This window comes from Apodemus sylvaticus, chromosome X, assembly GCF_947179515.1.
Source record: "Apodemus sylvaticus chromosome X, mApoSyl1.1, whole genome shotgun sequence".
NCBI classification, from domain to species: domain Eukaryota; kingdom Metazoa; phylum Chordata; class Mammalia; order Rodentia; family Muridae; genus Apodemus; species Apodemus sylvaticus.
The window spans coordinates 14,763,484-15,340,199 of NC_067495.1; the positions used below are offsets into that span (position 1 = coordinate 14,763,484).

The following is a 576,716-nucleotide window of genomic DNA, read 5'->3' on the forward strand; positions in this document are numbered from 1 at the left end:
TCACATGCTGTGTTACCCTGCCCTCTGCAGGCACACACACTCACATGCCCAGTGCCCTACTCTGCTCTGTGTGGGTACTCGGACTCACAATGACCACCAAGTGCCTGTGGTCTCAGTAGGGACCTGGACTCATGTGCCCACTGTGTTACCGTGCCTTCTGCAGGCTCCTGCATTCACATGTCCACTTCTGGCCTCTTACTGCACATCTCTGTTCTCTATAGGAACATGTGGTCACTTGCTCACTGCCCCCTCAGGTCACAGCAGGCTCCTGCACTCACATGCCCACAGCTTCTCTGTGGCATCTGCAGGCCATTGTCCTCATATGGACAGTTCCCCTCTCTGTCCTGGACAGGCCCCTGCACTCACATATCCACTTCCCCCTCTCCCTCTGCACATCTCAACACTCACATGCTCACTGCCTTCCCTAGTCTCTGCAGGGCCCTACACTGAAATACACACTGACCGCCCCCCCACTCTGCCCTCTGCAGGTCCCTGTACCCACATGCCCAGTTCCCCCATCTGACCTCTGTGGACATCTGCACCTACATGTCCACGACACACTGGTCTCTGCAGACACATGAACTCACAGGATACTGACTCTCTCTGGTATCTGCAGGTAGCTATGCTCCCATGCCCACTGCAACAATCTGCTCTCTGCATGGTCCTGCACTAACATGCTCATCCCTCTCTTCCATATCCTGCAGAGACCTGCAATTACATGACAGCAGCCACGCTTACCTCTGCAGGAACCTGTGCTCACATATCCACTGCCTCCCATGTCCCTTGGTCCCTTACCTGTGGCCCTGGCACAAACTCTTACCTGCCATTTGCATATCTGCGACCTCTCCACAGATTCACAAACCCAATGACTGCCTAGCCTGAGCAGGAAGCTGCATTTCTATTGCCCACCATTTGTCTGTTTGCCAACTACACTCACACACTCCATAACTTCTTGGAGTCTGATGTCAGGTGCACTCACATGCCCACCGCCTTCCTGGCATCTACAGGAATGTGCCTCCCCATTCCCACTGCTCCAGTAATCCCTGCAAAATACTTGAGCCTCGAAAGTGCATGGAAAGGCCTGCATGTGCAGTCACTTGCACACTACATTCCTGGTCTTCACAAGCACTTGAACTGGCATGCTAACTCCCCACTCTGGCCTCTGAACACACCTGTACTCACATGACCTCTGCCCTTCCCTGGCTTCTCCTGTCCCCTGCATTCACATGACCACTTCTTGCCTGGCCTCTTTAGAGCCAGCACTCACATGTACACTGCCACCCTCTGACCTCTGCAGGCACCTACACTCACTTGTCCCTGCCATACTATCTTTGGGAGAAGCCTGCACTCACATGCACAAAATCACCACCTGCCCTCTGCAGACACCTGCACTCACATACCCACTCCTCTCCTCTGGCATCTACAGATAGCAATACTTCCATGCCCACTGCCTCCTGCTGGATTCTGAAGACACCTACACTCATGTGCAATGTTTCTGACTTTACACACAGCAGACACTTGCACTCAGATGCCCACTGTCAGCCTGTGCTCTGCAGGAACATGCACTGTCTAGTCTACTCCCACATTCAGGCCTTTCTGTGCATCTGCACTTGTCTCTGCAGACAAATGTTCTCACATGAACACTGCCAATCTCTAGCCTCCATATTTCCTTGTTCTTACATCCCCAGTCCCACCGCTAGCCACTCAGATGCAAGAACTCACAAACCTACTGCTCTTTATGTCTCCTGCATGCACCTGCATTCACATGTCCACTACCCACCTCTGCTCTCTGCAATCACATGATCTCTGCCCCCATTTAATCTCTGCATGCACCTGCACTCCATGCCCACTGCATCCCTGGCATCTATAGGCAACGTAATTCACATCTCCAATGCAAACTAGGGCTCGGAAAGTCACCTGGACAAATATGGCCACTAACCCTCCTGTCTTCTGCATGGACCAACACTCACAAATCCACTGACCCCATCTGCATTCTGTAGCCACATGCGTGGACACAGCAAATGCCTCCCTCAAGCTAATGCAGGCACCTTTACTCTCATGTCCAGTGTCCTTATCTGTCCCTGGCTGCACTCTGGCTTCAGTACGCACCTGCACTCATGTGCCCACTGCTCCTCTCTGCCCTCTCCAGACACCTGTGCTCACACACACAATGATTCTCTAGCCTGGGCAGGAATCTGGAATAACATAAATACTGCTTTCTGGGCTCTGCAGGCACCTGCACTCACACACACAATGTCCCAGTCTGCTCTCTGCAGGGACACGCACTCACATGCCTGTTGCCCTTCTCTGGCCTTGGTAGGCAACTGTGCTCACATACCTACTTCCCTACTCTGCCCTGCTGGCATCCACAGCATGTGTGTTCACATGTCCACTGCTCCATGTAGCCCTCTGAAGGCTCCTGTACTCACATGCCTACTGCCAGCCTGTCCTCTGCAAGCACCTGCCATCTCAGGCCCATTGCCACTCTCTGGTCTTGAGATTCACAGGCACTTCTATTCTCAGTGCTGTCATCTGTCCCCTGCAGGCACATGGACATGCATGCCTACTCCCTCTCTCTGGACTCAGCAGATCCCTGCACTCACATGCCCACTGCCCTTCTCTGACTTCTATGGGGAGCTTCATGCCCATGCCCACAGCCTCCTGCTGCTCTCAGTAGGCACCTGCACTCACAAGCTCAATGGAACTCTGACCTCTGCATGCACCTGCACTCAACTCTCCACTGCACCTCTCTGCACTCTATAGACAACTTCATACACATAAATGATGACTGTCTTGTCTGAGCAGGAATCAGCACTAACATGTCAACCAGCCAGCTCAAGTCTTGATGTGTAACTGCAGTCCCATGTACACAGCCTCCCCTTGTCTCTACCACCACCTGGACTCCCATGACCAATGTCCTCCTATGTCCTCTGTAGGCATCTGTTCACACACACACAATGCCCTCCTCTGGAATCTGCAGGCACCTGCACTCATATGCCCACTGACTCTCTCTGATGTCATTAGGTACCTGTACCGCTATGTTCAATGTCTCTCTCTCTCTCTCTCTGCCCTCCACAGTTACTTGTTCTCAGAAGCCCAATGACACGACCTTCTCTCCTCTCCAAGCATCTGAACACACTCACCCTGCACCCACCCCTCTCTGGTCTCTATGAGAAGAAGCCTGCACTCAAAAGCCCACTGCCCAGCTATGGACTCTGCACACACCTGCACCCTCATGCAAACTGCCCTTCCCTGGCTGTACCCATCACCTGCAGCCTCATGCCCACTGCCCATCCCTGACTGTTCCCAGCACCTGCACCCTCATGCACACTGCCCTTCCTTGGCTGTTCCCAGCACCTGCACCCTCATGCCCACTGCCCTTCCCTGGCTGTTCCCCATCACCTGCACCCTCATGCCCACTGCCCTTCCCTGACTCTTCCCATCACCTGCACCCTCATGCCCACTGCCCTTCCCTGACTGTTCCCAGCACCTGCACCCTCATGCCCACTGCCCTTCCCTGGCTGTTCCTATCACCTGCACCCTCATGCCCACTGCCCTTCCCTGGCTGTTCCCATCACCTGAACCCTCATGCCCCTGCCCTTCCCTCTGTTCCCATCACCTGTACCCTCATGACCACTGCCCTTCCCTGGCCGTTCCTATCACCTGCACCCTCATGCCCACTGCCCTTCCCTGGCTGTTCCCATCACCTGCACCCTCATACCCACTGCCCTTCCCTGGCTGCTCCTATCAACTGCACCCTCATGCCCACTGCCCTTCCCTGGCTGTTCCCATCACCTTCACCCGCATGCCCAATGCCCTTCCCTGGCTGTTCCCATCACCTGCACCCTCATGCCCACTGCCCTTCCCTGGCTGTTCCCATCACCTGAACCCTCATGCCCCTGCCCTAACCTCTGTTCCCATCACCTGCACCCTCATGCCCACTGCCCTTCCCTGGCTATTCCCATCACCTGCACCCTCATGCCCACTGCCCGTCCATGGCTATTCCCATCACCTTCACCCGCATGCCCAATGCCCTTCCCTGGCTGTTCCCATCACCTGCACCCTCATGCCCACTGCCCTTCCCTGGCTGTTCCCAGCACCTGCACCCTCATGCCCACTGCCCTTCCCTGACTGTTCCTATCACCTGCACCCTCATGCCCACTGCCCTCCCTGGCAGTTCCCATCACACACACCCTCATGCCCACTGCCCTTCCCTGACTGGTCCCATCAACTGCACCCTCATGTCCAGTGCCCTTCCCTGACTGTTCCCATCACCTGCACCCTCATGCCCACTGCCCTTCCCTGGCTGTTCCCATCACCTGCACCCTCATGCCCCTGCCCTTCCCTGACTGTTCCCATCACCTGCACCCTCATGCCCACTGCCCTTCCCTGACTGTTCCCATCACCTGCACCTTCATGCCCACTGCCCTTCCCTGGCTGTTCCTATCACCTGCACCCTCATGCCCACTGCCCTCCCTGGCAGTTCCCATCACATGCACCCTCATGCCCACTGCCCTTCCCTGACTGGTCCCATCACCTGCACCCTCATGCCCACTGCCCTTCCCTGGCTGTTCCCATCACCTGCACCCTCATGCCCACTGCCCTTCCCTGGCTGTTCCCATCACCTGAACCCTCATGCCCCTGCCCTTCCCTGACTGTTCCCATCACCTGCACCCTCATGCCCACTGCCCTTCCCTGACTGTTCCCATCACCTGCACCCTCATGCCCACTGCCCTTCCCTGGCTGTTCCTATCACCTGCACCCTCATGCCCACTGCCCTTCCCTGGCTGTTCCCATCACCTGCACCCTCATGCCCACTGCCCTTCCCTGGCTGTTCCCAGCACCTGCACCCTCATGCCTACTGCCCTTCCCTGGCTGTTCCCATCAACTTCACCCTCATGCCCACTGCCCTTCCCTGGCTGTTCCCAGCACCTGCACCCTCATGCCCACTGCCCTTCCCTGGCTGTTCCCATCACCTGCAGCCTCATACCCACTGCCCTTCCCTGACTGTTCCCATCACTTGCACCCATATGTCCAGTGCCCTTCCCTGACTGTTCCCATCACCTGCACCCTCATGCCCATTGCACTTCCCTGGCTGTTCCCAGCACCTGCACCCTCATGCCCACTGCCCTTCCCTGGCTGTTCCCATCACCTGTACCCTCATGCCCACTGCCCTTCCCTGGCTGTTCCCATCACCCGCTCGCTCATGCCCACTGCCCTTCCCTGGCTGTTCCCAGCACCTGCACGCTCATGCCCACTGCCCTTCCCTGGCTGTTCCCATCACCTGCACACTCATGCCCACTGCCCTTCCCTGGCTGTTCCCATCATCTGAACCCTCATGCCCCTGCCCTTCTCTGACTGTTCCCATCACCTGCAACCTCATGCCCACTGCCCTTCCCTGGCAGTTCCCATCACCTGCACCCTCATGCCCACTGCCCTTCCCTGGCTGTTCCCATCACCTGCATTGTCATGCCCACTTCCCTTCCTTGGCTGTTCCCATCACGTGCACCCTCATGCCCACTGCCCTTCCCTGGCTGTTCCCATCACCTGCACCCTCATGCCCACTGCCCTTCCCTGGCTGTTCCCATCACCTGCACCCTCATGTCCACTGCCCTTCCCTGGCTGTTCCCATCACCTGCACCCTCATGCCCACTGCCCTTCCCTGACTGTTCCCATCACCTGCACCCTCATGCCCACTGCCCTTCCCTGGCTGTTCCCATCACCTGCACCCTCATGCCCACTGCCCTTCCCTGGCTGTTCCCATCACCTGCACCCTCATGCCCACTGCCCTTCCCTGGCTGTTCCCATCACCTGCACCCTCATGCCCACTGCCCTTCCCTGGCTATTCCCATCACCTGCACCTTCATGCCCACTGCCCTTCCCTGGATGTTCCCATCACCTGCACCCTCATGTCCACTCCCCTTCCCTGGCTGTTCCCAGCACCTACACCCTCATGCCCACTGCCCTTCCCTGGCTGTTCCCATCACCTGCACCCTCATGACCACTGGCCTTCCCTGACTGTTCCCATCACCTGCAACCTCATGCCCACTGCCCTTCCCTGGCAATTCCCATCACATGCACCCTCATGCCCACTGCCCTTCCATGGCTGTTCCCATCACCTGAACCCTCATGCCCCTGCCCTTCCCTGACTGTTCCCATCACCTGCAACCTCATGCCCACTGCCCTAACCTGGCAGTTCCCATCACCTGCACCCTCATGCCCACTGCCCTTCCCTGGCTGTTCCCATTACCTGCATTGTCATGCCCACTTCCCTTCCCTGGCTGTTCCCATCACGTGCACCCTCATGCCCACTGCCCTTCCCTGGCTGTTCCCATCACCTGCACCCTCATGCCCACTGCCCTTCCCTTGCTGTTCCCAAAACCTGCAACCTCATGCCCACTGCCCTTCCCTGGCTGTTCCCAGCACCTGCACCCTCATGCCCACTGCCCTTCCCTGACTGGTCCCATCAACTGCACCCTCATGCCCACTGCCCTTCCCTGAGTGTTCCCATCACCTGCACCCTCATACCCACTGCCCTTCCGTGGCTGTTCCCATATCCTGCACCCTCATGCCCACTACCCTTTCCTGACTGTTCCCATCACCTGCACCCTCATGCCCACTGCCCTTCCCTGGCTGTTCCCAGCACCTGCACCCTCATGCCCACTGCCCTTCCCTTGCTGTTCCCAAAACCTGCAACCTCATGCCCACTGCCCTTCCCTGACTGGTCCCATCAACTGCACCCTCATGCCCACTGCCTTTCCCTGGCTGTTCCCATCACCTGCACCCTCATGCCCACTGCCCTTCCCTGGCTGTTCCCATCACCTGCACCCTCGTGCCCACTGCCCTTCCCTGGCTGTTCCCAGCACCTGCACCCTCATGCCCACTGCCCTTCCCTGGCTGTTCTCAGCACCTGCACCCTCATGCCCACTGCCCTTCCCTGGCTGTTCCCAGCACCTGCACCCTCATGCCCACTGCCCTTCCCTGACTGGTCCCATCAACTGCACCCTCATGCCCACTGCCCTTCCCTGACTGTTCCCATCACCTGCAACCTCATGCCCACTGCCCTTCCCTGGCTGTTCCCAGCACCTGAACCCTCATGCCCACTGCCCTTCCCTGACTGTTCCCATCACCTGCACCCTCATGCCCACTGCCCTTCCCTGGCTGTTCCCATCACCTGCACCCTCATCCCCACTGCCCTTCCCTGGCTGTTCCCATCACCTGCATCCTCATCCCCACTGCCTTTCCCTGACTGTTCCCAGCACCTGCACCCTCATGCCCACTGCCCTTCCCTGACTGTTCTTATCACCTGCACCCACGTGCCCACTGCCCTTCCCTGGCTGTTCCCAGCACCTGCACCCTCATGCCCACTGCCCTTCCCTGACTGGTCCCATCAACTGCACCCTCATGTCCAGTGCCCTTCCCTGACTGTTCCCATCACCTGCACCCTCATGCCCACTGCCCTTCCCTGGCTGTTCCCATCACCTGCACCCTCATGCCCACTGCCCTTCCCTGGCTGCTTCCATCACCTGCACCCTCATGCCCACTGCCCTTCCCTGGCTGTTCCCAGCACCTGCACCCTCATGCCCACTGCCCTTCCCTGACTGGTCCCATCAACTGCACCCTCATGTCCAGTGCCCTTCCCTGACTGTTCCCATCACCTGCAGCCTCATGCCCACTGCCCTTCCCTGGCTGTTCCCATCACCTGCACCCTCATGCCCACTGCCCTTCCCTGGCTGCTTCCATCACCTGCACCCTCATGCCCACTGCCCTTCCCTGGCTGTTCCCAGCACCTGCACCCTCATGCCCACTGCCCTTCCATGGCTGTTCCCATCACCTGAACCCTCATGCCCCTGCCTTTCAATGACTGTTCCCATCACCTGCAACCTCATGCCCACTGCCCTAACCTGGCAGTTCCCATCACCTGCACCCTCATGCCCACTGCCCTTCCCTGGCTGTTCCCAGCACCTGCACCCTCATGCCCACTGCCCTTCCCTGGCTGTTCCCAGCACCTGCACCCTCATGCCCACTGCCCTTCCCTGACTGGTCCCATCAACTGCACCCTCATGTTCAGTGCCCTTCCCTGACTGTTCCCATCACCTGCACCCTCATGCCCACTGCCCTTCCCTGGCTGTTCCCAGCACCTCCAGCCTCATCCCCACTGCCCTTCCCTGGCTGTTCCCATCACCTGCAACCTCATGCCCAATGCCCTTCCCTGACTGTTCCCATCACCTGCACCCTCATGCCCACTGCCCTTCCTTGGCTGTTCCCATCACCTGCACCCTCATGCCCACTGCCCTTCCCTGACTGTTCCCATCACCTGCACCCTCATACCCACTGCCCTTCCCTGGCTGTACCCAGCACCTGCACACTCATGCCCAGTGCCCTTCCCTGGCTGTTCCCATCACCTGCACGCTCATGCCCACTGCCTTTCCCTAGCTGTTCCCATCACCTGCACCCTCATGCCCACTGCCCTACCCTGACTGTTCCCATCACCTGCACCCTCATGCCCACTGCCCTTCCCTGGCTGTTCCCATCACCTGCACCCTCATGCCCACTACCCTTCCCTGACTGTTCCCATCACTTGCACCCTCATGCCAACTGCCCTTCCCTGGCTGTTCCCATCACCTGCACCCTCATGCCCACTGCCCTTCCCTGGCTGTTCCCATCACCTGAACCCTCATGCCCCTGCCCTTCCCTGACTGTTCCCATCACCTGCACCCTCATGCCCACTGCCCTTCCCTGACTGTCCCATCACCTGCACCCTCATGCCCACTGCCCTTCCCTGGCTGTTCCTATCACCTGCACCCTCATGCCCACTGCCCTTCCCTGGCTGTTCCCATCACCTGCACCCTCATGCCCACTGCCCTTCCCTTGCTGTTCCCAAAACCTGCAACCTCATGCCCACTGCCCTTCCCTGGCTGTTCCCAGCACCTGCACCCTCATGCCCACTGCCCTTCCCTGACTGGTCTCATCAACTGCACCCTCATGCCCACTGCCCTTCCCTGAGTGTTCCCATCACCTGCACCCTCATACCCACTGCCCTTCCCTGGCTGTTCCCATATCCTGCACCCTCATGCCCACTACCCTTTCCTGACTGTTCCCATCACCTGCACCCTCATGCCCACTGCCCTTCCCTGGCTGTTCCCAGCACCTGCACCCTCATGCCCACTGCCCTTCCCTGACTGGTCCCATCAACTGCACCCTCATGCCCACTGCCTTTCCCTGGCTGTTCCCATCACCTGCAACCTCATGCCCACTGCCCTTCCCTGACTGTTCCCATCACCTGCACCCTCATGCCCACTGCCCTCCCTGGCAGTTCCCATCACATGCAACCTCATGCCCACTGCCCTTCCCTGACTGGTCCCATCAACTGCACCCTCATGTCCAGTGCCCTTCCCTGACTGTTCCCATCACCTGCACCCTCATGCCCATTGCCCTTTCCTGGCTGTTCCCATCACCTGCATTGTCATGCCCACTGCCCTTCCCTGGCTGTTCCCATCACCTGCACAATCATGCCCACTGCCCTTCCCTGGCTGTTCCCATCACCTGCACCCTCATGCCCACTGCCCTTCCCTGGCTGTTCCCAGCACCTGCACCCTCATGCCCACTGCCCTTCCCTGGCTGTTCTCAGCACCTGCACCCTCATGCCCACTGCCCTTCCCTGGCTGTTCCCAGCACCTGCACCCTCATGCCCACTGCCCTTCCCTGACTGGTCCCATCAACTGCACCCTCATGCCCACTGCCCTTCCCTGACTGTTCCCATCACCTGCACCCTCATGCCCACTGCCCTTCCCTGACTGTTCCCATCACCTGCACCCTCATGCCCACTGCCCTTCCCTGGCTGTTCCCAGCACCTGCACCCTCATGCCCACTGCCCTTCCCTGACTGTTCCTATCACCTGCACCCTCATGCCCTCTGCCCTCCCTGGCAGTTCCCATCACATGCACCCTCATGCCCACTGCCCTTCCCTGACTTGTCCCATCAACTGCACCCTCATGTCCAGTGCCCTTCCCTGACTGTTCCCATCACCTGCACCCTCATGCCCACTGCCCTTCCCTGGCTGTTCCCAGCACCTGCACCCTCATGCCCACTGCCCTTCCCTGACTGGTCCCATCAACTGCACCCTCATGCCCACTGCCTTTCCCTGGCTGTTCCCATCACCTGCACCCTCATGCCCACTGCCCTTCCCTGACTGGTCCCACCACCTGCACCCTCATGCCCACTGCCCTCCCTGGCAGTTCCCATCACATGCACCCTCATGCCCACTGCCCTTCCCTGACTGGTCCCATCAACTGCACCCTCATGTCCAGTGGCCTTCCCTGACTGTTCCCATCACCTGCACCCTCATGCCAATTGCCCTTTCCTGGCTGTTCCCATCACCTGCATTGTCATGCCCACTGCCCTTCCCTGGCTGTTCCCATCACCTGCACCCTCATGCCCACTGCCCTTCCCTGGCTGTTCCCATCACCTGCACCCTCATGCCCACTGCCCTTCCCTGGCTGTTCCCAGCACCTGCACCCTCATGCCCACTGCCCTTCCCTGGCTGTTCCCATCACCTGCACCCTCATGCCCACTGCCCTTCCCTGGCTGTTCCCAGCACCTGCACCCTCATGCCCACTGCCCTTCCCTGACTGGTCCCATCAACTGCACCCTCATGCCCACTGCCCTTCCCTGACTGTTCCCATCACCTGCACCCTCATGCCCACTGCCCTTCCTTGACTGTTCCCATCACCTGCACCCTCATGCCCACTGCCCTTCCCTGGCTGTTCCCAGCACCTGCACCCTCATGCCCACTGCCCTTCCCTGACTGTTCCTATCACCTGCACCCTCATGCCCACTGCCCTCCCTGGCAGTTCCCATCACACGCACCCTCATGCCCACTGCCCTTCCCTGACTGGTCCCATCAACTGCACCCTCATGTCCAGTGCCCTTCCCTGACTGTTCCCATCACCTGCACCCTCATGCCCACTGCCCTTCCCTGGCTGTTCCCATCACCTGCACCCTCATGCCCCTGCCCTTCCCTGACTGTTCCCATCACCTGCACCCTCATGCCCACTGCCCTTCCCTGACTGTTCCCATCACCTGCACCTTCATGCCCACTGCCCTTCCCTGGCTGTTCCTATCACCTGCACCCTCATGCCCACTGCCCTCCCTGGCAGTTCCCATCACATGCACCCTCATGCCCACTGCCCTTCCCTGACTGGTCCCATCACCTGCACCCTCATGCCCACTGCCCTTCCCTGGCTGTTCCCATCACCTGCACCCTCATGCCCACTGCCCTTCCCTGGCTGTTCCCATCACCTGAACCCTCATGCCCCTGCCCTTCCCTGACTGTTCCCATCACCTGCACCCTCATGCCCACTGCCCTTCCCTGACTGTTCCCATCACCTGCACCCTCATGCCCACTGCCCTTCCCTGGCTGTTCCTATCACCTGCATTCTCATGCCCACTGCCCTTCCCTGGCTGTTCCCATCACCTGCACCCTCATGCCCACTGCCCTTCCCTGGCTGTTCCCAGCACCTGCACCCTCATGCCTACTGCCCTTCCCTTGCTGTTCCCAAAACCTGCAACCTCATGCCCACTGCCCTTCCCTGGCTGTTCCCAGCACCTGCACCCTCATGCCCACTGCCCTTCCCTGACTGGTCTCATCAACTGCACCCTCATGCCCACTGCCCTTCCCTGAGTGTTCCCATCACCTGCACCCTCATACCCACTGCCCTTCCCTGGCTGTTCCCATATCCTGCACCCTCATGCCCACTACCCTTTCCTGACTGTTCCCATCACCTGCACCCTCATGCCCACTGCCCTTCCCTGGCTGTTCCCAGCACCTGCACCCTCATGCCCACTGCCCTTCCCTGACTGGTCCCATCAACTGCACCCTCATGCCCACTGCCTTTCCCTGGCTGTTCCCATCACCTGCAACCTCATGCCCACTGCCCTTCCCTGACTGTTCCCATCACCTGCACCCTCATGCCCACTGCCCTCCCTGGCAGTTCCCATCACATGCAACCTCATGCCCACTGCCCTTCCCTGACTGGTCCCATCAACTGCACCCTCATGTCGAGTGCCCTTCCCTGACTGTTCCCATCACCTGCACCCTCATGCCCATTGCCCTTTCCTGGCTGTTCCCATCACCTGCATTGTCATGCCCACTGCCCTTCCCTGGCTGTTCCCATCACCTGCACAATCATGCCCACTGCCCTTCCCTGGCTGTTCCCATCACCTGCACCCTCGTGCCCACTGCCCTTCCCTGGCTGTTCCCAGCACCTGCACCCTCATGCCCACTGCCCTTCCCTGGCTGTTCTCAGCACCTGCACCCTCATGCCCACTGCCCTTCCCTGGCTGTTCCCAGCACCTGCACCCTCATGCCCACTGCCCTTCCCTGACTGGTCCCATCAACTGCACCCTCATGCCCACTGCCCTTCCCTGACTGTTCCCATCACCTGCACCCTCATGCCCACTGCCCTTCCCTGACTGTTCCCATCACCTGCACCCTCATGCCCACTGCCCTTCCCTGGCTGTTCCCAGCACCTGCACCCTCATGCCCACTGCCCTTCCCTGACTGTTCCCATCACCTGCACCCTCATGCCCTCTGCCCTCCCTGGCAGTTCCCATCACATGCACCCTCATGCCCACTGCCCTTCCTTGACTGTTCCCATCACCTGCACCCTCATGCCCACTGCCCTTCCCTGGCTGTTCCCAGCACCTGCACCCTCATGCCCACTGCCCTTCCCTGGCTGTTCCCATCACCTGCAGCCTCATACCCACTGCCCTTCCCTGACTGTTCCCATCACTTGCACCCACATGTCCAGTGCCCTTCCCTGACTGTTCCCATCACCTGCACCCTCATGCCCATTGCACTTCCCTGGCTGTTCCCAGCACCTGCACCCTCATGCCCACTGCCCTTCCCTGGCTGTTCCCATCACCTGTACCCTCATGCCCACTGCCCTTCCCTGGCTGTTCCCATCACCCGCTCGCTCATGCCCACTGCCCTTCCATGGCTGTTCCCAGCACCTGCACGCTCATGCCCACTGCCCTTCCCTGGCTGTTCCCATCACCTGCACACTCATGCCCACTGCCCTTCCCTGGCTGTTCCCATCATCTGAACCCTCATGCCCCTGCCCTTCTCTGACTGTTCCCATCACCTGCACACTCATGCCCACTGCCCTTCCCTGGCTGTTCCCATCATCTGAACCCTCATGCACCTGCCCTTCCCTGGCAGTTCCCATCACCTGCACCCTCATGCCCACTGCCCTTCCCTGGCTGTTCCCATCACCTGCATTGTCATGCCCACTTCTCTTCCTTGGCTGTTCCCATCACGTGCACCCTCATGCCCACTGCCCTTCCCTGGCTGTTCCCATCACCTGCACCCTCATGCCCACTGCCCTTCCCTGGCTGTTCCCATCACCTGCACCCTCATGTCCACTGCCCTTCCCTGGCTGTTCCCATCACCTGCACCCTCATGCCCACTGCCCTTCCCTGACTGTTCCCATCACCTGCACCCTCATGCCCACTGCCCTTCCCTGGCTGTTCCCATCACCTGCACCCTCATGCCCACTGCCCTTCCCTGGCTGTTCCCATCACCTGCACCCTCATGCCCACTGCCCTTCCCTGGCTGTTCCCATCACCTGCACCCTCATGCCCACTGCCCTTCCCTGGCTGTTCCCATCACCTGCACCTTCATGCCCACTGCCCTTCCCTGGATGTTCCCATCACCTGCACCCTCATGTCCACTGCCCTTCCCTGGCTGTTCCCAGCACCTACACCCTCATGCCCACTGCCCTTCCCTGGCTGTTCCCATCACCTGCACCCTCATGACCACTGGCCTTCCCTGACTGTTCCCATCACCTGCAACCTCATGCCCACTGCCCTTCCCTGGCAGTTCCCATCACATGCACCCTCATGCCCACTGCCCTTCCATGGCTGTTCCCATCACCTGAACCCTCATGCCCCTGCCCTTCCCTGACTGTTCCCATCACCTGCAACCTCATGCCCACTGCCCTAACCTGGCAGTTCCCATCACCTGCACCCTCATGCCCACTGCCCTTCCCTGGCTGTTCCCATTACCTGCATTGTCATGCCCACTTCCCTTCCCTGGCTGTTCCCATCACGTGCACCCTCATGCCCACTGCCCTTCCCTGGCTGTTCCCATCACCTGCACCCTCATGCCCACTGCCCTTCCCTTGCTGTTCCCAAAACCTGCAACCTCATGCCCACTGCCCTTCCCTGGCTGTTCCCAGCACCTGCACCCTCATGCCCACTGCCCTTCCCTGACTGGTCCCATCAACTGCACCCTCATGCCCACTGCCCTTCCCTGAGTGTTCCCATCACCTGCACCCTCATACCCACTGCCCTTCCGTGGCTGTTCCCATATCCTGCACCCTCATGCCCACTACCCTTTCCTGACTGTTCCCATCACCTGCACCCTCATGCCCACTGCCCTTCCCTGGCTGTTCCCAGCACCTGCACCCTCATGCCCACTGCCCTTCCCTTGCTGTTCCCAAAACCTGCAACCTCATGCCCACTGCCATTCCCTGACTGGTCCCATCAACTGCACCCTCATGCCCACTGCCTTTCCCTGGCTGTTCCCATCACCTGCACCCTCATGCCCACTGCCCTTCCCTGACTGTTCCCATCACCTGCACCCTCATGCCCACTGCCCTCCCTGGCAGTTCCCATCACATGCACCCTCATGCCCACTGCCCTTCCCTGACTGGTCCCATCAACTGCACCCTCATGTCCAGTGCCCTTCCCTGACTGTTCCCATCACCTGCACCCTCATGCCCATTGCCCTTTCCTGGCTGTTCCCATCACCTGCATTGTCATGCCCACTGCCCTTCCCTGGCTGTTCCCATCACCTGCACCCTCATGCCCACTGCCCTTCCCTGGCTGTTCCCATCACCTGCACCCTCGTGCCCACTGCCCTTCCCTGGCTGTTCCCAGCACCTGCACCCTCATGCCCACTGCCCTTCCCTGGCTGTTCTCAGCACCTGCACCCTCATGCCCACTGCCCTTCCCTGGCTGTTCCCAGCACCTGCACCCTCATGCCCACTGCCCTTCCCTGACTGGTCCCATCAACTGCACCCTCATGCCCACTGCCCTTTCCTGACTGTTCCCATCACCTGCACCCTCATGCCCACTGCCCTTCCCTGACTGTTCCCATCACCTGCACCCTCATGCCCACTGCCCTTCCCTGGCTGTTCCCAGCACCTGCACCCTCATGCCCACTGCCCTTCCCTGACTGTTCCCATCACCTGCACCCTCATGCCCTCTGCCCTCCCTGGCAGTTCCCATCACATGCACCCTCATGCCCACTGCCCTTCCCTGACTGGTCCCATCAACTGCACCCTCATGTCCAGTGCCCTTCCCTGACTGTTCCCATCACCTGCACCCTCATGCCCACTGCCCTTCCCTGGCTGTTCCCAGCACCTGCAACCTCATGCCCACTGCCCTTCCCTGGCTGTTCCCAGCACCTGCACCCTCATGCTCACTGCCCTTCCCTGACTGGTCCCATCAACTGCACCCTCATGCCCACTGCCCTTCCCTGACTGTTCCCATCACCTGCACCCTCATGCCCACTGCCCTTCCTTGACTGTTCCCATCACCTGCACCCTCATGCCCACTGCCCTTCCCTGGCTGTTCCCAGCACCTGCACCCTCATGCCCACTGCCCTTCCCTGACTGTTCCTATCACCTGCACCCTCATGCCCACTGCCCTCCCTGGCAGTTCCCATCACATGCACCCTCATGCCCACTGCCCTTCCCTGACTGGTCCCATCAACTGCACCCTCATGTCCAGTGCCCTTCCCTGACTGTTCCCATCACCTGCACCCTCATGCCCATTGCACTTCCCTGGCTGTTCCCAGCACCTGCACCCTCATGCCCACTGCCCTTCCCTGGCTGTTCCCATCACCTGTACCCTCATGCCCACTGCCCTTCCCTGGCTGTTCCCATCACCCGCTCGCTCATGCCCACTGCCCTTCCCTGGCTGTTCCCAGCACCTGCACGCTCATGCCCACTGCCCTTCCCTGGCTGTTCCCATCACCTGCACACTCATGCCCACTGCCCTTCCCTGGCTGTTCCCATCATCTGAACCCTCATGCCCCTGCCCTTCTCTGACTGTTCCCATCACCTGCAACCTCATGCCCACTGCCCTTCCCTGGCAGTTCCCATCACCTGCACCCTCATGCCCACTGCCCTTCCCTGGCTGTTCCCATCACCTGCATTGTCATGCCCACTTCCCTTCCTTGGCTGTTCCCATCACGTGCACCCTCATGCCCACTGCCCTTCCCTGGCTGTTCCCATCACCTGCACCCTCATGCCCACTGCCCTTCCCTGGCTGTTCCCATCACCTGCACCCTCATGTCCACTGCCCTTCCCTGGCTGTTCCCATCACCTGCACCCTCATGCCCACTGCCCTTCCCTGACTGTTCCCATCACCTGCACCCTCATGCCCACTGCCCTTCCCTGGCTGTTCCCATCACCTGCACCCTCATGCCCACTGCCCTTCCCTGGCTGTTCCCATCACCTGCACCCTCATGCCCACTGCCCTTCCCTGGCTGTTCCCATCACCTGCACCCTCATGCCCACTGCCCTTCCCTGGCTATTCCCATCACCTGCACCTTCATGCCCACTGCCCTTCCCTGGATGTTCCCATCACCTGCACCCTCATGTCCACTGCCCTTCCCTGGCTGTTCCCAGCACCTACACCCTCATGCCCACTGCCCTTCCCTGGCTGTTCCCATCACCTGCACCCTCATGACCACTGGCCTTCCCTGACTGTTCCCATCACCTGCAACCTCATGCCCACTGCCCTTCCCTGGCAGTTCCCATCACATGCACCCTCATGCCCACTGCCCTTCCATGGCTGTTCCCATCACCTGAACCCTCATGCCCCTGCCCTTCCCTGACTGTTCCCATCACCTGCAACCTCATGCCCACTGCCCTAACCTGGCAGTTCCCATCACCTGCACCCTCATGCCCACTGCCCTTCCCTGGCTGTTCCCATCACCTGCATTGTCATGCCCACTTCCCTTCCCTGGCTGTTCCCATCACGTGCACCCTCATGCCCACTGCCCTTCCCTGGCTGTTCCCATCACCTGCACCCTCATGCCCACTGCCCTTCCCTGGCTGTTCCCAGCACCTGCACCCTCATGCCCACTGCCCTTCCCTGACTGGTCCCATCAACTGCACCCTCATGCCCACTGCCCTTCCCTGACTGTTCCCATCACCTGCACCCTCATGCCCACTGCCCTTCCTTGACTGTTCCCATCACCTGCACCCTCATGCCCACTGCCCTTCCCTGGCTGTTCCCAGCACCTGCACCCTCATGCCCACTGCCCTTCCCTGACTGTTCCTATCACCTGCACCCTCATGCCCACTGCCCTCCCTGGCAGTTCCCATCACACGCACCCTCATGCCCACTGCCCTTCCCTGACTGGTCCCATCAACTGCACCCTCATGTCCAGTGCCCTTCCCTGACTGTTCCCATCACCTGCACCCTCATGCCCACTGCCCTTCCCTGGCTGTTCCCATCACCTGAACCCTCATGCCCCTGCCCTTCCCTGACTGTTCCCATCACCTGCAACCTCATGCCCACTGCCCTAACCTGGCAGTTCCCATCACCTGCACCCTCATGCCCACTGCCCTTCCCTGGCTGTTCCCATCACCTGCATTGTCATGCCCACTTCCCTTCCCTGGCTGTTCCCATCACGTGCACCCTCATGCCCACTGCCCTTCCCTGGCTGTTCCCATCACCTGCACCCTCATGCCCACTGCCCTTCCCTTGCTGTTCCCAAAACCTGCAACCTCATGCCCACTGCCCTTCCCTGGCTGTTCCCAGCACCTGCACCCTCATGCCCACTGCCCTTCCCTGACTGGTCCCATCAACTGCACCCTCATGCCCACTGCCCTTCCCTGAGTGTTCACATCACCTGCACCCTCATACCCACTGCCCTTCCCTGGCTGTTCCCATCACCTGCACACTCATGCCCATTGCCCTTTCCTGGCTGTTCCCATCACCTGCATTGTCATGCCCACTGCCCTTCCCTGGCTGTTCCCATCACCTGCACCCTCATGCCCACTGCCCTTCCCTGGCTGTTCCCATCACCTGCACCCTCGTGCCCACTGCCCTTCCCTGGCTGTTCCCAGCACCTGCACCCTCATGCCCACTGCCCTTCCCTGGCTGTTCTCAGCACCTGCACCCTCATGCCCACTGCCCTTCCCTGGCTGTTCCCAGCACCTGCACCCTCATGCCCACTGCCCTTCCCTGACTGGTCCCATCAACTGCACCCTCATGCCCACTGCCCTTCCCTGACTGTTCCCATCACCTGCACCCTCATGCCCACTGCCCTTCCCTGACTGTTCCCATCACCTGCACCCTCATGCACACTGCCCTTCCCTGGCTGTTCCCAGCACCTGCACCCTCATGCCCACTGCCCTTCCCTGACTGTTCCCATCACCTGCACCCTCATGCCCTCTGCCCTCCCTGGCAGTTCCCATCACATGCACCCTCATGCCCACTGCCCTTCCCTGACTGGTCCCATCAACTGCACCCTCATGTCCAGTGCCCTTCCCTGACTGTTCCCATCACCTGCACCCTCATGCCCACTGCCCTTCCCTGGCTGTTCCCATCACCTGTACCCTCATGCCCACTGCCCTTCCCTGGCTGTTCCCATCACCCGCTCGCTCATGCCCACTGCCCTTCCCTGGCTGTTCCCATCACCTGTACCCTCATGCCCACTGCCCTTCCCTGGCTGTTCCCATCACCCGCTCGCTCATGCCCACTGCCCTTCCCTGGCTGTTCCCAGCACCTGCACCCTCATGTCCACTGCCCTTCCCTGGCTGTTCCCATCACCTGCACACTCATGCCCACTGCCTTTCCCTGGCTGTTCCCATCATCTGAACCCTCATGCCCCTGCCCTTCCCTGACTGTTCCCATCACCTGCAACCTCATGCCCACTGCCCTTCCCTGGCAGTTCCCATCACCTGCACCCTCATGCCCACTGCCCTTCCCTGGCTGTTCCCATCACCTTTATTGTCATGCCCACTTCCCTTCCTTGGCTGTTCCCATCACGTGCACCCTCATGCCCACTGCCCTTCCCTGGCTGTTCCCATCACCTGCACCCTCATGCCCACTGCCCTTCCCTGGCTGTTTCCAGAACCTGTACCCTCATGCCCACTCCCTTTCCCTGGCTGTTCCCATCACCTGCACCCTCATGCCCACTGCCCTTCCCTGGCTGTTCCCAGAACCTGCACCCTCATGCCCACTGCCCTTCCCTGGATGTTCCCATCACCTGCACCCTCATGCCCACTGCCCTTCCCTGGCTGTTCCCATCACATGCACCCTCATGTCCACTGCCCTTCCCTGGCTGTTCCCATCACCTGCACCCTCATGCCCACTGCCCTTCCATGACTGTTCCCATCACCTGCACCCTCATGCCCACTGCCCTTCCCTGGCTGTTCCCATCACCTGCACCCTCATGCCCACTGCCCTTCCCTGGATGTTCCCATCACCTGCACCCTCATCCCCACTGCCCTTCCCTGGCTATTCCCATCACCTGCACCCTCATGCCCAATGCCCTTCCCTGGCTATTCCCATCACCTGCACCTTCATGCCCACTGCCCTTCCCTGGATGTTCCCATCACCTGCACCCTCATGTCCACTGCCCTTCCCTGGCTGTTCCCAGCACCTACACCCTCATGCCCACTGCGCTTCCCTGGCTGTTCCCATCACCTGCACCCTCATGACCACTGGCCTTCCCTGACTGTTCCCATCACCTGCGACCTCATGCCCACTGCCCTTCCCTGGCAGTTCCCATCACATGCACCCTCATGCCCACTGCCCTTCCATGGCTGTTCCCATCACCTGAACCCTCATGCCCCTGCCCTTCCCTGACTGTTCCCATCACCTGCAACCTCATGCCCACTGCCCTAACTTGGCAGTTCCCATCACCTGCACCCTCATGCCCACTGCCCTTCCCTGGCTGTTCCCATCACCTGCATTGTCATGCCCACTTCCCTTCCCTGGCTGTTCCCATCACGTGCACCCTCATGCCCACTGCCCTTCCATGGCTGTTCCCATCACCTGCACCCTCATGCCCACTGCCCTTCCCTTGCTGTTCCCAAAACCTGCAACCTCATGCCCACTATCCTTCCCTGGCTGTTCCCAGCACCTGCACCCTCATGCCCACTGCCCTTCCCTGACTGGTCCCATCAACTGCACCCTCATGCCCACTGCCCTTCCCTGAGTGTTCCCATCACCTGCACCCTCATACCCACTGCCCTTGCCTGGCTGTTCCCATATCCTGCACCCTCATGCCCACTACCCTTTCCTGACTGTTCCCATCACCTGCACCCTCATGCCCACTGCCCTTCCCTGGCTGTTCCCAGCACCTGCACCCTCATGCCCACTGCCCTTCCCTGACTGGTCCCATCAACTGCACCCTCATGCCCACTGCCTTTCCCTGGCTGTTCCCATCACCTGCACCCTCATGCCCACTGCCCTTCCCTGACTGTTCCCATCACCTGCACCCTCATGCCCACTGCCCTCCCTGGCAGTTCCCATCACATGCACCCTCATGCCCACTGCCCTTCCCTGACTGGTCCCATCAACTGCACCCTCATGTCCAGTGCCCTTCCCTGACTGTTCCCATCACCGGCACCCTCATGCCCATTGCCCTTTCCTGGCTGTTCCCATCACCTGCATTGTCATGCCCACTGCCCTTCCCTGGCTGTTCCCATCACCTGCACCCTCATGCCCACTGCCCTTCCCTGGCTGTTCCCATCACCTGCACCCTCGTGCCCACTGCCCTTCCCTGGCTGTTCCCAGCACCTGCACCCTCTTGCCCACTGCCCTTCCCTGGCTGTTCTCAGCACCTGCACCCTCATGCCTACTGCCCTTCCCTGGCTGTTCCCAGCACCTGCACCCTCATGCCCACTGCCCTTCCCTTACTGGTCCCATCAACTGCACCCTCATGCCCACTGCCCTTCCCTGACTGTTCCCATCACCTGCACCCTCATGCCCACTGCCCTTCCCTGACTGTTCCCATCACCTGCACCCTCATGCCCACTGCCCTTCCCTGGCTGTTCCCAGCACCTGCACCCTCATGCCCACTGCCCTTCCCTGACTGTTCCCATCACCTGCACCCTCATGCCCTCTGCCATCCCTGGCAGTTCCCATCACATGCACCCTCATGCCCACTGCCCTTCCCTGACTGGTCCCATCAACTGCACCCTCATGTCCAGTGCCCTTCCCTGACTGTTCCCATCACCTGCACCCTCATGCCCACTGCCCTTCCCTGGCTGTTCCCAGCACCTGCACCCTCATGCCCACTGCCCTTCCCTGACTGGTCCCATCAACTGCACCCTCATGCCCACTGCCTTTCCCTGGCTGTTCCCATCACCTGCACCCTCATGCCCACTGCCCTTCCCTGACTGGTCCCATCACCTGCACCCTCATGCCCACTGCCCTCCCTGGCAGTTCCCATCACATGCACCCTCATGCCCACTGCCCTTCCCTGACTGGTCCCATCAACTGCACCCTCATGTCCAGTGCCCTTCCCTGACTGTTCCCATCACCTGCACCCTCATGCCCATTGCCCTTTCCTGGCTGTTCCCATCACCTGCATTGTCATGCCCACTGCCCTTCCCTGGCTGTTCCCATCACCTGCACCCTCATGCCCACTGCCCTTCCCTGGCTGTTCCCATCACCTGCACCCTCATGCCCACTGCCCTTCCCTGGCTGTTCCCAGCACCTGCACCCTCATGCCCACTGCCCTTCCCTGGCTGTTCCCATCACCTGCACCCTCATGCCCACTGCCCTTCCCTGGCTGTTCCCAGCACCTGCACCCTCATGCCCACTGCCCTTCCCTGACTGGTCCCATCAACTGCACCCTCATGCCCACTGCCCTTCCCTGACTGTTCCCATCACCTGCACCCTCATGCCCACTGCCCTTCCTTGACTGTTCCCATCACCTGCACCCTCATGCCCACTGCCCTTCCCTGGCTGTTCCCAGCACCTGCACCCTCATGCCCACTGCCCTTCCCTGACTGTTCCTATCACCTGCACCCTCATGCCCACTGCCCTCCCTGGCAGTTCCCATCACATGCACCCTCATGCCCACTGCCCTTCCCTGACTGGTCCCATCAACTGCACCCTCATGTTCAGTGCCCTTCCCTGACTGTTCCCATCACCTGCACCCTCATGCCCACTGCCCTTCCCTGGCTGTTCCCAGCACCTCCAGCCTCATCCCCACTGCCCTTCCCTGGCTGTTCCCATCACCTGCACCCTCATGTCCAGTGCCCTTCCTTGACTGTTCCCATCACCTGCACCTTCATGCCCACTGCCCTTCCCTGACTATTCCCATCCCCTGCACCCTCATGCCCATTGCCCTTCCCTGGCTGTTCCCATCACCTGCACCCTCATGCCCACTGCCCTTCCCTGGCTATTCCCATTACCTGCACCCTCATGCCCACTGCCCTTCCCTGGCTATTCCCATCACCTGCACCCTCATGCCCACTGCCCTTCCCTGGCTATTCAAATCACCTGCACCTTCATGCCCACTGCCCTTCCCTGGATGTTCCCATCACCTGCACCCTCATGCCCACTGCCCTTCCCTGGCAGTTCCCATCACCTGCACCCTCATGCCCACTGCCCTTCCCTGGCTGTTCCCATCACCTGCACCCTCATGCCCACTGCCCTTCCCTGGCTGCTTCCATCACCTGCACCCTCATGCCCACTGCCCTTCCCTGGCTGTTCCCAGCACCTGCACCCTCATGCCCACTGCCCTTCCATGGCTGTTCCCATCACCTGAACCCTCATGCCCCTGCCCTTCAATGACTGTTCCCATCACCTGCAACCTCATGCCCACTGCCCTAACCTGGCAGTTCCCATCACCTGCACCCTCATGCCCACTGCCCTTCCCTGGCTGTTCCCATCACCTGCATTGTCATGCCCACTTCCCTTCCCTGGCTGTTCCCATCACGTGCACCCTCATGCCCACTGCCCTTCCCTGGCTGTTCCCATCACCTGCACCCTCATGCCCACTGCCCTTCCCTTGCTGTTCCCAGAACCTGCAACCTCATGCCCACTGCCCTTCCCTGGCTGTTCCCAGCACCTGCACCCTCATGCCCACTGCCCTTCCCTGACTGGTCCCATCAACTGCACCCTCATGCCCACTGCCCTTCCCTGACTGTTCCCATCACCTGCACCCTCATACCCACTGCCCTTCCCTGTCTGTTCCCATATCCTGCACCCTCATGCCCACTACCCTTTCCTGACTGTTCCCATCACCTGCACCCTCATGCCCACTGCCCTTCCCTGGCTGTTCCCAGCACCTGCACCCTCATGCCCACTGCCCTTCCATGACTGGTCCCATCAACTGCACCCTCATGCCCACTGCCCTTCCCTGGCTGTTCCCAGCACCGGCACCCTCATGCCCACTGCCCTTCCCTGGCTGTTCCCATCACCTGCACACTCATGCCCAATGCCCTTCCCTGGCTGTTCCCAGAACCTGCACCCTCATACCCACTGCCCTTCCCTGGCTGTTCCCAGCACCTGGACACTCATGCCCAGTGCCCTTCCCTGGCTGTTCCCATCACCTTCACGCTCATGCCCACTGCCTTTCCCTGGCTGTTCCCATCACCTGCACCCTCATGCCCACTGCCCTTCCCAGACTGTTCCCATCACCTGCACCCTAATGCTCACTGCCCTTCCCTGGCTGTTCCCATCACCTGCACCCTCATGCCCACTACCCTTCCCTGACTGTTCCCATCACCTGCACCCTCATGCCCATTGCCCTTCCCTGGCTGTTCCCAGCACCTGCACCCTCATGCCCACTGCCCTTCCCTGACTGTTCGCATCACCTGCACCCTCATGCCCACTGCCCTTCCCTGGCGGTTCCCAGCACCTGCACCCTCATGCTGAATGCCCTTCCCTGATTGGTCCCATCAACTGCACCCTCATGTCCAGTGCCCTTCCCTGATTGTTCCCATCACCTGCACCCTCATGCCCACTGCCCTTCCCTGGCTGTTCCCAGCACCTCCAGCCTCATCCCCACTGCCCTTCCCTGGCTGTTCCCATCACCTGCACCCTCATGTCCAGTGCCCTTCCTTGACTGTTCCCATCACCTGCACCCTCATGCCCACTGCCCTTCCCTGACTATTCCCATCACCTGCACCCTCATGCCCACTGCCCTTCCCTGGATGTTCCCATCACCTGCACCCTCATCCCCACTGCCCTTCCCTGGCTATTCCCATCACCTGCACCCTCATGCCCAATGCCCTTCCCTGGCTATTCCCATCACCTGCACCTTCATGCCCACTGCCCTTCCCTGGATGTTCCCATCACCTGCACCCTCATGCCCACTGCCCTTCCCTGGCTGTTCCCAGCACCTACACCCTCATGCCCACTGCCCTTCCCTGGCTGTTCCCATCACCTGCACCCTCATGACCACTGGCCTTCCCTGACTGTTCCCATCACCTGCAACCTCATGCCCACTGCCCTTCCCTGGCAGTTCCCATCACATGCACCCTCATGGCCACTGCCCTTCCCTGGCTGTTCCCATCACCTGAACCCTCATGCCCCTGCCCTTCCCTGACTGTTCCCATCACCTGCAACCTCATGCCCACTGCCCTAACCTGGCAGTTCCCATCACCTGCACCCTCATGCCCATTGCCCTTCCCTGGCTGTTCCCATCACCTGCATTGTCATGCCCACTTCCCTTCCCTGGCTGTTCCCATCACGTGCACCCTCATGCCCACTGCCCTTCCCTGGCTGTTCCCATCAACTGCACCCTCATTCCAACTGCCCTTCCCTAGCTGTTCCGAGCACCTGCACCCTCATGCCCACTGCCCTTCCCTGGCTGTTCCCATCCCCTGCACCCTCATGCCCACTGCCCTTTTCTGACTGTTCCCATCACCTGCATCCTCATGCCCATTGCCCTTCCCTGGCTGTTCCCAGCACCTGCACCCTCATGCCCACTGCCCTTCCCTGACTGGTCCCATCAACTGCACCCTCATTCCAACTGCCCTTCCCTAGCTGTTCCGAGCACCTGCACCCTCATGCCCACTGCCCTTCCCTGGCTGTTCCCATCCCCTGCACCCTCATGCCCACTGCCCTTTTCTGACTGTTCCCATCACCTGCATCCTCATGCCCACTGCCCTTCCCTGGCTGTTCCCAGCACCTGCACCCTCATGCCCACTGCCCTTCCCAGACTGGTCCCATCAACTGCACCCTCATGTCCAGTGCCCTTCCCTGACTGTTCCCATCACCTGCACCCTCATACCCACTGCCCTTCCCTGGCTGTTCCCAGCACCTCCAGCCTCATCCCCACTGCCCTTCCCTGGCTGTTCCCATCACCTGCACACTCATGCCCAGTGCCCTTCCCTGACTGTTCCCATCACCTGCACCCTCATGCCCACTGCCCTTCCCTGACTGTTCCCATCACCTGCACCCTCATGTCCACTGCCCTTCCATGGGTGTTCTTATCACCTGCACCCTCATGCCCACTGCCCTTCCCTGACTGTTCCCATCACCTGCACCCTCATGCCCACTGCCCTTCCCTGGCTGTTCCCATCACCTGCACCCTCATGCCCAGTGCCCTTCCCTGACTGTTCCCATCACCTGCACCCTCATGCCCACTGCCCTTCCCTGGCTGTTCCTATCACCTGCACCCTCATGCCCACTGCCCTTCCCTGGCTGTTCCCATCACCTGCACCCTCATGCCCACTGCCCTTCCCTGGCTGTTCCCATCACCTGCACCCTCATGCCCAGTGCCCTTCCCTGACTGTTCCCATCACCTGCACCCTCATGCCCACTGCCCTTCCCTGACTGTTCCCATCACCTGTACCCTCATGCCCACTGCCCTTCCTTGGATGTTCTCATCACCTGCACCCTCATGCCCACTGCCCTTCCTTGACTGTTCCCATCACCTGCACCCTCATGCCCACTGCCCTTCCCTGACTGGTCCCATCAACTGCACCCTCATGTCCAGTGCCCTTCCCTGACTGTTCCCATCACCTGCACCCTCATGCCCATTGCCCTTTCCTGGCTGTTCCCATCACCTGCATTGTCATGCCCACTGCCCTTCCCTGGCTGTTCCCATCACCTGCACCCTCATGCCCACTGCCCTTCCCTGGCTGTTCCCATCACCTGCACCCTCGTGCCCACTGCCCTTCCCTGGCTGTTCCCAGCACCTGCACCCTCATGCCCACTGCCCTTCCCTGGCTGTTCTCAGCACCTGCACCCTCATGCCCACTGCCTTTCCCTGGCTGTTCCCAGCACCTGCACCCTCATGCCCACTGCCCTTCCCTGACTGGTCCCATCAACTGCACCCTCATGCCCACTGCCCTTCCCTGACTGTTCCCATCACCTGCACCCTCATGCCCACTGCCCTTCCCTGACTGTTCCCATCACCTGCACCCTCATGCCCACTGCCCTTCCCTGGCTGTTCCCAGCACCTGCACCCTCATGCCCACTGCCCTTCCCTGACTGTTCCCATCACCTGCACCCTCATGCCCTCTGCCCTCCCTGGCAGTTCCCATCACATGCACCCTCATGCCCACTGCCCTTCCCTGACTGGTCCCATCAACTGCACCCTCATGTCCAGTGCCCTTCCCTGACTGTTCCCATCACCTGCACCCTCATGCCCACTGCCCTTCCCTGGCTGTTCCCAGCACCTGCACCCTCATGCCCACTGCCCTTCCCTGACTGGTCCCATCAACTGCACCCTCATGCCCACTGCCTTTCCCTGGCTGTTCCCATCACCTGCACCCTCATGCCCACTGCCCTTCCCTGACTGGTCCCATCAACTGCACCCTCATGCCCACTGCCTTTCCCTGGCTGTTCCCAGCACCTGCACCCTCATGCCCACTGCCCTTCCCTGGCTGTTCCCATCACCTGCACCCTCATGCCCACTGCCCTTCCCTGGCTGTTCCCAGCACCTGCACCCTCATGCCCACTGCCCTTCCCTGACTGGTCCCATCAACTGCACCCTCATGCCCACTGCCCTTCCCTGACTGTTCCCATCACCTGCACCCTCATGCCCACTGCCCTTCCTTGACTGTTCCCATCACCTGCACCCTCATGCCCACTGCCCTTCCCTGGCTGTTCCCAGCACCTGCACCCTCATGCCCACTGCCCTACCCTGACTGTTCCTATCACCTGCACCCTCATGCCCACTGCCCTCCCTGGCAGTTCCCATCACATGCACCCTCATGCCCACTGCCCTTCCCTGACTGGTCCCATCAACTGCACCCTCATGTCCAGTGCCCTTCCCTGACTGTTCCCATCACCTGCACCCTCATGCCCATTGCACTTCCCTGGCTGTTCCCAGCACCTGCACACTCATGCCCACTGCCCTTCCCTGGCTGTTCCCATCACCTGTACCCTCATGCCCACTGCCCTTCCCTGGCTGTTCCCATCACCCGCTCGCTCATGCCCACTGCCCTTCCCTGGCTGTTCCCAGCACCTGCACGCTCATGCCCACTGCCCTTCCCTGGCTGTTCCCATCACCTGCACACTCATGCCCACTGCCCTTCCCTGGCTGTTCCCATCATCTGAACCCTCATGCCCCTGCCCTTCTCTGACTGTTCCCATCACCTGCAACCTCATGCCCACTGCCCTTCCCTGGCAGTTCCCATCACCTGCACCCTCATGCCCACTGCCCTTCCCTGGCTGTTCCCATCACCTGCATTGTCATGCCCACTTCCCTTCCTTGGCTGTTCCCATCACGTGCACCCTCATGCCCACTGCCCTTCCCTGGCTGTTCCCATCACCTGCACCCTCATGCCCACTGCCCTTCCCTGGCTGTTCCCATCACCTGCACCCTCATGTCCACTGCCCTTCCCTGGCTGTTCCCATCACCTGCACCCTCATGCCCACTGCCCTTCCCTGACTGTTCCCATCACCTGCACCCTCATGCCCACTGCCCTTCCCTGGCTGTTCCCATCACCTGCACCCTCATGCCCACTGCCCTTCCCTGGCTGTTCCCATCACCTGCACCCTCATGCCCACTGCCCTTCCCTGGCTGTTCCCATCACCTGCACCCTCATGCCCACTGCCCTTCCCTGGCTATTCCCATCACCTGCACCTTCATGCCCACTGCCCTTCCCTGGATGTTCCCATCACCTGCACCCTCATGTCCACTGCCCTTCCCTGGCTGTTCCCAGCACCTACACCCTCATGCCCACTGCCCTTCCCTGGCTGTTCCCATCACCTGCACCCTCATGACCACTGGCCTTCCCTGACTGTTCCCATCACCTGCAACCTCATGCCCACTGCCCTTCCCTGGCAGTTCCCATCACATGCACCCTCATGCCCACTGCCCTTCCATGGCTGTTCCCATCACCTGAACCCTCATGCCCCTGCCCTTCCCTGACTGTTCCCATCACCTGCAACCTCATGCCCACTGCCCTAACCTGGCAGTTCCCATCACCTGCACCCTCATGCCCACTGCCCTTCCCTGGCTGTTCCCATCACCTGCATTGTCATGCCCACTTCCCTTCCCTGGCTGTTCCCATCACGTGCACCCTCATGCCCACTGCCCTTCCCTGGCTGTTCCCATCACCTGCACCCTCATGCCCACTGCCCTTCCCTGGCTGTTCCCAGCACCTGCACCCTCATGCCCACTGCCCTTCCCTGACTGGTCCCATCAACTGCACCCTCATGCCCACTGCCCTTCCCTGACTGTTCCCATCACCTGCACCCTCATGCCCACTGCCCTTCCTTGACTGTTCCCATCACCTGCACCCTCATGCCCACTGCCCTTCCCTGGCTGTTCCCAGCACCTGCACCCTCATGCCCACTGCCCTTCCCTGACTGTTCCTATCACCTGCACCCTCATGCCCACTGCCCTCCCTGGCAGTTCCCATCACACGCACCCTCATGCCCACTGCCCTTCCCTGACTGGTCCCATCAACTGCACCCTCATGTCCAGTGCCCTTCCCTGACTGTTCCCATCACCTGCACCCTCATGCCCACTGCCCTTCCCTGGCTGTTCCCATCACCTGAACCCTCATGCCCCTGCCCTTCCCTGACTGTTCCCATCACCTGCAACCTCATGCCCACTGCCCTAACCTGGCAGTTCCCATCACCTGCACCCTCATGCCCACTGCCCTTCCCTGGCTGTTCCCATCACCTGCATTGTCATGCCCACTTCCCTTCCCTGGCTGTTCCCATCACGTGCACCCTCATGCCCACTGCCCTTCCCTGGCTGTTCCCATCACCTGCACCCTCATGCCCACTGCCCTTCCCTTGCTGTTCCCAAAACCTGCAACCTCATGCCCACTGCCCTTCCCTGGCTGTTCCCAGCACCTGCACCCTCATGCCCACTGCCCTTCCCTGACTGGTCCCATCAACTGCACCCTCATGCCCACTGCCCTTCCCTGAGTGTTCACATCACCTGCACCCTCATACCCACTGCCCTTCCGTGGCTGTTCCCATATCCTGCACCCTCATGCCCACTACCCTTTCCTGACTGTTCCCATCACTTGCACCCTCATGCCCACTGCCCTTCCCTGGCTGTTCCCAGCACCTGCACCCTCATGTCCACTGCCCTTCCCTTGCTGTTCCCAAAACCTGCAACCTCATGCCCACTGCCCTTCCCTGACTGGTCCCATCAACTGCACCCTCATGCCCACTGCCTTTCCCTGGCTGTTCCCATCACCTGCACCCTCATGCCCACTGCCCTTCCCTGACTGTTCCCATCACCTGCACCCTCATGCCCACTGCCCTCCCTGGCAGTTCCCATCACATGCACCCTCATGCCCACTGCCCTTCCCTGACTGGTCCCATCAACTGCACCCTCATGTCCAGTGCCCTTCCCTGACTGTTCCCATCACCTGCACCCTCATGCCCATTGCCCTTTCCTGGCTGTTCCCATCACCTGCATTGTCATGCCCACTGCCCTTCCCTGGCTGTTCCCATCACCTGCACCCTCATGCCCACTGCCCTTCCCTGGCTGTTCCCATCACCTGCACCCTCGTGCCCACTGCCCTTCCCTGGCTGTTCCCAGCACCTGCACCCTCATGCCCACTGCCCTTCCCTGGCTGTTCTCAGCACCTGCACCCTCATGCCCACTGCCCTTCCCTGGCTGTTCCCAGCACCTGCACCCTCATGCCCACTGCCCTTCCCTGACTGGTCCCATCAACTGCACCCTCATGCCCACTGCCCTTCCCTGACTGTTCCCATCACCTGCACCCTCATGCCCACTGCCCTTCCCTGACTGTTCCCATCACCTGCACCCTCATGCCCACTGCCCTTCCCTGGCTGTTCCCAGCACCTGCACCCTCATGCCCACTGCCCTTCCCTGACTGTTCCCATCACCTGCACCCTCATGCCCTCTGCCCTCCCTGGCAGTTCCCATCACATGCACCCTCATGCCCACTGCCCTTCCCTGACTGGTCCCATCAACTGCACCCTCATGTCCAGTGCCCTTCCCTGACTGTTCCCATCACCTGCACCCTCATGCCCACTGCCCTTCCCTGGCTGTTCCCAGCACCTGCACCCTCATGCCCACTGCCCTTCCCTGACTGGTCCCATCAACTGCACCCTCATGCCCACTGCCTTTCCCTGGCTGTTCCCATCACCTGCACCCTCATGCCCACTGCCCTTCCCTGACTGGTCCCATCAACTGCACCCTCATGCCCACTGCCTTTCCCTGGCTGTTCCCAGCACCTGCACCCTCATGCCCACTGCCCTTCCCTGGCTGTTCCCATCACCTGTACCCTCATGCCCACTGCCCTTCCCTGGCTGTTCCCATCACCCGCTCGCTCATGCCCACTGCCCTTCCCTGGCTGTTCCCAGCACCTGCACCCTCATGTCCACTGCCCTTCCCTGGCTGTTCCCATCACCTGCACACTCATGCCACCAGCCTTTCCCTGGCTGTTCCCATCATCTGAACCCTCATGCCCCTGCCCTTCCCTGACTGTTCCCATCACCTGCAACCTCATGCCCACTGCCCTTCCCTGGCAGTTCCCATCACCTGCACCCTCATGCCCACTGCCCTTCCCTGGCTGTTCCCATCACCTTTATTGTCATGCCCACTTCCCTTCCTTGGCTGTTCCCATCACGTGCACCCTCATGCCCACTGCCCTTCCCTGGCTGTTCCCATCACCTGCACCCTCATGCCCACTGCCCTTCCCTGGCTGTTTCCAGAACCTGTACCCTCATGCCCACTCCCCTTCCCTGGCTGTTCCCATCACCTGCACCCTCATGCCCACTGCCCTTCCCTGGCTGTTCCCAGAACCTGCACCCTCATGCCCACTGCCCTTCCCTGGATGTTCCCATCACCTGCACCCTCATGCCCACTGCCCTTCCCTGGCTGTTCCCATCACATGCACCCTCATGTCCACTGCCCTTCCCTGGCTGTTCCCATCACCTGCACCCTCATGCCCACTGCCCTTCCATGACTGTTCCCATCACCTGCACCCTCATGCCCACTGCCCTTCCCTGGCTGTTCCCATCACCTGCACCCTCATGCCCACTGCCCTTCCCTGGATGTTCCCATCACCTGCACCCTCATCCCCACTGCCCTTCCCTGGCTATTCCCATCACCTGCACCCTCATGCCCAATGCCCTTCCCTGGCTATTCCCATCACCTGCACCTTCATGCCCACTGCCCTTCCCTGGATGTTCCCATCACCTGCACCCTCATGTCCACTGCCCTTCCCTGGCTGTTCCCAGCACCTACACCCTCATGCCCACTGCGCTTCCCTGGCTGTTCCCATCACCTGCACCCTCATGACCACTGGCCTTCCCTGACTGTTCCCATCACCTGCGACCTCATGCCCACTGCCCTTCCCTGGCAGTTCCCATCACATGCACCCTCATGCCCACTGCCCTTCCATGGCTGTTCCCATCACCTGAACCCTCATGCCCCTGCCCTTCCCTGACTGTTCCCATCACCTGCAACCTCATGCCCACTGCCCTAACCTGGCAGTTCCCATCACCTGCACCCTCATGCCCACTGCCCTTCCCTGGCTGTTCCCATCACCTGCATTGTCATGCCCACTTCCCTTCCCTGGCTGTTCCCATCACGTGCACCCTCATGCCCACTGCCCTTCCCTGGCTGTTCCCATCACCTGCACCCTCATGCCCACTGCCCTTCCCTTGCTGTTCCCAAAACCTGCAACCTCATGCCCACTATCCTTCCCTGGCTGTTCCCAGCACCTGCACCCTCATGCCCACTGCCCTTCCCTGACTGGTCCCATCAACTGCACCCTCATGCCCACTGCCCTTCCCTGAGTGTTCCCATCACCTGCACCCTCATACCCACTGCCCTTCCCTGGCTGTTCCCATATCCTGCACCCTCATGCCCACTACCCTTTCCTGACTGTTCCCATCACCTGCACCCTCATGCCCACTGCCCTTCCCTGGCTGTTCCCAGCACCTGCACCCTCATGCCCACTGCCCTTCCCTGACTGGTCCCATCAACTGCACCCTCATGCCCACTGCCTTTCCCTGGCTGTTCCCATCACCTGCACCCTCATGCCCACTGCCCTTCCCTGACTGTTCCCATCACCTGCACCCTCATGCCCACTGCCCTCCCTGGCAGTTCCCATCACATGCACCCTCATGCCCACTGCCCTTCCCTGACTGGTCCCATCAACTGCACCCTCATGTCCAGTGCCCTTCCCTGACTGTTCCCATCACCGGCACCCTCATGCCCATTGCCCTTTCCTGGCTGTTCCCATCACCTGCATTGTCATGCCCACTGCCCTTCCCTGGCTGTTCCCATCACCTGCACCCTCATGCCCACTGCCCTTCCCTGGCTGTTCCCATCACCTGCACCCTCGTGCCCACTGCCCTTCCCTGGCTGTTCCCAGCACCTGCACCCTCTTGCCCACTGCCCTTCCCTGGCTGTTCTCAGCACCTGCACCCTCATGCCCACTGCCCTTCCCTGGCTGTTCCCAGCACCTGCACCCTCATGCCCACTGCCCTTCCCTTACTGGTCCCATCAACTGCACCCTCATGCCCACTGCCCTTCCCTGACTGTTCCCATCACCTGCACCCTCATGCCCACTGCCCTTCCCTGACTGTTCCCATCACCTGCACCCTCATGCCCACTGCCCTTCCCTGGCTGTTCCCAGCACCTGCACCCTCATGCCCACTGCCCTTCCCTGACTGTTCCCATCACCTGCACCCTCATGCCCTCTGCCATCCCTGGCAGTTCCCATCACATGCACCCTCATGCCCACTGCCCTTCCCTGACTGGTCCCATCAACTGCACCCTCATGTCCAGTGCCCTTCCCTGACTGTTCCCATCACCTGCACTTTCATGCCCACTGCCCTTCCCTGGCTGTTCCCAGCACCTGCACCCTCATGCCCACTGCCCTTCCCTGACTGGTCCCATCAACTGCACCCTCATGCCCACTGCCTTTCCCTGGCTGTTCCCATCACCTGCACCCTCATGCCCACTGCCCTTCCCTGACTGGTCCCATCACCTGCACCCTCATGCCCACTGCCCTCCCTGGCAGTTCCCATCACATGCACCCTCATGCCCACTGCCCTTCCCTGACTGGTCCCATCAACTGCACCCTCATGTCCAGTGCCCTTCCCTGACTGTTCCCATCACCTGCACCCTCATGCCCATTGCCCTTTCCTGGCTGTTCCCATCACCTGCATTGTCATGCCCACTGCCCTTCCCTGGCTGTTCCCATCACCTGCACCCTCATGCCCACTGCCCTTCCCTGGCTGTTCCCATCACCTGCACCCTCATGCCCACTGCCCTTCCCTGGCTGTTCCCAGCACCTGCACCCTCATGCCCACTGCCCTTCCCTGGCTGTTCCCATCACCTGCACCCTCATGCCCACTGCCCTTCCCTGGCTGTTCCCAGCACCTGCACCCTCATGCCCACTGCCCTTCCCTGACTGGTCCCATCAACTGCACCCTCATGCCCACTGCCCTTCCCTGACTGTTCCCATCACCTGCACCCTCATGCCCACTGCCCTTCCTTGACTGTTCCCATCACCTGCACCCTCATGCCCACTGCCCTTCCCTGGCTGTTCCCAGCACCTGCACCCTCATGCCCACTGCCCTTCCCTGACTGTTCCTATCACCTGCACCCTCATGCCCACTGCCCTCCCTGGCAGTTCCCATCACATGCACCCTCATGCCCACTGCCCTTCCCTGACTGGTCCCATCAACTGCACCCTCATGTTCAGTGCCCTTCCCTGACTGTTCCCATCACCTGCACCCTCATGCCCACTGCCCTTCCCTGGCTGTTCCCAGCACCTCCAGCCTCATCCCCACTGCCCTTCCCTGGCTGTTCCCATCACCTGCACCCTCATGTCCAGTGCCCTTCCTTGACTGTTCCCATCACCTGCACCTTCATGCCCACTGCCCTTCCCTGACTATTCCCATCCCCTGCACCCTCATGCCCATTGCCCTTCCCTGGCTGTTCCCATCACCTGCACCCTCATGCCCACTGCCCTTCCCTGGCTATTCCCATTACCTGCACCCTCATGCCCACTGCCCTTCCCTGGCTATTCCCATCACCTGCACCCTCATGCCCACTGCCCTTCCCTGGTTATTCCCATCACCTGCACCTTCATGCCCACTGCCCTTCCCTGGATGTTCCCATCACCTGCACCCTCATGCCCACTGCCCTTCCCTGGCAGTTCCCATCACCTGCACCCTCATTCCCACTGCCCTTCCCTGGCTGTTCCCATCACCTGCACCCTCATGCCCACTGCCCTTCCCTGGCTGCTTCCATCACCTGCACCCTCATGCCCACTGCCCTTCCCTGGCTGTTCCCAGCACCTGCACCCTCATGCCCACTGCCCTTCCATGGCTGTTCCCATCACCTGAACCCTCATGCCCCTGCCCTTCAATGACTGTATCCATCACCTGCAACCTCATGCCCACTGCCCTAACCTGGCAGTTCCCATCACCTGCACCCTCATGCCCACTGCCCTTCCCTGGCTGTTCCCATCACCTGCATTGTCATGCCCACTTCCCTTCCCTGGCTGTTCCCATCACGTGCACCCTCATGCCCACTGCCCTTCCCTGGCTGTTCCCATCACCTGCACCCTCATGCCCACTGCCCTTCCCTTGCTGTTCCCAGAACCTGCAACCTCATGCCCACTGCCCTTCCCTGGCTGTTCCCAGCACCTGCACCCTCATGCCCACTGCCCTTCCCTGACTGGTCCCATCAACTGCACCCTCATGCCCACTGCCCTTCCCTGACTGTTCCCATCACCTGCACCCTCATACCCACTGCCCTTCCCTGTCTGTTCCCATATCCTGCACCCTCATGCCCACTACCCTTTCCTGACTGTTCCCATCACCTGCACCCTCATGCCCACTGCCCTTCCCTGGCTGTTCCCAGCACCTGCACCCTCATGCCCACTGCCCTTCCCTGACTGGTCCCATCAACTGCACCCTCATGCCCACTGCCCTTCCCTGGCTGTTCCCAGCACCGGCACCCTCATGCCCACTGCCCTTCCCTGGCTGTTCCCATCACCTGCACACTCATGCCCAATGCCCTTCCCTGGCTGTTCCCAGAACCTGCACCCTCATACCCACTGCCCTTCCCTGGCTGTTCCCAGCACCTGCACACTCATGCCCAGTGCCCTTCCCTGGCTGTTCCCATCACCTTCACGCTCATGCCCACTGCCTTTCCCTGGCTGTTCCCATCACCTGCACCCTCATGCCCACTGCCCTTCCCAGACTGTTCCCATCACCTGCACCCTAATGCTCACTGCCCTTCCCTGGCTGTTCCCATCACCTGCACCCTCATGCCCACTACCCTTCCCTGACTGTTCCCATCACCTGCACCCTCATGCCCATTGCCCTTCCCTGGCTGTTCCCAGCACCTGCACCCTCATGCCCACTGCCCTTCCCTGACTGTTCGCATCACCTGCACCCTCATGCCCACTGCCCTTCCCTGGCGGTTCCCAGCACCTGCACCCTCATGCTGAATGCCCTTCCCTGACTGGTCCCATCAACTGCACCCTCATGTCCAGTGCCCTTCCCTGATTGTTCCCATCACCTGCACCCTCATGCCCATTGCCCTTCCCTGGCTGTTCCCAGCACCTCCAGCCTCATCCCCACTGCCCTTCCCTGGCTGTTCCCATCACCTGCACCCTCATGTCCAGTGCCCTTCCTTGACTGTTCCCATCACCTGCACCCTCATGCCCACTGCCCTTCCCTGACTATTCCCATCACCTGCACCCTCATGCCCACTGCCCTTCCCTGGATGTTCCCATCACCTGCACCCTCATCCCCACTGCCCTTCCCTGGCTATTCCCATCACCTGCACCCTCATGCCCAATGCCCTTCCCTGGCTATTCCCATCACCTGCACCTTCATGCCCACTGCCCTTCCCTGGATGTTCCCATCACCTGCACCCTCATGCCCACTGCCCTTCCCTGGCTGTTCCCAGCACCTACACCCTCATGCCCACTGCCCTTCCCTGGCTGTTCCCATCACCTGCACCCTCATGACCACTGGCCTTCCCTGACTGTTCCCATCACCTGCAACCTCATGCCCACTGCCCTTCCCTGGCAGTTCCCATCACATGCACCCTCATGGCCACTGCCCTTCCCTGGCTGTTCCCATCACCTGAACCCTCATGCCCCTGCCCTTCCCTGACTGTTCCCATCACCTGCAACCTCATGCCCACTGCCCTAACCTGGCAGTTCCCATCACCTGCACCCTCATGCCCATTGCCCTTCCCTGGCTGTTCCCATCACCTGCATTGTCATGCCCACTTCCCTTCCCTGGCTGTTCCCATCACGTGCACCCTCATGCCCACTGCCCTTCCCTGGCTGTTCCCATCAACTGCACCCTCATTCCAACTGCCCTTCCCTAGCTGTTCCGAGCACCTGCACCCTCATGCCCACTGCCCTTCCCTGGCTGTTCCCATCCCCTGCACCCTCATGCCCACTGCCCTTTTCTGACTGTTCCCATCACCTGCATCCTCATGCCCATTGCCCTTCCCTGGCTGTTCCCAGCACCTGCACCCTCATGCCCACTGCCCTTCCCTGACTGGTCCCATCAACTGCACCCTCATTCCAACTGCCCTTCCCTAGCTGTTCCGAGCACCTGCACCCTCATGCCCACTGCCCTTCCCTGGCTGTTCCCATCCCCTGCACCCTCATGCCCACTGCCCTTTTCTGACTGTTCCCATCACCTGCATCCTCATGCCCACTGCCCTTCCCTGGCTGTTCCCAGCACCTGCACCCTCATGCCCACTGCCCTTCCCAGACTGGTCCCATCAACTGCACCCTCATGTCCAGTGCCCTTCCCTGACTGTTCCCATCACCTGCACCCTCATACCCACTGCCCTTCCCTGGCTGTTCCCAGCACCTCCAGCCTCATCCCCACTGCCCTTCCCTGGCTGTTCCCATCACCTGCACACTCATGCCCAGTGCCCTTCCCTGACTGTTCCCATCACCTGCACCCTCATGCCCACTGCCCTTCCCTGACTGTTCCCATCACCTGCACCCTCATGTCCACTGCCCTTCCATGGGTGTTCTTATCACCTGCACCCTCATGCCCACTGCCCTTCCCTGACTGTTCCCATCACATGCACCCTCATGCCCACTGCCCTTCCCTGGCTGTTCCCATCACCTGCACCCTCATGCCCAGTGCCCTTCCCTGACTGTTCCCATCACCTGCACCCTCATGCCCACTGCCCTTCCCTGGCTGTTCCTATCACCTGCACCCTCATGCCCACTGCCCTTCCCTGGCTGTTCCCATCACCTGCACCCTCATGCCCACTGCCCTTCCCTGGCTGTTCCCATCACCTGCACCCTCATGCCCAGTGCCCTTCCCTGACTGTTCCCATCACCTGCACCCTCATGCCCACTGCCCTTCCCTGACTGTTCCCATCACCTGTACCCTCATGCCCACTGCCCTTCCTTGGATGTTCTCATCACCTGCACCCTCATGCCCACTGCCCTTCCTTGACTGTTCCCATCACCTGCACCCTCATGCCCACTGCCCTTCCCTGACTGGTCCCATCAACTGCACCCTCATGTCCAGTGCCCTTCCCTGTCTGTTCCCATCACCTGCACCCTCATGCCCACTGCCCTTCCCTGGCTGTTCCCATCACCTGCACCCTCATGCCCACTGCCCTTCCCTGACTGTTCCCATCACCTGTACCCTCATGCCCACTGCCCTTCCTTGGATGTTCTCATCACCTGCACCCTCATGCCAACTGCCCTTCCTTGACTGTTCCCATCACCTGCACCCTCATGCCCACTGCCCTTCCCTGACTGGTCCCATCAACTGCACCCTCATGTCCAGTGCCCTTCCCTGTCTGTTCCCATCACCTGCACCCTCATGCCCACTGCCCTTCCCTGGCTGTTTCCATCACCTGCACCCTCATGCCCACTGCCCTTCCCTGGCTGTTCCCAGCACCTGCACCCTCATGACCACTGGCTTTCCCTGACTGTTCCCATCACCTGCAACCTCATGCCCACTGCCCTTCCCTGGCAGTTCCCATCACATGCACCCTCATGCCCACTGCCCTTCCATGGCTGTTCCCATCACCTGAACCCTCATGCCCCTGCCCTTCAATGACTGTTCCCATCACCTGCAACCTCATGTCCACTGCCCTAACCTGGCAGTTCCCATCACCTGCACCCTCATGCCCACTGCCCTTCCCTGGCTGTTCCCATCACCTGCATTGTCATGCCCACTTCCCTTCCCTGGATGTTCCCATCACGTGCACCCTCATGCCCACTGCCCTTCCCTGGCTGTTCCCATCACCTGCACCCTCATGCCCACTGCCCTTCCCTTGCAGTTCCCAGAACCTGCAACCTCATGCCCACTGCCCTTCCCTGGCTGTTCCCAGCACCTGCACCCTCATGCCCACTGCCCTTCCCTGACTGGTCCCATCAACTGCACCCTCATGCCCACTGCCCTTCCCTGACTGTTCCCATCACCTGCACCCTCATACCCACTGCCCTTCCCTGTCTGTTCCCATATCCTGCACCCTCATGCCCACTACCCTTTCCTGACTGTTCCCATCACCTGCACCCTCATGCCCACTGCCCTTCCCTGGCTGTTCCCAGCACCTGCACCCTCATGCCCACTGCCCTTCCCTGACTGGTCCCATCAACTGCACCCTCATGCCCACTGCCCTTCCCTGGCTGTTCCCAGCACCTGCACCCTCATGCCCACTGCCCTTCCCTGGCTGTTCCCATCACCTGCACACTCATGCCCACTGCCCTTCCCTGACTGTTCCCATCACCTGTACCCTCATGCCCACTGCCCTTCCCTGGCTGTTCCCATCACCTGCACCCTCATGTCCAGTGCCCTTCCTTGACTGTTCCCATCAACTGCACCCTCATGCCCACTGCCCTTCCCTGGCTGTTCCCATCACCTGCACCCTCATGCCCACTGCCCTTCCCTGGCTGTTCCCATCACCTGAACCCTCATGCCCCTGCCCTTCCCTGACTGTTCCCATCACCTGCACCCTCATGCCCACTGCCCTTCCTTGGGTGTTCTCATCACCTGCACCCTCATGCCCACTGCCCTTCCCTGACTGTTCCCATCAACTGCACCCTCATGCCCACTGCCCTTCCCTGACTGTTCCCATCACCTGCACCCTCATGCCCACTGCCCTTCCCTGACTGGTCCCATCACCTGCACCCTCATGCCCACTGCCCTTACCTGACTGGTCCCATCAACTGCACCTTAATGCCCATTGCCCTTCCCTGACTTGTTCTCATCACCTGCACCCTCATGCCCACTTCTTGCCTGGTCTCTTCAGGAACCAGCACACAAATGCTCACTTACACCCTCTGACCTCTGCAGACATGTGCATGCACATGCACATGCACATGCACACTGCCAGCCTGTCCTCTGCAGGCACCTGCCCACACATGCACACTGCCCCATCTGGTCCTGCTCTTTAGCTACACTCCTGTGCACACTGCTCCCCTGCAGTCTGCTGGCACCTGTACTGACATGACCACTGCCCTCCTGGATCTGAATGGACATGCGCTCACATGCTCACTGCTCCAGTTAGCCCTCTGCCGGCTCCTGCACCAACATGCCCACTGCATCCCTGGAATGTGCAGACACCTGCAGTCCACATGCCCACTGCTAACCTGTCCTCTGCAAGAACATGTAGTCTCAAGTCTACTGCCATCCTCTCAACTGTCCACCCATCTGCACTTGTCCCTGCAGACACCTGTTCTCACATGAACACTCTCTGGTGTCTGCACTCACCTCTACACACATGACTACTGTGTACCTACTTTATTGCACACTGCCCTGTTGGCATCTGCAAGCTTGTGCCCTCACACATGCAATGCCACACTCTGCTGTCTGCAAGAATCTGCACTTACATGGGCACTCCCCTCCTCTGCCCTCAGCAGGCATCTGTGCTAACATATCCACTGCCTCTCTCTGACCTCAACATGCACCTGCACATACATGACCACTGTCTCTCTCTGCCCTCTGCAGACACATGACTCACTCACCTGTGCCCTCTTCTGTACCCTGAACATACCTGCACTCACACACCACAGTCCCCTTGTCTCTTCAGGCACACACACTCACATACCCACTGCCTGCCTCTGCCCTTAGAATACACCTGCACTCATGTGCCCACTGTTCCTGCTCTGAATCCTGAATTCAATGCTCACTTCCCACATCTGGGCTGTGCATGCATCTGCAGCTACAGATCCACTGACACCCCTGGGCTCTGTAGGCATGGACTCACATGCCACTGCCCTTTACAATCCTGTACAGATAACTATATGCCCATGCCCACCTCCTCTCTCTGGCCCCTGCAGACACTTCCTCTCACCAACCCATCTCCTTCTGGCCTGTGCATGCACCTGCCCTCACTTCTCCAATGCAACTTCTCAGCACTCTTGAAGACATGCATTCACACACCCACGGAATTGTCTAGCCTGTGCAGGAATCTGCACTGACATGCTCACTGCCCACATCTTGTCTTTACCTTAGCTGCACTCACATGCCTACTGCCCTCCTGGCATCTGATGGTATATGCACTGGCATGCCCACAGCATTCATGGCATTAGTAGGCATGTGCACTCACCTACCCACTGCTGCAGTTAGATCACTGAGACTGCTGCAGTCAAATGTTCAATGCTCCTCTGGCATCAGAAGGCACCTGCAGTCACATGCCCACTGCCCCATGGCATCAATAAGAACATACAGTCACATGCCAATCACCTTCCTATCTTTCTACAGGCAGCGCCCAACACCCAACCCTGCTCATTACAAGCATCTGCACCTCCATGTCCATTGATTCCCTACACACTGCAGACACCTGCACTCACCTGCACATTGCTTTGTTCTGTGATCTACAGGTAGCTATACTCCCATGTACACACTGCACCACTCTGCTCTCTGCATGTTCCTGCACTGACATGCACAGTGCCCTTCTCTGGACTGAGCATGGACTTGGATCACATGCCCACTGCCTCTCCTATGTACCTGCAGGCTCCTGCACTCACATGCCCACTGCCTCTCCTATGCATCTGCAGGCTCCTGCACTCACATGCCCACTGCCTCTCCTATGCACCTGCAGGCACTTTCACTGACATGCTCACTGCATCCCTCTGGCCTCAGTGGGCACTGGCAATCACATGACTACTGCTTTGTTCTGGTCTCTAAAGAAAGAGCTCTACTCCCATGCCCACCACCCCACTCGGCTCTCTGCATGTTCCTGCATTCACAGGCCCACTGCCAGGCTGTATTCTGCATGTTCCTGCACTCACAGGCCCACTGCCAGCCTGTCCTCTGCAGGCGCCTGCACTCACACACTCTCTGACACTCTCTGGCCTCTGCAGGCACATACACCCATGTTACCACTGTACCTCTGCTCCCTCCCCATGGACATGAACTCCCATGCCCACTGCCCTTCTCTAGACTCTGCAGGGACCTGTCCTCCCATGCCCACTGCCTCTCCCTGGACTCTGCAGTTCCCTGAACTCACTGTCCATCCCACTCTTCTATCCTCTGAGGGCATCTGCATGGACAGGCCTACTGCACCTCTCTGTTCTCTGAAGGCATCTGCACTCTCATGCCCACAGCCTCTCTCTGATCTCTGCAGACACCTGCACTCAATGCTCTCTGCCCCCAGGTGTCTTCTGCAGACAATGCACACACATGCTCACTGCCAGCCTATGCTGTCACATGCACTCACAGTCCACACTCCCACATCTGATCTCTGGAGACACCTACAGACATGGGTAAACTGCTATCCTGTCCTCAGCAGGAATGGGAACTCACATGACCATTGTCCCCTCTGACCACTGCAGGCATCTGCACCCACATGTTAATGAACCCCAGGTCTGTGCAGGCACCAGGCCTCACAGGACAATTGTCCTCTACTCTGCAGACAATGCATTCCACTCACATGCCCTCTGCCAGCAGGTACAAGCCCATGCCCACATCTGGTCTCTGCAGGCACTTGGATTCACAGGCTCAATGTCCTTCTGGCCTCTGCATGTCCCTGAATCCACATTCCCACTGCACCACTCTAAAGATACCTGCACTCCCATACTCAAGGGCTGAATGGCCTGGGCAGGAATCTGCACTAACATGTCAACCAACCAGTTCTAATCTTGACATAAAGCTTTACCCCTACACACACACACACACACACACACACACACACACACACACACACACACACACACGCACGCACGCGCGCACACCTTTAGCCTCTACAGGCCCCTGCACTCACATGCAAACTACCACACTCCATCACCTGCAGGCACCTGGACACACATGCTCATGACACCTTCTGGACACTGCAGTACAGTGTCCTCATGTGACCACAGTCCCTTTGCTTTGGCAGGCACACACTCTCACATACCCAATGTCCCCACGGACTGTGCACTCACATGCCCTCTGTGCCTCTCTGACTTCTGCAGTCACATGCATTCACATAAGCAATGACTGTGTGGCCTTGTAGGACTCTGTGCTCACGTGGACACTGTGGGCTCTGCAGGCATCTACCTGCAGATTCCAACTGCCTCCATCTACCTCAGAAGGTAAACACACTCGCATGCCCAATAACCTCTCTCTGGGTTCTGCTGGCCCCAGTACTCACAACACAATCCCAGGCCTCTGCATGCACCTGCATTCACAGGACAATGTCCAACTTCAGGACTCTGCATGTACCTGCTCTCACTCTCCCACTGCACCCCTCTGCACTCTAGAGACACCTGTATCACACCCCAACTCTAGTGACTGACTGTTCTATGCTGTAATCTTCACTACCATGTCCACTGCCCACAACCCTTCCTGCTGCTTAGGTGCACTACATGAGCACTGCTCTCCTGGCATCTTCTGGAACGTGCATGGACAGTCCTACTGATGCAAATGGCCCTCTGAAGGCTCCTGCAGTCACATCATTACTGCATCACTGGCACATGCAGGAACCTGCAGTTACATACCTACTGTCTCCCTACACCTCTGCATGCACCTGCACTCGCATGCCCAATGCCTACCCCTGACCTCTGCATGCATCTGCACTCTTATGCCCAATGCCCACCTCTGAACTCTGCAGGCATCAGAACCTGCATATTCATTGCACCAGTCTTCGCTCAGCATGGACATGCATGCACATGCCCCCTGCCCCTCTGTGTTTTCAGCAGGTACTTACATGCACAAAAAATGTTGGGCTCTCTATGCTCTGCATTCACATGCACTCACATGTCTACTGCCTTCCTCTGTCCTCTGAAGTCATGTGTACTCACATGTCCACTGCTGTCTTCTGTCCTCTGAAGGCAACTACACTCACATATGCACTGCTGTCCTCTTCCTCTGAAGGCACCTGCACTCACATGTCCACTGCTATCCTCTGTCCTCTGAAGTCACCTGCACTCACATGTCCACTGCTGTCCTCTGTCCTCTGAAGTCACCTGCACTCATATCCACTGCTATCCTCTGTCCTCTGAAGGAACCTGCACTCACATATCCACTGCTGTCCTCTGTCCTCTGAAGGCACCTGCACTCACATGTCCACTGCTGTCCTCTGTCTCCTGTAGGCACCTGCACTCACATGTTCACTGCTGTCCTCTGTCCTCTGAAGGCACCTGCACTCACATGTCCACTGCTGTCCTGTCCTCTGAAGGCACCTGCACTCACATGTCCACTGCTGTCCTCTGTCCTCTGAAGGCACCTGCACTCACATGTCCACTGCTGTCCTCTGTCCTCTGAAGGAACCTGCACTCACATGTCCACTGCTGTCCTCTGAAGGCACCTGCACTCACATGTCCACTGCTGTCCTCTGTCTCCTGCAGGCACCTGCACTCACATGTCCACTGTTGTCCTCTGTCCTCTGCAGTCACCTGCACTCACATGTCCACTGCCTTCCTCTGTCATCTGCAGTCACCTGCACTCACATGCCCACTGCTGTCCTCTGTCCTCTGCAGTCACCTGCACTCACATGCCCACTGCTGTCCTCTGTCCTCTGCAGTCACCTGCACTCACATGCCCACTGCTGTCTTCTGTCCTCTGAAGGCACCTGCACTCACATGCCCACTGCTGTCCTCTGTCCTCTGAAGTCACCTGCACTCACATGTCCATTGCCCCCCTCTGTCCTCTGAAGTCACCTGCACTCACATGTCCACTGCTGTCCTCTGTCCTCTGAAGGCACCTGCACTCACATGTCCACTGCTGTCCTCTGTCCTCTGAAGTCACCTGCATTCACATGTCCACTGCTGTCCTCTGTCCTCTGAAGTCACCTGCACTCTCAAGCCCACTGCTGTCCTCTATCCTCTGAATGCACCTGCACTCACATGCCCACTGCTGTCCTCTGTCCTCTGAAGGCACCTGCACTCACATGTCCACTGCCTTCCTCTGTCCTCTGAAGTCACCTGCACTCACATGTCCACTGCCGTCCTCTGTCCTCTGAAGTCACCTGCACTCACATGTCCACTGCCGTCCTCTGTCCTCTGAAGGCACCTGCACTCACATGTCCACTGCCTTCCTCTGTCCTCTGAAGTCACCTGCACTCACATGTCCACTGCCTTCCTCTGCCCTCTGAAGGCACCTACACTCACATGTCCACTGCTGTCCTCTGTCTCCTGCAGGCTCCTGCACTCACATGTCCACTGCCTTCCTCTGTCCTCTGAAGTCACATGCACTCACATGTCCACTGCTGTCCTCTGTCCTCTGAAGTCACCTGCACTCACATGTCCACTGCTGTCCTCTGTCCTCTGAAGTCACTTGCACTCACATGTCCACTGCTGTCCTCTGTCCTCTGAAGTCACCTGCACTCATATGTCCACTGCCTTCCTCTGTCCTCTGCAGTCACCTGCACTCACATGTCCACTGCCTTCCTCTGCCCTCTGAAGTCACCTGCACTCACATGCCCACTGCTGTCCTCTGTCCTCTGAAGTCACCTGCACTCACATGCCCACTGCTGTCCTCTGAAGGCTCCTGCACTCACATGTCCACTGCCTTCCTCTGTCTCCTGCAAGCTCCTGCACTCACATGTCTACTGCCGTCCTCTGTCCTCTGAAGGTACCTGCACTCACATGTCCACTGCCTTCCTCTGCCCTCTGAAGGCTCCTGAACTCACATGTCCACTGCTGTCCTCTGTCCTCTGCAGTCACCTGCACTCACATGTCCACTGCCTTCCTCTGCCCTCTGAAGGCTCCTGAACTCACATGCCCACTGCTGTCCTCTGTCCTCTGAAGGCACCTGCACTCACATGTCCACTGCCTTCCTCTGTCCTCTGAAGTCACCTGCACTCACATGTCCACTGCCTTCCTCTGTCCTCTGAAGTCACCTGCACTCACATGTCCACTGCCTTCCTCTGTCCTCTGAAGGTACCTGCACTCACATGTCCACTGCTGTCCTCTGTCCTCTGAAGTCACCTGCATTCACATGTCCACTGCTGTCCTCTGTCCTCTGAAGTCACCTGCACTCTCAAGCCCACTGCTGTCCTCTGTCCTCTGAATGCACCTGCACTCACATGTCCACTGCTGTCCTCTGTCCTCTGTCCTCTGAAGGCACCTGCACTCACATGTCCACTGCTGTCCTCTGTCCTCTGAAGTCACCTGCACTCACATGCCCACTGCTGTCCTCTGTCCTCTGAAGGCACCTACACTCACATGTCCATTGCCCCCCTCTGTCCTCTGAAGTCACCTGCACTCACGTGTCCACTGCCTTCCTCTGTCCTCTGAAGTCACCTGCACTCACATGTCCACTGCTGTCCTCTGTCCTCTGAAGTCACCTGCACTCACATGTCCACTGCCGTCCTCTGTCCTCTGAAGGCACCTGCACTCACATGTCCACTGCCTTCCTCTGTCCTCTGAAGTCACCTGCACTCACATGTCCACTGCTGTCCTCTGTCCTCTGAAGTCACCTGCACTCATATGTCCACTGCCTTCCTCTGTCCTCTGCAGTCACCTGCACTCACATGTCCACTGCCTTCCTCTGCCCTCTGAAGGCACCTGCACTCACATGTCCACTGCTGTCCTCTGTCTCCTGCAGGCTCCTGCACTCACATGTCCACTGCCTTCCTCTGTCCTCTGAAGTCACCTGCACTCACATGTCCACTGCTGTCCTCTGTCCTCTGAAGTCACCTGCACTCACATGTCCACTGCTGTCCTCTGTCCTCTGAAGTCACTTGCACTCACATGTCCACTGCTGTCCTCTGTCCTCTGAAGTCACCTGCATTCACATGTCCACTGCTGTCCTCTGTCCTCTGAAGGCACCTGCATTCACATGCCCACTGCTGTCCTCTGTCCTCTGCAGTCACCTGCACTCACATGTCCACTGCCTTCCTCTGTCCTCTGAAGGTACCTGCACTCACATGTCCACTGCTGTCCTCTGTCCTCTGAAGTCACCTGCACTCTCAAGCCCACTGCTGTCCTCTGTCCTCTGAATGCACCTGCACTCACATGCCCACTGCTGTCCTCTGTCCTCTGAAGGCACCTACACTCACATGTCCATTGCCCCCCTCTGTCCTCTGAAGTCACCTGCACTCACATGTCCACTGCTGTCCTCTGTTCTCTGAAGGCACCTGCACTCACATGTCCACTGCTGTCCTCTGTCCTCTGAAGTCACCTGCACTCACATGTCCACTGCTGTCCTCTGTCCTCTGAAGGCACCTGCACTCACATGTCCACTGCCTTCCTCTGTCCTCTGCAGTCACCTGCACTCACATGTCCACTGCTGTCCTCTGTCCTCCGAAGTCACCTGCACTCACATGTCCACTGCCGTCCTCTGTCCTCTGAAGGCACCTGCACTCACATGTCCACTGCCTTCCTCTGTCCTCTGAAGTCACCTGCACTCACATGTCCACTGCCTTCCTCTGCCCTCTGAAGTCACCTGCACTCACATGTCCACTGCTGTCCTCTGTCCTCTGAAGTCACCTGCACTCACATGTCCACTGCCTTCCTCTGTCCTCTGAAGTCACCTGCACTCACATGTCCACTGCCTTCCTCTGTCCTCTGAAGTCACCTGCACTCACATGTCCACTGCTGTCCTCTGTCCTCTGAAGGCACCTGCACTCACATGCCCACTACTGTCCTCTGTCCTCTGAAGTCACCTGCACTCACATGCCCACTGCTGTCCTCTGTCCTCTGAAGGCTCCTGCACTCACATGTCCACTGCCTTCCTCTGTCTCCTGCAAGCTCCTGCACTCACATGTCCACTGCCATCCTCTGTCCTCTGAAGGTACCTGCACTCACATGTCCACTGCCTTCCTCTGCCCTCTGAAGGCTCCTGAACTCACATGTCCACTGCTGTCCTCTGTCCTCTGCAGTCACCTGCACTCACATGTCCACTGCCTTCCTCTGCCCTCTGAAGGCTCCTGAACTCACATGTCCACTGCCTTCCTCTGTCCTCTGAAGTCACCTGCACTCACATGTCCACTGCCTTCCTCTGTCCTCTGAAGGTACCTGCACTCACATGTCCACTGCTGTCCTCTGTCCTCTGAAGTCACCTGCATTCACATGTCCACTGCTGTCCTCTGTCCTCTGAAGTCACCTGCACTCTCAAGCCCACTGCTGTCCTCTGTCCTCTGAATGCACCTGCACTCACATGTCCACTGCTGTCCTCTGTCCTCTGAAGGCACCTGCACTCACATGTCCACTGCTGTCCTCTGTCCTCTGAAGTCACCTGCACTCACATGCCCACTGCTGTCCTCTGTCCTCTGAAGGCACCTACACTCACATGTCCATTGCCCCCCTCTGTCCTCTGAAGTCACCTGCACTCACATGTCCACTGCCTTCCTCTGTCCTCTGAAGTCACCTGCACTCACATGTCCACTGCTGTCCTCTGTCCTCTGAAGTCACCTGCACTCACATGTCCACTGCCGTCCTCTGTCCTCTGAAGGCACCTGCACTCACATGTCCACTGCCTTCCTCTGTCCTCTGAAGTCACCTGCACTCACATGTCCACTGCTGTCCTCTGTCCTCTGCAGTCACCTGCACTCATATGTCCACTGCCTTCCTCTGTCCTCTGAAGGCACCTGCACTCACATGTCCACTGCTGTACTCTGTTCTCTGAAGTCACCTGCACTCACATGTCCACTGCTGTCCTCTGTCCTCTGAAGGGACCTGCACTCACATGTCCACTGCTGTCCTCTGTCCTCTGAAGTCACCTGCACTCATATGTCCACTGCCTTCCTCTGTCCTCTGCAGTCACCTGCACTCACATGTCCACTGCCTTCCTCTGCCCTCTGAAGGCACCTGCACTCACATGTCCACTGCTGTCCTCTGTCCTCTGAAGTCACCTGCACTCACATGTCCACTGCTGTCCTCTGTCCTCTGAAGGCACCTGCACTCACATGTCCACTGCCTTCCTCTGTCCTCTGAAGTCACCTGCACTCACATGTCCGCTGCTGTCCTCTGTCCTCTGAAGTCACCTGCACTCACATGTCCACTGCTGTCCTCTGTCCTCTGAAGTCACTTGCACTCACATGTCCACTGCTGTCCTCTGTCCTCTGAAGTCACCTGCATTCACATGTCCACTGCTGTCCTCTGTCCTCTGAAGGCACCTGCATTCACATGCCCACTGCTGTCCTCTGTCCTCTGCAGTCACCTGCACTCACATGTCCACTGCCTTCCTCTGTCCTCTGAAGGTACCTGCACTCACATGTCCACTGCTGTCCTCTGTCCTCTGAAGTCACCTGCACTCTCAAGCCCACTGCTGTCCTCTGTCCTCTGAATGCACCTGCACTCACATGCCCACTGCTGTCCTCTGTCCTCTGAAGGCACCTACACTCACATGTCCATTGCCCCCCTCTGTCCTCTGAAGTCACCTGCACTCACATGTCCACTGCTGTCCTCTGTTCTCTGAAGGCACCTGCACTCACATGTCCACTGCTGTCCTCTGTCCTCTGAAGTCACCTGCACTCACATGTCCACTGCTGTCCTCTGTCCTCTGAAGGCACCTGCACTCACATGTCCACTGCCTTCCTCTGTCCTCTGCAGTCACCTGCACTCACATGTCCACTGCTGTCCTCTGTCCTCCGAAGTCACCTGCACTCACATGTCCACTGCCGTCCTCTGTCCTCTGAAGGCACCTGCACTCACATGTCCACTGCCTTCCTCTGTCCTCTGAAGTCACCTGCACTCACATGTCCACTGCCTTCCTCTGCCCTCTGAAGTCACCTGCACTCACATGTCCATTGCCCCCCTCTGTCCTCTGAAGTCACCTGCACTCACATGTCCACTGCCTTCCTCTGTCCTCTGAAGTCACCTGCACTCACATGTCCACTGCCTTCCTCTGTCCTCTGAAGTCACCTGCACTCACATGTCCACTGCTGTCCTCTGTCCTCTGAAGGCACCTGCACTCACATGCCCACTACTGTCCTCTGTCCTCTGAAGGCACCTGCACTCACATGCCCACTGCTGTCCTCTGTCCTCTGAAGGCACCTGCACTCACATGTCCACTGCTGTCCTCTGTCTCCTGCAGGCTCCTGCACTCACATGTCCACTGCCTTCCTCTGTCCTCTGAAGTCACCTGCACTCACATGTCCACTACTGTCCTCTGACGTCACCTGCACTCATATGTCCACTGCCTTCCTCTGTCCTCTGACGTCACCTGCACTCACATGTCCACTGCTGTCCTCTGTCCTCTGAAGTCACCTGCACTCATATGTCCACTGCCTTCCTCTGTCCTCTGCAGTCACCTGCACTCACATGCTCACTGCTGTCCTCTGTCCTCTGAAGGCTCCTGTACTCACATGTCCACTGCCTTCCTCTGTCTCCTGCAAGCTCCTGCACTCACATGTCCACTGCCTTCCTCTGTCCTCTGAAGTCACCTGCACTCATATGTCCACTGCCTTCCTCTGTCCTCTGCAGTCACCTGCACTCACATGTCCACTGCCTTCCTCTGTCCTCTGAAGTCACTTGCACTCACATGCCCACTGCTGTCCTCTGCCCTCTGAAGTCACCTGCACTCACATGTCCACTGCTGTCCTCTGTCCTCTGAAGTCACTTGCACTCACATGTCCACTGCCTTCCTCTGTCCTCTGAAGTCACCTGCACTCACATGTCCACTGCTGTCCTCTGTCCTCTGAAGTCACCTGCACTCACATGTCCACTGCTATCCTCTGTCCTCTGAAGTCACTTGCACTCACATGTCCACTGCTGTCCTCTGTCCTCTGAAGTCACCTGCACTCATATGTCCACTGCCTTCCTCTGTCCTCTGCAGTCACCTGCACTCACATGCCCACTGCTGTCCTCTGTCCTCTGAAGGAACCTGCACTCACATGCCAACTCCTGTCCTATGTCCTCTGAAGTCACCTGCACTCACATGCCCACTGCTGTCCTCTGTCCTCTGAAGGCTCCTGCACTCACATGTCCACTGCCTTCCTCTGTCTCCTGCAAGCTCCTGCACTCACATGTCCACTGCTGTCCTCTGTCCTCTGAAGGTACCTGCACTCACATGTCCACTGCCTTCCTCTGTCCTCTGAAGTCACCTGCACTCATATGTCCACTGCCTTCCTCTGTCCTCTGCAGTCACCTGCACTCACATGTCCACTGCCTTCCTCTGCCCTCTGACGTCACCTGCACTCACATGCCCACTGCTGTCCTCTGCCCTCTGAAGTCACCTGCACTCACATGTCCACTGCTGTCCTCTGTCCTCTGAAGTCACTTGCACTCACATGTCCACTGCCTTCCTCTGTCCTCTGAAGTCACCTGCACTCACATGTCCACTGCCTTCCTCTGCCCTCTGAAGGCACCTGCACTCACATGTCCACTGCTGTCCTCTGTCTTCTGCAGGCTCCTGCACTCACATGTCCACTGCTGTCCTCTGTCTTCTGCAGGCACCTGCACTCACATGTCCACTGCTGTCCTCTGCCCTCTGAAGTCACCTGCACTCACATGTCCACTGCTGTCCTCTGTTCTGCAGGCTCCTGCACTCACATGTCCACTGCTGTCCTCTGTCTTCTGCAGGCACCTGCACTCACATGTCCACTGCTGTCCTCTGCCCTCTGAAGTCACCTGCACTCACATGTCCACTGCTGTCCTCTGTCCTCTGAAGTCACCTGCACTCACATGCCCACTGCTGTCCTCTGTCCTCTGAAGGCTCCTGCACTCACATGTCCACTGCCTTCCTCTGTCTCCTGCAAGCTCCTGCACTCACAGGCCCACTGCTGTCCTCTGTCTTCGTCACGCTCCTCCACTCCCAGGCCAACCTCCCACCTCTGATCTCAGCAGGCACCTACACTCCTGAGGACACAGCCATCCTGTCCTCAGCAGGAACATGACCTCACCTGCTGACTTGTCCTCTGTTCACTGCAGGCATTTACACCCACATGTCTACTCACACCTGCTGTTTGCAGGCAACTGGACTGCAAGCCCACTGCCCTCTCTTTCCTCTGCAGTCAGATGCACTCACATCCCCAATGTCCTTCTCTGGACACTACAGGCAGGTGCATGCCCATACCTATAGCCTCTTGCTGGTCTCTGCATGCACTTGCACTCCCATGTTCAATGCCCTCTAATCTCTGCATGCTCCTGCACTTACTCTCCCAGTGCACCTCTCTGCACTCTAGACACACCTGCACTCACATACACAATGACTGGCCTGTGCAAGAATCTGCATTTACATGTAAACTGCCCCCTTCTGACCTCTGCAGACACATGCACTACTCACATAGCCACTGCCCCATCTGTCCCTTGCTGGCACCTGAGTTCACTGCCAGCCTGTCCTCTGCACAATCATGCTCTCCCAAGCATATTGTCACTCTCTGGCCTGTCCACTCACCTGTACTTGTCTCTTCAGATGAATGTCCACCGCCCTTTCTGTCCCCTGCAGTCAGGTACCTGCACATATACTGTCCCTGTCTCTCTTTGTCCTGTGCAGTCACCTGCACTCACAGGACCACTGCCCCTGCCTCTGGCGCATACCATCACTGGCCCACTGCACCAAGCTGACATCTCCAGACATGGGGAAATCACATATCTAATTACGACCTGTCCAGTTCAAACTTCTGCATTGGCATTTCTACTGCATGCCTCTTCCTGACATCTGCAGGAATGTGCCTTCCTGTTACCAGTGTTCTAATCAGCCCACTGCACCCATCTGGCCTGTCTAGGAACCAGCACTCATAAACTCTGCCCTTGGTGGGTATGTCCATATGTCTCCTGCTCCATCTCACCCATGCAGGCACCCATACTCTCATGTCCACTGTCCCCATCTGGCCTCTGCAGCATCTTCAGTAACAGGCAAACTGCCCCCTTCTGACCTCTGCAGACACATGCACTACTCACATAGCCACTGTCCTATCTGTCCCTTGCTGGCACCTGAGTTCACTGCCAGCCTGTCCTCTGCACAATCATGCTCTCCCAAGCATATTGTCACTCTCTGGCCTGTCCACTCACCTGTACTTGTCTCTTCAGATGAATGCATTCACATGTCCACTGCTCCCTCTGTCCCCTGCAGTCAGACACCTGCACATATACTGTCCCTGTCTCTCTTTGACCTATGCAGTCACCTGCACTCATAGGACCACTGCCCCTGCCTCTGTAGGTGCATACCATCACTGGCTTATTGCACCAAGCTGACATCTCCAGACATGGGGAAATCACATATCTAAATGCACATTCTACTGCATGCCTCTTCCTGACATCTGCAGGAATGTGCCTTCCTGTTCCCAGTGTTCTAATTAGCCACTGCACCCATCTGGCCTGTCTAGGAACCAGCACTCACATACCTAGTCACTGTCTGTTGTGCAGGAATCGGAACTAACATGTCCAGTGTGCACATGTGTCTTAGAACATACCTGCACTACCATGCCCACTGCCCATCTGGCATCTGCAGGCACCAGCATTCACATGCCTACTATCTTCATTGTCTCTACAGCCATCTGTACTCTCACACCCACTGCCCTCCTCTGGCCTCTGCAGGAATCTACACTCACATGTCCACCGCATGCTTAGCCTCTGATAGGTACCTGCACACACATGGCCCCTGAGCACCCTGACCTCTGCAGGCACCTGCACCCACATCCCCACTGCATACTTCAATCCTCTGAGGGCATCAGGAATCACAAGCCCAACTGCCCCTCTCTGTCCTCAGAAGGCAGCTGCACTCACATATAATTGAGTCCTTTCATCCTCTGAGGGAGGGCACCTGCACTCTCATGCCCACTGCCCCATCTGTGTTCTGCAGGTAACAACACGCATATGTCCATGGCCATCCTATCATCTCCCTGAGCATACACTCACACACCTGCTGCCTGCTCTGTGCTCTGCATGACCTACAGACACATGACACTGTCCCCAGACATGACTCTACAAACATCTGTGCTCCCCTGCACAGAACCTCTCTATATCCAACAGGTTCCAGGAAACAAATGCCCACCACCTCTCTTTCCGTCAGCAGACATCTGCAACCACATGCCCTCTGCCCCATTCTGTTCTCTACAGGTAAATGGACTCACATGTCCTCTGCCTTCCTCTGCTCCCTGCAGGCAAGTGTAGTCACAAACCCACAGCCTCTCTCTGACCTCTGCAGACACCTGCACTCAAGGCTCAATGCCCTCTGGCATCTCCATGCCCACTCCTCTCCTCTGGCTGGCATCTACAGGTAGCTATACTTCCATGCCCACTACCTCCTGCTGGATTCTGAAGACACCTACACTCATGTGCAATGCATCTCACTCTACACACAGCAGGCAACTACACGCAAATGCCCAGTGCCTCTGTCTGACATCTGCAGGAACATGCACTCTTAAACTCACTGTTCCACTCTGCTCTCTGCAGGTACATGGAATCACAGGCCGGCCACTGAAGTCTCCTGGGCCCAGGAGCCAACTGCACTCACATACCCACATCCACTTTCTTGCCTCTGTAGCACCTGTACTAAGTGACCGACCTCCCACTTCTGACCTCTTGAGGCACCTACACTCATGGGCACATGGCTACCCTGTCCTCAGTGGGCCTGTGAACTTACATTCCTCTTCCCGCCTCTGGCCTCTGCAGAGAATTTGAACTCACATGTCCACTGACACCCTGCCACCTACAAGTACATGGACTCACAGTCACACTATCCCAATCTGGCGTCTGCAAGCACTTACATACTCACAGAAGCACTATGTCTCTGCAGTCACTCTCACTTAACAAGTACATGTGTCTGGTCTCTTCAGATACCTGCATGCATTTACCCAATGACTGCCTGACTTGTGTGGGAATCTGTACTAACATGTCCACTGCCCACATCTGGTGCTGATGCTTAGCCTCATTCATTCGCATGCACACTGAGCTCCTGGAATTTCTAGCACTTGCACTCACATGTCCACAGACTTTCTGAAATCTGTAGCCACGTGCTATTGCATATTCCAGGGCTCCACTTAGCCCTCTGAAGGCTCCTGCACTCCAATGCCCACCGCCTCTCTCTCTCACACATACACACACATGTGCAGGATCCTGCACTGTCATGCACAATGTCTACCTCTGGCTTCTGCAGTCATCCGCACTCACATGCACACTGCCCCATTCTGATCTCTACATGTCCCTGAAATCACAGGCCCACTGCGTCATTCTCTTCTCTGAGTGTACCTGCACTCACGTGTGCACTGCACACTCTGCTCTCTGCATGGACCTGCAGTCACACGCCCACTGCACACTTCTTTCTTCATGTACATGTAATCACATGTCCACTGCACACCTCTGTTCTCTACATGTACCTGCACTCACATGCCCACTGTTCATTATCATGTCTACATGTATCTATAATCATATGCACACTGAGCCCTCTACACTGTGCAGGTATCTGAACTCACATAACCCTCTGCACCCCTGTGTCCACAGAAGGTAACTACTCACATGCCCAATTCCCTTCTCTGACCTCTGTGGGCAGCTGCACTCACAGTCCAACCTCCCACTTATCACATCTGCAGACACGTGCATCACATGCCCACTGCATACCTGGTATCTATAGGCATCTGTATTCACATTGCCAACACATGCTTGGCCTATAAGAGACACCTGAGTACACATGGACACTAACCATCCTGGACTCTGCAGGAATGAACACTCACATAAACACAGCCCCACCCTGATTTCTGCTGGTGCCTAGAGTCAAATGCCCACTGTTCATTATCATGTCTACATGTATCTATAATCATATGCACACTGACCACTCTACACTGTGCAGGTATCTGAACTCACATAACCCTCTGCACCCCTGTGTCCTCAGAAGGTAACTACTCTCATGTCCAATTCCCCTCTCTGACCTCTGTGGGCAGCTGCACTCACAGTGCAACCTCCCACTACTCACATCTGCAGACACCTGCACTCACAGGCCCACTGCCACTCTTCGGCCTCTATAGGCACTTGTATTGCAGTGACCATCTCCTCTGTCTGGGAACTGTACTCACCTGCATTCACATGCCAAATGGCATCCTCTGGCCTCTGCAGGTACTTGAACCAACATATCCACATTGCCTCTGCAGGCACACACACTCACACACCTCACCTCCTCTGATCCATGGATGTGCATGTACTCACATGACCACTGCACCCTTCTGGCCTCTCCAAACACTTGCATTCATATAGATAATGAGTGTCTGGTCTGTGCAGGAACAACAGAATACAAGAGATAGAAGAAAGAACCAAAGGTGCTGAAGATACCATAGAAAACATTGACTCAACAGTCAAAAAAATGCAAAATGTATAAAGCTGGTAACCCAAAAGATGGACAAACTCTAGGACACAATGAGAAGACCAAACCTAAAGATTATAGGTATAGACGAGAGTGAGGATTTACATCCTAAAGACCCAGTAAATATCTTCAACAAAATTGCAGAAGAAAACTTCCCCAACCTAGAGAAAGAGATGCCCATGAACATACAAGAAGCCTTCAGAACTCTAAACAGACTGGACCAGAACAGAAAGTCCTCCTGGCACATAATAATCAAAACACCAAATTCACTAAACAAAGAAAAGAGTATTGAAAGCAGCAAGGGAAAAAGGTCAAGTAACTTATAAAGGCAGAACTATCAGAATCACACCAGACTTCTCACCAGAGTTGATGAAAGCTAGAAGATCCTGGGCAGACTTCATACAGACACTAAGAGAGCACAAATGCCAGCCCAGGCTACTATACCCAGCAAAACTCTCAATCATCATAGATGGAGAAACCAAGATAGTCCATGATAAAAACAAATTTACACAATATTTGTCCACAAATCCAGCCCTACAAAGGATAATTGATGGAAAATGCCAACACAAGGCAGGAAACTACACCCTAGAAAGCAAGAAAGTTATCTTCCAACAATCCCAAAAGAAGATACCTACACAAACATAAAAATAACTTCAAAAATAACAGGAAGCAATAATCACTATTCCCTAATAACTCTTAACAATAATGGACTCAACTCCCCAATGAAAAGACAGAGACTAACAAAATATTTCTCATGTAAGACAACTATACTTTTATATCCACTGCCCCACCTTGCTCGCTGCAGGCACTTTCAATCACATGCCCACTGAAGCCATTTGGCCAAGAAGGATACCACAGTCTCAGGCCCACGCCCACTTTCTTGCTTCTGTATGCATCGATAATCACATACCAACCTCCCACTTCTAACATCAGGAGGCGTCTACATTCATAGACCCACTGCTATCTTTCCATACCAGGACCTTGAACCCACAGGGCCCCCTCTGGCCTCTGCAGGCTCCTGCAGTTATATGTGCACTGACACCCTGGTCCCTGCGTGGACTTGTGCTCACAGGCCCACTGGCCCTGTCTGGCCTCTGCGGGTACCTCCACCCTCATCTGCCAATTACAGCTCTCTAGAGTTCCATACACCTCCACTCATGTGCACAATGCTTGCCTGACCTGTGCAGGAATCTGAGCTAACGTGTCAAGCACCCACATCTAGCCTTGATGTGTAACTGCAGTCCCATGTCCACAGCCTCCCTTTGTCTCTACCTGCACCTGCACTCCCATGACCAATGCCCTCCTATGTCCTCTGCAGGCATCTGCTCTCACACATGTACACTGGACACTTGGCCTTGTGTAAATGTAGCCATTAAGCACCCTGCCCTCTGCAGGCACACACACTCACATGCACAGTGTCTTACTCTGCTCTCTGTGGGTACTCGGACTCACAATGACCACCAACCTGTTGCCTCAGTAGGGACCTTGCCTCTTGTACCCACTGTGTTACCCTGCCTTCTGCAGGCTTCTGCATTCACATGCCCACTTCTGTCCTCTTACTGCACATCTCTGCCCTCTATAGGAACTGATCCCTCTGGTCACAGCAGGTTCCTGCACTCAAATGCCCACAGCATAACTCTGGTCTCTACAGAACATGCAGTCATATGCACACTGCCCCCTCTGGTCACAGCAGGGTCATGCACTCCCATGACCACAGCTTCTCTCTGGCATCTGCAGGCCATTGTCCTCATATGGACAGTTCCCCTCTCTGTCCTGGTCAGGTCCCTGCACTCACATATCCACTGCCCCCTCTCCCTCTGCATGTCTCTACACTCACATGCTCACTGCCTTCCCTAGCCTCTGCAGGGACCTACACTGAATACACACTGACCCCCAAAACTGCCCTCTGCAGGTCCCTGTACCCTCATGCAAACCACCCCACTCCATCACCTGCAGGCACCTGGACACGGTTGGTTGTGACCCCTTCTATACCCTGCAGTAAAGTGCCCTCATAGGACCATGGCCCGCTTGCTGATCACTAGAGGCACACAACTCACGTACCCACTGTACACCCATGGCCTCTGCACCCACATGCCCACTGCCCCCTTGCATCTGTAGGCATCTGCTCACACACACACACACACACACACACACACACACACACACATACACACACACACACACACACACACACTGCCCTCCTCTGGCATCCTCAGACACCTGCAGTCACAGGCCCACTTCCTCTCCCTGACCTCTGAAGATACGTGCACTCACAGGACATCCTCCTATTCCAGATGGCAACAACACCCACATGTTAACTGACACCCTGGTCTCTGCATGCACCTGCACTCACATCACAGGCTGCTGCCCCTCTGTCATCTACAGGTAGCTATGCCCCCATGCTGACTAACACTCTCTGGCCTCTGCAGTCACCTGCACATACAGTCCCAGTGCCACCCTCTGTCCTCTGCAGGCTGCACCTGCATTCACACACCCATTGTCCTCTTCTATAACCTACAGTCACCTTCATGCTCACGCCCAATGGTCCCCTGCCTCTGCAGACAGACGCACCCATCCCCAGAGCTCCCCTGTCCCTCTGCACACACATGTCCATGACACCTCTATGGACACTTGAGACAACTGCACTTACATATCCCTTGAGTGCCAGGCCTGTGCAGGAATCTGCACAAACATGTCCACTGCCAACATTTGGTCTTGCTGTCTAAACTCACATGCCCACTGCCCTGCTGACAGTATGTGAGTGTGAACTCACACTCCCTCTGATTCACTTAGCCCTCTGAAGGCTTCTGCACTTGCATGTGCACTGCATCCCTGACAGCTTCAAGCATCAGCAGTCACAAGCCCATCACCTCACTTAACCTCTGCAAGAATCTGCGCTCTCATACCCAATGCCCACCTCTAGGCTCTGCAGGCACTGCACTCACATGCACACAGCCTGCCTCTGCTCTCTGCATGTTCCCTGCACTCACAGGCACACAGCCTACCTCTGCTCCCGACATGTTCCTGCACTCACAGGCACACAGCCTACCTCTGCTCCCTGCATGTTCCCTGCACTCACAGGCACACAGCCTACTTCTGCTCCCTGCATGTTCCCTGCACTCACAGGCACACAGCCTACCTCTGCTCCCTGCATGTTCCTGCACTCACATGCTTACTGCACACCTCTGCTGTCTGCAGGTTGCTGCACTCACATGCATACTTCCCAACTCTGCTCACTGCAGGCACCTGTACACACATAACCCAATGCATCCTCAGCAGGCATCTGCACCCACATGCAAAATATTCCCCTATTTGACCTCTGTAGACACATGTACTCACAGTACAACCTCCCACCTATCACATCTGCAGTCACATGTCCACTGCATCCCTGGCATCTACAGGCATCTGCATGCACATTGCGAACACATGCTTGGCCTATGAAAGCCACCTGAGCACACATGGACACTAACCACCATGGACTCTGTATGAACCAACATTTACATGACTGCTGTCCACACCAATCTTTTACAGGTACATGCATTCAAGTGCACAAGGCCACCCTCAGGCCACAGCAGGGACCTTTACCCATGCGTCCACTCCCCTTCTCTGTCCCCTGCAGGCACCTGCAAACAAGTCCTCCTTGACTCTTTCTGGTTTCTGTAGGCACCTATGATCCCATGACCATTGCCATGTTCTGTAACATACAGTCAGCAGCACTCACCTGCCCACTTCCCCTACATGGCTTCTCCACGGCTAGTGCTCACATACCAATGACTGCCTGGCTTGTACAGGGATCTGCATGCACAGGTCTACTACCCACACATGATCTTGGTGCTTAGCTGCATTCACATGCACATGGGACTCCTTGGCACCTGCACACATGCGCACTGCACATCATAGGTCTTGTCTATTCTCATGCATTCACATCACACAGCAGCCATCTGGCCTCTGCAGGACCTACAATGATATGCACACTGCTCCACTCTGCTCCCTGCAGGGACTTGGACTCACGTGCTCACTGCACTCCTCTGGACTCAGATGTCAACTGCAGTCACATGTGCATGTCCTATCTTTGGCCTTTGTAGGAACCTGTTCACGCAGCCAACCTCCACTGGGGACATCTGCAGGTCCCTGCACTCATGCCCACTGCACTCTTTATCCTCTGAGCACACCTGTACCCACAGGCTCCTCTCTGTCTTCTGAAGTCACCTGCACTCACATGTCCAATGTCATCTTCTACCTCTGTGGGCACCTGCACTCAAAGGACCACTGACGCTCTGTGGGCTCTACAAACACATGCAGTCACATATAGACTGCCCCTCTATGTCTCTGTATACATTTGCACATACATGACCACTGTCTCTCTCTACCCTCTGCAGACACATGGATTCATATGCCTGTGTCCTCTTCTGTACCCTGAACACACCTGCACTCACACACCACAGTCCCCTTTTCCGTGCAGGCACACACACTCACATACCCACTGCCCTCAGCATGCACATCTGTACTCATGTCCCCAGTGCACACTTACTCTCACATGCACCTCACCTCCTCTGGGTGACACATGTACATGCACTGCTCTGTGCACTGCCACTCTCTAGACTCTGCATTTACCTACACTCACATCCTGAATACCACCCTCTGGACACAGAGGCACCTGCACTCACATGCCTGCTGCTTCCTCTGTCCCCTGCAGGCACCTGCACATGCATGCTCACAGCCTCTCTCTGGACTTTGCAGACACCTGCACTCACAAGACTACTGCACCACCACACCCATGCAGACAAATACACTCATACCCACAGGCACCAAATGGCCTCTGCACTCACCTCCCCTCACCTGACAATTGCTTCTTCCTGTCCTCTTAAGTACCTGGATCCACAAGTCCACTGCCCCCATGTGTCCTCAGCAGAACCGTAAACCCACAGGCCCACTTCCTTCCTCTGAACTGTGCAGGCATCGACACCAACATGTTTCCTGACTCCCTAGTCACCACATTCACTTGTGCTCACATGCCCACTGGTGAGTGCAAGTCTCTGGTCTCTGCAGACCCCTGCATTCTCATAGTCAATGCCCAACTCAGGCCTTTGCAGGCACCTGCTCTGACATGCCCATAGCGCACTTCTCCCCTCAGCAGGCACCTCTGTTCACATGTCCACAGCCCCAGTCTCTCTTTTGAGGGCACCTGCATGGACAGGCCTACTGCTCCTCTCTGTTCTCTGAAGGCACCTGCACTCACATGCCTACTGCCTCTCTCTGAACTCAGCAGACACCCCCTCCCCTCTGTACACTGCCTCTCCCTGCCCTCCACAGTTACTTGTTCTCACACGCCCATTCCTACATTCAGGCCTCTCCAAGCATCTTAACTCACATACAATGCACCCCTCTCTGAACTATCCAGAAAACCTGCATTAAACGCCTGCTGTCCCTGTCTGGCCTCTGCCTGCATCTGCACTCACATGGTAGATGTCCTCCTCTGTGCTCTGCAGTCTCCCACACTCACATACACACTGCACTACTCATCTCTCTGTAGGTACCTGGAATCGCATGCCCACTGCACACTCCTTACCCCTGCAGCCATGGGCATGGAAATCTTCTATCCTCAGAGGGCACCTGCACTCGCATGCCCACTGCATTCATGGCATTAGTAGGCATGTGTACTCACCTACCCACTGCTGCAGTTAGCTCACTGAGACTGCTGCAGTCAGATCACTGAGACTGCTGTAGTCAAATGTTCAATGCCCCTCTGGCATCAGAAGGTACCTGCAGTCACATGCCCACTGCCCCATGGCATCAACAAGCACATGCAGTCACATGCCAATCACCTTCCTTTGTCTCTACAGGCAGCTGCACTCTCATGCCCAACACCCAAACCTGCTCATTACAGGCATCTGCACCTCCATGTCCATTGATGCCCTACACACTGCAGACACCTGCACTCACCTGCACACTGCTTTGTTCAGGGATCTACAGGTAGCTATACTCCCATGTCCACACCGCACCACTCTGCTCTCTGCATGTTCCTGTACTCACATGCCCGCTACCCTTCTCTGGACTCAGCATGGACCTGGACTCACACACCCACTGTCTCTCTCAGTGCATCTGCAGTCACCTGCACTGACATGCCCACTGCCCCCACCTGTCTTCTGCAGGCACCTGCACTCACATGCCCACTGTTATCTTCCCATCAGCAGAACCTACACGCATGCCCACTGACTTTGGCCCCTGTATGAATCTATACTCACATACATGTTGTGAGTACAACTGCACTCAAAGGCCTACTGTATCCTTGACACCTACAGGCAAGAGCCATCACATGCTTACTGCCTCGCTTCTACCTGTGCAGGATCCTGCACAGTCGTGCCCAATGCCTACCTCTTTCCTCTGCAGACATCTGCACTCACATGCCCACTGTCCCATGCTGTACTCTGCATTATCCCTGCATGTATATGAACACTGTGCATGTCTGCTCTCTGCATGTACCAATGTTCATGTGTCTACTGCCCATATCTGCTCTCTGCATGTGTCTACACTAACATGCTCACTGCACACTTCTGGCCTCTGCACATACCTGCACTCAAGTCAACTCCTGACATCTGTACTCTGCATGCACCAGCATTCATGTGCCCCCCACACACCTCTACTCTCTGCATGTACCTACACTCACATGCTCTATGTATACCTCTACTCTGTCCACTCACATGCACACTGCACACTTCTGCTGTCTGCATGTACCTGCACTCACACATACACTACACACCTCTGTTCTCTGCACTCACATGCACAATGACCACCCCTGTTCTCTGCAGGTCTCTGCATTGCATCTGTACCCAATGAACCCACTGCAATGCTTGGAGTCTGATGTCAGGAGCACTCACGTGCCCACTCCCCAACTCTGCCCTCAACAAGCATCTGTGCTCACATACACACTGCTTCCCTCTTGCATACTCACATCCCAACAATGCTTTCAACAGGTACCTTTATCACATGTCCACTCTGCACATCTGTCTTTTGTCCTCTGAACATATCTGCACTGGCATGTCTCCACCATGCCTGGGCTCTGAAGGAACCACTACTCACATGCTCCGTGGGAACCTCTGGTCTATGCCCACACTTACACTTACATGTCCACTGCCAGCCTGCCCTCTGCAGGCATGTACATTCAAATACCCACTGCTTGACTCAGCCGTGAGAATGCGCCTGCACTCAAATGCACAGCACTCTCCTCTGCAGGGATCGGCTCACACACACACAAAGTCCTCCTCTGACATCTGCAGGCACCTGCACTGACATACCCACCAAAGCCTTCCTGCTCTGCAGGCCCCTGCACTCACATGCATTCTGACAATCTCTGGCCTCTGCAGGCGTCTGAACTCACATACACTGCACCCCTCTCTGAACTATCCAGAAAACCAGCCTCCCCTTCTGGTCTCTGCATGCATCTGCACTCACATGGCCGTTGTCCTCCTCTGTCCTCAGCAGGTACCTACACTCACATACACACTGCCTACTCACATGCCCTGAATTCATATAACACACTGCACCCCTGTGTCCTCAGCAGGCAACTGCACTCACATGCACAATTCCCCTCTCTGACCTCTGCAGATACCTGCACTCATAACATAACCTCCCACTTATCATATCTGCAGACACCTGCAATTACATGTCCACTGCATCCCTGGCATCTACAGGCATCTGCATGCACATCACCAATGCACACTAGGTCTCTGAAAGACACCTGAGCTAACATGACCACCCTGGACTCTAGATGATCCAACACTCACAGGACCACTGCCACCCTCTGCTTTCTGCATGTTCCTGCAATCACATGTCCACTGCCTGCACCCGTGTTGTGCAGACACCTACAGTCACATGCCCACATGTGTCCTACCTTGTACAGGAACACACTCAATTAACCACTGCCCTCCCTAACATCTGCATGTACTACCTCTCACATGCACAGTGCCCCACTCAATCCTTTATGGGTATCTGCACTCACATGGCCACTGACCACCTGAGCCTCTGCAGGCTACTGCACTCAAAGTCCAACTGACCCTCTGTGGCCTCTACAGGCAACAGCACTCACAGGCACACTGCCCCTCTCTGTCTCCTGAATGCCCCTGCACTCACACACCACAGTCCCCTTGTCTCTGCAGGTACATACAATCACATACTCACATGACCTATGACCTCAGCATGCACCTGTACTCCTGTGCCCACTGCTCCTCTCTGGCCTCTCCAGACACCTGTCCTCACACTGACAACAACTTCCTGTCCTGTACAGAACATGCGCTAACATGTCCACAGCCCGCTGGCTTCTACAGCTGCATGTACCAACTGCCCCGCTTGGCCCTCTGACGGCTGCTGATTGGAAATGCCCACTCCCCATGTGGCATCAGCAGGATCTGGCCCTCACTTGCCCACTGCTCCATTGTGTTTCTCCAGGCATCTGCACTCTCATGCCTACTCCCCTCCACTGTCCTCTGCAGGAATCTGCACTCACTTGCCCAATTTTTGCCCCCTGAGAGGAACAAGCACAAACCTGGCCACTCAGCTTTCTAGGCTCTGCAGTCACCTGCACTCACACACACACACAGAAGGCACCTGCAGTCACATGCCCACTGCCCTCCTGGCATCTGATGGTATATGCACTGGCATGCCCACAGCATTCATGGCATTAGTAGGCATGTGTACACTCACCTACCCACTGCTGCAGTTAGCTCACTGAGACTGCTGCAGTCAAATGTTCAATGCTCCTCTGGCATCAGAAGGCACCTGCAGTCACATGCCCACTGCCCCATGGCATCTGATGGTACACACACTCGCATGCCCACAGCATTCATGGCATTAGTAGGCATGTGCACTCACCTACCCACTGCTGCAGTTAGCTCACTGAGACTGCTGCAGTCAAATGTTCAATGCTCCTCTGGCATCAGAAGACACCTGCAGTCACATGCCCACTGCCCCATGGCATCAACAAGAGCATACAGTCACATGCCAATCACCTTCCTTTCTCTCTACAGGCAGCTGCACTCTCATGTCCAACACCCAACCCTGCTCACTACAGGCATCTGCACCTCCATGTCCATTGATTCCCTACACACTGGAGACACCTGCATTCTCCTGCACACTGCTTTGTTCTGGCATCTACAGGCAGCTATACTCCCATGTCCACACCGCACCACTCTGCTCTCTGCATGTTCCTGCACTGACATGCCCGCTGCCCTTTTCTGGACTCAGCATGGACTTGGAACACATGCCCACTGCCTCTCTCAATGCATCTGCAGGCTCCTGCACTCACATACCCACTGCCTCTCCTATGCACCTGCAGGCACTTTCACTGACATGCCCACTGCATCCCTCTGGCCTCAGTGGGCACTGGCAATCACATGACCACTGCTTTGTTCTGGTCTCTACATAGAGCTCTAATCCCATGTACACCACCCCACTCGGCTCTCTGCATGTTCCTGCACTCACATGCCCATTGTCCTTCTCTGGACTCAGCAGGGATCTGTACTCACATGCCCACTGTGTATCTCAATGTGTCTGTAAGTCACCTTCATGGACATGCCCCCTGCCCCCATATGTCTTCTGCAGGCTCCTACACTCATGTACACCCTGCACATCTCTGTTCTCTACAGATTCTAATCTCCCATATCCACAGTTTCCCGATGTCCTCTGCAGGGACCTGCACTCAAGGGCCCTCTGCTAGCATGTGTTCCAGGAACCTGAACTTACAGGCCCACTGTTATCTTGTTCTCCCCAAAGAACCTGAAGTCAAGGGCCTACTGCTATCAAGTACCCTGCAAGAATCTAGACTAACATGGCCACTTCAGCCCTCTGACCTGTGCAGAATAAGGACATGGAAGTAAAAACAAAAGCTGGTCTCTGCAGGCAACTGCACCCACGTTCCCAAGGCCCTACTCTGGCGTCTGAGGTAGGTACACTCATACACACTGCCTATCCCTGGTCTCTGCAGGCACCTACAATCATATACCCATGATCCTCTTCATAACCCACAATGAACTACAAGCACATGACAACCGCTGCCTGTGGACAGATGCACTCACACCTGCTGGTCCCTCTGCCTCTGCAATCATCTGCACTCACTGGGCCATTGCACCTCTCTGCCCTCTCGACACACCAGCATTCACACACCCTATGGCTGCCTGGCCTGTGCAGGAATCTGCACTCACATGCCCACTGCCCACATATTGTACTGGTATTTAGCTTCATTCACATGCACACAGATCTACTGGCACCTGCACGTACATGCCCACTGCCCTTCTGGAATCTGCATACACATGCCATCACATCCCAGAGCTCCACTCACCCTCAGCAGAATCCTGCACTCCAATGCCCACTGCATTCCTGACATCTACATGCACCAGCAGGCACATGCACACTGCTTCTGTCTCACCTGTGCAGGATCCTGCACTGTCATGCACAATGCCCACCTCTGACTTCTGCAGTCATCTGCACTCACATGCACACTGCCCCATTCTGATCTCTACATGTCCCTGAAATCACAGGCCCACTGCGTCATTCTCTTCTCTGAGTGTACCTGCACTCACGTGTGCACTGCACACTCTGCTCTCTGCATTAGCCTGTACTCATGAGCCTCCTGCTCCTCTTTGGCTTCTCCACACACATATATTCATTTCCTAATGACTCCCTGGCCTGTAGAGGAATGTGAACTATCATGCACACTGCCTGCTGGCCTCTGCAGGCATGTGCACCCACAGACCAATGTCTGACTCTGCTCTCTACATATATACATAGTCACATGTCCACTACATTCCTCTCCCTTATGCATTTACCTGCACTCACATGCCCCCGCTCATCTCTGCTCTCTGCAGGCATCTGTACTCACATAAGCCACTGCACCCTGTGTCCTCAGCAGGCAACTGTACTCACATGCACAATTCCCCTCTATGATCTCTGTGGCACCTGCACTCACAGTACAACCTTCTATCACAATGATAGACACCTGCACTAACAGGGTAACCTCCCACTTATCACATCTGTAGGCACCTGAATCACATGCACACTGCATCCCGGGCATCTACAGGCATCTATATTCACAGCACCAATGCACGTTTGGACTCTGAAAGGCAACTGAGCAAACATGACCACTAAACACCATGAACTCTACATGAACCAACTCTCACAGGGTCACTGCCTCATTCTATCCTCTGCATGTTCCTGCACTGACATACCCTGTGCCCACCCATCTCCTGCATGCAGCTGCATTTACATGCCCACATGTATCCTATCCTATACAGGAACACACTCAATTAACCACTGCCTTCCCTGACTTCTGCACGTACCTACCCTTACATGCACACTGCCCCACACTATCCTCTGTGGGTATCTGCACTCACATGTTCACTGAACATCTATTCTCTGCAGGCTCCTGTGCTCACATGGCCACTGCCACCTGAGCCTCTGCAGGCATCTACACACAAAGTCCAATTGATCCTCTGTGGCTTCTAAAAGCCAACTGCACTCCCATGCAAACTGCCCACTCTGTCTCTTGAAACATACTCATTGCCTCTCTCTGGCCTCTGTGGTCTCAATATGGGTCTAGACTCACATGTCCACTGTGCCCCTCCTACTCTCTACAATTATCTACACTCACATAACCCACTGCACACCTCTGCCCTCAGCAGGCAACTGTACTCACATGCACAATTCCTGTCTCTTGTCTCTGTAGGCACATGCACTCACAGTACAACCTCCCACTTACCACATCTCAGGCACCTGTATTCACATGCCCACTGCATCCCTGTCTGGGCTCTTCTGTCCCTACGACTCCCAACACAATCTCGGGCCTCTACAGGCACCTGCATGCACAAAACAATCTCCAACTTCAGGCCTCTGCATGCACCTGCTCTCACTCTCCCACTGCACCCCTCTGCACTCTAGAGACACCTGTATCACACCCCAACTCTAGTGACTGACTGTTCTATGCTGTAATCTTCACTACCATGTCCACTGCCCACAACTCTTCCTGCTGCTTAGGTGCACTACATGAGCACTGCTCTCCTGGCATCTGCTGGAATGTGCATGGACAGTCCTACTGATGCAATTGGCCCTCTGAAGGCTCCTGCATTCTCATCATTAATGCATTACTGACCCCTCTACACCTGCAGTCACATGTAGTCACATGCCTACTGTCTCACTACACCTCTGCATGCATCTGCACTCTTATGCCCAATGCAAACCTCTGACCTCTGCAGACATCTGAACCTGCATATTCATTGCATGAGTATTCTTTCAGCATGGACATGCATGCACATGCCCACTGGCCCGCTGTGGCCTCAGCAGAAAGTTACATGCACAAAACTGTGGCTCTCTCTGTCTTCTGAAGTCACCTGCACTCATGTAAACAAAGAATATAGAAAATAAAAATATTTAAAAAAAAAAAGAGTGCAACTCTTCACTGGCAGTTAACAATGACTCCCTAGAGGTCATAAACATTCCAAAGATGATGAATGATTCTTAACCTTGCTGAAAGAAGCAGTGTGCATTTCAAAACCAACAAAATCCCCTAGCTGCTATCACAATTAACTTTGAGGAATATAGTGATCAAATATGGACAATGGAAAAAGAGATCCAGGGGAGTTTCTTTGTTTTTTGTTGATGGTGGTACCAAAGGGTTTTGTTGTTGTTTTTGCTGCTGCTGCTGCTTCTGCTACTGCTGCTACTATTGTTGTTGGTTGGTTGGTTTGTGTTTTTTAAATAGTTGCTTCTCTGCTAAAACCATGTTGGTGTATGTGAACTGTGCTACTGCCTGACACCATGCTCATCTTCGTGATCCATATAACTGCTGAGGTCTCTGCTGTTTCTGGAATCTGTATGGATATCTGTGACAGCAGTTGATGCTGCCGCTGGAAATTATGGAGAAGTCCACCATCAGTGCTGCTGCTGGCTGTGATAAACAATGACTGTTCTTTTGGAGCAGTATTCATGACTGCAGACTCATAGTTGACATTGAAGAAATGTATGACAACCACAACCCCCCCCCCCAAAAAGGAGAAGGAAACAGTCTAGACAGGAATCTATTGCAGGAAATCCATTGCCTTCCTCTGTCCTCTGAAGGTACCTGCACTCACATGTCCACTGCTGTCCTCTGTCTCCTGCAGGCACCTGCACTCTCAAGCCCACTGCTGTCCTCTGTCCTCTGAAGTCACCTGCACTCACATGTCCACTGCTGTCCTCTGTCCTCTGAAGTCACCTGCACTCACATGTCCACTGCTGTCCTCTGTCCTCTGAAGTCACCTGCACTCACATGCCCACTGCTGTCCTCTGTCCTCTGAAGTCACCTGCACTCTCAAGCCCACTGCTGTCCTCTGTCCTCTGAAGTCACCTGCACTCACATGTCCACTGCCTTCCTCTGTCCTCTGAAGTCACCTGCACTCACATGTCCACTGCTGTCCTCTGTTCTCTGAAGGCACCTGCACTCACATGTCCACCGCTGTCCTCTGTCCTCTGAAGTCACCTGCACTCACATGTCCACTGCTGTCCTCTGTCCTCTGAAGTCACCTGCACTCACATGTCCACTGCTGTCCTCTGTCCTCTGAAGTCACCTGCACTCACATGTCCACTGCTGTCCTCTGTCCTCTGAAGGTACCTGCACTCACATGTCCACTGCTGTCCTCTGTCCTCTGAAGTCACCTGCACTCACATGTCCACTGCCTTCCTCTGTCCTCTGAAGTCACCTGCACTCACATGTCCACTGCTGTCCTCTGTCCTCTGAAGTCACCTGCACTCACATGCCCACTGCTGTCCTCTGTCCTCTGAAGTCACCTGCACTCTCAAGCCCACTGCTGTCCTCTGTCCTCTGAAGTCACCTGCACTCACATGTCCACTGCCTTCCTCTGTCCTCTGAAGTCACCTGCACTCACATGTCCACTGCTGTCCTCTGTTCTCTGAAGGCACCTGCACTCACATGTCCACCGCTGTCCTCTGTCCTCTGAAGTCACCTGCACTCACATGTCCACTGCTGTCCTCTGTCCTCTGAAGTCACCTGCACTCACATGTCCACTGCTGTCCTCTGTCCTCTGAAGTCACCTGCACTCACATGTCCACTGCTGTCCTCTGTCCTCTGAAGTCACCTGCACTCACATGCCCACTGCTGTCCTCTGTCCTCTGAAGTCACCTGCACTCACATGTCCACTGCTGTCCTCTGTCCTCTGAAGTCACCTGCACTCACATGCCCACTGCTGTCCTCTGTCCTCTGAAGGTACCTGCACTCACATGTCCATTGCCTTCCTCTGTCCTCTGAAGGCACCTGCACTCACATGCCCACCGCTGTCCTCTGTCCTCTGAAGTCACCTGCACTCACATGCTCACTGCTGTCCTCTGTCCTCTGAAGTCACCTGCACTCACATGTCCATTTCCTTCTTCTGTCCTCTGAAGTCACCTGCACTCACATGTCCACTGCCTTTCTCTGTCCTCTGAAGTCACCTGCACTCACATGTCCACTGCTGTCCTCTGTCCTCTGAAGGCACCTGCACTCACATGTCCACTGCTGTCCTCTGTCCTCTGAAGTCACCTGCACTCACATGTCCACTGCTGTCCTCTGTCCTCTGAAGGCACCTGCACTCACATGTCCACTGCTGTCCTCTGTCCTCTGAAGTCACCTGCACTCACATGTCCACTGCTGTCCTCTGTCCTCTGAAGTCACCTGCACTCACATGCCCACTGCTGTCCTCTGTCCTCTGAAGTCACCTGCACTCACATGTCCACTGCTGTCCTCTGTCCTCTGAAGTCACCTGCACTCACATGCCCACTGCTGTCCTCTGTCCTCTGAAGGTACCTGCACTCACATGTCCATTGCCTTCCTCTGTCCTCTGAAGGCACCTGCACTCACATGCCCACCGCTGTCCTCTGTCCTCTGAAGTCACCTGCACTCACATGCTCACTGCTGTCCTCTGTCCTCTGAAGTCACCTGCACTCACATGTCCATTTCCTTCTTCTGTCCTCTGAAGTCACCTGCACTCACATGTCCACTGCCTTTCTCTGTCCTCTGAAGTCACCTGCACTCACATGTCCACTGCTGTCCTCTGTCCTCTGAAGGCACCTGCACTCACATGTCCACTGCTGTCCTCTGTCCTCTGAAGTCACCTGCACTCACATGCCCACTGCTGTCCTCTGTCCTCTGAAGGAACCTGCACTCTTAAGCCCACCGCTGTCCTCTGAAGTCACCTGCACTCACATGTCCACTGCTGTCCTCTGTCCTCTGAAGGCACCTGCACTCTTAAGCCCACTGCTGTCCTCTGTCCTCTGAAGGCACCTGCACTCTCAAGCCCACTGCTGTCCTATGTCCTCTGAAGTCATGTATACTCACATGTCCACTGCTGTCCTCTGTCCTCTGAAGGCACCTGCACTCACATGTCTACTGCTGTCCTCTGTCCTCTGCAGTCACCTGCACTCACATGTCCACTGCCTTCCTCTGTCCTCTGAAGTCACCTGCACTCACATGTCCATTGCCTTCCTCTGTCCTCTGAAGGCACCTGCAGTCACATGTCCACTGCTGTCCTCTGTCCTCTGAAGGCACCTGCACTCACATGCCCACTGAAACTGTCTGTCCTCATAGTGCAGCTGCAGTAATGCCCACTGCCCCATCTGTCTTCTGCAGGCAACTGCATCCACATGTCCACTGCCATCCTGTCCTCTGGGGGCCTCTCCACTCACATGCTGCTCACTGCATCCCCTGGATTCTGTATGTACCCACACTCACACGCACACTGGCCCAATTTGTCCTCTGAAGTACATGTACCCCAGGGCCACTGCCCCCAGCTGTCCTCTGCAGGCACCTGCACTAATGCCTACGTCTCCATCTGTCCCATGCAGACACCATACATTCACCTGTTACCTGTCCCCACTTTCAATCACAGACAAACTACCCCCTTCTGACCTCTGTAGATACTGACAGTCAGTCCTACAGCCCCCATCTGTCTCCTGCAGGTACCTGCACTCACATACCCACTGCCAGCCTGAACTCTGCAGGAACAGGCATTCACACACTCTCTGACACTCTCTGGCCTCTGCAGACACATACACCCATGTTACCACTGCACCTCTGTTCCCTCCCCATGGACATGAACTCCCATGCCCACTGTCCTTCTCTAGACTCTGCAGGCATCTGAACTTATATATCTATAACTGGTCACTGCAGGAACCTGCACCTTCATGTCAACTGATTTGCTGTACTCTGCTGGCAAGGGATACACATGGAAACTGACCTTTCTAGCCTCTGCAGGTACAGGAACTCCATGACCACTGCCCCCTGACCTCTGCAGGTACATACACTCACATACCCACTGCCCCTATGTCTCTGCACTCACCTCTACCCTCATCTGCCAATTACACATCTCTGGGGTTTAGACACCTCTACGTACACAATGACTGCCTGGCCTTTGCAGGTCAGCACTAACATGTCCACCACCCAGCTCAAGTCTTGATGTGTAACTGCAGTCCCATGTCCATAGCCTCCCTTTCTGTCAGACAGCACCTCACCTGCACTCCCATGACCAATGCCTACCCATGTCTTCCATAGGACACTGATGTCAGATGTCCACTGAAAACTAAGCCTTGTCCAAATGAAGCTGCTCACCACCCTGGCCTCTGCAGGCACTGACACTCATGTCCCCTGCACAACTGTGCTCTCTACAGAACACACAATCACTGCCCCTCTCTGGACCCAGCAGGCTCATCTATGCTCATATACCCACTGCTCCCCTCTGGAATCTGCCGGGCATTGCCCGCATACGGACTGCTCCCACTGTGCCCATCTGTCTTCTGTAAGCACCTGCATTCAGATGCCAAATGCATCTCCCATCTGACCTCTGTGGACATCTGCACCTGTGTGTCCATGACACCCTGGTCTCTGCATGCACCTGCACTCACATCACAGGCTGCTGCCCCTTCTGGCATCTACAGGTAGCTATGCCCCCATGCTGACTACCACTCTCTGGCCTTTGCAGTCACCTGCACATACAGTCCCAGTGCCACCCTCTGTCCTCTGCAGGCACCTGCATTCACACACCCATTGTCCTCTTCTATAACCTACAGTCACCTTCACTCTTACACCCAATGGTCCCCTGCCTCTGCAGAAACACACTCATCCACAGAGATCCCCTGTCCCTCTGCACACACATGTGTCCATGACACCTCTATAGCCACTTTAGACAACTGCACTTCCATATCCCATGAGTGCCAGGCCTGTGCAGGAGTCTGCACTAACATATCTGCTGCCAACATCTGGTCTTGTTGTCTATACTCACATGCCCACTTCCCTGATGCCACCTAACTCTGCTGTCTGCATGAACCTGCACTCACATGTATACTACACACCTCTGTTCTCCACAGGTATCTCACATAACCTACTGTCACATGCACAATATTCCCCTCTCTGATCTCTGTAGACACCTGCACTCACAGTGCATCCTCCCACTTATCACATCTGCAGACATCTGCATCACATGCTCATTGTACCCCTGGCATCTATAGGCATCAGCATGTACATTGCCAACACATGCTTGGCCTATGAAAGGCACCTGTCCACACATGTCCACTAACTATTCTGGACTCTACAGGAACAGTCACATAAACACTGCCCCAACTGCTCTATGCCGCTGCCTAGAGTCAGTCCACACTGTGTCAGCTGTTTTCTGCAGAGACCTGCATTCATGGACACTACTACCCACCATTCTGCAAAAACACACATTCACATGCTCAGTGAATTCCCTGGCCTCTGCATGGACCTACACACACACACACACACACACACACACACACACACACACACACACACTGAGCAATCTTCACCGCTTGGCACTTCTATGCCATACCCACTGCCCTATCTGTATTATGCAGAAACCTGCACTCAGTCCCACTGCCCCAGGTGTCACATGCACTCACATGCACTCCCATGCTCACTGACAGCCCCTGTTAGCACATCCACTCACAACCCATCCTCCACATCTGACCTCTGAAGGCACCAGGGTTAAACTGCCATCCTGTCCTCAGCAGGAACAGGAACTCACCTGCTGACTTCTCCTCTGTCCTCTGCAGGCATTCACACCCACATGTTAATGAAACCCTGCAGTTTCTAGGCACCCTAACTCATGGGCCCACTGCCCATTCTTTCCTATGCAGGCAGCTGCAATCACATACCCACTGTCCTTCTCTAGAGTATATAGGCAGGTACACGCACATGCCCACAGCCTCCTGCTGGTCTCTGCATGCACTTGTGCTCCCATGCTCAATGCCCTCTGACTTCTGCATGCTCATGCACTGACTGTCCCACTGCACACCTCTGCACTCTAGACACACCTGCACTCACACACACAATGACTGTCTGACCTCTGCAAGAATCTGCACTCACATGTAAACTGACAACATCAGATTGTGGTTCATTCCCATTCACACTGTCTACCTGGCCCTTCTGGCACTGTGCTCATGTGTCTACTGCCCATCTCTCATCTGCAGACACAGCCCTCACAACCCAAAACTCTGCACTCACCTGCACCCTCATGCCCACTGCCCTTCCCTGGCTGTTCCCATCACCTGCACCCTCATGCCCACTGCCCTTCCCTGGCTGTTCCCATCACCTGCACCCTCATCCTCCTCTGTGCTCTGCAGGCTCCTACTCACATGCCCTGAATTCATATAACATACTGCACCCCTGTGTTCTCAGCAGGCAACTGCACTCACATGCACAATTCCCCTCTCTGACCTCTGCAGATACCTGCATTCATAACACAACCTCCCACTTATCACATCTGCAGACACCTGCAATCACATGTCCCCTGCATCCCTGGCATCTACAGGCATCTGCATGCACAGCACCAATGCACACTAGGTCTCTGAAAGACACCTGAGCTAACATGGCCACCCTGGACTCTGGATGAACCAACACTCACAGGACCACTGCCACCCTCTGCTCTCTGCATGTTCCTGCAATCACATGTCCACCGCCTGCACCCGTGTTGTGCAGACACCTACAGTCACTTGCCCACGTGTGTCCTACCTTGTACAGGAACACACTCAATTAACCACTGCCCTCAGTAACATCTGCATGTACTACCTCTCACATGCACAGTGCCCCATTCAATCCTTTATGGGTATCTGCACTCACATGGCCACTGACTACCTGAGCCTCTGCAGGCAACTGCACTCAAAGTCCAACTGACCCTCTGTGACCTGTACAGGAAACAGCACTCACAGGTACACTGCCCCTCTCTGTCTCCTGAATGCACCTGCACTCACACACCACAGTCCCCTTGTCTCTGCAGGTGCATACAATCACATATTCACATGACCTATGACCTCAGGGTGTACCTGCACTCATGTGCCCACTGCTCCTCTCTGGTCTCCGCAGGCACCCGCAGGCGCACTACCAGCCTGTCCTCTGCAGGAACATGCAGTCTCAAGCCTGCTGCCACTCTCTGGCCTCTCCACACATCTGCACTTGACTCTGAAGACAACTGTACTGACATGAGCACTGTACTCACATGCACAATTCCTCTCTCTGACCTCTGTAGACACCTCACAGTGCAACCTCCCACTTATCACACCTGCAGACACCTGCATCACATGTCCACTGCATCCCTGGCATCAACAGACATGTGCATGCACATGGCCAACACATGCTTGGCCTATGAAAGGCACCTAGGCACACATGTCCACTAACCATCCTGTCCTGTGGAGAAGCCTGCACTCTCAGGCACACAGCCCCCATCTGTCTCCTGCAGGCACCTGCACACACAGTCCACTGCCCCACTGTATCTTGTCCAGACACCTGCACTCACATGCTCACTGCCAGCCATGCCCAGGACATGCACTCACAGTCCACAGCACATGCACTCACAGTCCACGCTCCACATCTGACCTCTGCTGGCACAGACACTCATGAGCACACTGTTATCCTGCCTTTTGCAGGAATACAACCTCACAGGCACACCTCTCCCTTCCGGACACTTGAGACACTGACACCTACATGTCCACCTACAGCTGGGCCCTGCAGGCACCTGCACTTGCATGCACTTTTCTTCTCCTATTCACTGCAGTCTCCTGTCCTCACAGGAACTCTGCCCCACCCACCTCTGGAGGCACAGTCACCCACACCCACTGCCCAGCAATGTCTCTGCATTTACAATGGCTTCTGCACTCACATGTCCACTGTACCTCTGTGGCTTCTCCAGACACCTCTAATGACATACACATGACTGCCTGGTCTCTGCAGGAATCTGCATTAATGTGTCCACTACCCAACTCTGGTCTTCCTGCTAGTTACACTCAACATACCCACCACCATGCTGGCATCCAATGGCACATGCACTGGCATGCCACACTCTGCTCTCTGCATGTACATCAGCTCACAGGCCCGCTGCCCTCCTCTGCCCTCAGCAGACAACTCTGCTCACATACACACTGTCTCTCTATGGATTCTGCAGGTACTTGCATTCTCATACATAATTCCTAACTCAGGTCTTGGCAGGCACCTGGTCTGATATGCTCACATCCCAGCAATGCCCTCAGCAGGCACCTCTATTGACACGCCCACTGCACACATCTGTGCTTTGAACACACCAGCATTCACATGACCACTGGTCCCTTGACTGCAGGCACATACACATTCACACACCCACTGCCCACCAACGGCCTCTGCACTCACCTAACCTGACCAGTTCATTGTGCCTCTCTGACCTCTAAAGACACTGTATTCACATACTCAGACTGCTGGACTGTGCAGGAATGTGCACTAACATGTCCTCTCCATTCACATGACCATTGCCCCACCCCACCTCTGCATGCACATGCACTCACACAACTATTGTCCTCAAAGTCCTCTGCACTCTCCTACCCTCGCCTGCCCACTGCAGTTCTCTGTCCTCCCTGTAAACACCTCCAATCACATACACAGTGACTGCCTGTCCTGTGCAGGAATCTGCATTATCATGTCCACTGCCCACCTCTGGTCTTCTTGGTAGCTACACTGGCATGTCTCCCCTCCTGGCATCTGATGGCACATGTATCCACTGCCCTCCTCTGGTCCTAGCAGGAAACTCTACTCACCTGCATATTCCTCATCCTCTGAGGGCGCTTTTTCTGTAAAGAAGTTCTTAAAGGAGGTCTCTCATTTGTATCCATAGTGAGAATGTTTGAACCAGGACCTGTTTAGGACCATGGCATTCATAAAATCTCTCCTTCTCTTCTCTACCTTTTTCCAATTTCTTAAAGACAGGCTTGCTCCCTCTGAGGACCATGGACTGACACTCAGTAGCACTCATAAAATGCTGCCAAAATCTTCTCTGAGGTTTTTTTCTTTTTGTTTGTTTGTTTGGTTGGTTGGTTGGTTTGGTTTGGTTTTTGAGAAAGGGTTTCTCTGTATAGCCTTGGCTGTCCCGGAACTCACTCTGTAGGGCAGGCTGGCCTTGAACTCAGAAATCTGCCTGCCTCTGCCTCCCATGTGCTGGGATTAAAGGTGTGTGCCAGCACTGCCCAGCTTCTCTGAGGTTCTATCACCCCTACTTTCTAACATATGACTGACTCATTACTGCCAGGAAGAAGCCTCTGTTTTGGGACTGTGAATGCCCATGATTCTTACCTTCTTGTCGTCTTATCTTGAAGTGTATCTATCAAGGAGTCTGCAGCACTCTTGATGAGATCCTATCCTTTACATGAAAAAATATTTTAGAAAAAGGAAAGTGTCTTAGTCAGGGTTTCTATTCCTGCACAAACATCATGACGAAAAAGCAAGTTGGGGAGGAAAGGGTTTATTGAGCTTACACTTCCACATTGCAGTTCATCACTAAAGGAAGTCAGGACTGGAACTCAAGCAGGTCAGGAAGCAGGAGCTGTTGCAGAGGACATGGAGGGATGTTCCTTACTGGCTTGCTTCCCCTGGCTTGCTCAGCCTGCTCTCTTATAGAACCCAAGACTACCAGCCCAAAGGTGGTACCACCCACAAGGGGCCCTCACCACTTGATCACTAATTGAGAAAATGCCCCACAGCTGGATCTCATGGAGGCACTTCCCCAACTGAAGCTCCTTTCTCTGTGATAACTACAGCGTATGTCAAGTTGACACACAAAACCAGCCAGTACAATTGACCCCTTGTCAACTTGACACACAAATACATCACTATTAAGCCCCAACCCTTACTTTCTTATTCATCCCCAAGATCTAAATTTCTTTAAAAATCCCACAGTCTTTACATATTAAAAGTTCAATTACTTTAAAATGTCCAATATCTTTAAAGTTCAAAGTCTTTTAAAAATTCAGTCTCATAACAGTGGGCTCCACTAAAATACTTTCTTTCTTCCTTCAAGAGGCAAACATATCAAGTCACAGTCACAGCCAAAAGCAAAACTCAAATGCCAATGATTCAATGTCTGGGATCCAACTCACCATCTTCTGGGCTCCTCCAAGCGCTTGGGTCACTTCTCCAGCTCTGCCCTTTGCAGCACACAGCTTGTGTTCTAGTCTCCAGCTGCCTGTACTCCATTGCTGCTGTGTTCTTGGTGGTCATCGCATGGTACTGGCATCTCCAAAACACTGTTATCTTCCACTGTAATTAGGCATCACCAATAGCCTCTCATAGGCTCTCTTGATGGTGACAAGCCTCTGCTCCTATGCATGACCCCTTCAAGTCCTGAGCCATCAATTGTAACTGAGGCTGCACCTTCACCAATGGCCTTCCATGGCCTCTCACTGTGCCAAGAGCGTCAGTGGCTCTTCATGACCCCTTCATGCCTTCAAAACCAGTACCATCTGGTTGACTCTTACACAGTACCAAGTCCAGCCACAGCACAAAATACAGCTTTGACTATCTCTGGAACACAGCCTCTGTGCTCTCAGAAAACACTTCCCAGAAGAATTCACCTCAGTGATTCTGGTTTCTTCTTAATCACCACTGATTTCTTAGCTCCAGCTAAGCTTAGCTCCATCAATGGTCCCAGTAACACAAAGGTTCGATTTAGTGGTTCTGGTATCTTGTTAATACAGCTGATTTTTCAGCCCCAGCTAACCAAAACCACAGAATCTTCACAATCAAAATATGGTCCCTTTAAGAGTCTTTAATCTTTTCTGAAATTTCACAAACCAGGCCTCCATTTTCTGCAATGTTCTCAACATTATCTTCCAAGCTCCTACAGAACATTCCACAGAGCTCTTAACACCGAAAGGATCATCTAGCCTGAAGTTCCAAAGTCCTTCCACAGTCCTCCCCAAAACATGGTCAGGTTGTCACAGAAATACCCCACTATGCTGGTACCAATTTGTCTTAGTCAGGGTTTCTATTCCTACACAAAAATCGTGACCAAGAAGCAAGTTGGGGAGGAAAGGGTTTATTCAGCTTACACATCTGCATTGCTGTTCATCACAAAAGGAAGTCAGAACTGGAACTCAAGCAGGACAGGAAGCAGGAGCTGATGCAGAGGCCATGGAGGAATGTTCCTTACTGGCTTGCACATACAGAATCACTGTCTCTCTCTGCCCTCTGCAGACACCTGGAGACGCCTGTGTCCTCTTCTGTACCCTGAACACACCTGCGCTCACACACCACAGTCCCCTTGTCTCTGCAGGCACACACACTCACATACCCACTGCCTGCCTCTGCCCTCAGCAGGCACGTCTGCACTCATGTGTCCACTGCTCCTCTCTGGCCCCTCCAGACACCTGTGCTCACATCCCCAATGACTGCCTGTCCTATGCAGGAATCTGCACTGACATGCCCACTGCCAACATGTGGTCTTAGCCCATTGCTGCCCTCACATGCACACTGCCCTGCTGGCATCCACTAGTGTGTACACTCACATACCCACTGCCCACTTAGCCATCTGGAGCATCCTGAACGCAAAGGCCCACTGCCCACCTGTAATCTGCAGGTTCCAGCCCTACATGCCCACTGTCGTCATTTCCCCCTGCAGAGCCACATGCACACTCGAGCCCACTAACCTTCTCTGGCCTCTGCAGGAATCAGCACTATCATGTCTACTGCATTCTTGCCTACTGAGTGGAACCTGTACACACAAGGCCACCAAGCACGCTGGTCTCCGCAGGCACCTGCATCCACATGCCCACTGCCAGCCTGTCCCCTGCAGGAACATACAGTCTCAAGCCTACTGCCACTCTGTGGATTCTGCACACATCTGCACTTGTCTCTGAAGACAACTGTACTGACATGCGACTGTCACTCTCTGGTCTCTACATTAACATGCACTCACATGACCAATGCCATCCTGGGTCACTCAGCACCTGCAGTCAAAAGCCCACCGCCCCATCTGTCCCCTGCAGGCACCTACACTCATATGACCCCCGTATCTCTCTCACCTCTGCAGTCACCTGCACTCACATGACCATCACACCCTTAACTCAGCAGGGACATACACTCACATGCCCACTGCCCCCTAGGGCCTCTGTGCATGACTATACTTACCTGACAATTGCATCTCTGTGACATCTCAACATACCAGGATACACACACCAATGCCTACCTGGCCCGTGCTGGAATCTGCATGGACATTTCTTTTGCCTACCCCTTGCCTTGTTGCTAGCTAAGCTCACATGCCCACTGTCTTCCTGGCATATAATAGCACCTGCACACACATGCCCACTGACTTCCTGGCATCTGCAGGAATGTGCCTTCCTATTCCCACTGCTCCACAGAGCCTTGCAAAGGCTGCAGCCCTCACAGGTGAAATGCATTCCTGGCATGCACAAGTACCTGCAGTCACATGCACTGTACCTGCCTGGCTTTCCCAAGCACTTGGACTGACATGCCCAGCACCACACTCTGGCCTCTGAACACACCTGCACTCACATATCCACTGCCCTTCCCTGGCTGCTCCTGTCACCTGCATTCACATCAGCATGTCTTCTCTGGCCACCTTAGGAAACTGCCCTCACATGCTCACAGCCACACTGGCCTCTGCAGGCATCTGCATTTACATGCCTCTCCCTACACGGGCTCTGAAGGAAACTCTATTCACATGCTCCCTGCTATCCTCTGGTGTATGACCACACCTGCACTCACATGTCCACTGCCCTTCTCTGGACTCAGCAGGGACTTGTATTCACATACATACTGCTTCTTTCAATGATCTGCAAACACCATCGCTGACATGAGCACTGTATCCTTCTGGTCTCAGAGGGCACATACATTCATGTGCCCATTGCTATCTTCTTCTTTTGTAATTTTATTTTATCTTTTACTTATTGACTTTATATCCTGCTCACTGCCTATCTTTCAAACAACTCTTCCCACAATCCATCCCCCAATTGCCCTCCCTTCCTCCTCTGAGCAGGAGGCAGACCCCTTAGCATCCCCCCTACCCTGGCATTATAAGTCTGTGAGGATAGGTGCTTCCTCTCCCACTGAGGTCAGACAAGGCAGTGCTGCTAGTAGAGGATATCCCATATTCAGGCAACAGGTTTGGGATAGCCCCAGCTCCAGTTGTTCAGAACCCACATGAAGACCAAGCTGCACATCTGCTACATGTGTATGTGAAGACCTAGACACAGCACAATGATTTCCCTGCCCTCGACATGTATGCATACTCACATACACACTGGCCCGATCTGCCAACTGTCAGTACCAGTGACCACATGCCCACTGCCTCCATCTGCCCTCTCATGTACCTGTTCACGCATGCTCACTGCCCCAATCTGGCCTCTATAGTCTTCATTCACAGTCTAACTGTACCACTGTGTCCTCTGAAGATATCTGCACTCAAGGCTCTCTGCAAACAGGTGTCTTCTGCAGACAATGCACACACATGCTCACTGCCGGCCTATGTCAGCACGTGCACTCACAGTCCACACTCCCACATGTGATCTCTGCAGACACCTACAGACATGGGTAAACTGCTGTCCTGTCCTCAGCAGTGATGGGAACTCACATGACCATTGTCCCCTCTGACCACTGCAGGCATCTGCACCCACATGTTAATGAACCCCAGGTCTGTGCAGGCACCTGGACTCACAGGCCCACTTGTCCTCTGCTCTGCAGACAATACACTCACATGCCCTCTGCCCTTCTCTGGCCTCTACCAGCAGGTGCATACCCATGCCCACAGCCTCTTGCTGGTCTCTGCAGGCACTTGGATTCACATGAGCAGTGTCCTTCTGGCCTCTGCAGGAATATACACTCACATGTCCACTGCATGTACCTCCACTCACATACTCAATACCACACTCTGCTCTGTCCACGGACATGAGCTCACATGCTCCCCTCCCCTGCCCTCAGCAGGCATCTGTGCTCACATACCCACTGCCCCTCTCTGGTCTCTGCAGGCCCCTGTATTCTTATACACAATGCCTAACTCAGCCCTCAGCAGACACCTATGCTGACATGCTCATGGCCCACCTCTGCCCTCAGCAGGCATCTCTGTTAACACACCCACTGCACCCATCTGCTTTTGCACACACCTGCACTCACATGACCACTGCACCACTACGACAATGCAGACATATACACTCTGCCCCCAGGTGTCTTCTGCAGACAATGCACACACATGCTCACTGGCCAGCCTATGCTGTCACATGCACTCACAGTCTACACTCCCACATCTGACCTCTACACACACCTACAGACAGGAGTAAACTGCTATCCTGTCCTCAGCAGGAATGGGAACTCACATGACCATTGTCCCCTCTGACCACTGCAGGCATCTGCACCCACATGTTAATGAACCCCAGGTCTGTGCAGGCACCAGGCCTCACAGGACAATTGTCCTCTACTCTGCAGACAATGCATTCCACTCGCATGCCGTCTGCCAGCAGGTACAAGCCCATGCCCACATCTTGTCCCTGCAGGCACTTGGATTCACAGGCTCAATGTCCTTCTGGCCTCTGCATGTCCCTGAATCCACATTCCCACTGCACCACTCTAAAGATACCTGCACTCCCATACTCAAGGGCTGATTGGCCTGGGCAGGAATCTGCACTAACATGTCAACCAACCAGTTCTAATCTTGACATAAAGCTTTACCCCTACACACACACACACACACACACACACACACACACACACGCACACGCACACGCACACACACACACACACCTTTAGCCTCTACAGGCCCCTGCACTCACATGCAAACTACCACACTCCATCACCTGCAGGTACCTGGACACACATGCTCATGACACCTTCTGGACACTGCAGTACAGTGTCCTCATGTGACCACAGTCCCTTTGCTTTGGCAGCCACACACTCTCACATACCCAATGTCCCCACGGACTGTGCACTCACATGCCCTCTGTGCCTCTCTGACTTCTGCAGTCACATGCATTCACATAAGCAATGACTGTGTGGCCTTGTAGGACTCTGTGCTCACGTGGACACTGTGGGCTCTGCAGGCATCTACCTGCAGATTCCAACTGCCTCCATCTACCTCAGAAGGTAAACACACTCGCATGCCCAATAACCTCTCTCTGGGTTCTGCTGGCCCCAGCACTCACAACAAAATCCCAGGCCTCTGCATGCACCTCCATGCACAGGGCAATGTCCAACTTCAGGACTCTGCATGCACCTACTCTCACTCTCCCACTGCACCCCTCTGCACTCTAGAGACACCTGTATCACACCCCAACTCTAGTGACTGACTGTTCTATGCTGTAATCTTCACTACCATGTCCACTGCCCACAACCCTTCCTGCTGCTTAGGTGCACTACATGAGCACTGCTCTCCTGGCATCTGCTGGAACGTGCATGGACAGTCCTACTGATGCAATTGGCCCTCTGAAGGCTCCTGCATTCACATCATTACTGCATCACTGGCACATGCAGGAACCTGTAGTTACATACCTACTGTCTCCCTACACCTCTGCATGCACCTGCACTCTTATGCCCAATGCCCACCTCTGAACTCTGCAGGCATCTGAACCTGCATATTCATTGCACCAGTCTTCTCTCAGCGTGGACATGCATGCACATGCCCCCTGCCCCTCTGTGTTTTCAGCAGGTAGTTACATGCACAAAAAATGTTGGGCTCTCTATGCTCTGCAGTCACGTGCACTCACATGTCTACTGCCTTCCTCTGTCCTCTGAAGTCATGTGTACTCACATGTCCACTGCTGTCTTCTGTCCTCTGAAGGCAACTGCACTCACATATGCACTGCTGTCCTCTTCCTCTGAAGGCACCTGCACTCACATGTCCACTGCTGTCCTCTGTCCTCTGAAGTCACCTGCACTCACATGTCCACTGCTGTCCTCTGTCCTCTGAAGGCACCTGCACTCACATGCCCACTGCTGTCCTCTGTCCTCTGAAGTCACCTGCACTCACATGTCCACTGCTGTCCTCTGTCCTCTGAAGGCACCTGCACTCACATGTCCATTGCCTTCCTCTGTCCTCTGAAGTCACCTGCACTCACATGTCCACTGCTGTCCTCTGTCCTCTGAAGGAACCTGCACTCACATGTCCACTGCCTTCCTCTGTCCTCTGAAGGAACCTGCACTCACATGTCCACTGCTGTCCTCTGTCTCCTGCAGGCACCTGCACTCACATGTTCACTGCTGTCCTCTGTCCTCTGAAGGCACCTGCACTCACATGTCCACTGCTGTCCTCTGTCCTCTGAAGTCACCTGCACTCTCAAGCCCACTGCTGTCCTCTGTCCTCTGAAGGCACCTGCACTCACATGCCCACTGCTGTCCTCTGTCCTCTGCACTCACCTGCACTCACATGCCCACTGCTGTCCTCTGTCCTCTGCAGTCACCTGCACTCACATGTCCACTGCCTTCCTCTGTCCTCTGAAGTCACCTGCACACACATGTCCACTGCTGTCCTCTGTCCTCTGCAGTCACCTGCACTCACATGCCCACTGCTGTCCTCTGCAGTCACCTGCACTCACATGTCCACTGCTGTCCTCTGTCCTCTGCAGTCACCTGCACTCACATGCCCACTGCTGTCCTCTGTCCTCTGAAGGCACCTGCACTCACATGTCCATTGCCCCCCTCTGTCCTCTGAAGTTACCTGCACTCACATGTCCACTGCCTTCCTCTGTCCTCTGAAGTCACCTGCACTCACATGTCCACTGCTGTTCTCTGTCCTCTGAAGGCACCTGCACTTACATGTCCACTGCTGTCCTCTGTCCTCTGCAGTCACCTGCACTCACATGCCCACTGCTGTCCTCTGTCCTCTGCAGTCACCTGCACTCACATGTCCACTGCTGTCCTCTGTCCTCTGAAGTCACCTGCACTCACATGTCCACTGCCTTCCTCTGTCCTCTGAAGGCACCTGCACTCACATGTCCACTGCCTTCCTCTGTCCTCTGAAGGCACCTGCACTCACATGCCCACTGCTGTCCTCTGTCCTCTGAAGTCACCTGCACTCACATGTCCACTGCTGTCCTCTGTCCTCTGAAGGCACCTGCACTCACATGTCCACTGCTGTCCTCTGTCCTCTGAAGGCACCTGCACTCACATGCCCACTGCCTTCCTCTGTCCTCTGCAGTCACCTGCACTCACATGTCCACTGCCTTCCTCTGTCCTCTGAAGGCACCTGCACTCACATGTCCACTGCTGTCCTCTGTCCTCTGCAGTCACCTGCACTCACATGTCCACTGCTGTCCTCTGTCCTCTGAAGGCACCTGCACTCACATGCCCACTGCTGTCCTCTGTCCTCTGAAGTCACTTGCACTCACATGTCCACTGCTGTCCTCTGTCCTCTGCAGTCACCTGCACTCACATGTCCACTGCTGTCCTCTGTCCTCTGAAGGCTCCTGCACTCACATGTCCACTGCTGTCCTCTGTCCTCTGCAGTCACCTGCACTCACATGTCCACTGCTGTCCTCTGTCCTCTGAAGGCACCTGCACTCACATGCCCACTGCTGTCCTCTGTCCTCTGAAGTCACTTGCACTCACATGTCCACTGCCTTCCTCTGTCCTCTGCAGTCACCTGCACTCACATGCCCACTGCTGTCCTCTGTCTCCTGCAGGCTCCTGCACTCACATGTCCACTGCCTTCCTCTGTCCTCTGAAGTCACCTGCACTCATATGTCCACTGCCTTCCTCTGTCCTCTGAAGTCACCTGCACTCACATGCCCACTGCTGTCCTCTGTCTCCTGTAGTCACCTGCACTCATATCCACTGCTGTCCTCTGTCTCCTGCAGGCTCCTGCACTCCCAGGCCATCCTCCCACCTCTGATCTCAGCAGGCACCAACTCTCCTGAGGACACAGCCATCCTGTCCTCAGCAGGAACATGACCTCACCTGCTGACGTGTCCTCTGTCCACTGCAGGCATTTACACCCACATGTCTACTCACGCCTGCTCTCTGCAGGCACCTGGACTGCAAGCCCACCTGCCCTCTCTTTCCTCTGCAGTCAGATGCACTCATGTACCCACTGTCCTTCTCTGGACTCTACAGGCAGGTGCATGCCCATACCTATAGCCTCTTGCTGGTCTCTGCATGCACTTGCATTCCCATGCTCAATGCCCTCTAATCTCTGCATGCTCCTGCACTCACTCTCCCACTGCACCTCTCTGCACTCTAGACACACATGCACTCACATACACAATGACTGGCCTGCGCAGGAATCTGCACTTACATGTAAACTGCCCCCTTCTGACCTCTGCAGACACATGCACTACTCACATAGCCACTGCCCCATCTGTCCCTTGCTGGCACCTGAGTTCACTGCCAGCCTGTCCTCTGCACAATCATGCTCTCCCAAGCATATTGTCACTCTCTGGCCTCTCCACTCACCTGTACTTGTCTCTTCAGATGAATGCATTCACATGTCCACTGCTCCCTCTGTCCCCTGCAGGCAGGAACCTGCACATATACTGTCCCTGTCTCTCTTTGACCTCTGCCGTCACGTGACCACTGCCCCCTGCCTCTGTAGGCACATGCCATCACTGGCCCACCGCACCAAGCTGACATCTCCAGACACAGGGAATCACATACCTAATGATTACCTGTCCTGTGCAAACTTCTGCACTGACGTTTCCACTGCCACCTCTTGTCTTGTTGCTAGCTACACTCACATGCACACCACCGTCCTGGAATTCATGTGCTCACCAATTTACTGACATCTGTAAGAATATGCCTTCCCATTCCTAATACTCCAATTAGCCCTCTGAAGGCTCCTGCATCCACATGCCCACTGCCTGCCTGTCCTCTGCAAGCACCTGCCATCTCAAGCCCACTGCCACTCTCTGGCCTTGAGACTCACATGCACTCCTATTCTCAGTGCTGTCATCTGTCCCCTGCAGGCACATGGACACGCATGCCTACTCCCTCTCTCTGGACTCAGCAGATCCCTGCACTCACATGCCCACTGCCCTTCTCTGACTTCTATGGGGAGCTTCATGCCCACACCCACAGCCTCCTGCTGCTCTCAGCAGGCACCTGCACTCACAAGCTCAATGCACTCTGACCTCTGCATGCACCTGCACTCAACTTCCCACTGCACCTCTCTGCACTCACAGAAGCATTGACTGTGTGGTCTCTGAAGGAATCTAACATGTCACCCACCTAGCACAAGTCTTCCTGTGTAACTGTAGCTCCATTTCCATAGCCTCCCTTGGTCTATACCAGCACCTGGACTCCCAGGCCTACCCTTACATGTTCACTGCCACCCAGCCTCTGTAGGTCCCTACACTCACATGCACACTGCCTTAGGTGGGTCTCCCCCAGACATCTGCACCCACATACCCTCTGCCACTCCCTGGATCTGAAGGCCCCTGTAATCCAAAGGCCACTGCCTCTTTTTAGCCTTTCCTGTTACCTACACTCATGTGACAAGCTGCACTCTTTGGCCTCTGCAGGGACTTGGACCGACACACCCACAAGCTCCTAGCCTCTGTGGGCACATACGCTCACATGCACCTCTCCTCCTCTGGCCTGTGCATGCACCTGCATATGACCTTTGTACCTTCTGGGCTGTCCAGCTTCAGACATTCATACTCAGAAGACCACCTAGGCCTCCACACTCACAGGTCCATTGCAGCCAGCTGCAATGCCATCTCCAGGAGCCAGCATTCACACACACCATGACTGCCTGGTCTCTGCAGGAATCTGCTGCACTTCCATGTCCACAGCCCTGCTGACATCTACAGGCATCTGCACTCACATACCCAATACCCCATTCTGCTCTTGGCATGCACCTCATTCGCAGGCACACTGCCCCCTTGTGGCCACACCAGGAAGCTGCATTTACAAAATCTGCCTCTCTCTGGCCTCTGCAGGGACCTGCATTCACATGCCCCACCCCACCTCTGCATGCACATACACTCACACACCCACTGTCCCTAAAGGCCTCTGCACTCTCCTACCCTCGCCTGCCCACTGCAGTTCTCTGTCCTCCCTGTAAACACCTCCAATCACATACACAGTGACTGCCTGTCCTGTGCAGGATTCTGTATTATCATGTCCACTGCCCACCTCTGGTCTTCTTGGTAGCTACACTGGCATGTCTCCCCTCCTGGCATCTGATGGCACCTGTATCCACTGCCCTCCTCTGGTCCTAGCAGGAAACTCTACTCACCTGCATATTTCCTCATCCCCCTAGGGCACTTTTTCTGTAAAGAAGTTCTGAAAGGAGGTCTCTCATTTGTATCCATAGTGAGAATGTTTGAACCAGGACCTGTTTAGGACCATGGCATTCATAAAATCTCTCCATCTCTTCTCTACCTTTTTCCAATTTTTTAAAGACAGGCTTCCTCCCTCTGAGGACCATGGACTGACACTCAGTACAAAGTCATAAAATGCTGCCAAAGTCTTCTCTGAGGTTTCAACACCTCTACTTTCTAACATATGACTCAATACTGCCAGGAACAAGCCTCTGTTTTGGGACTGTGAATGCCCCATGATTATTACCTTCTCAACTTCTTAACCCGATGTGTCTCTATCAAGGAGTCTGTAGCTCTCGTGATGAGGTACTATCCTCTACCTGAAAAAGCTTTTTGAAAACAGAGAGAAAGCTTACCTGCTTCGAACCCCATGTTGGGTGACAGCTGCCATGGACCATCCCAGCCAGGTATGGGGGTCCCTGCAATGAGGGTCTTTGAAGTCCAGAGGAGTAAGGATTCAGTGGTGAGAAACAGAAACAAATGCAGAGACAGTTTGAATTTGAGTGTATTTTGTAGCTCTCAAGCAAGGGTTTTTTTTGGGGGGGGGCGGTTATACATTAAAAACCAAGCATAACAACTCTTAGAAACTGTATCTAGTAAAACAATCACTAATACCACAAAAGTCATTTGGCACAGTAAAATATAAAAATCTAAACATCACAACTCTGAAACTACATGTTCAGTGAATCACAAACAGAACAGGCAACATCATGATTAATAATATAAATCATCAAAATAGAACAGTTCTAAAAGGATGTATTTAATTTAAGGGCAGTCTTCCAAGGCTAGTGGCATACTCTCATGAACAGGTTAATAAATCTATATGGTCAGTGTTCTTAACTGCTGAGCAAACATTCCAGCCCCTATGGTTAATTATTAGTTAACATCTCATTTCAAGGGACCACTGACCTTCTGTGGGCTCTACAAACACATGCAGTCACATGCACACTGCACCTCTCTGTCCTATGCACCTGCACACACATGACCACTGTCTCTCTCTGCCCTCTGCAGACACATGGAATCACATGCCTGTGCCCTCTTCTGTACCCTGAACACACCTGCACTCACACACCACAGTCCCCTTGTCTCTGCAGGCACACACACTCACACACCCACTGCCTGCTCTGCCCTCAGCAGGCACATCTGCACTCATGTGCCCACTGCTCCTGCTCAGAATCCTGAATTCAATGCTCATATCCCACATCTGGCCTGTGCAGACATCTGCAGCTACAGATCCACTGACACCTCTGGGCTCTGCAGGCATGGACTCACATGCCACTGCCCTTTACAAGCCTGTACAGATAACTATATGCCTATGCCCACCTCCCCTCTCTGGTCTCTGCAGACACTTGCTCTCACCAACCCATCTCCTTCTGGCCTGTGCATGCACCTGCACTCACTTCTCCAATGCACCTCTCAGCACTCTTGAGGACATGCATTCACATACCCATGGAATTGTCCTGCTTATGCAGGAATCTGCACTGACATGCTCACTGCCCACATCTTGTCTTTACCTTAGATGCACTCACATGCCCACTGCCCTCCTGGCATCTGATGGTACACACACCTGCATTAATGTGTCCACTGCCCAACTCTGGTCTAACTACTAGTTACACTCACATGCCCACCACCCTGCTGGCATCCAATGGCACATGCACTGGCATGCCACACTCTGCTCTCTGCATGTACATCAGCTCACAGGCCCGCTGCCCTCCTCTGCCCTCAGCAGACATCTCTGCTCACATACCCACTGTCTCTCTATGGATTCTGCAGGTCCTTGCATTCTCATACATAATTCCTAACTCAGGTCTTGTTAGGCACCTGGTCTGATAGACTCACATCCCAGCAATGCCCTGAGCAGGCACCTCTATTGACACGCCCACTGCACACATCTACGTAGTACACACACCTGAACTCACATGACCACTGCTCCCTTGACTGCAGGCACATACAGTCACATACCCACTGCCCACCAATGGCCTCTGCACTCACCTAACCTGACCTGTTCACTGTACCTCTCTGACCTCTAGAGACACTGTATTCACATACTCAAGACTGCTGGCCTGTGCAGGAATGTGCACTAACATGTCCTCTCCATTCACATGACCATTGCCCCACCCCACCTCTGCATGCACATGCACTCACACAACTATTGTCCCCAAAGGCCTCTGCACTCCACTACCCTCGCCTGCCCACTGCAGTTCTCTGTCCTCCCTGTAGACACCTCCAATCACATGCACAGTGACTGCCTGTCCTGTGCAGGATTCTGTATTATCATGTCCACTGCCCACCTCTGGTCTTCATGGTAGCTACACTGGCAGGTCTCTCCCTCCTGGCATCTGATGGCACATATATCCACTGCCCTCCTCTGGTCCTAGCAGGAAACTCTACTCAGCTGCATATTCCCTCATCCCCCTAGGGCACTTTTTCTGTAAAGAAGTTCTGAAAGGAGGTCTCTCATTTGTATCCACAGTGAGAATGTTTGAACCAGGACCTGTTTAGGACCATGGCATTCATAAAATCTCTCCTTCTCTTCTCCTACCTTTTTCTAATTTTTAAAGACAGGCTTCCTCCCCCTGAGAACCATGGACTGACACTCAGTACAAAGTCATAAAATGCTGCCAAAGTCTTCTCTGAGGTTTTAACACCTCTAATTTCTAACATATGACTCAATACTCCCAGGGACAAGCCTCTGTTTTGGGACTGTGAATGCCCATGATTCTTACCTTCTCAACTTCTTAACCCGATGTGTCTCTATCAAGGAGTCTGTAGCTCTCGTGACGAGGTCCTATCCTCTACCTAAACAAGCTTTTTGAAAACGGAGAGAAAGCTTACCTGCTTCGAACCCCATGTTGGATGACAGCTGCCATGGACCATCCCAGCTGAGTATGGGGGTCCCTGCAATGAGTGTCTTTGAAGTCCAGAGGAGTAAAGATTCAGTGGTGAGAAACAGAAACAAATGCAGAGACAGTTTGAATTTGAGTATATTTTGTAGCTCTCAAGCAAGGGTTCTTATACATTAAAAACCAAACATAACAACTCTTAGAAACTGTATCTAGTGAAACAATCACTAATACCAAGAAAAATCATTTGTCACAGTAAAATATAAAATTCATCTAAGCATCACAACTCTGAAACTACATGTTCAGTGAATCACAAACAGAACAGGCAACATCATGATTAATAATATAAATCATCAAAATATAACAATTCTAAAAGCAAGTATTTAATAGGGCAGTCTTCCAAGGCTAGTGGTGGCATACTCTCATGAACAGGTTAATAAATCTATATGGTCAGTGTTCTTAACTGCTGAGCAAACAGTCCAGCCCCTATGGTTAATTATTAGTTAACATCTCATTTCAAAGGACCACTGACCTTCTGTGGGCTCTACAAACACATGCAGTCACATGCACACTGCACCTCTCTGAACCCTGGATGCACCTGCACACACATGACCACTGTCTCTCTCTGTCCTCTGCAGACACATGGACTCACATGCCTGTGCCCTCTTCTGTACTCTGAACACACCTGCACTCACACACCACAGTCCCCTTGTCTCTGCAGGCACACACACTCACATACCCACTGCCTGCCTCTGCCCTCAGCAGGCACATCTGCACTCATGTGCCCACTGCTCCTCTCTGGGTTCCTCAGATACCAATGCTCACACCCCCAATGTTCCAGACAGCTGTGGTAACACTCAAGGCTCTGCAATTAGGTGTCTTCTGCAGACAATGCACACACATGCTCACTGCCAGCCTAGGTCAGCACATGCACTCACAGTCCACACTCCCACATCTGATCTCTGCACACACTTACAGACATGGGTAAACAGTTATCCTGTCCTCAGCAGTGATGGGAACTCACATGACCATTGTCCCATCTGACCACTGCAGGCATCTGCACCCACATGTTAATGAACCCCAGGTCTGTGCAAGCACTAGGACTCACATGCACACTTGTCCTCTACTCTGCAGACAATGCACTCGCATGCCCTCTGCCCTTCTCTGGCCTCCACCAGCAGGTACATTCCCATGCCCACAGCCCCTTCCTCGTCACTGCAGGCACTTGGATTCACATGCTCAATGCCCTCTGGCCTCTCCATGCCCCTGAATCCACATTCCTGCTGCACCTCTCCAGAAACATCTGCATTCACATACCCAATGACTGTGTAGGTCTGTGCAGGAATCTGCACTTACATGCCCCTTAAACACACTGATCTTGACATGTGGCTGCACTTTTGAGTACTGTGGTGTCTTGGCATCTGCTGGCCTCTGATGTCACATGCCCACTTTCCCTCCTGGTCTCTGACAACTTCTACACTCTAATGCCCACTGCACCCCTCACATCTAAGGAACAAGCAATCACGCACCTACTGTCTACTCTGTGCCTCTGCAAGCACCTGCACTGCCATCTCTACTGCCTACCATTGGCCTCTGCAGGAATTTACACTCACATGCCCAGTGCCCTCCTCTGCTCTCTGCAGGTATCTGTACTCACATGCTCACTGCACCCCTGTATCCTCAGCAGAGAAGTGTACCCACATGCACACTTCCCCTCTCTGACCTCTGTAGACACTGTACTCACACTGCAACCTCCCACCTATCACATCTGCAGACATGTGCTAAACACCCACACTGTATCCCTGGCATCTACAGGCATCTGCACTCACATCAATGACATAAACTAAGCCCCTAAAGACACCTGCATAAACATGTCTACTAACCACCCTGGCCTCTGCAGGCCCCTGCACTCACATGCCCACTGGCATCCTGTTCTCTGCAGGAACCTACACTCTCATATCCACTGCCTGCTCTGGACTCTGCAGTTCCCTGAACTCCCATGCACACTGCCCTACCATGCAGTCCAGTGTCTACCATGATATTATTCTCTGTAGACCCTGTGTTCACATAGCCTCTATCCCTCAATGTTCTCTGCAGGTGACTGCACTCACACCCCCACTGCCCCTCCAGGACCTTAGTAGGCACGTGCAGTCATCAGTCTGCACTGTTGATGTCTGCAGGCAGCTGCTCTCACAGTCCCACTGCCCCATGTGTCTTGTGCAGACGCATGCACTCACATGCACACAGCCAGCCCCTCTAAGCGCATGCACTACCATTCCACATCTGAACTTGGAGGCACCTACACCTATGGGTAAACTGCTATCCTGTCCTCAGCAGGAACATGACCTCACAGGTCTTTTCCCACCTCTGCCCTCTGCAGGCATTTACACCCACAGGTCCACTCACACCTGCTCTCTGCAGCACCTGGACTGCAGGACCACTTACCTCTCTTTCCTCTGCAGTCAGATGCACTCACAGCTACATACCCAGGCCCACAGCCTCTGCTGGTCTCTGCATGCTCATGCACTCACATACACTCTGTTGGCACCAGGACTCACATTCCCACTGTCTCCTTGCATCTGCAGACACCTGCACTCACACACACAATGCCCTCCTCTGGCATCCTCAGGCACCTGCACTCACTTACACACCAAACCCTTCCTGCTCTGCAGGCTCCTGCACTCACAGGCACATAGCCTACCCCTGCTCCCTGCATACCCACTGTGTCTCTCTTAGATGCCCACATCCCTGCAATGCCCTCAGCAGGCAGCTCTATTCACATGCCCACTGCACCCATCAGTCTTTTGCACACACCTGTACTCACATGACCACTGCTCCCTTGATAGCAGGGACATACAGTCACATACCCACTGCCCAACAACGGCCTCTGCACTCACCTAACCTGACTTGTTCACTGTACCTCTCTGACCTTTACAGACACTGCACTCACATATACAAGACTGTCTGGGCTGTGCAGGAATGTGCACTAACATGTCCACTGTCCATATGTGCTGTTGGTACACACATGCACTCACATGCTCACAGCTCCCCTCTGGTCTCAGCAGCCTCCTCTATTCACATGCAGACTGTCCCCATCTGTCTCCTGCATGACCTGCACTCACATGCACATTGCCCACTTCTATAGCCTGGAAGCAGCAGTGCTCACATGACAACAACTCCTCCCAAACTCTCATGTACATGCAGTCACATTCCAAAGTCCCCCAAAGCCCTCTGCACTAACCTACCCTCACCTGTCAACTGTACCTCTCTGGCCTCTCCAGACAACTCTAATGAGATACCCTGACTGCCTGGCCTGTGCAGGAATCTGCATTAACATGTACACTGCCAAACTCTAGTATTCTTGGTAGCTACACTCACATGCCCACTGTCCTGCTGGCATCCAATGGAACATGCACTGGCAGGCCCACTGCACTCATGGTATCTGCAGGTACATGCATTCAAATATCAACTGTTCCACTTAGCTCTCTGAAGGCTGCTGCACTCAAATGTGAAAGGTTCCGCTGGTATCAGAACACACCAGCAGTCCCATGCTCACTGAGCACTCGAATCCTCAGACACCTGCACTCACCTACAGACCAAACCCTTCCTGCTCTGCAGGCTCCTGCACTCACAGGCCCACTTCCCCTCCCTGACCTCTGAAGATACCTGCACTCACAGGCCATCCTCCCACTCCAGATGGCAACAACACCCACATGTTAACTGACACCCTGGTCTCTGCATGCACCTGCACTCACATCACAGGCTGCTGCCCCCTCTGTCATCTACAGGTAGCTATGCCCCCATGCTGACTACCACTCTCTGGCCTTTGCAGTCACCTGCACACACAGCCCCAGTGGCACCCTCTGTCCTCTGCAGGCACCTGCATTCAGACACCCATTGTCCTCTTCTATAACCTACAGTCACCTTCACTCTCACGCCCAATGGCCCCCTGCCTCTGCAGACAGACACCCTCATCCCCAGAGCTCCCCTGTCCCTCTGCACATGTGTCCATGACACCTCTATGGACACTTGAGACAACTGTACTTACATATCCCATGAGTGCCAGGTCTGTGCAGGAATCTGCATGAACATGTCTGCTGACAACATCTGGACTTGATGTCTATACTCACATGCCTACTTCCCTGCTGACATCTACGTGAGTGTGAACTCACACTCCCTCTTCCCCACTTAGTCCTCCGAATGATTCTGAACCCACATGTGCACTGCATCCCTGATGTCTTCAGGCACCAGCGTTCAAAAGCCCATGACCTCATTAAACCTCTGCAAGAATCTGCACTTTCATGACCAATGCCCACGTCTAGGCTCTGCAGGCACTGCACTCACATGCACATAGCCTGCCTCTGCTCTCTGCATGTTCCTGCACTCACATAACCCACTGAACCCCTGTGGCCTCAGCAGGCAACTGTAGTCACATGCCCATTACCCTCTCTGACCTATGTAGACACCTGACGCACAGTGCAACCTCCCACATCTCACATCTACAGGCACCTGCATCACATATCCACTGTATCCCTGGCATCTACAGGCATATGCACTCAAATTGCCAACACATGCTTGGCCTATGAAAGCCACCTGAGCACACATGGACACTAACCACCCTGGACTCTGTATGAAGCAACATTTACATGACTGCTGTCCACACCCGTCTCTTACAGGTACCTGCATTCAAGTGCACAAGGCCACCCTCAGGCTACTCACAGGTCCACTCCCCTTCTCTGTCCCCTTCTATGTCAGGTACCTGCAAACAAGTGCTCCTTGTCTCTTTCTGGTTTCTGTAAGCACCTATGATCCCATGACCATTGCCATGTTCTGTAACATAGTCAGCAGCACTCACCTGCCCACTGCCCCTACATGGCTTCTCCACAGCTAGTGCTCACATACCAATGACTGCCTGACTTGTACAGGGATATGCATGCACAGGTCTACTACCCACACATGATCTTGGTATTTAGCTGCATTCAGATGCACAGGGGGCTCTTTGGCACCTGCACACATGCGCACTGCACATCATAGGTCTTGTCTATTCTCATGTATTAACTTCACACAGCAGCCATCTGGCCTCTGCAGGACCTACAATGATATGTGCACTGCTCCACTCTGCTCCCTGCAGGGACTTGGACTCACTTGCCCACTGCCCATCTCTGGACTCAGATGTCAACTGCAGTCACATGTGCAAGTCCTGTCTCTGGCCTTTGTAGGCACCTGTTCACACAGCCAACCTCCCACTGGGGACATCTGCAGGCCCCTGCACTCATGCCCACTGCACTCTTTATCCTCTGAGGACACCTGTACCCACAGGCTCCTCTCTGTCTTCTGAAGTCACCTGCACTCACATGTAGAATGTCGCCATCTACCCTCTGCAGTCACCTGCACTCAAAGGACTACTGACCCTCTGTGGGCTCTACAACCACATGCAGTCACATGCAGACTGCCCCTCTCTATGCCCCATGCATGCACCTGCATACCCATGACCACTGTCTCAGTCTGCCCTCTGCAGACACCCCCAATGTTCCAGACAGCTGTGGTCACACTCCCAGTAACTGCCTGTCCTTTGCAGGAATTACATGTCCACAGCCCAACTCCTGTCTTCACCCTAGGTGGAATAAAATGCACACTGCCCTGCTGGCATCTGCAAGCATGTGCCCTCACACACCCAATGCCACACTGCTCTCTACATGTACATGCACTCACATGCCCGTTCCCCTCCTCTGCCCTCAGCAGGCATCTGTGCTCACATACCCACTGCCTCTCTCTTGCATACTCACATCCCAACAATGCCCTCAGCAGGCACCTCTATTCACACACACACTGCACCTACCTGTCTTTCGCACACACCTGAACTCACATGACCATTGCTCCCTTGACTGCAGGCACATGCAGTCACATACCCACTGCCCACCATTGGCCTCTGCACTCACCTATCCTGACCTGTTCACTGTACCTCTCTGATCTCTACAGACACTGCACTCACATACACAACACTGCTGGCCTGTGCAGGAATGCGCACTAACATGTCCACTGTCCATATGTGCTGTTGGCACACACATGCACTCACATGTACACAGCTCCCCTCTGGCCTCAGCAGCCTCCTCTATTCACATGCAGACTGCCCCAATCTGTCTCCTGCATGACCTGCACTCACATGCAGACAGCCATCTGGATGTATTCACATGCATACTGCCCCTGCCTGGATTCTGTAGGCTCCTGAATTCACAGGCCACCCTCCCACTTCTGACCTCAAAAGGGACCTGTGCTTAAGGGCACACAGCTATCCTGTCCTCAGTAGGACAGTGAACTCACAGGCCCAGTCTGCCCCCTCTGTACTCTGCAGACATCTATAACTGCATGTGCACAGCACCCTTGTCTCCACAGGCACCTGCACCCACATGCACACTTACCTTCTCTTTCTCTGCAGGCACCTGCACCCACATGCACACTTCCCTTCTCTTTGTCTGCAGGCACCTGCACCCACATGCACACTTGCCTTCTCTTTCTCTGCAGGCACCTGCACCCACATGCCCACTGCACACTTCCATCCTCTGAGGGCATCAGGAATCACAAGCCCAACTGCCCCTCTCTGTCCTCAGAAGGCAGCTGCACTCACATATAATTGAGTTCTTTCATCCTCTGAGGGAGGGCACCTGCACTCTCGTACCCACTGCCCCATCTGTGTTCTGCAGGCAACAACACTCATATGTCCATGGCCATCCTATCCTCTCCCTGAGCATACACCCACACGCCTGCTGCCTGCTCTGTGCTCTGCATGACCTACAGCCACATGACACTGTCCCCAGACATGACTCTACAAGCATCTGTGCTCCCCTGCACAGAACCTCTCTATATCCAACAGGTTCCTGGAAACACATGCCCACCACCTCTCTTTCTGTCAGCAGATATCAGCAACCACATGCCCTCTGCCCCATTCTGTTATCTACAGGTAAATGGACTCACATGTCCTCTGCCCTCCTCTGCTCCCTGCAGGCAAGTATAGTCACAAACCCACAGCCTCCCTCTGACCTCTGCAGACACCTGCACTCAATGCTCTCTGCTTCCAGTGGTCTTCTGCAGGCACATGCACACACATGCTCACTAGCAGCCTATGTCAGCACGTGCACTCACAGTCCACACTCCCACATCTGAACTCTGCACACACCTACAGACATGGCTAAACTGCTATCAAGTCCTCAGCAGTGATGGGAACTCACAGAACCATTTCCCCCTCTGACCACTGCAGGCATCTGCACCCACATGTTGATGAACCCCAGGTCTGTGCAGGTACCTGGACTCACAGGTCCACTTGTCCTCTACTCTGCAGGCAATGCACTTGCATGCCCTCTGCCCTTCTCTGGCCTCCACCAGCAGGTACATTCCCATGCCCACAGCCCCTTCCTGGTCTCTGCAGGCACTTGGATTCACAGGCTCAATGCCCTCTGGCCTCTCCATGCCCCTGAATCCACATTCCTGCTGCACCTCTCCAGAAACATCTGCACTCACATACCCAATGACTGTGTAGGTCTGTGCAGGAATCTGCACTTACATGCCCCTAAACACACTGATCTTGACATGTGGCTGCACTTTTGAGTACTGTGGTGTCTTGGCATCTGCTGGCCTCTGATGTCACATGCCCACTTTCCCTCCTGGTCTCTGACAACTTCTATACTCTAATGCCCACTGTACCCCTCACATCTAAGGAACAAGCAATCACACACCTACTGTCTACTCTGTTCCTCTGCAAGCACCTGCACTGCCATCTCCACTGCCCACCATTGGCCTCTGCAGGTATCTGCACTCACATGCCCACTGCCCTCCTCTGCTCTCTGCAGGTATCTGTACTCACATGCCAACTGTACCCTTGTATCCTCAGCAGAGAAGTGTACCCACATACCCATGTCCTCTGGGTATCTACAACCCAATGCCCACTGCACCCCTCACATCTAAGGAACAAGCAATCACACACCTACTGTCTACTCTGTTCCTCTGCAAGCACCTGCACTGCCATCTCCACTGCCCACCATTGGCCTCTGCAGGTATTTATACTCACATGTCCACTGCCCTCCTCTGCTCTCTGCAGGTATCTGTACTCACATGCCAACTGTACCCTTGTATCCTCAGCAGAGAAGTGTACCCACATACCCATGTCCTCTGGGTATCTACAACCCAATGCCCACTGCACCCCTCACATCTAAGGAACAAGCAATCACACATCTACTGTCTACTCTGTGCCTCTGCAAGCACCTGCACTGCCATCTCCACTGCCTACCATTGGCCTCTGCAGGTATTTATACTTACATGCCCACTGCACCCCTGTATCCTCAGCAGGCAAGTGTATCCACAGACCCACTTCCCCTCTCTGAACTCTGTAGGCAATGCACTCACACTGTAACTTCCCACCTATCACATCTGCAGAAATGTGCATCACACGCCCACTGCATCCCTGTATGCTCAGCATAGAAGTGTACCCACATACCCACTTCCCTTCTCTGAGCTCTGTAGACACTGTACTCACAGTGAAACCTCCCAAACATCACATCTGCAGACATGTGCATCACACACCCACTGCATCCCTGGGATCTACAGGCATCTGCACTCACATCAACGATATAGACTAGGCCTCTAAAGACATCTGGACAAACATGTCTACTAACCACCCTGGCCTCTGGAGTTCCCTGCACTCACATGCCCACTGGCATCCTGCTCTCTGCAGGAACCTACACTCTCATATCCACTGCCTGGTCTGGATTCCGCAATTCCCTGAACTCTCATGCACACTGCACTACCATGGAGTCCAGTGTCTACCATGATATTATTTTCTGTAGACCCTGTGTTCGCATAACCTCTGTCCCTCAATGTTCTCTGCAAGTGACTGCAGTCACACCCCCACTGCCCCTCCAGGACCTTAGTAGGCACTCACATAACCTGCACCCTTCTCTGGCCTCTATAGGAAACCTGCATTCAAAAGCCCACTGCCTGACCCTGGCCTCTGTAGGCATCTGCACTCATATGCCCCTGCATACTTTGCCTCTGTAGTGACTGGCACTCACATGCCCACTGCCTCCTTATGGCCTCTCCTTGCATGTGCATTAACATGCCCGCTGCTCCACTCTGCCATCTGAGGTTTTAACACATCTACTCTCTTTTTTTTTCTTTTTTTAAATGTTTTTTTATTTTTTTTATTTTTTATTCGACATATTTTTTTTAATTTTTTTATTCAATATAATTTATTTACATTTCAAATGATTTCCCCTTTTCTAGCCCCCCACTCCCCAAAAGTCCCCCAAGCCCCCTTCCCTGCCCCTGTCCTCCCACCCACCCCTTCCCACTTCCCCGTTCTGGTTTTGCCGAATACTGCTTCACTGAGTCTTTCCAGAACCAGGGGCCACTCCTCCTTTCTTCTTGTACCTCATTTGATGTGTGGATTATGTTTTGGGTATTCCAGTTTTCTAGGTTAATATCCACTTATTAGTGAGTGCATACCATGATTCACCTTTTGAGTCTGGGTTACCTCACTTAGTATGATGTTTTCTAGCTCCATCCATTTGCCTAAGAATTTCATGAATTCATTGTTTCTAATGGCTGAATAGTACTCCATTGTGTAGATATACCACATTTTTTGTATCCACTCTTCTGTTGAGGGATACCTGGGTTCTTTCCAGCATCTGGCAATTATAAATAGGGCTGCTATGAACATAGTGGAGCATGTGTCCTTATTACATGGTGGGGAATCCTCTGGGTATATGCCCAGGAGTAGTATAGCAGTATCTTCTGGAAGTGAGGTGCCCAGTTTTCGGAGGAACCGCATATGACTGACTCAATACTGCCAGGAACAAGCCTCTGTTTGGGGACTGTGAATGCCCATACACCCATGTTACCACTGCACCTCTCTGCACTCTAGAGATACCTGTATCAAACCCCCAACTCAAGTGACTGACAGTTCTGTGCGGGAATCTTCACTACCATGTCCACTGCCCACACTCTTCCTGCTGCTTAGGTGCACTACATGAACACTGCTCTCCTGGCATCTGCTGGAATGTGCATGGACAGTCCTACTGATGCAATTGGCCCTCTGAAGGCTCCTGCATTCACATCATTACAGCATCCCTGGCACATGCAGGAACCTGTAGTTACATGCCTACTGTCTCACTACACCTCTGCATGCATCTGCACTCTTATGCCCAATGCCAACCTCTGAACTCTGCAGACATCTGAACCTGCATATTCATTGCACCAGTCTTCTTTCAGCATGGACATGCATGCACATGCCCACTGCCCCTCTGTGGTTACATGCACAAAACTGTGGCTTCCTCTGTCCTCTGAAGACAACCTTCCAGTGTCTGAGGTTTTTCTTTTTGTTTGTTTGTTTGGCTGGTTGGTTGGTTGGTTTGGTTTGGTTTTTGAGAAAGGGTTTCTCTGTATAGCCCTGGCTGTCCTGGAACTCACTCTGTAGAGCAGGCTGGCCTTGAACTCAGAAATCTGCCTGCCTCTGCCTCCCGAGTGCTGGGCTTAAAGGTGTGTGCCAGCACCGCACCACTTCTCTGAGGTTTTAACACATCTACTTTCTAACATATGACTGACTCAATACTGCCAGGAACAAGCCTCTGTTTGGGGACTGTGAATGCCCATGATTCTTACCTTCTCGTCGTCTTATCTCCATGTGTCTCTATCGAGAAGTCTGCAGCACTCTTGATGAGATCCTATCCTTTACTTGAAAAAGTATTCTTTACCTGAAAAAGTAGTTTAGAAAAAGGAGAGAAAGCTTACCTGCTTTGAGCCCCCATGTTTGGTGACAGCTGCCACAGACCATGCCAGCCAGGTATGGGGGTCCCTAGGATGAGGGTCTTCGACATCTAGAAGGGTAAGGATTCAGTGGTGACAAACAGAAACAAACACAGTGTATTTTGTAGCTCTCACGCAAGGGCTTTTATACATTAAAAGCCAAATATAACAACTCTTAGAGATTATATCTAGTAAAACAATCAGTAATACCAACAAAAATCATTTGGCACAGTAAAGTATAATAATCATCTAAACATCATAACTCTAACACTACATATTCAGTGAATCACAAAGAGAACAGGGAACATTATCATTAATAATATAAATCATCAAAATATAACAGTTCTAAAAGGAAGTAGTTAATAGGGCAGTCTTCCACAGCTAGTGGCATATTCTCATGAACAGGTTAATAAATCTTTAGGATCAGTGTTCTTAACAGTTGAGCAAACATTCCAGTCCCTATGGTTAATTATTGTTTAACATCTAATTTCTGATTTTTTATAAATATTTATTGTATAAATATAAATTATTTTAATTCTTTTTAATTAAGGTTTTCGTTACCATATACCGAAACCCACCTCTGATGACACACATGTAGCGATATTCTGGTCTCTGCATGCACTTGCACTCCCATGCACAAAGCACTCTGACCTCTGCATGCTCCTGCACTGACTCTCCCAGTGCACCCCTCTGCACTCTACACACAGCTGCACTCACACACACAATGACTGTCTGTCCTGTGCAGGAATCTGCACTCACATGTAAACTGACAACATGGGATCTTGATTCATTCCCATTCACACTGTCTCCCTGGCCCTTCTGGCACTGTGCTCATGTGCCCACTGCCCATCTCTCATCTGCAGACACAGCCCTCACACCCCACAACTCCTCAGCAGGATCCTGCACTCCAGTGCCAACTGCATCCCTGGCAGCTACATGTAACAGCAGTCACGTGCACACCGCTCCACTCTGCTCCCTGCAGGGACTTGGACTCACTTGCTCACTGCCTGCTCTGGACTCAGATGTCAACTGCAGTCACATGTGTACATCCTGTCTCTAACCTTTGTAGGCACCTGTTCACACAGCCAACCTCCCACTGGGGACAACTGTAGGTCCCTGCACTCATGCCCACTGCACTCTTTATCCTCTGAGGACACCTGTAACCACAGGCTCCTCTCTGTCTTCTGAAGTCACCTGCACTCACATGTCCAATGTCATCTTCTACCCTCTGCAGTCACATCTGGTCACAAACTAACAATCCTCATCTGTCTTCTGCAGGCACCTGCATCCACATGCACACTGCCAGCCTGTCCTCTGCAGGAACATGCAATCTCAAGCCTGCTGCCACTCTCTGGCCTCTCCATGCATCTGCACATCTCTCGGCAGACACAGATACTCACATGAACACTGTCAGTCTCTGCCCTCTACATTTTCATGCACTCACATCCCTAATGCCACTCAGATGCCTGAACTCACAAGCCTACTGCCCAGTGTGTCCTCTGTATATACCTGCAATCACACGCCCACTACCCACCTATGCTCTCTGCACGCACCTGCAATCACATGCTCACTGCACAATTTATCCTCTGAGCACACCTGTACACACAGGTGCCTCTCTCTCCTCTGAAGTCACAAGCACTCACATGTACAATGTCACCTTCTACTCTCTGCAGTCACCTGCACTCAAAGGACCACTGACCCTCTGTGGGCTCTACAAGTACATCCAGTCACAAGCAAGTCTCCCCTCTCTGTCCCCTGAGACACCTGCACACACATGACCACAGTCTCTCTCTGGTGTCGGAAGACACATGGACTCATATGCCTGTGCCCTCTTCTGTACCCTGAACACACCTGCACTCACACACCACAGTCCCCTTGTCTCTGCAGGCACACACACTCACATACCCACTGCCTGCCTCTGCCCTCAGCAGGCACGTCTGCACTGATGTGCCCGCTGCTCCTCTCTGGGCCCTCCAGACACCTGTGCTCACATCCCCAATGACTGCCTGTCCTATGCAGGAATCTGCACTGACACGTCCACTGCCAACATGTGGTCTTGGCCCATTGCTGCCCTCACATGCACACTGCCCTGCTGGCATCCACAAGTGTGTGCACTCACATACCCATTGCCCACTTAGTCATCTGAAGCATCCTGAATGCAAAAGCCCACTGTCCATCTGTAATCTGCAGACTCCAGCCCTACATGCCCACTGTCGTCATTTCCCCTGCAGAGCCGCATGCACACTCGAGCCCACTAACCTTCTCTGGCCTCTGCAGGAATCAGCACTATCATGTCTACTGCATTCTTGCCTACTGAGTGGAACCTGCACACACAAGGCCACTGAGCATGCTGGTCTCTGCAGGCACCTGCATCCACATGCCCACTGCCAGCCTGTCCCCTGCAGGAACATACAGTCTCAAGCCTATTGCCACTCTCTGGATTCTGCACACATCTGCACTTGTCTCTGAAGACAACTGTACAGACATGCACACGGTCACTCTCTGGTCTCTATATTTACATGCACTCACATGACCAATGCCATCCTTGGCCACTCAGCACCTTCAGTCGTAAGCCCAACACACCATCCGTCCCCTGCAGGCACATGCACATACATGACCCCCGCATCTCTCTTACACATGCCCACCTACTTCCTGGCATCTGCAGGAATGTGCCTTCCCATTCCCACTGCTCCAGATAGCCTTGCAAAGGCTGCAGCCCTCACAGGCGCACTGCATGCCTGACACATGCACAGGTACCTGCAGTCACATGCGTACTACCTGCCTGGCTTTCCCAAGTACTTGTACTGACATGCCCAGCACCACACTCTGGCCTCTGAACACACCTGCACTCACATATCCACTGCCCTTCCCTGACTGCTCCTGTCACCTGCATTCACATGGCCATGTCTTGTGTGGACACCTTAGGAAAATGAGCTAACATGCTCACTGCCACCCTGACCTCTGCAGGCATCTGTCTCCTCCCTGCATGGGCTATGAAGGAACCTCTACTCACATGCCCACTGCCCTCCCTGGCCTCTGCATGGACCTACACACACACACACACACACACACACACACACTAACACACACACACACACACACACACACACACTGCCATCCTTAAGTACATGCACCTATCTGCCCTTCTGTCCCTGTGTATTATACAGACACCTGCACTCACTGTCCCACTGTCACCCATGTCTCCAGTCCAGGACCTGCGCTCAAATGCCCACTGCCAGCCTATGTTGGCACAGACACTCACAGTCCAACCTGCAATATCTGAACTTGGAGCACCCACCCTCATGGGGACACTGCTGTCCTGTCCTCAGCAGGAACATGAACTCACAGGTCACTTCCCCACTATGGCCACTGTGGACATTTGCACTCCTGCGCACACTGCTTTGTTCTGATGTTTACATATAGCTCTACTCCATGTCCACTATGCACCTCTGCTCTCTGCATGTTCCTGCACTCACAGGCCCTGTGCCTCTCCTATGCATCTGCAGTATCTTCACTGACATGCCCACTGCTTTGTTCTGGTGACAGGTAGCTCTACTCCCATGCCTACTGCCTGCCTCAGCTGTCTACAGGAACATGCAGTCACATGCTAATTGCCCCCCTTCTGGTCACAGCAGGCTCCTGCACTCACATGCCCACAGCTTCTCTGTGGCATCTGCAGGCCATTGTCCTCATATGGACAGTTCCCCTCTCTGTCCTGGACAGGCCCCTGCACTCACATATCCACTGCCCCCTCTCCCTCTGCACGTCTCTACACTCACATGCTCACTGCCTTCCCTAGCCTCTGCAGGGACCTACACTAAATACACACTGACCCCCACTCTGCCCTCTGCATGTCCTGTACCCACATGCAACCACCCCACTCTATCACCTGCAGGCACCTGGACACAGTTGGTTGTGACCCCTTCTATACCCTGCAGTAAAGTGCCCTCATAGGACCATTGCCCGGTTGCCGATCACTAGAGGCACACAATTCACATACCCACTGTACACCCATGGCCTCTGCACACCTATGCACACTGCCCCCTTATAAATGTAGTCATCTGCTTACACTCACACATAGACATACATACACACACACACACACACACACAGAGAGAGAGAGAGAGAGAGAGAGAGAGAGAGAGAGAGAGAGAGAGAGCCCTCCTCTCTGCAGGCACCTGTGCTCAAAGAGCTACCAAACCCTTCCTGCTCTGCAGACATCTGCACTCACAGGCCCACAGCCTCTCTCTGACCTCAGCATGTACCTGTAACACTATGTTCTCTCTCTCTCTCTCTCTCTCTCTCTCTCTCTCTCTCTCTCTCTCTCTCTCTCTCTCTCTCTCTCTCTCTCTGCCCTCTAGAGTTACTTGCTCTCATAAACCCAATGTCACAACCCTCTGTCATCTCCAAGCATCTGAATGCACATACCCTGCACCCACCCCTCTCTGGTGTCTATGAGAAGAAACCTGTACTCAAAAGCCCACTGCCCAGCTATGGCCTCTGCACACACCTGCACCCTCATGCCCACTGCCCTTCCCTGACTCTTCCCATCACCCGCACCCTCATGCCCATTGCCCTTCCCTGACTGTTCCCATCACCTGCACCCTCATGCCCACTGCCCTTCCCTGACTCTTCCCATCACCTGCACCCTCATGCCCACTGCCCTTCCCTGGCTGTTCCCATCACCTGCACCCTCATGTCCACTGCCCTTCCCTGACTGTACCTATCACCTGCACCCTCATGCCCACTGCCCTTCCCTGGCTGTTCCAATCACCTGCACCCTCATGCCCACTGCCCTTCCCTGACTGTTCCCATCACCTGCACCCTCATGCCTACTGCCCTTCCCTGGCTGTCCCCATCACCTGCACCCTCATGCCCACTGCCCTTCCCTGGCTGTTCCCATCACCTGCACCCTCATTCCCACTGCCTTTCCCTGGCTGTTCCCATCACATGCACCCTCATGCCCACTGCCCTTCCCTGGCTGTTCCCATCACCTGCATCCTCATGCCCAATGCCCTTCCCTGGATGTTCCCATCACCTGCACCCTCATGCCCACTGCCCTTCCCTGGATGTTCCCATCACCTGCACCCTCATGCCCACTTCTTGCCTGGGCTTTTCAGGAACCAGCACACAAATGCTCACTGACACCCTCTGACCTCTGCAGACACGTGCATGCACATGCTTCTACCCTGACTGTCCTTTGGAATAACTTACATTCTCATGTTCCCTGATAACCTCTTGTCAATAGCTATGTCTAAACTTACATGTCCACTGCCACCCTGCACTCTGCAGGCCCCTGCACTCACATGCCCACTGACATCCTGTCCTCTGCAGGAACCTACACTCACATGCCCACTGCATCCTGTTCTCTGCAGGAACCTACACTCACATATCCACTGCCTGCTCTGGATTCTGCAGTTCCCTGGACTCCCATGCACACTGCCCCACAATGCAGTCCAGTGTCCACCATGATATTATTCTCTGTAGACCCTGTGTTCACATAGCCTCTGTCCCTCAATGTTTCTGCAGGTGACTGCAGTCACACCCTCACTGCCTCTCCAGGACCTTAGTAGGCACGTGCAGTCATCAGACCCACCTCCCACTGCTGATGTCTGCAGGCAGCTGCTCTCACAGTCCCACTGCCCCATGTGTCTTGTGCAGATGCATGCACTCACATGCACACAGCCATCCCCTCTAAGTGCATGCACTACCATTCCACATCTGAGCTCTGGAGGCACCTACACCTATGGGTAAACTGCTATTCTGTCCTCAGCAGGAACATGACCTCACAGGTCTTTTCCCACCTCTGCCCTCTGCAGGCATTTACACCCACAGGTCCACTCACACCTGCTCGCTGCAGCACCTGGACTGCAGGACCACTTCTCTCTCTTTCTTCTGCAGATGCACTCACAGCTACATGCCTAGGCCCACAGCCTCTGCTGGCCTCTGCATGCTCATGCACTCACATGCTCACTGCCCTCTGACCTCTGCATGCTGCTGCACTCACTCTCACACAGCATCTCTCTGTACTCTCGACACAACAACATTAACACTCCCTACACATGTCTGGTCTCTCTGCAGGAATCTGTACTCACATGCCCACTGCACCCCTGTATCCTCAGCAGAGAAGTGTACCCAAGACCCACTTCCCTTCTCTGAGCTCTGTAGACACTGTACTCACAGTGAAACCTCCCACCTATCACATCTGCAGACATGTGCATCACATGCCCACTGCATCCCTGGCATCTATAGGCATCTGCACTCACACCAACAATATAGACTAGGCCTCTAAAGACACCTGCACAAACATGTCTATTAACCACCCTGGACTCTGCATGAACCAACACTCACATGCCCACTGGCATCCTGTTCTCTGCAGGAACCTACACTTTCATATCCTCTGCCTGGTCTGGATTCCGCAGTTCCCTGAACTCTCATGCACACTGCCCTACCATGCAGTCCAGTGTCCACATGATATTATTCTCTGTAGACCCTGTGTTCACATAGGCTCTGTCCCTCAATGTTCTCTGCAGGTGACTGCACTCACACCCCCACTGCCCCTCCAGGACCTTAGTAGGCGTGTGCAGTCATCAGACCCACCTCCCACTGCTGATGTCTGCAGGCAGCTGCTCTCACAGTCCCACTACCCCATGTGTCTTGTGCAGATGCATGCACTCACATGCACACGGCCAGCCCCTCTAAGTGCATGCACTACCATTCCACATCTGAGCTCTGGAGGCACCTACACCTATGGGTAAACTGCTGTCCTGTCCTCAGCAGGAACATGACCTCACAGGTGTTTTCCCACCTCTGCCCTCTGCAGGCATTTACTCCCACAGGTCCACTCACACCTGCTCTCTGCAGCACCTGGACTGCAGGCCCACCTGCCTCTCTTTCCTCTGCAGTCAGATGCACTCACAGCTACATGCCCACAGCCCCACAGCCTCTTGCTGGTCTCTGCATGCACTTGCACTCACATGCTCACTGCCCTCTGACCTCTGCATGATCCTGCACTCACTCTCACACTGCACCTCTGAAGGCACCAGCGAGCACAGGGCAACCTTTGACTTCTATTCACAGCAGGCTCCTGCCTCATGGGCCCAATACTATCCTGTCCTCAGAAGGAACATGAACTCACAGACTGACTTCCTGACTCTGACCTCCACAGGCTCCTACACCCACATCTTCACTGACACACAGGGTCTCTCATGCACTAGCACTCACATGCCCACTGGTCCTCTCTGCCCTCTGCTGGCACCAGGACTCACATGCCCACTATCACCTTGCATCTGCAGACACCTGCACTCACACACACACACACACACACACACACACACACACACACACAATGCCCTCCTCTGGCATCCTCAGACACCTGTACTCACATACACACCAAACCCTTCCTGCTCTGCAGGCTCCTGCACTCACAGGCCCACTTCCTCTCCCTGACCTCTGTAGATACCTGCACTCACAGGACATCCTCCCACTCCAGATGGCAACAACACCCACATGTTAACTGACACCCTGGTCTCTGCATGCACCTGCACTCACATCACAGGCTGCTGCCCCTCTGTCATCTACAGGTAGCTATGCCCCCATGCTGACGACCACTCTCTGGCCTTTCCAGTCACCTGCACATACAGTCCAGTGCCACCCTCTGTCCTCTGCAGGCACCTGCATTCACACACCCATTGTCCTCTTCTATAATCTACAATCACCTTCATGCTCACACCCAATGGCCCTCTGCCTCTGCAGACAGACACACTCATCCCCAGAGCTCCCCTGTCTCTCTGCACACACATGTCCATGACACCTCTATGGACACTTGAGACAACTGCACTTACATATCCCATGAGTGCCAGGCCTGTGCAGGGATCTGCACTAACATGTCTGCTGACAACATCTGGACTTGATGTCTACACTCACATGCCCACTGCCCTGCTGACATCTACGTGAGTGTGAACTCACACTCCCTCTTCCCCACTTAGTCCTCTGGTCTTCCTGCTAGTTACACTCAACATACCCACCACCATGCTGGCATCCAATGGCACATGCACTGGCATGCCACACTCTGCTCTCTGCATGTACATCAGTTCACAGGCCCGCTGCCCTCCTCTGCCCTCAGCAGACAACTCTGCTCACATACCCACTGTCTCTCTATGGATTCTGCAGGTCCTTGCATTCTCATACATAATTCCTAACTCGGGTCTTGACAGGCACCTGGTCTGATATGCTCACATCCCAGTAATGCCCTCAGCAGACACATCTATTCACATGCCACTGCACACATCTGCGTAGTGCACACACCTGAACTCACAAGACCACTGCTCCCCTGACTGCAGGAACATATATTCACATACCCACTGCCTACCAACGGCCTCTGCACTCACCTAACCTGACCTGTTCATTGTACCCCTCTGACCTCTAGAGACACTGTATTCACATACTCAAGACCTGTGCAGGAATGTGCACTAACATGTCCTCTCCATTCACATGACCATTGCCCCACCCCACCTCTGCATGCACATGCACTCACACACCCACTGTCCACAAAGGCCTCTGCACTCCACTACCCTCACCTGCCCACTGCAGTTCTCTGTCCTCCCTGTAGACACCTCCAATCACATACACACTGACTGCCTGTCCTGTGCAGGATTCTGTATTATCATATCCACTGCTCACCTCTGGTCTTCTTGGTAGCTACACTGGCAGGTCTCCCCTCCTGGCATCTGATGGCACATGTATCCACTGCCCTCCTCTGGTCCTAGCAGGAAACTCTACTCACCTGCATATTCCCCAACTCTGGCCTTTGTAGGTGCCTGTTCACACAGCCAACATCCCACTGGGGACCCCTGCAGGTACTGGCACTCATGCCTAAAACACTCTTTTGTTCTCCAAGGACCCCTGCACTCACAAATACAATGTGCCCCATGCACTCTGCTGCTACATGGCCTCCCATCTCCACTGCCCTAATCTTGTCTCTATAAGAACTCACTGCATAGATGTGGCTCCTGAAGGCATGGGCTCTCAGGTTCCTATTCTCCTCTGACATCTGCATGCACCTGCACTCACACAACCATTGAAATCCTCTATCCTGAGAGGACACCTGCACTCTCATGCCCACTGTCCCCATCTCTATTCTGCTGACACCTGCACTCCCATGAGCTCTGCCCCCTCGCCTCTGCAGTGACATCCCCTCATATAGCCACCACCCCACAATGTCCTCTGCATGCAACAACCATCCCTTGCCAATTTCACGTCTTTGGCCTCTCAAGATAGCTGCATTCACATCCCCGATGACTGCCTGGGCTGTGCAGGAGTCTGCTCTAACATGTCCACTGTGTACATCTGATCCTGGTACTTAGCTGCGCTCGCATGCACACTGCTCTCCTAGAATCTGCAGGCTGCTGCACTGACATGCCAACTGTCCTCCTGGCATCTGCAGCACATGCACTTGTATTCCTGGTGCTCCCCTTAGCACTCTGTAGGGTCCTCCACACACAGGCAAACTGCTTCCCAGGAATCTACAGGCACATACAGCCACGTGTTCAAGGTCTCTCGTGTGCCTCTGCAAGTACATCTATGTTCACACCCAATGCACACCTTTGTCCCCTGCAGCATCAACACTCACTCACCCACTTTCCCATTCTTCCCTATGTAAGCACCTGCACTCACATGCCCACCGCACCCCTGTGTCCTCAGCAGGCAACTGTAGGCACGTGCCCACTTACCCTCTCTGACCTCTGTAGGCACCTCACTCACAGTGCAACCTCCCAACTATCACATCTGCAGACACCTGCAGCACATGCCCACGGGTATCCTATCCTGTGATGGAACACTCATTTAATCTTCACATTCTCTGCTATCAGCACATAGTACCCTCACATGCACACTGCCCCACACTATGCTCTGTGCTTATGTGCACCCAGATGTCTACTAAACATCTATCCTCTGCAGGCCCCTGGCCTCACACGGTCCCTGACCACCTGAGCCTCTGCAGGCACCCACACTCAAAGTCCAAATGACGCTCTGTGACCTCTAGAGGCAACAGCACTCACATGCACACTGTCCCTCTCTGTCCTCTGCAGACACATGGACTCACATGCCTGTGCCCTCTTCTGTATCCTGAACACACCTGCACTCACACACCACAGTCCCCTGGTCCCTGCAGGCACACACACTCACATGACCACTGCCTGCCTCTGCTCTCAGCAGGCAAATCTGCTCACATCCTCACTTCTTCTCCTCTCTGGCCTCTACAGGCCTCAGAACTCACATATGCTGCCACACGTCTGGTGTCAGTAGAAATGTGCACACACATGTACATTACATTCATGGACCCTGAGAGGCACCTCACATACATGGGCACCCTGGCACCCGCACTCACACACCCAATGCCACACTCTGCCCTCTGCACGGACATGCACTCTCATGCCCACTCCCCTCCCCTCAGCAGGCATCTGTGCTCACATACCCACTGCCTCTCTATGGAATCTGCAGACACCTGCATTCTCATACACAAGACCTATCTCTAGCCTTTGCAGGTGCTGTGGTGGCCCAGTGAAGTCTGTAAAGTTGATATTTTACAGACAGAGGCAGAAAAAAGAAATATCTCCTGGGAATAATGGAACTCTATAAATTTAGAAGCAGAAATTTCACCTGGCAATTTGCTATATTCTCTTACTTCCTAGCTATTTAAGATGGGCCTGTAGTTCTCAAGTAGCACTTTGCCCTGACTTCCTCCTTTTCTCTCTTCTTGGGGATTCCTAAGGCCTAGCTGGAATTCCTAAGGCCTGACTGATAATCCGGTCTTTGAAGTCGATTCACTAACCACCAAACTCCCTTTTAAGAATTGCAATTCTTTGGGCTGGGGAGATGGCTCAGTGGTTAAGAGCACCTGACTGCTCTTCCAGGGTCCTGAGTTCAATTCCCAGCAACCACATGGTGGCTCACAACCATCTGTAATGGGATTTGATGCCCTCTTCTGGTGTGTCTGAAGAGAGCAATGGTGTACACATATAAACAAACAAACAAACAAACAAATCTTTAAAAAAAAGAATTGCAATTCTTTGCCTCATAGTTGTTTACATAATTACAACCTTCCAACCACATGCAGGTTTTTATGGCTGTGCGTATGTGTATGAGGTCTGGCACTCTGGTAATGAAATCATTGATTAAGTCAGGAAGTTTTGTTTTACAAGGTAGAAGGCTAAAAGTTGATAAGGATTTCTCACAAGAACTTGTTAAGACCCAGGTGGTATAAGAAAGACAGAGAAAAAGGAGGGAGGTGATTGGATAAGGGATAGAGAGAAGAAGGTTTATGGGACATATGGGGAGGGGGGATCCGGGAAAAGGGAAAATCATTTAGAATGTAAAAAAGAATATAGAAAATAAAAATATTTAAAAAAAAAGAAACTTCAAACCCTTTGAAGGTTTACTGTAAACTATGAGTGACTCTGTATTCTAATCAGGAAGTTTGATGGCATCTGTAAATTGATTCCTCTGTATCGGTTACATGAGAAACATTGTACCTGTTTGATTTTGCATTTCCTTTTACCAAGTGGCTATGATAATTGTGCCTGCCTCACTGGCTACATCCTAAACATAGTAAAAGCAATATACAGCAAACCAATAGCCAGCATCAAACTAAATGGAGAGAAACTTGAAGCAATCCCACTAAAATCAGGGACTAGACAGGGCTGCCCCCTTTCTCCATATCTTTTCAATATAGTACTTGAGGTACTAGCTCGGGCAATTAGACAACATAAGGAGGTCAAAGGGATACAAATTGGAAAGGAAGAAGTCAAACTATCATTATTTGCAGATGAAATGATAGTCTACCTAAGTGACCCAAAAAACTCCACCAGAGAGCTCCTACAGCTGATAAACAACTTCAGCAAAGTGGCAGGTTATAAGGTAAACTCGAGCAAATCAGTGGCCTTCCTATACTCAAAGGATAAGCAGGCTGAGAAAGAAATTAGGGAAATGACACCCTTCACAATTGCCACAAACAGTATAAAGTACCTTGGGGTGACTCTTACCAAACATGTGAAAGATCTGTATGACAAGAACTTCAAGACTCTGAAGAAGGAAATGGAAGAAGACCTCAAAAAATGGGAAAACCTCCCATGCTCATGGATCGGCAGGATGAATATAGTTAAAATGGCCATTTTGCCAAAAGCAATATACAGATTCAATGCAATACCCATCAAAATCCCAACTCAATTCTTCACAGAGTTAGAAAGAGCAATTCTCATAGTCTACCTAAGTGACCCAAAAAACTCCACTAGAGAGCTCCTACAACTGATAAACAACTTCAGCAAAGTGGCAGGTTATAAAATCAACTCAAGCAAATCAGTGGCCTTCCTATACTCAAAGGATAAGCAGGCTGAGAAAGAAATTAGGGAAATGACACCCTTCACAATAGCCACAAACAGTATAAAGTATCTTGGGGTGACTCTTACCAAACATGTGAAAGATCTGTATGACAAGAACTTCAAGACTCTGAAGAAGGAAATGGAAGAAGACCTCAAAAAATGGGAAAACCTCCCATGCTCATGGATCGGTAGAATCAATATAGTTAAAATGGCCATTTTGCCTAAAGCACTATACAGATTCAATGCAATACCCATCAAAATCCCAACTTAATTCTTCACAGAGTTAGAAAGAGCAATTATCAAATTCATCTGGAACAACAAAAAACCCAGGATTGCTAAAACTATTCTCAGCAACAAAAGAAAATCTGGGGGAATCAGTATCCCTGACCTCAAGCAATACTACAGAGCAATAGTGTTAAAAACTGCATGGTATTGGTACAGTGACAGGCAGGAGGATCAATGGAACAGGATTGAAGATCCAGAAATGAACCCACACACCTATGGCCACTTGATCCTCGACAAAGAGGCTGAAAACATCCAATGGAAAAAAGATAGCCTTTTCAACAAATGGTGCTGGTTCAACTGGAGGTCAGCATGCAGAAGAATGTGAATTGATCCATCCTTGTCTCCTTGTACTAAGCTCAACTCCAAATGGATCAAGGACCTCCACATAAAGCCAGACACTCTGAAGCTAATAGAAAAGAAACTGGGGAAGACCCTTGAGGACATCGGTACAGGGAGAAAGTTTCTGAACAGAACACCAATAGCGTATGCTCTAAGAGCAAGAATTGACAAATGGGACCTCATAAGGTTACAGAGTTTCTGTAAGGCAAAGGACACCATCAAGAGGACAGATCGGCAACCAACAAATTGGGAAAAGATCTTCACCAATCCTACATCAGATAGAGGGCTAATATCCAATATATATAAAGAACTCAAGAAGTTAGACTCCAGAAAACCAAACAACCCTATTAAAAAATGGGGTACAGAGTTAAACAAAGAATTCTCACCTGAAGAACTTCGGATGGCGGAGAAGCATCTTAAAAAATGCTCAACTTCATTAGTCATTAGGGAAATGCAAATCAAAACAACCCTAAGATTTCATCTTACACCAGTCAGAATGGCTAAGATTAAAAATTCAGGAGACAGCAGGTGTTGGAGAGGGTGCGGAGAAAGAGGAACACTCCTCCACTGCTGGTGGGGTTGCAAATTGGTACAACCACTCTGGAAAGCAGTCTGGCGGTTCCTCCGAAAACTGGGCACCTCACTTCCAGAAGATCCTGCTATACCACTCCTGGGCATATACCCAGAGGATTCTCCACCATGTAATAAGGATACATGCTCTACTATGTTCATAGCAGCCCTATTTATAATTGCCAGATGCTGGAAAGAACCCAGGTATCCCTCAACAGAAGAGTGGATGCAAAAAATGTGGTATATCTACACAATGGAGTACTATTCAGCCATTAGAAACAATGAATTCATGAAATTCTTAGGCAAATGGATGGAGCTAGAGAACATCATACTAAGTGAGGTAACCCAGACTCAAAAGGTGAATCATGGTATGCACTCACTAATAAGTGGTTATTAACCTAGAAAACTGGAATACCCAAAACATAATCCACACATCAAATGAGATACAAGAAGAAAGCAGGAGTGGTCCCTGGTTCTGGAAAGACTCAGTGAAACAGTATTTGGCAAAACCAGAACGGGGAACTGGGAAGGGGTGGGAGGGAGGACAGGGGAAGAGAAGGGGGCTTACGGGACTTTCGGGGAGTGGGGGGGGCTAGAAAAGGGGAAATCATTTGAAATGTAAATAAATTATATCGAATAAAAAAAATAACAATTAAAAAAAAGACAAAAAAAAAGAAAAAAAAAAAAAGAAAGAGCAATTCTCAAATTCATCTGGAATAACAAAAAACCCAGGATAGCTAAAACTATTCTCAGCAACAAAAGAAATTCTGGGGGAATCAGTATCCCTGACCTCAAGCAATACTACAGAGCAATAGTGTTAAAAACTGCATGGTATTGGTACAGTGACCGGCAGGCAGATCAATGGAACAGGATTGAAGATCCAGAAATGAACCCACACACCTATGACCACTTGATCCTCGACAAAGGGGCTGAAAACATCCAATGGAAAAAAGATAGCCTTTTCAACAAATGGTGCTGGTTCAACTGGAGGTCAGCATGCAGAAGAATGTGAATTGATCCATCCTTGTCTCCTTGTACTAAGCTCAACTCCAAATGGATCAAGGACCTCCACATAAAGCCAGACACTCTGAAGCTAATAGAAAAGAAACTGGGGAAGACCCTTGAGGACATCGGTACAGGGGGAAAGTTCCTGAACAGAACACCAATAGCATATGCCCACTGTCATCATTTCCCCTGCAGAGCCACATGCACACTCGAGCCCACTACCCTTCTCTGGCCTCTACAGGAATCCTACTGTGTTCTTGCCTACTGAGTGGAACCTGCACATATAAGGTCAGTGAGCTCCTGCATCCACATACCCACTGCCAGCCTGTCCTCTGCAGGAACATGCAGTCTCAAGCCTACAACCCAATCTCTAGCTTCTCTACACATCTGCACTTGTCTCTGAAGACAACTGTACAGACATGCACACTGTCACTCTCTGGTCTCTATATTTATATGCACTCACATGCCCAATGCCATCCTGGGCCACTCAGCAGCTGCAGTCATAAGCCCACCACCCCATCTGTCCCCTGCAGGCACCTACACTCATATGACCCCCGTATCTCTCTCACACATGCCCACCTACTTCCTGGTATCTGCAGGAATGTGCCTTCCCATTCCCACTGCTCCAGATAGCCTTGCCCTTCCCTGGCTGTCCCCATCACCTGCACCCTCATGCCCACTGCCCTTCCCTGGCTCTTCCCATCACCTGCACCCTCATACCCACTGCTCCAGATAGCCTTGCCCTTCCCTGGCTGTCCCCATCACCTGCACCCTCATGCCCACTGCCCTTCCCTGCTGTTCCCATCACCTGCACCCTCATGCCCACTGCCCTTCCCTGGCTGTTCCCATCACCTGCACCCTCATGCCCACTGCCCTTCCCTGACTGTTCCCATCACCTGCACCCTCATGCCCACTGTTCTTCCCTGACTCTTCCCATCACCTGCACCCTCATGCCCACTGCCCTTCCCTGACTGTTCCCATCACCTGCACCCTCATGCCCACTGCCCTTCCCTGACTGTTCCCATCACCTGCACCCTCATGCCCACTGCCCTTCCCTGACTCTTCCCATCACCTGCACCCTCATGCCCACTGCCCTTCCCTGGGTGTTCCCATCACCTGCACCCTCATGCCCACTGCCCTTCCCTGGGTGTTCCCATCACCTGCACCCTCATGCCCACTGCCCTTCCCTGACTTTTCCCATCACCTGCACCCTCATGCCCACTGCCCTTCCCTGACTGTTCCCATCACCTGCACCCTCATGCCCACTGTTCTTCCCTGACTCTTCCCATCACCTGCACCCTCATGCCCACTGCCCTTCCCTGACTGTCCCCATCACCTGCACCCTCATGCCCACTACCCTTCCCTGGGTGTTCCCATCACCTGCATCCTCATGCCCACTGCCCTTCCCTGGCTGTTCTCATCACCTGCACCCTCATGCCCACTTCTTGCCTGGGCTCTTCAGGAACCAGTACACAAATGCTCACTGACACCCTCTGACCTCTGCAGACACTTGCATGCACATGCCTCTACCCTGACTGTCCTCTGGAATAACTTACATTCTCATGTTCCCTGATAACCTCTTGTCTATGGCCACACCTACCCTTACATGTAAACTGCCACCCTAACCTCTGGAGGCCCCTGAACTCACATGCCCACTGACATCATGTTCTCTGCAGGAACCTATACTCATATATCCACTGCCTGCTCTGGACTCTGCAGGTCCCTGGACTCCCATGCACACTGCCCTACCATGCAGTCCAGTCTCCACCATGATATTATTCTCTGTAGACCCTGTGTTCACATGGCCTCTGTCCCTCAATGTTCTCTGCAGGTGACTGCAGTCACACCCCCAGTGCCCCTCCAGGACCTTAGTAGGCACGTGCAGTCATCAGACCCACCTCCCACTGCTGATGTCTGCAGGCAGCTGCTCTCACAGTCCCACTGCCCCATGTGTCTTGTGCAGATGCATGCACTCACATGCACACGCCCAGCCCCTCTAAGCGCATGCACTACCATTCCACATCTAAGCTCTGGAGGCACCTACACCTATGGGTAAACTGCTATCCTGTCCTCAGCAGGAACATGCCTTCACAGGTCTTTTCCCACCTCTGTCCTCTGCAAGCATTTACACCCACAGGTCCACTCACACCTGCTCTCTGCAGCACCTGGACTGCAGGCCCACCTGCCTGTCTTTCCTCTGCAGTCAAATGTACCCACAGCTACATGCCCACAGCCCCACAGCCTCTTGCTGGTCTCTGCATGCACACACACTTGCACTCACATACTAACTGCCCTCTGACCTCTGCATGCTCCTGCACTCACTCTCACACTGCACCTCTTTGAACTCTAGACATACATGCACTCAAACATACATACACAATGACATGGAAAACTCCTTTCCCTGCATGGCCACAACCTCATACATGGCAGGAACCTGATTAAACAGGACACCTCCTCCTTTCTCTCCCATGTACACACATGTACTACATGCTGAGAGCCAGCCTGTTCTCTGCTGTAACCTATGGTCACATGCAAAGTGTCACCAGCTGGCTGGACTCACATGTGCAGTTCCCCTTCCTGGCCTCTGAAGGCACCAGTGAGCACAGGGCAACCTTTTACTTCTAATCACAGCAGGCTCTTGCCTCATGGGCCCAATGCTATCCTGTCCTCATAAGGAACATGAACTCACAGGCTGACTTCCTGAGTCTGACCTCCACAGGCTCCTACACCCACATCTTCACTGACACACGGGGTCTCTGCATGCACCTGCACTCACATGCCCACTGGTCCTCTCTGCCCTCTGCTGGCACCAGGACTCACATGCCCACTACCCTGCTGACATCTATGTGAGTGTGAACTCACACTCCCTCTGCTCCACTTAGCCCTCTGAAGGATTCTGCACTCACATGTGCACTGCATCCCTGATGTCTTCAGGCACCAGCAGTCACAAGGCCATTACCTCACTTAACCTCTGAAAGAATCTGCACTCTCATGACCAATATTCATCTCTAGGCTCTGCAGGCACTGCACTCACATGCATACAGCCTACCTCTATTCTCTGCATGTTCCTGCACTAAAATTCCCACAATCTACCTCTGCTCTCTGCATGTTCCTGCAATAAAATTCCCAATACCCACCTCTGCTTTCTGCATGTTCCTGCACTCATATGCTTACTGCCCGCCACCTCTGCTTTCTTTTTTTTTTAATTGATATATTTTTTATTTACATTGCAAATGATTTCCCCTTTTCTGGGTCTCCACTCCCCGCAAGTCCCATAAGCCCTCTTCTGTCCCCCTGTTCTTCCATCCACCCCTTCCCACTTCCCTGTGCTGGAATTCCCCTATACTCTTGCACTGAGTCTTTCCAGAACCAGGGGCCACTCCTCCATTCTTTTTGAACATCATTTAATTTGTAGATTATGTCCTGGGTATTCAAAGTTTCTAGGCTAATATCCACTTATCAGTGAGTGTATACCATGATTGATCTTTTGAGACTGGGTTACCTCACTTAGTATGATGTTCTCCAGCTCCATCCATTTGTCTAAGAATTTCATGAATTCATTGTTTCTAATGGCTGAATAGTACTCCATTGTGTAAATATACCACATTTTTTTGTATTCATTCCTCCGTTGAAGGACACCTGGGTTCTTTCCAGCTTCTGGCTACTACAAATGGGGCTGCTATGAACATATTGGAGCATGTGTCCTTATTGCATGCTGAAGAATCCTCTGGATATATGCCCAGGAGTGGTATAACAGGGTCCTCAGGAAGTGTCATGCCCAGTTTTCTGAGGAACTGCCAGACTGATTTCCAAAGTGGTTGCTCCATCTTGCAATCCCACCAGCAGTGGAGGAGTGTTCCTCTTTCTCCACATCCTCGCCAACACCTGCTGTCTCCTGAGTTTTTGACCTTAGCCATTCTGACTGGTGTGAGGTGAAATCTCAGGGTTGTTTTGATTTGCATTTCCCTAATGATTAATGATGTTGAACACTTCTTAAGGTGTTTCTCAGCTCTCCGAAGTTCTTCATGTGAAAATTCTTTGTTTAGCTCTGTACCCCACTTTTTAATGGGGTTATTTGGTTCTCTTGGTTCTACCTTCTTGAGTTCTTTATATATATTTGATATTAGCCCTCTGTCAGATTTAGGGTTGGTGAAGATCCTTTCCCAATCTGTTGGTTGATGTTTTGTCCTTTTGACAGTGTCCTTTGACTTACAGAAACAGAAGTAGACATGCACACAGCCTACCTCTGCTCCCTGCATGTTCCTGCATTCACATGCTAACTGTCTACCTCTGCTCCCTGCATGTTCTTGCACTCACATGCTAACTGTCTACCTCTGCTCTCTGCATATTCCTGCACTTACATGCTAACTGTCTATCTCTGCTTTCTGCATGTTCCTGCACTCACATGCTTACTGCCCACCTCTGCTAATTGGAGGTATCTGCACTCACATGCCCAATTCCAGTCTGTGACTTCTGTAGATACCTCACTCACAGGGCAATCTCCCCATCACATCTTTGGCACCTGCACTCATATTCCCACTGCATCTCTGGCACCTACAGGCATCTGTATTCACATTACCAATGCACACTTGGCCTCTGAAAAGCACCTGTGCAAACGTGGTCACTAAATACTGTGGAATCTGCATTAACCAAAACTCACAGGACCACTACCACCCTCTGCCCTATGCATGTTCCTGCACAGACATATCCTCTGGGTCCACCCAATCTCCTGCATGCACCTGCAGTCACATGCCCACATGTATCTTATCCTATACAGGAACACACTCAATTAACCACTGCCTTCCCTGGCCTCTGCATGTACCTACCCTCACATGCACACAAGCCCCACACTATCCTCTGTGGGTATCTGCACGCACATGTTCACTGAACTATTCTCTGCAGGTTCCTGTGCTCACATTCCCACATATTCTCTCTGGCCTCTACAGGCATCAAAACTTATGTGCACTACCCCAACTTCTAGCCTCAGTAGGAATATCCCCTCACATGTCCACTACATTCTTGGGTCATGAGAGATACCTGCAAAAACATAGCCATTGAGCACCTGCACTCACATGTCCACTGCAACCCGCTGTCCTCTGAAGGCACCTGCACTCACATGTCCATTGCAATCCGCTGTCCTCTGAAGGTACCTGCACTCACATGTCCACTGCTGTCCTCTGTCCTCTGCAGTCACCTGCACTCACATGTCCACTGCTGTCCTCTGTCCTCTGAAGGCACCTGCACTCACATGTCCACTGCTGTCCTCTGTCCTCTGAAGTCACCTGCACTCACATGTCCACTGCTGTCCTCTGTCCTCTGAAGTCACCTGCACTCACATGTCCACTGCTGTCCTCTGTCCTCTGAAGGCACCTGCATTCACATGTCCACTGCTATCCTCTGTCCTCTGAAGGCACCTGCACTCACATGTCCACTGCTGTCCTCTGTCCTCTGAAGTCACCTGCACTCACATGTCCACTGCTGTCCTCTGTCCTCTGAAGGAACCTGCACTCACATGTCCACTGCTGTCCTCTGTCCTCTGAAGGCACCTGCACTCACATGTACACTGCTGTCCTCTGTCCTCTGAAGTCACCTGCACTCACATGTCCACTGCTGTCCTCTGTCCTCTGAAGTCACCTGCACTCACATATCCACTGCTGTCCTCTGTCCTCTGAAGTCACCTGCACTCACATGTACACTGCTGTCCTCTGTCCTCTGAAGGCACCTGCATTCACATGTCCACTGCTGTCCTCTGTCCTCTGCAGTCACCTGCACTCACATGTCCACTGAAATCCGCTGTCCTCTGAAGGTACCTGCACTCACATATCCACTGCTGTCCTCTGTCCTCTGAAGGCACCTGCACTCATATGTCCACTGCTATCCTTTGTCCTGCATATGACCTTTGTACCCTCTGGGCTGTCTAGCCTCAGACACTCATACTCAGAAGACTGCCTAGGCCTCTACACTCACATGTCCATTGCAGCCAGCTGCAATGCCATCTCCAGGAGCCAGCATTCACACACACCATGACCGCCTGGCCTCTGCAGGAATCTGCTGCACTACCATGTCCATGGCCCTGCTGACATCTGCAGGCATCTGCACTCACATACCCAATACCCCATTCTGCTCTTGCAAAGCACCTCATTTACAGGCATACTGCCCCCTTGTGGCCATACCAGGAAGCTGCATTTACAAAATCTGCCTCTCTCTGGCCTCTGCAGGGACCTGCCTTCACATCACCATTGTTGCCCCACCCCACCTCTGCATGCACATGCACTCACACACCCACTGTCCTCAAAGGCCTCTGCACTCTACTACCCTCTCCTGCCCATGGCACTTCTTTGCCTTCCCCAGATTCCACCAATCACCTGCACAGTGACTGCCTGTATCCACTGCCCTCCTCTGGTCCTAGCAGGAAACTCTACTCACCTGCATATTTCCTCATCCCCCTAGGGCACTTTTTCTGTAAAGAAGTTCTGAAAGGAGGTCTCTCATTTGTATCCATAGTGAGAATGTTTGAACCAGGACCTGTTTAGGACCATGGCATTCATAAAATCTCTCCATCTCTTCTCCTACCTTTTTCTAATTTTTTAAAGACAGGCTTCCTCCCTCTGAGAACCATGGACTGACCCTCAGTACAAAGTCATAAAATGCTGCCAAAGTCTTCTCTGAGGTTTTATCACCTCTACTTTCTAACATATGACTCAATACTGCCAGGAACAAGCCTCTGTTTTGGGACTGTGAATGCCCATGATTTTTACCTTCTCAACTTCTTAACCCAATGTGTCTCTATCAAGGAGTCTGTAGCTCTCGTGACAAGGTCCTATCCTCTACCTGAAAAAGTATTTTTGAAAACGGAGAGAAAGTTTCCCTGCTTCGAGCCCCATGTTGGGCGACAGCTGCCATGGACCATCCCAGCAGGTTATGGGGGTCCCTGCAATGAGGGTCTTCAACGTCCAGAGGAGTAAGGATTCAGCGGTGACAAACAGAAACAAACACAGAGACAGTTTGAATTTGAGTGTATTTTGTAGCTCTGAAGCAAGGGTTCTTATACATTAAAAACCAAACATAACAACTCTTAGAAACTGTATCTAGTGAAACAATCACTAATACCAACAAAAATCATTTGGCACAGTAAAATATAAAATTCATCTAGGCATCACAACTCTGAAACTGCATGTTCAGTGAATCACAAACAGAACAGGCAACATCATGATTAATAATATAAATCATCAAAATATAACAATTCTAAAAGGATGTATTTAATAGGGCGGTCTTCCAAGGCTAGTGGCATATTCTCATGAACAGGTTAATAAATCTATATGGTCAGTGTTCTTAATTGCTGAGCAAACATTCCAGCCCCTATGGTGAATTATTAGTTAAAATCTCATTTCAAAGGACCAATGACCTTCTGTGGGCTCTACAAACACATGCAGTCACATGCACACTGCACCTCTCTGAACCCTGGATGCACCTGCACACACATGACCACTGTCTCTCTCTGCCCTCTGCAGACACATGGACTCACACACCTGTGCCCTCTTCTGTACACTGAACACACCTGCACTCACACACCACAGTCCCCTTGTATCTGCAGGCACACACACTCACATACCCACTGCCTGCCTCTGCCCTCAGCAGGCACATCTGCTCACATCCTCACTTCTTCTCCTCTCTGGCCTCTACAGGCTTCAGAACTCACGCATGCTGCCCCATCTCTGGTGTCAGTAGGAATCCACACTCACATGTCCATTACATTCGTGGACCCTGAGAGGCACCCACACACACATGGGCAGCACCCTGGCACCTGCACACACATGCACGTTTGGACTCTGAAAGGCACCTGAGCCAACATGACCAGTAAACACCATGAACTCTGCATGAACCAACTCTCACAGGGTCACGGCCTCATTGTATCCTCTGCATGTTAATGCCCTGACATACCCTGTGCCCACCCATCTCCTGCATGCAGCTGCATTTACATGCCCACATGTATCCTATATAGGGACACACTCAATTAACCACTGCCTTCCCTGACTTCTGCACATACCTACCCTCACATGCACACTGCCCCACACTATCCTTGTGGGTATCTGCACCTGCAAGTCCACTGAATTACTCTCTGCAGGCTCCTGCACCCACATATCCACTGACCACCTGAGCATCTGCAGGCAACTGCACTCAAAGTCCAACTGACCCTCTGTGACCTCTACAGGCAATGGCACTCACATGGAAACTGCCCCTCTCTGTCCCCTGATGAACCTGCACACACATGAAAACTATTTTTCTGAGCTCTGCAGACACATGGACTCACATGCCTATGCCCTCTTCTGTACTCTGAACACACCTGCCCTCACACACCACAGACCCCTTGTCTCTGCAGGCACACACACTCACATACCCACTGCCTGCCTCTGCCCTCAGCAGGCACCTGCACTCATGTGCCCACTGCTCCTCTCTGGCCTCTCAGGACACCTGTGCTCACACACACAATGACTGCCTGTCCTATACAGGAAGCTGCACTAACATGTCCACTGCCCAACTCTCATCTTCACTCATAGCTGCACTAACATGCAGGCTGCCCTGCTTGCATCTGCAAGCATGTTCCTTCACACATGCAATGCCACACTCTGCTCTCTGCATGGACATGCACTCATATGCCCGCTCCCCGTCTCTGTCCTCAGCAGGCATCTGTGCTCACATCCCCACTGCCTCTCTCTGGTCTCTACAGGTCCCTGCATTCTCATAAACAATACCTAACTCAGCCCTCAGCAGACACCTGCGCTGACATGCTCATGGGGCACCTCTGCCCTCGGCAGGCACCTCTATTCACATGTCCACTCTACACAACTGTCTTCTGCAGGCACGTGCACCCTCTGTGGCCTCAGCAGGCAGATACATGCACAAAAATGTTGGGCTCTCTGTCCTCTGAAGTCACGTGCATTCACATGTCCACTGCTGTCCTCTATCCTCTGAAGTCATGTGTACTCACATGTCCACTGCCTTCCTCTGTCCTCTGAAGTCACGTGCACTCACATGTCCACTGCTGTCCTCTGTCTCCTGCAGGCACCTGCACTCACATGTCCACTGCCTTCCTCTGTCCTCTGAAGTCACCTGCACTCACATGTCCACTGCTGTCCTCTGTCCTCTGCAGTCACCTGCACTCACATGTCCACTGCCTTCCTCTGTCCTCTGAAGTCACCTGCACTCACATGTCCACTGCCTTCCTCTGTCCTCTGCAGTCACCTGCACTCACATGCCCACTGCTGTCCTCTGTCTCCTGTAGTCACCTGCACTCATATCCACTGCTGTCCTCTGTCTTCTGCAGGCTCCTGCACTCCCAGGCCATCCTCCCACCTCTGATCTCATCAGGCACCTACACTCCTGAGGACACAGCCATCCTGTCCTCAGCAGGAACATGACCTCACCTGCTGACTAGTCTTCTGTCCACTGCAGGCATTCACACCCACAGGTCCACTCACACCTGCTCTCTGCAGGCACCTGGACTGCGGGCCCACTGCCCTCTCTCTCCTCTGCAGTCAGATGCACTCACATCCCCACTGTCCTTCTCTGGACTCTACAGGCAGCTACATGCACATGCCCACAGCCTCTTGCTGGTCTCTGCATGCACTTGCACTCCCATGCTCAATGCCCTCTGACCTCTGCATGCTCCTGCACTCACTATCCCACTGCACCTCTCTGCACTCTAGATACACCTGCACTCACACACACAATGATTGTGTAGGCTGTGCAGGAATCTGCATTCACATGTAAACTGACAACATGGGATCTTGATTCATTCCCATTCAAACTGTGTCCCTGGCCCTTCTGGCACTGTGCTCATGTGCCCAATGCCCACATCTCATGTGTAGACACACACCCTCACACCCCACAACTCCATTTAGCCCTCAGCAGGATCCAGCACTCCAATGCCCACTGCCTACAGTCACCTTCATGCTCACACCCAATAGCCCCTGCCTCTGCAGACAGACACACTCATCCCCAGAGCTCCCCGTCCCTCTGCACACACGTGTCCATGACACCTCTATGGACACTTGAGACAACTGCACTTACATATCCCATGAGTGCCAGGCCTGTGCAGGGATCTGCACTAACATGTCTGCTGCCAACATCTGGACTTGATGTCTACACTCACATGCCCACTTCCCTGCTGACATCTACGTGAGTGTGAACTCACACTCCCTCTTCTCCACTTAGTCCTCTGGTCTTCCTGCTAGTTACACTCAACATACCCACCACCCTGCTGGCATCCAATGGCACAAACACTGGCATGCCACACTCTGCTCTCTGCATGTATATCATCTCACAGGCCCGCTGCCCTCCTCTGCCCTCAGCAGGCATCTCTGCTCACTTACCCACTGTCTCTCTATGGATTCTGCAGGTCCTTGCATTCTCATACACAATTCCTAACTCAGGTCTTGGCAGGCACCTGGTCTGATATGCTCACATCACAACAATGCCCTCAGCAGGCAGCTCTATTCACACGCCCACTGCACACATCTGTCTTTTGCACACACCTGAACTCACAAGACCACTGCTCCCCTGACTGCAGGCACATACAGTCACATACTCACTGCATACCAACGGCCTCTGCACTCACCTAACCTGACCTGTTCATTGTGCCTCTCTGACCGCTAGAGACACTGTATTCACATACTCAAGACTGCTGGCCTGTGCAAGAATGTGCACTAACATGTCCTCTCCATTCACATGACCATTGCCCCACCCCACCTCTGCATGCACATGTACTCACACACCCACTGTCCACAAAGGCCTCTGCACTCCACTACCCTCACCTGCCCACTGCAGTTCTCTGTCCTCCCTGTAGACACCTCCAATCACATGCACAGTGACTGCCTGTCCTGTGCAGGATTCTGTATTATCATGTCCACTGCCCACCTCTGGTCTTCTTGGTAGCTACACTGGCAGGTCCCCCCTCCTGGCATCTGAGGGCACATGTATCCACTGCCCTCCTCTGGTCCTAGCAGGAAACTCTACTCACCTGCATATTCCTCATCCTCTGAGGGAGCTTTTTCTGTAAAGAAGTTCTTAAAGGAGGTCTCTCATTTGTATCCATAGTGAGAATGTTTGAACCAGGACCTGTTTAGGACCATGGCATTCATAAAATCTCTCTATCTCTTCTCTAACTTTTTCCAATTTTTTAAAGACAGGCTTCCTCCCTCTGAGGACCATGGACTGACCCTCAGTATAAAGTCATAAAATGCTGCCAAACTCTTCTCTGAGGTTTCTCTTTTTGTTTGTTTGTTTGTTTGTTTGTTTGTTTTGTTTTGTTTTGTTTTTTGAGACAGGGTTTCTCTGTATAGCCCTGGCTATCCTGGAACTCACTCTGTAGAGCAGGCTGTCCTTGAACTCAGAAATCTGCCTGCATTTGCCTCCCGAGTGCTGGGGTTAAAGGTGTGTGCCAGCACCGCACCACTTCTCTGAGGTTTTAACACATCTACTTTCTAACATATGACTCAATACTCCCAGGAACAAGCCTCTGTTTTGGGACTGTGAATGCCCATGATTCTTACCTTCTCGTCATCTTATTTCGATGTGTCTCTATCAAGGAGTCTGCAGCACTCTTGACGAGGTCCTATCCTCTACCTGAAAAAGTATTTTAGAAAAAGGAGAGTGTCTTAGTCAGGGTTTCTATTCCTGCACAAACATCATGCCCAAGAAGCAAGTTGGGGAGGAAAGGGTTTATTGAGCTTACATTTCTGCATTGCTGTTCATCCCCAAAGAAGTAAGGACTGGAACTCAAGCAGGTCAGGAAGCAGGAGCTGATGCAGAGGCCATGGAGGGATGTTTCTTACTGGCTTGCTTCCCCTGGCTTGCTCAGCCTGCTCTCTTATAGAATCCAAGAGCACCAGCCTAAAGGTGGAACCACCCACAAGGGACCCTCCCCACTTGATCACTAATTGAGAAAATGCCCCACAGCTGGATATCATGGAGGCACTTTCCAACTGAAGCATCTTTCTCTGTGATAATTCCAGCCTGTGTCAAGTTGACACACAAAACCAGCCAATACAGAGAGAAAGCTTACCTGCCTCGAGCCCCCATGTTGGGTGACAGCTGCCATGGACCATCCCAGCCAGGTATGGGGGTCCCTAGGATGAGGGTCTTCAACGTCCAGAAGGATAAAGATTTGGCAGTGACAAACAGTAACAAACACAGTATATTTTATAGCTCTCAAGCAAGGGTTTTTATACATTATAACCCAAACATAACAACTCTTAGAAACTGTATCTAGTGAACCAATCAGTAATACCAACAAAAATCATTTTACAGAGTAAAGTATAAAAATCATCTAAATATCATAACTCTGAAACTACATGTTCAGTGAATCAGAAACAGAACAGGTAACATCATCATTAATAATATAAATCATCAAAATAGAACAGTTCTAAAAGGAAGTAGTTAATAGGGCAGTCTTCCAAGGGTAGTGGCATATTCTCATTAACATGTTAATAAATCTTTATGATCAGTGTTCTTAACTGTTGAGCAAACATTCCAGCCCCTATGGTTAATTATTGTTTAACATCTAACTTCCGATTTTTTATAAATATTTAATGTATAAATTTAAATGATTTTAATTCTTTTTAATTAAGGTTTTCTTTACCATATACCGAAACCCACCTCCAATGACACACATGTAGCCATATGCTGGTCTCTGCATGCACTTGCACTCCCATATACAAAGCACTCTGACCTCTGCATGCTCCTGCATTCACTCTCCCACTACACTCTCTGCACTCTAGACACACCTGCACTCACACACACAATGACTGACCTGTGCAGGAATCTGCACTCACATGTAAACTGACAACATGGGATCTTGATTCATTCCCATTCACAGTGTCTCCCTGGCCCTTCTGGCACTGTGCTCATGTGCCCACTGCCCATCTCTCATCTGCAGACACAGCCCTCACACCCCACAACTCCACACAACTGTGCACATCTGTCTTCTGCAGGCATCTGCATCCACATGCCCACTGTGCACATCTGTCTTCTGCAGGAACCTGCATCCACATGCCCACTGTGCGCATCTGTCTTCTGCAGGCTCCTGCATCCACATGCCCACTGTGCACATCTGTCCTCTGCAGGCACTAGCACTCACATGACCACAGTACACATCTGTCTTCTGCCGGCTGCTACACTCATGTACACCCTGCACATCTCTGTTCTCTACAGGTTGTAGTCTCACATATCCACAGTTCCCCGATGTCCTCTACAGGGACCTTCACTCAAGGGCCCTCTGCTATCATGTGCTCCAAAGGAACCTGAACTCAAAGGCCCACTGTTATCCTGTTCTCTCCAAAGAACCCCAAGTCAAGGGCCTACTGCTATCAAGTCCTCTGCAAGAACCTAGACTAACATGCCCACTTCAGCCCTCTGACCTGGGCAGGATATGGACATGGAAGTAAAAACAAAAGCTGACCTCTGCAGGCAACTGCACCCACGTTCCCACAGCCCTACTCTGGCATCTGAGGTAGATACACTCATACACACTGCCTATCCCTGGTCTCTGCAGGCACCTACAATCATATACCCATGGTCCTCTTCATAACCCACAATGAACTACAAGCACAAGACAACCGCTGCCTGTGGGCAGATGCACTCACACCTCCTGGCCCCTCTGTCTCTGCAATCATCTGCACTCACTGGGCCATTGCACCTCTCTGCCCTCTCGACACACCAGCATTCACAAACCCTATGGCTGCCTGGCCTGTGCAGGAATCTGCACTCACATGCCCTCTACCCACATATGGTACCAATGCTTAGCTTCATTCACATGCACACTGATCTACTGGCATTTCTGGCACCTGCACGTACATGTCCACTGCCCTTCTGGAATCTGCATACACATGCCATCACATCCCAGAGCTCCAGTCAGCCCTCAGCAGAATCCTGCACTCCAATGCCCACTGCATCCCTGACATCTACATGCACCAGCAGTCACATGTACACTGCTTCTGTCTCACCTGTGCAGGATCCTGTACTGTCATGCACAATGCCCACCTCTGACTTCTGCAGTCATCTGCACTCACATGCACACCGCCCCATTCTGATCTCTACATGTCCCTGAAATCACAGGCCCACTGCGTCATTCTCTTCTCTGAGTGTACCTGCACTCACGTGTGCACTGCACACTCTGCTCTCTGCATGAGCCTGTACTCATGAGCCTCCTGCTCCTCTGTGGCTTCTCCACACACATATATTCATTTCCCCATGACTCCATGGCCTGTAGAGGAATGTGAACTATCATGCAAACTGCCTGCTGGCCTCTGCAGGCATGTGCACCCACAGACCAATGTCTGACTCTGCTCTCTACATATATACATAGTCACATGTCCACTACATTCCTCTCCCTTATGCATTTACCTGCACTCACATGCCCCCTGCTCATCTCTGCTCTCTGCAGGCATCTGTACTCACATAAGTCACTGCACCCTGTGTCCTCAGCAGGCAACTGTACTCACATGCACAATTCCCCTCTCTGACCTCTGTGGCACCTGCACTCACAGTGCAACCTTCTATCATAACGATAGACACCTGCACTAACAAGGCAACCTCCCACTTATCACATCTGTAGGCACCTGAATCACATGCACACTGCATCCCTGGCATCTACAGGCATCTGTATTCACATCTCCAATGCACATTTGGACTCTGAAAGGCAACTGAGCAACATGACCACTAAACACCATGAACTCTGCATGAACCAACTCTCACAGGGTCACTGCCTCATTTTATCCTCTGCATGATAATGCCCTGACATACCCTCTGTCCACCCATCTCCTGCATGCAGCTGCATTTACGTGCCCACATGTATCCTATACAGGGACACACTCAATTAACCACTGCCTTCCCTGACTTCTGCACATACCTACCCTCACATGCACACTGCCCCACACAATCCTTGTGGGTATCTGCACCTTCAAGTCCACTGAACTACTCTCTGCAGGCTCTTGCACTCACATGGCCACTGACCACCTGAGCCTCTGCAGGCAACTGCACTCAAAGTCCAACTGACCCTCTGTGACCTCTACAGGCAACAGCACTCACATGGAAACTGCCCCTCTCTGTCCCCTGATGCACCTGCACACACATGAAAACTGTTTTTCTTCCCTCTGCAGACACATGGACTCACATCCCTGTGCCCTCTTCTGTACCCTGAACACACCTGCACTCACACACCACAGTCCCCTGGTCTCTGCAGGCACACACACTCACATACCCAGTGCCTGCCTCTGCCCTCAGCAGGCACATCTGCTCACATCCTCACTTCTTCTCTGTGGCCTCTACAGGCCTCAGAACTGCATCCTTCTGGTCTCAGAGGGCACTTACATTCATGTGTCCACGGCTATCTTCTTATTTAATAATTTTATTATATCTTTTACTTATTCATTTTACATACTGCTCACTACCCCCTCCCAAACAACTCTTCCCACAATCCATCCCCCAACTGCCCTCTCTTTCTCCTCTGACCAGGTGGGAGACCCCTGGGTATCCCCCCACCCCGGTAGAATAAGTCTGTGAGGCTAGGTGCTTCCTCTCTCACTGAGGCCAGACAAGGCATCCCAGCTAGTAGAACATATCCCACATTCAGGCAACAGGTATTGGGGTAGCCCCAACTCTAGTTAATTGTTCAGAACCCACATGAAGACCAAGCTGCACATCTGCTACATGTGTATGGGGAGGCCTAGGGCCAGCACAATGATTTCCCCGCCCTCTGCATATATGAATACTCACAGACACACTGGCCCAATATATTCCTGCATGCCCACTGCCCCCATCTGCCCTCTGCATGTACCAGTTCACACATGCCCACTGCCCCAATCTGGCCTCTATAGTCTTCATTCATAGTCTAACTGTACCACTGTGTCCTCTGAAGACACCTGCACTCAAGGCTCTCTGCCACCAGGTGTCTTCTGCAGACAATGCACACACTTGCTCACTGCCAGCCTATGTCAGCACATGCACTCACAGTCCACACTCCCACATCTGATCTCTGCAGACACCTACAGACATGGGTAAACTGCTATCCTGTCCTCAGCAGGAATGGGAACTCACATGACCATTGTCCCCGCTGACCACTGCAGGCCTCTGCACCCACATGTTAATGAACCCCAGGTCTGTGCAGGCACCAGGCCTCACAGGACAATTGTCCTCTACTCTGCAGACAATGTATTCCACTCACATGCCCTCTGCCAGCAGGTACAAGCCCATGCCCACATCTGGTCTCTGCAGGCACTTGGATTCACAGGCTCAATGTCCTTCTGGCCTCTGCATGTCCCTGAATCCACATTCCCACTGCACCACTCTAAAGATACCTGCACTCCCATACTCAAGGGCTGAATGGCCTGGGCAGGAATCTGCACTAACATGTCAACCAACCAGTTCTAATCTTGACATAAAGCTTTACCCCTACACACACACACACACACACACACACACACACATGCACACACACACACACACACCTTTAGCCTCTACAGGCCCCTGCAATCACATGCAAACTACCACACTCCATCACCTGCAGGTACCTGGACACACATGCTCATGACACCTTCTGGACACTGCAGTACAGTGTCCTCATGTGACCACAGTCCCTTTGCTTTGGCAGGCACACACTCTCACATACCCAATGTCCCCACGGACTGTGCACTCACATGCCCTCTGTGCCTCTCTGACTTCTGCAGTCACATGCATTCACATAAGCAATGACTGTGTGGCCTTGCAGGAGTCTGTGCTCAGGTGGACACTGTGGGCTCTGCAGACATCGACCCTCAGATTCCCACTGCCTCCCTCTACCTCAGAAGGTAAACACACTCGCATGCCCAATAACCTCTCTCTGGGCTCTGCTGGCCCCAGTACTCACAACACAATCCCAGGCCTCTGCATGCACCTGCATTCACAGGACAATGTCCAACTTCAGGACTCTGCATGCACCTGCTCTCACTCTCCCACTGCACCCCTCTGCACTCTAGAGACACCTGTATCACACCCCAACTCTAGTGACTGACTGTTCTATGCTGTAATCTTCACTACCATGTCCACTGCCCACAACCCTTCCTGCTGCTTAGGTGCACTACATGAGCACTGCTCTCCTGGCATCTGCTGGAACGTGCATGGACAGTCCTACTGATGCAATTGGCCCTCCTAAGGCTCCTGCATTCACATCATTACTGCATCACTGGCACATGCAGGAACCTGTAGTTACATGTCTATTGTCTCCCTACACCTCTGCATGCACCTGCACTTGCATGCCCAATGCCTACCTCTGACCTCTGCATGCATCTGCACTCTTATGCCCAATGCCCACCTCTGAACTCTGCAGGCATGTGAACCTGCATATTCATTGCACCAGTCTTCTCTCAGCATGGACATGCATGCACATGCCCACTACCCCTCTGTGTTTTCAGCAGATAGTTACATCCACAAAAAATATTGGGCTCTCTATGCTCTGCAGTCACCTGCACTCACATGTCCACTGCCTTCCTCTGTCCTCTGCAGGCAACTGCACTCACATGTCCACTGCTGTCCTCTGTCCTCTGAAGGTACCTGCACTCACATGTCCACTGCTGTCCTCTGTCCTCTGAAGGTACCTGCACTCACATGTCCACCGCTGTCCTCTGTCCTCTGAAGGTACCTGCACTCACATGCCCACTGCTGTCCTCTGTCCTCTGAAGGTACCTGCACTCACATGTCCACTGCTGTCCTCTGTCCTCTGAAGGCACCTGCACTCACATGTCCACTGCTGTCCTCTGTCCTCTGAAGGCACCTGCACTCACATGTCCACTGCTGTCCTCTGTCTTCTGAAGTCACCTGCACTCACATGCCCACTGTTGTCCTCTGTCCTCTGAAGGTACCTGCACTCACATGCCCACTGCTGTCCTCTGTCCTCTGAAGGCTCCTGCACTCACATGTCCACTGCTGTCCTCTGTTCTCTGAGGGCACCTGCACTCACACGCTCACTGCTGTCCTCTGTCCTCTGAAGGCTCCTGCATTCACATGTCCACTGCTGTCCTCTGTCCTCTGAAGGCACCTGCACTCACATGCCTACTGCTGTCCTCTGTCCTCTGAAGTCACCTGCACTCACATGCCCACTGCTGTCCTCTGTCCTCTGAAGTCACCTGCACTCACATGTCCACTGCTGTCCTCTGTCCTCTGAAGTCACCTGCACTCACATGTCCACTGCTGTCCTCTGTCCTCTGAAGTCACCTGCACTCACATGTCCACTGCTGTCCTCTGTCCTCTGCAGTCACCTGCACTCACATGCCCACTGCTGTCCTCTGTCCTCTGAAGGCACCTGCACTCACATGCCCACTGCTGTCCTCTGTCCTCTGCAGTCACCTGCACTCACATGTCCACTGCTGTCCTCTGTCCTCTGAAGTCACCTGCACTCACATGTCCACTGCCTTCCTCTGTCCTCTGAAGGCAACTGCACTCACATGTCCACTTCTGTTTTCTGTCCTCTGAAGTCACCTGCACTCACATGCCCACTGCTGTCCTCTGTCCTCTGAAGGCACCTACACTCACATGCCCACTGCTGTCCTCTGTCCTCTGAAGTCACCTGCACTCACATGTCCACTGCTGTCCTCTGTCCTCTGAAGGCACCTGCACTCACATGTCCATTGCCTTCCTCTGTCCTCTGCAGTCACCTGCACTCACATGTCCACTGCTGTCCTCTGTCTCCTGCAGGCTCCTGCACTCCCAGGCCATCCTCCCACCTCTGATCTCAGCAGGCACCAACTCTCCTGAGGACACAGCCATCCTGTCCTCAGCAGGAACATGACCTCACCTGCTGACGTGTCCTCTGTCCACTGCAGGCATTTACACCCACATGTCTACTCACGCCTGCTCTCTGCAGGCACCTGGACTGCAAGCCCACCTGCCCTCTCTTTCCTCTGCAGTCAGATGCACTCATGTACCCACTGTCCTTCTCTGGACTCTACAGGCAGGTGCATGCCCATACCTATAGCCTCTTGCTGGTCTCTGCATGCACTTGCACTCCCATGCTCAATGCCCTCTGATCTCTGCATGCTCCTGCACTCACTCTCCCACTGCACCTCTCTGCACTCTAGACACACCTGCACTCACATACACAATGACTGGCCTGTGCAAGAATCTGCACTTACATGTAAACTGCCCCCTTCTGACCTCTGCAGACACATGCACTACTCACATAGCCACTGCCCCATCTGTCCCTTGCTGGCACCTGAGTTCACTGCCAGCCTGTCCTCTGCACAATCATGCTCTCCCAAGCATATTGTCACTCTCTGGTCTGTCCACTCACCTGTACTTGTCTCTTCAGATGAATGCATTCACATGTCCACTGCTCCCTCTGTCCCCTGCAGTCAGACACCTGCACATATACTGTCCCTGTCCCTCTTTGACCTCTGCAGTCACCTGCACTCATGTGACCACTGCCTCTGTAGGTACATACCATCACTGGCCCACTGCACCAAGCTGACATCTCCAGACATGGGGAATCACATACCTAATGACTAATTATCCTGTGCAAACTTCTGCATTGACAATTCTACTGCCACCTCTTGACTTGTTGCTAGCTACACTCACATGCACACCACCATCCTGGAATTCATGTGCTCCCCATCTTATTGACATCAGTAAGAATGTGCCTTCCCACTCCCAATACTCCATTTAGCCCTCTGCAGGCACTTGCATCCACATGCCCACTGTACACATCTGCCTTCTGCAAGCTCCTACACTCACATGCCCACTGTGCACATCTGTCTTCTGCAGGAACCTGCATCCACATGCCCACTGTGTGCATCTGTCTTCTGCAGGAACCTGCATCCACATGCCCACTGTGCGCATCTGTCTTCTGCAGAAACCTGCATCTACATGCCCACTGTGCACATCTGTCTTCTGCAGGCTCCTGCATCCACATGCCCACTGTGCACATCTGTCCTCTGCAGGCACTAGCACTCACATGACCACAGTACACATCTGTCTTCTGCCGGCTGCTACACTCATGTACACCCCGCACATCTCTGTTCTCTACAGGTTGTAGTCTCACATATCCACAGTTCCCCGATGTCCTCTACAGGGACCTTCACTCAAGGGCCCTCTGCTATCATGTGCTCCAAAGGAACCTGAACTCAAAGGCCCACTGTTATCCTGTTCTCTCCAAAGAACCCCAAGTCAAGGGCCTACTGCTATCAAGTCCTCTGCAAGAACCTAGACTAACATGCCCACTTCAGCCCTCTGACCTGGGCAGGATATGGACATGGAAGTAAAAACAAAAGCTGGCCTCTGCAGACAACTGCACCCACGTTCCCACAGCCCTACTCTGGTATCTGAGGTAGATACACTCATACACACTGCCTATCCCTGGTCTCTGCAGGCACCTACAATCATTTACCCATGATCCTCTTCATAACCCACAATGAACTACAAGCACAAGACAACCGCTGCCTGTGGGCAGATGCACTCACACCTGCTGGACCCTCTGCCTCTGCAATCATCTCACTCTCTGGACCATTGCACCTCTCTGCCCTCTCGACACACCAGCATTCACACACCCTATGGCTGCCTGGCCTGTGCAGGAATCTGCACTCACATGCCCACTACCCATATATGGTACTGGTGTTTAGCTTCATTCACATGCACACTTATCTACTGGCATTTCTGGCACCTACACATACATGCCCACTGCCCTTCTGGAATCTGCAGACACATGACATCATATCCCAGAGCTCCACTCACCCTCATCAGAATCCTGCACTCCAATGCCAACTGCATCCCTGACATCTACATGCACCAGCAGTCACATGCACACTGCTTCTGTCTCACCTGTGCAGGATCCTGCACTGTCATGCAAAATGCCCACCTCTGGCTTCTGCAGTCATCTGCACTCACATGCACACTGCCCATCTCTGCTCTCTACAGGAACATGCAGTCCCATGCTCACTGCCCCCTCTGGTCACAGCAGGCTCATGCACTCACAGGATCACAGCTTCTCTGTGGCATCTGCAGGCCATTGTCCTCATATGGACAGTTCCGCTCTCTGTCCTGGACAGGCCCCTGCACTCACATATCCACTGCCCCCTCTCCCTCTGCATGTCTCTACACTCACACGCTCACTGCCTTCCCTAGCCTCTGCAGGGACCTACACTAAATACACCCTGACCTCCCCACTCTGCCCTCTGCAGGCCACTGTACCCACATGCCCAGTTCCCCCATCAGACCTCTGTGGACATCTGCACCTACATGTCCATGACACCCTCATATAACCACTGCCTTCCCTGGGCTCTGCACGTACCTACCCCTCACACGCACACTGCCCACACTATCCTCTAGGGGTATCTGCACTCACCTCTGGCTCCTGCAGTCATCTGCACTCACATGCACACTGCCCCATTCTGATCTCTACATGTCCCTGAAATCACAGGCCCACTGCGTCATTCTCTTTTCTGAGTGTACCTGCACTCACGTGTGCACTGCACACTCTGCTCTCTGCATGAGCCTGTACTCATGAGCCTCCTGCTCCTCTGTGGCTTCTCCACACACATATATTCATTCCCCCATGGCTCCCTGGCCTGTAGAGGAATGTGAACTATCATGCACACTGCCTGCTGGCCTCTGCAGGCATGGGCACCTACAGACCAATGTCTGACTCTGCTCTCTACATATATACATAGTCACATGTCCACTACATTCCTCTGCCTTATGCATTTACCTGCACTCACATTGCCCCCTGTGCATCTCTGCTCTCTGCAGGCATCTGTACTCACATAAGCCACTGCACCCTGTGTCCTCAGCAGGCAACCGTACTCACATGCACAATTCCCCTCTCTGACCTCTGTGGCACCTGCACTCACAGTACAACCTCCTATCACAAGGATAGACACCTGTACTAACAGGGCAACCTCCCACTTATCACATCTGTAGTCACCTGTATCACATGCACACTGCATCCTGGGCATCTACAGGCATCTGTATTCACAGCACCAATGCACGTTAGGACTCTGAAAGGCACCTGAGCTAACATGACCACTAAACACCATGAACTCTACATGAACCAACTCTCACAGGGTCACTGCCTCATTCTATCCTCTGCATGATAATGCCCTGACATACTCTGTACGCACCCATCTCCTGCATGCAGCTGCATTTACATACCCACATGTATCCTATCCTATACAGGAACACACTCAATTAACCACTGCCTTCCCTGACTTCTGCACATACCTACCCTCACATGCACACTGCCCCACACTATCCTTGTGGGTATCTGCACCTGCAAGTCCACTGAATTACTCTCTGCAGGCTCCTGCACCCACATATCCACTGACCACCTGAGCATCTGCAGGCAACTGCACTCAAAGTCCAACTGACCCTCTGTGACCTCTACAGGCAATGGCACTCACATGGAAACTGCCCCTCTCTGTCCCCTGATGAACCTGCACACACATGAAAACTATTTTTCTGAGCTCTGCAGACACATGGACTCACATGCCTATGCCCTCTTCTGTACTCTGAACACACCTGCACTCACACACCACAGTCCCCTTGTCTCTGCAGGCACACACACTCACATACCCACTGCCTGCCTCTGCCCTCAGCAGGCACCTGCACTCATGTGCCCACTGCTCCTCTCTGGCCTCTCAGGACACCTGTGCTCACACACACAATGACTGCCTGTCCTATACAGGAAGCTGCACTAACATGTCCACTGCCCAACTCTCATCTTCACTCATAGAGCTGCACTAACATGCAGGCTGCCCTGCTTGCATCTGCAAGATTTGCCCTCACACATGCAATGCCACACTCTGCTCTCTGCATGGACATGCACTCATATGCCCGCTCCCCGTCTCTGTCCTCAGCAGGCATCTGTGCTCACATCCCCACTGCCTCTCTCTGGTCTCTACAGGTCCCTGCATTCTCATAAACAATACCTAACTCAGCCCTCAGCAGACACCTGCGCTGACATGCTCATGGCCCGCCTCTGCCCTCGGCAGGCACCTCTATTCACATGTCCACTCTACACAACTGTCTTCTGCAGGCACGTGCACCCTCTGTGGCCTCAGCAGGCAGATACATGCACAAAAATGTTGGGCTCTCTGTCCTCTGAAGTCACGTGCATTCACATGTCCACTGCTGTCCTCTATCCTCTGAAGTCATGTGTACTCACATGTCCACTGCCTTCCTCTGTCCTCTGAAGTCACGTGCACTCACATGTCCACTGCTGTCCTCTGTCTCCTGCAGGCACCTGCACTCACATGTCCACTGCCTTCCTCTGTCCTCTGCAGTCACCTGCACTCACATGCCCACTGCTGTCCTCTGTCTCCTGTAGTCACCTGCACTCATATCCACTGCTGTCCTCTGTCTTCTGCAGGCTCCTGCACTCCCAGGCCATCCTCCCACCTCTGATCTCATCAGGCACCTACACTCCTGAGGACACAGCCATCCTGTCCTCAGCAGGAACATGACCTCACCTGCTGACTAGTCTTCTGTCCACTGCAGGCATTCACACCCACAGGTCCACTCACACCTGCTCTCTGCAGGCACCTGGACTGCAGGCCCACTGCCCTCTCTCTCCTCTGCAGTCAGATGCACTCACATCCCCACTGTCCTTCTCTGGACTCTACAGGCAGCTACATGCACATGCCCACAGCCTCTTGCTGGTCTCTGCATGCACTTGCACTCCCATGCTCAATGCCCTCTGACCTCTGCATGCTCCTGCACTCACTATCCCACTGCACCTCTCTGCACTCTAGATACACCTGCACTCACACACACAATGATTGTGTAGGCTGTGCAGGAATCTGCATTCACATGTAAACTGACAACATGGGATCTTGATTCATTCCCATTCAAACTGTGTCCCTGGCCCTTCTGGCACTGTGCTCATGTGCCCAATGCCCACATCTCATGTGTAGACACACACCCTCACACCCCACAACTCCACTTAGCCCTCAGCAGGATCCAGCACTCCAATGCCCACTGCCTACAGTCACCTTCATGCTCAAACCCAATAGCCCCTGCCTCTGCAGACAGACACACTCATCCCCAGAGCTCCCCGTCCCTCTGCACACACGTGTCCATGACACCTCTATGGACACTTGAGACAACTGCACTTACATATCCCATGAGTGCCAGGCCTGTGCAGGGATCTGCACTAACATGTCTGCTGCCAACATCTGGACTTGATGTCTACACTCACATGCCCACTTCCCTGCTGACATCTACGTGAGTGTGAACTCACACTCCCTCTTCTCCACTTAGTCCTCTGGTCTTCCTGCTAGTTACACTCAACATACCCACCACCCTGCTGGCATCCAATGGCACAAACACTGGCATGCCACACTCTGCTCTCTGCATGTATATCATCTCACAGGCCCGCTGCCCTCCTCTGCCCTCAGCAGGCATCTCTGCTCACTTACCCACTGTCTCTCTATGGATTCTGCAGGTCCTTGCATTCTCATACACAATTCCTAACTCAGGTCTTGGCAGGCACCTGGTCTGATATGCTCACATCACAACAATGCCCTCAGCAGGCAGCTCTATTCACACGCCCACTGCACACATCTGTCTTTTGCACACACCTGAACTCACAAGACCACTGCTCCCCTGACTGCAGGCACATACAGTCACATACTCACTGCATACCAACGGCCTCTGCACTCACCTAACCTGACCTGTTCATTGTACCTCTTTGACCACTAGAGACACTGTATTCACATACACAAGACTGCTGGCCTGTGCAAGAATGTGCACTAACATGTCCTCTCCATTCACATGACCATTGCCCCACCCCAGCTCTGCATGCACATACACTCATACAACTATTGTCCCCAAAGGCCTCTGCACTCCACTACCCTCTCCTGCCCACGGCTCTTCTTTGTCTTCCTCAGATTACTCCAATCACATACACAGTGACTGCCTGTCCTGTGCAGGATTCTGTATTATCATGTCCACTGCCCACCTCTGGTCTTCTTGGTAGCTACACTGGCATGTCTCCCCTCCTGGCATCTGATGGCACATGTATCCACTGCCCTCCTCTGGTCCTAGCAGGAAACTCTACTCACCTGCATATTCCTCATCCTCTGAGTGAGCTTTTTCTGTAAAGAAGTTCTGAAAGGAGGTCTCTCATTTGTATCCATAGTGAGAATGTTTGAACCAGGACCTGTTTAGGACCATGGCATTCATAAAATCTCTCCATCTCTTCTCTACCTTTTTCCAATTTTTTAAAGACAGGCTTCCTCCCTCTGAGGACCATGGACTGACACTCAGTATAAAGTCATAAAATGCTGCCAAACTCTTCTCTGAGGTTTTTCTTTCTGTTTGTTTGTTTGTTTGTTTGTTTGTTTTGTTTTGTTTTGTTTTGTTTTTTGAGACAGGGTTTCTCTGTATAGCCCTGGCTGTCCTGGAACTCACTCTGTAGAGCAGGCTGTCCTTGAACTCAGAAATCTGCCTGCATCTGCCTCCCGAGTGCTGGGGTTAAAGGTGTGTGCCAGCACCGCACCACCTCTCTGAGGTTTTAACACATCTACTTTCTAACATATGACTCAATACTCCCAGGAACAAGCCTCTGTTTTGGGACTGTGAATGCCCATGATTCTTACCTTCTCGTCATCTTATTTCGATGTGTCTCTATCAAGGAGTCTGCAGCACTCTTGACGAGGTCCTATCCTCTACCTGAAAAAGTATTTTAGAAAAAGGAGAGTGTCTTAGTCAGGGTTTCTATTCCTGCACAAACATCACGCCCAAGAAGCAAGTTGGGGAGGAAAGGGTTTATTGAGCTTACATTTCTGCATTGCTGTTCATCCCCAAAGGAAGTAAGGACTGGAACTCAAGCAGGTCAGGAAGCAGGAGCTGATGCAGAGGCCATGGAGGGATGTTTCTTACTGGCTTGCTTCCCCTGGCTTGCTCATCCTACTCTCTTATAGAATCCAAGAACACCAACCCAAAGGTGGAACCACCCACAAGGGACCCTCCCCACTTGATCACTAATTGAGAAAATGCCCTACAGCTGGATATCATGGAGGCACTTTCCAACTGAAGCATCTTTCTCTGTGATAACTCCAGCCTGTGTCAAGTTGACACACAAAACCAGCCAATACAGAGAGAAAGCTTACCTGCCTCGAGCCCCCATGTTGGGTGACAGCTGCCATGGACCATCCCAGCCAGGTATGGGGGTCCCTAGGATGAGGGTCTTCAACATCCATAAGGATAAAGATTTGGCAGTGACAAACAGAAACAAACACAGTGTATTTTATAGCTCTCAAGCAAGGGTTTTTATACATTATAACACAAACATAACAACTCTTAGAAACTGTATCTAGTGAACCAATCAGTAATACCAACAAAAATCATTTGGCACAGTAAAGTATAAAAATCATGTAAACATCATAACTCTGACACTACATGTTCAGTGAATCAGAAACAGAACAAGTAACATCATCATTAATAATATAAATCATCAAAATAGAACAGTTCTAAAAGGAAGTAGTTAATAGGGCAGTCTTCCAAGGGTAGTGGCATATTCTCATTAACAGGTTAATAAATCTTTATGATCAGTGTTCTTAACTGTTGAGCAAACATTCCAGCCCCTATGGTTAATTATTGTTTAACATCTAACTTCTGATTTTTTATAAATAATTAATGTATAAATTTAAATGATTTTAATTCTTTTAAATTAAGGCTTTTTTTTTACTATCTATCGAAACCCACCTCCGATGACACAAGTGTAGCCATATGCTGGTCTCTGTATGCACTTGTGCCCCCATACTCAATTCCCTCTAACCTCAGCATGCCTCTGCACTGACTGTCCCACTGCACCCCTCTGCACTCTAGACACACCTGCACTCACACACACAATGTCTGTCTGTCCTGTACAGGAATCTGCACTCACATGTAAACTGCCAACATCAGATCTTGATTCATTTCCATTCACACTGTCTCCCTGGCCCTTCTGGCACTGTGCTCATGTGTCCACTGCCCATCTCTCATCTGCTGACACAGCCCTCACACCCCACAACTCCACTTAGCCCTCAGCAGGATCCTGCACTCCAATGCCCACTGCATCCCTGGCAGCTACATGCACCAGCAGTCACATGCACACTGCTCCACACTGCTCCCTGCAGGGACTTGGACTCACATGCACACTGCCCTCCTCTGGACTCAGATGTCAACTGCAGTCACATGTGCACGTCCTGTCTCTGGCCTTTGTAGGCACCTGTTCACACAGCCAACCTCCCACTGGGGACATCTGCAGGCCCCTGCACTCATGCCCACTGCACTCTTTATCCTCTGAGGACACCTGTACCCACAGGCTCCTCTCTGTCTTCTGAAGTCACCTGCACTCACCAATGTCATCTTCTACCTCTGTGGGAACCTGCACTCAAAGGACCACTGACACTCTGTGGGCTCTACAAACACATGCAGTCACATATAGACTGCCCCTCTGTCCCCTGGATGCACCTGCACACACATGAACAGTGTATCTCTCTGGCCCCTGCAGACACATGGACTCACATGCCTGTGACCTCTTCTGTACTCTAAACACACCTGCACTCACACACCACAGTCCCCTTGTCTCTTCAGGCACACACACTCACATAACCACTGCCTGCCTCTGCCCTCTGCATGCACCTGCACTCATGTGTCCACTGGACACTTACTCTCACATGCACCTCACCTCCTCTGGGTGATGCATGCATGTGTACTGCTGTGCCCACTGCCACTCTCTGGATGCTGCATTTACCTACACTCACATCCTGAATTCCACCCTCTGGACACAGAGGCACCTGCACTCACATGCCTGCTGCTTCCTCTGTCCCCTGCAGGCACCTGCACATGCATGCTCACAGTCTCTCTCTGGACTTTGCAGATACCTGCAGATACATGAGTACTGTGCCACCACACCCATGCAGACAAGTACACTCATACCCACAGACACCAAAGGGCCTCTGCACTCACCTCCCCTCACCTGACAATTGTTTCTTCCTGTCCTCTTAAGTACCTGGATCCACAAGTCCACTGCCCCCATGTGTCCTCAGCAGAAACATGAACCCACAGGCCCACTTCCTTCCTCTGAACTGTTCAGGCATTGACACCAACATGTTTCCTGACTCCCTAGTCACCACATTCACTTGTACTCACATGCCCACTGGTGAATGCAAGTCTCTGGTCTCTGCAGACCCCTGCATTCTCATAGTCAATGCCAAACTCAGGCCTTTGCAGGCACCTGCTCTGACATGCCCATAGCTCACTTCTCCCCTCAGCAGGCACTTCTAGTCACATGTCCATATCCACAGTCTGACTTTTGCAGGCACCTGCATTCACGTGCCCACTGCTACCCTGTCCTCTGCAGGCTCCTACACCCATATCCCCACTGACCTGACCTGCTCTCTCCAGGAACATGGAGTCCCATGCCCACTGACCCACTGTGCCCTTGGTGGGTATCTGTACTCCTATGTCCACTGCCCCATCTGACCCATGTAGGCACCTCTACTCTCATGTCCAGTGAGTGTCCCCATCTGACCGATGTAGGCACATATACTCTCATGCCCACTGTGCCAATCTGTCCTCTGCAGGCACCTTAAGTCACAAACAAACTGCCCCCTACTGACCTGTGCAGATACAGGTATTTATAGTCTCACTGCCTCCATCTGTCCCCTACAATCATCAGCACTGACACACACACAATTACAACACTGTTCTCTGTAGGAACAGGAATTCACATGGCCATAGTGACCCTGTGTCCTCTGCAGGCTCCTACACCAACATGCCCACTACATCCCTGGAATGTGCAGACACCTGCAATCACATGCCCACTGCCAGCCTGTCTTCTGCAGGAACATGCAGTCTCAAGTCTACTGCCACTCTGGCCTCTCCATGCATCTGCACTTGTCTCTGCAGACACAGGTACTCACATGCCCACTGCCATGCTCTGTGCTGTACATGACTCTTTCTGACCACTCAGTCACCTGCATTTACAAGCACACTACCCCTTCTGTCCCCTGCAAGCACCTGCACATACATGTCCTCAGTCTCTCTCTGCAGATACCTGCACTCACATGACCATTTCCCCTTAACTCCCTAACTCTCCTTACTTCCATGACTAATACCTCTGCAGGCACACACACTCACATGCCCAGTGCCCTACTCTGCTCTCTCTGGGTACTTGGACTCACAATGACCACCAAGTGCCTGTGGTCTCAGTAGGGACCTGGCCTCACGTGCTCACTGTGTTACCCTGCCTTCTGCAGGCTCCTGCATTCACACACCCACTTCTGTCCTCTTACTGCACATCTCTACTCTCTATAGGAACATGGAGTCCCATGCTCACTGCCCCCTCTGGTCACAGCAGGCTCCTACACTCACATGCCCACTGCTTCTCTCTGTGCATCTGCAGGCCATTGTCCTCATATGGACAGTTCCCCTCTCTGTCCTGGACAGGCCCCTGCACTCACATATCCACTGCCCCCTCTCCCTCTGCATGTCTCTACACTCACATGCTCACTGCCTTCCCTAGTCTCTGCAGGGACCTACACTGAAATACACACTGACCCCCCCCCACACTCTGCCCTCTGCAGGTCCCTGTACCCACATTCCCAGTTCCCCCATCTGACCTCTGTGGACATCTGCACCTACATGTCCACGACACCCTGGTCTCTGCAGACACATGAACTCACAGGATACTGACTCTCTCTGGTATCTGCAGGTAGCTATGCTCTTGTGCCCACTGCAACAATCTGCTCTCTGCATGGTCCTGCACTAACACGCTCATCCCTCTCTTCCATATCCTGCAGAGACCTGTGATTACATGACAGCAGCCATGCTTACCTCTGCAGGAACCTGTGCTCACATATTCACTGCCTCCCATGTCCCTTGGTCCCTTACCTGTGGCCCTGGCACAAACTCTTAGCTGCCATTTGCATATCTGTGACCTCTCCACAGATTCACAAACCCAATGACTGCCTAGCCTGAGCAGGAAGCTGCTTTCCTATTGCCCACCATTTGTCTGTTTGCCAACTACATTCACACACTCCATAACTTCTTGGAGTCTGATGTCAGGTGCACTCACATGCCCACCGCCTTCCTGGCATCTACAGGAATGTGCCTCCCCATTCCCACTGCTCCAGTAATCCCTGCAAAATACTTGGGCCTCGAAGCTGCATGGAAAAGCTTGCATGTACAGGAACCTGCAGTCACATGCACACTACCTGCCTGGCCTTTGCAAGCACTTGCACTGACATGTTAAGACCCCACTCTGGCCTCTGAACACACCTGCACTCACATGACCTCTGCCCTTCCCTGGCTGCTCCTGTTCCCTGCATTCACATGACCACTTCTTGCCTGGCCTCTTTAGAGCCAGCACTCACATGTGCACTGCCACCCTCTGACCTCTGCAGGCACCTACACTCATTTGTCCCTGCCATACTATCTTTGGGAGAAGCCTGCACTCACATGCACAAAATCACCTCTGCAGACACCTGCACTCACATGCCCCCTCCTCTCCTCTGGTATCTACAGGTAGCTATACTTCCATGCCCACTGCGTCCTCCTGGATTCTGAAGACACCTACACTCATGTGCAATGTATCTCACTCTACACACAGCAGACACTTGCACTCAGATGCCCACTGACAGCCTGTGCTCTGCAGGAACATGCACTGTCAAGTCTACTCCCACATTCAGGCCTTTCTGAGCATCTGCACTTGTCTCTGCAGACAAATGTTCTCACATGAACACTGCCAATCTCTAGTCTCCATAATTCCATGTTCTTACATCCCCAGTCCCACCGCTAGCCACTCAGATGCAAGAACTCACAAACCTACTGCCCTGTATATCTCCTGCATGCACCTGCACTCACATGTCCACTGCCCACCTCTGCTCTCTGCAATCACATGATCTCTGCCCCCATTTGATCTCTGCATGCACCTGCACTCCATGCCCACTCCATCCCTGGCATCTATAGGCAATGTAATTCACATCTCCAATGCAAACTAGGGCTCGGAAAGTCACCTGGGAAAATATGGTCACTAACCCTCCTGTCTTCCGCATGGACCAACACTCACATGCCCACTGACCACATCTGCCCATATACGGACTGCTCCCACTGTGCCCATCTGTCTTCTGTAAGCACCTGCACTCAGATGCCAAATGCATCTCCCATCTGACCTCTGTGGACATCTGCACCTGTGTGTCCATGACACCCTGGTCTCTGCATGCACCTGTACTCATGTCACAGGCTGCTGCCCCCTCTGTCATCTATAGGTAGCTATGGCCCCATGCTGACGACCACTCTCTGGCCTTTGCAGTCACCTACACACACAGTCCCAGTGCCACCCTCTGTCCTCTGCAGGCACCTGCATTCACACACCCATTGTCCTCTTCTATAACCTACAGTCACCTTCATGCTCATGTCCAATGGTCCCCTGCCTCTGCAGACAGACACACTCATCCCCAGAGCTCCCCTGTCCCTCTGCACACACATGTCCATGACACCTCTATGGACACTTGAGACAACTGCACTTACATATCCCATGAGTGCCAGGCCTGTGCAGGAATCTGAACTAACATATCTGCTGCCAACATCTGGTCTTGTTGTCTACATTCACATGACCACTGCCCTGCTGCCACCTAACTCTGCTGTCTGCATGAACCTGCACTCACATGTATACTACACACTTCTGTTCTCCACAGGTATCTCACATAACCTACTGTCACATGCACAATATTCCCCTCTCTGATCTCTGTAGACACCTGCACTCACAGTGTATCCTCCCACTTATCACATCTGCAGACACCTGCATCACATGACCCCTGTATCCCTGCTATCCACAGGCATCAGCATGTACATTGCCAACACATGCTTGGCCTATGAAAGGCACCTGTCCACACATGTCCACTAACCATCCTGGACTCTACAGGAACAAACAGTCACATAAACACTGCCCCAACTGCTCTATGCTGCTGCCTAGAGTCACATGCCCTCTGTGTCATTTGTCTTCTGCAGGGACCTGCATTCATGGACACTGTTATCCTCCACTCTTCAGAAATACATATTCACATGCACACTGCCTTCCCTGGCCTCTGCATGGACACACAGACACACACACATGAAAACACACACATACATGCACACAAACACATACATACACACACACACACACACACACACTGAGAAATCTTCCCCCCTTGTCACTTCTTTACCATGCCCACTGGCCCATCTATATTACACAGAAACCTACACTCAGTCCCACTGCCCCAGGTGTCACATTCACTCACATGCACACACATGCTCACTGAGAGCCCGTGTTAGCACATCCACTCACAACCCATCCTCCACATCTGACCTCTGAAGGCACCAGGGTTAAACTGCCATCCTGTCCTCAGCAGGAACAGGAACTCACCTGCTGACTTCTCCTCTGTCCTCTGCAGGCATTCACACCCACATGTTAATGAAACCCTGCAGTTTCTAGGCACCCTAACTCATGGGCCCGCTGCCCTCTCTTTCCTCTGCAGTCAGCTGCACTCACATACCCACTGTCCTTCACTAGAGTATATAGGCAGCTACCCTCCTGCTGGTCTCTGCAGGCACTTGCACTCACATGCTCAATGCCCTCTGACTTCTGCATACACATGAACTCACTCTCCCAATGCACCTCTCTGCACTCTAGACACACCTGCACTCACATACACAATGACTGTCTGGCCTGTGCAGGCATCTGCACTCACATGTAAACTGACAACATGGGATCTTGATTCATTCCCATTCACACTGTCTCCCTGGCCCTTCCGGCACTGTGCTCATGTGCCCACTGCCCATCTCTCATCTGCAGACACAGCCCTCACACCCCACAACTCCACTTAGCCCTCAGCAGGATCCTGCACTCCAGTGCCCACTGCATCCCTGGCAGCTACATGTACCAGCAGTCACGTGCACACCGCTCCACTCTGCTCCCTGCAGGGACTTGGACTCACTTGCTCACTGCCTCCTCTGGACTCAGATGTCAACTGCAGTCACATGTGCACATCCTGTCTCTGGTCTTTGTAGGCACCTGTTCACACAGCCAGCCTCCCACTGGGGACATCTGCAGGCCCCTGCACTCATGCCCACTGCACTCTTTATCCTCTGAGGACACCTGTAACCACAGGCTCCTCTCTGTCTTCTGAAGTCACCTGCACTCACATGTCCAATGTTATCTTCTACCCTCTGCAGTCACATCTGGTCACAAACTAACAATCCTCATCTGTCTTCTGCAGGCACCTGCATCCACATGCACACTGCCAGCCTGTCCTCTGCAGGAACATGCAATCTCAAGCCTGCTGCCACTCTCTGGCCTCTCCATGCATCTGCACATCTCTCGGCAGACACAGATACTCACATGAACACTGTCAGTCTCTGCCCTCTACATTTTCATGCACTCACATCCCTAATGCCACTCAGATGCCTGAACTCACAAGCCTACTGCCCAGTGTGTCCTCTGCATGCACCTGCAATCACACGCCCACTGCACACCTATGCTCTCTGCACGCACCTGCAATCACATGCCCACTGCACAATTTATCCTCTGAGCACACCTGTACACACAGGTGCCTCTCTCTCCTCTGAAGTCACAAGCACTCACATGTACAATGTCACCTTCTACTCTCTGCAGTCACCTGCACTCAAAGGACCACTGACCCTCTGTGGGCTCTACAAGTACATCCAGTCACAAGCAAGTCTCCCCTCTCTGTCCCCTGAGACACCTGCACACACATGACCACAGTCTCTCTCTGGTGTCGGAAGACACATGGACTCATATGCCTGTGCCCTCTTCTGTACCCTGAACACACCTGCACTCACACACCACAGTCCCCTTGTCTCTGCAGGCACACACACTCACATACCCACTGCCTGCCTCTGCCCTCAGCAGGCACGTCTGCACTGATGTGCCCGCTGCTCCTCTCTGGGCCCTCCAGACACCTGTGCTCACATCCCCAATGACTGCCTGTCCTATGCAGGAATCTGCACTGACACGTCCACTGCCAACATGTGGTCTTGGCCCATTGCTGCCCTCACATGAACACTACCCTGCTGGCATCCACTAGTGTGTGCACTCACATACACATTGCCCACTTAATCATCTGAAGCATCCTGAATGCAAAAGCCCACTGTCCATCTGTAATCTGCAGACTCCAGCCCTACATGCCCACTGTCGTCATTTCCCCTGCAGAGCCGCATGCACACTCGAGCCCACTAACCTTCTCTGGCCTCTGCAGGAATCAGCACTATCATGTCTACTGCATTCTTGCCTACTGAGTGGAACCTGCACACACAAGGCCACTGAGCACGCTGGTCTCCGCAGGCACCTGCATCCACATGCCCACTGCCAACCTGTCCCCTGCAGGAACATACAGTCTCAAGCCTACTGCCACTCTCTGGATTCTGCACACATCTGCACTTGTCTCTGAAGACAACTGTACTGACATGCACACTGTCACTCTCTGGTCTCTATATTTACATGCACTCACATGACCAATGCCATCCTGGGTCACTTAGCACCTGCAGTCATAAGCCCACCACACCATCCGTCCCCTGCAGGCACCTACACTCATATGACCCCCGCATCTCTCTCACCTCTGCAGTCACCTGCACTCAGATGACCATCATACCCTTAACTCAGCAGGGACATACACTCGCATGCCCACTGTCCCCTAGGGCCTCTGTGCATGACTATACTTACCTGACGATTGCATCTCTGTGACATCTCAACATACCAGGATACACACACCAATGCCTACCTGGCCCATGCTGGAATCTGCATGGACATTTCTTTTGCCTACCCCTTGCCTTGTTGCTAGCTAAGCTCACATGCCCACTGTCTTCCTGGCATATAATAGCACCTGCACACACATGCCCACTGACTTCCTGGCATCTACAGGAATGTGCCTTCCCATTCCCACTGCTCCAGATAGCCTTGCAAAGGCTGCAGCCCTCACAGGCGCACTGCATGCCTGACACATGCACAGGTACCTGCAGTCACATGCATACTACCTGCCTGGCTTTCCCAAGTACTTGTACTGACATGCCCAGCACCACACTCTGGCCTCTGAACACACCTGCACTCACATATCCACTGCCCTTCCCTGACTGCTCCTGTCACCTGCATTGACATGGCCATGTCTTGTGTGGACACCTTAGGAAAATGATCTAACATGCTCACTGCCACCCTGACCTCTGCAGGTATCTGTCTCCTCCCTGCATGGGCTATGAAGGAACCTCTACTCACATGCCCACTGCCATCCCTGGCCTCTGCATGGACCCCCCCCCCCCACACACACTAACACAGTCTGCCATCCTTAAGTACATGCACCTATGTGCCCTCTGCCCCTGTGTATTATGCAGACACCTGCACTCACTGTCCCACTGTCACCCATATCTCCTGTTCAGGACCTGCCCTCAAATGCCGACTGCCAGCCTATGTTGGCACAGACACTCACAGTCCAACCTGCAATATCTGAACTTGGAGCACCCACCCTCATGGGGACACTGCTGTCCTGTCCTCAGCAGGAACATGAACTCACAGGTCACTTCTCCACTGTGGCCTCTGTGGACATTTGCACTCCTGTGCACACTGCTTTGTTCTGATGTCTACATATAGCTCTACTCCATGCCCACTGTGCACCTCTGCTCTCTGCATGTTCCTGCACTCACAGGCCCTGTGCCTCTCCTATGCATCTGTAGTATCTTCACTGACATGCCCACTGCTTTGTTCTGGTGTCTACAGGTAGCTCTACTCCCATGCCTACTGCCTGCCTCAGCTGTCTACAGGAACATGCAGTCACATGCTCACTGCCCCCTCTGGTCACAGCAGGCTCCTGCACTCACATGACCACTGCTTCTCTATGGCATCTGCAGGTCATTGTCCTCATATGAACAGTTCCCCTCTGTCCTGGACAGGCCTCTGCACTCACATATCCACTGCCCCCTCTCCCTCTGCACATCTCTACACTCACATGCTCACTACCCTCCCTAGCCTCTGCAGGGACCTACACTGAAATACACACTGACCCCCAAAACTGCCCTCTGCAGGTCCCCGTACCCACATGCCCAGTTCCCCCATCTGACCTCTGTGGACATCTGCACCTACATGTCCACGACACCCTGGTCTCTGCAGACACATGAACTCACAGGATACTGCATCTCTCTGGTATCTGCAGGTAGCTATTCTCCCGTGCCCACTGCAACAATCTGCTCTCTGCATGGTCCTGCACTAACACGCTCATCCCTCTCTTCCATATCCTGCAGAGACCTGTGATTCACATGCTCACCAAACACACTGGCCTGTGTATGCACCTGCACACTCAGAATCACTGCCCACTCTGGACTCTGCAGGCAGCTGCACTCACAAGCCCATGCAATCCTGGACTCCGAAAGTCATTGCACTCACCTGCACACTGCTTTGTTCTGGGATCTACAGGTAGCTATACTCCCATGCCCACACTGCACCACTCTGCTCTCTGCATGTTCCTGCACTCACATGCTCACTGCCCTTCTCTGGACTCAGCATGGACCTGCAGTCACATTCCCAATGCCTTCATGACAACTGCAGTCATGGACACTCAAAAAGCCACAGTGTAACTTAGCCCTCTGAAGGCTCCTGGACTCATATGCCCAGGTCCCCTCCCTGACCTCTGCAGTCACCTGCAGTGACAGGCTGATCCCGAATGTGTGCCATCCACAGGCACCTTCACTTCTGTGCCCATCACAATCTGCCCTCAGTAGGAACATGAACTCACAGGCACACTGGCCTCTGTGCAATGCTGCACTCACATGTCCACAGCACACTTCTTCCCTCTGACAGAACCTGCATTCTCGTAACCCCACTCTGCTCTCTGCATGTTCCTGCACTCACATGCACAGTGCCCTTCTCTGGATTCAGCATGGACCTGTACTCACACACCCACTGCCTCTCTCAATGCGTCTGCAGGTTCTTGCACTGACATGCCCACTGCACCCATCTGTCTTCTTCAGGCAACTGCACTCACATGCCACACTGTTATCTTCCCATCAGCAGAACCTACACGCATGCCCACAGACTCTGGCCCCTGCATGAACATACACTCACATACGTGCTGACCCACGCTGCCCTCTGTAAGATCCTGCACTCACATGGTCACTGCTTCCATCTGTCCTCCGTGGGCGTCTTCATGCACAGTCCAACTGCACCTCTCTGACCTCAGCAGGCGCCTGCACTCAAGGCCCACGGACCCCATGTGTCCTGTTCATGCACATGCACTCACATGCCCACTGACAACCTGTCCTGTGGAGAAGCCTGCACTCACATGCACACAACCACCCTCTGGTCTCTGCAGGCATCTGTCATCACATTCCCATGGAAATTTACTCCTACAGGGCACCTGCACTCTCATGCCCACTGCACCCACCTGTCTTCTGCAGACTACTGTCCTCACATGCCCACTCTTTCCCTTGCCTCACACTAATATGCCAACTGTTCTCCTGGGATCTGATGGCAACTGCACTCACAGGCCCACGGCTCCATGGAGCCCATTGAAGGCACCTGCACTCAAAGGCCTGCTGTACCCTTGACACCTACAGTGTAGAGCCATCACATGCCTACTGCCTCCCTTCTGCCCATGCAGGATCCTGCACAGTCATGCCCAGTGCCTACCCCTTCCCTCTGCAGACATCTGCACTCACATGTCCACTGTCCCATGTTGCTCTCTGCATTATCCCTGCATGTATATGAACACTGTGCATGTCTGCTCTCTGCATGTACCAACACTCACATGTCTAATACCCATATCTGCATGTCTCTACACCAACATTCTCACTGCACACTTCTGCCCTCTGCACATACCTATACTCACACGCCAATTACCAACACCTGTACTCTGCATGCACCAGCACTCATGTGCTCCCTGCACACCTTTGCTGTGTGTGTGTACCTGCATTTACATGTATATTGCACACCTGTGTTCCTTAGACTCCCATGTCCACTTTCCACCTCTGCTCTCTGCAGGTATCTACACTCACATAACCCACTGCACCCCTGTGTCCTCAGCAGGCACCTGTACTCACATGCACAATTGCCCCCTCTGACATCTGCAGATACCTGCACTCACAGTGCAACCTCTCACTTATCACATCTGCAGACACGTGCATCACATGCCCACTGCATACCTGGTATCTACATGCATCTGTATTCACATTGCCAACACATGCTTGGCCTATAAGAGGCACCTGAGCATACATGGACACTAACCATCCTGGCTCTGCAGTAATGAACACTCACATAAACACTGCCCCACCCTGATCTCTGCTGGTGCCTAGAGTCAAATGCCCACTGTTCATTATCATGTCTACATGTATCTATAATCATATTCACACTGACCACTCTACACTGTGCAGGTATCTGAACTCACATAACCCTCTGCACCCCTGTGTCCTCAGAAGGTAACTATTCACATGCCCAATTCCCTTCTCTGACATCTGTAGGCAGCTGCACTCACAGTGCAACCTCCCACTACTCACATCTGCAGACACCTGCACTCACAGGCCCACTGCCACTCTTCAGCCTCTATAGACACTTGTATTGCAGTGACCATCTCCTCTGTCTGGGAACTGTACTCACCTGCATTCACATGCCAAATGGCATCCTCTGGCCTCTGCAGGTACTTGAACCAACATATCCACATTGCCTCTGCAGGCACACACACTCACACACCTCACCTCCTCTGATCCATGGATGTGCATGTACTCACATGACCACTGCACCCTTCTGGCCTCTCCAAACACTTGCATTCATATAGATAATGAGTGTCTGGTCTGTGCAGGAATCTGCACTGACATGTCCACCTCCCACAGCAGGACTTGGCGCTTAGCTGCACTCACAGGGCTGCTACCTTCCTGGCATCTACAGGAATGAGAACTCACATACATGCTGCCCAATTAGCCCTCTGAAGGCTCCTGCAGAACCATGTCCACTGCATCCACATGCCCACTGCCAGCCTGACCTCTGCAGGAACAAGGAGTCTCAAGCCTGCTGCCAGTCTCTGGACTCCCGTCACATCTGCACTTGTCTCTGCAGACACGTGCACTCACATGCCCACTGCTGCTCTCTGGCCTCTACATTTATATGCAAACACATGCCAACTGCCACCCTCCAGACACTCAGCCACGTGCACTCACAAGCCTACTAACCCTTCTGACCCCTGTAGGAACCTGCATATACATGCCCTCTGCCTCTCTCTGCTCTCTGCAGACACCTGCACTCACATGACCACTGTCCCTTTAAATCCCTAACTCTCCTTACCTCCATGCGTACTACCTTCCTCTGCTCTCTGCATGTTCCTGCACTCACATGCCCACTGCCAGGCTGGATTCTGCTTCTGACCCTGTATATGCACCTGCATATACATGCCCTCTGCCTCCCTCTGCTCTCTGCAGACACCTGCACTCACATGACCACTGTCCCTTTAAATCCCTAACTCTCCTTACCTCCATGCATACTACCCTCCTCTGCTCCCTGCATGTTCCTGCACTCACATGCCCACTGCCAGGCTGGATTCTGCAGAAACCTGCACTCATACGCTCTCTGACACTCTCTGGCCTCTGCAGGCACATACACCCATGTTACCACTGCACCTCTGCTCCATCCCCATGGACATGAACTCCCATGCCCACTGCCCTTCTCTAGACTCTGCAGGCCCCTGTGCTCCCATGCCTGCTGCCACTCTCTGGACTCTGCAGTTCCCTGAACTCACTGTCCATCCCACTCTTCTATCCTCTGAGGACACCTGCACGGACAGGCCTACTGCTGCTCTCTGTACTCTGAAGACACCTGCACTCCCATGCCCACAGACTCTCTCTGAACTCTACAGTCCACTACATGGACACCTATGTACACAGTCTCAGAGTCTCTCTCTCTCTCTCTCTCTCTCTCTCTCTCTCTCTCTCTCTCTCTCTCTCTCTCCTCTCTCTCTCTCTCTCCCCTCCCCTCCCCTCCCCTGCCCTCCCCTCCCCTCCACAGTTACTTGCTCTCATAAGCCCAATGTCACAACCCTCTGTCCTCTGCAGTCATCTAAACAAACATACCCTGCACCCACCCCTCTCTGGTCTCTATGAGAAGAAGCCAGCACTCAAAAGCCCACTGCCCAGCTATGGCCTCTGCACACACCTGCACCCTCATGCCCACTGCCCTTCCCTGGCTGTTCCCAATTACCTGCACCCTCATGCCCACTGTCCTCCCCTGTCTGTTCCCATCACCTGCACCCTCATGCCCACTGCCCTTCCCTGACTGTTCCCATCACCTGCACCTTCATGCCCACTGCCCTTCCCTGGCTGTTCCCATCACCTGCACCCTCATGCCCACTGCCCTTCCCTGACTGTTCCCATCACCTGCACCTTCATGCCCACTGCCCTTCCCTGGCTGTTCCCATCACCTGCACCCTCATGCCCACTGCCCTTCCCTGGCAGTTCCCATCACCTGTACCCTCATGCCCACTGCCCTTCCCTGGCTATTCTAATCACCTGCACCCTCATGCCCACTGCCCTTCCCTGGCTGTTCCCATCACCTGCACCCTCATGCCCACTGCCCTTCCCTGGCTGTTCCCATCACCTGCACCCTCATACCCACTGCCCTTCCCTGGCAGTTCCCATCACCTGCACCCTCATGCCCACTGCCCTTCCCTGGCTGTTCCCATCACCTGCACCCTCATGCCCACTGCCCTTGCCTGGCTGTTCCAATCACCTGCATTGTCATGCCCACTTCCCTTCCCTGGCTGTTCCCATCACCTGCACCCTCATGCCCACTGCCCTTCCCTGACTGTTCCCATCACCTGCACCTTCATGCCCACTGCCCTTCCCTGGCTGTTCCCATCACCTGCACCCTCATGCCCACTGCCCTTCCCTGGCAGTTCCCATCACCTGTACCCTCATGCCCACTGCCCTTCCCTGGCTATTCTAATCACCTGCACCCTCATGCCCACTGCCCTTCCCTGGCTGTTCCCATCACCTGCACCCTCATGCCCACTGCCCTTCCCTGGCTGTTCCCATCACCTGCACCCTCATACCCACTGCCCTTCCCTGGCAGTTCCCATCACCTGCACCCTCATGCCCACTGCCCTTCCCTGGCTGTTCCCATCACCTGCACCCTCATGCCCACTGCCCTTGCCTGGCTGTTCCAATCACCTGCATTGTCATGCCCACTTCCCTTCCCTGGCTGTTCCCATCACCTGCACCCTCATGCCCACTGCCCATCCCTGACTGTTCCCATCACCTGCACCCTCATGCCCACTGCCCTTCCCTGACTGTACCTATCACCTGCACCCTCATGCCCACTGCCCTTCCCTGGCTGTTCCCATCACCTGCACCCTCATGCCCACTGCCCTTCCCTGGCTGTTCCCATCACCTGCACCCTCATGCCCACTGCCCTTCCCTGGCTGTTCCCATCACCTGCACCCTCATGCCCACTGCCCTTCCCTGGCTGTTCCCATCACCTGCACCCTCATACCCACTGCCCTTCCCTGGCAGTTCCCATCACCTGCACCCTCATGCCCACTGCCCTTCCCTGGCTGTTCCCATCACCTGCACCCTCATGCCCACTGCCCTTCCCTGGCTATTCCAATCACCTGCATTGTCATGCCCACTTCCCTTCCCTGGCTGTTCCCATCACCTGCACCCTCATGCCCACTGCCCATCCCTGACTGTTCCCATCACCTGCACCCTCATGCCCACTGCCCTTCCCTGACTGTTCTCATCACCTGCACCCTCATGCCCACTGCCCTTCCCTGGCTGTTCCAATCACCTGCATTGTCATGCCCACTGCCCATCCCTGACTGTTCCCATCACCTGCACCCTCATGCCCACTCCCCTTCCCTGACTGTACCTATCACCTGCACCCTCATGCCCACTGCCCTTCCCTGGCTGTTCCCATCACCTGCACCCTCATGCCCACTGCCCTTCCCTGGCTGTTCCCATCACCTGCACCCTCATGCCCACTGCCCTTCCCTGGCTGTTCCCATCACCTGCACCCTCATGCCCACTGCCCTTCCCTGGCTGTTCCCAGCACCTGCACCCTCATGCCCACTGCCCATCCCTGGCTGTTCCCATCACCTGCACCCTCATGCCCACTTCTTGCCTGGGCTCTTCAGGAACCAGCACACAAATGCTCACTGATACCCTCTGACCTCTGCAGACACTTGCATGCACATGCCTCTACCCTGACTGTCCTCTGGAATACCTTACATTCTCATGTTCCCTGATAACCTCTTGTCTATAGCCACGCCTACCCGTACACATCCATTGCCACCCTGGCCTCTGCAGGCCCCTGTACTCACATGCACACTGCCTTATGTGTCTCCCCAAGACATCTGCACCCACATACCCTCTGCCACTCCCTGGCTCTACAGGCCCCTGTAATCCAAAGGCCACCGCCTCTTTTTATCTTCTCCTGTTACCTACACTCATGTGACAAGCTGCACTCTTTGGCCTCTGCAGGGACTTGGACAGACACACCCACAAGCCCCTAGCCTCTGCAGACACATATGCTCACATGCACCTCTCCTCCTCTGGCCAGTGCATCTTTCTGCATATGACCTTTGAACCCTCTGGGCTGTCTAGCCTCTGACACTCATATTCAGAAGACCGCCTAGGCCTCTACACTCACAGGCCCATTGCAGCCAGCTGCAATGCCATCTCCAGGAGCCAGCATTCACACACACCATAACAGCCTGGCCTCTGCAGGAATCTGCTGCACTACGATGTCCACGGCCCCGCTGACATCTGCAGGCATCTGTACTCACATACCCAATACCCCATTCTGCTCTTGCAAAGCACCTCATTCACAGGCACACTGCCCCCTTGTGGCCATACCAGGAAGCTGCATTTACAAAATCTGCCTCTCTCTGGGCTCTGCAGGGACCTGCATTCACATGACCATTGCTGCCCCACCCCACCTCTGCATGCACATGCACTCACACAACCACTGTCCAAAAAGGCCTCTGCACTCCCCTACCCTCACCTGCCCACTGCAGTTTTCTGTTCTCCCTGTAGACACCTCCAATCACATACGCCTGTCCTGTGCAGGATTCTGTATTATCATGTCCACTGCCCACCTCTGGTCTTCTTGGTAGCTACACTGGCATGTCTCTCCTCCTGGCATCTGATGGCACATGTATCCACTGCCCTCCTCTGGTCCTAGCAGGAAACTCTACTCACCTGCATATTTCCTCATCCCCCTAGGGCACTTTTTCTGTAAAGAAGTTCTGAAAGGAGGTCTCTCATTTGTATCCATAGTGAGAATGTTTGAACCAGGACCTGTTTAGGACCATGGCATTCATAAAATCTCTCCATCTCTTCTCTACCTTTTTCCAATTTTTTAAAGACAGGCTTCCTCCCTCTGAGAACCATGGACTGACACTCAGTACAAAGTCATAATATGCTGCCAAACTCTTCTCTGAGGTTTTATCACCTCTACTTTCTAACATATGACTCAATACTGCCAGGAACAAGCCTCTGTTTTGGACTGTGAATGCCCATGATTCTTACATTCTCAAATTCTTAACCCGATGTGTCTCTATCAAGGAGTCTGTAGCTCTCGTGACGAGGTCCTATCCTCTACCTGAAAAAGTATTTTAGAGAAAGGAGAGAAATCTTACCTGCTTCGAGCCCCATGTTGGGCCACAGCTGCCATGGACCATCCCAGCTGGGTATGGGGGGGTCCCTGGGATGAGGGTCTTCAAAGTCCAGAGGAGTAAGGATTCAGCAGTGACAGACAAACAAATGCAGAGACAGTTTGAATCTGAGTGTATTTTTTAGCTCTCAAGCAAGGGTTCTTATGCATTAAAAACCAAACATAACAACTCTTAGAAACTGTATCTAGTGAAACAATCACTAATACCAACAAAAATCATTTGGCACAGTAAAATATAATAATCATCTAAGCATCACAACTCTGAAACTACATGTTCAGTGAATCACAAACAGAACAGGTGAATCACAAACAGAACAGGTAACATCATCATTAATAATATAAATCATCAAAATATAACAGTTCTAAAAGGATGTATTTAATAGGGCAGTCTTCCAAGGCTAGCGGCATATTCTCATGAACAGGTTAATAAATCTTTATGGTCAGTGTTCTTAACTATGGAGCAAGCATTCCAGACCCTATGGTTAATTATTAGTTAACATCTCATTTTAAAGGACCACCGACCTGTGGCTCTACAAACACATGCAGTCACATGCAGCCTGCCCCTGTCTGTGCACCTGCACACACATGACCACTGTCTCTCTCTACCCTCTGCAGACCCATGGACTCACATGCCTGTGCCCTCCTCTGTACCCTGAACACACCTGCCGTCACACACCACAGTCCCCTGGTCTGTGTAGGCACACACACTCGCATACCCACTGCCTGCCTCTGCCCTCAGCAGGCACATCTGCTCACATCCTCACTTCTTCTCCTCTCTGGCCTCTACAGGCCTCAGAACTCACACATGCTGCCCCTACCTCTGGTGTCAGTAGGAATCCACACTCACATGTCCATTACATTCATGGCCCTGAAAGGCACCCACATACACATGGGCAGCACCCTGGCACCTGCACACACATACCAAATGCTATACTCTGCTCACTGCACGGACATGCACTCACATGCCCGCTTCCCTTCTCTGCCCTCGGCAGGCATCTGTGCTCACTTACCCACTGCCTCTCTATGGATTCTGCAGGTCCTTGCATTCTCATACACAATTCCTAACTCAGGTCTTGGCAGGCACCTGGACTGAAATGCTCACATCCCAATATTGCCCTCAGTAGGCACAGCTAATTACACACCCACTGCACCCATCTGTCTTTTGCACACACCTGCACTCACATGACCACTGCTCCCTTGACTGCAGGCACATACAGTCACATACACTCTGCCCACTACCTTCCTCTCAACTGTCCACCCATCTGCACTTGTCTCTGCAAACAAATGTTCTCACATGAATACTCTCTGGTGTCTGCAGTCACCTGCACACACATGACCACTGCCCACTTAACATTGCAGTCAATCAGACTCACATGCCCACTGTCCCCAATGGCCTGTACACTCACCTACACTCACCTGACAATTTTCCCTTTCTGACCCCTCAGCTCACCAAGCTCTACATACACAATGACTGCCTGGACTGTGCAATACTATGGATTGACATTTCAGCTGCCCACCTGCTGTCTTGTCTACATTACATGTCTACCACCTTCCTGGCATCTGATGTCACATGCACACTACTGTCTTGACATCTGCAGGAATTTGCATTCCCATCCCCACTGCTACAACTAGATCTCTGATGGCTGCAGCCCACACAGGTGCACTGCATGCCTGCCATGCACAGGAACCTGCAGTCACGTTCATATACCTGCCTGGCTTTCCCAAGCACTTGCAGTGACATACCTGCACTCACATGCCCTTCCCTGGCTGCTCCTGTCTTCTGCATTCACATGACCACTTCTTGCCTGGCCTCTATAGGAACCTGAGCTGACATGCTCACTGCCACCCTCTGACCTCTGCAGGCACATGTCTCCTCCCTGCTGGGCTCTGAAGGAACCTCTACTCACATGCTCCCTGGGAGTCTCTGATCTGTATCCACACTTCCACTCACATGTCCCTGTCTTCATGGCCTCTGCAGACACGTACGCTCAAATATGCACTGTTTAGCTTAGCCCTCGGAAGGCTCCTGCACTCACATGCCCAGCTCCCCTCCCTGGCCTCTGTAGGCACCTGCACTCACAGTTCAACATCCCACACTGACCTCCGCAGGCACATTCATGCATGGGACATTCTTGTCCTTGGCAGGAATGTGAACTCGCAGATCCACTTCCCATATCTGACCTCTGTTGAATTAATTATTAATAAATAAAGTCCAGCATGGGCTTGCTATCCACCTCAATTAAGTTTCTGAATAAAACGCGCACACACACACACACACACACACACACACACACACACAATGCCCTCCTCTGGCATCCTCAGGCACCTGCACTCACTTACACACCAAACCCTTCCTGCTCTGCAGGCTCCTGCACTCACAGGCACATAGCCTACCCCTGCTCCCTGCATGTTCCTGCACTCACATGCACACAGCCTACCTCTGCTCTCTGCATGCTCCTGCACTCACAGGCACAGAGCCTACCTCTGCTCCATGCATGTTCCTGCACTCACAGGCACACAGCCTACCTCTGCTCTCTGAATGTTCCTGCACTCACAGGCACATAGCCTACCCCTGCTCCCTGCATGTTCCTGCACTCACATGCACACAGCCTACCTCTGCTCTCTGCAGGCTCCTGCACTCACAGGCACACAGCCTACCCCTGCTCCCTGCATGTTCCTGCACTCACAGGCACACAGCCTACCTCTGCTCTCTGCATGCTCCTGCACTCACAGGCACAGAGCCTACCTCTGCTCCATGCATGTTCCTGCACTCACAGGCACACAGCCTACCTCTGCTCCTTGCATGTTCCTGCACTCACATGCACACAGCCTACCTCTGCTCTCTGAATGTTCCTGCACTCACATGCACACAGCCTACCTCTGCTCCTTGCATGTTCCTGCACTCACAGGCACACAGCCTACCTCTGCTGTCTGCATGTTCCTGCACTCACATGCTTACTGCCCATCTCTGCTGTCTGCAGGTTGCTGCACTCACATGTATACTGCCCAAGTCTGCTCACTGCAGGTACCTGTACACACGTAACCCACTGTACCCCTGTGTCCTCAGCAGGCACCTGCACACACATGCAAAATATTCCCCTCTCTGTCTGACCTCTGTAGACACCTGTACTCACAGTACAACCTCCCACATCTCACATATTCAGATACCTGCATCACATGTCCACTGCATCCCTGGCATCTACAGGCATCTGAATGCACATTGCCAACACATGCTTGGCCAATGAAAGCCACCTGAGCACACATGGATACTAAGCATCCTGGACTCTGTATGAAGCAACATTCACATGACTGCTGTCTCCACCCATCTTTTACAAGTACCTGCATTTGAGTGCACAAGGCCACCCTCAGGCCACTACAGGAACCTTTACCCACACGTCCACTCCCCTTCTCTGTCTCCTTCTATGTCAGGCACGTGCAAACAAGTGCTAATTGTCTCTTTCTGGTTTCTGCAGGCACCTATGATCCCATGACCATTGCCATGTTCTGTAACATACAGTCAGCGGCAGTCACATGACCACTGCCCCTACATGACTTCTCCACAGCTAGTGCTCACATACCAATGACTGCCTGACTTGTACAGGGATCTGCATGCACAGGTCTACTACCCACACATGATCTTAGTGTTTAGCTGTAGTCACATGCACACGGGACTCCTTGGTACCTGCACACATGCACACTGGACATCTTAGGTCTTGTGTAGTCATATGTATTCACATCACACAGCAGCCATCTGGCCTCTGCAGGACCTACAATAATATGCACACTGCTCCACTCTGTTCCCTGCAGGGACTTGGACTCACTTGCACACTGCCGTCCTCTGGACTCAGATGTCAACTGCAGTCACAGGTGCATGTCCTGTCTCTGGCCTTTGTAGGCACCTGTGCACACAGCCAACCTCCCACTGGGGATACCTGCATGCCCACTGACTGCGCTCTTTGTCCTCTGAGAATACTGGTATCTACAAGCTCCTCTCTGTATTCTAAGTCACGGGCACTCACATGTCCAATGTTACCTTCTACCCTCTGTAGTCACCTGCACTCAAAGGACTACTAACACTCTGTGAGCTCTACAACCACATGCAGTCACATGCAGACTGCCCCTCTCTGTGTCCCATGCATGCACCTGCACACACATGACCTCTGCAGACACCCACAATGTTCCAGACAGCTGTGGTCACACTCTTAGTAAGTGCCTGTCCTGTGCAGGAATTACTTGTCCACTGCCCAACCCCTGTCTTCAACCTAGGTGGAGTAAATTACACACTGCCCTGCTGGCATCTGCAAGCATGTGCCCTCACACACCCAATGCCACATTGCTCTCTACATGTACATGCACTCGCATGCCCGCTCCCCTCTTCTGCCCTCACTAGGCACCTGTGTTCACATACCCACCGCCTCTCTCTTACATGCTCACATCCCAACAATGCCCTAAGCAGGCACCTCTATTCACACACCCACTGCACCCACCTGACTTTCGCACACACCTGCACTCACATGCCCACTGCTCCCTTGACTGCAGTCACATGCAGTCACATACCCACTGCCCACCAATGGCCTCTGCACTCACCTATCCTGACCTGTTCATTGTACCTCTCTGACCTCTACAGACACTGCATTCACATACACAAGACTGCTGGCTTGTGCAGGAATGTGCACTAACATGTCCACTGTCCATATGTGCTGTTGGCACACACATGCACTCACATGCTCACAGTTCCCCTCTGGTCTCAGCAGCCTCCTCTATACACATGCAGACTGCCCCCATCTGTCTCCTGCAGGACCTGCACTCACATGCAGACAGCCATCTGGATGTATTCACATGCATACTGCCCCTGCCTGGATTCTGCAGGCTCCTGAATTCACAGGACACCCTCCCACTTCTGATCTCAGCAGGGACCTGTGCTTAAGGGCACACAGCTATCCTGTCCTCAGTAGGAACGTGAATTCACAGGCCCAATCTGCCCCCTCTGTACTCTGCAGACATCTATACCTGCATGTGCACAGCACTCTTGTCTCCACAGGCACCTGCACCCACATGCACACTTACCTTCTCTTTCTCTGCAGACCCCTGTTCCCCATGCCCACTGTCTCTCTCTCTGTCCTCTGCAGACCCCTGTTCCCCATGCCCACTGTCTCTCTCTGTCCTCTGCAGACCCCTGTTCCCCATGCCCACTGTCTCTCTCTGTCCTCTGCAGGCCCCTGTTCCCCATGTCCACTGTCTCTCTGTCCTCTGCAGACCCCTGTTCCCCATACCCACTGTCTCTCTCTCTGTCCTCTGCAGGCCCCTGTTCCCCATGCCCACTGCCTCTCTCTGTCCTCTGCAGACCCCTGTTCCCCATGCCCACTGTCTCTCTCTGTCCTCTGCAGACACCTGTTCCCCATGCCCACTGTCTCTCTCTGTCCTCTGCAGACCCCTGATCCCCATGCCCACTGCCTCTCTCTGTCCTCTGCAGGCCCCTGTTCCCCATGTCCACTGTCTCTCTGTCCTCTGCAGACCCCTGTTCCCCATGCCCACTGTCTCTCTCTCTGTCCTCTGCAGGCCCCTGTTCCCCATGCCCACTGCCTCTCTCTGTCCTCTGCAGACCCCTGTTCCCCATGCCCACTGTCTCTCTCTCTGTCCTCTGCAGACCCCTGTTCCCCATGCCCACTGTCTCTCTCTGTCCTCTGCAGACCCCTGTTCCCCATGCCCACTGTCTCTCTCTGTCCTCTGCAGGCCCCTGTTCCCCATGCCCACTGTCTCTCTCTGTCCTCTGTAGACCCCTGTTCCCCATGCCCACTGTCTCTCTCTGTCCTCTGCAGACCCCTGTTCCCCATGTCCACTGTCTCTCTCTGTCCTCTGCAGACCCTGTTCCCCATGCCCACTGTCTCTCTCTGACCTCTGCAGACCCCTGTTCCCCATGTCCACTGTCTCTCTCTGTGTCCTCTGCAGACCCCTGTTCCCCATGCCCACTGTCTCTCTGTGTCCTCTGCAGGCCCCTGTTCCCCATGCCCACTGTCTCTCTGTGTCCTCTGCAGACCCCTGTTCCCCATGTCCACTGTCTCTCTCTGTCCTCTGCAGACCCCTGTTCCCCATGCCCACTGTCTCTCTCTTTCCTCTGCAGACCCCTGTTCCTCATGCCCACTGCCTCTCTCTGTCCTCTGCAGACCCTGTTCCCCATGCCCACTGCCTCTCTCTGTCCTCTGCAGACCCCTGTTCCCCATGCCCACTGTCTCTCTCTGTCCTCTGCAGACCCCTGTTCCCCATGCCCACTGCCTCTCTCTGTCCTCTGCAGACCCCTGTTCCCCATGCCCACTGTCTCTCTCTGTCCTCTGCAGACCCCTGTTCCCCATGCCCACTGCCTCTCTCTGTCCTCTGCAGACCCCTGTTCCCCATGCCCACTGCCTCTCTCTGTCCTCGGCAGGCCCCTGCTCCCCGTGCCCAATGCCTCTTTTTGCCCTCCACACTTATTAGCTCTCGGAAGCCCAATGCCCACACTGACCTCTCCAGGTCTCAGAACTCATATTCGTCACACCTCTCTAGGGCCTCTTCAAGAAACCTGCAATAAAATGCCCACTGCACGTCTATGTCCTCTGCATGCACCTACAGTGACATGCCCACTGCCCCACCCCGACTGCACCATAAACTGCATTTGCATGCTCATTTCTTGCCTTTCCTCCTCAGGAACCTGCAACCATGTTCCTCTTCTCTACCTGGATCCTGAAGTAACCTGTGCTCACCTGCTCCCCCTAACCTCTTGTCTATGTCCACACCTACACACACATGCCCACTGCCCCACTCTTCCCTCTGTAGATACCTGAACCACATGCCTATTGCCAGCCTGGCCTCTGCAGGAGTCTGCACTCACATGCCCACTACCCTTCTCTGGCTTCTACAGGAAGCTACACTTCCATACCCACTGTCTCTTGCTGCATTCTGAAGGCACCGACAGCCACATGCAATCTATCCAACTCTAGCTCCTGCGTGTAACTGCACACAAAAGATCACAATGTCTCTCTATCTTTCTGGCCACTCTCAGACACACAGCCCCATCTGGCCTCTGCAGGCACCTGCACCCACAAGCCCACTGCACACTTTTATCCTCTGAGGGCATCAGGAATCACAAGCCCAACTGCCCTCTCTGTCCTCAGAAGGCAGCTGCACTCACAGATAATTGAGTTCTTTCATCCTCTGAGGGAGGGCACCTACACTCTCGTGCCCACTGCCCCATCTGTGTTCTGTAGGCAACAACACTCATATGTCTACGGCCATCCCATCTTCTCCCTGAGCATACACTCACATGCCTGCTGCCTGCTCTGTGTTTGGCATGATCTACAGCCACATGACACTGTCCCCAGACATGACTCTACAAGCATCTGTGCTCCCCTGCACAGAACCTCTCTATATCCAACAGGTTCCCGGAAACAAGTGCAGTCATCAGACCCATCTCCCACTGCTGATGTCTGTAGGCAGCTGCTCTCACAGTCCCACTGCCCCATGTGTCTTGTGCAGATGCATGCACTCACATGCACACAGCCAGCCCCTCTAAGCGCATGCACTACCATTCCACATCTGAGCTCTGGAGGCACCTACACCTACGGGTAAACTGCTATCCTGTCCTCAGCAGGAACATGACCTCACAGGTGTTTTCACGCCTCTGTCCTCTGCAGGCATTTACACCCACAGGTCCACTCACACCTGCTCTCTGCAACACCTAGACTGCAGGCACACTTGTCTCTCTTTCCTCTGCAGTCATATGCACTCACAGCTACATGCCTACAACCCCACAGCCTCATGGTGGTCTCTGCAAGCACGCGCACTTGCACTCACATGCTCAATGCCCTCTGACCTCTGCATGATCCTGCACTCACTCTCACACTGTACCTCTCTGCACTCTCGACACACCAGCATTCACACACACTACACATGTCTGGTCTGTGCAGGAATCTGCACTCACATGCCCACAGCCTTCACCCATCTTCTACAGGAACCTGCATTTGCATGCCCACATAAATCCTATTCTATACAGGAACACACTAAATTGAACACTGCCTTCCCTGGCCTCTGCACATCCCTACCTTCACATGCACACTGCCCCACACTATCCTCTGTGGGTATCTGCACCCACATGTCCACTAAACTATCCTCTGCAGGCTCCTGTGCTCACATGGCCACTGACCACCTGAGCCTCTGCAGGCACCCACACTCAAAGTCCAACTGATCCTCTGTGGCCTCTACAGGCAAGCGCACTCACAGGCAAAATAACCCCCTCTAACTGCTGGATGCACCTGCACTCACATGACCACCTTCTCTCTGACCTCTGCAGACACATGGACTCACATGCCTGTGCCCTCTTCTGTACCCTGAACAGATCTGCATGCACACACCACAGACCCCTTGCCTCTGCGGGCACACACACTCACATACCCACTGCCTGCCTCTGCCCTCAGCATACACCTGCACTCATGTGCCCACTGTTCCTGCTCTGAATCCTGAACTCAATGCTCACTTCCCACATCTGGCCTGTGCAGACATCTGCAGCTACAGATCCACTGACACCCCTGGGCTCTGCAGGCATGGACTCACATGCCACTACCTTTTACAAGCCTGTACAGATAACTATATGCCCAGGCCCACCTCCTCTCTCTGGCCCCTGCAGACACTTGCTCTCACCAACCCATTTCCTTCTGTGCATGCACCTGCACTCAGTTCTCCACTGCACCTCTCAGCACTCTTGAGGACATGCATTCACATACCCATGGAATTGTCTGGTCGGTGCAGGAATCTGCACTGACATGCTCACTGCCCATATCTTGTCTTTACCTTAGATGCATCACATGCCTACTGCCCTAATGGCATCTGATGGTACACACACTCGCATGCCCATTGCTGCTTTAAGCTCACTGAGGTTGCTGCAGTCACATGTTCAATGCTCCTCTGGCATCAGAAGGCACCTGCAGTCACCTGCCCACTGCCCCATGGCATCAATAAGAACATACAGTCACATGCCAATCACCTTCCTTTCTCTCTACAGGCAGCTGCACTCTCATACCCAACACCTAACCCTGCTCATTACAAGCATCTGCACCTCCATGTCCATTGATTCCCTACACACTACAGACACCTGCACACTGCTTTGTTCTGGGAACTACAGGGAGCTATATTCCCATGTCCTCACTACACCACTCTGCTCTCTGCATGTTCCTGCACTCACATGCACAGTGCCCTTCTCTGGACTCAGCATGGATCTGAACTCACACACACACTGCCTCTCTCAGTGCATCTGCAAGAACCTGCACTGACATGCCCACTGCCCCCACCTGTCTTCTGCAGGCTCCTGCACTCACATGCCCACTGTTATCTTCCCATCAGCAGAACCTACATGGATGCCCACTGACTCTGGCCCCTGCATGAACCTACACTTACATACATGCTGGCCCAAGCTGCCCTCTGTACGATCCTGCACTCACATGGCCACTGCTTCCATCTGTCCTCTGTTGGCGTCTTCATGCACAGTCCAACTGCACCTCTCTGACCTCAGCAGGCATCTGCACTCAAGGCCCACGGGCCCCATGTGTCCTGTTCATGCACCTGCACTCACATGCTCACTGACAGCCTGTCCTGTGGAGAAGCCTGCACTCACATGCACACAACCACCCTCTGGTCTCTGCAGGCTGCTGCACTCACATTCCCATGGAAATTTACTCTCAGAGGGCACCTGCACTCTCATGCCCACTGCACCCACCTGTCATCTGCAGAATCCTGTCCTCACATGCCCACTGTCTCCCTTGCCTCACACTAGTATGCCAACTGTTCTCCTGGGATCTGATGGCAACTGCACTCACAGGCCCACGGCTCCATGGAGCCCATTGAAGGCACCTGCACTCAAAGGCCTGCTGTACCCTTGGCACCTACAGGCACGAGCCATCACATGCCCACTGCCTCCCTTCTGCCTGTGCAGGATCCTGCACAGTCATGCCCAATGCTCATCTCTTCCCTCTGCAGACATCTGCACTCACATGCCCACTGTCCCATGCTGTACTCTGCATTATCCCTGCATGTATATGCCCACTGCACATGTCTGCTCTCTGCATGTCTCTACACCAACATTCTCACTGCACACTTCTGCTCTCTGCACATATGAGCACTTACACGCCTACTGCCCTCATCTGTACTCTGCATGCACCAGCACTCACATGCATGTTGCATACCTCTGCTGTCTGCGTGTACCTGCATTCACATGTATATTGCACACTTGTGTTCCTTAGACTCCCATGTCCACTGTCCACCTCTGCTCTCTGCGGGTATCTACACTCACATAACCCACTGCACCCTGTGCCCTCAGCAGGCACCTGCACTCACAGGGAAACTTCTTACTTCTCACATCTGCAGACATGTCCATCACATGCTCACTGCATCCCTGGCATCTACAAGCATCTACATGAACACTGCCAAAACATGCTTGGCCTGTAAGAGGCACCTGAGCACACCTGGACACTAACCATCCTAGACTCTGCAGGAACCGACAGTCACATAAACACCACGCACTCTGCTCTCTGTTGCCGCCTAGAGTCACATGTTCACTGGACCATCTGCCTTTTGCAGGAACCTGCATTCATGTCCACTGCTACTTTCCACTCTGCAGAAACACAGTTTCATATGCACACTGCCTTCCCTGACCTCTGCATGGACCCCCCCCCACACACACACACACACTCACACACAGAAATGTTTCACCCTTGGCACTTCTATGCCATGCCCACTGCCCTATCTGTATTATGCAGAAACCTGCACTCAGTCCCACTGCCCCAGGTGTCACGTGCACTCACATGCACTCACATGCTCACTGACAGCCCCTGTTAGCACATCCACTCACAACCCATCCTCCACATCTGACCTCTGAAGGCACCAGGGTTAAACTGCCATCCTGTCCTCAGCAGGAACAGGAACTCACCTGCTGACTTCTCCTCTGTCCTCTGCAGGCATTCACACCCACATGTCCACTCACAGCTGCTCTCTGCAGCACCTGGACTGTAGGCCCACTGCCATCTCTTTCCTCTGCAGTCAGATGCACTCATGAGGTCTCTGCATGCACTTGCCCTCCCATGCTCAATGTCCTCTGACCTCTGCATGCTCCTGCACTCACAGACCCACTGCACCTCTCTGCACTCTAGACACACCTGCACTCACACACACAATGACTGTCTGGCCTGTGCAGGAATCTGCACTCACATGTAAACTGACAACATGGGATCTTGACTCATTCCCATTCACACTGTCTCCCTGGCCCTTCTGGCACTGTGCTCATGTGCCCACTGCCCATCTCTCATCTGCAGACACAGCCCTCACACCCCACAACTCCACTTAGCCCTCAGCAGGATCCTGCACTCCAGTGCCCACTGCATCCCTGGCAGCTACATGCACCAGCAGTCACATGCATACTGCTCCACTCTGCTCCCTGCAGGGACTTGGATTCACATGCTCACTGCCCTCCTCTGGACTCAGATGTCAACTGCAGTCACATGTGCACGTCCTGTCTCTGGCCTTTGTAGGCACCTGTTCACACAGCCAGCCTCCCACTGGGGACATCTGCAGGCCCCTGCACTCATGCACACTGCACTCTTTATCCTTTGAGGACACCTGTACGCACAGGCTCCTCTCTGTCTTCTGAAGTCATGTGAACTCACATGTCCAATGTCATCTTCTACCTCTGTGGGAACCTGCACTCAAAGGACCACTGACCCTCTGTGGGCTCTACAAACACATGCAGTCACATATAGACTGCCCCTCTGTCCCCTGGGTGCACCTGCACACACATGAACAATGTATCTCTCTGGCCCCTGCAGACACATGGACTCACATGCCTGTGACCTCTTCTGTACTCTGAACACACCTGCACTCACACACCACAGTCCCCTTATCTCTGCACACACACTCACATACCCACAGCCTGCCTCTGCCCTCTGTATGCACCTGCACTCATGTGTCCACTGGACACTTACTCTCACATGCACCTCACCTCCTCTGGGTGATGCATGCATGTGTACTGCTGTGCCCACTGCCACTCTGGATGCTGCATTTACCTACACTCACATCCTGAATACCAACCTCTGGACACAGAGGCACCTGCACTCACATGCCTGCTGCTTCCTCTGTCCCCTGCAGGCACCTGCACATGCATGCTCACAGCCTCTCTCTGGACTTTGCAGATACCTGCAGATACATTTGTACTGCGCCACCACACCCATGCAGACAAATACACTCATACCCATAGGCACCAAAGGGCCTCTGCACTCACCTCCCCACACCTGACAATTGTTTCTTCCTGTCCTCTTAAGTACCTAGATCCACAAGTCCACTGCCCCCATGTGTCCTCAGCAGAAATGTGAACCCACAGGCCCACTTCCTTCCTCTGAACTGTGCAGGCTTCAACACCAATATGTTTCCTGACTCCCTAGTCACCACATTCACTTGTACTCACATGCCCACTGGTGAATGCAAGTCTCTGGTCTCTGCAGACCCCTGCATTCTCATAGTCAATGCCAAACTCAGGCCTTTGCAGGCACCTGCTCTGACATGCCCATAGCGCACTTCTCCCCTCAGCAGGCACCTCTATTCACATGTCCACAGCCCCAGTCTCTCTTTTGCAGGCACCTGCATTCACATGCCCACTCCTCTCCTCTTGCATCTACAGGTAGCTATACCTCCATGCCTACTGCCTCCTGCTAAATTCTGAAGACACCTACACTCATGTGCAATGCTTCTCACTCTGCACACAGCAGACACTTGCACTCAGATGCCCACTGACAGCCTGTGCTCTGCAGGACCATTCACTGTCAAGTCTACTCCTACATTCAGGCCTTTCTGTGCATCTGCACATGTCTCTGCAGACAAATGTTCTCACATGAACACTGCCAATCTCTAGCCTCCATATTTTCATGTTCTTACATCCCCAGTCCCACCGCTAGCCACTCAGATGCAAGAACTCACAAACCTACTGCTCTTTATGTCTCCTGCATGCACCTGCACTCACATGTCCACAACCCACCTCTGCTCTCTGCAATCACATGACCTCTGCCCCCATTTGATCTCTGCATGCACCTGCACTCCATGCCCACTGCATCCCTGGCATCTATAGGCAATGTAATTCACATCTCCATTGCAAACTAGGGCTCAGAAAGTCACCTGGGCAAATATGGCCACTAACCCTCCTGTCTTCTGCATGGACCAACACTCACAAATCCACTGACCCCATCTGCATTCTGTAGCCACATGCATGGACACAGCAAATGCCTCCCTCAAGCTAATGCAGGCACCTTTACTCCCAGGTCCAGTGTCCTTATCTGTCCCCTGCTGCACTCTGGCTTCAGTATACACCTGCACTCGTGTGCCCACTGCTCCTCTCTGCCCTCTCCAGACACCTGTGCTCACATACACAATGATTCTCTAGCCTGGGAAGGAATCTGGACTAACATAAACACTGCTTTCTGGGCTCTGCAGGCACCTGCACTCACACACACAATGTCCCAGTCTGCTCTCTGCATGGACACACACTCACATGCCTGTTGCCCTTCTCTGGCCTTGGTAGGCAACTGTGCTCACATACCCACTGCCCTACTCTGGCCTGCTGGCATCCACAGCATGTGTGTTCACATGTTCACTGCTCCACGTAGCCCTCTGAAGGCTCCTGTACGCACATGCCTACTGCCTGCCTGTTCTCTGCAGTAATATGCAGTCTCAAACCCACTGCCACTCTCTGGTCTTGAGACTCACATGCACTCCTATTCTCAGTGCTGTCATCTGTCCCCTGCAGGCACATGGACACGCATGCCTACTCCCTCTCTCTGGACTCAGCAGAGTCCTGCACTCACATGCCCACTGCCCTTCTCTGACTTCTATGGGGAGATTCATGCCCATGCCCACAGCCTCCTGCTGCTGTCAGCAGGCACCTGCACTCACATGCTCAATGCACTCTGACCTCTGCATGCACCTGCACTCAACTTCCCACTGCAACTCTCTGCACTCTACAGACACCCGCACTCACATAAATGATGACAGTCTGACTGGACAGGAATCAGAAGTAACATGTCAACCACACAGCTCAAGTCTTGATGTGTAACTGCAGTCCCATGTCCACAGATTACCTTTGTCTCTACTACCACCTGGACTCCCATGGCCAATGTCCTCCTATGTCCTCTGTAGGCATCTGTTCACACACACACAATGCCCTCCTCTGGAATCTGCAGGCACCTGCACTCACATGCCCGCTGACTCTCTCTCTGACATCAGTAGGTACCTGTACCCCTATGTCCACTGTCTCTCTCTCTCTGGCCTCCACAGTTACTTGTTCTCACAACCCCAATGACACGGCCTTCTCTCCTCTCCAAGCATCTGAACACACTCAACCTGCTACCACCCCTCTCTGGTCTCGATAAGAAGAAGCCTGCACTCAAAAGCCCACTGGCCAGCTATGATCTCTGCACACACCTGCACGCTCATGCCCACTGCCCTTCCCTGCTGTTCCCATCACCTGCACCCTTCATGCCCACTGCCCTTCCCTGACTGGTCCCATCACCTGCACCCTCATGCCCACTGCCCTTCCCTGACTGTTCCCATCACCTGCACCCTCATGCCCACTGCCCTTCCCTGGCTGTTCCCATCACCTGCACCCTCATGCCCACTGCCCTTCCCTGGCTGTTCCCATCACCTGCACCCTCATGCCCACTGCCCTTCCCTGGCTGTTCCCATCACCTGCACCCTCATGCCCACTGCCCTTCCCTGGCTGTTCCCATCACCTGCACCCTCATGCCCACTGCCCTTCCCTGACTGTTCCCATTACCTGCACTCACATGGTAGGTGTCCCCCTCTGTGCTCTGCAGGCTCCTACACTCACATACACACTGCCCTATTCATCGCTCTGTAGGTACCTGGAATTGCATGCCTACAACACACTCCTTACCCCGGTAGCCATGGGCACGCACATTCCCAAATGCCCACACTCTGACCTCTGCAGACACCTGCATTCACATGACCATTGAAATCTTCCATCTGCAGAGGGCACCTGCACTCTCATGCCCACTGCCCCATCTGTCTTCTACAGACACCTGCAGTCCCATGCCCCCTGCCTCCTGACCTCTGTATGTTCCTACACTCACACCACAGCCCCCTGTGCCTCTACACCCACAGGCCCATGGCAGCCACCTGGCCTGTCCAGGAACCAGCATTCACATGCACAGTGACTGCCTGTTGTGCAGGAATCTGAACTAACATGTGCAGTGCCCACGTGTGTCTTTAAACATAGCTACACTACCATGTAGTGCATGTACTTTGTCCCGTGCAGGCACCTGCACATACATGTCCTCTGTCTCTCTCCCTGCTCTCTGCAGACACCTGCACTCACATGGTGACTGTCCCCAGCAGTATGCTGCATGTGCATGTACTCAATACTCACTGCTATGTTATAATATAAAGAAACCTACACTTAAGCCCACCTAGAGTTTCCTGCTGAGGACACAGGGGTGCAGTGGGTCATGTGAATACAGACATCTGCAGAGAGCAGAATGGGGTAGAGGGTATGTGAGGGCACATGCCTGCAGAGGGAGACCTTGTGTTGTCTCCAGATAACATCTTGTGTTGTGAACTCCATCTTGTGAACTCACAACCCACTCCCTGGCTTCTGCAGGCCCCTGCACTCAGGTCCCACTGACCCATATGTTGTGTGCAAACATCTGCCTCCACATGCTCAGTGCCAGCCCTTGTGGGCACCTCCACTCACAGACTGACCTCCCACCTCTGATCTCAGCAGGCACCTGCACTCATGGGCACACAGCCATCCTGTCCTCAGCAGGAACGTGAACTCACGTGCCCAATGTTCCCCAACTCTGACACCTGCAGGCACCTGCAGCTGCCTGTGAATTAATCACTGGTCTAGACAGGCACATGGGCTCTCATTCCTACTGGCCCACTCTTTCCTCTGCAGGCAGCTGCACTCACATGCCCACTGCATTTCTCTAGACTCTGCAGAGCCCTGCAATCCCATGCCCACTGCACCCCTGGCATCTACAGGCATCAGCACTCACATCTCCCATGCACACTAGAACTCCGAAAGACACCTACATAAACATGTCTACTAACCAACCTGGACTCTACATGAACCAACACTCACTTGCTCACTACCCAACACTGCTGGTGCCTAGTGTCACTCTTTATGGCCTCTGCAGTCACACCTGGTCACATACCCACAATCCTCACCTGTCTTCTGCAGGCACCTGCAGTCACATGCCCACAACCACCCTGTGCTGGGCAGGAACATGCACTCTCAAGCCTGCTGACACACTCTAGCCTCTGCTCACATCTGATCCCTCCATGTACGAGCATACACATGGCCAATGCTATGCTTGGCACACTCAGGCACCTGCACTCACCTGTGCTCAGTCCCCCTCTAAAGTTTACATGCAATTGAAGTCACATGCTACCTTCCCCCTCTGCCTGATGAAATCACTTGCACTCACTTACCCAGTGTGCGCCCATCCCGTCTGCAGGCACCATGTCCACTGCCCTACTGTGCTCTATCTAGGCACCTGAACTCACATGTCCTCTCAGCCTGGCCTCTGTAGGAACCTGCATTCACATGCTCAACGACCACATGTTGGCCCATGTATGCACCTCCTTTTCCCATTGGCAGGCACCTACATGTCCATGCTCAATGCTTAACTCTGGGCTCTGCAGGCAGCTGCACTCACATGCCCACTGCACTCGTGGACTCTGAAAGTTACTGCACACACATGACCACTGACCACAGAGGCTCTGCAGGCCCCTACACTCACACACCATCTGCGTGACACTGCTTACTGCACATTACAGAACTCACAAACCCAAGGCCCCACCTCTCTGTCCTCAGCAAGAACCTGTGCTCACATATCCACTGGCTCTGTCAGGCATCTGCAGGCACCTGCACTGACCTGCTCAGGGATCACCTCTGGCTTCAGCAGGCTCCTCTAGTCACATGCTCACTGTCTGTCTGTCTCCTGCAGGAACCTAAGCTCACAGGCCCACTGCTCCCCTTCCTCAACAGGCACACTCACTCACACATCCCTTCCTCACTCTGGGTTCACTCGGCATCTGCCCTCTCATGCACACTGTGCCCATCTCTCTGCTGCAGGCCCTGGGTTCAAATGCCCTGGAACCCTTCCTCACATCCTTCCTACAGCACTCGGCCCTCTGCAGGTCCTTGGACTCACACATCCACTGTCCCCTGGTGGCTTCAGCAAGGCTCCTTCACTCCCAGGAACCCTGCCCCACGGTGGCCTCAGCTTCACTCACAAGATCACTGCCTCTCTCTGGCACCCGTGGGCACCTGCATTGACATGCCCACTGCCAACTGGGGCCTCAGCACACACATGCAGTCTCATATCAACTGCTGTCTTCTGTCCTCTGCAGGGACCTGCACTTCCATGCCCACTGAATCCTTCTATCCTCATAGGGAACCTGCACTAATGCCCACTGCCCCATCTGTCTTCTCAGGGAAACCGCATTCATATGCATGCTGCCAGCTTGTCCTCTGCATGCCTAATTCTTGTGCTGGCCTCTGCAGGAACCTACCCTTGACTACACTCACTTACCCACTCTGCCCTCAACGGATGTCTGTATCTATGTCCTGTGTGCAATCTGACCTGTATAGGCAAGTACACTCTCATGGTCACTGTCCCCATCTGGCCTCTGCAGACACATGCACACACAGTTGCTTCTCTTTGACTTCTGCAGGCATCTGAACTCACATGCCTGCCTGTCCTCTGTAGGAACATGCAGTCACATGGTCAGAGATGCCTTGTGTCCTCCACAGGCACGTGCACTCACTGGTCCACCTCCATGCTTATCTCTTGCAGACATGTACACTTAAATGCCCTCGACCACTGTCTGGCCTGTGCAGACACCTGGATTCCAGGGGCCACTGCCTCGGCCTAGCCTCTAGACTTCCCTGCACTCACTGGCCAAATTGCACCCTCTGGGCTCTGCAGATCCTTGAACTCACAAACCCACAAGCCCCTTGTTACACAGGCGTTCACACTCACATGCACCTTACCTCCTCTGGGCCTTTTTTGTACATGCACTCCTGTGCACACTGCCACTCTCTGGACTCTGCATTTACCTGCACTCACATCCTGAATACCACCCTCTGGACACAGACACCTGCACTCCCATGCCAGCTGTTTCCTCTGTCTCCTGCATCCACCTGTATATGCATGCCCACTGCATCACTCTGGACTTTGCAGACACCTGCACTCACATGACTAGTGCACCACTGCAGCAATGCAGACAAATTGAATTCTGGGTATATGGCGGCTGTTGCCTTGGCAACAGACCTATACACTGTCCTAATTGTAGCCTGTATGGCATCACAGGCATCGCAGATCTCCATACCTACATACTGCCCAACTATGGTCATCTTGTTAGCTACACTCACATTCCCACCGTCCTGCTGGCATGCTATGATACATGCACTGGCATGTCCACTGCACTCATGGCATCAGCAGGTACATGCATTCAAATACCCACTGCTCCACTTAGCTCTCTGAAGGCTGATGCACTCAAAAGTGCAATGTTCTGCTAGTATCAGAACACACCTGCAGAACTCACATTCCCTCTGCTCCACTTAGCCCTCTGAAGGATTCTGCACTCACATGTGCACTGCATCCCTGATGTCTTCAGGCACCAGCAGTCACAAGCCCATCACCTCACTTAACCTCTGCAAGAATCTGCACTCTCATGACCAATGCCCACCTCTAGGCTCTGCAGGCACTGCACTCACATGCACACAGCCTACCAATGCCCTCTGCATGTTCCTGCACCCACAGGCACACAGACTGCCTCTGCTCCATGCATGTTCCTGCACTCACAGGCTTACTGCCCCCCCCTCTGCTGTCTACATGTTCTTGCTCTCACATGCTTACTGCCCCCCCTCTGCATGTTCCTGCACTCACATGCTGACTGCCCACCCCCATCCCCCACCCCACCCCCGCTCTCTGCATGTTCCTGCACTCACATGCTTGCTGCCCCCACCTCTGCTCTCTGCATGTTCCTGCACTCACATGCTTACTGCCTCCACTTCTGCTCTCTGCATGTTCCTGCACTCACATGCTTACTGCCCCCCCTCTGCTGTCTACATGTTCTTGCTCTCACATGCTTACTGCCCCCCCCCCTCTGCATGTTCCTGCACTCACATGCTGACTGCCCACCCCCATCCCCCACCCCACCCCCGCTCTCTGCATGTTCCTGCACTCACATGCTGACTGCCCACCTCTGCTCATTGAAGGTATCTGTACTCACATAACTATCTGCACCCTTGTGACCTCAGCAGGAAATACCTAACGTATACAATTCCAGTCTGTGACCTCTGTAGATACCTCACTCACAGAGTAATCTCCCACTTATCACATCTGTAGGCACCTGCACTCACATCCCTACTGCATCCCTGGCACCTACAGGCATCTGCATTCATATTGCCAATGCACACTTGGCTGCTGAAAAGCACCTGTGCAAATGTGGTCACTAAATACTGTGGAGTCTGCATTAACCAAAACTCACAGGACCACTGCCACCCTCTGCCCTTGGCATGTTCCTGCACAGACATATCCTCTGTGTCCACCCAATCTCCTGCATGGACCTGCAGTCACATGCCCACACATGTCCTATCTTGTATAGGAACACACTCAATTAACCACTGCCTTCCCTGGACTCTGCACATACCTACCCTCACATGCACACTGCCCCACGCTATCCTCTGTGGGTATCTGCACTCACATGTCCACTGAACTCCTATTCTCTGCAGGCCCCTGTGCTCACATTCCTACTTATTCTCTCTGGCCTTTACAGGCATCAAAACTCATGTGCACTGCAGCTACCTCTAGCCTCAGTAGGAATGTCCACTCACATGTCCACTACATTCTTAGACCATGAGAGAGTCCTGCAAAAACATAACCACTGAGCACCCTGGCATCTGCAGGAACCTACAGCCCCAATGCCACACTCTGCTCTCTGCATGTACACGAACTCACAGATCTGCTCCCTGCCTCTGCATTAGGCAGGCTCCTGTGCTCACATGGCCACTGACCACTTGAGCCTCTGCAGGCACCTATAATCCAATGCCTACACCTCACACTAGCCTCTAGAGTTATCTGTACTCATGTGATTGATTGCAACCTCTGTGCCCTGGAGGCACATGAACAATCTCAGTCACTCTGTGTGTCACTGTGTCTCTGCTTCTCTCTCTGTGTGTCACTGTGTCTCTGATTCTCTCTCTCTCTCTCTCTCTCTCTCTCTCTCTCTCTCTCTCTCTCTCTCTCTCTCTCTCTCTCTCATACACATGCATGCACACACCTGCATTCTCATACACAATGCCCAACTCAGTCATTTGCAGGCAGCTGCTCTGACATACTTACAGCCCACATCTCCCCTCAGGAGGCATCTCTACTCACATGCCCACAGCCTTCACCTGTCTTCTGCAGGCTCCTGCATTCATGCCCCATGCCCCATACTATACTGTATACTAGAGAAACACACGCCCACATGCCCATAGTACAACTCTGCTCCATACAAGAAGATGAAGTCCCATGCCCAGTGACCCACTCTGTCTTCCCTGGATACCTGTGTTCATGTGCGCACTGTCCAATCTGACCCATGTAGACACCTATACTCATTTGTCCCATACTTGTCCCCTTGTCCCCATATGTCCTCTACAGGTAACTTCAGTCACAGGCAAAATGTCCCCTTCTGACCTCTGCATGTTCTCTTCAGGAACAGGCATTTACATGGGCATAGCTAGCAGCTCTGTCTCCTCTGCAGGCACATGCACTCTCATGTCGCCTGCCAGGCTGTATTCTGCAGGCTCCTGCACTCACACACTCTCTGACACTCTCTGGCCTCTGCAGACACATACACCCATGTTACCACTGCACCTCTGTTCCCTCCCCATGGACATGAACTCCCATGCCCACTGCCCTTCTCTGGACTCTGCAGGGCCCTGTGCTCCCATGCCAGCTGCCTCTCTCTGGACTCTGCAGTTACCTGAACTCACTGTCCATCCCACTCTTCTATCCTCTGAGGACACCTGCACAGACAGGCCTACTGCTCCTCTCTGTTCTCTGAAGACACCTGCACTCCCATGCCCAGAGCCTCTCTCTGAACTCTGCAGTTACCTGAACTCACTGTCCATACCACACTTCTGTCCTCAGAGGGCATCTGCACGGACAGGCCTACTGCACCTCTCTGTTCTCTGAAGACATCTGCACTCTCATGCCCACAGCCTCTCTCTGATCTCTACAGACATCTGCCCTCAAGGCTCTCTGCAAACAGGTATCTTTTGCAGGCACATGCACACACATGCTCACTGCCAGCCTATGTCAGCACATGCACTCACAGTCCACATTCCCACATCTGATCTCTGCAGACACCTACAGACATGGGTAAACTGCTATCCTGTCCTCAGCAGGAACGGGAACTCACATGACCATTGTCCCCTCTGACAACTGCAGGCATCTGCACCCACATGTTAATGAACCCCAGGTCTGTGCAGGCACCAGGCCTCACAGGACAATTGTCCTCTACTCTGCAGACAATGTATTCCACTTGCATGCCCTCTGCCAGCAGGTACAAGCCCATGCCCACATCTGGTCTCTGCAGGCACTTGGATTCACAGGCTCAATGTCCTTCTGGCCTCTGCATGTCCCTGAATCCACATTCCCACTGCACCTCTCTAAAGATACCTGCACTCCCATACTCAGGGGCTGAATGGCCTGGGCAGGAATCTGCACTAACATGTCAACCAACCAGTTCTAATCTTGACATAAAGCTTTACCCCTACACACACACACACACACACACACACACACACACACACACCTTTAGCCTCTACAGGCCCCTGCACTCACATGCAAACTACCACACTCCATCACCTGCAGGCACCTGGACACACATGCTCATGACACCTTCTGTACACTGCAGTACAGTGTCCTCATGTGACCACAGTTCCTTTGCTTTGGCAGGCACACACTCTCACATACCCAATGTCCCCACGGACTGTGCACTCACATGCCCTCTGTGCCTCTCTGACTTCTGCAGTCACATGCATTCACATAAGCAATGACTGTGTGGCCTTGCAGGAGTCTGTGCTCAGGTGGACACTGTGGGCTCTGCAGACATCTACCCTCAGATTCCCACTGCCTCCCTCTACCTCAGAAGGTAAACACACTCGCATGCCCAATAACCTCTCTCTGGGCTCTGCTGGCCCCAGTACTCACAACACAATCCCAGGCCTCTGCATGCACCTGCATTCACAGGACAATGTCCAACTTCAGGCCTCTGCATGCACCTGCTCTCACTCTCCCACTGCACCCCTCTGCACTCTAGAGACACCTGTATCACACCCCAACTCTAGTGACTGAGAGTTCTATGCTGTAATCTTCACTACCATGTCCACTGCCCACAACTCTTCCTGCTGCTTATGTGCACTACATGAGCACTGCTCTCCTGGCATCTGCTGGAATGTGCATGGACAGTCCTACTGATGCAATTGGCCCTCCTAAGGCTCCTGCATTCACATCATTACTGCATCACTGGCACATGCAGGAACCTGTAGTTACATGTCTATTGTCTCCCTACACCTCTGCATGCACCTGCACTCGCATCCCCAATGCCTACCTCTGACCTCTGCATGCATCTGCACTCTTATGCCCAATGCCCAACTCTGACCTCTGCAGGCATGTGAACCTGCATATTCATTGCACCAGTCTTCTCTCAGCATGGACATGCATGCACATGCCCACTACCCCTCTGTGTTTTCAGCAGATAGTTACATCCACAAAAAATATTGGGCTCTCTATGCTCTGCAGTCACCTGCACTCACATGTCCACTGCCTTCCTCTGTCCTCTGCAGTCATGTGTACTCACATGTCCACTGCTGTCCTCTGTCCTCTGCAGGCACCTACACTCACATGTCCACTGCTGTCCTCTGTCCTCTGAAGTCATCTGCACTCACATGTCCACTGCTGTCCTCTGTCCTCTGAAGTCACCTGCACTCACATGCCCACTGCTGTCCTCTGTCCTCTGAAGGCACCTACACTCACATGTCCACTGCTGTCCTCTGTTCTCTGAAGGCACCTGCACTCACATGCCCACTGCTGTCCTCTGTCCTCTGAAGGTACCTGCACTCACATGTCCACTGCTGTCCTCTGTCCTCTGAAGTCACCTGCACTCACATGCCCACTGCTGTCCTCTGTCCTCTGAAGGCACCTGCACTCACATGTCCACTGCTGTCCTCTGTCCTCTGAAGTCACCTGCACTCACATGTCCACTGCTGTCCTCTGTCCTCTGAAGGCACCTGCACTCACATGTCCACTGCTGTCCTCTGTCCTCTGAAGTCACCTGCACTCACATGCCCACTGCTGTCCTCTGTCCTCTGAAGTCACCTGCACTCACATGTCCACTGCTGTCCTCTGTCCTCTGAAGGCACCTGCACTCTCATGCTCACTGCTGTCCTCTGTCCTCTGCAGTCACCTGCACTCACATGTCCACTGCCTTCCTCTGTCCTCTGAAGTCACCTGCACTCACATGCCCACTACTGTCCTCTGTCCTCTGAAGGCACCTGCACTCACATGTCCACTGCTGTCCTCTGTCCTCTGAAGGTACCTGCACTCACATGTCCACTGCTGTCCTCTGTCTCCTGCAGGCACCTGCACTCACATGTCCACTGCCTTCCTCTGTCCTCTGAAGGCACCTGCACTCACATGTCCACTGCTGTCCTCTGTCCTCTGAAGGCACCTGCACTCACATGTCCACTGCTGTCCTCTGTCCTCTGAAGTCACCTGCACTCACATGCTCACTGCTGTCCTCTGTCCTCTGAAGGCTTCTGCACTCACATGTCCACTGCTGTCCTCTGTCCTCTGAAGGCACCTGCACTCACATGTCCACTGCTGTCCTCTGTCCTCTGAGGGCACCTGCACTCACATGTCCACTGCTGTCCTCTGAAGTCACCTGCACTCACATGTCCACTGCTGTCCTCTGTCCTCTGAAGTCACCTGCACTCACATGTCCACTACTGTCCTCTGAAGTCACCTGCACTCACATGTCCACTGCCTTCCTCTGTCCTCTGAAGGCACCTGCACTCACATGTCCATTGCCTTCCTCTGTCCTCTGAAGGTACCTGCACTCACATGTCCACTGCCGTCCTCTGTCCTCTGAGGGCACCTGCACTCACATGCTCACTGCTGTCCTCTGTCCTCTGAAGGCACCTGCACTCACATGTCCATTGCCTTCCTCTGTCCTCTGAAGTCACCTGCACTCACATGTCCACTGCCTTCCTCTGTCCTCTGAAGGCAACTGCACTCACATGTCCACTTCTGTCCTCTGTCCTCTGAAGTCACCTGCACTCACATGTCCACTGCTGTCCTCTGTCCTCTGAAGGCACCTGCACTCACATGCCCACTGCCTTCCTCTGTTCTCTGAAGGCACCTGCACTCACATGTCCACTTCTGTCCTCTGTCCTCTGAAGACACCTGCACTCACATGTCCACTGCTGTCCTCTGTCCTCTGCAGTCACCTGCACTCACATGCCCACTGCTGTCCTCTGTCCTCTGAAGGCACCTGCACTCACATGCCCACTGCTGTCCTCTGTCCTCTGAAGTCACCTGCACTCACATGTCCACTGCTGTCCTCTGTCCTCTGAAGGCACCTGCACTCACATGTCCATTGCCTTCCTCTGTCCTCTGCAGTCACCTGCACTCACATGTCCACTGCTGTCCTCTGTCTCCTGCAGGCTCCTGCACTCCCAGGCCATCCTCCCACCTCTGATCTCAGCAGGCACCAACTCTCCTGAGGACACAGCCATCCTGTCCTCAGCAGGAACATGACCTCACCTGCTGACGTGTCCTCTGTCCACTGCAGGCATTTACACCCACATGTCTACTCACGCCTGCTCTCTGCAGGCACCTGGACTGCAAGCCCACCTGCCCTCTCTTTCCTCTGCAGTCAGATGCACTCATGTACCCACTGTCCTTCTCTGGACTCTACAGGCAGGTGCATGCCCATACCTATAGCCTCTTGCTGGTCTCTGCATGCATTTGCACTTCCATGCTCAATGCCCTCTGATCTCTGCATGCTCCTGCACTCACTCTCCCACTGCACCTCTCTGCACTCTAGACACACATGCACTCACATACACAATGACTGGCCTGTGCAAGAATCTGCACTTACATGTAAACTGCCCCCTTCTGACCTCTGCAGACACATGCATTACTCACATAGCCACTGCCCCATCTGTCCCTTGCTGGCACCTGAGTTCACTGCCAGCCTGTCCTCTGCACAATCATGCTCTCCCAAGCATATTGTCACTCTCTGGCCTCTCCACTCACCTGTACTTGTCTCTTCAGATGAATGCATTCACATGTCCACTGCTCCCTCTGTCCCCTGCAGACAGGAACCTGCACAAATACTGTCCCTGTCTCTCTTTGACCTCTGCCGTCACGTGACCACTGCCCCCTGCCTCTGTAGGCACATGCCATCACTGGCCCACTGCACCAAGCTGACATCTCCAGACATGGGGAATCACATACCTAATGACCACCTGTCCTGTGCAAACTTCTGCACTGACGTTTCCACTGCCACCTCTTGACTTGTTGCTAGCTACACTCACATGCATACCACCGTCCTGGAATTCATGTGCTCCCCATCTTACTGACATCTTTAAGAATGTGCCTTCCCATTCCCAATACTCCAATTAGCCCTCTGAAGTCTCCTGTACTCACATGCCCACTGCCTGCCTGCCCTTTACAAGCACCTGCCATCTCAGGCCCACTGCCACTCTCTGGTCTTGAGACTCACATGCACTCCTATTCTCAGTGCTGTCATCTGTCCCCTGCAGGCACATGGACACACATGCCTACTCCCTCTCTCTGGACTCAGCAGATCCCTGCACTCACATGCCCACTGCCCTTCTCTGACTTCTATGGGGAGATTCATGCCCATGCCCATAATCTACTGCTGCTCTCAGCAGGCACCTGCACTCACATGCTCAATGGAACTCTGACCTCTGCATGCACCTGCACTCACTATCCCACTGCACCTCTCTGCACTCTACAGAAGCATTGACTGTGTGGTCTCTGACCGAATCTGACATGTCATCCACAAAGCTCAAGTCTTCCTGTGTAACCGCAGTTCCATTCCCATAGCCTCCCTTGGTGTATACCAGCACCTGGACTCCCAGGCCTACCCTTACATGTTCACTGCCACACAGCCTCTGTAGGTCCCTGCACTCACATGCACACAGCCTTAGGTATGTCTCCCCCAGACATCTGAACCCACATACCCTCTGCCACTCCCTGGCTCTGCAGGCCCTTGTAATCCAAAGGCCAACGCCTCTTTTTAGCCTCTCCTGTTACCTACACTCATGTGACAAGCTGCACTCTTTGGCCTCTACAGGAACTTGGACTGACACACCCACAAGCCCCTAGCCTCTGCAGGCACATACGCTCACATGCGCCAATCCTCCTCTGGCCTGTGCATGCACCTGCATATGAACTTTGTACCCTCTGGGCTGTCCAGCCTCAGACACTCATACTCAGAAGACCGCCTAGGCCTCCACACTCACAGGTCCATTGCAGCCAGCTGCAATGCCATCTCCAGGAACCAGCATTCACATACACCATGACTACCTGGTCTCTGCAGGAATCTGCTGCACTTCCATGTCCACGGCCCTGTTGATATCTGCAGGCATCTGCACTCACATACCCAGTACCCCATTCTGCTCTTGGCATGCACCTCATTCACAGTCACACTGCCCCCTTGTGGCCATACCAGGAAGCTGTATTTACAAAATCTGCCTCTCTCTGGCCTCTGCAGGGACCTGCCTTCACATCACCATTGTTGCCCCACCCCACCTCTGCATGCACATGCACTCACACAACTATTGTCCCCAAAGGCCTCTGCACTCCACTACCCTCACCTGCCCACTGCAGTTCTCTATCCTCCCTGTAGACACCTCCAATCACATGCACACTGACTGCCTGCCCTGTGCAGGATTCTGTATTATCATGTCCACTGCCCACCTCTGGTCTTCTTGGTAGCTACACTGGCATGTCTCCCCTCCTGGCATCTGATGGCACATGTATCCACTGCCCTCCTCTGGTCCTAGCAGGAAACTCTACTCACCTGCATATTCCTCATCCTCTGAGTGTGCTTTTTCTGTAAAGAAGTTCATTTCTCATTTTTCTGAAAGGAGGTCTCTAATTTGTATCCTTAATGAGAATGTTTGAACCAGGACCTGTTTAGGACCATGACATTCATAAACTGTCCTCATCATTTGTCCTACCTTTTTCCATTTTTTAATGACAGGCTTCCTCCCTCTGAGAACCATGAACTGACAGTACAAAGTCATAAAATGCTGCCAAACTCTTCTCTGAGGTTTTAACACCCCTACTTTCTAACACATGACTCAATACTGCCAGGAACAAGCCTCTGTTTTTGGACTGTGAATGCCCATGATTCTTACCTTCTCAACTTCTTAACCCTATGTGTCTCTATCAAGGAGTCTGTAGCTCCTGTGACGAGGTCCTATCCTCTACCTGAAAAAGTATTTTAGAAAAAGGAGAAAAATCTTACCTGCTTCGAGCCCCATGTTGGGCTACAGCTGCCATGGTCCATGCCACCTGGGTATGGGGGTCCCTGTGATGAGGGTCTTCAACATCCAGAAGGGTAAGAATTCAGCGGTGACAAACAGAAATAAATGCAGAGACAGTTTGAATCTGTGTGTATTTTGTAGCTCTCAAGCAAGGGATTTTTTTTGGGGGGGGGCAGTTATACATAAAAAACCAAACATAACAACTCTTAGAAACTGTATCTAGTGAAACAATCACTAATACCAACAAAAGTCATTTGTCACAGTAAAATATAAAAATCTAAACATCACAACTGTCTGCTCTCTGCAGGGACACGCACTCACATGGCCTTGGTGAGCAACTGTGCTCACATATCCAGTGTCCTACTCTTGCTGCTCTAGGTCCCTGAACTCACATGACCACTACAACCCTGTCCTCTGCAGGGACAGACATTCATATGGCTGAAGCTTGCCTCTGTCCTCTAAAGTCACCTGCTCTCACATGCCCACTGTCCGCATCTGTTCCTGGCTTTTAGCTGTGCTCACATGTCCACTGTTCTCCTGGATGGACCCCTCTGCTGGCATGAACATGGCCCTGCTGACATCCACAACATGTGTGTTCACATGTCCACTGCTCCACCTAGCCCTCTGATGGTTCCTGCACCCATATGCTCACTGCATCCCTGGTATGTGCGGGCTCTGCAAGTCAGGGGCCACTGCCAGCCTGCCCTCTACAGGAACATGCAGTCTCAAGCCCACTGCCACTCTCTGACCTTGAGATTCACATGCACTCCTATTCTCATTGCTGCCATCTGTCCTCTGCAGGCACATGGACACGCATGCCTACTCCCTCTCTCTGGACTAAGCAGATACATGTCTGGCATCAGAAGGCACCAGCAGTCACATGCCCACTGCACCATGGCATCAACAAGCATATACACTCACATGCCAATCACCTTCCTTTCTCTCTACAGGCATCTGCACTCTCATACCCAGCACCCAACCCTGCTCATTATAGGCATCTGCATGTACAGGTTCATTGATTCCCTACACACTGGAGACACCTGCATTCACCTGCACACTGCTTGTGCTGGTATCTACAGGTAGCTATACTCCCATGTCCTGACTGCACCACTCTGCTCTCTGCATGTTCCTGTACTCACATGCCCGTTCCCCTTCTCTGGACTCAGCATGGACCTGCACTCACATGCCCACTGCCTCTCCTATGCACCTGCAGGCTCCTGCACTGACATGCCCACTGCCTCTCCTATGCACCTGCAGACACTTTCACTGACATGCCCACTGCATCCCTCTGGACTCAGTGGGCACTGGCATTCACATGATCACTGCTTTGTTCTGGTCTCTACATAGAGCTCTAATCCCATGCCCACCACCCCACTCGGCTCTGCATGTTCTTGCACTCATAGGCCCACTGCCCTTCTCTGGACTCAGCAGGAATCTGTACTCACATGCCCACTGTGTATCTCAATGCGTCTGTAAGTCACCTTCATGGACATGCGCACTGTCTTGGAGCCTGTCTTCTGCAGGCTCCTACACTCATGTACACCCTGCACATTTCTGTTCTCTACAGATTCTAATCTCACATATCCACAGGTTCCCGATGTCCTTTGCAGGGACCTGCACTCAAGGGCCCTCGGCTATCACGTGCTCCAGGAACGTGAACTCACAGGCCCACTGTTATCCTGTTCTCCCCAAAGAACCCGAAGTCAAGGGCCTACTGCTATCAAGTCCCCTGCAAGAACCTAGACTAACATGCCCACTTCAGCCCTCTGACCTGTGCAGAATATGGACACAGTAGTCAAAACAAAAGCTGGCCTCTGCAGGCAACTGCACCCACGTTCCCACGGCCCTACTCTGGCGTCTGAGGTAGGTACACTCATACACACTGCCTATCCCTGGTCTCTGCAGGCACCTACAATCATATACCCATGGTCCTCTTCATAACCCACAATGAACTACAAGCACAAGACAACCGCTGCCTGTGGGCAGATGCACTCACACCTGCTGGCCCCCCTGCCTCTGAAATCATCTGCATTCTCTGGGCCATGGCACCTTTCTGCCCTCTCGACACACCAGCATTCACACACCCTATGGCTGCCTGGCCTGTGCAGGAATCTGCACTCACATGCTCACTGCCCACATATGGTACTGGTGTTTAGCTTCATTCACATGCACACTGAGCTCCTGGCATTTCTGGCACCTGCACGTACATGCCCACTGCCCTTCTGGAATCTGCAGACACATGCCATCACATCCCAGAGCTCCACTCACCCTCAGCAGAATCCTGCACTCCAATGCACACTGCATCCCTGACATCTACATGCACCAGCAGTCACATGCACACTGCTTCTGTCTCACCTGTGCAGGATCCTGCACTGTCATGCACAATGCCCACCTCTGACCTCTGCAGTCAACTGCACTCACATGCACACTGCCCCATTCTGATCTCTACATGTCCCTGAAATCACATACCCACTGATTCATTCTCTTCTCTGAGTGTACCTGCACTCACGTGTGCACTGCACACTCTGCTCTCTGCATGAGCCTGTACTCATGAGCCTCCTGCTCCTCTGTGGCTTCTCCACACACATATATTCATTTCCTAATGACTCCATGGCCTGTAGAGGAATGTGAACTATCATGCACACTGCCTGCTGGAATCTACAAACATGTGAACCCACAGACCAATGTCTGACTCTGCTCTCTACATATATACATAGTCACATGTCCACTACATTCCTCTGTCTTATGCATTGATCTGCACTCACATGCCCCCTGCTCATCTCTGCTCTCTGCAGGCATCTGTACTCACATAAGCCACTGCACCCTGTGTCCTCAGCAGGCAACTGTACTCACATGCACAATTCCCCTCTCTGACCTCTGTGGCACCTGCACTCACAGTACAACCTTCTATCACAACGATAGACACCTGCACTAACAGGGTAACCTCCTACTTATCACATCTGTAGGCACCTGAATCACATGCACACTGCATCCCGGGCATCTACAGGCATCTGTATTCACAGCACCAATGCATGTTTGGACTCTGAAAGGCAACTGAGCAACATGACCACTAAACACCATGAACTCTGCATGAACCAACTCTCACAGGGTCACTACCTCATTCTATCCTCTGCATGTTCCTGCACTGACATACCCTGTGCCCACCCATCTCCTGCATGCAGCTGCATTTACATGCCCACATGTATCCTATCCTATACAGGAACACACTCAATTAACCACTGCCTTCCCTGACTTCTGCACGTACCTACCCTCACATGCACACTGCCCTACACTATCCTCTGTTGGTATCTACACTCACATGTTCACTGAACATCTATTCTCTGCAGGCTCCTGTGCTCACATGGCCACTGCCACCTGAGCCTCTGCAGGCATTTACACACAAAGTCCAATTGATCCTCTGTGGCTTCTAAAAACCAACATCACTCACATGCAAACTGCCCACTCTCTGTCTCTTGAAACATACTCATTGCCTCTCTCTGGCCTCTGCAGGCACATGCACTCTCATACTCACTGCCCGCCTTTGCCCTCAGCAGGCACCTGCACTCATGTGCCCACTGCTCCTGTCTGCGATCTCCAGACACCTGTACTCACACTGACAATGACTGCCTGTCCTGTGCAGGAAGCTGCACTAACATGTCCATTTCCCAACTCTCATCTTCACTCATAGCTGCACTAGCAAGCATGCTGCCCTGCTGGCATCTGCAAGCATGTGCCCTCACACACCCAATGCCACACTCTGTTCTCTGCAAGAACCTGCACTCTCATGGGCACTCCTTGCCTCTGGCCTCAGCAGGCACATCTGCACACATCCCCACTTCTTTTCTCCGGCCTCTACAGGCTTCAGAACTCACACATGCTGCCCCACCTCTGGTGTCATTAGGAATGCACACTCACATGTCCATTAGATTTATGGACCCTAAGAGACACCCACATACACACATGGGCACCCTGGCACATGCATTCACATACTCAATGCCACACTCTGTTTTCTGCATAGACATGCACCCTCATGCCCGTTCCCCTCCTCTGCCCTCATCATGCATCTGTGCTCACATACCCACTGTGTCTCTCTTAGATGCCCACATCCCTGCAATGCCCTCAGCAGGCAGCTCTATTCACATGCCCACTGCACCCATCAGTCTTTTGCACACACCTCCACTCACATGACCACTGCTCCCTTGACAGCAGGGACATACAGTCACATACCCACTGCCCAACAACGGCCTCTGCACTCACCTAACCTGACTTGTTCACTGTACCTCTCTGACATCTACAGGCACTGCACTCACATATACAAGACTGCTGGCCTGTGCAGGAATGTGCACTAACATGTCCACTGTCCATATGTGCTGTTGGCACACACATGCACTCACATGCTCACAGCTCCCCTCTGGCCTCAGCAGCCTCCTCTATTCACATGCAGACTGCCCCCATCTGTCTCCTGCATGACCTGCACTCACATGCACACTGCCCTCTTCTATAGCCTGGAGGCAGCAGCGTTCACATGACAACAGCTCCTCCCAAACTCTCATGTACATGCAGTCACATTCCAAAGCCCCCCGAAGCCCTCTGCACTAACCTACCCTCACCTGTCAACTGTACCTCTCTGGCCTCTCCAGACAACTCTAATGAGATACCCTGACTGCCTGGCCTGTGCAGGAATCTGCATTAACATGTACACTGCCAAACTCTAGTATTCTTGGTAGCTACACTCACATGCCCACTGTCCTGCTGGCATCCAATGGAACATGCACTGGCAGGCCCACTGCACTCATGGTATCTGCAGGTACATGCATTCAAATATCAACTGTTCCACTTAGCTCTCTGAAGGCTGCTGCACTCAAATGTGAAAGGTTCCGCTGGTATCAGAACACACCAGCAGTCCCATGCTCACTGAGCACTCGAATCCTCAGACACCTGCACTCACCTACAGACCAAACCCTTCCTGCTCTGCAGGCTCCTGCACTCACAGGCCCACTTCCCCTCCCTGACCTCTGCAGATACCTGCACTCACAGGCCATCCTCCCACTCCAGATGGCAACAACACCCACATGTTAACTGACACCCTGGTCTCTGCATGCACCTGCACTCACATCACAGGCTGCTGTCCCTCTGTCATCTACAGGTAGCTATGCCCCCATGCTGACTACCACTCTCTGGCCTTTGCAGTCACCTGCACACACAGTCCCAGTGGCACCCTCTGTCCTCTGCAGGCACCTGCATTCAGACACCCATTGTCCTCTTCTATAATCTACAATCACCTTCACTCTCACGCCCAATGGTCCCCTGCCTCTGCAGACAGACACACTCATCCCCAGAGCTCCCCTGTCCCTCTGCACACACATGTCCATGACAATGCTATGGACACTTGAGACAACTGCACTTACATATCCCATGAGTGCCAGGCCTGTGCAGGAATCTGCACTAACATATCTGCTGCCAACATCTGGTCTTGATGTCTGAACTCACATGACCACTGCCCTGCTGACATCTACGTGAGTCACACTCCCTCTGATTCACTTAGCCCTCTGAAGGATTCTGCACTTGCATGTGCACTGCATCCCTGATGTCTTCAGGCACCAGCAGTCACAAGCCCATCACCTCATTTAACCTCTGCAAGAATCTGCACTCTCATACCCAATGCCCACCTCTAGGCTCTGCAGGCACTGCACTCACATGCATACAGCCTACCTCTGTTCTCTGCATGTTCCTGCACTAAAATTCCCACGATCTACCTCTGCTCTCTGCATGTTCCTGCACTAAAATTCCCAATACCCACCTCTTCTGTCTGCATGTTCCTGCACTCATATGCTTACTGCCCGCCACCTCTGCTTTCTTTTTTTTTAATTGATATATTTTTTATTTACATTGCAAATGATTTCCCCTCTTCTGGGTCCCCACTCCCCGCAAATCCCATAAGCCCTCTTCCGTCCCCCTGTTCCTCCATCTACCCCTTCCCACTTCCCTGTTCTGGAATTCCCCTATACTCTTGCACTGAGTCTTTCCAGAACCAGGGGCCACTCCTCCATTCTTTTTGAACATCATTTAATTTGTAGATTATGTCCTGGGTATTCAAAGTTTCTAGGCAAATATCCACTTATCAGTGAGTGTATACCATGATTGATCTTTTGAGACTGGGTTACCTCACTTAGTATGATGTTCTCCAGCTCCATCCATTTGTCTAAGAATTTCATGAATTCATTGTTTCTAATGGCTGAATAGTATTCCATTGTGTATATATACCACATTTTTTTGTATTCATTCCTCCGTTGAAGGACACCTGGGTTCTTTCCAGCTTCTGGATACTACAAATAGGGCTGCTATGAACATATTGGAGCATGTGTCCTTATTGCATGCTGAAGAATCCTCTGGATATATGCCCAGGAGTGGTATAACAGGGTCCTCAGGAAGTGTCATGCCCAGTTTTCTGAGGAACTGCCAGACTGATTTCCAAAGTGGTTGCTCCATCTAGCAATCCCACCAGCAGTGGAGGAGTGTTCCTCTTTCTCCACATCCTCACCAACACCTGTTGTCTCCTGAGTTTTTGACCTTAGCCATTCTGACTGGTGTGAGGTGAAATCTCAGGGTTGTTTTGATTTGCATTTCCCTAATGATTAATGATGTTGAACACTTCTTAAGGTGTTTCTCAGCTCTCCGAAGTTCTTCATGTGAAAATTCTTTGTTTAGCTCTGTACCCCACTTTTTAATGGGGTTATTTGGTTCTCTTGGTTCTACCTTCTTGTGTTCTTTATATATATTAGATATTAGCCCTCTGTCAGATTTAGGGTTGGTGAAAATCCTTTCCAAATCTGTTGGTTGATGTTTTGTCCTTTTGACAGTGTCCTTTGACTTACAGAAACAGAGGTAGACATGCACACAGCCTACCTCTGCTCCCTGCATGTTCCTGCATTCACATGCTAACTGTCTACCTCTGCTCCCTGCATGTTCCTGCATTCACATGCTAACTGTCTACCTCTGCTCCCTGCATGTTCCTGCACTCACATGCTGTCTACCTCTTCTCCCTGCATGTTCCTGCACTCACATGCTAACTGTCTACCTCTGCTCCCTGCATGTTCTTGCACTCACATGCTAACTGTCTACCTCTGCTCTCTGCATATTCCTGCACTTACATGCTAACTGTCTATCTCTGCTTTCTGCATGTTCCTGCACTCACATGCTTACTGCCCACCTCTGCTTATTGAAGGTATCTGCACTCACATGCCCAATTCCAGTCTCTGACCTCTGTAGACACCTCACTCACAGGGCAATCTCCCACTTATCACATCTTTGGCACCAGCACTCATATTCCCACTGCATCTCTGGCACCTACAGGCATCTGTATTCACATTACCAATGCACACTTGGCCTCTGAAAAGCACCTGTGCAAACGTGGTCACTAAATACTGTGGAGTCTGCATTAACCAAAACTCACAGGACCACTACCACCCTCTGCCCTATGCATGTTCCTGCATTGACATACCCTCTGAGTCCACACAATCTCCTGCATGCACCTGCAGTCACATGCCCACATGTATCTTATCCTATACAGGAACACACTCAATTAACCACTGCCTTCCCTGGCCTCTGCATGTACCTACCCTCACATGCACACAAGCCCCACACTATCCTCTGTGGGTATCTGCACGCACATGTTCACTGAACTATTCTCTGCAGGTTCCTGTGCTCACATTCCCACATATTCTCTCTGGCCTCTACAGGCATCAAAACTTATGTGCACTACCCCAACTTCTAGCCTCATTAGGAATATCCCCTCACATGTCCACTACATTCTTGGGTCATGAGAGATACCTGCAAAAACATAGCCACTGAGCACCTGCACTCACATGTCCACTGCAACCCGCTGTCCTCTGAAGGCACCTGCACTCACATGCCCACTGCTGTCCTCTGTCCTCTGAAGTCACCTGCACTCACATGTCCACTGCTGTCCTCTGTCCTCTGAAGGCACCTGCACTCACATGTCCACTGCTGTCCTCTGTCCTCTGAAGTCACCTGCACTCACATGTCCACTGCTGTCCTCTGTCCTCTGAAGTCACCTGCACTCACATGTCCACTGCTGTCCTCTGTCCTCTGAAGGTACCTGCACTCACATGTCCACTGCTGTCCTCTGTCCTCTGATGTCACCTGCACTCACACGTCCACTGCTGTCCTCTGTCCTCTGAAGGCACCTGCATTCACATGTCCACTGCTATCCTTTGTCCTCTGAAGTCACCTGCACTCACATGTCCACTGAAATCTGCTGTCCTCTGAAGGTACCTTCACTCACATGTCCACTGCTGTCCTCTGTCCTCTGAAGGCACCTGCACTCACATGTCCACTGCTGTCCTCTGTCCTCTGAAGGCACCTGCACTCACATGTCCACTGCTATCCTTTGTCCTGCATATGACTTTTGTACCCTCTGGGCTGTCTAGCCTCAGACACTCATACTCAGAAGACTGCCTAGGCCACTACACTCACAGGTCCATTGCAGCCAGCTGCAATGCCATCTCCAGGAGCCAGCATTCACACACACCATGACCGCCTGGCCTCTGCAGGAATCTGCTGCACTACCATGTCCACGGCCCTGCTGACATCTGCAGGCATCTGCACTCACATACCCAGTACCCCTTTCTGCTCTTGGCATGCACCTCATTCGCAGGCACACTGCCCCCTTGTGGCCATACCAGGAAGCTGCCTTTACAAAATCTGCCTCTCTCTGGCCTCTGCAGGGACCTGCATTCACATGACCATTGTTGCCCCACCCCACCTCTGCATGCACATGCACTCACACACTCACTGTCCACAAAGGCCTCTGCACTCCCCTACCCTCTCCTGCCCATGGCACTTCTTTGCCTTCCCCAGATTCCACCAATCACATGCACAGTGACTGCCTGTATCCACTGCCCTTCTCTGGTCCTAGCAGGAAACTCTACTCACCTGCATATTTCCTCATCCTCTGAGGGAGCTTTTTCTGTAAAGAAGTTCTGAAAGGAGGTCTCTCATTTGTATCCATAGTGATAATGTTTGAACCAGGACCTGTTTAGGACCATGGCATTCATAAAATCTCTCCATCTCTTCTCCTACCTTTTTCCATTTTTTAAAGACAGGCTTCCTCCCTCTGAGAACCATGGACTGACACTCAGTACAAAGTCATAAAATGCTGCCAAAGTCTTCTCTGAGGTTTTAACACCTCTACTTTCTAACATATGACTCAATACTGCCAGGGACAAGCCTCTGTTTTGGGACTGTGAATGCCCATGATTCTTACCTTCTGAACTTCTTAACCCGATGTGTCTCTATCAAGGAGTCTGTAGCTCTCGTGACGAGGTCCTATCCTCTACCTGAAAAAGTATTTTTGAAAACGGAGAGAAAGTTTCCCTGCTTCGAGCCCCATGTTGGGCGACAGCTGCCATGGACCATCCCAGCTGGGTATGGGGGTCCCTGCAATGAGGGTCTTTGAAGTCCAGAAGGGTAAGGATTCAGCAGTGACAAACAGAAACAAACACAGAGACAGTTTGAATTTGAGTGTATTTTGTAGCTCTGAAGCAAGGGTTCTTATACATTAAAAACCAAACATAACAACTCTTAGAAACTGTATCTAGTGAAACAATCAGTAATACCAACAAAAATCATTTGGCACAGTAAAATATAAAATTCATCTAAGCATCACAACTCTGAAACTACATGTTCAGTGAATCACAAACAGAACAGGCAACAGCATCATTAATAATATACATCATCAAAATATAACAATTCTAAAAGGAAGTATTTAATAGGGCAGTCTTCCAAGGCTAGTGGCATACTCTCATGAACAGGTTAATAAATCTATATGGTCAGTGTTCTTAACTGCTGAGCAAACAGTCCAGCCCCTATGGTTAATTATTAGTTAACATCTCATTTTAAAGGGCCACTGACCTTCTGTGGGCTCTACAAACACATGCAGTCACATGCAGCCTGCCCCTGTCTGTCCCCTGGATGCACTTGCACACACATGAGCACTGTCTCTCTCCCCCCTCTGCAGACACATGGACTCACACGCCTGTGCCCTCTTCTGTACCCTGAACACACCTGCACTCACACACCACAGTCCCCTGGTCTCTGCAGGCACACACACTCACATACCCACTGCCTGCCTCTGCCCTCAGCAGGCACATCTGCTCACATCCTCACTTCTTGTCCTCTCTGGCCTCTACAGGCTTCAGAACTCACACATGCTGCCCCTACCTCTGGTGTCAGTAGGAATCCACACTCACATGTCCATTACATTCATGGACCCTGAGAGGCACCTCACACACACACATGGGCACTAAACCTGCACACACATACTCAGTGCCACACTCTTCTCACTGCCTGGACATGCCCTCTCATGCCCACTCCTCTCCTCTGCCCTCAGCAGGCATCTGTGCTCACTTACCCACTGTCTCTCTATGGATTCTGCAGGTCCTTGCATTTTCATATACAATTCCTAACTCAAGTCTTGGCAGGCACCTGGACTGATATACTCACATCCCAATATTGCCCTCAGTAGGCACAGCTAATTACACACCCACTGCACCCATCTGTCTTTTGCACACACCTGCACTCACATGACCACTGCTCCCTTGACTGCAGGCACATACAGTCACATACACTCTGCCCACTACCTTCCTCTCAACTGTCCACCCATCTGCACTTGTCTCTGCAAACAAATGTTCTCACATGAATACTCTCTAGTGTCTGCAGTCACCTGCACACACATGACCATTGCCCACTTAACATTGCAGTCAAACAGACTCACATGCCCACTGTGCCCAATGGCCTATACACTCACCTACACTCACATAACAATTTTCCCTTTCTGACCCCTCAACTCACCAAGATCCACATACACAATGACTGCCTGGCCTGTACAATACTATGGATTGACATTTCTGCTGCCCACCTGCTGTCTTGTCTACATTACATGTCTACCACCTTCCTGGCATCTGATGTCACATGCACACTACCGTCTTGACATCTGCAGGAATGTGCATTCCCATTCCCACTGCTACAACTAGATCTCTGATGGCTGCAGCCCACACAGGTGCACTGCATGCTCGGCATGCACAGGAACCTGCAGTCACATGCATATACCTGCCAGGCTTTCCCAAGCACTTGCAGTGACACACCTGCACTCACATGTCCTTCCCTGGCTGCTCCTGTCTCCTGCATTCACATGACCACTTCTTGCCTGGCCTCTGTAGGAACCTGAGCTGACATGCTCACTGCCACCCTCTGACCTCTGCAGGCACATGCTTCCTCCCTGCCTGGGCTCTGAAGGAACCTCTACTCTCATGCTCCCTGGGAGTCTCTGATCTGTATCCACACTTCCACTCACATGTCCCTGTCTTCATGGCCTCTGCAGAAATGTACGATCAAATATGCACTGTTTAACTTTGCCCTCGGAAGGCTCCTGCACACACATACCCAGCTCCCCTCCCTGGCCTCTGTAGGCACCTGCACTCACAGTTCAACATCCCACACTGACCTCGGCAGGCGCATTCATGCATGGGCAGGAATCTGCATTCAGATGCTCACCAACTACCCTGTGATCCTGCAGGCATGTGCATAGATAAACACTGTCCTCTCTGTACACTCAGATAAACACTGCCCTCCTCTGTACTCTGAAGACACCTATGCTGAAACACACACTGACCCACTCTGCCCTCTGCAGGCCCCTGTACCCACAAGCCCACTTTACCCATCTGATTTCTGTAGATAGCTCACCTACGTGTCCATGACACCTTCATATAACAATTGCCTTCCCTGACCTCTGCACGTACCTACCCTTACATGTACACTGTCCCACACTATCCTCTGTGGGTATGTGCACTCCCATGTCCACTGAACTATTCTCCACAGGCTACTGTGCTCACACGGTCACTGACCACCTGAGCCTTGGCAGGCACCCACACTCAAAGTCCTACTGACCCTCTGTGGGCTCTACAAACACATGGAGTCACATGCAAGCTACCCCTCTCTGTCCTTTGGTTGCACCTGCACACACATGACCACTGTCCCTCTCTGGCCTCTGCAGACACATGGACTCACAAGCAAACCACCCCAATCCATCACCTGCAGTCACCTGGAAACACTTGATTTGACCCCTTCTCTACCCATCAGTAAAGTGCCTTAATATGTCATTGCCCCCTTGCTGGTCACTACAGGCACACATCTCACATACCCACTGTCCCCCACGGCCTCTACACAACATGCCAACTGCCCCCTTGCCTCTGTAGGCATCTGTTCTCTATCACACACAGTCCCTTCCTCTGACATCTGCAGTCTGCTGCACTCACAGGCCCACTGCCAGGCTGTATTCTGCAGGGAACCCCTGTTCCCCATGCACACTGTCTCTCTCTGTCCTCTGCAGTCCCCTGTTCCCCATGCCCACTGTCTCTCTCTGTACTCTGCAGACCCCTGTTCCCCATGTCCACTGTCTCTCTCTGTCCTCTGCAGACCCCTGTTCCCCATGCCCACTGTCTCTCTCTGTCCTCTGCAGTCCCCTGTTCCCCATGCCCACTGCCTCTCTCTGTCCTCTGCAGACCCCTGTTCCCCATGACCACTGTCTCTCTCTGTCCTCTTCAGGCCCCTGTTCGCCATGCCCAATGCCTCTCTGTCCTCTGCAGACCCCTGTTCCCCATGTCCACTGTCTCTCTCTCCTCTGCAGTCCCCTGTTCCCCATGTCCACTGTCTCTCTCTGTCCTCTGCAGACCCCTGCTCCCTGTGCCCACTGTCTCTCTCTGTCCTCTGCAGACCCCTGTTCCCCATGCCCACTGTCTCTCTGTCCTCTGCAGACCCCTGTTCCCCATGCCCACTGTCTCTCTCTGTCCTCTGCAGACCCCTGTTCCCCATGTCCACTGTCTCTCTCTGTCCTCTGCAGTCCCCTGTTCCCTGTGCCCACTGTCTTTCTCTGTCCTCTGCAGTCCCTTGTTCCCCGTGCCCACTGTCTCTCTCTGTAGACTCTGCAGACCCCTGTTCCCCATGTCCACTGCCTATCACTGTCCTCTGCAGACTCCTGTTCCCCATGCCCACTGCCTCTCTCTGTCCTCTGCAGACCCCTGTTCCCCATGCCCACTGCCTCTCTCTGACCTCTGCAGACCCCTGTTCCCCATGCCCACTGCCTCTCTCTCTCTTCTGCAGACCCCTATTCCCCATGCCCACTGCCCTTCTGTAGACTCTGCAGGCCCCTGTTCCCCATGCCCACTGTCTCTCTCTGTCCTCTGCAGACCCTGTTCCCCATGTCCACTGTCTCTCTCTGTCCTCTGCAGACCCCTGTTCCCCATGCCCACTGCCCTTCTGTACACTCTGCAGTTCCCTGTTCCCCATGCCCACTGTCCCTCTCTGTCCTCTGCAGACCACTGTTCCCCATGTCCACTGTCTCTCTCTGTCCTCTGCAGACCCCTGTTCCCCATGTCCACTGTCTCTCTCTGTCCTCTGCAGACCGCTGTTCCCCATGCCCACTGCCTCTCTCTCTGTCCTCTGCAGACCCCTGTTCCCCATGCCCACTGTCTCTGTCCTCTGCAGGCCCCTGTTCCCCATGTCCACTGTCTCTCTCTGTAGACTCTGCAGACCCCTGTTCCCCATGTCCACTGCCTCTCTCTGTCCTCTGCAGAACCCTGTTCCCCATGCCCAATGCCCTTCTGTAGACTCTGCATGCCCCTGTTCCCCATGCCCTCTGTCTCTCTCTGTCCTCTGCAGACCCTGTTCCACATGTCCACTGTCTCTCTCTGTCCTCTGCAGACCCCTGTTCCCCATGCCCACTGCCCTTCTGTACACTCTGCAGGCCCCTGTTCCCCATGCCCACTGTCTCTCTCTGTCCTCTGCAGACCCCTGTTCCCCATGACCACTGCCTCTCTCTGTCCTCTGTAGACCCCTGTTTCCCCTGCCCACTGTCTCTCTGTCCTCTGCAGACCCCTGTTCCCCATGCCCACTGTCTCTCTCTGTCCTCTGCAGACCCCTGTTCCCCATGTCCACTGTCTCTCTCTGTCCTCTGCAGGCCCCTGTTCCCCATGCCCACTGTCTCTCTCTGTCCTCTGCAGACCCCTGTTCCCCATGCCCACTGCCACGCTCTGTCCTCTGCAGACCCCTGTTCCCCATGCCCACTGCCCTTCTGTACACTCTGCAGGCCCCTGTTCCCCATGCCCACTGTCTCTCTCTGTCCTCTGCAGACCCCTGTTCCCCATGTCCACTGTCTCTCTCTGTCCTCTGCAGATACCTGTTCCCCGTGCCCACTGTCTCTGTCCTCTGCAGACCCCTGTTCCCTGTGCCCACTGTCTCTCTCTGTCCTCTGCAGACCCCTGTTCCCCATGTCCACTGCCTCTCTCTGTCCTCTGCAGACCCCTGTTCCCCATGTCCACTGTCTCTCTCTGTCCTCTGCAGACCCTGTTCCCTGTGCCCACGGCCTCTCTCTGTCCTCTGCAGACCCCTGTTCCCCATGCCCACTGCCCTTCTGTAGACTCTGCAGGCCCCTGTTCCCCATGCCCACTGTCTCTCTCTGTCCTCTGCAGACCCATGTTCCCCATGCCCACTGTCCTTCTGTACACTCTGCAGACCCCTGTTCCCCATGTCCACTGTCTCTCTCTGTCCTCTGCAGGCCCTGTTCCCCATGTCCACTGTCTCTCTATGTCCTCTGCAGACCCCTGTTCCCCGTGCCCACTGTCTCTCTGTCCTCTGCAGACCCCTGTTCCCCGTGACCACTGTCTCTCTCTGTCCTCTGCAGGTCCCTGTTCCTCATGCCCACTGTGTCTCTGTCCTCTGCAGCCACATGTTCCCCGTGCCCACTGTTTCTCTCTGTCCTCTGCAGACCCCTGTTCCCCGTGCACACTGTCTCTCTGTGTCCTCTGCAGACCCTGTTCCCCATGTCCACTGTCTCTCTCTGTCCTCTGCAGACCCCTGTTCCCCATGTCCACTGTCTCTCTGTGTCCTCTGAAGACGCCTGTTCCCCATGCCCACTGTCTCTCTGTGTCCTCCGCAGGCCCCTGTTCCCCATGTCCACTGTCTCTCTCTGTCCTCTGCAGACCCCTGTTCCCCGTGCCCACTGTCTCTCTGTGTCCTCTGCAGACCCTGTTCCCCATGTCCACTGTCTCTCTCTGTCCTCTGCAGACCCCTGTTCCCCATGTCCACTGTCTCTCTCTCTGTCCTCTGCAGACCCCTGTTCCCCATGTCCACTGTCTCTCTCTGTCCTCTGCAGACCCCTGTTCCCCGTGCCCACTGTCTCTCTCTGTCCTCTGCAGACCCCTGTTCCCCATGCCCACTGTCTCTCTCTGTCCTCTGCAGACCCCTGTTCCCCACGCCCACTGTCTCTCTCTGTCCTCTGCAGACCCCTGTTCCCCATGCCCACTGTCTCTCTCTGTCCTCTGCAGACCCCTGTTCCCCATGTCCACTGTCTCTCTCTGTCCTCTTCAGGCCCCTGTTCCCCATGTCCACTGTCTCTCTCTCTCTGTCCTCTGCAAACCCATGTTCCCGATGACCACTGTCTCTCCCTGTCCTCTGCAGACCCCTGTTCCCCATGTCCACTGTCTCTCTCTGTCCTCTGCAGACCCCTATTCCCCATGCCCACTGTCTCTCTCTCCTCTGCAGACCCCTGTTCCCCTTGCCCACTGCCTCTCTCTGTCCTCTGCAGACCCCTGTTCCCCATGCCCACTGTCTCTCTCTGTCCTCTGCAGCCCCCTGTTCCCCATGCCCACTGTCTCTCTCTGTCCTCTGCAGACCCCTGTTCCCCATGCCCACTGTCTCTCTCTGTCCTCTGCAGACCCCTGTTCCCCATGTCCACTGTCTCTCTGTCCTCTGCAGACCGCTGTTCCCCATGCCCACCCCCTCTCTCTGTGTCCTCTGCAGACCCTGTTCCCCATGCCCACTGACTCTCTCTATCCTCTGCAGAATCCTGTTCCCTGTGCCCACTGTCTCTCTCTGTCCTCTGCAGACCCCTGTTCCCCATGCCCACTGCCACGCTCTGTCCTCTGCAGACCCCTGTTCCCCATGCCCACTGCCTCTCTCTCTGTCCTCTGCAGACCCTGTTCCCTGTGCCCACTGTCTCTCTCTGTCCTCTGCAGACCCCTGTTCCCCATGCCCACTGTCTCTCTCTGTCCTCTGCAGTCCCCTGTTCTCCATGCCCACTGTCTCTCTCTGTCCTCTGCAGACCCCTGTTCCCCATGTCCACTGTCTCTCTCTGTCCTCTGCAGACCTCTGTTCCCCATGCCCACTGTCTCTCTCAGTCCTCTGCAGTCCCCTGTTCCCCATGCCCACTGCCTCTCTCTGTCCTCTGCAGACCCCTGTTCCCCATGTCCACTGTCTCTCTCTCTCCTCTGCAGACCCCTGTTCCCCATGTCCACTGTCTCTCTCTGTCCTCTGCAGTCCTCTGTGCCCTGTGCCCACTGTCTCTCTCTGTCCTCTGCAGTCCCCTGTTCCCCGTGCCCACTGTCTCTCTCTGTAGACTCTGCAGAACCCTATTCCCCATGTCCACTGCCTCTCTCTGTCCTCTGCAGACTCCTGTTCCCCATGCCCACTGCCTCTCTCTGTCCTCTGCAGACCCCTGTTCCCCATGCCCACTGTCTCTCTCTGTCCTCTGCAGACCCCTGTTCCGCATGCCCACTGCCTCTCTCTGTCTTCTGCAGACCCCTGTTCCCCATGCCCACTGCACTTCTGTAGACTCTGCAGGCCCCTGTTCCTACGTGAGTGTGAACTCACACTCCCTCATCTCCACTTAGTCCTCTGGTCTTCCTGCTAGTTACACTCAACATACTCACCACCATGCTGGCATCCAACGGCACATGCACTGGCATGCCACACTCTGCTCTCTGCATGTACATCAGCTCACAGGCCCGCTGCCCTCCTCTGCCCTCAGCAGGCATCTCTGCTCACATACCCACTGTCTCTCTATGGATTCTGCAGGTCCTTGCATTCTCATACATAATTCCTAACTCAGGTCTTGACAGGCACCTGGTCTGACATGCTCACATCACAACAATGCCCTCAGCAGGCAGCTCTATTCACACGCCCACTGCACACATCTGTCTTTTGAACACACCTGAACTCACAAGACCACTGCTCCCCTGACTGCAGGCACATACAGTCACATACCCACTGCATACCAACGGCCTCTGCACTCACCTAACCTGACCTGTTCATTGTGCCTCTCTGACCGCTAGAGACACTGTATTCACATACACAAGACTGCTGGCCTGTGCAAGAATGTGCACTAACATGTCCTCTCCATTCACATGACCATTGCCCCACCCCACCTCTGCATGCACATGCACTCACACACCCATTGTCCACAAAGGCCGCTGCACTCCACTACCCTCACCTGCCCACTGCAGTTCTCTGCCCTCCCTGTAGACACCTCCAATCACATGCACAGTGACTGCCTGTCCTGTGCAGGAATCTGTATTATCATGTCCACTGCCCACCTCTGGTCTTCTTGGTAGCTACACTGGCATGTCTCCCCTCCTGGCATCTGATGGCACATGTATCCACTGCCCTCCTCTGGTCCTAGCAGGAAACTCTACTCACCTGCATATTTCCTCATCCTCTGAGGGAGCTTTTTCTGTAAAGAAGTTCTGAAAGGAGGTCTCTCATTTGTATCCAAAGTGAGAATGTTTGAACCTGGACCTGTTTAGGACCATGGCATTCATAAAATCTCTCCATCTCTTCTCTACCTTTCTCCAATTTTTTAAAGACAGGCTTCCTCCCTCTGAGAACCATGGACTGACCCTAAGTACAAAGTCATAAAATGCTGCCAAACTCTTCTCTGAGGTTTCTCTTTTTGTTTGTTTGTTTGTTTGTTTGTTTGTTTGTTTTGTTTTGTTTTGTTTTGTTTTTTGAGACAGGGTTTCTCTGTATAGCCCTGGCTGTCCTGGAACTCACTCTGTAGAGCAGGCTGTCCTTGAACTCAGAAATCTGCCTGCATCTGCCTCCCGAGTGCTGGGGTTAAAGGTGTGTGCCAGCACCGCACCAGTTCTCTGAGGTTTTAACACATCTACTTTCTAACATATGACTCAATACTCCCAGGAACAAGCCTCTGTTTTGGGACTGTGAATGCCCATGATTCTTACCTTCTCGTCATCTTATTTCGATGTGTCTCTATCAAGGAGTCTGCAGCACTCTTGACGAGGTCCTATCCTCTACCTGAAAAAGTATTTTAGAAAAAGGAGAGTGTCTTAGTCAGGGTTTCTATTCCTGCACAAACATCATGACCAAGAAGCAAGTTGGGGAGGAAAGGCTTTATTCAGCTTACACTTCCACATTGCAGTTCATCACTAAAGGAAGTCAGGACTGGAACTCAAGCAGGTCAGGAAGCAGGAGCTGATGCAGAGGCCATGGAGGGATGTTTCTTACTGGCTTGCTTCCCCTGGCTTGCTCAGCCTGCTCTCTTATAGAATCCAAGAGCACCAGCCCAAAGGTGGAACCACCCACAAGGGACCCTCCCCACTTGATCACTAATTGAGAAAATGCCCCACAGCTGGATATCATGGAGGCACTTTCCAACTGAAGCATCTTTCTCTGTGATAACTCCAGCCTGTGTCAAGTTGACACACAAAACCAGCCAATACAGAGAGAAAGCTTACCTGCCTCGAGCCCCCATGTTGGGTGACAGCTGCCATGGACCATCCCAGCCGGGTATGGGGGGTCCCTAGGATGAGGGTCTTCAACATCCATAAGGATAAAGATTTGGCAGTGACAAACAGAAACAAACACAGTGTATTTTATAGCTCTCAAGCAAGGGTTTTTATACATTATAACCCAAACATAACAACTCTTAGAAACTGTATCTAGTGAACCAATCAGTAATACCAACAAAAATCATTTGGCACAGTAAAGTATAAAAATCATGTAAACATCATAACTCTGACACTACATGTTCAGTGAATCAGAAACAGAACAGGTAACATCATCATTAATAATATAAATCATCAAGATAGAACAGTTCTAAAAGGAAGTAGTTAATAGGGCAGTCTTCCAAGGGTAGTGGCATATTCTCATTAACATGTTAATAAATCTTTATGATCAGTGTTCTTAACTGTTGAGCAAAGATTCCAGCCCCTATGGTTAATTATTGTTTAACATCTAACTTCCGATTTTTTATAAATATTTAATGTATAAATTTAAATGATTTTAATTCTTTTTAATTAAGGTTTTCTTTACCATATACCGAAACCCACCTCCAATGACACACATGTAGCCATATGCTGGTCTCTGCATGCACTTGCACTCCCATATACAAAGCACTCTGACTCTGCATGCTCCTGCACTCACAGACCCACTGCACCTCTCTGCACTCTAGACACACCTGCACTCACACACACAATGACTGTCTGTCCTTTACAGGAATCTGCACTCACATGTAAACTGACAACATGGGATCTTGATTCATTCCCATTCACACTGTCTCCCTGGCCCTTCTGGCACTGTGCTCATGTGCCCACTGCCCTCTCTCAACTGTAGACACAGCCCTCACACCCCACAACTCCACTTAGCCCTCAGCAGGTTCCTACACTCCAATGCCCACTGCATCCCTGGCAGCTACATGCACCAGCAGTCACATGCACACTGCTCCACTCTGCTCCCTGCAGGGACTTGGACTCACTTGCTCACTGCCCTCCTCTGGACTCAGATGTCAACTGCAGTCACATGTGCACATGCTGTCTCTGGCCTTTGTAGGCACCTGTTCACACAGCCAACCTCCCACTGGGGACATCTGCAGGCCCCTGCACTCATGCCCACTGCACTCTTTATCCTCTGAGCACACCTGTACCCACAGGCTCCTCTCTGTCTTCTGAACTCATGGGCACTCACATGTCCAATGCCACCTTCTACCCTCTGCAGTCACATCTGGTCGCAAACCCACAACCCTCATCTGTCTTCTCCAGGCACCTGCAGTCACATGCCCACTGCCACCCTGTCCTGGGCAGAACAAGTACTCTCAAGCCTGCTGCCACACTCTGGCCTCTCCTCACATCTGGTCCCTCCATGTACATGCACACACATGCCCAATGCCACACTTTGCACACTCAGGCATCTGCACTCACCTGTGCACTGTCCCTCTCTAAAGTTTACATGCAATTGAAGTGACATGCCAACCCTCCCCTGGCTTCTGAAATGGCCTGCACTCACTTACCCACCGTGCTTCCAATCCTGTCTGCAGGCACCAGGACTTACATGTCCACTGCCCTACAGTGCTCTGTCTAGGTAACAGAACTCACAAGTCCTCTCAGCCTGGCCTCTGCAGGAACCTGCATGCACATGCTCACCAAACACACTGGCCTGTGTATGCACCTGCACTCTCAGAATCACTGCGCACTCTGGGCTCTGCAGGCAGCTGCACTCACATGCCCATGCAATCCTGGACTCTGAATGTCACTGCACTCACCTGCACACTGCTTTGTTCAGGTGATATACAGGCAGCTATACTCCCATGTCCACACTGCACCACTCTTCTCTCTGCATGTTCCTGCACTCACATGCCCGCTGCCCTTCTCTGGACTCAGCATGGACCTGCAGTCACATCCCCAATGCCTTCATGACAACTGCAGTCATGGACACTCAAAAAGCCACAGTGTAACTTAGCGCTCTGAAGGCTCCTGGACTCATATGCCCAGGTCCCCTCCCTGACCTCTGCAGTCACCTGCAGTGACAGGCTGATCCCCAATGTGTGCCATCCACAGGCACCTTCACTTCTGTGCCCATCACAATCTGCCCTCAGTAGGAACATGAACTCACAGGCACACTGGCCTCTGTGCAATGCTGCACTCACATGTCCACAGCACACTTCTTCCCTCTGACAGAACCTGCATTCTCGTAAGCCTACCCTGCTCTCTGTGTGTTCCTGCACTCACATGCTCACTTCCCTTCTCTGGACTCAGCATGGACCTGGACTCACACACCCACTGCCTCTCCCAATGCGTCTGCAGGTTCTTGCACTGACATGCCCACTGTACCCACCTGTATTCTGCAGGCAACTGCACTCACATGCCACACTGTTATCTTCCCATCAGCAGAACCTACACACATGCCCACAGACTCTGGCCTCTGCATGAACATACACTCACATGCATGCTGGCCCACGCTGCCCTCTGTAAGATCCTGCACTCACATGGCCACTGCTTCCATCTGTCCTCTGTGGGCATCTTCATGCACAGTCCAACTGCACCTCTCTGACCTCAGCAGGCACCTGCACTCAAGGCCCACAGGCCCCATGTGTCCTGTTCATGCACATGCACTCACATGCCCACTGACAACCTGTCCTGTGGAGAAGCCTGCACTCACATGCACACAACCACCCTCTGGTCTCTGCAGGCAGTTGCCATCACATTCCCATGGAAATTTACTCTCAGAGGGCACCTGCACTCTCATGCCCACTGAACCCACATGTCTTTTGCAGAATCCTGTCCTCACATGCCCACTGTTTCCCTTGCCTCACACTAATATGCCAACTGTTTTCCTGGGATCTGATGGCAACTGTACTCACAGGCCCACGGCTCCATGGAGCCCATTGAAGGCACCTGTACTCAAAGGCCTGCTGTACCCTTGACACCTACAGTCACGAGCCATCACATGCCCACTGCCTCCCTTCTGCCTGTGCAGGATCCTGCACAGTCATGCCCAATGCCTACCTCTTCCCTCTGCAGATATCTGCACTCACATGTCCACTGTCCCATGCTGCACTCTGCATTATCATTACATGTATATGCACACTGCACATGTCTGCTCTCTGCATGTACCAACACTCACATGTCTAATACCCATATCTGCATGTCTCTACATCAACATTCTCACTGCACACCTCTGCCCTCTGCACATACCTATACTCACACGCCAATTACCAACACCTGTACTCTGCATGCACCAGCACTCATGTGCTCCCTGCACACCTTTGCTGTGTGTGTGTACCTGCATTCACATGTATATTGCACACCTGTGTTCCTTAGACTCCCATGTCCACTGTCCACCTCTACTCTCTGCAGGTATCTACACTCACATAACCCACTGCACCCCTGGGTCCTCAGCGGGCACCTGTACTCACATGCACAATTGTCCCCTCTGACCTCTGCAGATACCTGCACTCACAGTGCAACCTCCCACTTATCACCTCTGCAGACACGTGCATCACATGCCCACTGCATACCTGGTATCTACATGCATCTGTATTCACATTGCCAACACATGCTTGGCCTATAAGAGGCACCTGAGCATACATGGACACTAACCATCCTGGCTCTGCAGTAATGAACACTCACATAAACACTGCCCCACCCTGATCTCTGCTGGTGCCTAGAGTCAAATGCCCACTGTTCATTATCATGTCTACATGTATCTATAATCATATGTACACTGACCCCTCTACACTGTGCAGGTATCTGAACTCACATAACCCTCTGCACCCCTGTGTCCTCAGAAGGTAACTACTCACATGCCCAATTCCCCTCTCTGACCTCTGTGGGCAGCTGCACTCACAGTGCAACCTCCCACTACTCACATCTGCAGACACCTGCACTCACAGGCCCACTGCCACTCTTCGGCCTCTATAGGCACTTGTATTGCAGTGACCATCTCCTCTGTCTGGGAACTGTACTCACCTGCATTCACATGCCAAATGGCATCCTCTGGCCTCTGCAGGTACTTGAACCAACATACCCACATTGCCTCTGCAGGCACACACACTCACACACCTCACCTCCTCTGATCCACGGATGTGCATGTACTCATATGACCACTGCACCCTTCTGGCCTCCCTAGACACTTGCATTCATATAGATAATGACTGGTCTGTGCAGGAAAAACAGAATACAAGAGATAGAAGAAAGAACCTCAGGTGCTGAAGATATCATAGAAAACATTGATTTAACAGTCAAAGAAATGCAAAATGCATAAAGCTGGTAACCCAAAAGATGGACAAACTCTAGGACACAATGAGAAGACCAAACCTAAAGATTATAGGTATAGACGAGAGTGAGGATTTACATCCTAAAGACCCAGTAAATATCTTCAACAAAATTGCAGAAGAAAACTTCCCCAACCTAGAGAAAGAGATGCCCATGAACATACAAGAAGCCTTCAGAACTCTAAACAGACTGGACCAGAACAGAAAGTCCTCCTGGCACATAATAATCAAAACACCAAATTCACTAAACAAAGAAAAGAGTATTGAAAGCAGCAAGGGAAAAAGGTCAAGTAACTTATAAAGGCAGAACTATCAGAATCACACCAGACTTCTCACCCGAGTTGATGAAAGCTAGAAGATCCTGGGCAGACTTCATATAGACACTAAGAGAGCACAAATGCCAGCCCAGGCTACTATACCCAGCAAAACTCTCAATCATCATAGATGGAGAAACCAAGATAGTCCATGATAAAAACAAATTTACACAGTATCTGTCCACAAATCCAGCCCTACAAAGGATAATTGATGGAAAATGCCAACACAAGGCAGGAAACTACATCCTAGAAAGCAAGAAAGTAATCTTCCAACAATCCCAAAAGAAGATACCTACACAAACATAAAAATAACTTCAAAAATAACAGGAAGCAATAATCACTATTCCCTAATAACTCTTAACAACAACAGACTCAACTCCCCAATAAAAAGACAGAGACTAATGAAATATTTCTCATGTAAGACACCTATACTTTTATACCCACTGCCCCACCTTGCTCGCTGCAGGCACTTTCAATCACATGCCCACTGAAGCCATTTGGCCAAGAAGGATACCACAGTCTCAGGCCCACGCCCACTTTCTTGCTTCTGTATGCATCGATAATCACAGACCAACCTCCCACTTCTCACATCAGGAGGCGTCTCCCACACTCACATACACACTGCACTACTCATCTCTCTGTAGGTACCTGGAATCTCATGCCCACTGCACACTCCTTACCCCTGCAGCCATGGGCATGGAAATCTTCTATCCTCAGAGGGCACCTGCACTCTCATGCCCACAGCATTCATGGCATTAGTAGGCATGTGTACTCACCTACCTACTGCTGCAGTTAGCTCACTGAGACTGCTGCAGTCAGATCACTGAGACTGCTGCAGTCAAATGTTCAATGCTCCTCTGGCATCAGAAGGCACCTGCAGTCACATGCCCACTGCCCTCCTGGCATCTGATGGTATACACACTGGCATGCCCACAGCATTCATGGCATTAGTAGGCATGTGCACTCACCTACCCACTGCTGCCTTTAGCTCACTGAGACTGCTGCAGTCAAATGTTCAATGCTCCACTGGCATCAGAAGGCACCTGCAGTCACATGCCCACTGCCCTCCTGGCATTTGATGGTACACGCACTCACATGCCCACAGCATTCATGGCATTAGTAGGCATGTGCACTCACCTACCCACTGCTGCAGTCAGATCACTGAGACTGCTGCAGTCACATGTTCAATGCTCCACTGGCATCAGAAGGCACCTGCACTCACATGCACACTGCCCCATGGCATCAACAAGCACATACAGTCACATGCCAATCACCTTCCTTTGTCTCTACAGGCAGCTGCACTCTCATGCCCAACACCCAACCCTGCTCATTACAGGCATCTGCACCTCCATGTCCGTTGATTCCCTACACACTGCAGACACCTGCACTCACCTGCACACTGCTTTGTTCTGGGATCTACAGGTAGCTATACTCCCATGTACACACTGCACCACTCTGCTCTCTGCATGTTCCTGCACTCACATGCACAGTGCCCTTCTCTGGACTCAGCATGGATCTGGACTCACACACCCACTGTCTCTCTCAGTGCATCTGCAGTCACCTGCACTGACATGCCCACTGCCCCCACCTGTCTTCTGCAGGCTCCTGCACTCACATTCCCACTGTTATCTTCCCATCAGCAGAACCTACACGCATGCTCACTGACTTTGGCCCCTGTATGAACCTATACTCACATACATGTTGTGAGTACAACTGCACTCAAAGGCCTACTGTATCCTTGGCACCTACAGGCACGAGCCATCACACGGCCACTGCCTCCCTTCTGCCTGTGCAGGATCCTGCACAGTCGTGCCCAATGCTTACCTCTTCTCTCTGCAGACATCTGCACTCACATGTCCACTGTCCCATGCTGCACTCTGCATTATCCCTGCATGTATATGCACACTGCACATGTCTGCTCTCTGCATGTACCAACACTCACATATCTACTACCCATATCTGCTCTCTGCATGTCTCTACACCAACATTCTCACTGAACACTTCTGCCCTCTGCACATACCTGCACTCACACGCCAACTGCCCTCATCTGTACTCTGCATGCACCAGCACTCATGTGCTCTCTGCACACCTCTGCTGTCTGTGTGTACCTGCATTCACATGTATATTATACACCTGTGTTCCTTAGACTCCCATATCTACTGTCCACCTCTGCTCTCTGCAGGTATCTACACTCACATAACCCACTGCACCCCTGTGTCCTCAGCAGGCACCTGCACTCACATGCACAATTGCCCCCTCTGACCTCTGCAGATACCTGCACTTACACGCCAACTGCCCTCATCTGTACTCTGCATGCACCAGCACTCATGTGCTCCCTGCACACCTCTGCTGTCTGTGTGTACCTGCATTCACATGTATATTACACACCTGTGTTCCGTAGACTCCCATGTTCACTGTCCACCTCTGCTCTCTGCAGGTATCTACACTCACATAACCCACTGCACCCCTGTGTCCTCAGGAGGCACCTGCACTCACATGCACAATTGCCCCCTCAGACCTCTGCAGGTACCTGCACTCACAGTGCAACCTCCCACTTATCACATCTGCAGACACCTGCATCACAGGCCCACTGCATCCCTGGCATCTACAGGCATCTGTATTCACATTGCCAACACATGCTTGGCCTATAAGAGGCACCTGAGCACACATGGACACCAAACATCCTGGCTCTGCAGGAATGAACACTCACATAAACACTGCCCCACCCTGATCTCTGCTGGTGCCTAGAGTCACATACATGTCCACTGTGCTATCTGCATTCTGCAGGGACCTGTATTCATGTCCACTTCTATCCTCTTATTGCACATCTCTGCTCTCTAGAGGAACTGCCCCCTCTGGTCACAGCAGGCTCCTATAGTTACGCCAACTGCTGTCCTGTGAACTCACAGCCTCATCCCTGATCTCTGCAGGCCTCTGCACTCAGTTTCCTCCTGCACATCTCTGGACTTTCCAGACCCCTGTACTCACATACCAAGGGTCACACTCTGACCTCAGCAGGCAAATGTAGTCTCATGACCACTCCCCTCCACGCCTTCTGCAGGCATCTGCACTTGAGTCCCACTGCGCCATATATCTTATGCAGTCACAGGCCCTGACATGCTCAGTGCCAACCCTTGGAGGTACCTGCACTCACAGTACAACCTCCCACTTCTGCCCTATGGAGACATCTACAGTCATGAGCACACGGCACTGTCCCAGAATGTGAACACACATGCACACTTTGTGCCCAACACTGATATCTGTGGGCATCCACACACACATATTGATGAAACACTGGTCTCTATATGCACATGGGCACTCATGCCCACAGATGCACTTTCCTCTGCAGGCAGATGTACTCACATGCCCAGTGGTATCCCACCATCTGCAGTCTCAGACAATCAATCATTTACAGCCTGCACATTTCTCTACAGGTTGTAGTCTCACATATCCAATTTCCCGATGTCCTCTGCAGGGACCTGCACTCAAGGGCCCTCTGCTATCATGTGCTCCAAAGGAACCTGAACTCACAGGCCCACTGTTATCCTGTTCTCCCCAAAGAACCCAAAGTCAAGGGCCTACTGCTATCAAGACCTCTACAAGAACCTAGACTAACATGCCCACTTCAGCCCTCTGACCTGTGCAGAATATGGACTCAGTAGAAAAAACAAAAGCTGGTCTCTGCAGGCAACTGCACCCACGTTCCCATGGCCCGACTCTGGCATCGGAGGTAGATACACTCATACACACTGCCTATCCCTGGTCTCTGCAGGCACCTACAATCATATACCCATGGTCCTCTTCATAACCCACAATGAATTACAAGCACATGACAACCACTGCCTGTGGACAGATGCACTCACACCCGCTGGCCCCTCTGCCTCTGCAATCATCTGCATTCTCTGGGCCATTGTACCTCTCTGCCCTCTCACATTCACACATGAATTATCATGCACACTGCCTGCTGGCCTCTGCAGGCATGTGCACCCATGTTACCACTGCACCTCCCTTCCCTCCCCATGGACATGAACTCTCACGCCCACTGCCCTTCTCTGGACTCTGCAGTACCTGAACTCACCATCCATTCCACTCGTCTGTCCTCTGAGGGCTCCTGCACGGACAGGCCTACTGCTCCTCTCTGCCCTCTGAAGACACCTGCATTCATGTACCCCCTGACTCTCTCTGATCTCTGCAGGCCCCTGTACCCCTATGTGCACGGTCTCTACCTGCCCTCTATAGCTATGTGTTCATAAAAGCACATTCCTACTCTCTGGCCTCTCCAGGCATCTGAACTCACATACACTGCACCCCTCTCTGAACTATCCAGAAAACCTGCATTCAATGGCATGCTGTCCCATTCTGGCACCTGTATGCATCTGCACTCACATGGTAGATGTCCCGCTCTGTGCTCTTCAGGCTCCTACACTCACATACACACTGCCCTACTCATCGCTCTGTAGGTACCTGGAATCGCATGCCTACAACACACTCCTTACCCCTGCAGCCATGGGCATGCACATTCCCAATACCCCACACTCTGACCTCTGCAGACACTTGCATTCACATGACCATTGAAATCTTCCATCTGCAGAGGGCACCTGCACTCTCATGCCCACTGCCCCATCTGTCTTCTGCAGACACCTGCAGTCCCATGCCCCCTGCCTCCTGACCTCTGTATGCTCCTACACTCACACCACAGCCCCCTGTGCCTCTACACCCACAGGCCCATGGCAGCCACCTGGCCTGTCCAGGAACCAGCATTCACATGCACAGTGACTGCCTGTTGTACAGGAATCTGAACTAACATTTGCAGTGCCCACGTGTGTTTTTGAACATAGCTACACTACCATGTAGTGCATGTACTTTGTCCTGTGCAGGCACCTGCACATACCTGTCCTCTGCCTCTCTCTGCTCTCTGCAGACACCTGCGCTCACATGGTGACTGTCCCCAGCAGTATGCTGCATGTGCATGCACTCAATACTCACTGCTATGATATAATCTGAAGAAACCTACAGTTAAGCCCACCTACAGTTTCCTGCTGAGGACACAGGGGTGCAGTGGGTCATGTGAATACAGACATCTGCAGAGAGCAGAACGGGGTAGAGGGTATGTGAGGGCACATGTCTGCAGAGGGAGACATTGTGTTGTCTCCAGATAACATCTTGTGTTGTGAACTCCATCTTGTGAACTCACAACCCACTCCCTGGCTTCTGCAGGCCCCTGCACTCAGGTCCCACTGACCCATATGTTGTGTGTAAACACCTGCCTCCACATGCTCAGTGCCAGCCCTTGTGGGCACCTCCACTCACAGACTGACCTCCCACCTCTGATCTCAGCAGGCACCTGCACTCATGGGCACACAGCCCATGGTCTAGACAGGCACATGGGCTCTCACTCCCACTGGCCCACTCTTTCCTCTGCAGGCAGGTGCACTCACATGCCCACTGCATTTCTCTAGACTCTGCAGGCAGCTACACTCACATGCCCACTGCATTTCTCTAGACTCTGCAGGCAGCTGCACTCACATGCCCACTGCCCTCCTGGCATCTGATGGTACACGCACTCACATGCCCACAGCATTCATGGCATTAGTAAGCGCGTGTGCACTCACCTACCCACTGCTGCCTTTAGCTCACTGAGACTGCTGCAGTCAAATGTTCAATGCTCCTCTGGCTTCAGAAGGCACCTGCAGTCACACGCCCACTGCCCCATGGCATCTGATGGTACACACACTCACATGCCCACAGCATTCATGGCATTAGTAGGCATGTGCACTCACCTACCCACTGCTGCAGTTAGCTCACTGAGACTGCTGCAGTCACATGTTCAATGCTCCTCTGGCATCAGAAGGCACCTGCAGTCACATGCCCACTGCCCTCCTGGCATCAACAAGCACATACAGTCACACTGTATACATACTCGCATGCCCACAGCATTCATGGCATTAGTAGGCATGTGCACTCACATACTGCTGCAGTTAGCTCACTGAGACTGCTGCAGTCACATGTTCAGTGCTCCACTGGCATCAGAAGGCACCTGCACTCACATGCACACTGCCCCATGGCATCAACAAGAACATACAGTCACATGCCATTCACCTTCCTTTGTCTCTACAGGCAGTTGCACTCTCATGCCCAACACCCAACCCTGCTCACTACAGGCATCTGCACCTCCATGTCCATTGATTCCCTACACACTGCAGACACCTGCACTCACCTGCACACTGCTTTGTTCAGGGATCTACAGGCAGCTATACTCCCATGCTCACACTGCCCTACTCTGCTCTCTGCATGTTCCTGCACTCACATGCCCGCTGCCCTTCTCTGGACTCAGCATGGACCTGCAGTCACATCCCCAATGCCTTCATGACAACTGCAGTCATGGACACTCAAAAAGCCACAGTGTAACTTAGCGCTCTGAAGGCTCCTGGACTCATATGCCCAGGTCCCCTCCCTGACCTCTGCAGTCACCTGCAGTGACAGGCTGATCCCCAATGTGTGCCATCCACAGGCACCTTCACTTCTGTGCCCATCACAATCTGCCCTCAGTAGGAACATGAACTCACAGGCACACTGGCCTCTGTGCAAAGCTGCACTCACATGTCCACAGCACACTTCTTCCCTCTGACAGAACCTGCATTCTCGTAAGCCTACCCTGCTCTCTGTGTGTTCCTGCACTCACATGCTCACTGCCCTTCTCTGGACTCAGCATGGACCTGGACTCACACACCCACTGCCTCTCTCAGTGCATCTGCAGGCTCCTGCACTGACATGCCCACTGCCCCCACATGTCTTCTGCAGGCACCTGCACTCACATGCCCACTGTTATCTTCCCATCAGCAGAACCTACACACATGCCCACTGACTATGGCCCCTGCATGAACTTACACTCACATACATGCAGGCCCAAGCTGCCCTCTGTAAGATTCTGCACTCACATGGCCACTGCTTCCATCTGTCCTCTCTGGGCGTCTTCATGCACAGTCCAACTGCACCTCTCTGACCTCAGCAGGCACCTGCACTCAAGGCCCACGGGCCCCATGTGTCCTGTTCATGCACATGCAGTCACATGCCCACTGACAGCCTGTCCTGTGGAGAAGCCTGCACTCACATGCACACAACCACCCTCTGGTCTCTGCAGGCAGCTGCACTCACATTCCCATGGAAATATATACCTCACCCCTCTGTTCTCTGGACTCACATGCCCACTGCCTACCTCTGTTCTCTGTATTTATCTATACTCACATAACCCACTGCACCCCTCTGTCTGCAGCAGGCAACTGGAGTCACATGAACAATTCCTGTCTCTTGTCTCTGTAGCCACCTCACTCACAGTACAACCTCCCACTTATCACATCTGTAGGCACGTGCATCACATGTCCACTGCATCCCTGGCATCTACAGGCATCAGCATGCACATCATTAATGCACACTAGGTCTCTGAAAGACACCTGAGAAAAATGGCCACCCTGGGCTTTGGATGAACCAACACTCACAGGGCCACTGCCATACTCTGCTATCTACATGTTCCTGCAATCACATGCCCACCACCTCCACCTGTCTTTTGCAGACACCAGCATTAAATGCTCATGGGTATACTATCCTGTGTAAAAACACACACTCATATGTCCACAGGTACTATAAAATGCACCTGTGCAAACATGGCCACTAACAACCCTGGCCTCTGCATGAACCAACTTTCACATAAACACTACCCCATACTGATGGTGCCTAGAGTCACTGCCCCCATTTGTCTTCTGCTGGTACCGTCCTTCATGTCTACTGCTACCCTGCACTCTGCAGAAACTAAAGTTCACATGCTCAGTGCCATCCCGGGCTTCTGCATGGACCTACACACACACACACACACACACACACACAATGTCCCACTCTGCTCTCTGTATGTACATGCGTTCTCACATGCCTGATCCTGTCCTCTACCCTTGCCACACGCCCACTGCCTCTCTCTGGCCTCTGTGGGCATCTGTGCCCATAAACGGTGCCCACAAGTACCCTCATTAGTCACCTCCATTCACATGCCCACTGCCCTCCTGGCATCTGATGGTACACGCACTCGCATGCCCACAGCATTCATGGCATTAGTAAGCGCATGTACACTCACCTACCCACTGCTACAGTTAGCTCACTGAGACTGCTGCAGTCACATGTTCAATGCTCCTCTGGCATCAGAAGACACCGGCACTTAGCCCTCTGAAGGATTCTGCACTCACATGTGCACTGCATCCCTGATGTCTTCAGGCACCAGCAGTCACAAGCCCATCACCTCACTTAACCTCTGCAAGAATCTGCACTCTCATGCCCAATGCCAACCTCTAGGCTCTGCAGGCACTGCACTCACATGCATACAGCCTACCTCTGTTCTCTGCAGTTACCTGCACTCATAGGCACACAGCCTGCCTCTGCTCTCTGCATGTTCCTGCACTCACAGGCTTACTGCCCAACTCTGCTCACTGCAGGTACCTGTGCACAAGTAACCCACTGCACCCCTGTGTCCTCAGCAGGCACCTGCACCCACATGCCCAATATTCTCCTCTGTGACCTATGTAGATACCTGCATTCATAGTGCAACCTCCCACTTATCACATCTGCAGGCACCTGCATCACATGTCCACTACATCCCTGGCATCTACAGGCATCTCCATGCGCATGGCCAACACATGCTTGGCCTATGAAAGCCACCTGTCCACACATGTCCACTAACCATCCTGGCCTATGCATGAAGCAACATTCACATGACTGTTCTCCCCGCCACTCGTCTGGAGGCTCCTGCATTCTTGTGCACAGGACCACCCTCAGGCCACTGCAGGGACCTTAACTCACAGGTCCACTCCCCTTCTCTGTCCCCTGCAGGCACCTGCAACAAGTGCTAATTGTCTCTTTCTGGTTTCTGCAGGCACCTATGATCCCATGACCATTGCCATGTTCTGTAACATACAGTCAGCAGCACTCACCTGCCCACTGCCCCTACATGGCTTCTCCACAGCTAGTGCTCACATACCAATGACTGCCTGGCTTGTACAGGGATCTGCATGCACAGGTCTACTACCCACACATGATCTTGGTGCTTAGCTACATTCAGATGCACAGGGGGCTCCTTGGCACCTGCACACATGCACACTGCACATCATAGGTCTTGTGTAGTCTCATGTATTCACATCACACAGCAGCCATCTGGCTTCTGCAGGACCTACAATGATATGTACACTGCTCCACTCTGCTCCCTGCAGGGACTTGGACTCACTTGCTCAATGCCCTCCCCTGGACTCAGATGTCAACTGCAGTCACATGTGCATGTCCTATCTTTGGCCTTTGTAGGCACCTGTTCACACAGCCAGCCTCCCACTGGGGACATCTGCAGGCCCCTGCACTCATGCCCACTGCACTCTTTATCCTCTGAGGACTCCTGTACCCACAGGCTCCTCTCTGTCTTCTGATGTCACGGGCATTCACATGTCCAATGCTACCTTCTACCCTCTGCAGTCACCTGCACTCAAAGGACCACTGACCCTCTGTGGGATCTACAAGCACAAGCAGTCACATGCAGACTGCCCCTCCCTGTCCTGTGAATGCAACTGCACACACATGACTACTGTCTCTCTCTGACCTCTGCAGATGCATGGACTCACATGCCTGTGCCCTCTTCTGTACCCTGAACACACCTGCACTCACACACCACAGTCCCCTTGTCTCTGCAGGCACACACACTCACATACCTACTGCCTGCCTCTGCCCTCAGCAGGCACGTCTGCACTCATGTGCCCACTGATCCTCTCTGTCCTCCCCAGACACCTGTGCTCACATCCCCAATGACTGCCTGTCCTATGCAGGAATCTGAACTGAAATGTCCACTGCCAACATGTGGCCTTGGCCCATAGCTGCCCTCACATGCACACTGCCCTGCTGGCATCCACAAGTGTGTACACTCACATACCCACTGCCCACTTAGCCATCTGGAGCATCCTGAATGCAAAGGCCCACTGCCCATCTGTAATCTGCAGACTCCAGCCCTACATGCCCACTGTCTTCATTTCCCCTGCAGAGCCACATGCACTCTTGTGCACACTACCCTTCTCTGGCCTCTACAGGGATCCGCACTTGCATGTCTACTGTGTTCTTGCCTACTGAGTGGAACCTGCACATATAAGGTCAGTGAGCTCCTGCATCCACATGCCCACTGCCAGCCTGTCCTCTGCAGGAACATGCAGTCTCAAGCCTACAACCCATTCTCTAGCTTCTCTACACATCTGCACTTGTCTCTGAAGACAACTGTACAGACATGCACACTGTCACTCTCTGGTCTCTATATTTACATGCACTCACATGCCCAATGCCATCCTGGGCCACTCAGCAGCTGCAGTCGTAAGTCCACCACCCCATTTGTCCCCTGCAGGCACCTACACTCATATGACCCCCGTATCTCTCTCACACATGCCCACCTACTTCCTGGTATCTGCAGGAATGTGCCTTCCCATTCCCACTGCTCCAGATAGCCTTGCCCTTCCCTGGCTGTTCCCATCACGTGCACCCTCATGCCCACTGCCCTGCCCTGGCTGTTCCCATCACCTGCACCCTCATGCCCACTGCCCTTCCCTGGCTGTTCCCATCACCTGCACCCTCATGCCCACTGCCCTTCCCTGGCTGTTCCCATCACCTGCACCCTCATGCCCACTGCCCTTCCCTGGCTCTTCCCATCACCTGCACCCTCATGCCCACTGCCCTTCCCTGGCTCTTCCCATCACATGCCTCTACCCTGACTGTCCTCTGGAATAACTTAAATTTTCATGTTCCCTGATAACCTCTTGTCTATGGCCACGCCTACCCTTACATGTCCACTGCCACCCTGGCCTCTCCAGGCCCCTCTACTCACATGCCCACTGCCTTATGTGTCTCCCCCAGACATCTGCACCCACATACCCTCTGCCACTCCCTGGCTCTGCAGGCCCCTGTAATCCAAAGGCCACCGCCTCTTTTTAGCCTCTCCTGTTACCTACACTCATGTGACAAGCTGCACTCTTTGGCCTCTGCAGGGACATGGACCGACACACCCACCAGCCCCTAGCCTCTGCAGGCACATATGCTCACATGCACGTCTCCTCCTCTGACCTGTGCATGCACCTGCATATGACCTTTGTACCCTCTGGGCTCTCCAGCCTCAGACACTCATACTCAGATGACCGCCTAGGCCTCCACACTCACAGGTCCATTGCAGCCAGCTGCAATGCCATCTCCAGGAGCCAGCATTCACACACACCATGACTGCCTGGTCTCTGCAGGAATCTGCTGCACTATGATGTCCACGGCCCTGCTGACATCTGCAGGCATCTGCACTCACATACCCAATACCCCATTCTGCTCTTGGCATGCACCTCATTCACAGGCACACTGCCCCCTTGTGGCCATACCAGGAAGCTGCATTTACAAAATCTGCCTCTCTCTGGTCTCTGCAGGGACCTGCATTCACATCACCATTGTTGCCCCACCCCACCTCTGCATGCACATGCACTCACACACACACTGTCCACAAAGGCCTCTGCACTCCACTACCCTCACCTGCCCACTGCAGTTCTCTGTCCTCCCTGTAGACACCTCCAATCACATGCACACTGACTGCCTGTCCTGTGCAGGAATCTGTATTATCATGTCCACTGCCCACCTCTGGTCTTCTTGGTAGCTACACTGGCATGTCTCCCCTCCTGGCATCTGATGGCACATGTATCCACTGCCCTCCTCTGGTCCTAGCAGGAAACTCTACTCACCTGCATATTCCTGAACTCTGGCCTTTGCAGGCACCTGTTCACACAGCTAACCTCCCACTGGGGACCCCTGCAGGTACTGGCACTCATGCCTAAAACACTCTTTTGTCCTCCAAGGACCTCTGCACTCACAAATACAATGTGCCCCATGCACTCTCCTGCTACATGGCCTCCCATCTCCACTGCCCTAATCTTGTCTCTAAAAGAACTCACTGCATAGATGTGGCTCCTGAAGGCATGGGCTCTCAGGTTCCTATTCTCCTCTGACATCTGCATGCACCTGCACTCACACAACCATTGAAATCCTCTATCCTTAGAGGACACCTGCACTCTCATGCCCACTGTCCCCATCTCTATTCTGCTGACACCTGCACTCCCATGAGCTCTGCCCCCTCGCCTCTGCAGTGACATCCCCTCATATAGCCACCACCCCACAATGTCCTCTGGATGAAACTACCATCCCTTGCCAATTTCACGTCTTTGGCCTCTCAAGATAGCTGCATTCACAACCCTGATGACTGCCCGGTCTGTGCAGGAGTCTGCTCTAACATGTCCACTGTGTACATCTGATCCTGGTACTTAGCTGCACTCACATGCCCACTGCTCCCTTGACTTCAGGCACATACAGTCACATACCCACTGCCCACCAATGGCCTCTGCACTCACCTAACCTGACCTGTTCACTGTACCTCTCTGACCTCTACAGACACTGCATTCACATACACAAGACTGCTGGCCTGTGCAGGAATGTGCACTAACATGTCCACTGTACATATGTGCTGTTGGTACACACATGCACTCACATGCTCACAGCTCCCCTCTGGCCTCAGCAGTCTCCTCTATTCACATGTAGACTGCCCCATTCTGTCTCCTGCATGACCTGCACTCACATGCAGACAGCCATGTTGATGTATTCACATGCATACTGCCCCTGCCTGGATTCTGCAGGCTCCTGAATTCACAGGACACCCTCCCACTTCTGATCTCAGCAGGGACCTGTGCTTAAGGGCACACAGCTATCCTGTCCTCAGTAGGAACGTGAACTCACAGGCCCAGTCTGCCCCCTCTGTACTCTACAGACATCTATACCTGCATGTGCACAGCACCCTTGTCTCTGCAGGCACCTGCACCCACATGCACACTTGCCTTCTCTTTGTCTACAGACACCTGCACCCACATGCACACTTACCTTCTCTTTGTCTGCAGGCACCTGCACCCACATGCACACTTGCCTTCTCTTTGTCTGCAGGCACCTGCACCCACATGCACACTTGCCTTCTCTTTGTCTGCAGGCACCTGCACTCACAGGCGCACTCCACCCATCTGATCTCCCTCACAGGCCCACTATACTTCTTTATCCTGTGAAAGCTACTGTATTCACATGCACACTCCCCTCTCTGCCCTGTATATGAACATAGCTACACTCACATGGTGCTACTGAGCAGCATCTAACCTCTGCCCACACTGGCACCAATAAGCCCACTGCTGTTCTGTCGTCTGCAGTAATCTGGACTCTCAATCTCACTTCCTCTTTCTGGCCTGTACAGGCATCTGCTCCTACATGTCCACGGACACCCCTGAGACCTGCAGGCCCAGGAATCACATGCCCACTGCCCTTCTCTAGACGCGGCAGGCCCCTGTTCCCCATGCCCACTGCCTCTCTCCGTCCTCTGCAGACCCCTGTTCCTCATGCCCACTGCCTCTCTCTGCCCTCTGCAGACCCCTGTTCCCCATGCCCACTGCCTCTCTCTGTCCTCTGCAGACCCCTGTTCCCCATGTCCACTGTCTCTCTCTGTCCTCTGCAGGCCCCTGTTCCCCATGCCCACTGTCTCTCTCTGTCCTCTGCAGGCCCCTGTTCCCCATGCCCACTGTCTCTCTCTGTCCTCTGCAGACCCCTGTTCCCCATGCCCACTGCCTCTCTCTGTCCTCTGCAGACCCCTGTTCCCCATGCCCACTGTCTCTCTCTGTCCTCTGCAGACCTCTGTTCCCCAGGTCCACTGTCTCTCTCTGTCCTCTGCAGACCCCTGTTCCCCATGCCCACTGTCTCTCTCTGTCCTCTGCAGGCCCCTGTTCCCTGTGCCCACTGTCTCTCTCTGTCCTCTGCAGACCCCTGTTCCCCGTGTCCACTGTCTCTCTCTGTCCTCTGCAGGCCCCTGCTCCCCATGCCCACTGTCTCTCTCTGTCCTCTGCAGGCCCCTGTTCCCTGTGCCCACTGTCTCTCTCTGTCCTCTGCAGACCCCTGTTCCCCGTGCCCACTGTCTCTCTCTGTCCTCTGCAGGCCCCTGTTCCCCATGCCCACTGTCTCTCTCTGTCCTCTGCAGACCCCTGTTCCCCATGCCCACTGTCTCTCTCTGTCCTCTGCAGGCCCCTGCTCCCCATGTCCACTGTCTCTCTCTGTCCTCTGCAGGCCCCTGTTCCCCATGCCCACTGTCTCTCTCTGTCCTCTGCAGACCTCTGTTCCCCATGTCCACTGTCTCTCTCTGTCCTCTGCAGGCCCCTGCTCCCCATGCCCACTGTCTCTCTCTGTCCTCTGCAGGCCCCTGTTCCCTGTGCCCACTGTCTCTCTCTGTCCTCTGCAGACCCCTGTTCCCCATGCCCACTGTCTCTCTGTCCTCTGCAGGCCCCTGTTCCCCATGCCCACTGCCTTTATCTGTCCTCTGCAGGCCCTGTTCCCCATGCCCACTGCCTCTCTGTGTCCTCTGCAGACCCCTGTTCCCCGTGCCCACTGCCTCTCTCTGTCCTCTGCAGGCCCCTGTTCCCCATGCCCACTGCCTCTCTCTGTCCTCTGCAGAACCCTGTTCCCCATGCCCACTGTCTCTCTCTCTGTCCTCTGCAGACCCCTGTTCCCCGTGCCCACTGCCTCTCTCTGTCCTCTGCAGACCCCTGTTCCCCATGCCCACTGCATCTCTCTGTCCTCTGCAGACCCCTGTTCCCCATGCCCACTGTCTCTCTCTGTCCTCTGCAGACCTCTGTTCCCCATGTCCACTGTCTCTCTCTGTCCTCTGCAGACCCCTGTTCCCCATGCGCACTGTCTCTCTCTGTCCTCTGCAGGCCCCTGTTCCCTGTGCCCACTGTCTCTCTCTGTCCTCTGCAGACCCCTGTTCCACATGCCCACTGTCTCTCTGTCCTATGCAGGCCCCTGTTCCCCATGCCCACTGCCTCTATCTGTCCTCTGCAGACCCTGTTCCCCATGCCCACTGTCTCTCTCTGTGTCCTCTGCAAACCCCTGTTCCCCGTGCCCACTGCCTCTCTCTGTCCTCTGCAGGCCCCTGTTCCCCATGCCCACTGCCTCTCTCTGTCCTCTGCAGACCCCTGTTCCCCATGCCCACTGTCTCTCTCTGTGTCCTCTGCAGAACCCTGTTCCCCGTGCCCACTGCCTCTCTCTGTCCTCTGCAGACCCCTGTTCCCCATGTCCACTGTCTCTCTGTCCTCTACAGACCCCTGTTCCCCATGCCCACTGCCTCTCTGTGTCCTCTGCAGACCCCTGTTCCCCATGTCCACTGTCTCTCTATGTCCTCTGCAGACCCCTGTTCCCCATGTCCACTGTCTCTCTGTCCTCTGCAGACCCCTGTTCCCCATGTCCACTGTCTCTCTCTGTCCTCTGCAGTCCCTGTTCCCCATGCCCACTGTCTCTCTGTCCTCTGCAGACCCCTGTTCCCCATGTCCACTGTCTCTCTCTGTCCTCTGCAGACCCCTGTTCCCCATGTCCACTGTCTCTCTCTGTCCTATGCAGACCACTGTTCCCCATGTCCACTGTCTCTCTCTGTCCTCTGCAGGCCCCTGTTCCCCATGCCCACTGTCTCTCTGTCCTCTGCAAGCCCCTGTTCCCCATGCCCAATGCCTCTCTCTGTCCTCTGCAGACCCCTGTTCCCCATGCCCACTGTCTCTCTCTGTCCTCTGCAGACCCCTGTTCCCCATGCCCACTGTCTCTCTCTGTCCTCTGCAGGCCCCTGTTCCCTGTGCCCACTGTCTCTCTCTGTCCTCTGCAGACCCCTGTTCCCCGTGTCCACTGTCTCTCTCTGTCCTCTGCAGACCCCTGTTCCCCATGCCCACTGTCTCTCTCTGTCCTCTGCAGGCCCCTGCTCCCCATGTCCACTGTCTCTCTCTGTCCTCTGCAGGCCCCTGTTCCCCATGCCCACTGTCTCTCTCTGTCCTCTGCAGACCTCTGTTCCCCATGTCCACTGTCTCTCTCTGTCCTCTGCAGGCCCCTGCTCCCCATGCCCACTGTCTCTCTCTGTCCTCTGCAGGCCCCTGTTCCCTGTGCCCACTGTCTCTCTCTGTCCTCTGCAGACCCCTGTTCCCCATGCCCACTGTCTCTCTGTCCTCTGCAGGCCCCTGTTCCCCATGCCCACTGCCTTTATCTGTCCTCTGCAGGCCCTGTTCCCCATGCCCACTGCCTCTCTGTGTCCTCTGCAGACCCCTGTTCCCCGTGCCCACTGCCTCTCTCTGTCCTCTGCAGGCCCCTGTTCCCCATGCCCACTGCCTCTCTCTGTCCTCTGCAGAACCCTGTTCCCCATGCCCACTGTCTCTCTCTCTGTCCTCTGCAGACCCCTGTTCCCCGTGCCCACTGCCTCTCTCTGTCCTCTGCAGACCCCTGTTCCCCATGCCCACTGCATCTCTCTGTCCTCTGCAGACCCCTGTTCCCCATGCCCACTGTCTCTCTCTGTCCTCTGCAGACCTCTGTTCCCCATGTCCACTGTCTCTCTCTGTCCTCTGCAGACCCCTGTTCCCCATGCGCACTGTCTCTCTCTGTCCTCTGCAGGCCCCTGTTCCCTGTGCCCACTGTCTCTCTCTGTCCTCTGCAGACCCCTGTTCCCCATGCCCACTGTCTCTCTGTCCTCTGCAGGCCCCTGTTCCCCATGCCCACTGCCTCTATCTGTCCTCTGCAGACCCTGTTCCCCATGCCCACTGTCTCTCTCTGTGTCCTCTGCAGACCCCTGTTCCCCGTGCCCACTGCCTCTCTCTGTCCTCTGCAGGCCCCTGTTCCCCATGCCCACTGCCTCTCTCTGTCCTCTGCAGACCCCTGTTCCCCATGCCTACTGTCTCTCTCTGTGTCCTCTGCAGAACCCTGTTCCCCGTGCCCACTGCCTCTCTCTGTCCTCTGCAGACCCCTGTTCCCCATGTCCACTGTCTCTCTGTCCTCTACAGACCCCTGTTCCCCATGCCCACTGCCTCTCTCTGTCCTCTGCAGACCCCTGTTCCCCATGTCCACTGTCTCTCTATGTCCTCTGCAGACCCCTGTTCCCCATGTCCACTGTCTCTCTGTCCTCTGCAGACCCCTGTTCCCCATGTCCACTGTCTCTCTCTGTCCTCTGCAGTCCCTGTTCCCCATGCCCACTGTCTCTCTGTCCTCTGCAGACCCCTGTTCCCCATGTCCACTGTCTCTCTCTGTCCTCTGCAGACCCCTGTTCCCCATGTCCACTGTCTCTCTCTGTCCTCTGCAGACCACTGTTCCCCATGTCCACTGTCTCTCTCTGTCCTCTGCAGGCCCCTGTTCCCCATGCCCACTGTCTCTCTGTCCTCTGCAAGCCCCTGTTCCCCATGCCCAATGCCTCTCTCTGTCCTCTGCAGACCCCTGTTCCCCATGCCCACTGTCTCTCTCTGTCCTCTGCAGGCCCCTGTTCCCCATGCCCACTGCCTCTCTCTGTCCTCTGCAGACCCCTGTTCCCCATGCCCACTGTCTCTCTCTGTCCTCTGCAGGCCCCTGTTCCCCATGCCCACTGTCTCTCTCTGTCCTCTGCAGACCCCTGTTCCCCATGCCCACTGTCTCTCTGTCCTCTGCAGACCCCTGTTCCCCATGTCCACTGTCTCTGTCCTCTGCAGACCTCTGTTCCCCATGTCCACTGTCTCTCTCTGTCCTCTGCAGACCCCTGTTCCCCACGTCCACTGTCTCTCTGTCCTCTGCAGACCCCTGTTCCCCATGCCCACTGTCTCTCTCTGTCCTCTGCAGACCCCTGTTCCCCATGTCCACTGTCTCTCTGTCCTTTGCAGACCCCTGTTCCCCATGCCCACTGTCTCTCTCTGTCCTCTGCAGGCCCCTGTTCCCCATGCCCACTGTCTCTCTCTCTCTGTCCTCTGCAGACCCCTGTTCCCCATGTCCACTGTCTCTCTCTGTCCTCTGCAGACCCCTGTTCCCTGTGCCCAATGTCTCTCTCTGTCCTCTGCAGACCCCTGTTCCCCATGCCCACTGTCTCTCTCTGTCCTCTGCAGACCCCTGTTCCCCATGCCCACTGCCTCTCTCTGTCCTCTGTAGGCCCCTGCTCCCCATGCCCAATGCCTCTATTTGCCCTCCACACTTATTAGCTCTCGGAAGCCCAATGCCCACACTGACCTCTCCAGGCCTCTGAACTCATATTCATCACACCTCTCTAGGGCCTCTTCAAGAAACTTGCAATAAAATGTCCACTGCCCGTCTATGTCCTCTACCTGCACCTGCAGTGACATGCCCACTGCCCCACCCTGACTGCCCCATAAAGTGCATTTGCATGCTCATTTCTTGCCTTTCCTCCACAGGAACCTGCACCCATGTTCCTCTTCTCTACCTGAACCTTGAAGTAACCTGTGCTCACCTGCTCCCTGCTAACCTCTTGTCTATACCCACATCTATACTCATGTGCCCACTGCCCCACTCTTCCCTCTGTAGGTACCTGAACCACATGCCTATTGCCAGCCTGGCCTCTGCAGGAGTCTGCACTCACATGCCCACTACCCTTCTCTGGCTTCTACAGGAAGCTACACTTCCATACCCACTGCCTCTTGCTGCATTCTGAAGGCACCAACAGTCACATGCAATCTACCCAACTCTAGCTCCTGCATGTAACTGCACACAAAAGATCACAATGTCTCTCTATCTTTCTGGCCACTCTCAGACACACAGCCCCATCTGGCCTCTGCAGGCACCTGCACCCACATGCCCACTGCATACTTCCATCCTCTGAGGGCATCAGGAATCACAAGCCCAACTGCCCCTCTCTGTCCTCAGAAGGCAGCTGCACTCACATATAATTGAGTTCTTTCATCCTCTGAGGGAGGGCACCTGCACTCTCTGCCCACTGCCCCATCTGTGTTCTGCAGGCAACAACACGCATATGTCCATGGCCATCCCGTCCTCTCCCTGAGCATACACTCACAGGCCTGCTGCCTGCTCTGTGCTTGGCATGATCTACAGCCACATGACACTGTCCCCAGACATGACTCTACAAGCATCTGTGCTCCCCTGCACAGAACCTCTCTATATACAACAGGTTCCTGGAAACAAATGCCCACCACCTCTCTTTCTGTCAGCAGACATCAGCAACCACATGCCCTCTGCCCCATTCTGTTCTCTACAGGTAAATGGACTCACATGTCCTCTGCCCTCCTCTGCTCCCTGCAGGCAAGTGTAGTCACAAACCCACAGCCTCTCTCTGACCTCTGCAGACATCTGCCCTCAAGGCTCAATGCCTCCAGGGGTCTTTTGCAGGCACATGCACACACATGCTCACTGCCAGCCTATGTTGTCACGTGCACTCACAGTCCACACTCCCACATCTGATCTCTGCACACACCTACAGACATGGCTAAACTGCTATCCTGTCCTCAGCAGTGATGGGAACTCACATGACCATTTCCATCTCTGACCACTGCAGGCATCTGCACCCACATGTTAATGAACCCCAGGTCTGTGCAGGTACCTGGACTCACAGGCCCACTTGTCCTCTACTCTGCAGGCAATGCACTTGCATGCCCTCTGCCCTTCTCTGGCCTCTACCAGCAGGTACATGCCCATGCCCACAGCCTCTTCCTGGTCTCTGCAGGCACTTGGATTCACAGGCTCAATGCCCTCTGGCCTCTCCATGCCCCTGAATCCACATTCCTGCTGCACCTCTCCAGAAACATCTGCATTCACATACCCAATGACTGTGTAGGTCTGTGCAGGATCTGCACTTACATGCCCCTTAAACACACTGATCTTGACATGTGGCTGCACTTTTGAGTACTGTGGTGTCTTGGCATCTGCTGGCCTCTAATGTCATATGCCCACTTTCCCTCCTGGTCTTTGACAACTTCTACACTCTAATGCCCACTGTACCCCTCACATCTAAGGAACAAGCAATCACGCACCTACTGTCTACTCTGTTCCTCTGCAAGCACCTGCACTGCCATCTCCACTGCCCACCATTGGCCTCTGCAGGTATTTATACTCACATGCCCACTGCCCTCCTCTGCTCTCTGCAGGTATCTGTACTCACATGCCCACTGCACCCCTGTATCCTCAGCATAGAAGTGCACCCACAGACCCACTTCCCCTCTCTGAGCTCTGTAGATACTGTACTCACACTGCAACCTCCCACCTATCACATCTGCAGACATGTGCAACACACACCCACTGCATCCCTGGATCTACAGGCATCTGCACTCACATCAACGATATAGACTAGGCTTCTAAAGACACCTGCACAAACATGTCTACTAACCACCCTGGTCTCTGGAGGTCCCTGCACTCACATGCCCACTGGCATCCTGTTCTCTGCAGGAACCTACACTCTCATATCCATTGCCTGCTCTGGATTCTGCAGTTCCCTGAACGCCCATGCACACTGCCCTACCATGCAGTCCAGTGTCCACCATGATATTATTCTCTGTAGACCCTGTGTTCGCCTGGCCTCTGTCCCTCAATGTTCTCTGCAGGTGACTGCACTCACACCCCCACTGCCCCTCCAGGACCTTAGTAGGCACGTGCAGTCATCAGACCCACCTCCCACTGCTGATGTCTGCATCCAGCTGTTCTCACAGTCCCACTGCCCCATGTGTCTTGAGCAGATGCATGCACTCACATGCACACAGCCAGTCCCTCTAAGTGCATGCACTACCATTCCACATCTAAGCTCTGGAGGCACCTACACCTATGGGTAAACTGCTATCCTGTCCTCAGCAGGAACATGACCTCACAGGTCTTTTCCCACCTCTGTCCTCTGCAGGCATTTACACCCACAGGTCCACTCACACCTGCTCTCTGCAGCACCTGGACTGCAGGATCACTTGCCTGTCTTTCCTCTGCAGTCAGATGCACCCACAGCTACATGCCCACAGCCCCACAGCCTCTGCTGGTCTCTGCATGCACCTGCCCTCACATACACTCCAAACCCTTCCTGCTCTGCAGGCTCCTGCACTCACAGGCCCACTTCTTCAGAGGCTTAACCTCTGAAGATACGTGCACTCACAGGACATCCTCCCATTCCAGATGGCAACAACACCCACATGTTAACTGACACCCTGGTCTCTGCATGCACCTGCACTCACATCACAGGCTGCTGCACCCTCTGGCATCTACAGGTAGCTATGCCCCCATACTGACTACCACTCTCTGGCCTTTGCAGTCACCTGCACATACAGTCCAGTGCCACCCTCTGTCCTCTGCAGGCACCTGCATTCACACACCCATTGTTCTCTTCTATAACCTTCACTCTCATGCCCAATGGCCCCCTGCAGACAGAAACCCTCATCCCCAAAACTTCCCCTGTCTATCTGCACACACATGTCCATGACACCTCTATGGACACTTGAGACAACTGCACTTACATATCCCATGAGTGCCGGGCCTGTGCAGGAATCTGCACTAACATGTCTGCTGCCAGCATCTGGACTTGATGTCTATACTCACATGCCCACTGCCCTGCTGACATCTACGTGAGTGTGAACTCACACTCCCTCTTCCCCACTTAGTCCTCCGAATGATTCTGAACCCACATGTGCACTGCATCCCTGATGTCTTCAGGCACCAGCGTTCAAAAGCCCATGACCTCACTAAACCTCTGCAAGAATCTGCACTCTCATGACCAATGCCCACGTCTAGGCTCTGCAGGCACTGCACTCACATGCACACAGCCTGCCTCTGTTCTCTGCAGTTACCTGCACTCACATAATCCACTGAACCCCTGTGGCCTCAGCAGGCAACTGTAGTCACATGCCCACTTACCCTCTCTGACCTCTGTAGACACCTGACGCACAGTGCAACCTCCCACATCTCACATCTGAAGGCACCTACATCACATGTCCACTGCATCCCTGGCATCTACAGGCATATGCACTCAAATTGCCAACACATGCTTGGCCTATGAAAGCCACCTGAGCACACATGGACACTAACCACCCTGGACTCTGTATGAAGCAACATTTACACGACTGCTGTCCCGACCCGTCTTTTACAGGTACTGCATTCAAGTGCACACATCCACCCTCAGGCTACTCACAGGTCCACTCCACTTCTCTGTCCCCTTCTATGTCAGGCACCTGCAAACAAGTGCTCCTTGTCTCTTTCTCTTTCTGCAGGCACCTATGATTCCATGACCATTGCCATGTTCTGTAACATACTGTCAGCAGCACTCACATGACCACTGCCCCTACATGGCTCTCCACAGCTAGTGCTCACATACCAATGACTGCCTGACTTGTACAGGGATCTGCATGCACAGGTCTACTACCCACATATGATCTTAGTATTTAGCTGTATTCACATGCACACTGGCCTCCTTGGCACCTGCACACATGCACACTGCACATCATAGGTCTTGTGTAGTCTCATGTATTCACATCACACAGCAGCCATCTGGCCTCTGCAGGACCTACAATGATATGTACACTGCTCCACTCTGCTCCCTGCAGGGACTTGGACTCATGTGCTCACTGCACTCCTCTGGACTCAGATGTCAACTGTAGTCACAGGTGCATGTCCTGTCTCTGGCATTTGTAGGCACCTGTTTACACAGCCAGCCTCCCACTGGGGACATCTGCAGGCCCCTGCACTCATGCCCACTGCACTCTTTATCCTCTGAGGACACCTGTACCCACAGGCTCCCCTATGTCTTCTGAAGTCATGTGAACTCACATGTCCAATGTCACCTTCTACCCTCTGCAGTCACATCTGGTCGCAAACCCACAACCCTCATCTGTCTTCTGCAGGCACCTGCATCCACATGCACACTACCAGCCTGTCCTCTGCAGGAACATGCAGTCTCAAGCCTGCTGCCACTCTCTGGCCTCTCCATGCATCTGCACATCTCTCGGCAGACACAGATACTCACATGAACACTGTCAGTCTCTGCCCTCTACATTTTCATGCACTCACATCCCTAATGCCACTCAGATGCCTGAACTCACAAGCCTACTGCCCAGTGTGTCCTCTGCATGCACCTGCAATCACACGCCCACTGCACACCTATGCTCTCTGCACGCACCTGCAATCACATGCCCACTGCATCCCTGACATCTACAGGCATCTGAATTCACATCACCAATGCAAACTACAGTTCTAAAAGGTACCTGTCCAACATGGCCATTAACCCTCCTGCCTTCTGCAGGGACCAACACTCACATGCCCACTGACCCCATCTGCATTCTGTAGCCACCTGCATGGGCATGGCAAATGTCACCCTCAAGCTAATGCAAGCACCTTTACTCCCATGTCCAGTGTCCTTATCTGTCCCCTGCTGCACTCTGGCTTCAGCACGCACCTGCACTCATGTGCCCACTGCTCCTCTCTGCCCTCTCCAGACACCTGTCCTCATATACGCAATGATTCTCTAGCCTGGGCAGGAATCTGGACTAACATAAACACTGCTTTCTGGGCTCTGCCGGCACCTGCACTCACACACACAATGTCCCACTCTGCTCTCTGCATGGACACGCACTCACATGGCCTTGGTCAGCAACTGTGCTCACATACCCACTGCCCTACCCTTGCTGCTCTAGGTCCACTGTTCTCCTACATGGACCCCTGTGCTGGCATGAAGACAGCCCTGCTGGCATCCACACCATGTGTGTCCACATGCCCACTGCTCCACCTAGCCCTCTGAAGGCTCCTGCACTCACATGCCCACTGCATCCCTGGTATGTGCAGGCTCTGCAAGTCATGGGCCACTGCTAGCCTGCCCTCTACAGGAACATGCAGTCTCAAGCCCACTGCCACTCTCTGGCCTTTAGAGTCACATGCACTCCTATTCTCAGTGCTGTCTGTCATCTGTCCCCTGCAGTCACATGGACACGCATGCCTACTCCCTCTCTCTGGACTCAGCAGATCTCTGCACTCTTGATGTTTACACTCACATGCCCACTGCCCTGCTGCCATCTACCTGAGTGTGAACTCGCACTCCCTCTGCTCCACTTAGCCCTCTAAAGGATTCTGCACTCACATGTCCACTGCATCCCTGATGGCTTCATGCACCAGCAGTCACAAGCCCATCACCTTACTTAACCTCTGCAAGAATCTGCACTCTCATGACCAATATTCATCTCTAGGCTCTGCAGGCACTGCACTCACATGCACACAGCCTGCCTCTACTCTCTGCATGTACCTGCACTCACAGGCCTACTGCCCAACTCTGCTCTCTATATGTTCCTGCACTCACAGGCTTACTGCCCAACTCTGCTCACTGTGGGTACCTGTACACAAGTAACCCACTGCACCCCTGTGTCCTCAGCAGGCACCTGCACTCACATGTACAATGTTCCAGTCTGTTCTCTGCATGGACACGCACCCACATGGCCTTGGTCAGCAACTGTGCTCACATACCCACTGCCCTACTCTTGCTGCTCTAGGTCCCTGAACTCACATGACCACTACAACCCTGTCCTCTGCAGGGACAGACATTCATATGGCTGAAGCTTGCCTCTGTCCTCTAAAGTCACATGCTCTCACATGCCCACTGCCTGCATCTGTTCCTGGCTTTTAGCTGTGTTCACATGTCCACTGTTCTCCTGGATGGACCCCTGTGCTGGCATGAACACGGCTTCTGCAGTCATCTGCACTCACATGCACACTGCCCCATTATGATCTCTACATGTCCCTGAAATCACAGGCCCACTGCGCCATTCTCTGCTCTGAGTGTACCTGCACTCACGTGTGCACTGCACACTTCTGGTCTCTACATGGACCTGCAGTCACATGCCCACTGCACACTTCTTTCTTCATGTACATGTAATCACATGTCCACTGCACACCTCTGTTCTCTACATGTACCTGCACTCAAATGCCCACTGTTCATTATCATGTCTACATGTATCTATAATCATATGCACACTGACCACTCTACACTGTGCAGGTATCTGAACTCACATAACCCTCTGCACCCCTGTGTCCACAGAAGGTAACTACTCACATGCCCAATTCCCCTCTCTGACATCTGTAGGCAGCTGCACTCACAGTGCAACCTCCCACTACTCACATCTGCAGACACCTGCACTCACAGGCCCACTGCCACTCTTCAGCCTCTATAGGCACTTGTATTGCAGTGACCATCTCCTCTGTCTGGGAACTGTACTCACCTGCATTCACATGCCAAATGGCATCCTCTGGCCTCTGCGGGTACTTGAACCAACATACCCACATTGCCTCTGCAGGCACACACACTCACACACCTCACCTCCTCTGATCCACGGATGTGCATGTACTCATATGACCACTGCACCCTTCTGGCCTCCCCAGACACTTGCATTCATATAGATAATGAGTGTCTGGTCTGTGCAGGAACAACAGAATACAAGAGATAGAAGAAAGAACCAAAGGTGCTGAAGATACCATAGAAAACATTGACTCAACAGTCAAAAAAATGCAAAATGCATAAAACTGGTAACCCAAAAGATGGACAAACTCTAGGACACAATGAGAAGACCAAACCTAAAGATTATAGGTATAGACGAGAGTGAGGATTTACATCCTAAAGACCCAGTAAATATCTTCAACAAAATTCCAGAAGAAAACTTCCCCAACCTAGAGAAAGAGATGCCCATGAACATACAAGAAGCCTTCAGAACTCTAAACAGACTGGACCAGAACAGAAAGTCCTCCCGGCACATAACAATCAAAACACCAAATGTACTAAACAAAGAAAGAATATTAAAAGCAGTAAGGGAAAAAGGTCACGTAACTTATAAAGGCAGACCTATCAGAATCACACCAGATTTCTCACCAAAGATGATGAAAACTAGAAGATCCTTGGCAGACCTCATACCGACCTTAAGAAAACACAAATGCCAACCCAGGCTACTATACCCAGCAAAACTCTCAAACATCATAAATGGAGAAACCAAGATATTCCATGATAAAACCAAATTTACACAATATCTGTCCACAAGTCCAGCCCTACAAAGGATAATTGGGGGAAAATGCCAACACAAGGAGATAAACTATACCCTAGAAAAAGCAAGAAAGTAATCTTCCAACAAGAAAGTAATCTTCCAACAAACCCAAAAGAAGATACCCACACAAACATAAAAATAACTTCAAAAATAACAGGATGCAACAATCACTCTTCCCTAATATCTCTTAACAACAACAGACTCAACTCCCCAATAAAAAGACAGAGACTAATGAAATATTTCTCATGTAAGACACCTATACTTTTATACCCACTGCCCCACCTTGCTCGCTGCAGGCACTTGCAATCACATGCCCACTGAAGCCATTTGGCCAAGAAGGATACCACAGTCTCAGGCCCATGCCCACTTTCTTGCTTCTGTATGCGTCAATAATCACAGACCAACCTCCCACTTCTCACATCAGGAGGCGTCTACATAGGCCCTCTGCTATCTTTCCATACCAGGACCTTGAACCCACAGGGCCCCCTCTGGCCTCTGCAGGCTCCTGCAGTTACATGTGCACTGACACCCTGGTCCCTGTGTGGACTTGTGCTCACAGGCCCACTGGCCCTGTCTGGCCTCTGCAGGTACCTCCACCCTCATCTGCCAATTACAGCCACTGGCCCTGTCTGGCCTCTGCAGGTACCTCCACCCTCATCTGTCAATCACAGCTCTCCAGAGCTCCATACACCTCTACACATGTGCACAATGTTTGCCTGACCTGTGCAGGAATCAGAGCTAACATGTCAAGCACCCACATGTAGTCTTGATGTGTAACTGCAGTCCCATGTCCACAGCCTCCCTTTGTCTCTACCTGCACCTGCACTCCCATGAACAATGTCCTTCTATGTCCTCTGCAGGCATCTTTTCTCACACATGTGCACTGGACACTTGGCCTTGTGTAAATGTATCCACTAAGCACCCTGCCCTCTGCAGGCATACACACTCACATGCCCAGTGCCCTACTCTGCTCTCTGTGGGTACTCGGACTCACAATGACCACCAAGTGCCTGTGGTCTCAGTAGGGACCTGGCCTCACGTGCTCACTGTGTTACCCTGCCTTCTGCAGGCTCCTGCATTCACACGCCCACTTCTGTCCTCTTACTGCACATCTCTGCTCTCTATAGGAACATGTGGTCACTTGCTCACTGCCCCCTCTGGTCACAGCAGGCTCATGCACTCACATGCCCACAGCTTCTCTCTGGCATCTGCAGGTCATTGTCCTCATATGGACAGTTCCCCTCTCTGTCCTGGACAGACCCCTGCACTCACATATCCACTGCCCCCTCTCCCTCTGCACATCTCTACACTCACATGCTCACTGCCTTCCCTAGCCTCTGCAGGGACCTACACTGAAATACACACTGACCCCCCACTCAGCCCTCTGCAGGCCCTTGTACCCTCATGTAAACCCCCTATTCCATCACCTGCAGGCACCTGGACACAGTTGGTTTTGACCCCTGCTATACCCTGCAGTACAGTGCCCTCATAAGCCCACTGCCCCCTTGCCACTAACTAGAGGCACACAACTCACATACCCACTGTACACCCATGGCCTCTGCACACACATCCCCACTGACTCCTTCCATCTGTAGGCATCTGCTCTCTCTCTCTCTCTCACACACACAAACACACACACACACACACACACACACAATGCCCTCCTCTGGCATCTGTAGGTACCTGTGCTCAAAGAGCAACTAAACCCTTCCTGCTCTAGAGATGTCTGCACTCACAGGCCGTCTGCCAGGATGTATTCTGCTGGTACCAGTACTCACAGGCTCTGCAACACTCTCTGGTGTCCTCAAATACCTATACTGCTATATGCTCTCTCTCTCTCTCTCTCTCTCTCTCTCTCTCTCTCTCTCTCTCTCTCTCTCTCTCTGCCCTCCAGAATTACTTGCTCTTACAAGCCCAATGGCACAACCCTCTTTTCTCTCCAGGCATCTGAACATACAGACCTGCACCCATCCCTCTCTGGTCTCTATGAGAAGAATTCTGCACTCAAAATCCCACTGCCCAGCCATGGCCTCTGTGCACACCTGCACCCTCATGCCCACTGCCCTTCCCTGGCAGTTCCCATCACGTGCACCCTCATGCCCACTGCCCTTCCCTGCTGTTCCCATCACCTGCACCCTCATGCCCACTGCCCTTCCCTGACTGTTCCCATCACCTGCACCTTCATGCCCACTGCCCTTCCCTGGCTGTTCCCATCACCTGCACCCTCTTGCCCACTACCCTTCCCTGGCTGTTCCCATCAGCTGTACACTCATGCCCACTGCCCTTCCCTGGCTGTTCCCATCACCGGCACCTCATGCCCACTTCTTGCCTGGGCTCTTCAGGAACCAGCACACAAATGCTCAATGACACCCTCTGACCTCTGCAGACACGTGCATGCACATGCCTCTACACTAACTGTCCACTGGAATAGCTTACATTCTCATGTTCCCTGATAATCTCTTGTCTATGGCCACGTCTACCCTTACACGTCTACTGCCACCCTGGCCTCTGCAGGCCCCTACACTCACATGCACACTGCCTTATGTGTCTCCCCAAGACATCTGCACCCACATACCCTCTCCCACTCCCTGGCTCTGCAGGCCCCTATAATCCAAAGGCCACTGCCTCTTCTTTACCTTCTCCTCTTACCTACACTCATGTGACAAGCTGCATTCTTTGGCCTCTGCAGGGACTTGGACCGACACACCCACAAGCCCCTAGCCACTGCAGGCACATACACTCACATGCACCTCTCCTCCTCTGGAGACACATGCTAGTGTCTGCATGCACCTCCAATCACATGCCCACTGCATCCTGCTCTCTGCAGGAACTTACACTCACATATCCAATTCCTGCTCTGGATTCTGCAGGTCCCTGAACTCCCATGCACACTGCCCTATCATGCAGTCCAGTGTCCACATGATAATATTCTCTGTAGACCCTGTGTTCGCAAAGCCTCTGTCCTTCAATGTTCTCTGCAGGTGACTGCAGTCACACCCCCACTGCCCCTCCAGGACCTTAGTAGGCACGTGCAGTCATCAGACCCACCTCCCACTGCTGATGTCTGCAGGCAGCTGCTCTCACAGTCCCACTGCTCCATGTGTCTTGTGCAGACGCATGCACTCACATGCACACGGTCAGCCCCTCTAAGCGCATGCACTACCATTCCACATCTGAGCTCTGGAGGCACCTACACCTATGGGTAAACTGCTATCCTGTCCTCAGCAGGAACATGACCTCACAGGTCTTTTCCCACCTCTGTCCTCTGCAGGCATTTACACCCACAGGTCCACTCACACCTGCTCTCTGCAGCACCTGGACTGCAGGCACACCTGCCTCTCTTTCCTCTGCAGTCAGATGAAGTCACAGCTACATGCCCAGGCCCACAGCCTTTGCTGGACTCTGCATGCACATGCACTCACATGCTCAATGCCCTCTGACCTCTGCATGCTCCTGCACTCACTCTCACACTGCACCTCTGAACTCTAGACATACCCCCACTCAAACATACATACACAATGACATGGCACACTCCTTTCCCTGCATGGCCACAACCTCATACATGGCAGGAACCTGTTTCAACAGGACTCCTGCTTTCTCTCCCATGTACGCACATGTACTACATGCTTAGAGCCAGCCTGTTCTCTGCTGTAACCCACGGTCACAAGCAAAGTGTCACCAGCTGGCTGGACTCACATGAGCAGTTCCCCTGCCTGGCCTCTGAAGGCACCAGCAAGCACAGGGCAACCTTTGACTTCTAATCACAGCAGGCTCCTGCCTCATAGGCCCAATGCTATCCTGTCCTCAGAAGGAACATGAACTCACAGGGTGACTTCCTGACTCTGACCTCCACAGGCTCCTACACCCACATCTTCACTGACATATGGGGTCTCTGCATGCACCTGCACTCACATGCCCACTGGCCTCTCTGCCCTCTGTTGGCACCAGGACTCACATGCCCACTGTCTCCTTGCATCTGCAGACACCTGCACTCACACACACAATGCCCTCCTCTGGCATCCTCAGGCACCTGCACTCACATACACACCAAACCCTTCCTGCTCTTCATGCTCCTGCACTCACAGGCCCACTTCCTCTCCCTGACCTCTGAAGATAACTGCACTTACAGGCCATCCACCCACTCCTCCCATGGCAACAACACCCACATGTTAACTGACACCCTGGTCTCTGCATGCACCTGCACTCACATCACAGGCTGCTGCCCCTCTGTCATCTACAGGTAGCTATGCCCCCATGCTGACTACCACTCTCTGGCCTTTGCAGTCACCTGCACATACAGTCCCAGTGCCACCCTCTGTCCTCTGCAGGCACCTGCATTCACACACCCATTGTCCTCTTCTATAACCTACAGTTACCTTAACGCTCACGCCCAATGGCCCCGTGCCTCTGCAGACAGACACACTCATCCCCAGAGCTCCGCTGTCCCTCTGCACACACGTGTCCATGACACCTCTATGGACACTCGAGACAACTGTACTTACATATCCCATGAGTGCCAGGTCTGTGCAGGAATCTGCATGAACATGTCCACTGCCAACATTTGGTCTTGCTGTCTGAACTCACATGACCACTGCCCTGCTGACATCTACATGAGTGTGAACTCATATGCCTTCTGCTCTGCTTAGTCCTCTAAAGGATACTGAACTCACATGTGCACTGCATCCCTGATGGCTTCAGGTACCAGCAGTCACATGCTGATCATCTCACATAACCTCTGCAAGAATCTGCACTCTCATACCCAATACCCACCTCTAGGCTCTGCAGGCACTGCACTCACATGCATACAGCCTGCCTCTGCTCTCTGCAGTTACCTGCACTCACAGGCACACAGCCTACCTCCGCTCTTTGAATTTTCTTGCACTCACAGGCACAGAGCCTACCTCTGCTCCCTGCATGTTCCTGCACTCACATGCACACAGCCTACCTCTGCTCTCTGAATGTTCCTGCACTCACATGCACACAGCCTACCTCTGCTCCTTGCATGTTCCTGCACTCACAGGCACACAGGCTACCTCTGCTCCTTGCATGTTCCTGCACTCACATGCTTACTGCCCATCTCTGCTGTCTGCAGGTTGCTGCACTCACATGCATACTGCCCAAGTCTGCTCACTGCAGGTACCTGTACACACGTAACCCACTGTACCCCTATGTCCTCAGCAGGCACCAGCACACACATGCAAAATATTCCCCTCTCTGTCTGACCTCTGTAGACACCTGTACTCACAGTACAACCTCCCACATCTCACATATTCAGATACCTGCATCACATGTCCACTGCATCCCTGGCATCTACAGGCATCTGAATGCACATTGCCAACACATGCTTGGCCAATGAAAGCCACCTGAGCACACATGGATACTAAGCATCCTGGACTCTGTATGAAGCAACATTAACATGACTGCTGTCTCCACCCATCTTTTACAAGTACCTGCATTTGAGTGCACAAGGCCACCCTCAGGCCACTACAGGAACCTTTACCCACACGTTCACTCCCCTTCTCTGTCTCCTTCTATGTCAGGCACGTGTAAACAAGTGCTAATTGTCTCTTTCTGGTTTCTGCAGGCACCTATGATCCCATGACCATTGCCATGTTCTGTAACATACAGTCAGCAGCACTCACATGCCCACTGCCCCTACATGGCTTCTCCAGAGCTAGTGCTCACATACCAATGACTGCCTGACTTGTACAGGGATCTGCATGCACAGGTCTACTACCCACACAAGATCTTGGTGCTTAGCTGCATTCACATGCACACTGGCCTCCTTGGAACCTGCACACATGCACACTGCACATCATAGGTCTTGTGTAGTCTCATGTATTCACATCACACAGCAGCCATCTGGCCTCTGCAGGACCTACAATGATATGTGCACTGCTCCACTCTGCTCCCTGCAGGGACTTGGACTCACTTGCACACTGCCTTCCTCTGGACTCAGATGTCAACTGCAGTCACAGGTGCATGTCCTGTCTCTGGCCTTTGTAGGCACCTGTGCACACAGCCAACCTCCCACTGTGGATACCTGCATGCCTACTGACTGCGCTCTTGTCCTCTGAGAATACTGGTATCTACAAGCTCCTCTCTGTATTCTAGAGTCACGGGCACTCACATGTCCAATGTTACCTTCTACCCTCTGCAGTCACCTGCACTCAAAGGACTACTAACCCTCTGTGAGCTCTACAACCACATGCAGTCACATGCAGACTGCCCCTCTCTGTGTCCCATGCATGCACCTGCACACACATGACCACTGTCTCACTCTGCCCTCTGCAGACACCCCCAATGTTCCAGACACCTGTGGTCACACTCCTAGTAACTGCCTGTCCTTTGCAGGAATTACTTGTCCAATGCCCAACCCCTGTCTTCACCCTAGGTGGAGTAAATTACACACTGCCCTGCTGGCATCTGCAAGCATGTGCCCTCACACAGCCAATGCCACACTGCTCTCTAAATGTACATGCACTCGCATGCCCGCTCCCCTCCTCTGCCTTCAGCAGGCACCTGTGCTCACATACCCACTGCCTCTCTCTTGCATGCTCACATCCCAACAATGCCCTCAGCAGGCAGCTCTATTCACACACCCACTGCACCCACCTGTCTTTCGCACACACCTGCACTCACATGCCCACTGCTCCCTTGACTGCAGTCACATACTGTCACATATCCACTGCCCACCAACGGCCTCTGCACTCACCTAACCTGACCTGTTCACTGTACGTCTCTGACCTCTACAGACACTGCATTCACATACACAAGACTGCTGGCTTGTGCAGGAATGTGCACTAATATGTCCACTGTCCATATGTGCTGTTGGCACACACAGGCACTCACATGCTCACAGCTCCCCTCTGGCCTCAGCAGCCTCCTCTATACACATGCAGACTGTCCCCATCTGTCTCCTGCAGGACCTGCACTCACATGCAGACAGCCATCTGAATGTATTCACATGCATACTGCCCCTGCCTGGATTCTGTAGGCTCCAGAATTCACAGGCCACCCTCCCACTTCTGACCTCAGCAGGGACCTGTACTTAAGGGCACACAGCTATCCTGTCCTCAGTAGGAACGTGAACTCACAGGCCCAGTCTGCCCCCTCTGTACTCTGCAGACATCTATACCTGCATGTGCACAGAACCCTTGTCTCCTCAGGCACCTGCACCCACATGCACACTTACCTTCTCTTTCTCTGCAGGCACCTGCACTCACATGCACACGTGCCTTCTCTTTCTCTGCAGACACCTGCACTCACAGGCCCACTCCACCCATCTGATCTCCCTCACAGGCCCACTATACTTCTTTATCCTGTGAAAGCCACTGTACTCACACACACACTCCCCGCTCTGCCCTGTATATGAACATAGCTACACTCACATGGTGCTACTGTGCAGCATCTAACCTCTGCCCACACTGGCACCAATAAGCCCACTGCTGTTCTGTCGTCTGCAGTAATCTGGACTCTCAATTTCACTTCCTCTTTATGGCCTGTACAGGCATCTGCTCCTACATGTCCACAGACACTCCTGAGACCTGCAGGCCCAGGAATCACATGCCCACTGCTCTTCTGTAGACTCGGCAGGCCCCTGCGCCCCATGCCCACTGCCTCTCTCTGTCCTCTGCAGGCCCCTGTTCCCCATGCCCACTGTCTCTCTCTGTCCTCTGCAGGCCCCTGTTCCCCATGCCCACTGTCTCTCTCTGTCCTCTGCAGGCCCCTGCTCCCCATGCCCACTGTCTCTCTCTGTCCTCTGCAGGCCCCTGTTCCCCATGCCCACTGTCTCTCTCTGTCCTCTGCAGACCCCTGTTCCCCATGTCCACTGTCTCTCTCTGTCCTCTGCAGACCCCTGCTCCCCATGCCCACTGTCTCTCTCTGTCCTCTGCAGGCCCCTGTTCCCTGTGCCCACTGTCTCTCTCTGTGTCCTCTGCAGACCCCTGTTCCCCATGCCCACTGTCTCTCTGTCCTCTGCAGGCCCCTGTTCCCCATGCCCACTGCCTCTATCTGTCCTCTGCAGACCCTGTTCCCCATGCCCACTGCCTCTCTGTATCCTCTGCAGACCCCTGTTCCCCGTGCCCACTGCCTCTCTCTGTCCTCTGCAGGCCCCTGTTCCCCATGCCCACTGCCTCTCTCTGTCCTCTGCAGACCCCTGTTCCCCATGCCCACTGTCTCTCTCTGTGTCCTCTGCAGACCCCTGTTACCCGTGCCCACTGCCTCTCTCTGTCCTCTGCAGACCCCTGTTCCCCATGTCCACTGTCTCTCTCTGTCCTCTGTAGGCCCCTGCTCCCCATGCCCACTGTCTCTCTCTGTCCTCTGCAGGCCCCTGTTCCCTGTGCCCACTATCTCTCTCTGTCCTCTGCAGACCCCTGTTCCCCATGCCCACTGTCTCTCTGTCCTCTGCAGGCCCCTGTTCCCCATGCCCACTGCCTCTATCTGTCCTCTGCAGACCCTGTTCCCCATGCCCACTGCCTCTCTGTGTCCTCTGCAGACCCCTGTTCCCCGTGCCCACTGCCTCTCTCTGTCCTCTGCAGGCCCCTGTTCCCCATGCCCACTGCCTCTCTCTGTCCTCTGCAGACCCCTGTTCCCCATGCCCACTGTCTCTCTCTGTGTCCTCTGCAGACCCCTGTTCCCTGTGCCCACTGTCTCTCTCTGTCCTCTGCAGACCCCTGTTCCCCATGTCCACTGTCTCTCTCTCTCCTCTGTAGGCCCCTGCTCCCCATGCCCAATGCCTCTATTTGCCCTCCACACTTATTAGCTCTCAGAAGTCCAATGCCCCCACTGACCTCTCCAGGCCTCTGAACTCATATTCGTCACACATCTCTAGGGCCTCTTCAAGAAACTTGCAATAAAATTCCCACTGCCCGTCTATGTCCTCTGCATGCACCTGCAGTGACATGCCCACTGCCCAAACTGACTGCTCCAGAAACTGCATTTGCATGCTCATTTCTTGCCTTTCCTCCTCAGGAACATGCACCCATGTTCCTCTTCTCTACCTGGATCCTGAAGTAACCTGTGCTCACCGCTCCCTGCTAACCTCTTGTCTATGCCCACATCTATACTCATATGCCCACTGCCCCACTCTTCCCTCTGTAGGTACCTGAACCACATGCCTATTGTCAGCCTGGCCTCTACAGGAGTCTGCACTCACATGCCCACTACCCTTCTCTGGCTTCTACAGGAAGCTACACTTCCATACCCACTGCCTCTTGCTGCATTCTGAAGGCACCGACAGTCACATGCAATCTACCCAACTCTAGCTCCTGCGTGTAACTGCACACAAAAGATCACAATGTCTCTCTATCTTCTGGCCACTCTCAGACACACAGCCCCATCTGGCCTCTGCAGGCACCTGCACCCACATGCCCACTGCATACTTCCATCCTCTGAGGGCATCAGGAATCACAAGCCCAACTGCCCCTCTCTGTCCTCAGAAGGCAGCTGCACTCACATATAATTGAGTTCTTTCATCCTCTGAGGGAGGGCACCTGCACTCTCTGCCCACTGCCCCATCTGTGTTCTGCAGGCAACAACACGCATATGTCCACATCCATCCCCTCCTCTCCCTGAGCATACACTCACAGGCCTGCTGCCTGCTCTGTGCTTGGCATGATCTACAGCCACATGACACTGTCCCCAGACATGACTCTACAAGCATCTGTGCTCCCCTGCACAGAACCTCTCTATATCCAACAGGTTCCTGGAAACAAATGCCCACCACCTCTCTTTCTGTCAGCAGACATCAGCAACCACATGCCCTCTGCCCCATTCTGTTCTCTACAGGTAAATGGACTCACATGTCCTCTGCCCTCCTCTGCTCCCTGCCAGCAAGTGTAGTCACAAACCCACAGCCTCTCTCTGACCTCTGCAGACATCTGCACTCAAGGCTCAATGCCTCCAGGTGTCTTCTGCAGACAATGCACACACATGCTCACTGCCAGCCTATGTTGTCACATGCACTCACAGTCCACACTCCCACATCTGATCTCTGCACACACCTACAGACATGGCTAAACTGCTATCCTGTCCTCAGCAGGAATGGGAACTCACATGACAATTTCCACCTCTGACCACTGCAGGCATCTGCACCCACATGTTAATGAACCCCAGGTCTGTGCAGGTACCTGGACTCACAGGCCCACTTGTCCTCTACTCTACAGGCAATGCACTCGCATGCCCTCTGCCCTTCTCTGGCCTCCACCAGCAGGTACATTCCCATGCCCACAGCCTCTTCCTGGTCTCTGCAGGCACTTGGATTCACAGGCTCAATGCCCTCTGGCCTCTCCATGCCCCTGAATCCACATTCCTGCTGCACCTCTCCAGAAACATCTGCATTCACATACCCAATGACTGTGTAGGTCTGTGCAGGAATCTGCACTTACATGCCCCTTAAACACACTGATCTTGACATGTGGCTGCACTTTTGAGTACTGTGGTGTCTTGGCATCTGCTGGCCTCTGATGTCACATGCCCACTGCCCTCCTGGCCTCTGACAACTTCTACACTCTAATGCCCGCTGCACCCCTCACATCTAAGGAACAAGCAATCACGCACCTACTGTCTACTCTGTTCCTCTGCAAGCACCTGCACTGCCATCTCCACTGCCCACCATTGGCCTCTGCAGGTATTTATACTCACATGCCCACTGCCCTCCTCTGCTCTCTGAAGGTATCTGTACTCACACGCCCACTGCACCCCTGTATCCTCAGCATAGAAGTGTACCCACAGACCCACTTCCCCTCTCTGAGCTCTGTAGATACTGTACTCACACTGCAACCTCCCACCTATCACATCTGCAGATATGTGCAACACACACCCACTGCATCCCTGGGATCTACAGGCATCTGCACTCACATCAACGATATAGACTAGGCTTCTAAAGACACATGCACAAACATGTCTAGTAACCACCCTGGCCTCTGGAGGTCCCTGCACTCACATGCCCACTGGCATCCTGTTCTCTGCAGGAACCTACACTCTCATATCCACTGCCTGGTCTGGATTCTGCAGTTCCCTGAACGCCCATGCACACTGCCCTACCATGCAGTCCAGTGTCCACCATGATATTATTCTCTGTAGACCCCGTGTTCACATAGCCTCTGTCCCTCAATGTTCTCTGCAGGTGACTGCAGTCACACCCTCACTGCCCCTCCAGGACCTTAGTAGGCACGTGCAGTCATCGGACCCACCTCCCACTGCTGATGTCTGCAGGCAGCTGCTCTCACAGTCCCACTGCCCCATGTGTCTTGTGCAGATGCATGCACTCACATTCACACGGCCAGCCCCTCTAAGCGCATGCACTACCATTCCACATCTGAGCTCTGGAGGCACCTACACCTATGGGTAAACTGCTGTCCTGTCCTCAGCAGGAACATGACCTCACAGGTCTTTTCCCACCTCTGTCCTCTGCAGGCATTTACACCCACAGGTCCACTCACACCTGCTCTCTGCAGCACCTGGACTGGAGGGCCACTTGTCTCTATTTCCTCTGCAGTCTGATGCACCCACAGCTACATGCCCACAGCCCCACAGCCTCTGCTGGTCTCTGCATGCACCTGTACTCACATACACACCAAACCCTTCCTGCTCTGCAGGCTCCTGCACTCACAGGCCCACTTCCTCTCCCTGACCTCTGTAGATACCTGCACTCACAGGACATCCTCCCACTCCAGATGGCAACAACACCCACATGTTAACTGACACCCTGGTCTCTGCATGCACCTGCACTCACATCACAGGCTGCTGCCCCCTCTGGCATCGACAGGTAGCTATGCCCCCATGCTGACTACCACTCTCTGGCCTTTGCAGTCACCTGCACACACAGTCCCAGTGCCACCCTCTGTCCTCTGCAGGCACCTGTATTCACACACCCATTGTCCTCTTCTATAACCTATAGTCACCTTCACTCTCACGCCCAATGGCCCCCTGCCTCTACAGACAGACACACTCATCCCCAGAGATCCCCTCTCCCTCTGCACACGTGTCCATGACACCTTTATGGCCACTTGAGACAACTGTACTTACATATCCCATGAGTGCCAGGCCTGTGCAGGAATCTGCATGAAAATGACTGCTGCCAACATCTGGACTTGATGTCTACACTCACATGCCCACTGCCCTGCTGGCATCTACGTGAGTGTGAACTCACACTCCCTCTTCCCCACTTAGTCCTCCGAATGATTCTGAACCCACGTGTGCACTGCATCCCTGATGTCTTCAGGCACCAGCGTTCAAAAGCCCATGACCTCACTTAACCTCTGCAAGAATCTGCACTCTCATGACCAATGCCTACGTCTAAGCTCTGCAGGCACTGCACTCACATGCACACAGCCTGCCTCTGCTCTCTGCAGTTACCTGCACTCACATAACCCACTGAACCCCTGTGGCCTCAGCAGGCAACTGTAGTCACATGCCCATTACCCTCTCTGACCTCTGTAGACACCTGACGCACAGTGCAGCCTCCCACATCTCACATCTGAAGGCACCTACATCACATGTCCACTGCATCCCTGGCATCTACACATGCACTCACACACCCACTGTCCACAAAGGCCTCTGCACTCCACTACCCTCTCCTGCCCACTGCAGTTCTCTGTCCTCCCTGTAGACACCTCCAATCACATGCACAGTGACTGCCTGTCCTGTGCAGGATTCTGTATTATCATGTCCACTGCCCACCTCTGGTCTTCTTGGTAGCTACACTGGCATGTCTCCCCTCCTGGCATCTGATGGCACCTGTATCCACTGCCCTCCTCTGGTCCTAGCAGGAAACTCTACTCACCTGCATATTCCTCATCCTCTGAGGGAGCTTTTTTCTGTAAAGAAGTTCTGAAAGGAGGTCTCTAATTTGTATCAATAGTGAGAATGTTTGAACCTGGACCTGTTTAGGACCATGGCATTCATAAAATCTCTCCATCTCTTCTCTACCTTTTTCCAATTTTTTAAAGACAGGCTTCCTCCCTCTGAGGACCATGGACTGACACTCAGTACAAAGTCATAAAATGCTGCCAAAATCATCTCTGAGGTTTTCACACCTCTACTTTCTAACATATGACTCAATACTCCCAGGAACAAGCCTCTGTTTTGGGACTGTGAATGCCCATGATTCTTACCTTCTCAACTTCTTAACCCGATGTGTCTCTATCAAGGAGTCTGTAGCTCTCGTGATGAGGTCCTATCCTCTACCTGAAAAAGTATTTGAGAAAAAGGAAAGAAAGCTTACCTGCTTCGAGCCCCATGTTGGATGACAGCTGCCATGGACCATCCCAGCTGGGTATGGGGGTCCCTGCAATGAGGGTCTTCGATGTCCAGAGGAGTAAGGATTCAGCGGTGACAAACAGAAACTAATGCAGAGACAGTCTGAATTTGAGTGTATTTTGTAGCTCTGAAGCAAGGTTCTTATGCATTAAAAACCAAACATAACAACTATAGAAACTGTATCTAATGAAACAATCACTAATACCAACAAAAATCATTTGGCACAGTAAAATATAAAAATCATCTAAGCATCATAACTCTTAAATTACATGTTCAGTGAATCACAAACAGAACAGGCAGCATCATCATTAATAATATACATCATCAAAATATAACAATTCTAAAAGGAAGTATTTAATAGGGCAGTCTTCCAAGGCTAGTGGCATACTCTCATGAACAGGTTAATAAATCTTTATGGTCAGTGTTCTTAATTGCTGAGCAAACATTCCAGCCCCTATGGTTAATTATTAGTTAACATCTCATTTTAAAGGGCCACTGACCTTCTGTGGGCTCTACAAACACATGCAGTCACATGCAGCCTGCCCCTGTCTGTCCCCTGGATGCATCTGCACACACATAAGCATTGTCTCTCTCTGCCCTCTAAAGACACATGGACTCACACACCTGTGCCCTCTTCTGTACCCTGAACACACCTGCCGTCACACACCACAGTCCCCTGGTCTCTGCAGGCACACACACTCACATACCCACTGCCTGCCTCTGCCCTCAGCAGGCACATCTGCTCACATCCTCACTTCTTCTCCTCTCTGGCCTCTACAGGCTTCAGAACTCACACATGCTGCCCCACCTCTGGTATCAGTAGGAATGCACACTCATATGTCCATTACATTCATGGACCCTGAGAGGCACCCACACACACATGGGCAGCACCCTGGCATCTGCACACACATACCAAATGCCACACTCTACTCACTGCACAGACATGCACTCACATGCCCGCTTCCCTCCTCTGCCCTCAGCAGGCATCTGTGCTCACATACACACTGTCTCTCTATGGATTCTGCAGGTCCTTGCATTCTCATACACAATTCCTAACTCAGGTCTTGGCAGGCACCTGGACTGATATGCTCACATCCCAATAATGCCCTCAGTAGGCACATCTAATTACACACCCACTGCACCCATCTGTCTTTTGCACACACCTGCACTCACATGACCAGTGCTCCCTTGACTGCAGGTACATACAGTCACATACACACTGCCCACTACCATCCTCTCAACTGTCCACCCATCTGCACTTGTCTCTGCAAACAATTGTTCTCACATGAATACTCTCTTGTGTCTGCAGTCACCTGCACACACATGACCATTGCCCACTTAACATTGCAGTCAAACAGACTCACATGCCCACTGTGCCCAATGGCCTGTACACTCACCTACACTCACCTGACAATTTTCCCTTTCTGACCCCTCAGCTCACCAAGATCTACATACACAATGACGACCTGGACTGAGCAATACTATGGATTGACACATTTCAGATGCTCACCTGCTGTCTTGTCTACATTACATGTCTACCACCTCCTGGCATTGGATGGCACCTGCACTGACATGCCCACTACCGTCTTGACATCTGCAGGAATGTGCATTCCCATTCCCACTGCTACAACTAGATCTCTGATGGCTGCAGCGCACACAGGTGCACTGCCTGCCTGGCATGCACAGGAACCTGCAGTCACGTGCATATACCTGCCTGGCTTTCCCAAGCACTTGCAGTGACACACCTGCACTCACATGCCCTTCCCTGGCTGCTCCTGTCTCCCGCATTCACATGGCCACTTCTTGCCTGGCCTCTGTAGGAACCTGAGCTGACATGCTCACTGCCACCCTCTGACCTCTGCAGGCACATGCCTCCTCCCTCCTGGGCTCTGAAGGAACCTCTACTCACATGCTCCCTGGGAGTCTCTGATCTGTATCCACACTTCCACTCACATGTCCCTGTCTTCATGGCCTCTGCAGAAATGTACGCTCAAATATGCACTGTTTAACTGCACAGACATGCACTCACATGCCCACTCCTCTCCTCTGCCCTCAGCAGGCATCTGTGCTCACATACCCACTGCCTCTCTATGGATTCTGCAGGTCCTTGCATTCTCATACACAATTCCTAACTCAGGTCTTGGCAGGCACCTGGACTGATATGCTCACGGAAGCATACAGAGGTCTGTAGGTGCTTGTATTACAAATGCTAATGATGTTCTGTTTGCAGGAGTGGGTCTGCACATAGCCTCTGGGAACCTGCACCCAGTTGCTTCTGAATAAAGATGCCAGCATCCAGTAGATGGATTTGCCCTCGGAAGGCTCCTGCACTCACATGCCCAGCTCCCCTCCCTGGCCTCTGTAGGCACCTGCACTCACAGTTCAACATCCCACACTGACCTCGGCAGGAACATTCATGCATGGGACATTCTTGTCCTTGGCAGGAATGTGAACTCGCAGATCCACTTCCCATATCTGACCTCTGTTGAATTAATTATTAATAAATGAAGCCCAGCATGGGCTTGCTATCCACCTCAATTAAGTTTATGAATAAAAGACACACACACACACACACACACACTGTCTTTATATACTAATGACTTAAGCAGCACTAAAGCTGGGCAATTGCCTAGTTTCTAAGCTGTTAGAATCCACTCCTGCTGATAATTGTGAGTTACTATTTGCTAATTTCTATGCTCCATCTTGGCTGCTCAGGACCCATTTGTACAGTCTCTGGGCTGCACTTCCCTGGCCTGCAGCCCCGGGAGAATCCTTGCTTCTCTACCCCAAGGCTGTCTCTGTCTGTCCTCTCTTCACACTCTCCTATTGCATGGATGATCTCTGTCTTCCTGTCCTCCAGGTCCCAAACCCAGGAAATCCTAAAAGCCCACCTCTGTCTGTCCTCCCCAGCTACTGGCTGCTGACATCTTTATTCAGAAGCAACTGGGTGCAGGTTCCCAGAGGCTATGTGCAGACCCACTCCTGCAAACAGTTTTGGGGGAAGATCATTAGCATTTGTAATACAAGCAGCTACAGACCTCTGTATGCTCCTGCACTCACAGTCCATGGACACCCTGGTCTTTGCATTCACTTGGGCTCACATGCCCACTGGCCCCCTCTAACCTCTGCTGGCACCAGGACTCACATGCCCACTGCCCCATTTCATCTGCAGACACCTGCACTCATTCATATGCACAATGCCCTCCTCTGGCATCCTCAGGCACCTGCACTCACATACACACCAAACCCTTCCTGCTCTGCAGGCTCCTGCACTCACATGCCCACTGGCAGCCTGTCCTCTGCAGTAACCTGCACTCATACGCTCTCTGACACTCTCTGGCCTCTGCAGACACATACACCCATGTTACCACTGCACCTCTGCTCCCTCCCCATGGACATAAACTCCCATGCCCACTGCCCTTCTCTAGATTCTGCAGGGCCCTGTGCTCCATGCCCACTGCCTCTCTCTGGACTCTGCAGGACCCTCTCCTCCCATGTCCACTGTATCTCTCTGCCCTCTATAGTTACTTGTTCTCAGAAGCCCAATGCCACCCTCTGTCCTCTCCAGACATCTGCACTCACATAACCTGCACCCTTCTCTGGCCTCTATAGGAAACCTGCATTCAAAAGCCCACTGCCTGACCCTGGCCTCTGCAGGCATCTGCACTCATATGCCCCTACACACTTTGCCTCTGTAGTCACTGGCACTCACATGCCCACTGCCTCCTTAGGACCTCTCCGGGCATGTTCATTAACATGCCAACTGCTCCACTCTACCATCTGCAGATGCTTGCATTCACATGCCCTCTGCCCCTCTCTGGTGTCTACATGCAACTGAAGTTACACGTCAACTGCTCACCTCTGGCTTCTGCAGGCACCTGCACTGACTTACCCAATATGACCCCCATGCCCTCTGCATGTACCTACACTCACATGTCTACTGCCCTACTCTGCCCTCTGTAGGTACCTGAACTCACATGATCACTGCCTCTGCAGGAATCTGCATTCAGATGCTCGCCAACCACTCTGTGATCCTGCAGGCATGAGCATAGATAAACACTGCCTTCTCTGTACACTCAGATAAACACTGCCCTCCTCTGTCCTCTGCAGACACCTATACTGAAATACACACTGACCCACTCTGCCCTCTGCAGGCCCCTGTACCCACAAGCCCACTTTACCCATCTAATGTCTGTAGATATCTTCACCTACATGTCCATGACACCTTCATATAACAATTGCCTTCCCTGGCCTCTGCACGTACCTACCCTCACATGCACACTGCCCCACACTGACCTCTGTGGGTATGTGCACTCCCATGTCCACTGAACATCTATTCTCTGCAGACTCCAGCACTCACACGGTCACTGACCACCTGAGCCTCTGCAGGCACCCACACTCAAAGTCCTACTGACTCTCTGTGGGCTCTACAAACACATGGAGTCACATGCAAGCTACCCCTCTCTGTCCCCTGGTTGCACCTGCACACACATGACCACTGTCCCTCTCTGGCCTCTGCAGACACATGGACTCACAAGCAAACCACCCCAATCCATCACCTGCAGTCACCTGGAAACACTTGATTTGACCCCTTCTCTACCCATCAGTAAAGTGCCTTAATATGTCATTGCCCCCTTGCTGGTCACTACAGGCACACATCTCACATACCCACTGTCCCCCACGGCCTCTACACAACATGCCAACTGCCCCCTTGCATCTGTAGGCATCTGTTCTCTATCACACACAATCCCTTCCTCTGACATCTGCAGTCTGCTGCACTCACAGGCCCACTGCCAGGCTGTATTCTGCAGGCTCCTGCACTCACACGCTCTCTGTCCTCTGCAGGCACACAGCTATCCTGTCCTCAGTAGGAACGTGAACTCACAGACCTACTTCCTGCCTCAGGCAAGTGTAGTCACATGAGCATGTCCTGTCTCTTGTCTTTGTAGGCACATGCACTCACAGTGCAACCTCCCACTTATCACATCTGCAGGCACCTGTACTCATGCCCACTGCATCCCTCTCTGAGCTCTGCTGGCTCTGGGACTCAAAACACAATCTCAGGCCACTACATGTACCTGCATGCACAGGACAATCTCCAACTTCAGGCCTCTGCATGCACCTGCCCTCGCTCTCCCACTGTACCTCTCTGCACTCTGGAGACACTAGTATTGCATGCCCGCTGCCCATCTCTGGACTCACCATGGACCTGGACTCACATATCCACCGTTTTTCTCAATGCATCCGTAGGTGACTTCACAGACATGCTCACTGTTATCTTCCCATCAGCAGAACCTACATGCATGCACACTGACTTTGGCCTCTGCATGAACATACACTCACATACATGCTGGCCCAAGCTGCCCTCTGTAAGATCCTACACTCACATGGTCACTGCTTCCATCTGTCCTCTCTGGGCGTCTTCATGCACAGTCCAACTGCACCTCTCTGACCTCAGCAGGCACCTGCACTCAAGGCTCACGGGCCCCATGTGTCCTGTTCATGCACATGCACTCACATGCCCACTGACAGCCTGTCCTGTGGAGAAGCCTGTACTCACATGCACACAACCACCCTCTGGTCTCTGCAGGCACCTGCACTCACTTGTCCACTGACAGCCTGTCCTGTGGAGAAGCCTGCACTCACATGCACACAACTACCTTCTGGTCTCTGCAGGCATCTGTCATCACATTCCCATGGAAATTTACTCTCACAGGGCACCTACTCTCTCATGCCCACTGCACCCACCTGTCTTTTGCAGAATCCTGTCCTCACATGCCCACTGTCTCCCGTGCCTCACACTAATATGCCAACTGTTCTCCTGGGATCTGATGGCAACTGCACTCACAGGCCCACGGCTCCTCCATGCCCATTGAAGGCACCTGCACTCAAAGGCCTGCTGTATCCTTGGCACCTACAGTGTAGAGCCATCACATGCCCACTGCCTCCCTTCTGCCTGTGCAAGATCCTGCTCAGTCATGCCCAATGCCTACCTCTTCTCTCTGCAGACATCTGCACTCATATGTCCACTGTCCCATGCTGCTCTCTGCATTATCCCTGCATGTATATGCACACTGTGCATGTCTGCTCTCTGCATGTACCAACACTCACATATCTACTGCCCATATCTGCTCTCTGCATGTCTCTACACCAACATTCTCACTGAACACTTCTGCCCTCTGCACATACGAGCACTTACACGACAACTGCCCTCATCTGTACTCTGCATGCACCAGCACTCATGTGCTCTCTGCACACCTCTGCTGTCTCTGTGTACCTGCATTCACATGTATATTGCACACCTGTGTTCCTTAGACTCCCATGTCTACTGTCCACCTCTGCTCTCTGCAGGTATCCACACTCACATAACCTACTGCACCCCTGTGTCCTCAGCAGGCACCTGCACTCACATGCACAATTGCCCCCTCTGACCTCTGCAGATATCTGCACTCACATGCCAACTACCAACATCTGTATTCTGCATACACCAGCACTCATATGCTCCCTGCACACCTCTGCTGTCTGTGTGTACCTGCATTCACATGTATATTACACACTTGTGTTCCTTAGACTCCCATGTCCACTGTCCACCTCTGTTCTCTGAGGGTATCTATACTCACATAATCCTGCAACCCTGTGTCCTCAGCAGGCACCTGCACTCACATGCACAATTCCCCTCTCTTACCTCTGCAGATACCTGCACTCACAGTGCAAACTCCCACTTATCACATCTGTAGATACGTGCATCACATGCCCACTGTATCCCTGGCATCTACAGGCATCTGTATTGACATTGCCAACACATGCATGGCCTATAAGAGACACCTGAGCACACATGGACACTAACAATCCTGGACTCTGCAGGAATGAACACTCACATAAAAACTGCCCCACCCTGATCTCTGCTGGTGCCTAGAGTCACATGCCCACTGTGCCATCTGCCTTCTGCAGGGACCTGTATTCATGTCCACTGCTATCCTCTTATTGCACATCTCTGCTCTCTAGAGGAACTGCCCCCTCTGGTCACAGCAGGCTCCTGCACTCACATGCCCACTGCTTCTCTGTGGCATCTGCATGTCATTGTCCTCATATGGACAGTTCCCCTCTCTGTCCTGGACAGACCCCTGCACTCACATATCCACTGCCCCCTCTCCCTCTGCATGTCTCTACACTCACATGCTCACTGCCCTCCCGAGCCTCTGCAGGGACCTACACTAAATACACACTGACCCTCCACTCTGCCCTCTGCAGGTCCCTGTACCCTCATGTAAACCACCCCACTCCATCACCTGCAGGCACCTGGACACAGTTGGTTGTGACCCCTTCTATACCCTGCAGTAAAGTGCCCTCATATGACCATTGCCACCTTGCCGATCACTAGAGGCACACAACTCACATACCCACTGTACACCCATGGCCTCTGCACGCACATGACCACTGCCCCCTTGCATCTGTAGGCATCTGCTCACACACACACACACACACACACACACACACACCCATCCTCTGGTATCTGCGGGCACCTGACTCAACGAGCTACCAAACCCTTCCTGCTCTGCAGGCATCTGTACTCACGGGCCATCTGCCAGAATGTATTCTGCTGGTACCAGCACTCACAGGCTCTCTGACACTCTCTGACCTGAGCAGGTATCTGTACCCCTATGTGCACTGTCTGTCTGTCTGCCTGTCTATCTATCTCTGTCTCTCTCTGTCTCTCTCTGTCTCTCTCTGTCTCTCTCTGTCTCTCTCTCTCTCTCTCTCTCTCTCTCTGTCTCTGTCTCTCTCTCTCTCTCTCTCTCTGCCCTCCAGACTTACTTGCTCTCACAAGCCCAATGTCACAACACTCTCTCCTCTCCAACCATCTGAACACACATACCCTGTACCCACCCCTCTCTGGTCTCTATGAGAAGAAGCCTGCACTCAAAAGCCCACTGCCCAGCTATGGTCTCTGCACACACCTGCACTCTCATGCCCACTGCCCTTCCCTGACTGTTCTCCTCACCTGCACTCTCATGCCCACTGCTTTTCCCTGGCAGGAATCAGCAGTAACATGCCAATCACACAGCTGGAGTCTCGAAGTGTAACTGCAGTCCCATGTCCATAGCCTCCCTTTGCCTCTACCTGCACCTAGATTTCCATGACCAATGCCCTCCTCTGGCATCTGCAGGCACCTGCACTTACATGCCCACTGCCAGGCTGGATTCTGCAGTAACCTGCACTCATACGCTCTCAGACACTCTCTGGCCTCTGCAGGCACATACACCCATGTTACCACTGTACCTCTGCTCCCTCCCCATGGACATGAACTCCCATGCCCACTGCCCTTCTCTACACTCTGCAGGGCCCTGTGCTCCCATGCCCGCTGCCACTCTCTGGACTCTGCAGTTACCTGAACTCACTGTCCATCCCACTCTTCTATCCTCTGAGGACACCTGCACGGACAGGCCTACTGCTCCTCTCTGTTCTCTGAAGACACCTGCACTCCCATGCCCACAGACTCTCTCTGAACTCAGCAGACCCCTCTATTCCCATGTCCACTGCCTCTCCCTGCCCTCCACAGTTACTTGTTCTCACAGGCCCATTCCTCCTGTCTGGCCTCTCCAGGCATCTGAACTCACATACACTGCACCCCTCTCTGAACTATCCAGAAAACCTGAATTCAACAGCTAGCTGTCCCCTTCTGGCCTCTGCATGCACCTGCACTCACATGGTAGATGTCCTCCTCTGTCCTCTGCAGTCTCCTACACTCACAATCACACTGTCCTACTCATGGCTCTGTAGGTACCTGGAATCACATGCACACTACACACTCCTTACCCCTGCAGCCATGGGCACACACATTCCACCTGGAGTCCCATGCCCACTGCCTCCTGACCTCTGTATGCTCCTACACTCACACCACAGCCCCCTGTGCCTCTATACACACAGGCCCATTGCAGCCACCTGGCTTGTCCAGGACCAGCCCTCACATGCCCACTGCCTTCATTTCTCCTCTATAGGCACCTGCACTCTCATGCCCACTGCCCTCCTCTGGCCTCAGCAGGAATCTACACTCCCATGTCGACTTCATGCTTGGCCCCTAACAGGGAGGTACCTGCACACACATGGCCCATGAGTATCCTGAGATCTGCATGCACCTGCACTCACATACCCAAAGCCACACTCTGCTCTCTGTAAGAACCTGCACTCACATGCCCACTTCTCTCCTCTGCCCTCATCTGTGCTCACATACCCACTGTCTCTCTCTGGATTCTGCAGACCCCTGCATTCTCAAATGCAATGCCCAACTCAGGCCTTTGCAGACACCTATGCTGACATACTCATGGCCCACCTCTCCCCTCAGCAGGTAGCTCTGTTAACACACCCACTGCTCCCATCTGTCTTTTGCACACACCTGCACTCACATGACCACTGCTCCATTGACTGCAGGCACATACAATCACATACCCACTGCCCACCAACGGCCTCTGCACTCACCTATCCTGACCTGTTCACTGTGCCTCTCTCACCTCTACAGACACTGCACTCATATATACAAGACTGCTGGCCTGTGCAGGAATGTGCACTATCATGTCCATTGTCCATATGTGCTGTTGGTACACACATGCACTCACATGCTCACAGCTCCCCTCTGGCCTCAGCAGCCTCCTCTATTCACATGCAGACTGTCCCCATCTGTCTCCTGCATGACCTGCACTCACATGCAGACAGCCATCTGGATGTATTCACATGCATACTGCCCCTGCCCGGATTCTGTAGGCTCCTGAATTCACAGGCCAACCTCCCACTTCTGACCTCAGAAGGGACCTGTGCTTAAGGGCACACAGCTATCCTGTCCTCAGTAGGAACGTGAACTCACAGGCCCAGTCACTCACAGGTGTACTGCATTCCTGTCCTGCACAGGAACCTGCAGCCACATGTATATTACATGCCTGGCCTCCCAAAGCACTTGGAATGACATGCCCAGCACCCACCTCTGGGCTCTGAGCACACCTGTACTCACATGCCCTTCCCTGGCTGCTCTGGTCATCTGCACTCACGTGGCCACTTCTCACCTGGCCACCTTAGGAATCTGCGCTCATATGCTCACCGCCACCCTGGCCTCTGAAAGCACCTGCATTAACATGCCTCCTCCCTGCATTGGCTCTGAATGAACCTCTACTCATATGCCAATTGCCACCCTGCACTCTACAGAAACGCACATTCACATGCCCACTGCCCTCCCTGGCCTCTGCATGGACCTACACACACACACACACACACACACACACACATACACACACACACACACACTTTGCCATCCTTAAGTACATGTACCTATCTGCCCTCTGTCCCTGTGTATTATGCAGACACGTGCACTCACTGTCCCACTGTCACCCATGTCTCCTGTCCAGGACCTGCCCTCAAATGCCCACTGGCAGCCTATGTTGGCACAGATACTCACAGTCCAACCTGCAATATCTGACCTTGGAGCACCCACCCTCATGGGGACACTGCTGTCCTGTCCTCAGCAGGAACATGAACTCACAGGTCACTTCCCCACTATGGCCTCTGTGGACATTTGCACTCCTGTGCACACTGCTTTGTTCTGATGTCTACATATAGCTCTAGTCCATGTCCACTGTGCACCTCTGCTCTCTGCATGTTCCTGCACTCACAGGCCCTGTGCCCTTCTCTGTTTTCAGCAGAGACTTATATTCACATACACCTCTCTCACTGATCTGCAGGCCCCTTTACTGACTTGTCCACTGCATCCTTCTGGTCTCAGAGGGCACCTGCATTAATGTGCCCACTGCTATATTCTTCTTTTGTAATTTTATCTTTTACTTATTCACTTTATATCCTGCTCAATGCCCCCCCCCCTTAACAACTCTTCCCACAATTCATCCACTAACTGCCCTCCCTTTGTCCTCTGAGCAGGTGGCACACCCCTGGGTATCCCCGGACCCTGGCATACTAAGTCTGTGAGGCTAGGCACTTCCTCTCCCACTGAAGCCTGAGAAGGCAGCCCAGCTAGTAGAACATGCCCAACATTCAGGCAACGGGTTTGGGGATAGCTCCAGCTCCAGTTGTTTAAGACCTACAAGAAGACCAAGCTGCACATCTGGCACATGAGTATGTGAAGGCCTAGGCCCAGCACAATGATTTCCTTGCCCTCTGCATGTATGAATACCCACGTATACTCGGGCCCAAACAAAGCAATGTCAGTACCAGTGATCACATGACCACTGCCCCCATCTTCCCTCTGCATGTACCTGTTTGGCCTCTGTCACCATCTGCCCTCTGCATGTACCTGTGCATGCATGCCCACTGACCCAATCTGGCCTCTATAGACATTTCATTCACAGTGCAACTGCACCACTGTGCCCTCTGCAGACATCTGCACTCAAGGCTCTCTGCCCCAAGGGGTCTTCTGCAGGCACATGCACACACATGCTCACTGCCAGCCTATGTTGTCACATGCACTCACAGTCCACACTCCCACATCTGACCTCTGAAGGCACCAGGGTTAAACTGCCATCCTGTCCTCAGCAGGAACAGGAACTCAGCTGCTGACTTCTCCTCTGTCCTCAGCAGGCATTCATACCCACATGTCCACTCACAGCTGCTCTCTGCAGCACCTGGACTGTAGGCCCACTGCCCTCTCTTTCCTCTGCAGTCAGCTGCACTCACGAGGTCTCTGCATGTATTTGTACTCCCATGCTCAATGCCCTCTGACATCTGCATGCTCCTGCACTCACAGACCCACTGCACCTCTCTGCACTCTAGACACACCTTCACTCACATACACAATGACTGTCTGTCCTGTGCAGGAATCTGCACTCACATGTAAACTGACAACATGGGATCTTGATTCATTCCCATTCACACTGTCTCCCTGGCCCTTCTGGCACTGTGCTCATGTGCCCGCTGCCCATCTCTCATCTGCAGACACAACCCTCACACCCCACAACTCCACTTAGCCCTCAGCAGGATCCTACACTCCAATGCCCACTGCATCCCTGGCAGCTACATGCACCAGCAGTCACATGCACACTGCTACACTCTGCTCCCTGCAGGGACTTGGACTCACTTGCTCACTGTCTGCTCTGAACTCAGATGTCAACTGCAGTCACATGTGCACATCCTGTCTCTGGCCTTTGTAGGCACCTGTTCACACAGCCAACCTCCCACTGGGGACATCTGCAGGTCCCTGCACTCATGCCCACTGCACTCTTTATCCTCTGAGCACACCTGTAACCACAGGCTCCTCTATGTCTTCTGAAGTCACCTGCACTCACATGTCCAATGTCACCTTCTACCCTCTGCAGTCACATCTGGTCACAAACCCACAACCCTCTTCTGTGCACTGCAGACAACCTGCATCCTCATGCCCACTGCCAGCCTGTCCTCTGCAGGAACATGCAGTCTCAAGCCTGCTGCCACTCTCTGGACTCTCCACACATCTGCAATTGACTCTGCAGTCACATGTTTTCAAATGAACACTGTCAGTCTATGGCCTCTACATTTTCATGCACTCTCATCCGCAATGCCACACAGATGCCTGAACTCTCAAGCCTACTGCTGTGTCTTTTCCCTGAAGGCACCTGTACTCACATGCCCACTGTACCCTCTGTCCCCTGTAGGCACCTACACACACATACCCTCTCCCTCTCTGTCCTCTGTAGACACAAACACTCACTGTGAATTTCACCACTCTGACATCTGTACACACCAGGATCACATACCCACTGACTGCCTGGTCTGCACAGGAAGCTGCATTGACATTTCTACTGCCCACCTCCTGTGTGGATGCTAGCTACACTCACATGCCCACTGCCTGCTCTGACCTCTGCATGAACCTACACTCCTATCCACTTACATACACACTCTGCCCTCGGTGGGTGTGTCCATATGTCTCCTGCTCCATCTCACCCATGCAGGCACCCATACTCTCATGTCCACTGTCCCCATCTGGCCTATGCAGCATCTTCAGTAACAGGCAAACTACCCCCTTCTGACCTCTGCAGACACATGCACTACTCACATATCCACTGCCCTATCTGTCCCTTGCTGGCACCTGAGTTCACTGCCAGCCTGTCCTCTGCACAATCATGCTCTCCCAAGCATATTGTCACTCTCTGGCCTCTCCACTTACCTGTACTTGTCTCTTCAGATGAATGCATTCACATGTCCACTGCTCCCTCTGTTCCGTGCATTCAGGCACATGCACATATACTGTCCGTGTCCCTCTTTGACCTCTGCAGTCACCTGCACTCATGTGACCACTGCCTCTGTAAGCACATACCATCACTGGCCCACTGCACCAAGCTGACATCTCCAGACATGGGGAATCTCATACCTAATTACTAATTATCCTATGCAAACTTCTGCATTGACAATTCTACTGCCACCTCTTGACTTGTTGCTAGCTACACTCACATGCACACCACCATCCTGGAATTCATATGCTCCCCATCTTATTGACATCAGTAAGAATGTGCCTTCCCACTCCCAATATTCCAATTAGCCCTCTGCAGGCACCTGCATCCACATGCCCACTGTACACATCTGCCTTCTGCAAGCTCCTACACTCACATGCCCACTGTGCACATCTGTCTACTGCAGGCACCTGCATCCACATGCCCACTGTACATATCTGCCTTCTGCAGGTTCCTACACTCACATTCCCACTGTGCACATCTGTCTTCTGCAGGCATCTGCATCCACATGCCCACTCTGCACATCTGTCTTCTACAGGAACCTGCATCCACATGCCCACTGTGTGCATCTGTCTTCTGCAGGAACCTGCATCCACATGCCCACTGTGCACATCTGTCTTCTGCAGGAACCTGCATCTACATGCCCACTGTGCACATCTGTCTTCTGCAGGCTCCTGCATCCACATGCCCACTGTGCACAGCTGTCCTCTGCAGGCACTAGCACTCACATGACCACAGTACACATCTGTCTTCTGCCGGCTGCTACACTCATGTACACCCTGCACATCTCTGTTCTCTACAGGTTGTAGTCTCACATATCCACAGTTCCCCGATGTCCTCTGCAGGGACCTGCACTCAAGGGCCCTCTGCTATCATGTGCTCCAAAGGAACCTGAACTCACAGGCCCACTGTTATCCTGTTCTCCCCAAAGAACCTGAAGTCAAGGGCCTACTGCTATCAAGTCCTCTGCAAGAACCTAGACTAACATGCCCACTTCAGCCTTCTGACCTGGGCAGGATATGGACATGGAAGTCAAAACAAAAGCTGGTCTCTGCAGACAACTGCACCCACGTTCCCACGGCCCTACTCTGGCATCTGAGGTAGGTACACTCATACACACTGCCTATCCCTGGTCTCTGCAGGCACCTACAATCATTTACCCATGATCCTCTTCATAACCCACAATGAACTACAAGCACATGACAACCGCTGCCTGTGGGCAGATGCACTCACACCCGCTGGCCCCTCTGCCTCTGCAATCATCTGCACTCTCTGGGCCATTGCACCTCTCTGCCCTCTCGACACACCAGCATTCACACACCCTATGGTTGCATGGCCTGTGCCTTTCCTCCTCAGGAACCTGCACCCATGTTCCTCTTCTCTACCTGGACCCTGAAGTGACCTGTGCTCCCTGCTAACCTCTTGTCTACACCCACATCTATACTCATGTGCCCACTGCCCCACTCTTCCCTCTGTAGGTACCTGAACCACATGCCTATTGTCAGCCTGGCCTCTGCAGGAGTCTGCACTCACATGCCCACTACCCTTCTCTGGCTTCTACAGGAAGCTACACTTCCATACCCACTGCCTCTTGCTGCATTCTGAAGGCACCGACAGTCACATGCAATCTACCCAACTCTATCTCCTGCATGTAACTGCACACAAAAGATCACAATGTCTCTCTATCTTTCTGGCCACTCTCAGACACACAGCCCCATCTGGCCTTTGCAGGCACCTGCACCCACAAGCCCACTGCATACTTCAATCTGTCTGCAGGCACCTGCACTCATATGTTCTATGGAACTCTGACCTCTGCACGTTCCTGCAAGCAAAATCACTGCAACTCTCTGCACTCTACAGACACCTGCACTCACATACCCCATGACTGCATGGTCTGCCCTAACATAACAACCACACAGCTCAAGTCTTCCAGTGCAACTGCAGTCCCATGTCCATAGCCCCCCTTGGTGTATACCAGCACCTGGGCTCCCATGACCAATGCCCATCACTCTCCTCTGCAGGGATCTGATCACACACACACAAAGTCCTCCTCTGGCATCTGCATGCACCTGCACTGACATACCCACCAAAGCCTTCCTGCTCTGCAGGCCCCTGCACTCACATGCATTCTGACACTCTCTGGTCTCTCCAGACATCTGAACCCACATACACTGCACCCCTCTCTGAACTATCCAGAAAACCAGCCTCCCCTTCTGGCCTCTGCATGCATCTGCACTCACATGGCTGTTGTCCTCCTCTGTCCTCAGCAGGTACCTACACTCACATACACACGGCCCTACTCACATGCCCTGGATTCATATAACACACTGCACCCCTGTGTCCTCAGCAGGCAACTGCACTCACATGCACAATTCCCCTCTCTGACCTCTGCAGACACTGCACATGCCCACATGTGTCCTACCTTGTACAGGAACACACTCAATGAACCACTGCCCTCTGTAACATCTGCATGTACTACCTCTCACATGCACAGTGCCCCACTCAATCCTTTATGGGTATCTGCACTCACATGACCACTGACTACCTGAGCCTCTGCAGGCAACTGCACTCACAGTCCAACTGACACTCTGTGACCTGTACAGGCAACAGCACTCACATGCAAGCTGCCCCTCTCTGTCTCCTGAATGCACCTGGACACACATGACTACTGCCTCTCTCTGCCCTCTGCAGACACATGGACTCACATGCCTGTGCCCTCTTCTGTACCCTGAACACATCTGCAATCACACACCACAGCACCCCTGTCTCTGCAGGCACACACACTCACATACCCACTGCCTGCCTCTGCCCTCAGCGGGCACATATGCACTCATGTGCCCACTGCTCCTCTCTGGGTCCCTGAGATACTAATACTCACACCCCCAATGTTCCAGACAGCTGCGGTCACACTCCCAGTAACTGCCTGTCCTGTGCAGGAATCAGCACTAATATGTCCACTGCCCAACCCCTGTCTTCACCCTAGGTGGAGTAAATTACACACTGCCCTGCAAGCATCTGCAAGCATGTGCCCTCACATACTCAATGCCACACTGCTCTCTATTTGTACATGCACTCACATGCCCGCTCCCCTCCTCTGCCCTCAGCAGGCATCTGTGCTCACATACCCACTGCCTCTCTCTTGCATGCTCACATCCCAACAATGCCCTCAGCAGGCACCTCTATTCACACACACACTGCACCCATCTGTGTTTTGCACACACCTGCACTCACATGACCACTGCTCCCTTGACTGCAGTCACATACAGTCACATACCCACGGCCAACCAACAGCCTCTGCACTCACCTAACCTGACCTGTTCATTGTACCTCTCTGACCTCTACAGACACTGCATTCACATACACAAGACTGCTGGCCTGTGCAGGAATGTGCACTAACACGTACACTGTCCATATGTGCTGTTGGCACACACAGGCACTCACATGCTCACAGCTCCCCTCTGGCCTCAGCAGCCTCCTCTATACACATGCAGACTGCCCCCATCTGTCTCCTGCATGACCTGCACTCACATGCAGACAGTCATCTGGATGTATTTACATGCATACTGCCCCTGCCTGGATTCTGCAGGCTCCTGAATTCACAGGCCAACCTCCCACTTCTGATCTCAGCAGGGACCTGTGCTTAAGGGCACACAGCTATCCTGTCCTCAGTAGGAAGGTGAACTCACAGGCCCAGTCTGCCCCCTCTGTACTCTGCAGACATCTATACCTGCATGTGCACAGCACCCTTGTCTCTGCAGGCACCTGCACCCACATGCACACTTACCTTCTCTTTGTCTGCAGACACCTGCACCCACATGCACACTTACCTTCTCTTTGCCTGCAGCCACCTGCACCCACATGCACACTTACCTTCTCTTTGTCTGCAGGCACTTGCACCCACATGCACACTTGCCTTCTCTTTGTCTGCAGGCACCTGCACTCACAGGCCCACTCCACCCATCTGATCTCCCTCACAGGCCCACTATACTTCTGTATCCTGTGAAAGCCACTGTACTCACACACACACTCCCCGCTCTGCCCTTTATATGAACACAGCTACACTCACATGTTGCTACTGTGCAGCATCTAACCTCTGCCCACACTGGCACCAATAAGCCCACTGCTGTTCTGTCCTCTGCAGTAATCTGGACTCTCAATCTCACTTCCTCTTTCTGGCCTGTACAGGCCTCTGCTCCTACATGTCCACTGACACTCCTGAGACCTGCAGGGCCAGGAATCACATGCCCACTGCCCTTCTCTAGACTCTGCAGACCCCTGTTCCCTATGCCCACTGTCTCTCTCTGTCCTCTGCAGACCCCTGTTCCCCATGCCCACTGTCTCTCTCTGTCCTCTGCAGGCCCCTGTTTCCCATGCCCACTGTCTCTCTGTCCTCTGCAGGCCCCTGTTTCCCATGCCCACTGTCTCTCTCTGTCCTCTGCAGACCCCTGTTCCCCATGCCCACTGTCTCTCTCTGTCCTCTGCAGACCCCTGTTCCCCATGTCCACTGTCTCTCTCTGTCTTCTGCAGGCCCCTGTTCCCCATGTCCACTGTCTCTCTCTGTCCTCTGCAGACCCCTGTTCCCCATGCCCACTGTCTCTCTCTGTCCTCTGCAGACCCCTGTTCCCCATGTCCACTGTCTCTCTCTGTCCTCTGCAGACCCCTGTTCCACATGCCCACTGCCTCTCTCTGCATCTGCAGACATCTGCAACCACATGGCCTCTGCCCCATTCTGTTCTCTACAGGTAAATGGACTCACATGGCCTCTACCCTCCTCTGCTCCCTGCAGGCAAGTGTAGTCACAAACCCACAGCCTCTCTCTGACCTCTGCAGACACCTGCACTCAAGGCTCTCTGCCCCCAGGGGTCTTCTGCAGGCACATGCACACACATGCTCACTAGCAGCCTATGTCAGCACATGCACTCACAGTCCACAATCCCACATCTGATCTCTGGAGACACCTACAGACATGGCTAAACTGCTATCCTGTCCTCAGCAGGAATGGGAACTCACATGACCATTGTCCCCTCTGACCACTGCAGGCATCTGCACCCACATGTTAATGAACCCCAGGTCTGTGCAGGTACCTGGACTCACAGGCCCACTTGTCCTCTACTCTGCAGGCAATGCACTCGCATGCCCTCTGCCCTTCTCTGGCCTCCACCAGCAGGTGCATTCCCATGCCCACAGCCTCTTCCTGGTCTCTGCAGGCACTTGGATTCACAGGCTCAATGCCCTCTGGCCTTTCCATGCCCCTGGATCCACATTCCTGCTGCACCTCTCCAGAAACATCTGCATTCACATACCCAATGACTGTGTAGGTCTGTGCAGGAATCTGCACTTACATGCCCCTTAAACACACTGATCTTGACATGTGGCTGCACTTTTGAGTACTGTGTTGTCTTGGCATCTGCTGGCCTCTAATGTCATATGCCCACTGCCCTCCCGGCCTCTGACAACTTCTACACTCTAATGCCCGCTGCACCCCTCACATCTAAGGAACAAGCAATCACACACCTACTGTCTACTCTGTTCCTCTGCAAGCACCTGCACTGTCATTTCCACTGCCCACCATTGGCCTCTGCAGGTATCTGTACTCACATGCCCAGTGCCCACCTCTGCTCTCTGCAGGTATCTGTACTCACATGCCCAGTGCCCTCCTCTGCTCTCTGCAGGTATCTGTACTCACATGCCCAGTGCCCACCTCTGCTCTCTGCAGGTATCTGTACTCACATGCCCAGTGCCCACCTCTGCTCTCTGCAGGTATCTGTACTCACATGCCCAGTGCCCACCTCTGCTCTCTGCAGGTATCTGTACTCACATGCCCACTGCACCCCTGTATCCTCAGCAGAGAAGTGTACCCACAGACCCACTTTCCCTGTCTGAGCTCTGTAGACACTGTACTCACAGTGAAACCTCCCACCTATCACATCTGCAGACATGTGCAACACACGTCCACTGCATCCTTGGCATCTACAGGCATCTGCACCCACATCAACGATATAGACTAAGCCTCTAAAGACACCTGTACAAACATGTCTACTAACCACCCTGGCCTCTGGAGGTCCCTGCACTCACATGCCCACTGGCATCCTGTTCTCTGCAGGAACCTACACTCTCATATCCACTGCTTGCTCTGGATTCTGCAGTTCCCTGAACGCCCATGCACACTGCCCTATCATGCAGTCCAGTGTCCACCATGATATTATTCTCTGTAGACCCTGTGTTCGCCTGGCCTCTGTCCCTCAATGTTTTCTGCAGGTGACTGCAGTCACACCCCCACTGCCCCTCCAGGACCTTAGTAGCCACGTGCAGTCATCAGACCCACCTCCCACTGCTGATGTCTGCATCCAGCTGCTCTCACAGTCCCACTGCCCCAAGTGTCTTGTGCAGATGCATGCACTCACATGCACACGGCCAGCCCCTCTAAGCGCATGCACTACCATTCCACATCTGAGCTCTGGAGGCACCTACACCTATGGGTAAACTGCTATCCTGTCCTCAGCAGGAACATGACCTCACAGGTCTTTTCCGACCTCTGTCCTCTGCAGGCATTCACACCCACAAGTCCACTCACACCTGCTCTCTGCAGCACCTGGACTACAGGAACACTTGCCTCTCTTTCCTCTGTAATCAGATGCACCCACAGCTACATGCCCTCTGCCCCACAGCCTCTGGTGGTCTCTGCATGCACATGTACTCACATGCTAACTGCCCTCTCATGCTCCTGCACTCACTCTCACACTGTACCTCTCTGCACTCTCGACACACCAGCATTCACACACCCTAGACATATCTGGTCTGTGCAGGAATCTGCACTCACATGCCCACTGCCTTCACCCATCTCCTACAGGAACCTGCATTTACATGTCCACATGAATCCTATTCTATACAGGAACACAATAAATTGACCACTGCCTTCCCTGTCCTCTGTACATACCTACCTTCACATGCACACTGCCCAACACTATCCTCTGTGGGTATCTGCACTCACATGTTCACTGAACATCTATTCTCTGCAGGCTTCTGTGCTCACATGGACACTGCCACCTGAGCCTCTGCAGGCATCTACCGACAAAGTCCAATTGATCCTCTGTGGCCTCTACAGGCAAGGACACTCACATGCAAAATAACCCCCTCTAACTGCTGGATGCACCTGCACACACATGGCCACTGTCTCTCTTTGCCTTCTGCAGATACATGAACTCACATGTCTGTGCCATCTTCTGTACCCTGAACACACCTGCACTCACACACCACAGTCCCCTTGTCTCTGCAGGCACACACACTCACATACCCACTGCCTGCCTCTGCCCTCAGCATGCACCTGCACTCATGTGCCCACTGCTCCTGCTCTGAATCCTGAACTCAATGCTCACTTCCCACATCTGGCCTGTGCAGGCATCTGCAGCTACAGATCCACTGACACCCCTGGGCTCTGCAGGCATGGACTCACATGCCACTGCCATTTACAAGCCTGCAAAGATAACTATATGCCCAGGCCCACCTCCTCTCTCTGGCCTCTGCAGAAACTTGCTCTCACCAACCCATCTCCTTCTGGCCTGTGCATGCATCCGTACTCACTTCTCCAATGCACCTCTCAGCACTCTTGAGGACATGCATTCACACACCCACGGAATTGTCTAGTCGGTGCAGGAATCTGCACTCACATGCTCACTGCCCACATCTTGTCTTTGCCTTAGCTGCACTCATATGCCCACTGCCCTCCTGGCATCTGATGGTATACACACTCGCATGCCTACAGCATTCATGGCATTAGTAAGTGTGTGTGCACTCACCTACCCACTGCTGCAGTTAGCTCACTGAGGTTGCTGCAGTCAAATGTTCAGTGCTCTTCTGGCATCAGAAGGCACCTGCAGTCACATGCACACTGCCCCATGGCATCAACAAGCACATGCAGTCACATGCCAATCACCTTACTTTGTCTCTACAGGCAGCTGCACTCTCATGCCCAACACCCAACCCTGCTCATTACAGGCATCTGCACCTCCATGTCCGTTGATTCCCTACACACTGCAGACACCTGCACTCACCTGCACACTGCTTTGTTCTGGGATCTACAGGTAGCTATACTCCCATGTACACACTGCACCACTCTGCTCTCTGCATGTTCCTGCACTCACTTGCCCGCTGCCATTCTCTGGACTCAGCATGGACCTGCAGTCACATCCCCAATGCCTTCATGACAACTGCAGTCATGGACACTCAAAAAGCCACAGTGTAACTTAACCCTGTGAAGGCTCCTGGACTCATATGCCCAGGTCCCCTCCCTGACCTCTGCAGTCACCTGCAGTGACAGGCTGATCCCCAATGTGTGCCATCCACAGGCACCTTCACTTCTGTGCCCATCACAATCTGCCCTCAGTAGGAACATGAACTCACAGGCACACTGGCCTCTGTGCAATGCTGCACTCACATGTCCACAGCACACTTCTTCCCTCTGACAGAACCTGCATTCTCGTAAGCCTACCCTGCTCTCTGTGTGTTCCTGCACTCACATGCTCACTGCCCTTCTCTGGACTCAGCATGGACCTGGACTCACATGCCCACTGCCTCTCTCAGTGCATCTGCAGGCTCCTGCACTGACATACCCACTGCCCCCACCTGTTTTCTGCAGGCACCTGCACTCACATGCCCACTGTTATCTTCCCATCAGCAGAACCTACATGCATGCCCACTGACTCTGGCCCCTATATGAACATACACTCACATACATGCAGGCCCAAGCTGCCCTCTGTAAGATTCTGCACTCACATGGCCACTGCTTCCATCTGTCCTCTGTGGGCGTCTTCATGCACAGTCCAACTGCACCTCTCTGACCTCAGCAGGCACCTGCACTCAAGGCCCACGGGCCCCATGTGTCCTGTTCATGCACATGCAGTCACATGCCCACTGACAGCCTGTCCTGTGGAGAAGCCTGCACTCACATGCACACAACCACCCTCTGGTCTCTGCAGGCAGCTGCACTCACATTCCCATGGAAATATATACCTCACACCTCTGTTCTCTGGACTCACATGGCCACTGCCCACCTCTGCTCTCTGTATTTATCTATGCTCACATAACCCACTGCACCCCTCTGTCTGCAGCAGGCAACTGTAGTCACATGAACAATTCCTGTCTCTTGTCTCTGTAGCCACCTCACTCACAGTACAACCTCCCACTTATCACATCTGTAGACACGTGCATCACATGTCCACTGCATCCCTCGCATCTACAGGCATCAGCATGCACATCACCAATGCACACTAGGTCTCTGAAAGACACCTGAGAAAAATGGCCACCCTGGGCTTTGGATGAACCAACACTCACAGGACCACTGCCACCCTCTGCTGTCTACATGTTCCTGCAATCACATGCCCACGACCTCCACCTGTCTTTTGCAGACACCAGCATTAAATGCTCATGGGTATACTATCCTGTGTAAAAACACACACTCATATGTCCACAGGTACTATGAAATGCACCTGTGCAAACATGGCCACTAAACCCTGGCCTCTGCATGAACCTTCTTTCACATAAACACTACCCCATACTGATGGTGCCTAGAGTCACTGCCCCCATTTGTCTTCTGCTGGTACCGTCCTTCATGTCTACTGCTACCCTGCACTCTGCAGAAACAAAAGTTCACATGTTCAGTGCCATCCCGGGCCTCTGCATAGACCTAAACACACACACACACATACACACACACTGACACAGTCTGCCATCCTTAAGTACATGCACCTATGTGCCCTCTGTCCCTGTGTATTATACAGACACCTGTTCTCACTGTCCCACTGTCACCCATGTCTCCTGTTCAGGACCTGCACTCAAATGCCCACTGCCAGCCTATGTTGGCACAGACACTCACAGTCCAACCTGCAATATCTGACCTTGGAGCACCCACCCTCATGGGGACACTGCTGTCTTGTCCTCAGCAGGAACATGAACTCACAGGTCACTTCCCCACTATGGCCTCTGTGGACATTTGCACTCCTGTACACACTGCTTTGTTCCGATGTCTACATATAGCTCTAGTCCATGTCCACTGTGCACCTCTGCTCTCTGCATGTTCCTGCACTCACATGCCCACTACCTTTCTCTGGACTCAGCAGGAATCTGTACACACATACCCACTGTGTATCTCAATGCGTCTGTAAGTCACCTTCTAGGACATACCCACAGACCCCATCTGTCATCTGCAGGCTCCTACACTCATGTACACCCTGCACATCTCTGTTCTCTACAGGTTGTAGTCTCACATATCCACAGTTCCCTGATGTCCTCTGCAGGGACCTTCACTCAAGGGCCCTCTGCTATCATGTGCTCCAAAGGAACCTGAACTCACAGGCCCACTGTTATCCTGTTCTCCCCAAAGAACCTGAAGTCAAGGGCCTAGTGCTATCAAGTCCCCTGCAAGAACCTAGACTAACATGGCCACTTCAGCCCTCTGACCTGTGCAGAATATGGACACAGAAGTCAAAACAAAAGCTGGTCTCTGCAGACAACTGCACCCATGTTCCCAAGGCCCTACTCTGGCGTCTGAGGTAGGTACACTCATACACACTGCCTATCCCTGGTCTCTGCAGGCACCTACAATCATATACCCATGATCCTCTTCATAACCCACAATGAACTACAAGCAGAAGACAACCGCTGCCTGTGGGCAGATGCACTCACACCCGCTGGCCCCTCTGCCTCTGCAATCATCTGCACTCACTGGGCCATTGCACCTCTCTGCCCTCTCGACACACCAGCATTCACACACCCTATGGCTGCCTGGCCTGTGCAGGAATCTGCACTCACATGCTCACTGCCCACATATTGTACTGGTGTTAAGCTTCATTCACATGCACACTGATCTACTGGCATTTCTGGCACCTGCACGTACATGTCCACTGCCCTTCTGGAATCTGCAGACACATGCCATCACATCCCAGAGCTCCACTCACCCTCAGCAGAATCCTGCACTCCAATGCCCACTGCATCCCTGACATCTACATGCACCAGCAGTCACATGCACACTGCTTCTGTCTCACCTTTGCAGGATCTTGCACTGTCATGCACAATGCCCACCTCTGGCTTCTGCAGTCAACTGCACTCACATGCACACTGCCCCATTCTGATCTCTACATGTCCCTGAAATCACAGGCCCACTGCATCATTCTCTGCTCTGAGTGTACCTGCACTCACGTGTGCACTGCACACTCTGCTCTCTGCATGAGCCTGTACTCATGAGCCTCCTGCTCCTCTGTGGCTTCTCCACACACATATATTCATTTCCCCATGACTCCATGGCCTGTAGAGGAATGTGAACTATCATGCACACTGCCTGCTGGACTCTGCAGGCATGTGCACCCATAGACCAATGTCTGACTCTGCTCTCTACATATATACATAGTCACATGTCCACTACATTCCTCTGCCTTATGCATGTACCTGCACTCACATGCCCCCTGCTCATCTCTGCTCTCTGCAGGCATCTGTACTCACATAAGCCACTGCACCCTGTGTCTTCAGCAGGCAACCGTACTCACATGCATAATTCCCCTCTCTAACCTCTGCAGCACCTGCACTCACAGTGCAACCTCCCACTTCTCACATCTGCAGACACCTGCATCACATGCCCCCTGCATCCCTGGCATCTACAGGCATCTGTATTCACAGCACCAGTGTACACATGTCCTCTAAGAGGAACCTGCTTACACATGGACACTAACCATCCTGGCCTCTGCAGGAACAGACACTCACATAAACACTGCCCCAACATGCTCTCTGCTGCTGCCTAGAGTCACATGCCCACTGCACCATCTGTCTTCTGCAAGGACCTGTATTCATGTCGACTGCTACCCTCCACTCTGCAGAAACACACATTCACATGCACAATGCCATCATTGGCCTCTGCATGGACCTACACACACACACACACACACACACACACACACACGCATATTACAACATTGTCCTCTGAAGGAACAGGCATTCACATGGCCATAGTGACCCTGTGTCCTCTGCAGGCACCTGCACTCACATGCACACTGCCCCATCTGGTCCTGCTGTTTAGCTACACTCCTGTGCACACTGCTCCCCTGCAGTCTGCTGGCACCTGTACTGACATGACCACTGCCCTCCTGGATCTGAATGGACATGCGCTCACATGCTCACTGCTCCAGTTAGCCCTCTGCAGGCTCCTGCACCCACATGCCCACTGCATCCCTGGGATGTGCAGACACCTGCATCCACATGCCCACTGCCAGCCTGTCCTCTGCCCCTCTGACTCCCTAACTCTCCTTACTTCCATGACTAATACCCCACTCTGCTCTCTGCATGTTCCTGCACTCACAGGCCCACTGCCCTTATCTCAGCACAGACCTGTGCTCACATACCCACTGCCTCTCTCACTCTTCTGAAGACACCTTCACTGGCATGGCCACTGCCCCCACCAGTCTTCTGAAGGTGCATGCATTCACATGATCACGGCTATCTTCCTATCTGTACAAACCTACACTTACACCCACTGCTGTCCTGTGAATTCACAACCTCCTCCTGAGCCACTGCAGGCCTCTATACTCAGTTTCTTTCTGCACATCTCTGGACTCTTATATGCACGTGGGCACTCATGCCCACAGACCCACTGTGCACATCTGTCTTCTGCGGGCTCCTGCATCCACATGCCCACTGTGCACATCTATTCTCTGCAGACACCTGCATCCACATGCCCACTGTGCACATCTGTCTTCTGCGGGCACCTGCACCCACATGCCCACTGTGCACATCTGTCTTCTGCGGGCACCTGCATCCACATGCCCACTGTGCGCATCTGTCTTCTGCGGGCTCCTACATTCACATGCCCACGGTGCACATCTGTCTTCTGCAGGCACCTGCATCCACATGCCCACTGTGCACATCTGTCCTCTGCAGACACCTGCATCCACATGCCCACTGTGCACACCTGTCTTCTGCGGGCACCGGCATCCACATGCCCACTGCGCATATCTGTCTTCTGCAGGCACCTGCATCCACTTGCCCACTGCGCATATCTGTCCTCTGCAGACACCTACACTTACATGCCCACTGTGCACATCTGTCTTCTGCAGGCACTTGAATCCACATGCATGCTATGCATATCTCTCTTCTGCAGGCACCTGCATCCGCATGCCCACTGTGCAATTCTGCCTTCTGCAGGCACCTGCACTCACATGCCCACTATGCACATCTGTCTTCTGCAGGCACCTGCACTCACATGGCCACTGTGCACATCTGTCTTCTGCAGGCTCCTACACTCATGTACACCCTGCACATTTCTGTTCTCTACAGTTTCTAATCTCACATATCCACAGTTCCCCGATGTCCTCTGCAGGGACCTGCACTCAAGGGCCCTCTGCTATCATGCGCTCCAAAGGAACCTGAACTCACAGGTCCACTGTTATCCTGTTCTCCACAAAGAACCCAAAGTCAAGGGCCTACTGCTATCAAGTTCCCTGTAAGAACCTAGGCTAACATGCCCACTTCAGCCCTCTGACTTGTGAAGAATATGGACACAGTAGTCAAAACAAAAGCTGGTCTCTGCAGGCAACTGCACCCACGTTCCCACAGTCCTATTCTGGCGTCTGAGTTAGGTACACTCATACCTACTGCCTATCCCTGGTCTCTGCAGGCACCTACAATCATATACCATGGTCCTCTTCATAACCACCAATAAACTACAAGCACATGACAACCGCTGCCTGTAGGCAGATGCACTCACACCTGCTGGCCCCTCTGCCTCTGCAATCATCTGCACTCTCTGGGCCATTGCACCTCTCTGCCCTCTCGACACACCAGCATTCACACACCCTATGGCTGCCTGGCCTCTGCAGGAAATCTGCACTGACATACCCTATATGTCCACCCATCTCCTGCATGAACCTGCATTTACATGCCCACATGTATCCTGTTCTGTACAGGAACAGACTCAATTAACCACAGCCTTCCCTGGACTCTGCACGTACCTACCCTCACATGCATACAGCCCCACACTATCCTCTGTGGGTATCTGTACCCGCATGTCCACTAAACATCTATCCTCTGCAGACTCCTGCCCTCACATGGTCACTGACCACCTGAGCCTCTGCAGGCACCCACACTCAAAGTCCTACTGACTCTCTGTGTATTCCATAGATAACTGCACTCACATGCACACTGCCCCACACTATCTACTATGGGTATCTGCACCGGCATGTCCACTAAACAATTCTCTGCAGGCTCCTGTGCTCACATGTCCACTGACCACCTGAGCCTCTGCAGGCAATTGCACTCAAAGTCCATCTGGCCCTCTGTACCCTCTACAGGCAACAGCACTCACAGGCAGTGCCGCTCTCTGTCTCCTGGATGCATCTGCACACACATGACCACTGTCTCTCTCTGTCCTCTGCAGACACATGGACTCACATGCCTGTGCCCTCTTCTGTACCCTGAACACACCTGCACTCACACACCACAGTCCCCTGGTCTCTGCAGGCACACACACTCACATACCCACTGCCTGCCTCTGCCCTCAGCAGGTACATCTGCTCACATCCTCACTTCTTCTCCTCTCTGGCCTCTACAGGCCTCAGAAATGCATCCTTCTGGTCTCAGAGGGCACTTACATTTATGTGTCCACGGCTATCTTCTTATTTAGTAATTTTATTTTATCTTTTACTTATTCACTTTACATACTGCTCACTACCCTCCTCCCAAACAACTCTTCCCACAATCCATCCCCCAACTGCCCTCTCTTTCTCCTCTGACCAGGTGGCAGACCCCTGGGTATCCCCCCACCCTGGTAGAATAAGTCTGTGAGGCTGGGTGCTTCCTCTCTCACTGTGGCCAGACAAGGCATCCCAGCTAGTAGAACAAATCCCACATTCAGGCAACAGGTTTTAGGATAGCCCAGCCCCAGTTAGTTGTTCAGAATCCACATGAAGACCAAGCTGCACATCTGCTACATGTGTATGGGGAGGCCTAGGGCCAGCACAATGATTTCCCCGCCCTCTGCATGTATGAATACTCACAGACACACTGGCCCAATATATTCCTGCATGCCCACTGCCCCCATCTGCCCTCTGCATGTTCCTGTTCACACATGCCCACTGCCCCAATCTGGGCTCTATAGACATCTTCATTCACAGTCCAACTGTACCACTGTGTCCTCTGCAGACATCTGCCCTCAAGGCTCTCTGCCCGCAGGTGTCTTCTGCAGGCACATGCACACACATGCTCACTGCCAGCCTATGTTGTCACATGCACTCACAGTCCACACTCTCACATCTGATCTCTGGAGACACCTACAGACATGGGTAAACTGCTCTCCTGTCCTCAGCAGGAACGGGAACTGACAAGACCACTGCAGTCATCTGCACCCACATGTTAATGAACCCCAGGTCTGTGCAGGCACCTGGACTCACAGGTCCACTACTCTGCAGACAATGCACTCACAAGCCCTCTGCCCTTCTCTGGCCTCTACAAGCAGGTACATATCCATGCCCTCAGCCTCTTGCTGGTCTCTGCAGGCACTTGGATTCGCATGAGCAGTGTCCCTCTGGCTTCTGCATGCCCCTGAATCCACATTCCCACTGCACCTGCACTCCCATACCCAAAGGCTGACTGGCCTGGGACAGAACCTGCACTAACATGTCAACCACCCAGTTCTGATCTTGGCATACAGCTTTACCCCTACACACACACACACACACACACACACACACACACACTTATACCCTTAGCCTGCGCAGGCCCCTGTACTCACATGCAAACTACCACACTCCATCACCTGCAGGCACCTGGACACACATGCTCAGGACACCTTCTGTACACTGCAGTACAGTGTCCTCATGTGACCACAGTCCCCTTGCTTCTGCAGGCATACACACTCACATACCCACTGTCCATATGGCCTCTGCACTCACATGCCCTCTGCACCTCTCTGACTTCTGTAGTCACCTGCATTCACATAACCAATGACTGTGTGGCCTTGCAGGACTCTGTGATCACATGGACACTGTGGACTCTGCAGACATTGACCCTCGGATTCCCACTGCCTACCTCTACCTCACAAGGTAAACACACTCGCATGCCCAATAACCCCTCTCTGGGCTCTGCTGGCCCCAGGACTTACAACACAATCTCGGGCCTCTTCATGCACCTGCAGTCACAGGACAATCTCCAACTTCAGGCCTCTGCATGCACCTGCCCTCACTCTCCCACTGCACCTCTCTGCACTCTAGAGACACCTGTATCACACCCCAACTCTAGTGACTGACAGTTCTGTGCAGGAATCTTCACTACCATGTCCACTGCCCACAAGTCTTCCTGCTGCTTAGGTGCACTACATGAGCACTGCTCTCCTGGCATCTGCTGGAACATGCGTGGACAGTCCTACTGATCCAATTGGCCCTCTGAAGGCTCCTGCATTCTCATCATTAATGCATTACTGACCCCTCTACACCTGCAGTCACATGTAGTCACATGCCTACTGTCTCACTACACCTCTGCATGCATCTGCACTCTTATGCCCAATGCCCACCTCTGACCTCTGCAGTCATCTGAACCTGCATATTCACTGCATGAGTCTTCTCTCAGCATGGACATGCATGCACATATCCACTGCTCCTCTGTGGCCTCAGCAGAGAGTTACATGCACAAAAAGTGTAGTCATCTCTGTCCTCTGAAGTCACCTGCACTCACATGCCCACTGCCTTGCTCTGTCCTCTGAGGCACCTGCACTTACAGGCTCACTGTTGTCCTCTGAAGGCACCTGAACTCACACGCTCAGTGCCAGCATGTCCTCTGCAGGCACCTGCACTCACATGCCCACTGCCAGCCTGTGCTCTGCAGGAACATGCACTCACATGCACACTGCCCCATCTGGTCCTGCTGTTTTGCTACACTCCTGTGCAAACTGCTCCCCTGCAGTCTGCTGGCACCTGTACTGACATGACCACTGCCCTCCTGGATCTGAATGGACATGCGCTCACATGCTCACTGCTCCAGTTAGCCCTCTGCAGGCTCCTGCACCAACATGCCCACTGCATCAATGACCTCTGACCTCTGCATGCTCCTGCACTCACTCTCCCACTGCACCTCTCTGTACTCTAGACACACCTGCACTCACACACACAATGACTGGCCTGTGCAGGAATCTGCACTTACATGTAAACTGCCCCCTTCTGACCTCTGCAGACACATGCACTACTCACATAGCCACTGCCCTATCTGTGTCTTGCTGGCACCTGAGTTCACTGCCAGCCTGTACTCTGCACAATCATGCTCTCCCAAGCATATTGTCACTCTCTGGCCTGTCCACTCATCTGTACTTGTCTCTTCAGACAAATGTATTCACATGTCCACTGCTCCCTCTGTCCCCTGCAGGCAGGCACCTGCACAAATACTGTCCGTGTCCCTCTTTGACCTCTGCAGTCACGTGACCACTTCCCCCTGCCTCTGTAGGCACATGCCATCACTGGCCCACTGCACCAAGCTGACATCTCCAGTCACAGGGAATCACATACCTAATGACCACCTGTCCTGTGCAAACTTCTACACTGACGTTTCCACTGCCACCTGTTGTCTTGTTGATAGCCACACTCACATGCACACCACCGTCCTGGAATTCATGTGCTCCCCATCTTACTGACATCTTTAAGAATGTGCCTTCCCATTCCCAATACTCCAATTAGCCCTCTGAAGGCTCCTGTACTCACATGCCCACTGCCTGCCTGCCCTTTACAAGCACCTGCCATCTCAAGCCCACTGCCACTCTCTGGTCTTGAGATTCACATGCACTGCTATTCTCAGTGCCGTCATCTGTTTCCTGCAGGCACATGGACACGCATGCCTACTCCCTCTCTCTGGACTCAGCAGATCCCTGCACTCACATGCCCACTGCCCTTCTCTGACTTCTATGGGGAGCTTCATGCCCATGCCCACAGCCTCCTGATGCTGTCTGCAGGCATCTGCACTCACATGCTCAAGGGAACTCTGACCTCTGCATGAACCTGCACTCAACTTCCCACTGCACCTCTCTGCACTCACAGAAGCACTGACTGTGTGGTCTCTGAAGGAATCTAACATGTCAACCACCTAGCACAAGTCTTCCTGTGTAACTGTAGTTCCATTTCCATAGCCACCCTTGGTCTATACCAGCACCTGGACTCCCAGGCTTACCCTTACATGTTCACTGCCACCCAGCCTCTGTAGGTCCCTACACTCACATGCACACTGCCTTATGTGTCTCCCCCAGACATCTGCACCCACATACCCTCTGCCACTCCCTGGATCTGCAGGCCCCTGTAATCCAAAGGCCACTGCTTCTTTTTAGCCTTTCCTGTTACCTACACTCATGTGACAAGCTGCACTCTTTAGCCTCTGCAGGGACTTGGACCGACACACCCACAAGCTCCTAGCCTCTGTGGGCACATACGCTCACATGCACCTCTCCTCCTCTGGCCTGTGCATGCACCTGCAGAGGACCGTTGTATCCTCTGGGCTGTCCAGCCTCAGACACTTAGAAGACCACCTAGGTCTCCACACTCACAGGCCCATTGCAGCCAGCTGCAATGCCATCTCCAGGAGCCAGCATTCACACACACCATGACTGCCTGACCTCTGCAGGAATCTGCTGCACTATGATGTCCATGGCCCTGCTGACATCTGCAGCAATCTGCACTCACATACCCAATACCCCATTCTGCTCTTGGCATGCACCTCATTCACAGGCACACTGCCCCCTTGTGGCCATACCAGGAAGCTGCATTTACAAAATCTGCCTCTCTCTGGCACCTGCATTCACATGCCCCACCCCACCTGTGCATGCACATGCACTCACACACCCACTGTCCACAAAGGCCTCTGCACTCCCCTACCCTCACCTGCCCACTGCAGTTCTCTGTCCTCCCTGTAGACACCTCCAATCACATACACAGTGACTGCCTGTCCTGTGCAGGATTCTGCATTATCATGTCCACTGCCCACCTCTGGTCTTCTTGGTAGCTACACTGGCAGGTCTCCCCTCCTGGCATCTGATGGCACATGAATCCACTGCCCTCCTCTGGTCCTAGCAGGAAACTCTACTCACCTGCATATTCCTCATCCTCTGAGGGAGCTTTTTCTGTAAAGAAGTTCTGAAAGGAGGTCTCTAATTTGTATCCATTGTGAGAATGTTTGAACCAGGACCTGTTTAGGACCATGGCATTCATAAAATCTCTCCATCTCTTCTCTACCTTTTTCCAATTTTTAAAGACAGGCTTCCTCCCTCTGAGAACCATGGACTGACCCTCAGTACAAAGTCATAATATGCTGCCAAAGTCTTCTCTGAGGTTTTAACACCTCTACTTTCTAACACATGACTCAATACTCCCAGGAACAAGCATCTGTTTAGGGACTGTGAATGCCCATGATTCTTACCTTCTCAAATTCTTAACCCGATGTGTCTCTCTCAAGGAGTCTGTACCTCTCGTGACGAGGTCCTATCCTCTACCTGAAAAAGCTTTTTGAAAACGGAGAGAAAGCTTACCTGCTTCGAGCCCCATGTTGGATGACAGCTGCCATGGACCTTCCCAGCTGGGTATGGGGGTCCCTGCAATGAGGGTCTTTGAAGTCTAGAGGAGTAAGGATTCAGAGGTGACAAACAGAAACACAGAGACAGTTTGAATCTGAGTGTATTTTGTAGCTCTCAAGCAAGGGTTTTTTTTGGGGGGGGTATACATAAAAAACCAAACATAACAACTCTTAGAAACTGTATCTAGTGAAACAATCACTAATACCAACAAAAATCATTTGGCACAGTAAAATATAAAAATCTAAACATCACAAGTGTCTGCTCTCACATGGCCTTGGTCAGCAACTGTGCTCACATACCCACTGCACTACTCTTGCTGCTCTAGGTACCTGAATTAACATGACCACTACAACCCTGTCCTCTTCAGGGACAGACATGCATATGTCTGAAGCTTGCCTCTGTCCTCTAAAGTCACCTGCTCTCACATGCGCACTGCTCGCATCTGTTCCTGGCTTTTAGCTGTGTTCACATGTCCACTGTTCTCCTGGATGGACCCCTGTGCTGGCATGAACACGGCCCTGCTGACATCCACAGCAAGTGTGACCACATGTCCACTGCTCCACCTAGCCCTCTGAAGGTTCCTGCACCCATATGCTCACTGCATCCCTGGTATGTGCAGGCTCTGCAAGTCAAGGGCCACTGCCTGCCTGCCCTCTACAGGAACATGCAGTCTCAAACCCACTGCCACTCTCTGGCCTTGAGACTCACATGCACTCCTATTCTCAGTGCTGTCATCTGTTCCCTGCAGGCACATGGACACACATGCCTACTCCCTCTCTCTGGACTCAGCAGATACGTGTCTGGCATCAGAAGGCACCTGCTCTCACATGCCCACTGTCTGCATCTATTCCTGGCTTTTAACTGTGTTCACATGTCCACTGTTCTCATGAATGGACCCCTGTGCTGGCATGAACATAGCCCTGCTGGCATCCACAGCAAGTGTGTCCACATGTCCACTGCTCCACCTAGCCCTCTGAAGGTTCCTGCACCCATATGCTCACTGCATCCCTGGTATGTGCAGGCTCTGCAAGTCAAGGGCCACTGCCTGCCTGCCCTCTACAGAAACATGCAGTCTCAAACCCACTGCCACTCTCTGGCCTTGAGACTCACATGCACTCCTATTCTCAGTGCTGTCATCTGTTCCCTGCAGGCACATGGACACACATGCCTACTCCCTCTCTCTGGACTCAGCAGATACGTGTCTGGCATCAGAAGGCACCTGCAGTCACATGCCCACTGCCCCATGGCATCAACAAGCACCTACAGTCACATGCCAATCACCTTCCTTTCTCTCTACAGGCAGCTGCACTCTCATACCCAGCACCCAACCCTGCTCATTACAGGCATGTGCATGTACAGGTCTATTGATGCCCTACACACTGCACACACCTGCACTCACCTGCACATTGCTTTGTTCTGTGATCTACAGGTAGCTATACTCCCATGTACACATTGCACCACTCTGCTCTCTGCATGTTCCTGCACTGACATGCACAGTGCCCTTCTCTGGACTCAGCATGGACTTGGATCACATGCCCACTGCCTCTCCTATGCATCTGCAGGCTCCTGAACTCACATGCCCACTGCCTCTCCTATGCACCTGCAGGCACTTTCACTGACATGCCCACTGCATCCCTCTGGACTCAGTGGGCACTGGCATTCACATGACCACAGCTTTGTTCTGATCTCTACATAGAGCTCTACTCCCATGCCCACCACCCCACTTGGCTCTCTGCATGTTCCTGCACTCACAGGCCCACTGCCAGGCTGTATTCTGCATGTTCCTGCACTCACATGCCCACTGTCCTTCTCTGGACTCAGCAGGGATCTGTACTCACATACATACTGTGTATCTCAATGCCTCTGTAAGTCACCTTCATGGACATGACCACTGCCCACACATGTCTTCTGCAGGCTCCTACACTCATGTACACCTTGCACATTTCTGTTCTCTACAGGTTCTAATCTCACATATCCACAGTTTCCCGATGTCCTCTGCAGGGACCTTGTCCTCTCAAGGGCCCTCTGCTATCATGTGCTCCAAAGGAACCTGAACTCACTGGCCCACTGTTATCCTGTTCTCCTCAAAGAACCTGAAGTCAAGGGCCTACTGCTATCAAGTCCTCTGCAAGAACCTAGACTAACATGGCCACTTCAGCCCTCTGACCTGTGCAGGATATGGACACAGAAGTAAAAACAAAAGCTGGCCTCTGCAGGCAACTGCACCCACGTTCCCAAGGCCCTACTCTGGCCTCTGAGGTAGGTACACTCATACACACTGCCTATCCCTGGTCTCTGCAGGCACCTACAATCATTTACCCATGGTCCTCTTCATAATCAACAATGAACTACAAGCACATGACAACCGCTGCCTGTGGACAGATGTACCACTCACACCCGCTGGCCCCCCTGCCTCTGCAATCATCTGCACTCACTGGGCCATTGCACCTCTCTGCCCTCTCGACACACCAGCATTCACACACCCTATGGCTGCCTGGCCTGTGCAGGAATCTGCACTCACATGCTCACTGCCCATATATGGTACTGGTGTTTAGCTTCATTCACATGCACACTGATCTACTGGCATTTCTGGCACCTGCACGTACATGTCCACTGCCCTTCTGGAATCTGCAGACACATGCCATCACATCCCAGAGCTCCACTCACTCTCAGCAGAATCCTGCACTCCAATGCCAACTGCATCCCTGACATCTACATGCACCAGCAGGCACATGCACACTGCTTCTGTCTCACCTGTGTAGGATCCTGCACTGTCATGCACAATGCCCACTTCTGACTTCTGCAGTCATCTGCACTCACATGCACACCGCCCCATTCTGATCTCTACATGTCCCTGAAATCACAGGCCCACTGCGTCATTCTCTTCTCTGAGTGTACCTGCACTCACGTGTGCACTGCACACTTTGCTCTCTGCATGAGCCTGTACTCATGAGCCTCCTGCTCCTCTGTGGCTTCTCCACACACATATATTCATTTCCCCATGACTCCCTGGCCTGTAGAGGAATGTGAACTATCATGCACCCTGCCTGCTGGACTCTGCAGGCATGTGCACCCACAGACCAATGTCTGACTCTGCTCTCTACATATATACATAGTCACATGTCCACTACATTCCTCTGCCTTATGCATTTACCTGCACTCACATGCCCCCTGCTCATCTCTGCTCTCTGCGGGCATCTGTACTCACATAAGCCACTGCACCCTGTGTCCTCAGCAGGCAACTGTACTCACATGCACAATTCCCCTCTCTGACCTCTGTGGCACCTGCACTCACAGTACAACCTCCTATCATAACGATAGACACCTGCACTAACAAGGCAACCTCCCACTTATCACATCTGTAGGAACCTGAATCACATGCACACTGCATCCCTGGCATCTACAGGCATCTGTATTCACAGCACCAATGCACGTTTGGACTCTGAAAGGCAACTGAGCCAACATGACCACTAAACACCATGAACTCTGCATGAACCAACTCTCACAGGGTCACGGCCTCATTCTATCCTCTGCATGTTAATGCCCTGACATACCCTGTGCCCACCCATCTCCTGCATGCAGCTGCATTTACATGCCCACATGTATCCTATACAGGGACACACTCAATTAACCACTGCCTTCCCTGACTTCTGCACATACCTACCCTCACATGCACACTGCCCCACACTATCCTCTGTGGGTATCTACACTCACATGTTCACTGAACAACTATTCTCTGCAGGCTCCTGTGCTCACATGGCCACTGCCACCTGAGCCTCTGCAGGCATCTACACACAAAGTCCAATTGATCCTCTGTGGCTTCTAAAAGCCAACGGCACTCACATGCAAACTGCCCACTCTCTGTCTCTTGAAACATACTCATTGCCTCTCTCTGGCCTCTGCAGGCACACGCACTCTCATACCCACTGCCTGCCTCTGCCCTCAGCAGGCACCTGCACTCATGTGCCCACTGCTCCTGTCTGCGATCTCCAGACACCTGTGCTCACACTGACAATGACTGCCTGACCTGTGCAGGAACCTGCACTAACATGTCCATTTCCCAACTCTCATCTTCACTCATAGCTGCACTAACAAGCATGCTGCCCTGCTGGCATCTGCAAGCATGTGCCCTCACACACCCAATGCCACACTCTGTTTTCTGCAAGAACCTGCACTCTCATGGGCACTCCTTGCCTCTGCCCTCAGCAGGCACATCTGCACACATACCCACTTCTTCTCTCTGGCCTCTACAGGCTTCAGAACTCACACATGCTGCCCCACCTCTGGTGTCATTAGGAATGCACACTCACATGTCCATTACATTCATGGACCTTGAAAGACATCCGCATACACACATGGGCACCCTGGCACCTGCACTCACATACTCAATGCCACACTCTGTTTCCTGCATAGACATGCACCCTCATGCCCGTTCCCCTCCTCTGCCCTCATCAGGCATCTGTGCTCACATACCCACTGCCTCTCTCTTAGATGCCCACATCCCAGCAATGCCCTCAGCAGGCAGCTCTATTCACATGCCCACTGCACCCATCAGTCTTTTGAACACACCTGCACTCACATGCCCACTGCTCCCTTGACTGCAGGCACATACAGTCACATACCAACAGCCCACAAATGGCCTCTGCACTCGCCGAACCTGACCTGTTCACTGTACCTCTCTCACCTCTACAGACACTGCATTCACATATACAAGTCTGCTGGCCTGTGCAGGAATGTGCACTGACATGTCCACTGTCCATATGTGCTGTTGGTACCCACATGCACTCACATGCTACTGCATTCACACACACAAGACTGCTGGCCTGTGCAGGAATGTGCACTAACATGTCCACTGTCCATATGTGCTGTTGGCACACACATGCACTCACATGCTCACAGCTCCCCTCTGGACTCAGCAGCCTCCTCTATTCACATGCAGACTGCTCCCATCTGTCTCCTGCATGACCTGCACTCACATGCACATTGCCCATTTCTATAGCCTGGAGGCAGCAGCGCTCACATGACAACAGCTCCCCCCAAACTCTCATGTACATGCAGTCACATTCCAAAGCCCCCCGAAGCCCTCTGCACTAACCTACCCTCACCTGTCAACTGTACCTCTCTGGCCTCTCCAGACAACTCTAATGAGATACCCTGACTGCCTGGCCTGTGCAGGAATCTGCATTAACATGTACACTGCCAAACTCTAGTCTTCTTGGTAGCTACACTCACATGCCCACTGTCCTGCTGGCATCCAATGGAGCATGCACTGGCAGGCCCACTGCACTCATGGCATCTGCAGGTACATGCATTCAAATATCAACTGTTCTACTTGGCTCTCTGAAGGCAGCTGCAGTCAAATGTGAAAGGTTCTGCTAGTATCAGAACACACCAGCAGTCCCATGCTCACTGAGCACTCGCATCCTCAGGCACCTGCACTCACCTACACACCAAACCCTTCCTGCTCTGTAAGCTCCTGCACTCACAGGCCCACTTCCTCTCCCTGACCTCTGTAGATACCTGCACTCACAGGACATCCTCCCACTCCAGATGGCAACAACACCCACATGTTAACTGACACCCTGGTCTCTGCATGCACCTGCACTCACATCACAGGCTGCTGCCCCTCTGTCATCTACAGGTAGCTATGCCCCCATGCTGACTACCACTCTCTGGCCTTTGCAGTCACCTGCACACACAGTCCCAGTGCCACCCTCTGTCCTCTGCATGACACCTCTATGGACACTTGAGACAACTGCACTTACATATCCCATGAGTGCCAGGCCTGTGCAGGAATCTGCACTAACATATCTGCTGCCAACATCTGGTCTTGATGTCTGAACTCACATGACCACTGCCCTGCTGACATCTACGTGAGTGTGAACTCACACTCCCTCTGGTCTACTTAGCCCTCCGAAGGATTCTGCACTCACATGTGCACTGCATCCCTGATGTCTTCAGGCACCAGCAGTCACAAGGCCATCATCCCACTTAACCTCTGCAAGAATCTGCACTCTCATGACCAATGCCCACCTCTAGGCTCTGCAGACACTGCACTCACATGCATACAGCCTACCTCTGTTCTCTGCATGTTCCTGCACTAAAATTCCCACGATCTACCTCTGCTCTCTGCATGTTCCTGCACTAAAATTCCCAATACCCACCTCTGCTCTCTGCATGTTCCTGCACTCATATGCTTACTGCCCCCACCTCTGCTTTCTTTTTTTTAATTGATATATTTTTTATTTACATTGCAAATGATTTCCCCTTTTCTGGGTCCCCACTCCCCGCAAGTCCCATAAGCTCTCTTCCCTCCCCCTGTTCCTCCATCTACCCCTTCCCACTTCCCTGTTCTGGAATTCCCCTATACTCTTGTACTGAGTCTTTCCAGAACCAGGGGCCACTCCTCCATTCTTTTTGAACATCATTTAATTTGTAGATTATGTCCTGGGTATTCAACGTTTCTAGGCTAATATCCACTTATCAGTGAGTGTATACCATGATTGATCTTTTGAGACTGGGTTACCTCACTTAGTATGATGTTCTCCAGCTCCATCCATTTGTCTAAGAATTTCATGAATTCATTGTTTCTAATAGCTGAATAGTATTCCATTGTGTATATATACCACATTTTTTTGTATTCATTCCTCCGTTGAAGGACACCTGGCTTCTTTCCAGCTTCTGGATACTACAAATAGGGCTGCTATGAACATATTGGAGCATGTGTCCTTATTGCATGCTGAAGAATCCTCTGGATATATGCCCAGGAGTGGTATAACAGGGTCCTCAGGAAGTGTCATGTCCAGTTTTCTGAGGAACTGCCAGACTGATTTCCAGAGTGGTTGCTCCATCTTGCAATCCCACCAGCAGTGGAGGAGTGTTCCTCTTTCTCCACATCCTCGCCAACACCTGCTGTCTCCTGAGTTTTTGACCTTAGCCATTCTGACTGGTGTGAGGTGAAATCTCAGGGTTGTTTTGATTTACATTTCCCTAATGATTAATGATGTTGAACACTTCTTAAGGTGCTTCTCAGCTCTCCGAAGTTCTTCATGTGAAAATTCTTTGTTTAGCTCTGTACCCCACTTTTTAATGGGGTTATTTGGTTCTCTTGGTTCTACCTTCTTGAGTTCTTTATATATATTTGATATTAGCCCTCTGTCAGATTTAGGGTTGGTGAAGATCCTTTCCCAATCTGTTGGTTGATGTTTTGTCCTTTTTTTTTTTTTTTTTTTTTTATTAATTTTTTTTTATTATTCGATATAATTTATTTACATTTCAAATGATTTCCCCTTTTCTAGCCCCCCCACTCCCCGAAAGTCCCGCAAGCCCCCTTCTCTTCCCCTGTCCTCCCACCCACCCCTTCCCACTTCCCCGTTCTGGTTTTGCTGAATACTGTTTCACTGAGTCTTTCCAGAACCAGGGGCCACTCCTCCTTTCTTCTTGTACCTCATTTGATGTGTGGATTATGTTTTGGGTATTCCAGTTTTCTAGGTTAATATCCACTTATTAGTGAGTGCATACCATGATTCACCTTTTGAGTCTGGGTTACCTCACTTAGTATGATATTCTCTAGCTCCATCCATTTGCCTAAGAATTTCATGAATTCATTGTTTCTAATGGCTGAATAGTACTCCATTGTGTAGATATACCACATTTTTTGCATCCACTCTTCTGTTGAGGGATACCTGGGTTCTTTCCAGCATCTGGCAATTACAAATAGGGCTGCTATGAACATAGTAGAACATGTATCCTTATTACATGGTGGGGAGTCTTCTGGGTATATGCCCAGGAGTGGTATAGCAGGATCTTCTGGAAGTAAGGTGCCCAGTTTTCGGAGGAACCGCCAGACTGATTTCCAGAGTGGTTGTACCAATTTGCAACCCCACCAGCAGTGGAGGAGTGTTCCTCTTTCTCCACACCCTCTCCAACACCTGCTGTCTCCTGAATTTTTAATCTTAGCCATTCTGACAGGTGTAAGATGAAATCTTAGGGTTGTTTTGATTTGCATTTCCCTAATGACTAATGAAGTTGAGCATTTTTTAAGATGCTTCTCCGCCATCCGAAGTTCTTCAGGTGAGAATTCTTTGTTTAACTCTGTACCCCATTTTTTAATAGGGTTGTTTGGTTTTCTGGAGTCTAACTTCTTGAGTTCTTTATATATATTGGATATTAGCCCTCTATCTGATGTAGGATTGGTGAAGATCTTTTCCCAATTTGTTGGTTGCCGATTTGTCCTCTTGATGGTGTCCTTTGCCTTACAGAAACTTTGTAATTTTATGAGGTCCCATTTGTCAATTCTTGCTCTTAGAGCATACGCTATTGGTGTTCTGTTCAGAAACTTTCTCCCTGTACCGATGTCCTCAAGGGTCTTCCCCAGTTTTTTTTCTATTAGCTTCAGAGTGTCTGGCTTTATGTGGAGGTCCTTGATCCATTTGGATTTGAGCTTAGTACAAGGAGACAAGGATGGATCAATTCGCATTCTTCTGCATGCTGACCTCCAGTTGAACCAGCACCATTTGTTGAAAAGGCTATCTTTTTTCCATTGGATGTTTTCAGCCTCTTTGTCGAGGATCAAGTGGCCATAGGTGTGTGGGTTCATTTCTGGATCTTCAATCCTGTTCCATTGATCCTCCTGCCTGTCACTGTACCAATACCATGCAGTTTTTAACACTATTGCTCTGTAGTATTGCTTGAGGTCAGGGATACTGATTCCCCCAGATTTCCTTTTGTTGCTGAGAATAGTTTTAGCTATCCTGGGTTTTTTGTTGTTCCAGATGAATTTGATAATTGCTCTTTCTAGCTCTGTGAAGAATTGAGTTGGGATTTTGATGGGTATTGCATTGAATCTGTATAGTGCTTTAGGCAAAATGGCCATTTTAACTATATTGATTCTGCCGATCCATGAGCATGGGAGGTTTTCCCATTTTTTGAGGTCTTCTTCCATTTCCTTCTTCAGAGTCTTGAAGTTCTTGTCATACAGATCTTTCACATGTTTGGTAAGAGTCACCCCAAGATACTTTATACTGTTTGTGGCTATTGTGAAGGGGGTCATTTCCCTAATTTCTTTCTCAGCCTGCTTATCCTTTGAGTATAGGAAGGCCACTGATTTGCTTGAGTTGACTTTATAACCTGCCACTTTGCTGAAGTTGTTTATCAGCTGTAGGAGCTCTCTAGTGGAGTTCTTTGGGTCACTTAGGTAGACGATCATGTCGTCTGCAAATAATGATAGTTTGACTTCTTCCTTTCCAATTTGTATCCCTTTGACCTCCTTATGTTGTCGAATTGCCCGAGCTAGTACCTCAAGTACAATATTGAAAAGATAAGGAGAAAGGGGGCAGCCTTGTCTGGTCCCTGATTTCAGTGGGATTGCTTCAAGTTTCTCTCCATTTAGTTTGATGCTGGCTACCGGTTTGCTGTATATTGCTTTTACTATGTTTAGGTATGGGCCTTGAATTCCTGTTCTCTCCAAGACTTTAAGCATGAAGGGATGCTGAATTTTGTCAAATGCTTTTTCAGCATCCAATGAAATGACCATGTGGTTTTGTTCTTTGAGTTTGTTTATGTAGTGGATTGTATTGATGGATTTCCGTATATTGAACCAACCCTGCATTCCTGGGATAAAGCCTACTTGATCATGGTGGATGATCGTTTTGATGTGTTCTTGGATTCGGTTGGCAAGAATTTTATTGAGTATTTTTGCATCGATGTTCATAAGGGAAATTGGTCTGAAGTTCTCTTTCTTTGTTGGATCTTTGTGTGGCTTTGGTATCAGCGTAATTGTGGCTTCGTAGAAGGAATTGGGTAGTGTTCCTTCTGTTTCTATTTTGTGGAATAGTTTGAAGAGTATTGGTGTTAACTCTTCTTTGAAGGTCTGGTAGAATTCTGCACTGAAGCCATCTGGTCCTGTGCTTTTTTTGGTTGGAAGACTTTCTATGACTCCTTCTATTTCTTTAGGCATTATGGGACTGTTTAGATGGTCTAGTTGGTCCTGATTTAATTTTGGTATTTGGTATCTGTCAAGGAAATTGTCCATTTCCTCCAGATTCTCCAGTTGTGTTGAGTATAGGCTCTTGTAGTAGGATCTGATGATTTTTTGGATTTCCTCAGTTTCCGTTGTTATATCTCCCTTTTCATTTCTAAGTTTGTTAATTTGGATACTTTCTCTGTGCCCTTTGGTCATTCTGGCTAAGGGTTTATCTATCTTGTTGATTTTCTCAAAGAACCAGCTCCTGGTATTGTTGATTTTTTGTATGGTTCTCTTTGTTTCTACTTGATTGATTTCGGCCCTGAGTTTGATGATTTCCTGCCTTCTACTCCTCCTGGGCGAAATAGCTTCTTTTTGTTCCAGGGCTTTCAGGTGTGTCATTAAGCTGGTAATGTATGCTCTCTCCATTTTCTTTTTGGAGGTACTCAGGGCTATGAGTTTTCCTCTTAGCACTGCTTTCATTGTGTCCCATAGATTTGGGTATGTTGTGTTTTCATTTTCATTGTGTTCTAAAAAGTCTTTAATTTCTTTCTTTATTTCTTCCTTGACCAAGGTATCATTGAGTAGAGTATTGTTCAGTTTCCACGTGTATGTGGGCTTTCTGTTGTTTCTGTTGCTATTGAAGACCACTTTTACTCCACAGTGATCAGATAGGAGGCATGGGATTAGTTCGATCTTCTTATATTTGTTGAGGTCTGTCTTGTGACCAATTATATGGTCGATTTTGGAGAAGGTACCATGAGGTGCTGAGAAAAAGGTATATTCTTTTGTTTTAGGATAGAATGTTCTATATATATCTGTTAAATCTAATTGGTCCAAAGCTTCAATTAGTTTCATTGTGTCCCTGTTTAGTTTCTGTTTTCCTGATCGGTCCATTGAGGAAAGTGCAGTGTTGAAGTCACCCACAATTATTGTGTTAGGTGCAATGTGTGCTTTTAGTTTTAATAAAGTTTCTTTTACAAAAGAGGGTGCCCTTACATTTGGGGCATAGATGTTCAGGATTGTCAGTTCTTCTTTTTGTATTTTTCCTTTGACCAGCAAGAAGTGTCCCTCAGGGTCTCTTTTGATGACTTTGGGTTGAAAGTCAATTTTATCTGATATTAAAATGGCTACTCCAGCTTGTTTCCTGAGACCATTTGCTTGTAAAATTGTCTTCCAGCCTTTTACTCTAAGGTAGTGTTTGTCTTTGACCCTGAGGTGTGTTTCCTGTAAGCAGCAAAATGTAGGGTCCTGTTTACGTATCCATTCAGTTAGTCTGTGTCTTTTTATTGGGGCATTAAGTCCATTGATGTTAAGAGATATTAAGGAATAGTGATTGTTACTTCCTATCATTTTTGACGTTATTTTTTAAATTTGAATGCTTAACTTCTTTTGGGTTTGATGAAAGGTTACTATCTTGCTTTTTCCAGGGTGAAGTTTCCCTCCTTGTATTGGTGTTGTCCTCCTATTATCCTTTTTAGGGCCGGGTTTGTGGATAGATATTGGGTAAACTTGGTTTTGTCATGAAATATCTTAGTTTCTCCATCTATGGTGATTGAGAGTTTTGCTGGATATAGTAGTTTTGGTTGGCATTTGTGTTCTCTTAGAGTCTGCATGAGATCTGCCCAGGACCTTCTAGCCTTCATAGTCTCAGGTGAAAAGTCTGCTGTGATTCTGATAGGTCTTCCTTTATATGTTACTTGGCCTTTTTCTCTTACTGCCTTTAGTATTCTTTCTTTGTTTAGAACATTTGGTGTTTTGATTATTATGTGACGGGAAGTATTTCTGTTCTGGTCCAGTCTGTTTGGAGTTCTGTAGGCTTCTTGTATATTCATGGGCATCTCTCTCTTTAGGTTAGGGAAGTTTTCTTCCATAATTTTATTGAAGATATTTGCTGGCCCTTTAAGTTGTAAATCTTCACTCTCCTCTATGCCTATAATCCTTAGGTTTGGTCTTCTCATTGTGTCCTGGATTTCCTGGATATTTTGGGTTACAAGCTTTTTGCATTTTGCATTTTCTTTAACTGTTGAGTCCATGGTTTCTATGGAATCTTCAGCATCTGAGATTCTTTCTTCTATCTCTTGTATTCTGTTGTTGATATTTGTATCTCTGTCCCCTGATTTCTTCCCAAGGCTTTCTATCTCCAAAGTTGTCTCCCTTTGAGTTTTCTTAGTTGTTTCTACTTCTGATTTTAGATCCTAGATGGTTTTGCTTAGCTCCTTCACTTGCATGTTTGTGTTTTCCTGTAATTCTTTAAGAGATTTTTGTGTTTTCTCTTTCATGAGCTCAGCCTGTTGACCAAAGTTCTCCTGTATTTCTTTAAGAGATTTTTGTGTTTCGTCTTTCATGACCTCAGCCTGTTGAGCAAAGTTCTCCTGTATTTCTTTAAGTGTTTTTTGCATTTCCTCCTTGTTGGCTTTTGTATTCTCCTGGATTTCTTTCAATGATTTTTGTGTTTCCCTTGCAAGGGCTTCTAACTTTTGATCCATTGTCTCCTGAATTTCTTTATGTATGACCTTCATGTGTTCCTGTACCAGCATCATGACCAGTGATTTTAAATCCAAATCTTGTTTTACTGGTGTGATGGGGTATCCAGGACATGTTGGTAGAGGAGAATTGGGTTCAGATGTTGCCATATTGCCTTGATTTCTGTTAGTGACGTTCCTGCGTTTGCCTTTTGCCATCTAGATCTCACTGGTGTTAGTTTGTCTTGTCAGTGCTGGACTCACCAGTGCAAGCTGCCCCTTCTCAGTTGGCCTCTGGTGCACAGCTTACCTCCTGCACTGCTTGTAGACAGTGTGCTGCTGCCCAGGCTGTTCAGATCCCAAAGCAGGCACCCGAAGGCTCCCGCTGGGGCCCGCTGGATTCACTGGAGCACACTGACTTCTCCCAGCTGGCCGCCCGGAAGCCCAGCTAGCCACTTGCAGGACTTGGAGATGTAATGCTGCCGCCCAGACTGATCTGGATCCGGAAGCGGAGAGAGTAGAGCTAAGGGCTTCTGCCTGAGGCCTTGCCCCAGATTGTGTCTGTGGAGCAGATGGAGCCCGTGTGCACTCCCAGGGAGTGCCGACGGTGTATGCTACTGTGACCTCCCCTGAGTTCCGCTCACTCCGCTGGGCAGCCGATCTGCCAACCGGGCTGTCGCACACAAGGTTAGCCTGGCCGCCCAGTCCCTGAGTCCAGGCAAAAGCCTGGGAGGCCAAGGTCCGAGCAAAGTTCCCCTACGGCTTTGACTGTTAATTGGGTTTGCCAGGTGACTAGGATGGCGGGCGTGTGCGCCCGCGCTCCCTGAAAGCGCCGGGAGAGTCTGCTTTGCTAACAATCACCTGGGCGGGTTGACTCACAGATGGCCCACCAAGCCGCCCAGTTCTTGGGGTCAGTCCTGTGCCTTTTGGGGCCTGGACCCCCGCTTTGTTAGCCTTAGGCTATGCCTGTTACAGGTCTGCCCGCCTGAGCTCTCTGTCGTCCTGCAGGCAAAATGGCGGCGGCGCGCTCGCAGGCCTGGGCAAAAAACCTCCTGGTTGGGTTGGCACCCCGATGGCCCCCCGACCCGCCCAGGGCCTGGGTGCAGGCCAACGCCCGTCGGGCTCAGACCACCGCGGTGTTGGCCTCGGATTATGTTTGTGTACCTCAGTCTGTCCGATTCCTGGAGTACAGAACCAAGATGGATCCTCCTCTCCTGACTGGTGGGAGGCCGAGTTCTGAAGTGGCCTCCGTGCAGGAAAGGCGCCGCACAACTGTAGCTGCTTGCTGTCCGGCTGGTCAGCGAAGGTCAGTGGTCGTGGGCGCAGGGCCTAACTGGTCCCTGTGACGCCTTGGTTCCACTGCTGATGGCCCTTCAGCTGGAGCAGCCACTGCTGCCGCTGCTGCCGCCGCCGCCGCCGCCGCCGCCGATCGATGTTTTGTACTTTTGACAGTGCCCTTTGACTTACAGAAACAGAGGTAGACATGCACACAGCCTACCTCTGCTCGCTGCATGTTCCTGCACTCACATGCTAACTGTCTACCTCTGCTCGCTGCATGTTCCTGCACTCACATGCTGTCTACCTCTGCTCCCTGCATGTTCCTGCACTCACATGCTAACTGTCTACCTCTGCTCGCTGCATGTTCCTGCACTCACATGCTAACTGTCTACCTCTGCTCCCTGCATGTTCCTGCACTCACATGCTAACTGTCTACCTCTGCTCCCTGCATGTTCCTGCACTCACATGCTTACTGCCCACCTCTGCTTATTGGAGGTATCTGCACTCACATGCCCAATTCCAGTCTCTGACCTCTGTAGATACCTCACTCACAGGGCAATCTCCCACTTATCACATCTTTGGCACCTGCACTCATATCCCCACTGCATCTCTGGCACCTACAGGCATCTGTATTCACTTTACCAATGCACACTTGGCCTCTGAAAAGCACCTGTGCAAACGTGGTCACTAAATACTGTGGAGTCTGCATTAACCAAAACTCACAGGACCACTACCACCCTCTGCCCTATGCATGTTCCTGCACTGACATACCCTCTGTGTCCACACAATCTCCTGCATGCACCTGCAGTCACATGCCCACATGTATCTTATCCTATACAGGAACACACTCAATTAACCACTGCCTTCCCTGGCCTCTGCATGTACCTACCCTCACATGCACACAAGCCCCACACTATCCTCTGTGGGTAGCTGCACGCACATGTCCACTAAACTATTCTCTGCAGGTTCCTGTGCTCACATTCCCACATATTCTCTCTGGCCTCTACAGGCATCAAAATTTATGTGCACTACCCCAACTTCTAGCCTCAGTAGGAATATCCCCTCACATGTCCACTACATTCTTGGGTCATGAGAGATACCTGCAAAAAAATAGCCACTGAGCACCTGCACTCACATGTCCACTGCAGTCTGCTGTCCTCTGAAGGCTCCTGCACTCACATGCCCACTGCTGTCCTCTGAAGGCACCTGCACTCACATGTCCACTGCAACCCGCTGTCCTCTGAAGGCACCTGCACTCACATGTCCACTGCGGTCCTCTGAAGGCACCTGCACTCACATGTCCACTGCAATCCGCTGTCCTCTGAAGGCACCTGCACTCACATGCCCACTGCTGTCCTCTGAAGGCACCTGCACTAACATGTCCACTGCAATCTGCTGTCCTCTGAAGGCATCTGCACGCACATGCCCTCTGCTGTCCTCTGTCCTCTGAAGGCACCTGCACTCACATGTCCACTGCTGTCCTCTGTCCTCTGAAGTCACCTGCACTCACATGTCCACTGCTGTCCTCTGTCCTCTGAAGTCACCTGCACTCACATGTCCACTGCTGTCCTCTGTCCTCTGAAGTCACCTGCACTCACATGTCCACTGCTGTCCTCTGTCCTCTGAAGGCACCTGCACTCACATGCCCACTGCTGTCCTCTGTCCTCTGCAGTCACCTGAACTCACATGTCCACTGCTGTCCTCTGTCCTCTGAAGTCACCTGCACTCACATGCTCACCGCAGTCCTCTGTCCTCTGAAGGCACCTACACTCACATGTTCACTGCTGTCCTCTGTCCTCTGAAGTCACCTGCACTCACATGTCCACTGCTGTCCTCTGTCCTCTGAAGGCACCTGCACTCACATGCCCACTGCTGTCCTCTGTCCTCTGCAGTCACCTGAACTCACATGTCCACTGCTGTCCTCTGTCCTCTGAAGTCACCTGCACTCACATGCTCACCGCAGTCCTCTGTCCTCTGAAGTCACCTGCACTCACATGTTCACTGCTGTCCTCTGTCCTCTGAAGTCACCTGCACTCACATGTCCACCGCTGTCCTCTGTCCTCTGCAGTCACCTGCACTCACATGCCCACTGCTGTCCTCTGTCCTCTGAAGGCACCTGCACTCACATGTCCACTGCTGTCCTCTGTCCTCTGAAGGCACCTGCACTCACATGTCCACTGCTGTCCTCTGTCCTCTGAAGTCACCTGCACTCACATGTCCACTGCTGTCCTCTGTCCTCTGAAGGTACCTGCACTCACATGTCCACTGCTGTCCTCTGTCCTCTGAAGTCACGTGCACTCACATGTCCACTGCTGTCCTCTGTCCTCTGAAGTCACCTGCACTCACATGTCCACTGCTGTCCTCTGTCCTCTGAAGGCACCTACACTCACATGCCCACTGCTGTCCTCTGTCCTCTGCAGTCACCTGCACTCACATGTCCACTGCTGTCCTCTGTCCTCTGAAGGCACCTGCACTCACATGTCCACTGCTGTCCTCTGTCCTCTGCAGTCACCTGCACTCACATGTCCACTGCTGTCCTCTGTCCTCTGCAGTCACCTACACTCACATGCCCACTGCTGTCCTCTGTCCTCTGCAGTCACCTGCACTCACATGTCCACTGCTGTCCTCTGTCCTCTGCAGTCACCTGCACTCACATGTCCACTGCTGTCCTCTGTCCTCTGAAGGCACCTGCACTCACATGTCCACTGCTGTCCTCTGTCCTCTGAAGGCACCTGCACTCACATGTCCACTGCTGTCCTCTGTCCTCTGAAGGCACCTGCACTCACATGTCCACTGCTGTCCTCTGTCCTCTGAAGTCACCTGCACTCACATGCCCACTGCTGTCCTCTGTCCTCTGCAGTCACCTGCACTCACATGTCCACTGCTGTCCTCTGTCCTCTGAAGGCACATGCACTCACATGTCCACTGCTGTCCTCTGTCCTCTGAAGGCACCTGCACTCACATGTCCACTGAAATCCGCTGTCCTCTGAAGGTACCTTCACTCACATGTCCACTGCTGTCCTCTGTCCTCGGAAGGCACCTGCACTCACATGTCCACTGCTGTCCTCTGTCCTCTGAAGGCACCTGCACTCACATGTCCACTGCTATCCTTTGTCCTGCATATGACCTTTGTACCCTCTGGGCTGTCTAGCCTCAGACACTCATACTCAGAAGACTGCCTAGGCCACTACACTCACAGGTCCATTGCAGCCAGCTGCAATGCCATCTCCAGGAGCCAGCATTCACACACACCATGACCGCCTGGCCTCTGCAGGAATCTGCTGCACTACCATGTCCACGGCCCTGCTGACATCTGCAGGCATCTGCACTCACATACCCAGTACCCCATTCTGCTCTTGGCATGCACCTCATTTGCAGGCACACTGCCCCCTTGTGGCCATACCAGGAAGCTGCATTTACAAAATCTGCCTCTCTCTGGCCTCTGCAGGGACCTGCATTCACATGACCATTGTTGCCCCACCCCACCTCTGCATGCACATGCACTCACACACTCACTGTCCACAAAGGCCTCTGCACTCCACTACCCTCTCCTGCCCATGGCACTTCTTTGCCTTCCCCAGATTCCACCAATCACATGCACAGTGACTGCCTGTATCCACTGCCCTCCTCTGGTCCTAGCAGGAAACTCTACTCACCTGCATATTCCTCATCCTCTGAGGGAGCTTTTTCTGTAAAGAAGTTCTGAAAGGAGGTCTCTCATTTGTATCCATAGTGAGAATGTTTGAACCTGGACCTGTTTAGGACCATGGCATTCATAAAATCTCTCCATCTCTTCTCTACCTTTTTCTAATTTTTTAAAGACAGGCTTCCTCCCTCTGAGAACCATGGACTGAAACTCAGTACAAAGTCATAAAATGCTGCCAAAGTCTTCTCTGAGGTTTTAACATCTCTACTTTCTAACATATGACTCAATACTGCCAGGGACAAGCCTCTGTTTTGGGACTGTGAATGCCCATGATTCTTACCTTCTCAACTTCTTAACCTGATGTGTCTCTATCAAGGAGTCTGTAGCTCTCGTGACGAGGTCCTATCCTCTACCTGAAAAAGTATTTTTGAAAACGGAGAGAAAGTTTCCCTGCTTCGAGCCCCATGTTGGGCGACAGCTGCCATGGACCATCCCAGCAGGTTATGGGGGTCCCTGCAATGAGGGTCTTCGAAGTCCAGAAGGGTAAGGATTCAGTGGTGACAAACAGAAACAAACACAGAGACAGTTTGAATTTGAGTGTATTTTGTAGCTCTGAAGCAAGGGTTCTTATACATTAAAAACCAAACATAACAACTCTTAGAAACTGTATCTAGTGAAACAATCAGTAATACCAACAAAAATCATTTGGCACAGTAAAATATAAAATTCATCTAAGCATCACAACTCTGAAACTACATGTTCAGTGAATCACAAACAGAACAGGCAACAGCATCATTAATAATATAAATCATCAAAATATAACAATTCTAAAAGGAAGTATTTAATAGGGCAGTCTTCCAAGGCTAGTGGCATACTCTCATGAACAGGTTAATAAATCTTTATGGTCAGTGTTCTTAACTGCTGAGCATACAGTCCAGCCCCTATGGTTAATTATTAGTTAACATCTCATTTTAAAGGGCCACTGACCTTCTGTGGGCTCTACAAACACATGCAGTCACATGCAGCCTGCCTCTGTCTGTCCCCTGGATGCATCTGCACACACATGACCACTGTCTCTCTCCCCCCTCTGCAGACACATGGACTCACACACCTGTGCCCTCTTCTGTACCTTGAACACCCTGAGAGGCACCTCACACACACACATGGGCACTAAACCTGCACACACATACTCAGTGCCACACTCTGCTCACTGCAAGGACATGCCTTCTCATGCCCACTCCCCTTCTCTGCCCTCAGCAGGCATCTGTGCTCACATACCCACTGTCTCTCTATGGATTCTGCAGGTCCTTGCATTCTCATATACAATTCCTAACTCAAGTCTTGGCAGGCACCTGGACTGATATGCTCACATCACAACAATGCCCTCAGTAGGCACAGCTAATTACACACCCACTGCACCCATCTGTCTTTTGCACACACCTGCACTCACATGACCAGTGCTCCCTTGACTGCAGGCACATACAGTCACATACACTCTGCCCACTACCTTCCTCTCAACTGTCCACCCATCTGCACTTGTCTCTGCAAACAAATGTTCTCACATGAATACTCTCTGGTGTCTGCAGTCACCTGCACACACATGACCATTGCCCACTTAACATTGTAGTCAAACAGACTCACATGCCCACTGTGCCCAATGGCCTATACACTCACCTACACTCACATGACAATTTTCCCTTTCTGACCCCTCACCTCACCAAGATCCACATACACAATGACGACCTGGACTGAGCAATACTATGGATTGACACATTTCAGCTGCTCACCTGCTGTCTTGTCTACGTGACATGTCTACCACCTTCCTGGCATTGGATGGCACCTGCACTCACATGCCCACTACCGTCTTGACATCTGCAGGAATGTGCATTCCCATTCCCACTGCTACAACTAGATCTCTGATGGCTGCAGCCCACACAGGTGCACTGCCTGCCTGCCATGCACAGGAACCTGCAGTCACATGCATATACCTGCCAGGCTTTCCCAAGCACTTGCAGTGACACACCTACACTCACATGCCCTTCCCTGGCTGCTCCTGTCTCCTGCATTCACATGACCACTTCTTGCCTGGCCTCTGTAGGAACCTGAGCTGACATGCTCACTGCCACCCTCTGACCTCTGCAGGCACATGCCTCCTCCCTGCTGGGCTCTGAAGGAACCTCTACTCACATGCTCCCTGGGAGTCTCTGATCTGTATCCACACTTCCACTCACATGTCCCTGTCTTCATGGCCTCTGCAGACACGTACGCTCAAATATGCACTGTTTAGCTTAGCCCTCGGAAGGCTCCTGCACACACATGCCCAGCTCCCCTTCCTGGCCTCTGTAGGCACCTGCACTCACAGTTCAACATCCCACACTGACCTCGGCAGGCGCATTCATGCATGGGACATTCTTGTCCTTGGCAGGAATGTGAACTCGCAGATCCACTTCCCATATCTGACCTCTGTTGAATTAATTATTAATAAATAAAGCCCAGCATGGGCTTGCTATCCACCTCAATTAAGTTTATGAATAAAAGACACACACACACACACACACACACACTGTCTTTATATACTAATGACTTAAGCAGCACTAAAGCTGGGCAATTGCCTAGTTTCTATGCTGCTAGAATCCACTCCTGCTGATAATTGTGAGTTACTATTTGCTAATTTCTATGCTCCATCTTGGCTGCTCAGGACCTATTTGTGTACCCTCTGGGCTGCATTTCCCTGGCCTGCAGCCCCGGGGTAATCCTTGCTTCTCTACCCCAAGGCTGTCTCTGTCTGTCCTCTCTTCACACTCTCCTATTGCATGGATGATCTCTGTCTTCCTGTCCTCCAGGTCCCAAACCCAGGAAATCCTAAAAGCCCACCTCTGTCTGTCCTCCCCAGCTACTGGCTGCTGGCATCTTTATTCAGAAGCAACTGGGTGCAGGTTCCCAGAGGCTATGTGCAGACCCACTCCTGCAAACAGTTTTGGGGGAACATCATTAGCATTTGTAATACAAGCAGCTACAGACCTCTGTATGCTCCTGCACTCACAGTCCATGGACACCCTGGAAATTTACTCTCACAGGGCACCTGCACTCTCATGCCCACTGCACCCACCTGTCTTCTGCAGAATCCTGTCCTCACATGCCCACTGTCTCCCTTGCCTCACACTAATATGCCAACTGTTCTCCTGGGATCTGATGGCAACTGCACTCACAGGCCCACGGCTCCATGGAGCCCAATGAAGGCAGCTGCACTCAAAGACCTGCTGTATCCTTGGCACCTACAGTGTAGAGCCATCACATGCCCACTGCCTCCATTCTGCCTGTGCAGGATCCTGCACAGTCATGCCCAATACCTACCTCTTCCCTCTGCAGACACCTGCACTCACATGTCCACTCCTCTCCTCTGGCATCTACAGGTAGCTATACTTCCATGCCCACTGCCTCCTGCTGGATTCTGAAGATACCTACACTCATGTGCAATGCTTCTCACTCTACACACAGCAGGCAACTACACGCAAATGCCCAGTGCCTCTGTCTGACATCTGCAGGAGCGTGCACTCTTAAACTCACTGTTCCACTCTGCTCTCTGCAGGTACATGGAATCACAGGCCGGCCACTGAAGTCTCCTGGGCCCAGGAGCCAACTGCACTCACATACCCACATCCACTTTCTTGCCTCTGTAGCACCTGTACTCAGTGACCAACCTCCCACTTCTGACCTCTTGAGGCCCCTACACTCATGGGCACATGGCTACCCTGTCCTCAGTGGGCCTGTGAACTTACATTCCTCTTCCTGCCTCTGGCCTCTGCAGGCCTCTGCAGTTACTTGTCTATTACAACAGTAGGCACTGCAGGGACCTGCACCTACATGACAAATGAAACTGTGTACTCTGTAGGTACCTAGAGACTCATGCCACCAGGCTTTTCTGGCTCTGCAGTCATTGGCACTCACAGCAGGACAGCCACCCCTGACCTCTGCAGGCACATACACTCACCTGACAATGACACCTCTCTGGAACTCCATAATCACATACAAAATGACTATCTTGACTCTGCAGGAATCTGAACTAACATGGTCACTGCCCACCTCTGGTCTCTAGCTAGGTACACTCACATACCCACCATACATCTAGCATCTTACAAAACATGCACTGGCATGCCCAATGCCTACATTGTATAAACAGGCACTTGCACTCAGATATCCACATCTACAGTTAGCCCACTGAAGGGGACTGCACTCAAACATGCAATGCTCCACTGGCATCATAAGGAAGCTGCACCCACAGGCCCACTGGCGCTGGCATCAACTGGCACCTGCAGTCACATGCACACCGCCTTCCTGCACCTCTACTGACACCTGCACTCACATGCCCACCTCTGGCCTCTGCAGAGAATTTGAACTCACATGTCCACTGACACCCTGCCACCTACAAGTACATGGACTCACAGTCACACTGTCCCAATCTGGCTCTGCAGGCACCTGCACTTATATACTCACAGAAGCCCTATGTCTCTGCAGTCACTCTCACTTAACAAGTACATGTGTCTGGTCTCTTCAGATACCTGCATGCACTTACCCAATGACTGCCTGACCTGTGTGGGAATCTGTACTAACATGTCCACTGCCCACATCTGGTGCTGATGCTTAGCCTCATTCACATGCACACTGAGCTCCTGGAATTTCTAGCACTTGCACTCACATGCCCACAGACTTTATGGAATCTGTAGCCACGTGCTATTGCATATTCCAGGGCTCCACTTAGCCCTCTGAAGGCTCCTGCACTCCAATGCCCACCGCCTCTCTCTCTCACACATACACACACATGTGCAGGATCCTGCACTGTCATGCACAATGCCCACCTCTGACTTCAGCAATCATCTGCACTCACATGCACACTGCCCTATTCTGATCTCTACATGTCCCTGAAATCACAGGCCCACTGCGTCATTCTCTGCTCTGAGTGTACCTGCACTCACGTGTGCACTGCACACTTCTGGTCTCTGCATGGACCTGCAGTCACATGCCCACTGTTCATTATCATGTCTACATGTATCTATAATCATATGTACACTGACCCCTCTACACTGTGCAGGTATCTGAACTCACATAACCCTCTGCACCCCTGTGTCCTCAGAAGGTAACTACTCACATGCCCAATTCCCCTCTCTGACCTCTGTGGGCAGCTGCACTCACAGTGCAACCTCCCACTACTCACATCTGCAGACACCTGCACTCACAGGCCCACTGCCACTCTTCGGCCTCTATAGGCACTTGTATTGCAGTGACCATCTCCTCTGTCTGGGAACTGTACTCACCTGCATTCACATGCCAAATGGCATCCTCTGGCCTCTGCAGGTACTTGAACCAACATACCCACATTGCCTCTGCAGGCACACACACTCACACACCTCACCTCCTCTGATCCACGGATGTGCATGTACTCATATGACCACTGCACCCTTCTGGCCTCCCTAGACACTTGCATTCATATAGATAATGACTGGTCTGTGCAGGAAAAACAGAATACAAGAGATAGAAGAAAGAACCTCAGGTGCTGAAGATATCATAGAAAACATTGATTTAACAGTCAAAGAAATGCAAAATGCATAAAGCTGGTAACCCAAAAGATGGACAAACTCTAGGACACAATGAGAAGACCAAACCTAAAGATTATAGGTATAGACGAGAGTGAGGATTTACATCCTAAAGACCCAGTAAATATCTTCAACAAAATTGCAGAAGAAAACTTCCCCAACCTAGAGAAAGAGATGCCCATGAACATACAAGAAGCCTTCAGAACTCTAAACAGACTGGACCAGAACAGAAAGTCCTCCTGGCACATAATAATCAAAACACCAAATTCACTAAACAAAGAAAAGAGTATTGAAAGCAGCAAGGGAAAAAGGTCAAGTAACTTATAAAGGCAGAACTATCAGAATCACACCAGACTTCTCACCCGAGTTGATGAAAGCTAGAAGATCCTGGGCAGACTTCATATAGACACTAAGAGAGCACAAATGCCAGCCCAGGCTACTATACCCAGCAAAACTCTCAATCATCATAGATGGAGAAACCAAGATAGTCCATGATAAAAACAAATTTACACAGTATCTGTCCACAAATCCAGCCCTACAAAGGATAATTGATGGAAAATGCCAACACAAGGCAGGAAACTACATCCTAGAAAGCAAGAAAGTAATCTTCCAACAATCCCAAAAGAAGATACCTACACAAACATAAAAATAACTTCAAAAATAACAGGAAGCAATAATCACTATTCCCTAATAACTCTTAACAACAACAGACTCAACTCCCCAATAAAAAGACAGAGACTAATGAAATATTTCTCATGTAAGACACCTATACTTTTATACCCACTGCCCCACCTTGCTCGCTGCAGGCACTTTCAATCACATGCCCACTGAAGCCATTTGGCCAAGAAGGATACCACAGTCTCAGGCCCACGCCCACTTTCTTGCTTCTGTATGCATCGATAATCACAGACCAACCTCCCACTTCTCACATCAGGAGGCGTCTCCCACACTCACATACACACTGCACTACTCATCTCTCTGTAGGTACCTGGAATCTCATGCCCACTGCACACTCCTTACCCCTGCAGCCATGGGCATGGAAATCTTCTATCCTCAGAGGGCACCTGCACTCTCATGCCCACAGCATTCATGGCATTAGTAGGCATGTGTACTCACCTACCTACTGCTGCAGTTAGCTCACTGAGACTGCTGCAGTCAGATCACTGAGACTGCTGCAGTCAAATGTTCAATGCTCCTCTGGCATCAGAAGGCACCTGCAGTCACATGCCCACTGCCCTCCTGGCATCTGATGGTATACACACTGGCATGCCCACAGCATTCATGGCATTAGTAGGCATGTGCACTCACCTACCCACTGCTGCCTTTAGCTCACTGAGACTGCTGCAGTCAAATGTTCAATGCTCCACTGGCATCAGAAGGCACCTGCAGTCACATGCCCACTGCCCTCCTGGCATTTGATGGTACACGCACTCACATGCCCACAGCATTCATGGCATTAGTAGGCATGTGCACTCACCTACCCACTGCTGCAGTCAGATCACTGAGACTGCTGCAGTCACATGTTCAATGCTCCACTGGCATCAGAAGGCACCTGCACTCACATGCACACTGCCCCATGGCATCAACAAGCACATACAGTCACATGCCAATCACCTTCCTTTGTCTCTACAGGCAGCTGCACTCTCATGCCCAACACCCAACCCTGCTCATTACAGGCATCTGCACCTCCATGTCCGTTGATTCCCTACACACTGCAGACACCTGCACTCACCTGCACACTGCTTTGTTCTGGGATCTACAGGTAGCTATACTCCCATGTACACACTGCACCACTCTGCTCTCTGCATGTTCCTGCACTCACATGCACAGTGCCCTTCTCTGGACTCAGCATGGATCTGGACTCACACACCCACTGTCTCTCTCAGTGCATCTGCAGTCACCTGCACTGACATGCCCACTGCCCCCACCTGTCTTCTGCAGGCTCCTGCACTCACATTCCCACTGTTATCTTCCCATCAGCAGAACCTACACGCATGCTCACTGACTTTGGCCCCTGTATGAACCTATACTCACATACATGTTGTGAGTACAACTGCACTCAAAGGCCTACTGTATCCTTGGCACCTACAGGCACGAGCCATCACACGGCCACTGCCTCCCTTCTGCCTGTGCAGGATCCTGCACAGTCGTGCCCAATGCTTACCTCTTCTCTCTGCAGACATCTGCACTCACATGTCCACTGTCCCATGCTGCACTCTGCATTATCCCTGCATGTATATGCACACTGCACATGTCTGCTCTCTGCATGTACCAACACTCACATATCTACTACCCATATCTGCTCTCTGCATGTCTCTACACCAACATTCTCACTGAACACTTCTGCCCTCTGCACATACCTGCACTCACACGCCAACTGCCCTCATCTGTACTCTGCATGCACCAGCACTCATGTGCTCTCTGCACACCTCTGCTGTCTGTGTGTACCTGCATTCACATGTATATTATACACCTGTGTTCCTTAGACTCCCATATCTACTGTCCACCTCTGCTCTCTGCAGGTATCTACACTCACATAACCCACTGCACCCCTGTGTCCTCAGCAGGCACCTGCACTCACATGCACAATTGCCCCCTCTGACCTCTGCAGATACCTGCACTTACACGCCAACTGCCCTCATCTGTACTCTGCATGCACCAGCACTCATGTGCTCCCTGCACACCTCTGCTGTCTGTGTGTACCTGCATTCACATGTATATTACACACCTGTGTTCCGTAGACTCCCATGTTCACTGTCCACCTCTGCTCTCTGCAGGTATCTACACTCACATAACCCACTGCACCCCTGTGTCCTCAGGAGGCACCTGCACTCACATGCACAATTGCCCCCTCAGACCTCTGCAGGTACCTGCACTCACAGTGCAACCTCCCACTTATCACATCTGCAGACACCTGCATCACAGGCCCACTGCATCCCTGGCATCTACAGGCATCTGTATTCACATTGCCAACACATGCTTGGCCTATAAGAGGCACCTGAGCACACATGGACACCAAACATCCTGGCTCTGCAGGAATGAACACTCACATAAACACTGCCCCACCCTGATCTCTGCTGGTGCCTAGAGTCACATACATGTCCACTGTGCTATCTGCATTCTGCAGGGACCTGTATTCATGTCCACTTCTATCCTCTTATTGCACATCTCTGCTCTCTAGAGGAACTGCCCCCTCTGGTCACAGCAGGCTCCTATAGTTACGCCAACTGCTGTCCTGTGAACTCACAGCCTCATCCCTGATCTCTGCAGGCCTCTGCACTCAGTTTCCTCCTGCACATCTCTGGACTTTCCAGACCCCTGTACTCACATACCAAGGGTCACACTCTGACCTCAGCAGGCAAATGTAGTCTCATGACCACTCCCCTCCACGCCTTCTGCAGGCATCTGCACTTGAGTCCCACTGCGCCATATATCTTATGCAGTCACAGGCCCTGACATGCTCAGTGCCAACCCTTGGAGGTACCTGCACTCACAGTACAACCTCCCACTTCTGCCCTATGGAGACATCTACAGTCATGAGCACACGGCACTGTCCCAGAATGTGAACACACATGCACACTTTGTGCCCAACACTGATATCTGTGGGCATCCACACACACATATTGATGAAACACTGGTCTCTATATGCACATGGGCACTCATGCCCACAGATGCACTTTCCTCTGCAGGCAGATGTACTCACATGCCCAGTGGTATCCCACCATCTGCAGTCTCAGACAATCAATCATTTACAGCCTGCACATTTCTCTACAGGTTGTAGTCTCACATATCCAATTTCCCGATGTCCTCTGCAGGGACCTGCACTCAAGGGCCCTCTGCTATCATGTGCTCCAAAGGAACCTGAACTCACAGGCCCACTGTTATCCTGTTCTCCCCAAAGAACCCAAAGTCAAGGGCCTACTGCTATCAAGACCTCTACAAGAACCTAGACTAACATGCCCACTTCAGCCCTCTGACCTGTGCAGAATATGGACTCAGTAGAAAAAACAAAAGCTGGTCTCTGCAGGCAACTGCACCCACGTTCCCATGGCCCGACTCTGGCATCGGAGGTAGATACACTCATACACACTGCCTATCCCTGGTCTCTGCAGGCACCTACAATCATATACCCATGGTCCTCTTCATAACCCACAATGAATTACAAGCACATGACAACCACTGCCTGTGGACAGATGCACTCACACCCGCTGGCCCCTCTGCCTCTGCAATCATCTGCATTCTCTGGGCCATTGTACCTCTCTGCCCTCTCACATTCACACATGAATTATCATGCACACTGCCTGCTGGCCTCTGCAGGCATGTGCACCCATGTTACCACTGCACCTCCCTTCCCTCCCCATGGACATGAACTCTCACGCCCACTGCCCTTCTCTGGACTCTGCAGTACCTGAACTCACCATCCATTCCACTCGTCTGTCCTCTGAGGGCTCCTGCACGGACAGGCCTACTGCTCCTCTCTGCCCTCTGAAGACACCTGCATTCATGTACCCCCTGACTCTCTCTGATCTCTGCAGGCCCCTGTACCCCTATGTGCACGGTCTCTACCTGCCCTCTATAGCTATGTGTTCATAAAAGCACATTCCTACTCTCTGGCCTCTCCAGGCATCTGAACTCACATACACTGCACCCCTCTCTGAACTATCCAGAAAACCTGCATTCAATGGCATGCTGTCCCATTCTGGCACCTGTATGCATCTGCACTCACATGGTAGATGTCCCGCTCTGTGCTCTTCAGGCTCCTACACTCACATACACACTGCCCTACTCATCGCTCTGTAGGTACCTGGAATCGCATGCCTACAACACACTCCTTACCCCTGCAGCCATGGGCATGCACATTCCCAATACCCCACACTCTGACCTCTGCAGACACTTGCATTCACATGACCATTGAAATCTTCCATCTGCAGAGGGCACCTGCACTCTCATGCCCACTGCCCCATCTGTCTTCTGCAGACACCTGCAGTCCCATGCCCCCTGCCTCCTGACCTCTGTATGCTCCTACACTCACACCACAGCCCCCTGTGCCTCTACACCCACAGGCCCATGGCAGCCACCTGGCCTGTCCAGGAACCAGCATTCACATGCACAGTGACTGCCTGTTGTACAGGAATCTGAACTAACATTTGCAGTGCCCACGTGTGTTTTTGAACATAGCTACACTACCATGTAGTGCATGTACTTTGTCCTGTGCAGGCACCTGCACATACCTGTCCTCTGCCTCTCTCTGCTCTCTGCAGACACCTGCGCTCACATGGTGACTGTCCCCAGCAGTATGCTGCATGTGCATGCACTCAATACTCACTGCTATGATATAATCTGAAGAAACCTACAGTTAAGCCCACCTACAGTTTCCTGCTGAGGACACAGGGGTGCAGTGGGTCATGTGAATACAGACATCTGCAGAGAGCAGAACGGGGTAGAGGGTATGTGAGGGCACATGTCTGCAGAGGGAGACATTGTGTTGTCTCCAGATAACATCTTGTGTTGTGAACTCCATCTTGTGAACTCACAACCCACTCCCTGGCTTCTGCAGGCCCCTGCACTCAGGTCCCACTGACCCATATGTTGTGTGTAAACACCTGCCTCCACATGCTCAGTGCCAGCCCTTGTGGGCACCTCCACTCACAGACTGACCTCCCACCTCTGATCTCAGCAGGCACCTGCACTCATGGGCACACAGCCCATGGTCTAGACAGGCACATGGGCTCTCACTCCCACTGGCCCACTCTTTCCTCTGCAGGCAGGTGCACTCACATGCCCACTGCATTTCTCTAGACTCTGCAGGCAGCTACACTCACATGCCCACTGCATTTCTCTAGACTCTGCAGGCAGCTGCACTCACATGCCCACTGCCCTCCTGGCATCTGATGGTACACGCACTCACATGCCCACAGCATTCATGGCATTAGTAAGCGCGTGTGCACTCACCTACCCACTGCTGCCTTTAGCTCACTGAGACTGCTGCAGTCAAATGTTCAATGCTCCTCTGGCTTCAGAAGGCACCTGCAGTCACATGCCCACTGCCCCATGGCATCTGATGGTACACACACTCACATGCCCACAGCATTCATGGCATTAGTAGGCATGTGCACTCACCTACCCACTGCTGCAGTTAGCTCACTGAGACTGCTGCAGTCACATGTTCAATGCTCCTCTGGCATCAGAAGGCACCTGCAGTCACATGCCCACTGCCCTCCTGGCATCAACAAGCACATACAGTCACACTGTATACATACTCGCATGCCCACAGCATTCATGGCATTAGTAGGCATGTGCACTCACATACTGCTGCAGTTAGCTCACTGAGACTGCTGCAGTCACATGTTCAGTGCTCCACTGGCATCAGAAGGCACCTGCACTCACATGCACACTGCCCCATGGCATCAACAAGAACATACAGTCACATGCCATTCACCTTCCTTTGTCTCTACAGGCAGTTGCACTCTCATGCCCAACACCCAACCCTGCTCACTACAGGCATCTGCACCTCCATGTCCATTGATTCCCTACACACTGCAGACACCTGCACTCACCTGCACACTGCTTTGTTCAGGGATCTACAGGCAGCTATACTCCCATGCTCACACTGCCCTACTCTGCTCTCTGCATGTTCCTGCACTCACATGCCCGCTGCCCTTCTCTGGACTCAGCATGGACCTGCAGTCACATCCCCAATGCCTTCATGACAACTGCAGTCATGGACACTCAAAAAGCCACAGTGTAACTTAGCGCTCTGAAGGCTCCTGGACTCATATGCCCAGGTCCCCTCCCTGACCTCTGCAGTCACCTGCAGTGACAGGCTGATCCCCAATGTGTGCCATCCACAGGCACCTTCACTTCTGTGCCCATCACAATCTGCCCTCAGTAGGAACATGAACTCACAGGCACACTGGCCTCTGTGCAAAGCTGCACTCACATGTCCACAGCACACTTCTTCCCTCTGACAGAACCTGCATTCTCGTAAGCCTACCCTGCTCTCTGTGTGTTCCTGCACTCACATGCTCACTGCCCTTCTCTGGACTCAGCATGGACCTGGACTCACACACCCACTGCCTCTCTCAGTGCATCTGCAGGCTCCTGCACTGACATGCCCACTGCCCCCACATGTCTTCTGCAGGCACCTGCACTCACATGCCCACTGTTATCTTCCCATCAGCAGAACCTACACACATGCCCACTGACTATGGCCCCTGCATGAACTTACACTCACATACATGCAGGCCCAAGCTGCCCTCTGTAAGATTCTGCACTCACATGGCCACTGCTTCCATCTGTCCTCTCTGGGCGTCTTCATGCACAGTCCAACTGCACCTCTCTGACCTCAGCAGGCACCTGCACTCAAGGCCCACGGGCCCCATGTGTCCTGTTCATGCACATGCAGTCACATGCCCACTGACAGCCTGTCCTGTGGAGAAGCCTGCACTCACATGCACACAACCACCCTCTGGTCTCTGCAGGCAGCTGCACTCACATTCCCATGGAAATATATACCTCACCCCTCTGTTCTCTGGACTCACATGCCCACTGCCTACCTCTGTTCTCTGTATTTATCTATACTCACATAACCCACTGCACCCCTCTGTCTGCAGCAGGCAACTGGAGTCACATGAACAATTCCTGTCTCTTGTCTCTGTAGCCACCTCACTCACAGTACAACCTCCCACTTATCACATCTGTAGGCACGTGCATCACATGTCCACTGCATCCCTGGCATCTACAGGCATCAGCATGCACATCATTAATGCACACTAGGTCTCTGAAAGACACCTGAGAAAAATGGCCACCCTGGGCTTTGGATGAACCAACACTCACAGGGCCACTGCCATACTCTGCTATCTACATGTTCCTGCAATCACATGCCCACCACCTCCACCTGTCTTTTGCAGACACCAGCATTAAATGCTCATGGGTATACTATCCTGTGTAAAAACACACACTCATATGTCCACAGGTACTATAAAATGCACCTGTGCAAACATGGCCACTAACAACCCTGGCCTCTGCATGAACCAACTTTCACATAAACACTACCCCATACTGATGGTGCCTAGAGTCACTGCCCCCATTTGTCTTCTGCTGGTACCGTCCTTCATGTCTACTGCTACCCTGCACTCTGCAGAAACTAAAGTTCACATGCTCAGTGCCATCCCGGGCTTCTGCATGGACCTACACACACACACACACACACACACACACAATGTCCCACTCTGCTCTCTGTATGTACATGCGTTCTCACATGCCTGATCCTGTCCTCTACCCTTGCCACACGCCCACTGCCTCTCTCTGGCCTCTGTGGGCATCTGTGCCCATAAACGGTGCCCACAAGTACCCTCATTAGTCACCTCCATTCACATGCCCACTGCCCTCCTGGCATCTGATGGTACACGCACTCGCATGCCCACAGCATTCATGGCATTAGTAAGCGCATGTACACTCACCTACCCACTGCTACAGTTAGCTCACTGAGACTGCTGCAGTCACATGTTCAATGCTCCTCTGGCATCAGAAGACACCGGCACTTAGCCCTCTGAAGGATTCTGCACTCACATGTGCACTGCATCCCTGATGTCTTCAGGCACCAGCAGTCACAAGCCCATCACCTCACTTAACCTCTGCAAGAATCTGCACTCTCATGCCCAATGCCAACCTCTAGGCTCTGCAGGCACTGCACTCACATGCATACAGCCTACCTCTGTTCTCTGCAGTTACCTGCACTCATAGGCACACAGCCTGCCTCTGCTCTCTGCATGTTCCTGCACTCACAGGCTTACTGCCCAACTCTGCTCACTGCAGGTACCTGTGCACAAGTAACCCACTGCACCCCTGTGTCCTCAGCAGGCACCTGCACCCACATGCCCAATATTCTCCTCTGTGACCTATGTAGATACCTGCATTCATAGTGCAACCTCCCACTTATCACATCTGCAGGCACCTGCATCACATGTCCACTACATCCCTGGCATCTACAGGCATCTCCATGCGCATGGCCAACACATGCTTGGCCTATGAAAGCCACCTGTCCACACATGTCCACTAACCATCCTGGCCTATGCATGAAGCAACATTCACATGACTGTTCTCCCCGCCACTCGTCTGGAGGCTCCTGCATTCTTGTGCACAGGACCACCCTCAGGCCACTGCAGGGACCTTAACTCACAGGTCCACTCCCCTTCTCTGTCCCCTGCAGGCACCTGCAACAAGTGCTAATTGTCTCTTTCTGGTTTCTGCAGGCACCTATGATCCCATGACCATTGCCATGTTCTGTAACATACAGTCAGCAGCACTCACCTGCCCACTGCCCCTACATGGCTTCTCCACAGCTAGTGCTCACATACCAATGACTGCCTGGCTTGTACAGGGATCTGCATGCACAGGTCTACTACCCACACATGATCTTGGTGCTTAGCTACATTCAGATGCACAGGGGGCTCCTTGGCACCTGCACACATGCACACTGCACATCATAGGTCTTGTGTAGTCTCATGTATTCACATCACACAGCAGCCATCTGGCTTCTGCAGGACCTACAATGATATGTACACTGCTCCACTCTGCTCCCTGCAGGGACTTGGACTCACTTGCTCAATGCCCTCCCCTGGACTCAGATGTCAACTGCAGTCACATGTGCATGTCCTATCTTTGGCCTTTGTAGGCACCTGTTCACACAGCCAGCCTCCCACTGGGGACATCTGCAGGCCCCTGCACTCATGCCCACTGCACTCTTTATCCTCTGAGGACTCCTGTACCCACAGGCTCCTCTCTGTCTTCTGATGTCACGGGCATTCACATGTCCAATGCTACCTTCTACCCTCTGCAGTCACCTGCACTCAAAGGACCACTGACCCTCTGTGGGATCTACAAGCACAAGCAGTCACATGCAGACTGCCCCTCCCTGTCCTGTGAATGCAACTGCACACACATGACTACTGTCTCTCTCTGACCTCTGCAGATGCATGGACTCACATGCCTGTGCCCTCTTCTGTACCCTGAACACACCTGCACTCACACACCACAGTCCCCTTGTCTCTGCAGGCACACACACTCACATACCTACTGCCTGCCTCTGCCCTCAGCAGGCACGTCTGCACTCATGTGCCCACTGATCCTCTCTGTCCTCCCCAGACACCTGTGCTCACATCCCCAATGACTGCCTGTCCTATGCAGGAATCTGAACTGAAATGTCCACTGCCAACATGTGGCCTTGGCCCATAGCTGCCCTCACATGCACACTGCCCTGCTGGCATCCACAAGTGTGTACACTCACATACCCACTGCCCACTTAGCCATCTGGAGCATCCTGAATGCAAAGGCCCACTGCCCATCTGTAATCTGCAGACTCCAGCCCTACATGCCCACTGTCTTCATTTCCCCTGCAGAGCCACATGCACTCTTGTGCACACTACCCTTCTCTGGCCTCTACAGGGATCCGCACTTGCATGTCTACTGTGTTCTTGCCTACTGAGTGGAACCTGCACATATAAGGTCAGTGAGCTCCTGCATCCACATGCCCACTGCCAGCCTGTCCTCTGCAGGAACATGCAGTCTCAAGCCTACAACCCATTCTCTAGCTTCTCTACACATCTGCACTTGTCTCTGAAGACAACTGTACAGACATGCACACTGTCACTCTCTGGTCTCTATATTTACATGCACTCACATGCCCAATGCCATCCTGGGCCACTCAGCAGCTGCAGTCGTAAGTCCACCACCCCATTTGTCCCCTGCAGGCACCTACACTCATATGACCCCCGTATCTCTCTCACACATGCCCACCTACTTCCTGGTATCTGCAGGAATGTGCCTTCCCATTCCCACTGCTCCAGATAGCCTTGCCCTTCCCTGGCTGTTCCCATCACGTGCACCCTCATGCCCACTGCCCTGCCCTGGCTGTTCCCATCACCTGCACCCTCATGCCCACTGCCCTTCCCTGGCTGTTCCCATCACCTGCACCCTCATGCCCACTGCCCTTCCCTGGCTGTTCCCATCACCTGCACCCTCATGCCCACTGCCCTTCCCTGGCTCTTCCCATCACCTGCACCCTCATGCCCACTGCCCTTCCCTGGCTCTTCCCATCACATGCCTCTACCCTGACTGTCCTCTGGAATAACTTAAATTTTCATGTTCCCTGATAACCTCTTGTCTATGGCCACGCCTACCCTTACATGTCCACTGCCACCCTGGCCTCTCCAGGCCCCTCTACTCACATGCCCACTGCCTTATGTGTCTCCCCCAGACATCTGCACCCACATACCCTCTGCCACTCCCTGGCTCTGCAGGCCCCTGTAATCCAAAGGCCACCGCCTCTTTTTAGCCTCTCCTGTTACCTACACTCATGTGACAAGCTGCACTCTTTGGCCTCTGCAGGGACATGGACCGACACACCCACCAGCCCCTAGCCTCTGCAGGCACATATGCTCACATGCACGTCTCCTCCTCTGACCTGTGCATGCACCTGCATATGACCTTTGTACCCTCTGGGCTCTCCAGCCTCAGACACTCATACTCAGATGACCGCCTAGGCCTCCACACTCACAGGTCCATTGCAGCCAGCTGCAATGCCATCTCCAGGAGCCAGCATTCACACACACCATGACTGCCTGGTCTCTGCAGGAATCTGCTGCACTATGATGTCCACGGCCCTGCTGACATCTGCAGGCATCTGCACTCACATACCCAATACCCCATTCTGCTCTTGGCATGCACCTCATTCACAGGCACACTGCCCCCTTGTGGCCATACCAGGAAGCTGCATTTACAAAATCTGCCTCTCTCTGGTCTCTGCAGGGACCTGCATTCACATCACCATTGTTGCCCCACCCCACCTCTGCATGCACATGCACTCACACACACACTGTCCACAAAGGCCTCTGCACTCCACTACCCTCACCTGCCCACTGCAGTTCTCTGTCCTCCCTGTAGACACCTCCAATCACATGCACACTGACTGCCTGTCCTGTGCAGGAATCTGTATTATCATGTCCACTGCCCACCTCTGGTCTTCTTGGTAGCTACACTGGCATGTCTCCCCTCCTGGCATCTGATGGCACATGTATCCACTGCCCTCCTCTGGTCCTAGCAGGAAACTCTACTCACCTGCATATTCCTGAACTCTGGCCTTTGCAGGCACCTGTTCACACAGCTAACCTCCCACTGGGGACCCCTGCAGGTACTGGCACTCATGCCTAAAACACTCTTTTGTCCTCCAAGGACCTCTGCACTCACAAATACAATGTGCCCCATGCACTCTCCTGCTACATGGCCTCCCATCTCCACTGCCCTAATCTTGTCTCTAAAAGAACTCACTGCATAGATGTGGCTCCTGAAGGCATGGGCTCTCAGGTTCCTATTCTCCTCTGACATCTGCATGCACCTGCACTCACACAACCATTGAAATCCTCTATCCTTAGAGGACACCTGCACTCTCATGCCCACTGTCCCCATCTCTATTCTGCTGACACCTGCACTCCCATGAGCTCTGCCCCCTCGCCTCTGCAGTGACATCCCCTCATATAGCCACCACCCCACAATGTCCTCTGGATGAAACTACCATCCCTTGCCAATTTCACGTCTTTGGCCTCTCAAGATAGCTGCATTCACAACCCTGATGACTGCCCGGTCTGTGCAGGAGTCTGCTCTAACATGTCCACTGTGTACATCTGATCCTGGTACTTAGCTGCACTCACATGCCCACTGCTCCCTTGACTTCAGGCACATACAGTCACATACCCACTGCCCACCAATGGCCTCTGCACTCACCTAACCTGACCTGTTCACTGTACCTCTCTGACCTCTACAGACACTGCATTCACATACACAAGACTGCTGGCCTGTGCAGGAATGTGCACTAACATGTCCACTGTACATATGTGCTGTTGGTACACACATGCACTCACATGCTCACAGCTCCCCTCTGGCCTCAGCAGTCTCCTCTATTCACATGTAGACTGCCCCATTCTGTCTCCTGCATGACCTGCACTCACATGCAGACAGCCATGTTGATGTATTCACATGCATACTGCCCCTGCCTGGATTCTGCAGGCTCCTGAATTCACAGGACACCCTCCCACTTCTGATCTCAGCAGGGACCTGTGCTTAAGGGCACACAGCTATCCTGTCCTCAGTAGGAACGTGAACTCACAGGCCCAGTCTGCCCCCTCTGTACTCTACAGACATCTATACCTGCATGTGCACAGCACCCTTGTCTCTGCAGGCACCTGCACCCACATGCACACTTGCCTTCTCTTTGTCTACAGACACCTGCACCCACATGCACACTTACCTTCTCTTTGTCTGCAGGCACCTGCACCCACATGCACACTTGCCTTCTCTTTGTCTGCAGGCACCTGCACCCACATGCACACTTGCCTTCTCTTTGTCTGCAGGCACCTGCACTCACAGGCGCACTCCACCCATCTGATCTCCCTCACAGGCCCACTATACTTCTTTATCCTGTGAAAGCTACTGTATTCACATGCACACTCCCCTCTCTGCCCTGTATATGAACATAGCTACACTCACATGGTGCTACTGAGCAGCATCTAACCTCTGCCCACACTGGCACCAATAAGCCCACTGCTGTTCTGTCGTCTGCAGTAATCTGGACTCTCAATCTCACTTCCTCTTTCTGGCCTGTACAGGCATCTGCTCCTACATGTCCACGGACACCCCTGAGACCTGCAGGCCCAGGAATCACATGCCCACTGCCCTTCTCTAGACGCGGCAGGCCCCTGTTCCCCATGCCCACTGCCTCTCTCCGTCCTCTGCAGACCCCTGTTCCTCATGCCCACTGCCTCTCTCTGCCCTCTGCAGACCCCTGTTCCCCATGCCCACTGCCTCTCTCTGTCCTCTGCAGACCCCTGTTCCCCATGTCCACTGTCTCTCTCTGTCCTCTGCAGGCCCCTGTTCCCCATGCCCACTGTCTCTCTCTGTCCTCTGCAGGCCCCTGTTCCCCATGCCCACTGTCTCTCTCTGTCCTCTGCAGACCCCTGTTCCCCATGCCCACTGCCTCTCTCTGTCCTCTGCAGACCCCTGTTCCCCATGCCCACTGTCTCTCTCTGTCCTCTGCAGACCTCTGTTCCCCATGTCCACTGTCTCTCTCTGTCCTCTGCAGACCCCTGTTCCCCATGCCCACTGTCTCTCTCTGTCCTCTGCAGGCCCCTGTTCCCTGTGCCCACTGTCTCTCTCTGTCCTCTGCAGACCCCTGTTCCCCGTGTCCACTGTCTCTCTCTGTCCTCTGCAGGCCCCTGCTCCCCATGCCCACTGTCTCTCTCTGTCCTCTGCAGGCCCCTGTTCCCTGTGCCCACTGTCTCTCTCTGTCCTCTGCAGACCCCTGTTCCCCGTGCCCACTGTCTCTCTCTGTCCTCTGCAGGCCCCTGTTCCCCATGCCCACTGTCTCTCTCTGTCCTCTGCAGACCCCTGTTCCCCATGCCCACTGTCTCTCTCTGTCCTCTGCAGGCCCCTGCTCCCCATGTCCACTGTCTCTCTCTGTCCTCTGCAGGCCCCTGTTCCCCATGCCCACTGTCTCTCTCTGTCCTCTGCAGACCTCTGTTCCCCATGTCCACTGTCTCTCTCTGTCCTCTGCAGGCCCCTGCTCCCCATGCCCACTGTCTCTCTCTGTCCTCTGCAGGCCCCTGTTCCCTGTGCCCACTGTCTCTCTCTGTCCTCTGCAGACCCCTGTTCCCCATGCCCACTGTCTCTCTGTCCTCTGCAGGCCCCTGTTCCCCATGCCCACTGCCTTTATCTGTCCTCTGCAGGCCCTGTTCCCCATGCCCACTGCCTCTCTGTGTCCTCTGCAGACCCCTGTTCCCCGTGCCCACTGCCTCTCTCTGTCCTCTGCAGGCCCCTGTTCCCCATGCCCACTGCCTCTCTCTGTCCTCTGCAGAACCCTGTTCCCCATGCCCACTGTCTCTCTCTCTGTCCTCTGCAGACCCCTGTTCCCCGTGCCCACTGCCTCTCTCTGTCCTCTGCAGACCCCTGTTCCCCATGCCCACTGCATCTCTCTGTCCTCTGCAGACCCCTGTTCCCCATGCCCACTGTCTCTCTCTGTCCTCTGCAGACCTCTGTTCCCCATGTCCACTGTCTCTCTCTGTCCTCTGCAGACCCCTGTTCCCCATGCGCACTGTCTCTCTCTGTCCTCTGCAGGCCCCTGTTCCCTGTGCCCACTGTCTCTCTCTGTCCTCTGCAGACCCCTGTTCCACATGCCCACTGTCTCTCTGTCCTATGCAGGCCCCTGTTCCCCATGCCCACTGCCTCTATCTGTCCTCTGCAGACCCTGTTCCCCATGCCCACTGTCTCTCTCTGTGTCCTCTGCAAACCCCTGTTCCCCGTGCCCACTGCCTCTCTCTGTCCTCTGCAGGCCCCTGTTCCCCATGCCCACTGCCTCTCTCTGTCCTCTGCAGACCCCTGTTCCCCATGCCCACTGTCTCTCTCTGTGTCCTCTGCAGAACCCTGTTCCCCGTGCCCACTGCCTCTCTCTGTCCTCTGCAGACCCCTGTTCCCCATGTCCACTGTCTCTCTGTCCTCTACAGACCCCTGTTCCCCATGCCCACTGCCTCTCTGTGTCCTCTGCAGACCCCTGTTCCCCATGTCCACTGTCTCTCTATGTCCTCTGCAGACCCCTGTTCCCCATGTCCACTGTCTCTCTGTCCTCTGCAGACCCCTGTTCCCCATGTCCACTGTCTCTCTCTGTCCTCTGCAGTCCCTGTTCCCCATGCCCACTGTCTCTCTGTCCTCTGCAGACCCCTGTTCCCCATGTCCACTGTCTCTCTCTGTCCTCTGCAGACCCCTGTTCCCCATGTCCACTGTCTCTCTCTGTCCTATGCAGACCACTGTTCCCCATGTCCACTGTCTCTCTCTGTCCTCTGCAGGCCCCTGTTCCCCATGCCCACTGTCTCTCTGTCCTCTGCAAGCCCCTGTTCCCCATGCCCAATGCCTCTCTCTGTCCTCTGCAGACCCCTGTTCCCCATGCCCACTGTCTCTCTCTGTCCTCTGCAGACCCCTGTTCCCCATGCCCACTGTCTCTCTCTGTCCTCTGCAGGCCCCTGTTCCCTGTGCCCACTGTCTCTCTCTGTCCTCTGCAGACCCCTGTTCCCCGTGTCCACTGTCTCTCTCTGTCCTCTGCAGACCCCTGTTCCCCATGCCCACTGTCTCTCTCTGTCCTCTGCAGGCCCCTGCTCCCCATGTCCACTGTCTCTCTCTGTCCTCTGCAGGCCCCTGTTCCCCATGCCCACTGTCTCTCTCTGTCCTCTGCAGACCTCTGTTCCCCATGTCCACTGTCTCTCTCTGTCCTCTGCAGGCCCCTGCTCCCCATGCCCACTGTCTCTCTCTGTCCTCTGCAGGCCCCTGTTCCCTGTGCCCACTGTCTCTCTCTGTCCTCTGCAGACCCCTGTTCCCCATGCCCACTGTCTCTCTGTCCTCTGCAGGCCCCTGTTCCCCATGCCCACTGCCTTTATCTGTCCTCTGCAGGCCCTGTTCCCCATGCCCACTGCCTCTCTGTGTCCTCTGCAGACCCCTGTTCCCCGTGCCCACTGCCTCTCTCTGTCCTCTGCAGGCCCCTGTTCCCCATGCCCACTGCCTCTCTCTGTCCTCTGCAGAACCCTGTTCCCCATGCCCACTGTCTCTCTCTCTGTCCTCTGCAGACCCCTGTTCCCCGTGCCCACTGCCTCTCTCTGTCCTCTGCAGACCCCTGTTCCCCATGCCCACTGCATCTCTCTGTCCTCTGCAGACCCCTGTTCCCCATGCCCACTGTCTCTCTCTGTCCTCTGCAGACCTCTGTTCCCCATGTCCACTGTCTCTCTCTGTCCTCTGCAGACCCCTGTTCCCCATGCGCACTGTCTCTCTCTGTCCTCTGCAGGCCCCTGTTCCCTGTGCCCACTGTCTCTCTCTGTCCTCTGCAGACCCCTGTTCCCCATGCCCACTGTCTCTCTGTCCTCTGCAGGCCCCTGTTCCCCATGCCCACTGCCTCTATCTGTCCTCTGCAGACCCTGTTCCCCATGCCCACTGTCTCTCTCTGTGTCCTCTGCAGACCCCTGTTCCCCGTGCCCACTGCCTCTCTCTGTCCTCTGCAGGCCCCTGTTCCCCATGCCCACTGCCTCTCTCTGTCCTCTGCAGACCCCTGTTCCCCATGCCTACTGTCTCTCTCTGTGTCCTCTGCAGAACCCTGTTCCCCGTGCCCACTGCCTCTCTCTGTCCTCTGCAGACCCCTGTTCCCCATGTCCACTGTCTCTCTGTCCTCTACAGACCCCTGTTCCCCATGCCCACTGACTCTCTCTATCCTCTGCAGAATCCTGTTCCCTGTGCCCACTGTCTCTCTATGTCCTCTGCAGACCCCTGTTCCCCATGTCCACTGTCTCTCTGTCCTCTGCAGACCCCTGTTCCCCATGTCCACTGTCTCTCTCTGTCCTCTGCAGTCCCTGTTCCCCATGCCCACTGTCTCTCTGTCCTCTGCAGACCCCTGTTCCCCATGTCCACTGTCTCTCTCTGTCCTCTGCAGACCCCTGTTCCCCATGTCCACTGTCTCTCTCTGTCCTCTGCAGACCACTGTTCCCCATGTCCACTGTCTCTCTCTGTCCTCTGCAGGCCCCTGTTCCCCATGCCCACTGTCTCTCTGTCCTCTGCAAGCCCCTGTTCCCCATGCCCAATGCCTCTCTCTGTCCTCTGCAGACCCCTGTTCCCCATGCCCACTGTCTCTCTCTGTCCTCTGCAGGCCCCTGTTCCCCATGCCCACTGCCTCTCTCTGTCCTCTGCAGACCCCTGTTCCCCATGCCCACTGTCTCTCTCTGTCCTCTGCAGGCCCCTGTTCCCCATGCCCACTGTCTCTCTCTGTCCTCTGCAGACCCCTGTTCCCCATGCCCACTGTCTCTCTGTCCTCTGCAGACCCCTGTTCCCCATGTCCACTGTCTCTGTCCTCTGCAGACCTCTGTTCCCCATGTCCACTGTCTCTCTCTGTCCTCTGCAGACCCCTGTTCCCCACGTCCACTGTCTCTCTGTCCTCTGCAGACCCCTGTTCCCCATGCCCACTGTCTCTCTCTGTCCTCTGCAGACCCCTGTTCCCCATGTCCACTGTCTCTCTGTCCTCTGCAGACCCCTGTTCCCCATGCCCACTGTCTCTCTCTGTCCTCTGCAGGCCCCTGTTCCCCATGCCCACTGTCTCTCTCTCTCTGTCCTCTGCAGACCCCTGTTCCCCATGTCCACTGTCTCTCTCTGTCCTCTGCAGACCCCTGTTCCCTGTGCCCAATGTCTCTCTCTGTCCTCTGCAGACCCCTGTTCCCCATGCCCACTGTCTCTCTCTGTCCTCTGCAGACCCCTGTTCCCCATGCCCACTGCCTCTCTCTGTCCTCTGTAGGCCCCTGCTCCCCATGCCCAATGCCTCTATTTGCCCTCCACACTTATTAGCTCTCGGAAGCCCAATGCCCACACTGACCTCTCCAGGCCTCTGAACTCATATTCATCACACCTCTCTAGGGCCTCTTCAAGAAACTTGCAATAAAATGTCCACTGCCCGTCTATGTCCTCTACCTGCACCTGCAGTGACATGCCCACTGCCCCACCCTGACTGCCCCATAAAGTGCATTTGCATGCTCATTTCTTGCCTTTCCTCCACAGGAACCTGCACCCATGTTCCTCTTCTCTACCTGAACCTTGAAGTAACCTGTGCTCACCTGCTCCCTGCTAACCTCTTGTCTATACCCACATCTATACTCATGTGCCCACTGCCCCACTCTTCCCTCTGTAGGTACCTGAACCACATGCCTATTGCCAGCCTGGCCTCTGCAGGAGTCTGCACTCACATGCCCACTACCCTTCTCTGGCTTCTACAGGAAGCTACACTTCCATACCCACTGCCTCTTGCTGCATTCTGAAGGCACCAACAGTCACATGCAATCTACCCAACTCTAGCTCCTGCATGTAACTGCACACAAAAGATCACAATGTCTCTCTATCTTTCTGGCCACTCTCAGACACACAGCCCCATCTGGCCTCTGCAGGCACCTGCACCCACATGCCCACTGCATACTTCCATCCTCTGAGGGCATCAGGAATCACAAGCCCAACTGCCCCTCTCTGTCCTCAGAAGGCAGCTGCACTCACATATAATTGAGTTCTTTCATCCTCTGAGGGAGGGCACCTGCACTCTCTGCCCACTGCCCCATCTGTGTTCTGCAGGCAACAACACGCATATGTCCATGGCCATCCCGTCCTCTCCCTGAGCATACACTCACAGGCCTGCTGCCTGCTCTGTGCTTGGCATGATCTACAGCCACATGACACTGTCCCCAGACATGACTCTACAAGCATCTGTGCTCCCCTGCACAGAACCTCTCTATATACAACAGGTTCCTGGAAACAAATGCCCACCACCTCTCTTTCTGTCAGCAGACATCAGCAACCACATGCCCTCTGCCCCATTCTGTTCTCTACAGGTAAATGGACTCACATGTCCTCTGCCCTCCTCTGCTCCCTGCAGGCAAGTGTAGTCACAAACCCACAGCCTCTCTCTGACCTCTGCAGACATCTGCCCTCAAGGCTCAATGCCTCCAGGGGTCTTTTGCAGGCACATGCACACACATGCTCACTGCCAGCCTATGTTGTCACGTGCACTCACAGTCCACACTCCCACATCTGATCTCTGCACACACCTACAGACATGGCTAAACTGCTATCCTGTCCTCAGCAGTGATGGGAACTCACATGACCATTTCCATCTCTGACCACTGCAGGCATCTGCACCCACATGTTAATGAACCCCAGGTCTGTGCAGGTACCTGGACTCACAGGCCCACTTGTCCTCTACTCTGCAGGCAATGCACTTGCATGCCCTCTGCCCTTCTCTGGCCTCTACCAGCAGGTACATGCCCATGCCCACAGCCTCTTCCTGGTCTCTGCAGGCACTTGGATTCACAGGCTCAATGCCCTCTGGCCTCTCCATGCCCCTGAATCCACATTCCTGCTGCACCTCTCCAGAAACATCTGCATTCACATACCCAATGACTGTGTAGGTCTGTGCAGGATCTGCACTTACATGCCCCTTAAACACACTGATCTTGACATGTGGCTGCACTTTTGAGTACTGTGGTGTCTTGGCATCTGCTGGCCTCTAATGTCATATGCCCACTTTCCCTCCTGGTCTTTGACAACTTCTACACTCTAATGCCCACTGTACCCCTCACATCTAAGGAACAAGCAATCACGCACCTACTGTCTACTCTGTTCCTCTGCAAGCACCTGCACTGCCATCTCCACTGCCCACCATTGGCCTCTGCAGGTATTTATACTCACATGCCCACTGCCCTCCTCTGCTCTCTGCAGGTATCTGTACTCACATGCCCACTGCACCCCTGTATCCTCAGCATAGAAGTGCACCCACAGACCCACTTCCCCTCTCTGAGCTCTGTAGATACTGTACTCACACTGCAACCTCCCACCTATCACATCTGCAGACATGTGCAACACACACCCACTGCATCCCTGGATCTACAGGCATCTGCACTCACATCAACGATATAGACTAGGCTTCTAAAGACACCTGCACAAACATGTCTACTAACCACCCTGGTCTCTGGAGGTCCCTGCACTCACATGCCCACTGGCATCCTGTTCTCTGCAGGAACCTACACTCTCATATCCATTGCCTGCTCTGGATTCTGCAGTTCCCTGAACGCCCATGCACACTGCCCTACCATGCAGTCCAGTGTCCACCATGATATTATTCTCTGTAGACCCTGTGTTCGCCTGGCCTCTGTCCCTCAATGTTCTCTGCAGGTGACTGCACTCACACCCCCACTGCCCCTCCAGGACCTTAGTAGGCACGTGCAGTCATCAGACCCACCTCCCACTGCTGATGTCTGCATCCAGCTGTTCTCACAGTCCCACTGCCCCATGTGTCTTGAGCAGATGCATGCACTCACATGCACACAGCCAGTCCCTCTAAGTGCATGCACTACCATTCCACATCTAAGCTCTGGAGGCACCTACACCTATGGGTAAACTGCTATCCTGTCCTCAGCAGGAACATGACCTCACAGGTCTTTTCCCACCTCTGTCCTCTGCAGGCATTTACACCCACAGGTCCACTCACACCTGCTCTCTGCAGCACCTGGACTGCAGGATCACTTGCCTGTCTTTCCTCTGCAGTCAGATGCACCCACAGCTACATGCCCACAGCCCCACAGCCTCTGCTGGTCTCTGCATGCACCTGCCCTCACATACACTCCAAACCCTTCCTGCTCTGCAGGCTCCTGCACTCACAGGCCCACTTCTTCAGAGGCTTAACCTCTGAAGATACGTGCACTCACAGGACATCCTCCCATTCCAGATGGCAACAACACCCACATGTTAACTGACACCCTGGTCTCTGCATGCACCTGCACTCACATCACAGGCTGCTGCACCCTCTGGCATCTACAGGTAGCTATGCCCCCATACTGACTACCACTCTCTGGCCTTTGCAGTCACCTGCACATACAGTCCAGTGCCACCCTCTGTCCTCTGCAGGCACCTGCATTCACACACCCATTGTTCTCTTCTATAACCTTCACTCTCATGCCCAATGGCCCCCTGCAGACAGAAACCCTCATCCCCAAAACTTCCCCTGTCTATCTGCACACACATGTCCATGACACCTCTATGGACACTTGAGACAACTGCACTTACATATCCCATGAGTGCCGGGCCTGTGCAGGAATCTGCACTAACATGTCTGCTGCCAGCATCTGGACTTGATGTCTATACTCACATGCCCACTGCCCTGCTGACATCTACGTGAGTGTGAACTCACACTCCCTCTTCCCCACTTAGTCCTCCGAATGATTCTGAACCCACATGTGCACTGCATCCCTGATGTCTTCAGGCACCAGCGTTCAAAAGCCCATGACCTCACTAAACCTCTGCAAGAATCTGCACTCTCATGACCAATGCCCACGTCTAGGCTCTGCAGGCACTGCACTCACATGCACACAGCCTGCCTCTGTTCTCTGCAGTTACCTGCACTCACATAATCCACTGAACCCCTGTGGCCTCAGCAGGCAACTGTAGTCACATGCCCACTTACCCTCTCTGACCTCTGTAGACACCTGACGCACAGTGCAACCTCCCACATCTCACATCTGAAGGCACCTACATCACATGTCCACTGCATCCCTGGCATCTACAGGCATATGCACTCAAATTGCCAACACATGCTTGGCCTATGAAAGCCACCTGAGCACACATGGACACTAACCACCCTGGACTCTGTATGAAGCAACATTTACACGACTGCTGTCCCGACCCGTCTTTTACAGGTACTGCATTCAAGTGCACACATCCACCCTCAGGCTACTCACAGGTCCACTCCACTTCTCTGTCCCCTTCTATGTCAGGCACCTGCAAACAAGTGCTCCTTGTCTCTTTCTCTTTCTGCAGGCACCTATGATTCCATGACCATTGCCATGTTCTGTAACATACTGTCAGCAGCACTCACATGACCACTGCCCCTACATGGCTCTCCACAGCTAGTGCTCACATACCAATGACTGCCTGACTTGTACAGGGATCTGCATGCACAGGTCTACTACCCACATATGATCTTAGTATTTAGCTGTATTCACATGCACACTGGCCTCCTTGGCACCTGCACACATGCACACTGCACATCATAGGTCTTGTGTAGTCTCATGTATTCACATCACACAGCAGCCATCTGGCCTCTGCAGGACCTACAATGATATGTACACTGCTCCACTCTGCTCCCTGCAGGGACTTGGACTCATGTGCTCACTGCACTCCTCTGGACTCAGATGTCAACTGCAGTCACATGTGCACGTCCTGCCTCTGGCATTTGTAGGCACCTGTTTACACAGCCAGCCTCCCACTGGGGACATCTGCAGGCCCCTGCACTCATGCCCACTGCACTCTTTATCCTCTGAGGACACCTGTACCCACAGGCTCCCCTATGTCTTCTGAAGTCATGTGAACTCACATGTCCAATGTCACCTTCTACCCTCTGCAGTCACATCTGGTCGCAAACCCACAACCCTCATCTGTCTTCTGCAGGCACCTGCATCCACATGCACACTACCAGCCTGTCCTCTGCAGGAACATGCAGTCTCAAGCCTGCTGCCACTCTCTGGCCTCTCCATGCATCTGCACATCTCTCGGCAGACACAGATACTCACATGAACACTGTCAGTCTCTGCCCTCTACATTTTCATGCACTCACATCCCTAATGCCACTCAGATGCCTGAACTCACAAGCCTACTGCCCAGTGTGTCCTCTGCATGCACCTGCAATCACACGCCCACTGCACACCTATGCTCTCTGCACGCACCTGCAATCACATGCCCACTGCATCCCTGACATCTACAGGCATCTGAATTCACATCACCAATGCAAACTACAGTTCTAAAAGGTACCTGTCCAACATGGCCATTAACCCTCCTGCCTTCTGCAGGGACCAACACTCACATGCCCACTGACCCCATCTGCATTCTGTAGCCACCTGCATGGGCATGGCAAATGTCACCCTCAAGCTAATGCAAGCACCTTTACTCCCATGTCCAGTGTCCTTATCTGTCCCCTGCTGCACTCTGGCTTCAGCACGCACCTGCACTCATGTGCCCACTGCTCCTCTCTGCCCTCTCCAGACACCTGTCCTCATATACGCAATGATTCTCTAGCCTGGGCAGGAATCTGGACTAACATAAACACTGCTTTCTGGGCTCTGCCGGCACCTGCACTCACACACACAATGTCCCACTCTGCTCTCTGCATGGACACGCACTCACATGGCCTTGGTCAGCAACTGTGCTCACATACCCACTGCCCTACCCTTGCTGCTCTAGGTCCACTGTTCTCCTACATGGACCCCTGTGCTGGCATGAAGACAGCCCTGCTGGCATCCACACCATGTGTGTCCACATGCCCACTGCTCCACCTAGCCCTCTGAAGGCTCCTGCACTCACATGCCCACTGCATCCCTGGTATGTGCAGGCTCTGCAAGTCATGGGCCACTGCTAGCCTGCCCTCTACAGGAACATGCAGTCTCAAGCCCACTGCCACTCTCTGGCCTTTAGAGTCACATGCACTCCTATTCTCAGTGCTGTCTGTCATCTGTCCCCTGCAGTCACATGGACACGCATGCCTACTCCCTCTCTCTGGACTCAGCAGATCTCTGCACTCTTGATGTTTACACTCACATGCCCACTGCCCTGCTGCCATCTACCTGAGTGTGAACTCGCACTCCCTCTGCTCCACTTAGCCCTCTAAAGGATTCTGCACTCACATGTCCACTGCATCCCTGATGGCTTCATGCACCAGCAGTCACAAGCCCATCACCTTACTTAACCTCTGCAAGAATCTGCACTCTCATGACCAATATTCATCTCTAGGCTCTGCAGGCACTGCACTCACATGCACACAGCCTGCCTCTACTCTCTGCATGTACCTGCACTCACAGGCCTACTGCCCAACTCTGCTCTCTATATGTTCCTGCACTCACAGGCTTACTGCCCAACTCTGCTCACTGTGGGTACCTGTACACAAGTAACCCACTGCACCCCTGTGTCCTCAGCAGGCACCTGCACTCACATGTACAATGTTCCAGTCTGTTCTCTGCATGGACACGCACCCACATGGCCTTGGTCAGCAACTGTGCTCACATACCCACTGCCCTACTCTTGCTGCTCTAGGTCCCTGAACTCACATGACCACTACAACCCTGTCCTCTGCAGGGACAGACATTCATATGGCTGAAGCTTGCCTCTGTCCTCTAAAGTCACATGCTCTCACATGCCCACTGCCTGCATCTGTTCCTGGCTTTTAGCTGTGTTCACATGTCCACTGTTCTCCTGGATGGACCCCTGTGCTGGCATGAACACGGCTTCTGCAGTCATCTGCACTCACATGCACACTGCCCCATTATGATCTCTACATGTCCCTGAAATCACAGGCCCACTGCGCCATTCTCTGCTCTGAGTGTACCTGCACTCACGTGTGCACTGCACACTTCTGGTCTCTACATGGACCTGCAGTCACATGCCCACTGCACACTTCTTTCTTCATGTACATGTAATCACATGTCCACTGCACACCTCTGTTCTCTACATGTACCTGCACTCAAATGCCCACTGTTCATTATCATGTCTACATGTATCTATAATCATATGCACACTGACCACTCTACACTGTGCAGGTATCTGAACTCACATAACCCTCTGCACCCCTGTGTCCACAGAAGGTAACTACTCACATGCCCAATTCCCCTCTCTGACATCTGTAGGCAGCTGCACTCACAGTGCAACCTCCCACTACTCACATCTGCAGACACCTGCACTCACAGGCCCACTGCCACTCTTCAGCCTCTATAGGCACTTGTATTGCAGTGACCATCTCCTCTGTCTGGGAACTGTACTCACCTGCATTCACATGCCAAATGGCATCCTCTGGCCTCTGCGGGTACTTGAACCAACATACCCACATTGCCTCTGCAGGCACACACACTCACACACCTCACCTCCTCTGATCCACGGATGTGCATGTACTCATATGACCACTGCACCCTTCTGGCCTCCCCAGACACTTGCATTCATATAGATAATGAGTGTCTGGTCTGTGCAGGAACAACAGAATACAAGAGATAGAAGAAAGAACCAAAGGTGCTGAAGATACCATAGAAAACATTGACTCAACAGTCAAAAAAATGCAAAATGCATAAAACTGGTAACCCAAAAGATGGACAAACTCTAGGACACAATGAGAAGACCAAACCTAAAGATTATAGGTATAGACGAGAGTGAGGATTTACATCCTAAAGACCCAGTAAATATCTTCAACAAAATTCCAGAAGAAAACTTCCCCAACCTAGAGAAAGAGATGCCCATGAACATACAAGAAGCCTTCAGAACTCTAAACAGACTGGACCAGAACAGAAAGTCCTCCCGGCACATAACAATCAAAACACCAAATGTACTAAACAAAGAAAGAATATTAAAAGCAGTAAGGGAAAAAGGTCACGTAACTTATAAAGGCAGACCTATCAGAATCACACCAGATTTCTCACCAAAGATGATGAAAACTAGAAGATCCTTGGCAGACCTCATACCGACCTTAAGAAAACACAAATGCCAACCCAGGCTACTATACCCAGCAAAACTCTCAAACATCATAAATGGAGAAACCAAGATATTCCATGATAAAACCAAATTTACACAATATCTGTCCACAAGTCCAGCCCTACAAAGGATAATTGGGGGAAAATGCCAACACAAGGAGATAAACTATACCCTAGAAAAAGCAAGAAAGTAATCTTCCAACAAGAAAGTAATCTTCCAACAAACCCAAAAGAAGATACCCACACAAACATAAAAATAACTTCAAAAATAACAGGATGCAACAATCACTCTTCCCTAATATCTCTTAACAACAACAGACTCAACTCCCCAATAAAAAGACAGAGACTAATGAAATATTTCTCATGTAAGACACCTATACTTTTATACCCACTGCCCCACCTTGCTCGCTGCAGGCACTTGCAATCACATGCCCACTGAAGCCATTTGGCCAAGAAGGATACCACAGTCTCAGGCCCATGCCCACTTTCTTGCTTCTGTATGCGTCAATAATCACAGACCAACCTCCCACTTCTCACATCAGGAGGCGTCTACATAGGCCCTCTGCTATCTTTCCATACCAGGACCTTGAACCCACAGGGCCCCCTCTGGCCTCTGCAGGCTCCTGCAGTTACATGTGCACTGACACCCTGGTCCCTGTGTGGACTTGTGCTCACAGGCCCACTGGCCCTGTCTGGCCTCTGCAGGTACCTCCACCCTCATCTGCCAATTACAGCCACTGGCCCTGTCTGGCCTCTGCAGGTACCTCCACCCTCATCTGTCAATCACAGCTCTCCAGAGCTCCATACACCTCTACACATGTGCACAATGTTTGCCTGACCTGTGCAGGAATCAGAGCTAACATGTCAAGCACCCACATGTAGTCTTGATGTGTAACTGCAGTCCCATGTCCACAGCCTCCCTTTGTCTCTACCTGCACCTGCACTCCCATGAACAATGTCCTTCTATGTCCTCTGCAGGCATCTTTTCTCACACATGTGCACTGGACACTTGGCCTTGTGTAAATGTATCCACTAAGCACCCTGCCCTCTGCAGGCATACACACTCACATGCCCAGTGCCCTACTCTGCTCTCTGTGGGTACTCGGACTCACAATGACCACCAAGTGCCTGTGGTCTCAGTAGGGACCTGGCCTCACGTGCTCACTGTGTTACCCTGCCTTCTGCAGGCTCCTGCATTCACACGCCCACTTCTGTCCTCTTACTGCACATCTCTGCTCTCTATAGGAACATGTGGTCACTTGCTCACTGCCCCCTCTGGTCACAGCAGGCTCATGCACTCACATGCCCACAGCTTCTCTCTGGCATCTGCAGGTCATTGTCCTCATATGGACAGTTCCCCTCTCTGTCCTGGACAGACCCCTGCACTCACATATCCACTGCCCCCTCTCCCTCTGCATGTCTCTACACTCACATGCTCACTGCCTTCCCTAGCCTCTGCAGGGACCTACACTGAAATACACACTGACCCCCCACTCTGCCCTCTGCAGGCCCTTGTACCCTCATGTAAACCCCCTATTCCATCACCTGCAGGCACCTGGACACAGTTGGTTTTGACCCCTGCTATACCCTGCAGTACAGTGCCCTCATAAGCCCACTGCCCCCTTGCCACTCACTAGAGGCACACAACTCACATACCCACTGTACACCCATGGCCTCTGCACACACATCCCCACTGACTCCTTCCATCTGTAGGCATCTGCTCTCTCTCTCTCACACGCACAAACACACACACAACACACACACACACACACACACACACACACACACACACACACACGCACACACACACACACAACGCCCTCCTCTGGCATCTGTAGGTACCTGTGCTCAAAGAGCAACTAAACCCTTCCTGCTCTAGAGATGTCTGCACTCACAGGCCGTCTGCCAGGATGTATTCTGCTGGTACCAGTACTCACAGGCTCTGCAACACTCTCTGGTGTCAGCAAATACCTATACTCCTATATGCACTCTCTCTCTCACTCTCTCTCTCTCTCTCTCTCTCTCTCTCTCTCTCTCTCTCTCTCTCTCTCTCTCTCTCTCTGTCCTCCAGAATTACTGGCTCTTACAAGCCCAATGGCACAACCCTCTGTTCTCTCCAGGCATCTGAACATACAGACCTGCACCCATCCCTCTCTGGTCTCTATGAGAAGAATTCTGCACTCAAAAGCCCACTGCCCAGCCATGGCCTCTGTGCACACCTGCACCCTCATGCCCACTGCCCTTCCCTGGCAGTTCCCATCACGTGCACCCTCATGCCCACTGCCCTTCCCTGCTGTTCCCATCACCTGCACCCTCATGCCCACTGCCCTTCCCTGACTGTTCCCATCACCTGCACCCTCATGCCCACTGCCCTTCCCTGGCTGTTCCCATCACCTGCACCCTCTTGCCCACTACCCTTCCCTGACTGTTCCCATCAGCTGTACACTCATGCCCACTGCCCTTCCCTGGCTGTTCCCATCACCGGCACCTCGTGCCCACTTCTTGCCTGGGCTCTTCAGGAACCAGCACACAAATGCTCAATGACACCCTCTGACCTCTGCAGACACGTGCATGCACATGCCTCTACACTAACTGTCCTCTGGAATAGTTTACATTCTCATGTTCCCTGATAATCTCTTGTCTATGGCCACGTCTACCCTTACACGTCTACTGCCACCCTGGCCTCTGCAGGCCCCTGCACTCACATGCACACTGCCTTATGTGTCTCCCCAAGACATCTGCACCCACATACCCTCTCCCACTCCCTGGCTCTGCAGGCCCCTGTAATCCAAAGGCCACTGCCTCTTCTTTACCTTCTCCTCTTATCTACACTCATGTGACAAGCTGCATTCTTTGGCCTCTGCAGGGACTTGGACCGACACACCCACAAGCCCCTAGCCACTGCAGGCACATACGCTCACATGCACCTCTCCTCCTCTGGAGACACATGCTAGTGTCTGCATGCACCTCCAATCACATGCCCACTGCATCCTGCTCTCTGCAGGAACTTACACTCACATATCCACTGCCTGCTCTGGATTCTGCAGGTCCCTGAACTCCCATGCACACTGCCCTACCATGCAGTCCAGTGTCCACATGATAATATTCTCTGTAGACCCTGTGTTCGCAAAGCCTCTGTCCTTCAATGTTCTCTGCAGGTGACTGCAGTCACACCCCCACTGCCCCTCCAGGACCTTAGTAGGCACGTGCAGTCATCAGACCCACCTCCCACTGCTGATGTCTGCAGGCAGCTGCTCTCACAGTCCCACTGCCCCATGTGTCTTGTACAGATGCATGCACTCACATGCACACGGCCAGCCCCTCTAAGTGCATGCACTACCATTCCACATCTGAGCTCTGGAGGCACCTACACCTATGGGTAAACTGCTATCCTGTCCACAGCAGGAACATGACCTCACAGGTCTTTTCCCTCCTCTGCCCTCTGCAGGCATTTACACCCACAGGTCCACTCACACCTGCTCTCTGCAGCACCTGGACTGCAGGCCCACTTGTCTCTCTTTCCTCTGCAGTCAGATGCACTCACAGCTACATGCCCACAGCCCCACAGCCTCTGCTGGTCTCTGCATGCACTTGCACTCACATGCTAACTGCCCTCTGCCCTCTGCACTCACTCTCCCACTGCACCTCTCTGTACTCTGGACACACCAGCATTCACACACCCTATACATGCCTGGTCTGTGCAGGAATCTGCACTCACATGTCCACTACCTTCACCCATCTCCTACATGAATCTGCATTTACATGCCCACATAAATCCTATTCTATACAGGAACACACTAAATTAACCACTGCCTTCCCTGGCCTCTGCACATACCTACCTTCAAATGCACACTGGTCTTTTCCTCACAGGTCTTTTCCCACCTCTGTCCTCTGCAGGCATTTACCCCCACAGGTCCACTCATACCTGCTCTCTGCAGCACCTGGACTGCAGGCCCACCTGCCTCTCTTTCCTCCGCAGTCAGATGGACTCACAGCTACACGCCCAGGCCCACAGCCTTTGCTGGTCTCTGCATGCACATGCACATGCACTCACATGCTCAATGCCCTCTGACCTCTCCATGCTCCTGCACTCACTCTCACACTGCACCTCTGAACTCTAGACATACCCCCACTCAAACATACATACACAATGACATGGCACATTCCTTTCCCTGCATGGCCACAACCTCATACATGGCAGGAAGCTGCTTCAACAGGACACCTGCTCCTTTCTCTCCCATGTACGCACATGCACTACATGCTTAGAGCCAGCCTGTTCTCTGCTGTAACCCACGGTCACAAGCAAAGTGTCACCAGCTGGCTGGACTCACATGAGCAGTTCCCCTGCCTGGCCTCTGAAGGCACCAGCAAGCACAGGGCAACCTTTGACTTCTAATCACAGCAGGCTCCTGCCTCATGGGCCCAATGCTATCCTGTCCTCAGAAGGAACATGAACTCACAGGGTGACTTCCTGACTCTGACCTCCACAGGCTCCTACACCCCCATCTTCACTGACATATGGGGTCTCTGCATTCACTTGCACTCACATGCCCACTGGCCTGTCTGCCCTCTGTTGGCACCAGGACTCGCATGCCCACTGTCTGCTTGCATCTGCAGACACCTGCACTCACACACACAATGCCCTCCTCTGGCATCCTCAGGCACCTGCACTCACATACACACCAAACCCTTCCTGCTCTGCAGGCTCCTGCACTCACAGGCACATAGCCTACCCCTGCTCCCTGCATGTTCCTGCACTCACATGCACACAGCCTACCTCTGCTCTCTGCATGCTCCTGCACTCACAGGCCCACTGCCAGGCTGTCCTCTGCAGACACCTGCACACACACACACACACACACACACACACACACAATGCCCTCCTCTGGCATCCTCAGGCACCTGCACTCACGTACACACCAAACCCTTCCTGCTCTGCAGGCTCCTGCACTCACAGGCCCACTTCCTCTCCCTGACCTCTGTAGATACCTGCACTCACAGGACATCCTCCCACTCCAGATGGCAACAACACCCACATGTTAACTGACACCGTGGTCTCTGCATGCACCTGCACTCACATCACAGGCTGCTGCCCCCTCTGGCATCTACAGGTAGCTATGCCCCCATGCTGACTATCACTCTCTGGCCTTTGCAGTCACCTGCACACACAGTCCCAGTGCCACCCTCTGTCCTCTGCAGGCACCTGCATTCACACACCCATTGTCCTCTTCTATAACCTACAGTCACCTTCACTCTCACACCCAATGGCCCCGTGCCTCTGCAGACAGACACCCTCATCCCCAGAGCTCCCCTGTCTCTCTGCACACACGTGTCCATGACACCTCTATGGACACTCGAGACAACTGTACTTACATATCCCATGAGTGCCAGGACTGTGCAGGAATCTGCATGAACATGTCCACTGCCAACATTTGGTCTTGCTGTCTGAACTCACAGACCACTGCCCTGCTGACATCTACATGAGTGTGAACTCATATGCCTTCTGCTCTGCTTAGCCCTCTGAAGGATACTGAACTCACATGTGCACTGCATCCCTGACGGCTTCAGGCACCAGCAGTCACATGCTGATCATCTCACATAACCTCGGCAAGAATCTGCGCTCTCATACCCAATACCCACCTCTAGGCTCTGCAGGCACTGCACTCACATGCACACAGCCTGCCTCTGCTCTCTGCAGTTACCTGCACTCACAGGCACACACTCTACCTCTGCTCCCTGCATGTTCCTGCACTCACAGGCACACAGCCTACCTCTGCTGTCTGCATGTTCCTGCACTCACATGCTTACTGCCCATCTCTGCTGTCTGCAGGTTGCTGCACTCACATGTATACTGCCCAAGTCTGCTCACTGCAGGTACCTGTACACACGTAACCCACTGTACCCCTGTGTCCTCAGCAGGCACCTGCACACACATGCAAAATATTCCCCTCTCTGTCTGACCTCTGTAGACACCTGTACTCACAGTACAACCTCCCACATCTCACATATTCAGATACCTGCATCACATGTCCACTGCATCCCTGGCATCTACAGGCATCTGAATGCACATTGCCAACACATGCTTGGCCAATGAAAGCCACCTGAGCACACATGGATACTAAGCATCCTGGACTCTGTATGAAGCAACATTCACATGACTGCTGTCTCCACCCATCTTTTACAAGTACCTGCATTTGAGTGCACAAGGCCACCCTCAGGCCACTACAGGAACCTTTACCCACACGTCCACTCCCCTTCTCTGTCTCCTTCTATGTCAGGCACGTGCAAACAAGTGCTAATTGTCTCTTTCTGGTTTCTGCAGGCACCTATGATCCCATGACCATTGCCATGTTCTGTAACATACAGTCAGCAGCACTCACATGCCCACTGCCCCTACATGGCTTCTCCACAGCTAGTGCTCACATACCAATGACTGTCTGGCTTGTACAGGGATCTGCATGCACAGGTCTACTACCCACACATGATCTTGGTGCTTAGCTGCATTCACATGCACACTGGCCTCCTTGGCACCTGCACACATGCACACTGCACATCATAGGTCTTGTGTAGTCTCATGTATTCACAACACACAGCAGCCATCTGGCCTCTGCAGGACCTACAATGATATGCACACTGCTCCACTCTGTTCCCTGCAGGGACTTGGACTCACTTGCACACTGCCGTCCTCTGGACTCAGATGTCAACTGCAGTCACAGGTGCATGTCCTGTCTCTGGCCTTTGTAGGCACCTGTGCACACAGCCAACCTCCCACTGGGGATACCTGCATGCCCACTGACTGCGCTCTTTGTCCTCTGAGAATACTGGTATCTACAAGCTCCTCTCTGTATTCTAGAGTCACGGGCACTCACATGTCCAATGTTACCTTCTACCCTCTGCAGTCACCTGCACTCAAAGGACTACTAACCCTCTGTGAGCTCTACAACCACATGCAGTCACATGCAGACTGCCCCTCTCTGTGTCCCATGCATGCACCTGCACACACATGACCACTGTTTCACTCTGCCCTCTGCAGACACCCCCAATGTTCCAGACACCTGTGGTCACACTCCTAGTAACTGCCTGTCCTTTGCAGGAATTACATGTCCACTGCCCAACCCCTGTCTTCACCCTAGGTGGAGTAAATTACACACTGCCCTGCTGGCATCTGCAAGCATGTGCCCTCACACACCCAATGCCACACTGCTCTCTAAATGTACATGCACTCACATGCCCGCTCCCCTCCTCTGCCCTCAGCAGGCATCTGTGCTCACATACCCACTGCCTCTCTCTTGCATGCTCACATCCCAACAATGCCCTCAGCAGGCACCTCTATTCACACACCCACTGCACCCACCTGTCTTTCGCACACACCTGCACTCACATGCCCACTGCTCCCTTGACTGCAGTCACATACTGTCACATATCCACTGCCCACCAACGGCCTCTGCACTCACCTAACCTGACCTGTTCACTGTACCTCTCTGACCTCTACAGACACTGCGTTCACATACACAAGACTGCTGGCTTGTGCAGGAATGTGCACTAATATGTCCACTGCCCATATGTGCTGTTGGCACACACATGCACTCACATGCTCACAGCTCCCCTCTGGCCTCAGCAGCCTACTCTATTCACATGCAGACTGCCCCCATCTGTCTCCTACAGGACCTGCACTCACATGCAGACAGCCATCTGAATGTATTCACATGCATACTGCCCCTGCCTGGATTCTGTAGGCTCCAGAATTCACAGGCCACCCTCCCACTTCTGACCTCATCAGGGACCTGTGCTTAAGGGCACACAGCTATCCTGTCCTCAGTAGGAAGGTGAACTCACAGGCCCAGTCTGGCCCCTCTGTACTCTGCAGACATCTATACCTGCATGTGCACAGAACCCTTGTCTCCTCAGGCACCTGCACCCACATGCACACTTACCTTCTCTTTCTCTGCAGGCACCTGCACTCACATGCACACGTGCCTTCTCTTTCTCTGCAGACACCTGCACTCACAGGCCCACTCCACCCATCTGATCTCCCTCACAGGCCCACTATACTTCTTTATCCTGTGAAAGCCACTGTACTCACACACACACACTCCCCGCTCTGCCCTGTATATGAACATAGCTACACTCACATGGTGCTACTGTGCAGCATCTAACCTCTGCCCACACTGGCACCAATAAGCCCACTGCTGTTCTGTCCTCTGCAGTAATCTGGACTCTCAATCTCACTTCCTCTTTCTGGCCTGTACAGGCTTCTGCTCCTACATGTCCACGGACACCCCTGAGACCTGCAGGCCCAGGAATCACATGCCCACTGCCCTTCTCTAGACTCGGCAGGCCCCTGTTCCCCATGCCCACTGCCTCTCTCCGTCCTCTGCAGACCCCTGTTCCTCATGCCCACTGCCTCTCTCTGCCCTCTGCAGGCCCCTGTTCCCCATGCCCACTGCCTCTCTCTGCCCTCTGCAGGCCCCTGTCCCCCTTGCCCACTGTCTCTCTCTGTCCTCTGCAGACCCCTGTTCCCCATGTCCACTGTCTCTCTCTGTCCTCTGCAGGCCCCTGCTCCCCATGCCCACTGTCTCTCTCTGTCCTCTGCAGACCCCTGTTCCCCATGCCCACTGTCTCTCTCTGTCCTCTGCAGACCCCTGTTCCCCATGTCCACTGTCTCTCTCTATCCTCTGCAGGCCCCTGCTCCCCATGCCCACTGTCTCTCTCTGTCCTCTGCAGGCCCCTATTCCCCGTGCCCACTGTCTCTCTCTGTTCTCTGCAGACCCCTGTTCCCCATGCCCACTGTCTCTCTCTGTCCTCTGCAGACCCTTGTTCCCCATGCCCACTGTCTCTCTCTGTCCTCTGCAGGCCCCTGTTCCCCATGCCCACTGTCTCTGTCCTCTGCAGGCCCCTGTTCCCCATGCCCACTGTCTCTCTCTGTCCTCTGCAGACCCCTGTTCCCCATGTCCACTGTCTCTCTCTGTCCTCGGCAGGCCCCTGCTCCCCATGCCCAATGCCTCTATTTGCCCTCCACACTTATTAGCTCTCAGAAGTCCAATGCCCCCACTGACCTCTCCAGGCCTCTGAACTCATATTCGTCACACATCTCTAGGGCCTCTTCAAGAAACTTGCAATAAAATTCCCACTGCCCGTCTATTTCCTCTGCATGCACCTGCAGTGACATGCCCATTGCCCAAACTGACTGCTCCAGAAACTGCATTTGCATGCTCATTTCTTGCCTTTCCTCCTCAGGAACATGCACCCATGTTCCTCTTCTCTACCTGGACCCTGAAGTGACCTGTGCTCACCGCTCCCTGCTAACCTCTTGTCTATGCCCACATCTATACTCATGTGCCCACTGCCCCACTCTTCCCTCTGTAGGTACCTGAACCACATGCCTATTGCCAGCCTGGCCTCTGCAGGAGTCTGAACTCACATGCCCACTACCCTTCTCTGGCTTCTACAGGAAGCTACACTTCCATACCCACTGCCTCTTGCTGCATTCTGAAGGCACCAACAGTCACATGCAATCTACCCAACTCTAGCTCCTGCGTGTAACTGCACACTAAAGATCACAATGTCTATCTTTCTGGCCACTCTCAGACACACAGCCCCATCTGGCCTCTGCAGGCACCTGCACCCACATGCCCACTGCACACTTCCATCCTCTGAGGGCATCAGGAATCACAAGCCCAACTGCCCCTCTCTGTCCTCAGAAGGCAGCTGCACTCACATATAATTGAGTTCTTTCATCCTCTGAGGGAGGGCACCTGCACTCTCTGCCCACTGCCCCATCTGTGTTCTGCAGGCAACAACACTCATATGTCCACAGCCATCCCGTCCTCTCCCTGAGCATACACTCACAGGCCTGCTGCCTGCTCTGTGCTTGGCATGATCTACAGCCACATGACACTGTCCCCAGACATGACTCTACAAGCATCTGTGCTCCCCTGCACAGAACCTCTCTATATCCAACAGGTTCCTGGAAACAAATGCCCACCACCTCTCTTTCTGTCAGCAGACATCAGCAATCACATGCCCTCTGCCCCATTCTGTTCTCTACAGGTAAATGGACTCACATGTCCTCTGCCCTCCTCTGCTCCCTGCAGGGAAGTGTAGTCACAAACCCACAGCCTCTCTCTGATCTCTGCAGACATCTACACTCAAGGCCCTCTGCCTCCAGGGGTCTTCTGCAGGCACATGCACACACATGCTCACTGCCAGCCTATGTCAGCACGTGCACTCACAGTCCACAATCCCACATCTGATCTCTGGAGACACCTACAGACATGGGTAAACTGCTATCCTGTCCTCAGCAGTGATGGGAACTCACATGACCATTGTCCCCTCTGACCACTGCAGGCATCTGCACCCACATGTTGATGAACCCCAGGTCTGTGCAGGTACCTGGACTCACAGGCCCACTTGTCCTCTACTCTGCAGGCAATGCACTTGCATGCCCTCTGCCCTTCTCTGGCCTCCACCAGCAGGTACATGCCCATGCCCACAGCCTCTTGCTGGTCTCTGCAGGCACTTGGATTCACAGGCTCAATGCCCTCTGGCCTCTCCATGCCCCTGAATCCACATCCCTGCTGCACCTCTCCAGAAACATCTGCATTCACATACCCAATGACTGTGTAGGTCTCTGCAGGAATCTGCACTTACATGCCCCTTAAACACACTGATCTTGACATGTGGCTGCACTTTTGAGTACTGTGGTGTCTTAGCATCTGCTGGCCTCTGATGTCACATGCCCACTTTCCCTCCTGGTCTTTGACAACTTCTACACTCTAATGCCCACTGCACCCCTCACATCTAAGGAACAAGCAATCACACACCTACTGTCTACTCTGTGCCTCTGCAAGCACATGCACTGCCATCCACTGCCCACCATTGGCCTCTGCAGGTATTTATACTCACATGCCCAGTGCCCACCTCTGCTCTCTGCAGGTATCTGTACTCACATGCCCACTGCACCCCTGTATCCTCAGCAGGCAAGTGTATCCACAGACCCACTTCCCCTCTCTGAGCTCTGTAGGCAATGCACTCACACTGCAACCTCCCACCTATCACATCTGCAGAAATGTGCATCACACGCCCACTGCACACCTGTATCCTCAGCAGAGAAGTGTACCCACATACCTACTTCCCCTCGAGGAGCTCTGTAGACACTGTACTCACAGTGAAACCTCCCACCTATCACATCTGCAGACATGTGCATCACATGCCCACTGCATCACTGGGATCTACAGGCATCTGCACTCACATCAACAATATAGACTAGGCCTCTAAAGACACCTGCACAAACATGTCTACTAACCACCCTGGCCTCTGGAGGTCCCTGCACTCACATGCCCACTGGCATCCTGCTCTCTGCAGGAACCTACACTCTCATATCCACTGCCTGCTCTGGACTCTGCAGTTCCCTAAACTCTCATGCACACTGCCCCACAATGCAGTCCAGTGTCTACCATGATATTATTCTCTGTAGACCCTGTGTTCACATAGCCTCTGTCCCTCAATGTTCTCTGCAGGTGACTGCACTCACACCCCCACTGCCCCTCCAGGACCTTAGGAGCCGCGTGCAGTCATCAGACCCACCTCCCACTGCTGATGTCTGCAGGCAGCTGCTCTCACAGTCCCACTGCCCCATGTGTCTTGTGCAGACGCATGCACTCACATGCACACGGCCAGCCCCTCTAAGCGCATGCACTACCATTCCACATCTGAGCTCTGGAGGCACCTACACCTATGGACAAACTTAAGTTATCCTGTCCTCAGCAGGAACATGACCTCACAGGTCTTTTCCCACCTCTGCCCTCTGCAAGCATTTTCCCCCACAGGTCCACTCACACCTGCTCTCTGCAGCACCTGGACTGCAGGCCCACATGTCTCTCTTTCCTCTGCAGTCTGATGCACCCACAGCTACATGCCCACAGCCCCACAGCCTCTGCTGGTCTCTGCATGCACCTGCACTCACATACATTCCAAACCCTTCCTGCTCTGCAAGCTCCTGCACTCACAGGCCCACTTCCTCTCCCTGACCTCTGTAGATACCTGCACTCACAGGACATCCTCCCACTCCAGAGGGCAACAACACCCACATGTTAACTGACACCCTGGTCTCTGCATGCACCTGCACTCACATCACAGGCTGCTGCCCCTCTGTCATCTACAGGTAGCTATGCCCCCATGCTGACTACCACTCTCTGGCCTTTCCAGTCACCTGCACACACAGTCCCAGTGCCACCCTCTGTCCTCTGCAGGCACCTGCATTCACACACCCATTGTCCTCTTCTATAACCTACAGTAACCTTCACTCTCATGGCCAATGGCCCCGTGCCTCTGCAGACAGACACCCTCATACCCAGAGCTCCCCTGTCCCTCTGCACACACATGTGACCATGACAACGCTATGGACACTCGAGACAACTACACATACATACCCCATGAGTGCCAGGCCTGTGCAGGAAGCTGCATGAAAATGACTGCTGCCAACATCTGGACTTGATGTCTACACTCACATGCCCACTGCCCTGCTGACATCTACGTGAGTGTGAACTCACACTTCCTCTTCCCCACTTAGTCCTCCGAATGATTCTGAACCCACGTGTGCACTGCATCCCTGATGTCTTCAGGCACCAGCGTTCAAAAGCCCATGACCTCACTTAACCTCTGCAAGAATCTGCACTCTCATGACCAATGCCTACCTCTAGGCTCTGCAGGCACTGCACTCACATGCACACAGCCTGCCTCTGCTCTCTGCAGTTACCTGCACTCACATAACCCACTGAACCCCTGTGGCCTCAGCAGGCAACTGTAGTCACATGCCCATTACCCTCTCTGACCTCTGTAGACACCTGACCCACAGTGCAACCTCACACATCTCACATCTGAAGGCACCTACATCACATGTCCACTGCATCCCTGGCATCTACAGGCATATGCACTCAAATTGCCAACACATGCTTGGCCTATGAAAGCCACCTGAGCACACATGGACACTAACCACCCTGGACTCTGTATGAAGCAACATTTACACGACTGCTGTCCCCACCCGTCTTTTACAGGTACTGCATTCAAGTGCACACATCCACCCTCAGGCTACTCACAGGTCCACTCCCCTTCTCTGTCCCCTTCTATGTCAGGCACCTGCAAACAAGTGCTCCTTGTCTCTTTCTCTTTCTGCAGGCACCTATGATTCCATGACCATTGCCATGTTCTGTAACATACAGTCAGCAGCACTCACCTGCCCACTGCCCCTACATGGCTTCTCCACAGCTACTGCTCACATACCAATGACTGCCTGGCTTGTACAGGGATCTGCATGCACAGGTCTACTACCCACACAAGATCTTGGTGCTTAGCTGCATTCACATGCACACTGGCCTCTTTGGCACCTGCACACATGCGCACTGTACATCATAGGTCTTGTGTAGTCTCATGTATTCACATCACAAAGCAGCCATCTGGCCTCTGCAGGACCTAAAATGATATGCACACCGCTCCACTCTGCTCCCTGCAGGGACTTGGACTCTCGTGCTCACTGCCCTCCTCTGGAATAAGACGTCAACTGCAGTCACGTGTGCACGTCCTGTCTCTGGTCTTTGTAGGCAACTGTTTACACAGCCAACGTCCCACTGAACACATCTGCAGGCTCCTGCATTCAAGTTCAGAAGGCCACCTTCAAGATAATGCCAGCACCTTTACTCCCAGGTCCAGTGTCCTTATCTGTCCCCTGCTGCACTCTGGCTTCAGTACGCACCTGCACTCATGTGCCCACTGCTCCTCTCTGCCCTCTCCAGACACCTGTGCTCACATACGCAATGATTCTCTAGCCTGGCCAGGAATCTGGACTAACATAAATACTGCTTTCTGGGCTCTACAGGCACCTGCACTGACACACACAATGTCCCAATCTGCTCTCTGCAGGGACATGCACTCACATGGCCTTGGTCAGCAACTGTGCTCACATACCCACTGCCCTACTCTTGCTGCTCTAGGTACCTGAACTCACATGACCACTACAACCCTGTCCTCTGCAGGGACAGACATTCATATGGCTGAAGCTTGCCTCTGTCCTCTAAAGTCACCTGCTCTCACATGCCCACTACCCACATCTCTTCCTGGCTTTTAGCTGTGTTCACATGTCCACTGTTCTCATGGATGGACCCCTGTGCTGGCATGAACACGACCCTGCTGGCATCCACAGCCTGTGTGTCCACATGTCCACTGCTCCACCTAGTCCTCTGAAGTCTCCTGCACCCATATGCTCACTGCATCCCTGGCATGTGCAGGCTCTGCAAGTCAGGGGCCACTGCCAGCCTTCCCTCTACAGGAACATGCAGTCTCAAACCCACTGCCAGCCTTCCCTCTACAGGAACATGCAGTCTCAAGCCCACTGCCACTCTCTGGGCTTGAGATTCACCTGCACTCCTATTCTCAGTGCCATCATCTGTCCCCTGCAAGCACATGGAAACGCATGTCTACTCCCTCTCTCTGGACTCAGCATATCCCTGCACTCACATGCCCACTGCCCTTTTCTGACTTCTATGGGGAGATTCATGCCCATGCCCACAGCCTCCTGATGCTGTCTGCAGACACTTGCACTCACATGCTCAAGGGAACTCTGACCTCTGCACCCACCTGCAATCAACATCCCCTTGCAACTCTCTGCACTCTACAGACCCCTGCACACACATACCCCATGACTGCATGGTCTGTCCTAACATAACAACCACACAGCTCAAGTCTTCCTGTGTAACTGCAGTCCCATGTCCATAGCCCCCCTTGGTGTATACCAGCACCTGGGCTCCCATGACCAATGCCCATGACTCTCCTCTGCAGGGATCGGCTCACACACACACAAAACCCTCCTCTGACATCTGCATGCACCTGCACTGACATACCCACCAAAGCCTTCCTGCTCTGCAGGCCCCTGCACTCACATGCATTCTGACACTCTCTGGCCTCTCCAGACATCTGAACCCACATACACTGCACCCCTCTCTGAACTACCCAGAAAACCAGCCTCCCCTTCTGGCCTCTGCATGCATCTGCACTCACATGGCCATTGTCCTCCTCTGTCCTCAGCAGGTACCTACACTCACATACACACGGCCTACTCACATGCCCTGAATTCATATAACACACTGCACCCCTGTGTCCTCAGCAGGCAACTGTACTCACATGCACAATTCCCCTGCCTGACCTCTGCAGATACCTGCACTCACAGCACAATCTCCCACTTATCACCTGCAATTACATGCACCCTGCATCCCTGGCATCTACAGGCATGTGCATGCACATCACCAATGCACAAAAGGTCTCTGCAAGGCACCTGAGCTAACATGGCCACCCTGGGATCTGGATGAACCAACACTCACAGGAACACTGCCACCCTCTGCTCTCTGCATGTTCCTGCAATCACATGCTCACTGCCTCCACCTGTGTTGTGCAGACACCTACAGTCACATGCCCACATGTGTCCTACCTTGAACAGGAACACACTCAATGAACCACTGCCCTCCCTAACATCTGCATGTACTACCTCTCACATGCACAGTGACCCACTCACTCATTTATGGGTATCTGCACTCACATGGCCACTGACCACCTGAGCCTCGCAGGCAACTGCACTCAAAGTCCAACTGACCCTCTGTGACCTCTACAGGCAACAGCACTCACATGCAAGCTGCCCCTCTCTGTCTCCTGAATGCACCTGCACACACATGACCACTACCTCTCTCTGGCCTCTGCAGATACATAGACTCACATACCTGTGCCCAATTCTGTACCCTGAACACACTGGTACTCACATACCACAGCCCCCTTGTCTCTGCAGGTACATCCAATCACATACTCACATGACCTATGACCTCAGCATGCACCTGCACTCCTGTGCCCACTGCTCCTCTCTGGCCTCTCCAGACACCTGTCCTCACACTGACAACAACTTCCTGTCCTGTACAGAACATGCACTAACATGTCCACAGCCCGCTGGCTTCTACAGGTGCATGTACCCACTGCTCCACTTGGCCCTCTGATGGCTGCTGATTGGAAATGCCCACTGCCCATCTGGCATCAGCAGGATCTGGCCCTCACTTGCCCACTGCTCCATTGTGTTTCTCCAGACATCTGGACTCTCACACACACACACACACACACACACACACACACAATGTCCCACTCTGCTCTCTGCATGTACATGCATTCTCACATGCCTGATCCTGTCCTCTACCCTTGGCACACAAGCACTGCCTCTCTCTGGCCTCTGCAGGCATCTGTGCTCATACACGGTGCCCAATAGTGCCCTCATTAGTCACCTCCATTCACATGCCCACTGCCCTCCTGGCATCTGATGGTATATGCACTCGCATGCCCACAGCATTCATGGCATTAGTAGGCATGTGCACCCACATACTGCTGCAGTTAGATCACTGAGACTGCTGCAGTCAAATGTTCAATGCTCCTCTGGCTTCAGAAGGCACCTGCAGTCACATGCCCACTGCCCTCCTGGCATCTGATGGTATACGCACTCGCATGCCCACAGCATTCATGGCATTAGTAGGCATGTGCACTCACATACTGCTGCAGTTAGCTGAGACTGCTGCAGTCAAATGTTCAATGCTCCTCTGGCATCAGAAGGCACCTGCAGTCACATGCCCACTGCCCCATGGCATCAACAAGCACATACAGTCACATGCCAATCACCTCCCTGTTCTGTTCGCCCTGCATGTTCCTGCACTCACATGCCCACTGCCCTTCTCTGACCTCAGGAGGGTCTGTCCTCACATACCTGCTGCCTCTCTCATGCACTTGCCTGCACCATCACTGACATGTGCGCCCTCATGGCATCTGCACCCACATGCCCACTGCTATTCTCTGGAATCTATAGATGGCTATATTTCCAAACCTGCTGCCTCTTGTTGGATTCGGAAGGCACCTACACCCACGTGCAGTCTACCCCTCTCTAGGCCCTGGGGAAACTGCACTCAAATGCCCATGGCCTCTATGTGTCTCTGCAGACACCTACACTCTCATATGCAGTGCCCACTCTGCTGACTGCACTTACCGGAAATGACATGCACACTGCCCTCCTCTGGACTCAGATGTCAACTGTAGTCATATGTGCATGTCCTGTATCTGACCTTTGTAGGCACCTGTTCACACAGCCAACCTCCTACTGGGGACATCAGCAGGTCCCTGCACTCATGCCCACTGCACTCTATCCTCTGAGCACACCTGTACCCACAGGCTCCTCTCTGTCTTCTGAAGTCACAAGCATTCACATGTCGAATGTCACCATCTACCCTCTGCAGTCACCTGCACTCAAAGGACCAGTGACATGCTGTAAGATCTTGAAGTGCATGCAATCACATGCAAGCTGTCCATCTCTGTCTCCTGGATGCACCTGCACACATGACCACCTTCTCTCTCTGCTCTCTGCAGACACATGGACTCACATGCCTGTGTCCTCTTCTGTACCCTGAACACACCTGCACTCACATACCACAGTCCCCTTGTCTCTGGAAGCACACACACATATATAACTGCCTCTCTCTTGCATGTACACATCCCAGCAATGCCCTCAGCAGGCAGCTCTATTCACATGTTCACTGCACCCATCTGTCTTTTGCACACATCTACATGCACATGACCACTGCTCCCTTGACTTCAGGCACATGCAGTCACACACCCACTGCCCACCAACAGCCTCTGCACTCACCTAACCTGACCTGTTCATTGTATGTCTCTGATCTCTAAAGACACTGCACTCACATACACAAGACTGTCGGGCCTGTGCAGGAATGTGCACTAACATGTCCACTGTCCATATGTGCTGTTGGCACACACATGCACTCACATGCTCACAGCTCCCCTCTGGCCTCAGCAGCCTTCTCTGTTCACATGCAGACTGCCCCCATCTGTCTCCCGCATGACCTGCACTCAAATGTAGATAGCCATCTCGATGTTTTCACATGCATACTGCCCCTGCCTGGATTCTGCAGGCTCCTGAATTCACAGGTCAACCTCCCACTTCTGTACTCACATGCCCACTGCATCCCTATCTGGGCTCTTCTGGCCCTAGGACTCCCAACACAATCTCGGGCTTCTTCATGCACCTGCATGCACAGAACAATCACCAACTTCATGCCTTTGCATGCACCTGCCCTCACTCTCCCACTGCACCTCTCTGCACTCTAGAGATACCTGAATCACACACACAACTCTAATGACTGACTGTTCTATGCTGGAATCCTCACTACCATGTCCACTGCCCACAACTCTTCCTGCTGCTTAGGTGCACTACATGAACACTGCTCTCCTGGCATCTGCTGGAACGTGCCTGGACAGTCCTACTGATGCAATTGGCCCTCTGAAGGCTCCTGCATTCACATCATTACTGCATCCCTGGCACATGCAGCAACCTGCAGTTACATGTCTATTGTCTCCCTACACCTCTGCATGCACCTGCACTCTTATGCCCAATGCCCACCTCTGAACTCTGCAGACATCTGAACCTGCATATTCACTGCATGAGTCTTCTTTCAGCATGGACATGCATGCACATGCCCCCTGCCCCTCTGTGGCCTCAGCAGAAAGTTACATGCACAAAACTGTGGCTCTCTCTGTCCTCTGAAGTCACCTGCACTCATATGTCCACTGCTGTCCTCTGTCCTCTGAAGTCACCTGCACTCACATGCCCACTGCTGTCCTCTGTCCTCTGAAGTCACCTGCACTCACATGCCCACTGCTGTCCTCTGTCCTCTGAAGGCACCTGCACTCACATGCCCACTGCTGTCCCCTGTCCTCTGAAGGCACCTGCACTCACATGCCCACTGCTGTCCTCTGTCCTCTGAAGTCACCTGCACTCACATCTCCACTGCTGTCCTCTGTCCTCTGAAGTCACCTGCACTCACATGCCCACTGCTATCCTCTGTCCTCTGAAGGCACCTGCACTCACATGTACACTGCTGTCCTCTGTCCTCTGAAGGCACCTGCACTCACATGTCCACTGCTGTCCTCTGTTCTCTGCAGTCACCTGCACTCACATGCCCACTGCCTTCCTCTGTCCTCTGAAGTCACCTGCACTCACATGTCCACTGCTGTCCTCTGTCCTCTGAAGTCACCTGCACTCACATCTCCACTGCTGTCCTCTGTCCTCTGAAGTCACCTGCACTCACATGTCCACTGCTGTCCTCTGTCTCCTGCACTCACATGCCCACTGCTGTCCTCAGTCCTCTGAAGTCACCTGCACTCACATTTCCACTGCTGTCCTCTGTCCTCTGAAGGCACCTGAACTCACATGTCCACTGCTGTCCTCTGTCCTTCCCTGACTGTTCCCATCACCTGCACCCTCATGCCCACTGCCCTTCCCTGACTGTTCCCATCACCTGCACCCTCATGCCCACTGCCCTTCCCTGGCTGTTCCCATCACCTGCACCCTCATGCCCACTGCCCTTCCCTGGCTGTTCCCATCACCTGCACCCTCATGCCCACTGCCCTTCCCTGGCTGTTCCCATCACCTGCACCCTCATGCCCACTGCCCTTCCCTGGCTGTTCCCATCACCTGCACCCTCATGCCCACTGCCCTTCCCTGGCTGTTCCCATCACCTGCACCCTCATGCCCACTGCCCTTCCCTGGCTGTTCCCATCACCTGCACCCTCATGCCCACTGCCCTTCCCTGGCTGTTCCCATCACCTACACCCTCATGCCCACTGCCCTTCCCTAACTGTTCCCATCACCTGCACCCTCATGCCCACTGCCTTTCCCTGGCTGTTCCCATCACCTGCACACTCATGCCCACTGCCCTTCCCTGGCTCTTCCCATCACCTGCACCCTCATGCCCACTGCGCTTCCCTGACTGTTCCCATCACCTGCACCCTCATGCCCACTGCCCTTCCCTGCACTCTCATATCCACTGCCTGCTCTGGATTCTGCAGTTCCCTGAACTCCCATGCACAATGCCACACAATGCAGTCCAGTGTCCACATGATATTATTCTCTGTAGACCCTGTGTTCGCATATCCTCTGTCCCTCAATGTTCTCTGCAGGTGACTGCACTCACACCCCCACTGCCCCTCCAGGACCTTAGTAGCCACGTGCAGTCATCGGACCCACCTCCCACTGCTGATGTCTGCAGGCAGCTGCTCTCACAGTCCCACTGCCCCATGTGTCTTGTGCAGACGCATGCACTCACATGTGCACTGCAACCCTTCTAAGCGCATGCACTACCATTCCACATCTGAGCTCTGGAGGCACCTACACCTATGGGTAAACTGCTGTCCTGTCCTCAGCAGGAACATGACCTCACAGGTCTTTTCCCAACTCTGTCCTCTGCAGGCATTTACACCCACAGGTCCACTCACACCTGCTCTCTGCAGCACCTGGACTGCAGGCCCACTTGCCTCTCTTTCCTCTGCAGTCTGATGCACCCACAGCTACATGCCCACAGCCCCACAGCCTCTGCTGGTCTCTGCATGCACCTGTACTCACATACACACCAAACCCTTCCTGCTCTGCAGGCTCCTGCACTCACAGGCCCACTTCCTCTCCCTGACCTCTGTAGATACCTGCACTCACAGGACATCCTCCCATTCCAGATGGCAACAACACCCACATGTTAACTGACACCCTGGTCTCTGCATGCACCTGCACTCACATCACAGGCTGCTGCCCCCTCTGGCATCTAGAGGTAGCTATGCCCCCATGCTGACTACCACTCTCTGGCCTTTGCAGTCACCTGCACACAGTCCCAGTGCCACCCTCTGTCCTCTGCAGGCACCTGCATTCACACACCCATTGTCCTCTTCTATAACATACAGTAACCTTCACTCTCATGCCCAATGGCCCCCTGCCTCTACAGACAGACACACTCATCCCCAGAGATCCCCTGTCCCTCTGCACACGTGTCCATGACACCTTTATGGCCACTTGAGACAACTGCACTTACATATCCCATGAGTGCCAGGCCTGTGCAGGAATCTGCATGAAAATGACTGCTGCCAACATCTGGACTTGATGTCTACACTCACATGCCCACTGCCCTGCTGGCATCTACGTGAGTGTGAACTCACACTCCCTCTTCCCCACTTAGTCCTCCGAATGATTCTGAACCCACGTGTGCACTGCATCCCTGATGTCTTCAGGCACCAGCGTTCAAAAGCCCATGACCTCACTTAACCTCTGCAAGAATCTGCACTCTCATGACCAATGCCTACGTCTAGGCTCTGCAGGCACTGCACTCACATGCACACAGCCTGCCTCTGCTCTCTGCAGTTACCTGCACTCACATAACCCACTGAACCCCTGTGGCCTCAGCAGGCAACTGTAGTCACATGCCCATTACCCTCTCTGACCTCTGTAGACACCTGACGCACAGTGCAGCCTCCCACATCTCACATCTGAAGGCACCTACATCACATGTCCACTGTATCCCTGGCATCTACACATGCACTCACACACCCACTGTCCACAAAGGCCTCTGCACTCCACTACCCTCACCTGCCCACTGCAGTTCTCTGTCCTCCCTGTAGACACCTCCAATCACATACACAGTGACTGCCTGTCCTGTGCAGGATTCTGTATTATCATGTCCACTGCCCACCTCTGGTCTTCTTGGTAGCTACACTGGCAGGTCTCCCCTCCTGGCATCTGATGGCACATGTATCCACTGCCTTCCTCTGGTCTTAGCAGGAAACTCTACTCACTTGCATATTCCTCATCCTCTGAGGGAGCTTTTTCTGTAAAGAAGTTCTGAAAGGAGGTCTCTCATTTGTATCCATAGTGAGAATGTTTGAACCAGGACCTGTTTAGGACCATGGCATTCATAAAATCTCTCCATCTCTTCTCTACCTTTTTCCAATTTTTTAAAGACAGGCTTCCTCCCTCTGAGAACCATGGACTGACCCTCAATACAAAGTCATAAAATGTTGCCAAAATCTTCTCTGAGGTTTTATCACCTCTACTTTCTAACATATGACTCAATACTCCCAGGAACAAGCCTCTGTTTTGGGACTGTGAATGCCCATGATTCTTACCTTCTCAACTTCTTAACCCGATGTGTCTCTATCAAGGAGTCTGTAGCTCTCGTGATGAGGTCCTATACTCTACCTGAAAAAGTATTTGAGAAAAAGGAAAGAAAGCTTACCTGCTTCGAGCCCCATGTTGGATGACAGCTGCCATGGACCATCCCAGCTGGGTATGGGGTCCCTGCAATGAGGGTCTTCGATGTCCAGAGGAGTAAGGATTCAGCGGTGACAAACAGAAACAAATGCAGAGACAGTCTGAATTTGAGTGTATTTTGTAGCTCTGAAGCAAGGTTCTTATGCATTAAAAACCAAACATAACAACTATAGAAACTGTATCTAATGAAACAATCACTAATACCAACAAAAATCATTTGGCACAGTAAAATATAAAAATCATCCAAGAATCATAACTCTTAAATTACATGTTCAGTGAATCACAAACAGAACAGGCAACATCATCATTAATAATATACATCATCAAAATATAACAATTCTAAAAGGAAGTATTTAATAGGGCAGTCTTCCAAGGCTAGTGGCATACTCTCATGAACAGGTTAATAAATCTTTATGGTCAATGTTCTTAATTGCTGAGCAAACATTCCAGCCCCTATGGTTAATTATTAGTTAACATCTCATTTTAAAGGGCCACTGACCTTCTGTGGGCTCTACAAACACATGCAGTCACATGCAGCCTGCCCCTGTCTGTCCCCTGGATGCATCTGCACACACATAAGCATTGTCTCTCTCTGCCCTCTGCAGACACATGGACTCACACACCTGTGCCCTCTTCTGTACCCTGAACACACCTGCCGTCACACACCACAGTCCCCTGGTCTCTGCAGGCACACACACTCACATACCCACTGCCTGCCTCTGCCCTCAGCAGGCACATCTGCTCACATCCTCACTTCTTCTCCTCTCTGGCCTCTACAGGCTTCAGAACTCACACATGCTGCCCCACCTCTGGTATCAGTAGGAATGCACACTCACATGTCCATTACATTCATGGACCCTGAGAGGCACCCACACACACATGGGCAGCACCCTGGCATCTGCACACACATACCAAATGCCACACTCTACTCACTGCACAGACATGCACTCACATGCCCGCTTCCCTCCTCTGCCCTCAGCAGGCATCTGTGCTCACATACCCACTGTCTCTCTATGGATTCTGCAGGTCCTTGCATTCTCATACACAATTCCTAACTCAGGTCTTGGCAGGCACCTGGAATGATATGCTCACATCCCAATAATGCCCTCAGTAGGCACATCTAATTACACACCCACTGCACCCATCTGTCTTTTGCACACACCTGCACTCACATGACCACTGCTCCCTTGACTGCAGGTACATACAGTCACATACACACTGCCCACTACCATCCTCTCAACTGTCCACCCATCTGCACTTGTCTCTGCAAACAAATGTTCTCACATGAATACTCTCTGGTGTCTACAGTCACCTGCACACACATGACCATTGCCCACTTAACATTGCAGTCAAACAGACTCACATGCCCACTGTGCCCAATGGCCTGTACACTCACCTACACTCACCTGACAATTTTCCCTTTCTGACCCCTCAGCTCACCAAGATCCACATACACCATGACTGACTGGCCTGTGCAATACTATGGATTGACATTTCAGCTGCCCACCTGTTGTCTTGTCTGCATTATATGTCTACCACCTTCCTGGCATCAGATGTCACATGCACTCACATGCCCACTACCATCTTGACATCTGCAGGAATGTGCATTCCCATTCCCACTGCTACAACTAGATCTCTGATGGCTGCAGCCCACACAGGTGCACTGCATGCCTGCCATGCACAGGAACCTGCAGTCACATGCATATACCTGCCTGGCTTTCCCAAGCACTTGCAGTGACACACCTGCACTCACATGCCCTTCCCTGGCTGCTCCTGTCTCCTGCATTCACATGACCACTTCTTGCCTGGCCTCTGTAGGAACCTGAGCTGACATGCTCACTGCCACCCTCTGACCTCTGCAGGCACATGCCTCCTCCCTCCTGGGCTCTGAAGGAACCTCTACTCACATGCTCCCTGGGAGTCTCTGATCTGTATCCACACTTCCACTCACATGTCCCTGTCTTCATGGCCTCTGCAGAAATGTACGCTCAAATATGCACTGTTTAACTGCACAGACATGCACTCACATGCCCGCTTCCCTCCTCTGCCCTCAGCAGGCATCTGTGCTCACATACCCACTGCCTCTCTATGGATTCTGCAGGTCCTTGCATTCTCATACACAATTCCTAACTCAGGTCTTGGCAGGCACCTGGACTGATATGCTCACGGAAGCATACAGAGGTCTGTAGGTGCTTGTATTACAAATGCTAATGATGTTCTGTTTGCAGGAGTGGGTCTGCACATAGCCTCTGGGAACCTGCACCCAGTTGCTTCTGAATAAAGATGCCAGCATCCAGTAGATGGATTTGCCCTCGGAAGGCTCCTGCACTCACATGCCCAGCTCCCCTCCCTGGCCTCTGTAGGCACCTGCACTCACAATTCAACATCCCACACTGACCTCCGCAGGCACATTCATGCATGGGACATTCTTGTCCTTGGCAGGAATGTGAACTCGCAGATCCACTTCCCATATCTGACCTCTGTTGAATTAATTATTAATAAATGAAGCCCAGCATGGGCTTGCTATCCACCTCAATTAAGTTTATGAATAAAAGACACACACACACACACACACACACACACACACTGTCTTTATATACTAATGACTTAAGCAGCACTAAAGCTGGGCAATTGCCTAGTTTCTAAGCTGTTAGAATCCACTCCTGCTGATAATTGTGAGTTACTATTTGCTAATTTCTATGCTCCATCTTGGCTGCTCAGGACCCATTTGTACAGTCTATGGGCTGCACTTCCCTGGCCTGCAACCCCGGGAGAATCCTTGCTTCTCTACCCCAAGGCTGTCTCTGTCTGTCCTCTCTTCACACTCACCTATTGCATGCATGATCTCTGTCTTCCTGTCTTCTAGGACCCAAACCCAGGAAATCCTAAAAGCCCACCTCTATCCGTCCTCCCCAGCTACTGGCTGCTGGCATCTTTATTCAGAAGCAACTGGGTGCAGGTTCCCAGAGGCTATGTGCAGACCCACTCCTGCAAACAGTTTTGGGGGAACATCATTAGCATTTGTAATACAAGCAGCTACAGACCTCTGTATGCTCCTGCACTCACAGTCCATGGACACCCTGGTCTTTGCATTCACTTGGGCTCACATGCCCACTGGCCCCCTCTGGCCTCTGCTGGCACCAGGACTCACATTCCCACCACCCCATTTCATCTGCAGACACCTGCACTCACACACACAATGCCCTCCTCTGGAATCGTCAGGCACCTGCACTCACATACACACCAAACCCTTCCTGCTCTGCAGGCTCCTGCACTTGCATACCCACTGCCAGGCTGTCCTCTCCAGGCGCCTGCACTCACACACTCTCTGACACTCTCTGGCCTCTGCAGACACATACACCCATGTTACCACTGCACCTCTGCTCCCTCCCCATGGACATGAACTCCCATGCCCACTGTCCTTCTCTAGACTCTGCAGGGCCCTGTCCTCCTATGCCCGCTGCCTCTCTCTGGACTCTGCAGGACCCTTTACTCCCATGTCCACTGTATCTCTCTGCCCTCTATAGTTACTTGTTCTCAGAAGCCCAATGCCACCCTCTGTCCTCTCCAGACATCTGCACTCACATAACCTGCACCCTTCTCTGGCCTCTATAGGAAACCTGCATTCAAAAGCCCACTGCCTGACCCTGGCCTCTGTAGGCATCAGCACTCATATGCCCCTGAACACTTTGCCTCTGTAGTCACTGGCATTCACATGCCCACTGCCTCCTTATGACCTCTCCTGGCATGTTCATTAACATGCCAACTGTTCCACTCTGCCATCTGCAGATGCTTGCATTCACATGCCCTCTGCCCCTCTCTGGTGTCTACATGCAACTGAAGTTACACATCAACTGCTCACCTCTGGCTTCTGCAGGCACCTGCACTGACTTACCCAATATGGCCCCCATGCCCTCTGCATGTACCTACACTCACATGTCTACTGTCCTACTCTGCCCTCTGTAGGTACCTGAACTCACATGATCACTGCCTCTGCAGGAATCTGCATTCAGATGCTCGCCAACCACCCTGTGATCCTGCAGGCATGTGCATAGATAAACACTGCCTTCTCTGTACACTCAGATAAACACTGCCCTCCTCTGTCCTCTGCAGACACCTATACTGAAATACATACTGACCCACTCTGCCCTCTGCAGGCCCCTGTACCCACATGCCCACTTTACCCATCTAATGTCTGTATATATCTTCACCTACATGTCCATGACACCTTCATATAACAATTGCCTTCCCTGGCCTCTGCACGTACCTACCCTCACATGCACACTGCCCAACACTGACCTCTGTGGGTATGTGCACTCCCATGTCCACTGAACATCTATTCTCTGCAGGCTCCTGAACTCACACGGTCACTGACCACCTGAGCCTCTGCAGGCACCCACACTCAAAGTCCTACTGACCCTCTGTGGGCTCTACAAACACATGGAGTCACATGCAAGCTACCCCTCTCTGTCCCCTGGTTGCACCTGCACACACATGACCACTGTCCCTCTCTGGCCTCTGCAGACACATGGACTCACAAGCAAACCACCCCAATCCATCACCTGCAGTCACCTGGAAACACTTGATTTGACCCCTTCTCTACCCATCAGTAAAGTGCCTTAATATGTCATTGCCCCCTTGATGGTCACTACAGGAACACATCTCACATACCCACTGTCCCCCCACGGCCTCTACACAACATGCCAACTGCCCCCTTGCATCTGTAGGCATCTGTTCTCTATCACACACAATCCCTTCCTCTGACATCTGCAGTCTGCTGCACTCACAGGCCCACTGCCAGGCTGTATTCTGCAGGCTCCTGCACTCACACACTCTCTGTCCTCTGCAGGCACTCACAGCCATGTTACCACTGCACCTCTGCTCCCTCCCCATGGACATGAACTCCCATGCCCACTGCCCTTCTCTGGACTCTACAGGCCCCTGTGCTCCCATGCCCACTGCCTCTCTCTGGACTCTGCAGTTACCTGAACTCACTGTCCATCCCACTCTTCTATCCTCTGAGGACACCTGCACGGACAGGCCTACTGCTCCTCTCTGTTCTCTGAAGACACCTGCACTCCCATGCCCACAGACTCTCTCTGAACTCAGCAGACCCCTCTATTACCATGTCCACTGCCTCTCCCTGCCCTCCACAGTTACTTGTTCTCACAGACCCATTCCTACTGTCTGGCCTCTCCAGGCATCTGAACTCACATGCATTCAACAGCTAGCTGTCCCCTTCTGGCCTCTGCATGCACCTGCACTCACATGGTAGATGTCCTCCTCTGTCCTCTGCAGTCTCCTACACTCACAATCACACTGTCCTACTCATGGCTCTGTAGGTACCTGGAATCACATGCGCACTACACACTCCTTACCCCTGCAGCCATGGGCACACACATTCCACCTGGAGTCCCATGCCCACTGCCTCCTGACCTCTGTATGCTCCTACACTCACACCACAGCCCCCTGTGCCTCTATACACACAGGCCCATTGCAGCCACCTGGCTTGTCCAGGACCAGCCCTCACATGCCCACTGCCTTCATTTCCCCTCTATAGGCACCTGCACTCTCATGCCCACTGCCCTCCTCTGGCCTCAGCAGGAATCTACACTCCCATGTCGACTTCATGCTTGGCCCCTAACAGGGAGGTACCTGCACACACAAGGCCCATGAGTATCCTGAGATCTGCATGCACCTGCACTCACATACCCAAAGCCACACTCTGCTCTCTGTAAGAACCTGCACTCACATGCCTACTTCTCTCCTCTGCCCTCATCTGTGCTCACATACCCACTGTCTCTCTCTGGATTCTGCAGACCCCTGCATTCTCAAATGCAATGCCCAACTCAGGCCTTTGCAGACACCTATGCTGACATACTCATGGCCCACCTCTCCCCTCAGCAGGCAGCTCTGTTAACACACCCACTGCTCCCATCTGTCTTTTGCACACACCTGCACTCACATGACCACTGCTCCATTGACTGCAGGCACATACAATCACATACCCACTGCCCACCAACGGCCTCTGCACTCACCTATCCTGACCTGTTCACTGTGCCTCTCTCACCTCTACAGACACTGCACTCATATATACAAGACTGCTGGCCTGTGCAGGAATGTGCACTATCATGTCCATTGTCCATATGTGCTGTTGGTACCCACATGCACTCACATGCTCACAGCTCCCCTCTGGCCTCAGCAGCCTCCTCTATTCACATGCAGACTGTCCCCATCTGTCTCCTGCATGACCTGCACTCACATGCAGACAGCCATCTGGATGTATTCACATGCATACTGCCCCTGCCCGGATTCTGTAGGCTCCTGAATTCACAGGCCAACCTCCCACTTCTGACCTCAGCAGGTACCTGTGCTTAAGGGCACACAGCTATGCGGTCCTCAGTAGGAACGTGAACTCACAGGCCCAGTCACTCACAGGTGTACTGCATTCCTGTCCTGCACAGGAACCTGCAGCCACATGTATATTACATGTCTGGCCTCCCAAAGCACTTGGAATGACATGCCCAGCACCCACCTCTGGGCTCTGAGCACACCTGTACTCACATGCCCTTCCCTGGCTGCTCTGGTCATCTGCACTCACGTGGCCACTTCTCACCTGGCCACCTTAGGAATCTGCGCTCATATGCTCACCGCCACCCTGGCCTCTGAAAGCACCTGCATTAACATGCCTCCTCCCTGCATTGGCTCTGAATGAACCTCTACTCATATGCCAATTGCCACCCTGCACTCTAGAGAAACGCACATTCACATGCCCACTGCCCTCCCTGGCCTCTGCATGGACCTACACACACACACACACACACACACACACACACATACACACACACACACACACACACTTTGCCATCCTTAAGTACATGTACCTATCTGCCCTCTGTCCCTGTGTATTATGCAGACACGTGCACTCACTGTCCCACTGTCACCCATGTCTCCTGTCCAGGACCTGCCCTCAAATGCCCACTGGCAGCCTATGTTGGCACAGATACTCACAGTCCAACCTGCAATATCTGACCTTGGAGCACCCACCCTCATGGGGACACTGCTGTCCTGTCCTCAGCAGGAACATGAACTCACAGGTCACTTCCCCACTGTGGCCTCTGTGGACATTTGCACTCCTGTGCACACTGCTTTGTTCTGGTGTCTACATATAGCTCTACTCCATGTCCACTGTGCACCTCTGCTCTCTGCATGTTCCTGCACTCACAGGCCCTGTGCCCTTCTCTGTTTTCAGCAGAGACTTATATTCACATACACCTCTCTCACTGATCTGCAGGCCCCTTTACTGACTTGTCCACTGCATCCTTCTGGTCTCAGAGGGCACCTGCATTAATGTGCCCACTGCTATATTCTTCTTTTGTAATTTTATCTTTTACTTATTCACTTTATATCCTGCTCAATGCCCCCCATTAACAACTCTTCCCACAATTCATCCCCTAACTGCCTTCCCTTTGTCCTCTGAGCAGGTGGCACACCCCTGGGTATCCCCGGACTCTGGCATAGTAAGTCTGTGAGGCTAGGCACTTCCTCTCCCACTGAAGCCTGAGAAGGCAGACCAGCTAGTAGAACATGCCCAACATTCAGGCAACGGGTTTGGGGATAGCTCCAGCTCCAGTTGTTTAAGACCTACAAGAAGACCAAGCTGCACATCTGGCACATGAGTATGTGAAGGCCTAGGCCCAGCACAATGATTTCCTGGCCCTCTGCATGTATGAATACCCACATATACTCGGGCCCAAACAAAGCAATGTCAGTACCAGTGATCACATGACCACTGCCCCCATCTTCCCTCTGCATGTACCTGTTTGGCCTCTGTCACCATCTGCCCTCTGCATGTACCTATGCATGCATGCCCACTGACCTAATCTGGCCTCTATAGACATTTCATTCACAGTGCAACTGCACCACTGTGCCCTCTGCAGACATCTGCACTTAAGGCTCTCTGCCCCAAGGGGTCTTCTGCAGGCACATGCACACACATGCTCACTGCCAGCCTATGTTGTCACATGCACTCACAGTCCACACTCCCACATCTGACCTCTGAAGGCACCAGGGTTAACTGCCATCCTGTCCTCAGCAGGAACAGGAACTCAGCTGCTGACTTCTCCTCTGTCCTCTGCAGGCATTCACACCCACATGTCCACTCACAGCTGCTCTCTGCAGCACCTGGACTGTAGGCCCACTGCCCTCTCTTTCCTCTGCAGTCAGCTGCACTCATGAGGTTTCTGCATGCACTTGTGCTCCCATGCTCAATGCCCTCTGACATCTACATGCTCCTGCACTGACTGTCCCACTGCACCTCTCTGCACTCTAGACACACCTGCACTCACACACACAATGACTGTCTGTCCTGTGCAGGAATCTGCACTCACATGTAAACTGACAACATGGGATCTTGATTCATTCCCATTCAAAACTGTCTCCCTGGCCCTTCTGGCACTGTGCTCATGTGCCCACTGCCCATCTCTCATCTGCAGACACAGCCCTCACACCCCACAACTCCACTTAGCCCTCAGCAGGATCCTACACTCCAATGCCCACTGCATCCCTGGCAGCTACATGCACCAGCAGTCACATGCACACTGTTCCACTCTGCTCCCTGCAGGGACTTGGACTCACTTGCTCACTGCCCTCCTCTGGACTCAGATGTCAACTGCAGTCACATGTGCACATCCTGTCTCTGGCCTTTGTAGGCACCTGTTCACACAGCCAACCTCCCACTGGTGACATCTGCAGGCCTCTGCACTCATGCCCACTGCACTCTTTATCCTCTGAGGACACCTGTAACCACAGGCTCCTCTATGTCTTCTGAAGTCATGTGAACTCACATGTCCAATGTCACCTTCTACCCTCTTCAGTCACATCTGGTCACAAACCCACAACCCTCTTCTGTGCACTGCAGACAACCTGCATCCTCATGCCCACTGCCAGCCTGTCCTCTGCAGGAACATGCAGTCTCAAGCCTGCTGCCACTCTCTGGACTCTCCACACATCTGCACTTGTCTCTGCAGTCAAATGTTTTCAAATGAACACTGTCAGTCTATGGCCTCTACATTTTCATGCACTCTCATTCGCAATGCCACACAGATGCCTGAACTCTCAAGCCTACTGCTGTGTCTTTTCCCTGAAGGCACCTATACTCAAATGTATACTATACCCCCTGTCTCCTGTAGGCACCTACACACACATACCCTCAGCCTATCTGTCCTCTGTAGGCAGAAACACTCACTGTGAATTTCACCACTCTGACATCTACACACACCAGGATCACATACCCACTGACTGCCTGGTCTGCACAGGAAGCTGCATTGACATTTCTACTGCCCACCTCCTGTGTGGTTGCTAGCTACACTCACATGCCCACTGCCTGCTCTGACCTCTGCATGAACCTACACTCCTATCCACTCACATACACACTCTGCCCTTGGTGGGTGTGTCCATATGTCTCCTGCTCCATCTCACCCATGCAGGCACCCATACTCTCATGTCCACTGTCCCCATCTGGCCTCTGCAGCATCTTCAGTAACAGGCAAACTGCCCCCTTCTGACCTCTGCAGACACATGCACTACTCACATAGCCACTGCCCTATCTGTCCCTTGCTGGCACCTGAGTTCACTGCCAGCCTGTCCTCTGCACAATCATGCTCTCCCAAGCATATTGTCACTCTCTGGCCTCTCCACTCACCTGTACTTGTCTCTTCAGATGAATGTATTCACATGTCCACTGCTCCCTCTGTTCCGTGCATTCAGGCACCTGCACATATACTGTCCGTGTCCCTCTTTGACCTCTGCAGTCACCTGCACTCATGTGACCACTGCCTCTGTAAGCACATACAATCACTGGCCCACTGCACCAAGCTGACATCTCCAGACATGGGGAATCACATACCTAATGACTAATTATCCTGTGCAAACTTCTGCATTGACAATTCTACTGCCACCTCTTGACTTGTTGCTAGCTACACTCACATGCACACCACCATCCTGGAATTCATGTGCTCCCCATCTTATTGACATCAGTAAGAATGTGCCTTCCCACTCCCAATACTCCAATTAGCCCTCTGCAGGCACCTGCATCCACATGCCCACTGTACACATCTGCCTTCTGCAAGCTCCTACACTCACATGCCCACTGTGCACATCTGTCTACTGCAGGCACCTGCATCCACATGCCCACTGTACATATCTGCCTTCTGCAGGTTCCTACACTCACATTCCCACTGTGCACATCTGTCTTCTGCAGGCATCTGCATCCACATGCCCACTGTGCACATCTGTCTTCTACAGGAACCTGCATGCCCACTGTGTGCATCTGTCTTCTGCAGGAACCTGCATCCACATGCCCACTGTGCACATCTGTCTTCTGCAGGAACCTGCATCTACATGCCCACTGTGCACATCTGTCTTCTGCAGGCTCCTGCATCCACATGCCAACTGTGCACATCTGTCCTCTGCAGGCACTAGCACTCACATGACCGCAGTGCACATCTGTCATCTGCAGGCTCCTATACTCATGTACACCCTGCACATCTCTGTTCTCTACAGGTTGTAGTCTCACATATCCACAGTTCCCCGATGTCCTCTGCAGGGACCTTCACTCAAGGGCCCTCTGCTATCATGTGCTCCAAAGGAACCTGAACTCACAGGCCCACTGTTATCCTGTTCTCCCCAAAGAACCTGAAGTCAAGGGCCTACTGCTATCAAGTCCTCTGCAAGAACCTAGACTGACATGCCCACTTCAGCCCTCTGACCTGGGCAGGATATGGACATGGAAGTAAAAACAAAAGCTGGTCTCTGCAGACAACTGCACCCATGTTCCCACGGCCCTACTCTGGCGTCTGAGGTAGGTACACTCATACACACTGCCTATCACTGGTCTCTGTAGGCACCTACAATCATATACCCATTGTCCTCTTCATAACCAACAATGAATTACAAGCACATGACAACCGCTGCCTGTGGGCAGATGCACTCACACCCGCTGGACCTCTGCCTCTGCAATCATCTCACTCTCTGGGCCATTGCACCTCTCTGCCCTCTCGACACACCAACATTCACACACCCTATGGTTGCATGGCCTGTGCCTTTCCTCCTCAGGAACCTGCACCCATGTTCCTCTTCTCTACCTGGACCCTGAAGTGACCTGTGCTCACCTGCTCCCTGCTAACCTCTTGTCTACGCCCACATCTATACTCATGTGCCCACTGCCCCACTCTTCCCTCTGTAGGTACCTGAACCACATGCCTATTGTCAGCCTGGCCTCTGCAGGAGTCTGCACTCACATGCCCACTACCCTTCTCTGGCTTCTACAGGAAGCTACACTTCCATACCCACTGCCTCTTGCTGCATTCTGAAGGCACTGACAGTGACATGCAATCTATCCAACTCTAGCTCCTGCATGTAACTGCACACAAAAGATCACAATGTCTCTCTATCTTTCTGGCCACTCTCAGACACACAGACCCATCTGGCCTCTGCAGGCACCTGCACCCACAAGCCCACTGCATACTTCAATCTGTCTGCAGGCACCTGCACTCATATGTTCTATGGAACTCTGACATCTGCATGAACATGCAAGCATCATCCCCTTGCAACTGTCTGCACTCTACAGATCCCTGAACTCACATACCCCATGACTGCATGGTCTGTCCGAACATAACAACCACACAGCTCAAGTCTTCCTGTGTAACTGCAGTCCATGTCCATAGCCTCCCATTGGTGTATACCAGCACCTGGACTCCCATGACCAATGCCCATGACTCTCCTCTGCAGGGATCGGCTCACACACACACAATGCCCTCCTCTGACATCTGCAGGCACCTGCACTGACATACCCACCAAAGCCTTCCTGCTCTGCAGGCCCCTGCACTCACATGCATTCTGACAATCTCTGACCTCTGCAGGCATCTGAACCCACATACACTGCAGCCCTCTCTGAACTATCCAGAAAACCAGCCTCCCCTTCTGGCCTCTGCATGCATCTGCACTCACATGGCCGTTGTCCTCCTCTGTCCTCAGCAGGTACCTACACTCACATACACACGGCCCTACTCACATGCCCTGGATTCATATAACACAGTGCACCCCTGTGTCCTCAGCAGGCAACTGCACTCACATGCACAATTCCCCTCTCTGACCTCTGCAGACACTGCACATGCCCACATGTGTCCTACCTTGTACAGGAACACACTCAATGAACCACTGCCCTCTGTAACATCTGCATGTACTACCTCTCACATGCACAGTGCCCCACTCAATCCTTTATGGGTATCTGCACTCACATGACCACTGACTACCTGAGCCTCTGCAGGCAACTGCACTCACAGTCCAACTGACCCTCTGTGACCTGTACAGGAAACCGCACTCACATGCAAGCTGCCCCTCTCTGTCTCCTGAATGCACCTGGACACACATGACTACTGCCTCTCTCTGCCCTCTGCAGACACATGGACTCACATGCCTGTGCCCTCTTCTGTACCCTGAACACATCTGCACTCACACACCACAGCACCCCTGTCTCTGCAGGCACACACACTCACATACCCACTGCCCGCCTCTGCCCTCAGCGGGCACATATGCACTCATGTGCCCACTGCTCCTCTCTGGGTCCCTGAGATACCAATACTCACACCCCCAATGTTCCAGACAGCTGTGGTCACACTCCCAGTAACTGCCTGTCCTGTGCAGGAATCAGCACTAATATGTCCACTGCCCAACCCCTGTCTTCACCCTAGGTGGAGTAAATTACACACTGCCCTGCTGGCATCTGCAAGCATGTGCCCTCACATACTCAATGCCACACTGCTCTCTATTTGCACATGCACTCGCATGCCCGCTCCCCTCCTCTGCCCTCAGCAGGCACCTGTGCTCACATACTCACTGCCTCTCTCTTGCATGCCCACATCCCAACAATGCCCTCAGCAGGCATCTCTATTCACACACACACTGTACCCATCTGTGTTTTGCACACACCTGCACTCACATGACCACTGCTCCCTTGACTGCAGTCACATACAGTCACATACCCACGGCCAACCAACAGCCTCTGCACTCACCTAACCTGACCTGTTCATTGTACCTCTCTGACCTCTACAGACACTGCATTCACATACACAAGACTGCTGGCCTGTGCAGGAATGTGCACTAACACGTACACTGTCCATATGTGCTGTTGGCACACACAGGCACTCACATGCTCACAGCTCCCCTCTGGCCTCAGCAGCCTCCTCTATACACATGCAGACTGCCCCCATCTGTCTCCTGCAGACCTGAACTCACATGCAGACAGCCATCTGGATGTATTCACATGCATACTGCCCCTGCCTGGATTCTGCAGGCTCCTGAATTCACAGGCCAACCTCCCACTTCTGACCTCAGCAGGGACCTGTGCTTAAGGGCACACAGCTTTCCTGTCCTCAGTAGGAAGGTGAACTCACAGGCCCAGTCTGCCCCCTCTGTACTCTGCAGACATCTATACCTGCATGTGCACAGCACCCTTGTCTCCTCAGGCACCTGCACCCACATGCACACTTACCTTCTCTTTCTCTGCAGGCACCTGCACCCACATGCACACTTACCTTCTCTTTGTCTGCAGGCACCTGCACTCACATGCACACTTCCCTTCTCTTTGTCTGCAGGCAGCTGCACTCACAGGCCCACTCCACCCATCTGATCTCCCTCACAGGCCCACTATACTTCTTTATCCTCTGAAAGCCACTGTACTCACACACACACTCCCCACTCTGCCCTGTATATGAACATAGCTACACTCACATGGTGCTACTGTGCAGCATCTAACCTCTGCCCACACTGGCACCAATAAGCCCACTGCTGTTCTGTCCTCTGCAGTAATCTGGACTCTCAATCTCACTTCCTCTTTCTGGCCTGTACAGGCCTCTGCTCCTACATGTCCACGGACACTCCTGAGACCTGCAGGGCCAGGAATCACATGCCCACTGCCCTTCTCTAGACTCTGCAGACCCCTGTTCCCCATGCCCACTGTCTCTCTCTGTCCTCTGCAGACCCCTGTTCCCCATGCCCACTGTCTCTCTCTGTCCTCTGCAGACCCCTGTTCCCCATGCCCACTGTCTCTCTCTGTCCTCTGCAGACCCCTGTTCCCCATGCCCACTGTCTCTCTCTGTCCTCTGCAGACCCCTGTTCCCCATGTCCACTGTCTCTCTCTGTATTCTGCAGGCCCCTGTTCCCCATGCCCACTGTCTCTCTCTGTCCTCTGCAGACCCCTGTTCCCCATGTCCACTGTCTCTCTCTGTCCTCTGCAGGCCCCTGTTTCCCATGCCCACTGTCTCTCTGTCCTCTGCAGGCCCCTGTTCCCCATGCCCACTGTCTCTCTCTGTCCTCTGCAGACCCCTGTTCCCCATGTCCACTGTCTCTCTCTGTCTTCTGCAGGCCCCTGTTCCCCATGTCCACTGTCTCTCTCTGTCCTCTGCAGACCCCTGTTCCCCATGCCCACTGTCTCTCTCTGTCCTCTGCAGACCCCTGTTCCCCATGTCCACTGTCTCTCTCTGTCCTCTGCAGACCCCTGTTCCACATGCCCACTGCCTCTCTCTGCATCTGCAGACATCTGCAACCACATGGCCTCTGCCCCATTCTGTTCTCTACAGGTAAATGGACTCACATGGCCTCTACCCTCCTCTGCTCCCTGCAGGCAAGTGTAGTCACAAACCCACAGCCTCTCTCTGACCTCTGCAGACACCTGCACTCAAGGCTCTCTGCCCCCAGGGGTCTTCTGCAGGCACATGCCCACACATGCTCACTAGCAGCCTATGTCAGCACATGCACTCACAGTCCACAATCCCACATCTGATCTCTGGAGACACCTACAGACATGGCTAAACTGCTATCCTGTCCTCAGCAGGAATGGGAACTCACATGACCATTGTCCCCTCTGACCACTGCAGGCATCTGCACCCACATGTTAATGAGCCCCAGGTCTGTGCAGGTACCTGGACTCACAGGCCCACTTGTCCTCTACTCTGCAGGCAATGCACTCGCATGCCCTCTGCCCTTCTCTGGCCTCCACCAGCAGGTGCATTCCCATGCCCACAGCCTCTTCCTGGTCTCTGCAGGCACTTGGATTCACAGGCTCAATGCCCTCTGGCCTTTCCATGCCCCTGGATCCACATTCCTGCTGCAGCTCTCCAGAAACATCTGCATTCACATACTCAATGACTGTGTAGGTCTGTGCAGGAATCTGCACTTACATGCCCCTTAAACACACTGATCTTGACATGTGGCTGCACTTTTGAGTACTGTGGTGTCTTGGCATCTGCTGGCCTCTAATGTCATATGCCCACTGCCCTCCCGGCCTCTGACAACTTCTACACTCTAATGCCCGCTGCACCCCTCACATCTAAGGAACAAGCAATCACACACCTACTGTCTACTCTGTTCCTCTGCAAGCACCTGCACTGTCATTTCCACTGCCCACCATTGGCCTCTGCAGGTATCTGTACTCACATGCCCAGTGCCCACCTCTGCTCTCTGCAGGTATCTGTACTCACATGCCCAGTGCCCTCCTCTGCTCTCTGCAGGTATCTGTACTCACATGCCCAGTGCCCACCTCTGCTCTCTGCAGGTATCTGTACTCACATGCCCACTGCACCCCTGTATCCTCAGCAGAGAAGTGTACCCACAGACCCACTTTCCCTGTCTGAGCTCTGTAGACACTGTACTCACAGTGAAACCTCCCACCTATCACATCTGCAGACATGTGCAACACACGTCCACTGCATCCTTGGCATCTACAGGCATCTGCACCCACATCAACGATATAGACTAAGCCTCTAAAGACACCTGCACAAACATGTCTACTAACCACCCTGGCCTCTGGAGGTCCCTGCACTCACATGCCCACTGGCATCCTGTTCTCTGCAGGAACCTACACTCTCATATCCACTGCTTGCTCTGGATTCTGCAGTTCCCTGAACGTCCATGCACACTGCCCTATCATGCAGTCCAGTGTCCACCATGATATTATTCTCTGTAGACCCTGTGTTCACCTGGCCTCTGTCCCTCAATGTTTTCTGCAGGTGACTGCAGTCACACCCCCACTGCCCCTCCAGGACCTTAGTAGCCACGTGCAGTCATCAGACCCACCTCCCACTGCTGATGTCTGCAGGCAGCTGCTCTCACAGTCCCACTGCCCCAAGTGTCTTGTGCAGATGCATGCACTCACATGCACACGGCCAGCCCCTCTAAGCGCATGCACTACCATTCCACATCTGAGCTCTGGAGGCACCTACACCTATGGGTAAACTGCTATCCTGTCCTCAGCAGGAACATGACCTCACAGGTCTTTTCCGACCTCTGTCCTCTGCAGGCATTCACACCCACAAGTCCACTCACACCTGCTCTCTGCAGCACCTGGACTACAGGAACACTTGCCTCTCTTTCCTCTGTAATCAGATGCACCCACAGCTACATGCCCTCTGCCCCACAGCCTCTGGTGGTCTCTGCATGCACATGTACTCACATGCTAACTGCCCTCTCATGCTCCTGCACTCACTCTCACACTGTACCTCTCTGCACTCTCGACACACCAGCATTCACACACCCTAGACATATCTGGTCTGTGCAGGAATCTGCACTCACATGTCCACTGCCTTCACCCATCTCCTACAGGAACCTGCATTTACATGTCCACATGAATCCTATTCTATACAGGAACACAATAAATTGACCACTGCCTTCCCTGTCCTCTGTACATACCTACCTTCACATGCACACTGCCCAACACTATCCTCTGTGGGTATCTGCACTCACATGTTCAGTGAACATCTATTCTCTGCAGGCTTCTGTGCTCACATGGACACTGCCACCTGAGCCTCTGCAGGAATCTACCGACAAAGTCCAATTGATCCTCTGTGGCCTCTACAGGCAAGGACACTCACATGCAAAATAACCCCCTCTAACTGCTGGATGCACCTGCACACACATGGCCACTGTCTCTCTTTGCCTTCTGCAGATACATGAACTCACATGTCTGTGCCATCTTCTGTACTCTGAACACACCTGCATGCACACAACACAGTCCCCTTGTCTCTGCAGGCACACACACTCACATACCCACTGCCTGCCTCTGCCCTCAGCATGCACCTGCACTCATGTGCCCACTGCTCCTGCTCAGAATCCTGAACTCAATGCTCACTTCCCACATCTGGCCTGTGCAGGCATCTGCAGCTACAGATCCACTGACACCCCTGGGCTCTGCAGGCATGGACTCACATGCCACTGCCCTTTTGCAAGCCTGTACAGATAACTATATGCCCAGGCCCACCTCCCCTCTCTGGCCTCTGCAGACACTTGTTCTCACCAACCCATCTCCTTCTGGCCTGTGCATGCATCCGTACTCACTTCTCCAATGCACCTCTCAGCACTCTTGAGGACATGCATTCACACACCCACGGAATTGTCTAGTCGGTGCAGGAATCTGCACTCACATGCTCACTGCCCACATCTTGTCTTTGCCTTAGCTGCACTCATATGCCCACTGCCCTCCTGGCATCTGATGGTATACACACTCGCATGCCTACAGCATTCATGGCATTAGTAAGTGTGTGTGCACTCACCTACCCACTGCTACAGTTAGCTCACTGAGGTTGCTGCAGTCACATGTTCAGTGCTCCTCTGGCATCAGAAGGCACCTGCAGTCACATGCACACTGCCCCATGGCATCAACAAGCACATGCAGTCACATGCCAATCACCTTCCTTTGTCTCTACAGGCAGCTGCACTCTCATGCCCAATACCCAACCCTGCTCACTACAGGCATCTGCACCTCCATGTCCATTGATTCCCTACACACTGCAGACACCTGAACTCACCTGCACACTGCTTTGTTCAGTGATCTACAGGTAGCTATACTCCCATGTCCACACCGCACCACTCTGCTCTCTGCATGTTCCTGCACTCACATGCCCGCTGCCCTTCTCTGGACTCAGCATGGACCTGCAGACACATCCCCAATGCCTTCATGACAACTGCAGTCATGGACACTCAAAAAGCCACAGTGTAACTTAGCCCTGTGAAGGCTCCTGGACTCATATGCCCAGGTCCCCTCCCTGACCTCTGCAGTCACCTGCAGTGACAGGCTGATCCCCAATGTGTGCCATCCACAGGCACCTTCACTTCTGTGCCCATCACAATCTGCCCTCAGTAGGAACATGAACTCACAGGCACACTGGCCTCTGTGCAATGCTGCACTCACATGTCCACAGCACACTTCTTGTCTCTGACAGAACCTGCATTCTCGTAACCCCACTCTGCTCTCTGCATGTTCCTGCACTCACATGCACAGTGCCTTCTCTGGACTCAGCATGGACCTGGACTCACATGCCCACTGCCTCTCTCAGTGCATCTGCAGGCTCCTGCACTGACATGCTCACTGCCCCCCAGCTGTTTTCTGCAGGCACCTGCACTCACATGCCCACTATTATCTTCCCATCAGCAGAACCTACATGCATGCCCACTGACTCTGGCCCCTATATGAACATACACTCACATACATGCAGGCCCAAGCTGCCCTCTGTAAGATCCTGCACTCACATGGCCACTGCTTCCATCTGTCCTCTGTGGGCGTCTTCATGCACAGTCCAACTGCACCTCTCTGACCTCAGCAGGCACCTGCACTCAAGGCCCACGGGCCCCATGTGTCCTGTTCATGCACATGCAGTCACATGCCCACTGACAGCCTGTCCTGTGGAGAAGCCTGCACTCACATGCACACAACCACCCTCTGGTCTCTGCAGGCAGCTGCACTCACATTCCCATGGAAATATATACCTCACACCTCTGTTCTCTGGACTCACATGCCCACTGCCCACCTCTGCTCTCTGTATTTATCTATGCTCACATAACCCACTGCACCCCTCTGTCTGCAGCAGGCAACTGTAGTCACATGAACAATTCCTGTCTCTTGTCTCTGTAGCCACCTCACTCACAGTACAACCTCCCACTTATCACATCTGTAGGCACGTGCATCACATGTCCACCGCATCCCTCGCATCTACAGGCATCAGCATGCACATCACCAATGCACACTAGGTCTCTGAAAGACACCTGAGAAAAATGGCCACCCTGGGCTTTGGATGAACCAACACTCACAGGACCACTGCCACCCTCTGCTGTATACATGTTCCTGCAATCACATGCCCACGACCTCCACCTGTCTTTTGCAGACACCAGCATTCAATGCTCATGGGTATACTATCCTGTGTAAAAACACACACTCATATGTCCACAGGTACTATGAAATGCACCTGTGCAAACATGGCCACTAACAACCCTGGCCTCTGCATGAACCTTCTTTCACATAAACACTACCCCATACTGATGGTGCCTAGAGTCACTGCCCCCATTTGTCTTCTGCTGGTACTGTCCTTCATGTCTACTGCTACCCTGCACTCTGCAGAAACAAAAGTTCACATGTTCAGTGCCATCCCGGGCCTCTGCATAGACCTAAACACACACACACACACACACACTGACACAGTCTGCCATCCTTAAGTACATGCACCTATGTGCCCTCTGTCCCTCTGTATTATACAGACACCTGTTCTCACTGTCCCACTGTCACCCATATCTCCTGTTCAGGACCTGCCCTCAAATGCCCACTGCCAGCCTATGTTGGCACAGACTCTCACAGTCCAACCTGCAATATCTGACCTTGGAGCAACCACCCTCATGGGGACACTGCTGTCCTGTCCTCAGCAGGAACATGAACTCACAGGTCACTTCCCCACTGTGGCCTCTGTGCACATTTGCACTCCTGTGCACACTGCTTTGTTCCGATGTCTACATATAGCTCTACTCCATGTCCACTGTGCACCTCTGCTCTCTGCATGTTCCTGCACTCACATGCCCACTACCTTTCTCTGGACTCAGCAGGGATCTGTACTCACATACCCACTGTGTATCTCAATGCGTCTGTAAGTCACCTTCACGGACATACCCACAGACCCCATCTGTCATCTGCAGGCTCCTATACTCATGTACACCCTGCACATCTCTGTTCTCTACAGGTTGTAGTCTCACATATCCACAGTTCCCTGATGTCCTCTGCAGGGACCTGCTTTCAAGGGCCCTCTGCTAGCATGTGCTCCAAAGGAACCTGAACTCACAGGCCCACTGTTATCCTGTTCTCCCCAAAGAACCCGAAGTCAAGGGCCTACTGCTATCAAGTCCTCTGCAAGAATGTAGACTAACATGCCCACTTCAGCCCTCTGACCTGTGCAGAATATGGACATGGAAGTAAAAACAAAACCTGGTCTCTGCAGGCAACTGCACCCATGTTCCCACGGCCCTACTCTGGCGTCTGAGGTAGGTACACTCATACCTACTGCCTATCCCTGGTCTCTGCAGGCACCTACAATCATATACCCATGGTCCTCTTCATAACCCACAATGAACTACAAGCACAAGACAACTGCTGACTGTGGGCAGATGCACTCACACCTGCTGGACCTCTGCCTCTGCAATCATCTGCACTCACTGGGCCATTGCACCTCTCTGCCCTCTCGATGCACCAGCATTCACACACCCTATGGCTGCCTGGCCTGTGCAGGAATCTGCACTCACATGCTCACTGCCCACATATTGTACTGGTGTTAAGCTTCATTCACATGCACACTGATCTACTGGCATTTCTGGCACCTGCACGTACATGCCCACTGCCCTTCTGGAATCTGCAGACACATGCCATCACATCCTAGAGCTCCACTTACCCTCAGCAGAATCCTGCACTCCAATGCCCACTGCATCCCTGACATCTACATGCACCAGCAGTCACATGCGCACTGCTTCTGTCTCACCTTTGCAGGATCCTGCACTGTCATGCACAATGCCCACCTCTGGCTTCTGCAGTCAACTGCACTCACATGCACACTGCCCCATTCTGATCTCTACATGTCCCTGAAATCATAGGCCCACTGCATCATTCTCTGCTCTGAGTGTACCTGCACTCACGTGTGCACTGCACACTCTGCTCTCTGCATGAGCCTGTACTCATGAGCCTCCTGCTCCTCTGTGGCTTCTCCACACACATATATTCATTTCCCCATGACTCCATGGCCTGTAGAGGAATGTGAACTATCATGCACACTGCCTGCTGGACTCTGCAGGCATGTGCACCCATAGACCAATGTCTGACTCTGCTCTCTACATATATACATAGTCACATGTCCACTACATTCCTCTGCCTTATGCATTTACCTGCACTCACATGCCCCCTGCTCATCTCTGCTCTCTGCAGGCATCTGTACTCACATAAGCCACTGCACCCTGTGTCTTCAGCAGGCAACCGTACTCACATGCATAATTCCCCTCTCTAACCTCTGCAGCACCTGCACTCACAGTGCAACCTCCCACTTCTCACATCTGCAGACACCTGCATCACATGCCCCCTGCATCCCTGGCATCTACAGGCATCTGTATTCACAGCACCAGTGTACACATGTCCTCTAAGAGGAACCTGCTTACACATGGACACTAACCATCCTGGCCTCAGCAGGAACAGACACTCACATAAACACTGCCCCAACATGCTCTCTGCTGCTGCCTAGAGTCACATGCCCACTGCACCATCTGTCTTCTGCAAGGACCTGTATTCATGTCGACTGCTACCCTCCACTCTGCAGAAACACACATTCACATGCACAATGCCATCATTGGCCTCTGCATGGACCTACACACACACACATACACACTCACACACACACACACACACACACACACACACACACACACACACACACACACTCACACATATTACAACATTGTCCTCTGAAGGAACAGGCATTCACATGGCCATAGTGACCCTGTGTCCTCTGCAAGCACCTGCACTCACATGCACACTGCCCCATCTGGTCCTGCTGTTTAGCTACACTCCTGTGCACACTGCTCCCCTGCAGTCTGCTGGCACCTGTACTGACATGACCACTGCCCTCCTGGATCTGAATGGACATGCGCTCACATGCTCACTGCTCCAGTTAGCCTTCTGCAGGCTCCTGCACCAACATGCACACTGCATCCCTGGGATGTGCAGACACCTGCATCCACATGCCCACTGCCAGCCTGTCCTCTGCCCCTCTGACTCCCTAACTCTCCTTACTTCCATGACTAATACCCCACTCTGCTCTCTGCATGTTCCTGCACTCACAGGCCCACTGCCCTTATCTCAGCACAGACCTGTGCTCACATACACACTGCCTCTCTCACTCTTCTGAAGACACCTTCACTGACATGGCCACTGCCCCCACCAGTCTTCTGAAGGTGCATGCATTCACATGTTCACAGCTATCTTCCTATCTGTACAAACCTACACTTACACCCACTGCTGTCCTGTGAATTCACAACCTCCTCCTGAGCCACTGCAGGCCTCTATACTCAGTTTCTTTCTGCACATCTCTGGACTCTTATATGCACGTGGGCACTCATGCCCACAGACCCACTGTGCACATCTGTCTTCTGCGGGCTCCTGCATCCACATGCCCACTGTGCACATCTGTTCTCTGCAGACACCTGCATCCACATGCCCACTGTGCACATCTGTCTTCTGCGGGCACCTGCACCCACATGCCCACTGTGCACATCTGTCTTCTGCGGGCACCTGCATCCACATGCCCACTGTGCGCATCTGTCTTCTGCGGGCTCCTACATTCACATGCCCACGGTGCACATCTGTCTTCTGCAGGCACCTGCATCCACATGCCCACTGTGCACATCTGTCCTCTGCAGACACCTGCATCCACATGCCCACTGTGCACACCTGTCTTCTGCGGGCACCGGCATCCACATGCCCACTGCGCATATCTGTCTTCTGCAGGCACCTGCATCCACATGCCCACTGCGCATATCTGTCCTCTGCAGACACCTACACTTACATGCCCACTGTGCACATCTGTCTTCTGCAGGCACTTGAATCCACATGCATGCTATGCATATCTCTCTTCTGCAGGCACCTGCATCCGCATGCCCACTGTGCAATTCTGCCTTCTGCAGGCACCTGCACTCACATGCCCACTATGCACATCTGTCTTCTGCAGGCACCTGCACTCACATGGCCACTGTGCACATCTGTCTTCTGCAGGCTCCTACACTAATGTACACCCTGCACATTTCTGTTCTCTACAGGTTCTAATCTCACATATCCACAGTTCCCCGATGTCCTCTGCAGGGACCCGCACTCAAGGGCCCTCTGCTATCATGTGCTCCAAAGGAACCTGAACTCGCAGGCCCACTGTTATCCTGTTCTCCCCAAAGAACCTGAAGTCAAGGGCCTACTGCTATCAAGTCCTCTGCAAGAACCTAGACTAACATGGCCACTTCAGCCGTCTGACCTGTGAAGAATATGGACACAGTAGTCAAAACAAAAGCTGGTCTCTACAGGCAACTGCACCCACGTTCCCACAGTCCTATTCTGGAGTCAGAGGTAGCTACACTCATACCTACTGCCTATCCCTGGTCTCTGCAGGCACCTACAATCATATACCATGGTCCTCTTCATAACCACCAATAAACTACAAGCACATGACAACCGCTGCCTGTGGGCAGATGCACTCACACCCGCTGGCCCCTCTGCCTCTGCAATCATCTGCACTCTCTGGGACATTGCACCTCTCTGCCCTCTCGATGCACCAGCATTCACACACCCTATGGCTGCCTGGCCTCTGCAGGAAATCTGCACTGACATACCCTATATGTCCACCCATCTCCTGCATGAACCTGCATTTACATGCCCACATGTATCCTGTTCTGTACAGGAACAGACTCAATTAACCACAGCCTTCCCTGGACTCTGCACGTACCTACCCTCACATGCATACAGCCCCACACTATCCTCTGTGGGTATCTGTACCCGCATGTCCACTAAACATCTATCCTCTGCAGACTCCTGCCCTCACATGGTCACTGACCACCTGAGCCTCTGCAGGCACCCACACTCAAAGTCCTACTGACTCTCTGTGTATTCCATAGATAACTGCACTCACATGCACACTGCCCCACACTATCTACTATGGGTATCTGCACCCGCATGTCCACTAAACAATTCTCTGCAGGCTCCTGTGCTCACATGGCCACTGACCACCTGAGCCTCTGCAGGCAATTGCACTCAAAGTCCATCTGGCCCTCTGTACCCTCTGCAGGCAACAGCACTCACAGGCAGTGCCGCTCTCTGTCTCCTGGATGCATCTGCACAGACATGACCACTGTCTCTCTCTGTCCTCTGCAGACACATGGACTCACATGCCTGTGCCCTCTTCTGTACCCTGAACACACCTGCACTCACACACCACAGTCCCCTGGTCTCTGCAGGCACACACACTCACATACCCACTGCCTGCCTCTGCCCTCAGCAGGTACATCTGCTCACATCCTCACTTCTTCTCCTCTCTGGCCTCTACAGGCCTCAGAACTGCATACTTCTGGTCTCAGAGGGCACTTACATTCATGTGTCCACAGCTATCTTCTTATTTAGTAATTTTATTTTATCTTTTACTTATTCACTTTACATACTGCTCACTACCCTCCTCCCAAACAACTCTTCCCACAATCCATCCCCCAACTGCCCTCTCTTTCTCCTCTGACCAGGTGGCAGACCCCTGGGTATCCCCCCACCCTGGTAGAATAAGTCTGTGAGGCTGGGTGCTTCCTCTCTCACTGTGGCCAGACAAGGCATCCCAGCTAGTAGAACATACCCCACATTCAGGCAACAGGTTTTAGGATAGCCCAGCCCCAGTTAGTTGTTCAGAATCCACATGAAGACCAAGCTGCACATCTGCTACATGTGTATGGGGAGGCCTAGGGCCAGCACAATGATTTCCCCGCCCTCTGCATGTATGAATACTCACAGACACACTGGCCCAATATATTCCTGCATGCCCACTGCCCCCATCTGCCCTCTGCATGTTCCTGTTCACACATGCCCACTGCCCCAATCTGGGCTCTATAGACATCTTCATTCACAGTCCAACTGTACCACTGTGTCCTCTGCAGACATCTGCCCTCAAGGCTCTCTGCCCGCAGGTGTCTTCTGCAGGCACATGCACACACATGCTCACTGCCAGCCTATGTTGTCACATGCACTCACAGTCCACACTCTCACATCTGATCTCTGGAGACACCTACAGACATGGGTAAACTGCTCTCCTGTCCTCAGCAGGAACGGGAACTGACAAGACCATTGTCCTCTATGACCACTGCAGTCATCTGCACCCACATGTTAATGAACCCCAGGTCTGTGCAGGCACCTGGACTCACAGGTCCACTACTCTGCAGACAATGCACTCACAAGCCCTCTGCCCTTCTCTGGCCTCTACAAGCAGGTACATATCCATGCCCTCAGCCTCTTGCTGGTCTCTGCAGGCACTTGGATTCGCATGAGCAGTGTCCCTCTGGCTTCGGCATGCCCCTGAATCCACATTCCCACTGCACCTGCACTCCCATACCCAAAGGCTGACTGGCCTGGGCCAGAACCTGCACTAACATGTCAACCACCCAGTTCTGATCTTGGCATACAGCTTTACCCCTACACACACACACACACACACACACACACACACACACACACACTTATACCCTTAGCCTGCGCAGGCCCCTGTACTCACATGCAAACTACCACACTCCATCACCTGCAGGCACCTGGACACACATGCTCAGGACACCTTCTGTACACTGCAGTACAGTGTCCTCATGTGACCACAGTCCCCTTGCTTCTGCAGGCATACACACTCACATACCCACTGTCCATATGCAGGCATACACACTCACATACCCACTGTCCATATGGCCTCTGCACTCACATGCCCTCTGCACCTCTCTGACTTCTGTAGTCACCTGCATTCACATAACCAATGACTGTGTGGCCTTGCAGGACTCTGTGATCACATGGACACTGTGGACTCTGCAGACATTGACCCTCGGATTCCCACTGCCTACCTCTACCTCACAAGGTAAACACACTCGCATGCCCAATAACCCCTCTCTGGGCTCTGCTGGCCCCAGGACTTACAACACAATCTCGGGCCTCTTCATGCACCTGCAGTCACAGGACAATCTCCAACTTCAGGCCTCTGCATGCACCTGCCCTCACTCTCCCACTGCACCTCTCTGCACTCTAGAGACACCTGTATCACACCCCAACTCTAGTGACTAACAGTTCTGTGCGGGAATCTTCACTACAAGTCTTCCTGCTGCTTAGGTGCACTACATAAGCCCTGCTCTCCTGGCATCTGCTGGAACATGCATGGACAGTCCTACTGATGCAATTGGCCCTCTGAAGGCTCCTGCATTCTCATTATTAATGCATTACTGACCCCTCTACACCTGCAGTCACATGTAGTCACATGCCTACTGTCTCACTACACCTCTGCATGCATCTGCACTCTTATGCCCAATGCCCACCTCTGACCTCTGCAGTCATCTGAACCTGCATATTCACTGCATGAGTCTTCTCTCAGCATGGACATGCATGCACATATCCACTGCTCCTCTGTGGCCTCAGCAGAGAGTTACATGCACAAAAAGTGTAGTCATCTCTGTCCTCTGAAGTCACCTGCACTCACATGACCACTGCCTTGCTATGTCCTCTGAGGCACCTGCACTTACAGGCTCACTGTTGTCCTCTGAAGGCACCTGAACTCACACGCTCAGTGCCAGCATGTCCTCTGCAGGCACCTGCACTCACATGCCCACTGCCAGCCTGTGCTCTGCAGGAACATGCACTCACATGCACACTACCCCATCTGGTCCTGCTGTTTTGCTACACTCCTGTGCAAACTGCTCCCCTGCAGTCTGCTGGCACCTGTACTGACATGACCACTGCCCTCCTGGATCTGAATGGACATGTGCTCACATGCTCACTGCTCCAGTTAGCTCTCTGCAGGCTCCTGCACCAACATACCCACTGCATCCCTGGAATGTGCAGACACCTGCAATCACACACTCTGGTGTCTGTAGTCACCTGCACTCACATGACCATTGCCCCCTTAACATTGCAGGCAAATAGACTCACATGACCACTGTGGCCAATGGCCTGTGCACTCACCTACGCTCACCTGACAATTTCCCCTGTTTGACCATATATCCACAACCCTCACCTGTTTTCTGCAGGCACCTGCATCCACATGACCACTACCATCCTGTCCACTGCAGGAACATGCAGTCTCAAGCCCACTGCCACTCTCAGGCCTCTCCAGGCACCTGCACTCAACTTCCAAATGCACATTTCCACACTCTACAAACACCTGCACTCACATAAACAATGACAGTCTGGCCTGGGCAGGAATCAGCAGTAACATGTCAATCACACAGCTCGAGTCTCGAAGTGTAACTGCAGTCCCATATCCATAGCCTCCCTTTGTCTCTACCTGCACCTAGATTTCCATGACCAATGCCCTCCTCTGGCATCTGCAGGCACCTGTACTCACATGCCCACTGCCAGGCTGAATTCTGCAGGCACCTGCACTCACACGCTCTCTGACACTCTCTGGCCTCTGCAGACACATACACCCATGTTACCACTGCACCTCTGCTCCCTCCCCATGGACATGAACTCCCATGCCCACTGCCCTTCTCTAGACTCTGCAGGGCCCTGTGCTCCCATGTCCACTGCCTCTCTCTAGACTCTGCAGTTCCCTGAACTCACTGTCCACCCCACTCTTCTATCCTCTGAGGACACCTGCACAGACAGGCCTACTGCTGCTCTCTGTTCTCTGAAGACATCTGTACTCCCATGCCCACAGACTCTCTAACCTCTACAGTCCGCTACCTGAACACCTATGTTCATGGTCTCTCTCTCTCTCTCTCTCTCTCTCTCTCTCTCTCTCTCTCTCTCTCCCCTCCACAGTTACTTGCTCTCATAAGCCCAATGTCACAACACGCTGTTCTCTCCAGTCATCTAAACACCTAAACGCACATACCCTGCACCCACCCCTCTCTGGTCTCTATGAGAAGAAGCAAGCACTCAAAAGCCCACTGCCCAGCTATGGCCTCTGCGCACACCTTGCACCCTCATGCCCACTGCCCTTCCCTGGCTGTTCCCATCACCTTGCACCCTCATGCCCACTGCCCTTCCCTGGCTGTTCCCATCACCTGCACCCTCATGCCCACTGCCCTTCCCTGACTGTTCCCATCACCTGCACCCTCATGCCCACTGCCCTTCCCTGACTGTTCCCATCACCTGCACCCTCATGCCCACTGTTCTTCCCTGACTGTTCCCATCACCTGCACCCTCATGCCCACTGCCCTTCCCTGGCTGTTCTCATCACCTGCACCCTCATGCCCACTGCCCTTCCGTGGCTGTTCCCATCACCTGCACCCTCATGCCCACTGCCCTTCCCTGACTGTTCCCATCACCTGCACCCTCATGCCCACTGTTCTTCCCTGACTGTTCCCATCACCTGCACCCTCATGCCCACTGCCCTTCCCTGACTGTTCCCATCACCTGCACCCTCATGCCCACTGCCCTTCCCTGACTGTTCCCATCACCTGCACCCTCATGCCCACTGCCCTTCCCTGGCTGTTCTCATCACCTGCACCCTCATGCCCACTGCCCTTCCCTGGCTGTTCCCATCACCTGCACCTTCATGCCCACTGCCCTTCCCGGACTGTTCCCATCACCTGCACCCTCATGCCCACTGCCCTTCCCTGGCTGTTCCCATCACCTGCACCCTCATGCCCATTGCCCTTCCCTGGCTGTTCCCATCACCTGCACCCTCATGCCCACTGCCAGCCTGTCCTCTGCAGGCACCTGCACTCACATGCACACTGCCCCATCTGGTCCTGCTGTTTAGCTACACTCCTGTGCAAACTGCTCCCCTGCAGTCTGCTGGCACCTGTACTGACATGACCACTGCCCTCCTGGATCTGAATGGACATGCGCTCACATGCTCACTGCTCCAGTTAGCCCTCTGCAGGCTCCTGCACCAACATGCCCACTGCATCCCTGGGAGGTACAGACACAAGCATCCACATGCCCACTGCCAGCCTGACCTCTCCACACATCTATACTTGTCTCTGCTGACACAGACACTCACATGAACACTGGCAGTCTCTGGGCTCTACATGACACTTTCTGATCACTCAGGCACCTGAACTCACATGCCCACTAACTCTTCTGTCCCCTGCAGGCACATACACATACATGCCCTCTGTCTCTTCCTCTTCTCTGCAGACACCTGCACTCACATGACCCTACTACACTCTCTATAGGTTCTAGTCTCACATATCCACAGTCTCGCTGTGGCCTCTACAGGGGCATGCACTAAAGGATCCTCTGCTATCCTGTCTTCCAAAGGAACCTGAACTCCCGTTCCCACTCCCCCCACCACTGACTTCTGCACAGACATGTCAAAACACATGCTAGTCTCTGCAGGCACCTCTAACCACACGCCCATTGCTATCCTGCACTCTACAGAAACACACATTCACATATCCACTGTCGTTATCTAGCCTCAACATGTAGCTATGCTCCCATGCATACTACCCCACTCTGCTCTCTGCATGTTCCTGCACTCACATGCCCACTGCCCTCCTCTGGACTCAGCAGGGACCCGTCCTCACATACCCATTGCCAATCTCAATGCATCTGCAGGCCCCTTCACTGACATGCAACCTGCATCCTTTTGGCCTCTGTAGGCCCCTCCCTTCACGTGCCCACTGCTACTTTTTAAATGTGATATTATCTTTTACTTATTCACTTTACATACTGCTCACTGTCCTCTCCCAAACAACTCTTCCCACAATTCATCCCCCAACTGCCCTCCCTTCCTCCTCTGAGCAGGAGGCAGACCCCTGGGTATCCCCCCACCCTGGTATTATAAGTCTGTGAAGGTAGGAGCTTCTTGTCCCACTGAGGTCACACAACACAGCCCAGCTAGAAGAACATATCCCAGATACAGGCAAAGCTTTTGGGATAGCTCCAACTGTTAAGAACCTACATGAAGACCAAGCTGCACATCTGCTACATGTGTATGTGAAGACCTAGGTCCAGCCCAATGATTTCCCTGACCTCTGCATGTATGCATACTCACACACTGGCACAATCTGCCCACTGTCAGTAGCAGTGATCACATGGACTCTTCACACATCTGGCCTCTGCTTGTGAACACTGCCCCCATGTGCCCTGTGCATGTAACCGTTCACGCATGCCCAGTGTCCCAATCTGGCCTCTATAGATATCTTCATTCACAGACCAACTCTACCACTGTGACCTCTGCAGACATCTGCCCTCAAGGCTCTCTGCCCCAGGTGTCTTCTGCAGGCACATGCACACACATGCTCACTGCCAGCCTATGTCAGCACATGCACTCACAGTCCACACTCCCACATCTGATCTCTGCACACACCTACAGACATGGGTAAACTGCTCTCCTGTCCTCAGCAGGAATGGGAACTCACATGACCATTGTCCCCTCTGACCACTGCAGGCCTCTGCACCCACATGTTAATGAACCCCAGGTCTGTGCAGGCACCTGGACTCACAGGTCCACTTGTCTCTACTCGGCAGACAATGCACTCGCATGCCCTGTTCCCTTCTCTGGCCTCTACCAGCAGATGCATGCCCATGCCCATGCCCATGCCCACAGCCTCTTGCTGGTCTCTGCAGGCACTTGTACTCCCATGCTCAATGCCCTTTGACCTCTGCATGCCCCTGAATCCACATTCCCACTGCACCTCTCTGCACTCTAGAGATATCTGTATCACATACCAGTGACTGACCTGTGCAGGAACATGCACTAACATGTCAACCACCCAACGCTAGTTTGCCATGTAAGTTCTGCCCAATGCCTACAGCCTCACCTTTTTCTGCAGGGCCCTGGACTCTCAGGCCAAATGTCTACTTATCTTCTCTGAAGGCATCTGTTCTGACATGTCTGCTGAACACTAGTTCTTGTGCAAATGTTGCCGCTAACCACCCTGGCCTCTGAACACACCTGCACTCACATGCCCATTGCCCAACTCTGCTCTCTGTGGACAACCATGGGAATTGCTTGCTTTTGACCTCAGCAGGGGCACATGCCCACTGTGCCCATCTGTCTCCTGCAGGCACCTGCACACACAGTCCACTGCTCCACTTTATCTTGTCCAGACACCTGCACTCACATGCTCACTGCCAGCCATGCCCAGGACATGCACTCACAGTCCACATCACATGCACTCACAGTCCACAGCACATGCACTCACAGTCCACATCACATGCACTCATAGTCCACAGCACATGCACTCACAGTCCAAAGCACATGCACTCACAGTCCACGCTCCCACATCTGACCTCTGCTGACACCTACACTCATGGGCACACTGTTATCCTGCCTTTTGCAGGAATACAACCTCACAGGCACATTTCTCCCTTCCCGACACTTGAGACACTGACACCTACATGTTCACCTACAGCTGGGCCCTGCAGGCACCTGCACTCGCATGCACTTTTCTTCTCCTATTCACTGCAGTCTCCTGTCCTCACAGGAACTCTGCCCCACCCACCTCTAGAGGCACAGTCACTCACACCCACTGCCCAGCAATGTCTCTGCATTTACAATGGCTTCTGCACCCATGTGACCACAGCACCTCTGTGGCCTGTCCAGACAACTCTAATGACATCCACATGACTGCCTGGTCTCTGCAGGAATCTGCATAATGTGGCCACTGCCCAACTCTGGTCTTCCTGCTAGTTACAGTCAACATACCCACCACCATGCTGGCATCCAATGGCACATGCACTGGCATGCCACACTCTGTTCTCTGCATGTACATCAGCTCACAGGCCCGCTTCCCTCCTCTGCCTTTAGCAGACATCTCTTCTCACATACCCACTGTCTCTCTATGGATTCTGCAGGTCCTTGCATTCTCATACATAATTCCTAACTCAGGTCTTGGCAGGCACCTGGTCTGATATGCTCACATCCCAGCAATGCCCTCAGCAGACACCTCTATTGACACGCCCACTGCACCCATCTGTCTTTTGAACACACCAGCACTCACATGACCACTGGACCCTTGACTGCAGGCACATACAGTCACACACCCACTGCCCAACAACGGCCTCTGCACTCACCTAACCTGACCTGTTCATTGTACCCCTCTGACCTCTAGAGACACTGTATTCACATACTTAAGACTGCTGGCCTGTGCAGGAATGTGCACTAACATGTCCTCTCCATTCACATGACCATTGCCCCACCCCACCTCTGCATGCACATACACTCACACAACTATTGTCCCCAAAGGCCTCTGCATGCCCCTACCCTCTCCTGCCCACTGCAGTTCTCTGTCCTCCCTGTAGACACCTCCAATCACATGCACACTGACTGCCTGCCCTGTGCAGGAATCTGTATTATCCTGTCCACTGCCCACCTCTGGTCTTCTTGGTAGCTACACTGACATGTCTCCCCTCCTGGCATCTGATGGCACATGTATCCACTGCCCTCCTCTGGTCCTAGCAGGAAACTCTACTCACCTGTATATTCCTCATCCTCTGAGGGAGCTTTTTCTGTAAAGAAGTTCTGAAAGGAGGTCTCTCATTTGTATCCATAGTGAGAATGTTTGAACCAGGACCTGTTTAGGACCATGGCATTCATAAAATCTCTCCATCTCTTCTCTACCTTTTTCTAATTTTTTAAAGACAGGCTTCCTCCCTCTGAGAACCATGGACTGACCCTCAGTACAAAGTCATAAAATGCTGCCAAACTCTTCTCTGAGGTTTTTCTTTTTGTTTGTTTGTTTGTTGTGTTTTCTTGGTTTTTTTTTTTTTTTTGGTTTTTTTTTTTTTTTTTTTTTTTTTTTTTTTTTTTTGAGGCAGGGTTTCTCTGTGTAGCCCTGGTTATCCTGATGCTCACTTTATTGACCAGGGTGCTCTCGAACTCAGAAATCCACCTGCCTCTGCCTCCCAAGTACTGGGATGAAAGGCGTGCACCACCACAGCCCTGCTTCTCTGAGTTTCTTTTTTTGTTGTTGTTGTTTTGTTTTGTTTTTTGTTTTTTATTCGATATATTCTTTATTTACATTTCAAATGATTTACTCTTTTCTGGAACCCCACTCCCCAAAAGTCCCATAAGCCCTCTTCCCTCCCCCTGTTCTCCCATCCACCCCTTCCCACTTCCCTGTTATGGTATTGCCCTATTCTGCTACACTGAGTCTTTCCAGAACCATACACAAGACTGCTGGCCTGTGCAGGAATGTGCACTAACATGTCCACTGTCCATATGTGCTGTTGGTACACACATGCACTCACATGCTCACAGCTCCCCTCTGGCCTCAGCAGCTTCCTCTATTCACATGCAGACTGTCCCCATCTGTCTCCTGCATGACCTGCACTCACATGCAGACAGCCATCTAGATGTATTCACATGCATACTGCCCCTGCCCGGATTCTGTAGGCTCCTGAATTCACAGGCCACCCTCCCACTTCTGACCTCAGCAGGGACCTGTGCTTAAGGGAACACAGCTTTCCTGTCCTCAGTAGGAACGTGAACTCACAGGCCCAGTCACTCACAGGTGTACTGCATTCCTGTCCTGCACAGGAACCTGCAGCCACATGTATATTACATGCCTGGCCTCCCAAAGCACTTGGAATGACATGCCCAGCACCCACCTCTGGGCTCTGAGCACACCTGTACTCACATGCCCTTCCCTGGCTGCTCTGGTCATCTGCACTCACGTGGCCACTTCTCACCTGGCCACCTTAGGAATCTGCGCTCATATGCTCACCGCCACCCTGGCCTCTGAAAGCACCTGCATTAACATGCCTCCTCCCTGCATTGGCTCTGAATGAACCTCTACTCACATGCCAATTGCTACCCTGCACTCTACAGAAACGCACATTCACATGCCCACTGCCCTCCCTGGCCTCTGCATGGACCTACACACACACACACACATACACACACACACACACACACACACACACACTTTGCCATCCTTAAGTACATGTACCTATCTGCCCTCTGTCCCTGTGTATTATGCAGACACCTGCACTCACTGTCCCACTGTCACCCATGTCTCCTGTTCAGGACCTGCCCTCAAATGCCCACTGGCAGCCTATGTTGGCACAGACTCTCACAGTCCAACCTGCAATATCTGACCTTGGAGCACCCACCCTCATGGGGACACTGCTGTCCTGTCCTCAGCAGGAACATGAACTCACAGGTCACTTCTCCACTGTGGCCTCTGTGCACATTTGCACTCCCGTGCACACTGCTTTGTTCTGATGTCTACATATAGCTCTACTCCATGTCCACTGTGCACCTCTGCTCTCTGCATGTTCCTGCACTCACAGGCCCTGTGCCCTTCTCTGTTTTCAGCAGAGACTTATATTCACATACACCTCTCTCACTGATCTGCAGGCCCCTTTACTGACTTGTCCACTGCATCCTTCTGGTCTCAGAGGGCACCTGCATTAATGTGCCCACTGCTATATTCTTCTTTTGTAATTTTATCTTTTACTTATTCACTTTATATCCTGCTCAATGCCCCCCATTAACAACTCTTCCCACAATTCATCCCCTAACTGCCTTCCCTTTGTCCTCTGAGCAGGTGGCACACCCCTGGGTATCCCCGGACTCTGGCATAGTAAGTCTGTGAGGCTAGGCACTTCCTCTCCCACTGAAGCCTGAGAAGGCAGCCCAGCTAGTAGAACATGCCCAACATTCAGGCAACGGGTTTGGGGATAGCTCCAGCTCCAGTTGTTTAAGACCTACAAGAAGACCAAGCTGCACATCTGGCACATGAGTATGTGAAGGCCTAGGCCCAGCACAATGATTTCCTTGCCCTCTGCATGTATGAATACCCACGTATACTCGGGCCCAAACAAAGCAATGTCAGTACCAGTGATCACATGACCACTGCCCCCATCTTCCCTCTGCATGTACCTGTTTGGCCTCTGTCACCATCTGCCCTCTGCATGTACCTATGCATGCATGCCCACTGACCCAATCTGGCCTCTATAGACATTTCATTCACAGTGCAACTGCACCACTGTGCCCTCTGCAGACATCTGCATTCAAGGCTCTCTGCCCCAAGGGGTCTTCTGCAGGCACATGCACACACATGCTCACTGCCAGCCTGTGTTGTCACATGCACTCACAGTCCACACTCCCACATCTGACCTCTGAAGGCACCAGGGTTAAACTGCCATCCTGTCCTCAGCAGGAACAGGAACTCAGCTGCTGACTTCTCCTCTGTCCTCTGCAGGCATTCACACCCACATGTCCACTCACAGCTGCTCTCTGCAGCACCTGGACTGTAGGCCCACTGCCCTCTCTTTCCTCCGCAGTCAGCTGCACTCACGAGGTCTCTACATGTATTTGTACTCCCATGTTCAATGCCCTCTGACCTCTGCATGCTCCTGCACTAACTATCCCACTGCACCCCTCTGCACTCTAGACACACCTTCACTCACATACACAATGACTGTCTGTCCTGTGCAGGAATCTGCACTCACATGTAAACTGACAACATCAGATCTTGATTCATTCCCATTCACACTGTCTCCCTGGCCCTTCTGGCACTGTGCTCATGTGTCCACTGCCCATCTCTCATCTGCAGACACAGCCCTCACACCCCACAACTCCACTTAGCCCTCAGCAGGATCCTGCACTCCAATGCCCACTGCATCCCTGGCAGCTACATGCACCAGCAGTCACATGCACACTGCTCCACTCTGCTCCCTGCAGGGACTTGGACTCACTTGCTCACTGTCTGCTCTGAACTCAGATGTCAACTGTAGTCACATGTACACATCCTGTCTCTGGCCTTTGTAGGCACCTGTTCACACAGCCAACCTCCCACTGGGGACATCTGCAGGCCCCTGCACTCATGCCCACTGCACTCTTTATCCTCTGAGGACACCTGTAACCACAGGCTCCTCTCTGTCTTCTGAAGTCATGTGAATTCACATGTACAATGCCACCTTCTACCTCTGCAGTCACATCTGGTCACAAACCCACAACCCTCTTCTGTGCACTGCAGACAACCTGCATCCTCATGCCCACTGCCAGCCTGTTCTCTGCAGGAACATGCAGTCTCAAGCCTGCTGCCACTCTCTGGCCTCTCCACACATCTGCACTTGTCTCTGCAGTCAAATGTTTTCAAATGAACACTGTCAGTCTATGGCCTCTACATTTTCATGCACTCTCATCCGCAATGCCACACAGATGCCTGAACTCTCAAGCCTACTGCTGTGTCTTTTCCCTGAAGGCACCTATACTCAAATGTATACTATACCCCCTGTCTCCTGTAGGCACCTACACACACATACCCTCAGCCTATCTGTCCTCTGTAGGCACAAACACTCACTGTGAATTTCACCACTCTGACATCTACACACACCAGGATTCACATATCCACTGACTGCCTGGTCTGCACAGGAAGCTGCATTGACATTTCTACTGCCACCTCCTGTGTGGTTGCTAGCTACACTCACATGCCCACTGCCTGCTCTGACCTCTGCATGAACTACACTCCTATCCACTTACATACACACTCTGCCCTTGGTGGGTGTGTCCATATGTCTCCTGCTCCATCTCACCCATGCAGGCACCCATACTCTCATGTCCACTGTCCCCATCTGGCCTGTGCAGGAATCTGCACTTACATGTAAACTGCCCCCTTCTGACCTCTGCAGACACATGCACTACTCACATAGCCACTGCCCTATCTGTCCCTTGCTGGCACCTGAGTTCACTGCCAGCCTGTCCTCTGCACAATCATGCTCTCCCAAGCATATTGTCACTCTCTGGCCTGTCCACTCACCTGTACTTGTCTCTTCAGATGAATGTATTCACATGTCCACTGCTCCCTCTGTTCCGTGCATTCAGGCACCTGCACATATACTGTCCCTGTCCCTCTTTGACCTCTGCAGTCACCTGCACTCATGTCACCACTGCCTCTGTAAGCACATACCATCACTGGCCTACTGCACCAAGCTGACATCTCCAGACATGGGGAATCACATACCTAATGACTAATTATCCTGTGCAAACATCTGCATTGACATTACTACTGCCATCTCTTGACTTGTTGCTAGCTACACTCACATGCACACCACCGTCCTGGAATTCATGTGCTCCCCATCTTATTGACATCTGTAAGAATGTGCCTTCCCACTCCCAATACTCCATTTAGCCCTCTACAGGCACCTGCATCCACATGCCCACTGTACACATCTGCCTTCTGCAAGCTCCTACACTCACATGCCCACTGTTGCACATCTGTCTTCTGCAGGCACCTGCATCCACATGCCCACTGTGCACATCTGCCTTCTGCAGGCTCCTACACTAACATACCCACTGTGCACATCTGTCTTCTGGAGGAACCTGCATCTACAAGCCCACTGTGCACATCTGTCTTCTGCAGGCTCCTACACTCACATGCCCACTGTGCACATCTGTCTTCTGCAGGCACCTGCACTCACATGACCACAGTACACATCTGTCTTCTGCCGGCTGCTCCTGCACTCACTCTCCCACTGCACCCTTCTGCACTCTCATACACAATGACTGTCTGACCTGTGTAGGAATCTGCACTCACATGTAAACTGACAACATGGGATCTTGATTCATTCCCATTCACACTGTCTCCCTGGCCCTTCTGGCACTGTGCTCATATGTGCACTGCCCATCTCTCATCTGCAGACACAGCCCTCACACCCCACAACTCCACTTAGCCCTCAGCAGGATCCTGCACTCCAATGCCCACTGCATCCCTGGCAGCTACATGCACCAGCAGTCACATGCACACTGCTCCACTCTGCTCCCTGCAGGGACTTGGACTCACATACCCACTGCCCTCCTCTGGACTCAGATGTCAACTGCAGTCACATGTGCACATCCTGTCTCTGGCCTTTGTAGGCACCTGTTCACACAGCCAACCTCCCACTGGGGACATCTGCAGGTCCCTGCACTCATGTCCACTGCACTCTTTATCCTCTGAGGACACCTGTACGCACAGGCTCCTCTATGTCTTCTGAAGTCAGGGGCACTCACATGTCCAATGCCACCTTCTAACCTCTGCAGTCACATCTGGTCGCAAACCCACAACCCTCATCTATGTTCTGCAGGCACCCGCAGTCACATGCCCACTGCCACCTTGTCCTGGGAAGGAACATGCACTCTCAAGCCTGCTGCCACACTCTGTCCTCTGCTCACATCTGGTCCCTCCATGTACATGCACACACATGCCCAATGTCATGATAGGCACACTCAAGCATCTGCACTCACCTGTGCATGGTCCCTCTCTAAAGTTTACATGGAATTGAAGTGACATGCCAACTCCCCCTCTGCCTTCTGTAATCACCTGCACTCACTTACCCACTGTGCCCCCCATCCCGTCTGCAGACACCAGGACTTACATGTCCACTGCCCTACTGTACTCTGCCTAGATACCTGAACTCACATGTCCTCTCAGCCTGGCCTCTGCATGGTGACCCGTGTATGAACCTCCGTTTCCCATGGGCAGGCACCGTTTCCCATGGGCAGGCACCTACATGTTCATGCTCAATGCTCAACTCTGGCCTCTGCAGGCAGCTACACTCACATGCCCACTGAACCCGTGTACTCTAAGTCATTGCACTCACCTGCACACTGCTTTGTTCAGGTGATATACAGGCAGCTATACTCCCATGTCCACACTGCACCACTCTTCTCTCTGCATGTTCCTGCACTCACATGCCTGCTGCCCTTCTCTGGACTCAGCATGGACCTGCAGTCACATCCCCAATGCCTTCATGACAACTGCAGTCATGGACACTCAAAAAGCCACAGTGTAACTTAGCGCTCTGAAGGCTCCTGGACTCATATGCCCAGGTCCCCTCCCTGACCTCTGCAGTCACCTGCAGTGACAGGCTGATCCCCAATGTGTGCCATCCACAGGCACCTTCACTTCTGTGCCCATCACAATCTGCCCTCAGTAGGAACATGAACTCACAGGCACACTGGCCTCTGTGCAATGCTGCACTCACATGTCCACGGCACACTTCTTGTCTCTGACAGAACCTGCATTCTCGTTAGCCTACCCTGCTGTCTGCATGTTCCTAGTCAGATGCACAGTGCCCTTATCTGGACTCAGCATGAACCTGTACTCACACACCCACTGCCTCTCTCAGTGCATCTGCAGGCTCCTGCACTGACATGCCTACTGGCCCCACCTGTCTTCTGCAGGCAACTGCACTCACATGGCCATTGTCCTCCTCTGTCCTCAGCAGGTACCTACACTCACATACACACGGCCCTACTCACATGCCCTGGATTCATATAACACACTGCACCCCTGTGTCCTCAGCAGGCAACTGTACTCACATGCACAATTCCCCTCTCTGACCTCTGCAGATACCTGCATTCATAACACAACCTCCCATTTATCACATCTGCAGACACCTGCAACCACATGCCCACTGCATCCCTGGCATCTACAGGCATCTGCATGCACATCACCAAAGCACACTAGGTCTCTGTAAGGCACCTGAGCTAACATGGCCATCCTGGGTTCTGGATGAACCAACACTCACAGGACCACTGCCACCCTCTACTCTCTGCATGTTCCTGCAACCACAAGTCCACTGCCTCCACCCGTGTTGTGCAGACACCTACAGTCACATGCCCTCGTGTGTCCTACCTTGTACAGAAACACACTCAATTAACCACTGCCTTCCCTAACATCTGCATGTACTACCTCTCACATGCACAGTGCCCCATTCAATCATTTATGGGTATCTGCACTCACATGTCCACTGACCACCTGAGCCTCTGCAGGCAACTGCACTCAAAGTCCAACTGACACTCTGTGGCCACAGCATTCACAGGGAAGCTGTCTCCTGAATGCACCTGCACACACATGACCACTACCTCTTTCTCTGGCCTCTGCAGACACATGGACTTACATGCCTGTGCCCAATTCTGTACCCTGAACACACCTGCACTTATACAACACAGCCCCCTTGTCTGTGCAGGTACATACAATCACATACTCACATGACCTATGACCTCAGCATGCACCTGCACTCCTGTGCCCACTGCTCCTCTCTGGCCACTCCAGACACCTGTTCTCACACTGACAACAACCGCCTGTCCTGTACAGAACATGCGCTAACATGTCCACAGCCCACTGGCTTCTACAGCTCATGTACCCACTGCCCCACTTGGCCCTCTGACGGCTGCTGATTGGAAATGCCCACTGCCCATCTGGCATCAGCAGGATCTGGTCCTCACTTACCCACTGCTCCATTGTGTTTCTCCAGGCATCTGCACACACACACACACACACACACACACACACACACAATGTCCCACTCTGCTCTCTGCATGTACATGCATTCTTACATGCCTGATCCTGTCCTCTACCCTTGGCACACACGCACTGCCTCTCTCTGGCTTCTGCAGGCATCTGTGCTCATACATGGTGCCAACCAGTGCCCTCATCAGTCACCTCCATTCACATGGCCACTGCCCTCCTGGCATCTGATGGTACACACACTCGCATGCCCACAGCATTCATGGCATTAGTAGGCATGTGCACTCACATACTGCTGCAGTTAGCTTACTGAGACTGCTGCAGTCACATGTTCAATGCTCCTCTGGCATCAGAAGACACCTGCAGTCACATGCACACTGCCCCATGGAATAAACAAGAACATACAGTCACATGCCATTCACCTTCCTTTGTCTCTACAGGCAGCTGCACTCTCATGCCCAACACCCAACCCTGGTCACTACAGGCATCTGCACCTCCATGTCCACTGATTCCCTACACACTGCAGACACCTGCACTCACCTGCACACTGCTTTGTTCAGGTGATATACAGGCAGCTATACTCCCATGTCCACACTGCACCACTCTTCTCTCTGCATGTTCCTGCACTCACATGCCCGCTGCCCTTCTCTGGACTCAGCATGGACCTGCAGTCACATCCCCAATGCCTTCATGACAACTGCAGTCATGGACACTCAAAAAGCCACAGTGTAACTTAGCGCTCTGAAGGCTCCTGGACTCATATGCCCAGGTCCCCTCCCTGACCTCTGCAGTCACCTGCAGTGACAGGCTGATCCCCAATGTGTGCCATCCACAGGCACCTTCACTTCTGTGCCCATCACAATCTGCCCTCAGTAGGAACATGAACTCACAGGCACACTGGCCTCTGTGCAATGCTGCACTCACATGTCCACAGCACACTTCTTCCCTCTGACAGAACCTGCATTCTCGTAAGCCTACCCTGCTCTCTGCATGTTCCTGCACTCACATGCACAGTGCCCTTCTCTGGACTCAGCATGGACCTGGACTCACACACCCACTGCCTCTCTCAGTGCATCTGCAGGCTCCTGCACTGACATACCCACTGCCCCCATCTGTCTTCTGCAGGCAACTGCACTCACATGCCCACTGTTATCTTCCCATCAGCAGAACCTACACGCATGCCCACAGACTCTGACCCCTGCATGAACATACACTCACATACATGCTGTCCCAAGCTGCCCTCTGTAAGATCCTGCACTCACATGTCCACTGCTTCCATCTATCCTCTGTGGGCGTCTTCATGCACAGTCCAACTGCACCTCTCTGACCTCAGCAGGCACCTGCACTCAAGGCCCACGGGCCCCATGTGTCCTGTTCATGCACATGCATTCACATGCCCACTGACAGCATGTCCTGTGGAGAAGCCTGCACTCACATGCACACAACCACCCTCTGGTCTCTGCAGGCAGCTGCACTCACATTCCCATGGAAATTTACTCTCACAGGGCACCTGCACTCTCATGCCCACTGCCCTCTCCCCTGTCTTCTGCAGAATCCTGCCCTCACATGCCCACTATTTCCCTTGCCTCACACTAGTATGCCAACTGTTCTCCTGGTATCTGATGGCAACTGCACGGCTCCATGGAGCCCATTGAAGGCACCTGCACTCAAAGGCATGCTGTATCCTTGACACCTACAGTGTAGAGCCATCACATGCCCACTGCCTCCCTTCTGCCTGTGCAGGATCCTGCAGTCATGCCCAATGCCTACCTCTTCCCTCTGCAGACATCTGCACTCACATGTCCACTGTCCCATGCTGCTCTCTGCATTATCCCTGCATGTATATGCCCACTGCACATGTCTGCTCTCTGCATGTACCAACACTCACATATCTACTGCCAATATCTGCTCTCTGCTTGTCTCTACACCAACATTCTCACTGCACACTTCTGCTCTCTGCACATACGAGCACTTACATGCCTACTGCCCTCATCTGTACTCTGCATGCACCAGCACTCACATGCATGTTGCATACCTCTGCTGTGTGTGTGTACCTGCATTCACATGTATATTGCACACTTGTGTTCCTTAGACTCCCATGTCCACTGTACACTGTCCACCTCTGCTCTCTGTGGGTATCTATACTCACATAATCCTGCAACCCTGTGTCCTCAGCAGGCACCTGCACTCACATGCACAATTCCCCTCTCTGACTTCTGCAGATACCTGCACTCACAGTGCAAACTCCCACTTATCACATCTGCAGACACCTGCATCACATGCCCACTGCATCCCTGGCATCTACAGGCATCTGTATTCACATTGCCAACACGTGCTTGGCCTATAAGAGGCACCTGAGCACACATGGACACTAACCATCCTGGCCTCTGCAGAAATGAACACTCACATAAACACTGCCCCACACTGATCTCTGCTGGTGCCTAGAGTCATATGCCCACTGTGCCATCTGCTTCTGTATGGACCTGTATTCATGTCCACTGCTATCCTCTTACAGCACATCTTTGCTCTCTAGAGGAACTGCCCCCTCTGGTCACAGCAGGCTCCTGCACTCACATGCACACAGCTTCTCTGTGCATCTGCAGGCCATTGTCCTCATATGGACAGTTCCCCTCTCTGTCCTGGACAGGCCCCTGCACTCCCATATCCACTGCATCCTCTCCCTCTGCATGTCTCTACACTCACATGCTCACTGCCTTCCCTAGCCTCTGCAGGGACCTACACTGAAATACACACTGACACACTCTGCCCTCTGCAGGTCCTGTACCCACATGCAACCACCCGTACTCCTTCACCTGCAGGCACCTGGACACGGTTGTGACACCTTCTATACCCTGCAGTAAAGTGCCCTCATATGGCCATTGCCACCTTGCCGATCACTGGAGGCACACAACTCACATACCCACTGTACACCCATGGCCTCTACACGCACATGACCACTGCCCCCTTGCATCTGTAGGCATCTGCTCACACACACACACACACACACACACACACACACACCCCTCCTCTGGTATCTGCGGGTACCTGCACTCAACGAGCTACCAAACCCTTCCTGCTCTGCAGGCATCTGTACTCACAGGCCATCTGCCAGAATGTATTCTGCTGGTACCAGCACTCACAGGCTCTCTGACACTCTCTGACCTGAGCAGGTATCTGTACCCCTATGTGCGCTCTCTCTCTCTCTCTCTCTCTCTCTCTCTCTCTCTCTCTCTCTCTCTCTCTCTCTCTCTCTCTCTCTCTCTCTCCCCTCAGGACTTACTTGCTCTCACAAGCCCAATGTCACAACACTCTCTCCTCTCCCTCCAACCATCTCAACACACATACCCTGCACCCACCCCTCTCTGGTCTCTATGAGAAGAAGCCTGCACTCAAAAGCCCACTGCCCAGCTATGGTCTCTGCACACACCTGCACTCTCATGCCCACTGCCCTTCCCTGGCTGTTCCCATCACCTGCACCCTCATGCCCATTGCCCTTCCCTGACTGTTCCCATCACCTGCACCCTCATGCCCACTGCCCTTCACTGACTGTTCCCATCACCTGCACCCTCATGCCCACTGCCCTTCCCTCACTGTTCCCATCACCTGCACCCTCATGCCCACTGCCCTTCCCTGACTGTTCTCATCACCTGCACCCTCATGCCCACTGCCCTTCCCTCACTGTTCCCATCACCTGCACCCTCATGCCCACTGCCATCCCTGACTGTTCCCATCACCTGCACCCTCATGCCCACTGCCCTTCCCTGACTGTTCCCATCACCTGCACCCTCATGCCCACTGCCATCCCTGACTGTTCCCATCACCTGCACCCTCATGCCCACTGCCCTTCCCTGGCTGTTCCCATCACCTGCACCCTCATGCCCACTGCCCTTCCCTGACTGTTCCCATCACCTGCACCCTCATGCCCACTGCCCTTCCCTGGCTGTTCCCATCACCTGCACCCTCATGCCCACTGCCCTTCCGTGGCTGTTCCCATCACCTGCACCCTCATGCCCACTGCCCTTCCCTGGCTGTTCCCATCACCTGCACTCTCATGCCCACTGCCCTTCCCTGACTGTTCCCATCACCTGCACCCTCATGCCCACTGCCCTTCCCTGGCTGTTCCCATCACCTGCACCCTCTTGCCCACTGCCCTTCCCTGGCTGTTCCCATTACATGCACCCTCATGCCCACTGCCCTTCCCTGACTGTTCCCATCACCTGCACCCTCATGCCCACTGCCCTTCCCTGGCTGTTCCCATCACCTGCACCCTCATGCCCACTGCCCTTCCCTGGCTGTTCCCATCACCTGCACACTCATGCCCACTGCCCTTCCCTGGCTGTTCCCATCACCTGCACCCTCATGCCCACTGTCCTTCCCTCACTGTTCCCATCACCTGCACCCTCAGGCCCACTGCCCTTCCCTGCCTGTTCCCATCACCTGCACCCTCATGCCCACTGCCCTTCCCTGGCTGTTCCCATCACCTGCACCCTCATGCCCACTGCCCTTCCCTGGCTGTTCCCATCACCTGCACCCTCATGCCCACTGCCCTTCCCTGGCTGTTCCCATCACCTGCACCCTCATGCCCACTGTCCTTCCCTGACTGTTCCCATCACCTGCACCCTCATGCCCACTTCTTGCCTGGGCTCTTCAGGAACCAGCACACAAATGCTCACTGACACCCTCTGACCTCTGCAGACATGTGCATGCACATGCCTCTACCCTGACTGTCCTCTGGAATAACTTACATTCTCATGTTCCCTGATAACCTCTTGTCTATGGCCACACATACCCTTACATGTAAACTGCCACCCTGACCTCTGCAGGCCCCTGCACTCACATGCACACTGCCCCATCTGGTCCTGCTGTTTAGCTACACTCCTGTGCACACTGCTCCCCTGCAGTCTGCTGGCACCTGTACTGACATGACCACTGCCCTCCTGGATCTGAATGGACATGCGCTCACATGCTCACTGCTCCAGTTAGCCCTCTGCAGGCTCCTGCACCAACATGCCCACTGCATCCCTGGAATGTGCAGACACCTGCAGTCCACATGCCCACTGCCAGCCTGTCCTCTGCAAGAACATGTAGTCTCAAGTCTACCGCCATCCTCTCAACTGTCCACCCATCTGCACTTGTCCCTGCAGACACCTGTTCTCACATGAACACTCTCTGGTGTCTGCAGTCACCTGCACACACATGACTACTGTGTACCTACTTTCTTGCACACTGCCCTGTTGGCATCTGCAAGCATGTGCCCTCACACATGCAATGCCACACTCTGCTCTCTGCAAGAATCTGCACTTATATGGGCACTCCCCTCCTCTGCCCTCAGCAGGCATCTGTGCTCACATACCCACTGCCTCTCTCTGACGTCAACATGCACCTGCACACACATGACTATTATCTCTCTCTGCCCTCTGCAGATACATGGACTCATATGTCTGTGCCCTCTTCTGTACCCTGAACACACCTGCACTCACACACCACAGCCCCCCTGTCTCTGCAGGCACACACACTAACATACCCACTGCCTGCCTCTGCCCTCAGCATGCACATCTGCACTTATGTGCCCACAGCTCCTGCTCTGAATCCTGAACTCAATGCTCACTTCCCACATCTGACCTGTCAAGGCATCTGCAGCTACAGATCCACTGACACCCCTGGGCTCTGCAGGCATGGACTCACATGCCACTGCCCTTTTGCAAGCCTGTACAGATAACTATATGCCCAGGCCCACCTTCCCTCTCTGGCCCCTGTAGACACTTGCTCTCACCAACCCATCTCCTTCTGGCCTGTGCATGCACCTGCACTCACTTCTCCAATGCAACTTCTCAGCACTCTTGAAGACATGCATTCACACACCCACGGAATTGTCTAGCCTGTGCAGGAATCTGCACTGACAAGCTCACTGCCCACATCTTGTCTTTACCTTAGCTGCACTCACATGCCTACTGCCCTCCTGGCATCTGATGGTACACACACTCGCATGCCCACAGCATTCATGGCATTAGTAGGCATGTGCACTCACATACTGCTGCAGTTAGCTGAGACTGCTGCAGTCAAATGTTCAATGCTCCTCTGGCATCAGAAGACACCTGCAGTCACATGCCCACTGCCCCATGGCATCAACAAGCACATGCATTCACATGCCAATCACATTCCTTTGTCTCTGCAGGCAGCTGCACTCTCATGCCCAACACCCAACCCTGCTCATTACAGACATCTGCACCTCCATGTCCATTGATTCCCTACACACTGCAGACACCTGCACTCACCTGCACACTGCTTTGTTCTGGAATTTACAGGTAGCTATACTCCCATGTCCACACTGCACCACTCTGCTCTCTGCATGTTCCTGCACTCACATGCTCACTGCCCTACTCTGGACTGAGCATGGACTTGGATCACATGCCCACTGCCTCTCTCAATGCATCTGCAGGCTCCTGCACTGACATGCCCACTGCCTCTCCTATGCACCTGCAGACACTTTCACTGACATGCCCACTGCATCCCTCTGGACTCAGTGGGCACTGGCAATCACATGACCACTGCTTTGTTCTGGTCTCTAAACAAAGAGCTCTACTCCCATGCCCACCACCCCACTCGGCTCTCTGCATGTTCCTGCATTCACAGGCCCACTGCCAGGCTGTATTCTGCATGTTCCTGCACTCACAGGCCCACTGCCAGCCTGTCCTCTGCAGGCGCCTGCACTCACACACTCTCTGACACTCTCTGGCCTCTGCAGGCACATACACCCATGTTACCACTGTACCTCTGCTCCCTCCCCATGGACATGAACTCCCATGCCCACTGCCCTTCTCTAGACTCTGCAGGGACCTGTCCTCCCATGCCCACTGCCTCTCCCTGGACTCTGCAGTTCCCTGAACTCACTGTCCATCCCACACTTCTATCCTCTGAGGACACCTGCACGGACAGGCCTACTGCACCTCTCTGTACTCTGAAGACATCTGCACTCTCATGCCCACAGCCTCTCTCTGATCTCTGCAGACACCTGCACTCAAGGCTCTCTGCCACCAGGTGTCTTCTGCAGGCACATGCACACACATGCTCACTGCCACCCTATGCTGTCACATGCACTCACAGTCCACACTCCCACATCTGACCTCTGCAGACACCTACAGACATGGGTAAACTGCTATCCTGTCCTCAGCAGTGATGGGAACTCACATGACCATTGTCCCCTCTAACCACTGCAGGCCTCTGCACCCACATGTTAATGAACCCCAGGTCTGTGCAGGCACCTGGACTCACAGGCCCACTTGTCCTCTACTCTGCAGACAATGTATTCCACTCGCATGCCCTCTGCCAGCAGGTACAAGCCCATGCCCACATCTGGTCTCTGCAGACACTTGGATATACATGCTCAATGTCCTTCTGGCCTCTGCAAGTCCCTGAATCCACATTCCCACTGCACCTCTCTAAAGATACCTGCCCTCCCATACTCAAGGGCTGAATGGCCTGGGCAGGAATCTGCACTAACATGTCAACCATCCAGTTCTAATCTTGACATAAAGCTTTACCCCTACACACACACACACACACACACACACACACACACCTTTAGCCTCTACAGGCCCCTGCACTCACATGCAAACTACCACACTCCATCACCTGCAGGCACCTGGACACACATGCTCATGACACCTTCTGGACACTGCAGTACAGTGTCCTCATGTGACCACAGTCCCTTTGCTTTGGCAGGCACACACTCTCACATACCCAATGTCCCCACGGACTGTGCACTCACATGCCCTCTGTGCCTCTCTGACTTCTGCAGTCACATGCATTCACATAAGCAATGACTGTGTGGCCTTGTAGGACTCTGTGCTCAGGTGGACACTGTGGGCTCTGCAGACATCTACCCTCAGATTCCCACTGCCTCCCTCTACCTCAGAAGGTAAACACACTTGCATGCCCAATAACCTCTCTCTGGGTTCTGCTTGCACTAGCGCTCACAACACAATCTCGGGCCTCTGCATGCACCTCCATTCACAGGACAATGTTGAACTTCAGGCCTCTGCATGCACCTGCCCTCACTCTCCCACTGCACCTCTCTGCACTCTAGAGATACCTGTATCACACCCCAACTCTAGTGACTGACTGTTCTCTGCTGTAATCTTCACTACCATGTCCACTGCCCACAACCCTTCCTGCTGCTTAGGTGCACTACATGAGCACTGCTCTCCTGGCATCTGCTGGAATGTGCATGGACAGTCCTACTGATGCAAATGGCCCTCTGAAGGCTCCTGCATTCACATCATTACTGCATCACTGGCACATGCAGCAACCTGCAGTTACATGCCTACTGTCTCACTACACCTCTGCATGCACCTGCACTCGCATGCCCAATGCCTACCTCTGACCTCTGCATGCATCTGCACTCTTATGCCCAATGCCCACCTCTGAACTCTGCAGGCATCTGAACCTGCATATTCATTACACCAGTCTTCTCTCAGCAGGGACATGCATGCACATGCCCCCTGCCCCTCTGTGTTTTCAGCAGGTAGTTACATGCACAAAAAATGTTGGGCTCTCTATGCTCTGCAGTCACCTGCATTCACATGTCCACTGCCTTCCTCTGTCTTCTGCAGTCACCTGCACTCACATGTCCACTGCCTTCCTCTGTCCTCTGCAGTCACCTGTACTCACATGTCCACTGCCTTCCTCTGTCTTCTGAAGTCACCTGCACTCACAGGTCCACTGCTGTCCTCTGTCCTCTGCAGTCAACTGCACTCACATGCCCACTGCTGTCCTCTGTCCTCTGCAGTCACCTGCACTCACATCTCCACTGCCTTCCTCTGTCCTCTGAAGTCACCTGCACTCACATGCCCACTGCTGTCCTCTGTCCTCTGAAGGCACCTGCAATCACATGCCCACTGCTGTCCTCTGTCCTCTGAAGGCACCTGCACTCACATGTCCACTGCTGTCCTCTGTCCTCTGAAGGCACCTGCACTCACATGCCCACTGCTGTCCTCTGTCCTCTGCAGTCACCTGCACTCACATGCCCACTGCTGTCCTCTGTCCTCTGCAGTCACCTGCACTCACATGCCCACTGCTGTCCTCTGTCCTCTGAAGTCACCTGCACTCACATGCCCACTGCTGTCCTCTGTCCTCTGAAGGCACCTGCACTCACATGTCCACTGCCTTCCTCTGTCCTCTGAAGTCACCTGCACTCACATGTCCACTGCCTTCCTCTGTCCTCTGAAGTCACCTGCACTCACATGCCCACTGCTGTCCTCTGTCCTCTGCAGTCACCTGCACTCACATGTCCACTGCTGTCCTCTGTCATCTGAAGGCTCCTGCACTCACATGCCCACTGCTGTCCTCTGTCCTCTGAAGGCACCTGCACTCACATGTCCACTGCTGTCCTCTGTCCTCTGAAGGCACCTGCACTCACATGCCCACTACTGTCCTCTGTCCTCTGCAGTCACCTGCACTCACATGCCCACTGCTGTCCTCTCTCCTCTGCAGTCACCTGCACTCACATGCCCACTGCTGTCCTCTGTCCTATGAATGCACCTGCACTCACTTGTCCATTGCCTTCCTCTGTCCTCTGAAGTCACCTGCACTCACATGTCCATTGCCTTCCTCTGTCCTCTGAAGTCACCTGCACTCACATGTCCACTGCTGTCCTCTGTCCTCTGAAGGCACCTGCACTCACATGCCCACTGCTGTCCTCTGTCCTCTGAAGGCACCTGCACTCACATGTCCACTGCCTTCCTCTGTCCTCTGAAGTCACCTGCACTCACATGCCCACTGCTGTCCTCTGTCCTCTGAAGGCACCTGCAATCACATGCCCACTGCTGTCCTCTGTCCTCTGAAGGCACCTGCACTCACATGTCCACTGCCTTCCTCTGTCCTCTGAAGTCACCTGCACTCACATGTCCACTGCTGTCCTCTGTCCTCTGAAGGTACCTGCAATCACATGTCCACTGCCGTCCTCTGTCTTCTGCAGTCACCTGCACTCACATGTCCACTGCCTTCCTCTGTCCTCTGAAGTCACCTGCACTCACATGTCCATTGCCTTCCTCTGTCCTCTAAAGTCACCTGCACTCACATGTCCATTGCCTTCCTCTGTCCTCTGAAGTCACCTGCACTCACATGTCCAATGCCTTCCTCTGTCCTCTGAAGGTACCTGCACTCACATGCCCACTGCTGTCCTCTGTCCTCTGAAGGCACCTGCACTCACATGCCCACTGCTGTCCTCTGTCCTCTGAAGGCACCTGCACTCACATGTCCACTGCTGTCCTCTGTCCTCTGAAGGCACCTGCACTCACATGCCCACTACTGTCCTCTGTCCTCTGCAGTCACCTGCACTCACATGTCCACTGCTGTCCTCTGTCCTCTGAAGGCACCTGCACTCACATGCCCACTGCTGTCCTCTGTCCTCTGCAGTCACCTGCACTCACATGCCCACTGCTGTCCTCTGTCCTCTGAAGTCACCTGCACTCACATGTCCACTGCTGTCCTCTGTCCTCTGAAGTCACCTGCACTCACATGTCCACTGCTGTCCTCTGTCCTCTGAAGGCACCTGCACTCACATGCCCACTGCTGTCCTCTGTCCTCTGCAGTCACCTGCACTCACATGCCCACTGCTGTCCTCTGTCCTCTGAAGGCACCTGCACTCACATGTCCACTGCTGTCCTCTGTCCTCTGAAGGCACCTGCACTCGCATGCCCACTGCTGTCCTCTGTCCTCTGAAGTCACCTGCACTCACATGTCCACTGCTGTCCTCTGTCCTCTGAAGGCACCTGCACTCGCATGCCCACTGCTGTCCTCTGTCCTCTGCAGTCACCTGCACTCACATGCCCACTGCTGTCCTCTGTCCTCTGAAGGCACCTGCACTCACATGTCCACTGCCTTCCTCTGTCCTCTGAAGGCACCTGCACTCACATGTCCACTGCCTTCCTCTGTCCTCTGAAGTCACCTGCACTCACATGTCCACTGCCTTCCTCTGTCCTCTGCAGTCACCTGCACTCACATGTCCACTGCTGTCCTCTGTCCTCTGAAGGCACCTGCACTCACATGTCCACTGCCTTCCTCTGTCCTCTGAAGTCACCTGCACTCACATGTCCACTGCTGTCCTCTGTCCTCTGAAGGTACCTTCACTCACATGTCCACTGCTGTCCTCTGTCCTCTGCAGTCACCTGCACTCACATGTCCACTGCTGTCCTCTGTCCTCTGAAGGCACCTGCACTCACATGTCCACTGCCTTCCTCTGTCCTCTGCAGTCACCTGCACTCACATGCCCACTGCTGTCCTCTGTCCTCTGAAGGCACCTGCACTCACATGTCCACTGCTGTCCTCTGTCCTATGAATGCACCTGCACTCACATGTCCACTGCTGTCCTCTGTCCTCTGAAGGCACCTGCACTCACATGTCCACTGCTGTCCTCTGTCCTCTGAAGTCACCTGCACTCACATGTCCACTGCCTTCCTCTGTCCTCTGAAGGCACCTGCACTCACATGTCCATTGCCTTCCTCTGTCCTCTGCAGTCACCTGCACTCACATATCCACTGCTGTCCTCTGTCCTCTGAAGTCACCTGCACTCACATGTCCACTGCTGTCCTCTGTCCTCTGAAGGCAACTGTACTCACATGTCCACTGCTGTCCTCTGTCCTCTGAAGTCACCTGCATTCACATGTCCACTGAAATCCGCTGTCCTCTGAAGTCACCTGCACTCACATGTCCACTGCTGTCCTCTGTCCTCTGTCCTCTGAAGGCAACTGCACTCACATGCCCACTGCTGTCCTCTGTCTCCTGCAGTCACCTGCACTCACATGACCACTGCCTTCCTCTGTCCTCTGCAGTCACCTGCACTCATATCCACTGCTGTCCTCTGTCACCTTCAGGCTCCTGCACTCACATGTCCACTGCCTTCCTCTGTCCTCTGAAGTCACCTGCACTCACATGTCCACTGCCTTCCTCTGTCCTCTGAAGTCACCTGCACTCACATGCCCACTGCTGTCCTCTGTCCTCTGAAGTCACCTGTACTCACATGTCCACTGCTGTCCTCTGTCCTCTGAAGGCACCTGCACTCACATGTCCACTGCTGTCCTCTGTCTCCTGCAGGCTCCTGCACTCTCATGCTCACTGCTGTCCTCTGTCCTCTGAAGGTACCTGCACTCACATGTCCACTGCCTTCCTCTGTCCTCTGAAGACACCTGCACTCACATGCCCACTGCTGTCCTCTGTCTCCTGTAGTCACCTGCACTCATATCCACTGCTGTCCTCTGTCTCCTGCAGGCTCCTGCACTCCCAGGCCATCCTCCCACCTCTGATCTCAGCAGGCACTTACACTCCTGAGGACACAGCCATCCTGTCCTCAGCAGGAACATGACCTCACCTGCTGACTTGTCCTCTGTCCACTGCAGGCATTTACACCCACAGGTCCACTCACACCTGCTCTCTGCAGGCACCTGGACTGCGGGCCCACTTGCCTCTCTTTCCTCTGCAGTCAGATGCACTCATGTACCCACTGTCCTTCTCTGGACTCTACAGGCAGGTGCATGCCCATACCTATAGCCTCTTGCTGGTCTCTGCATGCACTTGCACTCCCATGCTCAATGCCCTCTGATCTCTGCATGCTCCTGCACTCACTCTCCCACTGTACCTCTCTGCACTCTAGACACACCTGCACTCACATACACAATGACTGGCCTGTGCAGGAATCTGCACTTACATGTAAACTGCCCCCTTCTGACCTCTGCAGACACATGCACTACTCACATAGCCACTGCCCCATCTGTCCCTTGCTGGCACCTGAGTTCACTGCCAGCCTGTCCTCTGCAGAACCATGCTCTCCCAAGCATATTGTCACTCTCTGGTCTGTCCACTCACCTGTACTTGTCTCTTCAGATGAATGTATTCACATGTCCACTGCTCCCTCTGTCCCCTGCAGGCAGGCACCTGCACAAATACTGTCCCTGTCCCTCTTTGACCTCTGCAGTCACGTGACCACTGCCCCCTGCCTCTGTAGGCACATGCCATCACTGGCCCACTGCACCAAGCTGACATCTCCAGACATGGGGAATCACATACCTAATGACTAGTTATCCTGTGCAAACTTCTGCACTGACGTTTCCACTGCCACCTCTTGTCTTGTTGCTAGCTACACTCACATGCACACCACCGTCCTGGAATTCATGTGCTCCCCATCTTACTGACATCTTTAAGAATGTGCCTTCCCATTCCCAATACTCCAATTAGCACTCTGCAGGCTCCTGTACTCACATGCCCACTGCCTGCCTGCCCTTTACAAGCACCTGCCATCTCAGGCCCACTGCCACTCTCTGGTCTTGAGACTCACATGCACTCCTATTCTCAGTGCTGTCATCTGTCCCTGCAGGCACATGGACACACATGCCTACTCCCTCTCTCTGGACTCAGCAGATCCCTGCACTCACATGCCCACTGCCCTTCTCTGACTTCTATGGGGAGCTTCATGCCCATGCCCACAGCCTCCTGATGCTGTCTGCAGGCATCTGCACTAATATGTTCTATGGAACTCTGACCTCTGCATGAACCTGCACTCAACTTCCCACTGCACCTCTCTGCACTCACAGAAGCATTGACTGTGTGGTCTCTGAAGGAATCTAACATGTCAACCACCTAACACAAGTCTTCCTGTGTAACCGCAGTTCCATTTCCATAGCCTCCCTTGGTGTATACCAGCACCTGGACTCCCAGGACTACCCTTACATGTTCACTGCCACCCAGCCTCTGTAGGTCCCTACACTCACATGCACACTGCCTTAGGTGTCTCCCCCAGACATCTGAACCCACAAACCCTCTGCCACTCCCGGGATCTGCAGGCCCCTGTAATCCAAAGGCTATGGCCTTTTTTTAGCCTTTCCTGTTACCTACACTCAGGTGACAAGCTGAACTCTTTGGCCTCTGCAGGGACTTAGACCGACACGCCCACAAGCTCCTAGCCTCTGTGGGCACATACGCTCACATGCACCTCTCCTCCTCTGGCCTATGGGTGCACCTGCATAGGACCGTTGTATCCTCTGGGCTTTCCAGCCTCAGACACTCATACTCAGAAGACCACCTAGGCCTCCACACTCACAGGCCCATTGCAGCCAGCTGCAATGCCATCTCCAAGAGCCAGCATTCACACACACCATGACCGCCTGGTCTCTGCAGGAATCTGCTGCACTACGATGTCCATGGCCCTGCTGACATCTGCAGGCATCTGTACTCACATACCCAATACCCCATTCTGCTCTTGGCATGCACCTCATTCACAGGCACACTGCCCCCTTGTGGCCATACCAGGAAGCTGCATTTACAAAATCTGCCTATCTCTGGCCTCTGCAGTGACCTGCATTCACAGCACCATTGTTGCCCCACCCCACCTCTGCATGCACATGCACTCACACACCCACTGTCCACAAAGGCCTCTGCACTCCCCTACCCTCTCCTGCCCACTGCAGTTCTGTCCTCCCTGTAGACACCTTCAATCACATGCACAGTGACTGCCTGTCCTGTGCAGGAATCTGCATTATCATGTCCACTGCCCACCTCTGGTCTTCTTGGTAGCTACACTGGCATGTCTCCCCTCCTGGCATCTGATGGCACATGTATCCACTGCCCTCCTCTGGTCCTAGCAGGAAACTCTACTCACCTGCATATTTCCTCATTCTCTGAGGGTGCGTTTTCTGTAATGAAGTTCATTTCTCGTTTTTCTGAAAGGAGGTCTCTGATTTGTATCCTTAATGAGAATGTTTGAACCTGGACCTGTTTAGGACCATGGCATTCATAAAATTTCTCCATCTCTTCTCCTACCTTTTTCTAATTTTTTAAAGACAGGCTTCCTCCCTCTGAGAACCGTGAACTGACAGTACAAAGTCATAAAATGCTGCCAAAGTCTTCTCTGAGGTTTTATCACCTCTACTTTCTAACATATGACTCAATACTGCCAGGAACAAGCCTCTGTTTAGGGACTGTGAATGCCCACGATTATTACCTTCTCAACATCTTAACCCGATGTGTCTCTATCAAGGAGTCTGTAGCTCCCGTGACGAGGTCCTATCCTCTACCTGAAAAAGTATTTTAGAAAAAGGAGAGAAAGTTTACCTGCTTCGAGCCCCATGTTGGGCGACAGCTCTCATGTACCATCCCAGCAGGTTATGGGGGTTCCTGTGATGAGGGTCTTCAACGTCCAGAAGGGTAAGAATTCAGCGGTGACAAACAGAAACAAACACAGAGACAGTTTGAATCTGAGTGTATTTTGTAGCTCTCAAGCAAGGGTTCTTATACATTAAAAACCAAACATAACAACTCTTAGAAACTGTATCTAGTGAAACAATCACTAATACCAACAAAAGTCATTTGGCACAATAAAATATAAAAATCTAAACATCACAACTGTCTGCTCTCTGCAGGGACACGCACTTACATGGCCTTGGTCAGCAACTGTGCTCACATACCCACTGCCCTACTCTTGCTGCTCTAGATTCCTGAACTCACATGACCACTACAACCCTGTCCTCTGCAGGGACATTCATATGGCTGAAGCTTGCCTCTGTCCTCTAAAGTCACCTGCTCTCACATGCCCACTGTCCGCATCTGTTCCTGGCTTTTAGCTGTGTTCACATGTCCACTGTTCTCATGAATGGACCCTTGTGCTGGCATGAACACGGCCCTGCTGACATCCACAGCAAGTGTGTCCACATGCCCACTGCTCCACCTAGCCCTCTGAAGGTTCCTGCACCCATATGCTCACTGCATCCCTGGTATGTGCGGGCTCTGCAAGTCAGGGGCTACTGCCAGCCTGCCCTCTACAGGAACATGCAGTCTCAAGCCCACTGCCACTCTCTGGCCTTGAGACTCACATGCACTCCTATTCTCAGTGCTGCCATCTGTTCCCTGCAGGCACATGGACACACATGCCTACTCCCTCTCTCTGGACTAAGCAGATACGTGTCTGGCATCAGAAGGCACCAGCAGTCACATGCCCACTGCCCCATGGCATCAACAAGCACAGACAGTAGTCACATGCCAATCACCTTCCTGTCTCTCTACAGGCATCTGCACTCTCATACCCAGCACCCAACCCTGCTCATTATAGGCATCTGCATGTACAGGTCCATTGATTCCCTACACACTGGAGACACATGCACTCACCTGCACACTGCTTTGTTCTGGGATCTACAGGTAGCTATACTCCCATGTATACACACTGCACTACTCTGCTCTCTGCATGTTTCTGCACTCACATGCTCACTGCCCTACTCTGGACTCAGCATGAACTAGGATCACATGCCCACTGCCTCTCTCAGTGCATCTGCAGACACTTTCACTGACATGCCCACTGCATCCCCCTGGACTCAGTGGGCACTGGCATTCACATGACCACTGCTTTGTTCTGGTGTCTACATAGAGCTCTACTCCCATGCCCACCACCCCACTCGACTCTGCATGTTCCTGCACTCACAGGCCCACTGCCAGGCTGTATTCTGCATGTTCCTGCACTCACATGATCACTGCCTTTCTCTGGACTCAGCAGGGATCTGTACTCACATGCCCACTGTATACCTCAATGCCTCTGTAAGTCACCTTCATGGACATGCCCACTGCCCCTACCTGTCTTCTTGAGGCTCCTACACTCATGTACACCCTGCACATCTCTGTTCTCTACAGGTTGTAGTCTCACATATCCACAGTTCTCCGATGTCCTCTGCAGGGACCTGCACTCAAGGGCCCTCTGCTATCATGTGCTCCAGGAACCTGAACTTACAGGCCCACTGTTATCTTGTTCTCTCCAAAGAACCCGAAGTCAAGGGCCTACTGCTATCAAGTCCTCTGCAAGAACCTAGCCTAACATGCCCACTTCAGCCCTCTGACCTGTGCAGAATATGGACATAGAAGTCAAAACAAAAGCTGGCCTCTGCAGGCAACTGCACCCATGTTCCCACGGCCCTACTCTGGCATCTGAGGTAGATACACTCATACACACTGCCTATCCCTGGTGTCTGCAGGCACCTACAATCATATGCCCATGATCCTCTTCATAACCCACAATGAACTACAAGCACATGGCGACCGCTGCCTGTGGACAGATGCACTCACACCCGCTGGCCCCTCTGCCTCTGAAATCATCTGCACTCACTGGGCCATTGCACCTCTCTGTCCTCTCGACACACCAGCATTCACACACCCTATGGCTGCCTGGCCTGTGCATTCACATGCCCACTGCCCACATATGGTACCAATGCTTAGCTTCATTCACATGCACACTGATCTACTGGCATTTCAGGCACCTGCATATACATGCCCACTGCCCTTCTGGAATCTGCAGACACATGCCATCACATCCCAGAGCTCCACTCACCCTCAGCAGAATCCTGCACTCCAATGCCCACTGCATCCCTGACATCTACGTGCACCAGCAGGTACATGCACACTGCTTCTGTCTCACCTGTGCAGGATCCTGCACTGTCAGACAATGCCCACCTCTGACTTCTGCAGTCATCTGCACTCACATGCACACTGCCCCATTCTGATCTCTACATGTCCCTGAAATCACATGCCCACTGCATCATTCTCTGCTCTGAGTGTACCTGCACTCACGTGTGCACTGCACACTCTGCTCTCTGCATGAACCTGTACTCATGAGCTTCCTGCTCCTCTTTGGCTTCTCCACACACATATATTCATTTCCCCATGACCCCATGGCCTGTAGAGGAATGTGAACTATCATGCACCCTGCCTGCTGGCCTCTGCAGGCATGTGCACCCACAGACCAATGTCTGACTCTGCTCTCTACATATGTACATAGTCACATGTCCACTACATTCCTCTGCCTTATGCATTTACCTGCACTCACATTGCCCCCTGCTCATCTCTGCTCTCTGCAGGCATCTGTACTCACATAAGCCACTGCACCCTGTGTCCTCAGCAGGCAACCGTACTCACATGCATAATTCCCCTCTCTAACCTCTGCAGCACCTGCACTCACAGTACAACCTTCTATCACAACGATAGACACCTGTACTAACAGGGCAACCTCCCATTTATCACATCTGTAGGCACCTGAATCACATGCCCACTGCATCCCTGGCATCTACAGGCATCTGTATTCACAGCACCAATGCACATTTGGACTCTGAAAGGCAACTGAGCAACATGACCACTAAACACCATGAACTCTGCATGAACCAACTCTCACAGGGTCACTGCCTCATTCTATCCTCTGCATGTTCCTGCACTGACATACCCTGTGCCCACCCATCTCCTGCATGCAGTTGCATTTACATGCCCACATGTATCCTATACAGGGACACACTCAATTAACCACTGCCTTCCCTGACTTCTGCACGTACCTACCCTCACATGCACACTGCCCCACACTATCCTCTGTGGGTATCTACACTCACATGTTCACTGAACATCTATTCTCTGCAGGCTCCTGTGCTCACATGGCCACTGCCACTTGAGCCTCTGCAGGCATCTACACACAAAGTCCAATTGATCCTCTGTGGCTTCTAAAAACCAACAGCACTCACATGCAAACTGCCCACTCTCTGTCTCTTGAAACATACTCATTGCCTCTCTCTGGCCTCTGCAGGCACATGCACTCTCATACTCACTGCCCGCCTTTGCCCTCAGCAGGCACCTGCACTCATGTGCCCACTGCTCCTGTCTGCGATTTCCAGACACCTGTGCTCACACTGACAATGACTGCCTGTCCTGTGCAGGAAGCTGCACTAACATGTCCATTTCCCAACTCTCATCTTCACTCATAGCTGCACTAACAAGCATGCTGCCCTGCTGGCATCTGCAAGCATGTGCCCTCACACACCCAATGCCACACTCTGTTCTCTGCAAGAACCTGCACTCTCATGGGCACTCCTTGCCTCTGCCCTCAGCAGGCACATCTGCACACATCCCCACTTCTTCTCTCTGGCCTCTACAGGCTTCAGAACTCACACATGCTGCCCCACCTCTGGTGTCATTAGGAATGCACACTCACATGTCCATTACATTCATGCCCCTGAGAGGCACCCACATACACACATGGGCACCCTGGCACATGCACTCACCATACTCAATGCCACACTCTGTTTCCTGCATGGACATGCACCCTCATGCCCGTTCCCCTCCTCTGCCCTCATCAGGCATCTGTGCTCACATACCCACTGCCTTTCTCTTAGATGCCCACATTCCAGCAATGCCCTCAGCAGGCAGCTCTATTCACACGCCCACTGCACCCATCTGTCCTTTGAACACACCTGCACCCACATGACCACTGCTCCCTTGACTGCAGGCACATACAGTCACATACCCACTGCCCACCAACGGCCTCTGCACTCACCTAACCTGACCTGTTCACTGTACCTCTCTGACCTTTACAGACACTGCACTCACATATACAAGACTGTCTGGGCTGTGCAGGAATGTGCACTAACATGTCCACTGTCCATATGTGCTGTTGGTACACACATGCACTCACATGCTCACAGCTCCCCTCTGGCCTCAGCAGCCTCCTCTATTCACATGCAGACTGTCCCCATCTGTCTCCTGCATGACCTGCACTCACATGCACATTGCCCACTTCTATAGCCTGGAGGCAGCAGCGCTCACATGACAACAGCTCCCCCCAAACTCTCATGTACATGCAGTCACATTCCAAAGCCCCCCAAAGCCCTCTGCACTAACCTACCCTCACCTGTCAACTGTACCTCTCTGGCCTCTCCAGACAACTCTAATGAGATACCCTGACTGCCTGGCCTGTGCAGGAATCTGCATTAACATGTGCACTGCCCAACTCTAGTCTTCTTGGTAGCTACACTCACATGCCCACTGTCCTGCTGGCATCCAATGGAACATGCACTGGCAGGCCCACTGCACTCATGGTATCTGCAGGTACATGCATTCAAACATCAACTGTTCCACTTGGCTCTCTGAAGGCTGCTGCAGTCAAATGTGAAATGTTCCGCTGGTATCAGAACACACCAGCAGTCCCATGCTCACTGAGCACTCGAATCCTCAGACACCTGCACTCACCTACACACCAAACCCTTCCTGCTCTGCAAGCTCCTGCACTCACAGGCCCACTTCCTCTCCCTGACCTCTGTAGATACCTGCACTCACAGGACATCCTCCCACTCCAGATGGCAACAACACCCACATGTTAACTGACACCCTGGTCTCTGCATGCACCTGCACTCACATCACAGGCTGCTGTCCCTCTGTCATCTACAGGTAGCTATGCCCCCATGCTGACTAACACTCTCTGACCTTTGCAGTCACCTGCACATACAGTCCCAGTGCCAACCTCTGTCCTCTGCAGGCACCTGCATTCACACACCCATTGTCCTCTTCTATAACCTACAGTTACCTTCACTCTCCTGGCCAATGGCGCCATGCCTCTGCAGACAGACACCCTCATCCCCAGAGCTCCCCTGTCCCTCTGCACACACGTGTCCATGATAACTCTATGGATACTTGAGACAAATGCACTTACATATCCCATGAGTGCCAGGACTGTGCAGGAATCTGCATGAACATGTCCACTGCCAACATTTGGTCTTGCTGTCTAAACTCACATGCCCACTGCCCTGCTGACATCTACGTGAGTGTGAACTCACACTCCCTCTGATTCACTTAGCCCTCTGAAGGATTCTGCACTCGCATGTGCACTGCATCCCTGACAGCTTCAAGCATCAGCAGTCACATGCCGATCATCTCACATAACCTCTGCAAGAATCTGCACTCTCATGCCCAATGCCCACCTCTAGGCTCTGCAGGCACTGCACTCACATGCACATAGCTTACCTCTGCTCTCTGCATGTTCCTGCACTCACAGGCACACAGCCTACCTCTGCTCCCTGCATGTTCCTGCATTCACATGCTTACTGCACACCTCTGCTGTCTGCAGGTTGCTGCACTCACAAGCATACTGCCCAACTCTGCTCACTGCAGGCACCTGTACACACGTAACCCAATGCACCCCTGTGTCCTCAGCAGGCATCTGCACCCACATGGACAATATTCCCCTCTCTGACCTCTGTAGACACCTGTACTCACAGTACAACCTCCCACCTATCACATGTGCAGATACCTGCATCACATGTCCACTGCATCCCTGGCATCTACAGGCATCTGCATGCACATTGCCAACACACGCTTGGCCTATGAAAGCCACCTGAGCACACATGGACTCTAACCACCATGGCCTCTGTATGAAGCAGCATTTACATGACTGCTATACACACCAATCTTTTACAGGTACATGAATTCGAGTGCACAAGGCCACCCTCAGGCCACTGCAGGGACCTTTACTCACGGGTCCCCTCCCCTTCTCTGTCCCCTGCAGGCACCTGCAAACAAGTGCTCCTTGTCACTTTCTGTTTCTGCAGGCACCTATGATCCCATGACCATTGCCATGTTCTGTAACATACAGTCAGCAGCACTCACATGCCCACTGCCCCTACATGGCTTCTCCACAGCTAGTGCTCACATACCAATGACTGTCTGACTTGTACAGGGATCTGCATCACAGGTCTACTACCCACACAAGATCTTGGTGCTTAGCTGCATTCAGATGCACACTGGCCTCCTTGGCACCTGCACACATGTGCACTGCACATCATAGGTCTTGTCTATTCTCATGCATTCACATCACACAGCAGCCATCTGGCCTCTGCAGGACCTACAATGATATGCACACCACTCCACTCTGCTCCCTGCAGGGACTTGGACTCACGTGCTCACTGCCCTCCTCTGGACTCAGTTGTCATCTGTAGTCACAGGTGCATGTCCTGTCTCTGGTCTTTGTAGGCACCTGTTCACGCAGCCAACCTCCCACTGGGGACATATGCAGGTCCCTGCACTCATGCCCACTGCACTCTTTATCCTCTGAGCACACCTGTACCCACAGGCTCCTCTCTGTCTTCTGAAGTCACCTGCACTCACATGTACAATGACATCTTCTAACTCTGTGGGCACCTGCACTCAAAGGACCACTGACACTCTGTGGGCTCTACAAACACATGCAGTCACATATAGACTGCCCCTCTATGTCTCTGTATACACCTGCACATACATGACCACTGTCTCTCTCTACCCTCTGCAGACACATAGACTCGCATGCCTGTGTCCTCTTCTGCTCCCTGAACACACCTGCACTCACACACCACAGTCCCCTTGTCTCTGCAGGCACACACACTCACATACCCACTGCCTGCCTCTGGCCTCAGCATGCACATCTGTACTCATGTCCCCAGTGCACACTTACTCTCACATGCACCTCACCTCCTCTGGGTGATGCATGCATGTGCACTGCTGTGCACACTGCCACACTCCAGACTCTGCATTTACCTACACTCACATCCTGAATACCATCCTCTGGACACATAGGCACCTGCACTCACATGCCTGCTGCTTCCTCTGTCCCCTGCAGGCACCTGCACATGCATGCCTACAGCCTCTCTCTGGACTTTGCAGATACCTGCAGATACATGACTACTGCACCACCACACCCATGCAGACAAGTAAACTCATATCCACAGGCACCAAATGGCCTCTGCACTCACCTCCCCTCACCTGACAATTGCTTCTTCCTGTCCTCTTAAGTACAGGATCCACATGTCTACGGCCCCCATGTGTCCTCAGCAGAAACGTGAACCCACAGGCCCACTTCCTTCCTCTGAACTGTGCAGGCTTCGGCACCAACATGTTTCCTGACTCCCTAGTCACCACATTCACTTGTGCTCACATGCCCACTGGTGAGTGCAAGTCTCTGGTCTCTGCAGACCCCTGCATTCTCATACACAATGCCCAAATCAGGCCTTTGCAGGCACCTGCTCTGACATGCCCATAGCTCATCTCTGCCCTCAGCAGGCACCTCTATGCACATGTCCACGGCCCCAGTCTGTCTTTTGAGGGCACCTGCATGGACAGGCCTACTGCTCCTCTCTGTTCTCTGAAGGCATCTACACTCACATGGCCACAGCTTCTCTCTGACCTGTGCAGAACCCCCTTCCCCCCTGTACACTGCCTCTCCCTGCCCTCCACAGTTACATGTTCTCACACGCCCATTCCTACATTCAGGCCTCTCCAGGCATCTGAACTCACATACAATGCACCCCTTTATGAACTATCCAGAAAACCTGCATTAAACGCCTGCTGTCCCCTTCTGGCCTCTGCCTGCATCTGCACTCACATGGTAGATGTCCTCCTCTGTGCTCTGCAGTCTCCCACACTCACATACACACTGCACTACTCATCTCTCTGTAGGTACCTGGAATCGCATGCCCACTGCACACTCCTTACCCCTGCAGCCATGGGCATGGAAATCTTCTATCCTCAGAGGGCACCTGCACTCTCATGCCCACTGCATTCATGGCATTAGTAGGCATGTGCACTCACCTACCCACTGTTGCAGTTAGCTTACTTAGACTGCTGCAGTCAAATGCTCAATGCTCCTCTGGCTTCAGAAGACACCTGCAGTCACATGCCCACTGCCCCATGGCATCAACAAGCACATGCAGTCACATGCCAATCACCTTCCTTTGTCTCTACAGGCAGCTGCACTCTCATGCCCAACACCCAACCCTGCTCACTACAGGCATCTGCATCTCCATGTCCATTGATTCTCTACACACTGCAGACACCTGCACTCACCTGCACACTGCTTTGTTCTGGGATCTACAGGTAGCTATACTCCCATGTACACACTGCACCAGTCTGCTCTCTGCATGTTCCTGCACTCACATGCCCGCTACCCTTCTCTGGACTCAGCATGGACCTGGACTCACATGCCCACTGCCTCTCTCAGTGCATCTGCAGGCTCCTGCACTGACATGCCCACTGGCCCCACCTGTCTTCTGCAGGCAACTGCACTCACATGCCCACTGTTATCTTCCCATCAGCAGAACCTACACACACATGCCCACTGACTTTGGCTCCTGTATGAACCTATACACACATACATGTTGTGAGTACAACTGCACTCAAAGGCCTACTGTATCCTTGACACCTACAGTCAAGAGCCATCACATGCTCACTGCCTCCCTTCTACCTGTGCAGGATCCTGCACAGTCATGCCCAGTGCCTACCTCTTCCCTCTGCAGACACCTGCACTCACATGCCCACTGTCCCATGCTGCACTCTGCATTATACCTGCATGTATATGCCCACTGCACATGTCTGCTCTCTGCATGTACCAACACTCACATGTCTACTGCCCATATCTGCTCTCTGCATGTGTCTACACTAACATGCTCACTGCACACTTCTGCCCTATGTACATACCTGCACTCAAGTCAACTCCCAACATCTGTACTCTGCATGCACCAGCATCCATGTGCCCCCCACACACCTCTACTCTCTGCATGTACCGACACTCACATGCTCTATGCATACCTCTACTCTGTCCACTCACATGCACACTGAACACCTCTGCTGTCTGCATGTACCTGCACTCACACATACACTACACACCTCTGTTCTCTGCACTCACATGCACAATGACCACCCCTGTTCTCTGCAGGTCTCTGCATTGCATCTGTACCCAATGACCCCACTGCAATGCTTGGAGTCTGATGTCAGGAGCACTCACATGCCCACTCCCCTCCTCTGCCCTCAACAAGCATCTGTGCTCACATACACACTGCTTCCCTCTTGCATACTCACATCCCAACAATGCCTTCAACAGGTACCTTTATCACATGTCCACTCTGCACATCTGTCTTTTGTCCTCTGAACATATCTGCACTGGCTCTGAAGGAACCACTACTCACATGCTCCGTGGGAACCTCTGGTCTATGCCCACACTTACACTTACATGTCCACTGCCAGCCTGCCCTCTGCAGGCATGTACATTCAAATACCCACTGCTTGACTCAGCCGTGGGAATGCTCCTGCACTCAAATGCACAGCACTCTCCTCTGCAGGGATCAGCTCACACATACACACACACACACACACACACACACACACACACACACACACACACACACAATGCCCTCCTCTGACATCTGCAGACACCTGCACTGACATACCCACCAAAGCCTTCCTGTTCTGCAGGCCCCTGCACTCACATGCATTCTGACACCTGCTCTCTGCTGCCCCCTAGAATCACATGCCCACTGCACCATCTGCCTTCTGCAGGAACCTGTATTCATGTCCACTGCTACCTTCCACTCTACAGAAACACACATTCATATGCACACGCCCTTCCCTGGCCTCTGCATGGACACACACACACACACACACACACACACACACACACTGAGAAATGTTCCCTGCTTGGCACTTCTATACCATGCCCACAGCCCCAACTGTATTATACAGAAACCTACACTCAGTCCCACTGCCCCAGGTGTCACATTCACTCACATGCACTCACATGCACTCACATGCTCACTGACAGCCCCTGTTAGCTCATCCACTTACAATCCACACTCCTCATCTGACCTCTGAAGGCACCAGGGTTAAACTGTCATCCTGTCCTCAGCAGGAACAGGAACTCACCTGCTGACTTCTCCTCTGTCCTCTGCAGGCATTCACACCCACATGTCCACTCACACCTGCTCTCTGCAGCACCTGGACTGCAGGGCCACTTGCCTCTCTCCTCTGCAGTCAGATGCACTGAGGTCTCTGCACGCACTTGTGCTTTCATGGTCAATGCCCTCTGACCTCTGCATGCACTTGCACTCACTCTCCCACTGCACCTCTCTGTACTCTACACACACCTGCACTCACACACACAATGACTGTCTGTCCTATACAGGAATCTGCACTGACATGTAAACTGACAACATGGGATCTTGATTCATTCCCATTCACACTGTCTCCCTGGCCCTTCTGGCACTGTGCTCATGTGCCCACTGCCCATCTCTCTGCAGACACAGCCCTCACACCCCACAACTCCACTTAGCCCTCAGCAGGATCCTGCACCCCAATGCCCACTGCATCCCTGGCAGCTACATGCACCAGCAGTCACATGCACACTGCTCCACTCTGCTCCCTGCAGGGACTTGGACTCACTTGCTCAATGCCCTCCTCTGGACTCAGATGTCAACTGCAGTCACATGTGCAGGTCCTGTCTCTGGTCTTTGTAGGCACCTGTTCACACAGCCAACCTCCCACTGGGGACATCTGCAGGTCCCTGCACTCATGCCCACTGCACTCTTTATCCTCTGAGGACACCTGTACCCACAGGCTCCTCTGTCTTCTGAAGTCACCTGCACTCACATGTCGAATGTTACCATCTACCCTCTGCAGTCACCTGTACTCAAAGGACCACTGACCCTCTGTGGGCTGTACAAGTTCAAGCAGTCACATGCAGACTGCCCCTCTCTATCCCCTGAATGCACCTGCACATATATGACCACTGTCTCTCTCTGACCTCTGCAGACACATGGACTCGCATGCCTGTACCCTCTTCTGTACCCTGAACACACCTGCACTCATGTACTATAGACCCATGGTCTCTGCAGACATGCAAAGTGCACCTCTCTGTCCCCTGGATGCACCTACACACACATGACCACTGTCTCTCTCTGCCCTCTGCAGACACATGGACTCACATGCCTGTGCCCTCTTCTATACCCTGAACACACCTGCACTCACACACCACAGCACCCCTGTCTCTGCAGGCACACACACTCACATACCCACTCCCTGCCTCTGCCCTCAGCAGGCACATCTGCTCACATCCTCACTTCTCCTCTCTGGCCTCTACAGGCCTCAGAACTCACACATGCTGCCCCACCTCTAGTGTCAGTAGGAATGTGCACCCACATGTGCTTTACATACATGGCCCCTGAGAGGCACCCGCACACACATGGGCACCCTGGCACCCGCACTCACATACCCAATGCCACACTGCTCACTGCACGGACATGCACTCACATGCCTGCTCCCCTCCTCTGCCCTCAGCAGGCATCTGTACTCACATACCCACTGCCTCTCTCTTGCATGCCCACATCCCACCCATATTCACATGCCCACTGCACCCATCTGCCATTTGCACACATCTGCCATTTGTTCACACTCATATCAACACTGCTCCCTTGACTGCAGGAAAATACAGTCACATATCCACTCTGGCCTCTGAACACACCTGCACTCACATGACCTCTGCCCTTCCCTGGCTTCTCCTGTCCCCTGCATTCACATGACCACTTCTTGCCTGGCCTCTTTAGGAGCCAGCACTCGCATGTGCACTGCCACCCTCTGACCTCGGCAGGCACCTACACTCACTTGTCCCTGCCATACTATCTTTGGGAGAAGCCTGCAGTCACATGCACAAAATCACCACCTGCCCTCTGCAGACACCTGCACTCACATGCCCACTCCTCTCCTCTGGCATCTACAGGTAGCTATACTTCCATGCCCACAGCCTCCTGCTGGATTCTGAAGACACCTACACTCATGTGCAATGTGTCTCACTCTACACACAGCAGACACTTGCACACAAATGCCCACTGCCAGCCTGTGCTCTGCAGGAACATGCACTGTCAAGTCTACTCCCACATTCAGGCCTTTCTGTGCATCTGCACTTGTCTCTGCAGACAAATGTTCTCACATAAACACTGTCAATCTCTAGCCTCCATATTTCCTTGTTCTTACATCCCAGTCCCACCTCTCTCCTGCATGCACGTGCACTCACATGCCCAGTGCCCACCTCTGCTCTCTGCAATCACACGATCACTGCCCACATCTGGTCTCTGCATGCACCTGCACTCCATGCGCACTGCATCCCTGGCATCTATAGGCAATGGAATTCACATCTCCAATGCAAACTAGGGCTCTGAAAATCACCTGCGCCAACCTGGCCACTAACCCTCCTGTCTTCTGCATGGAACAACACTCACATGCCCACTGACCACATCTGTTTTCTATAGCCACCTGCATGGACACAACAAATGCCACCCTCAAGCTAATGCAGGCACCTTTACTCCCAGGTCCAGTGTCCTTATCTGTCCCCTGCTGCACTCTAGTTTCAGTGTGCACCTGCACTCATGTGACCACTGCTCCTCTCTGCCCTCTCGAGACACCTGTCCTCACATACACAATGATTCTCTAGCCTGGGCAGGAATCTGGACTAACGTAAATATTGCTTTCTGGGCTCTGCAGGCACCTGCACTCACACACACAATGTCCCACTCTGCTCTCTGCAGGGACACACACACTCACATGGCCTTGGTCAGCAACTGTGCTCACATACCCACTGCCCTACTCCTGCTGCTCTAGGTACCTGAACTCACATGGCCACTACAACCCTGTCCTCTGCAGGGACAGACATTCATATGGCTGAAGCTTGCCTCTGTCCTCTAAAGTCACCTGCTCTCACATGCCCACTGCCCACATCTCTTCCTGGCTTTTAGCTGTGCTCACATGTCCACTGTTCTCCTGGATGGACCCCTGCGCTGGCATGAACACGGCCCTGCTGGCATCCACAGCAAGTGTGACCACATGTCCACTGCTCCACCTAGCCCTCTGAAGGTTCCTGCACCCATATGCTCACTGCATCCCTGGTATGTGCGGGCCTCGGCAAGTCAGGGGCCACTGCCAGCCTGCCCTCTACAGGAACATGCAGTCTCAAGCCCACTGCCAGCCTGCCCTCTACAGGAACATGCAGTCTCAAGCCCACTGCCACTCTCTGGGCTTGAGATTCACCTGCACTCCTATTCTCAGTGCTGCCATCTGTTCCCTGCAGGCACATGGACACGCATGCCTACTCCCTCTCTCTGGACTCAGCAGATCCCTGCACTCACATGCCCACTGCCCTTCTCTGACTTCTATGGGGAGATTCATGCCCATGCCCACAGCCTCCTGATGCTGTCGGCAGGCATCTGCACTCACATGCTCAATGGAACTCTGACATCTGCATGAACATGCAAGCATCATCCCCTTGCAACTGTCTGCACTCTACAGATTTCTGAACTCACATACCCCATGACTGCATGGTCTGTCCTAACATAACAACCACACAGCTCAAGTCTTCCTGTGCAACTGCAGTCCCATGTCCATAGCCCCCCTTGGTGTATACCAGCACCTGGGCTCCCATGACCAATGCCCATCACTCTCCTCTGCAGGGATCAGCTCTCACAAACACACAAATCCCTCCTCTGACATCTGCATGCACCTGCACTGACATACCCACCAAAGCCTTCCTGCTCTGCAGGCCCCTGCACTCACATGCATTCTGACAATCTCTGGCCTCTGCAGACATCTGAACTCACATACACTGCACCCCTCTCTGAACTATCCAGAAAACCAGTCTCCCCTTCTGGCCTCTGCATGTATCTGCACTCACATGGCCGTTGTCCTCCTCTGTCCTCAGCAGGTACCTACACTCACATACACACGGCCCTACTCACATGCCCTGAATTCATATAACACACTGCACCCCTGTGTCCTCAGCAGGCAACTGCACTCACATGCACAATTCCCCTCTCTGACCTCTGCAGACACTGCACATGCCCACATGTGTCCTACCTTGTACAGGAACACACTCAATGAACCACTGCCCTCCCTAACATCTGCATGTACTACCTCTCACATGCACAGTGCCCCACTCAATCCTTTATGGGTATCTGCACTCATATGGCCACTGACCACCTGAGCCTCTGCAGGCAACTGCACTCAAAGTCCAACTGACCCTCTGTGACCTGTACAGGAAACAGCACTCACATGCAAGCTGCCCCTCTCTGTCTCCTGAATGCACCTGCACTCACACACCACAGTCCCCTTGTCTCTGCAGGTACATACAATCACATATTCACATGACCTATGACCTCAGCGTGTACCTGCACTCATGTGCCCACTGCTCCTCTCTGGTCTCTCCAGACACCTGCATCCTCATGCGCACTCCCAGCCTGTCCTCTGCAGGAACATGCAGTCTCAAGCCTGCTGCCACTCTCTGGCCTCTCCACACATCTGCACTTGACTCTGAAGACAACTGTACTGACATGAGCACTGTACTCACATGCACAATTCCCCTCTCTGACCTCTGTAGACACCTCACAGTGCAACCTCCCACTTATCACACCTGCAGACACCTGCATCACATGCCCACTGCATCCCTGGCATCAACAGACATGTGCATGCACATGGCCAACACATGCTTGGCCTATGAAAGGCATATGGGCACACATGTCCACTAACCATCCTGTCCTGTGGAGAAGCCTGTACTCTCAGGCACACAGCCCCCATCTGTCTCCTGCAGGCACCTGCACACACAGTCCACTGCCCCACTGTATCTTGTCCAGACACCTGCACTCACATGCTCACTGCCAGCCATGCCCAGCACATGCACTCAGTACACAGCACATGCACTCACAGTCCACAGCACATGCACTCACAGTCCACAGCACATGCATTCACAGTCCATGCTCCCACATCTGACCTCTGCTGACACCTACACTCATGAGCACACTGTTATCCTGCCTTTTGCAGGAATACAACCTCACAGGCACACCTCTCCCTTCCCGACACCTGAGACACTGACACCTACATGTCCACAGCTGGGCCCTGCAGGCACCTGCACTCACATGTACTTTTCTTCTCCTATTCACTGCAGTCTCCTGTCCTAACAGGAACTCTGCCCCACCCACCTCTGGAGGCACAGTCACCCACACCCACTGCCCAGCAATGTCTCTGCATTTACAATGACTTCTGCACTCACATGTCCTCTGTACCTCTGTGGCTTCTCCAGACACCTCTAATGACATACACATGACTGCCTGGTCTCTGCAGGAATCTGCATTAATGTGTCCACTGCCCAACTCTGGTCTTGCTGCTAGTTACAGTCAACATACCCACCACCATGCTGGCATCCAATGGCACATGCACTGGCATGCCACACTCTGTTCTCTGCATGTACATCAGCTCACAGGCCCTCTGCCCTCCTCTGCCTTCAGCAGACAACTCTGCTCACATACCCACTGTCTCTCTATGGATTCTGCAGGTCCTTGCATTCTCATACACAATTCCTAACTCAGGTCTTGGCAGGCACCTAGACTGATATACTCACATCCCAGTAATGCCCTCAGCAGGCACCTCTATTCACACGCCCACTGCACACATCTGTGTTTTGAACACACCAGCACTCACATGACCACTGGTCCCTTGACTGCGGGCACATACAGTCACATACCCACTGCCTACCAACAGCCTCTGCACTCACCTAACCTGACCAGTTGTTCATTGTACCCCTCTGACCTCTAGAGACACTGTATTCACATACTCAAGACTGCTGGCCTGTGCAGGAATGTGCACTAACATGTCCTCTCCATTCACATGACCATTGCCCCACCCCACCTCTGCATGCACATGCACTCACACAACTATTGTCCCCAAAGGCCTCTGCAATCCCCTATCCTCACCTGCCCACTGCAGTTCTCTGTCCTCCCTGTAGACACCTCCAATCACATACACACTGACTGCCTGTCCTGTGCAGGAATCTGCATTATCATGTCCACTGCCCACCTCTGGTCTTCTTGGTAGCTACACTGGCATGTCTCCCCTCCTGGCATCTGATGGCACATGTATCCACTGCCCTCCTCTGGTCCTAGCAGGAAACTCTACTCACCTGCATATTCCTCATCCTCTGAGGAAGCTTTTTCTGTAAAGAAGTTCTGAAAGGAGGTCTCTCATTTGTATCCATAGTGAGAATGTTTGAACCAGGACCTGTTTAGGACCATGGCATTCATAAAATCTCTCCATCTCTTCTCTACCTTTTTCCAATTTTTTAAAGACAGGCTTCCTCCCTCTGAGAACCATGGACTGACACTCAGTACAAAGTCATAAAATGCTGCCAAACTCTTCTCTGAGGTTTTTCTTTTTGTTTGTTTGTTTGGTTGGTTGGTTGGTTGGTTGGTTTTGTTTTTTGAGACAGGGTTTCTCTGTATAGCCCTGGCTGCGCTGGAACTCACTCTGTAGAGCAGGCTGGCCTTGAACTCAGAAATCTGCCTGCCTCTGCCTCCCAAGTGCTGGGATTAAAGGGGTGTGCCACCACCGCCCAGCTTCTCTGAGGCTTTAACACATCTACTTTCTAACATATGACTGACTCATTACTGCCAGGAACAAGCCTCTGTTTTGGGACTGTGAATGCCCATGATTCTTACATTCTCGTTATCTTATCTCGATGTGTCTCTATCAAGCAGTCTGCAGCACTCTTGAGGAGGTCCTATCCTCTAGCTGAAAAAGTATTTTAGAAAAAGGAGAGTGTCTTAGTCAGGGTTTCTATTCCTGCACAAACATCATGACCAAGAAGCAAGTTGGGGAGGAAAGGGTTTATTGAGCTTACACTTCCACGTTGCAGTTCATCACTAAAGGAAGTCAGGACTGGAACTCAAGCAGGTCAGGAAGCAGGAGCTGATGCAGAGGCCATGGAGGGTTGTTCCTTACTGGCTTGCTTCCCCTGGCTTGCTCAGCCTGCTCTCTTATAGAATCCAAGAGCACCAGCCCAGAGATGGTACCACCCACAAGGGGCCCTCACCACTTGATCACTAATTGAGAAAATGTCCCGCAGCTGGATCTCATGGAGGCACTTCCACAACTGAAGCTCCTTTCTCTGTGATAACTACAGTGTATGTCAAGTTCACACACAAAACCAGCCAGTACAATTGACCCCTTGTCAACTTGACACACAAACACATCACTATTAAGCCTCAACCCTTACTTTCTTATTCATCCCCAAGATCACAGTCTTTACATATTAAAAGTTCAATTACTTTAAAATGTCCAATATCTTTAAAGTTCAGTCTTTTAAAAATTCAGTCTCTTAACTGTGGGCTCCACTAAAATACTTTCTTCCTTCAAGAGGCAAACATATCAAGTCACAGTCACAGCCAAAAGCAAAACTCAAACGCCAATGATTCAATGTCTGGGATCCAACTCACCATCTTCTGGGCTCCTCCAAGGGCGTGGGTCACTTCTCCAGCTCTACCCTTTGCAGCACACAGCTTGTCTTCTAGGCTCCAGCTGCCTGTACTCCACTGCTGCTGCTGTTCTTGGTGGTCATCGCATGGTACTGGCATCTCCAAAACGCTGTTATCTTCCACTGTAATTAGGCATCACCAATAGCCTCTCATAGGCTCTCTTCATGGTGACAAGCCTCGGCTCCTATGCATGACCCCGTCAAGTCCTGGGCCATCAATTGCAACTGAGGCTGCACCTTCACCAATGGCCTTCCATGGCCTCTCACTGTGACAAGAGCCTCAGTGGCTCTTCATGACCCCTTCATGCCTTCAAAACCAGTACCATCTGGTTGACTCTTACACAGTACCAAGTCCAGCCACAGTACAAAATACAGCTTTGACTATCTCTGGAACACAGCCTCTGTGCTCTCAGAAAACACTTCCCAGAAGATTTCACCTCAGTGATTCTGGTTTCTTCTTAATCACCACTGATTTCTTAGCTCCAGCTAAGCTTAGCTCCATCAATGGTCCCAGTAACACAAAGGTTCGATTTAGTGGTTCTGGTATCTTGTTAATACAGCTGATTTTTCAGCCCCAGCTAACCAAAACCACAGAATCTTCACAATCAAAACATGGCCACTGTAAGAGTCTTTAATCTTCCCTCTGAAATTTCACAAACCAGGCCTCCAATTTCTGCAATGTTCTCAACATTATCATCCAAGCTCCTACAGAACTTTCCACAGAGCTTTTAACACTGAATGGATCATCTAGCCTGAAGTTCCAAAGTCCTTCCACAGTCCTCCCCAAAACATGGTCAGGTTGTCACAGAAATACCCCACTATGCTGGTACCAATTTGTCTTAGTCAGGGTTTCTATTCCTACACAAACATCATGACCAAGAAGCAAGTTGGGGAGGAAAGGGTTTATTCAGCTTACACATCTGCATTGCTGTTCATCACAAAAGGAAGTCAGAACTGGAACTCAAGCAGGTCAGGAAGCAGGAGCTGATGCAGAGGCCATGGAGGGATGTTCCTTACTGGCTTGCACATACAGAATGACTGTCTCTCTCTCTGCCCTCTGCAGACACCTGGACTCACATGCCTGTGTCCTCTTCTGTACCCTGAACACACCTGCACTCACACACCACAGTCCCCTTGTCTCTGCAGGCACACACACTCACATACCTACTGCCTGCCTCTGCCCTCAGCAGGCACGTCTGCACTCATGTGCCCACTGATCCTCTCTGTCCTCCCCAGACAACTGTGCTCACATCCCCAATGACTGCCTGTCCTATGCAGGAATCTGCACTGACATGTCCACTGCCCGCATGTGGTCTTAGCCCATAGCTGCCCTCACATGCACACTGCCCTGCTGGAATCCCCAATGTTTGCACTCACATACCCACTGCCCACTTAGCCATCTGGAGCATCCTGAATGCAAAGACCCACTGCCCATCTGTAATCTGCAGGTTCCAGCCCTACATGCCCACTGTCTTCATTTCCCCTGCAGAGCCACATGCACGCTCGAGCCCACTACCCTTCTCTGGCCTCTGCAGGAATCAGCACTATCATGTCTACTGCATTCTTGCCTACTGAGTGGAACCTGTACACACAAGGCCACTGAGCACGCTGGTCTCCGCAGGCACCTGCATCCACATGCGCACTGCCAGCCTGTCCCCTGCAGGAACATACAGTCTCAAGCCTACTGCCACTCTCTGGATTCTGCACACATCTGCACTTGTCTCTGAAGACAACTGTACTGACATGCGCACTGTCACTCTCTGGTCTCTACATTAACATGCACTCACATGACCAATTCCATCCTGTGTCACTCAGCAGCTGCAGTCATAAGCCCACCACACCATCCGTCCCCTGCAGGCACCTACACTCATATGACCCCCGCATCTCTCTCACCTCTGCAGTCACCTGCACTCACATGACCATCACACCCTTAACTCAGCAGGGACATACACTCACATGCCCACTGTCCCCTAGGGCCTCTGTGCATGACTATACTTACCTGACAATTGCATCTCTGTGACATCTCAACATACCAGGATACACACACCAATGCCTACCTGGCCCGTGCTGGAATCTGCATGGACATTTCTTTTGCCTACCCCTTGCCTTGTTGCTAGCTAAGCTCACATGCCCACTGTCTTCCTGGCATATAATAGCACCTGCACACACATGCCCACTGACTTCCTGGCATCTGCAGGAATGTGCCTTCCCATTCCCACTGCTCCACAGAGCCTTGCAAAGGCTGCAGCCCTCACAGGTGAAACCCATTCCTGGCATGCACAAGTACCTGCAGTCACATGCACTGTACCTGCCTAGCTTTCCCAAGCACTTGCACTGACATGCCCAGCACCACACTCTGGCCTCTGAACACACCTGCACTCACATATCCACTGCCCTTCCCTGGCTGCTCCTGTCACATGCATTCACATCAGCATGTCTTCTCTGGCCACCTTAGGAAACTGTGCTCACATGCTCACAGCCACACTGGCCTCTGCAGGCCTCTGCATTTACATGCCTCTCCCTACATGGGCTCTGAAGGAAACTCTATTCACATGCTCCCTGCTATCCTCTGGTGTATGACCACACCTGCACTCACATGTCCACTGCCCTTCTCTGGACTCAGCAGGGACTTGTATTCACATACATAGTGCCTCTTTCAATGATCTGCAAACACCATCGCTGACATGAGCACTGTATCCTTCTGGTCTCAGAGGGCACATACATTCATGTGCCCACCGCAATCTTCTTCTTTTGTAATTTTATTTTATCTTTTACTTATTGACTTTATATCCTGCTCACTGCCCATCTTTCAAACAACTCTTCCCACAATCCATCCCCCAACTGCCCTCCCTTCCTCCTCTGAGCAGGAGGCAGACCCCTTAGCATCCCCCCTACCGTGGCATTATAAGTCTGTGAGGATAGGCGCTTCCTCTCCCACTGAGGCCAGACAAGGCAGTGCTGCTAGTAGAGGATATCCCACATTCAGGCAACAGGTTTGGGATAGCCCCAGCTCCAGTTGTTCAGAACCCACATGAAGACCAAGCTGCACATCTGCTACATGTGTATGTGAAGACCTAGACACAGCACAATGATTTCCCTGCCCTCTACATGTATGCATACTCACACACACACTGGCACAATCTGCCAACTGTCAGTACCAGTGACCACATGCCCACTGCCCCCATCTGCCCTCTCATGTACCTGTTCACGCATGCCCACTGCCCCAATCTGGCCTCTATAGTCATCATTCACAGTCTAACTGTACCACTGTGTCCTCTGCAGACTTCTGCACTCAAGGCTCTCTGCCCCCAGGTGTCTTCTGCAGACAATGCACACACATGCTCACTGCCAGCCTATGTCAACATGTGCACTCACAGTCCACACTCCCACATCTGATCTCTGGAGACACCTACAGACATGGGTAAACTGCTATCCTGTCCTCAGCAGTGATGGGAACTCACATGACCATTGTCCCCTCTGACCATTGCAGGCATCTGCACCCACATGTTAATGAACCCCAGGTCTGTGCAGGCACCTGGACTCACAGGCCCACTTGTCCTCTACTCTACAGGCAATGCACTCGCATGCCCTCTGCCCTTCTCTGGCCTCTACCAGCAGGTGCATGCCCATGCCCACAGCCTCTTGCTGGTCTCTGCAGGCACTTGGATTCACATGAGCAGTGTCCTTCTGGCCTCTGCAGGAATATACACTCATATGTCCACTGCATATACCTCCACTCACATACTCAATGCCACACTCTGCTCTGTCCACGGACATGAGCTCGCATGCTCCCCTCCCCTGCCCTCAGCAGGCATCTGTGCTCACATACCCACTGCCTCTCTCTGGTCTCTGCAGGCCCCTGCATTCTCATACACAATGCCTAACTCAGCCCTCAGCAGACACCTATGCTGACATGCTCATGGCCCACCTCTGCCCTCAGCAGGCATCTCTGTTAACACACCCACTGCACCCATCTGCTTTTGCACACACCTGCACTCGCATGACCACTGCACCACTGCGACAATGCAGACAAATACACTCATACCCACAGCCACCAAATGGCTTCTGCACTCAGCTGTCCAGTGCACCTCTCTGGCCTCAGCAGAAACCAGCACTCACATACATAAGACTGCTGGCCTGTGCAGGAATGTGCACTAACATGTCCACTGTCCATATGTACTGTTGGCACACACATGCACTCACATGTTCACAGCTCCCCTCTAGCCTCAGCAGCCTCCTCTATTCACATGCAAACTGCCCCCATCTGTCTCCTGCATGACCTGCACTCACATGCAGACAGCCATCTCGATGTGTTCACATGCATACTGCCCCTGCCTGGATTCTGTAGGCTCCAGAATTCACAGGCCAACCTCCCCCTTCTGACCTCAGCAGGGACCTATGCTTAAGGGCACACAGCTATGCCGTCCTCAGTAGGAACATGAACTCACAGACCCAGTCTGCCCCCTCTGTACTCTGCAGATATCTATAACTGCATATGCACAGAACCCTTGTCTCCTCAGGCACCTGCACTCACAGGCCCACTGCCACTCTTGAGACTGTATAGGCACTTATATTGTACTGTCCATGTCCTCTGTCTGGGAACTGCACTAACCTGCATTCGCATGCCAAATGGCATCCTCTGGCCTCTGCGGGTACTTGAACCAACATACCCACATTGCTTCTGCAGGCACACACACTCACACACCTCACCTCCTCTAAGCCATGGATGTGCATGTACTCATATGACCACTGCACCCTTCTGGCCTCCCAAGACACTTGCATTCATATAGATAATGAGTGTCTGGCCTGTGCAGGAATCTGCACTCACATGTAAACTGACAACATGGGATCTTGATTCATTCCCATTCACACTGTCTCCCTGGCCCTTCTGGCACTGTGCTCATGTGCCCACTGCCCATCTCTCATCTGCAGACACAGCCCTCACACCCCACAACTCCACTTAGCCCTCAGCAGGATCCTGCACTCCAATGCCCACTGCATCCCTGGCAGCTACATGTACCAGCAGTCACATGCACACTGCTACACTCTGCTCCCTGCAGGGACTTGGACTCACTTGCTCACTGCCCTCCTCTGGACTCAGATGTCAACTGCAGTCACATGTGAACATCCTGTCTCTGGCCTTTGTAGGCACCTGTTCACACAGCCAACCTCCCACTGGGGACATCTGCAGGCCCCTGCACTCATGCCCACTGCACTCTTTATCCTCTGAGGACACCTGGACCCACAGGCTCCTCTCTGTCTTCTGAAGTCACATGCACTCACATGTCCAATGTCGTCTTCATCCCTCTGCAGTCACCTGCACTCAAAGGACCACTGACCCTCTGTGAGCTCTTCAACCACATGCAGTCACATGTAGACTACCCCTCTATGTCCCATGCTTGTACCTGCACACACATAAGCATTGTCTCTCTCTGCCCTCTGCAGACACATGACTCATACACCTGTGCCCTCTTCTGTACACTGAACACACCTGCACTCACACACCACAGTCCCCTTGTCTCTGCAGGCACACACACTCACATACCCACTGCCTGCCTCTGCCCTCAGCATACACCTGCACTCATGTGCCCACTGCTCCTCTCTGGCCTCTACAGGCCTCAGAACTCACACATGCTGCCCCACCTCTGGTGTCAGTTGGAATGCACACTCACATGTCCATTACAATCATTCCCATGAAAGGCACCAGCACACACACATATACACACACACACACACACACACACACACACACACACACACACACACGGGCACCCTGGCATGTGCACACACATACTTAATGCCACACTCTGCTCTCTGCAAGGACATGCACTCACATGCCCCCTCCCCTCCTCTGCCCTCAGCAGGCATCTGTGCTCACATACCCACTGCCTCTCTCTTGCATGCCCACATCCCAACAATGAACTCAGCAGGCACCTCTATTCACATGTCCACTCTGCACATCTGTCTTTTGTCCTCTGAACATACATGCACTGGCATGTCCCTGCCATGCCTGGGCTCTGATAGAACAACTATTCACATGTTCCCTGGGAACCTCTGGTCTATGCCTACACTTACACTCACATGTCCACTGCCAGCCTGCCCTCTGCAGGCATGTACATTCAAATACCCACTGCTTGACCCAGCCCTGTGAATGCTCCTGCACTCAAATGCACAGCTATCCATGGTGTCTATGGGCATCTTCAGTCACAAGACAACCACCTCATCTGACCTCAGCAGGCACATATAGTCATCGCGCACTGCAATCCTGTCCTATGCAGGAGAGTGAACTCATAGACTCACGTCCTGCCTCTGACCTCTGCAGGCATCCACACTCACATGTTCACTGATACTCTGGTCTCTGCATGCACTACAACTCACATGCCCACTTGCCCTCTGTGGCCTCTGCTGACACCAGGACTCACATATCCACTGTTTCCTTGCCCACTGCCCCCTTGCATCTGTAGGCATCTGCTCACACACACACACACACACACACACACACACACACACACACAATGCCCTCCTCTGGCATCCTCAGGCACCTGCACTCACATACACACCAAACCCTTCCTGCTCTGCAGGCTCCTGCACTCACAGGCCCACTTCCTCTCCCTGACCTCTGTAGATACCTGCACTCACAGGACATCCTCCCACTCCAGATGGCAACAACACCCACATGTTAACTGACACCCTGGTCTCTGCATGCACCTGCACTCACATCACAGGCTGCTGCCCCTCTGTCATCTACAGGTAGCTATGCCCCCAGGCTGACTACCACTCTCTGGCCTTTGCAGTCACCTGCACACACAGCCCCAGTGCCACCCTCTGTCCTCTGCAGGCACCTGCATTCACACACCCATTGTCCTCTTCTATAACCTACAGTCACCTTCACTCTCACACCCAATGGCCCCGTGCCTCTGCAGACAGACACACTCATCCCCAGAGCTCCCCTGTCCCTCTGCACACGTGTCCATGACAACGCTATGGACACTTGAGAAAACTGAATTCACATAGCAGGGACATGCCCACTGCCAACATCTGGTCTTGTTTTCTACACTCACATGCCCACTGCCCTGCTGACATCTACGTGAGTGTGAACTCACACTCCCTCTACTCCACTTAGCACTCTGAAGGATTCTGCACTCACATGTGCACTGCATCCCTGATGGCTTCAGGCACCAGCAGTCACAAGCCCATTACCTCACTTAACCTCTCCAAGAATCTGCACTCTCATGCCCAATGCCCACCTCTAGGCTCTGCAGACACTGCACTCACATGCACACAGCCTACCAATGCCCTCTGCATGTTCCTGCACTCACATGCTTACTGCCTACCAATGCCCTCTGCATGTTCCTGCACTCACATGCACACAGCCTACCAATGCCCTCTGCATGTTCCTGCACTCACATGCTTACTGCCCACCTCTGCTCTCTGCAGGCATCTGTACTCATATAACCCACTGCACCTGCATTCACACACCCATTGTCCTCTTCTATAACCTACAGTCACCTTCACTCTCACACCCAATGGCCCCGTGCCTCTGCAGACAGACACACTCATCCCCAGAGCTCCCCTGTCCCTCTGCACACGTGTCCATGACAACGCTATGGACACTTGAGAAAACTGAATTCACATAGCAGGGACATGCCCACTGCCAACATCTGGTCTTGTTTTCTACACTCACATGCCCACTGCCCTGCTGACATCTACGTGAGTGTGAACTCACACTCCCTCTACTCCACTTAGCACTCTGAAGGATTCTGCACTCACATGTGCACTGCATCCCTGATGGCTTCAGGCACCAGCAGTCACAAGCCCATTACCTCACTTAACCTCTCCAAGAATCTGCACTCTCATGCCCAATGCCCACCTCTAGGCTCTGCAGACACTGCACTCACATGCACACAGCCTACCAATGCCCTCTGCATGTTCCTGCACTCACATGCTTACTGCCTACCAATGCCCTCTGCATGTTCCTGCACTCACATGCACACAGCCTACCAATGCCCTCTGCATGTTCCTGCACTCACATGCTTACTGCCCACCTCTGCTCTCTGCAGGCATCTGTACTCATATAACCCACTGCACCCGTGTGTCCTCAGCAGGCACCTGCACCCACATGCACAATTCCCCTGACCTTTGTAGACACCTGACTCACAGTGCACCCTCCCACTTGTCACATCTGCAGACACCTGTATCACATATCCACTGCATCCCTGGCATCTACAGGCAACTGAATGCACATGGCCAACACATGACCACTGCCCCTACATGACTTCTCCACAGCTAGTGCTCACATACCAATGACTGCCTGGCTTGTACAGGGATCTGCATCACAGGTCTACTACCCACACATGATCTTGGTGCTTAGCTGCATTCACATGCACACTGGCCTCTTTGGCACCTGCACACCTGCACACTGCACATCATAGGTCTTGTGTAGTCTCATGTATTCACATCACACAGCAGCCATCTGGCCTCTGCAGGACCTACAATGATATGCACACTGCTCCACTCTGCTCCCTGCAGGGACTTGGACTCATGTGTTCACTGCGCTCCTCTGGACTCAGATGTCAACTGCAGTCACAGGTGCATGTCCTGTCTCTGGCCTTTGTAGGCACCTGTTCACACAGCCAACCTCCCACTGGGCACATCTGCAGGCTCCTACACTCATGCCCACTGCACTCTTTATCCTCTGAGGACTCCTGTACCCACAGGCTCCTCTTTGTCTTCTGAAGTCATGTGAACTCACATGTCCAATGTCACCTTCTACCCTCTGCAGTCACCTGCACTCAAAGGATTACTGACCCTCTGTGAGCTACACAACCACATGCAGTCACATGCAGACTGCGCCTCACTATGTCCCATGCATGCACCTGCATACCCATGACCACTGTCTCACTCTGCCCTCTGCAGACACCCCCAATGTTCCAAACACCTGTGGTCACACTCCTAGTAACTTCCTGCCCTCCTCTGGACTAAGATGTCAACTGTAGTCACATGTGCATGTCCTGTCTCTGGTCTTTGTAGGCAACTGTTTACACAGCCAACCTCCCACTGGGGACATCTGCAGGCTCCTGCATTCAAGTTCAGAAGGCCACCCTCAAGATAATGCAAGCACCTTTACTCCCAGGTCCAGTGTCCTTATCTGTCCCCTGCTGCACTCTGGCTTCAGTACGCACCTGCACTCATGTGACCACTGCTCCTCTCTGCCCTCTCCAGACACCTGTACTCACATATACAATGATTCTCGAGCCTGGGCAGGAATCTGGACTAACATAAATACTGCTTTCTGGGCTCTGCAGGCACTTGCATTCACACACACAATGTCCCAGTCTGCTCTCTGCAGGGACACGCACTCACATGGCCTTGGTCAGCAACTGTGCTCACATACCCACTGCCCTACCCTTGCTGCTCTAGGTTCCTGAACTCACATGACCACTACAACCCTGTCCTCTGCAGGGACAGACATTCATATGTCTGAGGCTTGCCTCTGTCCTCTAAAGTCACCTGCTCTCACATGCCCACTGCCCACATCTCTTCCTGGCTTTAGCTGTGTTCACATGTCCACTGTTCTCCTGGATGGACCCCTGTGCTGGCATGAACACGGCCCTGCTGGCATCCACAGCATGTGTGTCCACATGTCCACTGCTCTACCTAGTCCTCTGAAGGCTCCTGCACTCACATGCCCACTGTCTGCCATCTCAGGCCCACTGCCAGTCTCTGGTCTTGAGATTCACATGCACTCCTATTCTCAGTGCCATGATCTGTCCCCTGCAGGCACATGGACACACATGCCTACTCCTTGTCTCTGGACTCAGCAGAGTCCTGCACTCACATGCCCACTGCCCTTCTCTGACTTCTATGGGGAGCTTCATGCCCATGCCCACAGCCTCCTGCTGCTGTCAGGAGGCATCTGCACTCATATGTTCAATGCCTTCTGACCTCTGCACGTTCCTGCACTCATCTTCCCACTGCACCTCTCTGTACTCTACAGACACCCGCACTCACATAAATGATGACAGTCTGAGTGGGCAGGAATCAGAAGTAACATGTCAACCACACAGCTCAAGTCTTGATGTGTAACTGCAGTCCCATGTCCACAGATTACCTTTGTCTCTACCACCACCTGGACTCCCATGACCAATGTCCTCCTATGTTCTCACATGCACTCACACACCCACTGTCCACAAAGGCCTCTGCACTCCCCTACCCTCACCTGCCCACTGTAGTTCTCTGTCCTCCCTGTAGACACCTCCAATCACGTACACACTGACTCCCTGTCCTGTGCAGGAATCTGCATTATCATGTCCACTGCCCAACTCTGGTCTTCTTGGTAGCTACACTGGCATGTCTCCCCTCCTGGCATCTGATGGCACATGTATCCACTGCCCTCCTCTGGTCCTAGCAGGAAACTCTACTCACCTGCATATTTCCTCATCCTCTGAGGGCGCTTTTTCTGTAAAGAAGTTCTGAAAGGAGGTCTCTCATTTGTATCCATAGTGAGAATGTTTGAACCAGGACCTGTTTAGGACCATGGCATTCATAAAATCTCTCCATCTCTTCTCTACCTTTTTCCAATTTTTTAAAGACAGGCTTCCTCCCTCTGAGAACCATGGACTGACACTCAGTACAAAGTCATAAAATGCTGCCAAAATCTTCTCTGAGGTTTTATCACCTCTACTTTCTAACATATGACTCAATACTCCCAGGAACAAGCCTCTGTTTAGGGACTGTGAATGCCCATGATTCTTACCTTCTCAACTTCTTAACCCGATGTGTCTCTATCAAGGAGTCTGTAGCTCTCATGACAAGGTTCTATCCTCTACCTGAAAAAGCTTTTTGAAAACGGAGATAAAGTTTCCCTGCTTCGAACCCCATGTTGGATGACAGCTGCCATGGACCATCCCAGCAGGTTATGGGGGTTCCTGGGATGAGGGTCTTCGAAGTCTAGAAGGGTAAGCATTCAGCGGTGACAAACAGAAACAAACACAGAGAAAGTCTGAATTTGAGTGTATTTTGTAGCTCTCAAGCAATTTTCTTATTCATTAAAAACCAAATATAACAACTCTTAGAAACTGTATCTAGTGAAACAATCATTAATACCAACAAAAATCATTTGGCACAGTAAAATATAAAAATCATCTAAGCATCATAACTCTGAAACTACATGTTCAGTGGATCACAAACAGAACAGGTAACATCGTCATTAATAATATAAATCATCAAAATATAACAATTCTAAAAGGATGTATTTAATAGGGCAGTCTTCCAGGGCTAGTGTCATATTCTCATGAACAGGTTAATAAATCTTTATGGTCAGTGTTCTTAACTACAGAGCAAGCATTCCAGACCCTATGGTTAATTATTACTTAACATGTAATTTCAAAGGACCACTGACCCTCTGTGGCCTCTACAAACACATGTAGTCACATGCGGCCTGCCCCTCTCTGTCACCTGATGCATCTGCACACACAAGACCACTGTCTCTCTCTCTCTGCCCTCTGCAGACACATGGACTCACATGTCTGTGTCCTCTTCTGTACCCTGAACACACCTGCACTCACACACCACAGTCCCCTTTTCCATGCAGGCACACACACTCACATCCCCACTGCCTGCCTCTGGCCTCAGCATGTACATCTGCATTCATGTGCCCAGTGCACACTTACACTCACATGCACCTCACCTCCTCTGGGCGACACATGTATGTGCACTGCTGTGCCCACCGCCACTCTCTGGACTCTGCATTTACCTGCACTCACATCCTGAATACCACTCTCTGGACACAGGCATCTCTTCTCACATGCCTGCTGCTTACTCTGTCCCCTGCAGGCACCTGCTCTGACATGCCCATGGCCCACCTCTCCCCTCAGCAGGCATCTCTGTTCACATGTCCATGGCTGCAGCCTGTCTTTTGCAGACACCTGCATTCACATGCCCACTGCTACCCTGTCCTCTGCAGGTGCCTGCACGCACATCCCTACTGACCTGACCTGCTCTCTCCAGGAACATGGAGTCCCATGCCCACTGACCCACTCTGCCCTTGGTGGGTATCTGTACTCCTATGTCCACTGCCCCACCTGACCCATGTAGGCTCCTCTACTCTCGTGTCCAGTGTCCCCATACGACTGATGTAGGCACATATACTCTCATGCCCACTGTGCCAATCTGTCCTCTGCAGGCACCTTCAGTCACAAACAAACTGCCCCCTACTGACCTGTGCAGATACAGGTATTTATAGTCCCACTGCCTCCATCTGTCCCCTTGAGGCATCTGCACTCACACACACACACACTGCAAGACTGTCCTCTGAAGGAACAGGCATTCACATGGCCATAGTGACCCTGTGTCCTCTGTAGGCACCTGCACTAACATGCACACTGCCCCATCTGGTCCTGCTGTTTAGCTACACTCCTGTGCACACTGCTCCCCTGCAGTCTGCTGGCACCTGTACTGACATGACCACTGCCCTCCTGGATCTGAATGGACATGCGCTCACATGCTCACTGCTCCAGTTAGCCTTCTGCAGGCTCCTGCACCAACATGCCCACTGCATCCCTGGGATGTGCAGACACCTGCAATCACATGCCCACTATCAGCCTGTCCTCTGCCCCTCTGACTCCCTAACTCTCCTTACTTCCATGACTAATACCCCACTCTGCCTGCTCTCTGCATGTTCCTGCACTCACAGGCCCACTGCCCTTATCTCAGTACAGACCTGTGCTCACATACCCACTGCCTCTCTCACTCTTCTGAAGACACCTTCACTGACATGGCCACTGCCCCCACCAGTCTTCTGAAGGTGCATGCATTCACACACTCACAGCTATCTTCCTATCTGTACAAACCTACACTTACACCCACTGCTGTCCTGTGAATTCACAACCTCCTCCCTGACCTCTGCAGGCCTCTGCACTCAGTTTCCTCCTGCACATCTCTGGACTTTCCAGACCCCTGTACTCACACACCAAGGGTCACACTCTGACCTCAGCAGGCAAATGTACTCCCATGGCCACTCCCCCTCCATGTCCTCTGCAGGCATCTGGACTCAGGTCCCACTGCCCCATATGTCTTATGCAGTCACAGGCCTGCTCAGTGCCAGCCCATGTGGGCACCTGCACTCACAGTCCAACCTCCCACTTCTGCCCTCTGGAGACACCTGCAGTCATAGGGACACTGCACTGTCCTAGAATGTGAACACACATGCACACTTTGTGCCCAACACTGATATCTTCAGGCATCTACACCCATATGTTGATGAAACACTGGACTCTATATACACATGGGCACTCATGCCCACAGGCCCACTCTCCTCCTTAGACAGATGCACTCACATGCGCACTAGTATCCTGCCCTCTACAGTCTTGTATGCTCATTTACACCCTGCACATCTCTGCTCTCTACAGGTTGTAGTCTCACATATCCACAGTTCCCCGATGTATTCCTGTTTCCATTGCCCCACCTGACCCATGTATGCACCTATATTCTCATGTCCAGTGTCCCCATCTGACCCATGTAGGCACACATACTCACCTGTCCCCTGTCCCCACCTGGCCTCTGTAGGCACTGTTAGTCACAGGCAAACGGCCCCGTTCTGACCTCTGCAGACACGTGCACCCACAGTCAGTCCTACAGCCCCATCTGTCTCCTGCAGGCACCTGTACTCACATGCACACAGCCAGCCTGTCCTCTGCAGGAACAGGCATTCACACGACCATAGCTGCTCTGTGTCCTCTGCAGGCACCTGTAACCACATGCACACGGCCATGTTCATCACTCTCACCTGCACTCACCTGCCATCTACCACTGTCTGGCCTCTGCAGGCACCCGAAATCCATGCCCACACCTCACACTATAGCCTCTAGACTTACCTGAACTTGTGTGACAAATTGCAACCTCTGCCTCCTGCAGGTATCTATAATCTCTACATTTACATGCACTCACATGCCCAATGCCATCCTTGGCCACTCAGCACCTGCAGTCGTAAGCCCACCACCCCATCTGTCCCCTGCAGACACCTGCACTCATATGACCCCCCCCCCCCCCCCCCGCATCTCTCTCACACATGCCCACTGACTTCCTGGCATCTGCAGGAATGTGCCTTCCCATTCCCACTGCTCCAGAGAACCTCACAGGTGCACTACATGCCTGGCATGCACAGGTACCTGCAGTCACATGCACACTACATGCCTGGCATTCCCAAGCACTTGCACTGATATGCCCAGCACTCCACTCTGGCCTCTGAACATACCTGCACTCACATGCCCACATGCCCACTGCCCTTCCCTGTGTCCTCCTGTTACCTGCATTCACATGGCCACTTCGAGCCTGACATCTTAGGAACCTGCACTCATGTGATAACTGATACCCTCTGATGTCTGCAGGCATCTGCATTAACATGCCTCCTCCCTGCAGGGGCTCTGAAGGAGGTACTCACATGTCAACTGCCATCCTGCAGTCTACAGAAACACACACTCACATGTCCACTGCCTCCCTGGCCTCTGCATGGACCCACACCCACACACACACACACACACACACACACACACTGACAGTCTGCCATCCTTAAGTACATGCACCTATGTGCCCTCTGCCCCTGTGTATTATGCAGACACCTGTACTCACTGTCCCACTGTCACCCATATCTCCTGTTCAGGACCTGCCCTCAAATGCCCACTGCCAGCCTATGTTGGCACAGACTCTCACAGTCCAACCTGCAATATCTGACCTTGGAGCACCCACCCTCATGGGGACACTGCTGTCCTGTCCTCAGCAGGAACATGAACTCACAGGTCACTTCCCCACTGTGGCCTCTGTGGACATTTGCACTCCTGTGCACACTGCTTTGTTCTGATGTCTACATATAGCTCTACTCCATGCCCACTGTGCAACTCTGCTCTCTGCATGTTCCTGCAGTCACAGGCCCACTGCATCTGCAGTATCTTCACTGACATGCCCACTGCTTTTTCCTGGCATCTACAGGTAGCTCTACTCCCATGCATAATGCCTGCCTCTGCTCTCTGCATGTTCCTGCACTCACAGGCCCTCTGCCTCTCCTATGCATCTGCAGTATCTTCACTGACATGCCCACTGCTTTTTCCTGGCATCTACAGGTAGCTCTACTCCCATGCATAATGCCTGCCTCAGCTGTCTACAGGAACATGCAGTCACATGCTCACTGCCCCCTCTGGTCACAGCAGGCTCCTGCACTCCCATGCCCACTGCTTCTCTCTGGCATCTGCAGGTCATTGTCCTCATATGGACAGTTCCCCTCTCTGTCCTGGACAGGCCTCTGCACTCACATATCCACTGCCCCCTCTCCCTCTGCATGTCTCTACACTCACACACTCACTGCCCTCCCGAGCCTCTGCAGGGACCTACACTGAAATACACACTGACACACTCTGCCCTCTGCAGGCCCCTGTACCCACATGCCCACTTCACCCATCTGACCTCTGTGGACATCTACACCTACATGTCCCTGATACCCTGGTCTCTGCAGACACATGAACTCACAGGGAACCGGGTGCAGCCTGAAGGAAATCCTTAGCCAGGAGGACCGGAGCAAAAGTTTTCGCGGGGCTCGGGTATGTCCAGAACGACCAAAGTGTTCCCACGGGGAAACCTGAGCCAGGTTTTACCATGGCTGCTGCTGCCCCTGAGTTGGCGGCAGGAAAGAGGTGCAGTGGGCAGGTGGGAGCCTGAGTCCTGGCCACAGAACAGGAAGTGGCTGTGCTCAAGCATGCGCACCTGGCCGGGTGGGCGTGGTTAAAGTCCAGGGGGAAAAGCTTCAGGAAGGAAAACTTTTCTGGAGTGTTATAACTCAGTAAGACAGCCACAATCAGAGGATATTTGTTGAAATGTGCACTTTATTCCTTGTAGACAGGGACATGATAAGCGGTTTTGGGTGGGGTTGGATCTAGGGATAGGAGCTTCCTATTGGCTCGGTTAGGGATGCTCTAGCTGCATTGGGGAAGGACTTCCGGTGCTGTCTCTGTGATTGTCCTGGTCCTCCTAGTGGGGTGTCACGGTCACATGATCCAGGACAGGAAGCTGGCTGGGACCTAGTTCAAACTCCTGCCATTCTCAATTGTGAGTTTTATCAGGGTTCTGAACTTTGCTACTACCTCATTAGTTCTTCTCCACTGCCCCTCAGCCTACGACCCCTCTTTGGTATCTATAGGTAGCTATGCTCCCATGCCCACTAACACCCTCAAGCCCTATAGGCACATACACTTATACCCACTCATGTGTCCATTGCAATTCTGTGCCCTCTTGAGACATCTGCATTCACATACCCAATGACTGCCAGGCCTGTGCAGGAATCTGCACTGACATTTAAGCTGCCCACCATTGTCTTGTCGCTAGCTACATCACGTGCCCTGCCTTCCTGGCATCAGATGGCACCTGCACTCACATGCCCACTACCATCTTGACATCTGCAGGAATGTGCATTCCCATTCCCACTGCTACAATTAGGCCTCTGAAGACTGCAGCCCTCACAGGTGCACTGCATGCCTGGCATGCACAGGAACCTGCAGTCACGTTCATATGCCTGCCTGGCTTTCCCAAGCACTTGCAGTGACACACCTGCACTCACATGCCCTTCCCTGGCTGCTCCTGTCTCCTGCATTCACATGACCACTTCTTGCCTGGCCTCTGTAGGAACCTGAGCTGACATGCTCACTGCCACCCTCTGACCTCTGCAGGCACATGCCTCCTCCCTGCCCGGGCTCTGAAGGAACCTCTACTCACATGCTCCCTGGGAGTCTCTGATCTGTATCCACACTTCCACTCACATGTCCCTGTCTTCATGGCCTCTGCAGACACGTACGCTCAAATATGCACTGTTTAACTTTGCCCTCAGAAGGTTCCTGCACTCACATGCCCAGCTCCCCTTCCTGGCCTCTGTAGGCACCTGCACTCACAGTTCAACATCCCACACTGACCTCGGCAGGCACATTCATGCATGGGCCTGCTGCTGTCTTGTCCTTGGCAGGAATGTGAACTCGCAGATCTACTTCCCATATCTGACCTCGGTTGAATTAATTATTAATAAATAAAGCCCAGTGTGGGCTTGCTCGATTGACTATCCTCTGAGAGGCTCCACCCAGCAGCTGACTCAGACAGATACAGACACCCACAGCCAAACAGTGGAGGAAGCTTGGGGACTCTTATGGAAGAACAGGAAGAAAGATTTCAGGCCTTGAAGGGGACAGGAACTCCACAAGAAGACCAACAGAGTCAACTAACCTGCACCCTTGGGGCTCCCAGAGTCTGAACCACCAACCAAAGAACATACACAGGGTGGACCTAGGCCTCCCCACATATATGTAGTGGATATGCAGCTTCACCACTACATGAGTCCTGAATAACTGGAGAAGAGACTATCCCAAATGCCTCTTGGTGGAATATGTTCTTCTAACTGGATTGCCTTGTCTGGCCTCAGCGGGAGAGGATGTGCCTAGCCTCACAGAGACTTGATGTGCCAGGGTTTGGGGGGCCTACCCTCTCAGAGGAGAAGGGGGTGAGGATGGAGGAAGGTTTGTGGGAGGAGGTGAGCGGGAGTGGGTCAATGAGCAGGGTGTAAAGTGAAATAAATTAAACTATTAAATTAAATTGTAAAAGAAAAACACAAACCAAACAAACAAACATATGCAGTGCTCATGCCTCCTCTTGATATACACCCAGACTCACATGCCCACTGCCCTCCTGGCATCTGTAGGCTTGTTCATTCACATACTCACATGCCCACTGCACTCTTGGCCTCTGAAAGTCACCTGCACACATACAGGGTCACTGACCACCAGGCCTGTGCAAGCCCTATACTCACAGACCCATTGCCCCCATTTGGGCGCAGCAGGCACCTGTGCCCACACATTCACTGTATCTCTCAGATATCTGCAGGCAACTGTGCTGGCATGCTTAGTGCTTGCCTCTGGCTTCAGAAGGCTCCTGTATTCACATATCCAACTCTGCCCTGTGCTCTGCAGGAACCTACACTTACATGCCCACTGTAACCCCGGACTCTGCATGTACCTACTCTCACATACACAGGGGCCCAATCTGCGCTCCATAGGTACCCATACCTGCATGCCCACTGGCCTCAGCTGTCTTTTGCAGGCACTCACACTCCAATCCTCACTGCCAGCCTGTGCTCAGCAGGAACATGCACTCACATGCACACAGCCGTCATCTGGCTTCTGCAAGAATCTGTACTTAATGCTCCCCACATTCTATCCTCTGAAGACACCTGTGCTCACAGGCCTTCTGTCCTTCTCTCTCCTCTGTAGATATCTATACGAACATGAGCATGGGATTCTTCTATCGTAGGAGGGCATGTGCACTCACACGCCCACTGTCCCCTTGCCTCTATAGGCACAAACATCCACATACACACAGCCTCTGGAGTCAGTGGGCATTTACTTTCACATGCCAACTGGACCCTTCTGTCACCTGAAAGCACATGCAAACAAATGTTCATTGCCCCTCTCTGGCCACTCAGACACCTATAATCACATGAGTATTGCCCTTGTCTATAAGATAGTCAACTGCAGTTGCCACCTCTGCAGGGACATATATTCACACCAACTGCTCCACTTTGTCTCTGTAAGCACCTGCATTAAAGGGCCCATCATACATCTCTGTCCTCTCCAGACGCCAGCATTCATACCCAATGGCTGCCTGGCCTGTGTGGGAATCTGCACTTCACATGTCCACTGCCCACATCGGATATTCATACTGAGTTTCATTCACATGCACAGTGAGCTCCTGGAATCTGCTGACACCTGCTCTCACATGTCCACTGCTCCACTTAGCCCTCTGAAGAGTCCTACGCTGCACCATTACATATGCAGGCACCTGCAGGCACCTGACAACTACCTCCCTTCACCTCTACCTCCCTTCACCTCTACCTCCCTTCACCTCTACAGGCACCCGCACTCACATGCCCACTGCCCCACTGTGTTCTGCAGACACTTGCGCGCGAATGCCCACTGCACATCATAGGTCTTGTGTAGCCTCACGCCTTCACATCACACAGCAGCCATCTGGCCTCTGCAGGACCTACAATGATATGCACACTGCTCCACTCTGCTCCCTGCAGGGACTTGGACTCACTTGCTCACTGCCCTCCTCTGGACTCAGATGTCAACTGCAGTCACATGTGCACGTCCTGCCTCTGGCCTTTGTAGGCACCTGTTCACACAGCCAACCTCCCACTGGGGACATCTGCAGGACCCTGCACTCATGCCCACTGCACTCTTTATCCTCTGAGGACTCCTGTACCCACAGGCTCCTCTCTGTCTTCTGAAGTCACGGGCACTCACATGTCCAATGTCACTTTCTGTTTCTGGATGCACCTGCAGTCACATACACAATGCCAGCCTGTGCTTTGCAGGAACATGCACTCTCAAGCCTAATGCTTCTCTCTGGCCTCTCCATGCATCTTCACTTGTCTCTGCGGACAACTGTTCTCACATGAACACTGCCACGCTCTGAGTTATACATGACACTTCCTGACCACTCAGGCACCTGCACTCACAAGACCACTACCTCTTCTGTCCCCCTGCAGGCACCTGTGCAAACATACTCTCTGCCTCTCTCCGCAGTCACCTGCACACACATGACCAGTCCCACTGTCATGTAGTCAATGGCTGCCTGGGCAGTGCAGGAGTCTGCACTAACATGTCTACTGCCCACATTGGGGTCAAGGCACTTAGCTGCACTCTCATGTACACTGCTTTCCTGGCATCTTCTAATACCTGCACACACACACACAGCTGCTACCTTCATCTGGCTTCAATGGTTAGTTACTTGTTCTCAAGTGCCCGATACCTCCCACTGGCCTCTCCAGGCATCTGAACTCACATGCTCTGCACCCTCTCTGGCCTCTTCAGGAAATCTGCATTCAAGAGGCCATTGCTCTACTCTGCCCTCTGATGGCTCCTGCACTCACATGCCCACTGCCCACCTCTGTCCTTTGTAGGCACCAGCACTCACAGGTCTACTGTCATTCTCTGGCCTACCCAGGCACCTGCACTCATATGCGGACTCCCCTATGCCTCCCACTGTAGCTACCTGCATGCACCTTCACATGCCCACTGCTCGCTCCAGCCTATACAGGCATGTTCATTCACATGCCCCTACCACCTGCCCCTCAAATTCTGCAGGTACGCACTCACATACCCTTGCTTAACCTGGTCTCTGCACTCACTGGTACTCACGTGCCTACTGCTTCCATAGGGCCTCTGCTGGCAAGCACACTTAACATGCCCACTGCTCTCCTCTACCATCCTGAGACACCTGCACTCACATGCACACTGCCTGCCTGGCCTTTCTGAGCACTTGCACCTACATGTCCACTACCCTACTCTGGCTTCTGCATACGCCTGCACTCACATGCCCGTTGTCACCTGCACTCACAAGACCACTGCCCCCTTGTCTCTGTAGGCACATATCCTCACCCCCACTGCTCCCCAATGGTCTCTGTACTCACCTACAACCACCTGCCAATTGCACCTCTCTGACATTCTTCAGACACTAGCACTCACATACCCAATGAGTGCCTGGCCACTGCAGAAATCTACACTAGCATGTCCACCAGCCACATCTGGTCTTGGCAATTAGCTACACTCTCATGCCCCTGGCCCTCATGGCATCTGCAGGAGTGTGCACTCACTTTCCCATTGATCTAATTAATCCTCTGAAGCTCCTGCACGTTCATGCACACTGCATCCCTGGCACATGCAGTCACATGGTCACTGTCACCCTTCACCTCTACAGGCAACTGCACTCTCATGCCCAATACCTGTCTCTGGTCTCTGCAGGCATCTACCCCACTCTGCTCTCAGCGTGTACCTGCATTCACATGTCCACTGCCCCACTGAGACCTTGGCAGGCAGCTGCACTCTCCACTGCCTCTCTGACTCTGCAGGCACCTACAGTTGTATACCCATGGAAACACACTGCTATCTACGGGTACTTGGACTCACGGGGCCTCTGCCCCACTCTGCTTTCCACAGACAAGTGTAGTCACATACCCACTGGCCCCTCTGACCTCTGTAGGCACCTGTACTCCCAGTCCACTGCCCCCATGTGTCATGTCCAGACACCTGCACTCACATGCTCACTGCCAGCCATACCCAGCAGATGCAATCACATTCTACACTCCCACATCTGAGCTCTGGAGGCACCTACAGACAAGTGTAAACTGCTATCCTGTCCTCAGCAGGAACATGCCTATGACCTTTGCAGACATTTGCACTCCCATGACCACAGCTTCTCTCTGTGCATCTGCAGGTCATTGTCCTCATATGGACAGTTCCCCTCTCTGTCCTGGACAGGCCTCTGCACTCACATATCCACTGCCCCCTCTCCCTCTGCATGTCTCTACACTCACACGCTCACTGTCTTCCCTAGCCTCTGCAGGGACCTACACTAAATACACACTGACCCCCCACTCTGCCCTCTGCAGGTCCCTGTACCCACATGCCCAGATCACCCATCTGACCTCTGTGGACATGTACACCTACATGTCCATGACACCCTGATCTCTGCAGACATATGAAATCACAGGCTACTGCGTCTCTCTGGTATCTGCAGGTAGCTATGCTCCCAAGCCCACTGCCCTACTCTGGCCTCTGATGGCCTGCACACACATACTGTTTTCCCTCTCCTATACCCCACAGTTACCTGCCCTCACTCTTCCACCACACGTCCTCTGCAGGCATCTGATCACACACGTGTACTGCATTCTTGGTCTCTGAAAGACACTTGTGCAAATGTAGCCACTAAGTACCCTGCCCTCTGCCCTCTAGAAACACCTGTATCACATACCCAACTCTGCCCTCTTGTCACAACTTCATTCAATTACCTGGTGACTGGTCTGTTCAGGAATCAGCACAAACATGTGCACTGCTCATATCTTATCTTGGTGTTTAGCTGCACTTGCATGCACACTGGTCTGCTGACATCTGCAGTGATATGCATTCACATGCCCACTGCTTTTATTAGCCCCCTGAAGGCTCCTACACTTACATGCACACTGCATCCCTTGCACGTGCAGGAGCCTGCAGTCACATGTCCACTGTCTCCCTTCACCTCTGCATGCATCTGCACTCTCATGCCCAATGCCCACCTCCGGCCTCTGCAGGCATCTGCACTACATACCCATTGCACCACTCTTCTCTCTACATAAAATGCACTCACATGCCCACTGCCTTCCTCTAACATCTCGAGGCACCTGCCTACTGCCTGCCTGGCCTTTCCGAGCACTTGCACTGACATGCCCAGCTCGCATCTCTGACCTCATGAAATCACATGCCCATTGTCCTTCCATGGCTGTTCTCATCACCAGTATTCACATGACCACTTCTTGCCTAGACACCTTAGGAACCTGCACTCACATGCTCACTGACACTGTCTGACATCTGCAGGCACCTGCAGGAACATGCCTTCTCCATGCCTGGCCTCTGAAGGCACCTCCACACACATTCCACTGCCACCCTGGTCTCACATACTCACTGCCCTACTCTTCCCTCTGTAGGTACCCATGCAGGTATGTTCATTCACATGCCCACTGCCCCCTGGCCTCTGGAGACACCTACACTAATATATCTGCTGCCGCACCGTTCCATTTGTAGGCACCTGCACTCTCATGTCAAATGCCCCCTCTGGCCTCTGTAGGCACCTGTGCTCATATGACTGTTGCCTTCTTCTATACCCTGCAGTCACCTGTACTCTCATGCCTCCCTTACCTCTACAGGCACGTACACTCACATCCACTGCCCTCCATGGCCTCTGCACTCACCTGCACTCACAGACCCGCTACACCTTTCAGCCCTCTTGAGATACCCGCACTCACACACCCAATGACTGCCTGTTCTGTGCAGGAATCTGCACTAAGGTGTCCACTGCCCACCTCTGGTCTTGGTGTGTAGCTACACACACACACAGACACACACACACACACACACACACATGTCTACTGCCCTCCTGGCATCTGTAGGCTTATGCATGCAAATACCCACTGCTCCTCCACTCACCACGCTGAAGGCTCCTGCACTCACATGCCCACTTGTCCCTCTCTGGCCTCTCCTTGCACAGGTGTTTACTGCCCACTTCCTGTCTGGCCTCTGATGGAACCTGCACTCACATGCTCACAGCCAATCTCTGGTGTATGGTCACCACTGCACTCACATGCCCACGGACCCTCTCTGGCCTCTGCAGGCCACTGAAGTGACATGCCAACTTTCCCCTGTGGCTTTGTCAGACACACACTCAGATTCCCTCTGCCTCTCTTTGGCCTCCCCAGGCAGCTGCTCTCACATACCCACTGCTCCCCTCTGGCCTCTGCAGACTCTTGGCACTTGTTGGGTCAGGGTAGAAGCTGAGAAAAGACACTTTAGACACAGAAGCTTTAAAATGAAAGCTTCATTTTCTGAGTGTCAGGGAGGCGTCCAGTTTCATTATCTAAACCTTGCCCCTGAAGGAGATTATACATTTTAATAGGATGGGAACACAAAGTGCGGCTGGGGGCAGGGGTGGGACCTGTGGGAAGCTGCTGTGTTATCTAATTGTATTTTGGCATTGTGGGTTAAATAAGGGAGTTTCCGTTGGAAACTGGCTTCAAGGTCCTTAATTTGTTCTCCTAGATATTGGTTACCAAGCTCAAAATGATAAGAGGACAAAGGAATGGGCCAGCTGCACGTGAACTTGTTCGACCCTGCAGCAAGATGGAGAAGCTGTCCTTGAGAGGTCCGGACTCAGACAACTGTTGACAACAGAAGCTGTTCAGAAATAGAGAAATCCTCGGTTGCCCTAAGTCCTGGAACCATAAATTTAGTTTCTCTCTATGATTAGTGTGAAAATGAAATGGCAGTACTGAGAATATTTCTTTTGCTTGTTTCCAACACACTCATGTGTCCACTACTCCTTTCTGCCTTTTCCAGTCACCAGCACTCACCCACCCACCTCCCTCTTCTGACCTCTGCAAGCACTTGCACTCGCTCACACATACCCCTCATACAAACATACATCATACATACACACATACATACATACACATACATACATGTGCCACATGTGTGAGAATGCCCTCAGAAACCACATGTGTCTGATATCCTAGAGCTGGAATGACAAATGGCGTGAGCTGGGGTCCTCTGGGAAAAGCGGGGAGTACTCTTAAGCATTGGCTCATCTCTGTAGCCCCATGAAATAAAATATCCCAAAAGGAAATAATCCAGTATTGATCCACATAGTCTTATCAATACCTGTCTGGGGGCTCCCTCTCCTCAGGAAAGCTGATTTACCTGAAGGATAAGCATCTGCCAGAGGCAACTTTCTAGCCTTTCAGTGAGATAATGTACTTTAAATTTCCTGAAGCCCCTTCACCAACTTACTGCCTTACAGAGATTCCACCATGAAACACTAAGCCTGCCTGCTTTTCTGAGTTCTAACTCAAAAAGTGTCATCTTTTCTTCTTTTCTTTTCTTTCCTTTTTTTTTTTTAAATTTGCTTTTTGGATACAAGTCAAAAGCCTAAAGCTGCTTTTCCTGATACTCTGGACTTTCCCACTCATTCTCAGAACCAAGCTCCATGCATGTCCTCTCCTTCCCATGATACAGCTATCTGCTGACTTCCATTGCTCAACAAGATGTCCCTTGACTAAAAGTCCCATAGTAATCCATTTTCTAGGACTCGCTGTTGCTATACCAAAGCTCTACTCTTTATTTCTCTTAAGCTTTCACATAAAATCCTATAACAAATCTCACCCTCTTGTTATGTATGAATTGAAATTTTTTACATTTATAAGACAAAGGAGCCAGAGGCCACTAGCCTAAGGATGCTTTTTGTGGCCATTTTGTCCTGAACCCTTGTAAACGTAATTATGCTCATATTACGTGAGAAAGAAAACCTCCATCATTTTCTCTCGAAGATCCCAGTTGCTCCATATCACTTTCTTGTGTAACAATAAGGGAATAGGATTTCTTTATTAAAAATAAGAATGGAAGAAAGGAGAGAAGGTGGGAAGGAAGGAAAGCACAAAGCACAGAATGGATTTATTTTATTTTATTTTATTTTATTTATTTTTTGCTTATTCACTTTACATCCCACTCACTGCCCCTTCCCGGCACAATCCTTCCCCCATCCTCCTCCCCTTCTCCTTGATTCAGAGACTCTATTGTACTGTTACAGGGATTATCAACTTTGGAAGCCATTGGGGGTGGACCCCACCTCCAGTTTCTTTGGTAACACTAGAAAGATAAATATCAATCCTGCTACTCCTTTAAATTGCCTTACAAAAAGATGGGGTTATCTGGGCATTGTTGAGGTCCAAGGCAAAGCTACTTCCTCTAAATCCAAAAAAGAATTTTAAATTCCATTTCCAAATCTAGCCTTGGGTAGAGACCTAAAATTCTAAGCTTCCAGGAGCCATTGCACACTATTCTCTCCCCCTTTTAAGAGTTGAAGCTTCTTCATCTATGATTAATAATGCATGGTATATAATGGCAGCTTATTGAGATATTCTGGTCTAGGGAAAGCCCTTTTTTATAGCAAATTCAAAAATGTATTTGCTGAATACGTGAATGCATATATACAGCTATCAGATATAGCATTCATATGGAAAAACTTTTGTTTGGAATCTGGCTGATTTAAAAGTTATAATAATTTCTCCTATAAGAATAAAGAAAGCAGCAGGAAAAAAGAAAAGAGTTGAAGAAGCCAAGCTTGTTAATTATCTGGCCAGAAAATCTGAGTTATCTGAAGGTGTTAAAGAGTAAGGAGCACTAATTGGTCCTTTAATGAGGTTATCATTTCTCTTTCCTAGAAGCCCCTCCGTCATTGCATTGGATTGCAGCACTTCCACATGTAGCTGAAAAACCCTGCCTGCTTAATTTAGTTACTTAGAACTGTGTAACTTTCCCCCTTTCTTCTATCCTTTTCTTTTGAATACTGATCAAAGATTGAGAAGGTTACCTCATGCTCTGGGCTTTTTGCTGTTTCTCTGCTCCACTACCTGCTTTGCATTATGGCTGCATACTAACTAAGTCAATTGCAAAGGGGCCCCCTTGCTTCCCCTTCTCCATCACCTTCCTCCAGGCACCTGTCAACACCTACACCTTGCCTGTCCTGTTGTTTTTCTCTCAGAAGTTAAGAAAAATTGTCCTCAAGCTTCTGTTTGATTCTGTTTTAAAATTCTTTATTTAATGAGAATAAGAATTCCTCAAGGGAGTTTTCCTTGGTAACAATATGCTTCAGGTATTGTTAAATACACACACACACACACACACACACACACACAAACACACTCACACACACACACACAACTGTTCCATATTAATTAAAAATGCATCTGGAAACTAACTTCAAATAGAATTTTCAATATGCTGCATCTGCCAGAGTTGCAGAGTATCACATTGCATAATTATAGCACCATATACATAAATTACATAAGAAGAATATTTTTTGCTATAAACATATTCAGTTAAATGTAATAATAAACAAAGACTCAAAATCTAATATTGTCTGTTTGTGAATAATACTGGTGTTATCTTTATAATCCTGCAGTGCACACATACATATGCAAACACACACCAAATTAGAGATTAAAAATACCCAATATTGTGACATTACTTACAACAAAAGATATATGCTGATATAAAAGTTTCTCAGCTGAAAGAGTTTAAGAGTTTGTTCTGGAGCCCAATATGAGTAATCATGGCCCAGGAACATGAATTTTCCTTATTGCAAAGCCAAGTTTCAACATAGTAACAGATTAATGAAGTGTTTAATAGGAACAGAATAAAGAAAAACATAAGCCAAAATGCTTTTGAAATATGTTGCTGATGCCAGGTATTAATGGTGCACACCTTTAATCCCAGCATGCAGAAGAAATAGGCAGGGTGAGTTTCAGATCAGCCTGGTCTACATATGAATTCCAGTATAGCCAGGGCTATAGAGTAAGACCTTGCCTCAAAAGTAAACAAATTAATCAACCAATTAAAAACATTGGTAGAAACAGTAGGTAGGCATAGCAGGGAAATCTCTGCTATAGGTCTCAGATGTCGTATGATAACATTCTTTTTCTACTTTTGCAAAACTACCTCACTCTTCTCTTATCCCTATTATTTTAGCCACCTGGTTACTAGTCTATTATCTACCATTTTTCTATCAATAAAATATTAATCACTGGTCTTCACGTGCTTTTCCCCCCACTCATACTCATAATAACTAATTCCTAAGTACACTCCGCATGATAAGTACCCATTTATGTACCAAAATGCAATTTAAGGGATGATTGATTCTTATTTGAATATTGCTATTTTCATAGTGGTAATTGTTTTTTCAAACAAGTCTACTTTAAATGATGTACTATGGTGTGATGGTTTGTATAAGTTTGGGCCAGGGAGTGGCACTATTAGAGGGTGTGGCCTTGTTGGAGTAGGTGTGTCACTGTGGGTGTGGGTTTTAAGACCCTCATCCTAGCTGCCTGGAAGCTAGAATTCTGCTAGCAGCCTTAGATAAAGATGTATGATTCTCAGCTACTCCTGCACCATGCCTGCCTGGATGCTGCCATGTTCTTGCCTTGAATATAATGGACTGAACCTCTGAACCTGTAAGCCAGCCCCAACTAAATGTTGGCCTTCTAAGAGTTACACATGGAGTTACCCATGGCTCCAGCTACATATGTAGCAGAGGATGACCTTGTCAGACATCAATGGGAGGAGAGGCCCTTGGTCCTGTGAAGGCTCAATGCCCCAGTGTAGGGGAATGCCAGGACAGGGAATCAGGAGTCCGTGTGTTGGTGAGAAGGGGGCAGGGGATGGGATGGGGGGTTTCAGAGGGGAAACCAGGAAAGGGGATAACATTTGAAATGTAAATAAAGAAACTACCATTTTTAAAAAAAGAAAAAAAAAAAGAGTTGCCTGGGTCATGGTGTCTGTTCACAGCAGTAAAACCCTAAGACAGAAGTTGGTACCAGGAACTAGAGTATTGCTGCAATAGGCCTGACAAGGCTTTTGTTTGGAAGAATGTGGATTTTGGATTTGCAAAGCAGTGGAATGTTTTAAATGGGGTTTAATGAGCCATCCTAGTATAAATATGGAAGATTTTGTTGCTGGGAGTAATTTGAACAGTGTTAATCTGGCCCAAGAGGTTTCAGAAGAGAATTTCAGTACCTGGCCCAAAGACTGTTTTGTGGTAATTTGGTGAAGAATTTGAGTACCTATTGCCTGGTCTGAAGAGTCTGTCTGAGGCTTAGGTGAAGAGACTCAGATTAATTGCATCAAAAAAGGAAGTCTCAGAAACGCCCACCATAGACTTTGTCCTCTGGTTAAGTCTTGTGAAGAGCATTTTAAATAAGCATAGCAAGCTGAGAAAGGAAAAATATAAAATATATGGATCAAGTATTAAAGGGGAACCAGGAAGTGAAATAGGGCTGAATCCTGTGTTTTAGGAGATAACAGATTAAGGGAATGGGACTTTGGGGCAAGATCCTAACCAGCCAAATTTAGATCTAGGCATGGTGGTACACACCAACAGACAGGCATGCAGATCTCTGAGTTCAAGGTCAATCTACAGAGCAGAATCAAGGACAGCCAAGCTTAGGAAGTAAAGGAGTTGGAAAACAGAAAACTAGTGATAATGTAATAAACTAAAGGAGCCATGTTCCAGCCCCTACAAGCAGCAGAACTCAGCAGCTTCAGCCATGTGGCTCTGGCTTTAGAGTGAAAAATAGAAAGAACTACTGGGACAATTGGTGCTAGTTAGCTGGAGTTAAGAAATTAGTGATGATTAAGAAGAAACTAACATTGCCAAACTGATTTCCAGAGTGGTTTTACCGCTTGCAATCCCACCAACAATGGAGAAGTGTTCCTTTTTCCCCACATCCTCTCCAGCAACTGCTGTCCCCTGAGTTTTTCATCTTAGCCATTCTGAGCAGTGTGAGGTGGAATCTCAGTCTTGTTTTGATTTGCATTCCCCTGATAACTAAGGATGCCGAGCATTTCTTTAGGTGCTTTAGAGCCATTTGAGTTTCCTCGGTTGAGAATTCCCTGTTTAGCTCTGTACCCCATTTTTAGTAGGGTTATTTGACTCTCTGGAGACTAACTTCATGAGTTCTTCATATACATTGGATATTAGCCCTCTATCGGAGGTAGATTGGTAAAGATCTTTTCCCAATTTGTTGGTTGCTGTTTGTCCTATTGACTGTGTCCTTTGTTTTACAGAAGCTTTGCAGCTTTATGAGGTCCCATTTGTTGATTCTTGTTCTTAGAACATAAGCCATTGGTGTCCTGTTCAGGAACTTTTCCCCTGTGCCCATGTGTTCAAGGTTCATTGCCACTTTCTCCTCTAGAAGCTTCAGTGTGTCTGGTTTTATGTGTAGATCCTTGAACCACTTGGACTTCAGCTTTGTACAAGGAGATAAGAATGGGTCAATTTGCTTCTGCATGCAGATCTCCAGTTGATCCAGCACCATTTGTTAAAAAATGCTATCTTTTTTCCACTGTATGTTTTTATCTCCTTTGTCAAATATCAAGTGACCGTACGTGTGTGGATTCATTTCTGGGTCTTCAATTCTATTCCATTGATCTTCCTGCCTGTCTGCATACCAATACCAAACAGTTTTTAGTACTACTGCTCTGTAGTAGAGTTTGAGGTCAGGGATGGTGATTCCCCCAGAAGATCTTTCGTTGTGGAGAATAGTTTTTGCTATCCTGGGTTTTTTGTTATTCCAGATGAATTTGAGAATTGCTCTTTCTATATCTATGAAGAATTGACTTGGGATTTTGATGGGGAATGCATTAAACCTAGTACTACCAGCAGACCTAGCTATACCACTCCTGGGCATATACCCAGAAGATACTCCTACATGTAATAAGGACACATGCTCCACTATGTTCATAGCTGCCTTATTTATAATAGCCAGAAGATGGAAAGAACCCAGATGTACCTCAACAGAGGAATGGATACAAAAACTATGTTATGTATATATATATATATATATATATATATATATATATATACATACATACATACATACACACACACACACACACATAATGGAGTACTATTAATCTATTAAAAACAATGAATTCATGAAATTCTTGGGCAAATGGATGGAACTAGAAAGTGTCATCCTGAGCAAGGCAACCCAATCACAAAAGAACACACATGGTATGCAGTCACTGATAAGTGGATGTTAGCCCAAAAGCTCAAAATAAACAAGCTACAATTCACCAAGCTCAAGAAGAAGGAAGACTTAAGTGAGGGTGCTTCAGTTCCTCTAAGAAAGGGAACAAAATAGCCACAAGAGCAATAAGGGAGACAATGTGTGGAGCAGAGACTGAAGTAAAGGCCACCCAGAGACTGCCCTACCTGGGGATTCATCCTATAAACAGTCAACAATCCCCGACACTACTATGGACGACAAGAAGTGTATACCAAAAGGAGCATGCCATGGTTGTCTCCGGAGGGGCCCTGCCAGAGCCTTACAAATACAGAGGCAGATGCTAGCAACAAACTATTGGACTAGGCGTGGGGTCCCCAATGGAGGAGCTAGAAGATGGTCCAGAGGAGCTGAAGGGGTTTACAGCCCCATGAGAAGAACAATGATTTCAGTCACCCAGATGCCCCAAGACTCCCAGGGACTGAACCATCAACCAAGGGGCACACATGGTTCCAGCCAAAAATGTGGCAGAGGAAGGCCTTGCTGGGCATCAGTGGGAGGAGTGGTCCTTGGTCAGGTAAAGGCTCAACAGAAGCCCGAACAAAGGGAAACCGAGGGGGGGAGGTGGGAGTGTGTTGGGTGGAGGGGCATATACTTTGAGGCAGGAGAAAGGAGGAGGAGGAGGAGGGGTTGGGAATCTTAGGGGAGGGGGGATATCGGGAAAGGTTTTACCATTGGCAATGTAAATGAAGACAATATTCAATAAAAAAAATTTAAAAAATGAAGAGACTAACATCACTGAGGTGAAATCTAGAAATTGTTTTTTGAGAGCACAAAGAAGGTGTGTTCCAGAGATAGCCAAGGTTGTACTTCCTGCTGCAGCTGCACTTGGTAAGGTGTAAGAATCACCCAGGTGGTACTCGTTTTGAAGACATGAGGGGGTTATGAAGAGCAGCTGCGGTTTGCTGCTGTGATAAGCCATGGAAGGCCATTGGTAAAGGTACAGCCTCAGTTGTAGTTGACGGCCCAGGACTGAAGGAGTCATGCAAAGGAGTTAAGGCTTGGTACCATGAAGAGAGCCTATGAGAGGCTATTGGTGAAACCTAGCTGCAGTGGAAAACCTCAGAGTATTAGAGATGATAGTACCATGGGATGATGACCAAGAACAGCAGCAGCAGTTGACTGGATCAACCTGAGCTTAGAGTGCTACAGAGGGTAGAGCTGGAGAAGTGAGCCAAGCCCTTTAGAGGAGCCCAGAAGGTCATGTGTATATCCCAGACATTGGAACAAGAAGCTGTGAATTTAAAGTTGACTTGGGGTCCCCAATATGTTTGAGATGCCAGAGCCATGGGCCATCTGCTGAAGAAAGCTGCTAACAGGGAGTGGAACCAGCCCAGGAGAAAGAAGTCTGTTGTAGTCAACAAAGATGAAAAAAGAGTTGGAGATCTGAAGACCACTTTGACATCAGGCATTGAAATGCTGCATTTGGAGTTTGCCCAGCTGGTTTCCTATCTTGCTTTGGGGATTAGAGTTGATTGGATGACTCTCAGAAGAAACCTTGAACTTAGCACTTTTAAAATTGTTGAGACTGCTATAGAGTATGGGAGCTTTGGAAGTTGGACTAAATGTATTTTTTATTGTGCTATGTTTAGGTATGGTCCCCATAGACTCACATGTTTGAACAAGCCTATGGAGGCCGGGGAGTGGAATGCTATGGTTTGTATATGCTTGTCCCAGGAAGTGGCACTATTAGAAGGTGTGGCCTTGTTGGAGTAGGTGTGTCACTGTGGGTGTGGACTTTAAAACCCTAGTCTTAGCTGCCTGGAAGCCAGTATTCTGCTAGCAGCCTTCAGGTGAAGATGTAGAACTCTCAGTTTCTCCTGTACCATGCCTGCCTGGATGCTGCCATGTTCCTGCCTTGATGATAATGGACTGAACCTCTGAACCTGCAAGCCAGCCCCAATTCAATGTTGTCCTTATAAGAGTTGCCTTGGTCATGGTGTCTGTTCATAGCAGTAAAATCCTAACTAAGACAGAAGTATTGAGATCTTCAACTCTAGTCCAATGTAGTACTTCTTGAACATTGCAAACACACTTTAAAAAAAATAAGGGTGATTAAGAAACTTCTAACTTATAGAAAAGATAACATGACTTCTTTTTTTTCTAATGCTGTTTATTTTTTATTAGATATATTCTTTATTTACATTTCAAATGATTTCCCTTTCCCTGCCCCCCCCCCCAAAGTCCCATAAGCCATCTCCCCTCCCCCTGTTTCCCAATCAACCCTCTCTCCATTCCCTGTCCTGGAATTCCCCTACACTGCTAATATCACTAATTTCAGTGATGAGCTCCAATGAAAGTGAATTAGATAAAATACAAGATGAAGAATTCAAAAGGATCATTATATGTATGTTCAAATGAAGCAAAGAGAATACGAATATGCTCTTAAATGAATTCCAAAAGAACACAAACAACTAAGTGCAATGAGGAAATCAAAAGAGGTTATGAATATGAATGAGGAATCTGTTAATCCCAAAGATTTGAGGAGAAAGACTACTAGTCCAAATCATCATGGGCAAATTAGTTAAAGCAATCAATTAACCAAAGCAAGCTTTTTAAAAATTCATGTATACAGGCTGCCTCTCCCTAAGGCAGGGGTTCAAGAAGTCAGCATTTAAATTGAGGAAGACAAGATTTTTTATAGCTCAGGAGTAGGGACTTTCCAAATGGGGAATTTAGCGGGCAAAATACACAGAATTACAGGAGCAGAATATAAGCATAACAAATTAGTCATAATGACCTCCTGAAATAAAAACTTGACATGACTGCAAGGGGATCGTAACAACAGGTAGTCATAACAGGTAGTCATAGCAACAGGTAGTCATAACAACCTTTTGAATAAAAGGCATGGTTGCAATTTTTGAAACCAAAGCATAATTGCAGTTTCCTGGAACAGTTAATACATAAACATTTGTAGATTAAGGTTATAGGTGAGACATAGTCCAAGACTTGAGGAATAGATTTAATCATAAATAAGAATTAATCTAGTTTGTCTTTACTATAAGATAGCTTTTAAGTCTAAAATGGAGGCAGGCTGAATTATCAGAATTCAACAAAGAGAAATACAGAAGAAGAAAAAAACAACTGAAGTACTAGAAATGAAAAAAATATATGCCAAAGTAAAAGGAGGACAGAAAAACTCACTGATGGAACAGATCACAGAAGGAAAGAATGTTAGGTCTTGAAGATAAGACGAAGAAATTAGAACATTCAAATAATGACAAGATAAATTAATTAGAAGGTACAAAGTGAGCATTCCAGATCTATGCTATACTATTAAAATTCTATGAATTATTTGCATAGGAAAATAAGAATGTCATGCTAAAAGGATAGAAGCATTTTCAGTAAAAGAAAAGCAGAAGTTTTCCCAAATCTTGTGGAAAAGATTGTCATATAAGAGGCATTTAGAACAGGAAACAAGACAAAACCATAAAGAAATTTCCCTGTGCTATTCTAAACTTAAAACATTAAATATACAGAATAAGAAAACTACGTTATAATCTACGAGAAGAATACCAAGTCACATATGAAGGCACACACATCAGAGAAAAAGCAGGTTTATTAACAGAAATTTAAAATCTAACAGTGATTGTAATGGTGGTTTTCAAATTCCAAAAGAACACAGCTGCCAACTCAGATGACTTATTTCATCAAAACTGTCATAGCTGAAAAATAAAGAAAAACTTTCCATGATTAAAAACAAGCTAAAGTAGTTTATAACCACTGAGCTAGCTCTGCAAGCAATATTTGCAGGAATCCTTCAGAATCCAAAGAAAGATAAACATAACCATGAACAAATCACACCAGAGTAGTAATAAAATAAATGAGAAATAGAAAACCACTAAATCCTATCAGCGAAATGAAAGGATATGCCTTTTCATAACAATTTTGAACATTAATAGTCTTAATTTCCTAATCAAAAGATATAGACTACCAGAGTAGTTTAAAATACAAAATGTATCTGTGTGATACTTCTAAGAAATATACCTCATCATAAAAAGCATATACTACCTTAAAATAAAAGATGGAGAAAGATATACAAAGCAAACAGAACTAAGAAACAATCAGGTGTTGCTGTGCTAATATGTGACAAAACAAGACTCCTGACCAAAACTGCTCAGAGAACATTCAGATAGGCATTTCATACTGATTAAAGGAAAAATAATCTATTAAGAGGACATTCTAAATATACACACAGAACACAAGCACAACTTATTTAAAAAATGCAAATGCTATGAACACAAAGATGTAGATTAATATCCAAGCATTAATACTTTGTGACCTTGATATAATACATCCAGATCACTTCATCAAAAGTAAATGTAAATATTGAACTAAATGATACAATAGAATGAGTTGATCAAACAGAAATGTATGATGGTTAATGCTAATTGTCAATGTAACAGAATCTAGAATATCTGTGAAACGGACCTCTGGGCATGTTTTATTTTTTATTTTTTAAGAAACTATTTTATTTAAAAACCGAATACTGAAAATACACGTTCTTCTCACTCACCCATAGTGTGCTGGCTAATTTGATGTCAACATGACACCTCTATAATCTTCTGACAGAAACTGGTACAAGGATTATAGGGTATTGTTGTGCCAGATGTGACCATGTTGCTTTTGAGAGGATTGTGGAAGGATTTTGGAACTTTGGGCAAGAAAAGCCACTGACTGTTGAAAGCTTGGTAAGTTATTCTGTGGGAACTAGGAAGAAAAGAGTATTGAAAGACATATAAATAATAGAAGCTTGGCTTGTGAACCTCCAGAGGGAACTGTGAAAGTTACATAAACACGATTGGAGCTGTTGCATGTTTACTGTGTTAAATTATGTTTCTGTCATTCTAGTCAGCTGGAGCTGAACAGTCAGTTGGGATTAACAAGAGACTAGTACCACAGAAGTGAAACCTTTGTTTTACTGGGACAATTAATGCTGGTTAGCTGCAGCTAAGAAATTAACAGTGGGGGCTGGAGAGATGGCTCAGCGGTTAAGAGCACTGACTGCTCTTCCAGAGGTCCTGAGTTCAAATCCCAGCAATCATATGATGGTTCACAACCATCTGTAATGGGATCTGATGCCTTCTTCTGGTGTGTTTAAAGAGAGCAATGGTAGTGTGCCCATATGCATAAAATAAATAAATAAATCTTGAAGAAGAAGAAGAAGAAGAAGAAGAAGAAGAAGAAGAAGAAGAAGAAGAAGAAGAAGAAGAAAAAGAAATTAGCTGTGATTAAGAAGACACCAACCCCACTGAGGTAAAATCTGAGAAGTGTTTCCTGAGAGTCAACATCCAAAAGCTTTGTTCCAGAAGTGACTACAGTATATCTTGCACTGGCAGCCAAACATGGTAGTAATCCAGATAGTACTGGTTTTGAAGGTATGAAGGAATTATGAAGAGCAGCTGAGGCTTGGCATTGCAAGTGGCCAGGAAAGGCCATTGATGAAACTGCAGACTCAATAGCAGTTGAAAGTCCAGTACCAAAGGGACCACACATAGAAGTTGACGCTTGGCACCATGAAGTGAACACAGAAGAGGCAAACCAGCCAGCCCAGTTACAGCAGAAGATCCAGCATTTTGGAGATGCCAAGGCCATAGGACAAACACCAAGAACAGCAGCAATGAAAGAATGGATCTGTCCTGAGCATAGAAGACAAGATGTGTTTGTGCTGCTGAGGGCAGAGCTGGACAAGTGACTAGCCCACTCGGAGAAGCCCAGAAAATCGTGAGTGAATCCCAGATAATTGGACATTGGGTTATTTATGCTGTTGGACTTTGGGTTTGCTTTGATCTGACTGGGACTGTGTCCTCGTTCTTCCCTCTTGAAGAAATAAAGTGTTTAACTTATTTTTAATTTTACTGAAGCCCTGAGTTGAAAGACTTCCAATTTTTCAAAAGGAGATTTGGGAGTTTTCAGAGACTTTAGATTTTAAGAGACAGGGTATTTCTAAAATTACAAAATTTAAACCACTTGAATTAGTAAGGCTGCGGGACTTTTTAAGTTTGTAAAATATTCTATATTCTGATGTCTTTATTAATGTGTGGTCTTGGGGATAAATAAAAAGGGAAAAGTTGTAGCTTAACAGTGATTTGTTTGTGTGTCAAGATGCCAATGGCTTAGTTGTGCTGGTTAATTTTATGCCAACTTGATACAAACTATAGTCATCTGAGAGGAGAAAATATATCTATAAGATCAGACTGCAGGTAAGCCTTCAGAACATTTTCTTAGTTAGTAATCAGAGGGGAAGGGCCCAGCCTAATGAGGGTCATGCCATCCCTGGGATGGTGGTCCTGAATACTATGGGAATGCATGCTAAGCAAGCAGCATGCTCCATGGCCTCTGCATCAACTCCTGCCTCCAGGTTCCTGTCCTGACTTCCCTCAATGATGGGCTGTGATGCAAACGTATAAGCCTTTGCTCTCTGACTCATTTTTGGTCTTGGTGTTTATCATAGCAATAGAAACTCTGATTAAGATGCATGGGATATTCTTTAAAGTCTAATACTTTCCAAACTTCCATGAAATGAAAAATGAGAAAACCATTACAGAAGCATTTAATTCACCTCTTATAATATGTATTGAAATGACCCCATGGCTTTTGTCTGAACACTCAGCCTCCAGTTGGTGCTGCTGTTTTGAAACATGGAGCCTAGTAGAATCATGTAGGAATGGCCTATGAAAGTTTTAGCTACTTCTGGTTCTGACCTGTATTTTTGAGTCTTATCTGCTGGCAAGTTAGTCTATTCACATTTTTAAATATCCCTATGGGTTCAAATTTATCAGGCTAGATATGTCCAGATACTTGTTTATTTCTTCTGCTTTGTTTTAGTTTGGTTTGAGTTTTGCCATGTGGTTCTTCACAATAACTTTTAACAATAATTATGTCTTTATGGTATTTGGTATAATTTCAACTTTTTCATCTCTCATTTTTGTATATTGTCCACTTTTCTTGATTTGTCAATGAATTTGTTCATTTCATTTATACTTCATTGATCTTTTGTTTTGTTGTCTCTATTTCATTTATGTATCCTCCTGATCTTTGATATTTAACTTAATTTTGGATTTGGCTTCTTTTTGTTTTTTGAAGTATTTGACATTTATGTTTAACTTGATTGATTGAAATCTTTTATTTTTGATACATATACTCTCTGAAACTGGTTTATATCTTACTACTGAAAAAATAAACTTTAATTTGAAAAAAATAAGCAACTTCAGATTCCTGATAAGCTTTCCCACTTTCACAAACAACTCAGCTTTTCATTAAATTTAGACAAACTGAAAATGTACCCATAGTGGACATAGACCCCAGCCTCCTTCACAGGCAAATACTGTCAGCTTCTACTCAAGCTTAAACAATGTCCATGACTTGAGTGACTAAGCAGCAAGGTTGGTTTTCCACAAGGTTCAGAATTCCAGTTTCTACATTAGAAGATAGCCTCTAGAATCTACCTAAAATCCATGTAAGTTGTGTTGGCATCACCCTGAAGCTTCATCAACAATCCTCCATAGGATACAGTCTTAGTTAAAGTTTTCCTGCTGTGAGCAGACACCATGACCAAGTCAACTCTTATAAGGACAACATTTCATTGGAGCTGGATGACATGTTCAGAGGTTTGGCCCATTATCATCAAGGTGGGAGGGAGCACAGCAGCATCCAGGCAGGAATGGTGCAAGAGGACCTGAAAATTCTTTATCTTCATCTGAAGGCTACTATGGGGAGACTCACTTCCAGGCAGCTGGGATAAAGGTATTAAAGCCCACACCCACAGTGACACACCTACCCCAACAAGGCTGCATCTCCTAATAGTGCCACTCCCTGGGCCAAGCATATACAAACCATCACATTCCACTCCATGGCTCCCATAAGCTTGTTCAAACACATGAGTCTATGGGGCCACACCTAACCATAGCATAATTCAAAAATATATTTAGTCCAACATCCAAATGTCCCATAGTCTATAGCAGTCTCAAAAATGTTAAAAGTCCAAAACTCAAGGTTTCTTCTGAGATTCGTCCAATCGCTTCGCTCTAATCCCCAAAGCAAGACAGGAAACCAGCTGGGCAAACTCCAAACTCTGCATCGCCATGTCTGATATAAGGGAGGTCTTCAGATCTCCAACTCCTTTTTCATCTTTGTTGACTGCAAAAAACTTCTTTCTCCTGGGCTGTTTACACTCCCTGTCAGCAGCTTTCCTTGGCAGATAGGCCATGGCTCTGGCATCTCAAACATCTTGGGATCTCCAAGGCAACTTCAATGTTACAGCTTCTTGTTTCAATTCCTGGGATACACATGATCTTCTGGTCTCCTACAAAAGGCTTGTGTCGCTTCTCCAGCTCTGCCCTCTGTAGCACTCTAAACTCAAGTTGATCCACTCCACTGCTAGTGCTGTTCTTGGTCATCATCCCATGGTACTATCATCTCTAATACTCTGAGGTTTTCCACTGCAGCTAGGTTTCACCAATAGCCTCTCATAGGCTCTCTTCATGGTACCAAGCCTTAACTCCTTTGCATGGCCCCCTCAGCCCTGGGCTGTCAGCTACAACTGAGGCTGCACCTTCACCAATGGCCTTTCATGGCCTCTCACAGTGCCAAGCCTCAGCTGCTCTCCATGATCCCTTCATACCTTCAAAACGAGTACCACCTGGGTGATGCTTACACCTTACCAAGTGCAGCTACAGCAGGAGGCACAGCCTTGGCTATCTCTGGAACATACCTTCTTTGTTCTCCCAGAAAACACTTTCTAGAAGATTTCACCTCAGTGATGCTGGTCTCTTCTTGATCACCACTAATTTCTTCACTCCAGCTAACCAGCATCATTTGTCCCAGTAGCCCTTTCTATTTTTCACTCCAAAGCCAGATCCATATGGCCAAAGTCACCAAGTTCCGCCCCCCACCCCCACCCCCCACCCCGCCACTTGTCCTATTACCTTATCACTAGCTTTCTGCTTTCTAACTCTACTGCCTAAGCTTGGCTGTCCTGGAATTTGTTCTGTAGATTGACCTTGAACTCAAAGACCTACATGGCTCTGTCTCCTGTAATGCTGGGATTAAAGGCATGTACCACTATGCCTACATTTGAGCGTTTCTTCACCTCAAACCTGCTCTCTTCAAGGCTAGCCTGGAAGTCAGAGATCTGCTTGCCTTTGCATCCTGGGATTAAAGGCTTGTTCTGCCAAACCTGGACCTTAACTTTGCTGGGTGGGATTTTGCCCCAAGGTCATTACTCCCTTAGTTCAATTTAATATCATGGAACACAGGATTCATCTCCATTTTACTTCCTGTTGCCCCTTTAATTCATGAACCATATATTTTATATTTTACCTTTCTCAGCTTGCTAGCTTGTTTAAATTGCTCTTCCTGAGACTTAACCAGGGAACAAAGTCTATTATGAGCGTTTCTGAGACTTCCTTTTTCAATGCAATTAACCAGTGTGTCTTCACCTTAGCCTTAGGCAGACTCTTCAGACCAGGGGGGAAAAAGTAGCCACATTTTCACCAAAATACTATAAAACAGTGTGGAACTTCTAGACCACACACTGAAGTTCTCCACTGAAATGTCTTGGGTCAGGTCTGCACAATTCAAATCACTCACAGCAGCAAAGTCTTCCATAGTCCTACTAGGATAGCTCATTAAGCCCCACTTAAAACATTCCATGGCTTTTCAAATCCAAAGTCCCCAAATCCACATTCTTCCAAACAAAAACATTGTCAGGCCTATTGCACCAATACCCCAGTCCTGATACTAACTTATGTCTTAGGGTTTTACTGCTATGAACAGACACCATGGCCAAGGCAACTCTTAAATAAGGACATTTAATTTGGGCTGGTTTATAGGTTCAGAGATTCAGTCCATTTTCAAGGCGGGAGCATGACAGCTTCCAGGCACACATGGTGCAGAGGACTTCAGAGTTCTATGTCTTCATCTGAAGGCTGCTATGAGGAGACTCACTTCCATGAAACTAGGATGAAGGTATTAAAGCCCACATCCACAGTGACTCACCTACCCCAACAAAGCTACACCTCTAAATAGTGCCACTCCCTGGGTCAAACAGATACAAACCATTACAAATTCATACATAGAAATGTATGTTGCTGCTTCAGTAGTGATATGGTTCCCCCAAACCCTGTATATCTAACCATATGTTACTTATTCAAGCTGGGCTGCCCTGGAAGGTCTATTGTATGTGTAGTTTTATTCACTGCCATCCAAGGTACCATCTTCATCCAAGGTAGTAGTTTTGACCAATCAGAACTTCTCACCTAAGTTTCGGGATAAATCTAAGATAAGATCCTATTTACATCTAAGATAAGTTCTGTTTTTAAAGATTCACTCTCATAGTCCAACTGAGATACTCAGTCAAATTTCTTGCCTTCTATGTCAATGTCTTCCATATAAAAAAATATCCTTAAACCAGTTGTCCAGAACTGTGAAGGGTACAAGAGCTTTAGAGGTGCTGAGCACATGGTACCACTTAGGTTGTTTGTTTCTTTGATATCTAGTTTTTTAGGATCTTTATATATTTTAGATATTAGCTCTCTATTGGATGTATAGTTGTTATAATCTTTTCCTGCCCTGTAGGCTGCCCCTTTGTCTGAATGACAATGCCCTTTACTGGGTAAAAAGTATTTAATTTCATGAGGTTCTGTTTAATAATTGCTGATCCTAGAGCCTGCATAGGAGAAGGATTCTCTTCAGAACGTCTTCTCCTGTCCTGTTGACTTTCCCTAATTTTCTTTCTCAGCCCTTTTATCATTTATATGTAAGAGTACTACTGAATTCTTTGGGTTAATTTTGTATCTGGCCACTTTGCAGAAGGTGTTAATCAGCTGTAGGAGTTCACTGGTAGAATTATTGGGGTCACTTATGTATACTATTGTATCATCTGCAATTAACATACTTTGACTCCTTCCTTTACACCTTGTGTCTCCTTGATCTCCATTAGTTGTTTTATTGCTCTAGCTAGAACTTCAAGTACTATATTGAATAGATATGGAGAGAGAGAGTAGACAGCTTGTCTTATTCTTGATTGTAATGGAATTGCTTTGAATTTCTCTCCATTTAAGTTTATATTGACTCTGGGCTTGCCTTTAATATATTTAGGTATGTCCCTTGTATTCCTAATATTCCCAGGACTTTTATCATGAAAGGGTTTAGGATTTTTGTCAAAAGACTTTTCTGCATTTAATGGGATGACCATGTGTTTTTGTTGTTGTTGTTTTTTAGTTTGTTTCTGTGGTGGGTAACATTTGTCAATTTACATATGTTGAACCATCCTGATATTCTAGGGATGAAGCCTACTTGATCATAGTAGGTGATCTTTTTAATGTATTCTTAGATTCAGTTTGCAAATATTTTATTGAATATTTTTCCTGTCTATGTTCATAAGGTAAATTGTCTCTAGTTCTCATTCTTTGTTGAGTCTTTGTGTGGTTTGGGTATCAGAGTGCCTCAAAAAAGTGAATTGGCAATGTTCCTTCTGTTTCTATTTTGTGGACTACTTTGAAAAAGAATAGTATTAATTCTTCTTTGAACATGTGGTAGAATTCTGTGCTAAAACGATCTGGTCCTGGGCTGTTTTGTTGTTACTGGCAGACTTTTAATGACCACTTCTGGTTCTTGATGGGTTATAGGTCTGTTTAAATTACTTATCTGATCTTAATTTAACTTTGGTAAGTGGTAACTATTAAGGAAATTATCCATTTCTTTTAGATTTTCCTATTTGGTGGAATACAGGGTTTTAATCCATGTCCCTCAGTGTCTGTCATTATCTTCCCCTATTTGATTTTGACTTTATTCATTTAGATATTCTCTCTTAGTTAATTTGTATAAGGCTTTGTCGATCTTACTGATTTTCTCAATGAACCAACTCTTTGTTTCATCAATTGTTTGTATTGTTGTCTTTGTTTCTATTTTCTTGATTTTAGCCTGAGTTTGATTACATCTTGCCTTGTACTCGTTTTGGATTTGATTTCTTCTTTTTATTCTAGAGCTTTCAGGTTTGCTGCTAAGTTGCCAGTATGAGATCACTCTGATTTTTAATATAGGCACTTAATGCTATGAAGTTGCCTCTTAGAACTGCTTTCATTGTTTCCCATAAGTTTAGGGATGTTCTGTATTCATATTCATTCAATTCTAGAAAGTCTTTACTTTTGTGATTTTTTTTCTTGACACATTTTTCATTCTGTAGAGAGTTGTTCAGTTTCCATGAGTTTGTAAGGGTTCTGTTGTTGATATCCAGTTTTAATCTGTGGTGGTCTGATTGGATGTCAAGTGTTATTTCAATTTTCTTATATCTGTTGAGACTTGCTTTGTATCTGAGTCAGTTTTGGAGAAAGTTCCATAATGTGTGCTAAGAGCGTGTTATGGTGAATATTCTGTAAATATCTATTAGAGTCACTTGTTTTATAACATCTGTTAGTTAACTGTTTAGGTTCTGTCTGGATGACCTATCTTGCTGAGAGGGGGCTATTGAAGTCTCCCACTATTTGTGTGTGAGGGCTAGTGTGTGATTCACACTGTAATAGTGTTTCTTTTAAAAACTTGGGTGCCCTTGGATTTAATGAAGAGATTATAAGAATAGATTTTTCCTTTGAATATATAGTATCCTTCTTTATCTGTCTGATGAGTTTTAGTATCAAGTCTATTTTTTCAGATATTAAAATGCCTACAGTAGCTTGCATTTTCAGCATATTGTGATTGGAATATCTTTTTCCATCCCTTTTCTCTGAGGTGATACCTATTCTTTGTGATCAGATGTGTTTCTTGGAATCAGCTAAAGAATGGATCCTATGATTTTCTTTTCCCATCCATCCTGTTAGTCTCTGTCTTTTTATTGGGGAGTTGAGGAGTTGAGACCATTGCTGTTGAGAGATAAGAATGAGCAGTATTTATTGTCTCTTGGTGGTTGTGATTCTCTCTCTCTCTCTCTCTCTCTCTCTCTCTCTCTCTCTCTCTCTCTCTCTCTCTCTCTCTCTCTCTCTGTCTCATAGATCAATATTTCTTAAATTTGGTTTTATCATGGGATGTCTTATATTCTCCATCTATGGAGATTGAAAGTTTTGCCTGATATAGTAGTGTGGGTTGGCATCTATAGTCTCTTAGAGTCTGCAACACATCTGTACATGCCCTTCTGGCTTTTAGAATCTCCATTTAGAAGTCAGGTGTAATTCTAATTATATGCTACTTGGCCTTTTCCCCTGTAGCCTTTAATATTATTTATTTGTTCTGTTCATTTAATGCTTTGATTATTATGTGTCCGGGGGACTTTCCTTTCTGGTCCAGTCTATTTGGTGTTCTGTACCTTGATAGGCAGCTCTTTCTTTAGGTTATGGAAATTTTCTTCTATGATTTTGTTAAAAATATTTTCTGGATTTGACCTGGGAATCTTTTCCTTCCTGTATTCCTATTATTCTTAGATTTGGTTTTCTCATAGTGCCCCATATTTTCTGGATGCTTTGTGTCAGGAGTTTTTTAGATTTAACATTTTCTTTAACCAATATATCCATTTCTTCTATCTTCTTTTCAATGTCTAGAATTCTCTCTTTCCTTCTTTATATCCTGTTGGTGAAGCTTACCTTACACATTGTAATCATTCCCTTGTTATGTACCTTCAACATCTTGACAATAATATTATGGAAAGCTTTTTTTCTTATTATCCATATTTGAGTTTCCAAATACCTCTTATGCTAAGATTTCTATTTCTTATCTGAGGAATCTTCTGATCTAATTCATGGTATGAATTTTCTGTATTCTTCCTTGGTTTTGTCCTCCTTTGATGTACCCTTCCCTTTCATCTCTTCTCTATTTCTCTCATACTCATTTCTAGTCACAATCCACTTGTATTCCTTCCACTCTTATGATTAATAAGCAATATCTAAGTATACACCATGCTTCTCTGTAGTGACAAAACCTGTTGCTAGTGCTTCACAGACTCTCTGTGCAAATCAGAGTGACACTGAGGTAATAGAAACCGATGCCATTTCAGAAGTGATATCCCTACTATTTTGCCTTTAGACTAATATAAACATTATTTGGTTTCTATTTTAAAAATGGACCCTGCTCTACAAGATTCATTTCACAGTTTGTCTCTTCTGGTAATGTTATCCTCCTGTGATCCCCCTCCCAATTCTTCAGTAAGACTTTCACACGTGTAAGATCTCGTCACGGTCCAAGGAAAGTAGAAACGTGACTAGGCAGACATGTATGGCATATTCAATAGATTTCTAGATCGTACTTCACCCAGGGTCTTTCCAGGAGATAAGGCACGAAACAAAGCATTAAGCATGCTCGAGACCCAGAATAAGAATAGTGGAACAAAGAGGACGTTTATAGATAAAAAACTTATTTGCTTTTATTTTTACTTTGTGACGTTCTCAAGAGTGAACATTGCAAAAAACAACCATTATTTTCACAGAGTAAAAAGTTAGGCATGCCTGCAAGATTTCCTAACACCCTACATTCCTATGATCTAATGTTTTGCCTTATCAGCTAAAATCCCACCCTGTGCATCTCAGGATCTGCCAGACAATCTCAGATAACTTCCTTAGTAATGCTTTGAAGATAACACTCCAGACTTCATATAAAGCACATAATTGGCAATTGCAAAGATAATAAAGTGTGACATTTTTCTTTGAGAAGCCCACACCCATACTTTGGTATATATTTCATATTCTTTTCTTTTATTTGTAATTTCTTTCTAGTAACCCCCCCCCCAGTGCTCAAATCCAGCTCTGCTTAATATTGGCTCATACTCAAATTCCTGTTTGCAATTAGCACAAGAATCTATCTTCACTTAAGCAGAGATGTTGGAAAATAACTCTTCATGCTGCTGTAGCCAGTAGTGTGGAGCTACCGGTATCTCCAACCTAGCATGAACTGCCCCAGCCAGTAGATATAGTATATCCTATTCACCCTGGGAACCAGAGCTATAATGTAGGACAAAAAATATTTGGGTATTGTTTAGACTAACAAGATATACCCTTTAAATGTGCCTTTCTTCTACAAAATTTGCAGAAGCCAGCTGATTTCCCCTGGTTGCTGTGTCCTTCCCCAACTTTCCTGGAGAGCTCAGTAGGTCTTATCTTTACACTTCCTTCTGCCTGGCTCAGCCATCAAATCTGAGAATGTAATGATGCTTGAATGGGAAAAGCCAGACCCCTTTGATAGGGAATCTGACTGTGGGTGAACATTGAGATTTGAGGGTGATAAAGCGTCTTGATGATAAGAAGCCAGATGCAGTATGACTGTAAAAGAGTACTTGTCATGGGACAGGACCCAGACTATCAGTGGATTTTACTTTTTGAGATAGGGTCACACGGTATGACCCAGGCTGTCTCCCAGATGCTGGCATTAAATGTGTGTAACACCATATACAGCCATAAGTGGATATTTTAAAGATGTTCCTACTCCAGATGGATTTAACAAACTGCCTTACAACCAACAGAGTAGAAGTCAGTAGAGATAAGAAGAGGAGCAAGGGCTAACTGACTTGGGTTATGTTATCTAAGAGTTCCCTGTTTTCAAACTTGGCAGTCACAGGAATCTCTTAACTATTAGCACGGTCTCTAGAACTGTCCCTTCACCTCTCCACTTTCTAAGGGCAACTGGGATCTTACTGACTAGAAATGAATGACCTTTAACCACAGTAGGAATGCTGTGGTGTGTGTGTGTGTATGTGTGTGTGTGGGTGTGTGTGAGTGTGTGGGGGGGTGTATGGGTGGTGTTTGTGTGTATGTGTGTGTTTTTGTGTGTGTGTGTGTAAAATTACCTAGGAAAGGATAAATGTGGGACAAAGAATCTTATAGCAACGCACACGGATTGTCTGGGCCACACATGTGCACATAGACTGATATGGACTGGTCTTCTCTCCAGTGGGATATATGTGGAGGCTTGGTGATATGTGAGTGTATATAGGGGTGAGAAGAAGCAGCAGTGGAAAGGATTATTTATAGAGGTTATGAGGTAATGTTGGAGTTGTCATCTAAACGTTTAGGAGCAAAGATGACCCCAGAAATGAAAGGCTTGTGCAGACTGGCCAATCAGCATTGACCACTGGTACTTATAGAATAAAAATTATAAGCATACATCCCTCAGATTGCCAAGAATGTGATGCTAATTTTGGTAACAAAACTACCTTAGTGGACAGAAAATATAACTTGAGACTCAAAATTGATCCAATTTGGATAAGATATTTGGAATACAACACTTTTCAGATGAGAAACTCAGGGGAAAGCAGAGACTCAAAAAACTGAGGGTAACTCCTATCTGCACACCCTTGTAAAAGAGTATGCTGTGATCTCTCATATTTGCCTCCTTTTATCTTGATGTACTTGGTTAATATTTGAAAAATGGTGCAAATGGATAATCTAAAATGTCATTTTTACAGTGGAACAAAACATTTCAGAGAGCCAGGCAATAATAACATGTTAATAAACAGGAATCTCAAGTGTTCATCCCAGTGTGAAACAAATCCATGACTTTATGAACTTACAATTTCACATCCTCCCTTCCAAACTGTTTCAAAGATTATCCAGCCTCCCTGAAAATAAAGCAAAATGAAGTCACACCACAAACAACACCCTTGTTTTAGAAATGATGGATAAGCCTGTGAAACTATTACACTAAATGTGAATGGCAGCTCCCAGGTGGCATACAGAAATCCAACTATATGGACCCAACCCTCTAGGTATATCAGCTTTTCATGAGGCAATTTCCTATATCCTTACAGCAACCATGTCTGACTGAGAGCTAGGTGATTTGCTGAAAGGATCTGTGTACCTTTCACATGGCTAAAATACGCAGTTCTGCTTGAGTTAAAATGATTAAAACATTCTAACTCATAAAGATGTATGCATGTGCCAGGCAGTGGTAGTGCACGCCTGTAATCTCAGCACTTGGGAAGCAGAGACAGATGGATCTCTGAGTTTGAGTCCAACCTGGTCTACAGAGTGAGTTCCAGGACAGCCAGGACTACACAGAGAAACCCTGTCTTGAATCCCCCCCCAAAAAAAGGAATTGCACATCATGCACCCCATCACATGCACCTCTTCTATGTCTGCAGCCCCATCCTTGTGACCTCCCTATTCTCTCCCCAAAGGAAAAAAAAAAACAAATCCAATTGGTGTTATCTTTATATGTGTGTGTGTCTCTGTGTGTGTGTCTCTCTCTGTGTGTGTCTGTGTGTGTCTGTGTGTCTTTGTGTATGTATGTGTGTGTGTATATATATATATACACACACACATACATACATATATATAATTGGATATTTTCTTCTTCTTCTTCTTCTTCTTCTTTTTTTTTTTTTTTTGGTTTTTTGGATTTGGTTTTTTTTGAGACAGGGTTTCTCTGTGTAGCCCTGGCTGTCCTGGAACTCACTCTGTAGACCAGGCTGGCCTTGAACTCAGAAATCAGCCTGCCTCTGCCTCCCAGAGTGCTGGGATTACAGGCGTGCGCCACCACCACCTGGCTGCAAGTTTTATTTTTAAATATGAAATAAGAACACAGGAGACAAGCCTTCCACTGAATATGAATGTGGCTGAAAAATTCCTTCCAGTTTTTGGTTCGTGAAAATCTTAGCTTGATCTTCACATTGTGGAAAGTGGTGGCGATGCTGTGAGCATGTGCAGCAGTTGGAAAGCAAGCTGCCAACTTCCAAATAAGTGGCAGCAGGAAGAGAGGGAAACAGTCCTGATAAAAAGACTACAGAACAGACTCACGCATAAATGGTTAGTTTTCCTTGTACTCAGGGTAGCAGTTTCCTTCTTGCTACTTGCTTCTGACCTTCCTCTGAAGCCTCGGTACTGTTTCAAAAGTTTACTTTGTACTCACTTTTCAAATGAAATAGACAGGAGGAAAGCCTTGGCCTCCTAGCAATCACTTCTGGAGGACAATTCTTCCCGTGAGAGATGATTTTACAAGAATCGACTCCATCAAAAGAAACAGGAGCAAAATTAGCTCTTGTAGAAGATTTGATTTTTTTGTTTATTTGCTTTATTTTGTTTTGTTTTTTGTTTGTTGTCAAAAGATCTTTAGTGTATATTCATCACTAATATTTTTTTTCAAGGTCTATCAATCTGGCAGTTAGAAATTTCTTCCAGAGCATCGCAAACCAATTGCTAAGACTCCTTGGACCACAATGATTCAGTGAGAAGGAAGTTATCTCCAGTTAGCTCCTTTCTACATGCGTGCACATGTACACACACACACACACACACACACAGAGAGAGAGAGAGAGAGAGAGAGAGAGAGAGAGAGAGAGAGAGAGAGAGAGAGAGAGAACACAGACAGTAAAAAGGCAAATGCAGAAAACAGGTATCATGATGCTTGGTAGTAATTCTAGTCGTATGGAGACTGGAGGCAGAGGACAGTCTGGGCTACAAGAAGGACTCTTTATAGTAGAAAAGGAAATCAAAAAGAAACAAAGTGAAGAGCACAGAACAAAGAGAAATACACAAACCAACCAACCAAAACAAACAATCAGTGCCTGAGACATTTTTTAATTTTATTTTACTATGCTTTTTTCAGTTAAGGGCCTTTTAAACTACAAAGTACAATTCAGTGGGAGTGAAACTGTAAATAATTAATTGATTTGATTCCCTCTTTTTCTTGGAGACAAAAGAATTGCATTAGCATTTTGTGAGAACATCTGGAAGCATGTACTAAACTGTCTAGTCTGTCCCGGGCCTTTGCCTGATTTTCTGCCCAGGAGCCTGTGTGCAACTTCCCTTTAAGCAAAATGATTTCCTGTTCAGTATTTGTCAGATAGGCCCATGTGCTCATTTCATGCTGTTCTTGTATGTGGCACAGGAGTAATGTGACTAGAGGTTGGAGGTGCAAAAGCCCTGGCTTCTTGTGTTCCAACAAATAGGCTGTTACCCAGTACAACATTCAAATAATGGTGAAAAGTTGGAGGAAGAGGACTTAAACAACATATCCCAGTGGAAGGTACAAATAAAGAGCTCCAGTTACCACCAAGTCTGTATTTGGGCACTGGCAGGAACTTTAGGTTTAAAAGAGAGGAAGACTTGGGGGTAGAAAGCAAGCTGTCTTAGTCAAAGTATGGTCTGGTTGATCATTATCTCAGTTCTGGTTTTGCAAGATGGTTCAAAGAGGCCCTTAATGCCCAAGGAAGCAGCCTAGTTTCCATGAAATAATTACCCAGTTTCTAAGTGCAGTCTCGCCATCACTGATAACTGCATTCGTTTGGGAGATGGTTTGTCTTATGAGAATCCCCATTGCTTAGGATCCTTTTGTCCCTTATTATGAGACTGTTTATTTATCCTGAAATCAAAGGGCACCATGGGTTTATGACAATGACAACAGATCTTCAGGTATCTTAAGGATCTGGAACAGGACACTGTAAAAGCTGACAATAAGGTGATAGAAAATGAGAGCAGGCATCCCTGGCTTTTAGTCACCTTATGGGCCCAAATGACTAGACAATGCTTTCTAAGCAAAAGCAGTTCCTAAGTGCCTACCATGTTGACAACCACACCAACATTTTTCACATTTTTGCTCTGCTGAGATCCTCACCAAGGCCTGTGAAGCACTGGAGACAAGAAGAGGCTCCATCTGACTCTCCTACAGCTAGACAACTACTTTAAAGAGAACTTTGGTATCAGTACTACATGTAAACATTTAAGACACATTTAAAAACAGTATTATATGTTTGGGAGCTATGTGTATAATGAAAAAAAAAACACTAATGGAAAGCTGGGACACCAAATGCAGTTCAGGGACAAAGGGAAAAACTGTAGGTATAAAGTAAAGGCTACAAGGCTACAGAGATGGCTCAGTGGTTAAGATCACTGACTGCTCTTCTGAAAGTCCTGAGTTCAAATCCCAGCAGCCACGTGGTGGCTCACAACCATCTGTAATGGGATCTGACACCCTCTTCTGGTGTGTCTGAAGACAGCTACAGTGTACTCATATAAGTAAAATAAATAAATAGCAAAAATATATCTTAAAAAATAAAGGCTACACCGGGCAGTGGTGGCGCACGCCTTTAATCCCAGCACTCAGGAGGTAGAGGCAGTCAGATTTCTGAGTTCGAGGTCAGCCTGGTCTACAGAGTGAATTCCAGGACAGCCAGGGATATACAGAGAAACCCTGTCTCGAAAAACCAAAAAAAAAAAAAAAAAAAAAAGAAAGAAAGAAAGAAAGAAAGAAAGAAAGAAAGAAAGAAAGAAAGAAAGCTACATATTTTTAATAACATTTTATTTTCTTCTTTAAAAAATATATGATTCAGGAAAAAGGAAAAGTGACAACCACAGCAGGATTGTTGTCTAGTAGTGGATATGCTGGATTAAGCACTGGGTCCTATAAGGCCTTTCTGTAACTTTAGTTTCTTTCTCCTCTCTGTACTTGTTTCTTACTCTGTATAAATGAGATGAACAAGATAATCTTTAAAATTTATACAGCTCTGAAATTCTCAAATATAAGATTTCATATATGTGTGTGCTTATATATACATATATGTATACATACACATACACATATATATGCCTTTGTGAGTATGTGATTATATCCCACAAGTGTTTCATTGTTAATCATATTACAGTAGTGGTTCTCAACCTGTCCAATACTGTAACCCTTTAATATGGTTCATGTTGTAGTGACCCTCAACTGCAGCATTATTTTCATTGCTACTTCATAAGTGTAATTTTGATACTGTTATGAGTCATAATGTAAATATCTGATATGCAGGATATCTGATACAATACTCCACAGTGATTGCAATCCACGGGTTGAGAAATGCTTCCTTAGAGCACCAGCAAAGTCTGGGAGGATTTGAGGATGTAGCTCAACGTTCACTCACTGACCTAACATGGGCAAGGCCCTGTCTTTGACACCCCCACCAAATAACAACACCTGCAACACACACACACACACACACACACACACACACACACACACACACAGCACATGTTGGTGCTACGCCATATCTTCACTTGTCTGTGCCTTTGTATTTCAAGAATTCACAGGATCAAGTAGAAGTTAACTGATTTCCCTTATGTCTTGCAGGCAATATCTAATAGCAATGAAGCAAGAAGCCTACCTAGATAGGATCTTCTATTCTCTATTCATTTGTTCTAAAGGTAAAGCTCAGGGACAGGTAAGGAAGCATCTTTATTTTCTGAGGGTGACCAGAGAGGGATATTCGACTCCAAAGGAAGCCTTGCTGTTTTAACCACATGCTCTTATGGTAAATGGACAGCATCATGAATATCTCAGCATCATAACTGAATCCTCACATCAAGATTCCATATATGGAATTACAGTGGTGGCGCACACCTGTAATCCCAGCACTCTGGGAGGCAGAGGCAGGTGGATTTCTGAGTTCGAGGCCAGCCTGGTCTACAGAGTGAGTTCCAGGACAGCCAGGGCTACACAGAGAAACCCTGTCTCGAAAAAAACCAAAAAAAAAAAAAAAGAAAAAAAAAGAAAAATAAAGAAAGAAAGAAAGAAAGAAAGAAAGAAAGAAAGAAAGAAAGAAAGAAAGAAAGAAAGAAAGAAAAAGAAAGAAAAAGAAAAAGATTCCATGTATGTATGGACTCTATACCCGGAGGGCATCCTTGATTTGGGATTCCTGGTCCATCTGCTAGAGGACCTGAGAAACCACACACTTCCTGTCTCAGTTTTTTTTCTTATAAGAAAGGTGTTAAAAAGAATGAAAGCAGCTTGCAATGGATGGCCTGCAAAGGAAAACTGACACATAAATCCAGAAATGATGTTTATTACAATGAAAGGAACTCACAGCCATGGTCTGCCTCTGAGAGACCAGGAGTTAGGCAGACGGAGCAGGGAGAGAGGCCATGACTAGAGAATAAAGGTGGCAAACTTCCAAGATGGCCAGCTTTTTCCTCATCCCATGACTTAAGACAACCCGCCTAGCAGCTTAAAACAAAGTGAAGTCTTGTAGGCTTCGGTCTCACACCAGGGGCTCTTTGTTGATGGACTGCAGTGCTCAAAGAGTTCAAGGCCTGAATAGTACATGCTACAACCCAGGTGTGGTCCAACTAGCAATTCTATTTTTTCTTCGAACCAGGGGAGGCAAACTCTTCATAGACAAAAAAGAAAAAGTAAGTAAGAGAGGGCGAGAGGGAGAGAGCGAGAGAGGGAGATTATTTCTGGCTTCTCTGTGTGTCTGCTGTATGTTTGTGTTTCCTCACCTCCAATAAATGTCTTTCTTCTTCTGCTCATTTTGTCTACTCCTATTTGTGGAGTTGAGATTTCTCTGATGCTACCTGTGATAGCATCAATTTTTTTTTCTGTGTTTAATTATTTAAGTGGCAGAGAAAACAAACCGTATCAAGGCCCCTAAACTGAATTATCTTGAGGTACAGGGGTTGCAGGAAGTATTAGAAACAATACAATGTATTAAGATACCTAAACACAATGTAGCCTTAAAGACTAGAGGATTCCCTTTAAAGCTCAGTGATGAGTTTCATCTCAGTGATGAGACTAATAGAGAAGGAGAAACCGGGAGAAAGATAGCACCAAGAGAAAGATGCTGGGAGGGACTTGAGGAAGCATCTTCAGAGAACAGCCTTCATCTCAGGATCAAGTTCCTAACCAGTCTCCCTGAAGTCTCCCTGACGAGTCTTGGACCCGTTCCCTTAACAAAGGAGAGGTCTAACATTTTATAAACACTAGGGGTAGCAGGAAATTTTATGTCACATGATTTAGTTCAGCACAGTATGCATAACAAGGAGGGTTCAGGATCCAGGCACTTTTTAATTTAAGAACTGTCAGACCATACTGCACACCACTTCTTAAGACTGTAGAGGGAGATGGACCATGACTCAGGCTATGGGATTAAGACTAAAGCCACAGGGCTACGTTCTAACAACAAGGAAGGCACGCTTTTGACCTTACAGAAGTACTAGTAGTATTATCTAGGAGATTGTATATCAATTCAGTGATCTCCCTCACTAGTGGTTCTGAGAACTGTTATAGAAAATCCTTTTATTTATTTTTTGTTCGTAGGGAAAGACCCAGGAACAGACAATATTGCCTCTTTCAGATATCAGGTATTTAAAAACACTTTCTGAAGCCTTGGAGGGAAACTTGTTGGTGAAGAAAAGTATCTAAAATATGGAGAGCATAAGATTATAGTGATGATTTGGGAGTAGAATAGAAGCAGAAATGATCAGTAAGGGCTATACCAGAGAAATGAGGGTCATGTCAGTGCAAAGGAAGGAATGAGCAGCAGACCTAGCTAGGGTACTGAGTAGCCTTCAAATATGAAATAAATGTTGGCAAACAAAGCAAGTTGGTACCCAAGGCATGCCATATGAGAAAGTCCATTTCAGCAAGAGATAAAAACCAAAAGGCTAGGAAGTTGGATTTTGAAGGACTTAGGAAATAACAGATAGTATAAGAATGGTTAATTAGTAAAGGTGGAATGGAATAAAGGACCCATGTCATGAAGAGACACCCCTCTGCCCTCCCCCCCAAAAAAAGCATCTTCCTTCCACAACAGGCACTTAGAAGCTGCCTTTGCTGAGCAACACTGGTATCTTGTGCAGGTTCACAATGTAAGTAAAAGGACCACAAGGGCCTGGAATGTCTGCCCTTGTTCTATGTCTCCTTCCCTTTGATTCAGACTCCTGCTTGACTCTCTTTACCTATCTAATTTATCTCATCCTTCTTCAAGAATGGAGGCAGAAAGATGAGTCATTTTTCTAACCTAGATTTCAGCAGCAGCAAAACCTTGCAGGACAGTATTCCACCCATGGAAAGGCAATTATCCATGAGGACAAAGCTGTATTCTGGAGCAGAATTTAGCATCTCCAGAGAAGTCCTTCAGCCCCTCAAGAAATGAGGGGGGTTTTTTTGTTTTTTTTTTTTGATTTTTTTTGATTTATTTTTTATTCGATATAATTTTTTTATTTACATTTCAAATGATTTCCCCTTTTCTAGCCCCCCCCCACTCCCCGAAAGTCCCGTAAGCCCCCTTCTCTCCCCCTGTCCTCCCTCCCACCCCTTCCCACTTCGCTGTTCTGGTTTTGACGAATACTGTTTCACTGAGTCTTTCCAGAACCAGGGACCACTCCTGCTTTCTTCTTGTACCTCATTTGATGTGTGGATTATGTTTTGGGTATTCCAGTTTTCTAGGTTAATATCCACTTATTAGTGAGTGCATACCATGATTCATCTTTTGAGTCTGGGTTAGAAATGAGGTGGTTTTAGATCACTTTGCAAGACTGGTACTGAGAAAATGATCAAGCAGTCCACACCCAGTACTGCTTAATTATGCATAGGCTTGTCTCTTTCCCCAGTTCTTCCTCTATGCCTAAAGTTCACATCAAATGAACTTGAATCCTGTTATCTGTTTCTCTTTCAATAGAGCCATCGTGAATAAATCCCTTTTTACTCCTCAAATTAGTCTTGCTTTTAATTGGTATACTAAGTTAGCCTGTCGAGTCTGCTGGTCTTGGCAAATTATGTAAAGTCAACATACACTTTATGTGCTATATAGCCAAGGAATACTTCTCTGGGTACCAGTAAATATCCACCAAACAATGAACTAATAAATGTCCATTGAATCAGTCAAATATCAATGGGTATCAACAATTTTAGTAGACTTGGGAGGCTGGGATGGCTAAAGGCTCTAAAAGCCTAGAATTATGCAGGGGCAGCCTTCACTAGGAATAATGTGTTACATAACTAACCACTGGGGCCTTATCTTTTTATGATGCAGTGTCCTGCAAAACATCATCAGTTTGCCTTTATACACAGACATTCACTCAAATGAGCTCACAAATCCAATGGATTTAAATAAAACTTTTATGCAAATTTCTTTATCCTGCCCACCCTGAGAAACCTTTACTCAAATATCTAACCCCTCCATATTTAGTAAGACTTTTGTTTACACAAAGGCCTTGCTGTATTCTCAGAACTTAAGTAACTAAAGTGGCGGGCTACTTCCCACTTTCCTTTGTGTAGATTCTTTTAAAGCTAACCAATCATGGAAGACAGAGAAGTAAGATCCCAGCCAACAGGGAGAAGAAAAAAACAGTCAACACCTGCATTAGAATAAAAACCAAACAAAATTCCTGTCTTGGTGTTTGTTCTCCTTCTGTGAGTAGCATACCTTTCTGATCATAAGCAAAGTTTAACCTTGTAGAGTTATTTTATTTAGAGTGGCAGTCTTTTTCATTGAAACCCCAAACTTATTTTTTAAAGGCAATACTCTAACTTCTTTTGTTGCTTCCATGCTTTCTCCACTGTACCCTTTACACAAGAGGAGAGACATACTTTGAAAATGTAATTCAGTTCTCTGATCAAAATGTGCCATGGCTCTAGATAGAGAGAAGCAACAATCAATTTCCCCTTCGATGAAGGGGAATTACTATTTCTCTTCATCTGTGACATCTATTAGACACTGCCTCAGATACAAAGAGCAACATGGCCCAAGGTCATATCTTAATCCAATAGCTGAGTCGTGTAGAATTTAAAGGTATGTGAGTCTTTCCACTTTGAAGGGCCATTCTAAGTCAAGAGCTTCCTGTGGCTGGAGCTGTCAATGAGTCTTTTTATAGCTTGACTTCCTTTGTAATTCTGACTCACATTTCCTGTGCAGGTGAAGGTGTTCTTAAATGACATTTCAGCAGTATTAACTTGGTTTCATGGTCTGTTTCTTGGGAATTCTAACCTGACACGATTCCAGATTCATACAGTGCAAATGCCAATGTTTTTACAATATTTTATGGAACATTATAGATTTGGAACCCTTAATTTCTCGTTGACTTCTATGTCACTCACTCTTGCCCTACAGCTTCTGCTCAACCAGCTTCCTTATTTATCACTGAAGATGCCAAAGCCCTGCCTATCTAATTCCCTTTGTTTAGTTTCTTTTACCTGGAAATTTTTTTCTAAAAACTTTCTGCTAAATTATTACCTTCCCTGTTAACTAATCTCCCAGTTTACTAGTGCTACCCATGAGTCCCCTCCTTTCATACCCAGGTCTAATTTACAGTTTTTTCAAAAGTTAGAGGATGTTTTTGACATACCTCTCAATATAGTTATTGTCACATTCACTTTGGTTGTAAATATGAGGACATATATCTGTGGTTCATAATACATCCCAAGTGTCTTGTTGCAGGGCCTAATAGAAAACAAATGTTAATACAACAGGAGGAACAAAGTAAGTGAAACAGCAGGAGAGAAAGAAGAACAAGTTATAGGGAAGCCACAGCTATTTGCTTATCTTCTTCTTTGGGGGTTGGCCTTCTTTTTCATTTATTTATGCAAGTGTTAAAAGGAATAATTAGAGTATTGTTGCCAAGAGACTTAAGTTCATGTTTAACACTCTTACTATGTAACCTTGGTTTACTTTTTCTTTGTAAGCCTTATTTCTTTATCTGTGAAATGTGATAGTAAAAGTTTTGCTCCAATACCCTCTGAAGATTGGGATACACCTAGCCCATATATGGCATTTGACATGTGCTTATTTGTCATCTAAAACCCTTATATAGAGAAATGATGTGTTAGATGACTTGTAGTGTATGCTTCAAAATACAGCCAGAGACACATGTGTTATAATATCCACATGCAAGATTTAATACATAGATATGGCCCATATAGATTTGGAATAAGGAAAGAAATCTGTCCCATTTACTTCTAGTCCCTTCATTTCATCTCTAAGGTCAGAATAACAGCTGAATAACACACAATAATATTGTCTTTAATGTTCTATTCCTTTAATAAAACAAATGCCAGAAAACAACAAAAAGTTAGTTATAGAAAAGAGAATAATTGTAGGCCGTTACTGAATTAATATCTAGGTATAAACAACTTTAATAATCCCAGATTTTCAGCTTATTTCTTGCTATAGAACAGTGGTTCTCAACCTGTGGGACATGAGCCCCACAGGGGCCACATACCTATATTTATATTATGATTCATAACAGTAGCAAAATTACAGGTATGAAGTAGCAACAAAGATAATTTTATGGTTAGGGGTCACCACAACACAAGGAACAATTAAAATGTTGCAACACTAAGAAGGTGAGAACCGCTAGGCTAGAACATTTCTCTTAAAATATTACATGGAATAACTTCTTATCATTCAGCTATTTGCTCCAATATCCTCTCAGATCTTTCTCTGACAATCCCTATTGGATTAGTACCCTTATTTTGGCTAACATCTATCTCTTTATCCAATTATAACTCTAAAATTATATAAGTTGTCTATATCTTTTTTTTCATTCTACCTTGTAGAAATCAAAGCTCCTTGAAAGTACAAACTATATTCTATGAAAATTGGCCAGATCTATAAAAATGTAGTTGAATTGAAAAGGTGATCAAATCTACAAAAGAAGGTAGTATCTTGACTTCGCTTCACCCAAGAATGTTATGAACTTTAATAAGTTCTGGAAATGACATCTCAGTTCTTAGTAGAGAAGAAAAAAACCATATACATTCAAAGAATTATTTCAATAATTATTTTAACATTTCAGTAGTAGAATTTCTTGAACTTTAGTCACTAATTAAATGCCACTTAGATCATTGCTAAATATAAAAGGTTAGCCAAAGGGATATGAGCTCTACCCTCCTGACAACTGAAGAAAATTCATCTTTATTGAGAATCTTATGTTAATAATATTTTTATTTAAAAATTATTTTATTATGTACTGATATTATAATATAATGAAATCACTCTTCCCTTTCCTTTCTTTCACCCAGATCCTCCTAAAACCCTTGTTCTCTTTCTCATTCATCTTTTGTAAAAGTAACTTTTATTTTCCAGAAGTAATTGTCATCTCAGAGAGTTACTGCTGAATAAGTTTACCCTTTCTAGCTCTTTCTGAACTCTGGCTGGCTGGTCAATTCAGTTATTCTGATTCAAAGTCCCCTCCATACTGATTGGTTCAAACTAGCTTCTTTCAGCTTTCCTTGCCTTCATACTAACTTGGCAATATGTCTTCCAGCTCCCTCTCATTCTCTGCCTTGTTCTGTCTTCACCTGAAACCTGTTCCAGTAAAAAATATCTCTCTCTCTCTCTCTCTCTCTCTCTCTCTCTCTCTCTCTCTCTCTCTCTCTCTCTCTCTCTCTCTCTGCCTCTCTTTCCTATCTGAGACTTGGGCATATCCTATCTCTGACTCATTCTGTCAAATCTTTCTTGTCCCTTTGTCTACCCCTCAATTAGACATCACTTTCAAACACGGTGCTTCCTTCAACAAATTAAATTTACCATCATTGTTTGGGATTAAAGATGTGTACTAAGAGTTTGTGTGTATTCCAGCCAGAGGGATTAAAAGTGTGTGATGTGTCTGCATTCCGGTTGAACCACAGAGACCTAGTAGGTCTTTGGATGTGATTCCTTGCCAGAGCAGACATGTTGTTGAATTCAAATTCCTCTACAATCTTTCTAATTGTTGACGAACACACACACACACACACACACACACAGCCTGATTAGTCTATATAATGTTACTTGTAATGTCTTCTTGGCTAACTGGTTAACTGTTCCCTTGATTAGAATAAAGTGTCTTTCTTAAACTCTTATGATTAGTTTTATTTTGAAGTATATTGAGTCAAATATTAGTATAGCAACATATACTTGCTTCCTGGTCCCATTTGATTGGACTTCTGTTCATCCATTTTCTCTAAGGTAGTGCCTATCTTTTAAGCTAAGATGTGTTTGTTATAGACAACAGATGGATTTTGCTTCTTGATTCAGCCAGCCAGCCTGTCTTTTGATCATGAAATTCAGATTATTAATATTGATTCATTATTGAAATATGTGTGTTAATTGCAGCCATTATGTTAAATTTTAGTTATGTTTCTGTTCTGAGTGGTATTTAGTGTTTTAGTAATTATGACTTTCTATTTTTCCCTATAATCATTTGAATAAGCACATTTTCTCTTTAACATGAAATATCGATCTATATATTTTCTTTCATTTTGGTTTGTGGGATATGATTTTTATTGTGGAAAGTTTTTCTTACTCTTTCAACTACTGCAGATAGTTTTTCTGGGTATATCAGTCTAAGTTTGTTTTTATGGTCTTTTAGGACTTGAAATGCATTGCTCCAGACTCTTCTGGCTTTCAACATTACCATTGAGAAATCAGATGTTATTCTGAGGAGTTTTCCTTTATGTGTGACTTGTGTTTTTTGTTTTGTTTTTCTTGCAGCTTTCAATGCACTTCCTTTGTTTCTAAGTATACAGTATACTTAGTCTTTTTTAAAAGAATTATTTTTTTAAAAAACAGTTGTTCCTGACAATCTTTTTTAAAGATTTTACTTTTTATATATGAGTACACCTTTGCTGTCTTCAGACACACCACAAGAGGGCATTGGATCCCATTACAAGATGGTTGTGAGCCACCATGTAGTTGGTGTATACTTAGTCTTTTAGCTACAATATGCTGTAGAAATTTTTTTTTTCATGATCTTGTCTATTTGGTGTTCTGTATGCTTCTTGTATGGGTGTGTCCATCCTAAATTTGGGGGTGTTTTCTTCTATGACCTTGTTGAAGATATGATCTATGACATTGGCCTATGACATTCTTCTCCCTCATTGATGCCTACAATTCAAATATTTGAGCTTTTCATATTGTCCCACATTTCCTGTGTGTTCCTTTAACTTTTTTTTTTTAATTCACATTCCTTGCTTATTTGGTCTAGATCCTTTACTTTATATTCAAATCATGATATTCTATCTTTTGCTTGATTAATTCTGCCTGTAAAGCATTCCTTTGAGTTTTCTAGTAGGGCTATTGGGTTGTTCAATTCTGTGTTCATTCCAGCTTGAGTCCTCCCTCTTGGATGTTTCTATTTCTTAATTGAAAGCCATTTTCAAATCCTGGATTGTCTTTGTCATTTTCATCAACCTTATGCTTGTGTTTTCTTGGGTATCACTCAGGCATTTGTTTTCTTTTAATTTTTTCTCTTTAATTCCATTGAGCTCTTTCTATCTCCTTAAAGTCCTTGAATTCCTTGATGAATTTTATGATTACTCTTTTAAATTTGTGTCATGTGGTTCATCTAGTTAATCATCATTAGAAAATATTTCTACAAGACTGGTTGTTTGCGGGATGGAACATGCTGACTTGTTCTTTTCTATTGTTTGTATTTTTGAAATAAGATTTTGTTGTGTGGACTTTTTTTATTAGTTCTGTGTCTGATATGGACATAGCAGGTTAGGACAAAAGAGAAAATGTGTAGAAATGTTAGGCCTAGGTGTTGAATATATCTTAGGTGTATAAAGTCAGGTGAACACAAGGCTTGAGGTTGGTATACAGGGTGTGTTTACTGGTCCAAGCCTAGAGTTTGGGAGGTATATCTAAATGGTTGGGCAGGGTCTATGAAATAGAGGATTAGGCAAACTCACTGGACTAGACCCTGAAAAAGGATGTGCAGGATCTATTTGGGTGAATATGTTAGAAGTGGCATAGGAGGAGTCTGTTGGGAACAGGCAGGGCAGGTCCTAGAGGAAGTCTAGAAGTTGGTTGTGGCCCAGAGAGGGGTGGCCAGACAAGGCTGGGGCACTGGATTGGGATGTGGGCCAGATTGGTGATTGAGGAACATGTGGGGAGTGGGAAGCCAGGTAGATTCACCAGGCTAGATCCTGGAAAAGGATCAATTTCATTCTTAATAGAATAAGACTGTTGGTCCCACTATGACTATGAGGAAATGGGCTTAGAAAAAGTTAAGGAATTAACCAAATGTCACAAAAATAGTGGAACCTAACTTTAATTTTAATAATTTTAATAATCTTACCATATTATTAATTTACTTTCTTCAGTGCTCTCTTGGGGAGTATATGGCTCTTGAGTCTGTGCTTATTACAACAAATACAGCATTTCCATCATGAAAATAAGATTGTCTGAAATGGTCATCTTCTGCTACATATGTACTCATATGCTACTCATGGGCCCCTCCATGTTTACTCTTTGGTTGGTGGTTTAGTCCCTGGGAGCTCTGGGGGTACTGGCTGGTACGTATTATTGTTCCTCCTGCAGGACTGCAAACCTCTTCAGCTCCTTGGGTTCTTTCTCTAGCTGCTCCATTGGGGACCCTATGCTCATTCTATTGGTTGGCTGTGAACCATTGGTATTTTGATCCACTTTCCAATAAGGATCAAAGTATCCACACATTGGTCTTCCTTCTTGAGCTTCATGTGATCTGTGAGTTGTATCTTGGGTATTCCGAGCTTTTTGGCTAATATCCACTTATTAATGACTGTATACCATGTGTGTTCTTTTGTGATTGGGTTACCTCACTCAGGATGATATCTAGTTCCACCCATTTGCCTAAGAATTTCATGAATTTATTGTTTTTAATAGCTGAGTAGCACTCCGTTGTGCAAATGTACCACATTTTCTGTATCCAATTCTCTGCTGAGGGACATTGACCATTTCAGACATTAATGAGAGAAGAGGCCATTGGGTCTGTGAGGGCTCGATTCCCCAGAATAGGGGAATGAGCATCAGGAAATTGAGGTGGGGATGAGCTGGGAGAGGGGGTGGGATAGGAGGTTTTCAGAGGGTTAACATGGAAAGGGGATACCATTGAAAGGTAAGTAAAGCAAATATCTAATAAAAAAACATTTTTAAATTTAAAAAAAGAAGGTTGACAGGGCTGATAGTGGGGAAGTCAGCTGAGTAACTCAGAATTTTCCTCAGGAACTGAGGGAGCTGGTGGGGTTCTGAGCAGGGTAATGTGGTAGCAGAAGTCAGTATGATAAATGGCTTGAAGGAGGATAGTAACAAAAGGCTTGCTAATAAAGAGGCTGCTGCAGCATGGAATGTGTGGGGGCACAGAAAAAAAAGACTGTTGAAAATGTAAATAGACAATAAAATAAAACTTTGTTGATGGTTAGTGGTTATCAGCAATCTCAGTTGAAAGGGATATAAATCAGTTGGAAATTTGTAAGATTAGAAAAGCTAAATTCTTTACCTCAAACTAAGGTTAAAGGGAACAATGGCAAAAAGATTGGAAACCATATTCAGGATATATTATGTGAGAAAACAAATCTTTTCCATCAATCAATAAATAAATCAAGCTAGAGGCAAGAAAAGCTTAATTTCCCAAGCTACTGTTTACTGATCATCATAGATGATAAGAACCAGAAACACATTGGGTGTTTGCTATAGCTACTCTAGTATGTCCCCAAGAAATTTTGATTTACTAGGCCTAATATGGAATGCATCAATTTATGATTAATTACCACCTCAGATAAAATTCATCGAAGGATGACTCTGACATCCTTCAATTGCAATCTATAAGTCCATGCTTTTCAATGTGGAATCTCAGCATTAGTCCCTGATAGAAATTTGTGATAAATTTATATCTCGGATCTTACCCTAGGCTTATATAAGAAAATATACTAGAATGTGTGGTTGATTAATATCATTCGTTCTCATTTCCTAAAAGTCCTTGTTTTATTATAGAGTCCATTTAGTTGGTGTTTGTGTGTATTAATGTAGACATATACTTTGGTGTCATGTGAAGGACAGAGGACAACCTCAATGGTCAGTCCTCACCTCCTTGTTTGCAACAAAGTCTCTTATTATTCAGGCACTGTGTATGCCAGCTCCATTATGATGGAGGTGTTTTCTCAATTGTGGCTCCCTCTTCCCAGATGACCCTAGCTTTGTGTCAATTTGACAAAATCAAGCAAACAACAACCAAAACAAAGCAAACCTGACAGAAGTGTTCTTTGGCTGGTTATAGTATTTGTGGTTGATAATTTTTACTTTAGTAGTTTGAATCTACTCATTTTCGTCTGTCTTAAAAGGATTGTACTAAACAACAACAACAACAACAACAACAACAACAAACCCTCTGTGTCTGATAAGCCTTCCATTATGGATGGCCTAGTATTTTTCTTTGCCTCTTTTTAAAAGATGATCTCTTTGTTTGTTTTCTTTGTTGTTGTCACTGTTAATATTTTGACTACAATGTGTCAGGACAAGACAGTGCAGAGGTTTACCATCTCATATTCTTGCTGAGGCCAATCCAGGTTTAAATAGGGTCTGCTCTTGATGGAGAGTCCCATGGAAAACTACCCAGTTCTATCCTATTGACCAAAGGTCAGAATGTCCTAGGTAACTTATCTTAGCCTTTGTTTAAACTGCTTGTTTGTGCAGAACGTCCTCTAGCAGTTCATCTTAGCTGTCCATTTGTGCAGAACCCTTCTCTAGCTGGCTAACAGCTTATCTTAACTTCTATTTAAACTGCTTGCTTCAAACTGCTGACTCAAAAAAGCCTCTGACCCCTGGAGGTGCCAAGTGACATGCTAGGATGAGGTCTCTGCCTTTAAAAAAAATCCCATGTTCTGAACAGTCAGGGTGTGGTCCCAGCCAGCTGGCATAGAGACTTTCAGTTGGATATATACTGTGTCTGAGTGGTCATCTCTGGTGGGCTACTGTAACAATGAGGGTATAATTCTGTTTGATATGTTAATTATTTTGCCTCTTTTCATTAGGATATAGGTATCATTAAATACTTAGATTTTAGCCAGGCAGTGGTGGCGCACACCTTTAATCCCAGCACTTGGGAGGCAGAGGCAGGCGGATTTCTGAGTTCGAGGCCAGCTTGGTCTACAGAGTGAGTTCCAGGACAGCCAGGGCTATAAAGAGAAACCCTGTCTCGGAAAAACAAAAAACAAAACAAAAAAACCACTTAGATTTTAAGCCACTTTTTCATCAAATAGGGGTTGGGGTTTTTGTTGTTGTTGTTTGTTGTTGTTGTTGCTTTGTTTTGGTTTTTTTTTGCTTTTCACATGTGACTTTTCCTTCTGAAATGACCACAGCTCATGTAATTTCTCCCCTCACTGCCAAGCAAGATATAGTGACTTTTCTCATCCTTTTAATTCCACCCCCCCCCCTTTTTTTTTACTGTGTTAGTTCATTAGGCTTGTCTTCGAGTATAGAAATTTTCCCCATGACTTAATATGCTTTAGAAGCTCTCTATTGTAGGGTTCAATTCATATACTGCAAATTTTAGTAACAATATTTTTATTGGTTTCTTCTTTTTATTTCTATCTTTTTTGTGTATTTCACATTCATATTTCACATTCATATCCTGCATTGATCTTCTCATTTATTTGCATTGTTTATCTAAATTATCTTACACCTCACTGAGTTTCTTTGGGATCAATATTTGAAATGCTTTCCTGGGCATCTCATAGTTTATTTCAAATAGGGGTCTAATTGTTAAAAGATTAGAATTTCCCTTTGGAGGCTTCATATTTTCATTTGTATTTCTTGTTGCCATAGTTCAGTATATCAGTATCTGGTGTGATAGTGTTATATTAATTCCTGCTGGTTTTCTAGAATGGATTCTTGAAATTGAAGAACATGTAAGGATCCTTTTCCTGCAGTTCAAACATGTCTCTCTCTCTCTCTCTCTCTCTCTCTCTCTCTCTCTCTATATATATATATATATATATATATATATATATATATATATATATATATATATATATATATATCCAGTGTTCCCATACAGAGAAGAAGCTCTTGGGGCTTGAACATAAAGAATGCAAGGGTTTCTTTTTGTTTCTATAATTGTTTGATTGTTGTTGTTTGAGTCATTTCAGTATGTATTCCTAACTGACTGTAATTCTTTGTGTTAACTTGGCAGTCCTCAACTTTGCAGTGATCCTCACTCCTCTGCCTAATGAGTATTGAACTTCAAGGAATGCAGCTTCACTCCTGCCTGAGAATGTAGCTAGTTCTAATCCCAAGAGCAATATACCCTGGGAACATGACCCTGTTTAAGATGATTATCAGTAATGTCACCATATAAATGCATTGGGCATTGGGAAAATCTCCAGCACAGCTCATTCTGACAAAGATTTACTGCTGTGGAACTCTTCCTCCAGTCCTGACATGGCCACCAGTGTCTTGAAGTCAAAACACCTGTATTACTCACATAAGACTTTTCTAAGATGAGAAAACACTAACATTCTCTTGTGGGAGAAATGGGAGAGGGCTCATGAAGTGTTACAGTACCCATAGGATGCAGGGGATCCCAATTAGAAAGATAGATAGATAGATAGATAGATAGATAGACAGACATATATCTATTTATACAAAATATATTATATATTATATAATATGTATAATAGATATATATATATATATATATTACAGTTAACCATTACTGGAGGATTTTCTCTGGTTGTGTAGTTGCCCATAAGCTCTCCAAGCTCCTATAAGCAATCAGTTCACTCATGCTCATGTAGCTGGTTACCCCAGCTAAACTCACCAGCTAACCATTAGATTTGAAAAGAGTTATTTGTTTATTCTCTCACTGTTTTTCTTTATGTGGTAAACAGACTCCCAGGAAACATCTCCCCAGGAAAAGGTTACACAATATTTGATGCCTTAATGTAGACCCTACAGACAGGGTGATGGTGGTGCATGCCTTTAATCCCAGCACTCTGGGAATTAGAGGCAGGCGGATTTCTGAGTTCAAGGCCAGCCTGGTCTACAGAGTGAGTTCCAGGACAGCCAGGGCTACACAGAGAAACCTGTGTTGGAAAAAAAAAACAACAACAAAAAACAAAAAACAAAACATAGACCCTACAGAAACAAAGATGAGCTTGGGTGTGGCTACATTGTCCCTGTTATGTATAATATGCAAAGCAAGCAAAGCTGTATAGGGGAGGTAAAGCACCACAGGGTTATCTCACCATAGTCATTCTTCTGCATGTGCTGTGGAATAGTGTGCTTCCTGCCGTAGCAGCAGTTGCAATTCCATTACTATAGGTTATAATACATATAGTTGAGATTAATGTATGTAACCAGAGGGAAAGTCAGGGTGGAAATCCCACAGGGAATATCTCTGTCTTATGGGATGATACACCTCCTTGGTAAATGAGGTGCACAAGGGGAATATTATGATACTTCAAAAATGGCTGACAGACCAGAACCTATATGGCAATACCTGAAAGTAGCACATATAGAACAATATTATAAGCAAGTTGCAACAAAAACTGGCTTGCTTCTTCTATGGCTAATAAGACATATAACTGAAGTTTAGATGTCTTGCCAGAAAGTAATGGTGAAATGATGTGATGAAGATGTATGGATGCCATCTCCATGTTAGTCTCTAATTTGGATGGGTAAGTGCAGTATAGGAGATGATGAGATAGAGATTGTGGCTTGTCACTTCTTGTGCTTGAGAGAAGAATGGATGAAAAAGAGAAAGAACAAATTGGATCTGTGCTAAATAGCCCTTCCTAGGATCCAAAAGTCTTAAAACTCATGGGAGAAGCAAACAGTGCAGATGGGAAAATAAAATAGAAATGATAATTAGGGAATTGGGCATGATAGAGGTGTTGTGTGGTGCTGAGCTCATCAGGTCAGATAGGACTGTATTTGCTAGAGATATAAAAAGGAAGACAATTCATCGAAGCTCTCAGTAATGCTGTGTAAATTTAGTAGTTTTAATGAGAACTGTGGTAGGACATGATCTTTATGATGTAGTAAAGGTTCTGATGGATCAGAGTGACTTAGACTGGAATGCAAATTTGATTTATAAAGTTTAAGAAATAAGAGGGGAGGAGGAAAGAAAGGAAAAAAAGAGGCCTGCCCCCATTTCAGTCAAAAGAATATGTGGCACAATTTGTGTCATACTATCAGTCCTTGTGGGAGCTGGGGTGAGGAAGCCAGATGTTGCACTTGGGAGCTTCTGTAAGGCTGGAGCCTGATCACTTCACCAAAGTGGAGAGGTGGTTCAGGTTATTACAATTTTGTTGGCTGCTTGGTAGGAAGAACTCTCATGTTGAGGGATCTGCCTCAGTTTGTTTTCCTAACAGGTTGGTTGAGGTTGCATGCAGGTAAGAACCATGCAGGGCAACCAGAAAGCCCATGTTGATTTGGCATTTACTGGTCCTCTTATAATGTGCAGAATATTTGGGTTCATTACATGTTGGAACCATGGATGCCTTGGTTTCCATATAGGCCCATGAAATACCTGGGATAATGGCCATCAGCAGATAGACATGGAAGTAGAGTGATATTGGCCCAAAGTTTAAGTTTCTCCTCCTGATTATGGGCAATTATTCCTCCATACTATTGCTATGTACATTTGTCTCTTGAAGAAAAAAAAAGAGTTTTTGCTCAGTTGTGGGTCTTTTCAGTGGCCATGTATGTCCAATGGAAAGGTAATGGTTGCCTGCAGTACAGGCTCAGAGCCTGCCTGACCCAGTAGCTGAAATATGTGTATCAGGTAAGAATATGCTCCTGATCCCTCATAGTAACAGGCCTGGAGAAGCAGCATAATCCAGCTTCATTGAGGTCTACAGGCTTAGATTAATGGGTGACTGTGCCATGGAAGTACCAAAAGATTGAGACTCAGGATAACTTATAGGATAAATTACTAGCTTCCATCATGCTGCTATACCCAACATGGCTTTTTGATGAAACAAGAAACAGAAATGATGGGCTCTGTGCATGCTTTTCTGGGCCTTGCTAATGCTTTGTTTGTTTAGTGTACTCTTAGCTACTAAATGCCAAAATTGTTTGGCACCACTTGCTTGGAACAGGTGGTGGTTTGTCTTCATAATTACTGCCCACCATTTGCAAAGTGGTTTCATTATACAACACTAATCTCTGAGGATCGTATAGACTTAGCAAAGCATCTAAAAGACATGCAAGTTGTAGTGCACAGGGGGGTGGAAGGGACAACATGGCATTTATATAGCTATCTAATATTGACCAAGATGCCTAATGCTAGATATCTGGGGGACTGTGAGTCAGGACAAGGTAGCCCACACTTGGTGCCTGGGGAACCCAAAGTAAGCAGTGATATAATCTGTTATATAACTATTTCTGGGAAAATGCCACATTTTTGTGGGTTTCTTTTTAAAAAATAAAATACCACCTTTAATGCCTGAGCTGTTGCCATCACCAGCCTGCCTATATGTGTCTACCGGGAGACCTGTGTGTCTAACTCTGTGCAGCCTGTGTAGTGGTCTGCATGCATGCCTATGCCTGATTGTGTGCTGCCCATGTGTGCTACCCTATACCTGGGTGACTGCTAGCATCTACGTGCCTATAGATTAAGTGACAGGGGATATTGTGTGTCTTATCTGTCTGTCTGTGGCTCCTTGCATTTTCTTTAGCCTCCTAGCCTCCTGAGACCCTCCTCCATTCCTGTAACTGGAGCTTGGAGTTCACACAAGTGGACCCTAAAAAGGTGGGATAATAAATAAGTAGGGATAAGAAATAAGTCTGCATAGGGTTCAAGAGTCAGGCATAGGAAGTTTTGTAGTTAGGTAAAACATAGATGATACCCAAAAAGATAACTGAAATATCTTTCAACTGCCTGTGCCTATAAACATAAAGGTATCAATTAGGAGTTAGATGCAGAAATCACCCTGTGTACATGGAAAAAGACACTTTCAGAAGTCACATAGTTATTAAATAAAATTCTGGGAGTCATGGGTGGCCTACTTTCTTATGAATGGTTGGCTAGAGCTATCCCATACAATATAGGTTATCACCAATAGTGCTAGTTACATGCTAGAACTAGATAGCAAGACACTATTGCTGAATTACATTCTTTGCTTGCAAGACATGAAGAAGTCAAGCTTGTACTTGGAAACTTCCTCACCACTGGCTAGCTTTTGTTGTGTAATGTATTGATTTATTTTGTGTGATCATGATAAAATACCCTGACAAAAACAGTAAGAAAGGGTTTGTTTTGGCTTACAATTTCAGGCTATGGTCCATCATGGTGGAGAATACATAGAAACAGGCAGGGAAGCCATGGTAGCAGGATCAGGAAGCTGGCTGATGACACTGTAGCCACACTTAAGAAAACAGAGAAAGAGGACACTAAGTGGGGACAAGCTACAAAACCTCCAACCCCATCTCCAGTGACATACTTCCTCTAGCAACAGGTTGCCTCTTTTCCCCCATTAATTTATTTACTACATCCCAATCACAGCCTTCCTCCTCCTGACCCCCAGTCACATGGCCTCTCCCCTTTATCTCTAAGAAGGGTGAGCCCCCTGGGTACCAAGTTACCCTGATACCCCATGCCACTGCAGGACTAGGCATATCCTTTCCCACTGAGGTTCGCAGCCCCACCAGCAGTGGAGGAGTGTTCCTCTTTCTTCACATCCTCTCCAACAGTGTTGTCACCTGAGTTTTTCATCTTAGCCATTCTGACTGGTGTGAGGTGGAATCTCAGGGTAGCCTTGATTTGCATTTCTCTGATCACTAAGGACTTTAAACATTCCTTTAGGTGCTTCTCAGCCATTCAAGATTCCTCAGTTGTGAAATCTCTGTTTAGTTTTATACCCCATGTTTTGATTGGGTTGTTTGGTCTTTTGGTGATTAGCTTCTTGAGCTCTTCATATATTTTGGATATTAGCCCTCTATCAAATGTGGAGTTAGTGAAGTTTTTTTCCCAAACTGTGGCTTGCCAATTTGCCTTATTGACTATGACCTTTGCCTCATAGAAGCTTTCCAGTTTCATGAGGTCCCATTTATTATTTCTTATCTTAGAGAATAAGCCACTGGAGTTCTGTTTAGGAAATTCCCCCATGTGCCAATGAGTTCAAGGCTCTTTCCCACTTTCTCTTCTATTAGATTCAATGTATCTGGTTTTATGTTGAGGTCCTTGATCCACTTGGACTTGAGCTTTGTGCAACATGACAAATATGGGTCTCAATTGAAGGCAGGTCTGACAGAAGTACAAGTCACAAATGGGAATTGCCATTAGTATTTGAAGTGGGGTATACTCTGTGAAACCAGGATCTTACTTTATCAGATTAAATACTGTCATTAGTGAGAAACTTTCCAGGTTAAAACTAATTATAGTACATCCAGTTGATGTCTGACAAAGAAATGCATTTTTATTATGTAGGAAAAATACAATACAAGCAATATTACAAGTTTAGTATCCAGTGGCTTTGAAACCAGTCAGACCACACTGAGTTTCTGTTATCTCCTACATTCAATTTCCTGTTAAGATTTTTTTGGTACTGGTGTTTAGAGATACAAATAATTTTGGAGCACCAATATTATTTCCAACTTTAGTTCCATCTGACCCATTGAATTATCATATTTATATCATCTTAAACAACACACATTTATTTCTCATGTTCCTTAATGCTGGGAAGTTTAAGGTCCCTGATCAATTTAGCCCTTAGGACAGAGCCTCTACTCCTTCCCACCTTTTATCACATACTATTTCCCTTCCCTTCCCTCCCCCTATTACCCCCCACCCCCTGTCTCTTTTACCCAGGATCCATCCTCCCTCCACCTTCCCCTAGGAAAGAGCAGGCCTCCCAGGGGGCATCAACCAAATATGGTATAACAAGCTACAATAAGACCAGACACATATTTGCACATCAAAACTGGATAAAGCAACCTAATAGGAGGAAAAGGGTCTTAAAGGCAGGCAAAGTAGTCAGAGATGGACTCTGATCCCACTGTTAGGAATCCCAGAAGAACACCAAGCTACACACCATAACACATGCAGAGGACCTAGATCAGATCCATACAGGCTCCCTGATCTCTGTGAGCCCACTTGCGTCCCGGTCAGTTAATTCTGTGGGTCATGTTCTTATAGTGTCCTTGGCTCATCAGCAGAGCCTCTTCCTGGTTGCCTTTGTTCATTATCTTATACCCTTACATTGTAGGAGAGAGGGGGGGGGAGGAAGGGAGGGAGGAAAGGAGAAAGGGGGAGGGAGGGAGGATTAGAGGGGGAGAGAGGAAGGAAGGGGAGGGAAGGAGAGAGAGAGAGAGAGAGAGAGAGAGAGAGAGAGAGAGAGAGAGAGAGGTCTGCCTCTTCTTATAATTAACACTACATTTATGAGAGCTTTTATGACCTAATTATCTCACAAAAGCTCTACCTCCAAATGCCATCACATTTGGGAGTATATCCATCAACATATGTATTTGTGGGGGCAGAGAACAATTCTTACTGTAGCCTGAAACTTAGCTAAATCATTTAATCATTCTGATGGTTTCTCATGACTTCCTTAGGATTATCTTTCCATAAAATTGAGTGGATACATTTTATTGTTTTTCTTCCTAGACTGTCTCCTACAGTGATAAATAGAAATGATGACCAATATATTACTTTTATTTGGTTGAGAACATTTCCTTTTATTCCTGGTTTGTTTACATCTATTTTTTTCATATCATGAAATTATATGTTGTTAAATGCCTTTCCAGTGAAAACTAAAATAATCATGTGAACTTTCCAATTCATAGTACTGAAGTATATGACATTTATTAAGGGTCTTTTCTTAGTTTTTATAATTGGATACAATATACACTAACACAAAATCTACTATTCTAATAATTTTAAGTGACATCAAGTACATTTACATTGCTGGAAAAGTATTACCATGATATCTGTTTCCTAAACTTTCCATTATCACAAGCAGAAAATACCCATTAGTGAATTATCCCTCATTCATCCTTCCTCCCTTCAGCCTCTACCCATCTCTGTGCGTCTGTTTATTCTGCTATGTCATCTGAGAAGAGAAATACAATTTTGTCATCTTGTGCTTAGTTTTAATTAGCATGGCATTTTATTTTTTATTAAATATTTTCTTTATTTACATTTCAAATGTTATCCCCTTTCCTGGTTTCCCCTATCCCATCCCTGCCCCCGGTCTCCCTGCTCACCAATCCACCCACTCCCACTTCCCTGTCCTGGCATTCCCCTATACTGGGGCATCTAACATTCTCAGGACCAGGGGTCTCTCCTCCCTTTGATGTCTAACAAGGCCATCCTCTGCTACATATGCAGCTGGAGCCATGGGTCCCTCCATGCTTGATGATTTAGTCCCTGGGAGCTCTGGGGTTACTGGTTGGCTCATATTGTTGTTCCTTCTATGGAGCTGCAAACTCCTTCAGCTACTTGGGTCCTTTCTCTAGCTCCACGACTGGGGACATTGTGCACAGTTCAATGGCTGGCTGAGAGCATCCACCTCTTTTTTTTTATTATTCGATATATTTTTTATTTACATTTCAAATGATTTCCCCTTTTCTAGCCCCCCACTCCCCGAAAGTCCCGTAAGCCCCCTTCTCTCCCCCTGTCCTCCCACCCACCCCTTCCCACTTCCCCGTTCTGGTTTTGCCGAATACTGCTTCACCGAGTCTTTCCAGAACAAGGGGCCACTCTTCCTTTCTTCTTGTACCTCATTTGATGTGTGGATTATGTTTTGGGTATTCCAATTTTCTAGGTTAATATCCACTTATTAGTGAGTGCATATCATGATTCACCTTGTGAGTCAGGGTTACCTCACTTAGTATGATGTTCTCTAGCTCCATCCATTTGCCTAAGAATTTCATGAATTCATTGTTTCTAATGGCTGAATAGTACTCCATTGTGTAGATATACCACATTTTTTGCATCCACTCTTCTGTTGAGGGATACCTGGGTTCTTTCCAGCATCTGGCAATTATAAATAGGGCTGCTATGAACATAGTAGAGCATGTATCCTTATTACATGGTGGGGAATCCTCTGGGTATATGCCCAGGAGTGGTATAGCAGGATCTTCTGGAAGTGAGGTGCCAAGTTTTCTGAGGAACTGCCAGACTGATTTCCAGAGTGGTTGTACCAATTTGCAACCCCACCAGCAGTGGAGGAGTGTTCCTCTTTCTCCACACCCTCGCCAACACCTGCTGTCTCCTGAATTTTTAATCATAGCCATTCTGACTGGTGTAAGGTGAAATCTCAGGGTTGTTTTGATATGCATTTCCCTAATGACTAATGAAGTTGAGCATTTTTTAAGATACTTCTCCACCATCCGAAGTTCTTCAGGTGAGAATTCTTTGTTTAACTCTGTACCCCATTTTTTAATAGGGTTGTTTGGTTTTCTGGAGTCTAACTTCTTGAGTTCTTTATATATATTGGATATTAGCCCTCTATCTGATGTAGGATTGGTGAAGATCTTTTCCCAATTTGTTGGTTGCCGATTTGTCCTCTTGATGATGTCTTTTACCTTACAGAAACTTTGTAATTTTATGAGGTCACATTTGTCAATTCTTGATCTTACAGCATACGCTATTGGTGTTCTGTTCAGAAACTTTCTTTATTTGTCAGGTACTGGCAGAGTGTCTCAGGAGACAGATCTATCAGGCTCCTTTCAGCAAGTGCTTGTTGGCATCCATAACATGTCTGGTTTGGTAACTGTATATGGGATGGATCGCCAGGTGGGGCAGTCTCTGCATGATTTTTCCTTTAGTCTCTGCTCCACACTTTGTCTCTGTATCTCTTCCTATGGGTATTTTGTTCCCACTTCTAAGAAGGACCAAAGTGGGCAGTGCAGCAGTGGCAGGTCCAGCTGAAGGGCCATCAGCAGTAGAACCAAGGCGACACAGGGTCCAGTTAGGCCCTGCGCCCACTACAACTGATCTTTTCTTGCCAGCCGGCTGCGGTTTTACGGCGCCTTTCACTGCACAGAAGCCACATCAGAACTCTGCCTCCCACCAGTCACGAGAGACTCGCCTCCATCTTGGTTTCGGACTCCAGAGAGATCGGACAGACTGAGGTACACAAACATAATCCGAGGCCAACATCGCGGGGGTCTAAGCCCAACCGGCGTTGGCCTGCACCCAGGCCCTGGGCTGTTCAGGGGGCCATCGGGTGCCAACCCAGCCAGGAGGTTTTTTTGCCCGCGCCAGCGCACGCACCGCCATTTTGCCTACAGGACGCCAGAGAGCTCTAGCAGGCAAAGCTGGTAACAGGCATAGCCTGAGGCTAACAAAGCGGGGGTCTAGGCCCCAACAGGCCCTGGACTGACCCCAAGAACTGGGCGGCTTGGTGGGCCATCTGTGTGTCAACCCACCCAGGAGGTTGTTAGCCCAGCAGACTCTCCCGGCACTTTCAGGGAGCCCAAGCACACATGCCCACCATCCTGGCCACCTGACAGACCCAATTAACAGTCATAGCCCGAGGGGAACTTTGCTCGGACCTTGGCCTCCCAGGCTTTTACCTGGACCCAGGGCCTGAGCAGCCAGGCTAGCCTTGTGTGCACCAACCCGGTTGGGAGATCGGCTGCCCAGAAGAGTGATCAGCAGGCTGAAAAGGTCCCGGCAGCATACACCATCAGCACTCCCTGAAGGTGCAAACGGGCTTCATCTGGTTCACAGACACAATCTTGGGCAAAGCACACTAGAGGTGCAAGGACACCCAAGAGGAAGACAGCATATCAGCTATCAGCTACAGGGGAAACCCAGCCATATAGTGTTGCAGTAATGAGTAACATTACATTTCATACATGTAATGTGTTTGCCAACTCATCTGACAAAACCAAATTGAACTATTTCTGCCTTTTGATTATTATGGATAATGTTTCTCTGAGCATAAAAGTACAAATATTTGTTTGAATCACTGCTTTCTGCTCATTTGGGTATGTACTGAAGAGTAGAATTCTTGGATCCCATGCCTGACCTTTCAAGAACCAATATCTGCAATGTCCAAGTTCATTCCTTTGCATGTGACAATCTAGTTTTCCCATCACCATATATTGAAGGAACTGTCCTAACTGGTGATCTTCTAAAAAAGTAATTGACTGAAAGGCTGAAGTGATGGCTTAACGGCTAAGAATACTTGTTGGTCTTTTAGAGGACCTGTTTTTGATTCTCAGCATCCACATGGTAGTTCACAACTGTCTGTAATTCCAGTCCCAAGGTAAGCTGGAAAGAACGCAGATATCCCTCAACAGAGGAATGGATACAGAAAATATGGTACATTTACACAATGGAGTACTACTCAGCTATTAAAAACAATGTGTTCATGAAATTCTTAGGCAAGTGGATGGAATGAGAAAATATCATCCTGAGTGAAGTAACCCGATCACAAAAGAACACATACAGTATGCACTCACTGATAAATGGCTATTAGCCCAGAAGCGCAGAGTACCCAAGATACAATTCACACACTACATGAAACTCAAGAAGAAGGAAGACCGAAGTGTTGGGGCTTCAGTCTTTCCTAGAAAGGGAAACAAAATACTCAAGGGAGCAAATATGGAGACAAAGTATGGAGCAGAAACTGAAGGAAAGGCCATCCAGAGACTGTCCCACGTGGAGAACCATCCCATATATAGTCACCAAACTCTGACATTATAGTGGATACCAAGAAATGCTTGCCGAAAGGAACCTGATTATGGCTGCCTCCTGAGAGGCACTGACAGAGTCTTACAAATACAGAGGCTGATGCTTGCAGCCAACCATTGAATTAAGCATGGGTCCCCAATGGAGGAGTTAGAGAAAGGACTGAAAGAGATGAAGGGTTTTGCAATTCCATAATAGAACAACAATATCAACCAACCAGACCCCCAGAGCTCCCAGGGACTAAGCCACCAACCAAGAAGTACACATGGCTCCAGCTGCATATGTAGCAGAGGATTGCCTAGTCAGACATCAATGGGAGGAGAGGTCCTTGGTCCTATGAAGGCTTGATAGACGCCCCAGTGTAGGGGAATGGACAGTGGGGAGCCAGGAGTGGGGCGAGTGGGTGGGGGGGGGAGGGATGAGATAGAGGATTTCCGGGAGGCAGGGAAACTGGGAAAGGGAATATCATTTGAAATGTAAATAAAGAAAATAGCCAGAAAATCATCTCTCACGGGAAGAATTGTCCTCCAAAAGTGATTGCTAGGAGGCCAAGGCTATCCTCCTGTTTCATCCTAAAAGTGAGTACAAAGTAAACTTTTGAAACAGTACTGAGGCTTCAGAGGAAGGTCAGAAGCAAGTAGCAAGAAGGAAACTGCTACCCTGAGTACAAGGAAAACTAACCATTTATTCGTGAGTCTGTTCTGTAGTCTTTTTATCAGGACTGTTTCCCTCTCTTCCTGCTGCCACTTATTTGGATGTTGGCAGCTTGCTTTCCAACCCCTGCAAATGCTCACAGCATCGCCACCACTTTCCACAATGTAAAGATCAAGCTAAGATTTTCACGAACCAGAAACTGGAAGGAATTTTTCAGCCACATTCATATTCAGTGGAAGGCTTGTCTCCTGTGTTCTTATTTCATATTTAAAAATAAAACTTGCAGCCAGGTGGTGGTGGCGCACGCCAGTAATCCCAGCACTCTGGGAGGCAGAGGCAGGCAGATTTCTGAGTTTGAGGCCAACCTGGTCTACAGAGTGAGTTCCAGGACAGCCAGGGCTACACAGAGAAACCCTGTCTCGAAAAAACCAAATCCAAAAATCCAAAAAAAAAGAAAAGAAAAGAAAAGAAAATATCCAATTATATATATACATATATTTACGTACATACACAGAGAGACAGACACAAACACACAGACACACACACACAAACATATATATATATGTATGTATGTAAAAATAACACCAATTGGACTTTTTTATTTTCCTTTGGGGGGAGAATGGGGAGGTCACAAGGGTGTGGCTGCAGACATAGAAGAGGTGCATGTGATGAGGTGCATCATGTGCAATTCCTTTTTTTTTTTTCTGTTTTTTCGAGACAGGGTTTCTCTGTGTAGCCCTGGCTGTCCTGGAACTCAGTCTGTAGACCAGGCTGGCCTCGAACTCAGAAATCCGCCTGCCTCTGCCTCCCAAGTGCTGGGATTAAAGACATGCGCCACCACTGCCTGGCTGTGCAATTCCTAATGAATCAATAAATGCTTCTTGTTTTGTAATGTGACCTCTATCTCTCCCATGTTTCTCTCATATGTCCTCACCAAAGGCAACTTGATGCCAGCCTCATTCCCTTGACTTTCCAGAACTGTGAGCTAAATGAACCCATGTTCCATAAAGTGAGCATACCTCATTTATTATGTAATGATAATGAAAAACAAAATGATACAGAAAATTGGTATAAAGGACCAAGGTCATTACTCTAGTTAGAATTGACTTGAGACTTTTATTTTTTCAAGAATTTTATTAATATATTAATTACACATAAAGACTGAACCTTTCTAGACAGATATATGATCCATTTCAATCATGTTCACCCCCATGACCCTATCTTGTCCCCTTAGTTTTTGAGGAGGTAAACTGGACAATTTCATTTATATATGTTTTCTTTTTTATTTGTGTGTGTTTGTGTATGTACGTGTATATTATACATGCACGCATGCCACACATATATTGGAACCTATATAGGTGGTTGTGTTCTGCCTGACGTGGGTCCTGGAAACCAACTTTAAGTTCTCTGGAAGAGCGGCGATGCTCTTAGTCACTGATCTGTCTCTCTAGCCCTGCCCCATTTCTATTTGAGCATTCAATGGCCCCTTTATTCTCAGCCCTTTGACCAGTTACAAGTCTCTGCAATTGCCACTGAGAACTGCAAAAAAGACACTTGTCTAAACAAGGCTGAAAAAGAGAACTAAGCTATCAGTCATCAACAGAGTTATTTAGAACATCACGAGAGTTTGGAAATTCTGACAATGAATCAAAAGCTAAAGAGACCAGGGTACTAGTTTCAGTTGGAAATGAGAATTCTATTGGAAATTCTGGGGGGGGGGGGGCAAGTCATCTTGTTATAGTACAACATAGAACATGGTATAGTTTCCACCCTAAGATTTATAGAAGGCCAAATTTCAAAGTAAAAGATGAACAATTTACTTTCTCAGAAGCTATTTAAAAAACAATATCCAGAATATTCAAGCTGCTACATGTGTATTACTGGACATTCTTAGTCACATACATTGAGACTGAAAAGGAAAACACAGAATGTAATATTTAGAAAATGTACAACAACATGGAAGGAGATGGAAGGAGAAAATAATCATAGATAGAAGATAAGCTTACTAACTGCTTGCTGATAACCTTAGCTTGATTGAACTACCCTATCCATTACAGGCCCAGAGGCTTGGAAGGACCACATAACTTCTTAGAATCCTGTAGCAATAACAGTGATGGTTTATATAGGCTTGGATCAGGGAGTGTCACTATTAGAAGGTGTGACCTTGTTGAAGTAGGTGCATCACAGTTGGTGTGGCTTAAGACTCTCATCCTAGCTGCCTGGAAGGTAGCGTTATGTTAGCAACCTTCAGGTGAAGATGTACAGCTCTCAGTTCTGCCCGCACCATGCCTGTCTGGATGCCTCCATGTTCCCACCTTCATGATAATGGACTGAATCTCTGAATTTATAAGTCAACCCCAATTAAATGTTGTCTTTATAAGAGTTGCTTTGATCATGGTGTCTGTTCACAGCAATAAAGCCTTAAGTAAGACAGAAGTTGGTGCCAGGGACTGGAGTATTGCTGTCATAGGCCTGACTATGCTTTTGTTGGGAAGAATGTGGACTTTTGGACTTTGGATTTGGAAAGCAACAGAATGGTTTAAATGGGGCTTAATGGGCCTTGCTAGTAGGAATATGGAAGACTGTTACTGAGAGTGATTTGAATTGTGAGGACCTGGCCCAAGAAGTTTCAATGGAGAATTTATTTTTTTTAAATAGGCTATTTTATTTTTTAATTGAATATGATCTTCATTTACATTTCAAATGCTAAAACATTTCCCGATTTTCCCCTCCCCGAAAACCCCCAACCCCTCCTCTCATCCCATGCCTTCAAGTATATGCCCCTCCACCTGACACACTCCCACCTCTCCTCCCCTCGATTTCCCTTTGTTAGGGCATCTATTGAGCCTTCCCAGGATCAAGGACCTCTCCTCCCATTCTCCCAAAGCATTCCTCTGCCACATTTTTGGCTGGAACCATGTGTACCCCTTGGTTGACGGTTTAGTCCCTGGGAGTCCTGGGGCATAGGTGGCCAACCTCATTGCTCTTCCCATGGGGTTGTAAACCCCTTCAGCTCCTCCAGTCTGCCCTCCAAGTCCTTCACTGTGAACCTCGTGCTCAGTCCAATGGTTGGCTGCTAGCATCTGCCTCTGTATGTGTAAGGCTCTGGAAGGGCCCCTCCGGAGACAACCATAACAGACTCCTTTTGGTATGCACTGCTTGTGGTCCATAATAGTGTCAGGGTTTGGTGACTGTTTATAGGATGAATCCCCAGGTAGGGCAGTCTCTGGGTGGCCTTTACTTCAGTCTCTGCTCCACACTTTGTCTCCATTATTGCTCCCGAGAGTATTTTGTTCCCTTTCTCAGAAGAACCCAAGCACTCTCACTTCAGATGGACTTTCTAGTTCCATCTATTTGCCTAAGAATTTCAGGAATTCATTGTTTTTAATAGCTGGATAGTACTCCATTGTATATATGTACCACAATTTCTGTATCCGTTCCTCTGTTGAAGGACATCTGGATACTTTGCAGCTTCTGGCTATTATAAATAAAGCCGCTGGCGCCTGCTTTGGGATCTGAACAGCCTGGGCCACAGCACTCTGTCTCCAGGAAGTGCGGGAGACCTGGTGTGCACCCAGAGGCAGTCTGGGAGCTCACAGCACAGCTCTTTCCTGTGGCACAGAGCTTAGGCTTCAGTCCTGAGGCCTCTGGCGGTAGCCCTCAGACCTCTCCGCTTCCGGATCCAGATCAGCCTGAGCGGCAACACCACATCTCCAGGTCCGGAAAGAGGCAAGTGGGGCTTCCAGGCGGCCAGCGGGGAGAAGTCTGTGTGCTCTGGTGAATCCAGCAGGCCCCAGCAGGAGCCTTCAGGTGTCTGCTTCGGGGTCTGAACAGCCTGAACAACAACACCCTGTCTCCAGGCAGTGCAGGAGGTAAGCTGTGCACCAGAGGCCACCTGGGAAGGGGCAGCTTGCAATGGTGAGTCCAGCATTGACAAGACCAACTAACACCAGTGAGAACTAGATGGCAAAAGGCAAACGCAGGAACGTCACTAACAGAAATCAAGGCAATATGGCAACATCTGAACCCAATTCTCCTTTACCAGCATGTCCTGGATACCCCATCACACCAGTAAAACAAGATTTGGATTTAAAATCACTGGTCATGATGCTGGTACAGGAACACATGAAGGACATAATTAAAGAAATTCAGGAGAAAATGGATCAAAAGTTAGAAGCCCTTGCAAGGGAAACACAAAAATCATTGAAAGAAATCCAGGAGAATACAAAAGCCAATAATGAGGAAACACAAAAAACACTTAAAGAAATACAGGAGCACTTTGGTCAACAGGCTGAGGCCATGAAAGAGGAAACACAAAAATCTCTTAAAGAATTACAGGAAAGCACAAACAAGCAAGTGAAGGAGCTAAGCAAAACAATCCAGGATCTAAAATCAGAAGTAGAAACAACTAAGAAAACTCAAAGGGAGACAACTTTGGAGATAGAAAGCCTTGGGAAGAAATCAGGGGACAGAGATGCAAATATCAACAACAGAATACAAGAGATAGAAGAAAGAATCTCAGACGCTAAAGATACCATAGAAACCATGGACTCAACAGTTAAAGAAAATGCAAAAAGCAAAAAGCTTGAAACCCAAAATATCCAGGAAATCCAGGACACAATGAGAAGACCAAACCTAAGGATTATAGGCATAGATGAGAGTGAAGATTTTCAACTTAAAGGGCCAGCAAATATCTTCAATAAAATTATGGAAGAAAACTTCCCTAACCTAAAGAGAGAGATGCCCATGAATATACAAGAAGCCTACAGAACTCCAAACAGACTGGACCAGAACAGAAATACTTCCCGTCACATAATAATCAAAACACCAAATGTTCTAAACAAAGAAAGAATATTAAAGGCAGTAAGAGAAAAAGGCCAAGTAACATATAAAGGAAGACCTATCAGAATCACAGCAGACTTTTCACCTGAGACTATGAAGGCTAGACGATCCTGGGCTGATCTCATGCAGACTCTAAGAGAACACAAATGCCAGCCAAAACTACTATATCCAGCAAAACTCTCAATCACCGTAGATGGAGAAACTAAGATATTCCATGACAAAACCAAGTTTACCCAATATCTATCCACAAACCCAGCCCTACAAAGGATAATAGGAGGAAAACACCAATACAAGGAGGGAAACTTCACCCTGGAAAAAGCAAGATAGTAACCTTTCATCAAACCCAAAAGAAGTTAACCAATCAAATATAAAAAATAACGTCAAAAATGACAGGAAGTAACAATCACTATTCCTTAATATCTCTTAACATCAATGGACTCAATGCCCCAATAAAAAGACACAGACTAACTGACTGGATACGTAAACAGGACCCTACATTTTGCTGCTTACAAGAAACACACCTAAGGGTCAAACACAAACACTACCTTAGAGTAAAAGGCTGGAAGACAATTTTACAAGCAAATGGTCTCAGGAAACAAGCTGGAGTAGCCATTTTAATATCAGACAAAATTGACTTTCAAACCAAAGTCATCAAAAGAGACTCTGAGGGACACTTCTTGCTGGTCAAAGGAAAAATACAACAAGAAGAACTCTCAATCCTGAACATCTATGCTCCAAATGCAAGGGCACCCTCTTTCGTAAAAGAAACTTTATTAAAGCTCAAAGCACACATTGCACCTAACACAATAATTGTGGGTGACTTCAACACTGCACTTTCCTCAATGGACCGATCAGGAAAACAGAAACTAAACAGGGACACAATGAAACTAATTGAAGCTTTGGACCAATTAGATTTAACAGATATATATAGAACATTCTATCCTAAAGCAAAAGAATATACCTTTTTCTCAGCACCTCATGGTACTTTCTCCAAGATCGACCATATAAATGGTCACAAGACAGACCTCAACAAATATAAGAAGACCGAACTAATCCCATTCCTCCTATCAGATCACTATGGAGTAAAAGTGGTCTTCAATAGCAACAAAAACAACAGAAAACCCACATACACGTGGAAATTGAACAATATTCTACTCAATGATACCTTGGTTAAGGAAGAAATAAAGAAAGAAATTAAAGACTTTTTAGAACACAATGAAAATGAAGACACAACATACCCAAATCTATGGGACACAATGAAAGCAGTGCTAAGAGGAAAACTCATAGCCCTGTGTGCCTCCAAAAAGAAAGTGGAGAGAGCATACATTACCAGCTTAATGACACACCTGAAAGCCCTGGAACAAAAAGAAGCTATTTCACCCAGGAGGAGTAGAAGGCAGGAAATCATCAAACTCAGGGCTGAAATCAATCAAGTAGAAACAAAGAGAACCATACAAAGAATCAACAAAACCTGGAGCTGGTTCTTTGAGAAAATCAACAAGATAGATAAACCCTTAGCCAGACTGACCAAAGGGCACAGAGAAAGTATCCAAATTAACAAACTTAGAAATGAAAAGGGGGATATAACAACAGAAACTGAGGAAATCCAAAAAATCATCAGATCCTACTACAAGAGCCTATACTCAACACAAGTGGAGAATCTGGAGGAAATGGACAATTTCCTTGATAGATAGCAAATACCAAAATTAAATCAGGACCAAATAGATCATCTAAACAGTCCCATAACGCCTAAAGAAATAGAAGGAGTCATAGAAAGACTTCCAACCAAAAAAAAGCCCAGGACCAGATGGTTTCAGTGCAGAATTCTATCAGACCTTCAAAGAAGACTTAACACCAATACTCTTCAAACTATTCCACAAAATAGAAACAGAAGGAACACAACCCAATTCCTTCTACGAAGCCACAATTACGCTGATACCAAAACCACACAAAGATCCAACAAAGAAAGAGAACTTCAGACCAATTTCCCTTATGAACATCGATGCAAAAATACTCAATAAAATTCTTGCCAACCGAATCCAAGAACACATCAAAACGATCATCCACCATGATCAAGTAGGCTTTATCCCAAGGATGCAGGGTTGGTTCAATACACAGAAATCCATCAATGCAATCCACTACATAAACAAACTCAAAGAAAAAAACCACATGGTCATTTCATTGGATGCTGAAAAAGCATTTGACAAAATTCAGCATCCTTTTAGGCTTAAAGTCTTGGAAAGAACAGGAATTCAAGGCCCATACCTAAACACAGTAAAAGCAATATACACCAAACCAGTAGCCAGCATCAAACTAAATGGAGAGAAACTTGAAGCAATCCCACTAATATTAGGGACTAGACAAGACTGCCCCCTTTCTCCGTATCTTTTCAATATTGTACTTGAGGTACTAGCTCGGGTAATACGACAACATAAGGAGGTCAAAGGGATACAAATTGGAAAGGAAGAAGTCAAACTATCATTATTTGCAGATGACATGATACTCTACCTAAGTGATCCGAAAAACTCCACTAGAGAACTCCTACAGCTGATAAACAACTTCAGCAAAGTGGCAGGTTATAAAATCAACTCAACCAAATGAGTGCCTTCCTATACTCAAAGGATAAGCAGGCTGAGAAAGAAATTAGGGAAATGACCCCCTTCACAATAGCCACAAACAGTATAAAGTACCTTGGGGCGACTCTTACCAAACATGTGAAAGATCTATATGACAAGAACTTCAAGACTCTGAAGAAGGAAATGGAAGAAGACCTCAAAAAATGGGAAAACCTCCCATGCTCATGGTTCGGTAGAATCAATATAGTTAAAATGGCCATTTTGCCAAAAGTAATCTACAGATTCAATGCAATACCCATCAAAATCCCAACTCAATTCTTCACAGAGTTAGAAAGAGCGATTCTCAAATTCATCTGGAATAACAAAAAAACCCAGGATAGCTAAAACTATTCTCAGCAACAAAAGAAAGTCTGGGGGAATCAGTATCCCTGACCTCAAGCAATACTACAGAGCAATAGTGTTAAAAACTGCATGGTATTGGTACAGTGACAGGCAGGAGGATCAATTGAACAGGATTGAAGATCCAGAAATGAACCCACACACCTATGGCCACTTGATCCTCGACAAAGAGGCTGAAAACATCCAATGGAAAAAAGATAGCCTTTTCAACAAATGGTGCTGGTTCAACTGGAGGTCAGCATGCAGAAGAATGTGAATTGATCCATCCTTGTCTCCTTGTACTAAGCTCAAATCCAAATGGATCAAGGACCTCCACATAAAGCCAGACACTCTGAAGCTAATAGAAAAGAAACTGGGGAAGACCCTTGAGGACATCGGTACAGGGAGAAAGTTTCTGAACAGAACACCAATAGCATATGCTCTAAGATGAAGAATTGACAAATGGGACCTCATAAAACTACAAAGTTTCTGTAAGGCAAAGGACACCATCAAGAGGACAAATTGGCAACCAACAAATTGGGAAAAGATCTTCACCAATCCTACATCAGATAGAGGGCTAATATCCAATATATATAAAGAACTCAAGAAGTTAGACCCCAGAAAACCAAACAACCCTATTAAAAAATGGCGTACATAGTTAAACAAAGAATTCTCAACTGAAGAACTTCAGATGGCAGAGAAGCATCTTAAAAAATGCTCAACTTCATTAGTCATTAGGGAAATGCAAATCAAAACAACCCTGAGATTTCACCTTACACCAGTCAGAATGGCTAAGATTAAAAATTCAGGAGACAGCAGGTGTTGGAGAGGGTGTGGAGAAAGAGGAACACTCCTCCACTGCTGGTGGGGTTGCAAATTGGTACAACCACTCTGGAAATCAGTCTGGCGGTTCCTCAGAAAACTGGGCACCTCACTTCTAGAAGATCCTGCTATACCACTCCTGGGCATATACCCAGAGCATTCCCCCACCATGTAATAAGGATACACGCTCTACTATGTTCATAGCAGCCCTATTTATAATTGCCAGATGCTGGAAAGAACCCAGGTATCCCTCAACAGAAGAGTAGATGCAAAAAATGTGGTATATCTACACAATGGAGTACTATTCAGCCATTAGAAACAATGAATTTATGAAATTCTTAGGCAAATGGATGGAGCTAGAGAACATCATACTAAGTGAGGTAACCCAGACTCAAAAGTTGAATCATGGTATGTACTCACTAATAAGTGGATATTAACCTAGAAAACTGGGATACCCAAAACATAATCCACAAATCAAATGAGGTACAAGAAGAAAGGAGGAGTGGCCCCTTGTTCTGGAAAGACTCAGTGAAGCAGTATTCGGCAAAACCAGAATAGGGAAGTGGGAAGGGGAGGGTGGGAGGGCTTTTGAGACTTTCGGGGAGTGGGGGTCTAGAAAAGGGGAAATCATTTGAAATGTAAATAAAAAATATATCAAATAAAAAAAAAGAAAAAAAACTCAGGAGACAGCAGGTGTTGGTGAGGATGTGAAGAAAGAGGAACACTCCTCCACTGCTGGTGGGGTTGCAAATTGGTACAACCACTCTGGAAATCAGTCTGGCGGTTCTTCAGAAAACTGGGAACGTCACTTCCGGAAGATCCTGCTATACCACTCCTGGGCATATACCCAGAGGATTCCCCAGCATGTAATAAGGATACATACTCCACTATGTTCAAAGCAGCCCTATTTATAATAGCCAGAAGCTGGAAATTACCCATCTATCCCTCAACAGAAGAATGGATGAGTTTTTCATCTTAGCCATTCTGATTGGTGTGAGGTCGAATCTCAGGTTGTTTTGATTTGCATTTCCCTGATAACTAAGGACGCTGTGCCCATGTGTTCAAGGTTCTACACCACTTTCTCCTCTGTAAGCTTCAGTGTGTCTGGTTTTATGTGTAGGTCCTTGATCTACTTGGACTTGAGCTTTGTACAAGGAGATAAGAATGGGTCGATTTGCATTTTTCTGCATGCTGACCTCCAGAGATCCAGCACCATTTGTTAAAAATGCTGTCTTTTTTCCACTGGATGTTTTTATCTCCTTTGTCAAATATCAAGTGACCATAGGTGTGTGGGTTCTTTTCTGGGTCTTCAGTTCTATTCCATTGATTTTCCTGCCTGTCTCTGTACCAATACCAGAAAGTTTTTATCACTATTGCTTTGTAGTAGAGCTTGAGGTCAGGGATGGTGATTGCCCCAGGAGATCTTTTGTTGGGGAGAATAGTTTTTGCTATCCTGGTTTTTTTGTTATTCCAGATGAATTTGAAAATTGTTTTTTCTAGATCTATGAAGAATTGGTTTGGAATTTTGATGGGGATTGCAATGAATCTGTAGATTGCTTTCAGCAAGATGGCCATTTTAACTATATTAATCCTGCCAATCCATGAGCATGGGAGATCTTTCCATCTTCTGAGATCTTTGATTTCTTTCTTCAGAGGCTTGAAGTTCTTGCCATACAGATCTTTCACTTTTTTGGTTAGAGTCACACCAAGATACTTTATATTGTTTGTGACTATTGTGAAGGGTGTTGTTTTCATAATTTCTTTCTTAGCCTGTTTATCCTTTGAGTATAGGAAGGCTACTGATTTGTTTGAGTTAATTTTATATCCGGCCACATTGCTGAAGTTGTTTATCAGCTTTAGGAGTTCTCTGGTGGAATTTTTTGGGTCTATTAAGTATACTATCATATCATCTGCAAATAGTGATAATTTGACTTCTTCCTTTGCAATTTGTATCCCTTTGACCTCTTTTTGTTGTCTAATTTCTCTAGCTAGAACTTCAAGTACTATATTGAATAGAGGGCAGCCTTGTCTAGTCCCTGATTTTAGTGGGATTGCTTCCTATCAGATCACTATGGATTAAGGCTGGTCTTCAATAGCAACAACAACAACAAAAAACCCAGAAAGCCCACATACGCATGGAAGCTCAACAATGTTCTACTCAATGAAAACTTGGTCAAGGAAGAAATAAAGAAATTAAAGACTTTTTAGAATTTAATGAAAATGAAGGTACAACATACCCAAACTTATGGGACACAATTAAAGCAGTGCTAAGAGAAAAACTCATAGCTCTGAGTGCATGCAAAAAGAAACCAGAGCATACACTAACAGCTTAACAGCACACCTGAAAGCTTTAGAATAAAAAGAAGCAAATACACCCAAGAGGAGTAGATGGCAGGAAATCATCAAACTCAGGGCTAAAATCAACCAAATAGAAACAAAAAGAACTATACAAAGAATCAACAAAACCAGGAGCTGGTTCTTTGAAAAAACCAACAAGATAGATAAACTGTTAGCCAAATAACCAGAGGGCACAGAGACAGTATCCAAATTAACAAAATCAGAAATGAAAACGGAGATATAACAAGAGAAACTAAGGAAATTAAAAAATAATCATCAGATCCTACTACAAAAGCCTGTACTCAACACAACTGGAAAATCTGGATGAAATTGACAATTTTCTAGACAGGTACCAAATACCAAAGTTAAATCAGGACCAGACAAACCCCTAAAGAAATAGAAGCAGTCATTAAAAGTCTCTCAACCAAAAAAAAAAAAACAAAAAAACAAAAAAAAAACAAAAAAAACAAAAAAAAACCCAAAAAACAAAAAACAAAAAACAAAAAACAAAGAAAACCAAAAACAAACAAACAAACAAACAAACAAACCAAGTCCAGATGTTTTTCGTGCAGAATACTATTTCTTTGTAATGTAATTGTTAATTAAAACTGTAATGTTTCTGAAATTTAAAAGTATTTAGGTTAATATACCCCCCAAATTTTAGTTTTCTCAGAATGACTTTGGATATTTGAGGTCTTATGTGGTTCTATAAGTATTTTAAGATTATTTTTCTTTCTGTCTCTTCAAAGAATGCCTTTGAGCTCTTTAAAATTCCACACTACTTTGGGGATTATAGGTACTTTAAAAACTCTTCTGACCTTAGTGAAAAAACATCTTTCCATTTGTTTCTGCTTATTTTCACTCATCACTTACCACTTATCTTTTACCTGCCCGGTTTAGTTTATTGGCTTTTTTTTTTTTTTTCAATGTGGTTTTTTTCAATTTTTATTATTTTATTTATTTACATTCCAGGCATTGCCCTCCCCACAGTCCCCCTTCCCAAAGTTCTTTATTTTGTTCTTTCTCTCCACCCCATGTCTCCAGAGAGTGTTCCTCCTCCCCACAGGCCTCCCCCTTCCTGGGTCCTCAAGTTGCAAGGATTAAGCTCATCTTTTCTCACTGTGGCCAGACCAAGCCGACCTCTGATGTGCCAGGGGCCTCTGGATAGCCAAGTATGCTACCTAGTTGGCAGCTCAGTCTCTGGGAGTTCCCTGGGGTCTGCTTAAGTTGAGATTGCTGGTCTTCCTATGGGGTCGCTCTCCCCTCAAGCTTCTTCAATCTTTCCCTTAAATCAACCATAGGGGGTCCCCAACTTTAGTCCAATGGTTGGGTATAAGTATCTTTGTCTCAGTCAGCTGCTAGTAGGGCTTTTCAGGGGACAGCGATGCCTGGCTCCCATCAGCAAGCACATCATAGCATCAGTAATAGTGTCAGGTCTTAGTTTCCCCTCCCCTTGAGATGGATCCCAAGATGGGCCCATCATTGGACCACCTTTCCTTCAACCTCTGCTCCATTTTTGTTCCTGCAGTTCTTTTAGACAGAAGCAATTCTGGTTTAGAGTTTTTGACTATGGGCTAATAACCCAGATCCTCCCCTGGAGGCTCTGTCTATCTACTGGAGGTGGATTCTACAAGTTCCCTCTTCCCAATGCTGGGCTTTTTGACTAAGGTCACCCCCATTGAGTCCTTAGAGTCTCTCACCTCCCTGGACCCTTGTACTTTCTAGAGGGTCGCCACCTTCTGCCCCTTCCCCTAGGCTGCTTCTTTCCATTTATTCTCTTGGCCCTCTGGGCTTCTCTCCTGCCCCCACCCGATATACCTGATCATATACTCCCTTTCTCCTCTGCTTTCCCTCTCCCACACAGATCCCATCCTCCCTCTGCCTCCCGTGATTATTTCCTTCCCCCTTCTAAGTGGGATTGAGAAATTCCTCTCTTGGGCCTTTCTGCTTGTTACACTTTTTATGGTCTGTGGGTTGTATCCTAGGTATTCTGTACTTTTTGGCTAATATCCACTTATCAGTGAAGACATACCATGCATGTCCTTTGGGTCTGAGTTATCTCACTCAGGATGATATTTTCTAGTTCCATCCATTTGCCTGCAAAATTCATGATGTTCTTGCTTTTAATAGCTGAGTAGTATTCCATTGTGTGATTGAACCACATTTTCTGTATCCATTCTTCTCTTGTGGGACATCTGGATTGTTTCCAATTTGTGGCTATTATAAATAAACCTGTTATGAGCATGGTGGAGCATATGTCCTTGAGGTATGGTGGGGCATCTTTTTGGTATATACCCAAGAGTAGTATAGCTGGGTCTTCAGCCAGAAATTTCCAACTTTCTGTCAAGCCACCAGAATGATTTCCAGAGTGGTTGTACCAGTTTGCCATCGCACCAGAAATGGGGGAGTGTTTCTTTTTCTCCAGATCCTTGCCAGAAAATGCTGTCATTTGAGTTTTTGATCTTAGCCATTCTTTTAGGTGTGAGATGGAATCCTTTTGATTTGAATTTCTCTGATGACCAAGGATTTTGAACATTTTTTAAAGTGCTTCTCAGCCATTTGAGATTCTTCTGTTGTGAACTCTGTTTAGCTCTGTACCCTGTTTCTTTTTAATTTTTTATTGGATATTTTCTTTATTTACATTTCAAATATTATCCCCTTTCCAGGTTTCTCCCTCCCAGAAATTCCCTATCTCATCCCCTCTCCCCTGCTTCTATGAGGATGTTCCTCTACCTACCCCACTCCCACCTCCCTGCCCTCAATTCCCTTACACTGGGGCATCTATCAAGCCTTCATAGAACCAAGAACCTCTCCTCCCAATCATGCCTGACAATCCTCTGCTACATATGCCACTAGAGCCATGTGTACTCCTTGGCTTAGTCCCTGGGAACTCTGGGGGTTCTGATTGGTTGATATTATTGTTCTTCCTATGAGGTTGCAAATACCTTCAGCTCCTTCAGTCCTTTATCTAACTACTCCATTGGGGACCCCATGCTCCAGTGGTTGGCTATGAGCAACCACCTCAGTATTTGTAAGGCTCTGGCAGGGCTTCTCAGGAGACAGCCATATCAGGCTCCTTTCAGCAAGCGTTTCTTGGCATCAACAATAGTGTTGGGGTTTGGTGACTGTATATGGGATGAATCCCCAAGTGGGACAGTCTCTGGATGGCCTTTCCTTCAGTCTCTGCTCTACACTTTATCTCCATATTTACTCCTGTGAGTATTTTATTCCCCTTCTCAGAAGAACCGAAGCATCCACACTTAGGTCTTCCTTCTTCTTGAGCTTCATTTGGTCTATGAGTTGTATCTTGTGTTTTTCGAGCTTCTGGGATAATATCCACTTATCAGTGAGTGCATACCATGTGTGTTCTTTTGTGATTGAGTTACCTCACTCAGGATGATATTTTCTAGTTCTGGGTGTACCCTGTTTTTTAATTGGGCTATTTGATTTTCTTAGAGGTCAACTTCTTAAGTTCTTTATATAATTTGGATATTATCCCTCTGTTGAATATAGGATTAGTAAAGCTTTTTTTTCCCAATTTAGAGGTTGCTTATTTGTCCTATTGATGCTGTCTTTTGTCCCACAGAAACATTTTAGTTTCATGAAATCCTATTTATCAATTCTTGAGCTAAAGCCTGAGCTATTGGTGTTTGGTTCAGGAAATCTCCCACCCCCAGCCCATGGCAATGAATTTGTAGCTCTTTCCCATTTTCTCTTCTATGAGCTTCAGTATATCTGGTTTTTATGTTGAGGTCCTTGATCCACTTGGACTTGAGCTTTGTGCAAGGTGATAAATATGAATTTATTTTCATTTTCTACATACAGACAGCCAGTTAGACCAGCACCATTTGTTGAAGATGCTTTTCTTTTCCACTGTATGGTTGTTGGCTTCTTTGTCAAAGATCAAGTGTCCATAGATGTGTGGTTTTATTACTGGGTCTTCGATTCTATCCCATTGATCAATGTGTCTGTCTCTGTACCGTGCAGTTTTTTCACTATAGCTCTGTAGTACAGCTTGAGGTCTGTTTTGGCTATCCTGGGTTTTTTGGTTTCCCATATGAAGTTGAGAATTGCCCTTTCCATGTCTGTGAAGAATTGTGTTGTAATTTTTATGGGGATTGCATTGAATCTGTAGATTGCTTTTGGTAAGGTGACCATTTTCACTATGTTAATCCTACCAATCCGCCCTGGGTGTTTTTTTTTTTTGGTTGGGGGGGGTTTAATGACTATTTCTATTTCCTTAGGGGTTATGGGACTGTTGGTTATTGTCTTAGGGTTTTACTACTGTGAAGAGACACCATGACCAATGCAACTCTTATAAGGACAACATTTAATTGGGGATGACTTATAGGTTCAGAGGTTCATTTAGTCCATTATCATCAAAGTGGGAACATGGTGTCATCCAGGCTGGCATGGTACAGGAGGATCTGAGAGTTCTACATCTTCATCTAAAGACTTCAAGCAGAATACTGACTTCTAGGAAACTATGATGTGGGTCTTAAGACCACACCCACAGTGACACACCTACTCCAACAAGGCCACATCCTCTAATAGTGCCATTCCCTGAACCCAAGTATATACAAACCATGACATTCCACTTCCTGGCCCCCATAGGCTTGTTCAAACACATGAGTCTATGGGGGCCATACCTAAACATAGCATAATGCAAAATATATTTAGTCCAACTTCAAAAGTCCTCATAGTTTTTAGCAGTCTTAACACTGTTAAAAGTCCAACATTCAAAGTCTCCTCTGAGATTCATCAAATCACTTAACTGTAATTCCCAAAGCAAGACAGGAAAACAGCTGAGCAAACTCCAAACTCGGCATCTCCATAACTGATGTCAAAGTGGTCTTCAGATCTCCAACTCCTTTTTCATCTTTGTTGACTGACTGCAACAAATTTCTTTCTCATCGGCTGGTTCCACTCCCTATCAGCAGCTTTCCTCAGCAGATAGCCCATGGCTCTGGCATCTTGAAAATCTTGGGGTCTCCAAGGCAACTTCAATGTTATAGCTTCTTGTTTCAATGTCTGGAATCCACACATAATCTTCTGGGCTCCTCCAAAGTGCTGGTGTCACTTCTCCAGCTCTGTCCTCTGTAGTACTCTAAGCTTCACTGCCACTGCTGTTCTTGGTGATCATCCCATGGTACTGGCATCTCCAATACACTGGGATCTTCAACTGCATCTAGGCTTCACCAATAGCCTCTTATAGACTCCCTTCATGGTGCCAAGCTTCAACTACTTTGCATGACCCCTTCAGTCCTGGGCCATCAATTGCAACAGAGGCTGCACCTTCACCAATGGCCTCCCATAGCCTCTCACAATGCCAAACCTCAGCTGCTCTCCATGACCCCTTCAGACCTTCAAAACCAGTACCGCCTTGGTGACTCTTTCACATTACCAAGTATAGTTACAGCAGGAGGTACAACCTTGGCTATTTCTGAAACAGCTTCTTTGTGCTCTCAGAAAACAGCCCCTAGGAGAGTTCACTTCAGTGATGCTGGTCTCTTCTTAATCACCACTAATTTCTTAGCTCCAGCTAACCAGCATCAATTGTCTCAGTAGTTCCTTCTATTCTGGACTCTAAAACCAGAGTAATGTGGCCACAGCTACCATGTTCTAATGCTTGCTGGGGTTGGAACATGGCCACCCCCCTTGTTCTATTATATTATCACCAGCTTTATGTTTTCTACCTCCTTCATCTCCTAAGCTTGGCTGTCCTGGAACTTGTCCGTAGACAGACTTTGAACTCAGAGATCTACATGCTTGTCACCTAAGCACCAGAATTAAGGGTGTGTACCACCATGCCTGAATTTAAGTTTTTCTTCACCTAGAATTTGTTCTTTTCTGGATCAGCCTTAAACTCAGAGATCTGCTTGTCTTTGCCTCCTGGGATTAAAGACTTGTACTAATGTTCCTGGACCTAAATTTAGCTGGGTGGGATCTTGCCCCAAGGTCACAACTCCCTTAATTCTATTTAATATCCTTGAACACAGGTTTCAGCTTAATTTCACTTCCTGGAGCCCCTTTAATACTTAAATCATATATTGTATATTTTTCCTTTCTCAGCTTGATATGCTTATTTTAAATGCTTGTCATGATACTTAACCAGAGAACAAAGTCTATTATGGGCGTTTCTGAGAGTTCTTTGTCAATGTGATTAATCTGAGTCTCTTCACCTTAGCCTCAGGCAGACTCTTCAGACAAGAGCAAAAATTAACCACATTCTTCACCAAAATACAACAAAAAGAGTTTCTAGGCCACATACTGAAATTCTCAGATCTAATGAAATGACCGTGTGATTTTTTTCTTGAGTTTGTTTATGTAGTGGATTACATTGATGGATTTCCGTATACTGAACAATCCCTGCATCCCTGGGATGAAGCCTACTTGATTGTGGTGAATTATTGTTTTGATGCATTCTTGGATTCAGTTGGCCAGAATTTTGTTGAGTATTTTTGCATTGATGTTCATAAGGGAGATTGGTCTGAAGTTCTCTTTCCTTGTTTGGTCTTCATTTGGTTTAAGTATAAGTGTTATTATGGCTTCATAGAATGAGTTGAGTAGTATTCCTTGAGTTTCTATTTCATGGAATAGTTTGAAGAATATCGGTATTAGCTCTTCTTTGAAGATCTGATAGAATTCCCTACTAAACCCATCTGGTCCTGGGCTTTTTATGTTGTTGTTGTTGTTGTTGTTGTTGTTGATGGGAGACTATTAACAACTGCTTCAATTTCCTCAGGACTTATGGGACTATTTAGAGGGTTTATCTGATCCTGTTTTAACGTTGGCACCTGGTATATATATCTAGAAAGTTGTCCATTTCATCCAGATTTTCAAATTTTGTTGAGTATAAGCTCTTGTAGTATGATCTGATGGTATTTTGAATTTCCAGTCTTTTGTTCTTATGTCTCTCTTTTCTTTTCTGATTTTATTAATTTGGGTAGTGCCTCTATGACCTCTGGTTAGTCTTGCCAAGGCTTTAACTATCTTGTTGATTTTCTCAAAGAAGGAGCTCCTGGTTTTGTTGATTCTTTCTATAGTCCTTTTTTGTTTCTACTTGTTTGATTTCAGCCCTGAGTTTGATTATTTCCTGTCATCTACTCCTCTTGGGTATATTTGCTTCTTTTTGTTCTAGAGCTTTCAGGTGCACTGTCAAGTTGCTAGTGTAAGCTCTCTCCATTTTCTTTATGGAGGTACTTAGAGCTATCAGTTTTCTTCTTAGGAAAATCCAGTATCCCTTCATGATAGAAGTCTTGGAGAGATCGGGAATCCAAGGCACATACCTCAACATAGTGAAAGCAATATACTGCAAATCAGTAGCCAACATCAAATTAAACAGAAAGAAACTTGAAGCAATCCCACTAAAATCGGGGACCAGACAAGGCTTCCCACTCTCTTCCTATCTATTCAATATAGTACTTGAAGTCCTAGCCAGAGCAATCAGACAACAAAAGGAGGTCAAAGAGCTACAAATTGCAAAGGAAGAAGTCAAATTATCACTATTTGCAGATGATATGATAGTATACTTAAGGAACTCCAAAACTTCCACCAGAGAACTCCTAAAGCTGATAACCAAATTTAGCAAAATGGCCGGATATAAAATTAACTCAAACAAATCAGTAGCCTTCCTATACTCAAAGGATAAACAGGCTAAGAAAGAAATTACGAAAACAACACCCTTCACAATAGTCACAAACAATATAAAGTATCTTGGTGTCAATCTAACCAAAAAAGTGAAAGATCTGTATGGCAAGAACTTCAAGCCTCTGAAGAAAGAAATCAAAGATCTCAGAAGATGGAAAGATCTCCCATGCTCATGGATTGGCAGGATTAATATAGTAAAACTGGCCATCTTGCTGAAAGCAATCTACAGATTCATTGCAATCCCCATCAAAATTCCAAATCAATTCTTCATAGATCTAGAAAGAACAATTTTCAAATTCATCTGGAATAAAAAAAAAAACCTAGGATAACAAAAACTATTCTCCACAACAAAAGATCTCCTGGGGCAATCACCATCCCTGACCTCAAGCTGTATTACAATTTGTGTTACCTTTAAACTCCCTGGAACATGCTAATACTCTGAGTGGCCTGGCTCTTAAATAGAACTGGGTCTGCCCCCTCCTATACCCTAGCCTGAAGGAATAAATTCTGGAAAGCTAACTTAAGCAGCCTGATACTTTTTAAAGAGTTCTCTTCAATGGTTTCCTGTTTAGGCTGCTACTTTTGAGGGGGTGGGTATGGAGAGTAGAGGTTGTTACAGAAATTTTTGTGTCCCTTTCTCAACTGTACATTTGAAGTTATTGATAATGGAGCAAAGGTAGCTTCTTTGTTCTCTATGTGTACTCCTTGGTTGATGGCTTAGTCTCTGGGAGCTGGAGTGGGGGCAATTGGCTGATATTGTTTTTCCTATTTGATTGCAACCCCCCTCACAGGGAGCATAGAGCATAGGCTTCCACATGGTTTCTCATGACAACACAGACCATGAACAGGGCCCCCAGCTGCAATAAGGCCACATACCCAGGCAAGCAGCCCAGACCATAGACAGTGCCATGGCTTCGGGTGGCAGCACAGGCTACTTATATCAATATGGCCCCCTTTGGCAGCTTGGCTCACAGACATCAACATAAGCCTGAACTCTTCAAAGTCCACTATCTCAACACTGCCATACTTTGGACAAAGGTTCCAATACATGAACCTTAGGAAGACAAACTATATTCAAACTGTATGTCCATTTCATTTAAGATTTTCATGCTTGAGTCTTCCCTTTTTGCTTAGCCTAGCTCATACTTTTTATTTGTCTATTTTTTTGCCCATTTTGTTTTATGGTCTCTCACCCTAGCTTCTATATTTGATTTCTATTTGTTTTACTTTTTTTCATCTTTTGGTTTTGAATTTAGTTTGCTCTTCTAGCTTTAGTATCAGAAGAAACATTTTTTTAAATTTTATTCGATATATTTTTTATTTACATTTCAAATGATTTCTCCTTTTCTGGTCCCCCACTCCCCGAAAGTCACATAAGCCCCCTTCCCTCCCCCTGTTCTCCCATCCACCCCTTCCCACTTCCCTGTTCTGGTTTTGCCGAATACTGCTTCACTGAGTCTTTCCAGAACAAGGGACCACTCCTCCTTTCTTCTTGTACCTCATTTGATGTGTGGATTATGTTTTGGGTATTCCAGTTTTCTAGGTTAATATCCACTCACTAGTGAGTGCATACCATGATTCATCTTTTGAGTCTGGGTTACCTCACTTAGTATGATGTTCTCTAACTCCATCCATTTGCCTAAGAATTTCATGAATTCATTGTTTCTAATGGCTGAATAGTACTCCATTGTGTAGATATACCACATTTTTTGCATCCACTCTTCTGTTGAGGGATACCTGGGTTCTTTCCAGCATCTGGCAATTATAAATAGGGCTGTTATGAACATAGTGGAACATGTATCCTTATTACATGCTGGGGAATCTTCTGGGTATATGCCCAGGAGTGGTATAGCAGGATCTTCTGGAAGTGAGGTGCCCAGTTTTCAGAGGAACCTCCAGACTGATTTCCAGAGTGGTTGTACCAATTTGCAACCCCACCAGCAGTGGAGGAGTGTTCCTCTTTCTCCACACCCTCTCCAACACCTGCTGTCTCCTGCATTTTTAATCTTAGCCATTCTGACTGGTGTAAGGTGAAATCTCAGGGTTATTTTGATTTGCATTTCCCTGATGACTAGTGAAGTTGAGCATTTTTTAAGATGTTTCTCTGCCATCCGAAGTTCTTCAGGTAAGAATGCTTTGTTTAACTCTGTACCCCATTTTTAATAGGGTTATTTGGTTTTTTGGGGGGTCTAACTTCTTGAGTTCTTTGTATATATTGGATATTAGCCCTCTATCTGATGTAGGGTTGGTGAAGATCTTTTCCCAATTTGTTGGTTGCCGATTTGTCCTTTTGATGGTGGCCTTTACTTTATAGAAACTTTGTAATTTTATGAGGTCCCATTTGTCAATTCTTGATCTTAGAGCATAAGCTATTGGTGTTCTGTTAAGGAACTTTCCCCCTGTACCGATGTCCTCAAGTGTCTTCCCCAGTTTCTTTTCTATTAGCTTCAGAGTCTCCGGCTTTATGTGTAGGTCCTTGATCCATTTGGAGTTGAGCTTAGTACAAGGAGACAAGGATGGATCAATTTGCATTCTTCTGCATGCTGACCTCCAGTTGAACCAGCACCATTTGTTGAAAAGGCTATGTTTTTTCCATTGGATGTTTTCAGCCCCTTTGTCAAGGATCAAGTGGCCATAGGTGTGTGGGTTCATTTCTGGATCTTCAATCCTGTTCCAGTGATCTGCCTGCCTGTCACTGTACCAATACCATGCAGTTTTTAACACTATTGCTCGGTAATATTGCTTGAGGTCAGGGATACTGATTCCCCCAGACTTTCTTTTGTTGTTGAGAATAGTTTTAGCTATCCTGGGTTTTTTGTTATTCCAGATGAATTTGAGAATTGCTCTTTCTAACTCTATGAAGAATTGAGTTGGGATTTTGATGGGTATTGCATTGAATCTGTATATTGCTTTTGGCAAAATGGCCATTTTAACTATATTAATCCTGCCAATCCATGAGCATGGGAGGTTTTTCCATTTTTTGAGGTCTTCTTCTATTTCCTTCTTCAGAGTCTTGAAGTTCTTATCATACAGATCTTTCACATGTTTGGTAAGAGTCACCCCAATGTACTTTATACTGTTTGTGGCTATTGTGAAGGGTGTCAGCTCCCTAATTTCTTTCTCAGCTTGCTTATCCTTTGAGTATAGGAAGGCTACTGATTTGCTTGAGTTGATTTTATAACCTGCCACTTTGCTGAAGTTGTTTATCAGCTGTAGGTTTCTCTAGTGGAGTTTTTTGGGTCACTTAGATAGACTATCATGTCATCTGCAAATAATGATAGTTTGACTTCAGAAGAAACATTTCTATTCTTTGACAATTTTATGCATATCTATGCTGAATTTTTGGTCATTTTTCACTCCACATTACCATCATTCATCTCCCTTGCTCTCCTGCTAAAATCTATCTTCTCTCCAGTCTTATTTATCCAGGGCTTTTATTATGAAGGAATAACAAATTTTAGCAAATACCTTGTATGTGCCTATGCAAAACATCATATGTTATTCATCCCTCATTCTATTTGTATGGTATATTTTATTTAATATAATAAAATGTTTTTATATCCCTGGGATAAAAACAACTTAGTCATGGTATAAGATCTTTTTTCTATGGTGTTGAATTGGATTTGTAAATGTTTTCTTAATGAGTTCTATAGACATATTCATCAACATTACTGGTTTTTATTCTATATCATGTTCTTGTCAATATCTGGTACCAGGGTAATGCTAGCCTTGTAGAATACGTATAGAAGATTCCTGGCCTCAATTTCTTTTTTTTTTTTTTCTTTTTTTATTCGATATATTTTTATTTATATTTCAAATGATTTCCCCTTTTCTAGCCCCCCACTCCCCGAAAGTCCTGTAAGCCCCCATCTCTCCCCCTGTCCTGCCACCCACCCCTTCCCACTTCCCCATTCTGGTTTTGCCGAATACTGCTTCACTGAGTCTTTCCAGAACCAGGGACCACTCCTCCTTTCTTCTTGTACCTCATTTGATGTGTGGATTATGTTTTGGGTATTCCAGTTTTCTAGGTTAATATCCACTTATTAGTGAATGTATACCATGATTCACCTTTTGAGTCTGGGTTACCTCACTTAGTATGATGTTCTCTAGCTCCATCCATATGCCTAAGAATTTCATGAATTCATTGTTTCTAATGGCTGAATAGTACTCCATTGTGTAGATATACCACATTTTTTGCATCCACTCTTCTGTTGAGGGATACCTGGGTTCTTTCCAGCATCTGGCAATTATAAATAGGGCTGCTATGAACATAGTAGAGCATGTATCCTTATTACATGGTGGGGAATCCTCCCTCAAAAAATGGGAAAACCTCCCATGTTCATGGATTGATAGAATCAATATAGTTAAAATGGCCAATTTGCCAAAAGCAATATACACATTCAATGCAATACCCATAAAAATCCCAACTCAATTCTTCACAGAGTTAGAAAGAGCAATTATCATCTGGAATAACAAAAAACCCAGGATAGCTAAAACTATTCTCAACAACAAAAGAAAGTCTGGGGGAATCAGTATCCCTGACCTCAAGCAATACTACAGAGCAATAGTGTTAAAAACTGCATGGTATTGGTACAGTGACAGGCAAGGGGATCAATGGAACAGGATTGAAGATCCAGAAATGAACCCACACACCTATGGCCACTTGATCCTCGACAAAGGGGCTGAAAACATCTAATGGAAAAAAGATAGCCTTTTCAACAAATGGTGCTGGCTCAACTGGAGGTCAGCATGCAGAAGAATGCGAATTGATCCATCCTTGTCTCCTTGTACTAAGCTCAAATCCAAATGGATCAAGGACCTCCACATAAAGCCAGACACTCTGAAGCTAATAGAAAAGAAACTGGGGAAGACCCTTGAGGACCTCGGTACAGGGAGAAAGTTTCTGAACAGAACATCAATAGCTTATGCTCTAAGATCAAGAATTGACAAATGGGACCTCATAAAATTACAAAGTTTCTGTAAGGCAAAGGACACCATCAAGAGGACAAATCGGCAACCAACAAATTGGGAAAAGATCTTCACCAATCCTACATCAGATAGAGGGCTAATATCCAATATATATAAAGAACTCAAGAAGTTAGACTCCAGAAAACCAAACAACCCTATTAAAAAATGGGGTACAGAGTTAAACAAAGAATTCTCACCTGAAGAACTTCGGATGGCAGAGAAGCATCTTAAAAAATGCTCAACTTCATTAGTCATCAGGGAAATGCAAATCAAAACAACCCTGAGATTTCACCTTACACCAGTCAGAATGGCTAAGATTAAAAATTCAGGAGACAGCAGGTGTTGGCGAGGATGTGGAGAAAGAGGAACACTCCTCCACTGCTAGTGGGGTTGCAAATTGGTACAACCACTCTGGAAATCAGTCTGGCAGTTCCTCCGAAAACTGGGCACCTCACTTCCAGAAGATCCTGGCCTCAATTTCTGTAGGATAGTTTGAGAAGCATTAGCATTAAAATCTCCTTTAAACTTTATAAATTCTTGCTTTAATTTTGCGATGTCACACATGTCCAGAAATTTAATCTGTATTCTTTAGATTTCTTTATTTGTAAAGATTCACGTTTTCAGAATTATTCCTAATGACCCTTTGAGACATTGTTGCATTAATTATAATTTGTACATTGTCATGTCTAATTTTATTTGATTCATTTTTTCTGTTAGTATGATGAAAAGATTGTTGGTTTTGTTTATTTTCTTCATAGAGCCAATACTCTGGGGCTAGCAAGATGGCTCAGTGAATAAAAGTACTTGCCACTAATGCTGAAAACTTCAGTTCAATCCATGGGACCCACATCATGGAAGGAAATAATTGTTTCCCACAAGTTATCCTCTGTCCTCTTTCCATATATATGCTGTGCACACACATACTCCTCATATAGATAGATAGATAGATAGATAGATAGATAGATAGATAAATGTAATATTTTCTAAGGATAAACACTAGTTAACTGATCTTTATAATCATTTTAGTTTGTATTTTATTTCTGCTCTGATTTTTCTTTCCTGTTTGTACAGGCATTTTAATCCAGCAACATGGCTGCTTTGGCAAGTGATCACATCCTAGGTCTGTTTGATCCAGCTGGAATACATACATGCCTTTAATCCCAGGAGACAGAGGCAAGCAACTTTCTGAGTTCAAAGCCAGCCTGGTATAGAGCAAATTTCCAATAAAGAAAAGCTTAGGTCCAGGCATGGTGGTATACTCTTTAATACCAGCACTCGGGAGGCAGAGGTATGCAGATTTCTTGAGTTCCAGTCAGGCAGTTCTATTTAGTGCAGTGGAGTCAGTATGTCAGTTAGGAGTTCAGTCAGTTCAGTTGAGTCAGTGAGTTGAGTAGTGAAGCTAGAATGCAATTCAGAAGCAGTTTTTACAGGGACAGTCTTACAGAGACAGGTTGCAGAGAGAACAAACTAGACACAGGTGAAGACAGAATGAGCCAGAAAATAAGGAATTATAAGATTTGAACAGAATGCCAGAGTTAGTTTAAAGCCAAGCAGAACAATTCAGTCAGAAGCTGAAAGAAGCTAATTTGAAACAGTCAGCTTAGAGAGGAGTTTGGTCCAGAACAGCTGAGTTGAACAAGCCAGCCAGAATTCAGGAAGAGCTAAAAATCTAGGCTTAGAACATTTTCAGCCTCTGAGACTTACTGCTGAATAAACTTAACCTTTCTAGATCTTTCTGAACTCTGGTTGGATGATCATCTCAGCCACTCTGGTTCAGAACTCCTCTCCATGCTGACTGGTTGAAACTGGCCTCTTTCAGCTTCTGATTGAATTGCTCTGCTTGGCTTCACACTAACTTTGGTAATGTGTTCCAATCTTTTTACTCCTTCTCATTCTCTGTCTTGTTCTATCTTCACCTGTGCCTAGCTTGCTCTTCCTTCGACCTGTCTCTGTAAAACTATTCTGGTAAAGCTGCTTTCTCCCTCTCTCTTAAGTCACCTCTTTCCTCTGTTTTTGTGAAAGTTGGGCATTGTCAAATCTTTCTCTGAATCACCACTTTGTCTACCACTCAGTTAGACATGCCTTCAAACATAGGTGCTTCCTTCTACAAACTAACTTTGCCTTCATTGTTTGAGATTCAAGGTGTACATAAGGGCATATTTGTATTCCAGCCAGAGGGATTAAAGCTGTGTGCTAAGGGTGCGTCTGTATTCCAGCCAGAATAGCAATTTTGCGAGTTAAAATCCCTGTACAATCTGGTTCTTCCTCTCTCTGATGTAGATCCTTTGGCTACAAATTACCCACTTTGTATTGCCTTTGATAGCTACCATAGGTTTTATTATGTTGCTTCCTTTTTTATTTTAAAAAATTATTTATTTTCTACAAATTTCTGAAATTTCCAAAGTTTTATTTGTGCTTTCAGTGTAGTGTATTTAGAAACATATTGCATAGAACCAGGTATGCAAGTATCTTTTTTTAAGTGTTGACTTGGCTTAATGGTGCATTCTAGAGAATTTCCAATGTGCTGATAAAATGAGTAAGCATTCTGCAACTTTAGTTAGAATGGTCTATAAACATCAAGCTTATTTCATCTAAAGTATAATTTAATGCCAATATTTCTAGCTGATATCATTTCTGAGATGTTCTTGAAAGTAAAGTAGTGAAGCCTTGCACTGTTATTGTCCTGGTGGATAGACATTCTTTGAGCTCAAATGTTTGTGTCTTAAGAGTAGATGCTATGATATTAAGTGCATACGCAATTACTTTCATTATATCTTCTTGACAAATTGGTCCCTTGACCATTATAAAGTGATATTCTTTAACTCTCCTTAGAGGTTTTGCCTTGAAGACTCCCACTCACTTTAAAATTCCATTGCCTTAGAATGTCATTTTCTAGACTTGCCCTTTAATTCTGTGTATTTTATTGGTGAACTGTGTTTCCCTTAGGCACTTTTATCTTATATAGATGATATATTTATTTACCTTTTATCCATTCAGCCAATTTATTCAATCCATTTCTGTTTAAGGTTATATTATTTAATGTTATGCAGCTATTCTTGTCATTTTATTTTTTCCTTAGCTGAAGTGTTTTATTCTCTTCTTTGTGTCTTCACCTTTGTGCTTTGATGATCTTCTATGTTTTAACATTTTGTTTGATTTATTTGGTTATTTACTTATTCATTTATTGAGTTAATTTGTTTGTAGTAGTGGATACTGAGCCCCAAACCTCTTGCATGTGATTTAAACATTCTTAAGACTGAGTTACATTCCCTGTTCATGTGTGTCTGTGTATCTGTGTGTAAAAGAGAAGGGGAGGGTTTTATTGTAGGTAAGAGAGAAAGAGAGAACATCCAGAGGCTTCTGGAAGAGTTTAAAGCAGAAAGGAAAAGACGCAAACTGGACATGACCAGGGCTATATTCATCAAGATAAGTGAGAATAGCAGGAACAGGGGTAAACCTTATTTGGGAGGAGGGAAGCCTGTGAACTGCAGCAGACTAGGAACTAACAACTTAGAGAAGGAATGGAGGGAGGTGAGAAGGGCCAGGAGACAAACTAGGACTTTGAAATGAATAAAGAGTGTGAATAGGAACCAAAGGAGCCTGGATCTCTTTTGATATTCAACCATTGGTATCTGCCAAAGGAAGTGGTACTTTCTACAGGCAGAAACCCATTTTCCAGGTTCCTGACAGATGCTAGCTGTAACAGTCCTTGCGTAGTCCTGAGCTTAGCCAAGACTGTCATTTCTGGACTTATGCATTGCCTTTTGGAAACTGGGGAATTGGAGTTTCCTTTGGACTTGACAGTGGTTTTTTCTTTGACTTACTGAGTTCTCATTTCTAATATTTCTATTTCATCTTTATTAAACTATCTCTTCCTTGAATTTCTTACTTTTATTCTATGTTATCTTTCTAGTTTCATTTAAGTGTTTATACATATTCTCTCAAATCTCACTGAGCATTTAAAAATATCATTCTTTTGGATTATTGTGCAGTTCACTCATTTCTATTGTTGACATGTAAACCACAGCTCTCATCATAAAGGGAGTAAAAGAATTTATTCTGTATCCATTTTGAGTACCCCCGGCTTAGAAACACCAATTTAGGTTACCCCAAATTCCATGTTCCAAGATGGAAGCGTTTCATAAAATTTTTATAGTTTTTGAAAGAAAGAAAATCATAAATTAATCCAAGTTTCAAATGCATTGTGGTGGGGGGGAGGGAGCTACACCAGAGAGGCAGGTACAGCAAGATTTAACAGCATTCTTAGCTCTGGATTGGTGGAGGCTAGTGCTCTGTTAAGTTAATAGCTTCTAATAGGTTTTTATTTATTTTCACAAGATGTTAGTTCTAAGTTAATAGCTTCTAAGAGTTTTTATTTATTTTAACAAGATGTTAGTTCAAAGTTAATAGCTTCTAAGAGGTTTTTATTTATTACCACGAGGTGTTAGGTCAGAATCAGAGTTGGACAAGAAATGGCTGTTCCAGAAGCTAAAACTACCTCAAGATTTATAATTAGACTCTAAAGCTGCAAAATTCCAACCTCTCCACAGTACTGAAATCCCAATTGGTCCATCTGTCTCTGCAGACACAAACTTTTTCCAAGAGTGTTTTTTTGTTTTCTTTGGTTTGTTTTTCTACAGTCTGACACAGATTCTTTTCAGGAATTTTCATTCACACAATCTTCAGAAACTGCTTCTAGAGTAACGTTTTCCAGGATACAGTCTTTTTTCACATTTCTTTTGTCCTTATGTTGTGATCGGCACATCTGCTGTTTTACCACTTTTATGTGATAGCCTTCTCACTGAAAGTGGTTTTATTTTCACTGGTGCACCTCCTATCCCTTTTATTTCTGTGGCTGTAATTAGTGAATCTGGGCACAAGACATCAGAATCTAGGACCCACTGGCTCTGCAGGTGACACAAGAGTTGAGATACCTCAGCACTTGAGGTAACTGTGTTGTACAGAGCACATTATATGGAGTATCTACTATGTGATTGCTGTGATTACTCCTACAAACAAAAAGAATGGGGACCTCAGAGTTGCGTGACTTTGTCAAGCACAATTAATGCAATTTCTCTTACTTGTCAGAGTCTCTGGCACTGGTCACATTAGTAGTGGTGAATGGTCTGAATCCCTTATTTGCTAAGTAGGTGCTTCATGGTAGGAGGCAGTGACAGAAATCATGTCACCCCCTCTATATTACTTCCATTCATTCTTTTTAAATATTTATTTATTTATCTCATATATTTGAGTATTCTTTCTTCATGCATACCACAGGGGAAATCAAATCCCATTACAGATGGTTATGAGCCATCATGTGGTTATTGGGAATTGAACTTGGAATGTCTGGAAGAACAGGCAGTGCTCTTAACCACTGAGCCATCTCTTCAGACCCCAATTACACTCATTCTTTTTTTCTATATTTTTTTGTTTTCATTGCAAATGATTTTCCCTTTCCCGGTTCCCCCCTCCCCATAATTCCCATAAGCCCTCTTCCCTCCACCCCTTCCCCAATCAACCCCCTCACACTTCTCTGTCCTGGTAATCCCCTACAACGCTGCATCAAGCCTTTCCAGGACCAGGGCCCTCTCCTTCCTTCTTCTTGGGAATCATTTGATATGTGAATTGTGTCTTGGGTATTCAGAGCTTCTGGACTAATTAATATCCACTTATCCGTGATTGCATTCCATGTATATTCTTTTGTGATTGGGTTACCTCACTTAGGATGATATTCTCCAGATCCAAACATTTGCCTAATAATTTCATGAATTCATTGTTTTTAATTGCTGAGTAGTATTCCATTGTGTAAATATACCACATTTTCTGTATCCATTCCTCCATTGAGGGACATCTGGGTTCTTTCCAGCTTCTGGCTATTATAAATAAGGCGGCTATGAACATAGTGGAGCACATATCCTTATTGCATGCCGGGGAATCTTCTGAATATGTGCCCAGGAGTGGTATAGCAGGGTCCTCAGAAAGTGTCATGCCCAGTTTTCTTAGGAACCACCAGACTGATTTCCAGAGTGGTTGTACCAGCTTGCAATCTCACCAGCAGTGGAGGAGTGTTCCTCTTTCTCCACATCCTCGCCAACACCTGTTTTCTCCTGAGTTTTTAATCTTAGCCATTCTGACTGGTGTGAGGTGAAATCTCAGGCTTGTTTTGATTTGCATTTCCCTAATGATTAATGATGCTGAACATTTCTTAAGGTGCTCCTCAGCTATTCGAAGTTCTTCTGGTAAAAATTCTTTGTTTAGCTTCGTACCCTCATTTTTTAATAAGGTTATTTGGCTCTCTGGAGTCTAACTTCTTGAGTTCTTTGTATATATTGGATATTAGCCCTCTGTCGGATTTAGGGTTGGTGAAGATCTTTTCCCACTTTGTTGGTTGCTATTTTGTCCTTTTGACAGTGTCTTTCGCCTTCCAGAAACTTTGTAATTTTATGAGGTTCCAATTGTCAATTCTTGATCTTAGAGCATAAGCTATTGGTGTTCTGTCCGGGAACTTTCCCCCTGTGCCCATGTCCTCAAGGGCCTTCCCCAGTTTCTTTTCTATTAGTTTCAGTGTGTCAGGTTTTATGTGGAGGTCCTTGATCCACTTGGAGTTGAGCTTAGTACAAGGAGATAAGAATGGATTAATTCGAATTCTTCTTCATGCTGACTTCCACTTGAGCCAGTACCTGATCCTACTTCCTTTTACTCATTCTTATTAGTAACATGTGATCAATCAGTCTTCGGGAATTGTGAGCAGTGGGGACTGTATAAATGTGGTTATACCAGAAACTGAAGTGTGATACCTCTCTGTGCTTGCTAAAGTTATCTCCCTAGTACTAGTGGGTCTCCTTAGCTTGGTACACCTAGACAATATCTGGCTTTATTCTCCCTGCAATTGTTTCAGCCACAGTGCCTTCAAGGGAGAAAACAACCTTGGGTCATGGCTAGAATTAAGCAAAGTACCTATTATGACCACTTTTTGTTGACTGCCCCCGCACCCAGGGTTGAGATAACAGTAGGGACTATTCCCATTAGCTCTTTCATGTGAAATGCTCCCAGTATTGAGTAAGAACAGAAAGCAATTTGATCCAGGAAGTTTCTTCCCAGCTCTCCCTAGGTTGTATACTGCAGAGATAAGGTTACTGCTGGAAGGTCTCTTCACTAAAGACCACTCTAGTAAATGACTGTGGGCAGAGTAGCCACTAGAAGTAGGTTGTTTTCCCATTCTCTGGATTCTGAACTATGCTGGGAAAGGAATGACCAGAACTACAAGATTGGATGCCTTAAGTCCTGGTGTCAGCAAGAATTCACACTGATAGCTTAAACACTGGTCTCAGAGGGCAGGCTCTTTCCTCATTCTCTAGTTCTTGAGGTATGCAACTTGCTTTTCACTGTGTTAATACTTGTCTGCTTCAGTGCAGGACATTCAGCAGGTTTGAGTGCCTACTGAACCAGATTTGACGTGAGGCATTTACCCAAGAGGGCCATAACAGAGTAACTGTGGTACTCCATAAGTGGGAATATGAAGGGAATTCTGGCTCCTAAAAATTCAAATTCAGACACTAGCTCCCTCATGGAACTGGCTCCCTGCTCTTGTTCCCCGGAGTTCCCTGGGAGATGAGTGATCATCTTTGCTAAAGCATAGCTTCTGTGCTGATTTAAGGTTACTTATCCGAGTAGACCACACAGCTATATGCCTTCTAAACTTTCCAGTAGCTAGTACCCATTTCCTGTGCCAGCACCCATTGTTGACAGTTTGTTGAACTTCTTCATCTTTACCCCTGCAAAGGAGAGACCTCTTCCTGGGCTATGCAACTTAGATGAAATGTGCTGTCAATCCCACATTTCTGAATTTTGAATCTTTTGTTCCACTTTGATCTTTCTGATCTCCAGTGTTGTCCCACAGTTACATACTTCAAAACTCAGCTATGGCCGGGCAGTGGTGGTGCACGCCTGTAATCCCAGCACTCTGGGAGGCAGAGGCAGGTGGATTTCTGAGTTCGAGGCCAGCCTGGTCTCCAGAGTGAGTTCCAGGACAGCCAGGGCTACACAGAAAAACCCTGTCTCGAAAAACCAAAAAAAAAAAAACCAAAAAAAAAAAAACAAAAACAAAAACCACAACAACAACAACAACAACAACAAAAAAAAAAAACCCTCAGCTATGTATCTGTTGTTTTGTCAGAGAGCACATATGTGCTGGATGCCTCTCTTGGACATCCTGAAATAGCTTTAGAGTGAAAGATTTGAAAATTAGAGAAGTATTTGTGCTAAATTCCAAATTACCTTATGAGTTTGAAATAGGTATGAAATAGCTTCACTTACAGTTATAATGTCTAAAATAGAACTAAAAAGAGCCATTTAACTTTTTTGGACAATGATGTACTTTGAATTTATAGCATCAATTTGGACTTTTGCATGAGGTTTTTCCTTTCTTAGAAGGATTAAGAATTAAATTTATTTTATTCTATCTTTTAAATAAGCAATAAATCTTCCTCCTTTCAATCTTTTTTTGTTTGTTTTCTTGTTGACTGTGTTATTGATTGGTTAGGCTTTATTTCATTTACTTACTATTGAAAGAAACCATTTTTTATTGCTGGCACGAGACTTGCTACACCTTGCTCTAGAGGAAAGCATTTTATCATCCAAATCCTCTATAAACTTTCTTCTTCTTCTTCTTCTTCTTCTTCTTCTTCTTCTTCTTCTTCTTCTTCTTCTTCTTCTTCTTCTTCTTCTTCTTCTTCTTCTTCTCCTCCTCCTCCTCCTCCTCCTCCTCCTCCTCCTCCTCCTCCTTCTCCTCCTCCTTCTTTTTTGGCTTTAACATTTTATTGACAAATTAACTTGGGAAGTAAGGTTACATAGCATCACTTGGTATATATGTGAGGATCTCCTTGTCTGGGGCAACCAGATCTTGGGCGCCAGTATTTAGCATTTGCATACAGAACAACCTCCTACATTTCCCTCTTTTTGTCTAAATATAAAGGTGTTTTTTTCTTACTATAGTGATTTTTTAAACTTTTTTATTAGATATTTGCTTTATTTACATTTCAAATGTTATCCCCTTTCCATTTTACCCCTCTGAAAACCCCCTATCCCAAGCAGGCTGAGAAAGAAATTAGGGAAATGACCCCCTTCACAATAGCCACAAACAGTATAAAGTATCTTGGGGTGACTCTTACCAAACATGTGAAAGATCTGTATGACAAGAACTTCAAGACTCTGAAGAAGGAAATGGAAGAAGACCTCAAAAAATGGGAAAACCTCCCATGCTCATGGTTCGGTAGAATCAATATAGTTAAAATGGCCATTTTGCCTAAAGCACTATACAGATTCAATGCAATACCCATCAAAATCCCAACTCAATTCTTCACAGAGTTAGAAAGAGCAATTATCAAATTCATCTGGAACAACAAAAAACCCAGGAAGCTAAAACTATTCTCAGCAACAAAAGAAAATCTGGGGGAATCAGTATCCCTGACCTCAAGCAATACTACAGAGCAATAGTGTTAAAAACTGCATGGTATTGGTACAGTGACAGGCAGGAGGATCAATTGAACAGGATTGAAGATCCAGAAATGAACCCACACACCTATGGCCACTTGATCCTCGACAAAGAGGCTGAAAACATCCAATGGAAAAAAGATAGCCTTTTCAACAAATGGTGCTGGTTCAACTGGAGGTCAGCATGCAGAAGAATGCGAATTGATCCATCCTTGTCTCCTTGTACTAAGCTCAAATCCAAATGGATCAAGGACCTCCACATAAAGCCAGACACTCTGAAGCTAATAGAAAAGAAACTGGGGAAGACCCTTGAGGACATCGGTACAGGGAGAAAGTTTCTGAACAGAACACCAATAGCGTATGCTCTAAGAGCAAGAATTGACAAATGGGACCTCATAAGGTTACAGAGTTTCTGTAAGGCAAAGGACACCATCAAGAGGACAGATCGGCAACCAACAAATTGGGAAAAGATCTTCACCAATCCTACATCAGATAGAGGGCTAATATCCAATATATATAAAGAACTCAAGAAGTTAGACTCCAGAAAACCGAACAACCCTATTAAAAAATGGGGTACAGAGTTAAACAAAGAATTCTCACCTGAAGAACTTCGGATGGCGGAGAAGCATCTTAAAAAATGCTCAACTTCATTAGTCATTAGGGAAATGCAAATCAAAACAACCCTAAGATTTCATCTTACACCAGTCAGAATGGCTAAGATTAAAAATTCAGGAGACAGCAGGTGTTGGAGAGGGTGCGGAGAAAGAGGAACACTCCTCCACTGCTGGTGGGGTTGCAAATTGGTACAACCACTCTGGAAAGCAGTCTGGCGGTTCCTCCGAAAACTGGGCACCTCCCTTCCAGAAGATCCTGCTATACCACTCCTGGGCATATATCCAGAGGATTCCCCACCATGTAATAAGGATACATGCTCTACTATGTTCATAGCAGCCCTATTTATAATTGCCAGATGCTGGAAAGAACCCAGGTATCCCTCAACAGAAGAGTGGATACAAAAAATGTGGTATATCTACACAATGGAGTACTATTCAGCCATTAGAAACAATGAATTCATGAAATTCTTAGGCAAATGGATGGAGCTAGAGAACATCATACTAAGTGAGGTAACCCAGACTCAAAAGGTGAATCATGGTATGCACTCACTAATAAGTGGTTATTAACCTAGAAAACTGGAATACCCAAAACATAATCCACACATCAAATGAGATACAAGAAGAAAGCAGGAGTGGTCCCTGGTTCTGGAAAGACTCAGTGAAACAGTATTTGGCAAAACCAGAACGGGGAACTGGGAAGGGGTGGGAGGGAGGACAGGGGAAGAGAAGGGGGCTTACGGGACTTTCGGGGAGGGGGGGGGGCTAGAAAAGGGGAAATCATTTGAAATGTAAATAAATTATATCGAATAAAAAAAAAAAAAGAAAACCCCCTATCCCATCCTTCCCCTCCCCCACTTACCAACTGCCCTTCCACTTTCTTGACCTGGCATCCCCTACACTGGGGCATCCAGTCTTCACAGGGCCTCTCCTCCCATTGATGTCTGACAAGGCCATCCTCTGCTACAAATGCAGCTGGAGCCATGTGTACTCCTTGGTTGGTAGCTTAGTTCCTGGGAGCTCTGGGGGATCTGGTTGGTTGATAGTGTTGCTCTTCCTATGGGGTTGCAAACCCTTTCAGCTCCTTCAGTTCTTTCTCTGACTCCTCCATTGGGGACCCTATGCTCAATCCATTGGTTGGCTGTGAGCCATGGATAAACTTGCTTCTTATTTCACACTGAGACATTATCTCTGTCTTCAAAAGCTGTTTGCTCTTTGAACATTTCCAAAAGATAGCCTAAAACAGAGAACAGTCACTGCCTTATTTACCAGATGAGAGAAACAGACACAGAATTGCCTTCTACCAATATATGGATGAAGGCAGTGGTAGTGTATTCACTTTAAACACACTATTGTGCCAAACTTAAACTCTCACCAACACTGTATAGGAACTCTATCATTTGTATAATGGGTCAATGCATACTATCAATTATCATGTTGATATACTTGTGTGTCAGATAATGTTAATTTCTATTTTCTTGATCTTAGTGAGATTCATATAACTAATAAACATTTATTAACTATGTTCTATTAGCATTTTGTCTAAGCTCTGCCCCACAGTTACCTGGCAACAGCCAGGTATGCCTGACTCACTATAAAAGGGGCTGCTTGCCCCCTCCTCTCTCTTTTGCTCTTACCTTCTTGCTCCTGCTCTGTCCTCTTGCTCCTTCCCTCCTCTCTCCCCATCCCCCCCTACATATTCATGGATGGCCTCTCCTCCTCCTCCTCCTATCCTCCTCCTCCTTATCCTCCTCTTCTTCCCCCCTGTCTCTCTCTCTTTCTCCTACACCCTCAACTCCCCTCCCCATGTCCTAAATAAACCCTATCCTATCCTATCCTATCCTATCCTATCCTATCCTATCCTATCCTATCCTATCCTGTGGCTAGTCTCTCAAGGGGAAGGGATGACTTGGCATGAGCCCGCAGAGGCATCCCCTTCCCCCACACCTTACCACACCTCCACCAAACATATTCCTCCTCTCTTTATTTTTTTATAAAACACATGTTTTATAAATATACATGTTGTATATTTCAAGTGCTCTTTTTTTAAGTATTTGGAATGCATTGGTAATCATAAGTGAAAAAAAGAGGCGCTTTCAGGGCCTTATGTTGTAGTAAGACATATAGGACATTACAATTAAGTGACTTATTAAGGGAATGTATGCATTTTGACTGCTTTTCTGAATTGGTTGGTCAAAACTTTTGTCCAGTTTTTGGTGGCTTATTCCTTTAACTGTGTGCATCTTAGTTTATGTCCAAATCTAAGTTTTCCATAGTTTGTGATACTTTTTGTAATTAGAAAGTTTTACATCTTTTTTTAATTGTATGTATCACACTTCTCTTGAGTCAGAATCTCGATCTTGTTGAACTGAAACTCACTATGTAGACCAGGCTGGCTTCCAGCTCACAGAGATCTACTTGCCTCTGCCTCCTGAATGCTGGGATTCAAGGTATGCAGCACCACACCTAGCATTTGCCTTCTTTTTAATTTGTACATTTGGAGCCTTTGGTATGTACCTACTTTCAAAGCTCAAAATTAGACATTCTACATGTTGGTCTTTTTTTTGGGTTATTAAGAGGATCCATTTGAAATTAAATTTTAGTCCTGAGCTCTAATTCCCAATTGCTTATACAGCATTCTCTGGCATTGCCAAAGGAATCTTGATAAAATGTAACACAAATTATGATAGTCTAGTGCTTTACCTTCCTGAACATCTTCCCCTTTCACCAAAACACAATTCCATTTGCAGAGATTGTAACCCGCAGCGCTCTAGACTTGCTGACTACCCAGCCACTGTGACTTCTTTGGAATCACCTCCCACAGCTCTCTATCTACCCCCCTCAGCTCTATCTTCACACCATCCTGCCTGCTTCTCCAACACACCAGGTCTTCTCTAGCCCAGGAGCAACTGTTATCACTCTATCTGGAATGCACATTCCCCTGACTGGTGCCACAGGGCACTTCTCAAGCTGCCTTAACACAAAAGCCAAGCATTCCAGGTAGCCTTCCCTGTCTGCTATCTCTCTCTAAGCTACTCATCTTTTCAATTTCATTTCCCTGGCTCTTGCTTTACCGTTTTCCTCCTCAGCATATGGCCAAGGAAGCTTTATTTTGTACTTTTCTCGGCTAGTACCTCGCTTCCACAGTAAAAAGCAAGCCCTAGAGGTTAGGGACCTTTTTTTTTTTATTATTTATTTACTTCAACTGTTCATTGCTGCATCAGTGCCTGTCTAGACAAGTGCCAGAGCCCACCCAAAGTAAATATTTGTGGGAAGAAGATAAAACAAATGATCTGAGACTGCAGGTTTCCATGGGTTTAGCCTCAAATTTACAAATGCAGATCCCTCCAGGGAAGGACTGTGTGTTTTACCAAAGTGAAAAGGACAACTGGAGGAGTGAATGACTAGAACATTCAGAGCCTCCAGTGGGCTGAGCCCTTCCTCTCTCTCAGCTACTTGTATCTTGCTTGGAATGTGAGTCCTAATGGTTGTGTTAGTTTGTTTCATTTCCTTTTGAGGGCAGTCTGGAAATGAGGATAGATCGTGTGAACTCTTAGTAAAACTGCAACTCTTATTTTGAAATAGGAAATAATAAAACTGAAAGACCCAGACAAAAACATAAAAGCCAGATAAAAGTGGCTGATATAGGCTAGACAAAGTTATATCATGTAGGAAAGAAAACTGAACTCTGTTCTGGTGAGGTGAGGTGGCCTTGAGGCTATCCGCCTCTGCTCTGGGTTTTGTAGGATATTCCCCCAGTCTTCAGGGAGCCCTTGCTTACTCTATTATGTATGCCTCTCCAGCATAGACAGAATAGACAACATTCTTTCTTTGAGGTAGAAGTTTAGTTAAAGGTAGGGGTTCAGAAACCAGAGAAAGCACTTTGAAAGATTTCTTGAAGCCAAGGTAAAGAGGATATAAAGAGGAACTGGGCAGAGACCTCTGCTCTGGACACCGTAGTTCTCTTCACCAGCTACCACCCATCCACATGACAATGTACACCTGAAGGAATCACAATACCCAGCCCTATTGCCCACAGCATCCACATCTTCTGCATGGACTTCCATCACTGTTGAACTGGAATTTAACGGGCCATTGTTTGGCCAGGAGGTACCAAAAAGGTACTGGGGGCCAGGGGCTTTGTGGTCGTGGTCTCTCCAGAAGCAGAGCTACTCTGGGCACCAGGCCTCTCTTTGCCGACTCATTAAGTGAAGCCACATACAATTACAGGCAGCTACGACAGAAGAAATGGAAGGCCTGGTTCTCTCTAATCTTGTGGAGAGGCTTTAGGCTCAGTTATCAGATGCCTTGCCTGAGGGTGGTGAGGGCTATTAAAGCTGGAGGATCAACACTGATAGGACTCTTCTATCAGCTTGGCAGGATTTCATTTTTTTTCCAGATAAAGTATGTTCTAAACTCATGATAGGATCTCTTAAATTCTGTGAGCCTCACTAATACATTCTTCAGAAGTATCATTTACCCAAACTATGGGAAATGAATCATGACACTGGGGTCCTGGGTTTACTGTATTGTGTCCTCTGGAAATACAAGGAGACAGCCCACAGGCCAGAGCCTCAGAATCACTGTTCCTGTGTCTAGGTTTGAAAATCAAGGTTCTGCTTGATAGGTACGACACGGACGCTCCAAATGAAGACGTGGCTCTTTGATTTATTAGTCTCAGTTCTCTTGAACAAAATGCCTGTCCAAGAAGCCTCTACTATAATCTGCCCTCTTTAACAACTGATGGCTAGTTTGTGACACTAGCCACGGTGGTCAATGTGGATGTAGCCAGATGTACAACCTTTATTTTATTTTATTTTATTTATTTATTTTTTTGAGGCTTTCGATACTGCCCGGGGCCCTGCTAACAAGCCTTTCTCAAAACACTCCTTTGGATATTCCTTCCCAGAGTTCATCCTTCCAGTGTGCCTTCCATCTACCCCCCTCCCCCCTTTATGAGTTGTTTAGCCTCTCCACAAGTCATTCTTAAACTTGCTCTGGAGCTCTTCTAAACTTCTTTGTGTTCTTCTCTACTCAGTTTCTTTTACTTTCCTTAAAGACCCAAGATCTCACTTTCTGTTTTGGCACAGCCCCCACCCCCACCTCCCACCCCCCACCCCCACCCCACCCCCCGCCTCGCAATTGTATGTTTCTCCTTTAAACACTGTGCCCCCCCCCCAGGGTACCTCCCTTTCTTCTTCAGCACCTTTTCCAAGGAGTCACCCCTTCTAAACACCCCACCCCGTCTCTATTTCCTCTTCCTCCCCCAGACCATACCAGGTAATTCCCATTCAACTTTTTAGATGACTGATTATAATAATAATGGTACTTTATTCACAGGTTAGATTGACAGCTGTTCCTTCATATCCCATCCATCAAACATACTCATCTCTTACACAAGACATCGTTTTTACATTTAACAGGTCATGTCCACAGATTGGTAGTTTGCAGAACAAAAACAACAGCAATACTGGCAAAGATTCTGGGTTATCAGAAACTCTCAGGCTTTTAATACATTGAAAAATTAATTTTTTTGCGCATCTACAACATACACCTTTGCTTCCCCCACGCTAAGTAAATTTGACCCTAAGAGTTCTTTTTCACCAAGTCATAGACATAGATATGGAAATCATCGTCAAACTTGATGAAGTACACAGAGGGCTTGGCTTTAACTTGGTGAATGACCTTGCCTGTCCTCTTGGAGCCATCTTCTTTGGTGTATTCCACATGTTTACCTATCAGGCCATCTACAACTCCTTCTGGCTCCCTGTCTGCTGGAGGAGATGCATTGGACTCTGGCATGATACGGAGGTCGCCCTCTTTATAATCATCCAGAAGCTGGTACATGTACAGCACCGGATCTTTCTCATAAGTAATGTAAAACCAGGCGTTCATGATAGGCGCTTGAGCCAGAACCATGCCCCTCCATTCCTCCTTACAGCCACGCTCACCCTCAAACATGTGTTCCACTGCTTTGCCAATTATGGTATTAGCAAGGCGCACATCGCTGACTCGAGAAAAGGACACCTTATCAGGAAGGATTTTAAGCTTTAAAATCCTTTCATCTCTGTGAAGTTCCAGTCCATAGACACAGTCAATCCCATCATATTTCACCAGGTAGAGAGAGGGGTTTATAGGCACCTGATCCAGCACAGTTCCTTTCCACTGTGTGATTGGCTCGTCTCCTTCCTTCCACCCGTGAGAAATTCTGCAGCCCACGATGTTCCTTCGGGGCCGGGATGAAGATCTGCTCCTCTGCCTCTTCTGAGAAGCTTTTTTCTTCTTGATGGGGGTAGAGCCAACGTGGTGACCTACGGCTTCTCCCATTTGCTCTTTTGCAGCAGCTTTTTTGTGAGGGCTCTTCATACCTGTAAGAGGAGGAGAGAATCTAGGGAGAAACATTCTATGCAAATATTAAGGTTATTTTTCTGTGGATTAGGAAGTCCCTGCGCACGGTATACATGTGTCCAGTAGCAGTATTCTATATCGCAACGTGTTTAAATGCCTGCCTGCATTACCCTCTTTCCAGGCTTGTTTGGTTACACAACAGAGTTAGAAGAAGAGATCGCTGTGGAAGTTGTGGCGCTTAAGAGCTAAGCAAGAAGCTGCTGGTTCTCTGTTAGCCCCATAGTCATCCTAGCTGCGCTGCTCCACCATCCCTATTTGTAAGCCCAGTACCGTATCTGTATCTCTATATCCCTCCGTGCAATTCCTGTCTCTTACCCACAGTCCCCCTCCTTTTCATCCCGCCCTTAGTGCCCATATCCATGCTTGCTCTGTGCTCACTTCTTCGTATGTCTTCCAAAATCATCCCCGTTTCCCTTTGAGCTCAGCACCACGAATCTGTCTCTCGCGCTGGCCACCTTTGTATAAGATTCCCCGTGTTTCTTGCTCCGTGCCCCGCCCCCCAAATCTCGGTTCCGAGTTTCCCTCAGCTCAAATCTTAGCACTCCCTCCAATTTTCCTGACAAGCGGGAACCCATTCCGATTTTCCAGCACCCAGTCCGATGCTCACCTGCTCACTGTCTGGGTTTGCAGCACTCACGTGCCCAAATCGGACAGAAGACTGTTGCCTCTGCTGAGAGCCTGGAGCGAAGGATGATCAGCCGGCCAGCAGCCAAATGAGCGCCTGTGAGAGCAGAGCCAGGAGGAGTCTTAAGGCCAAGTGCCTGTCTAGGAAAGCCGCGGGGCAAAAGAAGGGAGCATCCAGGAAGTACCCGCTCTGGGCTTTCTCTCACCTTATTCCCGAGTGTCAGAGGCAGCAGTACCTGGGCCACTTAAGAGCTTCCAGCAGTCGCCGCTGCCACTGCAGTCTCCTCCCTCTTTTCCTAGCGTAGCTTCCTGCCCCGCGAGAGGCCGCCCCTTCCTGCCAAACACAGCTCAACCGCCTCCTCTCCTACTCCACACCGTGGTTCTAAGCTGGGGAATGTGCTCTTGTCCTCATCCCTTCTGCCAAATCAGGAGCCAGGAATTCTACACACACACCCCAACCCTTCCCCCACACAACCCCTCTGGCTCACAGCTCCTAAGGAGTCCCTCCTTCAGTTCAGGTTCCCCACCCCCACCTGCAACTCTACACTTTAAAGCCCCCAACCGCATCTGCTTTCCATCCTTCAGGAATTTGCTTTTCCTTTACCCGGCGCCCTCGTGGAGTTTTCTTTATGCAAAAACTGCCTTTCCGGTTGTTTTAGGCTAGTGGAGCTAGGATGAGAAAGAAGAAAAGAAGCCCGATGCTCACTTCTCTCTTCTGTTTTGACCCGATGCATAACTAAGTTTTCTTCATTGCTCATCTTCTTGAGGATACGAATCTTACACACGGTGCATAAAATTCTGCAGATTCTTAAACGTACATTAGATCAGCTTCATCTCTTCCCTATTCCCTTTGCCTCATCACAAAATAGTAGTCCTCGTATTTCCTTTTCTTCTATGCTCCTAAAAGAGCTTGCATTATTTATGCATACGTGGTTGTTAAAAATGATCTATAAAACAATTTTAGATATTTCTGAGTGCAGAGCATATATGACAATATGGGAAGTAGACAATACCCTCACTTCCAATTAACATTCATTTTTAGTCGCTCTTTTAAAAGTAGAAACAAAGATCACCAATAAGGTGTAATTTTTAATCCTGTAGCACAGACCTTACTCTTGTAGCTTTCTATGTATGTGTATATACATGTGATATTATGTTTTATGACAAAGAGTTTAAATCATACTTTATGAAGTTAAGTTCTTCACAATGTATGAAAAAATAATAATAGTTCCCTTCAGTACCCTAAACAGGACATTTCCAGGAGGTAGTTCTTGGTTTTCTAACCTAAATACATATTATATTGCCCAGTTGATAAGAATATTGGGCTTGTGTAGAAGCTCATCAATTAAGTCTGGCAAGAGGACTTGAATTCTGGCGACCCAGATGATGGTGGAAGGAAAGAACTGATTCTCTCAAGCTGTTCTCTGTCCTCCACCCACATGTCCCAAATACATACATACATACTTACATACATACATACATACATACATACATAAATATTTTAAAATATAGTCTACAGTTTTTAAAAATAATACTCCTTCTAGTATCATCTAGCTAGCACAGCTTTCTCTTACCACGTGAATGTACTCCGATGAATAGTAAAGAAAAATTGTTTATTTATTTGTCAATGACCACACTGCTAGCAAGCCTAAAGGAGAATCACAGGATTCTTAAATTTTACTTTATTTTTTTCTGTTTCTTTGGTTGCTTGGTGGGTTGGTTTTTGTTGTTTTGTGTTGCTGTTGATGTTGGTGGTGGTAGTGGTGGTTTTGAGACAGAGTTTCTTCCTATAGTCCTGCTGTCCTGGAACTCACTGTGTAGTCTAGGCTGGCCTAGAACTCACAGAGATCCACCTGTCCCTGCCTCATGAATGTTGGGATTAAAGGCATATACCCGGCCAACTTAACTTGTAAATGCTTGTTTTATATCATACTTAGCCTTTGAAGTCTGCTTTTTTTTTAATCCAGTATTTTGTTTAAAATATAGGGGAAGACATCAAATGAACCTATGAATGCCAAGTTTTCATTAGTGTTTTTAGATACTCTGGGAGCCCAAGGGAAAAGTCAACACCTTTATTCAAACAGCTTCTAAGTGCTTGTTTCATTCATTAATTTCCACTTTTTAGTTGTTAATGGATTTAACTTATTCCCCCAGTTCTTTTGGACATAAGTGTTCCAACTGTATGTGATAATTTCATATTTTTGCTTTGCTTCTGTTTTCATTCACTTATATATTTTCATAGCATTATCCCTAAACTAGGGAGCTTTCATATGTTGATCTACCTAAAATCATATTTTAAATTACATCTCAAATGTTGACCTCCATTATAAACTTAATTTCATTAATATTACCATAAAATATAAGTATTGTCAATTACCATTGTTAACACCCATAGAGGCTATCATTAAATTTTGAGTTTGCTATCTGGCTTTTTCTACTTGAATACTGGTAGAAATATATAATGCATATGACTGAGTGTGGCATGCTATTAAATTTGAACTTTACATTTTATCTTGTACACCAGCAAGAAAGAAAAAGGTCAACTCATTAAACTATTATAAGCTATGAATTTTAAGATATGTATATTTTCAAAGGTGTTAAAAAAGGAATCTTCAAAAAATTCAAAAGCAGAACAAAAATGTGAATAATAGGTTGCTCTTGAATAATGCTTGTTGTATGTGATATCTGGGTATTGAAGGATTAGTTGTTTACTCCAAGTTTTATAATTTAGTTTTATGTGTTTTCTAGAAATTCTACAGTGTTTTTTTCCCTTTGAAACTATCAATTTCCCCCCTCTGTGTGTGTGTGTCTGTGTATGTGTGTATCTGTGTGTCTGTGTGTATGTACACGCTCACATGTGCACGTATGTTCTGCTAGGTAAGCCCTGTGTCACTGTGCTGTGTGTCTGGTCTTATTTCTTCTGTTTCACATTAGTCTAATTTCAGGTTGGTATGTGCTTGCTGTTGGTTTGTTCCCACTTTCTAGTACATAAATGTAATCCAAGCTCAAGGTATATCCCAAATCTTCAGATGGTGAGTTGTACATAATAAAGTAGGGTTATAGATTATGAGGTTCTTCCTAAGACCCAAAATCAGCAGGTAGGAACTTAGTACTGAGTTTTAAGTCAAAGGCCTGGACTTGATTCCATCTCTGACCCCAAAACAGGAGACAAATCTCCCTATAAACGTGGGTCAACTGAAAGCTCTTTTTATACTGTCTTCTCAATACTTTCTTTCTTTCTTTCTTTCTTTCTTTCTTTCTTTCTTTCTTTCTTTCTTTCTTTCTGTCTTCCTTCCTTCCTTCTTTCCTTCCTTCCTCCCCCCTCTCTCTTTCTCTTTTTCTTTCTTGTTTCCTTTCTTTGTTTTAAATCCAGATTCTATGGTCTTTTGCCTGACTTACTAAGGTTTTATGCATGCAGGTTGGTTCGTATCTACCTGTTCAAATTGGTAGAGCTGGGGTATGTACTTGCTGGAGGATCTTATTTGCCATCTGGCTCCATCTTGTAACTCTGTTGTTATATGGGACTCTAAGAAATTAAGGAGTGTCAAGTAACATTACTGACTTGAAGTAGTTCCTATGGCATATAGCAAGAGTGTTTTGAATGCTGAAAATATGTCCTGTTTCCTTCTATCACCTATAGCGGCCAAAGTAGATCTTCCACTTACTGAAACATGCACAAAGAAGCATGTGCAAGGCAGATGCTTATATATATATTACACTGTACATGTTGAACATGGGTTGATACCAAATATATGCTTTAATGTATCTTTTTCATTATTTTCTTCACACTCCATTCAGGGAAGCAGGAAGGCTAACTGCAGAAATTCACCTATCCCTCTTCCCTTTCAAATCCAATCCCTGTCTCATCTAAACTTTGCAAAAAAGTACCTGCTGCAATCTTGCCCCCCCCATCTCCAGTGGATCCCACAAATCTTCCCCTTCTAAACTTCCTTCCCCACACCCATTGCTTTGTCTCAGCCCTCAACTCCGACAGGCTCTCCCAGGGGATCCACTGGCCACTCCTACCAGGGAAGCAAGTTAGCTTCAGGCCTTTCCTACAGATCTTTACCTTTCCCTCCATTCCTCTAACTCCAATCTCCAAGTCTTAACCAGAGCTCTAGACAGACCTCCTGCTGTGGCCTCTCCTTGCTTTCTGCCCTGATTCCCAGAGGACTAAATAGGTCCTGGTTGAATGCTTTGCCTTCCTCTCTCTTGTGAAACTATCCACTGCTACCAGCCCATCCCCATTCCTAAGTGTCAGGTACCAATACCCAGAAACACATTTTACATAGAAATTCTCAGTGCCCACACCTATTAGGACCCCAGAAGATTTTCAACAGGAAACACACAGACAGTATAATTTCTTTTTGATGTTGTTGTTGTTGTTTCTTTTTTTGAGACAGAATAATTTCCTAAGAACCAGAAAGGAAATAGAAATCAAGGAATAAAATATCCACCCAACAAAGACAAGACCAGATATCAGCATCTAAAATTACAATCTTTGTAATCCCAGATGTCTAATCATCAACAGTAAAACACAATAACAGCCAGGACAATGTCCCCCTTAAGTCCAGCTATCCTACCACAGCAGGCCCTGAATATTCCAACATAGCTGAAGCATAAGAGAACAACCTTAAAATAGTCTTTATACATATTATAGAAGCCTTTAAAGAAAAAAATTAAATTCTTTAAAGAAATCCAGGAAACACAAACACACACATACACACACACACACAGAGTGGAAAGAAATGAAGAAACTGTTCAAGATGTAAAAGTGGAAAATTGAAAAAAAAAAAAAAACCAAACTGAGTAAACTTAAAGAACTCAAGTAGGAACCACAGAGACAAAGCTTCACCAACAGAACAAGAGATGAAAGAAAGAAAGAATCTCAGGTATTGAAGACATAATAGAAGAAATAGATTCCTTGGTCAAAAACAATGTTAAATCTAAAAAAACTGCTGGCCCAAAATATCCAAGAAACTTAGGATACTATGAAAAGAACAATTCTAAGAATAATAGGAATACAGGGATGAGAAGAAACCCAAGTCGAAGGCACAGAAAATACTTTTTAAAAACCATAAAGGAAAATTTCCCTAACATAAAGAAGGAAATACCTTCCAAGATATAAGAAGCATATAGAACACCAAATAGACTAAATCAGAAAAGAATGTCCCCTCAGCACATAACAATCAAAACACTAAACATACAGAGCAAAGAATATTAAAAACTGTAAGAGAAAAAGACCAAGGATGAGATTTCAGATCTTACCTCTATGTTTATTTGTTTGTTTGTCTGTCTGTTCATTTATTGATTCTTCTTTCATTCATTATATATCCACCACAGTTTCCCCTCCAATTATTCCTCCCAATCTCCCCTCTCCTCTTTCCCCAGATCCAATCCCCCTGCATTTACCTTCAAAAAAGAGTATGCCTCCCAGAGATATCAACCAAACATGGTATAACAAGATACAATAAGCTTGGGAACATACTCATATCAAGGCTGGACCAGGTAACCCAATATGAGAAAAGGAGCCCCAAATGCAGGAAAAGGAGTTGAAGACCACACCAACTATTAGGCTAGGCACCAGCCTATGAGTATAGCAGAACATCATTAGGAATTATTTCATTGATTTATTTTTATTTTATTGTTTATTTTTTTTACCACTTGTATTTGATTCTATCCTAGATCTCTGAGATATACAGCTCTTGGTTCCTGCCCATCCAGGCAGTGTCAGATGTGGTCTCCTTTTTGTGTTGTCCTAAAATTTGAACCAGTCAATGATTGGATACTCTCACAAGTTCTGTGCCACCTTTACCCCAGCACAAATTGTAAGTCAAAGGCTTGGAGACTGGATTGATGTCCCATTCCTATCACTGAAAGCCTTGTTTGGTTACAGATGATGGCTGGCTCAGGCTCCATATCCCCCATTACTCGGGTGGTCACCCTCTGTATTAGTCTGGGTTCTCTAGAGTCACAAAGCTTATGGAATGCCTCTATATTTTGGGTTTTTTTTTTAATTTGTTTTTTTTCTAGACAGGGTTTCTCTGTGTAGCCCTGGCTGTCCTGGAACTCACTCTGTAGACCAGGCTGGCCTCGAACTCAGAAATTCGCCTGCCTCTGCCTCGCAGAGTGCTGGGATTACAGGCGTGCGCCACCACCACCCGGCCGCCTCTATATTTTAAGGGAAATTATTGGAATGACTTACAGTTTGCAGACCAACTAACCAAACAATGGGCAGCTGTGAATTGGAAGTCCAAGAATCTGGTAGTTGCTTAGTCCCACAAGGCTAGGTATTTCAGCTGGTCTCCTGTATAAGGTGGAATCCTGAAGAAGTAGGTTCCAACAGATGTCCTGGCAAGTAAGTGAACGCAAGCAGAGAAGAAGGAAGCCTTCTTTCTTCCATTATCCTTTATAAGCCTCTAGCAGAAGGTATGACCTAGATTAAAGGTATAGAACCTAAGCTGTTTTTCAATTGGAACTTGTTCTGTCCCAGGCTAGCCTCAAAATCAGAGATCTGCCTGCCTTTGTCTCCTGGGATTGAAGGCTTGTACCACCTTTCCTGGGCCTAAGCTTTTCATGGCCACTATGCCTTAAGATCTGGATCACAGATGTACCTTCTATTTCTGGATTATAGTTCATTCCAGATAAAGTTAAACCAACAATGGGGAACAGTTATCCACACCTTCTTAGTTTCCAGGGAGTTTCTACTGCAAAAATATAGGAGTCTCAGCTGCTAAAAATATAACAACAATAACAACAACATGAAATTTGAAGAACTTGAAAAAAAAATCATCCTGAGTAAGGTAACCCAGACCCAGAAAAACAAACGTAGCATTTACTTATTTATAAGTGGATATTATCTGTAAAGTAAAGGATCATCTTGCTACAATCCACAGACCCAGAGAGGCTAAGTGACAAGGAGAGCTCAAAATGGGAAACATGAATCTCCCTCAGAAGAGGAAAGAGAGTAAGTATTGTGGGGATGGGAACGAGAGGAATCAGTTGGGGGAAGATGGACTGAGAGAGCTCTGGGAGAGACAGACAACTAGAATTTGGGGGCATTTGGGGTACAATGTTAACTCTCCTATTTTTTTCAGTAAGCAAAGGGCTCCCCCCTGCCTCCTAGTAAGGGTACTTCTGGTCTATAAGTGTCACAGAAGCAGGCACTGAGAGGTTCACACAGCTTTCATTTCCTATGAGATATTATTGAACTTAATCTCTAGAAAATGACTAGTATAGGGTTCAGGTAGTGCTCTTCTGCTTTTTTTCAGGCTTATAATCCTTTTTAAACTAGAAACAGCATTGTACCAAGCCAAGGAGGGAATGTGCAGGCTGTTTCTATTCTCCAATTCAAGCACTTCCTTACAAAAGGAGGCTTCTGTTAGGGTGTTATTGGCAGAAAGGGGATCCTCCTTTTCCTTTCAGGTGCAAAGAGGTCCCTATGCCTCCTTCTAAGAGGAGAATGTTGGAATTTATCTCAGAAGGAAGTCAGCTCACAGGTCATCATGAATGCTGACTTCTTGTTTGTAGCATCCTAGACCTTCATTTTTAACCCCTTACAGAGACTGTAGGCTGTAATGATTCCTGGAGATAAGCATACAAAGACTCATGAAGAATTCTGACCATCTCTGAAGAGTTCCCACCTGCCCACCATGGGCTGAAAGTTACTGGCTTGTAGAGATCTTTATCACAGATGGCTGCTGGAAACATTCCTGAAAAAGCATGAAAGACAACTCCTATCCATGGCTTCATTTGAAGGTGGACTACAGCTGCTGTGAGCCCTCCTGAGCCTGAAGACCCCCTTGCTCTTTGTGTTTTAGGGAAACTGTCAAAAAAGACTGTCTTTACTATTCTTTAAGCAGAGTGATTTAAAAAGGCAAGCTCTCTAGCAGAGAATGTCTGAGTTGCTCCCTGTGTTTAATACAAATATTTCAGTCTTCAAAGGAAGCTGTAGCTGTAGGTTTTCTACTGACTTTTAATGCTCTCAGCAGAGGATGGACTTAATAATGCATATGTCTGTTCTGTTTACCTGAATATATGTGGGTATTTTCACTATCTCTCATTCATAGGAACCTTTCATCTGGATTCTCATCTTGTCTTGGAGCAAATCAATTTCAGTGTAGGTGCTGATTCAGTATATCTGTGTTAGGCGGGATTTGTGGGGCGAGGATTTAAGGTCTAGGTACTCTTTCCTCCTCTATGATTCAAGAGGATAAAATATCTGTAGTTTTCATGTGTTAGGGAGTTATTCGTTTTTAGTTTTCCTCATACAGTGTCTCTTACATAGGATCTAACACGGTTCCTTACCTGGGCATGTTGTTACATGAGAATTCTGTTGATGGATATTGTGCTGAGGTGTATAGTGTTGGGAAGGATCCTGTAATCTTACAGTTACCAGTCTTTTGTGTTTTTGCATCTATGGGCTACAACTTTCACAGGTGTTCCTCATATTTATTTCCCCCCTCTTCAGGTAATACAAAGAATTGGAAGTGACTTTAATTAGGAACTTCTCTTCATTTTTGTTAAAAACTAGAGAGACTGAAATGGGACATTTCTTTATACCAAACATGAAAGGATTCTATAGAACTTTGAAATAACAGACAGTTTGGCAAATTTTAAAATGTTAAGTTTTGCTCTTGGCCAGAGACAGTGTATGTTTTTCTAAGTGCCCATAGTGAGACCCTCATGTAGCTTCCAGCAATAACACTTCAGAAAGTGTGAGGGACTCTTTCAGTTTGAGACACCAGAAATTTTAGCTCTTAGGTTCGCTCACTGAGTCTACAGCAGTTCATCCATTGTAGTTTAAAATGTTCCTATGAAGACTGACTCCAAATGAAGGTTTCTGTTTGTAAGATTCACACAGAGCAAACTGTGACAATTTGTATTCATTTGCCTGTCTCCCCTTCGGATGCAGCAACTTCCTTGACATCTTAGTTCTCTGACACATCTATGAATATATTTGATTATTTTCAGTTTTGTCATAGTTTATGTTTTCTGTAGACATGGTAGTGATGGATGGAAGAGCTCTACATATCAGATAGGATTTCTAGAAACTTTCCTGTTGCTTTCTCCTTTTTTATATTAATTCCACAAGAGTCAAATATACATTGTATGTAGTTGCTTTTAATGTGGTAAGGATGTTCTTTCAGTCCTAAAGATTGAACTCTGGGTCTTGAAGATGTTAAATATGTCCTCTACCCCAAGCTAGGTCCTAACTTGTTAAGAATTTTTTAATCCAGAATCTTTTATAGGAAATTTGAGCCTTGAGTATGTTAAATATTTTCCTTACCCTGAAAAATCTCTTAATTTTTACTATAATCTACAATGTTTACTATAATCTACGATCTTTTTAAGACTTCATAAATTCTTAGTGATTTTTGTCTTTGCTGTTGATTAATAAGAGAATAATATTAATATGTCCATGTATAATTTCAAATGAAACTTTTTGTTATTACCTCAAGTATTTGTACATTATTGACACATGTGTATATATTTAGGTTAAAAATAGGATCTGGGGAGATGGCTCAGATGTTAGGAACTCTTTCTGCTCTTGCAGAGAACTGCAATTCAATCTTAATATCCATGTGATAGTTCACAACTGTCTGTAACTGCAATTCTATGAATCCAGGGTTCTACTCTGGTTTCTGTGGGAACATGTGGTACAGATATATAAATGTACTCATATATTTAAGATATAAGTAAGTGACCTTCCACTTTCCATCTGCACCAGGAGCTGATCCTCTGCCACAGGGCTCCATATCTAAATAGTGCAGGGAGAGAGCTACCCTCCTAGGAGTACAGACAAGCCTGTGAGCACAGGTAAAATCACCACTGCTGCTCAGAGGGACCTGCCTGAAACCATCAGGACACAGGAACGGAGGAGCAGCCTGAGAAAGGAGCCTCCCAGTTTCCATCTATGCCAGGAGCTGATCCTCTGCCACAAAGTTCCATATCCAAATAGTGCTGGGAGAGAGTTGGTCTCCCAGGAGAGCTGACACACCTGCAAACACTGGTAAGACCACCACTTCTGTTCAAATTCCTGGCCCAATAGGAACCCTCCCAGAGCCATCAGGTCATAGGAACCAAGAAAGAGCTGGGGACAGGATCTTTCTGGTTTATGTCTGCACCTCCAGAGCTGACCCTATACCACAGCTCTCCATACCTAAATTCCTCCTGGAGAGAACTGGTTTCCCAGGACTACTGACACACAGGCTTGCAGGAGGGACAAGCCATAGTCAGAGACATCAAGAACAGCTAACATCAGAGATAACCAGATAGTTAGAGGCAAGGGCAAGAACATAAGCAACAGAAACCAAGACTACTTGGCATCTCTAGAACCCAGTTCTCCCACTGCAGCGAGCCCTGGATATCCCAACACACTGGAAAAGGAAGACTCTGATTTAAAAATCACATCTCATGATGCTGATGGAGGACTTTAAGGAGGACATAAATAACTCTCATAAAGAAATACAGGAGAACACATATAAATAGGTAAAAACCCTCAAAGAGGAAACATAAAAATCACTTAAAAATTACAGGAAAACACAATCAAACAGGTGAAGGAATTGAACAAAATCATCCTGGATCTAAAAAGGAAAATAAAAACAATAAAGAAATCACAAAAAGAGACAACCCTGGAGATAGTAAACCTAGGAAAGAAATCAGAAGTCATAGATGCAAGCATCGCCAACAGAATATGAGAGATAGAAGAGAGAATCTCAGGTGCAGAAGATACCATAGAAAACATTGACAAAACAAAGAAAATTCAAAATGCAAAAAGCTTCTAACCCAAAACATCCAGAAAATGCAAGACACTATAAGACCAAACCTAAGGATGATAGGTATAGAAGAGAACAAAGATTCCCAACTTAAAGGGCCAGTAAATATCTTCAACAAAATTATAGATGAAAACTTCCCTAACCTAAAGAAAGAGATATCCATGAACATACAAGAAGCCTACAGAACTCCAAATAGTTTGGACCAGAAAAGAAATTCCTCCTGTCACATAATAGTCAAAGCATCAAATGCATAAAATAAAGAAAGAATATTAAAAGCAGTACAGGAAAAAGGTCAAGTAACATATAAAGATAGACCTATCAGAATTGTACCAGACTTCTCACCAGAGACTATAAAACCCAGAAGATCCTAGACAGATGTCATACAGACCCTAAGAGAATGCAAATGCCACCCTAGGCTACTATACCCAGCAAAACTCTCAATTACTATTGATGGAGAAACCAAGATATACCATGACAAAAAAATTTACACAATATCTTTCCATAAATCCAGCCCTACAAAGGATAATAGATGGAAAATGCCAACCCAAGAAGGGAAGCTACACCCTAGTAAAACCAAGAAAGTAATCTTTCTCCAACAAACCCAAAAGGAGATAGCCACACAAACATAATTCCACCTCTAACAACAAAAATAACAATAGGAGCAATCACTTTTCCTTAATATCTCTTAACATCAGTGGACTCAATTCCCCAATAAAAAGACATAGATTAACAGACTGAATACATAAACAGGATCCAGCATTTTGCTGCACACAGGAAACACACCTTGGTGACAAAGACAGACACTACCTCAGAGTAAAAGGCTGGAAATTTTTTTTTCAAGCAAATGGTCCCAAGAAACAAGCTGGAGTAGCCATTCTAATATCAAATGAAATTGACTTTCAACCTAAAGTTATCAAAAAAGTTAAGGAAGGACACTTCATACCAGTAAAAGGAAAAATCTACCAAGATAAACTCTCAATTCTGAACACCTATGCTCCGAATTCAAGGACACCCACATTCCTAAATGAACTTTACTAAAGCTCAAAGCACATATCCATCCCATATATACCCACCAAACTCAGACACTATTGCGGATGCGAAGAAGTGCTTGCTGACAGGAGCCTGATATATCTGTCTCCAGAGAGGCTCTGCCAGAGCTTGACAAATGCAGAGGTAGATGCTCACAGACAACCATTGGACTAAGTACAGGGTCCCCAATGGAGGAGCTAGAGAAAGTATGCAAGGAGCCGAAGGGGTTTACAGTCCCATAGGAGGAACAACAATATGAACCAACCAGTACCCCCAGAACTCCCATGGACTAAACCACCAAGCATGGAGTTTACCCATGGCTTCAGCTGCATAGGCAGCAGAGGATGGCCTTGTTGGACATCAAAGGGAGGAAAGGCCCTTGGCCCTGAGAAAGCTCAATGCCACAGTATAGGGGAATGCCAGGACAGGGAAGTGGGAGTGGGTGGGTTGGTGAGCAAGGGGAGGTGGGATGGGATAGGGTGTTTTCAGAGGGGAAACCAGGAAAGGGGATACCATTTGAAATGTAAACAAAATATCTAATAAATAAAAAAGAAGTTTATCGTTGTCAACAAAGTTGAAAAAGAAGCTGGAGATCTGAAGACCACTTTGACACCAGACATAGAGATGAGTTTGGAATTTGCCCAGCTGGTTTCCTGTCTTGCTTTGGGAATTATAGTTAAGTGATTTGGATGAATTTCCTAAGAGACCTTAAACTTTGGACTTTTAACATTGTTGAGACTGCTATAGACTATGGAAGGTATGGAATTGGACTAAATGTATTTTGCATTATGCTATGGCTAGGTATGGCCCCCATAAACTCATATATTTGAAGAAGCCTATGGGGACCAGGGAGTGGAATATGGTGGTTTGTATATACTAGTACCAGGGAGCAGTGCTATTAGAAGGTGTGGCCCTGGTTGGAGTAGGTGTGGTTTTGTTGGAGTAGGTGTGTCACTGTGGGTGTGGGCTTTAAGACCCCCATTCTAACTGCCTGGAAGTGAGTATTCCACTAGCAGCCTTCAGATGAAGATGTAGAACTCTCAGCTCCTCCTGCTCCAGCCTGCCTAGATGCTGCCATGTTCCTTCCTTGATGATAATGGATTGAACCTCTGAACCTGTAAGCCAGTCCCCAATTACATGTTGTTCTTATAAGAGTTGCTTTGGTCATGGTGTTTGTTCACAGCAGTAAAACCCTAACTAAAACACAGACCATCCTCAGCTACATAGGTGGGCTCACCTGGCACTTAACACTTCAAGAAGGGTGTCATCATGTTTTCTTGGCGTCTTCCATTCCCTCTAGCTCTTATATTCTTTCCATATCCTCTTCTGCAGTGTTTCCTTAGCCTGATTTCTTATAGCATCCAGGACTACCAGCTTAGGCCTGGAACTGTCTACAGTGAGCTGAGCCCTCCCGCATCAATCATGAAGAAAATGTACCACAGGCTTGTCCACACAAGCCAACCTTGTGAGGATATTTTCTCAATTGAGATTCACCCCTTCCCACAGGACTCTAGCATGGGTCAAGTTGACATAAAGCTAGCAGCACAGTAAATGTCTGTATACTTGACACAGAGCTGCAGAGGGCTTGATGTTGTGGAAGTACTGACTGCTATAAAAGAAAACTGCTTTCCAGACAGTGGATCATCAAACCCACCCTCTCTTCTAACTTGGTTTTATAGCAATCACTTGTAGGTTTGCATGCAAAAGCCAGGTCTGAAGGTTCCAGATATAAGGCAGCAGATTACTAGGTTTCCATAAGATTTCTTCCCTCCAAGGACAGAATGTGGTTTATTTGTTCCCCTTGTCCCCCATGTGTTTAGGCAGTTGTCATTACCTGATTACCTAAAAAGAAAAAAAAAAAACTTCCAAAATCAGTAGCTAGAGTAACTCACATTCTTCCTAAATCTTGTGACCAAAAGATCACTCTGCTCTACAAATTGCAAAAGCAATCTCATGGGCTACAAACATTCTTCTTTAACCTGTTTGTTTGATGAAAAATACCTGGCCTAACCTGCATTCCATCCCTTAGTTCAAGAAGAACCAAAAGGAATTTTAAGGAGTGCAGCCTTGAGCAACTCACCCCCTCCCCATACCTGGTAGAGTTCAACATTAGAACCCCAGGAGACTAATCACACTTCAGCAGGATCCACCTTACCTGGAATGGCTTAATAAGGAAGGTTTTTAACTGCTCCGCACTTCTTGTTTTAGCTTTTATTTTTAATATACCTTTTTCTTGTAAAAATCTATTTTTTGTTTCTTTCTCCATTTTTTGGTTAAAATTTATTTTCTTTCTTCTTCTCATTTGATTTTATTTCATTTTTTCTAGTACTCAAAGTCTCTTGTGCTGCATCTGCTCAATACTCACCTTCTGGTTTAGCTCAAAGAAATAAAACCTAACCCAGTCTTACTTGAACCCAGGCACATATTTCTACCTAAAGAAATGGGAGAACATGGGCTTCCTGTTGTGTTCCCATTGCCAGTGAGGCTCAATTAGCTGTTCTACTCCAGAACAAATATTCTCACAGTAGATACAGGAAGGGGGGAAAAGATGCTGATACTGCATCTAGGTGGACTTTCTACCTTGTCTGCAGTCTTACCTAATCAGGTCTCATAGAACTGATATGACTGTAGCTGAGTCCTACCAATTCCAACCCCCACCTTTCCCTGTAAAGCACCCAGACCTGAGCCAGTCTTCAATTACGGGACAAGCACATCAGGCCCTTCAATGTCCATGAAATAACCACCACCAGTATCACTTTTAACAGCCAGCGCTACTGTTGCAGTGACAGTGGAAATCCCCCAGACACAAAGGGATTCATTTTATACACTCTGTTGCCTATACCACATGCCCCTAAAGTACCAAAGAAGACTATCCCACTCCTTTTCAAAAATTATTATTTTAATTTACTTGCCTGTGTATGTGTGGTGTGCCCTCAGAAGCCAGAAGACAGTGTTGGATTCCCTGGAACTGAAGTTTTAGGCAGTTATGAGCTGGCTGACATAGGTACTGAGGATTAAATTTGGGTCCTCTGGAAGATAGGAAGTACTCTTAACCATTGAGCCATCTCTCCAGCCTCTTAGTAATCCAGTTTTAAAATACTTATAGGGACAGTAGGTCTCTCTGATTATAGAGACTGTATTTTTTATGCCCAAACACACAAATCATACCAGGGATTCTAAAGGGAAATTACAATGTAGAGTCCAGTTGGAAGTAATGTAAGCCTTGAACAAGTTGATCTGTGAACATATGTTTGTAGAATATGTCACCTCACCAGAAAGCTGCCACAAAAAAGTGCTAATGGAGATACAAATCACCTGTATAAAGGCCAGTAATGGAGCAGTAGCCTAGCACATACAAGACATGAGATAAAATATGCAGTGCTGCAAAGACCACTTTACCAAAAAGGATTGTGCAGCTCACAACACAGAAAGAAAATAAATATGAAAGAAGATAATATGTTCTCTCATGATTCATAATTACCTAATAAAAGATACCACAAATATTGGCATTAATCAAATTCCACCAAATAATTTGAAAAATAATGGTTTTTAAATAGATCCAAGAAATAAAAAAAATTGAGTGAATTAAAGAAAATAATTCATGTCCAAAATGAGGAATTCAGTAAAGACATAGAAAGTTTAAAGTTAACAAAATGGAAATCTTGGAAATAAAGAAATCAATAAGTCAGACTTAAAAGACAGTTAAGTGCCTCAATAATCTTGATTAAGCAAAAGAAAGAATTTAAGAGTTTAAAGAAAGCTTGCCAAAATATTACATTTAGACTGTAACAAGAAAAAAAAAAACCAACACAGTTATTTGGCCATAAAAAATTTGTACAGCTAAAATAAAAAATACTGAGAATTATAATAAAAAGGAAACATATCCATGTATTTAATAGTTTGCTATGAAGTCCTCTTGTATGGTTTTAACAACCATTTCATCTTTCATTTGTCTACTGATTACATAGCATCTAGAAGTCCATGTATAGTGTCTTCAGAAATACAGGCTTATATAAGTTCTCTGAGGCAACTAAGGGCAACAGCAATATCCTATCATGGGGGGAGAGTGTAGTTTCTCAACTTCTCTCATCAGCAACACAAAAGGGAGAGGTATTCCCCATGTCTGGCACTAGAGATCTTTTTAGATGGTCTATGGTTCTTTGGGGGAGTATTATCACCCCAAGTAGTGTAATGTCGAAGAAGCTTAACATTCTTATTCTATTTTAGAGATTTCATGGCCTACTTAGATGAGCATGTGTTTACTATCTAGAATAGTCTGGATCTATGAAGCCCATTAGTTCTATATTGTACTTTAACTTTGCAAAGTCCTTGTTGATTTTTAGTTTGGATGAAAAGTATGGAGTGTTGAAGTCAATCCCTATTATTTTATCAAGGCTTAGCTGCTTTCTCATGCTATATAGTTTTTGTTCTATAAAATCATTTGTATGTTGTCTTAGTCAGGGTTTCTATTCCTGCACAAACATCATGACCAAGAAGCAAGTTGGGAAGGAAAGGGTTTATTGAGCTTACACTTCCATGCTGCTGTTCATTACTAAAGGAAGACAGGACTGGAACTCAAGCAGGTCAGGAAGCAGGAAGTCATGGAGGGATGTTACTTAGTGGCTTGCTTCCCCTGGCTTGCTCAGCTTGCTTTCTTATAGAGTCCAAGACTACCAGCCCAGGGATGGCACCACCCACCATGGGCCTTCCCCTGTGGAACGCTAATTGAGAAAATGCCTTACAGCTGGATCTCATGGAGGCATTTCCTCAGGAAGGCTCCTTTCTCTGTGATAACTTCAGCTTGTGTCATGTTGACACACACAACCAGCCAGTACAGGTGCTATATGAATTTTCCCTTTATCAATATATAGGAGCTGTCTCATCTCATCTGGTGAATTTTGGTTTATAGTCTATGTTACTAGATAGAAGAATAGTTATACAAACTTATTTTTTGAATAACTAATCATTTTACTTCCATCTTTTGACTCTTAGCCTGTATTTTGGCTAATAAAGTGCATTTCTTAGAGAGAATAGATAGAATCTTTTTTAAAAAAATCTAGTATTCAGGTCTGAATCTTAAAAGTTGGAGAGTTAAGACTGCTTTAGGTGGATTTTGAGGGCAGTTTCTATAATTGTGTTAATTGTTTTTTGAGGTTGGTTTGATTATTATTTGTTCTTTTCTTTCTCCTTATTAACACTAAGGATTTTCTGGTTCACTGAGTTGGATGATATCGATTTGCCCCTGTTCGTCGTTCCCTTTAATTAGATTTCTTTCCTGTGTTGTTGTGATTGTTCCCACTCTTTACATGGCTTTAATATCATCTTCAGAACCACCCTTCTCTCTGCTTGCCTTTAAACATTTTCATTTATGCTAGTTCTATTTTTAACTAAATAAAATATAATACAAATAAATATGAAAACCAGCTTAATGAAGTCAGACAAGCCATGCCAACAGAAAAATAAAAAAATTCCAAAAGAAGGAACAAGAGTCAGAGGCACACTTATTTCCACATTCATGAGTTCTATAAAAGTACTAACAGAAAACTATAGGGTAAGAGTAGAGGACCTGGTCATGGTAGTCTTAAAAGAGAGTATTGTTGGTTATAGCAAGTTTGGTTAATAGATATTTGCTTTGAGAGTCTGTTATGTATTTTTTCCATGGCTGTTGCTGAGATACCCAGTGTCACTTGTATCATTTTAAGCATGAAATTTCCATTAAAGTTTAATATTATATCTTTGCTTTGTATTTGTGACATCTGACTATGATGTGCTGTGGTGAGATTCTTTTCTGTTGTTGTCTAGTTGGGGTTCCAAATGTTTCCTGTGATTTAATGTCCAACTCTTTCTCTAGATTTTGGAAATTTCCAGTGTTATTTCCTTTTTCCCCATAAAGTTTTCAATATCACCCCCAGTTCAGGACTAAATGTTTAAAGAAATGAGTCTTTGGGGGATAGTTCACATTCAAACCACAATACTACTTCAGTAGTAGTTGGCAAAGATAGAATGAATCTCCCTAGACACTGGAACTATAGAAATAGCAATCTAGAGAGAGACTGAGTAGGATATGGACTTGTGGACAAAGACTGTATACAGCACCAGAAAGGAGATATTTAGGGGCAATACAAGCTGTGGAGACTGGAGCAAAATAAAGTGTAGCAGTTTAAATCTGATGTTCTCCATATGTGGCCCAAGATAATTCGATTAGATTGAAAAATGATGGAAGGTATCACTTGGGTGATCAATAAGCACAGGAACTTGAGAAGTGAGCTGAACCTGGAAGAGTCTCCCTGCTAGGTGCACGTATTCTCAGACAAGAATGGCAGAACACTGGTAAACAGATCCGGGATCCAGGTGTGTAAGAACATACAGTGGAGAAGGTAAACACAAATGTGGCACACCTTCCATACTCCATCAGAGCACCAAGCACAGGAATCGCCAACATGGAAAGTGTGGTACCAGGTACACCAAAGAGAAGGCTAGAACTTCTAGGTTCAGACTGGAGAATTCTAACCACAAGCTGAGTTTGACACAAAAACTCCCTTCAGCAGAGACAATATACCAATCAATCATGTGAATTACTGAGATTAACAGTCCTTCTCCACCTTTAGAAAGGGCTTAGGAAACAAACAAACAACAATAACAACAACAACAAAAAAACCCCACTAAGGGTTAGAGGTAACTACATTCATTCAAGATAGACAAAAAAATCTGATGTTATATTTTTCTATTTCACTTTATAATTTTATTATTTTTCTTTGTGTGTAGGTATATGTGAGTGTGTGTGTGTGTGTGTGTGTGTGTGGTGTCAGTGACTTTGTGTGTGCACATGGCAAGTACAGAACTCATCACTGACCTTAAAACCAGACCTTGATAGCTTCAGGCAATTTCATTAGCTAGCTTGCTCTACAAATTCTGTCTCTTCTTGCCAAGAACTGGGATCACCAGGAGTCTACCACATCTGCATTTCCATTGGTGTTGGGGATGCTAACTTGAATGTTAAGCATTTTACCTCCCAATCCATATCTACTTTTTCAGATGTTCTTTTTTTATTTATAACTTTTTAATTTCAATTGTCTGTCATGTTTTAACTTTATCGTTCCTGACTATTATATTTTAATTCAGCTTTCCCTTTCTGCACTTGTTCTATACCATTTCCCGTGTTGTTTCCCACCCCCATACCATACTTGCTTTCACTCCCACTTATCCTTTCCTCCATCCTTTCAACACTCCCTATTCTCTCTTCGTTTTACTTCTTCAATACTCATATCATCAGTTCTCAAACTCTATAAACTACATCTCCCCCAAGTACCTTAGTGCCTCTGTCTGTGAGCTTTACTGCTGAAATAAGTAGCATTCACAGGCATCATTTTCTGCACATTAATGTCAAGGTTGCTGTCAAACTGATGATTCTGTTCATAGAGTCAAGTTCCCCCCTAAATAGGAGTGAGAATGATAAGCTCAAACAATAAAAACGGAAAGAGACATAAAGTAAAACAAATAAAGAGAATGGGAAGGTGGGGGAATAAGAACAGGAGGACATATCTGTCTCAGCAGTTGTGAGAGACGCAACAAAGAAACCCACACAGCAAATGGGAAAAGAAGGCACTCTGAGGACCCCACAAACTCACAGTTCCTCGGTGCTGGAAATTGAAAATGAGATAGTTAAATACTTGAAGAAACTTCAGGATCTTTCATTCCTTTTAAAAGTTATTTGTTTTATATTATATGTATGATTGTTTTGTCTGCATGTGTGTATGTGTAGCAAATGCATGCCTGCTGTCCACTGAGATTAGAAGAGAGAAGTAGTCCCAGAACTTGGGAGGCAGAGGCAGGCGGATTTCTGAGTTCGAGGCCAGCCTGGTCTACAGAGTGAGTTCCAGGACAGCCAGGGCTACACAGAGAAACCCTGTCTCAAAAAACCAAAAAAAGAAGAAGAAGAAGAAGAAGAAGAAGAAGAAGAAGAAGAAGAAGAAGAAGAAGAAGAAGAAGAAGAAGAGGAGGAGGAGGAGGAGGAGGAGGAGGAGGAGGAGGAGGAGGAGGAGGAGGAGGAGGAGGAGGAAGAGGAAGAAGAAGAGAGAAGCAGAACTGGAATTACAGATATCTGTGTGCCACCATGTGGGTACTCAGGTCCCCTGTAAAAGCAACAAGAACTCTTATCTGCTGAAGCATCTCTTTAGTCCCCTGGGATCTTGTTTTTTAAAAAAGGAGCAATAAATCCATAGGAGACTAATAAAAACATGTCAATAATGTAAAGAAATTAATTCAGCATCTAGAATATAAGAAACATGTATGATGAAGGTTGGCAATGTGGGAGAACAAATTTAAAACATGGAAGATAAATTCAGCAAGGAAATTGAGACTCTTAAAAGACCAAAGAGAAAGTCTGGAAATATGAGTTAAACCATCAAATTAAAAAAGAAACAACCATGGTGGCCTGCATAGGGAAGGGGTAATAAGGAAGAGTGTTGAGGGAGAGCAGGTATGCTGCCATCCAGGCCCAGAACCAGGAACCTGAGGTGGCCCACCCCCAAATCTGTATTATCTCTGAACTGTTGAGACACATGAAAGAGCCAGCCAGTCCTGCTGAGCAACAAGATAACCAGAAGGAGGCCTGGGAAGGTTTCAGTACTGATGATACTACAAAGCCAGGGATCTTGAACCAGACCAATGACTCATTCAAATGAACATTTGCAAATGCAGATGTGTGGACAGAGAGGTATATTGTGGGACACAAGGTGACATACTATAGCTTCTTCGATGAGTTGTTTTCTATGCTTTGTTTTATTTGTGTGTGTGTGTGTGTGTGTGTGTGTGTGTTTGGGGGAAGGTTGCAATGGCAAAAGATGATCATGATGATGAAGAGATAAGCTGAACTGTGGTGCCTGCTGTGAAATTCACAAAGAATCAGTAAAAAGTTAAAAGACAAAACAAAACAAACACACTCACAAAAGATCCAAACAAAACACTATGGAAAGCGCCATCAACAGATAAGACCAAGCAGAGGAATGTTGGAAATAGAGGGTGAGCCTTAAATAAAAAAACAAAGTAATAAAGTTACTTTTCCAAGACTCAGTGCAGCAGTATAGGGCAAAGCCAGAACAGCGAAGTGGGAAGGGGTGGATGGGGGAATAAGGGGAGGGAAGAGGGCTTATGGGACTTTTGGGGAGTGGGGGGGGGGGGCAAAAAAAGGGAAATCCTTTGAAATGTAAATAAAAAATATATGGAATAAAAAAAAAATAGTTACTTTTCCAAAACCTCTAAGAACTCTGACATGCATTCAAATTGCTAGTTGAAGGATACATGGGATAAGAGGAGCTCTGATAAAAATCAAAAGGTGCAAGCAATCTACTTAATATCATTTTTTATATTTAAAAAGCACAATTCAACTTTTATTCAAAAGGCAGTTTTATTTAAATGCCTGGTTTGGTTTGGTTTTGCTTTGTTTGCAGCATTTTTCTTTTACTTATTCACTTTATATCCTGATCACTGTTCCCTCCCAATCACCCCCTCCCTCAATCTTTCCCCCATACCCTTTTGAGAGCTGGTAGGGCTCCCCTGGATAGTACCCCCCCAACACACCCTGGCACTTCGAGTCTGCAAGTCTAGGTGCTTCCTCTCCCACTGAGACCAGACAAGACAGCCCATCTAGAAGAACATGTCCCAAGTACACACCCATCATGGGATGGGTCTCAAGTTGGGCAGGTTATTGTTTGGCCATTCCTTCTGTCTCTGCTCCATCCTGTATGCCTGCAACAAAATCTTCCATATTCCTTCTAAGATAGCCTATTAAGCCCCACCTGTAGACAGGATAAATTTTGGGTTGAAAATTTTGTGTGTGTTGGTGTCTCTGTTGATCCACTGGGGTTCCTGCCTGGCTACAAAAGGTGGCCTCTTCAGGTTCCATATCTCTTACTTCTGTAAGTCCCAGCTATGGTCAGCGCCCCCCTTCCCCCCTCCCACCCCCCCCTACTGATTCTTGGGTTCCTCCCTTATCTCAGGTCTCTGTCTCATCCTGGAGATACCCCTACCTCCTCTTCCTCACCTCTGTCAGTTGTAGATTTCCATTCATTTTCATGGTCATCTAGCCTATCTCCTGTCCTTCCCCATAACTGATCCTGACCCCCCCATTCTCCTTTCCATTAATTCCATTTCCCTCCCTCCCTCTGCCTCCTATAACTATCTTATTCCCCCTTCTCATTGAGATTCAAGCTTCCTCACTTGGACCTATCTTTTTGCTTACTTTTGTTGGGTTTGTGGAATATAACATTGTCTTAGTTAGGGGTTTACTGTTGTGAACAGATACTGTGACCAAGGTAATTTTTACAAGAACAACATTTAATTGGGACTGGTTTACAGGTTCAGAGGTTCAGTCCATTATCATCAAAGTGGAAGTGTGGCAGCATCCATGAGGAGCTGAGAGTTCTCTCTCTTCATCTGAAGGCAGCTAGAAGAATGACTTCCAGGGTCTTAAAGCCCACACCCAGTGCCACACCTATTGCAACAAGGCCACACCTACTCCAAGAGGACCAAGCATCAGCACTATTAGGAGGTGTGGCATTGTTGGAGTAGGTGTGTCACTGTGGGTATGGGCTTTAAGACCCTCATCCTAGTTGCCTGGAAGTCAGTCTTCCACTACCAGCCTTCAGATGAAGATGAAGCACTCATGCCTGCCTTGGTGATAATGGAACGAATGTCTGAACCTGTATGCCAGCCCTAACTAAATACTGTTTTTTATAAGAGTTGCCTTGGTCATGGTGTCTGTTCATAGCAGTAAAACCCTAACTAAGATACGGTTCTATGACAATACCAAAGCCCAAATGAAGGCAGCTCATGACAATGAATCCAGTACTGCAAAACTAAAATACTCAGGACAGACTCCATCATGAGAGCACTGGGAAAATATTCTTTATGAGAGTTATGGATGGATGAAGGAGTGATAGGAAGAAATCCGTACTGCTCATCATGAAAAGCCACACAAACTACAATAATGGAGGAAAACTGCAACCTATCAGAAAAAATGACCACCAAAACCATAGAGATAGGCAATACCCCTTTTTAAAGATACTAAAATATAAAATGACATAATTTCCTCTTTATCTTTTCTCCCTCCATGTAGCCACGCGGCTACATTTGAACGGGTTACTGGGTTCCCTGGAAGGAAAGCTGGGGATAGGAATGGGGTGGCAAGAGAAACATGGAGCCAAGACAAATTTCCTGTTCAAGGCTCAAAGTTTAATGAAGGTCTCCAAATATATATATATAGGCTGGGCAAGACCCCTCCCCCAAAAGCTGGAAACAGGTCTGCAGAACTGGCTCTGCTTGCTCCTCAGGAGGCTGGAGTCAGGTGTCTCTCAGGAAGCAGCTATCATTGAAGAACAATGGGCTTCACCTTGGTCTGAGTGCTCCACCCTAGGTGGGGGGGATTATGGCTAGCACAGGAGTTCCTGCTCTAAGGCTGGGAGAGGAACTTCACCTTGATCAATGTCAAGTCGTGCCAGGTGGCATTGCACTCCAATATGGCTCTCTACACCTCCAACCCCTCCCATGTATATCCCTCCACAGTCACTCTTCAAATTATGGCATCCTCTTAAAAATAACCTTGGTCTCAATTCACCAATTAAAAGATGCAGCAGATTAGATTAAAACCTAGAACCTGGGCCAACAAAATGAATCTGACTGTAAAATTGCTAGCCACACAGCCTGGCCTTTTGACTTCAATCATCATCCACCTGAAAAAGTCAGATGTAAAGCCACACCTTTATAATTACATCACTTCTATGACAAGATGGAACGTCAAGACAGAATAATCACCCAGAAGCTCATGGACCAGGAGCAATGGAATATATTGTGTGGCAGAAAGAACTAGAGTGTACTGGCTGGTTTTGTGTGTCAACTTGACACAGGTTGGAGTTATCACAGAGAAAGGAGCTTCAGTTGGGGAAGTGCCTCCATGAGATCCAGCTGTGGGGCATTTTCTCAATTAGTGATCAAGTGGGGAGGGCCCATTGTAGGTGGTGCCATCCCTGGGCTGGTATTCTTGGGTTCTATAAGAGAGCAGGCTGAGCAAGCCAGGGGAAGCAAGCCAGTAAGAAACATCCCTCCATGGCCTCTGCATCAGCTCCTGCTTCCTGACCTGCTTGAGTTCCAGTCCTGACTTCCTTTGGTGATGAACTGCAACGTGGAAGTGTAAGCTGAATAAACCCTTTCCTCCCCAACTTGCTTCTTGGTCATGATGATTGTGCAGGAATAGAAACCCTGACTAAGACATAGAGAAAGCCTGCCCCAAACATATGAAAGGAAACAAACAACTACTATTTTTTATAATTGTTCTTTATTATTGAGACTTATATATATATATACAATGAAATATAGTTATACCCCTCAACTCTGTCAATATACCTATAACAAATCTCCATCACAACTTGATCCCTCTCTCTTTTATGTTTGAAAACCCATTAAATTCATTATGTGCTTCCTATACAGGCATGGGTGTGGGCCATTCACTGAATCATGGGAAGCATACCTCTGACAACTTTGTATAAAAAAAAAAAAAAGAAAAGAAAAAGGATTCTCAATCTCCCAGCAACTGTCAATTGATAATAGCTCTCCACTAAAGGGTAAATCCTACAGTGCACCTTCCCTACCCATGCTAGTAGGATTTTGGCTGGCTTGATCTTGGGCAAATCTTGAACTGGTAGCTACAGCTGGTACGAGTTACTGAGTGTGATAGCCATGTGAACTGGTTACATTTTTTTTTGTCAACTTGCCACAAATCAGGATCATCTGGGAAGAGGGAACTACAATGGAGAAAACACCTCCATCAAATTGGTCTGTTAGGCAGCAAGTCTGGGGAATTTTCTCAACTAATGATTGATATGGAAGGAAGTAACCTGCTGTGGGTAGTGCCATTCCTAGATAGGTAGGCTTGGGTTGTATAAGTAAGCAGTCTGAGCAAGCCATTAAGCAGCATTCTTCTATGCTCTCTACTTTAGTTCCTGACTCTAGGTTCCAACCTCAAGTTCCTGCCCTGACTTCTCATTATATGGAATCTAAAAGTATAACCTGTGAGGTGGAATAAACCTGTTCCTCTCCAAGGTGCTTTGCATATGGTGTTTATGACAGCAATGGAAATCTCGTGAAGATATCATGTCTCATCCCAAAGACAGCACCCACTGTTCCATATCTTCTGGCTCTTAAAGTCTTTCATCCATGATGTGCTTACTCTGAGCTGTGGTTGGGGGGAGAGGTTGATAAAGATGCTCCATGTAAGGCTTACCCTCATATTCTTGGCATTTGGGCCAATAATGTTTTTTTTTTTCATTGACTGCTGCCCACTGCATAACAAAGCTGAGAGAAACAACTCCTGACAGATCTCTAACCTCCATATCTGACTTCCATATATACATCATGGCACACACATTCTCTCTTGCTCTCTCTCTCTCTCTCTCTCTCTCTCTCACACACACACACACACACAAATAAATAAACTTTAAAACCAAAAAACACCTACCATTTGTCACCAATAAACACACATCAATGGACAAGATTCTCACAGACTAAGAGACAATGTAAAATAAGTTGGCATAGCTATTCTGATGTCTAAAAAAAGTAGGCTTCAAACCAAAATAAGCAAAAATGCATAAAGAAGACCTCTGCACATTAATACAGGAAGCAATCTATCAAAAAATAATTGTAACGTTAAGTCTCCTGATACAACACAAACAATAACTAGCATGAGGTGAGCTAGGTCCTTGTATACTTATAGTACATGACTTCAATATCCTACTCTCACTTTTACAGAGGTCATCCAAAATGCAAACCAACAAAGAAACCTCAGAGCTAAACTGCACACAGGTAAATGAACTGAATATATATCTATAGACTATGCCATCCAATGTGGGGAAATGTCATCTGAGTGCTTATGCAGCATTATCAAAAATAGTTCACAAAACAAGTCTTGACAGATACAGAAGAATCAAGAAGTTCCTTGCATCCAGTCGAGACCCAGGGAAGTAAATTAGAAACCAACAGCAAAAGAAACAACAGATACTTGGCTACAAACAATATTCTTTTGAATAGTGAGCCATTGACAAAATCAGGCTAGAAATTAAAAAGTTCCAAGATTCAAATAAGAATGAACGTAAATTATCAAGTCCCCTGGGATTCAGCTAAGGCATTCCTAGAAAGAAAGTTTATAGCTATGAATGCTTACAAAACCAGAGAAAGTCAGTGGTGGGAACAAATGCCTTTAATCCCAGCACTCAGACAAAGGAAGGCTAGTTTGAGGCCAGCCAGGTCTACAGAGTGAATTCTGGGACAGCAAGGACCATACAAAGAAACCCTGTCTCAGGAAAAAAAAAAAAAAAAAAAACAACAAACCAACCAAAGAATCAAACAAAAGACTAAAGAAGTTTCAAAAATTGACCTAATTGTATACCTCAAGGTCTTAGATAAACTAAACCCCAAAGCAGCAGGCAGCAGGGAATATTAAAAACAAGGGCAGAAATAAACAAAATGAGGTGGGGGAACCCAACACTGAATTAATCAAGCAAAAGTTGTTTCTCTGAAAAACTCACAAGATTGGCAAATCCCTATGAAAATTAACTGGGGAGAGGGCTCAATGTAACAAAATAGGAGATGAAAAAACTAGATGTTAAAGAGATTCTAATGAAACCATCAGTCTTGTTAATAAACATTTAAAAATTGCTTTAAAACTAGAATGATGTACAGGAAATAGATTGCTAGATGTTTGTGATATACCAAAATAAAGAAGATATAAAGAATTTAAACAGATCTTTTACAAGCAATGAGATATAAGTAATATTTCCCTATAAATAAAAACCAAGTTGAATAGATTCACTGCTGAATTCTACCAAAAATTTTAATGGATCTCTATCACCAACAATTCTCAAATTGCTCCACAAAATATAAAAGGAAGGAAAATTACTGAACTCATTCAATAAAATTAGTATAATCTAGACACCAAAACTAAAGAAATGTAAGAAAGGGAAAACCACAGACCAATTTTCCTGATACATGTAGACACAAAAATTTTCAGCAAAATACTTACTGACTGAATATATGAACATATTAAGAAGATTACACAAATGATTAATTTGGATTTATCACAGGAATACAGGAATAAAAGGGTGGTTCCATTTGTGCAAATCAATAATTGTATACCACACAATAAGTGTACATTAGGACAGAAATCATATGTTACTCTCAATAGACACAAAAAGGCTTTCAGATATGTTCAATATTCTTCTAGGATATGAGTTTTAAAGAAAATAGGATAATAATGAATATGTCTCAAAATAACAAGCGGTATGTGAGAAACTTATAAAAGTATTATATCAAATGAAGAAAAATGGAAAGCAATTCCTCCTACAATTAGAAAGAACACAAGGATGGCATTCATCTCTATTATTTTTCAACATAGGGTACAGTCTTAGCTAGAGCAACATTAGAAGAAAAAGACATGAATGGAAAAGAAATAGAAAAGAAAGAATGGATGAGAAATGTTTCTATTTGCAGGTGACATGATCCTATAGATTAAAAGACCTTAGGGACTTTACCAGAAAGCTTTTAGGTGTGACAAATGATTTCAGAAAAGTAGCAGAATATGAATATCTCTATGTAGGTTTTCTAAATTCTAAAAACAAACGTGCTGACAAAGGGATCAGGAGGAAATGCCATTCACCATACATTGAAATAACACTTAAGAATGATCCTAACCAAGGACATGAAAGACCTTTGCAGCAAAAATTTCAAGATACTGAAGAAACAAAGAATACATTAATTAGTGAATACCTCATAGATTACTGTAAAAATGTCTGTATTGCCAAAAGCTATGTGCAGATGCAATGAGAGCCCCATTAAAATTTCAATGACATTATTTAAAGCTACAGGGGAAAACCAATTACAAAATGTATATAAAAATACAAATGACCCTGACTAGCCAAAGCAATCTTAATCAGGAGAAACAATGCTAGCAGCGTTACAATACCCATTAACAAATCTACATAAAACAGAGTCAGGAATGGGGGTGGGGAATAGAAAGGAGAAGGCAAAATATGGTACTGGCACAAAAATGGTAATGCATAGGAACACTAGAATAGTGGACCCAGAAATAAACTCACACAGTAATAGTCACCTAAGTTTTGACAAAGATGCTGTCTTAGTCAGGGTTTCTATTCCTGCACAAACATCATGGCCAAGATGCAAGTTGGGGAGGAAAGGGTTTATTGAGCTTACACTTCCACACTTCTGTTCACCAAAGGAAGTCAGGACTGGAACTCAAGTCGGTCAGGAAGCAGGAGCTGATGCAGAGGCCATGGGGGAATGTTTCTTACTGGCTTGCTTCCCCTAGCTTGCTCAGCCTGCTCTCTTATAGAACTCAAGACTACCAGCCCAAAGGTGGTACCACCCACAAGGGGCCCTCCCTCCTTGATCACTAATTGAGAAAATGCCTCACAGCTTGAACTCATGGAGGACTTTCCCCAACTGAAGCTCCTTTCTCTGTGATAACTCCAGCCTGTGTCAAGTTGACACACAATACCAGCCAGTACAGATGCCTATGATGGTTAATGTTGAGTATCAACTTGATAGAATTTAGAATCACCTGGGAGACCAATCTTGGGGCATTGTTGATGCTATTATAACTAGCTGCTTCATGCTCCTGACATGATGACTCTTAGGTGTGATAGGCTTGAACTATGAGCCAGAATGACCTCTTTTCTGATTAAGTTTCTTTTGTCAGACTATTTTATCACAGCATCGGGAAAAGAAACTAAGAAAATGTCAGCATTCTATATTACAAAAAATTTCTTCTTCAACAAATAATGTTGAAAAAAGTGAACATCCATCCCAGAACCTTCCATCTGTGCTCTTTCTGGCTCTGTTGTTTATTACATTTTGTTTGGGACAGGGTTTAGTGTTACCTAATTCGATAAGTAGCCATGGGTGACTTTGAACTCCCCTATAATCCTCCCAAGTACTTCCCAAGTACTGGGATTACAGGCTTGTGCCTCTATATCTAAGTAGTCCCTGACACAATTTTTACTTCATGTTTAATTAGCATATATTAAATATCCATAATAATGTGTTTTGTTATGTTTTCCATGATGTACATAATGCATTTCTATCATATTTGCCCATGTTTTCTTCTCTTGTTCATCTCTTCCATCATTTCCTTTCTTAGTCCCAACTAGCCTCATTTCTTTTTAAAGTTTTGTTTTTTGCCAGTTCTTTAAGAATTTTATGCCAAACCACTTTGGAAATCAGTCTGGCTGTTCTTTAGAAAATTGGATGTAATACTACCTGAGGACCCAGCTATACCACTCCTGGGCATATACTGAGAAGATGCTCCTACATGTAATAAGGACACATGCTCCACTATGTTCATAGCAGCCTTATTTATAATAGCCAGAAGCTGGAGAGAACCCAGATGTTCTTCAACAGAGGAATAGATACAGAAAATGTGGTACATTTACACAATGGAGTACTACTCAGCTATTAAAAACAATGAATTCATGAAATTCTTAGGCAAATGGGTGGAACTCATCCTGAGTGAGGTGACCCAGTCACAAAAGAGCACACATGGTATGCACTCAATGATAAGTGGATAATATCCCAAAAGCTTGGAATACCCAAGACACAATTCACAGACCACATGAAGCTCAAGAAGAAGGAAAACCAAAGTGTGGACGCTTCAGATCTTAGAAGGGGGAACAAAATATTCACAGGAAGTAGAGGGTGGGATAGACTTTGTAGGAAGAGATGAGAGAAGTGGGACATGGGGGGCAGGATCAGGTATGAGAGGATATGAGGATGATCTGCAGAGGGTCAGGAATTTGAACAGATGTGTGCAGCAATGGGGGATGGGGAACCGGGGGCAGCCAACAGAAAGACCCAGATGCCAGGAAAGCAAGAGCCTCCGAGGACCCAACAGGGATAAGATTAGCTGAAATGCCCAACAAAGGGGAGGGAGAACCTGTAGAGACCATATCCAGAGATTAAGCAAGCCCCCCCTCCCCATTTGGGGCATGGGGCCACCCATTCATCTCCAAATTTTTAACCCAGAATGGCCCCTGTCTAAAGGAAATATGGGGACAAAATGTGGAGCAGAGATTGAAGGAAAGGCCATCCAGAGACTGCCCCTCCTGGGGATCCATCCCATATACAGTCACCAAACCTGGACGCTATTGTGGATGCCAACAAGTGCTTGCTGACAGGAACCTGTTATAGCTGTCTCCTGAGAGGCTCTGCCAGAGCCTGACAAATACAGAGACAGATGCTCACAGCCAACCACTGGACTGAGCACGGGGACCCCAATGTAGGAGCTAGAGAAAGGACCCAAGGAGCTGAAGGGGTTTGCAGCCCCATAGGAGGAACAACAATATCAACAAACCAGACCCCCCAGAGCTTCCAGGGACTAAACCACCAACCAAAGAGTACACATGGAGGGACCCATGGCTCCAGCTGCGTATGTAGCAGAGGATGGATGGCATTGTCTGGCACCAATAGGGGAAGCTCGATTCCCCAGTGTAGGGGAATGCCAGGGCAGTGAGGTGTGAGTGGTTGGGTGGGAGGGAGGGCACCCTCATAGAAGCAGGGGGATGGGGGATGGGATAGGTGGGTTCCAGAGGGGAACCTGGGAAAGGGGATAACATTTGAAATGTAAATACATAAATATCCAATAAAAAAGAAACTAAAAAAAATCAAAGAATTTTATGCCATGTGTTTTGATCATATTCACCCTTCTCCAACTCCCCCTTCGCTCTCCATCCTACTTTGTGTACTGTCTTTATCACACAAGCTTTGTGCTTCTCAAATGCTCTGCATGTGGCCTTCCACTGGAGCCTGGTCAACTCAGCAGGGGACTGATCTCGACCTAACTCAGCAGGGGACTGACCTTTCCTCTCCAAGCAGCTATGCATTGCTAATAGCCCCATGACTAGGGATGGAACTTTGTGTCTTTCTGCCCCCTCCATACTTGGATTTGGTCTGACTTGGACTTGCACTGGTCTTGTGCATCTTGTGCATGGTGTCACAACCACTGTGTGTTCATGCATGTAGCTTCCCTGCTGTAGAGAACATACTGTTTCCTTGTCGCATCAACCATCTCTGGCTCTTACAGTCTTTCCACCACGTCCTCCACTGTGATCCCTGAGACTTTGGAAGTGTGGCTCAATACACATACACATTTAGGGATAAATATTCTGTAGTCTCTTATTTTCTACATCTTGGCCACAGCTGGAACCGTTCATGCTAGCATGTCTTAAAAAAAAAAACACAATAAATTGCATTATGTTTGTTTGTAGGAATAAATGAGTTTGTTTAGAGGACTATGTGTATCATACCAATACCTACATCACTAATCACTACAGAAGCAATCTCTTTCTCTCTCTCTCTCTCTCTCTCTCTCTCTCTCTCTCTCTCTCTCTCCACTAGTGTCTAAAACTTCTGAAATACTGAAGCACAAGCCAGAAGAAACACTGGAAGTGAATTCACCAAGAAGCCATTTTATATTGGTGAAAAATGTTGTGGCGAGTGGATAGAGTAGGGCTGGAGCACTAGCCTCATGTACCATGATGAATATCCTAGTGTAATTAAGCCTAAATACTTTGACATGAGACTCTGAATGGTTATTGCTAAATAAGCATAGAAGACAGGGATGAGTCATGTCAGTGAAATTCAAATGAGATTCATCACCATTTGTAATCTGGTAGACGATATTTCATTTTCCCATAATTTTGACTGTTTATCCATCTCAGTCAACTTTATCCCTTTCAATATTATAAGCAAATCCCCATTAATCAGTGAAAGTAAAGGAAAACCTATGCTCAAGAAAAGAATTTGTTATACTCCTGAAGTCCAAAAAACATTTTCTCTCCGATTGTTGTTTATTCTTCAACTTTTTCCATAATTCTATTTGAAAATCAAAATTTTTGCTTTGGATAAAGTCAAATTTTATATGTTACTTTTCTTTTATGAGCCCCATCATGGTTGCTTAATAACATAAATCTAATGAGGAAAAAAAAGAAAGGAATTTGTTTTCCAATGTCTTGAACTTTTAAAAAAAAAAGTGCTTTGTCATTACCCTGCATGTCTACCTGGGGGTGTTGGATTCCTGGGAACTAGAGTTAAAGACGCTTGTGAGGTGACCTGTGGGTACTAGGAAATAAACCCAGGTTCTCTGGAACAGCAACCAGTGCTCTTAACCACTGAGACATATCCCCAGCCCCCTTTAAAGGTTTTTGGTTTTGTTTTTCCTGATACAGGGATTCTCTGTGTAGACTAGGCTGGCCTCGAACTCAGAGATCCAGCTGCTTCTGCCATCAGGTGCTGGAAGCAAAGGCATGAGTCACAGTGCCTGACTCAAACTTTTCACTAGAGAGGTCTTTCACTTTGGTTAAATTTATTCCTAG

General features: G+C 50.3%; 1 protein-coding gene, 2 long non-coding RNA genes and 1 pseudogene across 4 annotated transcripts; all 4 read right to left on the reverse strand.

Moving 5' to 3' along the window:
* Positions 1-4,296: 4,296 nt before the first annotated feature.
* On the reverse strand, positions 4,297-399,687 carry LOC127674785 (uncharacterized). The gene is made up of 17 exons (XR_007975361.1): positions 398,940-399,687; positions 39,335-39,465; positions 37,620-37,795; positions 33,619-34,321; positions 32,697-32,740; positions 29,490-29,928; positions 26,635-26,942; positions 25,624-26,239; positions 21,623-22,325; positions 18,021-18,064; positions 14,596-14,858; positions 11,565-11,916; positions 10,381-11,344; positions 9,240-9,502; positions 8,098-8,273; positions 7,043-7,218; positions 4,297-4,668 (listed from the first exon to the last, which is right to left on the reverse strand). It is a non-coding gene; the product is annotated as an uncharacterized LOC127674785 (long non-coding RNA).
* LOC127674786 (uncharacterized) lies at positions 44,757-48,347 on the reverse strand. 2 transcript variants are annotated; one of them, XR_007975362.1, is made up of 3 exons: positions 48,076-48,347; positions 45,693-47,987; positions 44,757-44,775 (listed from the first exon to the last, which is right to left on the reverse strand). It is a non-coding gene; the product is annotated as an uncharacterized LOC127674786 (long non-coding RNA). The 2 variants fall into 2 exon arrangements; XR_007975363.1 differs by lacking the exon at positions 44,757-44,775 and having other exon boundaries at positions 45,454-45,912; positions 46,008-47,987.
* Positions 399,688-465,462: 65,775 nt separating the features above from the next.
* LOC127675560 (DNA-directed RNA polymerases I, II, and III subunit RPABC3-like) lies at positions 465,463-468,522 on the reverse strand (annotated as a pseudogene).
* A 74,252-nt stretch (positions 468,523-542,774) lies between these two features.
* Positions 542,775-544,756, reverse strand: LOC127674893 (spindlin-2C). The gene is made up of 3 exons (XM_052170701.1): positions 544,684-544,756; positions 544,461-544,574; positions 542,775-543,813 (listed from the first exon to the last, which is right to left on the reverse strand). Exon 3 carries the CDS (start codon positions 543,809-543,811, stop codon positions 543,032-543,034), a length of 780 nt encoding a protein of 259 aa, XP_052026661.1. The 5' UTR covers positions 543,812-543,813; positions 544,461-544,574; positions 544,684-544,756; the 3' UTR covers positions 542,775-543,031.
* Between the last annotated feature and the right edge of the window lie 31,960 nt (positions 544,757-576,716).

Excerpts from the sequence above, each read along its gene's own strand:
- LOC127674893 (XM_052170701.1), bottom strand. The coding sequence starts at position 543,811 with ATGAAGAGCCCTCACAAAAAAGCTGCTGCAAAAGAGCAAATGGGAGAA.